Raw genomic sequence first — 576,716 nt, forward strand, 5'->3', positions numbered from 1 at the left:
CAATTTGGATCACCAAACCATGTTGTTATAATACTACAGCAAGCTTAACCAAAAGACACCTTCTTGTTTCCAAGCTTTCGTATATTTTTACATTGGTAACATATTTTCAGTGTTAACACTGTGTCCCAATATCCTTAAACACTGCTGTGGTTATCCTTGCAATTATCCTTTTCCTGACAGGGGGTTGAAAGAGCTGTCTGCTTTGGAAAATTTCATACGCCAATGAAGATTATTTTTATTTTACACTTTCTGAAAGTATAACAATTCTCACAGTATTTGCTTCTCATGATTTGCTCTCTGATTTTTTGTCATCCTTCTCAGATTATCAGTGACAAAGAATGTATGCATTGAGATACTGAAACATATTTATGATGAATAACAACATTTGGATGGTGAACAGTAAACAGCATTTTTCTTACAAGAGAAGGATGTCTTAATGAGATGGTTAAGTTGTTACAGACTAACAATATGAACATAACAGTACAGTGTTTCTTATAAGGCTTAAATGGTCATTGCTAAGACTTTTGAAGTCAAGCCTTTCCCCCATATACTGTACAAGCCAATGAATTATCCGATGTATCTTGGAACCTTTGTTGTTGTTGTCATCATGACTGGGCTTACTGAGTGTTGGAATGACAAATGAGATTTCTTTAAACACTTGGAAAGCTTGACATGATTAAAGCTTCCTGCCTGTCTACATTACATTTTACCATTTATAGATCCCACAAGTGACAGGTGTAACTACTTTAGATTTAACTAGGAGGTTATATTCCCAGTCGTCTACAAAAGAACAAAGTACAGACATTTAATTGAATTCCCATCAAATGCAGAGACCGTGGTCCTAAAGGTTATAGTCAAAACATTCTAGAGAATAATGAGTACTCCTATGTTTGGGTAGAACTGAGATCTAAAGGTAATATATTTTAACAAGCATCCAGAGTAAACCAAGTAAGAACCACCTTTAACTATAATGTAATAAAATAATTAAATATAATTACAACAATACTATGCCCTGTCACTATCAAGACTGGATAAAGGAGAGTCCTATGAGGTTGACTAATTAAGCATTTATGCACCTTATTTGTAGTAATGATTGCAACAGTTAGAGCTTATTGTGGAACCACAGGGCACAGAGCAGAATCACACCCTGGGTGAGTAGCCAGGCAGCATATAATCTATACAAAATTAAAGCCTTACATGTTTGTGCAATTGATTCTTGGGTCTGGCGAAAATGTTTGTAGATGCGGGGTGCCATCTGCTGGCTGCTAAGATTAAATGCAATATCTCAAGTTAAAAATACATATTGCATTCAGGACTAATAATTTTCAAACATGACGTATGGTGTCAGAATTCTGCACTTTAAACTCAACAGTACAAGTCTATTTAAGTTAGAAATTGGAAATGTTTAATTTCTTAATTTTACACTTTTAACCCACAGTTTAGCTTATTGCCAACTGCCAGTTATCAAATTATAATGCTGACACCAACAAAATACGGTATTAAGTGATACGTCTACACAAGGTTTCATACTAATATTATCAAATGACATAATGACTTACTTCATAAAGTAAAACATTCCACTTTCAAGTGCAAAAATAATTTTGTGTCGCTCATCTAATCTAAGTTTGCCATAGAAATGGGGTCAAATATGTAATTTAAATTCAGGAAACACTGCAAATGAAAACCTGAAACTACTACCAAGAAATGATCAGAAATCATGCAACAGACAATGCATTAAAGAATAAATGTGAAATGTATTTTATAAAATTGAAACTACAGTGACTTTATAATTCAATGATTAGGGCATACATATGTATACAGGCAAATCAGTCTCAAGCTACTAAAATATGTGGTTTTTTATCTTCATGTTTATCGAGGGTTTTCTCACAAAAAATAACAATGAAGGGAAAAGACAATGCATTTCACAATGATGACAAACAGTCTCCCTCCCTCTCCTACCCAGTACTAATTGCAATCAATACATCAGAAACCGCTGAGAGTTTGCAGTAAGGAAACATAAGTAAATGAAAAAGTAACACTAAAGAATATATATCTTTACTATAAATATACATCCGATTTAACATTATCTCACACACAATGTGGGAGGTACGGTGGCACAGTGCTGGAGCCCTGGGTTCAGTTCTGATCCTGGGACAAAATTTGTATTATTCCCGTGTTCATACGGGTTTCCTCCACATTCCAAAAACATACTGGTAGGTTAATTGGCTTCTGGAAAAACTGGACCTGCTGTGGGTGTGTGTATGTTTCTGTATCTGTCTGCCCTGCGATGGACTAGTGCCATATTGCCAGCAGCCATATCATCCTGCAACTCACAACTGGCAACCCACTGAAGCTCAGCAGGTGTGAGCCTGGTCAGTACCTGGATGGGAGACCTCCTGGGAAAAACTAAGGTTGCTGCTGGAAGAGGTGTTAGTGGGGCCAGCAGGGGGTGCTCACCCTGCGGCTCATGTGGGTCCTAATGCCCCAGTGTAGTGACAGGGACACTATACCGTAAACAGTCGCTGTCCTTCGGATGAGATGTAAAACTGAGGTCCTGACTCTTTGTGGTCATTAAAAATCCCAGGGCATTTCTCGAAAAGAGTAGGGGTGTTCCCCGGTGTCCTGGCCAAATTTCCCATTGGCCTTTATCAATCATGGCCTCCTAACAATCCCCATCTATAGATTAGCTTCATTACTCTGCTCTCCTCCCCACTGATAGCTGGTGTGTGGTGAGTGTTCTGGTGCACTATGGCTGCCGTCACATCATCCAGGTGGATGCTGCACAGTGGTGGTGGTGGAGGGGAGTCCCCATTACCTGTAAAGCACTTTGAGTGTCCAGAAAAGTGCTATATAAGTGTAAGCAATTATTATTTGTGTCCCTTCCAGGCTGTACCCTGCCTTATGCTCTTCTCCTGCTAGAACAGGCTCCAGCTCCCATGCGACCCCAAATTGGAAGAAGCGCTTAGGAAATGGATGAATGGATTTGCAAATATATTTGCATCAGCAAATGCAGCACTTTATGGAGGGGTGTATGATATATATTCCTTTACACATGCAGATTCTCATTGGAAATGAGAAAAATAAGTCAATAAATAAGCTTCCTGAATTGGAAGACAGGAACACCCCAAAATACGTCAAATGTACCTTCACCTAAATACTTGCATATGGCCTAAGTCTTGTTCCACTTTGCCTCCTATTTTCTGTTACATGTTAATTGTTTGGAGTAATTCCCACTGCATTTCTAGCATTATCCTTTTAGTTATGACAGAAAAACATGCTAACATAAAGGATTAAGGAATTTGATGTTCAGTGTTTGAACTGAATGCTTGAATTACAGCTTTACTGTTAACGTACAGTAGCACTCCTAATTTTTTTTTTCTTAGTGTGTTGTGGAAGGGAGAAGTTGAAACAAAATTACAAGCTCACAGGTTTTTATTGTCTTTAATAATTAACAGGCGCCTACTAGTCATTCAGAGTTGTTGAGAGAGAGAAAGAGCACAGCATTAGCTAACATCTCATGTGGTAAAAGACAGGAAGAATTCCACCTTTTCTATCAGGGAGAAGAGGAAGGTTAGAGAACAATCCCAGCACTCCATCATAGGGAAATTGAATAGTATACTGTAATTAATTACAGAAATGTAATGTTTTATTATTAAAATAATGTAGTGCATAGGATAATAACAGTTGTCAGTGTGAAGGTATAAGATATAAGAGTGCATTACTGCTTACATAAATGTCAGCATATATAAAGATTTTCTGACTCAAATTAAATGTATAATTCAATCACACATAATATTGTCAATATTAATCTGGGACTAGGGTAAGATATATAATTACCCCTGAATTTTAAATTCATTTAAAGCTGTTTTTTTAGTTGCTTAGTGCTTGTTCTATAAACATGGTCTGGGTAGAGAAGTGCATAAGTGCTTGTCTGAGGAATTTTAGCTTTGGTTAGATCTAATCCTTATTCCACGCCCGAATCCAGCTCCAAAATATATGACCAAAATAACACTAAACCTATATTAATATACATGAGTAAATGGATCAGGAATGTAAGTGTAAGTATGTGCCTAACATGTAATCTGACTCTGACCAAGCCCTTACTTTAACCTGAATTCATTAAAAAAAGTAATCAAAGCTAAATATTAATCTTCATCTTCTATTCTTAAGATTTTCACCTTAATCAATTTAAAATAATCTGAAGACCTCTTCCTCTTCTTGACTAAGAAGACATGAACACTGAATCTTGTAACACCTCAAAAATGATCAGTGACAAATATCCTGCTTAGAACCAGAACATCTACTTTTGCTGGATTTAAACCCTAAACTGGGCAAAGTCCTCTAGTCGGGTTTCTAGAGCATGCTTTGGCTGTGGAACCTTTCTGCTCATCACTCCTTTACTCCCCCACTAGGAACTCTCATTAATTCAAAGTAGTTTTCAACAATCTCAGGGTCCCGGTGAATTTAGGTGTAATATAGGTGCTAGAAATCTTTTGAAAAAAAAAACTCGGAAAACTGGGATTGTTTCAAAAGTGAGGGTTAAGTGAGTGATAACTGAGCACTAAATCAAGGGTTGGGAATTTTCCCGGGACTAGGATTAGGGTTAAAAAAAAATCAACAGTTTAACTGCAGCCAGGTCATCGCTTTTGAATAGTCCCAATTCAGAAAGGGAAAGGGCAAAATTGAGACTTGGCATGAACGTTTTGTGTGATGTGAATCTTGGCTTATGCCAAATTGGTTCATCCTAATGCAAAGTCTCCAACATCATTGAGAGTACAAAAATGGAAATTACATCCAAAACACCACTCATCCTCCGTTTTTATTGTGACAGAAAGAGAGTTATGACATTAAATAATGCCTTTGTTTAAGGGGAAATATAATCTTAAATTATACTGCACGCATACCCACCAAATAAGATTGTGGTTGCTTAAATCTGACAATTTACAGCAGCCATTATTTTATACACAGGTTGATTCGAGGATGGAGATACAAGTAGAAAAATGAGCGAAGTTACGATTTGTTGAGTTTTGGAAGAATTTTTATTGACCTTTGATGAAATCTTTGATTGGGTCTTAAGATTGTGTTCAATGAGTAATACATCTAGGGTTAGTAATACTGTATGTATAAGTTAAAGTTAGAAAACTAACAGCCATCTCTGTGCTTGAAATGACCTGATTAAAACGAATTCTTACCCTTACTCTATTTACACATATATATCCTAATGTAGGTTTTAACATGTTTCACAGCCTTTACCAGTGAACCTTTCAACTGTTTGTAGTGTTAGTACACTGGTAGTTTGCACAATGAGTTAGCAGCAAAATTGTGCTCTGCGCCTGCTAGGATTTATCATAGTCAGTGTTGGGGTGAGAACCACACAGCAATACTTCCTAAACTGCAGCAAACTCCATTACGTCAGAAGACTGTGCTCTTTATCTTACCAGATTTCTACATTGTCCAGATTTCAGAGGGCTGATGTCACTTCTGTAGCATGTTCAGTGAACTGAGTCCTGTCACACATACATTGTAGGATAGTGGGAAATCTTACAGGCAGATTCTGAAACCCTACTGACAATACATCCATAGAGTGTAAATGTTAAAAAAAGAGTATGGCTAGTAGGATATGATTGTGGTATTTAGAATAACTGATTAAAATATTTTAAGTTGCCTTGTTACCATGTTATCAAAAATGGTATCTTTAAAGTTCAGTTACAGTGATTACAGCATATCACGACTAAGAGCTCTGGTACTCTTTCTGACACTCCCTCATCCTTTCTCGACCATTCACCTTGATCTCCATCACTTCGTGGTATACACCTTGAACACTGGTCCTACATTTATGTACACCCTCTGTTCCAACTCAGTACAAGTCAGTGAGGACATCCACTTCTAATCCTAGGGTCTTCGGTCGCCTTCCACACCTCAGGAAAGACAAGAACTGCGGTCAAGCCACACGAACCTTATCTTAGCCAAAAGGTCGTTAATGTTTATGGTGTTCGTTGACTCGCATGACAACCTGGAGTATAAGATAGTGTTTACATACATACTTTCGTTATTAAACGGTCGCCCTGTCTCAAATCTTACCATAAACTGTATACGTTTTCCTGTCTTATATCATGTTTATATAGAAACCAGTGGACGTTAAATTTTTAAATCAGTAAACCATCGTAATATATAATTAATATCACAGCTATTAAGTTCACACCTTGGTGAACAAGCACTAAAATATAATAAGGAATACCCACCATCAAACACCGAGAAGAAGGGAATCCCCTTCTGTTTCATCCAATCACCTTTTTCCTATGTAAATAGTTTTCTCTGGTACCTTGGCAACGGTTTTTTTAAGCATCCAATGGCGTGCCAAAGCAGACGTACTCGCATTCTGATTCGAGTACAATTGTTGTCACGTCAGAAAATAGAGGCGGAGACTGGTTCCAAGACGACCAATAGCTTTGAATATGCAAATCTCGTTTGAAAAGTTCCCGGGAAATCTGAGTTTCGCGGGAGGGTCTTTCGCGCGTAAACTGTATCCCTTCATTCATTGTCAGCTTCCTGGAGCCATTTTTCAGCTGCAAAGACGGAGGCTCTTGTCAGTTTTAAATCCATTGCATCTGGCTGTCTGTGTTCTTAATATTAACTTAAAATTAGTAATATCGGTACATTAGACTCTCTCCTAAGATATACTGTTAGTATTTCAAACGTTGTTGATTTGGATTTCGAGAAAATCGGCTCCAAACCAGAGGAGGGACAAAGGGCAGCCGGAGCAAATAAAGATGAGAAAAGGGATCTCCCCAGCTCCAGAGAAAGTAATAGTAGCAGGGGTTGGAGTCCCAGCCGTTGAAAAAAGTACTGTTTTAACTGGACTGTCAGAAAGTTTTACTTCTAGTTTTCCCAACGCTACATATATCCAGATTATCACCCCGCCGTCCTGTATTCCACAGACTACGAATGTCTGTGTGTCCGAGTCGCCAGCTGGCAGTTTGATTTACTCCACTCCTCACGGACCAACAAACGGAACGGGACAACGACCTGCATTCGGACGTCCACCGGTAACTAAACTGCTCATGTAGCTTAAAAGAAAGTAAATAATTGCAAAACTCAAATGTTTCTGCGTCTGTTTATAAAATGCATACTCGCGGTCGAGAGGATCACAAATTCGGGGAATGGTTGCTTATCTACAAATTTGCTGCAGCGATCTTACTGTTAGAACTCATCTTTTAGATTTATAACACGGCCGCGATAGCAATATAGCCTTTTCGTTTTAAACCGAAACTTTTCCTTCCTGTACTGGCCTAAAAGGGGTCACACCCGAATGTAAAAGGTCAATTGCTGAAACTCTTCCGCTCTGTTTACAAGACGTATTAATAAACTGCTCCTGTGACAAAAATGACATTCGTGGTGCTGCTTTAAGAAAAATACGGAGGAAAAATCTAAGCAATAATCGGTGTTATTTTATATGGGATCAGTGCATAGGATTGTCGTGGCGCTGTCTTGTGGGGAAAAACCAAAACGCTAGGCCCTGTTTTCGTGTTTTTTTGGAAAGGGGGGAAGGGATCTGCCTCTCGCCACCTTCGAGATATCCACACACATCTCTCCATTCTTGGGCAGTGTAATCGTTTTAGCAGTGTTTTGACTTCTGGGACTAAAAACCCGGAACACGGCTTGTTTAAGCGAGGGAGTATGGTTTATATGGCAGAGATGACTGTACGTGCAAATCGAATAGTATCTTTGACATATAAAGCACACAGGAGTTTTTCGAAAACTAAAACATGCTCGGAGCAGGTGATGTTTGCAATAAGCGAAGTCGTAGCTGTTTCCTAATCACTTTGGCCCATTTTCGTTTGTCACCAGGAACGTGTGCATATCTTTCTTCAATTTTGAAGAGTTTGGAAAACTACAGCATGTTCTGCAACACCCTGTAGGATACATTTAAAAGCAAAATGACATAAAGGAGAGATGTCAGTACTTTAAATGGAACGTTATTTTCAAATATATTAGCCACATAGAGGTAAATATTTTACTTTATTTCAATTGCTGCACATAGCTATGGCCTGTATAGCGTTCTAGTTCTAGAAAGACTTTCCAATGATGATGAAGCAATATTAAAATTAGGGAGACAGTGCTCTGAATGGAGCTTAAAGAAGGCACTCTTCTGATGTGCAACCCTGATTTGCTTCCCCACAGCACTTCCTTGATTCTCTGGAAGAATAATTTTAGGCCAAAATCAAACTTTTTAATATAATGACAGACACAAAGGCCTGGATAATGAGTTAATATGGGTATAATTCTGTACCCCCGATACAGATTTGCCAGTTTAACTTCACATTGTGCTGCAACGTTTACCAAATACAAGAAAGCAAGCTTTAACTCTTAACAGCATGTTTTGTGACACATTATGGGTTTGTAGCAGGCCCTTTCTGCCTTAAGCTAATTGTATTTTATGGGCAGTGCAATTTGTAGCTGCCTGAACCTTGTTCATGGTGTTCTGTATAAGGCAAGCTGACACTGGCTGGGCAGCCAAATCTGCTGTGGATGTAGACATTCAGTAAGATATGGAACATTTTTGGTAAATGGTTCTGTGTTAAAGGTGAATTGAAAGGGACAAAGAATTATTTGAACTTACTGTAGCCTGGTATGTACAAAAGGAAGATTTTAAAAATTCAGGTAAATGGAGACAAGACATGGAGACAGTAATTCAAAAGGGCCAGTGGAACTCATTTTAGCCTGGGTTCACTTCCCCTATCTGTGACAGGCACCATCTCATACAGGTAAAATACACTGCATACATATGTTTAAACCTTGCCCTTCTAACATTTTTCCTAATTTGGACCCAATATATAACAGATGTGGGCAGACTCCTGCCACTCTCATATACATGTTTGATCTTGTCCTGGGCTGGTTAATTTCTGGTCCTCCAAGTTTGACACTTTCTCTCATATTGCTCATCTTGAAATCGAGACTGCTCCTTATTGGCATTTTTATCGTACAAACTGATAGCTTCCTCCTATCAAACATTTTTAAAAAGCAAGCCTGTCTTTCTAGCTTTTCTTGTCGGGCACCTTTTCCTCTTTAATTGGTAGCAAGCTGCCACAAAGATGATGCCGTTTAATTTGATGAAAATTAGATATACTTAGTCCACCATTCATTTTTTTAAAATATTGGCAAACATTTCTGAACAATTTAAAAACTTTGAGCCTAACTTCTACACCCTAAATGTTTATCTGTCACTAATTGGCTGTGCAGGTGATACCTGATGAGACTGGCTCTTTTTTTTTTGCTTCCTGGAGACTAGTGCAGTTAGTATTTTGCTATTTTGAATTTTCTGTCTACTCCATTTTGTGAGGGATGTGGAAAGGGGTTTTGAATTTCTGTATTTTATTTTTAAATGATTGAAACTGATTTACATTTCCTGTCACATTAATATGTAATATGTAACATGCATCATGGTGTTTGGTTGATTAATAATAAAAAAAAAAGATTTAGGTAAATCAGATCACTACCCTATTCTATGTTTCTGATAGTGCCAGTTCATTTAAATTTGCCTTTAGAGAATCATTTAATCTAATGAAGCTAAGCCAAGCTGCACTTGCATGGTTCAACCAGATCTCGTCTGTACTTGTCTGTCACACAAATTTGCTGTCAGGTTGCTTGTTTTTAAACAATCAAACAGGTTTATGGGAAGTGGCATACAGGAATTAAGTATTGCTGTCAGCTTTTATCTCTGTCTCCATCTTTTGTTCAGCCAGTGGGTTTCAATAAGTTAAAGAACTAATGTTTTGCTCCCAAGAGCTGTCATGCAAACTGGGGGCCATCAATCTAGTGTGTGTGTGTGAGCATGTTTTTCTTGAATTGATCCGACAGAAGAGGGTAATTACTGGCTTATCCAAGCTAAAGCTGGATCATGTCTGGAGCTCAGTTGTTCAGATTTTGCTCAAAGTAGTCACGTCAGAAACACAATGTAATAACATGAAAAATGTGGCTCCTCCTACAGCATAGTGTCCCTGGTCACTACTGGGGCCTTCTTCATTTGGAAATGTAGGTCTGGAGAGAAATTGGCGCTTGCCAGGTATCCAATACCAAGTAGCAATGTTGACCTGGTTTTCCTCAGAGGTCTTTCATTCTAGAAATAAACAGTCCTAATCTTGCTTTGCTTCTCATAGTAATGCTAAATAAAGTGAATATGGTTAAAATCTTGTGTGCTGACACAATCAGCTAGGTATTCATTGTTAATGTTGCGTTTGCAGTTACCTTTGTTTTTGCTGTCCCTTGGGAAAGTAAAAGAAGTAAAGATATGGTTAGACCAGAAGTCCTCATAGACTGACAAGAGGATCCCCAGAAATAAAGGAGAACATTACACCCCGTTGCAGTACTCTAAACTCACAAAATAATTTTAAGTAACAAGTTTTGCCTTCCGTTAACAGACCACTTCATAAACGTTGAGCTTTTAGAAATTCCGCAGTGCTTAGCTTGCCGCTTTGTTGCCCTGCCACAGTGGGTTTGGTTATGAGCCTGGGGCACTGTCTATGCGGAGTTGATATGTTCTCCCCATGTTCATGGGGGTTTTACTACAGGTCCCCTGGTTTTCTCCCACACTCCAAAGACATGCTGATAGGTTAATTGGCTTAAAATGGGGAAAAAATGGTCCTGGTGTCAGTGCGTGTTTGTTTGTGTCAGTGTGTGCCAGTGTGTGCCCTTGAATGGACTGGTGTCCTGTCCAGGGTGTATCCTGCCTTGCACCTGTTGCTTGCTGGAATAAGCTCTGGTGCCCCTGCCACCATGTATTGGGTGAAGTAGTTAGAAAATGGTTGAATGAAAGCTTTCATGGTAATGCAGTCAATTTAAAATGTGATGTTATTAGAAGAAATGTAATTTAAAATATGATGTTATTGGAAGAAATGTAAGACGTGTTGGTCTTGTCGTTGGAGAATCTGTGTCAAAGTTGCATTCCTCTTAGCCAAACTCTTATTCAAGAAAAAGCTATGAGCTACATTTAACGTGAAGATTTACCTTTTTTTTCATGCAAATCATGGGTGATTCATTGCAATGTAACCTCAATACTTTGTAATATGTTAGGTAGGCTTTGTTTGTAAGCTTAGGTTCTGATCTGCTGCTCATCCCTTTTTTATGAGAAAGACTGTTCCATCTTATGAAGGGGGCTTTGCAAAATAACCCAGTAGTAAGTTTGGGACCGAATTGCATTGATCCATGATCACCTGATGTCCAGGGAATGTTTCTGCTTTCTGGGCACTTTGAAAGGGACTGTGAAGATTTCGTGGCTCTTGGCTGTCCTGTTCTTTCCAAGTGGCGTGTGACCCTCGTTGCTTCTCTGCCAATATCTGAGTTGGTAAAAATCACTCTACCTGAGCAAGCAAAAACAAGGCAGCCTAGCATGTATGGATCCTCTTGTTTTTAGGTTCTTGAGCTAATAGCCTTTCTGCTGTTGTTTATCTGTAACTTTTCATCCCCCTGTTTTTCAAATTAAAGAGTTTCTGTGGATTTGAAGTTTTTACTAGCTTTCCATTGCTAAGGTTTTGCTTCTGGATTTGGCAAGCATCTAAGGACTGTTGTCATATGCCAATTAAATTTATCCTGCTTTGTCATGCAAAGCTTTCTCTTTCAGGCTTCAAAAGAGACATCAGAAAAATGTAAGAGCTCTTGATATTTAACCTCAAATTCTATTTACATAGACAAAAGGCAGTTTTCACTTTACTTTCTGAAGCTTTTTTTAAAATTAATTTTACATACTAATGTTTTCGTTTTGAAGAACGAGATTGTTCTGTTGCTCTGTCATCTGGCTTGTGCAACTGAAGCAAACTGGCTTGATTACCTGAAGCAATCCCTACAACCCAAATTTAAAAATTGATTGGGGTGTTACATGGGCTCCTTCTGTTGAGTCTGTGGGCTCCATTTAGTCCACAAATAGCAAGTTGAGAGCCAGTGCTCTAATTGAAGTGCCATGGGTCTTTGATTCAAACTTCTAAGTGGTTTCCGCTGCTTTAAGTGGTAAATTGCATATAGTACGCATCGAGCTTGACTGAGTGATTTGCAATGAATATGTGCGCTTTCTAACTAATTAATTTCTGTGTTATGCTCTCTGTCATCGCATCGATACCGCGTTAAAAACGTATCTGGGACGCTTCTGGTAATGCCGCCGTTCAGAATGGCCGCTTAATAGTTCTTTTCCCCTCTCTTTCTCAAAAATACCCCATCAACAGTACCAGAACTTTACCTAACCGAATTTAAAAAGGACAGTAAGCATTGGGCAATAATGAAGTCACAAGGCAAAGGATGAAAATACACACACAAACACAGAGAAAGGAATCTGAGGAGGACAAATAGGAAAGTTGAAGCAGCTACCTCCTCCTGTAACGAAGAGGTATACACCACGCTGAGATTAAAAAATACGAGTCTTGGTGAGCCTCAAGAAAATCTGCCCTGAACTGCGCGACTTGTGAAGAGATATGAACGAAACAACAGATTTCACAGAAGTACTGCATCAAGTTAATAAAAGGACAGACAGATCAGAAGAGTGCATTGAGCAAGTCAAGGTGGTGAAGGGATGGAATGATTCAGTGTTTGCTTCAGAAACTGAGGCGACGAGAGACTAACAGACGTGGAGGAAAGATCAAGAAGAACAAATATGAAAATCTATGTAGTTCAGAGGGTTGTGAGGGAGGATCGATACTCGGCCTTTTTGAGAAACTTATTAAAGAACCACTGGGATTCTCCCCCCAGATAAGATTGACAATCTAAGCACATAGAGCCCTGTGCCCAAAAATCACAGATCCGTACAGACCACGATCTGTTCTAATCCGGTTTTCCTGTACAAGACCAAAGAAGAAATCCTGACAAAGGCATGGGAGAAAGTTAAACTAAGTACATAAAAAAAGTATATATTTTGATTATGAGTATAAAGAAACAAAGTACTAAAAACTGCATAAGATTTAAAATACCCATCCTAGCCAAGTTGAGGGTGTCTTTGACTTGGGGGAACAGCTGTAGTCTCCTGCTGGAGGCCCAGTACAACTCGCAGAGGCCTCAGTGTCTGAGCGCCGGACTGGGCGGAGCAGGCCCAACTGCAGGAGCGGGTGAGAAAGGGCGCCTGGCCGTTGTGGACAGGAGAGAGAACCGGACCGCACAGAAACTCTCAAGAACAGTGGGAGACTCGGCAGCTTTTCTGCCATGGTACTTCACCAGATGAGCTGGGGTTTACTAATACTTCTGGATTAAAATGACTCGTACCTAACTTTTGGAAAAAGCAATGTTGGGCTCATTAGGACTCCCCCTTTTTCCTCTTTTGCTTGAAGATCTGTTTACTTTAGCTGTAAGAAACGTGTGATGTGTGTTATATATTTAAGATTTATTCGTATTGTATTAGATATTGAAAAAAGCCTGGTATTAAAGCAGAACAAATATATAGCGATCACATGGTATAGGCCTATATGGAATAGGGTCCTCATTTAGAGAAGAAGGTTTTTTTTTATTCATTCCCTAATTGTCCAAACCTTCTGCATGGGCACAAGGGTGGGGTTATATTTTGAACCCCCCTCTTGAAGCCTTTATATAGTAATTTCTGTCATTATTTGTTCATTGGTTACTTTAAAATGCCAGGAGTACAGTTCTCCGAGAGATTGGGAGCAAACAACTTCAGTATTTACAGGACGAAACAGTTACTGGCTTCCCAAGATGTTAAAGTGATTTCTTTCAAGTGAGTGGTCTACACAACCCAATTAAAAGAGGCAGAACTTTAAAAAAATTAAAGGAGAGAGGGCACAGGTCGTATGTCTGTGAGAGACTCATTTTTCCAACTGAACATGTCAAATTAAAAATGGATGGGTTTTCATAGTGTTCTAGTTCTCTCGTAAAATAGGTTGTAAAATGAACATAACCATACCGATTCTGACTACTGATAATTTAGAATATCAGATTAAAAACAAGGTAAATTCCTTTTTATTCAAAGGGAAATCATTGCTTATTTGTTTAATGTTTATGCACCATGAGAAGTGATTTTTGCAAAAAATATTTGATATCCACATAATAGGATTAGATCTACCTTATGGAGAGACCTGTATCTTACAGGAAGGAACTATACAAGTACACCCCGCATACAGATATTACATAGATATATCAAAACTAAGTTTGATATATTAAGTTAAAATTTTAAGTCTTGCTGCACAAATTAAAATCAGTAGTTACCTCGAAGATTTTAGTTTAAAAGAGATACAAGACAGTGATATTCCCTACCAGCTCTGTTATTTTCTGTATACATAGAACCCCTAGAACAGTGGTTCTCAAACTGTGGCATGCGTACCTGCAGTGGTACGTGGAGTGCCACCAGGTGGTAAGCCACATGACCCTGGAACTGTGTTGTGTGCGCTGAAAAATCGGGACGTGTTTTCATATTTTCTACTTAGACGTATCGAATACGCAGCCTACGTACTACGATACAGCGCGCGCTAATACTTGAGTGGACAGAGCTACAATGTAATTCTATACCACTCTATAGGAATGCATGCTATGAACGTAAGTGACCAATTGTATTTAAAAAAACGTATCTCCAGCAAATAGGGAGGTGGGAGAATGTGCGTGAGTTTCGAACAATGCCAATGTTGTAAACACAGGAATGCATAGAAATGCATGCTAGGAACGCTGGTAATCTTGTGAGCACAGGAAAGCGTGATAGATAACGGAAAAATATTTAAGAACTGTTCTAGGTAAATTTGAGAAAAATACACCAAGCTTCTCTTGTTCGCTCCCATGCATATGAAATAAAAACTTTTTAACTTCTGCGACAGACTCCTGAAACGGAAACGGGGAAAAATGCAAGCTTGCGGATTGCTAAATTTACCGTTGGCAAAAGAGCTGACGTATTATGTGTGAAGAAAAAGCTGCTAAACAGCTCGACCTGCTGCCCCCTCTGAATCATTCATAGAATTATTGAAATGGCGGATGATATCAAAAGTAAGCTAATAGAGCGCGTTAAGATGAGCAGTTGTTTTTTACTGCAATTAGATGAGTCTGTAGTCGATTTGGCCAATTCGCTTGTTTACGTTAGATACGAGTTTGAGGGTACGTCCCATGAGGACTTTCTGTTCTGTAAGCCGCTACCAACAGGAACTACAGGAGAGCACATATTTCAGCTTCTGAATGAATTTATCGAAGAGAATGGCATAGACTGGATAAAATGCGTCGTAGTTTGTACAGACGGTGCTAGAGCGATGACCAGCTGAAACAGCGGTGTAGTTGCACGAATTAGAGAGGTTGCTGCAGAAATGAATGGGCGCATTGCAACTTCCACTGCGAGACCTTTGCTGTCAAGAAAATGCCTGACGATTTAAAATCTGTTAGACTCTGTTGTGAGTTGTATCAAGGCTCAAAAAATGAATTCACATCTGCTGTGCTTGACTAAACAGGCTCACCCCTCTCACTGAAATGGTGCTTTTTTATTGTTTATTTTTATTTGCTGTTGTTCCTGTTTTTTTCTGTAAAGGGCTTTGAGAAGCCACCTTTAAAGGTGCTATATCAAATAAAGTTTATTATTATAATATATATTATATGTGTGTGTGAGTGTGTGCGCACACGCACGCTCATGTTGGTCATTGAGAATTTCTGGGGTTCCTATGAGAAGATGACTTGTAGGTGGTACTTGGATGCTTTGGTTTGATCAGGGGTGGTACTTGGTCCAAAAAGTTTGAGAACCACTGCTAGAAGAATGGATTAGACAAAATTCAAAAGGGGCTAGAAATGAATGGACATGAACAAAGGATTGCCCTACATGCAGCTGATATCCTCTTATATTTCAATCAACCTACTGAATCTCTTACTGAGGTTCTGGACCTCTTGGAGACATTTTGTTAAATCTGGTTACAAACCAAATATTGAAAAGACTTCTAATTACAATCCAACAGATACATTTGAAAGGGAAGCTTAAATTGACATTTAGCCTCTTAAATATTTAGGAGTACAGTTACCAAAATACCTTAATTTAAATTACAGTTCTTTAATTCACAGAATTGCTTGTTGCAATTTGCTCTGTCTTTCAATAGGATCTAGAGCAAAGGCCATTAAAATGAACATGCTTCGAAGATTGTTGTATCATTTTCAATCTCTTCCAGCAAAGTGGAACAAAATAATCTCAAGGTTTATTTGGAATGGAAAGAAGCCAATAATCAGATTTAAGATGATCCAATTATTAATAATAATAATTATTGCTTACACTTATGTAGCGCTTTTCTGGACACTCCACTCAAAGCGCTTTACAAGTAATGGGGACTCCCCTCCACCACCACCAATGTGCAGCCCCACCTGAATGATGCAATGGCAGCCATGGTGCGCCAGAACGCTCACCACACACCAGCTATTAGTGGGGAGGAGAGCAAACTAATGAAGCCAATTCATAGATGGAGATTATTAGGAGGCCATGATTGGTAAGGGCCACTGGGAAATTTGGCCAGGATGCTGGGGTTACACCCCTGCTCTTTTCGAGAAACACCCTGGGATTTTTAATTACCACAGGGAGTCAGGACCTCAGTTTTACGTCTCATCCGAAGGACGGCGCCTGTTTACAGTATAGTGTCCCCGTCACTATACTGGGGCATTAGGACCACATGGACCACAGGGTGAGCTGCAATTAACCAAGGAGAAGGGTGGTCTAACCCTTCCCTGCATAGAAACCAGGTTTCCCAACTCAGATTGATCTTTTGTTGATTTTCTATACAAACAGTTCTGGGAGATAAAGTATTGGCAAAAATACATATGAAGCAACAATACCATGGATAGTTAAACCAATTAAGGTATGGTTTAGCATTATTAAAACATAAATTAGAGAATGATGCAAATGTGTAACAATGGATACCTTATGGTTTGGATTTAATCCCAAGGAAATACGATTATTTTTTATTTCTAAATTAAAAAAATCATAATGAGAAAAAGGTGTATTAAAGAACCACCAATGCCTGAACAGTGAATTTATATTTATATTGTGAATGAGATTTACTGTGATAACATTTTCTCTTAATCTACAGTCGGAATGATTTAACATACTGGTTATTCTGGAACAAATTTCCTCATTAAGACCTGCTTTTACTTTAAGTACAATGATGAAATATTTCTATATAGACCTTTATTTCTTTGTTTTATTTTTTTGATAGTGATTAAAATAATGTTGATTTTTTAGTAATTGTTTCTGGATTTAACACCCATCTAAAAATGTAATTTTACATTAAAAAATGCAAGAAAAAAGTAAACTGTGTTTGCTTTCCATGTAAAGTGTATCGTCAATAAATAAGTAAAAAAAAATCCCAGAAGAAGATGTTTTGATCTGTATAGGTATGTGCTGTAGTTATTGTAGATATTGGAGTAAAATATCTATACTCTGTGGCTAAGGATCTGCGCCTGTGGCTGGAAGGTTGCCAGTTCAAATCCTGTGACCGGCAGAGGAATCCTACTCCGTTGGGCTCCTGAGCAAGGGCCTTAACTCCAGCTGCTCCAGGGGCGCTGTACAATGGCTGACCCTTCGCTCTGACCCCAGGCTTCTTTCCCTGTCAGTCTGCCTGTGTGTCTCTTGGAGAGCAAGCTGGGGTATGCGAAAAGATGAATTCCTAATGCAAGAAATTGTATATGGCTAATAAAGTGATCTTATACGGATATGAACTGTACAGTTGAACAGCTTCATAAACTTGTCTCTAGGCCTACACCAATGCAGTCAATTTTAGTCTTCAAGCTGAGCTACAGCAATATATAGATTTTCATTCTAACTCAAATTTGTATGTAGATCAAGCTTGTTGGCCAGGGCTATCTCATCACATTGGGGGACGTCTTTACCTGGGAGAAAGAATGAGCTTCTTCTCCATTTCCTGTAGGCAAAGAGGCGACTGGAGCTGGATGACAGTGACCATCAGTACCTCAGTGAAGAAGCCAAGACACCCAAGGGGAAGGGCAGGGCCACGACCCGAAACCTCAGCAGTCCTAAGAGTAAGTGCCTTGGGTCGAGATGGAGAAAACGAAAGCCTTATCCATCCACTGGTCTTATCCATCTCTTTTTTCCTAAGTAGGTCCAGCTTTTCTGATGTTGAGAGGTTAACTCATGGGTGTGTTCAGTTTCAGTAGTTAATAAAGGTGACAGTGTTGAAAGCCTGGTATGAAAACCAAAAAGTAATGAGAGCATCCTCTTCAAAAAATATACCTCTGTGCATTGGACTAAGCTGCTGTTTTTTTCCTTTGTGCCCAGTTGTTTTTTTGACTTGGACCTACATAGTTTATCGTGTGGCTCAAGTTCATAATGCAGTATAATGACAATATATTATAAACGTGATTCATTTAAGGTTCATAGTTTTGAAAACAAATGGTAGGAGCTTGTGCGAGGAAGTTGTTTTTTTTGTTGCTTTTATTGGTTGTATCTTTACATGCATAAAACAAGGATGTCATTTACACTGTGCTAGTGTTCATCAGAAATATCCAACTATTTTGCTTTCACTGCATGAAGTGTAAAGCTGTCACGTTAGGTGGGCACGTGTATTTTATTTCTACATTATAAAAACTTTTTTCCAATAATTGTTCTAGGCAAGTATCCCATTTATAAAAAAAAAAAGTCAGTGGCCGTCAGCTGTTTCCAATGTAGTTACGTTAAACCCTAAAGATTTATTTTTTTCTGCAGAAAACAAGTCAATGATTAGACGTGGAGTATCTAAAGGGAGAAACAGGTCTGCTTGGATGGGAAGCCTTATTGGTACTCTGTTTTTGTAGCTCCCAAGTCCCCATCGGAGAAGACGCGCTATGACACGTCTCTGGGACTCTTGACCAAGAAGTTTGTTCAGCTACTTGGTCAGTCGTCAGACGGTGTGGTAGACCTGAATCGGGCCGCGGAGGTCCTCAAGGTGCAGAAGAGACGCCTCTATGACATTACAAATGTGCTGGAGGGTATTCACCTCATCAAGAAGAAATCCAAAAACAACATTCAGTGGATGTATGTATCTCATGTCGGGGGATGCGAGGGGACATACAGTAGCAGCTTTGCAGAACTGTTGCATGATGATGATGACATGCCTGTAGGTACCTATGCGACTGAAGTATTTCTTGCACTTTTCCTTCAGGTGAAAATGCAGTGCATTGCAGAGGGTCCATGTTTTCATTGGCTAGACTTGACTGCTTGACTCATTTTCACATTTTACTTTCTGATTTTATAATGCCTTTTAACGCCTTCCCCACTTTTTTTACATTGGCAAATTACAGTATTAGGGAGCTCAACAGCCTTAGCTGCAGAAGAAATAAGAGGCAGATATTTTTTCCCCTGCAATACTTTTCCAGGTTTTACATTTACACAGGCATCCTGGGAGATCCAGCCAAGTGATCGTTACTGGGTTCTGCATTCCTAAGAGACACTCCTTGATTTATGATGACCCGATCTGTCTCTGTAGCCCCTGGAGTGTCGGGTGCCAATTCTCCTCATATGGTTCATAACCTGTTATAATAGTCTCTAGGCCGCAATGTATCGTAGTTTTGCGATTGACAGGAAGCGGTTCCAGGGCTGTGGAGTTCATTTATATGAGCATAGGAATGCAAGATAAGCTATTAACACCCACATTAGCAAGATTTATGATGCGGTCTATTAGTCCAAAGGTCTCATTTAACTTCTTGATGGCTCTTGAGGAATTGGCCTCAACATGTCTGGGGAAATTGAAAGTAATTGTATTTTTAGGCTCATCTCTTTAAGAAACCTACTTTGCAAAGTTCTTCTCTCTCTGGCTTTGTGGCAGTGTGCACCATGTTTTTGAGAGTGATAAACTGTATACTAGTTTGACCTGAGTTTAACTTGACTTACTTGACTTTATTTCGGTGATCTATTTACATAGTTCTTAAAAGACAGGGGCAGACATTGATTATTAGAGATGTCAAATGTTTCGGTGATGTTGAGGCACATGTCGATTTGAATTAGTGTTTGGTCATGTTATTCCTCTCCTGGGGAAGAGTTGTCTCATGGGTTAAGATTCTCTGGTGGCAGTTGTCCAGGTCATCTGAGGTATTCAGGTAGAGCTATGTTTGGGGTATAAGATTAGTCACAGTACGAAGATGTTATGCACGTGGGTGCTGTAAACAAGTGTAAGCAGCAAACCCATGTTGCCATTTGAAGGTGTAGAGCTCAAAGAGATCTGGTCATGTTAACTGAACAGAATAAAGTGCAGTGTAATGCACTTTATAGAATTAATGTGAAGATACATAGGTTCTTAAAGAGCACAGCATTATAACTGTCTAGGGTACGTATTTGCTCGAGCACTCACATGTACAAAAATTATTTATGGAATCGATCCTTGTTAAAAAGACTAATATTCTACTATATTAGAATAACACCGCGCAAGGTCATTTGTCATGAATTGAATTCCAGAAACTGCAAGCATTGCATTTATTCACACATCTCAGTATTTCTTTAAATAAAATCCAACAAAAGTTTTAATAATAACCTTCTGTTCTTTGGAGGTGCAGTGGAAGCCTCAGTGTAGGTTTAGAAGCCCATAAAGTTTTCATGTTTCTCTGCCCTTCTGAAATATCAACATTTTCACATGTAGAATGTTGTATAAGTGAAAGTGGTCATGTTGCAACTGATGATTATACTTCCATACCATGTTCTGTACACCTTTGTTAAAGGTTTGTTCAGACAGCTGCAAATCCATTTAATCACAAAAAAAATCTAATTTGTCCTGTTTTCTTGTGTGTTGTCAATTTGTTTGACTTGAGAGGGCTTTAAATATTCATCTTGAGGTGTGATTGCAGTAAATTTGTACATATTATAAGACTGGTTATTGAAAATAAGTGATTTGCAATAAGGAAGTTCGGATCAAATTGAAAAATCAAGCACCTTCTATGCTCTAGTGTTTAAAAGGTTGATTTCTGTGTTTTCCTGACAATTGTGAACACCAGTTAATTGAAGATAAATTGCTGCTTGAGGTTTTTTTTATATCCTCTATAGAAGCTGAATTAAATTTACAGAAACAAATTTTATGAACACTTTTAAGAATATTAGACTAAATCCAGCAGCTGAACCAATTTGTGGTTCGCCTAGTACCAAACAGACATTTTATTTAAAAGTCAGAGACAGACGTTTTTTAGATCTCTTTGGAAAGATGTTTGCATTTTGCTTGACCTCTTGTCTACCGTTTGACTTCTAAGGTTCAAAAACTTGATTATATAATAAGCTTATAAAGACGTGATATGAGCATAGGCATAGCTATTTTTTATGCTATGGGAATGGTCAGTTTTGTCCTCGCTTTATTTGGCCATACTTCTTTCTGAAATGTTTTATTTGTGTGAGTGTCCCTTGTATCATGAAAAATTCATTTCTGACTTCGTAGGGAGTCTTTCATTCTTAACTCACTTGTATTCCTTCATTAATTTTTCCCTGGTTGTTTGTCAGTTTTGTGACAAAACTTCTCTGCAGTGTTTCAACAAGCAGTGCTTGCGTGTGAGGGAGAGTGGTCGAGGTGGGGACAGTTTTCTGCTGCTGCTGTGTGACCTGTGCTTCCTTTCTGTGGACAGGGGCTGCAATCTGTCGGAGGAGGGGGGAACTCTGAACCAGTGTCAGGCACTGAGCCGAGAGATGGTAGAGCTGAGTCAGGTGGAGAAAAGGCTCGATGAGCTCATCCAGAGCTGCACCCTTGATGTACGGCAGCTCACAGAGGAGTCTTTGAACCAGAAATATCCTTTCACTGTTTGCTGGGAGACCCTCTTTTATTAAATCAAGATTTTAACAGAGAGTTAACTTTGTGCTCCTAAGACTAGGTACTATCATCGGAACCAAGGCCTTCTCCCTTTTTACATTATCATGATTCAAGATTTTCTTAAATGTCAGAGTAGCTGTTTTATTCCGGAGCTACTGAGAAGTGCAATATATTTTTAACACATTGAACACTTTCATTTTATTTTTTTTCCCCATGTAGATACAGTCCTCGTCTAGTAACAATCCCAAGTTTTCTACTATTTACATTATTGAAGCAGATGCTGCCCTCAAACATTGCATTTTCAGACTATTTTAGAGGTGTGATATTTTTACATTTTGTCAGCAAAGTTCTTGGAATGTGCACACTCAATAACCTGCCTTTGTGTGCTGAATTAATTAGGGCTGACCTCCCGTTGATATTTACTGTACTTGATATGTAGTACCATTTGAAATATTGTTTCTGCACAGTTACCCATTCATCTATTTGGAGTCCCATCTTTTATAATATCAAGACTTTAATGGGGCAAGAGGCACTTCATTAGTGAGTCTAAGGGCAGCTTACTATTATGTTTTATGAAGTACAGATTTCAGTGGTGTATTAAAATTACATTAAAGAAACTGTCTAAAATGGTCTATTAGTTTCTTTTTGATAATAGATTCAGAGTTTTGGATCTTTAAAGGAGCTTTTGACACGGTCAATGTGTTTTACCGTGAACTATATTTACTGAACATGTCAGGATAGCCTTTCAGAGACCCTATTCCACAAAAACTCCATATACTTCCTGTGTTGCAGTGTGCGGCTGCAGGGCAGGATGTGTCCTGATGTATATGGACTCATAATGCTATGAAAGGAAGCCACCAGCGAGGGAGGAAGGGTTTTGAAATGTTTGAGCTGGCCTTTTCTTTGACCATGTTTACATTTGCATATGTTACCTACCAAGACATCCGGAGGATAAAAAGCCTAAGAGATCAGACTGTGATTGCAGTGAAAGCTCCCTCAGAGACCAAGCTAGAGGTGCCAGACCCACAGGAGGTGAGTACATAGCTGGAGCAACTAAATAAACTCGTGCCTGTTGAATGATTGGCACTCCTGTGGGCATTTAAAATTTAATGGGTCTGTTGAGTTATGAAATGGAGTTAGAGATGCAGAAATCTGTAATTTCAAAATGGCTTTTGACTTGAGCAATCATGCCCAATCTTTTTAGCTTTTGGCTCAGCTTAAAATCACATTGTAAACTTATTTCCTCAATGGTAATGTAAAATCATGAACATTTTTTTTTTTAGAATTTACAAGTCCACCTAACCAGCACACAGGGACCTATAGAAGTGTTTCTATGTCCAGATGAGAATGTTCCCAACAGTCCACTGAAAAACACTTTGGACCTGAATGGAAATTCTTCCCCTTTAGTGAAAGTCTTACAAGGTAAGAGCTGTTCATGCCCAGTAATGCCTCTAGGAAGTTTCAAGATAGTACCTGGAAGTTCCAAAAGCCTTTGTACCTCAGATGTGAAATGATAATCTATTTACAGTAATGTGCTTATTTTAAACTGTAGTGGTTAGGACTCAACTCATAACAGGAAGGTTGTGAACTCAGATCTTGGACTGTCCACTGTTGTTTGAACTCAGCTTTATTAGTTGTTTTCAATAAAAGCCTCAGCCAAAAATATATTTATACAAATTTATAATGAAATTAGTCACATTTATCTTGAAATGTCAGGGTAGGTAAGGAGAATTGCAGTTCTCGGTGAAAGAATTCAGAAGTCAAATTCTGCATGCATTTTTTTAACTTGTAATGTTTCCTTCCTCTTACTTTCACATTTGTAAAAAACGGAGTTGCAGTTTTGCAATGGTAGTCTTGAAAGTTGGTGGAGAAGATTCCCACATTTATCTAATTTTCAGTGCAGAGATGGGATGACAGGGGCCGGGAGATCAGCCACTTTCAGCCACTGCCTTCAGGAAGAAAGTTCCAAATACAGCTGCATTCCGAATGTCGAAGCAAGATATTTCTGATCAAATTGTTTTTGTTACGTTTTGAGCTTGAAATGTGTTGTCCTTTTAATATTTGTTAGAACACTGTGAACATTATTTTAAACTGTGCAACATTTGGAGTTAATGGTCAAAAAAGAATCAAATCTGCTGAAGCCCTAGTCAAGATGAGCACATTAATATGGATTTCAAATCAGAAATTACAAATTACATTATTCTGCTTGTCATTTGCTCTTGAACAATATTTAGAAAGGACCAAATTTAAGGTGGTTGTGCTATTTGGCCAAATGCAGTTTTTTTTTAAAAAGAGAGAATTGCCAGTTAGGTTTTATATCCCCACCTGGAATAGCCAGTTTTTCAAATCTCAACTCACAGCCACGAATCCTGCACTGACTCAAGAGAGAATGAGAAAGTGTTGGCAGACTGCTCTGACCTGTCCACTTTGGGACTGTGCGACACTTGCAGAAAGAGCCCCTCTGCAGAACTGCAGTTCAGCTCTGATTGGAGGGAAGATGCTCCCCTCACCAACAACACTGCTTTATTGCAGGCTCCTGGAGGCTGAGCCCTGGCCCAGTCTCTCCCTTACCTTAGGGGTGCTCCGCCAGTTGAGGGGGATCACAGTTGTATTTGGCTGGTGATATGACACACTCTTGTTGGCATCAACCATCTCACCCACAAAGGCGGCCCCCAATTGCAGCAATCTAAAATCGTATGTAGCATTTGTGGAAAGAGTGCAGACTTCCTCTAGGATTTAAATCGGGTTTTGAGAGGTTTTCACAGAGCTCTGGTCATACAGTATGTTGGCAGCATCTGTACATATTTTTCTAGTAGCCTAGATTTAGATGTTGACCATTTTTTGTGCAGTCTTATTTACATTAAACTTTTCTTTCCTGGTGTCTTTTTCTAGAATCCTGCAGCTCCTTGGGGCCTGATTGTCCAGTGACTGTTTCAAATGTTTCCCCACTGACGTCCCCAATTTCCAGCCTCTTACAGCAGACTGAGGACCAAATCCCTTCCGGACTGGAAGGACCATTTGTAAACTTGTCGCCTCCTTTGATCCATGAAGACTACTTACTGAGCCTGGGCGATGAGGAGGGAATTAGTGACCTTTTTGATGCATATGATTTAGATAAGCTCCCACTGGATGACCTCCTTTGCAACTAACTGGGCATTGTCTGCCAGGAATAGACTAACCTAGAAGGTGGATCTAGGAGGCCTCGTTTGTTAAAAGAGGTGCTTCTTTGTCTTCCTTTTATTTCTAACTCAGATCTGCAACAGCAGAGTGGTTTGCCTTAATCTGTACCCTTCAAAGGGTACACAGATTTTAAACCTGATGCGAGATCTGCCTTATGAAGTTGGGCACAAACCCTCAAAATATATTCAGTGTTACACATTCTGGCTGTCTCATTTTACACAACTGCTAATGTCATGTTCTGTTACAGAATGACTGTACAGAATAAAATTGTGCAAGCAAGGATTTTTTTTAAAAAAAAGGCTAAATCCTTGTTTTTTCGCAGCTCTGCATAATGTGGCGTTTTTAAACCGACATTGGAACTGTGCATTGTGTTGCGGTGTTTTATTTTTCTGTGACTTCTTAAACCATCAGTTGAATGGTCTCTGATGATCACCCGAGCAGATCGTGACCCTCTCTGATAGTGACCCAAGCAGATTAAGGAACATTTGTCTCCCCAGTAGGTAACATTTCTACTTGAAGGTAATAAATATGCTGAACAGATCTGTGGTTGGGTGAATATTCATCTGTTTTTTTCTATTTGGAATTGCCCACCTGATTTGGAATAGCTAATTGTTTTTCATGTCCTGGCTGTGAAACATGCTTTGGGAAGAATGAGGAAGCGTAGGCAAACTCCTTTTGACATGCCTACCATCACATGTCAGGGGTTCAGAAAAGAATAAGGTAGAGGCTTGTCCCACGCTCTCAGGCGGCTACAGTGCTTGATGTATTTGAGATCCAGTGATCCCTGGCTGACTCATCCCACTCTGCCTTCTGTGGCCTGGGGATCAAATGTGCACCAAAGGGGGAAAAACCCTCATCACTCAGGTCAGGTCTTCCAGATCTAGAACTTCCAGAGTGGTGATCAGATAAACCCACTGTTAATTCTGTGGGAAGTGAAACAACTGAATAAAACTCCTTCGTTTTGCATTTTCTCTCAAAAAGAAAAGAACAGCTCGGTTGCTTTAACTTGTTAGTATGCTTTTATACATTTTGGAAAATCTGTCTTTGGGAATGAGATTTGTTCAAAAAGCAAAAAAAGAAAATCAGTTGTATTCTCTAGTGTAGGACAGTCTTGAGGTGTCCTTTGAATTTAAAATACACGCCATAAGTAATTTTTGAATAATGCCCAGAAATAGTATAGTATATAACGAGTATAATGTGCCATTTTTTTACATCTGCCCTTTACTTTGACCTGTAAAATGGAGACGTGTAAAAAGCTGTTCTGAGTTCTAGTAGAGAGATGCATATCTTTAGTAGTTTGAATCTAGTCTCGGTATGCATCACAAGTAGATTGTTGTTGGTTGCATCACAGTGCAGTTCAGGTGACTGCATTAACTACTGGGCCATATCAGATGTCAGATTTTCCATTCACTTGTTTTAGTGATGTTTTTCTAATGATTTGTATCAAGAGCTTTATTTACTTTATAGTTGGTATAGAAGAATGTATCCCGCTTGTTGACAATATCTTCAGATGCAGGGATATCTGACTATTGGACAGTCCCACGTCTATTTGATGTTCCCTGTTTCACCTTTCTCCAATGCAGCTTGAGCTCTTTCTCCCCCTCCACCTTTTCATGCTTCAAATTAGAAATAACCAAGCTTGAACTCTTTTCCCTGTTCCTGTTCCACAGCATCATGATAAAACTAACCTGTTTTTGCTAATGCAAAATGGAAGCATTTTCTGCTTAGGGATGGTTTCAGAGGGAATCACACCAGTAATATTCTCAGCGAGTCGTGGGTGGGTTGCTCATTTCCTGAACTGTAAAATCAGATGGAGAGGTTCCAGTGAACCTCTTTATAAGGAATGTAAATTAATCCTTTAATTTCAATAATGGAGTTCCACTTGTGAATTTTTTGTGCCCAGTCTCAACTCTGTGGGTCTGCCCTGAACTGCTAAATAATGATGGTGTGAAATCTGCTTCAGTCAGTAATACTGCAGTAAAACCTTTTATTCTGTAAAAGCTTTGAAGGATGTGATTCCTAATGGGAAAGGTACATTAAGTGGGTTGAGCTTTATATTTCATTTCTCAGAGGTAGGTTAAAAGTTTTGAGGACTTTTTTTTCCCCCCACTGGTTTTACATAGTGTCAGACTCTTCAGACATTAACTTCCAGCTTTTTAAAAACAGATTTTAAAGACTTCCGGACCATGAGTGGTCAGTTCCAGAAGTGAAACAATATAAACTATGTCTAATACATTTTATGTAATGTAGATTCTTTGTATCATCACCACATTATGGAGTGGATTTCAGGGGTCACAGAGTAGATGAATCTGGAAAGTACAAAGCACTGTATAGACTTTAGAGTGTCGAAAAAGGGTGAACCAGATTGTCAAATTTCTTGAAATGTTGAAAGAGCACTGGATGTCTTAATTTGCCTGTATAAAGGGATTTCATATTGCATTTACTAAGGGGATGTTGTAAACGAATTGTGCACCCTTTGTGCTGTTTCGAATTTTTGTTTCTAAAAATACCCAGTCAGTTTTGGAAAATTTGAGTAGAGAATCAGGAATACTTTTTCTGGAGTTTCAAGAAGCCATGCATTTATCAACTGAGTGTTTTAATAAAATGGATCGTTATAAGGTTTATTTTAGGAAAGAAAATGCCTTAAAGGTATAAATACTATACTATTTAATTAGTATAGCATTGATATTGTAATCCTTGTGTGACATTGTTCCTTTTTGCAGGGTAGATTTTAAAGATTTTATTTTCTTTTAAAGCCATTCTGGGAGGATTTAAAACTGTAGTATAACTTAATTTATGCACAATTGTGCATTTATGTAGACTACCTCTGAACCTTTGTCTTGTAGTGAATTGTATTTTTATTACAATTTGAGTATTCACCTTAGCATAGCATTTAGGTCCATATTTCTGTATTTAGGGTGTTGTGACAGCAGATTAAAAATGCTTCAGCCTGCTTTCTGCTCTTTTTAAAGGGACATCATAAACAGTAATTGTTTTAAGTTATGTTGCATGTCGCAGAAAACATTGCTTTTAACCACTAAAAACTGTTTTTTTCTTTTTGATTTTTCAAGATTGCAAAACTGAGTTAACTTTTCATTAGATTAGAAAATAAAATTGTTGGGTGTAGTCTTTTGCATAAATAAATTTAAACATTAAAACTACCAAAAATGAATTTCCAAAGTGGAAGCATTTACATTTAACTTGCTGAAAGAAAATGATCTTAATTGTCTACATTTTGAAATTGCCACCCTTCCACCTAGTCTGGTGGTTTTCTTTTCCTTGGCTAAGAATTTTGTCAAAGTTTCATTATGAAGAGTACGGTATTTTGCAAAAGTGTGAAAACGTGAGATGCGGGTTGGAATTTGATAGTGTTCCTATCTGTTCCAAATGTGCTGATCTATACAAATCCCAGAGGAGAGGGCTGTTTTTGCAATATAGAGTAAATCCTGTTTAACACTATTGTGGTCTTTAACTGCATGGCAAGAACAAACAACTAATCTGATAATGTATCATCTTTCAGGTTTAGAACAGCTTTGGGCAAGAGCCCCCTAGTGGTGCCAAATAAGAGCTTTTTTAATTTTCTAGAATTTCAGATTCATCATCCAATGACGTTGTTAGGTCACACTATGTGCAGTGGCATTACTTTAATCGCACATTTGTGCCTTTGCCAAAAGCAGAGCTTTATATTTTTGTTCCTTACATTCTTATAACTATATCTGAATTAACTCACTGTGAGAACATAGAGCTGCTCCTCTGTGGCAGGGGCACGTGAATGCACAGCACAGATGACCTATCTGACATGTTATTAAAAATGTACTTATGTATTGTGTGTAAGAGGTGTGACGATATTGACCTTGTAATATCCCAAGTTCTATGACCCGGGCTAGCTGCTTTCTGTTCATATTTCCATGCACGTTGTAATCATTGTATGTGGGTTTAAACATGAAATCGGTTACTAAAATCCTTTTATTCCATTCAATTTTGAAACAAAACCCAGATGTATGCAGATCTATATATGATGTTTTGATGTCATCTTTGGAGTTGAATGTACACATTTGCTAACCCTTAAGCCTTTCATTCTCAAGTGTCATTCTCCAGTTCTTAAACCTTAAGTGATCATTTCCACGGATAATTAACTGGTAACTGACGTATAAACCTACGCAGGAAACCCTGTGCTATAATTGAGTAGAGGATGATAACCCATGGTTCATTTGCTGTTTTGGAGATTGTTCAGCATAAATTCATATTTATATATTTATACATGGCTTCCATGGTTTGTAAATGTGATAATCTTTTCTGGCTTTTGGTTTCAGCTGATATGTATGAGCAAAGATTTTATGTGGGGAAGGTGATAAACACATCACCCTTGAATGCAATGGTTTGTATGTTTCACCCTATTGATATTTGGTACACTTCTACTCCATTTCAGTTCAAAGGGCTGCAAGAGTTTTTGGTACCACTGGTTGTGCCCTAGCTGACTTTCTGCAATTGAGGTTTTAGTATAAAACTTAAGCAGGTACGCATTTCTGGAAGTGTTCTGAATAGTGAAGCTACTGTTAATATTCTTGCATGCTAAACTGTGTAACAGTTTTCTTTTATATAATTTAAAAATGTGCCTCTTTACAATTAAGTTTGCAATAAACGTACTGTACATTGTTTTACTGAATGGTTCCCCACAATTTAAAATACTGCCAGAATGAGTGACTGGGCAAGGCTGGAAGTTTTTTTTTTTTCTAGGTAAGTGGAATTGTACATAAGATGAGGAATTATTTAAAGCTTTTAAAACAAAGTTTTTTTGTATGTGTGCATGAAAGTACTTGTGTGCTCAATGAATGAGGTTGGATTTTTTTTTTCAGAGAAGTGTGAAAATATGTAAAAATGTAAAATGTTTTAAAGGAATCTAGCTTTGTATTTTATGTTCATTGAAAAGCTTTGATATTGCTTCTGTAAACAAATTTCTTTTGAATAGTTCATTTTCTTCTTTCCAGTTGATGCCATTGTGATTTTTTTTGTATGTGAAGATTTGAAATTCACCAAAACTTGAAAAAGAGCAATAAAAGATCTAAAACTTTTAAAGAATTGTCCTTTAATTAAAACCATGTTAATGAATTGCACATTAAAATATTAATTAATTTACAGCACTGTCAGGAATGTTAATCATCATGGAAAAGGCTTTTAATTATCAAGATGGAACCACAAGAAAACTTGCCCATCTAAAAAACAAATGAACCGACCTGCCAAAAGTTTCATTTGTTTTTAGTTGTCACTCTCAGTGTTAAATGCGCACTGTGTTTACGGTAAGGAATAAGCCAGGTGAGGGTTAGAAATGTAATAATAATAATAGTGTTTCTTTATTAGCCCTATACAATTTCTTGCATTAGGAATTTGTCTTTTCGCATACCCCAGCTTTTCTCCATGGAGACACAGACACACAGACAGGGAGAGAAGCTTGGGGTCAGAGTGCAGGGTCTGCCATTGTACGGCACCCCTGGAGCAGTTGGGGTTAAGGGCCTTGCTCAGGGGCCCAATGGAGTAGGATTCCTCCGCCGGCCACGGGATTTGAACCGGTAACCTTCCAATCACAGGCGCAGATCCTTAGCCACAGAGCCGATAGAACTTCATCCGGTTTGTGGCTGAATTTAAAATGGCTTAAAGATAGAATGAGACTCAGGCATTGCTTGGAAATGTAGAGACCTGGATGTTAGCTTTTGCCCGTGGTTTTCAAAAGTCCAGACTTCACGTCTTTCATTTTAATGTATCTCAATATTCCTGACCTACAATACCATGCATGGTACTTTATCTTGCTGCTTTAAAGCTGTCGTCATGACGCTTTGAAGTAGAAATTAATTTGTTTTAATCACAACGTACTCCACACAAAAGGAAACAAAATGTAATTCTTGTGCAAGAAAATGGAAAAGTTACGATTATACAAGTATTCAAACCCATTACTGTGGCTTAACTAAATCAATTTAGGTTCCCAAAATTCCATGCTGAAATTAATGTTTTACTCTTCTGTTCTGCTTTTTAGCAAGAATTCGACCCTGTGCTTACTTAGAGCATACTCGCGATCACATTTTCCTGTTTTTATACAGTAATCTGTTTTAAATCCATAAAGTGCATGAATACATTCAGTTTTGTGAGGGTGGATTAGAAATCAACAGCTTGTGATATATCTTGCATTCGCTGGTTCAAAGTCGTTTTACATGACTAAAATACTTTTTCACATTTGATTTGTTCTGTGCACGGTTAGCGACAGGACAGTAAGAAATCTCTTCTCAGCTTCAAAAAGAGGATCAGGTGTCATTAGTGTTGGAGCTCCAATTACCACCTCAGTGCCTTTTTTCTCGTGCTAGTTGATGAAGATGGAATTGTATCAAAGATTTTTTTTTTCGAAGTGAGATTCAATGTTTTAGGGGTCCAAATAAAGATATAGACTGACATTACGTCAGTAATGATGAAAGTGTAGGAAGCGTGTATATTATCACCCGGGACAATTAATTTACTGTGAAATTGAACGAAGGCTACAACATGACAAATGACGTTGTCTCAGTCTACTTATTTGAAAATGGTCCTGTAATCTGTCCAGTTCTTGTTTCTTCATGCATGTAAATTTAACAAATCCACATTTTGAGCCTCCTCAAAAATTGAACAAAATATGTATAGGTTAAAAACTATAGCTGTCTCTCAATCTGATTTGATCTAAATTGAAATGTCTCGTTATGTATTTAAAATATCTGCTGTACTGCACGTCCGTTTTCGTTATTTTTAACATACACTAAGAACTTGTATGTGAGAATGGTGTTTGTACACTAAGAACTCGTATGTGAGAATGCTGTTTGTGGACTACAGTTCAGCATTCAATTCCATCATACCCAGTCAACTGGTGACAAAGCTCAGGGGATTAGGTCTGTGCAACTCTGTCTGCAACTGGCTGCTAGACTTTCTTATCGAGAGACCACAGGTGGTGCGGATAGGCAATAAAACATCAACACCACTCACCCTGAGCACTGGAACCCCACAAGGCTGCTGTCTGAGTCCAAGGTTGTACTCCCTATTTACTCACGACTGCACAGCAAGACACAGCAACAACCGCATCATTAAGTTTGCCGATGACACCGCTATAATAGGACTGATCAGTGATGATGACGAGTCCACTTACATGGATGAAGTTGTACAGCTGCTTAGGTGGTGTCATAGCAATAACCTGGACTTGAACATAAAGAAAACGAAAGAGCTAATAGTGGACTTTCAGAGACACAGGCCATACACTCACAGCCCACTCAGTATTGATGGAACGGAAGTGGAAACAGTCACCAGCTTTAGGTTTTTGGGAATTCACATCTCTAAAGATCTAACCTGGACTGTGCACACTGACTCTATCATGAAGAAGGCTCAGTAGCGCCTTTATTTCTTGAGGTGCCTCAAGCGATGGGGGATGCCAATACATGTGTTGGTGAACTTCTACCGCTGCACCATCGAGAGCGTCCTCACCAACGGGATCACCGTGTGGTATGGCAACACCTCTTTGCGAGAAAGAAAGGCACTGCAGAGAATGGTCAATATGGCCCAGAAGATCATCGGCTGCGGTCTCACCGGGATTAAACAGCTCTATGAGGACCACTGCCGTGGTAGAATTCTGGCCATCACAGAGGACAGTCACCACCCCGGGCATGAGCTCTTTACCCCACTGCCCTCAGGCAAGAGATATAAGAGCATACGGACACTTACCACTAGATTCTTCAACAGCTTCTATCCACAAGCAATGAGACTGGCGAACACTTTTAGCCATCCCCCTCGGACCACACCTACACCATCACCATCTACCTCTTTATGATTTCTTATTTATTGCACATCTCCAGTCATTGTTTACACGTCTGTATTGTTTACATTCAAACTGTCTACATGTTTACTTGCACATTGTCTATTGTTTGTTTGTACATTGTCTTGATGCACTGTTTGCACTTTGTCTTGTTTTTTACACTTGTTTTACAAGAGACTTTCGTCGAGAGACTTTCTGTGAGTAAGAATTCCATTGTACCAGTACCGGTTACATATGGCAATAAAGTTCAAATTCAAGAGTTCAAGTTCAACATAAATGAGACTGCGTTGATAGTCCCTGGACCGCTCATTTTGGTAGCAAATATCCATGGATGTAATGTAAAGATGATACCTAAAATGATTACAAGTACGTAACATTTTAAGAGTAAATATAATACAAAAACTACTACCATGACTACGCTGCATGTAATTCATGATCATTTATCTGAAACAAAAACTTAATACTGGACTTTTTACCAAATCTTTATGACATTGATATTTTAATTTAATTACATCAATAATGATTATTCTTTAATGCCATATTTTATGCAAGCGTGTGGTATTTTAAAGATATATGATACGTCGATAAATAGATTATTCGTGTCAATATAACATTAATGAAAGTAATTCGAAATTTTGCTTTTCAGTTTTGGATGTTTGTCTTCTCTCAGGTTCCGTAGATAAGGGTCAAAGGGGAAATCCATCATGGCGGAGTCCTTTTGAAAACAAGTGCGAATAAGATGAGTGAAAATTAACAAAGTGTGACAATTTCTGAAGATAAAGCACTGGTTTGCGTCGGAATTGTTGAAAAAACTTAAATTTTCCTAGATTTGGAAACGATCATATTTACGGTAAGCATTATATTTTAAAGATAAATAATAACACGTGTGTACTGGTTTGATTTTGCAGCAAACTCTTTGAGTATTTTCAAATGTTGGAAATCACAATGTTTTTCAGAAATTGTACTTTTTGTCTTTTCAAAGAGGACTTCGACAGTTTTAACTTTTTTATGTTGTTTAGTTTATTCTTTCTCTTTATTTTTTTGCCAGAACACGTGTATCACAATCACAGACAATTACTGGCAGTCTTCCATCCTAATAATTTATGTGTAATCACGTAAACGAGGTTGTCTTCATCATATAATCTTTATTTAGCGATTTAAAGTCAGTCATATAATAGAGTCGCACAGTTTTCAAAATGTTTTATTGCATTTACAAAATGCACTATAATGTTTTTAATTGGCTTCAAGTAATGTTGTCTCACCATTCGTGGTTGAATTTAGAAAATTTATAAAATTAAAAGTTAAATATTTTGCATTGATTAAACAGCACTAGTGCTTCTTGAATGCATCAGTAACATAATATTTAAATAAGTTATTAATGGAAATATGTTGCAAGGGAAAACTGTAAAGGTTAGTTAATGGTAGGCTTTACTTCTTGACATTCAAATGCCAACTGTCAAGATATGAAAAGACATTAAGTTTGAGTTTTAGATTTCTAGTTCTAATTGCTGACTTTAATTGCTTTTGATTCTTTAGATTTCTGGTTAAATAGTTTCAACAGCATCTACAACATACAGAACTTCAAGACAGCCTTTCCCTAACTTAGTTGATCTTATTTCTGGCTAAACAGTTCTTAATATTTGATCCATGAACACACAAAGGTGGAAATTATAATGTATCAAACCCCACAGTGAGTGTTTTTCTTTCCATATACCAAAGTCCAGTTGGTTACATTTCAGGCAACAGTCCTGAATGAAGTCGTTAAAGGATTGAAAACCTGCAGAGGCATCAGCCCTCCAGATGCAGGTTTAGACATCTTTGCTTTAGAGGCAATGTTGCATCTTTGACTTGATTCCCTGGAATATATTCAAGAATGTTTTTTTTCTCTGCTTCATTTCTTATCTAGAATGGGATTTATATAACCTGGTGTTAAATTATAAGCCAGTACTGTTGTTGTGGTCGATAGCAAATGATAGTAGATCCGGTGGGTAGCTGCGTCACCATGCGAAGGCTGCAAAAGAACAAGTAATAGGTAATAAGTAAAAATTAATGAATCATCATTTGCTTATAAATAGCAAATGATGATGATTCATTAATTTTTTAATAAAAAATTACTGTATATGTAAGATATGTTTGAAACTTTTGCCAATGACAAATATGTCACAAAGCTAGTTCTGGATGGTTTTGACCTTTTTCTGACAAATGGAATTTGATTGCATTGAGTGCACAAAAGTTGCCAAACCTTTCCATTGCTTAACCAACAAATATTGCTGTGAAGGTGAAAACACCATCCTGTGCATCAAAGCAGATTGAGCAAACTGTAAATACTGAAATAATCTTCTCCTCTATATACATCACATTGTTGGGCTCAAATAGAAATATTAAGAAATATTTGTCGGGGAAATCTTTCTATCGGTGACAATGGAAAATTTACCATTGTGTGATCCAATTGATCTTTAGTGATTTTTACAGATCTGTTCTTATTTTAGAACTTTGCCCAGTATGTTGAAAAAATCCATATTCATGCCTTCAAGAAGCATAACAAGCGTGAACCTCTTACCTTACTCTTTACATTCCTCCATTTTGTGCCAAATATTTGACCTTCCACTAAAGTATGAAAGCCATGATCAGTGACATGCATTGCAAGCTCTCTTGCAAAATAAGATAGGCCCCGCTAAAAGTAATGTAGTAAATAAGACTGCTGTTGAACTGTTTTTCTTTTTATGTCAAAGATCTTTCATTGGATAGCATAACTGAGAGATTGACAGAGCAGTCAATCAAAGTGGTTTTCAGTTTAGTTCTTCAGCATTAATTACTTTTAATGAGTATGCCACTCATAGCATGCATGGGGTTTGTGGTTAGTATAGGCTTATAGCAGGAGAACGGAAGTCACTTTCTCTAGCTCCTGTAAACCCCCTTCCAGGATAATTAGGAATAATTAGATATTGAACTCCATATAAGTCTTCCTAAAGAGATCTGCTAAATTTTCTTTCAAGACAATGCCGGCTGCTTGTGATTCACTGGTGGATGACATTGAGGATATGGTATCGGCACACGATCCCAAGCCTCACGATCGACAGTTTGCGAGGAAGAACATTGTGCCGAGATCCAGAAAGAGAAAACAGCAGCAAAATACCGAAGATCTACTTGTTGACAGGTAAGGTCGATGAAAAAAGAATTTGTTTTCTGAATGAATGAAACCTATCAGAGAGGGTAAGAAGACAGCTCTATGCATGTACTACATCTGTAACTACCAAGTTTGTATCATGTCAACATGCTAAATAAACTCTTAAAATATTATAATATGCCAGGCTTATTAATATGGATTCTAAAACACTTAAATTCACTTTTGTATAGTTTTACAGAATTGTGATTATTGCTGCTAGAGGTAGAGGCTTGCTGGGTCTGCAAAAAAGTAAGTCCTTCTGATGCCAATAAACAAAAACAAACTTGTTAGAAAGGTGGAGAAAAAAAAACTAAATCACAGTTTAGAAAGAATCTTCCATTATTGTAAAATAAGCTACGTATGTGAAGGATACAAAAAGAGACAAACTTAAGAATTGGATTATAGGAATAAAAATAAGGTGTTAGGCAATTGTGAATCAACAGTTTTTTTTTAAATAACAACTTAAATCAATTGGGAAGCCACAGAAACAGGCAGAGACTTAAAGCTGTTGGTATTGTTTTCACTGAAGTATCCAAACTAAGTCTACTTTTCAAAATACCTGATAACAGAGTTCATTATCCACCATCCACTATGTTATACTAATAATGAATAATCTGACTGAAATACTATAATTACTCGTCACGCCATTACTGTCTTTTACTTGCATTTGTCTTATACAAATATTTGGTGACTTGACACAGTTCTTACATTGGTGTTGAAGGTATTCTTATTTTCTGTGTTGTAAAGTGGAAGCATTTGTAAGCAAGTTATGTTTCTGTGCGTCCAAAGGTTTGTTAATAATTTTTGGTCACTTCAAAGTTGTGCAGTCACACCAGGTTAGTGCCTTTTGTCCTTGTGGATTCCTCAGTTCATTTGCTCTGTTTCAGTGTTATTCCTGGGACACAAAAGGTCTGGATGAAGACATGGGGCTGCTCCCACAACAGCTCAGATGGAGAATACATGGCTGGCCAACTTGCTGCAAGTGGATACAAAATGACAGGTATTGCTGTCTTGCTGTTATCTTGTATTGTCTTCTCGAGGGCATTACATGACTTTGAAGAATGGAATGGTATCAGTGGCAGCTCGTAAGGGAGGGCTAATGTTTTTAGAGGGATTTTCTAATATTTAACTTTTTTAAGGACTTATACCTCACCTACTATGGGAGAAAGATATCAGAAGTTTCCCACCTCTTAATTATTTAATTTTCACATTATACTTTTTTTTCTACTAATTGTTAATGCTAACAAAATAAGTTTGGAAATCGAGACATTTTAACTAGGGTAATTGCTTGTCAGGACTGTAGTATAGGATGAACTAAATCAAGCTAAATGCTTATATTAAGGGGGATAAGGAGATGGGGGGGAAAAATGCCAGTTTTAATAAGTGCAGGAAAAACAATCATTGTTTCTTTAAGACTTGATTTTTAGTTGCATACACTTGTGGATATTACAGTTCACCTGTTTGAATATGATCTCTTACATGTAAGAAGTCAATTACAAAATATTTAAATTGTATTAAAAATAACCTGTTTTAGGTAGATAGGTGTTAAAAACAATTGAAATGGAAAATAAATTCAAAATGAAGGAATTATTCATTATTCAGGGGGAAACTCATCTAGCAACTTACACATTTTTCCTGTGTTAAGTGATTTCTGATGGTTACCATTAAAGAGTGGAATAATCAGAAAGCCTCCCCTCAGCTACAGCTGAGTGGTATTTCATTGCAAACCTCTTGGTATGGTATCTGCTATTGGTGCTACTCAACATTTAGGTAGTTATTTATTTGATTTTTTACATTCTTTTCTTTTGATGCTGAAAGCTTCACACTTTGTTCTAATGCTCTAATGGTTTGGTGCACATTCTGGTATAGGTTACATGATTGTTGCCTCATTGGATCAAAGGTACTCAGGATGCATCTCTCTGCTTCATGTTAGTGTATAGAGTGGAAAATGTTAAGATGATTTAATTGATGATTAATTTGTATTGGGTGCACATACTGTATTATCAGTTTTTTCAGTAGGAAAGTGCTTCTGGAGAATAGCGAACTATTGCAGGCTAAAAAAAGACTGCTACAAGACTGAGAATCCTATTCACTGCTTTATAAATGGTCACCTTCACCAGAACCACAAGCACGACAGCTGTGAAACATGCTTCCAATTAGGGAGTATAGCAGTTGTCCATAATTGGGTAGTTTGTTTGTCAGAATCGCATGCCTTGAGTATAAAGCTGCTTTTGGGCTAAGTTTAGCATGTTTCTCTGGAGATTTCTTTTCATCCTTCTTTCTATGTATAGTTTTATCGTGTCCTGAGAGTGATTTCAATCTATTATAAACATTCATAAACATGCATTCATAAAGACAATTTTTAATAAAATATTTTAAATAATAAATTAATTCAAAATACATTTGCATAATAAGTGATACATAAAATATTTATATTTTTGAAAATATGGAGTCTTTTATTTTCTATTAAGGGACTGATCTCTTTCTTGTCTTGGAAAAAGTTGCTGATAATTTATAGTTCAGTTTTGGCCAAAAATATCAATTGTCTTGCATGATGCCAAAAAAAGTGCAATTTAAGACATCATTTTGTATTCACACAGTAAATTCAGGTAATTTATGCTGTTTTTCTTAAAATATCTATTATAGTTCACTGTGCCATTACAGTGGTAATCTGTGGCATTTGGGAGTTGCTGGAAGGGAAACCATAATTTAGACTGCAGTAGAGATCCCCAATGTGTTAGTGTTTACTTTTCCAGTTTAATTCCACCAAAAGGATATCTTTTACAGTTTGTCTGAAGCTTTTGAATTATTACTAGTTTTTATATTTTATTGATAGCAGGTTAGTAAATTGCAGCTTGCATGTATTATATGTATACAGTGGTGCTAGAAAGTTTGTAAACCCTTTAGAATTGTCTAAATTTCTACATACATTTGACATAAAATGTGATCAGATATTCATCTAAGTCATAAAAATAGATAAAGAGAACCCAATTAAACAAATAATACACAAGATTATATACTTTTTAATTCATTTATTTATCAAAGTGATCCAACATTAAATGTGTTTGTTCAGTAAATTCCGCAATTCTACAAACGTTCTAGCACCACTGTATGTATTGTATGTAGATGTATTAAGTTCTAGGGATGATCAATATGAGCTTAATTTATTTCTCTGTTGGCTTGTATACATTTTATACATTGTCATTTGTCATCTTCATGTTTATTCTGGATCCTTGAAGTGCTACACCTAGAAATCTGTAGAGATAAATTGATTTTTAATTATTTACAGCACATTCACATTACTGCTCAAAACGTCAGTGTTTCATTTGTTTATTCTTTTCTTTTTGTGAAGTACAGTCAAGCTTAATACAGTGTTAGTTAGCCGTTACTTATAAAGTGTACCCACAGTATTTTTCCTAATTGAAGAATAATCCTACTTCTAATTTAGAACTGATGTTGTCTGACATTTTTGGGACTCTTTTGAGGTTAGCTGTTTTCTTAGGGCTTTCTTCCGTACCACTAAGCCCTTCTAAGGTTTCCCTTAGTTTCATGTTGGAAGCACATAATTGTAGCATACTGTAGCTCTGATTTTCAAAAGGCAGTTTGGTACCTGTGATATTTTGTCTTCTCATATTGCCCATCTTGAAAACTATAATACTTTTTCTATGCTGCTGAAAAGATGTGCTATGTACTGCTATTTGCACAAGAAGATTGTGGTATTCATGTCCCGTACAACCTCTTTTATTAGTAATTATTATATGAATATATTTTCTGTTTTTTTTAATTAAAAATAACTTCATTATGCTAGTTATAGTATGGTTTTTCCTAACTTGATCTTGATTGCAACATGTTAGCTTGTAGTTTGTCATAAAATTACCAAACTGAAAATTGAGGAGTTAACTGTTAATGGTGTTGAAGAGTCATCTGTTTTAATTTAGAATAGTCACATTTTCATAGTTCTTTGTGTTGTACTATTTTAACAATGGATCCATGACATCAATTGCTATTTACATTTTGTTTAATAATAACATCTATCCTAGTGTTTTTTAAAATGGATGTTGTTGGCTCTTATAAGGTCAGGAGACTAATTGTAGTTGAAGATATGCAGTTTCAGGATATGTCTGTTTCATCTGCAGGCTTTTAATTTTTTTATCCATCTTGTCTCCTTTGCTGATTGTACCTGTTGCCCTTTCGTGAGATGTACTGAATAAACACTGCTTCTTTAATTTTGCTCCAAATAACCAAATGCATAAAGGCAAAGATGTGCTATTTCTAAGACCAGCTTTGTTTATGACAGTGCAATTCTCAAGAAATACCCTAGATGGCACTCTGAGTGTATATATAAAATGAGTACCAGCAGACAAAATTAAACTGATTTGTTTTTAGCCAGGCTGAATGTTTTGGAGATGGGGATCAAGGATTAAATGTAAAGAAAATGTACTTTTTAAAACATTTTGTCTGGCTTTTACGGTATCTACATCCTAAAATGATGCCTTTTTTTCAAAGGCAACTTACAGAATGTGTAGAGAGGAGATCATCAAGTTCGCAGAAGTTAATGAACTGTTTTCAGCTGGTTTCAGCCTGTTATAGAACACAAGAGGCCCCTTGTGCATGCAATGTTGAGCCTCTGACCTGGCATCTGGTTGTTATCAGCATAGCTGCTTGAAAATAAACTCTGTGTTAAAACTAATCAGCCAGCTAAGGGTCATGCTCCAAAAGTGGGCTTGTGCTTCGTTGGCCAGACAGTGCATTCACACCAGCTAATGAAAACGCTGCTGCAGTTACATTGGCCATGGGTTTAGAGAAACTTGTGAAAATTGCTTTAAAAATGCTTGAGGGGGTTGCTTTTAAACTCTTACTTAAAAATATTTAAAGGTTTAGTGGTTTTAAAAGGCCTACAGTTGGCCCAAATTACAATAGAGCTAAAAAAAAGTTGCATAAAAACAGTAATTTTAACCGGTAGAACAAAAGTATCGGCTTTGAACCTTAAGTGTGCTTTCAGCTCTGCTCTTTTGTGGTCTTTTAAGAAAAAAAACTGCACATAATATATAATCCCTTCCCCACCTCATTCTACCACTGCTAATGCATTTGTGTATTATGCACTTCTTGTGTGAAGAAGAACCAAGGCACTCAACCTAATATTTCAAACACGGTTACAGTACTCAGAAGATTTCCTGCTTTCAAACTTCTATTTGCCGTATATAGTTACAGAAAACAGTTATGTTTTTTTCTGGTTCTTATTATTCTTGCTTGTAAAACTCTGGGGGTTGTATATGGATATAGAAGATATCATGCCTAAGCTGTTTCACTTGACGGAGTGAAAGGGTAGGTTTTAAATCTTAAACAGTAAATAATTAGTTCTCATTCACTATCAACTGTTTAAATGATTAAAAAGCTTCAAACTGGGTACTGGGTCATTTTTGAAAGAAGATTGGAAAATGTTAATCGGAACAATTGCTTGAGGTACTCTCATTCATAGTAGTTATCAATGCAGCTGTGGAAGGCATTAATCACTAAATATGCAAATTTTTGCCTTTTGGAACCTATGAGACAATACCATGAAATGTGTTCTAATTGTCCCAGGTCTTAGTGATGTGTAATTTTCCATTAGAAAAGAGCAGGTGCCAATTGTAGCTGACACACAATTTCTTGATCCAACTTGATTGGATACTTCTCTGCTAATTAACTACACCAAAAATTTACATTTGGTATTTCAATACAGAATATTTAAAGTGGTAAGTCCAGTTTTCTTTTTAAACATTTATTTCTCAGGGTAACCTGTGTATTAACCGGCAGTGATATACAATGGTTAGGAATTTATAACTATGTCAAAATAAATTTTAATTCTGCGTATAATAAAATAATAGTTGTAGTATTGATTTAGGTGGTAAAGATATTCCTTGCTGTGAAGAAAAGGGAAGAACTGTTAAATTATCACCTTGTTCCTTAACATATAAGGTAACCTGTACATCATAACTACAAGTCAGAATAAATTAATTAATGATTTTTAATTTGATTTTTTGGCTAGAAAATGTAAACATGCTGGTAGTTCAGTGCCTATGTACCAAAAATAATTAAACCTCAAATAACTATGGAAATCTCTTGATGATGGAATTAAAAATTAGTTTGAAACGGATAGATTTTTTTACTGCAAGTTAAATAATATATTAATCTGAATCTTGCTGTCCACTTGAAGTAGGTCTGATCTGTCCATATAGACATAATGATTAAATTTATGCTGTGGTAGCAATTAGATATTGTAGATTGTGTTTTGGACCGTAATTACACAATTATGATTTTCAATTTAGTAGAAATATTAATGAAACCACCTAAATCATTACACATACATTTCCCTTATTAATCTGTAATCATTAACTCTTAACAGCGAATTCTTCTTTTTCTTTTTCAACAAAGGTAACAAAGGGATTCACATTCTACTAAACATTTTTTGTTGTGGATGGTCTTTACTCATTCCAGAAACTGCAATTTAAAAATGAACTTTTTTGCTCTTCTTTCAAGTTGCACTTATATCTTCATTTTGAAATATTTGCCTATGGTGTCTCCCAGCTGGCTAGACTGCTTGTATATCCAGTGCATAATCTATATGACCACCGTTTGAGAAAAGCAAAGGGATTGACTTTCTCCATTTCTGTTATTGCAAGCTTCATAAAACCCTTGGCAGTGCTTGGCATTTCAACTATGGAATAGGGTCTTCAATGTTGCAGGTGACGAACATTAGGATAATAAAAATTCTGCTTCCAAAAATCATAATTCTCAAATGATCCACAAACATTTTGTTTGTATATTCAGTTTCCTCTAATAGTATTGAGACAGCAAGCTCACTATTAGTTATATTTGATGATAAAGTAGTTTATTTGTAATCATGCAATTAATATGAATAACTACAGAATGTTTCCTTTTGGGTAATTGTATGCACATATTACACCATATTAGTTCAAAAACGTGTTTTAAATTCGGTGATTTTATATTACCATAGGTTTGGGACACATTCACCTTAAGTGTATTTTGCAGTTTAAATAATAGTATTTGGTTGCAGTGTGGTGGCTCTGTGGCTAAGGATCTGTGCCTGTGGCAGGAAGGTTGCTGTTTCGTATCCCGTGGTCGGCACAGGAATCCTACTCCTTTGGGCCCCTGAGTAAGGCCCTTAACCCCAACTGGTCCAGAGGCACTGTATAAATGGCTGACCCTGCGCTCTGACTCCCAGCTTCTTTCCGTGTCTGTGTGTCTCATGGAGAGCAAGTTGGGGTATGCGAAAAGACAAATTCCTAATACAAGAAATTGTATGTGGCCAATAAAGTGATCTTATCTTATATCCCTTTGGAGGAATAACTGCATGGAATCTCAGACCAACTGAGCACTAATTAAACTCTGTAATGATGCTTAGTTTCAGCCACTTTGAGTCCTTGTCAATTCTTGGGATTTTCTTGCTGTTTCTTAAGCATGTAAAGATTTTACCATACTAGGTTTTTACACATTTATGCTCCCGATTAGCATTTTCTGGATTGGGGACTTTGGGCTTGCCGAAATTCCCCTAATTCAAATGGTGAAGTGATTTTTCTTTTCTCAACCCGACCTACTATGTAGTGGGGCTGCTGGTGTATAATAACTACTACACTTCGTTGGTGGATGAAATGAGTCCTGTCCTAAATGTGAAGAGCTTTGTGATGAATAGTGCTATCTAGATGTTATACTCACCGTAATAATAGCTCACTAATCACTGTGGTTTGTGGAAATGATTTGTTTTGTGTGGTCTGCTGTTGAGAATGTTGCTGTTTGTCGGTGAATCACAGTTTAATTTCTTCCTTTGCATTCTAGACTTCTGATATGAAATATTGCAAGTAGATTAAAAGTCAAGAAAAAAAATACAGAACAACTTTTAAGAATTGAAGGTCAGTCTTTATTTCTGACAAACAAGATTTCATAATTGTCACAAAAACTCTGTATCATTTGATGAATCATTTTCTTAGTCTTCTATCTGATAATGTGTTATTGTTATTGATGGTTTTTTAAAATGTATTTATACTATAAATGTATTAATTATATATATATATTAAGTAATTGTTAAACTCCTTGAAATTTATTTGAAAGAAACCTCCCTTGTCACAGTTATCGGGTAACTGACACTTTTCAAGCCGATGCGCTGATCTGTTGTTGAACACATGTCATAGGTAAACCAGTTGTGCTGATTAACATTCGTCATCAACAGGACGGACCAACATGGGGGGTCTACTGTGAAAGTCGCAGGGTAGTAACCTGTGGCCACCGTTGGAAGCAATACAAGCTGTACATCTGCTGTACCAGGTTGCAGATGTTTTGTCTTCTTCCTGTCATAGAGTTTGGACAAGCATTCGTCTTATCCTACTAAATGTTCAACATGGCTCAGATCTAGAGAGTACTGCACCTGTGGCATAACTCCACAAGGAGCAAGAGGACATGTTGACCTGCTGGAATGTTGTCACCTCAGGTTGAGTCCGAAGGTAGGGCAGCAAGGGAGGTCCCAGGACTTTTTCGGTGTAATGACATTGTCCAGTCAGGTTGCCATAAATCACTACAAGAGTTCTGTAGCAACTGCATATTCCCACCCAGAATATCACAATTTGAACCTTCCCATCAATTGATATGTTCTAGATAGCAATAAGAGTTTTTTCTGCACAATTTGCACCACAATTGAATCTTGAAATCTTTATTACTACAGAAGCCCTGGATCTGTTGTTGATGAGTCCGCCAGAGGTGACAAAGTCCAGTTTCCAACATAGCACTGGCACGGAGGCATCACTGACTTTCAGTGGAACATATCGGTTCTTTTTTTAGTTTCTCTTTTTTGATTTTCATTAGGCTTGAGTCGGTTGAATCACCTTGCGACAAATCACATTGCCAAGTGTCCAAACAGCTTCTGGTAATAATGTGATTCCTAGTACCTTTTTTAGAATGACCATGATAAATTCAACATTTTTGATTAATCAGAATGAGCACAAAAACACTTAATCAATCTACAAAAACAAATATGCTCTTCTAAAATCCTAGACACATAGTAATACATTTTTGATGTACTGGGTAAATAGAAACTGTACATTACCAGAAGGTTTTTGCTTTCCCTCTAGAAGACAAAAAGGGTAATTAAAATAAGCCAGTTCTGCATTCTTAAAACCTTGTGTTGCAAACAACATAATTTAAAGATTTAGTGTTCTTGGGAGAAAAAACACTCCAGTTCTTAGCCAGTTCAATTTCCTGCAATTTTTTTGTTTTTCTTTTCAGTCTTTTTGTTTCTGCTTTTTTGTTGGAAAGCATTTTAAAGTATGTATTTCCAAAGTTGTTGGAGGTGATCAAGGCTGCAATTAGTCTAATACAAAAGTATTTTCCTATGTGAAGGTTAACTTATACCACCTGGTTTCTGATCTGTGCTGTATGGTGTAATTAAAATCACCTGTGTCTAATTGTGTAATTAAACCATTTAACCTTATTCCTAGCTTAATATGTCATGTTAGGAATCAAGAACAGTTGTTAAAATACTCATCTGTATTTTTCGATACGGTATATATCCTATAGATACTGTATATAAAATACCCATCTGTATTTTAATATACAGTGAATAGCCTGTATATATATATAGCCCTTTTATGGCATTTATACAAACTTATTTAAATTACCAGCCTTGTATAATACCTGAGGTGTAAGTTGAATATTAAGTAAATAGCAGCATATGTTGACTTATGTTGACTTTCCTGGTGTTGTTTCTTTGCTAATGATTTCATTTTCATTTTCAAGTGGAAACATACATAGACTGAATCTACAATTAATCTAAAATGTGGTTGGTTGAAGGCAAAATGCAGAAAGGAACTAACATATTTAACTCCTTAATTTTGAATGCAGAGAAAGAACACAGAGCACAGCTATAAGTGATGTTAGATTCAATGTGAAAGAATGAAGGGACTAGGTTTATAGAACAAAATGCCTCACCATTTGGGAGTTTATGGACTACGATCTTCCAAGTAATTACGTGGGGAATCTCTAGGATTAGTATCCTGCTAACATCTGCACTGCATGGTGGGCTGGATGTCCTCCATTCTTTAGTAATCTTATTCTTACCTTGCAGTCTAGCTCTCAGATAATTATTGAGGGCAAAATGTACCTTTTTATCCTATGTATGACTTGCTGAGAGAATGAGTATTTTAATGTGGAGTCAGTGCTCCTTTGTGAGTGGTTTGTGGCTGACAGCTGTTCAGCTTTTACATCTGCCTTGGTGTCTCATTTTCGATGGCTTGTACAGGCAAGATTATGGGAAAAACCACTCCAGCAGATCCAATTGAGAAATATGTTAAAATTGCTTGATGCTGTAGTTAAGAACAGAAGGAAGCTTTTTTTTTGGCCAAGGTGTATCTATTTGATATGCACCAGGTAAACCACTAAATATAAATATAGCTCTGCATTACAGTAGGATCTTGACATTTGCAAAGGGTAGTGCAGAGAACCATTGCAAATAGCCAAATTGGTAATACAACCAAGTCCACCCCTAAATCATCTCATGATGAACTATAGGATATAGTACGTGTGGGTAAAAGACATAAGTAACCTTCCCTTATATGATAATTATAGTATGAATGTGTTGGGTTTAAGTAAATAACATTCATCAACTGAAAGAAGCAACAGTAATCACAAACCTACAGTAATCAGCTACAATAAAACAACATGGATTCCTCCTCTGCGTTCAGCCTGCACTTTCTCTCTCAGCCTCCCTGATTAGGACGCCCCACTGTAATGAAATGGGCAGTAAAACTGTCAGTGAGCCTGTAAAGTCGTCTCTAGCCTGTCATTGCCCACACTGCTGACACAAAACCTGGAGTGTTCATTACAACATAAAAACAAGATCAAGTTAAGATGTGGATAGTGGGTACTTGGGCAGGGGCCAGGGAGAAGCTCTCTCACTAGCTAGATTTGTCTTGCATCCTACTCTGCTGTGCCACTGTGTGGCAGCCAGAAAGAAACAAATTTGCAAATGTCGGGACTCTAGTGTATACTGTTATATGGTGTTTGTCCTGTCCTTCCACATTTATACGGGTTTACAGTATTATCAGTTTTTCATGGCTAGAGGAGGGGTGGACCTTCTTGTTTAATTTGTCATAATGACTTCCATGTAAGATGGTGCTGGGATGTGTACTGTACTGTGTACTGCTTTTGACTTTCTTAGTCAAGTCTGTCTGGCAGCACTATACATTTAGGATGACAACACACTAAACTACACGTTTCCTATTTGCATAGCCTTCCCATTTTAAAAAGAGCAGCCTTGATATAAAAATGTACACCATTAAGCATATAATAGAGCAGCCCAAAAGACAAAGTTGAATTGAGTATACATATGGCTATACCTATAGAGCAGCATTTGGTATCCTTACTTTTTACAGGCTTCCTTTTCTTTAAATCTATCAATTGTTCCACACCTTAGTTTCCATCGGCCTCTCCTGTATCACAGATAGAGAACGAGGCCTTGTGCATTCACTTCCCTAATGTGTCCACAGTCCCTTGCAAGAGAATAAACACTGAAGGGGGGGGCATTTTCCCATTTACAGGAGTTTGACAGGTCCACTTGTGATTATGCTCCAGGTCAAGGATGCCCATGCTGACTGTATTCAGTCCAGTCCCCTTAGAGACTGGGAATCACAATCACAGCGAGCTAATGACGTGGTCTGGGCTTGAACTGTAGCCTGGGTGAGGACTGTGTCTTGAGCCACTTTGGAGCATGAGAAGATCACATTTTCATGATGAGGTATCTCATGAAAGACATGAGAGTTTGTGAAATGATATCTAAATATCACTTTGGAAATGGAGCCTCAATAATATGTTCATGGAACACGAGTGTGTTGATGGGAGCTTTGGTGTTGAAAAGGCTTGTCATTGGGCTATTGATCCTAAAGAATAAGTTAGTTTTTCTTATCACTTTGTGCAGTACAAGGTCGAGAGGGAGCTGGAGCCTATCCTGGCAAGCAACAGGATAGCAAGGTATTTCCTGATAAGCAAGGTGGGATACACCTTGATGGGACTCCAATCCCTTGCTGGGCTCATACAGACACAAATGCAAACATACTCACACCAGGGCTAATTTAGTCAGATTCCAGGTAATTTACCAGTTTGTCATTAGAGTGTGGGAGGAAACCCATGTGAAAATGAGAACATACAAACTCCACACAGATAGCACCAGAATTGAATCCAGAGGCCAACGATAACCTGTGTGTTGCAGGGAATTCATGTTTTAGCATGTGCAAAACAAAATTTCCTAATACATTTGGATAGCTTTTCACCAACATGATTATGCATGCAAATGTTCCGGAGTGCCCTTTTTAGTTTTGTACTTAGTTATTGCAAGACATTTAGCAGGGTTACACTAGATGGTACCTTTTAGCTAGATGTAGTCAAAGATAATACAATATTAGCATTTATGATTTTGGAAATTAAATGAAAATGGAATGAGTGGGTACTCATTTGATTAACAACTTACATTTTGTAAATGTCCTTTTGGTTTCAGACCTTGTGGATATTGAAAGACGAGACAGTATACAGTTCCAGTTTTGCCTTACAGTGGGAGGGTTGTGCAATTGCCAGCAGGTGGCAGTATGTACATATAGATGGAGCCAGCTATTGGGCTGCTTTAACATTTTACAAATCTTTTTTATAGATTTTAGCTCTTTTACTGTTGAAAAATGTTTTCATACATATTCTGCAAAAAATATTTGAACACCAAGGAAATTGTATAAGCTTTTCTGAGTATATGCTTGCTTGAATAGCTTTATTATTGGAAATTAAAGTTGAGGCATAATTCATAAATTTGCATTATTCCTGTCATTTTATTTTGTTTTTTGAAGGTGTGAAACTGAATATGCTTTTGGTTCCCAATGCCAGTAACCTTCAATTACAAAACGAAATTTGTAACTCCTTTCTACCGATAGATGGCAATGTTTAACAAGAAACTGAGCTGTGAACCTGTTTCCTACTTTGCTTGTCAGGCAACAGTAATGTTTCTAAGAGATATACAGTCTGGAGCTTATTTTCATAAGGCAAAGAGTTCAGTTTAATATTTATCAATTAAATATGCTGTTTTAATGTTAAATGAAACAAATCTTGTTTTAAGTTATATTCTTTACTTCCTATGAAAAAAAACGAATAAATTCAGCACCTGGGGTTGTATTATTTGAATGTTTGTGCTGTGAATGAGGCTGTGTGCCATGTGAATTGTGAACCATTGCTATGTGTTAGGTTTTTGAGAATATATTTTCTTAACACATTTGTTAGTTGGTAATTGAATATTGCAAGAAAATGACTCTTCTGAGTTTTTGGTTATTATTTTGAGCTCTGGTGTGTTTTCTCCTGGGTTACAGAGCTGCCGTTGGAAGGCCACCATTGAATAAGTGTAGGTATTTGGCAGAGCTAATATTTTTAGTAAAGTTTTTAAAGAAAATATTTGTGCAGTATATGGGGGAGAGGCATACGTATTAAAGAAATAGTATTTTTAATGCGTTTGTGCACCTTGCATACGTGGCAGCTCATTCATAAAAAACATTTTTTACACACTGTGCTGAGTGGCTGCACGCTAGCTACGCAATATTGCATGGAGCCGTGTGTGTCCAATGAAAATATTGCAGCTTTTTTTGTCTCTCTCCTCCTTATTCGGTGTACAGTACAGAATGTGCTTGCAGTTTTCAGTGGCGAACAGAAAGCTGTAAGTACAATACTGTACATCCTTGTTGCGCATACGGAGAGCATTTAATGGAGATGGAAGGAAAGAAGCATGCCTGCTGCAGGCACTCACATTATTGCCTATATAAGGCACGCATTTTTGCAGGATGGAACAGATGCGTTCATAGTATTTAACTCCGGGACTTTTTCTTGATACTGTGTTTCTGATTTTGCAATCATGGATCCATTGGATTATAAACAGTTGGAGTTATCACTGTTTTCCTTCATATGCATCATTTTCTGTTTGATTCGTACTTGTGAAAAGCATTTGGAAATGGATGAGGCAGTTGCAACACCTGATCTGTACCTAAGCATATGCTTGTCTCTGGTTGTGCCTTGCTTTTTTGAAAAATGGAGGGGCATGCTGTAAATAGTAATGAAGGAACAAAGCAGTGTGTTTTTTTTCTACTTAAAAGATATCACAAAACTGAGTTTTGTATTAACATATTCATATTTATACCCTGTACTTGAGAATCCAATGTGGTGTTTGTGTTTTAGACCAGTTGAGCAGACCTTTACCGCTTTTCCCTGTACTGGTACAATAAACCTGGTTCAATACATCTATTTATGTAAAATTGAATGTGCTTTAAGTGAACCTTAGCCATTATTAACTCATGTATTCCCCCTGTCCCTCAAGAATGACTTGAAAATCGTTTTTTCATTTCACTTTAAACTTTTTCTCACTTGAGAGTGAAGGCAACACACCATACACTGAGTCTGTTGAAGTTCTATAAGCAAACATCTGTCATAAATCTTACAGTTGCTCATTTGCAGCTATGCTGAGGATGAGGAATGCAGGACATCACTTCAGGGATGTATGTAGTTCAGTGCTGAGTGCCTGAACAAAATCAACGGTGTGAAAAAACACCTGTCGTTTATCTTCACATGCTTACAGTATTTCTCCTATTTCAGTGTGCCAGTTACCACGTCCTTGCTCGGTGAGCTATGGTGGTTAAGATAGAGCTGCTTTCTGGACACGGTTATATGAATCTGCTTGCTAATTAATTTTCAGTTCATGGTGTTTATAGTCAAGCAAATCCACTTTGGATTTAATGATCTTTTTAGCACCGACTGAGCTCTGTTGAAATGAATCTTTGCTTTACCATTTAGTTATCCTATACAGTGTTATGTTTGTCTTTTCATCTGGGTGGTTGCTTTCACTTTAGCCATGAGATATAGGGTTGGAATTATCTTCGCATCTCATTTTCTAGCTGCGTTCTCCTGGTGAGGGTCACTGAGGTAAAAAACTGAGGAGGGCAGACCACGTTTCCCTTTCTCCACCTCCTCCTGTGGGAATTTCAGCTGAGAGATATAATTCCTCCAGTATGTCCTGGCTTCTCTTCCCGTTGGACCGTGCCAGTACACCTCCAGGGGGCATCCTCCCCAGATGCTTCTCACTTCAACTGGCTCGGTCCAGAGGAGCAGTGAGCTGACTGTAGGGCAGGGTCCTCCTAGATTGCTGAGCTCCTCACACCATTCCGGAGAGTAAGCCTAGCATTTCTGCTGCTTGTACATTCTTTCTATTGCTCATTCTTTTGGTCACTACCCGAAGCTCGTGACCGTAGGTGAGGATGGGGACATAGATCGACTGGGGAAAACTGAGCTTTGCCCAAAACCTCATTTCCCGCTTCACACCACAGTATTACTGGAGCTGCTGCACCCACCTGCTGGTCATTCACACACTACCCTCTACCCTCACTCATGAACGAGACCCCGAGGTACTTAAACTCCTCTCCTGCGGCAGCTGTTCCCCCTTCACCTCAGGGTTGGTATTGTTTCAAGAAAAAGCAGATATGAGCATGATCTAACGTTGTAATTTCTTATTGCAAAATCTTCTCTTGTGAAGTTATAATTGAAGTCTCTGAATGTTTTTGACTTATAGTATCTTTCAGTATTGTGGTAGTTCTGTGATGTCAGTAGGCATTTTTAAACCTTACTTAAGCAGCTGGATAAGATGAGCTTATGTAGTTTCAGTGTCTCTTTCTTGGAGATTTCAGTTGCCTGCAGTGACCTGCATCTCAGGATAAACATCAGGACTCTCTGTAAATTTTAAGACTGGGTCTGTGACAGATTGCCATACTCATATCTTTTGTTTCTCAGCAGGGCTCTGCTTTTGAAATGTACTTTCATTTTGTCACATGAATTGGTCCTGTAAAGCATGTTGATATCCAATGAAAGTAGTCCAGTTGTTTTTTGTACCTTGCAAAAACATAATCTTTTTTTTCAGTCTGGGGAAATAAAAACATTCAATTTTTGTCATAAAAAGCCAGTACACATGGAATCTGGTTACTGCAGTCTGGGCAGGATGTTTACCCCCTGGCCATTTATAAAGTTTACCTGTCTGATACTGCCAGACGAGGAGCCCTTTAACCTCTGCTTTAATAACGTGAAATCTTGAAAGTACAGCACTTGCAGAAAGAAGGCATGGCGCTGTGGGCTCAATTTATTTACAAGCTTTGGGTTGGGGGATGGGATTGAATTGCTTTAGCTACAATATTGCCTTGACTTACACTGTCAGGGCTCCATGCGGAGGTCAGCTTACAATGGCATGATCTTATTGCATTTCATTTGTGGAGTGAAGTAGTACCTTTCTTCTCCTCCCAGCCTCAAACGCTGCACTTGATCAACCATAGTTGGAGCCCATCCGATGTTTCATGTTTCAGGTTTCCCTAAGTTCTTAATTTAAATTAATAAAATTGCCATGTTAACAAACTTTTGCTAGACGGCAATGTAGGATTTTTCTGTAATACAGCTGGGAGGTAAAGCTGTCTCTAGTCATTAACATGGCTACACTACGTTTAATTAACCTTACTATCAGAAGTACATATTGAATGACTTAACCACACTGAGATCATTTCTGTTATGTAGCACTAACGTGGTTAGCACAAACATCTGGCTCACAGACGTGTGACTAGATTTTGGGGAATAAGTCTTGAGGAATATCATCGGGGGGAAAATTAGTACACTGTACTATAAATTTATAAGTAACTATTAACATTAATCAGAAAGGGTTCCTTTTAAAATTTAAAAGTAAACTTCAGTGTAATTGACAAGTTACTAAGCTACTGACCAATCTGTAATTGGGTGGTTGAAACACTTTTTTTCAAGCAGGTTTAACTAAAGCATGAGTCAGTTCTGTCCATGCATCAGTTGTGGTGTTTAACACTTGTGAATTGGTTTTCTAAAACCCTTGAGTCACTTGCACAAAGACAAGTAATTAAACTTTGCCATCCGCTTCTGTTAAGGGTGCAGAGAATGTGAAATTTAATAGGATATGTTTAGAAAACTGATTGAAGAGGACAGTCAAATGTTTTTCAAGGCTGTTTTTAAAAGCTTTTTTTTTTCCTTGGGAAAGATAACCTACTTTGAATCTTTACACATAAATTTTAATGACTGCATTACTTTTACCACCTGCTGAAATGGAGCTGGAATGGCTGGTGACCTGAAGAGAGCACTTGTTTGATATTAATTCTGCATGTCTAGACTCCAGCCTTGTAGATGTTCACTGGCTAAAACCAAATTAATGCTTTTTAAAACTGCATCTGGTGTTTGAAGGGCCACTAGTAATTTGCATTAGTCATTTCATGTTTGGTGTAGCAAAGAGAAAGTGTAGTACTAAATAAATGTGAAACCACTGGCATTTATGTGTCATGTGAATGATTAATAATTGCTCAAATATATTTGTGAATTGGAATAAGGAGAGATTAATTCCACACTGAAAAGTAGAAAGAAAAAAACATTTTGGTTGTGGAGCCTTCTACATTTTGGTTGTGGAGCCTTCTTCACATGTAGAATTCTTCACAAATCAAGGTCTGCATTAAAAGAACATTCATTTTAGTTTTATAATATTTAGAAATTACACTATATATGGAGTTTCACATTGTAGAATCTGTTAGTTGGTGTCTAATTGTCTTTTCAGTCATTTTAATTATGCTTAGTTACTATAGTTACTATTTTTTAGGAAGAATATATTTTTCTTGTTTGTTTTTAAAGCTTTCTGAGCATTTCTGTCTCACAGAGCATTCATCGCATTCTGTATAATTGACTTCAGTAACATCTCAGTATCCTGAGCCAGTGGCAAGAGCACATCATGAAAGACAAGGTCATTTACCTTGTACAGCAGGTAGTGCCTACTGCTGAAGTTGTTGATAATCTTAAATTGGCAGTTGACAGTGGAGACTACTTATAGAGGTTCAACTCCAAGATCAACATGAACCCATTAAGGTCTCTGAAAGATCCCTGTATGAATGGAAGTAACTTAGGAGGGCAGCCACCTGAACAGAGCTTTCATACTGCTTACATTAAGAGTTTGTTGATATAAGCTGTTAGTATCTCCTCTGATCCCTCGCATGTTCTGCATGAAGAATACCAACAGATGTTTTAGAGTCCCTAAATGCAGACCTAACTAAAATGTGGAATTACTTCATGCACATTCAGTCAAGCTACACAATCAATAAAAGAGTATTGGTTATGGGCTAGAGCAATTAGTGGTTATGTGAAAAAATGAAGGGGTAATGTGCAGTTCTATGGGCTTAGGGTAACTGTGGGGGGAGTAAAAAAGGTTCTGGTAAGCTGTGGATTCCTGTAAGGAGTTGTGCGTAATGACTTTCTTTTAGATGTTTTTATTTTAACATAGTGTTTATTTGTACTTTTTTACTGTTGTACTTACATTTTTAAGTAAGCCTCCGTGTGTGTAAAATATAATTTCTTGAATGAAAGAACACATTTCTGAGAAGTCAGAGAAGCATCATCGTATCATATAACTTTTGCATTGTCTCAGTGCTTTTTGGATTGTGTCAACTACTCTCCGACCTTCCCCTGGGTGTCTGGCAACTGCCTGAGACAAACCTACAGACAGACCTTTCTCTCTGCAATACCCAGGTTTTATCAGACTTCATGTGCTTTGTTTCTTTTATGATGAGTGTTTATGAAAGCTACCACTGTCACGGTTAGTCTATACAACAGGTCTGTCCATCAAGAAGATGACTCCAAGTGCTCTTCTTCAACAGCTGACTCCACACTTCTTCTTGGTCGGAACGGTTTTACTTAAGTTAGATTTCCTAGCTTGTTAATTTCCTTGTGTATACTTAGCTAGCGTTTAAAGCAAGCTGATTAGATATTGAGTAATTCTGACTGTTCCTTTTTGGTGGTTTCTGGTGGCCTCTAGTGGATGTTCTTGATCATTGCATCTATCTTGACATGCTGAAGGCTCCTCTGATCCACATAAGGTAACAAACGACAAGAGGCCATTTGGCCCTTCTAGCCCATATGATTGCTAGTACTGTAGCTAATTGATCCAAAGATCTCATCCAGTTGTTTCTTGAAGAAAGCCAGTCTACTGAGCTTGTTCAGTACTCTTACAGCCCTCATCTGTAGCAGAACACAAGAAAAGGGTGCGGCCTGTATTGTTTCTGTAATTACGGACTGAGTTGCATCATATTGTGATTTTGAAAGATTACACACACATACCTTCAAAATTAACTGTTAGTGTATTCATTTACCAATATCTAGAATTACTATTGTGGCAGATTTTTTCTCATCTTTGTTATTTTTTTAACAGGATATCAGAATGCTAGAGCATGCCGACTAAGAAAGATTAAATACAGGGGTGTAGACATTTTGGTTAATAGTTCCTTGTCAAGAAATAATGGAAATGTACTGCATTTTGTAAAGCGTTAAGTCACAACCAGCAGTTAGAACACAAATTTAAACCAAAATCAAGCACGCCTGCAACAACATTTTCATCCAACATTTTAGGAATGGAATTACAAGCTTTTCAGAGGTTCTTAATCAGTATTGAAAATAAAATTGTTAATTAACATTTTCAGTCTGGACCTACATATTTCTGTTAATGCTATAAAGGTACGTGTTAAGTGTGTCTCTGCATGGGTGAGATATTCAGGGTTTTCTGCAGTTGTATAGAGGCCAGGTGCGCTGCTTTGCCAAACAAACGTGTGAATGCTGACAAAACATACACAGGAATCCATATTGGAATGCTGTTTCATAGTAATACACAGCAAGATCATTTACCAGCCGGCAGCCACTATGGTATGTAATCGCCCACTTCTCCAGTTTTGCGCATGGGACCAAATGTCACGGCCTCATATGTTGGTCTGAAAAATTCAAATATTTGCATCAAGTCTAGGGTGATTAAAAAATGAGGAATGAACCTTAAATTTTCTAATTGTCGGAGTAGCTAAAAGAACACGATCGCTTGAAGCAGACAGAAAATAGCAATTAGCAATGCATTTCATACACAAATCTCTTCCTCAGGCAGCATCATGGGTATCCTACATCTTCGAAGAATACTGTATAAACAAGCTCGTTGTTGTGGTCAAATAACGTATGTTCGGGATAATATTGTTTAGCTGCAATAATAAGATAGCTGGTCAGTTCACTAGCTCATAGATAGATAGGGGGCAGGGATGGGGGGTGTAGGTTACCACCTGGCCTAAGCCTTTTCCCATGATATTAGTATAGTGATGCAGGCATGCACAGGTAGTAATGAATTGCTTGGTATTCCAGAGAGCTATAAATCCTTTGTCTGCAAGTACAGTATTATATTGATGAGAGAAAAGATTGTTCTATGTGTAAATATGGAAGGGTAATGGAAGCACTTGGAGCGCTGCAACGGACACCCACAAAGTTTAATAAATCAACAACTGAGCACTGTTTTGGACTTATGACCTTGAGCATTAACATGGGCATCTGCTACACAGCAAGCGTACAGGCTCTGTATCTATTTATGTGGATTGTACTTGCTTATTATCTATTTACTGCGCTCAGGGAATTAAATCCAAATGTTGGTTTTTTATCAAGTAACCTACTACAGAATAAAGCCACAGGTGCACCAGCAGCAATGCATTTTTCAGAACTGCTGGAACACAAGCAGAGTGCTGCTGGATGGAGGATGCTAGAAGTGTTGACATAGGTGTCATCCTGATATGTACATTTTTTTTTTTGTCGGGCAAAATTTAGGAAGGCAAAATAATTTTCTTAGTGTGCGTGTGAGGTGAGGCTAGTGTGATGGTGTTAGTCCCATTTGCATTCCTTTGACTCTTTGCAAGTATTTTGGAAATGGGAGTGAAATCGTGAAACCTGAAGGACAGAAGGTGGATAAAGGGGCCGTGCAGTGGCCCTGTGGCTAAGTATCTGCACCTGTGGCTGGGGAGGTTGCTGGTTTGAATCCCGCGGCTGGCAGAGGAATCCTCCTCCATTGGGCTCCTGAGCAAGGCCCTTAACCCCAACGGCTCCAGGGGAGCTATATAAATGGCTGACCCTGCGCTCTGACCCCAAGCTTCTCTCTCCCTGTCTCTGTGTCTCATGGAGAGCAGAGAAAATACTAATTCTCATGCTGTCTCATGCGAAAAGACTAATTCTTAATACAAGAAATTGTATATGGCCAATAAAATGATCTGATCTTATCCATCTATAAGAACTATATTATTATTTTTTTAAATAACGTCCTGTGTGCTAAACATTTTTTGCAATACATTAACATTGCCTTCTCTAAAAACCATGGTAAGGGTAAAAAATACATCTTGCCATTTTTCAGACAGTTCATATATTAATATTGCACATCATTTCTGCTTCTTAATACATATTGATTAGTCCAGAAGGAAGTAAAACATTAAATTTCTGAGGTAGTGCACACCCAGTACACTACAGTGGTGATGTTGAAGTGCTTATCTGATGAGGAAAGATAGCAGGAAATCAGTGACAAATATCCTACACACTCTTTTGTCAGTTTTGTTTTCCCAAACTTGACGACCTCAGCTGCTCAGATTTGATCTAGTGTACAGCCCTGCTAATTTGGGATTCCAGTGTCTGCTCAGGTGTTCTCGCTGAACCAAAGTTAATATAAGGGTCAAGGTCAGGGGTACTGTGTTCAAGTACAGGTGTACTGTTTGGCCTTTTCTTAAACCTTTCCTGGGTGATTTTTTGTCTTTTTTGTTTATCTGCCAAATATTCTTGCGGCCGCTGTCACTTTTTTCAGTAACTGTCTGAAATCTATATGAAGTTTTTCTCTTGTCAGTTTGCAGCCCTGCTGTATGTATAAATCCCTGCTGGACATTTTCTTTATCTTAAGGTGAGTATATGGTAATGTGGTCAAGGCACATCACTGTTTTTATGCAAATAAAAATCCCCAAAACACTGTCTAACATCACATTAGCAAAAAGCAGAGTAACTCCATGAAGTCATTCTGATTGGAACCTGTGCAAATGGGGGGACAACATCTTTACTACCTGCTGTGACTGTCTGAGTCAATGTTCAGAGTGTATGAAGAATCAGACTGCTGGTGCATGTGAAGCTGCTTTTCCTTGCATTAACATCCTCAAAGCACGGCAGGACTCCTGTGGCATATTGACTGCAGTCTGAGCTAGAAAAATGTGCATACAGTAAGTGGAGAGAATAAAGTGCAGTGGAGAGATGGCCTGAACTGTGTCAAGGGTTCACAGAAACTTACTGAAGAAAGAGCCTCAGTATTCTGAGTACTGTTTTGCTAACAGCAGGAGTTTGCATTTAAAAACTTGACAACCTCACAATTTTGTGTCCTCGTGACATACCCAAAGTATGACTGATGATTTACACAGCTTCATTCTGCCAATAAAACTCCGACATGTATCTGATGCTGTATTGCTTTGATTTCTTTAAAACTTGCAGGCCTCAAATAATAATTATATAAGGCCTGCAAGAACAGTTTCAGAAAGCAAGTGAAATGTAATGAATATTTATAATACATGTATTGGGGTGGAATGGTGGCACAGTGGGGAATGCTGTCACTTCACAGCCCTGGGTTTGAATCTGGCTCTCTGTGTAGTGTTTGTATCTTTTCCCCACATTTGCATGACACTTTTTCAGTTAATCTGGTTTCCTCCCACTTTTTTCAAATACCGGCTGTTCAGGTTTTTATAATGGAAGACTGTTACTTTGCCTAGAAAGGAAACAGATTAGTTCCTTTTTAAAAATTATAAAGTATAATATGTAGAAATAAGTTAATAAGAAATAAGTAATTTTTGTACTGATAAAAGTGAGTGACACTTTATAACATTTAAAAAAATGCTATAATTGTTAGAATGCATACGTTTCTAATCAGTTTATAATTCCTTTAAATTATCCTTCCACTTTTTGACAAATTATGTAATGGGAATATATCCTTATTTTTTTTTTTACTTTTAGTCTCTTTTTGATCCCTTGTTTTATTCTTACAAGGAATGTGTAGCTAGCTAAAGGCTCCACAATTGAAATGTTGTGTTTTCTTTCTTCTCTTTTCAGCATGGAATATACCCAATACTTGTTCCTTTGTAGCTAAAATACATACAGAAATATACTGTAGAATTAATTTATCCCCTTCTATTTGCTCACTATGTACAAACAACTACACATCTTATGGTTGTAGTTGGTCAATACTTTATTTTACTGACAGTCCAGGACACTTCAGTGACTTTCTCGATTAAGGTTAAAGAAAAAAAGAAATATAGAAGGAGGCCTTTGCTGTCTGGACGTAGGAGAAACCCCATGCATTATTCATAATCAGAATCACTTGAAATTGTTTTTTTCTGTTTATTAATTATGCGTTAAACTAGATTATACTCTGGGATTTGCTTATTTTTCCCCTGCCTGTTAAATGCCTCGGGCAGCTTTGTAGAAAGGCACTTTGAACAAGTCCACATGCAGGATTAAGCATTAGGGTTTTCATGAATTTCTTATAAATCAGCTTTTGAAAATAGCGTAATTTATTTTAAAACAAAGCTATATTGAAAGCATTTGGTATTCAGAGGATCCATTTTTAATGATACATGTCGTCAAAAAATGCTCTTCTGTTTTTAAAAAATATTTTTCAGTGGTGGAAAAAAAACAGCAATAGATGATAAAAGCAAGTGCCACAGGGGGACAATTTAGATTTCTGACTGTTTTGCAAGTGGTTTAATTTGTGAAATCCTCAGAAAAATCCCATTGAATCTTGAAAGTGCAGCTTTGCTGTTTCAACATCAAGAAATTGTGGTATATTTTAAGAAAAGGTTTTAGGATTTCTGTTCAAGTTCTATCTGTTTTGATTGTGGATTTTTAGGAAGACCGGTTCAGAGTTTAACGGAGACATGCATGAGCCTTGTTTTATTTGTGGATTGTTATGACATTCCATGTCTAGCTGTCTAAAAGTCCTTATTTATTGGTATGTGTTCTGTGCAATAAAGAAATTGCATATTATTTTGCTTAACACATACTGAGAAATATCAAAAGACATAGATTAATCACATTTTCCATATGCACATATCTATTGAAATTATTTGTAAAAAAACTTATTTTCCTTAAATTGTTGTTTCTGTATGTGTTCTGCTTTGGATTGCAAGACAATAAAGAGCATAGATGAGTTCAACCGATCGAAGATCCTACATTCATCTAGACTAAGTCCAGTTCCCCAGAGTCTAAGAGGGCAAACTTGGAAAGCTTTGTAATAAATATGGATTGCACAGTCAGAAAACCAAGAAAATCTGTTTTGTTGAAGTTCACAACTTCACAATATTGCATGTTCAGGTTGTTTGGGTTATATGGTCAGATTTCTGACCATTCTAAAATGGTTAACTACATTATCTCATGCCTCATAATTTGTAATTGAGACGCATCTTTTTTTTTTAGTGTAGTCTGTGAAAGGTCTCAGTATGTCACAGTACAATAATATTGCAATTTACATTAATTGGATACATCTCTCAGCCATGCGAGACATCATCTTAAGTATTTGAAATTTTTTAATTTGCCTTTTTTATAAGTTTTTCATCTTGATTAATTACATTACATTGCTGAATACATTACAGATGTTTTCACCTTTGCCACACAGAACATTTAATGGACTTATTTAATAAGTGTGTAAGCATTTAAAATGTAGACCAAAGAGACTGAAAAAGGAATATGCCAAAACCTTTTTTTTAAACTACTTCCTAAAGTTACATCATGCCTTTGTCATAGTGTGGTGTAACAAGCATCAGCTTTTATGAGTACATTTTTACAACTGTTTTAATTATGATAAAAACCTTAACTGGAAGACATCAAAACTGTACTGAACATATTCAATTTTATATAAGTCTTAAGAGATTAACAGAGTAGGATATTATTATGTGGCCTGGTGTCTTGGAGTTTGGATTTGCCGTTAGTAGTTTTATCACCTGCTTCTGGATAACTCATTACTGGTATCTGAGAGAAAAGTTTAAAAGTTCTTCCCCTCTGTAATTTCATTCTTCATTCCACTTGATTAGGAAGCCACTTAGTGCTTGATTGTTGTTATAGAGTCCATAAATTAAACTTTTTGATCATCATTTAAACAATAAAGCTCTTTACCAATAGGTTGGTTGTTGTCAGAGTTTCTCAGATTTAAAAAAAATTCCGATATACTCTTTCTGAAGATAGAAGGATCAATTTCATGGTGTTCTGTGGAACACACAAGCTACAGTTTTCATCATTGTAGGTATAAACAACTGACTGTTACTTGCTGTTAGTTTGCAAAGTTGTGGCAGACTGACAAAGTGACACCTAAAGCTCAAATTAATCAAGGTTTTTTTCAAGTGGCTTTCCTAATTCTGGGGTGAAAGAATAAGGAAATCTTTAAAAAATATATATGAACCTACATCTCTTTGGGAAATTAGTATTTTGTACTAAGCGGGTCGGGTCACTCAGGCAAAATCATAGATATAATTGCCTTTTCTTGTAAGTATGGCGCTTAATTTGAAAAAAGCGGTTCTATAGACAATGAAGGTCTCCCATCTTGGCACTGAGCAGGCCCAGCCGTGCTCAGCTTCTGACACTTGATAAGATCAAGCTAAAGGGTACACTATAGTTAGGTGTGGGAAACAGAAACACAAGCAACATCCCAAAATTACTGTGGAATATTTTTTCTTAATATTTGTGTTTTAGTTCTGTTCATCATTACTGTGAAATTTTCATTTTGTTGTTTGCGTTTCTGGTTTAAATAAGAGTATTTTGTATTTGGGGAAGCTATGACATTGATATGGCTTATCTGATTACAAAATACCTGTGTAATAATATAAGTTAACAGATGACATTCTAGCTTTACTGATATAAGTCATTTGGTGTGTCTGGGCTAGCTGTACGCCCTGTTAGTTGATGCTGTCCAGCATGTATAATTAATCTCTGATAAGGCATACTGAACTTGAATGAGCTCACGCTAAGCCTGTAATAGCTTTTCTGCTAGGGTGCTCTTTATCAGTTGTTCTTAATATGCTGCTGCCTTTCTCGATACTTTACACAGGAGTCCAACGACCTTGTCAGAAAGGATACAATTTTTAGAAACAAATAATTGTGTATTTGTGATTTTGGTTATTCATTCTGTCTACAATTGAAATATTTTAGGACTTTTGTTCTACCCAGTGTTTTTATGGCCATTAGACTGAACTGTGTTATAACTTAATTGTACAGCCCACTCACTGGCAAAGGTTTTGTGCAATTAATTGTCAAATGTTTTGTAAATAACTTGCCTGTACCTCTGTTTTTCTTTTGCTGAAGAACAGGAATGCAGTATGATGCACAACAAATAAGTAACTCATTTTCTTTTGTTATGGTTTCATGGTGTAGAGCTGGTCTCTGACAAGAATAACAACACTGTGTAGAGATTTCTTCCAGATTAGTTTATGAATGCTTGCATTTCATGATGGTAATTATTTCTTTCGCCTGGAATGAAACTTTAATGCCTCTTCAGGCAGGTCCAAGCCAGAGAGGTCCCTGGGAACCCAGCCCTACAGCTGTTGCACTGCCAACGTTCTCATCCCCTCTCCTGAGCTGGAGAGGATAGCCAGTGCTCACCCCAGCCAACGCTTTCCGGCCTCTTCCGGGGCTACAAGTCATTTACATTTCAAACCTGGATCTGCACTTCAAAGTGATGCAGCCGTCAAGTGCTTAAACCTACATCACAGACTGTTTTGTGGGCCTCAGCCGTCAAGCTAGTTTTTCTGTGAAGTGAAATCTGTATTGTAATCTGGGTTGGGTCCTGTTCACATCGGCCATATGTATATCCGAGCCACCCTGTCAAGACATAAACTGCATGAGTGGCTCTGATTTACCCTTACCCCTTGAGTGACTAAAAAAAAAAGATACTCTGAGAAGTGGCAGCTGTGCTTTTATCATTGTGCAGGAGAATATCTAATGATTGCTGCTGCTATGTAGAGTTGAACATCACTGTCCTATAACTGTCCAAAAGACTTTGTCAAAGCTGGTGATAACATTGTGTTTCAAAGCAAGAAGGCAGGTTGACTAAACTAAAACAAACATTGGTACATCTCCTTTTGGGGATCTGAACTCTCATGCCTCCAGCTTGTAAAGTAAAATGTTATTAATCTGTAACATATAGATTTACTATAGGTGCCATTAAAGTATTTTTTGTAATATGCAATTATAACAATTATAATCATAAATATATATATATAATCATAATTATAGTCATAAATATGGTTCAGATTGCTCTGACCTTATATACAGAATGTAAAATTAGCATTGCCCTGTCTCATCAACACGATCATTTACTGCTAAGCAGAAGAAAGGGCAGTGGCCGTGGAAGAAAGAATAATTTTACACAAGTGAACAAGTTTGTTTTTGTATCTTTATTATATTTTTAAGATGACAAATTGTACATGTTGTCTGATATTTTTTTTGGCTTACAATTTTACTTGGAATGAGTAAAATTAGTTTGCTCAGTCAGATCTCAGCGCAATTACAAATAGAAAAATAGTGTCAAATTTTAGCTAATTAATGTGAGTGTGCTTTGACATTGTACATAACACTTCCTCAGTCGAATGGGTCATTTCTGTTTTGCCTCTAAAGATAGTAATAAAAATGTCCTTTACCAAAGTATTTGTGGTTTTGATAGTCTAACTATAACTAAGCTGGTTATGATGAAATGGAAGAAATGTATTCAGCCCCAAATGCTACTGCCGTTTTTCTCTTTGAGCTGTTTTAGCCCCAGTTGTTTTTGCTAGCTGTCTGATCATTGGTGTTATTCAGACTCCCCCCAAGCAAACCTCTCCCTCCCCCCACCACTGGATAACAACGCCATGCTTGGTTGCTAAGGGAAAATGAAAAAAAAAGACTGAGACCCTGAGGCCTGGTTGTCTGGTCTCTGGGTCTGTTTAGTCTGCAAGCTGATTGGGGTTCTTGGAGGTGAAAACACACTGCTACTAGTTGGGGGTTGGGGAGTCTGCACCCTACAGCACTAATGCATTGCGATAGCTGGGAGGTGTTAATCAGCGTTCTGTCAGCCATGTTTCAATCCTTAGCAGTCACTGTTGATTACCTACAGTACTTTTATAGGTAAATGTTTTTTGTTTCATTTTCTTCTATTTTCCTTTTCATTTGCTTAAGCCATTTTGAGCCATTTCTTTTGAAAGCAATTCTGCAAACCCTCAGAACATGGTCTTTACTGAGTTGATCAAGTTAATGTATTGAATGAACCGTTTATTGTACCACATGCAAAAAAATCAAGTAGTTTAGGAGTTTTGGCCTTTATCTTGAAATAAATGCAGCTCAGATATTTGCATACTATTTGCATATGGCCCCTAAAGGCTGTTTGGAGTGCCAAGAGGCTAAAGTCTGTATTTATTACTAGGTTCTTAACTAGTTTTCGGTTTTACAGAATTTACATCTCATTTGCATTGAAGCTGCTTGACTGGGGATTGGGGGTTAGATGACCTAAATTGCTTTTATTCCTGGTAACTAGGGAAACAACTCCTCATAATTAGTTAAAAAATTAATACAATAAAATAGATTTTTTTTATGTCATAGGGACAAGTGGACAACATGTTTTTTCAGAATGTCTTTGTGATGGTTTTTATTTGATTTTAATACATTTACCTGCTACTTTTTAAAATAATTCAGTTTAGTCTGCTTGAAAAATAAGAAGCTAAATTCTCCATATCAATATTCAGGTGTGTGTAGCATTTTGTGTAAGATTGGCGATTTTAATTTTGGACCTGCAAACATACCTTTATGTGTTTTAATTTCAGGAGCATTAGCGTAATTTTTACCACATATGTATTTCAAAACAGAATCTGGGTTAGTTTGTCAAAGATTAATCATAGAGCTAGAATGAAGATTACTACTGCAGAAGACGAATTCCACAGTGAAATATGAGTAGCAGTCACATCCTTTGTAAGAATCATTTTGTGTTGACTGTTGGTGAAATGCTGCACCTTTGTATTAATATTTTTCTGTACCACTCCTGTAGAAGCAGTGCTGTGTTTATAAGCAGCTTCGCTCTCTTCTGATTAGGAGTTTTATTGGCAGAAAAGGGATGCAAGCTGTCTCTTTTCTAACACCAGGAGGTCAGCAAGCCCAGGCACACTGTCTGGACAAGCTGCCAATTCCATCTTTCCTAACTAGAGTTAGATTGGAGTGGCTGGTAAGCTAACATTCTTTAGCTGGGGATGAGTTGTCTGGCAGTGCTCCATAGATACACCTTGCTTCATCCATGTCTTTTTACGTTCTACTAACCGTTCCATTTTATCTTCCTAGATATTTCCATGGAAATGATACATGGAACTGTTTCCCTTTTATTTCTGTTTGGGCTTTTGTCTCAAGCTGCCACACAAAATGGTAACTAGTGCATTACTTAACAGTACATTTATTTTTGCAAAGGTTTGCACAGCATCTCATAAAAGTCTGTACTAAGTCGTATGATCAAGTATGATCAAGAAAACAAAAGCACTTACGATATAATTTTTGGAGACAACTTGTAAATAAAGATCTTATAGTTTCCATGAACAAGTATGCATATCCATTCCAGTTGTATTTAGCATTATTCATTACATTTTTGGACATGATTGTTTTTTATTTCCTATTTTTTCCTTTTTTTCCCCCTTAAAATCAGAAATGTATTTTAATTTTTTCTCCTCTAATTTAAAAATAAGATGTTGCTGACCTTGCGATGCTGGTGTGAGTCTTATGTCAGCTATGGGGGAAGCAGAACCTCAAACAGAGTTAACAGAGTTAACCCCAGTTTTCGGAGCAATGCTTCTCACTGATGACCATGTGCCCACTGTTAGCGAAGGGTAGCTGTGATATGGGCAGTTGAGATCTCTTTGGCCATTTCATGGCTAATGCAAACCAGTAGCACTTGGCTGGCTGCTCTAAGAAACTTGGAAAATTCTGAATTTGGAGAACTGAGCAATACATACAAGTTTTGAGAAATGTCTTTACAATAATTGCATAGTACATAAGTTACTTTATTCATTCGTAGTTATAATTATTGCAAATGCAATCCAGCCTGATTTTACTAATGTCTTTGCAGCAACGGAGTCACAAGCAAGGCACACACAAGATAGTCAGCCAAATTCCACATTGTCATTGCATTGTTCATCTGCAAGGAGTGGCTTCATGATGAGCAGTAGATAGTCAGAACTGACCAAATGCATGCGCTTTAAATGACTGTGAACTCCTGTGTAAACAATTGTAAGTATTGTAAATATTGTAATTAGAATTGTCAGGCTTGGTTGTCGCACCTCTAATATTCTTCTCGGTCATAGTGAATTAGAGCTGAGCTGTTAGATTCATTGTGGTGAAATGATTTCATTTTACTCCCTTCGCATGAAGGAAGCAGCATCACCGAATCAAGTCTGAGTCAGTGAACGACCAAGAACTCCCGAATCGAGTCCAAGCCATTGACCGACTCAAAAAATGAAGTAAGATTGATTCACTGAATGACACTGTGACACTCAATACTGTATTCAAAGAAATAATATCAGACACATAATTAATCTGAGGGTAATGTGTGTTTTATGGAGATTGACTATTTTTGGATTTGCTTAATGTTTGCTAAATCACGCTCAACTTTAGTTTCCAAGTTACTTCTTTCTCTGAGTTCAGCGATTAGAGCTGAATCATTTCATTGTGTTGACTCACTTGACCTGACACTTGATTCGCTCTTCTGAGCCAATTGACTTAGTGGATCACATAAACAAATTGGCTGGGGGAAGGTGAATCGTTCCGTTTAATCCACTGAAATGATTTGCTCAAACAGAGTTCCCAAACTGCACAACTATTGTGAATATTATCAGTCTTTTTTTATTGGCATTGCAGACCTCTTCTTGCTTCAGGGTTAAAGAGCAGGTGGATGATTTATTGGCTAAACCTGAACAAATAGGAGGGGTGTTTAAATTTGAGCCAGTGTCCTGTGTAATTAAGGGCAAATAGTGGTGGTAAGTAGTTAGAGGAAATGAACAATGTGGATGAAACTGCCCACCTCTCTTAATCGTTCTACATTATACAATGTTATTTGAGACTCGTGGAGTCATTTTTTCCAAATATCAACATCATTTTTTAAAATACTTTTACCTGTCATCATACTAAGCGTACCAACTCACCTGTGGAAACGATCTTTTTTGGTACATTATTATATTATACTGAGACTTTTACTCCACAGATGTTTTTGTCAGGCATTTTTATTGTAAAATTCCTCATTTGATTTCAAGGCTAAGTTATTTAGCTTATATTTCTGAAAATAATGAATACTGTACTTCTTGTCTTTGGAAATGCCATTCTTTGTCTTTTGTTTTATTTATGTCTGGTATTTAAGACATCAGAAAAATGCATACAAACTACTGCACTTTTATGAAATGTGAGACCATTGTGCACCTGTGATAATATTATATCCCCTTAATGGTAATTTATTCACTGAAGATGACCAAATATCCAATCTCGAACATTGAAAATGCCTTTACCTGGGAAACTTGAACTATAGACTAGGGCTTTTCTGGAGCAAGTGATTTGCAACAAGGAGAACAGTGTTTGCTGAAAGGGTGTGCTGTTCGGCATAAATCGTTTTGGGCCTCCTGTGTGCTACATGACTTTACAAACAAGACAAAACATTCAGAAAAGTTTATTTGTATAGTAGAAACAATCAATGCACAGGAACTGTTGCCAATTACTTGTGTGAGCCTTCTAAGAAAAAATTATTCAAGTAATGTATATGCACACAGATTTATTTCAGTGCCTTCTTTAGTGATAAAAGTTTTAGATCATTAAATACTATCTTAAAAATTCTTTAAAAAGACGAGAACTTTCAGTAGAAGCTAGTGAACATCAGTTCAAACGTTCATGAATACACAGAGAGCTGAAAGCGCAAAAAAGGCATGAACATCTTTTGATGATAAAATGTATTTTCTATGACAGTCTCTATATTTTGAGTTCATTTTGAGGGCAGCATATTGGAAGGAAACTTCCATTTCATTTTATGTTGTGCATTGCTCCCAAATGTTGCATTTAATTAATTTCTTTATCTTTCAAGCTTCAAGAATTGATTGGTGGTGGTGATGTGTTTGTTAAAGAGTAACATTTGGTGCTGATTAACTCTTGGCCATGACTTTTGAGTGTTTTAGTGTTGTCTTGAAATTACACTAAAAATAAATCTGAAGAGGAAACAGAGCTGAAACTGTTGGTCGAGCAAAAATAATAAGATGTATACAGTACAAGTCTGTGAAAGCTGGAGTATCAGATCAAGGGTGAAAGCATTTGATTCTGCATTGATTCTGAACTTCCTTTTAGAAATTAATTTCACTGAAGGATTACCACTATTTGACCACTTTTTCAAACAGTGGGACATTGAAACACGTGGTCTTTAACAAGATTGGTATTCTATGTAATTATGTAATAATAGGAGTTTTGAGTTGAATTGATTGGAATATATGCTTTTTCATATATTTTGGAATTCATATCCACCCAGCAAAACATAAACTTTCATGCTCTAATATCTAATTGTGCTAAAATAAGTTTAATTGAACAAGGAATTGGGTTTTAAAGAGTTTTGCTTAGGACATGACTGCAATCATCCCTTTCTGTCTCATATTATTTAATTGTTGCCAACACAGATTTTCCATGGATGGTTTTGATGGGGTGATTCAAATGATCGAATAATCAAAACAATAATAAATATGTCTTGACATATGGTAATGGAGTCAGGCAGTCCATCCAAAAACACAGCCTGTTGTGTTGTAAAACATCTGCGCTCTTTATTTACTGTATCTGCTGTTTACAGAGCAAACTGACAGGTGTACATTTTATTCAAATCAGCTACAGTATTGAATAGACACTGTCAGTTGACGGCAAACAGAGAATCTCATACAAGTGATGGCATTGAAATGATATGTAAATATTTGCTTATTCTCAGTGTTGCTATAACTTTCACTTTAGAAGTCAGCGCTAGTAAATTTGTCAAAAGATTTGAAAAAAAGAATCTAGTATTTTAACTTTCTGTGTAGTTTCCATCTATTTTTTCAATAGTCGCTTCCAGTTCAGAGATTCTAATCTTTTGAACCCTTATTTCAAATCCGTGACAATCCAAATTTTATCTCATTAGACTAATGCTGAAAGCATTATGCTTTTGTTTCACTGTTAAGTTTTAAGTACTATTTTTCCAAGTCTATGAAACAATAGTTATGTATATTGATATTTTAGTCTTCGCCATGTGGATATATGCTATTTTATGTCACTAAATACTTTTTATCGCAAATTAAATTCTAAAAACACACTGCAAATGTGTATTTCACATTAATAATATCAAAAAATATATTTTATTATTTTTGTAAAATGGTGATCTGAGTTGTCCTGTGCATTTGACACATTAAGTTACAATTAACCTCTGTTGCCATTCGGCGGTTATTATTATCAGTGCTGAAACCATATGTGAATCCATTTTTATCATCCCTATTAAAAGGCTGTAACTAGCATGAAAGGGCTTCTAGCTGTGTATTTGAATCTTAGAAAAATGAGTACTCCAGGGGACTAAAAGGCTCACACCTCAGATAAATAGAAAAGACCTTTTGACGCCGTTATTTCAGTGTAGCATACAGTATACATGTATTCAAGCTATATTTATAGTATATGCTGTGTATCATTTGAAAGCAATTGTTGACTGGGAGAAACTTTTCAAAGTTGACAGTACTAAGTCTTTTCAAATGCGTATAATGTGAAAGCAGGTACTTCTCAAGTTTCGTGACTCAAGCCCCAAATATAATGTCTGTGCACAGTGTGCCTCCCTGTGGAATGGTTCATTTAATCATGTTTAGGAAGACATACTGCATCACATGAAAAGGCCCTCATTTCACATAAGGAAGAAATGAAAATCCTAGTGATATGGATATGTTAAGGACGGAATACAGTATTTTGGCAAATTTAGTTTTGCAAAAGGTTTTAATCAAATACAAAATTACCACTTTTTTTTCAGCACTCACTCCCCATAACCATAATGTTATTCTAAAAAAAGTAGGACCACAGGGATTTGCCAAGATTAACCTTTACATTAACATTTACATTACATGAAAGATTTTTCAATCCTGGTAAAACAACTAAAGTCTAGTACTACAATGTTTAACAAAGTAGACAGTAGTGGCTTTTGATTGTATCCTAGATAATTAGTGTTTGTTACAGTAACAAAAAATTAATTTTCAGATATATTTTAAGTCTGTATTATATTTTATGGCAGTCACCTTGTTCTAATATTATCAGATTTATGTAATGTAAAGAAAATTGCACCTTATTAACTCTACTAGTTCACCAGTTATTTTTAAAGTGGGGGCATTTAGGAGTTTTCAGGCTCCTTTTACTGCTGTTGCATCACTCAGCCTCCGCTAAATCATTTACAACCAGATACCTTTCAAGAAAAGTATCAAATAAACTTCACCTTTCAGATATATTTTTTTACTGTTGCTTGCAAACAGGATTAAAATCATATTTTGTCTTTGTCAGATTTTATGATGAAAATAATATTTCTGTGAGTCTCTCTAAAATACTGTATATGTTCAAAATCTCTCTCATGGGCACAGGAGGGTTGAGAGCTGTGTGTATTTGAATCAGCACAAGTGATTTGTTTTGTCAGTAAGTTTTGATTCTATGAAAAACAATTCAAAAGGCTGCATTCAATAAATTCCTTTTACTGCCCGGTGCTAGGGATTCTGGAATTGGGAAGACAGTGCTTGTCCTTATTCTGTCAGGGAGACCTTGCCTTTAACTACTCTATTCGCCTGGCATTGCTCGTCATTGCATCACTCATGATGTTTCTTGCCTCAGCTGGTGCCTTGTGGAATTTTCTTCCCTTCTTTTCAGTGTGGTCATCACTGATGTGGTAACATCCCAGTATTTTGGCAAGTCTGGAGACTGATGGATGAAGAGAGTGACAGAAACCCCACAGTGTTTCAGAAAATTTTAATAGCTTGCTAGCAGGGTGGATTAGCCAATTTACACTACAGAATGGTGGTGTTAATCTCATTTGCTATGACAGTCTAGATTAAATTTAAATGTACTTCAGGCTGGACGTATATAGCATAATCTGATTGCTTATCAGATTGCTAGGCATAACCTTTTCATACTATTATTTATTTCTGTGCATATTACTATTATTTGGATTATTACAATTAATTTAAGAGTGTGAATTACTAATTTATTTGTAGTGTTTTGCATTTTTGGTGTTTATTTTACAACATACTTCCTTTTAAAATGCAGTTAGTGGTCTTTGCAGCTTCACTCGATACTAATTTATTAACCTTCTTTAAAAATCATAGTTTTGATTACTGTACACTCTTGAACACATTCTGCATATACACCTACATATGTAATGTATATACAGTATGTAAGAGGCACATAATATGCATACTATGAAATTTGTATTTTATTGTTTGTTTTTTGAAGTATGATGCAATTTTCACAACAATAAATGTCATCCCACCCCTTGTAGTCACATCTCTTATGGTCTTACCTAGCTTAATGTTTTTTGTCCTTCTTGTTTTTAACATGATTAATGTGTTACAAACGTGTTAACAAAAGCAAAGAAAATTTCTCTGTAAAACCTGAAGTGATGAAAGCAATTCAGTAATGCGATTGGTTGAGCAACATTTAAATTGCCATGAACCTAGCTGCACTGTGCTGACGGTACTAAAAACGGTACTAAGTGGATTAATATAAGTAAGTTTTCTTATTTTGACAATTCAGTGCTCTTTTAAGGTATTTCAGCAGAATCTGGATTTGAAATAGGGCTGGGCGATATGACCAAAAACATTATCACAATAATTTTCATATCGGTCGATATCGATAATAATCACGATAAATGTCAAATCATTATTTCTTTCAAGTTTAAAGGCTGATTTTTTTCTCCTGAGTGAAAGTTGAAGAAACCAGACAGTTAATTGGTAAATTAAACAAGTCTTTATTTTAAGAACACAACAAACACTTGCCAAACAGCAGAAACATTAAACAAATCTGAGGTAGAGAGTATTCAAGTCTTTTTTATGTCAAAATATGCATGAGTAACATTTACAAAATAAATATCTTAATAGAAAAATTAAATATTGCAGTGTGATAAAACACACATAGAAGATGGCTCAGACAGACTGCAAAGTTTAAAGTGCTCTGTTTTATGTCTGATCGTAAAAAGCCAAAATATCTCCAAATTACCGAAGTTGAATGACCTTTTCTGTTGACGATGTCATTGTCCTTCGAGCTGGTCGTTGGCAGCACTACATTTGCTTCAGTGTCTCTCATTCCTCCACTCTAACTACAATCCTGCTTTGTTGTTGGTTAAATTAAAATTTTTAAGTTATATCACCTTTGCTAAGAAGAATTACTTTGAGTACCCATTTTTCAGTGAACTGGTTAATGTCAATTTTTACAGTTTATAAGATGACTGTAGAAGTGATCTATCATGTTTCTCATCAGATTGTTCAACAACAAAATCTTGATTGTTTTTTTATAGATTTATTAATTTGCATCATATTGATGTGGAGGCATGCCTATAATGCACATTATTCATGAGAATAATGTGCATTATAGGCATGCCAAGAAAAAAAAAAGTTTGCTGAAAAGCTGAAAATTGACAATATATTTCTATCAGACACATTTGAAATTGTTCCTTTTCGATTTTGGATTGCTTTGTTATTTCCATATCTACTACCAGTGCACTACTTCAGTTTTCTGGGCTATACTGATTTTCAGAACTTGGGCACTTAGAGAAAGAAGCTCTTTTCATCTGTACTGTTTCTTCCCCACTCTTTCCATTCGAGGGAAGAATGAGTGACACAGCACTAAAGAGTAAAGGTGGTGGCAATCGTAACAAGTCCTACTGAAACTCTTGCTACTAGTCATGAATCTACCAATTTTGTGTACGTCACTTTGAAACCACAAGTGTCATGAGCAACTACCACACAACTGCTGGGGAAAATATTTGTATCCAGTTTTGAAAAGGGCAATTAACAGAATGCATACTGATTTAGAGTGAGAGACCAGATTTCAAATTAATGACTTCACAGATTATCTCTTTAACTTGTATTCAGATAAAGGGAGAAATCTGATCAGGCCTTTTCTAGGGTTAAAAGCAGCATCAAGCGTATATGTCTGAAAGGCGCAATGTTTATTTGTCAGTTTCCTAGATGCACTGGATTTGGTTTATGTTGAGCTGGTGCGAATCCTTAACAAGGTGCAGATGTGTATGAAGTTGAAGGTAAAGGAGATGACGGTGACTGACAGCTGTTGCAGGCACGCGGGCAGCTGTGCTCTGAAACACGGCAAAGACTCTACTCAGGCAGAAAATGCATTAGAAGTGCAGCTTGTCATTACTGTCACTTCCACTAAAGGACGTGTGCATCATTTTAGTGCTGGAGAAACTGTTTTGGAGACTGAAAAGGCTGTCTAATAATGTTTTCTGTTTCAGAGAGGTGTATTCTAGTGGATACATTGTGAGAGTGCAATCAGCATCCATTAGGATACTGTCATTTTACTTCCCTTTATAGCAAAATGTAAGTTACTTCATAAAAGAAATCTGATAAAATTCCAGATGTTAATGAGGAAGGCTGGTTTAGATGCTCATTGCTAATTTTAAAAATCTTCTTACCCTTTGCCATTTTTTAGCAGGTTTAAGATGAATGTTTTAATATTTTGCCCAAAGGGCCTAAATCTGCTGGTGATCAAATGCCTGTGATGTTTGCCTGGTTAAGCAGCACTTGGAGAAAGTGAGAAAGAAACACTTGGAGAAAGATTCTTATCAGTTACAAAATTAAAATTAAGCAAATAATGGAACTGGACATCTGGGGATAGGTGTAACAGTTCAACGATTTAGCTTCACACTTGAGTTTCAAAAAGCATTGCAGCATTGTGTGAGTAGTCCAGAGTTATGGGTGTAAGATTTAAATAAAAAAAACAAGGAGAAGTCTGATTTAAAAGAGGCCTGAGTTTAAAAACTTCTAGGTTTGTCTCAGATCTGAATGTGGTGAAAAAGTAGTGGTTTGATTTGACATGGAATACGGAGTTCGTTTAATATTATATTTAGCCTGTGTAGCATTCTAGTGCTATTAACTTGGAATTTGTTTCAACACTGTGATGGATGTTTGCCTCTTGACATGAACAGTATTCTTGACTTTCTTTGAGACTGATACTCACCTTTAAGATCAGTATAAAATCAAGCTGTGGGTAGCTGTCTTTTATTTTCTGGAATCTGCTTAGTTGCTGCTTCTACAAATAAACAGCACTGGTGAAAAAGCTAATTTATTAAGTTTAATGACATCTTTCAAATTACAGCCCTTGTGCTGATATGGTATAGAAACCTTTTTTTTAAACGTTTGTACTTATTTATACGTTTTTGATAATCTTTGAATCTGCAGTAGTTTATTATATAATTATAAAATTTAAACTATATAATGTAATGTAAAATCAGAGAGGGTGAGGTTTTAAGTGCACTGAAGCACTAATCATTCAGAAAATACAGAAAAAAGCTAATTCTAAAAAAGTTATTCAAAATATTACACTCTCTTAAATTCACTAGGCTTAACCTTTTTTTTACAAAAACCTTTATAACCAATTCCAGGCGATGTGATTCTACCTACAGTTTTGCATTTATGGGAAATAATCAAACTCTTCAAAACCAGAAAGGTCTGCCTTGTGCTGATTTTAGCAAGCCAGCTGTTCTTAAATTTGTCTCTGCCTAATTCTTTGTCTTATGACTGATCCATTTGTATAACTATACATCTAAAGGAATGTTAGGTTAAAAGAAATCATCGTTGGTTGTCTTAACTTTGAAGCACAATTTGGCATATTAAAAAGAAAAGAGAGCGCCTGACATGATATGAAATTGTTGGAGTCAACATTTATTAGCTTAATGATTTAAGACTACTTAATGACCTAGTTTCAGGCACCATTGAATTTCTGCAAAGCATCAATTAAGCCTTATTGCAGCAAATGTCCAAGATAACTCTTTAATGGCTGACCCAGCGGTTTTTCATGTTCACTTCCAGACACCCCTGGAAGAGGTAAGAGGCCCAGGTGGTACGGTGAACGTGAAAGTGTTATTAGCTTTAACATGTAATAAATATCAGACATAAGGCTGGCCCTTCTTTTGACTGACTTGGCTGAGACTCCGCTCAATCAATTCCTTCTCTATCACTCTGTGCTCTATTTCCCAAGGTCATTCGTTGATGTTCACAGTGGGATGAGAAATGAGATGGGGGGGCTGGGGAATTGGATCGCACTTTCCTGGAGTTCTCTGTGACTTGAGTAGTGAGCCTTGGACAGAGCTTTGCTGGTTCTTTTCAGGGCCATTTCCTTTCATTTTTTTTTAATGGGAGACCAGTGACGGTCAGAAATAATTAATGTAACTAAAATTAATTGTAATGACTTCCAGGATAATAGTAGAGCTTCAATCACTGTTCAGGCTCCCCCCAGTTATATTTACATCGGTATAATATTAAATGACTTTCTGGAGGGTGTTCAAACAGTAAATTTGTGGAGTTTTTATATCCTGAACAGAGTCAGTTAATGAGAAAGCCGAGACTGAACATGTCTGTAGTTCTCCATTTACAATGAAGGCGACCTGATTGGAAGGTGATCCATTGATCAAGTCCTGAAACTTAAAATGTTGCCCTTCTTCTGGGTTTCTATTCATGATAACATTCTAGTAGGACATGTTCTAATGCTATTAAAAAACCAATGACTTCCTTGAGAGATTAGAATGAGACATAAATGATGTTGGTGCCTCGCACACACATTTAACATTTGTGGGATGAACTGGGATGACATAGCAGGGTAAGTCATACTTGGGACCTTTGCAGAGATCATTTTTCCACCTACTACAGGTCATCAATTACTTGAGAAATGTAATCCTCTTATGCAACATACTCTATTTCGAAGATTGTTTGGCCGATTAAATCCAAGTTGAAAGGTATAATGTTTTTGATGGTTCCGTGAACATACGATGAAATGAGGTTCCTGCAAAACCAGAATGGTTAACTGGATACTGTGTTAGTTCAGATTGCTGCGTTTTGAGAATTGAACTAGAAACTTAGCAGCTTTCACAATACTGAAACCTGCTTCAGATGTGCACCTCGCAGGTTGCAGTAAAACCTTTTACACTAACATATGGCCATCATATGCTTTGTGAAATATACCACATAAGTATAACTGCTTCACTTGCAGCTAAATCTTCAAATTACCTTAGTGCTATAGCTTAGTGCTTCAGCGTTTGAATTGAAATTTGGTGGATTTAGTTTCACTAAAATCCATATTAAGACTTGCACCTCAAATACAGTGCAGTTACCCTGTTTACACCCAAAGTGGGTCATCCACTGCTTGGAAGAATGCGTTCAGCTCCACTAATTGCTCTTCTTAAAACACCAGGGAGCTCAATACTTGTTGCTGAGGTGACAATGCAGTTATAATCTGGACAAAAAAGATCTATTCTACAAGTGTTTTCTCAGACTGCTATTTCTTTCTATTCCATACTTGTTCTGTACCACAAACTTCCAGCAGGTTTCTGGTTACAGTTTGAAATTTAGAGTCTTACAGCATTTGTTATGGATTGCCTTCATTAAGTATTCTTCCAGTATATATAGTAGAATAATGTTAGAGAATACCAACTGTTATTTTTTTATAGGTGTTTTTATCTGGAATCAAACGATTTTGGATTTACATTTTTTAAATGTTATCACTTTTTTTATCAAACTGCATGTCTTTGTAATATATTTTTAGATCTTATGAATTTGTTTGTTTATTTGTAGGTAAGTCTGTTTGTTATACTCAAACATAGCTGTCCCACTTCATCATTAATGAAAAATCTTCTAACAGTTCTGACTATTGTTTCTTGAAAAATGGTACTCTTCACCAAGTTGATTGTGTATTGAAGATGCAGCAGTTTAATTTGTGTAGTCCTGTACAGTAAGTATTTTTTGAGGGAATTAATAGAAATTATTTAGATTGTTTTGAATAAACACAGAGCATGTCCCAAATAGCAGGGTAATCACAGGAAGGAACTGGAATAAATTGTTGTGTTCTCAGCACATGGAAGCCACCCATTGATATTGGTGCTTGATATAGGCTGGTCTATAATCAAGTCATTAAATGGGATTTATAAGGTAAGGTACTTTTTGCTGCTGTACAAATTAATGATACCCTGTTAGTGTTGCGGTTTTGAGGTTACTTTTGAAGTGCCATCCTCCATGACTGTCTGAAGAGATGGCAGGTGGGGGGTAAATATAATAACAGTATATCGGGGGATGGAGCCCAAACAATTCTTTTAGTTCACTAACACAAAACAAATGGAACCTGAATGTCTTGAGGTCACAAATGTGGTATGTAAGCTGCTGTTTATGTATTATAATTAAGTTAAGCAGCATGTTTACTTTAACAACATAAGAACTGATGCAAACCAGAGGAGGCTCTTCAGCTCATTGGGCTTGCTTAGTTTTTTAGTAGCTAATTGATCTAAAGATATCACCAAGCTGGTTCTTGAGCAAAGACACAGTATCAACTTCAACAATATGGCTGCACACCTTGTTCTATACTTTCACAATCTTTTGTACAAAGAAGTGCATCCTTCTTCAGTTTTAAATGCCCTTTCCTATAGTTAACATTTATCTCCCCATTTTTGTGCTTCACTCTTAATTCTGATTAAGCATAAATAATTGATGAAAGTCTTATTATAAGATTCACAATTGATGCCATCCAAGACCACTTTATTTATAAATGTTTCTTTTGCTGCTGATATGACAAACATTAACTTGTATAATCTAAAATAAAATAGAATGTATGAATGTTAACTATAAAATATGATTTCCTACCTTTTAATTTATTTTCACTCCAATAAAAAATCACTTTTGACTCAATCAGTATCCTAAGAGTTTTGACAGCTAATTTATTAGCCCTTCCCATGTAATCGACTGCTCAATCAGTGACATCATTATATGTGTAATTGCTATTTAAAACAGGTAGGCAGTTATCTATGGATTGTGTGTGTGTGTGTGTGTGTGTGTGTGTGTGTGTGTGTGTGTGTGTGTGTGTGTGTGTGTGTGTGTGTGCAGTTCAGGGGGGGAATGGGCAAGACAAAAGACAAAAGATTTGACTTTGAACACGCCATGATAGTGGGTGCCAGATGTGCTGGCATGAGTGTATCAGGAACTGCAATGTTGCTGGGGTTTTCACACACAACAGTGTCCTGCTTGTATCAAGAATGGGCCACCACCCATGGCGGTTCTGTGGTCGGAAACAGACTGGTCAGAAACAAATGAAAGGGACTGATGGAGGCTGACATGACTTGAGCAAAGTAACAGACAGGGATATAGCCGTGCACCTAACATGTCAGTGGAACAGTAGTGCTGAAAGAGTCATATCAGAATGCACAACCTGTCATACCTTTTCACCAATGGCAGGAGACAACCCATCCAAGTTCCACTCCTGTCAGTGAAAAACAAGAATGCTCAGTTGCAGTGGGCTAAGGAACACAAACACTGGAAAAGAGGATTGGAAAAACATCGCCTGGTCTGATGAATCTTGGTTCTTGTTCTTTCATGTTGATGGGAGGACCAGGATATGGTGAAAGCCGCATGAGTTCATGGATCCATCTTGCTGGGTGTCAACAATTTAGGCTGGTGGTGACGGTCTAATGGTGTGGGATGTATTTTCATGGCCCCAATTAGATCCATTGATATGGGTAGAACAACTTTTGCCACAGGACATCTGAACACGGTTGCCGATCTGGTGCATCCCTTCATGGCAGTAGTGTATCCACCTGCGAATGGGCTTTTTCAACAGGATATTGCTCCACGCCACAAGGCTAGGAAAGACCTGGGATGGTTCCAGAAACATGACAATAAATTCAGCTTAATGCAGTGGCCTCCCCAATCGTCAAATCTCAACCCAAACAAGCATCTCTGGGATCAGCTAGAATGAGCTGTATGGAGTAGAGATCCACTGCCAACTAATTTGCAACAACTATGGGACACATTGGAATCGACATGGGCCAGCATCCCTGTGCCGCACCATCAACACCTTGTTGAGTCTGTGCCCCGATTAATTCAAGTTGTTCTGCAAATAGGGGGCTAACTTGCCATTAGGTAGATGTACCTTATAAATTTGCCACTCAGTGTATTACAGTGTGATTTTAAATTAACACATTTTAAACAAATGTTTTCTGTATTCTTTTTTGAAAATTTGGAAGGGTTTTTCAAATTATGCATAATTTGATTTCTTAAGTTAAAACAGAGGTTCTACTCAGATTCATTGCTTTTGGTCCTGTTCCTCTAAAATTGCTCCGTTTATTTCACTTGCTGTGTGTTCTACTTTTCCCACTCAAGGTAATGAATTCAAAATGCTTTTGGTTGCTATATAATATTAATAACATAATGTATCAATCTTGTGTGTCGCTATTTTGCCCGGAGTCAGCCGTTGTTGAATGAGAGTTTTTGTCAGTTACAGTGCAGAGCAATATCTCAATCTGCTGTGCTGTCAGTATCCATCTTGTAGTGTTTAGAGTGTTTTTCATTCCAAATGGTGGCTATTTCATCACTACTCTCTGAACATCTGTTTATTTCCTGTTTTTAATTTCTCTTTTCAGTTCTGCTTAACCTTTTGCAGATGGACATTTTCATTCAGCCCAGCTTTCATTGATACAATACATCATTTCAACCATTAATCGCCTTAACTGCCTCACTGATTGAAATATTATCACAGAGGTCTGTGTTTCCAACCTGTTAAGACTGATTTTTAAAACGGCCATTATCATCATTATTTAGTGATTTAGAAATATAAAGATCTTAGTGCCCACTTTCTTATAGATTGTTAGTTTAAGCGAGACAGTAGGGTAGGGGCGTGGACTTGTTACTGGAAAAGTGTGGATTCAGATAAATTGCATACAAATGTAAGTCCAGATAAAGTAATAATACTATCAATACATAAACAGAAGCCCTAGAAAAAACTTGTGATTCGCACATCAGGACTATCTTTTAGAAATTTGCTTCTTTTGAATGTTATATTATACATTCTCTCCCTACTATACATACTGTCCTTGTGCTGTATTCTTTTGTCCCAACATTATTGCCTTTTTATACCAAAGTGCAACATGAAGTAAATGTTGACATTCACATAATCTTCATATAAAAAGAAATTAGTTTTAGATTGTAAAAATTCTGAAACACAAAATAAGATGTGAGTATATCCATATATGTATGTTTTTGTGGAGATAGACAAAAGTCTTTTACTGTGCTTAGATTTTTTTAACCCAAGCTCCAACTTTAATACAATTCTCCTAGATAGTAATGTTTTACTGCCATGTCCTGTAAATGTAAATGGCCCGGTTCATAACACATTAAAATCAATGTTGTCTCATTATCTCTGTGAATGTGCTCAATTTTATCATGCAGTGGATTCACCCATTTATTCCCCTCGAAGAATAACAATCTAGATGTTTTCAGAGTTGAAAATAAATATTTTCCACTTCAGTTGTTTGCTTCTAGTTTTGCACAGTAATTTATATTAAGTTTCATCTTGTATTCAGAAGTGGAAAACTACTTACTGTAAATTAACAAGTTAGAAGCAAACCTTCTCACTATGGTAGTCATCATTGAATTATTGTTCAAACATTTTTTATATCATTCTATGGAAAAATGGTCAGTGCTGTTAGAAAATTCCTGGTAAGTGGTCTCCCTTTGGGGAAGTTACCCGTCTTTTCTACGGAAATGCGGTATTGGTAATAATTGGATGTGTTGCCTATTTAAAATTGAGAATGGGAGGCACTTCTTTAAACAGGTGGTCATGGGAATGTGGAACATGGTACTAAGATATATTTTTAAAGACTTGTTTTATTGCGGTTCACCTAAACTGCAAATTACTAGCAGTCAGACTGGGCAAATTACTTCTTTACATTTGTAGCCTTAGTACATAACACTTTGCAGTTTGTGAGGTTTGTTTCCTTGTGCTATAACGTGCCGGTGTGTGATGAGGCTTAGGCTGAATAGACCTCTGTACTGTAATAGCATGTCAGGATCCCATTGTTAGGGTCACAGGGGGAAGTGGTGTGGCAGAAAAGTGGTGATGAAAGGCTTTCATACACTATTGATTCATATACCGTTCTCTGTTCTTCATGGAATCACGAAGCAGGAGTGGGAAGACTGAATGTTAAGTAAAAAAGAAAATGAAAAGTCTATCAATTGACCATCAATGTGAACCATTAAAGTACAGTTAATGCATATATGTTATATTAAGCCTTTATATTACTATCCTTTTTTGAAAAACCTTTTTACCTACTGTACAAGTGTGTGAGAACTTTTATTGTTATGCATTAATGTTTTCTTGCACAAGATACTGTATTTACTGATGGGTGTTTTTTGGGGAACAGCGGTTTTACAGGAGAAAATGTTTGTCATTGTGCCATTATTTTGCAAAGTCCTACATCTCATTACTTGATGCAAGAAGAATTGACATATTTTTGCAGTGCTGACCACTAAGAACCAATGATTAAAATGATTTTTAAAGATAAATAGTAATGTTAATAAAGAGTTTTGAGTGGGGAGCTGCATCTGCACACAGGATGCAAAGGAGCAAGAAGAGGTTAATTCCATGCTCGAAAGTAGAAAGAAATACGTTTTGGATATTCAACCTTCCTCGGGTGTGAGGAGGTTAAAGAAAACTATTCTGTGTACTCTATATGAACCATTAGAATGACAGGAGACATAGAATGACATAGAATATTTATTAAGTTTCAATTTCTTTGAAGCAATATCCTTTTTTTGTTTCTGTATTTTGTGATTGATTGCAAAAAACACTTTAAGTGCTTCACAAAGATGTAATGAGTACACATTTAATCAATACCCCAGTACGGATTAAAGAAAAACATTCTCTTGTTTGGACCATTGGAACTCCCCAAGCTCTCCATCTTAATAGATCAAGCACGCATCTCTATGTGTTGTGTTTGTTAAAATCTTCTGGGATATAAAGGTTCCAGCCAACAGAAAAGATTTATGCAACACAGGTTTTTTTTAACAATATACAGTGTAGTATATCATGTAAACAAATTAATGTTGTGCTGTATTGAGTCAGAGTTAAGCATTTTCAAATGGGGAACTAACAGAATAACAGTGGTAGTGGATGTGCTATTGAATTGGGGGTAAAAATAAGAAAGGAAAATGAAGTTGGACTAATTACTCAAGTAAATTATAGATGATGAATATTTGTTCTATCACAGCATCAAGATTTAATACATTTTAAAATATCTGAACGAGGCCCTGTTTGCAGAGCAGGAGAGAGAGATCAAATCAATCTACTCCATTTAACGCTATTAATTTGAGACTACTTTCATCTGACTCTCTCAAGCATCTGCAATTGGCTTAATGAAAATGCGGGCACTTCTGTGGTCTAGAGTACTGATATTTGAGTTTCAAAAAACCTTCTTTAAAATGTTTCATGGCACTTAAGATTGTTAAAAGAATAGTTGGTCTTTGCCAAAGAATACGTAAAAATAGGCAGAAAAGGATATACACAACATATAATGATGAACATGAATAAAGATGTGGTTTTAAAATGGGTCCTGAGTAGTTCGTTATATCCGTCTATTGACAGGACATCTTGTCTTTCTGTCTAGTGACAGAATTAGACAGATGTTACCTTTTCCTCTTCAGGAGGATATAAGAATGATATAATAAAGCGGATTTAATAAAGTATCATACATATAAGTATGGTAATGTGAATGTTTTGACAAGACGTATTCAACATGATAAAAGCTGATCTCAAATCCATATTCTTCAGGACTGAAGGTTAGGAATTCTTGTCAGTTAAATCTACAACATTACAACAATAAAGTGCAACACCTTTATACTGCATATGAAAAAAAACATAATACCATACATGCTATTAAATAAATAAAAACATGGTAATGAATTTAAGTTCTGTGGAATAATTTTACTTGTCGTGTCATCGTAGTACCCTTTAATGGAATATTTTAGATTTTGCCAGTGTGTCCACAGGATACTTGAATCTGAGACTCGCATGGCCATTTTCTTCTGAAGGGTTTGAAGTGAGTGATATTCCCAGTGGATTAGTGTGTTTGATAAATTTTTAATGGTCATGTGGAAAGAAAGTAATATTAAGAGAAAAGGGGAAACACACATGGCAAAATCTTTACTGATTTGCACCAATTTTGACTTATTTGAGTTTCAATAAACTTTTACTTTTCCCTTAAATCCTAAAATTCTACTCCATTCTAAGCATTTGTTCAGATTTTTTCTGAAAACGTATACTAGACAGAGCCCAGCAAATAAATATGACTGAAAGGAAGAGTTACTGTTCTAAGGTCATTGATAAGAACTTTTCGAACCAGAAAATTACTATTTTGTATACATGTAAATTCTTCTCATGTTTTAGTGTAGTTTGAGTTTGAAATGGTTGTGTTTGTGTGTGTGAATCTTTCCATTAGATCTGACCGGCCCAAACTTGCCTCAGTGGGGCACCAGTTGCTGTGATTCTTATAGCTAAACCTTTACCAAGTCTGATCATGTATAATGCAGTAAACAGAAACAAAAATGGATTATGTTACTAACTTACTTTATTCTTATGCCTTATACTGTAGGTTATCTGTGCTTCAGAGATGTGTGGATATGTGTATGAACAGTACACTATATGTGAACAGTTTTTCATTAATTAACTAATTTATTTATGTTTGGTGGAGTTTCATATACAATGCAATCTCTTGTGTTTTTGATTTATTCATTGAGCTAGGGTTTAGTTTAGTATGACTGACTTGAAAGCAAAAGAAACAAGAAACACCGTATTGAACCATCTAAGCTTTCCAATTTGAAGGTTTTTGTTTCATTAATGTAAGGAACTGCGCTATTTGTACTATATATATGTACGTCTAACCATACACTGAGGTTATTCTATCCAAAATTTAATTTTAATTCACATCTGTGATTTTATTAGGCAAATTCTCTTATTTGCTATTTGGTCTGGCTGATGGGTTCTTGAATGAAAGAAGAGTAGAGTGGTATTAAACCGAGTTGAAGATTAAGCTCTATTTCCAGATTAGCCATGCAGCAAACTAGAATTTGGCTAGTGAGTTCTTTCCTGCCCCCTGCCCAAGTATCCACTACCCGGCATCTGCATCTCAACGTGGTCTTGTTTGTAGATAGTAACAAACACGCCAGGGTCAGTGTTGGTGGTTTGGGAAATGACAGACTGGAGACGACTTTACTGGCTCACTGACAGTTTTATTGCTCTTTTCATTACAGTGTGGCGTCCTAATCATGGAGCAAGATATTAGCTGTAAAGGCAGAGAGAGAAAATGCAGGTGTCCACTGTACACTGAGGAATTTGTGTTTATTGTAGCTGTGATTGCTGTTTGTTTTAGTTGATCAATGCTATTTAAAATAACTGTAAACCAATGCATTAGCACTTAAATTATCATACTAAGGAGGGTTATATATTTCTTTCAATCATATATGCTATATACTGTTGTAAATTATGCAGCAGTATAGGGATGGGTGGACTTATATGCAAAATTGCCTATTTGTGTTGAATATCTGCACTGATCCCTCACAAATGCCAAGACCCTACTGTAGTGGTAAAATCACCAATGTGTAAACAAACTGGTAAGACAGAATTTTCTAGGAGACATAATATTTTATTTTAATAACCAACACATTTTTTAAGGATCTATAAAAAAGGCAATGACAACATATGCAGTTCTTAAAATACCTGCCTATTCTGATGACCAGTACTTTATTGAAAGTTTTTTACAGCACAGTCTTTAGAAAGTGAACTAAATAGCATTGATCTTGTCCAATTGCATCTCCTTTTAATTGAAGCAGGTGAAGAGCATTTACCCACAGTGGATCCTCATATATAACAGGGCTTCTTGTTCAGTAATGAACTACAAACATTTGACATTGTTCTCAATGTATCTCTGCGTTAATGAGAAATTCATTTCAGTTCTGAACAATCTGAAAAAGATGGTTATTTATCCCTGTGTGAATACTTAACAATTATGTATTTTGAGTCCTGTTTAAGGCATGGTGGGCTAAAGTCACACAGTTACATCTGTTATGTGCTATATATCACATTAGCCTTGTAATTAATAATGGACATTCATTGTCCAGGTGGATGCTGCACATTGGTGGTGGTGGAGGGGAATCCCCATTACCTGTAAAGAGCTTTGAGTGGAGTGTCCAGAAATGCGCTATATAAGTGTAAGCAATTATTATTCTTGTGTCTATAAAATACATTAACATTTGTTTCAGCCTGATAATAACAAGGACAGGAAAAAGTATAGTGGAGTTGATTGGCAAACATTTCAACACTGGGTAATTAGCAATATGGTGTACATTTACAGCAATATAGAAAGAGCAGCAAATGTTCAGTACACTGTTAGTATACCATTTTAACTACTGCTTTTAGTTAGAATATGTGTCATTGGATGATTTTTACTTTTTTGTGAAGATAGTTTGGTTGTACTATGTATTTCTGTCTCTAATATATTCTGCTTAATATGATGACATAAAAAATGGAGTTAGTGTTACCGCAGAGTTACTTTTTTGTGACCTCTGACTGAAACAAATGTCCTTTCTTGTAGATGTCCTTCCTTGGTAGTAATATCTTCCCTCTCTGTCTCCACTGCTGGGAGGACACTAACCCCATTTCTGAGCCTAGTGTGCCCTTTTTATAAACAGTGGTTCACATATTTATCCTGGTTAGTGGTGCAGGACAGAAACTCATGGCCCCAGAAGCTGGGTTCTTTCTTCTGGTAGATGTGCTGAGCCTTTGCCACAGATAGTTTAGTACCTTTTAGTATTGTGTTTGGACCTGAAAGCGAGTTATGCTTTTCCTTCCCTCCTTCTTTCCTTTGTTTTAGCCACATTTGGGTGGTAGGTCTAAAGAGAAATGCCAGTTTATATCTATACAGGCAACATTGTTTTCAAAATTAGAAGTAACCTGTACTGTTATAAATGTTTTATAAAACTTTTATACATGGGGTATAGTTTCTTGTGTACCTCAGGAAGTCCTAATTGTTTGTTTGGTTACACTAATGCCACCATCTTTATCAAACCCAAATTCAATTCAAAATCAAGTGTTTGATAAGAATTTGATTTGTCTTGTAGGGCAGACATATATGCAAAAAAATAATGCATACAAAATAATATTTATGATATATATATATATTCTTGTAAATAAGTGTATTGGAAATTTGTGCTTAGCAAAATTCTAAAAAGCCTTTTAAGGAGGAAGAATTCACCACTTTATGAAACATAATTGAATGGGATTCTGCCCTCAGTCTATAATACTGCAAAATCACTCCTTGATTTTGAGGATGTAAAACTTAGATTTTGAACGTCAGTATCTCTCTGCATGCTTTTGTATAAATATGTCATCTATTGAATATGTGCAAAACAAGAATCATAAATTGTAGATGGGGATCTTAAAATAAGAAATATATATTTTTGCTTGTCAGTTCCTGAATGTCTTTGTAATTATTGTTCTTTCTAAAGTAGATGGAAAGTTTTTTATTTGTTCACAGCTCTATGGCACTATGGCAATAATCCTTTATTTAACCAGATAAGTCAGTTGAGAACAAATTTTCATTTACTGTAAGGCATTGCACTTCATAAAATGTCATCTTTATTGACAGCCTATTTTATATGAATACTGTTTCCTGAATTTTTCCAAAATCTAAGACTTTAAACAGTCTGCCCCTAAAACAGACATTTTTTTTATCCTAGTGATGACATTAGGTAATGATAGTTTGATCACAATAGACTAAACTTTAATATATTTGAAATTTCTTTGAATTCAAAGAGAGTTCAATATGTGTGTGCCACTGAATATAACTTATACAGATTGCATTTCAGACATTTCATACTTATTCCTTTCCTTAGGCTACATTTGTAATTAGTCTTTTGACTCAGACTTTTATGCTTGAATGAAATACCAATCCTGAAGAGACCAAGGAAATTGTAATGGAAGTGTTCCTAGTGGAGTGTTAAATTCCTGTGTGTGTATATGCCAATAACAAGTACAGTAACGGGTAAAACGTAATGACAGAACTGAATGTTTGAGATACTGGTGGATGTATCCCAGCATAGTCTGACCTGACAGCTTGTCATGAAAGTGGTGGCAGGTGACTTAACTTTTCCTGAATATTCTCTCCTCGAATTGGGCTTCATGAAAGGAAAAATAAAGCTGACAGATAGAATCTGCAAGACATTGAAATATTAATATCCCATTATGCCATCTTCTCCTCCCACCCAAAGATGCCGTCTTAAAGCAATATCACACCTTTCATATCCTTTGTTTTGTTGTAAACATAAAGCGTGCATCTGAGATATCTTTTAAATTAAAGGTCAGTCTGTGTGAGCTCAGACATAGCTTTCTGCCTCAAAACCTTGATTTGCTTCTATTTTGTACAGTTGACAAAGAGGTCTGGTATGAAACAAGGTCAACTATTTCAATTTGATGAAGATTTGCTGAAATGCACCTCCTTTTTTATGGGGGCAGTTATACTTGAAATTCATGTCATTATGAAGTGATTCTGGGGACCATGTCCTTGGTCTGTAATGCTGCAGCTTCTGTACTTGAGGATGTAAGAAATATATTCATAAAGTCAGTAGCCTCATGAATAGTTCTGTACCAGATAGCCATAACCCTAATGTTCCTTAAAATTAGAAAATGTATGAGTGACTTTTAAGTGCTTGTAGCTTCTTAAGTAGAGGAGATACCACTTTCAATTTGCTTAGGTGTGATGATAATTGAACTGACTGTTGATATCCAGCTCTATAACCATCTCATACTTGGCAGTCTGATTTAATAATCTCACAAAACGGCTTCAGGATTCATATTGAAAATAACATATTTGCCCCATTTCTGAAGGGCTAAATCACTTTGTGGGACATGAATTAGCAAACAGGCATTTTTTGCCATCATCGGGGCTGATAGATGAGTATTTGCCAGGGACCTGTGGTAAAGTAATACCTAAATGAGCTTAGCCAGGTTATCGTAAAAGAAAATTTGTTCTCAACTGACTTACCAGGAAGATGAAAGTGTTTGTTATTGGGTGGCACAGTGGTGCTGCCTCACAGTGCTAGGCTCTGAGTTGACTTTCCGATGACTGACACAGGTGCAGGGTCAAGGTACATTGAGGGACTTCAGTTGTTGCATAAATACTGTACGCATCCTTAACTCACATCTTTAGTGAGAGTTGATTTGGGCACAAGCGATCGGCTGAATAAACATGTTGAACGTCCAGTCTAGTGATAATCAGGAAAGAACAACAGAACAAACCATTATACTCTGCTTATTGAGAATGAAGATGCCTTTGTAAGTGATATTGGAGAAATATGTCATATGGATTCGCCAACAGCAGAAACAAATCCTCTTAAGCAGCATGACAAATTTAGCTTCATGTTGGCTAAATAACATGTTATGATATTTTTATAGCAGAATTTTCTGATTGCAACTTTGTAAACTTGCTGCACTTAGTCATTGAGTCTATATATAATAATATATCGAAAAAGTCCTAGCGTATTCATTGTTTTGTCCAAAATTAAGTAATTTCTCTGATCTTTAGAAGACACGCAGTTCTTGGAAAAGATAACATTAACGCTCAAGAGTGTAGATTGAACTCAGAAATTGCAGGTTTAAAAATAAGCTGCTTTTTACTGTTGTTCTTGTAATATGAAAAAATGAATACCCTGACAAGGCACATATAAGCACATAAACTGAAATGAGAGTGCCTGACAGTCTTGGTTTTAAATATACTTCTAAAAAGTTTAATCTTATTTCTTGGGTTCTTGTTTCACATTTTTAAAGTGGATGTATTAGGGAATGCTTGTATTTTGTCTTCATTGCTCCTTTTTTGCATGTGTGGTAGCAGTCATCTAAATAAGCGAATGGAGGAAATTCTTAAAGATTCCTTGCTACGCTGTCAGTCTTTGTCGAATAGTGAGCCTTTGAGATAAAGAGGATCTGTTATTGGTTTCTCGTGATCTGAAAGTCCCGAGGAGGTTTGGACTAGCCTCCTTGCTTTACAATATCTTCAGTTACTGTATCCTTCAGAGAAAGACAGGAAAGAATGAGTCAAAACTGAAGGGTGACTCATGAGCACAACTAACACCAGCTCCTGTTGTTTACAGTGCTGGACTATGATGTAGTCCTCCTTTGGCCAGGGTCTTACCAGAAATCTTCTTTGTTATGGGTAGTAAGAACATAAAACTTGCGCCATATTAGTGTCTTTGAGTGGTTGGCTGTAAAAAAGTTTTTCAAGAACATGACACTCAGTTCTGAAGCTGACATTCAAAGTGCTTCATTATTAAAAATGATTTTCTTTAGAACTATGTAATTACAAATGACCAAAAAACTCAAATTGTCTGTATGTTAAATGGGGGAGTCTTTCTGGATCTCAGTTCTGATTAGTTTAAATTATAGTATTAGCATTGAAAGTAGTTTTATTTCCATATGGCTTAACATTTTAGCCTTAGCTTGTTTTGCATTGTTGGCAGACCCTCTGTGTGTAGTTTTTCAGAACATTTGAGGACAGTGTAGTGTGTCAAGCCAATTTTCTAAATAACAGTTTTTGTTTGTCTGGTTCCTTGCTTATCAGTCAATTAAACTGTATGTTTATGCCAGATAGTTTCATCAAAAACACATTTGTGTGGTATGTTTCAACACCTCTCCATTATGTGGATGTTTTGTTTTTAAATAATTGAAATTTGTTTAGGGATTAGTGACTCCACCAGGAAAGAAATAGAACACAAATCAGTTATATATAATTTTGAGTAATTATACAATAACATTGTACAGATATGGCTGTATTAATGATCTGATTTTTTTTAGTAATGTTTCTTTTTTTTCATGGCAATTCTGATACATTATTACAGTATGTTATTAGGATCATCCTATTATTGCAGCTACTTTCACTGTCAGAAAAATCAAATAATTAATACATCAAAATATACATATCAACCCACACAATGTGATAAAGGAAATGGTCCAATTAAAATGAACTAGTGAAGTTTAAAACCACTGCATTTTTGGCAGCAAGTAGCTTATGCCTTAACATGGTTCTTTCATTTTCTTGTTTTTCCCTAGCAATACTAGGGGGAAAAATCTATTCTGACAGATGATATGATATGTTTGGGGTCGCAGCAGCCAGACGTTAAGGGGAAGCATACCGTACCTTAGGCAGGGGCTTTGAATTAGCACTAATTCAGCTGTCTCTGCTGTGAAGAGCCATGTGTGGTTTTTCCCATTGATTGGAAAGCCTTTATACTTAGGCATGCGCAAGCTGCCCTTGCAGAATAGAGAGCTGTGGTATCTGGAGACAGGTGGGAAGATGTTTTTTAAAGACATAAAAAATGTATTTTATGTGCACACTGGTAACTGAATTTCTTGATTATCTTACACAAAGAAAACTATACTATTTGGATTCCCTTTGGATTTAATTTGCATTCAGTTTTGACTTACATATTTACTTTATTTTTTTCTGAATTTATTATTGATTTTTTTTCCTGCTTCTCGGCATGCTTGATCTTATCTTTTCCAGATTATTGTATTCCCACCACCTATTATGTATAAGCAGGCTTATATTTTTGGATTAGTGATAATACTGATTGAATTTTTTAAGATGAATTTTAAAAAATGTTCTGCAGCATCAGTATTCATTCAAAGTTCAAAAGCAAGTCATTGCTTTGTTTGACAGAGGAGAAAGCAGTAACATAGCAATGAATGGTAACTGTACCAATGCTAAAAAATATCATAACATGGCATGTTTATTTTTTGTGGATAATTTAACTTAGAACATTGAACAGTGTTACAATCTACAGGCAATCTGCAGGGGCCTAAATAATACTGCACTTTCCTTAACTGACTAAATATTTTCTGTTTGTACTTCTATTAATAATGTGTTTTTTGGCTGGAGTATTTCTCAAGGTTAATTATTGTTAATACAACAATGTGTTGTGTCTTTGTGAAATTCCCCTGGAAAACCAGATCCTTTGCCAGAGACTGTTGACTTCATGCTGTTGTCTAAACCTGACTTTCTTGTGGCCACTTCTAAAGGGATGAGGGTTAAAGACCAGTAATGTGACACTGGCTTGGGACTTTCCTGTCTAATATTTTTCTAATCTATTTGCTCTTCAACATGTTGATTTTTTTTAATGTTTCACCAGAAGAAAACTGTTCCTCTTTTTTTTCCCTAACATAACACATAAATTGTTCCTTTTCAGACTAATTATACATGGCACCCCACCTACTTTCACACTAATGACTTATGGCAGAAAAGATAAAGTTTGTGGTAGTAATTAAAATTGATTTGTGTAACGTACTCGTTTTGCCATACCAATACTTGATTGCAGTCTGACCATGTATTTCGCATTGAATGAATACTGAGATATGGTTAATTAGCTCTAGGATGTGTTCTGTAATGGAACAGGTAAAGGGTCATTCCACCCTGAAAGGTAAAGAAAAGAAACATAATGTTTTGGCTGTGGAGCCTTCTTCTGGTGACCTTGCTGACGCAGCTCCCTGCTCGAATGTGCTCTGTAATGTTGAACTCAGCAGGGCCATGGGTGATCTAGAAACAGCACAGTGACTGGGGTTTCAGCACCCATTGTTGGTTCAATTCCCTTTTCTTCTGCATTGGAAAATGGATTTTCAAGTTTTATACTAGCTGATTTCCTGAAACAACCAAAGTCTTGAATTATTCTTCTGAAAGAAATAAGTATTTTCTATAATGTCTCCTAATGTGGAGTAAATTTTTACATTAAAATCAAACTCTTGCTGGATCAAACTTGGGGATAAAAATATATTAGAATGTATCTTTAAGCAGTTTAAGTGTGTTAGTCAGCTCTTCAGTGTTGGTATTTAGGGTGTTCTCAATGATTTGAACAGACACCTTTCTAGAACATGTCTGAAACAACCAAAGTCTTGAATTATACTTCTGAAAGAAATAAGTATTTTCTATAATGTCTCCTAAAGTGGAGTACATTTTTACATTAAAATCAAACTCTTGCTGGATCAAACTTGGGGATAAAAATATATTAGAATGTATCTTTAAGCAGTTTAAGTGTGTTAGTCAGCTCTTCAGTGTTGGTATTTAGGGTGTTCTCAATGATTTGAACAGACACCTTTCTAGAACATGTCTGTGTTGTACTAGCTAATACTTTAATCTTTTTTTGGTGAAGAGTCTACTGAGTGACTTTAAAGCCACCAAATGTGTATCAGATAATAGGTTCATATATTAGGTATTGTTTATTATAAAATGTATTATATTTAAGTGATATTTTATTTATTTAGAGTTTAAAGGAGTAGTATTGAGCAAATGTAGTTATAAGGGGGAAACAATTGTTTTTCATTTTAAATGTTATAATTTAAGAATAACATTTTAAGTTATATTAAGTGTAATACAACCAAGTAGTTGAATAATTTATTCAAAAACCCCTCTCACCATTAGTCATAGACTAAGCTTAATGCAATATATGCCATTTATTTAAATGACGTATATAGTCAGGCACTTGTAAATGCAGCCTCAAATAAAATTTATAATCGGCCACTGACGTTGCAGTGTACATTTTTTGTCCTCTTTTGTTTTATTCGTAGTAAAACGTGATAATATCATTCATTTTCAGCTTTTTCATGTGTAAGTACAGCCGTTTACTTTAAACTTGGGTTTTTGTGTAATATCGACAAGAAGCAGTAGTTACTTCATATTTAAGTTTATGCCCTTAAGGCTTTGTCTATCAGATGGTGTGAAAGTCTAAGGATCTGTCCTGTTTTAGAGAAATAAGCAGAGTGGCATTTCCCACGTTATATTTAAAGGTTCCTCTTAACAGCTATGTTGATGCAGATGATGAAGTTGATAAGTGGCTATAGGGCCCCAGCATGTTTTTCTCCTTTGTTGCCTTTAGAGTATATGATTCTCAGTCTGTGTTCAGTTAAGGGCAGTTTGACAATTACCAGTTGTGCAGGAGTGTATAAGTGAATCAGATAAAGCCCTGAGTAATAACCACTTGATGGTTAACTTTTTAACTGAATGCCGTGTAAATTCCCATGTCCCTAGTTCACTTGCTTCTGAAAGGTAAATTCAGTTTGTTTTTGTTTTCTTCCTGTATGTTTGCATAATAAAAGAGGCTGTGCTGACCACCCTTTTCTAGAATTTTTGGATCGCTGATTCACTTATCTTACCTCAGGAATAGTTAACTACATCCCTGCTTTGTCCATGACCTGTGCAGGATTTAACTACTCAGTCAACTGCTACATCGGACCTGAATTTCCCTTTTCTCTGAGACGGGTGTGTTCACCATTTCTGCAGGCCAAAGTTCAAGTTCGCTTCATGTCACAATTTAGGTTAATTTTAAGACCCATAACAATACAAACTCATTATGTTATAGAAGACATTTTGTTGAGAGGTTTAGAAGTAGACCTGCATATTTGGGGGTTTTCTGTAAGTTACAATATTCCATATGTAAACTTATGCTGTGTGGAAAAGAAAGGTTAAGCACAGTGCAAGACACATGTCTTACAGTTATTTTAAAGAGTGCTGCCCACAAATGAATCTACAGAATTGGTGAATGATATGACACAGTTAAACACACTGGCAGGGATTTGTGGGGATATTCAAATTATGCTTTTCTCTGCCTGTTCTCTGAATCTGTTTCTTTCCACTTAAGTCGTCCTCATTTTTGAAAAAAGGAATTGAAATAATCCTTAACAGGATTATATGCTAATTTATGGAAGGGTTTTGCTGAAAGTAAACTTCAGTGACACTTAGAGGAATATGTACTCACAATAATAAAAAACTATTAATCTTTCAAAAAGTGTTTTATGGCTTGCCTTGCTGTTGTCATTCTCTTGGCAATGCATTTCAGTGTTTATGAAATCTGACTGCCCACAAAGCTTCTTGCAGACGCCTGCTTTCTCTGACTTCCTTTTCATGATACTTTGGATTCTTGTTAGTTTCTTCCTGCTCATATCCTTCTGTGGTCTACCCTCAACAGCACAAATCCCTTCACCCCAGCTCGCTCTTCAGCCTTCCCTGTATTCTTGGCTTCATCTGTGTATCCTCAGTTTTGTGCAGTACCCTCAGGCTAGACCAATCTTCTCTCTTCTGCAGCCTTTTATTTCCTTCCTAAAACAAACAACATAGTCAAAATTACAGAAACCTTAAAATAAGTGGAGACTGACTCTTGACATTTTGAAATGAACTTTTTCAATTTAACTGTTGATAACATTGTCTGAATGTGCTGTTCTCTCGGTGAGTATGACGTGGGTGTTGAAAGATTGCTTTTACATGTGTTCAGTATAGGATCCACAAAAGCAGTGGTGTACTTCATTTTTAAAACCTTTTCAGTAGAACAGCTGCTGTTTTCTGGAATGTGAAAAATGACATTCAGTAGTTTAATGCTTTGTATATGTGTAACCTTTAGGCTTCTTTTTAAAAAATAACCTTTAAATGTCTTTGTGGATGTTTGGTTTTATAAAGTAGGTTAAAAGAGAAGCAATATACAGTGAATAAAATACTAAGCAAAGCATAATGCATACATGCAAAAGCTGTCTTGCAAAGGTGCAAACCATAAAATCAGGTCCTGTAGTGTAAATATGTATTTAGCTTAAAGTACAATGTGTGCATCTGATAAAGTCAGACTTTTACATTGGGCACTTTAACATGTCCGTTTGAGGATTAAATAAAGAAATTTGGAGAAAAATGATTTTATTTTTTTATTTTTTGATGATGCTATATTTCGATACACTTGGATATGTTAAGGTTTAGTATCTTTGTTAAATCTTAAAATCCTAATGCTGGTTGTTATATGAAGTTCAGTTTCTTTTCTGTCCGAGTGAGAATCCTTCCTGATGCTGTGTCTACCAGCTCTGTTTAGAAAGCAGTGGGCTCTCTTCTCGGTGGCTGCTCATAATCGGATGGGGAACTGCAGGGTGAAGCTTTATTGTGCAGTAAATTTGCTCTTGACATCAGCTGAATTTTAGTTTTGATAACCTACTAATGAATTGAACAGCGCTGGCTGATGTTACTTTTTTATAAAAGGTATGTGATTGAAATATAAATAGCCTAGCATCTGGACTAAAGAAAGTGTTTATTTACAAAGATTACAGTCTAGGTAACCTGAATGAATTGTCACATTTGTACATCTACCTGAATTATCAATGTCCGTCCATTCATCTGTTTTTTAACTGATCTGTTCAATACAGGGGAGCTGGAGCCTGTTCCAGCAAGCAATGGGCACATCCAAGATGGGATGCTAGTCCATCACAGGGCACACAAAGACACAAACATGCACATACAGTACTGACACCATTCTTCCAGAAGCCAATTATCCAACAATATGTCTTTGGACTATAGGAGGAAACTCAAGCACCTGGAAGAAACCCTTGCTAACATGGGTAGAATGTGTTTAACTCTCATATCGCTATCATATAATTATCAAAAAATATATATCAGTGTGTAATTTAGAAACATTTCTAAAAATTTTACACCATTTTCATTTAGATACAATTTAATTTTGTAATGAATTCAATTTATTTAGATACAATATACAGTACCCTGTTTCTATTACTATTTCCATTTAGTCATTTTTAAGAATTGGATATTTTTCCTTTCACGGGTTTCATTGTGTTGTCTAATCTGTTTCAACATGTACAGCATGCCACAGCAATTTTGAATCTATAACCTATTCCTAAAATTTTGCTCATGTAAGCAGTTTATTTCAGACTGATTTTGTGGTGCTGAATTCCAAACTGGCTTTATGCTGTAAGTACAGCAGATAGATATATTTTTTCACATCGGTTGTTCCACAGAGAAGAAGATGACTTTGAACAGCTGAGATGGCAGTCTGCATGCGACATGGTTTGGCAGGGCACACTGAATCTTTGGCAGCGTACATTAACCTACATTTTGCTGTGGAAACCCCTGGTGTTGCTGGAATGGCTGTCCTCCCACAGGCACTGTTGTTTTTTGACTCAGATTGTGCAGCTGCCAGATGAGGGGGTAATGTGTGCTGGGGAACACAGCTGTATTGACAGTGCCAAGTGTTCTGTAATGCCCCATGCAGAAACAAAAACAGGAGCAGCATTTACCTTACTGCCTTGGGACAGTGCTGACACTCCTTGGCTCAGAGCACTGCCCTGCACTCTTAGCTTCATCTAAGAGGATTTCTTAGTATTTTTTCTTTTTTCTTTTAAAAATTGGATCATATTTTATTCTTCAATCTCTAAATTTCAGTGCTTCAGCCTTTTATGGTGACAAATTAGTTTTTCAATGTTTAAAGCACATTTTGTTTACACATCTTATGTTGTATAGGAAGATCAGAGGTAGAAAAGTTGTTTAAACATGGATATCGCTATTCCTAAAAGGATTTGCTTTTAATAGTTGCTCATTAGTATTTTGCACCACAGTTATTAGTTGCAATATTGCGCTTGTGGGAATCCCTGGTCCTCGTGAATCACAGTCCACCAAGTTTTATGGATCACCCTTAAATAATCAACATCTAAATGCTTAGAACTATTTTGCTTTGACCACTTAAGCAGATGATATTTTCAGTTAAATGGTTTAGAGACCATGTGAAATGAAATACCTTTACCTTGTAGCTCTTAAGAACCACAGTTGGCCATAACTGATTTAATTAAGTCAAATGAAGCTTGAATCTTGATTGGCTTATCAATCTTTACAAGTTTATGCTTTAAGGGGCGTAATCTATAAGACCTCCTTGACCTGTGGCTCTGCAGGGCCATGTTTCACCAACTCTGCTGTATAATAATAATGCTGTTCAGATTGTATATACAGTAGATGTTTTTAAATAGAGTTGTTGCTATTAGGGTTTGTAGTATTACGTTTCCAGACCGTAGTTGAAGCTTTGAACTCATTGATTTATTCACTCTTATAAGAGTGAATGTTTCATAGGGTATTTTGATACCTTATGAAGGATTTATGAGTCTTTTTCACCTGTAGGTAAGAATTGGACTGGTATATACTGTAGGTACTATTGCAAGTAGTTGAATGGTTCATGGTATAAAATCACTCTTAATATTAGTGTGGTAACATTCAATTCTGTAAGCAGTTAGAAGTTAATTCCACACTGAAAAGAAAGTGAAGACACATCTGCCTTATAGTCATGGAGGATTCCTTAAGCATGTGTGGGATTGTGGGAGAAATTGAAACTGTAATGAGGCAGAGGGATGGGGTCTGAAGGACAAAAGAATGCTAGTGTGAAAATGAGTAGGCGACGTGAAGAGGGGGCTAAAGAGATGGTTATCTGACAAATTCCAAGGGAAGTAGGGAAGGCAGTAATATTTCAGTTGTGAAGTGCTGGTGGAATATGGGAACCAGGTTGACAGCTCAAGCTAGTGCAGAAGGCCTTTCTACAGAATTTGTAGTTGTTTCAACAAAGAAATGAGCATTCAGTTAAATTCCATACACTACTATGACTGACCAAGCCCTTTAAATACCAATCAAAATCCCAAATTAACAAAGTGCTCTAACAACTTCCATGCAGATTCTGCATAATTAAAAGTTCATCATCCTGTGTGTCTCTTTACACCAAGAAGAAGAGCTTTGGTAGCTTCTGCTGGAAGTTGCGCTGTAATACTAGCCCCTTCATAGGCTGCTTTGCCACAGTGTTTATAATTGCTAAGAAGAGCTACACTCTTGTGGAGAGCACACTGCAGTAGATTAAAGACACAAAGGAACTGGTTCTATAGGACTCAGCCACACTGTCAGAATCAGCTCAGCTGACAGGGCGGAGCGGTGGCTCTGTGGCTAAGGATCTGCGCCTGTGGCTGGAAGGTTGCCGGTTCAAATCCCGCGGTCGGCAGAGGAATCCTACTCCGTTGGGCCCCTGAGCAAGGCCCTTAACCCCAACTCCAGGGGCGCCGTACGATGGCTGACCCTATGCTCTGACCCCAAGCTTCTCTCCCTGTCTGTGTATCTGTGTCTCATGGAGAAAAGCTGGGGTATGCGAAAAGACGAATTCCTAATGCAAGAAATTGTATAGGGCTAATAAAGAAACATTACATTACATTACATTATTCTACATGTTCCACACTCACAGCAGTTTCTCTGTGTCTCAAACACAGCACACTGAGAAACAACAGAGGCTCTATCTACACCAGGCTTCTAAACTGTTTCCAAAGGGACAATTTGCTGTGAGGCCTGAAGATATGTACCTGCAGTCTGCCAGAGATCTGGGATTCCTGAAACTTGTCTTCTGATCCATTTTTGGTGTGGGACCCATTGAATTCCTGTCAAATGATAAAGACAGAAAGATCACTGTAATTATGGCCTGGAGAAATAAAATAGGTAACTAACCTGATTAAAGAGATCTTTGATCCCCACTGCTGTGATGTGTTCCCTATAACAGTTGGCCAGTCTTCTTTCTGTTTTTCCAGTCTAAATGGCAGGATGCTTTCTCCAAGAGATGCAGTAAGTGAGATTTCCGTGATTGGGTGATCCTGAAATAGCCATAAGAGCCGTGTATGTGTTATTGGCTATGTATTTGCAGCTAACAGTAGCTTGGGTGCAACAAAAATTGCCTGGCATGGATGGCAGCTGTATGTGCTTAAGGGAACTGTAAAAAAGAAGGCTTTGAGGATTAGGTGTTTGGCAGTGTGAGATGATTAGTGTGTCTGGGCAAAAGGTTCCAGTTGAAAGGTCATTCTGTAAAATGGAGAAGTTTTGATTGATGACTTTGGAAATAAAGTGTTAGGACTGAAGCACAGTGGAATGCAGTTCTAGGTATAGAAATTCTGAGGCTGATGTTCTGAGGGCTGTTTTTAGCATGGGTGAAGGCCTTGTCAATGCTGTGCAAAGGAAATGCTCAGTCAATGACGAAAGACCACATTTTAAGGGCTTGGTTTTGTAATTGAGTCTCATCATGACATCTCGTATATACTTAACATAGTGCATTTGCCTTTGGCTGTTTTGAGTTACTGAGGAACCATGAAAGAACATCTGCTTTCATATTGCAAGCAGAGACCACTGAACTGGGTCAGCTAAATGATATGTTTCAGAGGTTCAAGTAATCAAGGGGAGGAAATAATCATCATAACAAAAGATAAAATCAATTGCTCAAAAGGTGTGTGAACAGTGATTATGAGATCTGCCACTTTAACATTTGACACAAATATAGATTTAAAAAGCTTTTGAGCTAGAATAATGCTTGTTGTTCAATTTCACATTTTTTGTCATTTGTTTTTTCCCTCTTTTAGAAGTTTTAAATGTATTAATAAAATGTGTTTTTTAGAATGAAAAGTGTTCAAGATCAGTTCTGCTTATTTACTGTTCATTTGTGTATCAAAAGTGAGAAACCCTGTGTTTGTATTTCAGTAGCTCAATCACTTCGATAATGCTTCAAAGACCTAAGTAACTGTTTTTTGGAATAACTTGATATCCTGAACTGCTATCGGATAGTTTAGTTCTTGAATAATCTTGAATAGAACTGCTTATGTTTCCAGTATACTTGTTGGATTATATTATTTTTTGCACCAATAAATCTCTGCAAAATATATTCCTTTGGGGGTTCTGAATTTTCAACTACTTGTTTCCCTTTATCTCTCTTCTGTTTTTATCTAAAACCGATACTGCCACACAGCACTAGGGCCTGCTCTTGTGTGAGCTGTACTTGTGGCGGCCCGGACCTGTCTGCAGAACTTTGGCAAACTCTTTATTATCTTAGAAATAGGGAGCTTGTTCTTAAAGCACAGTGTTGACTGACATTTTATGTTTAGTTTTAAGGAGTGTAGGGTAGTTCCTGAATGCTTCAGTGAGGCTTGGTAATGGATAGTAACTAAAATATTTAGTTCAGCATGCAGGAAGGGATAGGAAACAGCAGTAAACTGGATCTTGGCCTAGTATTTATATACACATTTGTTACGCAGTGTGACAACCCCTTCTTCAGCATAATTTCAGCAGAGTCCTTTCCAATCCCCTTGAGTTTGTGAAGCCTAGGAGTGCATCTTGGCTTTCTTGAACAGAGTCATTTTGTATGGGGGTGTGAGACACAATTAATTGTAGTAAGCAGTGAAATATAATATTTATGGTGTGTGGAATGGGCCAGCTCCTGGTGTGAGCTCTGATTTTTCTATTGCATAACTTCTGTCTTCTCCCCTTCTCTAGAGAATCCATCTGAGGCTGACTTGTGGCTTCTGAACAGCTGCACTGTGAAAAACCCAGCAGAAGACCATTTCAGAAACTCAATCAAGTAAGACCTCCAGCCCTTTAAAGAGAATGGTTTCCTTTTTGTCAGAATGACGGTCACTAGTTATTAGAAAGGATAATGCTGCTCAGTGGTTTACGATGGCTCAAGCTTTGGAAAACAATGCAGAATGTGTGTGGTTTTAGAAGTGCAAGGCCCTCAACTAAAGTATACATTTTTTTTTTATTCACAGTAAGATGGATATGATAATGATTTATGTTTCTCATAAGAAGCCTTCCATAAATTCAAAAGAACATGCATAGATGAGAGACTTAATATTCAGGTACACTGTTAATAAGGGTGTCATTTTGCTTTTATTTTTACTGATCATTAAGTGACTAATTAAACTGAGAGGATGCAGCCTGAGGCAATTCTGATTTTTGTCTAAAACCTGTCACTTCCAATCTGATTCCATTAATCTTCATCAGGATTACTTTGCCTTCAAGGCAGACACAGAAGGGACTGGTGCAAGCTGATAGAGCTGGGTGAGAGGGAGGAAATGAGTGGCCTCTTTTTTCCGCAAAACACGACTGTTTTTACTGCATTTCAGTGTGAGGCACCCCTAAAAGCCTGTAGTTCTCAGTAAGCTCTTGCTGAGTGACAAATTTAGTCCGTATTCATATTTGCATGTAGTAAATATAATCACAGCAAAATAATAAAGTAGGAGCAGCTCAACTTGGAGGGTTTTTAATCTCGATTCACCATAAAATATTTTTTTGAGACTGCAAAAACAAAGTTGTTAAACACAGACATGAAAAAACAGACTAAACCATTACATCTTTTATTTCTGTACTGATGGAAAAGTTACAGATTGCTTCCTCAGCTGGTATATATATGTATAATTTGATGGATGTTTTCTTTTATTATAGATTTAACGCACACATATTCAGTTTTCATAACACATAAAATTTCACCCCACAGGAGAAGGCTATCACGAGAAGAATGCTTTATTTTGAATGTTTGATTGAAGACTGAGTATATTTTGTTTAATTGGGCAATTCTTCTGAAAATGCCAAAAAAGCTAAAAAATATTACCTGTTTGCTATTGTGTGGAAGCAAGTTTCTGGGCTACTAACAATCCTGGCTTCTTAAACTGTATGGCCTCCTTTTTCACTGCCTTCCTGATGTCATAATAAAAAAGGGAGAGACTCCTAATGAGTCCTGTACTGTTTGTCTTTCATTCAAACATATCAGGCAGCAGACATTTTAAATTTAAAGTCAGACTCCGATTCCATTTCTGTAGAATTGAAATGTTCTAGTAGGTTAATGAAGTGCTTCGTTTTCCAGACAGAGTTTTCATCTTGCCTTTTGGTCTCCAACACAAAGTGTTTGATCTCCTGTATGGCAGGACAACCAAAGGCAAGAGGGCGTGGTTTTCATTTGTCTTGTTCCACATGGCTACCATACAACAGCTGCGATGTGTATTAAATCCCCTTGAACTCCTTATTCACACTAGGGTAATTTGATTATGTTTTTGTACACTGCTTATTTTCAACTATTTCCTATGTAAATTATTAAAATGTTCGGATGGCAGCATGCATTCCTTTGAGAGCAGAGAACACTACCTCATTTGCATAAAAACTGTCAGATTAAACCAGAAACTGTTTTGCATTTTTATTATTTTTCTTTCATCTGGGCACACACGAAGGTGAAATATGCCTTTCATGCAAGAGGCGGGGGGTCACAAGGAGACACTGAGGAAAGTTGAGCAGTGGGAGCGAAATTGTATTGCTCCCCTGAAACAGCAATGATTTATAGAATTTAAGGTCTGTGTAGGGGTTTTAACCCTTTAATATCTTTGGAAAGTACCTTATCTTATCTCTAAAACAGCTCTTTGACACAGCACTTTAACACAGTATTTTGATACGTGTGGGTATCAAAAAATAAAACCAAAACATGCGGGACGAAAAATAATTTGCTTTCTGTGATAACATAATGTTCTTCTAGATATTGTGGAAATAAAATAGAAAAGCAAATTGATATGTAGTTAAAAGTGTAAAATTAAAATCAAAAGATGTTACCGTAAAACAGTACAATGCACTAGTGGACTCTCATTTAAAATTGTTTAAATTCTCGTTTAAAAGTTTGGTCATCAAATTAGAGAAAAAGATATTGCGTCGCAGGAATCAGTCCAGAGAAGAGGGACCAGATAATTTCCATGCTTAAAGGAATCAGCTGAATCTTTTTGAACTTGAGCAGAGATGGCTAAAAGGCTACAGGATTCAAGTGCAATATTCAAAATCTTAAAAGGTATTAACAAAATATGCCATTTGAACTGTGAAAAACACGTGGAAGTGCATTTAAATCTCAGAACAGACAGCACATCTTTACATAAAGAGATGCAGGAGTCTGTAACAAGCAACCTAGCCATCTTGTTGAATCCAATACCCTGTGTTTTCTAGCCATAAAATAAACTAGATGGACCAAATGTTGTCCTTTTGTTTGTGGTGTTGCTTACATTAACAAATAAAAGTGAAATCCATCTCTGAATGATAATGCTGTTATATAATGGTTCAGTCTGCCCCTCCCTTCCCCATTGTTCATTCAAATTGGAAATTAAAACACTTTATTTAAATGAAAAGATACTTTTGTGTAATAAATAATCTGTCATCTTCGATCCATGTGAGGTATTTAAATTGTGTTTTTATAATTATTATTATTTGTGGTTTGCATTTGTTGTAGAATCTGTCACAAGACAAAATACACCTGCTATAGAACTGAAGTATTTTTTTTATTGTGACCTTTGTGATATTTATGAATTTAACATCAAACTAATTATTAGCAATTTAGTGTGCAGATATTTTAAATTGACCCTTGAGACCCCTTTGTTCTTGCGATTACTGATCATTTGTCTAGTTTATTGTTGAATTAAAAATATTGTGTTTTTGTTATCCAAAACAGTGATGCTAACTGTCTTATTCTGAAACAAATCTTTAATTTGTACACTGAAGGCAATCTTGATGAATGTGATACACTTTAATAATATTGTCAAACTGCTTCCATGCATGGGACAGTGTCATAAAAGTTGCAATTAACTTTCCTCATGAACATTATATGGAATATGTTATCAAATAAGAGATTCTAACTGACTGCAGAAAATTATCGTAAAGTGATTTATTTTTCATCATATGCTGTAGTAATCAAAAATATTTTGTGCCTTAATTTGATTGCAGACAGCCAAGAAAAACATTTCTTGAAAGTAGAAGAATAAAATAAGAAGCTGAATATTGCAACATAAAACCTACAAACATTACATTTAGATTTGATAGTTAAGTTTTTGCTGAAAAGGCCATCAGGAAATTACTATCTGAATTTGTTTAAAGTTAAACATTTTGTAGCTTTAATGAAATGGGAGTTTCAAGGGTTTTCAGTTTTTTAATCAAAGATTTTGATATTTTTGTACATTCTTTTGCATCTCACGAGTAATACAAATTGACTTAAAACTAAGCTGTGCAATCTTCTTAATCCTGATGAATATGCAAATAATATTGAATTCTTAGGAATAATAGGACCTTTTCAGAAATGCTCAGTTCAATACTTTGAATAGAATTTCCATAAAGAGCAGCTCCACAACAGATCACAAAACATCCTGCTCTAATGCAAATGCAATTAATGCTGTATTCAGCTGTATGTCTTACTTCTTCCACCAGACACGCTTCAGCTTACTTATTTGAACTGTGATTGTCATTGCTGTCTATTAGTCTGATGTGCAGCAGTTGATAAGTAGTTACTTCCTTTTACATACTAAATAAATATGCCGTGTCTCAACAGAATGAAATAAACATCCTCAAATCTGGTGTCAGAAATCTACTGACTGCTGCGTGCTGCGCTGTGTGCAGTTTCTGCTTTTATCCAGGAGGCAAATGGCAGCACTTCCCAAACCTTATTAAACAAGTTTTCAACAAAGTAAGAACAAAAACAGACAGCAGTGGCAATTCACAGAAGTACAACTTCCACTCTCTACCAGTCTCTCATCAGCATTCCCGTTGTCTGTCTGAAAGCTCTTTTATATGCTCCAGACTCCTTCCTGACTTTGCCAAACAGAAGTTCCTCTTTCATGTCCAAATATTCACCAGCCTTTCTATTTATCCTATGAAGATGTTTCCATTTGTGACCTTTAAACAGTTGAAAATTGTTTTCATTGTGTGTCCCATCACAAAACACTTAAGGGATTCTCACCACTAGGTAAAGTTCTTGCATGCATGAAAGATAAAAAAAAAAGTGATATAAGGACAATTAATGTTTTTTTCTAGCACACTGATCAATCACATCTTGAACAAAACATATACTTCAGACATTGATTTCTACATAGAAGAGCATTTTACTTTTAAAATCGAGGTTATTCAGTGTTAAACCTATAGACTGTAAGTACCATCACTACCTTTGCCATATATTTCTTCTTTCAATTTATCCTGTCATCAAAATATCTTATACTAGGCTAATATTGATATTTGACCATCAGTGTTTTGTTATACTATATTATATTCCGCTTCTTAGCTGACTTGGTAAAACACTTCTTTAAAGACATTTCTTTATTTAAAGATAAACAGTACTTTCTAAATTACTTGTAACCTTTTACAGTCTTCTGTCATAGCCTATTACTCTGCAGTGAGAGTGAGATACTCATTCCTCCACTTTGTATTAAGATACGTGCTTGTGTTATAAGTATGTATACTAAGATATCTCATTATGGTACAGTATATTACAACAAAGAAGACCATTGATTATTCTTTGTTATTAAGATTGAGAGAGTTCTCTATATCTACTGTATATCTGCTTTTTCAAAGTTTCACCTTATGCTCTGGTGCAGTGGTAAGTAATGACCTGATGGTTTTTGATTTGTAAAAGATAAAGTTTAAAAAGAAACACAATGCTCTCAAAAAGATACAAACTCTCTATGGTCTGATATTATATATTATGTCTTTTCCAGTGTTTCTTGCACAGTTCAAAATTGTTTGTTAACTTGCAAATGCACAGAGCATTAGTTTTAATTTAGGCTAATCCCCCACGATTCAAGATCTGTATTTTGAAGAAAGGAGAAAATTTACCTGCAAAGGTCTGGAACATTATTACCAAGATCTAGATTGCAGTAGTGTGCAGTTTTCTTCCTTTTTTCCTGGAGGAATCATGTGCCACTTCACCATGTATGTGGAAGACACAATAAGGCCTAATGATTGAAAGTATGCACAGCAAAAAATGCAGTCCTGATTAATGTCCTGTAGCAGTATGTCGGATGATCTTTTTCATGTTTAAATTCCTGTTCTAATTGTTGATGCTTATATGGCAGCTATGTATTAAACATATTTAGTATGTGACTAGTAGTCATTTTGTGACCTCATGATCTGAATTGTTTCCATTCTTATTCATGAATCACTCTTGTGTTCCAATATTTCAATCAGTTCGTATATCTTGAATATCCTTGTCAAAGTTCTCTGTAGTGCAAAAATGGAAGGTACAGTCACTGACATGATCGCAGACATTCTTATCTATGGTGTATATGTGTATCTATAGTACTTTCAAAAATTCCACCTTTTAGTGGCACTGTCCTTGGTTAAAGGAAATTTCTTTATATAACTGAGTTTATAGAACCATGAAAGAGATTTCAGGATAGAATATTTTGTATTGTGCAGTTATGTTAGAGCTATTGAAGTTCAATGCTGCCTCTGCTGATGCTGCTAGAACTGCACCCAGCTGTTCAGGTTCAGAATCAGAACAAAATAGAGAGCTCAGAAAGACCGTAAACATGAGAGCCCTACACACAATTACCAAGATAATGAAAGAGAACATTATGTACCAGACTGCATCTCTGATCCAGATGAAACCCACGCATTTTTAAAAGGAGCCTGGACAAGAGCCCTGTTAAAAACTAGTCCTGTTGATCTTATATCTAGGCTATGCTGCATATTAGATAAGGTACTTCAGATTCAAGTACTGCACGAGGAAATGCTAATCAATTTTCATGATGGAGTGATCAGCATTATTGGCTACCAGACCTATTTCAGTATTTAGTGTACAGTGTTTGATGCTGGTCAAATGTCTTGACTACATTAAGAAGAGTTTTGATAACAAGAGCAGGATAAAGGATTTTGACAGTTAACACTGTCTTGCTGTCTCCCTGAGAAGCTGAAACCATCATTTGATATCAACAATCATAAGAGTATGAAACACATCATTGGCTTATTCTGTTAAAATGTTTAAAAGCACTCAGAGAAATGTGTTAAGGTCTTAAAACCTCATGTGTTGCACTTTAACCATGTGGAAACAGTCCTCAGCTTTTTGGGAGCATTCACAGTTGGAAATTCTTTGTGATTCCAGTAGAGGGCAGTGGCTATAGATCTAACATTAATTGCTGATATACAGTACTTAGAAACAGTACACATTTAACAGGCTGCATCTCACCTTAAATGTTGTTTAAAAGTTTAACAAAGTAAAATTTAATTATTAGAAGAGCATGAGAAGAATGGCTGAAGTGGAAAGTTAAATTCAAGTCGGGTGTTTTGTATCTTGTGTCCTGAAATGGGACTGCATTTTTCCTTATCGATACACTTGCTTGTGGGCTACTGGACAATCTGAATGCTATCTTTAAGAGGAAAGGAAATAAAGGGTTATTGGTACTATTCTCACAGCAACATCTTAAGAAAAATCAGCACGGGAAGCCTTAATGTGATATGAAATGTCCTGTAGATCTGCTCTAGCTCATAGTTAAATACTGCCAGACCACAAGAAGGTAACACCTCTCCATGGGTAGGCATTCTTGAAAGTGCCTTTTTATACAGTATCTGTAGTTTTCAGCAACACTTGAAAACTTTTTATAGCCTAATTTTTTGGATTTCTTAAAATATTTTCACATTTTATTTAGCATTAACCAATTTATGTATTTATGAAAGATTAATTGATATTGATAACAAACTATATAAAGATCTGATCATGCCTGTGCTGATAATACTTTCTTAAAATACATTTTTGTCCCATTGAAAATTGTTAACATTTGACTCATGGTCAGTCAAATATGGTGAAACCTGAATAGCCTACAGTTTCCTTAAAAACAAATGTGGAGTAACACCAATTATTATTTTGATCCACCTCTTAGAATCACAATGATTAAATCACGGTCTTGCTATTTCCCACAGAAAGTAGACTTCGACTGGTGTGATACACTTCTCACTAAATACTTTTCAAGGTCACAGGTGCCCAGCAAGTCCAAGGATTCACTGCTGCATGGCAAGTGAAAATACCCTGGCTGACTGAAGCTCTCCCAGGCCCTGGTGCTGCTTAGCCAACTGTGACTGTGCTGCCTGGGGAGTGACAGTCGGTTAATGTCATAGCTGAGACTCAAACCCATGATGTCTAGACTGGGTTTTGCCACATGGGAGTCTCAGCCTAGAGGCTTATTAATACTCAGTACCAGAAGACCAGTACAGCAAGGTTATGTTGTGGAAAACTTCTGCATTTCACATAAGTTAATCTAAGGTTTTTCATCTTAAATGCTTTGATGCATTTAAATATTTGCCATTATTAGTACCTCAGTAAATTGGCTAGAGACAGTTTTTACCAGACAGTTCATGTGGGTGCACTTAGTTTTAGGAAAGATAGCAGTTTCCTAGTTTAAATTAAGTACCTTTAACTGAAAGGTGTGAAACCACTCTCGGTGAGTGACCTGCCTTTGAAGGTTTTGGCATGATGCCAGGGGCTTTCAGCAGAATATTTTATTTTTATCAGTCTTCTCATATTTGCAAGAATATCTATGGTGGGTGGTGCAGATTTTAAGGCATGTAAATAAGTTTTAAATGTGTTTATTGAATGAGAAGACCTTCCAAGATGACATATCCACTTACTGTAGGTAACAGTATTGAATCTCTCTATAATGTGGAATGTTTAACCATGATAAATAACTTTCAAATTATAACATCACCCTTTCCTATCCTGGAATCCTGTGTGTTCCACCCTTGAACAAAGCGGTTTAACATAAGAAGCCTTACTGATGAATATTAAGATGCTTTTTAACATCTACTATCACTGGACTAAGAATGAAGAGATACAAAGTTTAGACCAGTCTCGTCCCAATGATCTCATGCTTTACCAGGCTAGAAAGACTTGGGAAAAAATACAAGTCTATGGACTTAACATTTAGTTTAAGTCTTAGAAGACTACATGGTGTTATGCACAAACATTAGATTTTCATTATCCACTGAGCTACTTCATTTTCTCTGTCACAGACACATAAATGTATACACATAGTGTATGTATCTGTATATGTATCAATAGAAAGTAATTTGTATATATTGTCAGATTGATATCACAGTTGGTTCTTATATATGTGTACGTGTTCCGTAATGCCAAGTGCAGGTTACTCATAAGACATTAAGGATGCCGAAGTTTTGATCTCTCAAATCAGGAATTTTAGAAGTATTATAAAATCACTTTAATTCATCTATCAACAATCATTTTCTTTTTGCTGTGGCAAAATCCTTTAACCATAGAGAATCAGAAAATCAGGAACAAAAGAATTTTGGACAGTACTGCTTGCAGTTACAGGAATTCACAATTATCCAAGATTCGTATTCACTAATTCATGAGAAGCCTTGCACGTTTTTTTTTTTGTACAGTAGGTGCTGTTGAAAACATAAACAGGCTTTTGGCTTTACTCAGAGTTCCATTTATGTAAGAAACTTTTGTGAAAACCTTCTGTTAGGTTTCCATCCGTTCATGCTGAAAAGGTTGGTAGAGGGCTCATTTTAAGCTACTGGTACTTAATTCTTTGCACATTTGTGCTATAAAAATGTGGACATAACTAGCATCTTCCCTGTATTTAGGATTTTGGGTTATAAAATAATCCTTTATATTTCAGTCACTGAATGTGTGCAGCCCTTTCTGTTGCCTGACGTGTTAGATTCTGCAGATATATTGTACCTTGAAAAGGATGTTCTGACAGCTTGTCTCTGGAAAAGCATTATACGGTATATTTATCTGAAATATTTATAAGACTGGCTTCTCTGTGATACCACTTCCCATTCACTGGGGTCTCCTTTCAGCTGCTGCTGTAAAGTTGCAATAATACAAGCAAACCTGACAATCATGCAGAAATAAATGAGTTGAGGGGCTTAAGCAAGTGTACTGGGGTTTAAATAGTCTTTTATCACTCATTTAAAAAGCTAGAAAGAAAACAATATTTATTACTTTTGGAGAAAGGGGACTTCAGTGCACCAATGGTGTACAGCAGAAAAAAGAAATTTTGCCTTAATGAGATCTAATTTTTGGTGCAAGCAGGGACCATAGAAAAGCATCCCATAGTTTTATGAGGTTGGTTTTCAATGAGGTATAATTTAATTTGCTTGGAAAGAAAGGTAATAATGAAGCTGAACACTATTAATGATGGGGGATGTGAAGTGAACAATCACATTGTCTTCCATTCTCCCTGGGAAGAGTTTATTGCTCTGTGTTTACCAGTAATTGCAGCATGTCTAAACCACTGCTTTGCTTGATGGAGGTCTTTCAGGAAAGGTTATTCACACTCCATGAGGAACTCTAGCATCCCCTTAAGAGATTTCAGCTGGTAGGAGTAAAAACAGAATAATAAAACTGACCGTTAGTCAGCACAGTTATTTGACTGTTGGAAGTCAGATGGCAGTCTTGTTTCATGTCAGTCACCGGTCAGGAATGGGAATGTGGTGTGACACAGACTTGGCATTATCCCCATCATCTAACTCTTTAATTGAAAATCTTCAGTAATATGCTGAAGAACACTTAAATGTTCAGATGTCCTTTACATAGATATTTGCATTTGAAATTAATTTAAGGAAACTAAAAAATAAAGCAAGAACTTTTTGTTAAACAAAAAAGTGTATTATGGGCTTGTAATTGAATTTAAATTGTAAAACATGGGGAAGGGATGTCCATTTTCATTGTTAAAAGAGTGAAATATTGGAAACTATTTTATTGTTTTAATATCACATTTTCCATTTGTTTTAATTGTTGGCTATTTAGTTACTTTTTATATTTAAAATTAGTCAAATAGTCTAGATCTTATTTCTGACTTAATTTGTATCCAATTTAACATGATTCAATTGAACATAGAATTCTTTTTTGTAATAAACATTAATTAATTTTCCCTACAAAATACTTCATAATGTAAATCTTTTATGGTTTAATTATACTTGATTGAATGCTTGAATGGGCTGTTAATTAGCATTTACATTTTCATGTCTCTCAACTGAACTGTTGCTGGCATTCAAAGACTGGAGAGAAGATTTAATCTTTGATGGAGGTGAGATATGTCATATCATAGTTTTGTTGTGATTTTTTTTGGGGTGAGATAATATATAACACAACAAAAAATAAAATGTTCTCCTATGTTTTCCCTAAGCTACATGCATTGACACTTGGTAACCTTGATCATCCTGCATAAAAAATATACAGGTACTCAGGCACTTGATTTCCTGAATTTCCTTTCAATGAGCGGTCTGCTTTTGACATTGATGCACTGGATTCAACTACATAGGATCTTGAATGTGGAACAAATGAAGTAACTAGAGAGACTCACAAGCATGTTCCAGTTCTAATTTTGGTTTTGCTATCCAATGAAATAGGCCCTAATCCCATATGTTCTAACATCATCCACAGATTTCCATTCAAAGCAACCAAAGGTCTTTTCAGCATCTAAAAAAGCATTATGGATTTAGATTTATTGTCAGTGGTGATATGAATAATATGAAGGAGAAGGTGGCTATTATCTGTCGTCAGCTGGATTCTTGTAAATCCTGTTTGATCATGACAATTCAGTTTAGACATGTAAGTCTCGAGTCTTTGTGCAATTACTTTGGGCTATACCTTAGTGTCCAGATGTATTAGGGGCAGGCAGAGGGTGATAGCTAGCACATGCAGAGGGGTCCTTATCCTTTTTCATTAATAATGAAATAATAGGATCCACCCCTCTCCATCATCTCAAGAAGTAAGGGCCCCAGCTGATCCCCAAAAGCATGAAAAAACTTATAAGTTAACAACCACCAGGGACTCATCTTTATTCATGGTCTGCAGTACATCTTCTCACTCTGAGAAAGCTACCACACAGAGAGACTGCAGCTGAAGGCCTTTGCCAAAACATTTATTTTTGTCACTGTCATGTGGAATGGCAGAGCTTTATGATTTTGAAAGTGGCAGAATTTGGGATTGATTATAAGCAGTTCAGAAACCCTCAACGTAGAGGGGATATTTGCAAAGCTTTCATTACAACAGAGGTTGGTCAGGTACCAACAAGCTGGTAATTCTATCTAGTCCAGTCTGTAAAGACGTCTGCCCTGCATCAAAGGATGGCACTCGAAGAATGCTAGTTCAGATTATAGTTCTTTAATATTTTGCAAAAGGGATTGAGATTAGAAACAAATGGTGTAGTAGTAGACCTTCTGATCAAGCCCTTTATTGCATCCAATAAAATGACAGTCCCTTAGCACAAGTTAGAATAGTTTAGATTGAAATGTCAGGCTAAATGATTCGTTGTGTAATAGAGTAGTATTAAATTCAGATTTTGTGGCTTTATTGGGAATATTTGCAAATATTAGGTTAGAGTACATTGTGCTGTGGTCTGAAAGATCTCTTCATAAAATGTCCACATTGCGAAATTGAGAGAGAGGAGTTTGATGTAAAAATGAAATTGAAGTTTAAAGAAAACATTTTCGTCTGAATGGAAATGTAAGATTTTTGTTCAACAGGGCTTACAGATCTGTGTTAATAAATTTTGTTTTTTTTAGAGAGGTCTGATAACAGTTTGATCAGAACACAAATATGAGTTGAAACTCATAAACTGAAATTTGTTTAAAAAAATACAATTCTCCCTTTTCCCTACACACAAAATGGAAAGCAGAGAGAAATGAAGGACAGTGCTGTTCTCCATACTTTATTTCTATCTTATCCTTATTGGTTGGATCCAAGGCTTTTGTGCTCCGTGATGCTAAAAGTGATTCTATGGGCAGTGAGAGTTCGCTAGATCTCCACTAACAGTACCACTCCTACAGAATGTTTCCTCCACAACAGATTTCTTTAGACAACATGGAGGGGACAACAAGGGGAAGTTTTTTCATCCTTCCCAGTCGTCATTGTTAACTGGGGAGTTAAAGTGAGCGGGATTCTGCAGGATGCTGGGATGAGACGAAATTAAGAGTCAAGTGACCATCTTGCCAAGGGTGTCACATAATCCCTTATTATGACTTTGCACTTAATATTTAGGGAGGGTTGCACAATTTTTCTTTATTATGTTTTGGCTGCACATTCCTCATTGGTTGAGCACCTTCATGCCTACAGATTCTTTTCTGATACCTTTGTTTGAGACCAGACTTTTTAAATTTAAATTCTGAAAACAATTTGTCCATTTGCTAGTTTACATGTCTAAACAAAAACCGAAAGCCTGAGAGTAAAGGACACTTAGGAAAACATTAAGAGAAAATAGACTTAATTCAGTGAATTTCATTAAGCAGACAAAAATGCATATGCAGCACGCCCGTTGGAAATAACTGTAATGGTATGTTATTAATTTTTGAAACATATACAGAATTTCATGAACATGTTTAAATTGTTAAACACCTTGTTTTTCACACCACTTTTATGCATATAAAATGACATAAGATTTTGAATGTAATTACCTTGTTTGGTTTCCTCATTGTTTATTTTAAAATTAGGAAAAGGAAATTCAGGTAATTTTAAAAGTTTAAACAATGAGTTGGTTTAGATATTAATCCAGTATTGTCACTTAGTGGGAAATGGAGGCAGCACAGTGGCCAGGCATTTTTAGCGTTACTGCCTCACAGCTCTTTTGGTCCTGGGTTAAATTCTGGACTTTGTTGCTTTCGGTATGGTTAACATGCTAACCCCATCTCTCTGTGGATTTTCTCTGGTTTCCTCCCACTTTTTAAAGACAAGCTAGCTTCTGCTTATGTTCTGCAATGAGCTGGTTTCCCATCCAGGGTATACTTCCATCTTGTACCCTCTGTTTCCCGGATAGGGTCTCAGGTTTCCAGAGCCTTACCAAGAATAAGTATTTTTCTTCTTAAGGATTGTAATTGGTTTAAAGAAATGAAATAATTAAAGAATAGCATTGTAGTTTTTATTGTTAATTTGCCTTCTTGTTATTCTTGTACAGTATTCTCTGACATTTAACCTTCCTCATAAAAAGGGTCTAGAGGAAGTATTACATCAAATAAATCTAAATTTACTAATTTAAATGGAAATCACATAGTCTAAAATAAATGACAAAATAGCTCATTATAAATATAATCCTTTATTTTTTTCCAAAAACGTTTAACAGTTCACATAGCATTGCCTACAGTCAGTAGAATTTGCCATTCTTTACATCATCAGCGTGCAGATCAGTAGATAGATACTTTATTGATCCCGTGAGGGAAATTGCAGTGCAACAGCAGCTTAACACACACAACACAGCCACAGTGTAACGAATTATATAATAATAGTACAATACATACAATACAATACAAGAGTTACTCACAGTCCGGACACACAAGAACAAACTAGAACAGAACAGTACACAGAAAATCGTATCACACGTATGAATATAAATATAGATGTAACCATAGATATAAATATAAATATAAATGTATTGCACAGGTCCCTGGCATATATTGCACAAAAGTGGTTGTAAACGGGAAAAAGAAAAAGAAAAAGAAAGAGAACAGATGTAGCAGTAGATGTGTATATGCGTTTAGTCCAGAAACAGGTCACTGTCGCTGTTGCCTCTGCCAAGACGCAAGGTGGATGCGTTGTACAGTCTTATGGCAGACGGCAAGAATGACCTCCTGTAGCGTTCCCTGTCGCACCGTGGATGAATCAGTCTATTGCTGAACGTGCTCTTCATTCCTGCAAGCCTGTCATAGAGGGGATGGGAGAAGTTGTCCATGATGGCCTCTAGTTTGGACATCATTCTCCTCTCAGCCACTACCTCCAAGGGGTCCAGGTCAGACCCAATGACAGAGCTTGCTCTCCTGATGAGCTTGTTCAGCCTTTTGGAATCTACTGCTCTAATCCCAGAGCCCCAGCACACCACTGCGTAGAAAATGGCACTCGCTACCACCGACTGATAAAACATGTGTAGCATCTTACTACACACATTGAAGGACCTGAGCCTCCTCAAGAAGTAAAGTCGGCTCTGTCCTTTCTTATAGATGGCCTCGATGTTCTTAGACCATTCCAGTCTATCGTCGATGTGCACTCCCAGGTACTTGTACGAGTCCACCATCTCCACGCCACTCCCATGGATGTAGACAGGAGTAGGTTTGACCTTTTTCCTCCTGAAATCCACCACCAGTTCCTTTGTCTTTGTAACATTCAGTTCCAAGTGGTTCACCCCACACCACTCCACAAAGCTGCTGACCAGTCCTCTGTACTCCTCCTCCTGCTCACCCTTGATACATCCCACAATTGCAGAGTCATCTGAGAACTTTTGCAGGTGGCATGACTTTGAGTTGTACTTAAAGTCCGAAGTATAGAGGGTGAAGAGGAATGGAGAAAGAACTGTCCCTTGAGGTGCCCCTGTGTTACTCACTACCAGTTCAGACACACAGTTCTGAAGTCTCACAGACTGTGGTCTGCCCGTCAGGTAGTCAGTGATCCACGAGGTCATGGAGGCATCGACTTGCATCTCCTCCAGCTTCCTCCTTAGAAGTAAGGGCTGGATGGTATTGAAGGCACTGGAGAAGTCGAAAAACATGATCCTTACAGTGTTGCCAGCCCTGTCCAGGTGTGAGTAGGCCCTTTGCAGCATGTAGATGATCGCATCCTCCACACCAACACTGGGCTGGTAGGCAAACTGTAGGGTGTCCAGTGATGAGCTGACCAGGGGTCTCAGGTGGGATAAGACCAGCCTCTCCAGTGTCTTCATGATGTGAGAAGTCAGTGCAACTGGTCTGTAGTCGTTGAGGACAGAGGGGCGCCCTTTCTTTGGTACCGGGACCAGGCATGATGTCTTCCAGAGCACCGGGACTCTCTCCAAGCGCAGGCTCAGGTTGAACAGTCGCTGGAGCACTCCGCTCAGCTGATCAGCACAGGCCCTCAGAACTCTGGGACAGATGTTATCTGGTCCTGTGGCCTTACCCTCGTGCAGCCTCTTCAGCTCCTTCTTCACCTGGTCAGCTGTGATGGTCAGCCTGGCCCGGGGGATGATGCTCATAGTGCTTTCAGTGCTGGAGGTGTTAATGGCGGAGGTGTTGGAGAGTGGCAGCTGTGGGGGATGGGTGGGTGAGCAGCCGTCGGGGGTTGTAGCTGTAGGCGGCCATGGTTGTGGGGGGATGGAGGAGGTGTTGGGCAGTTGCAGCTGTGAAGGGTTAGGGAGCGTGTGGCTGTGGGGGGATGGGTGTTGCGCCACAGAGGACCCAGAATCAAACCTGTTAAAGAACTGGTTCAACTCGTTGGCCATCTCCAGGTTCCCTTCTGTTGCAACCCCAGCCTGTTTGAAGCCAGTGATCTCTCTCATGCTGCTCCATACATCTCTCACCCTATTCCTTTGCAGCTTGTTCTCTACCTTCCTCCTGTAGGCGTCCTTGCTCTCTCTTAACTTCTGCTTTAGCTCCCTCTGTACACGCTTGACCTCTTCCTTATCTCCCCTCATAAAGGCTCTCTTCTTGTCATTCAGAAGAGCCTTCAGGTCGCTGGTGATCCAGGGTTTGTTATTTGAAAAGCAGTGTACGTCTTTGGTGGGGATGGTGTTGTCTACGCAGAAGTTAATATAGTCAGTGACACAGTCCACCATGCTGTCTATGTCGTCCCCATGTGGTTCGCACAGCACATCCCAGTTGGTGGCCTCCAAAGCACCACGTAGATCCTCCATAGCCTCCTGAGACCATCTCCTCACAGTCCTCATGGTCACTGGTTGGCGCTGGACAATAGGATTGTATAGTGGTGTAAGAAAGACAAGGTTGTGATCTGATCTGCCAAGGGGGGGAAGGGCTGTGGAACTATATGCATCCTTAGCATTGGCATATAATAAGTCCAGTGTTTTGTTTTCCCTGGTCGGGCACTTAACAAACTGGTGGAAAGTAGGCAGAGTGGTGGAAATAGATACGTGGTTAAAGTCCCCTGAAATAGCTATAAAAGCGCTTGGGTGCTTTGTTTGTAGCCTGCCTGTGACTGTGTTTATGACGTCACACGCTACCTCTGCATTTGCCGTAGGTGGAATGTAAACAACAACAAAGATGGCGCATGTAAACTCCCGTGGCAGATAGTACGGACGCAGTTCTACGGCTACCAGTTCGATGTCCGGGTTACAGACGCGCTCCTTAACATGAATATGTCCAGGATTACACCATCTGTTGTTTACAAGCACCGCGAGCCCCCCTCCTTTCCTCTTACCGCTCTCGGTGTTTCTGTCCGCCCGCACCGTCTGAAAGCCGCCGATGGTAACGTTCGAGTCCGGAATAAGTTCCTGCAGCCACGTCTCGGTGAAACACATGATACTGCATTCACGATACTCCCTCTGGCTTCTCACCAATGCTCCCAGTTCGTCCATCTTGTTCACTAAGGACCGCACATTTCCCATGATGATCGAAGGAAGGTAGGGTTTAAATCTCCTTCTCTTCGCCTTTCGCGTCGCACCAGCCCTACAGCCTCGGCTTCTCCTCCGGCACCGATGGCTTCTCTCCAGTGAGTAGAGCCGGACGCGCTAGCGCGATCAGCTGCTCCCGCGTGTAGACAATGCCTCTGTGGCTATCGGCATTGCAACTCGATAGCCACAGAGGTCCGAGTATCAGAAAAAACAAGAAAAAGTTTCTCAGCTTCCTAGTATCCATCATGTTGTGATCGCAAATCTAGTTGCCGGCAAAGGTATGAAGAAAAAACACTAACACACTAGCATTAACTAACTGAAAGAAACAAAAAGACAACAAAAAGACACAGAGCTGCTGTAGCAGGCTGCCACTAACATGGCGCCATCTTGGACATCCAAGTAGACAACACAATGGAGGATAGAACAATAGTTGTACTTAATGTATGCATACAGTGCCTTCAGAAAGTATTTTCCCCCTTTAATTTTTTTGCATTTTATTCCTGTTACACCCCCCAAGTCAATACTTTTTATATAGTCCTTTAGCAGCAATTACAGCCGTGGGTCTTCTTGGGTATGTCTGTATGAGCTTTGCACATTTAGATTGTGGAATTTTTGCCCATTCTTAAGTGCAAATTTGCTCCAGCTCTGCCAAATTAGATGGAGAGCATCAGTGGACAGCAATTTTCAGGTCATACCACAGATTTTCAATTGGATTCAACCCTAGGCTCTGGCTCGGCCATTCCAGAATACTCACATTTTTTTCTAGCCGTTCCTTGATAGTTTTTGCTGTGTGCTTTCGGTCATTGTCCAGCTGGAAAATGAATCTTCACCCTAAACGCAGATCTCTGGCTGACTGAAACAGGATTTCCTCAAGGATTTGCCTGTATTTGACTCCATCCATGTTGCCCTTGATGGCAACGAGCTTTCCAGTTCCTTCTGCTGAAAAGCGACCCCAGAGCATGATGCTGCCACCAACATGCTTGACGGTAGGGATGGTGTTACCTGGGTGTTGGGCTGTATTTGGTTTGCGCTAAACATAGCGCTTTGTTTTCAGGCCAAAGAGCTCAACTGTAGTCTCATCAGACCACAAAATTTTCTTCCAAAAGGTTTCAGGTTTTGTCACATGGCTTCTAACAAACTCCAGGCATGACTTAATGTTGGCCTTTCTCAGAAGTGGCCAAGGGTGTACCTTGTTAATGTATTTAGTGTGATCTCTCAAGATAATTGAATACCTCACCCAATTTAGGTTGTTAAAAAAAGGGGGTGAATACTTATCAATTAAGTAATTTTCAGATTAGTATAATTCTGAAGACATCTAAATGCTTTATTTCATTTTAACATTATAGAGAATTACTTCTACAGGAGTGGAAAACAATAAACATTAATTTGACTTTGCAACACAGCAGAATGAGAAATAATCAAGGGGGGGATACTTTCTGAAGTCACTGTAAGTACTTAATTTATCTACATCCAGGTGGATGCTGCACATTGGTGGTGGTGGAGGGGAGTCCCCATTACCTGTAAAGCGCTTTGAGTGGAGTGTCCAGAAAAGCGCTATATAAATGTAAGCAATTATTATTATTATTATTATTATTATTATTATTATTACTACATCTGAACTTGCATCCGAACTTCTGTGTAGCTGAAATTGAGGACAATATGCAACTCCACCAAGAAAATGTTTAAGTGTATGATAGCGGGTAGATTAATTAGGTAATTATAATTGATTCTCCCACTTTGTCATTCTCTGTATAATAGCATTCATCATTTTAATTTATATCGTAAAAATAACTCTACTGTTGTAGTTTAGTTCCAGCTAGCTCCTACTTGTTTGCTTTTGGTGGCTATAGAAATGGCAGTTTTGGTTTGTTGGGCTTTGAAAGTTAATTGCCAGTGAATTGTGTTTCTAGAGCAAATGATTTTATATTCTTTGGTTACTCGCACTAATTAGCTTTACACATTTAGGCAGTTTAGAACAATGATATCACGATAAGCTACAGCAGTGAATGATTTGAAGAAATAATACTTCATTAATTAAGCTGCATACTGAGGCAACAGAAATGATTCTGATTGCAAAATAAATTTGCTCACAGTGTTAAAGTAGGTACATCTTAGCACAGAAATTCATTTTATAAAAAAAGCCCTCCATGTGGAATTTTAGAACTAAAAGCTACAAAATACCTTTGATAGAAAATAATTGGAGTACAGTGTTCCTAGGCAAGCAGCTGTAATACTCCCTGTATTGTAAGGTGCTCTGGAAAATGAGTCATCCATTTGAATTGAAGTACTGTAGATTATCTGAAATAGAAAGCAAAAATTTCCAAAGAAATTTTTCTAACACTTCATGACTGCATCTCTGCTTCATAAATATCTGTCCTAATATAGAACAAGGTTAAGGTTATTTTTAACAAATATGCCAGTTAATTGAATCTATGAAATATCATACTAACTTAAAAAGTACATGATTTAAGTAATATAGTGAAGTGTAGGTTTTAATTTGCTTCACTGCAATTAAGATGTCACTATTTTTTTCATTTCTAAACAGCAAGATTTCTTGATTAAACAATTTTCTTGAAGATTATGCACTAAAAGTAAATAGATTAAGAACTGCCAAGGAATGACATCTCTATTGCCATTATAATGTGGAATATGGGATATAGTGGCTAGTGGCAACAGGCAAGGTGAAAGAAATTAGAAACAGTTTTAAAGCTAGCCTGAGGCACTTAACTTTGTCTCATGTATACCAGGTCTCTCAGTTCTGTAGTTGAACATCTAAGAGTGTTTGCAGTGGCATATAGGAAAGAAATATATAGAATAAACTTAATGGTACAGTAATATGATGCCTTGTGCTAAACACTGACTTGATTAACATTTGAAGATTTAGTAATATATTAAAGCATCAGATTAGGGATTTGCAGGACTTTGTCTCCTAACAATTGAATGGATTAATTTTCACAGGTGGTAATGCCGAAGACATTTGAAGACATTAAGTGGCTTTCATTTTTATCATTTGGCATGTTTGTAAACTACAGTCCCGTGGCAGCGAGAAATGGCTTTCTGAGCAGTACCTATTCATTGTTTAATGCTGAAATCTGATACAATGCCAAAATGAAGTCTTTTCAAAGCACGAAGTTAATAATTGCATTCATTTTAGCGTAGCCGCAAATTCAAAGGTAATGTGAAGAATTATAATTAAAATTCCTGTCTCCGAATCATGCATTCTATTTAAGGGTGTTGCTTGAAAGTACTTGTGGCTTCAAAATACATTTACTCACAAAGGAGAAACATTGACACTAACTAAACACTAACATTGACATAAAGGATAAAACTGAAGCTCCAAAGTTTAAAATTAGCATTACATTATGTGATGTATTTGCACACAAGCTGTTACAGGAGTCTCTTTATATATATATTGGTTTTTTAAAATGTTGTGTTCTTTTCCTTATCATGTGCTGTTTTGGTTGGGTATGCTTCATAGTGTGCTGAAACAGTTGGTATATAGAAGTGTTTCTGACCGGTATCACAGTATCAGCTGCCAGTTGTGCTGATAATGCAGGAACTGAAAGAGGTGGAGCTGCTAGATGCATTAGAGTATGAGCAGGTGGAAACTTGCCTGAACAGGATCTGGGTGCTGAAACTGGCTTGGCCTTGGTACGCCCTCACAGCCCCCTGTGCGTGTTGTGTTTTCAGATTCAACCTTCTGATTCAACAGCTACAGGAATAGAAAATGAGTTGGGTTTGCCTGTGCAGTCACATCCTGTTTCTTCACCGATTAAGTAATTACACAAAACCAAATCTGCCTAGGGTTTGATAGAGCGTGTGGGCTACAATTTCTTACTTACCTTTACTTCACTTGTGCACAGTGGTATCTTAACCCTTTTTGTCATAATGTGGTATACAGTTAGGCCCCCGATAAAGTATGTTTAAGTCATAAGTGCTACAATATATTTAGAATCTCTAGTTTTTGCTTTTCTGACTTGAAGTAGTATGGTGAGCAGTTATGGATTCAACCCTTTAAATCCTTGAATATTGACTTTAAGTCCTATTTGTGCAGGGTTTTTGTGCCTAGTCTCATGTTTAGGCAGGTCTGTATTACAACTGAACTGGAGGCTGTCTGCATGAAATGGATTATGAAGTTTGACATGCATAGGGTGTACTGACCTCTATCACTAGCAGAAATATCAAAACTAGTCTTTCTTTAGTTCTTTAGCAGGGGTTTAAGCATTACTTTAGTAGTAGTGTTTTCAGACTGCCAATCTGCATGTTCAATAGATGCTAAATGGACGTCAGTTTGGAGTTATCCATAAGGTTGGCAGTAGCTTTCTGTGCAATCCATACAGGACAAAAGCAAAGGCAGAGAACGAATACCAAAGGATGAAAAAATATACAGTTCAGATATGCATTAATTTACGTAAGATGTCCTTAGTCCCTAAATCTGAATTGAAAACAGTAGGCATCATTACTGGCTGGTGTGTTAAGATTTAAAAGCGTCAATTCTGAAAATATTGGATGTCCTTTAGTATGCTTTGTAATTTTGACCAAGGGGTAGATTATTAATCATCTACCATAGTTGTGGCGTTTAACCTCTGACAGCTTGTTAAAAATCCAGTGTCTCTAGCCCAGTGGGGTGTTGTTAGCTTTGGTGAAACCTGTTCATCTCTTGATTATCTGCCAGCGGGTGAGATCTGGCTTGATTACACTAATAAAGGCTGCATGCTGGAAGCCTTATGTTGGTGCTTAAATTGATCAAGCAGTGCACAGCAAATTGCTGATAAGTTATAAAATCCCTGTCTTCATGTTAGGGCATCTGTGATAAAAAGTAATTGTTTTGTATTTGAAGCAGATCTTTAAAATTAGAAAAGAGCTATGTTCACTTTGTAATTTGTTTTCCCTATAGAAACTACATATTTCACATTTTAGTACTGTATGGGTTTATTTTAAATTTTCATAGTTCAGCATTATTCTTCAGATGGGTTCTCTAGCTAGAAAGAGTGAGTGCACATTTATCATGTTACATCCTTACAAAAATATTTCTCCTAATGTCATCTCTTATTAGTTTCCTTTCAGTATCTCACCTTTGTTGGTTCATGATTCAATTATTTTAATAGATATTCAACATTTATACTCATTGGGTTAATTCCAATAAATATAATTTATCATTGGACTACACACAAATGATCTACTGCATAGTCGTTTTACCTCCTTATGTCTCTGTGAGGTGTGAGTGGCACAAATACTTCAAGGCTTCTAGAACAATAGTATATAAAGTAGTGCCCCTCAATTCTGTCAATTGTTAAAGAAAGAGATCAGCACACATACGGGAATGATAGTTATGGAAAAAAGCTAATAATGGGCAGTGTAATTAAATTTAAATTCATCTGCAATCATAATTAGTTTGTAAGAATGATTGTGAATTAATAAGAAAGTGTGCTGCCTTACTAGGTGAATTACAGAAACCTGGAACTATTCCAGTTTTCTGAGCGTAGCATTAATTAAGCAATTGTCTCGTGTTCTGCCATTAAAATTCCACCTCAGACCATGCAAGAAAGCTATGCAGTATGAATAGTGATTTAATTTGGGCATTCACTGATAAAATGTCTGTTAAGATTGTTGTGTTTTGTGCTATTTAATTCATTACTTTGTCTACTGGAAATAGAATGCATCCAGTTAAAAACAAACTGGAGAGCTGTAGCAACTATTAAACATGGGAATGTATTCAACTTATCAGCATTTCCTTGATTTGAATTATCAAGTGAGTGAATGGTTTGCAAATCATAACACAATTAAATTATGTTATTATAAATGTCTGTAAGCTTAATTCCTGCAGAATGATATACATTAACTTATATAGTCTGTTACGATTTATAAAACTCTCTAAAAACTAAAGTTAATGTATCATCATTCTGGATTGATGTTTATATATATAACGCAATATGTAGCATGTTATTGTATGATTTTTACTTCTTGGTAACTGATTTGATTGGAATTCTTTGAACAGGAGTGTTAGAATTCATGATTATCATATTTCATTAATTTTAAATGCATTGGTTCAAGTTTGTTTATCCTTCAACCTGTAACATTCAGTCTGTGACATTTACAGGCTCATAATAAGCTGTAATTATAGAACATGTAATTGTTATAGCAGACAAATAACAAATACTCAGCCTCCCACCCTTTTCTTCATATTTACATGTGTAGATTCCCCTAATCCCTTTCCATTTATGCAGAATACATGTAAAACATCTCCTTCTCTGGGAACCCAATATACAGACTGAATTCTCCCTCTCTATTGCACCAATCTTTCTCTCTTCCCTTCCATAGGGAGCATCATAGACTTTGTTTCAGTTCGGAGTGTTTCTACATGTCTCTAATGCTGTGACATGCAGGTACCTGTTTAGCTTCTTCTTCAGCTATCTGCATCTCCTCTGCCATTTGGAAGAATTAACTGTTGGAGTAAGAAAGGTTCCTGAATTTTGCTACTGTATCTTATTCAGATTTACAGAAATGGTTCCTCTTTATTTTTATCTGAAGCAGAATAATGGCAAATACAATTCAAAATTCCTAATTTCATATTAATTGTATTTTAGTGGCCTTGAATCTGTCTAAATACTATAAAAATACACTGTGCCGTAATGTATTTATTTAAAACTTATTAGCATTGAGTTCACGGTTTTTTTTTTCAATTTGCATTTTATGCAAACTGTTTAAACTGTCTGGTCATGCTTTAAAATAACTAATTGTTCTCTGTCTATATATGTAGACCTTCTTAGTTTTTACTTGTATGGAAAGAGTTTCTTGTGTGAAAAACTGATCTAGTTCATTTGTGCATGTATTTCTTCCTGCAAAACAATTAGTAATTTCATTTTATTAGATCTGGGGATCAGGCTGCAGAACTGAATGCAGTCCTCACTATGTATTGTGAGTTTGTGAAGTATGTCATAATGGGCTTAAACTGTGCTATTTATTCATAAACATCTGGATCTTAGTTTGTATTTTACTGATTGTGTAATGTAAGTTTATTCAGTAAAAGTGTGATGTATCACGTTTTTCAGAAACTGTATGCATGGCTTGAAAATAAATGAAATTCATAACTTCTAATGTTCTTCTTCTCCAATTCTTATCACTGCATAGTCACGTACAGTCTGCTTCTGGTGATAAGTAAACAGGTTTTTTTTCTGGCAGTGTTAGGACATCATCATCTATAATTTTCTCTGTGCTAGAGGTATTCCCACAAACAATCGTGTCAAATTAAAACTTATCTGTTTTAAAATGAACCATTGGCATGTGTTCATGTGGGCCTTTTTTTGACAAGAATGAACTTGAACTTCAAACTTGATGTACTGTAAATACATGGTTATAAAGACAGTGGTCTGTTTTTCCAGATTTTGATTTTTCAGTTTGGAGTCATTTGGGTAACTTTTTGAACACATGTTTTGAAGGCTGCGTTTTTGATTGGTGTACTAGAAGTCCCCGAGCTAGGGTAAGGGTTTGAATGAGAAGTAGACATTTACTGAATGTTAGGGTTTGAATGAAAGATTGACCTGATTAGTGGGAGTCGCTTCTTTTTGGGAGCAGTTTCTTCATTTGTATTTAACAACTATAGTGTACAGTATGTATGACATATATTTAATAAAAAAATATTTGAATGTCCTCAGAATAGCAATGACTTGATGATTTACATTGCTAAAGAATAATAGTCAAGGTCACTCTCTGGACCTGTGTAAAGAAAGTATTGACTGAGGTTTTGGAGTGGAATAGGTTCAGAAGGAAAACATACAGTAGAGATCTTAGTTTAGAAACTTGTAAGAACATTTGCAGGGATAAGTGATTTCAGTGCAGTCTTATTTGGATAAGTGAGATGTAGAAAAACATACAAAACCTTCTCATCTAATTGAGTGAAAAATTTGAATAAAATGAAAACCTTATTTCTGTATTATAATGTTGCTGTACAGTATTAACTGCGTTGTCTTCTGGATGTTGTTTTGGTTTTGAAATTGAAGTACTGAAGGAAAAAGGGCTACTTGCAGTAGACAAAGGGTTTTTTAGTTGGGAGTCAACAACAGAAATTGCTTATATATATATAAATATAGTTATGAACGTCACAGTATGAAAAAGAAAAGTAAAATATAGGGGTACAGGTGTATTGGGCTTAGGGTCCTGGAATTCTAGGATTCCAGTAGGTTGCAGGCTTAAATCCTTGGAAGGACACTGCTTGTATACCCTTGAGCAAGGTAACTCACTCAAATTGCGCAAGTAAATGTGCCTCTGACATGTTAACATGTGGTATATTAATATCAGTTCCACAGTGATAGTGCTAAAAGGGTGAAGGGATCTTTTTTTAGTATCCACACAGGTATTCCAGCATCTGTCATTCCTGCTTTTCCTGTTTTGTCTTGCCACATTATCCCTGGAAACATAAATGTTATGTTGGAACTGGATTGAATGAATTGGTACCTCAGAATATTACTTAACTTGATCATGGACTTTTTAAATGTAGACTAGATAGCACATGTCAAAAATCACTTCTTGCCTTTGTCCTCACTGGCTTTCACAATGCAGCACATACAGTAGCATGAAATGTTTAGATACATGCTTAGCAGGGGATCTTCAAAATGCACATTCTAGTTTTATTACTGATGCATACAGCGGAATTCACATTCTAGTGCAGGAGTGGATACTCTTCAATTCTGAAGTTAAAACAGTAGCAGCAGCATACTTTTTTCTCATTCTTGTAAGTAAAGAAAGTAAAGAATATCTACATTTAGAAACAAGAATGGGGAGGTGTACTACATTACCAATCAGCTCTGAGAGAAAAAGAAACCACATTAATTTCCAGTATACTCCATTGTGTTTTATTACTTAAAGTTTAATTTAAATCTTTTCACAGGAAGTCACAGAAAATAATAGTTCTGAACTCCTTTTCCCATAGATGACGATCCAGTTATATTATTTTTAAGGCTTTTTGGAAAAATTGTTTTTGGATCATTCTTCCTATGATAAAAACAAGATTTCTAGGAAATTAACACTAGGCAACAGCTGCTGTTAAAAATGTCATATTTTAAGAAGGTGCAGTCTTAGGCCTTCTTATATAATGAGATTACTACAGCTGAAGTTCCCCTTTTGGTTCACTCATGTTACACTGCAATAGATTCATAGAGCAAAGCCAGTGACATTGATGGAATGCTGGACTGTCATTGCCACCATTGATAAAATTGGGATAAATCTGTTTTGGCTGTATAGAATGTGTAATTTCAGCCCTGACTCATTTCGTAATGGTGCTGTTGTCTTCCATCAAGTGCTTAGTTACAAATGGAGACTGATGCTAATGAGTAAGGTCACACATGCTGGCACTAAGCAGCAGTGAGTAGAAAAATGTGTGTATAATAAGCTGTAGTTTCCAGTTGCGTGCTGGGAATGATGAAGGCTTTGCAACCCTTTGATTATTTTAAGCCCATTCACATAATGTCAGTTAATTCCATATAACTTACAGCCCAGTTACTTTTACAGTGATGGTCCAAAAGGCTTTTATTACACACTACAATATGGTGTGCAGTTTTTATGTCCTATTTTAAAGGGAGGGGCATTTGTCTTAATCCATAACACCTGCTATTCAGATTACATTTCCAAGTGCCTATCAACAATATACTTTTTGGGGCGTCTTTGCTAAAACTCACCATTCTGCTCATGATGCAGAATCCAGCTGTAGATTGAGAGCTGTTCCCTTAAAACTTAGTATGTGTATTGACTGATTCAGCTTCTTTCTCAACTCTTAAATGCACTTAACAAAATCTAATCACACCTTCTTTTTAAGCAACATGAATCAGAAACAAGGTCAGAACTGTGTTTTATGGATATACAAATGACATATTTGCTTTCCTGCTTAGTTTGGGAGTTGTTTTTATCCTTTGTATATCTGTGTTTACCTGTTGGCTTGACTGCTGCAAAATCACTTTGGGCCGTTGAAGTAAATAGAAAGGGAATAAAAGATATGGTGAGACGGTTTTTATTTAACTGCTTCCTGAAACATATGGGAAGCACAAAACACCCGTTTTCCCTTAGGCTGTTTCGATGAGTAAGGCACTGAGTGCGTGTGGACCAGACAGGTGTTCACAGCCTCTTCAACAGAGGGCCTTTTAGGGGCAGATGTGTTGCTGAATACTGAAATTTGCCCAGAGTCTGTATTTTTGTTCTTATAAACATTTTCATTGAACACTTTTGGAATTACCTTCCCAACAGATGGTGCATGGTGGTAATCACAGATATCTTGTGTTTACCTGCAGATGTGTGAGAACAGCTCACCAAATGCCTTTTTGTTTACTCAGTATTACAGTGGCCTGCTGTAAAAATCTGTCTCTACTGAGAGTAATTTGATAACTGAGAAAAGGGTTTGCTGAATGGGATCTTTAATAGTTTGGTTTATTACTCATTTGTTTGATTTAGTGCGACAGTTGTGGGTTGGTTGTTTCAGGTTGTGGAACACAGGTGCATGCTTCTGAGAAATGTTCTTGTTTAACCTTATAATCTGACAACTCAGCAGTGCAGCACAGTGCACAGGTCTTCAACCTCTATGGTGGAGAGAGTAACCAATGTTCTTTCTGCAGAGCAGCAGAGGGGCATTAACATACAATACAATGACTATGTGCAGCTGCCTTCCAGTCACAACTGTTACAACAGTTCCATTAACAGCTTTGTTGTGGGTTATTCTTACTTTAGCATGTCAGTAAAATGTTCAAGGTTCTCTGGGTGTTTAAAAGCATCTTTTAATTTAAAAATAGTATGCCTTTATTGGCGGTTCCCTTATAATGGTAACCACATTGCAGTGAATATCCCACTCTGCCACGTGTTAGAATTCCCAGTTGTGGCTATTAAGGTACACTGAAGAAACAGATGGGAAAGACTAAAAATATTTTTTTATTATGATTCTTATTTTTTTATTTATTATGATTCTTTCTACAAGGAAACTATGGCAGGGTCATTCTGTATTTTATTTCCTTTTGGTGATGGCAGTTGTGTGGGTCTGGCCAAGAATTAGTGGTTATATAGCTTATTTTCTGAAATGCCCAGACATTTAGGCCACTCTGTCAACTTTAGTATAAGAATGTAACTGTTTATTCATTAAGGAAACAATGAATTCCCATTCTGAGCAATTCTCTTCCCCCACCCCCATGTGTTCTTAGATTAAGATGCAATGTTTTTAGTTTTAGGTTGATATATATTTACAAAGTTTTAAAAAAGAAACTTTTCTCTTAGAAATGGCTGTATGGATTCCTTAATCCTTTAGTGCTATGGAACAAAATGTTAAGATGGAAACTCTGTGTGTCTCTTAAGCATGTGGTAATTGATTCTAGGAAAAAAAAATACCAACTATAAAGTAATGTACACCAGAAAACTAATTGCATATGGCACGATTTGAGTTATAAAAGCAGAGAATATTCTGTAGTTAAAAAGGGAAATTGAAGCAATTGTATTTTGTCAGTTAGAAGCATTTTGAACTGTGTCCACAGTGTACCCACCACCTGTTGTGTTAAGTAAAGTCTATGGTTTCAGACCTAGTTTAGGTAACGAATAAGAGCGAAAAGCTATCAGGTTTTTTCTATTCATCTTCAAAATAATACTAATCTGATTAATTTCTTAACCTCTGTGATTCATCTGTTGATGGGAACAATCTGCTATTCATTGCTTTAGATTCTAAATGGAATGCACTCTAAAGGGGAGCCCACACTGCACAATGATATGCTCCAGGTTTACAATGGCCATGTGCTTCACAGGGGACTCTTTACAAGACCACCTGCTTATTTTTTTTCTATGTGACTGACTTGCAGTTTCTTTTCATCCTCCCTCAAATCCTTTGTAGTTTAAGGGATCTTATAAGAATAGATGCAGGTGATTCATCAACGGGAGTACGGTGTTATTCAGACCGCGAATAATGCAGAGGGTTGTGTTATGCAGTTATTTAAACAGGATCTGACTGCTTCCACTGAGATGACTTGAAATTAGAAAGTGATTGTTAGGTTTAAGAGAAACTTTCACCTGCAGGAAGCAGCAAATACAAGCCTTTAAGGTGCATAGCAAAATTAGTGGAATGTATTATTCATCCTGCAGAAACACTGGCTCTTATTTTTAAACTTTTAAGACCATCTCTGTTGAATGTTTTGTAGGACCTTTTAAAAGTTAGATTTTGTTCATAATTACACATATTTCTACAGTGTGATTTATTTGGTGCGATAGTCATAAAGTATATTGTTTGAAGTCTTGAGGAGAGGGAAAACGTGTAGAATTTGATTAGCTTTTTGAGTTTGGTTGAAATAAACCTAGTATTGTAAAAAATATTTTTCAAAGTATATTTCACAATTTAGGGGTTATTTTTATTTCTGTATATTTGAAATGTAAAGATAACACACATTTGGCATTGTGCTATCTCATTATGTACACACTGAGAATGCCTATGTAAAGAATCAATCTTGTGGTTGTCTTTTGGTATTTACCAGTTGAAGGTCCTTTGTTTGACTTTTGCTTTTCATTCTTTACTGAGACCATACAGTATTATCAGTAAAAACTAAATTTGCCAAATATAAAGGCGGTTTTCCCCCAGCAATATTTCTGCTGTATAAAACTATTTGCTGAGTATTGCAGTGTATCTGTGCATAAAAGAGACTACTCTTGAGCTAAGAACCGTTGGCAGTGAACTCGTGGTATAGAGTAGGTAATGCAATCAGACTGCATTAAACATTTGATCTTTCATTGTAACATAGTTCCTCGGGCACAGATTGAAATACATGCATGTGGAAGATTCAATTTTTTTTATCTTTTGAGTTATTTTAGTGCAACTAACATGTTAGAACTACAATAAAAATTTACACTTCGGTTACCATAAAATGGTCAGAATGGTAGCTAAGGGCCTAATCTCATATATAGTATGTAACACTAATTAAATGCCTTTAAATTTAAATTCATATGCATGCTTACTCCTTTTTGTCAAACATATAACTGACTGGAGGTTACGCACTAATGCAAACCACACTATGAATAAGGATGGAATTTAAACTCATAACATGCATGTTTCCAAAAAGATGCAATAGATGACATGGAATATTTTTTTTTTTAGATAAATCTAGTTTATCATTTACATTTGGCTAAAGTTAAAACTAGATAACACCCCTATGTATTACTTAAGAAAGTAAACTGCTGACACCAATTGTGTGCTCATGGTAAAGCATATGTTATAAAATCTCTTTTATGGAATTGGCCATACAATTTAATAATCCCTATGTTCTTAGTGCATTTCAGTTTGAGGTCAGGCTCATGCAAGTTTCCAACAGTTTTGGCCTTAGGCTGGTGTCTCCTCCTAAATGATAATTTGTGAAATTGCTAGCCTCTTGACTTTTTATTAACATACAAATGCCATCATACTCATATCTTGTCTCATATCATCACTGAACCACATATTCATTCAATTTTGTTTGTTTATCCTAAGGCTATTTTTAATATTACAAATGTGAATCTGTAAAAAACAAATGTCCATGAATGTTACTTTTGTGCTTCTCCAAAGAATTTCTCTCACACATTCTATTGGAAGCTTAGGAAAAGCACTGAAAAACACAGCTGTCTTATCTTCACCCTTTTATACTCAACATTTTGGAATATGCAGTCACTTTTAAAATGTGAATCATCTACATAAACCACTCAGGGAAGATGCAGAAATACATCCTGCTAAAAGTGGTTATTTATTTAAAAAGAATTTGACAGTCATTTTTAATACCCGCTAAATATGAAGTAGCCAAATTGTAAATCAGCTCATTTTACCACTTGTGCTGTAATGGACAGATACTCTTCTGATACACTCTCCTTTCAGAGCCATCGATCATTTTATCCTCTATGAGATGCATAGAGCCTTAGAGGAGGTTAGCCTGTGGACTGCAGGCTCTTAGGCACCTGGTTGGTCTCAGGATGCTGCAGCCTACCCTAACACATAGTTAGGGTAACACATAGACACTTTGTACTAGAAATGCAAGTGGAATATCTTCACCGTCAGTAGTATAGCAACTGTGACTAATTCACGTGTTTCACCTTTTTGCTCAAAATACAATCACAAAACATTCTATTTTGCACCACTCTGCCACCAAATTACAAGTTTTTGTAAGTAATAGAAGGTAAGATAATGTAGATCTTGCTCTTTGGGTTTGCTTTATCGTCAGATTGACTGGCATGAGATTTAGGCGCATGTTCTCACGGGTTAATCAGTCAATTAATTGCTTAGGTGGCAGCCTACATCCCTTAAAAAAGGCTTTCAAAGCCTTATTTGGCCCACATCAAAGCCTCTCATACACGTCCTTTAGCAAGCCTTTAATGGGATTGCAGTCTTGGCAATTACTCTGTGTAGATCAGGGGTCTTCAGCCCTGCTCCTGGAAAGCCTCAGTCCAGCAGGTTTTATTGGTCACTATTAAATCATCAATTTCTTAAGATGTGGAACAATTTTGTTGTAATCAATGCAGCAGGTAATTTGTTAAAACAAGCAATTTTAAAGATCATTTGGGACCAAGCTCCTTTAACCCTCAAAGACCAGAGCTCTCTGGTTTTAAACAGATTACTTGACTAATTGATCAATAATTTATAGGTATTCCTAATCTTTAGAAACAGGTGACCTGTAGGTCTGAAGTCCTGATTGTACTTTGTTGTCTCCTTATTTAGTTTTTCTAAAAGCCTGAACTTGCAATATTGATTGCTACAGTCGTTGGTTTTAATGAAATAAGAAATAGGTCATATTTTCATAAAAGACTTTTGGAAGATTAAAAAAAACAAACTCTTGATGATCGTGTATGTCTGTGGCCGCATCAGGCTCTGAAGGAGAAAGTGGTCTTTTTCAGGCTTTTGCTAATCCTATCAAGGATCATTAGGTCTGCCTGTTAGTTCTATACTGATTTTCCTCATAATTGATAAATAATCATTACTACAGTGTTTTTTTTAATAGCATATAGATGACATTATGTTTGCTTTGCCATTATGTTTTGAATCTTTCTTCTAGCCAGAGGCATTATTTGATCTTAGCAAAATTATCGATAAATCTATACTTTGTTATGCTATATTGACTATATAGGAACAGAAAAGCTATCTGTGTATGCCTTTATGGTTTGGGACATTTTTTACATTTTTGAAAGTAATGTGACTTTCATTCTTGATGATTTCACCTATTGCTTTGAACACCTGTGGCTTTAAAATATGTATAGTTTGATAATTTAATTGGAAACCATTGAGAGAGCTTTCAGACAACATTGACATCAAAGCTTAGTTTGAAAATTTCTTAATGTATTTGTGTTGTATGATATTACTGCTTACATTAATCTCACCTCAGTTGTGTAAACTAGGGTTATTGTGGTTTTGGATACTTCTACAAAGTGGTGTCAATAGAATGCATACAATTTCCTTTTATTTGCCACTTGAATTCTAGGTTGATCTTTTTTCTATATGACATGAGTAACACCATGATCTTGACATGGATTCTACATGAAAGAAAAATAAGATGTTATTTTGGAATGATGGGAATGTAATTGTTAAATATCTAAGAGCTTGAACTGAAGTAATAAAATAATAAATAAGATGAGGTAGTTTGGAAAATATTTTTCTAAATTCTTGTTATTTTTTAACTATTTTCTCTCATTCATTTTTATTTCAGTTTTTTTTTAAAGTTTGCTTGCTTTTGTGGTTATAGGTCATGAGCTACAAAAATATGCTTGGTTATAAATGTTATCTTCTTCAAGACTGAGGAGCACACCACTACAGTACATCCAATTTTAGTCTCCTTTTATCTCTATAGATAGATAACACTTTATTGATCCCGAAGGGAAATACATTATATATAAATATTTTAACAATAAACTAATGAATTTCAAATAAACACATTTTGTGATTTTTAGACTTTTCAATGGTAATATATGTTCTAAAACATTTAGGAAGATATTTTACCTTCATTCTGCGTGTACACTTGGTATAATACATGGGTTCTCAAATCTTGGAAAGGACAGCCTGTGAGGGCCAGAAATGTCAGTAGATTGTCCTGTTTCAATTGAATTGGACGGCACACGAGATACATTCTCATTAGTGATACTTGCCCAGGGGACTAATGGCACTATTCTGAAAGTCTGAGAAAATGTAGATGTATTTTATTTTTCCTGTGGATTTTTTAAGTTTTATTAAGTTCAGTGAATTAGCTGTAGGTTCCGCATTTTCAAACCATACGTGCTAAAACATTTTAATTACATTTTTCGTGGTGTACTTGTAAGCTACAAGTGTGACTTGGGAAATTTTCATCTTGCCTCTAAAATTAATCTTACATTTTTTTCCAATTTTCTTTTTGCATCCATTATGAATTTATGAAACAATAAATCGAGGTAGAATGCAAATAAGTATAAATTGGCCATGTGTCGCTACACCTGGGAAGGAAACAGTCAACATAAGAATAAAGTTAACTCCTGCATAATCCAAAACAGAAGGGATGTAACAGCCAATCTGAAATAACACATTTGTTGTTGAGGAGGTAAACTGTCAAGTTTCATGATTTAATTTTAATTTAATACATCTTGTCACTGTTGCTAATCTCCCAAGGACTAATTGGTGCCATAAACCAGGGAGAAACTTTTTGGAAGCAGTACTGTATGCCAAGAATGAACAGTTCACCTCTATTTACATATCTGTGTGCCATTTGCTTTTTAACATCCATAAATCCTATTTACATTTTAACATCTTCCTTAATAAATACTGGGAGATCTTGCTCCCTTAGAAATGTTGGCACAAAGTGTTTCTTGAGGAATAATCCAATGAAACTTTATCAGCAGTTGTCCAATGTGATCCTCAGTGACCTTTACATATTCTTTCTTTTTTCTGCCCATAGCAGGGGCACTGTCAGTTGACACAGAAATTATTATTTTTTTAATGTCATTTCAATGTCAAAATGATTAACAAAAATCTCTGCTGTATCATCCCCATTGTTGTGCTATGCATGCGTTTTAGGCAGTATCTTCTTGAACATTGTCTTTTGTAATCTCTCAGGATCTCTTAATTGCGGATGTACTTTATATCCCCATTCTGATCAAGCATGACGCTAAACACCATTACATCTTCTAATGTCATTGTTGTTTAAAGTTTTGTGCCATTTTATTTGAGTCTCTCAATTGATCTGGCAGACAGGGGTAAGTCTTTTATTTTGGAGAAGATTGTGTCTGAGAAAAGCCTCTTTTATTTATTCCCTGTCAGTACGTTTTTCTACGATTTGCATCACATTGTGCAATTTTGTAAATTCCTTCTGTAGCTTGATTTTTACTGATACAGAAGTTAGTATCTCACTTTGGCCCATTTGATTGGTTCAAGTTCAACCTTGTCTGCCTCATCTTTGAAGTCTGATGCTTTGTTTTAAAATGTTATTGGAAATTTGATTTCTGTTTCTCTGAAAACGTAGAGCATAAACAGCACTTTATCTTCAATGAATCGATATTCATCTCTCCAACAGGGCTGAATTGAGAGAACGTTTAGTTTCTTGGAAATCTTCATTTTGTCCAAAATATCTAAATAAACACCATTTCACCTATGTTCTATTGTTGGTGTGCAATCTTGTCTACATTTTTTGTACCTGTGTGTGGACTTTGTAGTCTATCAACACCCCACTAGTAACAAGGGTGTGAAAGTATTTTGGCGTTTCCCTGTGTACCATCACTGTCCTTCTAACAGTTGCTTTTTGTGTTGTTCCTGCAGACTGCATGCAATCAAAGTCTGCATTTGAAAATACAAAACCTAAGTGGCTGTTCCAAGAGATTAGCTTAACTGTTAAAGTTTATTTGCCTTTCTCTAGATTTTGTTTTCTTGGTTAAATTGCAATGACTTTGATTTGTTTAAAAATTATGACAACACCTGAAGTAATTAGTCTGATTTAGGAACAAGTAATACGTTTATTCCATGCTGAAAAAAAGAAGAAAGAAAACACAATGTTTCGGCCGTGGAGCCTTCTTCAGGTTTCCTTTATATGTGTTACTGTTACAGTTACAGCTGGGTGATATACCTGTACAGTAGAAAGATGATCAGTGCATTTGTGTTGTGGTCTAACCAGATAATGCATTCACCTACAGATGCTGTCAGGCTATTCCAAGTGTTCTGAGGTTCACCTTGAACTCAGTGCTTCTCTGGGGTGCAGGAAGGTAATCAGACCCAGACCATCAGAGAAACAAATGAGACTCTTATTGAGTTGCACATTAATTCATTTCAGATGCAGGTCTTTGCAAAATTGATCTGATGAAGCTAAACAGTATATACTATTTAACTTCCCCTCTGTATGTGTATAAACTGATGTTGACTGTTGTAGCCTGCAGCTTTTAAAAGCTGAAATGCATCACATTGCTGTGCAGTATTTGATTTTGTAAATCATTAAACTGTAGACTTGGGGGTGGTTTTCAATAATGCCAGTCCTTCCTGTGGTTTCCATGTTATTGCTAGAAGCTGCTTAAGCCTCTAATCAAGGATCTTAATGGCCAAGTCACTTAACCTGACCATGTCAGTGTAACATGTGATGATGGACAAGTGAGACATTTATCAGTGCAGTCCATGTTAAATATCAGTGTTTTGTAGTATCTAGTGTGGAATTGCAGAAAAACAAAATGGGAAGTTATTAAGTCATCAGTCCAGATTGCTTCATCATTACTGGATGAAGGCCTCCTCAAGGTCAGTGTATACAATCCTATGGTTCCATCCCTTTGTCTCCTTACATTGATATCACTTCTGAAACTTTGGAATTGTTCCATATTTCATGAGGCCTCTCTTATACATCTTAATGTGAATTATAGCTTCTGTATCATTTCAGTTTTCAGAACTGAAGTTAAATGTATGAAAAAAGGATTATGCATTGTCAGTACTGTATCTAACAAAAATACTCCATTCCATTTGGAGTCTGAATTTCACTTATCTGGTTTTCATTTCAACATACATATATCTGGTGTATATATGCATATACTGTACATGTTATTGGAAGAAACCGAAGTTGCCTGCAGGCAGAAGTCAAGTAAGCACAGATATTTTTATCTTTTCAGTGTCTGTCTAGGATGTCTGAGACATGCAAGTGGGCAGATCATGAAGAAACAAATACTGTACTGTCTATATCACTGCATTATACTGAACTTAAGCAGTAAAAAAGTAAGCAATTAAAAAAAGATACGTCACAGCGCTTTCCACTTTGAGTATGGCTTCAGTGACCTAATTTATTTTTTTCCCGTTGTGAATGAAGATGTTGATAACATCATTGCAACACATAATGAGGAATTGCATCTGCAGTTATTCAAATACTGTATATAAGCTCTTACACTGGCAGCTGACAGTTAGTCGTGCTTAACAGTTGCTATCTTAATTTATTATTTATATTATTATTCCCAAATGGTTGTGGAAATTTTGGGATGTACCTATGCAGAATTGAACGTTTTATATAAGAATTTTCTTACCGAAGTCAGACAGTTTGAGATTTGGCAGGCTATTTTGCAAAGTACAGTATCTGAATTAAGCATTTGGCCATATCATATTTATAACTCATTATTTTTACAGAGAATATATGTCTTAAATCTCAATATTTTTTTTTTTAATAAACTTCAGACAATTACAGTCACTAATTCTCCCCAGAGTAGCAGTGTGTTTAAGGGAAACCTATTGTTTCATTAATAAAGCTCTGTGTTTTTGCAGCTATAAAGTATACAGAATGTTTGCAGTAGTTTGGAGCAGTGGTTAGGGTACTAGACTCATAACTGGGAAGGTTGTGGGTTCAAATCCCAGGAGGAGTCCTGCTGTTGTACCCTTGAGCGAGGTACTTCACTCAAATTGTTGCAGTACAATTCCCCACTGTACAGGTATATCACTTTGGATAAAAGTGCCATCCACATATATTGATGATAATTTTAACAGACAATATTACAACTGTGCTGTAAATTCCTTAATTTCATGGGACTGTATATGGAACCCACCAATTCTAACAATAGCTCTCAATATCTTTGTTTAACAATGGCTTTCAGCTATCTTCACCTTTAATATTGAATTTAATGTTACTGAATCTTTTTCCTGAACCTTCTGTAGGTAAAACACCCTTCTGGCTATGAAGTCATGATGTGTGAAGAATCAAACAACTTTCATTTGTTGTGACCCTTTTCTTTTCAATTGGCAATAAATCTATACTTTTGCCATTTTTCTGCAAAATGCCCCCATCCATCATTATTGCCTGTAAAATAAGTTAAGTACTATCTTTCTGCAGAATTTTGTGGCACAGTTCTCTACTAAGCCAAGATTTGATCAGTGTTTGTATAATATATGCATTAATTAAAAATTGAAGACTGGAATCCTCAGCCCTGCTTGCAAAAGTTGCCATATGTTTCTTCAGCTTTTAATGATATTCCAAGTAGTAGCTTAGTATTGTAGTATTAGCTCAGGTCTCTAGACAGGGCTGAATTACTTACAGTATGTTAATGATCCCAGAAGATTTATGAATTTTAAGATATTTTGTTTGATTATTTATTAACTTTGCCTTGATGTGAACAATGGAAAAAAATATTATAAGTCAAGTTTATCTAGCATTTAATGAAAAGGAAGCAGACTTTTTATTTCACTTCAGAGTCAGTTTGTATACATTTGGGTACCAAATTCTGTAACACGAAAGGTATAACTGCTTTTCTATAAAGCCTTAGAAAGTGAAGCTCAAGTGAAGCTCAAACCCAGTTGGCAATGAAAGATATCTGGTGCTAGACGATATAGAGATGTTAAGGGCTTTCAATTAACAAGAAATGTGAATGAAAGCTGATTTAGTAGCTAAGTGAAATTGCAATAGCCAAAGCTGATATTTAGCTTGACTGTACCTGCAGGTTGGAATAGGAATGTAATTTATTTTGTTTTTCTGAAGGAATCACTTCACTTAGAGTGCAGACTGGCATCTTACTGTGTTGCGGCTAATATACTGCTGCTCCACAAGTGGTGTCCTTGGAGGCTACTCCAGCACCTCGTGTGTTTAAACATACAATGGCATAACACTACTTTAATATCTTCTTTTACATCTGTTTTTCAAAATAACAAGGATTTCTTTCAGGGCCCATGTATACCAACTATGTTTAGGGCACTCTGTACAGGGTGAAAACAAAAACAAATAAAATCAAAATAACAATAACATTAAACAGAAATAAAGAAATAAGGACAGAGATATAAAAGAAAAAAAACGTGAAAAGGCGAGACAAGGCAGACGCTAATTAAAAGACTGACTGGACAGATATGGCTGGAGTCTAGATTTAAAAACTGTAAGAGAGTTTACAGTTCTCAGGTTGGCAGGGAGTGAGCTCCGGAGTCGTGGAGCAAGATGGCTGAAAGTGTGCACCCTGAGATGCTGGTGTCTAGAAGAAGGTACTACTAAAAGATGTGCCTCAGTAGAGCGGAAAGCCCTGCTTGGTGCAGCTGCTTGAAGGTGACATTTGCTTATTAGAAAGAGCAAAATCAGACTATTGTTAAACTCTCACATGATGCAAGAGCAGAATTGGGGATATTGATGGTCAGAACGGGCACCACAGGGGCGCAGTGGTTAGAATTGCTGCCTCACAATGCTGTGACCATGGGTTCAGTTCTGGACCTGCTATGTTTGTTGTCCCTGTGTTATCGTGGGTTTCCTCCAGGTGCTCCGGTTTCCCCCCCCCTCAGTCCAAAGACATACTGGGAGATTAATTGGATTCTGGGAATACTGGCCCTGGAGTGAACATGTGCATATCTGTGTCTATCACTGTGTGCCCTGTCAAGGGTGTATCTTGGCTTGTGCCCGTTGCTTGCCTGAATAGACTCCAGTTCCCCTGCGACCCTGTATTGGATAAAGCAGTTATAAAATGGATGGATAGTTAGACTGACAGTATGCTGCCTATGTGTGCTATAACTCACAAGTGACCATCTCAGATTTAAAATACATCCTTTTTAACTTACGTAATTTAAGAACAACATTTAGAGTTGTTATAAGTATAAATTACATAAAAATAGCAAACTTGATCAAATATTACCAGAATCCACAAATAACACAATCTAAAGTGCTTTATAAACATTTAAATTGAGATGAGTATCTAAATGTATGGCATAAAGCCTTAGAATTGTCTCTTTTTTTCTGTTAAACCTAATGGAGTAGATTGTTGGATATATGGACACCTCTTAGGAAATCAAATTCAGGCTGTAAATGTGTAACATCCAATATCTAGTAAGCTAAGTCCTGATGAAATCACCTTGGGAACATCTAATTTGAAAAGCAGTGCTCTGACTACTGTTGGAATTAATTAGGCCTGCAGGTAGGGTTCACCTCATTCAGGATCTGTCACAAACTGAGGTTTGCGAAGGGTGATGTATGGCAGTACACTGACTTAGAGATACCTTCAGGGTAAAACATTTATTACCGCATATGTTTATGCCTTGTGAAATGAATGACATAAAGTATAGTGCTTTTAAAATTATTGCTGATAAAATAGCCTAATGGGATCATTTTCATTATCGTATTCTATGATTATTATTTTAAGGGGTGATCTTCTTTCATATATAACCTAAGATTATTTGTTATAATTATCTTCATAAGTTACTTAATGGACAGAATTTCCTGGGTAAAATCCACTCATGCTTTTCAAGAGGAAAAGGGCTCTAATGCTACAGCAATAGTTCCAAAATAACAAATAGAGTTAAATTAAGTTTACAATAGCTACTCATTTATTTTAGACCACCTTTACAAGTTCAAATTAGAGGTCAGTTTTGGAAAAACTGCCATTATATAGAATTTAAAAAAATGATTTGCCTAATTTTCCTTGTTGTTGAAACATTTTTGAAACCATGACAATGTGTAATTCATATTATTGGATGGAATTTTCATGTGTTTTCAAAGTTTTGAGGATATTACATCCCTGGAATGGTTTTGAATTCTGTGTTGAATATTGACTACAGTATCTTCCTGAAATTAGCTAAGCATAATAACTAATTTCAGTGGATTATATTTTAGTATATATTTTAATTCATCTTACTCTTTTGATGCTGTTTTAGTATTTTGTGATTTTAAATGTACTTTTACAATTGAATTAATTAGTCATACAATTTTCGGAAAGAAACGTTTGAAGAAACTTTAATGGGAAAGGTCTTTTAAGGAGCTACTGCTACATACTTGTTATGGAAACAGTGTGGCTGACCACTCAATTCTTATAAAGTGACTTTAAGTAAAATAGTGTTTTATGTAAAAGAATTTGATAAGAACATCAAGGACTTTTGCTAGAACATGGAGTGAGCTATTTGTTGTAGCATCTCTTTATAATAAAGATTTGTTTAGCTTATGCTTTCCTCCTTTTAATGTGATTACCCAACTGGCCAAAAATAACACCCCATAGAACACCGCAGTGTAGAGTAATATTATAATTCAGCATAACGGCGCATAATACAGTAAGCACAACAAAATAAGACAATTGATTATAGAATGTACATGTACAATGTACCAATTCTAGTACTGCTTGGGAGAGGAAATTTTAGAGTATTTGGAGATGCGGGTTTGCCAGTGATAGTACAAGTAGATTCCATCTAGTTGTTTGGAGCATCATGTCAGAGAAGAGATGTGCTAAGTATAGGAAAGAGAGGTATCAGGTTATCACTAAGCTTCCTTGAAGTGAATGCAGGTGATAGGATCCGGAGAAACCGACATAGTGAGATAAGAGTAATATGAAGAAGGGATACAGAGTACAGTTGCACAGATTTTGAATGGCTGAGTTTGAGGCAATGTGAAAAATGAAATTAAAAAATGTCAGTTTGCTTTACAGTATGGATGCCGATTGTTTTACACTGAAACATGTACTGTAAGTTATAATGTCAATCAGGGTATTTGTTTCTATCATTTTTTTCAGTAGGCTGTTTATTCTATGGCTGTTTTCCTGAATGGCTTCCTGCAGTTTCATCTGGTCACTGCAGGGCCTAGTGAAGGTGAATTATCTGAACTTATTCAAGTTCCACAGCTTCATCATATGCTATTTGCATTTTAGAATTTTTTTAAGCAGGTTTTGCCAAAATGTTTAGCCCTGGAGGGCGAAGCAAGGTTCAGGAGAACACCACGTGATCACACCTGACATCTGCTCGGCATAGGGGAAACTGGGTCTCTGAGACCAGCCCTGGGTAAAACTTACAGCACTGCTGCAAATGTATGCCTAGGGAGCCAAAACATACACAGGATGTTTGGGGAGCATTGCTCCTTTCCTTTGATTTTTTTTAAAGTGATACAGTGTGGTGCATTTAACAATTTCATGCCCTTTCTTTAGTCTAGAAATGTGTTCTTGTTCCTTTTTTTATAGGCTTTGTATTATACAGTACCTACAATCTAAGCAGTTGTTCATAATGTTATATAATGAGTTTACCTTAATCAGTTTTATTTCTAATAATGTATGATAATTTACATTTAAATTACACCACATAAGATTGCAATAATTCTTATATGCAGTCTATTGTTGGCACCTTTACATGGAAGAAGGTTATTTATTTTATTATTTTTTATTAGACTATGTGTATTAAGTAGCATGTTTTACAAGTCTATAGAAAATATGATACTGAGTAGTGCAAGTTAGTAAAGTGAATAATGAAACTGCGAGTCCCTTTGAGTAGTACATTTAGTAAAACAAAGGCAGAAAATACAGCACATTAAAATCTCCATATTGTTGAAAAATTAGCTTTCATTATTCATAGAAGTGATACATACTTTAATTACTCTAATTACCAGGTAATATACAAAGATTGAACATGGAAACAACTGATAGATTTAACTGCACATTTGCATTAAATGTGCAAATTTGCTGTTTAATTAAAAGGGACAACAAAAACAAAGTTTTTAAATTAACTAGTCACAGGTGTTCCGTAACTGTTAATATATGGCCGGAGGCAATTTGGAGCAGCAGTGCTGTAAGCTATGGTTATTAGAAAAGACATGCCGCTCGCTTGTATTTTCCACGTGTTTCTTGATTATTCAACGGTCTGTCTGTGCATGGAGGTGGGTATGAAAAAGGCACATAGAATGCCTGCAGGAGTAAAAGTGTAATCCAGCCTTTGCTGAATTGGTCTCACTTTCACTGGAGGTGGGGTCTCTAGGGAAAGGGGCATGTTGATTGCACAGTGTTGCTGTCAATTTACAGAGGCTGCTGTGATGGACTTCGGGGGGAGCAGGAATAAAGTGGGCGATGATTGCTGGCGGCCACAAAAACCATGGAGTACAGCTGTCAAGTGGCCGTGGCCTCCCGCCCACCGGGATGTTTCCAGGTGTCCCGGCAGCTCAGACTGCCCCTGCTGCTTGGCAGGGGTCAGTGAGGTGTAATGAAGCTAAACAATCCCAGCTGTATGTGTGCATAGAAATTTATAGTTTTTATATATTGTACACAATTAAAAGGATTTAACTGATTGAAACAATCATTTCTCATTCAGTCATTTAAACCTCATGTGTGACCTGATTAATTTATGCAGTGAAATTTAGCTTCCTCTTAAAACTGTACATATTTCTATGTGTAAACATATACAGTAAAGGAACAAGTAATAGGTTTATTCCATGCTGAAAAAAAGAAGAAAGAGAACACAACGTTGTTCTCTTTCTTCTTTTTTTCAGCATGGAATAAACCTATTACTTGTTCCTTTGCAGCCTACGCATGCTGACGCAGCTACCCACCTGAACATATACAGTATATAACTACACTCCTTAGAAACACTATGATCAACTTTCCTTTTACAAAATAGTCAGGTCTCATTTCATATGTAATTTATCAACAATTATGGAATCAGTCATGCCTAATTTTCTGTTTGGAATTAAATCTATCTTGCAGATCTGTGGAATCTGTGGAAGCACATAATGGTAGTGCCCTGAGTGATGAAATTTCTTCTGGAAAAGTTACATGATATCAAGTAGAACACTTGCCTTAAGCCTAAACAGACCTTGGCATGTTTGACTCTGAATAGGTGTACGTTACCATCTATCACATGTTAAGTTTGTAAAAACTGGACTAATGTAAACAAGAAATGTATTGGTGTCTACGTGTTAATATACATTCTCACATGTATGAAATTATTTATTTTAACGACTCCTTTTGAAAATGAGTTTAAACAAATAAACTGATTGCGTTAATTTCAAAAGGACCTACTTATTATGTTTGAAAGTTTAGAAGGAATATGTCTATTTGATCTTTAAATTTCAGCATGGTCTCAGTTGAATTAAGAAGGCATCTTGTGTATATATTTTGATTTTAAATTATTTAATCATCAAAAAATCTCCAATGCCGTTCTGAAGGTCTTTGTTGCCTCTCTAGCATTTGTATTGTTTTTAAATAATGCAGGCTTTTTTTCCTTATTATTGCTGACATTCTACCTGGAAATCTTGTTTCATTGTCTGAAGAGAAGAACTTAATTGCGAAAGGTTTCAACTGAAGTAATGCATGCCGTTTCCATAATTTGTCATCTGTTGTCTGAAACACGAATGTCTTATGAAATCAGGTCTTATGTTGAAGGGGTCTTGCAATAGGCATAATCCTGCAATGTACTGTAATCGACATATACCTTTTATTTGTTGTAATTGTTTTAATACCTTTTTTTACTGAGTGTACATACTATGTGGAATACCGTGATAGATCTAGCTATAGCGTGTAACAAAACACCGCATTTTTTCTTGACCAAAAGCCACATGAGTCTGATTACATTGTGAGTTTTTGAAGGCAACATTTACTGAACTGGCAATAGTGCATCTTTGTCTTCTGCTTCTTTTTAATAATCTGCTTTTGCTTAATGCAACCCTTAGCCACTTGAAGTACAAGTATTTTTTAAATTTAAGTGTTTTTTTCTTAGTACTTGTATATATTTGGCTCCTAAAAAAATCTGCAAATCAAGCTTTTAATAAGTTACACTGGTTTATTCAGAAATAAGTGACTTAAAATCTCTTATAAAAATCATAAGATTTCCTCTATTATATTTTAAAAACCTTTTTCAGTTTTCTTAAGTGTAATCTTGTTTTCTTAGCTTTTAAGTAACTAACATATCAATGTAAAGTTAGTAGTTTACCTCTTACTTAATTTAGAAAATGCAGTCACCTTTAAATAGGACTCTTGCTTTTAAATGTTGTGTGTATTCCTTGATAATTTATCACAGGTTTTGTATAAAACTGTTTCTGAAGACACTTTGAATGTAATTTACTTTTAATTTGCTTTCATTTCTACCTTTATTTTGAATTTATTCCAATTTATTTTACAACTATGGTGGCCTAAGAGGTTTTAGAGATACAGGTACATGTAACTGCAAAAAAAAGAAACAATCAACATAAAGTGTTTTAATAGGACGTTTTGCCACTGCTACCAGCCAGAACAGCTACAGTGCACAATGAATTCTACAAATGTCTAGGACTCTGCTGGAGGGATACAGCACCACTCCTCCACGAGAAACTCCATCATTTGGTGTTTTGCTTATAGCAGTAAAAAACTGGTATCTCAGGCATCACTCCAGAATCTCCCATAAATGTCAAATTGAGTTGAAATCTGGTGACTGGGATGACCATGGCATATGGTTATATCATTTTCATGCACATCAAACCATTCGGTGACCACACATTCCCTGTGGATGGGGGCATTGTCATCCTGGAAGATTCATCTCCCATCGGGATACAGATGCTTCACCATAGGATGGACGTGATTATTCAGAATGGCTTTATTTTATTGAGCATTTACATTGCGCTTTAAGGGTTTGAGTGGACGTGAACCATGAACATCACGGTTGAGGAGTATGCACTTTCATCTACTGTTGCCTCTAGTCGATTGTCTTTCTCTCAGAATTCCACCATGCCACCTTAACCGCTGTTCCTCATGAAACATTAGCATGTTGAGCTCCTACCAAATTTGCCCCAACAATCACCCCTCTCTCAGAGTCACTGAGAACTCTTCTTCTAGCTGTGGTAGCCAAAATAATGTGCAACTGGACACTTTATCCTCTATCCTTTGTCCCACGAGGTAACGTTAAGTGTGGTAACTAAGCAAATAAATGACCAGGAACCAATTTTTGGGGATTTATATTTTTTGCATCAAATGATAGAAATACAATCTTAACAAACAACATTATTTTTAGTATACAATACAAATTCCCAACAGTTCTATGTCTATTGAGAGTAGTAAAATAAGGATGAGCAGCTTTGGGAATCTCCAGAATTACTTTCTCAAGATGAGACATGGATTTTTATGCTTTGTGTGATAATTGTTGCTCTCACACACAAAACAGCTACAAAAACCGAACCTGAGCTCAGGGTCAGTTTTTTTGCATTGCTGATTTTGACTTCCTGTAGTGTAATTTTCAGTATAGTATAGTGGGTTAGTGATAAATAGACTGTATAACAAGTCAGCTTTACATGATCTTGCCCCAGCAAGTACTTAACATTTCTTATGACACTTCTATTATTTCTATTGAAATCTGTAAATATTAAGGTCTAGACACAGAAAAAAAATAATTACAGCAGAAAGGGATGGTTTCCAAGATGGGAGCTAATCTGCTTGATGAATGTAGATCTATAGCAATCCCTGAGTGAAATACCCTGTATTTATGAGGATTTTGTATGCACTTATGGAGTAGCATGAATTTATAGAAGCTACTGCAGAGACGTTATACAGTATATAGAAACACGACAACATACCTTTTGGGAATACAGAGCTCTTTTTATTGTTGCTGGAATACATAATTGTCACAGAAACTTTTGACATTCTCACAGTGATATAATTGTTTTGGAAAACTAATAAACTGAGAATATTTATCTTTTATGTTAATTTTCAAATTAATGTTTGCCAAGATTGGAGTGTAAATATTTCAGTATGAATTCCCCCAACACAACAATTACTAATTTTTAAACAACATTTGACTTGGAAAAAAAAGAAAAGATTTCAGCAGAAATATAGTACTCTAGGTATTGAAGGGCTAGAGGAAACAACACATGCTGTATTATGCATGAACTGTGGTTCAAAGCCAGCTTATGTGCAGGGGAGAGTGGGGTCATTTGTTTCTTAGTCAGTTATACAATGTGTTTTCCTCCTCATAATCACAGATTCTGTTTTTCTTACCTAACTTGACCTAGTCCTAGATGATATGTGCACAGAAAAAAATATATAGTTTATGATACCTAGCCAAAATAGGCTTTAATAATGAAAAGACGTCTAATACTTTATTTTCATTGTTTTTTAAAGGTGGTATCAATGTATAATCTTATTCTGGAGAGGTTAAGGCTATATGACAGGATAAGAACCTCTCATTAAGTGAAATATAATGCTAAGAGGTGCCAGTTTCTAATTATATTGTGGTTTGTTTTGTATGACTTAGCACCATTAAAAGTACAGGGTATAAAAAATAAGTGAGAGCAATGGTACCGAGTAGCTATGTTTTTACTAGCTTTATACCCCAAGGAACAGCAAAGCTTAACTTGGATAAATCCCCAATAATTTGAAACGCTTAATCTATTTAGTAGTGTAAACAACATTTTCTGCAAATACAAGTCTTAAGATCTGTGTCACAGGCACTAGAATTCATAATTACCTTGCTTAAAGACACTCTAGTCATGAAAACTGATCTTGACGGTAATGAAAGTAATCCGTCCCTTCCAATACATATTAATGCAGCTTTTATTGTTTTCTATTTCTGTCCAACAAAAACATGTTTTCCTTCCTATGAGTTTATAAGTTCAAAGGTGCTGTTACATCCCTAGCTGTGTATTGTATTTAATCATATTCTATATTTTTCAAACAAATTTAGGAACTTTATGTACTGTAATTGCAATAGGGACTGTGAATTCAAACCTCATAGCTTCTTCTTAGTGGTTTTAATGTCCTTCTAAATGAGTTCAAAGATAAAAGTAATGAACTTATTGTAAGAAGAAACCGTGCTACCTTCTTTAACAGAGCATCAGCATTTCTTGAAACAACTTTGATTTTGAGTACCCGATATAAAATTGTCTGTTATAGAGGTTATGTGGGCAAAGTAGAGCTGTTTCTTGTAGTATCTCTACAGGTATCTCTTACTATATACACTATAGCTAAGTATCTCTGATTTTTTAAACTACATGCTATGCCACTTTTCCTTCTTTTAAGCACCTACTGTAGCTTATGTTTTTATGTGTTTGTAGTTATCCTAGATGTCTTTTTGTGCCTCATTGCTTTCTCAACATCCCTTATTTGTCAGGTAGAGCATCTCAGTTGAACTGCAGCACTGAGACAACAGAAAACTAGATTCTTTAGGAATGGAATATGTGTGCTCTCAGAAGCAAGCATGCAGAGATGGAGGGCTACAGAATATTTCTTCTGATTGAATCTCAGACCTGGTGTGTGTAGCTGTGAACCATGGTGTTCTTCCTCTGATAAATTTCTCTATAAAGTGTAAAAACGCATTTTCTCATACATAGAAAAGATAGAGGTGTTATCAACTGTTTTGGCTTGGTGTTCCTATAGAGAGCTTGCAAAACCACCACTCAGTGCTTAAAGCTGTGTAGATAGAATTTGAGTGGGATCTTTGATAGAAGTGAGTTATGTTGTTTTGATAAGCTATTTGTAATTGGATAATGTGTCTAGATTTAAGTCATTAGTAAGATGGAATTTATTTTCTAAAGTTAAAGAACATAAATTATTCTATATTGTGCTTATAATGGACTTTCACAAGTTGTTGCGTATCTTACGACAAGTGTAACTTGGGATCTCACAAATCCTTTGTGATTTAAGGGAATCAGCTTCAACAGGGTACTTTTTCCAGACACCCACTATTATCTGTGTAAATATTCTCTTCATGTTCTCAATCTACCTTAATGAAGTACTTAATATTTTAGTTTGGATAATTAAAGGTTTATGCTATTTTAACTTATCTCATTGAGTGGGTCTTTTAGCACAAAAAGGGCATGCTAGTATTTTTATTTAGAAGAATAACTAATAGTTCTTATATTTAGGTGGGTAGCTGCGTCAGTATGCGTAGGCTGCAAAGGAACAAGTAATAGGTTTATTCCACGCTCAAAAGAGAATAAAGAAAGAAAACACAATGTTTCGGCCGTCGAGCCCTCTTCAGGTGTGAGAAATATTTTCTTATATTTTTATTAATATATTTTTTTCTTATATTTATGTTCTTATATATCTTATATGTTCTTATTCTTTCTATCCGCCAGCAGCCATATCCCCCTGAAGCTCACAACTGGTAACCCACTGAAGCTAAGCAGGCCTATGTGGGTGATGGGGACACTATATTGTAAAAAGGCACCGTCCTTCGGATGAGATGTAACACAGAGGTCTTGACTCTCTGTGGTCATTAAAAATCCTATGGTATTTCTCTAAAAGAGTAGGGGTGTAACCCCGGCATCCTGGCCAAATTCCCATTGGCCTTTACCTCACTATGAATTGGTTTCATCACTCTGTACTCCTCCCCACTGATAGCTGGTGTCTGGCACACTATGGCTGCTGTCGCATTATTAAGGTGGATGCTGCATATTGGTGATGGTGGAGGGGAGTCCCCATTACCTGTAAAGCACTTTGATTGGAGTGTCCAGAAAAGCACTGTATAAGTGTAATTGTTGTTATTATTATATTCTTAGCATGACTTTAACAAAGACAATCATGTCACACAGGAAAGCTCAAGGTTTTCATTTAGGTATTTAAACTGTTATGTTCTACTCCTTCTTTCATTAACAGACATCACTGTTTTAGAAAATGAATCTAAATGGCTTAATTATGCTTGATGTTTTAAATGACTGTAGATAAATGTAAAATCCAAACTATTAATCCAGCAGTGTTCATTATACAGTATGTATGATGAGAGTAGTAACTACTAAAAGTTCACAAATATGTTGATCTCAAGGCTGAATTAAGGATAAAATGATATTTCATGTTAGTACTGATTCATTGTATAATCTTAGCTTTGAAAAGGATAATAGGTAGCACAAATATTCTGCAGAGCATCCATGACTGCTCATAAGAATATGATGCATATAGAAAGGATTAAAAGTGTCATGATTATTCAGTTATATCTGGGTATGATCTCACCCTCAATAACCTGATACATGTGAGACAGGATGAGATGCCAGTATGTGGTTTAGTCAGCTGACTAATAGGGAAAGTATCCTGCTTATCAAAAGAGATTTGATAAACCTAACATCTGGTGTTGTGAAAAGTTTTTTCCTCTGCAGTACGAGATCCAGTAACATACCCAGGTATTTACAATGAATGAAAAGTGTTTGAATAAAAGAACAGACTATTGATAATATATTTCTGGTGTAAGTAGTCTAATTTCATATATATATTATAGACATTAAAGAAGGGATACTTGCATGCAGTCCAGAAGCACTGATTGCCGAGATAGATAATGTAAGTCCGTATGCCATGTGTTCACTATTATCTCCACTCTATTGCCCTGGGCGTTGACTTGGCAGGATGTGGAAATTTTTGTTAAAATAATAAATAACAAAAATGCACAAAATTACTGCATGTTCTTTTATTGCTTTTCTAAATGGATTTACTAAATTGGAAGTACATAGTACTACACTACGTAGTTATTAGGATTAGCTCAGACAGGTTATTACAACGGAAGCCTTTTCATGTTGTGTAACGAAATGTGTGTTAGGCACTTTCAAGTTCAAGTTCATGTTTATCTGTCATTTCAGCCATATACAAGTATACAGTGGAATGAAATATCCTGGTGCAAAACTAAACAGTCCTTCTCTCATATCGCAGTTTTAAAATACTTTTGTATTCATTTAGCTCAATAATAAATGCAGAAATCGCTGTTTTTTCTGTATATGTGTACTGTATGCAGTGTGCTTGTATAGTAGGTTATTTCTATCATTGCTTGTTTCCATCTGCTTGTTTGAATGTCCAGATATGTAGCCTATCTGTCGCAGATATGTATATAGGGACTCACATGCATAATACTGTAATATGTTGGTTGATTAAAAAATCAGAAGCTCAGAAAATACATAGAAATTAAGTGAAAACAATGACTTTAAGTTGGTTTAAATCATTTCATATTTAAAGCTATGCAACAGAAACTGCAAAGTAAAAAGAAACAAGTAAAAGGCCAAACCAATAATGTTTTATTTAATAAGAAAGATGCTTATAATTTTAGTGCTATCCAACAATTTTTCTAATGTTTGTCACATGAGACTTGCATAGCTAATCCGCAATACTCTGAAATAGTAATAACAGATAAGAAATCAGATCAAGCGATTTGTAAAAAATAAATATGGTTTGAAACACTTTCGAACTGCATTCACTTCCTGTGAGGCTGCATGACTTCCTAGTCTTGGGTAAAAATGGAAAAGCTAGAATCTCATTAAGTTGGGGAAAAAGAAAAGCTTTTTTCTACTTAATTTCCTCAGCTGATATTTCTTTGGTCTAATGTGGCATAGCTGATCATCCTGAGGATTTGTGTTGATGTGATTTAAAAGCCCTTCATTTTGTGTGGCATTATTTATTCTAAACACCATTCTTTAAAAAAAGGAAATAAAATGCATGCACAATGCCTTCTGCCTAATTAAATTGCTATTCAGTCTTCTGCCCAGAAAATTAATTTATGGAATGAAAAAAATAGTATTTCTTTTTATAAAATGTACGGAGCTTCAATTCAGAAAAAGAAGGTTCAAGGCAGGGTTGATTTCATTAAAAGAAGAAAGCTTTAAAATGGGGAGATGATTTTAATAAAGACAGATTCCAGAAGTGACACTTGTTAGAAGCGTGCATATTTTCCTTGGATGAAAGCTTTTCTTCTCCTTTTGTTATTTCACATTGAATTATGCATTTTTAAAAATAAAAAATCATAGGACTACATCTTCCCTTTCAATGTTTTGTCTCTCAACATCCTTTTCATAAAAAAACCCTGAAAGGCTAAATGTTTTCGGTCCCTCGTTCCCTTTTATTGCATTTATGGATTGCAGAGCTTGAAAAGCTATTTCATCCACTGAAGAAAATGTATTACAATCTTATTAAGTTTAATAGAAGTTAACACTGCTTAAAGACTGGGAAATGGGTGCACATTTACAGTTGTTGCACTCGTTTGTAGAAATTTAGAGAGCCAGTCTAGATTCTGTTGGGATTCTTCTCTGGAAAGTGGTGCGTTGTATTCATTCCTGGCATGGAATGACCTTTTTACCAGAGAAACATTCCAGAAAAGGCTTACATATGTCTGCTATGAATACTTGCTTTTTCTGTAACATTTAGTAACTCTCTTAATTTTTTTTTTGAAAAAGTGAAAAAAAAAGGGCATAAAATCTACCTACTATATGATGAAACTGCCTGTTGTCTGAAAGGCTGCTATAAGGCAAAGTGTTTTTTGAAAACACTTACACAATTCTTCTCACACAACCTTCCTGATGTAATGTTTTCACCAGAGAGGATCTTGTTTCCATTTTACTTCCATTCCTTAACCTTAGATGCAGAAAAGCAATTTTGGTGAGGTAGATTTTTACTTTGTCCTTGGTGTCTGCTCTCATTCTTTAAGCAGCTCTTTGGAATGATGTTCTAGGTTCTGTGAACACTTAAGTACCATGTGTTGTGTTCACATGACCTCTGAACTGCTCTTCGGGAACTTGACTGTTCTGACATAATAGTTATCTCTATCTCTATAATGTCTGCTATCTCACTCATCATCCTGCCCTTTATTTTGTAATTCACTGTCTTTCAATACTAGTCAAATGTTTCAATGTTTTAAATTAATTAACAGATCTTTATTGGGAACGTTTTCCCATCCTATCTTAACAACAATTGTATTTTTGTGTATCATACTATAGTTAAAGTTGTAACTTTATGGAGCTGTTTCTCGCAAGAGCAACTACGTAATTAGAATGCTATATCATTTCAATTTGTTGCCGCCAATGTACAGCTTAAAATGTCCTGTGTACCTGAGGGTGTTTTCAGTTCTATGATTAGATCTTTTCTGCCTGACACATGCATGCAGATTAGCAGTATTACGTCTAAGTGCTCCGATTGCTCTGTTATTTTTAATTGATTTATCTTTTCTTTGTCTTATTGGTAACACTGATATAACCATCTTGGTCAGGTCATCATAGTAAATGAGAATCTGTTTTCAAGTGACTTCAACGATTAAATAAACGATTACTATAAATATCAAGACAGGGAGGAATGGAAGATAATGTTAAATCCTACAGTACATTTTAAAGTCATAAAGAAATTATATATCCTTGTAGCCCCTCTTTTTACTGTTTGTAGACCCTGTACGGCATAAAGTGCTTTAGAAAATGTGTGAATGGATTTTTTTTACATAACATTTCCTTGAGGCCTGTAGTCTCAAGACCTTCTGGGAAGTTCAAGAACTCTGGTAATTGTGTATGCTGAAAATTGATACTGGAATGTAAACAGTATTAATACAATCTTTTTTTTTCAAATTTGTTCTTAGGAAAGCTAAAGAACAAAATAAAAAGGTGGTGGTTGCAGGATGCGTTCCTCAGGCTCAGCCCAGAATGGAATACCTCAAAGGCCTGAGTGTTATTGGGGTAAGTTCATTTTCCTCATCATGGTTTTGTAAGTCTTATTTCCACTAGTGTACTTTTTACACTTTAGTTGGAAAATCTGGATTAGAGATGTTTCCTCTGACTTTGAAATCTACATGGACAAGCCCCAAATGGATCTGCTATAGTACTTTCATATGTCTCACCCAATGAATCATAACTGGTCCAAGCAAAAGTATCTTGAATTAGAATGTAGACACAATGCCCATTTTTCAATTTGCAGCAGTGATCAGGGGGAAAAGTGTTCTACAAGAAATTTACTGAGTCTGACTGAAATTCTAATGTAATTCAAAGGATTTTAAAATAAAATGCTTTTATTTACACTTGATAAAAATTTAACTGGTCATTGACAAATTATCTTGTGAAGATGGGCAATATTGTAACCTTCATTTTCCTAATGGTTACAGAATTTCTCTTGAGCCCTATGAACATACCATAACATGTCGGAAGACCAGAGGTTAGACTGGTTTGGGGTTCTTGTTATCTGCCATAGATGCATTTCAGAAATGTGGCGCAGATCTACTTTCTCTGGTTTAGATGAAAGTTATTCCCACTAGCTCTTCCAAGTTGTTTGACACAGCAGTAGACAGATTAGTCTTGGAGCTGCAGAGAAGGAGTGCATACTTAATATACTGCTCCAGATACTTTATTCTTAGATACTGGAGTTGAATCCCCCCCTCTGCTATTTTTCTGGCTGTGCCAACATTTATTTTCTTACTGTGCACTGAAATGTTGTCCAGTGTATGCTTAGATCTTTTAAAATAGTTTTTTCACTACATGTTGTATGCTCATCTTTTCTTTCTGAGGGGGTGATTTATTTCTTGGGGTGACTCTGTATTGTGTACTGTCATTACAATGGAACCCTGTGCACTTTATTTTTATTTGTGGGTGTGTTTTACATCTTGGTTTGCGACCTTGGAAGCTGATATTTTATCAATTTTGTACAGTCGTTTTGACTGTCACGGAGCCTTCCATGCTCCCAGCTCTTGTCTATTGTCTGTTCATGGTCATTAGATCTGACCTGTACTTATTGTTCAAACATCGTGAGCCCACAGTTAAAGTTCAATAGTTCAGTTATATATCATTTATCCCTTCTCTCTTCCATCTATCCAATTTCTAACCACTTCATTCAACTCAAGGACATTGGGGGGCCAGAGCCTATCCCAGCAAATAATGGGGAGAAGGCGGGCTATACCTTGGGTTGGGCGCCAGTCTATCACAGGGCAGACACAGACACGCACATGTTCACACCAGACCCAGCATTCCGAAAGATCAGTTAACCTACCAGTATGTCTTTGAACTGTGGGAGAAAGACGACATAGGTGAATATGGGGGAGAACATGCAAGCTCCATGCAAATTCGACCATGCAGCACCCCTGGACCAGAACTGAACTCAGGGACCCAGAGCTTTGAGGTAGAAATGCCAACCACTGCGCCACTGTGCGACCCTCTTCTGTCTTCCACTAGAAAAAATTTAGAACCCTTTGTATGTTCAATATTAATTATGGAAAATGTTTACTTCTTTTTCTTCTAGTTCTGGCTAATCTGTTTACATTTCCATGTGCTTTGTTTCCTGTGGACAGGCTTTGCTTCACTACTGTTCATTGTCTGTAATTGATAGATTCTAACATTTTGTCTTGGAATACAAATGGATTGAATTCACCTATCAAAACAGATGAACAATTTTTTCACTACATACAATTATATGTATTGTTTTAGTGCAGGAGAAATCAAATCTGCTGATTTTCACAGATTTCAAACTAAACAAAGGGAATTTCTCATTTAAAACAAAACAGATTGTTATTAGAGATTGACAGGAAGATGCATATTATATATATATATGGAGCACTATCATGCTGTTTGTGGACTGTGTGTAGCATAGAGAGCAGAGTGCATTTTGTAATACCATCCCATTAATGTACGATAGCATGATGGAGTGAGAGGACCAGGCAATCTTCTTGTTCTACGAGACACATTCCCCTCCTGATGCACAAAGCAGCGAAAGTCATTGTTAAAATTAATAAATATTTATGATGGCTTTATTTCTGTACTATCATTTAGTAATACTTGCTCTTTCAGAAAAAAAAGATCATGACTACTTGCATTTCAAAACATTGTAGAACATCTTTAAAAGAGAATGTTCATTTTTGAGTGCATACAGCTTTCACATTAACTCAGTGTTTACTTGGTCTTCATTCATTTATTGGATGTTTAAATGGAATATTCTAAGCTTCATTCACATTAGTGTAGCTAGTGCATATCATATCTCTTCTTCATTTGTACATACATGAACTATATAAACATATTACAGGCTATGTAAGCATTGGGATGATTTGTATGTGAAATTGATATTTAACTCTATGAATATATATCCCCTATTTGTTTAATCTCTTATAAAAATAGGCTTTAACATCTTCCTTGACCAAATCTTCTTTTATTAACATTTTTTGTGTGCTCTTCTTTGCAGCATTTCAGTTGTTTTATGATGTGGAAAACAATTTATAGCTTCTGTATATATATCACATTATACTGTATCTATTGTTTTACTTATGCAATAGCTTTTGCATTGTAAAGTATATAGTTATATATATCAGCAATACATGAAAATAGAAAGCTAAAAAGATGTCATAAGGTTTGCTTTTTTGCATTTCTTTGTGCTCCCCTATGTCTGAGACACAGAGAGACCTGATCTTTTCCACAAGTAAAATTATGAAAACCACGTGGCTTCATTATTCTTTTGTTTTAGCTGAGAAGCAGCAAATTTAGAATCATTTAGTGCATCTCATTTGTGTTACATATCTCCTTGGGAGGTGCCTGATTTGTTTTTTTATCATTAGTGCTCTTCAACATTAGTCTCTATATGTAAATGTTTCAGATTTGGAAACATAATAATTGTTAGGCTGGTAACGTTAGACAACATTAGATGCATGGTAAGCATGTTTTTGATTAGATATCTTTTTTGTTAAGATATACATCTGACTTGTGGCAAAATACACTATTAATGTAAATGTTACACTTTAGATTTAACTAACTGAAAAAGTTACACTAGGTAACTGGCTTCCTTAAAAAAAATTACATTTTCCCAAATATACATTCACTCACTTTGTTAGCTGGAAACCTTGAATTAAAAAATAAAATTAGAACAGTAAATTCCATATACTTCCCAGGTTTTTAAAAACGTATGGAACATTCCATGGGCAACTACTTCAAATATAGCAAGGTCCTTGCAAAAATGGTGGCAATCCCTAGTTTAAATAAGACTGTGCTGGTTGTAACTGTCCAAAATATTGTCCTTACATGCAAGACAAAACAGCATGTGCAGTCTGTTTTGTGCATGTTCTGTATTCTTTATCTTGGAATCTCTCCTTAAGAGTGCTGTTGCTGACTGGCAGCACATTCTGGAGATCATTTGTTACTGGTGCAGTCTTTGGCCTTTCACAATGCAAATCATTTTCAATAATTTTAAAACATTTTAGACTGAGAGGGAGGTCAGTTGTAAATTGGTTAAATCAGTATAATGTACATGTATAGTATACATCGACTATGAACTATCGCATGAAAGTAGATCCAGTTTTAATAGATTTTTTTTCTTGATTTAACTATAAAAAGATAAAAAGATGTATTTTTCTCACCATGACTCGTCAGTCACAAAAAGTTACTTTGGTTAATATGTGGTTTGGGAGTACATGTCCGCCTGCATACTAATTCTAAAAATAAAACTTAAACATTTAAAATTATAGCATTATAGATGTATCCCTTTGTAAATTATCCCCAAAATTTGTTTAAAAAATCAATTAGTTCTGTTACCACAGTGCATTTATAAACCTTTAAAACGTATGTCTTTAATGCATTTTCATTTGGCACTCGATTTATTTTATTTGTAACATACTGTACATAGAAGACTTATCCATTACATGATTTACAAACTCCAGGCTTCTATGAAGTTATCCTGAAGAAATGTAATTAACCTGTCCAGTATGTGATAGTAAATTCACAAGTTCATATTTATTTTCTTATAATGACGTTGTGTCCAAAGTATCAGAAACCTGTGATGGCTCATTAGGGTGTCTGTTACATGTAAACCCAAAATGAACCAAACATTCTTGTCCAGGTAGGTGATATTAATTCTGGTTTCCCAATACAGTCTACACAGAAATTACAAATTTGCTCAAAATGTGCAGCATCAAAGAATAATATAGTCTAGAAATATTAAAACTTTGGTAAGGATGCTATTCTTTCATTTCCTTTTGCAAGCATGTCAACCAATTGAGCTATTCAGAACATAGTACAGTCAAAGCCTCTAATTTTTTTGGTTCAATTTAAAGTAAGTGAGCTCCCTGGATTTTTCTGATGTAATTCTAGAGCTAAAAAAAGCTTAGTGCTTCTCACTTTTACCAGTGCTTATATGCTCAAAAAGTCTCATATTGGCTAAGGCTAAGGGTGAGTAAGCTAATGTTCAAGCTGAAAGAAATGGTGCCCAGCAGGCTCCTTTGCTTGCTTTTAAATTAAGCTAAAAGGTGGTCTGTAGATAGTTAAGTATAACTTCCCTGAAAACCTTATTGATTCAAAAGCTGTTGGATTACAGGGATGATAGAAAGTACAGAGCACTGGATGCTCATCTCTCTACCCAGCAGGTTAGCTTTAGGAACACTGAAAATTCCAAATGGCAGTGGCTTCATGCTGACTTTGTCCTGCTGTCTGTGGCTTCTGAGAGTAGTGCCTCATTTGTGGCAGTATGGATTGGCAGCAGATTGACACACCATTAATACATGCACACAGACACGGGCCCTTGAAAGTACTGTCAATTTCAGTGTTAATTCTTCCACACAGGACATGCATTCTTGCTAATTTATATTTAAAGTGTATTTTTTTAAAAGAATGATTGAACATGTATCTTTCTAAATAATTTGTAACCGATCATGGCATGTCCTTTTGCTCTTCTACATTTTTTTAGTTTCTACATTGTTTAGTGCAGACATATTTATTGCTGTAAGGTGAACTCAAATAGTCTACATTTGTCCTTTAAAAAAGGAATATGTTTATAGGAATAAGTACAATTTTAAATTAACTACAATATATATTGTCATTACAGATCATGCAACCCCAATGCAAATTTGCTCTATTAGCGAAAGAAACTAATAATTACATCCCACATCCCCAACATTAAGAAAATAAACTCAGAGACATTCCTCTAAATTGCACTTCACAGGAGTAGAAGGGACAATCAGGCGGTATTAAATGATGTGCCCACCATTATAATAAACTGAAATGAAATGAAGTAGCAATCCTTCACATATAGCCAGGAGAAAGTTACTTAAGACAGAATAGCAAGGTTGTGTAAATGATGGTTGGCTTCTCTTTTCACTTGAACTTGCCTCTGGTGAAGGGTTGCAGGATAAATTTGACAGCAGAGCATAAGAGATATAAGCTTTGGAGAATATATGGGCAGTACAAATATAGTAAAGTGCTAATGTGTGCCTAGTATTTGTGCAGCTGAGATTGCTCAGAGGGGGGGAAGAAATTTTGCAGTAAACATCAGGAAAATTAGGTATGATTTGGCTCATATGCAAGTTAGGATACGTTTCAATTGATCTTTGATCTCTGGACTGGGCAAAAGAGACTGTTAAGTCTGATCTATTGAAGGAAATATATGTCAGTTGTGTTCTGCCCCCCCAGAGTTAAATAGCTGGACCAGCAGGAATCAGCCTTCTGCCCACAGCTTCTTTATAGCACAAAAGTATACTTCCACTGTTGACATCATGCAGCTAGACCCCAAAGACCTGTGTGTGCTGGGTGAAGGCTCTCCTGCCTATTATTCTATGCAGGCTGTGTTCTGAAATAAAATCAATTTTGTCTCTAATGGGACTGCAATTTCTGTCCACTATAAACAGTAGGTTGTTAAAACACACTGGTACTGAGTATTGTGTACTTCATCCCAAGGCATTACTTGTTAAAAAGCCTCAGCATGATCACTTAAATCTGATTCTGTTCAAATTGCAGGCCAGCCAAAGCCGAATCTTTCAAAACTGTTTTTATGGTCTTTAACTTCTTGTCTCAAGAATACATGAACTAGCAATTGTTGTTTTTGAGCTGAAACTTGAAATTTTAACTATCCATACTGTATATGTTTTCTTAACAGTTCATTTGAAATTGTAATCTCAATCTTATCTAAATGAATTTGGACAGTTGCCATGTAAAAATGCAGGATGATTAGAGGATGTATGCTTATGAGTGACAAACTGATCTTACCTGCAGTTCAGAGGGCCTGCAAAAGGCCTCAAACTATTGAAAATAATGTATGTGACATTATCATCCTATTCCAGGGCAGATTCCTAACACACAAACAACATGCAGGACAGGATGCTAACTTAACTACAGTGTGTGGTAAGGAAAACTGAAACCATGTGGTGTTCATTAATTGTAGAATGTGGATAATGTCACTGACATAGGAGGACCACACATAGAAGAGAGGGACAGCAAAGTACCACTGATCCCCTGATAAGTGTTATATTATTTTGACATGAGGTTTTCCTGTTTGTGTATATTGCTGTTATATATTATATTTATTGTGTTTGTTCCAGATTGTAAAAAAGGCACATTTTTTGAAAAGAAAAGAAAATGAGTTTAGAAAGATTATTAAGGTCCAGGAAGACATTATGGGTTGTGTATAATACACGGAAAAAAGGAAAATATTAATGTCCTTAAATATCAATTTCTTATGTTACATGTATACTTATATGCAATTATTTATACAGTTCATGTATATGTGAATGAATGGGGATTTTTATGGTTTATATTGAAGTGAGCCATGCTTAAAATATGTGAAGCATTAAAATATTTTAAAATATATTAATGAATGAACTGTAAGCGTTGAGGTCCAATGAAAGAAAACTGCAAGGGAATCATAACTTTCAGACATGACCATTCTCACAGTATGACAAAAGTTCCGAACAAAATACAGTAATGGTTTTACCATAATTTGTGTTTAAACCAGTCAGGACCTATGAGCATGCTCCTCTGTTGTAAGAATAAGTACAACTAAATAAAAGCTTTCACTATTTTCAATAGTGTTTTTAGTTGATTAATTAAACAAGTAAAAAACAGCAGTTGTTTCACGTTGCTGCTTCCCATGGTACAGTACATGCTAGAGTTGTGGAATTCAACTCCATTGTGTTCTCTAAATATAGTATGACTTTCCAAAGTAGAGTGTACTGTGCATTTCCAGCCAAAACAAAATTGTAATTAGTTACATCATTGACAGACTGAATATATAAACAAGTAGTACAATAATACAGTCACACAGTTACTACACTTTTACCTGAAGTGCACTTTGTATGATCCAGAATAAATTGGCACACACAGCATGACCGAGTAACTTACTTTTAAGAACACGCAAGAGAGATCCACTACTTGTACATAACATTTTGTTTTAAAAAATCTGAAAAATATGCTACATCCTTGAGATTTAGTGACATTTAAATATTAAGTAATTTGAAAAGGTTCTGTTTAGCATCTTCACATCAATGCTTTTCCCTTTTTTCCAAACTCACAGGTTTTCTGTGTCTGGATTGATGTTCATGCCGCATAAGCTAAGACATTAATATGTCTTGCTTGTATTTGTGAGCTATGCCTTTTCTTGTGTGGAGGAAGTTTTGATATATGATTTCTATTTTATCTGCTTTCTTGGTATTGTGGTAACTCACTTACCATACAAACCTCTGTCCTGTACAGTGTATTGTCCTCTTTTGAATTATCTTTGTAAAAGAGCCAAACATGGCCTTATACAGATATTCTCATGGCACTTTTGTCTTAGTTTATTGAGATACCTAAAGCAGCATGCAGCTTTCTGATGGAATGTAGACTGTTAAAAAGGATACTAGTTTAGTGGGAGTAAGATGGAATGCAAGTAAAATGTATAAACAAAAATAAACTATATAACACTGGATTACATTATTTTATTGTTCCTTAGCCAATATAACAGGTTAGTTCAAAGCACTTCCCTTCATTTCTATGAGTCTTTGTTTTGGGGCCAGAAATCTACATTACCACATTTTGGCAAATTTTCTTAGCTTTGATATGCTACATATTCTTCATTTGAACAGAAAAGGGATAATTAATACAGTGCAAACTTTTATGTTGTACTGTGAAGTGCACTATGAGTGGATTGAATGAGATGATAATGTTCTACAATGATTTTAGTAATAGAATCCTGTCTATTAGATATTAAGTACAAGTTCTCCAAATTTTAAACAGACGCTATTATCCATCCATAACTATTCCTAACTTTTTCTTTAATTTAAGGGTTGCGAGTAAGCCAGAGTCTCACAAGCGAGCAATATATTTAGTAACTGTCTTTAGTAACTTCCTTGCACTCTTCTAGCATTGACATATTCTTGGCAATGTCAGGACATCTGGTGGAATAGCTTACCTCTCTTCAGTCAAACTCAGTGTTAGCTCAAGTCATTGGAGGTGATTGTTGTTATGTGACCCTGGCATATCCTGAAGGCCTGGTTACGCAGATACCTTCTGCATCTCTGATGCCTTCTCCTGTTTGACACCATGTTACACTATCACACCAGTCTTGGTAATTTCAGCTGATTCACTTTGTGCCTAACAACCTGAAGAAATATAACAGAAATAATGATGGGTAAATCTTGCTACCCCCTCAGACCTCCACACAAACTGAACAAACATTAAAAGGGAATGGAACCTTATAAACAGGTATATACTTGCCTGTACTTGACCATGTCCATGTGATGTTTGCTTCAAAGGCCTTTTGTTTCCACAATGGATAAAACCTGTGTTTGTTTAACTACACGGTTCAGCCTGAACCAAAATCGGTTGTGGAAAAAAAAGTATGACAAAAAATATGAAAAAAGAAAGAAAGCAGGAGAAGAGAGAAAAAGATAAATGAAAAGAAACTTAGAATTCTTAATATTGGTGTCACAGTAGCTCAAACACAACAAACATTGCTTAAATATTTAGAATATTTCATTAATGAAACTAAAATACCAACTAACATATATATATACACATTGACAAAACTAAATTAGAAATTGCGCAAGGTGATTATCACATGTCAGTCGAATACCAATCTAATCAGTGAGGAAGTGAAAGGATCAGTTTAGGTTTATATTATTATAATTATGGCTGTAGTAGTCATAGTTATAATAGTCTGTAGCAGCTGCAGCTTTTGCAGATTTATCCCCTGAAATGATTTTTTCTTTTTTTCTTTTGCTTCTGTTTACTGCTCTGTACCAACAAGGCCACATACCTGCATTTGTTTTGTATAAGAAAGCAAGTGTAAGAATCGAAAGAATGTCTGTTGTCTCACAGCGGAATTTTATGTCAAACAACTGACCTTGCTTACTGCTGAATGGTAGTGGGGGTGGTGTGTGATAAAAAAATGTGTCTGCAGTGGACATGAGATTGATTATTGAAAATCTTGATGTGGCCCATCCAGGGTTGCTCTGATCAGCACGTAGTGTCTTTTTAAAAAGTGCATAGAGATAGATTGGGAATTTGATTTTATTGATAAGTGTTGTCTGTTTCAGGTGCAGCAGATCGATCGTGTGGTGGAGGTTGTGGACGAGACTATTAAAGGTGAGCTCGAATAGTGTTGTCCATTGCTATTTGTTCTATGGCTGCCTTCTGCAAATAATTTCAAATTCATTTCTACTGTTTCTTTCCTTATCTCCTGACTGCTGATATTACAAAGTTCACACATAGCAATCCAATTTTCTCTCACTACTTAAATTCTGAAAGAAGACATATCAACATTCTGACTGAATGCACGAGGCCCTTAATGATTTGTATGGCCAAGCTACTTCATACAGTACCAGGATTTTTGTGTCTGCTTTGTTTTGTGTGTGGTGTAATGATATAGTTGAATTATCTTTCACGTTCAAACACATTCACATGTGCACATTTTTGTACATATAACTGTTGTTTCCAAACGATAGCAAAGTGATCTCAACACACGTTGTGTGATCTAAGAATCCCTGGTTTCAAGTTTTAATTTTATACCCTTTATAATAGTTTTTACCTGTTCATTCTATGATTGTTTTCTACTATATTCTAAGTAATTGTGGATAGCTAATCTGAGTCTTAATCCATTGTAAGTAAAATTAAAAATTAAATTTCAGAAAAGATAAGTGTATGTATTTGATTCAGTGATTGCAATTGAAAAGAATTATGCATTTACAATTTATGTAGATTTGTTAGTATATATTTATAAGATAATTCAATTAAATGTTATGTAATCCAGCTTGCATAGGGAATTATAAATACTTAATTGATTGTTAATATTTTTTCATCGCTGATAGTTATTTTGGTAAAGGTTTTCCAGATTTAAATCCTTTTTTTGCCTCCTGGAGTTAACAACCTGTAAGACACATTTGGCCTTTGATTCCATTACTTTATTTCATGTTAGAAACTCTGACATTTTTCAGTTTTTAACAGTCACTTTCATGAGCACTCTTTATCCATATTCTAAAACACAAAATCCATTCATTATGAAGGAAGTAATTGACCATACAAGTAATTTTTAGTACACCATAAAGATTGACTCTATGACTGTTGATTTTGATAGCACAACAGCAGAACAATCTCGAGAGGATCTTGTCTTTTATTAATCTAAATTAGGATAAATTAAACAAGTCAGCCCAGCGGAAGTCTTCAGCATGAACAGTGAAACAGAAACCAGGGCACAAGTGGAAACTATTTAGAAGTGCATTTAAAACAGAGAACAGGAAGCCATTTGTTTCACAAAAGGTTTTGGGAATATGGAACAAGCTACCCAGCCATGTTGTTGAAGCCGAAACCTGGTTTCTTTCAAGAAACGGCTGGATTAGATCCTTGGATCAATTAGCTCCTAATTGCGAAACAGGCTAGCTGGACTAAATGACCTCCTTTCATTTGGAACCGTTCTAATGTTCTTATTACTGTGTACAAGATTTTGGGTTTGAACAGACGCAAGATAAATTTGACATCACAGATTATAACTAATATCTTTATGCCCAAAAAGACATAGGTCTTTTTATGGTTTCAGTTTATGACAACAGAATCCTGCTTTCCTTTATTTTATTTAGATACAGTATTTCATTTTACATCAATAATACGACGTTGACATTATAATTAATCTGAGGTATTTTTATGCAGTTTTTCTGCTCCTCCTCCCACAGCCCTCCCCCCGGCTCACACATACCATTTAACCACAGGACAAATAAAAAAACAGCAAAATGATCTGTAACACTGAAAGAGTTAAATCTGGCACAAACACAAGCAAAATTTCTAAGACCATGAAAACTATATCAGACGTTGACTGATCTAAGAAAATTTGTCGGGGGAGGAGAAGATTAATGACCACCTGAGGCTTTAGTCAGTGTGTATATCAGTTTTGACCTTGGGGCTTTTTTAGGGGAAATTGAAGCAGGGTAGAACATGGAGGAAACTTTGTTCAAGAGCTAAAAATGAATAATCTGTTTTTTTTATTTGCAGAAAGCATTTTTTATGCACCATTACTATTTTTTATTGCATCAATAAAAAGGTATCTGTCCACTATTTTATATTAAAACTAGTACCTAGAGATTAAGGTTTAGAAAAGTTGATTCGTTTGGTAAGCAGGAAGGATCTTAGGTTGTGTCCTCCATAAATTTATTACAAATCAATGAACACTTGCCCTGAAGTGACTATAGTGTTTTGTTGCATTATCTAGTCAGTGTATTTTCATGGTAGCTTAACAGTGCTGTACTCTTATTTGTCTGCATAGTATGTGTAGTGTTTCAAAAGAGCAACTGCATGGGAAGATTTCTTCTTTATTTGGGTTGTGGTTAATTACCCAAGACTGCAGCTTAAGAAGAGTAGTCTTGCTGGCAGAGGTAGAAAATGATAGGGTTTCCTTTCGAACAACCTTGTTCTCCGTTTGAAGGCCGATTTTTTTTTCTTCTTCTTTTCTAATCATATTTCTGAGGTGACCTGGCATTGTGCCTCCCACTGTTTCTATTCTCATAAAACACTTGCAGGCACCAGTATGTTCCTGTGGGTTACCAATTGGAATCCCCATGAAGTTTATCAAACTGTTACACCATGAAAGAGACAAGTAAAATGCAGACACAGAAGCACATGCACCCAACAGTGAAGGGCAATGAAAGTAAAAAAATAAAAGGGAAGGACATGCATTGGCTTTAGAATGGTCAAATTGAATATAGAAAGAAAAGCAAAATGACTAAGATGTATGAATACCTTTCTTCAGGCACAGTGAAAACATGCTCAAGCCCTTGAGCACAGTACTGACAGACAAGAATACTAGAGTAATGGTTCATGAAGACTATGTTACTACTATCAGCCCAACTGGTGTTGCCTTGCAATGTTATGTTGTTATTACTTGAGGAAAAAAAGGTCATGTTTACTCACCTTGGCATCTTTTCTTTTTACTGTATGTTCTTTAGGAAGAACAACTAACGTCCGCTCTCTTGTTAATTCTCATACCACATACGGTTTTGTTGCTGTCGCGGTAGAACAAATGCTCCAGCACTATATCAAACTGATCATTTAACTTGGTGTAGTATTATTTTATGCAAAGAACCCAGTTCTATTAAAATCAACACACAAACTGTAGCACAAACAGCTTTCCTATTTGAAGCTCCCATGCTCAAGTAAAAAGTGCACTAGATAAGAGACAAGTGAGTGCTAAACATTACTAGGAATCATAAAATAATTTATCATTCTCTTAGGTGCTAAAACAGTTATCCTTCTGTATAGTCTTACCTTTCCAGAAGGTCTTAGCTAAACAATTTTAGAATGATGTTTACTGTATACTGTAGGTTGTAGCACCATGAGTTTTGTGGCACGTTAAAGGTTTCAGTGGATATTGGAAAGTGTAGCCCTTTATATTAGTACATATTAATAGTAGTTATTTAAGCCCATTTACAATTGAAAAACTTTTTTTTACTCTACTGTTAAATTTGCTGACACCTAACCTAACCCCATGGCACTACAACCCTTGTAGAGCCCTGCTCTCCTCCACCACCTTCCTCCACGCTCCTCTCGGTCCTGAGCCAGTCTTCGCCATCCTCTCACTCTCAACTTTCTGAAGTCTTCTTCAACATCGTCCATCCATCTTTTGCGGGGACGGCCTTGAAGGCGCCTTTCTTCCGGCTTTCAACGGAAGACTCTCCGTACCCCTCTGGTATCGTCTGTCTGTTCTAGATGTCCAAGCCAGCACAGCCGTGCCGCTCTTACCTCCGCAGTTATTGGGGGATCCTCATACAGCTCGTAAAGCTCGATGTTGGTTCTTGTTCGCCACTCTCCTCCTTCCTGAACTGGCCCATAGATCTTTCGGAGGATCTTTCTCTCCCACTTATTAAAGAGTTCCACATCTCGCTTTGTCAGCACCCATGTCTCCGATGCGTAGGAAACCACAGGACGGATAACGTGCCTAACACCTAGTTTCCACAATAACTAACCATATTTTAAACTGGGGTCATATTTATTCCTCATATCGTCAAGGTTTTGGTCAGGATGCATTATGCTTTTTCTAGGCAATAATGGTATAATGATTGTCCAGCATCTTTTTCCCTATTCTTAGGACTCCACCACTTTTTCTTCCAGGCAGTGTATATGTATATGACTGGACTTTGGTCTTTGTCTTTGTGTCATGTTGGAAGTATAATCTGAAGTCCCACATTTTACATGCCATATTATGCTGGCTGAGACTCTACCTTTTCTTCTGCCTTTGCCACAGTGGAGTAACCTAATTATGGTTGTGCATCAGGTCTAATAGTCTCTTGCACAGTCCTTGACTTTCAGTTCAGGATTGCAGAAGCTGGACATATATCTAGGTTTTGGATTACATGGCAAGCTAAGTCTTAACATAAATGCTGCATATGTGTTAGATTTCACAATTTATTTTCTATTATGTCACTGTTTAAGAACATTACAAACGATAGGGACCCATGTGGTTTATGCTGGCATTGTTTCTTGTCCGTTTTGTAGTATAGTGTTTAAAAATGACACTTTTCTTAATAAATAGGGCTACTATATATTATCTAATATCTAATATAATACTGTGTATTATTAGACTAATTTCAGAACTAGTAGACAAACTCATGGCCAAAAATGGGAATGGGGGATCCAATTGTATAGATAAGGGCAAAAGTATGTTTCTATAAGATAATTTCACAGAGCAGTGTCAAAGATGTTTAAAATATAGTTGAAATCTTAGATTTATCGAAAAGGGTGTGGGTTTAAAGGACTTTGAGTTTGTTTGGAACAGACAAAATAGTAATAGAAGTGTACTATAAACACTTCTGTTAACTTAAAGTAATGCTTTACTATACAGTGCATTAGATCTTTGTCGCAAAAATATAATGTGATTACTTGGACACTGTCTTCACTTAGAATAGGCTTTTTGGGGAGCACAAATACTGACATAGTAATGGTTGCGATAGATTTTATGTCAGAGAACCAATCTAGAGCAAATGGTATTTATCAGCACATAATGAGTGGCAGAATAATCCTTTTTTAGGTATGTGACAGTTTGAGTCTACAATTTTGCAGAGTTTTCTTCTAGTACAGTGCGTTTGAGTGTCTCTATACAATAATTGAGATTGTGTATACACTTTGCACTTCACTTTGTAAAAAAATATAGAAATTCAAAAGAACTTCAGTCATTCAATATCTAAAAAACTCAAATAATGATTAATCTTGCCTTGATGGCTCCTCGATGTGTTTTTCACTCACCATAAATATTTTCAGGTACAAATGTCTGAAAGGAAAGATATCATTTTCAAAACAGAAAATAAGTGTACTTAGAAAAAACAAGGTTTGCTTCATTCTTTTGATAATATTTAGGAATAATGCACTTTGCACTACAATTAACAGAAAGGAGAACAATTACTCTGCAATGAAAGCTGAGATGATGTGCTTTAGTTTATAATGTTTATAATGAGTGAAACAAAATTACAGAAAATGCAAGGTTACACTAGATTCAAGCTCATTCATTCTAACTTTTTATCTGAATAACAAGTATGTAGTATATAAAGATTATGAACATGACTGAAATTATGGCCATCCCTTGGGTGGTTGGTTATTGTAATTTCTGCTGAATCTGGTTCTTATCATAATGAAATACTTTTATGCTTACAGCTTGGTTCTTGATGGGCATTAATTAATGTACAGTATGAAAATTAAAATCAATGAATGTCACTTCAGTATCTAAGTTCTCCATAAATTCATAAAAAATAGTAATTAAATAGGTCACACAAAGGAAATTTAGTAAAAAATAACTTCAATATTGCAAAACCTAAATTACAAAATCCTGACTCTTTTCAAAGATGTGTTTAAGTAGGCTTTAGGTATTCCATGCCTACTCACACTTCCTTGAACATTATGCCTTATTTGTAAAAAGATTTGTATTCCCAAAATAATTTTTTACTTGCTCACGTTCAAAGACAGTTATTTGGGATAGTTTTAATTTGACCATATCTACAGCATGTCACCTCCCTAGGACAAATAATGATCAGCTTTCCTGTTCAGAAGACGAGCTGTGGATACACAAAGTCTCTCTCTCTTCAGGAAGGAGACTTTATCATGTAGAATTGAGAGACTGATAGTCATTCAAAAACGGTAAAGGATCAGGTGAAGTAAACTGTCAAAGAGCAAGTAATGATAGCTGTACTGTATAATCTAAAGGTTAATTTGCTAGAGCTAAGGCAGTTTGTTTTTGTAAAACCTGGTGACATATACAATTCCAGCTCTCTCTTGAATTTGTCCTATTAAATTCTTGAAGTTCAGCAGATGGTAATTGTATTGAATCACCAGATTTATCCTGTGGTGCTCATGCTGAGGTGTAGGTGACTCAATAAGACTGGTCTCTGGAGAACCTGAATCAATAGAGAACCCATTTGTAGAGGATGCATAGGAGTGCTACAATGCAGTACCTTGTACAAAAAAGGGAAAATACTGTTCCTTCTTGGTAATCTCACATTTTTAAATCAGTTTACACAAAGTTACCTTTTTCTTGAATTTGCAAAGCTTACACATTGAGAATGGAGCATAATTATTTGCAGTATAACATGGTACACAATAGGCATTTACAGTACAATAAGTGCACTGTATTAACAATCAAATGTCCAAGTGGTGTTTAACCTGTAAGGAAGCAATACAGATTTTCTTGTATCTAATTGTTCTTGAAATTGTATTTTTTGATTTATTATAGAGACAGAACATTTTCATTTTTTCCCCTAATAATACCTTTAATTAGTCATCAGTTTAGTGTATTTTATTAATTTCAAGCAGATACACATTGAGTATTTGTCTATTTAACTTTATTACACAATTTATAGAAACATTTTAAGAAAATAATTAAGCTGTAAAGAGTCACTTTAAAAAAAAAGAAGGCTATAAACAATGCTGTGTAATTTACGCAAGCTAGATAGAAATTAATTGAGTTGTAAGTTAATGTCCATTAAGTAGGTAATTTTGCCTTTAATACATCATTGAACAAAAATTGAACAACTTGTCTGCTGGGGCATGGCAGCTTTCTTTTTTTATCACTTATGATTATTTCCCAATTGTTTTCTTGTTCCATAAGTTTCTTTGAAAAGAATGATGAATTCTGCGGAGGGCCCTTTACTAAAAATCACCTTGTTGAACGTGCAGCTTTTGTCTGTGCTTCTTTGAAGACTCTAAAATATTTTTTACCTGTCTTGGATGTCTTTATATTTAATTTGCGTATATATTGTAATTGTCTTTATATTTATTTGCAAATTTCTCTGTCATTTGCAAACAGACCTCTTTGGTTTGGGAAATAGTTTAGCGTTCTAAAAATGTGCATGTGATTATCCATGTTAAGGAGCCTTTAACAATATGTAGTGTTTTCTTCTATAATTTTCACAGTTAGAGTAGAAAATGTAAATAATCATTTGGAAATTGCAATTGTAAAATCAAATAGCAAACTTCAACAAGAAGAAGAGAAATCCTGCTGAGAAAAATGTAAAGAGGTCATCTTTAGTCATTCTCCTCTTATAGTACATGCTGTTAAAATGAGAATGAGCTCATAAACGCTTGTGTGGTCTTTAGGTCTTCTTAGCGGAAGACTGACTACCTCTGGTGTGCAGTGTACAGTGCTGAATTGTTCTCAGAATTCGGCTTACACATGCCGTATGAAACATTTATAGAAATTTAGTTGGACCTCTGTGTGATCAGTCTCTGCTGCAGTGAAAATCAGATTTCTATTAAAAAAGACAATGCTTTTAGATCTATGACTTTTCACTGAACCAATGAATCGGAAAATGACTTGTTATACCTTCAGCCAGAGATTTTACCCAATTATTTGCATGTAGATAGGCTGTATGAATTATTTAGCAAAAGTTATTAGTTCGTGGCACATACAGTACTTCTGAATCATAAAGCAGGGGAATATAATTAAATGCCTTCTCTGATGTGAACAGGAAAATTGGGCTGTGATGTGAACTTTTGACACAATGAAGGGCATTAGCCATCTTGTTATCAGATTGATCTTGCACAGTTCTTTATTAAAAAGCTGCTGGAAAAAAAGTTCACCACTTATAAAAGATCTCCGTGGATTGCTATACCATTTGTTATTGTTTCGACTGACTGTTGTCATATCAAAGTAAGGAGCCATGACATAATGGCCCATTATGCCTGAAATTGCTTTATGTCTTGTTAAATTTATAAGGAAAAAAGGGGTAAACCCTGCAAGTGTTATCAGTCACCTTCTAAATTCCATTTTAGAATAATTACTGCTAGAATAAGGGCTAGCTCAAGTAAACAGACTTCTTGAGACGTGGCTGTAATGTTCCTGAAACATGCCTTTTAAAATCTATTTATTACCGAAGACATTTACTACAGAAAAGTTCAATTTGGCCTAGGATATTTTTTTATTTTTTGTAAGTCATGCCATAATTAGATTTCAGAGTAGACAGTGGTACATTGTCTCTTTAGTCTGACATGTTTTAGCTAAAAGAAATTAATTGGAATGCAAAATTGAATTGAGAACAGAATTAAGCTCTTTACTGTCAGAACAGTTGAAATTGAGTATTGTACAGTTGAGGATTATAGCAAATCTCTAAGGTTCCTGGCAGTCTTATTTTATAAAGAAAATATTACTGTTACCAATATTGTAAAGCAAAGATAGCAAAGGTGATATCAGGTACTTGTACAGGGTGTATTGAGAAATGATTTTGTGTAGCACAGCTGATACAAGAATATTTCTATCTTTTACTCATGACAATCAAAGATGCTATGCGACCTCAAGTTTATTTATGTATGATGTAATGCTGTATAGAACAGGAGTTCATCTTTCACCTGTGGAAGCTTATGCACAGCACTTTCAATTACAGCCTTACACTACTCCAAATCAACAGAGGAAGCTCCTCTCATCCTTTCATAGCTCATCAGATGCCTTTACTGCCACTTCAACACTATAACATGTTAGATTATCTTGATTTTTCACATATTTCTGTATAGCATAACATAGCTAACATTAGGATGATAGATGTTGGCATAACAAAAGAAAGTCTTCTAGCAATCTCTGCTATTTTCAGTTTCAATCCTCAAAAAAGCATCTGTGGTTACTTAAGTGAGAATTTGGTCTTTTGCCCATCAACAAACTAAACAATCAATTTTTGCTGCTTTCCACAGACGTTCAAGGAATTCAGGGGCCTAAATTAGCTGGCCGCAATATATTTTCGTGAAATGTTATGACTAGTATTTGTATGTTTCATTTGAAGGTCACTCCATACGCCTGTTGGGTCAGAAAAAGGATAATGGAAAACGGTTGGGGGGCGCTCGATTGGATTTGCCGAAGATTAGGAAAAACCCACTGATAGAAATCATTTCCATCAATACAGGGTAAGCTGCTTTCAAACTTGCTCATAAAATATTCAGCATCACCTGAGAATTCAATTTATTTTTCTTTGCCAGACATGGTGTGGCATTGCTGCTGTGACTGTCTTCCTAACTTGGAGACTGAAATGATCTGAAAACCTCAGGGGTTTCGGTTGTATCAATATCAGAAAGCACTGTTTGGTCTTTTTTACAGATTACATTTGTTTGTTTTGTAGATGATTTCATTATAAGTTATAAGTTATGCTCTCAGGAGTCTTGAGTTTTAATTTCATTTTATTGAATTTGAACAAAAATTGCATAAACGTTTTGTGAGGCTACTATCGCATGTAAGGCTCATAGTAGGAGGATTGTTAATATTTCTTTACTTCACGTAACTGCATGGTTTTGAAGTGCAAACATTTCATTATGCTTATGAATCAAATATGGCTTTGTTTTCCTATTTCAGTATTGGTAGTGTCCTAAATGGCAGTTCGCTCGCAGCATTTGTGTGAATCACATGTATTATATTATATTCATACAATATATATTGTATGCTTTATATTAAGGAATATTATATCAAAGCATTCTGTTTTTTAGCAGGAAGGATGCTTTCTGCCATAAAGGGCAATGGCAGGTAGAGTTAGGGACAGCCCCAACAGCTTAAAAGTGCTGAAATACTTTGTAAAACAAAAAAGGTTTTTGGAGCAGCAGTATCCAATGGTATAATTTTATTTCCCAAAAATTGCTTGATGTTTTCATAATGATTTTTCAAACAATTTGTAAAAACACATTTCTATAAATTTTTAAATTCTGTTGGATTGTGCTGGAAATGTGCAGATCTGCATATGCTAGCAGTTTGCTCTTGATATCCCTAAGTGTAAAGGAGTGGTACAAAAGTGAAAAATGTGTTACCAAGAGTTCTCAGTCTAGGTCTAACATAGGTTATACATAAGAACTAATAAAGAGCTGATTATACCTTGGTAAATTTGACAGTTGTGCACCCTGTCATGTTTAAGGTGAACCACACATGGCTGGAAGAATGCTGGTTTGAGTTATTTTTGCATTTAGTTGCTTAATGTCAGCTGGACATACAAATGAGAAAAAAGATTCTGTGGCTTTGCCATTTCAAAGTCCTTTCTAAACTTTAGATGTGGGAAGCACTCCATGGTTCAGAACAGAATTTTCTTATATTATGCTGAACTTTATAAATTATTATACTAAACCCCACAATCGTTTTCTCTGTTAGGAGATAACAGAACAATGTTTACAATCCTTTACATTCTGAGCTATGGACCCCTCTCAGTTTCATATAGCTGAATACCTGTGCTATATCTGAAACAGATGACTGGTGACTGATGATGTCTAGTGATGAAGGTATTGTAACATTAAGTGAATCTTTCCATACATCAAGTCTGTTGAATGTATTTGGTTTTCTTGTCTTCATCTCACACCTATAGTTTAATGTATATCAAATGTTTGCTGACAGTGGTCATATACTTTCAGTCAGTACTGGTTCTCTGAATTTTAAACTTTTAAAAAAATGGCTATATCAGTAATTTTAACCTTTTTGCAAAGGAACCTACCACAGTATTTGCTGCAAGAGCTTAGAGAAAGTCAGGAAGCCACTTTTTGAAAATACTGTTGTGTCAACAAGGCAGACTGTTCCTTTGCAACTGTTGCGTCTCTGCACAGGACTGTGACCTCTGATCTTTGAACTTCAGCTGAAGCTGAAAATAGTGGTCCCTTGTAATCTGGAAGCCTACCACCTGCAGAATTGTTAACCTGTTTCTGTGAAGCCAGAGGACCTTTGATTTGAAGTGCGAAGGGAGAATTAACCAAATGTCATCAGTATTCCTGCTCATGTTCTTCTTCATGTTTCAAGGCAGAAGTAGATTCACATTTTATTGCACTTCACTGTGGGACCCTTCTATGCAGCTAGGCTTTGTTTTATTTCCCGATTTCCAGAATAAGCCTTGTCTAATGCATTACAAGCATCACACTCATACAAGAAATTGCACTTATGTTTCTGTAGTATACTTTGTTTTTCCATTTGGCCTTTCTTTCATTTCAGAAAGCAAGGGCTAGTTACTGGCATCAGGACCCTGCAGCAGTGCACTTTCAGATATTTCACATTTGCTTATTCCAGTTTGATCCAAAACCAGTTTTTTGAAGAAAACTGTACTGCTGCCTTTACTGTTTCCCTTGTGCTACATTTACATACACGTTGACACCACCCTCACAGATGTGATGGCTGCCAACTTTTGCCTTCATTTTTGTGTCGTCTGTATGGTATAATAAGGGCTGGTCACAGCAGGCTACATAGAAGATATGGGGATGTAAGCATAAAATGATCACTGAAGTATGGAACCCAATTTATCACTCTGTTGGCTTTTGATTGTGTTCATATTTTTGGAGGTGTAACAGTCTGGAAGTCTGCTGAGGTTATTCCTTTGAACTTCACTAGTATCCACTTTGACCAGAACTCATATATCCAGGTTTCTTGTACCTATATGGAACTGTCATTTTCAATTACAGAGCGAACTGTAAAAATAAGAAGCAATAGCCTCTTCAGAAGGAACACTGTAAGAGATCAGTCTTTCCTATTTTAGAGTTTTCTGTACATTGTAGATCCTTTAATTGTTTCTTCCAGGAAATAGTTTATTAACTTAGACTTATTTTCATGAATGTGCTATATAGTTATTGGTATATAAAGTTCCCAGTATGTTAGGCTTATCTTTTAACTGTAGAGCTGCATCTACAGAGCATTTGTTAAATCTTGTAAAATATAAATTTTATATAATCCAGTTTTAGACTGTTCAGTGCTTTAGGATTGACTTGTTTTTGCCGAGTGATAGATTGTACATTTATTCAGGGCTTTGCATAGGTGATGGCTTTGCTAATTAATTATTAAATCAGAACAGATCCATGACCACATAAGTAAACATTAGATGTTTAGGATTCACAATATGCACACATACAGTTTTTGCTTTGGTTGCTAATCAGATAATTCAATAAGAGATAAGAACTAAGAATAAAATAAGAGATTCTCATACAATCAAACTTTAATTCATGGGTGGAATTTTTCTTACTCCTTTTGAGGTTACCTCAGAGTGTACCTCTCTTCTGCAATAGAATGTGTAAAATGCATTATCTGACTTGAACTGAGATCTATATTTATGATAATTGATGCCACACATTTAAAGCATGTTTTATTTGTTCACTCCATGCTTTATAAATGTTTGGACAAACAGTTGTTAAAAGAAAGGCTGTCCCATTTTTGTAGTTTGTGTGGGAATTAGAATGCAAGCCAGCTGTGATAGGTTTTATTATCATGAAATGTTTCAGGGACAGACTGAAGTGTCTTCTTACGCATTTCTTGGTATTTCTGAGCACAGTCCTTACACATGTAAACAAGTACTCTCTGTTCTTGAAGAGTATCAGTGCATAAATTTGTGTCTTGGCATGAGTGAAGTTTATGCAAGGAATAATCCTTCTCTTTGCTCAGGCTACAGTTATCCCTTTTGACTCAGACTTAGATGAACAAAACAAATTAAAGTTTATCTCTACATTTCTACCACCATGTGCAATGGTTCTATTCACTCATCGTTAATAACTTCAGTTAAATGTTAGAAAGGTAACCCTAGTTATTGCCGCCACAAAATGATTTTATATTATATGGTTAAATTGTAACATGAAACTGGGATGCATTGCACTTTAATATTAGATTGTCTCTAAATGTGCGGAAAGTGTGAATTAAACGTTGTGCTAATTTTATTGTATTTCCTTGCTTATTTGTGTGTTTTTAGTTTTGAACAGTTAGGACTAGTAAATAGTATTTTTTTCAAGCTTTACAGTGAGCTCATTGATAGATGATAACCATCAAGAAAGGTGATGAAAGAAAGGTAAAATACTTCTTTTTAAAATGTGTTAAATATGTATTATCATCTTAAACTATAAGATGACTTATTTGCAATTAAGGTGCATAACTATATCCTTCAGTGATCAGTATGCTTTCTTACATCATTAGCACTAAGCAGCATTTTCTAAATTTGTATATGCATTAAGGAGGCTGCTATTATGACACGGTAACCTTTTGAACTTTAGGTCTAACCTGTCTGCAGTTTGAGCTTCGTTGTGTCCTTTTTGTTCTGAAGCACAGTTTGCTTCTGTTTTTTATTCTTCTTTTTCACAGTTACTCCTCAAGCTACAAAACACAGTGCCAAAACGTTCTCATTATTCTACACACAAGAAAGTTTTCTTTCTACAGATGTAAAACATGGCTGCCTGCCAGAGCACAAGAGAAAGCAATTTTTTTATGGGATGGTGCTATTTTTTTTACCTAATATTTCTAGTTAATATTTCTAATTCACAACATGAAGGCTGACATTCAGAGCTAATAAGCTTTACTTAATCACAGCTTTATTTACATGAAGAATATATGAAACCATTAAGAATATATGCCCTGAGTTATGATTGTAGAGCTGCAAAATATCTTATGGTGCCTCTTGGTATGTAAACTGTCGTTTGCAACTTCTAAAGCATGGGTAAGAGAATACCTCCACAGTCCCTATGATCTAGGCATCCTCCTTCCTTACTTTTGTGTCGACCATATTGTGTATAGTGAATATACACTAACATTCTGGCTGAAGATCTCTGTGAACATTTTGGTCCTCACCACTTTTAATATTAATAATGGTAGAAAATCAAACGAATCATAAAATAATAAAGTACCTTGTACTCATGCAGTCTGAACAATAGGCATTTTCCTTATTGTTCTAGCCTGTGGGAACAATATTATTTTTGTTAAATGCATTAAGTTAAGATTGAGAGCATTGTTCTAAAGGAAGCAAAAATGCTTAGAATAAATGCAATAAGCCACATGGAAAATATGCATAACTTTGTAATTAATATTGTTCTGCTACTATAGTTGGGGTTTTTTATTATTGGTTGACTGCCTTCCTTGAAATACTGTATGACCCTTTTCACTTATTTAAAAATAGTCTGTGTTGTAGATCTATGTTTTCAGTGTAATGACACCAACAGTCTAGCAGACACTGATCAGAAGAGTTTTTTTTAAAGAATCTGTACTCTGGATGTTAAATATTTTGCACTAAGTAGTACTTAGCGCTAAAATGTCCCAGAGAAATAAGAGGAAATCTAGAAATGGCTCATGTTCTAAATGTTGTAGATTGCAAAGACAAGTTGCACAAAAAAAACAGAAACTTGTTTTGTTACTTCGGACATTTAACAAATGTAATATTGTATTCATATAACTTTGACAGATGGTAGGAGGGATTTATCCAGGACTTCATATTATTGCAGCCTTTAGGGCTTATTACCGCTAATTTTCTTCAGACTTTGTCCTTGCATTAGATGAGTAAGCTTTTGTTGTTGTCGTTTTTCATTGTCATGTGTTGTTGTTGGGGTTTAAGGAGGATTTAGTGAACACTGGAATGCTTTACTTACTGATGGAATTAGTTCAGACATTTGTTTTCATGTGGTGTCAGTACCTATGTGTCATTGCTGGAACTGTACACTATGTGACCTTAATATTTTTCAAATTTTGTATCTGTCCATTAGTATCTTTTTACTTATTTTATGTAAATTCCGTCATGATGATTTAGTTAGCAACCCTATGTCACATACTTCTAATTTATTATTTGAAACAATTTAAATCTGAATTCTGTGTTGTTTACGAACTAATTTTCAGTAAGTGTAATTAAAATAGTTGTCATGTGTAGGACTTCTCATGACCTTTAAATTGTAAGGCACTTCATTTTGACAGAAGTCTGCCTAGCAGCTTTGAAAAATACTCTCTCCCCGGCAACTTTTATCTCTGTGGCTATTGGTGAGCCATCGGGGTCACATGAGAGGGCCGCCCAATCCATTTGAAGCCAGTGATGTTTTTGTGTTGTATGTGTTAACCAGGCAGACATCATAAATCCAGATGGCCATGTCTAGTTTTATAGACATCACATTTGCTTTTCAATTAACTGCAGAGTTACTCTAAGCAGGCTGCTCTTTACAGGATCAGTTTAATAGTGCTTCCATGATGGAGCTTTGTGGACAGATAAAAACACCCCACTTTACCCATTAATCTGTTGAACTAGCACAGTTGTTTTTCATAACAAATTTGCAGACCTTTGCAGAACTTTGCAGACCTTGTGTCTGTTTTTTTCATTGGGAATGCGAAGTTTTTTTTTTTAAATGTACAATTTAATTAAATATTTTGAACATATGTAGGTTTTATGTTAGTTTCACATTAGGGAATTTAAAATGTTTCTGATTTGTTTAAAAGCACAAGCTTTTTATTGCTTACCTTTGGTGGTAGGGACCAATTTATCTAACAGAAGACAGCCATTGTATTACATCGTATTACATACTTTAAAATGTCTTCCTTGTTCAGACACTTAGATTCTATGTTTCATGTGCAGACATTCGTCAGAAAAGACCATTTTTAAAATTTTAATTTGTTTTTGAGGTAATAGTGACATCATGCCTGACATTTCAAAGTTAACATCACAGAGAGCCCTTTGTGTTTGAAAAGTCCTGAAACAGTCTTCAAGATGGAATAGCAATGGTTCAGTGTACAGTATCAGCACATTTGGACTGGTGTTAAAGCTAGCATTTTCTTTTTTATTTTGCCTGGTAGTGGTAATAACCTTCCCAGTTTGTAAGCCATTGCTGTTTTGACATCTTGAAACTCTTTAGCAGGGGAATGGTGGCTGTGACAAAATGGTATTTAGTGATCCAGAATGGCATATTATGAACAATACTGTAGTAATACTGTATCTAAATACTGAGGCACCTTTAAAATGTAAATGTGATGGTTTTCTTTTTGTCCCCAAACTAAGTATTGATTTTAGTGAATGTGTATAAAATCATTTACAACTATGGGGGGAAATAAAAACAAACTAAAATAAGAATTTAAGATTATGATGTGGAAGAATACAAGTATAACTACTGGTTTCTGTTTTAGACTTTAATTTAGTTTTTTATTTTATTTATTTCTACATTTTGAGGATGTTTATTTGGACTCTGAGAGCATGATTTATAATTGAAGGCTTGCTCTAAAAGTTTTTTTTTATTCTGACTGCTTGCTTTATTTAAAGTTGGTATTTACAAAAATGTATTCTGAAATAGTATTCACAGAATGGGTCTTTAACAGCTTGGGTCTTCACATTAAAACAAACTCTAGCTGCCTTATAGTCTGCATTAAATGATAATTTGGGCTATTCTGTTTCAGCCCCTGTTGTTAAGAAGCCACAGCTTTGGAGTTTTAACCCCAGTTACCATAATAATGGTTTACTGTGGTGTACCATCTTCTTGAGCCCTCAGATGGTGGAGTGGAGGTTTTCTATGGAAACTGAAAGCTTTGCTATGTAAAGATTTAGGTATACTAGACCTATGCTGTAGTATAAAGCTTTTCAGTTGCAACCAATTTTTTTATCGTGTCAGTACTGTGTCCTTAATTGACGTGAACCCAGAAGCGACAATATGGCAGCATGATCTGTTGGTCTTAGTTTCATACATCATTACATTTTAGTGTGTGATTCTATGTTTGTTATTTGTTTTGGATACTTACAATAGATTGTTCACTTCTTAAAGGCTTGAATCTAGTTCTTGTCTTGGTTTAAATTGAGGTGGTCTACTACTAGTTTCTGTTAGTTCTCTACTCTACAGGTCCTGTTCTCTATAGCTTTTATGACCAGTGTCTTTGAAGGCACAGCTAATGCATTTTAATTTTATTGCTGGCCTGACATTGAAGTAGAACAAATCATTGGGAGCCATGTTTGCCCTGAAAGGAATGAGTGAATAAAAGTGCATGTGGAGTGACATAAGGCAGCTTTCATATTTAAGTTTTTTGGTACATTTCATTTTAGGTCATAACAGCTTTAGCACTTTGTCTTACATCAGCGGAAAATGAAATAATAATAATAATACTTCTCCCTTAGGATTCCGGACGTACAGTCTGGTGAAGGATGTGGGGGTGGAAAACATTTCCTTTTTCGTGCTAAAAAAATCTTTTTTTGTTATTTGTTTTGCTCAGATCACTGGTCATATGTCTTCTTTTTTACATCACTATTGAAGAGGAAAACATTGCATGCTGCTTGTTTACAGAACCCAGAAGGGGCTTTAGCATTTCTGAGAACCTTGTTACTGTTTTTAAGCAAAGGTCAGATTAACATGTTGCCAGTGGGCACATGCTTTCTGAACTTTTCTTTCCAAAACCACAAAAGCATATGATAACCACGTGGCCTTTTTTTGCACGGCACAGGCACACTGATAGACTTTGTCTAGGGAACTGTCAAACTTAACAGGCTCATTGAGTGAGGGATATTAAATATCTCTGGTAATTTTCAGTCATCTAAGAAGAGGCAAGCTGTAAGTTAGAATTTTTGGCTCTCTTTGTTTAGGATGGAAATATACAGGATGTATTTGGCACTTTTCCCTCAAATTTCCACTGTCACATTTTGAGTCTATTTTTGTGCTTGGTTTTTGTTTTTGTGTTGTTTTTATTTTTCTAAATTGTCATATGTGATAATATTTATTTTAAGCATCTGAAAAAAATAACAAAACCTCGATAAACTAATGTAAACAAGATTAAGCTGATGTGTTTTTGGCTAGTGCCCTGTTTAATATTTCACTTTAATCATGCTGATCTGAAATTTAAAAAGCATTAGCTTATGGTCTGGCAGTCTTGTGAATTCCCATTGGCCATCCTTCAATCCAAAGCCTGCTGTAAATCCTTTAAATCTTTGCCTTAGCAGATCCCTCAAACAAAGTGACAATAACAAACAGATATTCTATGAGTGAAAAATTAATCAAATTTGATTGAAAAAAATCTATTTAACATATTTGTGTTTTTTACTCCCAGTGCTGTGTAAAAAAACATGCCTACTGTTCTTGTTCTCTTTTTATAATATAATATTCCCATAGTAATTTATTGACCTATGGTATACAGTCATTTCTTAGAAATGCCCCTGTAAAATATTTGATTTATTTTGTTTCAGTTTTTTTTTTATAATTGTGCCGAAACTGCATTTAAATGCTTAAAGTTGAATGCATGGTTGGTTCTCAATACCTTTAGGTGACAAGAGCTGAACTGTGAAAGACTGATGGTGAATCTTTAACACAGATTCATAAAGAAATGTTCTAAAGAAAACCACTGGTTTCTGATGCCTTTCATTTCATTTGTTTCCATTACCTGTCAAAGAGGTTTAGAATGAGTGCCAACAGGCTTTGATGTTCCAGGGCCTTTGTCAGCCTGATTGAACTTCTGCAGACTGTATTGATACCATTCACATCTTTTTTAAACTTCTTGGGTTGACCAAAGGCATCATGTGCTTCAGGAGGAAAACCTAGGGTATTCTCAGATTGACTTTGATTGAGCCCTCATTGATGACCTCTGAAAAAGGACCATTGGTTTAAAACCACGGGAAACCCCTGTTCTTTGGTATTCAGCCAGAATATGTAGAGACTATTACTTCTCTTTTGGAAAAGATACCTTGACAAGAATTTATATAAAAATATTTTTAACATGGGGGATGCTGAGAAGTGACCGCAGCAAGTGCTTGGTGGTTGCTCACTGAATTCAGTATTCAGTAATTCCCTTGAAATGAATTCGGTTTTTCAAGCATGTAGTGAAAATTATTACTTTGACTTTTGCAGTAGCCAACTAAGAGATCAGCCAAGCATTTGTGCCAGATGACCCTAGTTCTAATTCAATCTGTGATTTATTAAAAGAGCATTGAGTGGGAGCTGTGTTTTTTTCAGTGTGAAATTACCTTAGTCTTTTTTTACCCCTAAAACAGTAATGTCAACAAACAAAATACAGCCCACTGAATCAAACGTTTAGGGTAGGTTCTTTATGTGCACCAGTTTGCTACGTTATTTTTCCTTGTACTGTATATTCAAGGTTTTTTTACTTTTGTAACAAATCAATAGATCCTAATTAAATGTTGACCAGAGGTATTTTAGTACCATGTACAGATGTACTTAACTGTTCATTATATCAAGGGAAATATAGCAACTTGTGATAAAAGTAAATATCAGTCTAAACTGATTTATTTTCAAAAGCTTAAGCTTATGATAGCTTTGACTTCATAAACAGAGGATGAGAAATGTATTGTGGTGGTGCTTAAAAAGATAGTGAATGTGAGAGAAGAAAGAGAGCACACTGCTATCTGCTTTGCAGTTGGAGAGCAGGCCATTACAAATGGGATGTGCAGCTCTCTCTAAGAGATGGTAGGTGGGACCTATTGGAGTCCCCAAAGCCAAGACTTTCAGAATGAGCATCACTATTGAGTAATGCTTCCATATGTCTGAGGTTTGTGAGTTTAAGATGAGTTTTCTTTTGCTCTTGGCTATGCTTTTTGAATTATGTCAGGCATAAGAAAGGAAGGAAATAGGCCTTGAATGACTTTGGATCAGAACAATAGTCTGTCTAGTTCAATTATATTTGATTATTTGCATAATAATAATGTACATTTAGAATGGAGCTGTATTAAGGGTCTTTATTCCTGCTTAATCAACAGCTTTTAATGCATGCTTGTATGTTTATAATGAAACAATTTAGGATGAAATTTCAAGTTTAAATTATATATGATAGAGTGAAGTCAGTTTTACAAATGTGAACATGAATCCATTGCATCCCTAAAGGGCAACTGCATATATTAAATCTTGGTTAAAAAATAAATTAATTGAATGGTTGAATGACGCACAAGATTGTGAACTTTGTGAAAATACTGTATAGTCTTCCTCTTGTTTCAAACCCCTGGTCTCGCCTTGGGCAAGGGCGAGAGTTTGTGCAAATTACGACGGGAAGTGGCCCTTCCTGCTCACTAGTCAATGTAATAACCAATGTAATGAGATGTATGAGATGTATACTGTACAAGGTGGTACAGTAGAAATTTCACCGCAGAAATGTTCCAGTGTGATCTGCATGCAGAGTTAATAAGTAAGTTGTATTTGTTGGCAAAACTGTCTCAAAGTCAAGAGGAATATTCCTATTGGATTAAAAGAGATGTATTCACAAGCTTGCTTGCTTACAATGTAATAGAGCCTCTTCACCTCACTGGAGGTTTGGTTGCCTCATTCTGAATCACAGAATATGACGCTGTTCATTCCTGGAAATTTCTTTTCTACTTTGTGATGTAAATTGGAGGTTTTACGTATTACCGTGTAGATTTTCATTGTGGTTTCAAATACATTCATTTATTCCAATTCTTTCTAACCCAGAAATAAAAAAGTAGCTTTGCTGTTACCCTTTTAATAGATTAATGTTGGAAGTCTGCCACTCCAGTCTGCAAACTACATGACTCAGATTGGCAGTAATTGTATGCCTCCTTCAGTGATGTTCTTCATTCAGTCTAAGCAATGATACTTGGTATTAGTTGTTATCAATAGGTTGGTCAACTATTTCTTGGATTAAGATGTGGTGAGACCCTGGATTTTTTAATTGATTGTCTTCTCAGATTGACACAGATAGCCTTGGTTGGTACTCAATGTGTGGGAACACAAATTATTGTGTTAAAGAATTTAGGGACTATGTTGATGTTGGTGTTTATGCAACAACAGCTGGAGCACAGGTCTCAAAATGCCAGCATGATCTTGTACATCACTGTTCACATAGACAAGTTGACTCTTGGTGTTAATGGCCTTTTGATTCCTTTACATAAACACAAGAAAAGCAGTTTTGTCCCGTTTTACCAATCTTAACAAGTCTTTAATGCTTTCATGACCTGCTGTATGCTCTGTCATTGCTAAATGAGGTGCAGAACGGCTAGTGACATTCCCAGAGTGCATTCGGTTAACCTTTTACTGATTTCTGGCATCACTGCGGCATAATTAAATTAAAATTGGAAAACCTGAGTGTTTTTTTTGTGCACACACTAGCCCTGTACATGCAAAGTCACAAACACATATGTTTAATCATTTAGCATTTACATAATTGTCTGGTATCTACTGTAGTATGCTTAATTTTGGACTTGTTTCAGTATAGTGTACATTTTCAAGTGAACGGATACAGTACATTGGTGCTTTAGATTTGTTTTTAATTCACTTTCATTAAATGTGTGAAATGATGCCTACTGCATGTGCATGTAATGTCTAAGTGTTGGGTTGATCAGGTCATGCCAAAGGGCCATGTTACAGGCAAATGAATGCTAAGTTTTAGCATTTGATCAGTACGGTCGGCCTGAGAATGGCTGAAAAGTGCCCATTATTAAAAACTAACATTGTTAGTTTCTAGTTGATCAGGGTATCAGCAGCAAGCTTTTTTCCGTATCCTTTTCTAGCTTCTCAGCCACACTGCTAGTCAAGCCACTGGGGCTGTTACAAATTTACCAGATGTTTATTTTTTAGCATATGATTATTTGTGTTTCAAACCTATCTTTTATAGGCTTTATGTTCCATAGTACATTTTACTTTTAACTTTAAAGGTTTTTTGCACATTCAGAGTCCCACACAAGACAGACAAACCAAATAGTACATACAGTAATTAGAAGTTATTGGAACTGTTAATATTTAACAGTTAAAACAGCCAAAAGATACAGTTAATCAGAAAAAAAAAACATTATAAAGGATCATTTTTAAACAGGATATAAAAACAGTGTCTCATCTTTTTGGTCGTCGTATTCCACAATCATCCCTGAGGCATGCGGGAAAGGAGTATTTCAGGAGACAGATTTAGCAGTGAAACATAGACTTGAGGTCATAACTGGAAACTCTTTAATAATAAAATAAATTAATTAATAGAATTAATTTATGATGGACAATAGGAAACACATCTTTACACAAAGTGTTACTCATATCTGGAACAGGTTTCTCAGCTAGATTATAAAGGCACACGGTCTGGGCTCATTCAGGACACACTTTTTGATGTTTTAGTCTTTTAATGTTTGACATTTTATTTCATTACTAAACTATTAAACAAGCAAAAGGGACAGAATGTATTTCTCTCATTTGCAACCCTTCTTATGTGTAGTATAATTTAAAACACACCTTTTGGTTATACTTTATTACACATTAATTTTCCTGTTTTATCTGGCTATCATACATAAATAGAAAATAGGGAGACACATTTGAGTATTTTGGAACACTTACATGTTTTTTGTAGTTTAACCATAATATTTTATATGGGCAATCAAATGCTTACCACTGTGTACTCTTTGACAATCATTACCGTGAACTAGTAGTTGTTTGTCTTATGTAAATTAAGGAAATGATAATGATTAGAAGATGTTAGGCAATTTATCAATGTTGCACAAGTTCCAGTAACCAAAACATCAGGAGTTGGTCTTGAGAATAGTGGAATAACTATTCCCTTCTCCCTAAACCTCTTCCAAATCAGGCTTAAAAATATTTTTGAAACTATGTGAAAATGAAAATGTTTTTTCCCTCCAATGGCTGTACAATAATACATTCATAAAACAAAAAAAAAAAACATTACATAGTTTTAGTAAATCAAATCATTCTTAAGACTTGATTCTTGTCTATTTTACAATATATGTATATTTTTTAAATACTTAAGCACATGCAGAATTAAATTATTCAAATTGTTTTACATGTTGATATAACATTTAAAATGATAGTTAAGATAATACTTTCTTAGATAAAAGTATTGAAAACCATCTGCAATGACTGGATAATGCTAGGATTTTGTTTATTAAAAGCAATCAAGTATCCATAAGAAGATATTCACGTCAACAAGCATTCTGTTATTTGTTGCTGAAGACTGTTGTGCACGACTTGCATGAAATTTAGTAATAATTAATACTGTTCATAATCTGAATAAGCAGTTTATATGATTGCAATATTTATTCAAGGACGTGCAGTATTGTGAAATTAATTATGTTATCTCACAGTTGCCTTGTTGCCAGGGGTATGTTGCAGAATGAGCCAATATGCTAGTTTCATTCCTTAATAGCAACAATATCCAGTTTTGAGGGATTATGTTCTAAATATATAGTAATGTATTATTTTTTGGAAGCTAAACAATTGAGGGGGTATTGTTTGGGTTCTGTTTTCCCTGCTAAAAACAATTGAGTTAAGCATTCCCACAGACAGTTCTTCCTCGCAAATTGAACACAAGCCTGATTTCTATCAGAAGCCATTTAGAATGTCTGATTCGGTACAGTGGGAATTTTGCTTAAATTATTTAAGTTTCCCAGACTGCTTCCAGTTGACCAAAATAGTATTATCCTTTGCACCTTGTGCCCCAGCATTCATGTGTGGAGCAGAGAAGGCTACAGCCTGCTGTTTCCTGTGTGATTTTGTCCTCTGACAGGTTGTGTCCCAAAGGTAGAGCAGGATATAAAAACAATGGTCCTTATCAGGGGCACTAGTGACCTCAGCATAAGACCCTGTTATTCCTATGTTTTCTTTGTAAATTTGGTCAGATATCTGGTGAGAAAAGGGGGACAGTTTGGTGGTTTGCCTGACTTACATGTTTTATTGTTTGTTTTTAACTCTTAGCACCGCCATACTTTATCCTAAACACAGAACAGTTCTAATTCCCGCGACAACATTCAGCACGTTATTTTTTAATAAACGTAATTTTTTATGTTTTCCCCTTTTTTCCATAGTAGCTATTGAAGTAAACATTTAAAAATGTTCTTCCACAGAGATTTTGTTTTCATTTATGTAGTATGCATTATTTATTTCCATAGATTAATACACAGGGAGATGTGTAAATAGGATTTACATAGCGTATTGAATGTTTAGAGTGTACTGATAACGATATCAGCTTATTTCTTTGTACTCTCTGTAAATCAAAGGAGATGAAACTGTAACATGAATCGCATTTGGGAGATACTTATGTGGTTTTTACACAACAGAAAGAAGAATTAAACAAAAAAAATTCAGTTTGAAATAAGCATCTGTAAACTGCTTAGGCTAATTAAAGAATTAAAGTAACTTGTATGGTGTAACATAGGCTGTTGAACACTTTATTGTGTGGCTGAAGGCTCACCTGTAAAAAAAGAACATTCTATTCAAAACAATAGCCAGTGACCTTTGTATCTGAAAGTGGTTCAATTTATTTGTCTGAATATGCTTTAACTTCTCTTAGGTTAATTTTATGACTTTGAAAGTATATGCATCTTAGAGTGGTACAGTATGTTTTATTCACACTCAATAAGATGTGCATTGTTCCGTCTATGTTTTAACCAAAAAGAGACAATCCCTAAAGATATCTAGCTGTGCACTGCAACTGTAGAAAGGTATTATTCATCCATTTGCTGTAGGTGAGTGGAATGATCCCTCATTGAAAACCAGAATGTTGATCTCGCAGGCACTTCCAAAACAGCCTCATAATATTCTCCTGTTTCTTTCACATTATAATCTGTATATCCAGGGATTGAAGCCAAATGCAAGTCATTTCTGTCTAGTAAGTTAACAAGGTTTGGACTCAAAAGCCTGACAGCTAAAAACAATCTCACAGCAGATTGCCAGAACTGCCAAATGGTATGCAATGTAATGTAAAAATTGTGTAATCTTCTGCCCCGAAAACACCAAAAATATTTTTACATTTTAATTACTTTCAGGTGCTGTTTGTTGTCAGTTAGGAAGATACTAGTTACACACTGACTGGGAAGACTTTCCTAGTTGTGCCACAGATTGAGAACAGTTCTGCCCTGTTGCCAGAAAGTCACACTGGGTTTCATATTCCACTGCATCTAAACATTAGAACTGAGAACTTTTTGCTTGTTGTGGAATCATAACCCTTTTTAATAACCTCTTCAGTTTTTATCACTAAGATCAGACCATTTCAGGCCTGAAAGCTTGCCTGCCACATTAAAGAGTCTTTCGCAGGTGGAGATGTGGCAGGTATAACTAGGTGCTTGCTGGGCTAAACAAGAGGACTCCTTCTGTTTTCCTTGCCAATTAGCCAGAGAATCAGATTCTTCTGAACCTGGCTTAGGTAGTTTGTTACAGTATTTCAGAAGATACAACTGTGGTGATGATACTGCTGCAGATTTTGGTGGAGCAGTTTAGGTGAGACGAGTTTGCATGATGTGAACCCCCCATTCAAACAGTAACATAGCTGGCAGTGATTATTTTGTCTCCCTTGACTTGTAGCGTCCCTCTAATAACCCTTTCGCCAATGGCCTGTCTTATTTGACCAACTCCAAGCCATCTTTAATAATCTTCTGTAAGCTGTGAGCGAAACAGAGACTATGTTTGTGTGAAAAGTAATTCATAATAACATACAGTAACTGTGTCTTTCCGGGATTAGGATTTGCGACCCTTGATATAGGGAGTGTGTCAAGTTATGTTTTCAAATGCTGCCAAGTTCAGTATAGAAAAAAATAATAAGTGTTCCATGTGCATGCTAAAGTTAAGCAAAACATGCTTGTGTCCTGAGCTACTGGTCAAAAGTAATTTAAACTTCAGTGTGGCTGTTCCAATTGAAGACCTTTTGGTCTTCAGTGTGGCTGTTCCTATTGAAGACCTTTTGCTATTATCTGAAAAGCAGGAGCATTCTTCTTCTAAGAAGTCTTGAATTCACCTCTTTTTATGTTAAATTCTAAATTGTAGCTTCTAGGTCTATAGAAGGAAATGCTTAAAGAAGGAGTATACAATGAAAAGGTGTACAATAAGGATATATATATACTGTATATATACATCTCTGTAAAGATAGTGTATTTAGAAAAAAAAAACTATTGAAAATAATAAGAGTAAAATGTTGGTATTTTCTCTGACTTTGTTGTAGTGAGAAACTTGGCCTCGCTCACTGAAATACTGTGGGCGAGTCTTTGCCCTTGAGGTGGAAAGATGAACAGATCTGGTCCATAAAGCCACTAACCTTGTTTTATTTCTGTGAAAGAAGTTGCTGATTCTATTTGTAAGCACTTTAAACCCCATAGCAGAAGTCAGCAGTCCGAGCAAGCTAAGCAATAAACCATTACGTTTTTTTAGATACCCAGGGCGGACGAATCCCTCCTTCTGCCTTACTGTGTCAGAATACTGCTCTGTGCTGTTTATCAACCAAATGTATGTACTGGTTTTAAGCTTCACTGGCTAGGACAGATTATTTAATTTCCAAGCCCCCGCTCACTCATTTCTTTTCCAAAATATGATAGATGGTTTGACTGGAATAAAAATGAAAAACAGACTCATTAAAAAAGCAAGATGTGACTGACATGCAATATTTTTTCAAGCCAATTGAATTTTCTCAGTGCATTTCTGTCTGTCTCCTCCTCCAGAAATAAATAAGGCTTAAAATAGTTTGTGCTAAACCCTTCTTTTTTGTTATGTACTTTTCACTGAAATCTTGAGTAAAGCTCTTGTCGTTTTTTTTCACTTTATTTTCTGACCAAAGTGGAAAAAAAGGTTGTTGGTGCAACATTTATTTTTTAAGTATTTTCCAAATTTGTTGCTTTTTTTGTTCCTGTTTCATTGTGCTTTTGCTTCATTCCTTTTGGTCTATGGGTTTTGTCTCCAAAACAAGATTTAGAATTACATTTTTCTGATCCTGATAAATCAAAGTGTTTTTATATTGTTGCAACCTCTTGTTCTCATATTTCAGTTCTTGGCTTTTTATCTACAGATCAAACAGTCACAGGGATACTTTTTGCCATGGGTTTTGTAGAAAAAGTAATTTCCATTGCAGGAGCTAGTATTTCATTTGAGATAATAGTAGTAATCATTTTTGCTAATGACAGCAACATAGCTTGTAGATCAAAACAAACTGTACACAGAAAATAAAGTAACAAGACTGTGCACATTTAAAAGTCAAAATATGATAAACTGAACATAAAAGAAATTTATGAAAAAATGCGTTTAAGTGTAAATTTAGAAAATATTTTCTTCTCATTTGAACAGTTTTGCAAGTGCATTTCTTATATCTTGTTTCTGAAACATGCTTATCTATAAATAAGAGCAAAATCTGTAACTTGTAGATGTCAAGATATGTAAGAGTATGTAAATAAAATTCTAGAAAAAATTTACAAAAGCCCACTTGGCAGTTAAGTTCACATTATAAGCCATACTAAAACCTAGATTTTGCTTCTTAAAAACATCGAGATATTTGAGATATATTTTTCACCATCAGTCACCAGGTTTTAACTTTTATGCTTCTGTGTTTTTATGGGGTCTATGGATAGACTTTATCGTGATTACATTAAATATAGAAAGTAAAAATTTCTAAGAATGATGTTAAATCATTTAGGATGCTTTGGATTCCGTTTATTTAAAATTGTTTTTTGAAGAGATGGGAGCTTTAATTCAGACTCGTCATTTGTGGAAAAGAGAAATATTTCGCAAGTGTTAAAAGCAGTAAAGGATATATTCTTAATTAAAAAGCCAACCTCCCAGGTTTTTCTTCCTGACATGTCTCTTTACATGCTGTGCCAGTACAGATCAGTAGCAGATTACACTGTAATTAGATGATTATCTTTTAAAGGAGACTGTCAAGTCATGCAAGAAAATGGGGAGGCATTGAAGTGCAAGATGCAGTAACAATAAACATGAAGTTTGGGATTTGTATAAAAGTATAAAATGCTACATAGCCCTGCTTTAAGTTAAAACTTTGATCCACCCCCACTTCACACAATTCAGACTTGTTGCATGATGGCAGATTTCTGTTTGTGGAGGCTTCTGGTGTCTCCTTAATCAAAGCTGGATTCGGGTACTGGGCTTGGGATTTGAAATTAGTAGGTGGGCTGAAGTTTTCATTGTATCCCATCTGTTTGAAAAACAAAATATATAGCTCATTTATGAAACTGAGTGATTGTAAACATGAAACAATTTCTTGATTTTGATAAACCCCATGTGTAAATGTGTGTCCGAGGTTTTTTAATTGGATTTCCCATCTTTCCTTCTCTTTGGTTTGAAAAAACTGTCCATCCCCAGGGTAACCTTTACAGCTTACACATCCAAGTGCCTTTTATCATCACACTTAAACACGAATGCATTACAGATGTTAAGTCGTATAGCTTTGCTTTGCTTTGAGTGCCACATTAGCGATAACAGATTTTATAGTTAATGTAATTCACAGGGTGAAAGACATTTTAGCTAACTAATATTTTTTCCCCACTGAGGTTCAGATTAATAGTGCTGGCGCGAATATATTCTAAAAAGTATCCTCACTGGAGTATCTGATTGGATGGAAGTGTTTAAAACAGTATATAATGAGTAAAAAAAAATGTCAGAGACTGATTGTAGTCTTGCAGTCAAAGACATGTTGAGAAACATAAAAAGTAATACGAAAAAATACTGATCAATTGTTGTATGTATTACATGTAACAGAAAAATGTATAATTTTGGTTCACCTACTGAGATGTTAGTTCCAGTGCAGCCAGATTTACCAGCTGCTGTGTCTTTTTTTCCCGTTATTGAATCATATATAAAAACAGTGGGAATCTCTGTATCCCTTGGTCTACAAGCACAGCATTTGCTTTTATTACCACCATCATAAAAACTTGGCTCATGGTGGAAGGGAAAAATGTACTTTTTACTGTTCCTTGGAGGCTCAGTGAAACATTGGATGAAAGTGAAAACGTGTAAATAAATAACTAAACCAGTTTTTGCAGAAATATCAGATACCTAGAGAAATGGGTTTCCTGTGATGCTATTGTATTCTATTGCACTTCAGTATTTTTCCATAGCATTTTATATAGGGAGTTTCAAAAGAAGATGTTTCTAAGCTTTCATGTCTTTGAACCCATTTCTTCAGAAATGCTGCTTTGATGTATGCTTGTGTTCCAAAATATGAGAATGAGCAAATGCTCTGTGTTGAGGTAAGATTTATGTAGCCCCTGAATAAATTGCTAAAATGTTTATTATTAGTGTATATTGCATGAATACAAAGAAAATTGTTTGTGCCAAATGCGGTTAAGTTTCTGCCCTTACATCTACATGTACGACATGTCACAGATAAGCATCCCATGCTTACAACTTGTATATGATATTAGAGTAAATATGTTTTATGTAAGATTTACTTAGCTTCAGAATATGAGTCTGTTTTCTGTAGTAAATGGCATTTCAAAGGTTTGGAAAGAAAAAAACACAGTAGGAGATAGATACAGCAAGTTGGTGAACATACTGTTGCTCATTTTGTCATTTTCAGACCTTGTTTTATTAAATATTTTTTTACCTGATCACTTAACGGTCCTCTTTAAACAAAATTCCCACTCCTTGAACCATTTTATAGACAGATGTTATCCTCTTTCGCCGCAGTCGAACTGGGGAGAAGATTTTCTATTCTGAAGAAATCAGCTTTTGGTGCATGAAATATGTGCAGTAGTGAATTCTGCAGATTTCAAATTACAAACACCTTTCAGTTGGCAGCCATAAAAAAGCAATCACGACACTGGAAAAACAGTAATTTCTTTCAGTAATATACATTACAAAGCTTTATTTTAAGGCTTGCCTTCTCACTGAAACACAGAAATTGTTTTGACTTGTGGATACTCAACTTAGATTGCTTATTGGAGAGAATCCATATGTATTTGCTTCTTGATAAACCTAAGCCTTTATGTTCCAAAACCTTGGAGTAAATTTTACAAGGAACATTAAAATCTACCTCCCTTTTCTTCCACATTCTGAACGCCTTTCATTGCTTTTCAAAATGCTCTACAAATGTTGCATCCATTATCCATCCAGTCCATCAGTCCAGTTCAAAATCACGTCAGCGTTCTGAATGGTTGTTGGAGACATTTTTGTGCATCTGCATTTGCTAACAAGTCAAAAGTGTTACACCTGGAATGGACTGAAGTTTTGTCTGAAGGCATCTTCCTGTGTTTTAATAGCACCAATCACTAAGGAATTACATGTTTATTTGGTGTGGTTAGCCTGCTGTAGTTTTTTACTGGCTTGTACACAACAAAAGAAAATAAAAAAAGCATTTACATGAAACATGCCAACTCCTTTTCCTTTAATAAATCCATTTTTGTCACATGTTGTAACACTTTCTTGTTAACACTAAGATGATATAAACACAAAAAACAATAAAGGCTAACAAATCATCCTTTAATTATATTGTGCTGAAGCAGGCCTTATGAAATCCTCTGGTGGGCTTTGTACAGCCTGTGGGCAATAATTTGTGCCTATAAAGACCCCAAGTCTAGATATTTCCAACAGTGTTCAGACAGATAACAAAAAGAACACTCAGGATAGTTCTCACCTGGTAGTTCTTTCTGTTTTAAGAAACTAAAATATCACCATACTGTACCTCAATATGTAATTAACACCAGGAATAAAGCTCTGTGCGGCAACAACCTTCACTTTAAATAATTAAGCAATTATTTACCTTCGTCATCTAATTATGTTTTAGAAAAGTCTTGCTGGGCTAGTCGTTTAGACAGTTTAAAGGAGACAACCTGCTCCAGTTTGTGCTGATGTTACAGTATTTAAATATTTAAATGTTAATGTGTTGTCATTACTGGTATTGTTAATTCAGTGTTATCTGGTAAATGTGTGTGTATGTACAGTATATATACTGTACTTAAATAAATAACTTGTAAGATAGTGTAGCTGTTCTACAACATTATCCTTAAGATATAATAAACACATTTTGGTAATTATTCATTCTAACTTATTTTAATCTTATGCACTGGGATATTTAGTTGAATGTTTTTTTTTTATTCTTAGCCAAGATTTAAGGTTCTGTGATTGGGCTTCATCAGAGGAGTAACAGCTGTATTACAGGCAAAAAAACAAAAAAACTTGAGAGCATTTTGAATTTCCCTCTGTGATTTCTTAAGAATTTCATTAGGAATACAATTATTGCAAAGGAGAAAAGATTACATACTCGTACCATTGTATGACCTGACCAATTCTTTTCAAAATGCTCCAATTGAAACAAAAGACAAATCTTTCCCAATTTAATAGAGCTAGCTCCAGTTAACAGTGTCAGAATAAAAGGCAATGGCTTGTGCATTTGGTAGTTTTCATTAGTTTCTTTATTGAGTGATTATATGTTTTAACACTTCACATATTCCAATATATTTGAAAGAGGATATTCTGGAAATCCACATAGTACTCTGAAGATATTTTATTTACATTAGACAGAAGGATTTAGAATGGTTCTTAATTTTGGCAACAGATTAAGGTGGTGAGCAAATTTTACAGAAAATGAAAACAATCTTCTAGCTAGAGGCAATACACCACTTTTTTTGTGACATGTAAAAGCTCAGTAAAATAGTAAAAACATTTTGCAGTTGTAATGCCATTTAAGCTTAAAGATGCATGAAAATGAATTTTGAAGAAGAGATTTTCACTTCAGACATATAGTATACTCTTACAAATACACTGAGCAAATTTATCCCTGCCTATAGAATTTAATATTTTTTTCTTTAACCATCCATCATTTGTTTTAAGGGGTGTAAAGTAAGAACTGAGAAGGCATGGTGAATAATATTCAGAATTGTACGATTTGAAGTCCTAATTGTGACCTAAATTAAAGTGAAAACTATTATTACACTAATATCACTAATGTGATGGATTTGTGACTTGATATTTGTAGATTTTTTGTTATTTATAAAAAGCCCAAAATAAATCAAGGGCATCTGGAGAAGGTGTCAAAAAAATGTGCCACCCCTTTACAGTTTGATTTCAGCATTATCCTGGCACACTGTATAGTATGTCAAAGAATGGTGCTACTCCAAACCTAAGGTATGGACATTTCTGTGAACAACAAGATAAGAAGCTCCCATCTGTGTTTGTTTTCTCTGGGTGCCAGTCATATTATGGCTAAACACAATCCTTAATGCTCAGTTCAATCTGGGGAAGTGATCTCAGATAGGGGTTTTAGTGGGACAGATTTCCAAAAGATAAGATCGGCTAAAATCTGGATGTTGAATGTTTTTGGAGGCGGCTTAATTTCTGTGCAAAAAGAAAACGAATAAAACAAAGGCAACAATCTCTTAGTCTAGCCAGTAAATCCCACAAATACCCATCCTGTGTCCACCTACTTTAACATGGTTAGTAACATGGTTTGAACCAGTTATAGGGTTATGAATATTATACACAATTCAAAAACTGCATATTTAAATTAATTTTTAAGATGAAAAGTCCCCAGTTGCTTGACAAGTTCATTTAGATTTGAATATCAGCATTTAAATTACGTTTTATTCTGGATTATTGATATGTATGAGAAGAATAAAAAGAGCATTGACAATATTAAATATGCATAAAACTGGGAGTGATACTCTCTAACCAGTTTACTAAAAAAGGACATTTACAACGATGGGGACATGAGCAAGGCTTAGATCAAAAAGGACCCCAAGGTTCCTCACCTGAGTAGATTCTAGGACCGTCAATCACCATAACTCCTCTCTTCTCAGACTTCAAAATGTTTTATTGCATCTACTTTTTAACCTCGTCTGAGCAGTTGTCTGTGACAACTGGCAGAAGACTATCAGGTCCTGGTGATCTGCTTATTTTAAGTGCTTCAAAGCACTTTCTTGTTAATCTACCACACTTCCCTGTAGTTTATTACAGATCAATAAAAAATATTAGTTAAAATTATGGACAGGGTAAAATTCAGAAAGAGTTACACATTTAATTTCCTAATGTATTGGAAAGGAGCATGTTTTTCTCATCTGCTTTTAAAGAATTGCTTTGTTGAAATACTTGTAAATATCTTGGCTACAAATTATTTAGATTTTGTAAGGAGTTGAGAATGAGTGTGCGATTTGTAGCTGAGTGGCAAAGAATTAAGCAAAAATAACATCTTATTTTTTTGTTTCTTTCAGTGTGATACATGTGTAATACAGAATACAATTCTGGACATGCTGGAAATTAATTTGTATGTTAGTAGAGACCCTAATGTGTAATTAGAGTTACTACATTAGAGTAGTAATACTTAGTAAGTAGTAACTTCTTAGTAAGCTCTAATCTTCTGACTACACAATGACAGTCCAGGGTCAAAAATATCATCTTCACCATATTACCACTACCACCATTATGATTTTCTAACTTTTAAGGGTTTAATTCCATCACCATGAGCTATGGTTCATGCCGAACTTGTTAACTTAATGCATTATTTGTGTTAAGTACTGATCTGCATAACTTCAGTCTTATCACAGTTACATCCATGTCTCAATACCCAATGGTCAGAAACCTGTGCTAAACACCTGTGCAGTACTATTTGACTTAGTGTGCAGGTAAACAGCACTTGATAATAGTCAGATAAAGTATGGTGTCATCAACATTTTTAAATCGAACCCTTTAATAGAGATAACCATTCGGTGATAGTCAAGTGTCAATCTGTAATAATAATGACATTTTATAAAGAACCTTTTGTGGTACCTCATTTCAGGATAAGGTATAATTAAATAAATAAGTATATAGAAATACATTTAAACAGTAAGTTAATTAAAATTTAGAATTAATTAAATGCCAACTAACGTGCAAGGTGTGGGTTAGGCCTGGAGATCATTCTGCTGTCTTGTAGAACAACAGAGCAAATAAATACTAAATCATATATTATATAGCAATATATAGTAAACCATGAGAATCCCTAAATCATTTTATGTACAGTATGGTCTAATAAAATATTATGTATAGGTGAAGAAGAATATTAAGTGACTCAGAATCAGCAGCTGTCAGCAAGACTTTAAGAACCTTAACAAGAGCTGTTTCATTACTGTACCTAAACCCTGACTGGAAAAGTTCAAGCGGCTTATTAGATGAAAGATGCATTGTAATAGGGTCGCAATCACACATTACTTAATTTTTCCTAAAAAGAACACCTTGGAGATATGTTATAACGTTAAGTCATTAATGACTAGCTTTTATTATAAATGTTACAGCAGCAGACTTTAAATATGGTGTTTCAAACCCAGATATCAGGGAGTCATTGATAGACTGTAGAGTTATATGATTTGCTTTGTCCAGGCCGTGATGATGCAGTATCCTATGGAACATCTGACGTTGCTTTTTCATCTACACTTTAACATTGAACCAGCCTTTCCATCACGTTGATAAAGGTTTACTTTGGTCTCATCTGTTCATAAAACGTCATTCTGCAACTCCCCTTTATGACAAAAACTCTGACACATGGTGGAGGTAATGCCATGGCCTAGACAAGCAAAGCCGGGCTCTGGAAAAGGTTCACTTGTCTGTGTTGATGATCTTACTAACAGGAGCAGCAGCAGAATGAATTCCGAGGTTTTCAGAAACATTTGTCTGCGAATGCAGAGGAAAATACTTCCATACTTATTATATGTTCCGTACAGTCAAAGAAACCAAGAAGATCACCAGATAAAAAAACATGGAAAATCTTAATTTCCAGTTGACCATGCATTGTACAGTACATGTAGAAGAAACAAAGTGAAGTCTGAAATTCCCAGGAATATGCAACAGCTCAAAGCAGCTCTGGCAACGAATCTCAAATGACTCCACAGAGGCTTTGGTATGCTCAGTGGGTTGCAGACTTCATGCAGTTATTACCTTAAAGGGATGTGCAATCAAATACTTATAGACTTAATTTTTCCATACAAATTACTTTAAATAAGTAATTAAGCAATAAAGATGACTGTAAAACAAAAATGGCAGTTTTAACTTTTTTGTGTTGCAGTACTTTTGGAGGGCACTGTCACTGATGCTACTGACTATATTGAGTTACTACTTAGTGATGGTGCAAAAAAAAAGTACTTGCAGTGAATGTGTGTCACAGTACGTACAGTATGATAAATATAAAGTGAGTAAAGAATTTCAGTAATTTCAGATCTGTATTATTTCCGTGTAATTTTAAAAAGAACAATTCAGATGATCATAAAAACTGAAAGAGATACTTTTGTACCTGAATAATAACTTGCTTATTAATGCAGATTCCTAAGTTCTTCTTAGAAACTAGAATATGGTATTTTCAACACCCTTTGTTTGAATAAAACCTGTTTTACCTTTCCAAAACATAATTGTAAAAGGTTAAAGGAGCAAATATAGCAGAGTTACCATGGACATTGAACATAGGAGTTTACTTTGTTGTCCATTTATGCATAGTTTGGATAAAATCGTGCATGTAAACTCGTGTGAATGTATTATAATTCATACAAAAGAGACTAAAAAAAATATGCAATGTTTTTTTAAGAACAATCAAGCTAAACATTTAAAGAAGATTCAGATGTGTTTTCTCTCCCCCTTTTTCAAACAGTTGTCTTAATGCCTGCACCTACTGCAAAACTAAACATGCACGAGGGGACTTGGCAAGCTATCCAATAGAGGAGCTGGTAGAGAGAGCGCAACAGTCCTTTTTGGGTAAGTAACACAGAAAGGCGGTGCTCTTGATAATTTCTTAGGTGTTACATACAGTATAAAGCCATGGGTATGAATTATTTTACATTGATATTTCTGACTAGTTAAGCAAGAAAGTCATTGGATTGGACCAGCCAGTATATTGAATATATGAATACTATTATATTGTCTAGCTTGAGAAATGTTGTTATTGTGTAAATAATACTGAATTTGATTGGTAAAGGCCTGCCAATCAAAATCTAGGTAAATCTATTATCCTTGGTGTTGGACAATAAAAAAACACAATATCTAAACTACTTATGAAGACTGCTACCAACCTAGTATCTGGGCAAAAAAGGAGGAAATCTGTTTTTGTAATCGGTTGCAACCAATTGGGAATCATATCTCCCAGTCAATAAATGTTATCTTATAATCTGTTTATTCTCTTATTAGTAGTTGTTGATCTTTAATGCCATGTGTTGATGCAAAGTGTTATTTTTGTATTGCATATGATCATGGTTTAGACATAATGGTTAAGTTTATAAAGTAAGCTATTCATGTTTATCATGTTTAGAGCATAAACATCTAAGCTGATAAAAAGATTATTTCAAATTATGTTTATGAGCCATAGGCTACTTGTTAATCCTTTTTTTTCTCCTCCCAACCTTTGTTTATGCTAATACCTGCTAGTAAATATATGTAGATGAATGTTTTTTTCTTATTTTTATGTAGAACTGTAGTTAGGAGAAAGACCAGAAAACGTTCTTACTGTATAATAAGATGTTTTTCATGGCTTCTCTGCCCATTAAGTCATGGAAAGAGATTGAGTCCAACACCTGTTTTCATTTAATTTGAAACAAAACAATAAATGTTTATCAAATGTAATGGTGACCTAGAGTTGTCCTAGAACATCTGCATTTTCATATTATAAATCTGTAAATCTTTTTATTGTCATTACAAACTTGAATGGCCCTGCTGTATGAAATGTATTTCCCACATGCACATTCTTAACTGTATTATCAGGTTGACACAATCACTGTACATCAATATTTATCATGTTTTTAATGCATTCCATTATATGAAATTACTCAAAATGAATATTTATACATAAAAGAAAACATGATTTAAGACAGACTTATTCCCTATTGAATAATAAGGAATCCCCTTCTCACACCAATTATAGGCATCACTGTTAGACATTTAAATTTCCCTATACCATTTACTTTACTTCTTTACAGTTACTGCATTCAACTTCCACAATGAACAGATTTTTAGATTTTTTCCTATAAGCAATTTAATTGAATGGTAAAATATAATAGATACATTTTACCATAAAAATGTTTAGAATGTTTTATGGTTTTTCCACTGGCTAACATACAATGAAAGCATTAATTTAAAGTGACATTTCATAAAAGCATGCAAGCTACATTTTTTTTTACTTTTGATGCATGTTCGATAACATGAAAACAGAAGATAAAGAAATGGTATATATTATAAGCAGTAATCATAGCAAAGAAGCCGATAAATAATTTAATGAATGATAAAGAAAAACTTACCCAAGTTTATTTCTTTGTAAGTTTTTATTTTCTTTCATATTTTCTATAATATTGATTATTTTATTTTCATTTTAAGAGCAGGTCATAACAGCATACCTAAATATAGTGGCTTTAATTACTTTAAATATTGTTTTATAAAAATTGCATGCAGTGTGTAGTGTACAATGCCAAGTTTATTCATAATCCTCATTTTTTTTTATTTTACTTAACAAAATACTTAGAGGTGTGCATAAATGTGACCCTGTGTTTTCTGGAATTCAATTATGCATGATTAATATAATTTTTTTCTTTGAAATACTTTTAAGGTTATGGTATAACATTTTAGGAGCTTTAAGCCATGACATATTACCCAGTTTCTCACTCATTCTGTTATATGATATTTTTTAATTTCTATTTCCTTATAAAAGGAATAATCCTGGGAGTTACTCTCAAGTTTCATATTTGTACGGTGCTGCATTTTCAACAGAAAACAATAGACTAAGCAACAAGTACAGTGCAATGTGAATTCTATATTTCCATATTAGCAATTCATGATTCTATTCTATCTGCTGTATTTCCTGTCAGGCATTATTCATCTCTGTAAAATAAGAAATAAATAATAGTCCAGTTTTCAGTACTTCATCCAAGTGGCTGTCTTTTCAGTTGTTCAGATAGATTTGCTAGACAAGCTTACATTACCTACACTAGCCCACATTCAGTACATGAATGTTGTTTTGATTTTTCAGGAATGTGAGCAGATATGTTTCTTGCAGCAAAACGGTTGTTGTGAAAAACAAAGGTTACTGTTATGTCATCAATATAGAGCATTATCTTGTTGTATCATTTAAATCAAGAAATATACAAGAAACATATGACCTTCAAAACTGTCAGTGGGCAATTGGGCAAACACTGACTTGGTAACTGCATGGTTTTAATGCTAGCTTCTTAACTACATTTTAATGCATTGTTTTATGTACTGCATGGGAACAGCTGCTTTAGTTATGCAAAGCATTGGCAAATTGATTATGTTAAATGATGGTATGATGTCTACAGTGCAGTACAGTTTTTTTTAACTTCCTTTACGGTGGTTGTGACTCCTGAAAATGAGTGCAAGCAGATTTTGTCAAATTGTAATTCATTCCCTTTTTTTTACTGGATAGAGTACTGTATGTCAATTTGTTTTTCTTAACCTTTAGAATAAGATTTGTTTTTGGACGGAAGCTGGTTTGCTGAAAAGAAAAAACATCTGTTATTCTGATTATACCTTGTTGTAAAGGTCTCTATGATTTTTTCTGTTCATCCATTTTAATGTAATGTCTAACATGGAAAAAAAACAGTTTAAAGTGTAAAGTACCAAACCTGTAGGCTGAAAAATAGGTTTCAGAAGGATTTACTTTACCAGGAGTAAACAATCAAGCACACATAATTTGTAAAGGTCTGTGTATTTCAGTTACACCTTATATGACACAGCTGTAGAATAATAGTTGTTTGAAAAGAGCTTTTTATCTTAATATGTGAAGTGCTAAATGCACACATTCCATAAATTGAAATGATACGTTGTGTAGATCCTGTTGGAAGGGCATCAACTTTCTATTTTAAATATATAGCAAATTACTTTAAGCTTAGAAGAGTTGTCCCTGAATTGGCATTCAAGAGTCTATTCAAAATTTACAGTCATCAAAGGTCTGGTATATCACCATAGATTGACGTGGAAGATTGCTTTCGAATTACCTAGCAGTGTTTGAATAATGGAAAAGCAAAGAATGGTGTGAGAAGCAAATGTACTTTAAATTGCAGAAGTTCTGCTCTATTGGGAACCGAGAAATGAACAGCAATTATCACATCAGCACTGTAGATACAAAAAAGGGAATATAACAAAAAAAAATCAATATTTTGCAGTTGTTAGAGAATATAACTGTTAAGACAAAATTCTGGTTTGGCATAAGTAGTTGTAGTTTCATATTTTATATGGAGTGGGTGAGACACATTCACCATTATTATGTTGGAAGAAGATTGACCTGGAAAGCCACTTATGTTTTAAGTTTATTGAGATGGGATTCTCTGAGGTGCTTTAGCAGTTGAAGATTCAAATGTATTAAACACATTTTATCTAATTTTTCTGCATGTTTAGCCAGAAACAGGGGGAAAAATGATTGTTCTAGGTTATAATAAGTCAAAAAAACCGTTTTGTAACACTTTTGTAAAAACTTTGGCAAAGTCAGTGACACATGTTTTAGTTTTGGTCTGTCATTCTAGGATGATAATTCTTGTAATGCAAGAATGCAAAACTTTGTAATGCAAAACTCACTCTCCAGATATACAATATTGTTCTTTTATCATTCAATTAATGTTTGCTGTTTCTTTAAATATACATTACAATCATGTTAGTCATAGTGAGTGTTGTTCCATTTACTTAGTAAAAAGTTGGATTGTATAATACTGTATATATATATAAGTTGCTATCTGGAGTTGTCACACTCAGCAGTTTCTAACCTGTCAAGATGTTACAGTCAAATAGTCTGTCAATGATGGGCATAGTCTGGAAGACTCCACATCATGACATGTCTCCAAGATGGATGCTCCATCTTCATTTTCACTGCTAGTTCCACTGAATCAGAAATGCCAGGTCGGCAGGTTAACTGTAAAGGGTCAGTTAAACAATCATTGTTTGCAGACCAGATGACCACACATGGGGACCAGCTATGTATCAAAACAACCAAGTGAGATCCTGTGAACAGCACTTCACATAGCCTGGCCAGCAGTGCAAGTCTTCTTTAGTGATGACTCATGTTTTTGTGTGTAGAACACCCTGAATGACATCAATAAGTATGGTGCAGACATGCAGAATAATGTGTTAACTCTGTATGACAGATCAGTCGATGACTGTGTAGTCACTACAAATATCCACTCGCAGTAAATAGTGGCAAACTGGTTTTATAGTGCTAAATTGATGAAGCAGTGATGAAACCACTGTGGTTTTGTCAACTGATTTTATCTTTATTACTTTCAGTACTGGTATAACAGTGTTTGCTACAACTGATTTTTTTTCATCAATTATAGGGGAAAAACTCATCTTTGGTTTCCAAGTTGATCAATCGCTAAAGATATGCACAGGTTGATGCATGCAGTGTAGAATCATAGGTTCAAGTCTGAACTGTGTCACGAGTTAACTGTAATAGAGATTCCTCAAGTGATGGCTTGGCTTGCAGTTACCAGCAGGATTTGCTCAGTATCTGTGAGAAATGGATCTCCGGTTCTTATACTAAAAGAAAATGAGAATGCCGTTTTTGATGCCATTCTCAACTGCAAACATGCTATTAATTTCATGATTGGAAATTTATACGGCTGATATTTAATGGGATTTAAAAGTGTAGTGTATGCATCAAACACAATATAATTTAGTGATAACATGCTCCCATTCTGATTAGATTATACTTGTTGTGATGTCTTATTGTCCTTTGTGATGGGGAAACCGAATATTAATCTTATCTCCTCAATAACTAGTCATACTGATATTTGCCATGGTAGAAGCAGTTGGTGTCAAATAATGCAGCATTTGAGATTGCTGGTTTATTCAAATATGCTACTTATTTGTATATTTAGTACAATAAGAAGACTTGAAGTTTGTACTTCATTATTATTAAATTATACACGTATTCTAATGTAAATGCATTATTGCTATTAGTAGTAGTTGTTGTTTTATTGTTGTTTGTAACTGCAAACAAGAATTACTTAAATATTCACCAAAGTGATTTATTTTCTTAAGTAACATTTAAACAGCTATCCCAATTGCTTGTGTCCTAGAAACTGCCTTTTTAGTCATTTAAATTATTCAAATTACAGAATGAATAATTCCATCTCGCAAGGCTTTTTGCATAAATTTGATGATTTACCTTTCAAGACAGGTCCGTATAAATGCTCTGAATGTGCTGGTGGCAGTATTTTTATGCCATCTAGCAAATTAGAAGGCGATGGGAGGCAATATCTGACAGAAGGTATTGCTCCTCCCTGTCACATAGTGAATTAAAATTATGAGCACAAACCCTGCTTTGAAGCTTGGCAGAGGATTTCAGGAGGTTTATAACACTCTTTTGCAATTTGCATTGGAAATGGCTCGTCTTTTAAAAACCTGGGACTTCTTACTCAAGCCGTGTTCTAATGTTTTGTTTAGTGTTTTTTTTTCTATTTTATAATTGGGTTACTCTCCTCTTCAAATGTCACTGCTTTGCCCTAGGCATTGGTTCATTCTGTATTATATTATATATAAAACAACTGTTGTTATTATTATTGTGGTTGTTATAAAACATTTATTTTAAGACAGAAAACAGGGTAAAGAGTACTTTAGAAGAAGGTTAGTAGTCTTTTATAGGATTTTAAATAATATTATTTAAATAATGTGTATTTTTCCTTCATCCTAAGGACATTGATATGGGACTTATTTTCTCAATCAACAATCAACATTTATGCAATTTTTGTTTGTGATAATGTGTCAAGATCTTCTTTATAGGCTGGATTTTTCCCCTTTTTTCTTTAAAAAAAATCATATAGAAAAACTTGAATCTGAGCCAGTAAATGGTTGGGTTGCATACATTAATAATGGATATCCCAGAGTTTCTGCTATGATAATGTGATGTAATGAGTGGAGTTCTACAAGGATCTGTCCTTTCACCACTGCCTTTCTTAATTGTATCAATATGTATCAAAATGTATCAGTAATCAGTAATCTTCACAGCTACAGATGATATAAGAGGCTAATTCTTGATATCTAAAGTCATTATTTCATCCATAAACACAAAGTGAAGTCTATGAGTGTAATCTTTACTTGATGTTGAATAGTCCACCAAAGATGGAAATGCACAGTATGTTTGCAGTTTGATTAATTGTCTTTTTTGACAATAGCATGTTGTTCCTTCCGATGACCTGGGTGTGTCCTTTATTAATACAGATGAGGTAATGTATTTTTGTGCATATCATGACCCTTGTGGTTTCTTGTTTATTGCCATTTTGATGTGGTTGTTAGTGGAATTTCTCTTTCATTCAGAGCAGTTAAGAAAAGCCACATGCACTCAGGGGCTCCTGTGATCTTCTTGTGCTTAAATGTTGGCAGAAAGTTATGTGGAAAGTGACTTTATTTTTTTTTTAAAGGTGTTGGATGTATGTTAGTTTGAGCCATCTCAGCCAAATTGTTCTTCAATTCTTTCTTTGGCCATGATCTTTAGGCAAAAGGGTAGACTAGTTAAAGATAAAAGCATAATCCACAGAATAGCCATTTGAACCATATTGCAAAGACTGAAACAGTTTTAGAAGATTGTATGTAATAGGTTTTTAATGACTACTGAAAAATGCATTAAAAAACAATATGGCCCCTGTGCGACTTGGTATTCTGCCATGTGTGGGCTTTTTTTCTGTAAAAGCATGGATTCACTAAGGATCCAGAAGCCTTATGAATTCAAGGGAGAAAACCATATTCATACAGTAGGTAGTGACTTTGTGAAGGAAGATGTGGCCACTCTTGTGTTTTCGTTTTCAGTAATGACATTCATGCACTTTTTAATGTATCTAAAAGAGCTCACCTGCTCTTTTTAAATACTTTAAAAAGTGGATGAATGTCACAAAGATTTTCTAATAGGTGACACCTGCTTAATATTAAAATAAAACAAATATCTTGACAACTTTCCATCATGATATTGTGACAGCGTTGAAGCAGTGTTTTGTGTTTGCTTGTTTGAGGGATAGGGTGAAGAATTAATTGTGTGGAGGCTAGATCTCCTCACGCTCTAAATTGTTCATAATCAGAACTACAAAAGTCGGTGTATTTTATATTAACAGAGCCATGTCTGAAAATGATTAGTTCATTGACAGGCAAATTGTGAATTCCAGGAGCTGTTGTGTGTGCTCTTGTACTAAACTTACAGTAATATAATTAATACTGTAGCTTAACAGATGCCAAGACATCTTTAAGTTGACAAAATGATTGATTTTTAAATGTATGATATGGTGGGAAAACTTGCACTGTTTTTTCAGAATTTGTCCAATCAAGCTTGGATTGGGTCTGAAATTTTTTATTTTTGAATAATTATGAGTTTGTAATAACTTCTGGATGCTACATTCATAAGTCATTCATAATCATTTTATCATTAAGTGTATTCATTGAGTTTAGAAATGTTTCTTTTTTAAATGTTCATTATAATACAATTCACTCAATCATATGATGTTTAATATCCTTTGCTTAGACATCTGCATGGTTATATTTAGTACTGCAAATAAAAGCATCCTTATAGCATTAAACTTAAGTGAAACATGCAAGACTCCAAAATTACTATGATCCCTCATGCAAACGAATGACTAACCATTAATCTTTCCTGGAAAAAAAATACAAAGAGAATTACATTGATTTCTTATAGAATTTTAATTTGCTATTTTCTCAATTTTTTCACCATCTGTTTATCTCTGAAATGTTATTGAAAATCCACATTAATTACTTGCCAGTAGGGAGTCTGTTACTATACTTTATTATGGAAAATCCATATGTAAGACTGCTATTGATCTCCAGCTGAAGCATACTGGCATTTCTTTGGTGCTGGATAGCTTGTTTCACTTTAAAGCTACTAATATAACTTCAGTGGCTGTTCATTAAGATTACTTTTAAAGACAGACTGACCTTGTCTGTGCATTTCCTAAGTTACAAATGTGAAGCAATACTTTTGAATTCTCTTTTTTCAACAAGACATATACATAACTTTATACATTTGAAAAAGGTTTTTTGTTGGCTAATTGTTCTGCACAATATTTCATTTGACATTAGAAAAGTAGTTCAATATCGAAATCGTGATTTGTCTAAATGAAAGCATGACGGTACAGCACATGAAAAATCTACTGTTGAACAAAACGAGAATAATACTGTCAAGCTCTTATTATGTATAAAACTTTTGTTCTGTGGTAGTTTGCATGGTTGTATGTATGTTAAATATAAATATAAAATGTTTAGCATAATATGGCATAAAGTAGTCTGGGAGAAGTCCCAACTATTTATGTTTTTAATCGAATCCCTTTTGTATTTAAAGTCCTGAATTCCACCATGTAGTTTTAAAGTTGAATGAGTTTTCCTAGGATAAGCATGGATTTACTGCTATTAAATTGCCTAGATTTTCAAAATATTCACGAGACGATTTTGACAATAACCACATTTCTAGTGTCATCAACTTGCCTGAACCCTTTGTAAGCCTTCAAAGGTTATGCCAGTATAAATGTCTTGTCAGAGGCAATTCAGCTTGTGGCACATACCATGGTTATACATTCCAGGGTTGTGGAGCCACTTAAACTGCAGATTTAAATTAGATGCACATGGATACGAAACTTCTAGCTAACTTACCGGAGGAGAATTTTAGCTCAGTACAAATCCTTGTTGTACTGAATTGTCTTTTACTATACTTGCAAGGGTATCTAGATGTTGGGTCTCTTTCCAAATCAAATAGGAGGGAAAAGCTGAAGATGGGAATTTTTTAACTGTACTGCTGTGTTATTTTTAAAATTGTAGTTTCATTAAACTTTTGAGGAAATAATGTTTTTTTTTCTATATCTCATTGACCAGTTATTTATTTTAATAATACAATATATAATTCACAATATTAATTTATTTTAATATCTGGACAAATAACAGTGAACATGTGTTATCTTAACAAAACAAATAAAAAGTCAGATACAATGCAATGCATTTACTTACATTCAATTTTTGTCAAGCCCAGTGTCAGACAACTTGTTTTTTTAAAGAACACAGTAAATTATAGCAAATCTATTAAGAAACAGTGACTTGCATTTTCTATTTTTTGAGGAAACTAATACAAATACAGAAGAAGAAATCTTGCTCATTTTTTTACCTAACATTCTACACTCTTAAATTGTAAAAAAGATGATCAAGTATAAGCACACTGTACTTATTTTAAGGCATATCCTTAACAAACTCTGTGTGGATACTAAATAATAATAATAATAATAATTATTGCTTACACTTATATAGCGCTTTTCTGGACACTCCACTCAAAGCGCTTTACAGGTAATGGGGACTCCCCTCCACCACCACCAATGTGCAGCATCCACCTGGATGATGCGACGGCAGCCATAGTGCGCCAGAACGCTCACCACACATCAGCTATCAGTGGGGAGGAGAGCAGAGTAATGTAGCCAATTCATAGAGGGGGATTATTAGGAGGCCATGATGGGGTAAAGGCCAGGGGGGAAATTTGGCCAGGACACCGGGGTTACACCCCTACTCTTTTCGAGAATCGCCCTGGGATTTTTAATGACCACAGAGAGTCAGGACCTCGGTTTTACGTCTCATCCGAAGGACGGCGCCTGTTTACAGTATAGTGTCCCCGTCACTATACTGGGGCATTAGGACCCACATGGACCGCAGGGTGAGCGCCCCCTGCTGGCCCCACTAACACCTCTTCCAGCAGCAACCTTAGTTTTTCCCAGGAGGTCTCCCATCCAGGTACTGACCAGGCTCACACCTGCTTAGCTTCAGTGGGTTGCCAGTTGTGAGTTGCAGGGTGATATGGCTGCTGAACTATAGATCAAACTATAACTATAAACCAGAACCAATAGAAGCATTCATAATATTTCTGTAAGTTTCAAACTTAAGTTTTTGTGTGCATGTTGGAATATGTTAGCTCAATCACACTAATGATTAACTGTAATAAGCATGTTCTTCCCTATCGTTAAGTATTAAAATTATTCAGTTTAGCAAGATATTCCATCAGCATACAGTGCCATGCTGCAATACCTAAAAAGGGGATATATAAACTTGTATAATTGTTTTAGTAATGAATTGTTTCATTTTGCATCAATCACATCAGTCCCATGCCCTGTAAGTTGTATAGTTGTCAACACCCTGCTCTAACACACTGTCCTTAACCTTTAGTTTCCTTGTTCTCTACTTGCGATTACATGTGTTGAGCTACACAGATTAATTTTGAACATGGTCTATAAACTTGCCCTCTGCAAATTAAAAGAAAGGTGGTATGAAACTGCAAATGTCATGTAATTGCAATGGCTCCTCTGCCCTGAGCACCACCTGCTTTTCATTTCCCATGACTTGTGCATTTGACCGAGACATGGAAACCTTTTCAGTCATGCACCTGTATTACCACAGAATGAAATTAACCCTTCTCTGTGTTGCCTGATTATTTGCAAAACCAAATCAGGGCACCTTGATTAGCTCTCTGAAGGAATATATTGAGAACTTTGCAGGAGGGGGAAAAGAAATAGAAGGAGGTTTAAACAATCACTGGTTCAAGTTCACAAACAGAGCAGTAACACTGAATAAATGCCCAAGTGTTAATGAATGGCTATTTCAAATATTTACAGAGGCAAAAAAGGAAAAGTCTGGCATCCATGAGCAGCTGTCGTACAGAGACCTAATGTACATAAACTTGATATATGGGCCAGATTTCTAATGCACTAGTGACATATTTAATCTGTTTGAAAGATGCATGCTTTCTGCTGGAGGTCATTAGCCAGTTCATATCTAGTTCCATACAAGTACATTATAGAACCCCACATTTTTTACTTTTTTAAATGCATAAATGGAGGCCAAGGTCTAAAGCCTAGCTACATATCATTCAACTTTTATTCCACCGATTTATTTGCTTGTGCTTAACAGAATAGTAAGAGTTTTTATTACGCCAGGTGGTAACGTGCCAAAGCTGTGTTGACACTGGAGCTTCAGGTGGATAGAAAGTCCCATGACAGTTGTTGAACCATATGGATACCTTTGCTTAAGTATTACTATGACCCTACCACTCATAATGCTGAAACTGCTGTAAGAAATCAGCAACTTCATTACAAGACCCAATCTGGAATTCAATTACAAACTACAACCATTGAAAAATCATACAGAACAGCAATTGTATAACCCTGATGTCTCACCTTTGGTTTGATTAGGAGGCTAAGGGAAATCAGTCATTAGGAACATTTGATAAGCAGCAATAAAGATAAAAGTATTTGATTTATTATCTTTCTGTAATGGTTCTTCATGGATGAATATTCCATTTTCCCCTCAGCTTTTAGGTTTCAGGTAATCATTCATCCTTATATTTGGTGATCATTACAGACAAGCATACCATGCATTTATGAATATGAAAATACTATTCACATTGTAATGTTCATATTTGTGTATTTTGAAGCAGCCATCATTTAGTGTGCAGAGCCTGTTCTAAAAAAAATCAGTTTATTTTCTTTGACAATTTGTGATATTAGTTCTTTTTTTTTTACATACAGGTACCAGTATACCACCTTATCCCTAGCACATGTGTTTTCAGATTGCAACATTGGCATATAGGCAATATTTTAGAAAGGGAAATTAACTCATTAAATTGGTGCAAATAGTGTAATGAATCTGTCCCCTTATATTGGTGTTGAAAATTATTAAAGTAACTGCTCAGCAAAATCCTAGTTGCTTCTATAATAGATCAGGTTTAAAAGTCAATCAGTCAGTTGTAATCAATATGTTAACATCAATAGTATCTTGAACTCCTTATCTGGAGTATTGAAATTGCTGTTAACCTTCTACTCCTCAACAGGTAAATAAATAAAGAAGACCTTGCATAAAAAATGTTTTCTTAGCATAAGGTATTAAGAATAGATTGGTCTGAAGGCTCTGAAGAGGGAGTGAAGTCAATGGGGCTGCTTGCACATGGAAAATAGAGCAATTCAAGTGCAGTTCACTTCAGCGTACATTTGGATAGTTTTGTATCTTTTCACATCACTGCTGTTAGGAGCAGGAATGTGAAATGCTTACATGAGTTTTGTCTTTATGGTCAGTATATTTGGGAATAATGTTCAAATTTGTATTTTTTAGTTAAGGCATTAGAATTAAACTGCTTAGTTAGTATTTTAAAGCACCATTTCAATGGTAAAAACGAGAGTGCTTCATGTGGCTTCTTCATAAAGCACCTACAGGAAGCAGTTCCCATACTGTCTTTAGGCTTTACACGTGTACAGTTTTTTTTCTCACAAATTTATTCCTGGCTGTGAAATGTAGCTAGAAACGAATGCATTGGAGATGGAAATATTTGTTTCTACTTTTAATCTTAAAATTGCTAGTTTCATTTAACTTTATTTGTTCAATCACTGCATCTCTAGCTTTGTCCTGTGGGAACCCCTGTGTCTTCTGGTTTTTGCCCCAAGTTCATAAACACAGGCTAATTAAAATTTTATATTTGAGGCCTAATTTAAAAATTGTCAGATTTTAGAAGGAATGGGATTTGTAAATGGTATCAACTCTGTATTATTTAATGAACCTCAGAGCTGCCCTTAGGTGTGTGAAACATGACCAGTTGAATGTATCGTAAGCAGAAGAACAGAAAATGCTTTCATTCCCTGACACATTGTCAGTCCGACCTGTGTGTTTGCAGTTGTTTATTGTTTACTTGTAAAGAACCTTTTATTAAGAAATAAGGGAGCAAATTCTTGATTTGCAAGTTGGGAAAGAAAGACTACATAAAATTCTGAAATCATTGAAAATCAGCTTTAGCTAGATGAAATTTCAAGCAAGCGCAAAGAACTTTCTCTTTGGAAAAAAGAAATTTTGCAGTGTGTTAAAATACTGTTTATGTTTTTCTGTTTCTTCATTTGCTTTTTATGTTTTCTTCTTACATTGGTTCCTTTTCCACTTTTGTACAGCAAGTTAAACATGAAACATCTGCGTATAGTGCAAAATAGGTGATTAAATTGGCAGTAATAAAACTTCATTCAGCAAGTCATACAGTATGATTGCTTTCTCTGCACTTTGAAAGAGGTATTTGATCAAAAGTTAATGAAGAAAATGTCTGCTTTTAGAGTCATTAGTATATGAAAACATCTCATGAATAAAAACAGCAGCTTCTCCTGCTCTCTCCTCAATTAGCACCACCAACAATGCTTGGCTTATTTATGTGCAAGCATGTTGGGATGTATGCTGTCTACCATACCGTATCTGTTATTGATAGAAGCTTAAATAGAAAGTCTCCGTCTATCAAAAGAGTAGAGCTAGTATTGACAAACACAGGGCTCTAACTCCCCTGCAAAACCCAATTCAGGCCTGCCCCAGACAAAGACAGAGTGACCTTTTCCAGGATGAGCGACTATTCAAACACAGCGCTTGTCATAATCAGCCTCAGGTCTCTCCCATTCTCACAAGCACACTGATGTATTCTGCTCTCATCATAGCCATAGGATGAAAGTGCAAAAAGCAGCACTGCATGTATTGCACTGCTGCAAGCTTTAGAAAAGTAAGATCTGCAAATGTGAGCTGCCTGCAACGGTCATTATGACTTCAGGTACTATGGAGTTAAGCATCTTTTTTACCTTTGAAGATTCCAGTTATTCTAAACAGATAAATATAAACCGATCTATATATTTTTAAATGATCATCTTTACATGATGAGCAGAACAGAATTAGAACAATAGACTTGCCTTAGCCCAGTTTTAGTTTCTATGAAGCATTTGCAGGATGCAGTTTTGCAAATGACATTGGTCTGGTACGTCTGGTATCCAGTGATCAACACCAAGTAATGTTCAACAGCTTCAGCAAAGTGAGACATGCATTTGGTAGGAGGTTCTTTCTCCACAATGTGTCTAGGACAGTTTCAGAGTAAACATTTGTTGTTAATCTAGTTGTTAAGCTACTGTTAATAAAGACAGTAGCTGACAGCATTTACTACATATCTAGAGAACATGTTACACAGAGTTAGCATGGACTAGGTACCTAAGGCATGTTGTGAAGGCAGAAATTATAGTAACTTGATGTCATAGCTTGATGTAGAGTTAGAATACTGAGCACTGATTTATTGAATGGTCTTAGTCATTAGCTTTTTATGTATTCATGATTGAGTAGTGTATTATCACTGACATATTTTATATTTGGCATTGAAATTTGCTGACTGTCTTTAGACTGGTAATGAATATGTGCCATTATATAGATATATCTTCTGTCTGTGCATATAATTTGCAATTATGTATATAAATGCATGTATATAACATACAATTTTAATATTTAAATACATTAATAAAAATATACTTTAATAAAATTAAGTTGTGCAATATGCACAATATAAATTACAGTACATTATATGTAAGACCACGGTGGCTTTGTTCAGGTCAAGAAAATTAAGTCATAAATACTAGTAAAAAAAATAGCGAAGATAAAAAAAAAACATTGCTAGAGGAGCTGTTTGTATTCCAGGTCTTATCTCTCTGTATTTACGGGGAGTGAATGACTGAATGCTTTGATATTATGGATGTTTTAGAATTATCTTAGAAAAGGAAAAAAAAGGCTGTATTTATTCACTGCAGATGCTTCTCTGCAGCAGTGCTGCTGAACAAGCACATTTTGGTGAGGCTGGCCTTGAGAAATAATGAAGGTATCAGTACAAAGCAGAGCAGACTGTGCGCTGCCGTGCAATGACAATAGTGAAAGTGCTAGATTGCAGAATGAAAAGAGGAGATGCACCTGCCGACAGAGGACTGGGGCTGGCCCTTCATTACCATCCATTGTTATTGGTAAAAGGCCGGATGATGTCACCGCCTATCAGGCCCAATTGGCGCCCCACGGTGTGACAAGTAATTTGCCTGCTGCTGCTTCTCTCAGTAGGGTATAAAAAAAGTGAAGGAGACTCTGAGGTTTTCACTTGTCCATTTCTTCAGTGGTATGCAGCAATGACAAGAGGGCCCTGCACATGCAATCAATGTGCATAGTAACAGCGAAGGTGTAATGAAACATAAGTGCACATTTAGGTAATTATACCTCTACCAGGTGGCGCCCTGGGGCCCAGCTTATGCAGAAACTGCTTGAGGTGACGGCTGTGCAGTGCAGACCATTGAGGCACCATCTGCTGCCTTCCCATTCGCTCATTAATTTCTCTGTCCCCCAATGCTCGGACTCTCCTCTCACTTTGAAAAGCACTTCATCTGTTCCTTTTCAGTGAGTGGGGAATGAAAAGGCTGATTTATTCATTGTTGAATAGCAACTCTAATGCAAAAATAAAGATGCTAAAACAAATCGCTTTTTTTTTCCTGGGACGTTAGATGTAATCTTCATATACCCATTTATCCATAAAAAATAATTATTTGTCTTATTTCTGCTAGTATTTAAATTCATCCTATAGAGGCTACTTTTTTCTACATTTCATCAATTTACAGGTGAGGCAAATTGAGCCGAAAGAAATGTGAATGTGTAGATGCTACAGTTACATTGCTTTAATGTTTTATTTGTAAACTCTGAAAGACATTTTAGTTATTTTTTATTCCTTTTTGTTTCATTAAAGATTTGACCTGAATGTCTGAGTTTATTAGTGTCAGTTTGAAATAATTTTCACTGTGATGTAGCAGTATTTAATCAACTTTTCCTATGCATTTTTCCTCTTGGTTATTCATATTTATAATTATCATACCCACTTATAATTTCTTTTTTAGGAAAAACTGTAAATCAGTTATTTAAGGTCTTCTAATGGTTAATGAACAGGGCTAGTTAGGAACTGCGGAAGTGGGTATATTTACACAAATGTGAGGAATCAGCAGTTTTTATGTCCATGTATTTTAACTGTCATCATGTTATCTGATATGTATATATCTGAAGATGACATAGTGTTTGTTGAAATTATAGTACTAAAATTAAGATTGTTGGTAATCTGGAATGTAAACCTTTTAACGAAGAGGATATAGGAATGTAGGAGTGTAAGCCCATATTTTAATATGGAAACTTGGCTTGCCTGAGTGAAAAAAAAATACTGTAGTAAAAACGACCTTCTTCAAAACACAAATGTATATTTCAGCTCTTGTTGTAGTTTTATTAAATTTGTTTCATCATTATTTTTTTTTAAGCTCCTTAATCTTTTGCACAGGTGATGTTATTCTTTACATTTACTGACGTGTAAGATCTTCTAATTACATTCTTCCTGCCCATGTTCTTTTCAGGGAGGTGTGAGTGAATCAAGCTGAATACAGATACTTTAAGAAATGAACAAAAATAAATATTTTCTTTACAGTTTACTGCTGCCATTTTCTTTAGAAATATATAATTGCATTTTAGAGGATAATGTGTTCTTAACTACTTTATTAAAGATATGTGATAAGCAAACACCCTGAGTGTGTTTCTCAGACAGCCTATAGTCCAGCTTCAAGTTGTCATAGTTTTAAGTTGGCTTGGTGTCTTTTGAGCTATCCAGTGAATTTCAGCAGCAGCTTTAGAAAGGCTTTTGAACGGGTGCAGTGTGTTCATTCTGAATGATTGGTAGGCACAGGGTGAAAGGTCAGGTTGCACAGCTAGTCAGCAGGAGGCCAGCAGTCTAGCTTAATCAGTCAGAGGCGGGGCCACAGCAGACCTCTACCCGAAACCAGCTCTGGCTGATTTGCTTCGCTCTCAATACAGCGCATGAACCGTCACATAAACATGTTTTTGTTTTGAATTAATGGCTGAGGCACTTGGCGTCTGCGGCAAGCAAGGCAGGTGTATTTTTAGAGCACAGCCCTGGCCTGTTTCTGAACACCTGGCGTATATGTGAAAAGCAAACCTGCATGTGTTAGAAAGAGACCCTTCATCATGCAGTGGTTCTCTCTTTTTTTCAAATTGAATTGTGAATGCAGATTCTCTTCAAGGGCAGAACTGGTGCTGTTTGGAGAAAAGAATCCTAATGGAAATCTTGTCAGGCCTTGACAGTGACATTGTGTAGTATTAAAGACTGCTGGATGTGTGTGTGATGACTGATTGTTTTTCATTAACTGTCCTTCCCAGCTTATGGTTTTAATGGTTTCAGAGGTATTTGTTTGATTTTGTGGCTAAATTCTTAAAAGCTGTAAACCTATTAATTTATTAATGTTGAGCAACAAGAGGACATTGAAAGCAGAACAATCGTTATTTTTAAAGAAAAAAATCCTGTGTCAAATGTTATTGGCTTTAAAAAAAAACCCAAAGCAACTATTATAGTTCTGAGTACAAAATTAAAGAAGATTCCAAGAAAAAAAAAACATCTGGGTGGCAAACTAGAACTAATCCAGTTTCTTGATTTTTTTTATTTTTAATAAACCTGCACTACCTAATAAATCCTAAACAATTTAGAACAACAGTCTAGTAGTGATGCCAAAATAACACGGATATTAACTATTGGACAAGAGACTCATTTGATTTCTTTTCAGAATAAAACTTTTGATCACACCCTTGGTCTGTTTAACTGTGTCCATTTTGCACACGTAGCTATTACAGTAGCCATTACACTGATTTGTACTGATATGCTTCTCAGTACCTTTCAAAGTGGAGAAGGAAAAAAGTCAAACTAAGACACTGTAGGTTGTGTATGATTAACCAAACATGAAGTTTTTCTGTTAAAATCACTACGTGAAGCTTGGTTTCTTCTCAGTGTAGTTTTAATTAAAGTAACAGCAGAAGTGTTTCTGGAAAAAGCAGAACTATTTTTATTGCATAAGTGTATGTGAAGCAGTTTGTTCTGATTAGTAAGATGCACGTTTCTGGGTGGGGGATGGTAAGATGTTTCGCTTTGCTGGCAGTAGGTGGTAGCAGTGTTCTGACATTAACAGCTGTAGGACTGATCATCCAGTGTCTGGGTTCACATATCGGATGTCTGGCAGATTGATCCAACTCTTTTTTAACCCTTTAATCAACAGCTCAACACAAAGTGAACACTACACTTAATGTGTTACTGCCTACAATCTTCTTTTGACTTTGTCACATTTTTTCAGTGCAGATTATATTACATTAATTTACACTGTTTTCTAAATTTCATTCTGTATTGCAATTCAATCCCCCCTCCTCCCAGTTCCCAGAAACAGACTCAGCTGAATTTGCTAAAGAAGACAGTTTTTACTGAAAGCAATACAAAATTTATAGGTTAAGGTAGTTATGATTTGATGGTCTTCCTTTGTGAAAACCATATTTATGTAAATGGGAAGCAAACAAAGTCTTTTATTTTCTTTCAGAATTCAGAATTTCATTGTTACTGAATTATGAAATTGGATCTACCCTCTAACTGTATACCTGATATAAACACATTTTTCTCTAACACACAATTTGATTCTAGAAATGGTCCAAGAACTACTAATTATATATTTTATAAAAGTAAATCCTCAGATTTTTTTAATCTGTATAAAGCAGCATTACTGTATTCTGTTAATTGTAGTGAGAGGAAGGCACAATTACCCATACAGTAAAAATAATGTGCTGCAGACTTCTGAGTTACACTTTTTTTTCACAGTTCTGGTAGCTGTTCCTGGAAAAAAACAAAACTCAAAGTAAAGAAGTGTTGTTGTGATGGCACATTCATTATGTCTCCCACACATGTGCTTTCTCAGGCTATTATCCCAAGCAGCTGGTTCTGCGTTGCACATGGACAGAGCTGCTTACAAACAAAACATTGTTTTGTGCACACAGCAGATTTTTTCCCTTCCTTCTGTAGATGATCTCTGTATGACTCACAAGGAAGTTTCTTTGAACTGCTTTGTCTGACACTGAACCAGAGCACAGCTCTAGTAGGGTAATACAGGGTGATGTCAAAAGAATATTTTAAACCTACAAGCACGGCTTACAAATGATTTCCCTATTCAATAAGTATTTCCCTTTCTATTGAGAGTACTTTGTTTCTTGTAAACAAGATTGCAACAAGTTAGAAAAACACTGCTGTGAATTGTGTTCAAGTGCTTAAGGCAGACAGAGCAGGGAACACCTTTACAGTTATGTTGTTCAGCAGTAGTCACTTGTTTATCAAATGCAAGATTGTAACTTTATTTTTATGGTTATGGAATATAATCTCATTGAATTTTGACGTCTTATAAAATTTTAAGAAACTGTGATGTGTCAGATAGATAACATAAAAATGCACAGCACAATGAATTCAAAGACTCATTGCAAAGGTGATTAATTAAAATGATGCAATTCATACATTTTTGGTGGGGGTGGGGGTGGGGAAGTATTTTACCTGAATCTGAAATTTGCCAATAATTGTCCTGGGTTTTGCCAGTAAAAGTTGGTTTTGCATTCAAACTATAAAGTTGCTCAGAAATATACAGTATATGTTTTTGATTTCACCAATTTATGTTTACAGAAAATTAGTTTGACTTTGACCAGGTACTGGGAAAAAAGAAACATACTGTAGACATACAGTATTCTTGAGTGATAGCTGTCATTAAGGTAGCGTAGACACCAAAATGATTATACGGTGCCTCTCAACATGGAGATCTAGCCCCCAAAGTTTTGACTGTGAATTTAATGATTATTACATTGCTGACTTTTTCCACTCGGTTAGCCTTTCAGTCATGTGTGAGCTGCTTTAACTGAACCTCAGCTCGATAAAGGCAGCCGCAGTTCATTAACAGCAACAGAGAAATGAGCTTGGCAGCTCCTGCTGTATAGTCTTCCTAGCATAGGCTGATCCAATTGGAAATGAATGAGTACTGATGTACAGAGACTCCCTAATGATTAATTTATTTTTTAGTCGTATTTTTGCTTAAATCAATAATGGTATTATTTAACACTAGCAGAATTTCAGTTAAATGGTTTTCATATAAAAAAGACATACTGTATATCTGGAACGGAGCACAGGTTATGAACTTAGGTTTTATAGCTTTGCATCACCATCTGCCTTGTTAATCAGAAGCACTGATCGAAGAGAATTTTGTAGAAAAAATCCTGTATTGCATGCAATTAGAACATAAGAAAGGTTACAAAAGAGAGGAAGGCTTTTAGCCCACATATCTCATTTGGTAGCTAGTAGCTAATTGATTCAAGAATCTCAGAACAGAACTCTCTATCAAATGGATGTATTTTTTTGTAGCAGACTTCTAAAATATTTTTATAATTGAAATGCTTAAAAATTGTGTAGGACAGATCATTGTTTAATGTTTCTCATCTCATATTAAGAAGTATTGTGGATCTTGTTTCTTGTTACTAAACCAGGAGTAGCTGAAAAACTAGATTTATTCCTCAACAGAGTGTGTAAAAGATAAACTGGGAGCTGTAATCTAGAATTTGTTTCAACCTTTCTTGACTTGTAAAACTGTAAATTTGGGGATTTCTGTTGATTTGTGTGATTATTTTGAAGCCAGATAATTAATAATAATTATTCATGCTATTTCGATTCTGATTCTGATTCTTTTTTGGGAATCCGCTTGCAGTAAGAATGTAAGACATACACTGCCTTTTATGCTGTGAGCCTCAGTTTTAAACTGAAAAAAGATGACGTGTTGAGGAGCTCACTGTCAAACTGGGTCCAACATCAGATGGGAGATGGTTATGTTACACTACTTGTCTGCAGAGTGACTTGACAGGCCCACCAGATCAGCCAGTTAGCTTGACTCAGATTGTTAAATTGTTTAACCCAGTGACAGACTGGGGCAGAGGTTGAGCTAAAGAAAGTGGGTGTGGCCTGGGAGCTCTTCCATAGAACGTCTGCCGTGTTGACAGGCTAACAAAGGTCACATTCTGGTGCATTACTTGCTCAGTAGGCCAAGAAGCAGGTGCAGAGGCTTTGAAATCTATTGTCCTGCACCTGCCTGAACTCAGGTAAGTATAAACAGCTGCTGTCTCGGGATTGCCTTACCTCCTATGTGGGACTGGAACTAACCCAAGTGTGCCACTTTTTTAGAAGTATTTTTGTTGTCTTCTCATCATTGTTTTAGATTAGAGCCTTGTACAGCAGACTTCAACTCCTCCCTTATGCTAGACTAATTTGAAAAGGTGCAAATAGGCAAGAGAAAAAGTTCTGTTATATTGGGAGCAGAGAAGAAAAGAAAACAGGCTTTCTGTTAGACTGAATTCTGCAACCTAATACTAGTCCATTATTTGAAGGGCTATCTACATTGTATGTAATTAATGCATTTTCATTGGTTTTTTTTAGTGCAGTTGGCAGTTTAGAAGTTAGACATAATCTGTTACTTTATATTTAAAGATCACTGTTTATGAGATTAATACATTTAGGTGATTGTGGCCCAGTGTTGTAATATGAATGATCTTTTTTGTATGTTTTAGTGTGCTGTATGGATTTAATATCTGCTTGCCAAAAAAGTGTTATAAGAAAGTGTTAAGTAATTAGTTACTGAAAGTCTTATTTCTGAATAAGCTCATTAACAGCATGTTTGTAAGGATCAGTTCCTTACCTTGCATGTTCCAAAGTTGATTAGAAAAGAAAAACCCTGTGCTACATTATGGATGTAACAGTGGTAGCCTACATTCTCCCTTTAAAAGAAAAAAATGTATACCCATACTTTATATGCAAATGTATTTTAATGAGATCCATAGTTAATGAGATGTTGACAGGGCACCAGTTCAGAGTGCCACATCGACTTTGATGTGTTCAACTGGCGGTGTCTGCAAAGGAGAATGAGCAGGCATATGACAAGAATATAATGTAGAACCCTTTTTTCTAACAGGGAAGTATTTCAGGGGATTTGTGGTGTTGCCTTTGACCATTTATGATCCTTTAACATAGCTATACCTCTTACGAAATCCTGTGTTCCACAGCTATATTCAAATACTACATACAATTAGACCTAGAATGCTGTGATTCATTCAATAGTATAATTAGTTATTATGCATTTTTTTCAAAATGTATTTACCCTGTTTCATCTTCTAGCAATGCATTACTATATGATCATATGTTATTGTTCCAGAATCTTTTATGGATTTCATGTAAAATACAGCAAGAACAACAAAAATACATAAGAAAATATTTCCCCATCCCCATACAAAACTGCTTCATACTTTCCCCATCCTCTTTAGTGGCAATTTCTCGAAGGCTTTACACAAAGACTCTTCAAAAAAACGATCAAACAACTACAACTATGACAAGTCTTTGCCTGTTTCAGTTGTTGAACTCCAAGCTCCCCAGTGTCCCTCCAGTTCACCATGAAAACTGGCCATTGAACGTTCCAAGTAAATAATATCAGCCTGGAGAGATGAGAGGCTTCCAAAAGAAGCCACTAACTTTATAGCTGTAGTTAGTCTATCCAACCTGTTCAGTTTCTGCTGCTGCATTGAGAGTCATCATCTGGCAAGAGTACTGTGTTTAAACAGGAAGTGTCCCTATTTAGAGTAACAGACAAACAAGAAGAATTTGGTTTCTAAAACCTACTGTAACTACTCTGGACTCTCAGAAAACTTGTAACTAGTTGCACACAGTTCCTTTTTGACAGACTATACACAGTTGACTATACACAGTTAACTAGCTTGATATGATATATCTACATGTGTATCTATATGTGCTGGTTATACTTGAATCACGTTTTACTGAACTCACTTGCATAGGCATTGAAGAAACGGAGGTTAGTCACTTAAGCATTTTTTGTATGAACATTGTATGTATATCCTGTATTATATATTGGACAAACCAGGGTTGAGCCCCTGGTAAATTATTTCTCTTAGCTCTGCCTGTGATGGCCAGAGCTGCAAGGCCCTTAGTTGGGGAAAAGTATCCCAGAGTGTGCCCTTGCAAGTGATGGCAGCTCCAAAATTCAGCATACCATCCTTTCACATCTTGTGGATGGATGGTGCTTTTCACTTCCCTGTCCAGCTCTGATGCTAATGATGGTTCTCCTCCTGTGCCTGATGCATGCATTGCCAGTTTTGCACCTTTTCATTACCTGCATCACAGTTACTGTATGCTCAGTTAGCTCTGCTTTAGGGATTCTGAGGAAGCAAACTGCATTTAGTTTTTTTTTGGTGTTTCCATAACTTTGCTGCCCAACCTCTGTTTATCCTTGTTAGCTCTTTTTATTTTTCTCACTGTTCTATTTTATGTTCCCTAATCTTATGTCAGTTCTTTGATTTAAAAGTATTTGCTAAATATCTGGACGCTCATGGTGATTCTTATCGTTTTTGTGGCTCTTCAGCTGTGGGCATTGAATAATTTGAATAGCTATTAAGTTGACATAGGGTGCTGTGCAAAATAATTGCCTCGCAGCAAGGTAATTTGGATTTTGCGGGCACACTTTTTTTAACTGCGCCTATCCTTACATATCTCCCTTCATGTTTCGGTAGCTGTTAAGTATAACTATGTTATGTACAATTTTTTTTTCTGACTCTTGCTTTTCTTCTCTTGTTTATAATGAAAATGAAAAGCCTTTTCAAAATGTAATGAGTTTGAAAAGACCTGCTGTTATGTTTGCATTAGTTTTTATCTGTCTGTAAATGCCTGGCAAATATTAGAAATCCATCTAGAATGCTCACAGAGCTCAAGTAATATATTCAATCAATATCTAATCTACTGCAGAAAAAATAAGGAAATGGCGATGATTTAAAAGGGCGGAGCGGTGGCTCTGTGGCTAAGGATCTGCGCCTGTGGCTGGAAGGTTGCCGGTCCGAATCTCATGGCTGGCAGAGGAATCCTACTCCGTTGGGCCCCTGAGCAAAGCCCTTAACCCCAACTGCTCCAGGGCTGCCGTATAAATGGCTGACCCTGCGCTCTGACCCCAAGCTTCTCTCCCTCTCTATGTGTCTCATGGAGAGCAAGTTGGGGTATGTGAAAAGACAAATTCCTAATACATGAAATTGTATATGACCAATAAAGTGATCCTTATCTTAAATCTTAGTTTCAGTAGACAGATGTATTTATTTGAATGGCTATTCAGAGTTGCAGTAATTGTGCTGGGTACAAATTCTATATGAATCCTGTTTTCCCTATACTTCAGAGCTGGACAAAATATTCTGGGGGAAGAGGAAAGGGAAACCTTTTTTTTTACAAACTCCAAACATTGGATATCATGCATTATTTTTAATATGCTTTTATTTTGAAAGGCTGTATGATTTAAAAGAAATCAATTGGTTGTGTTTAGTACAGCATTCTCTTGCATTGCAATAGTAATGACAGTACAAGTAACAGATTAGGACATAGTCTCTCGCAAACAACATGGATGATAGTTTTGTTCTTCTGAAGTTGTTAGTAATTTATATAAAACTGCTAAATAACTTATAAGTTATGGTGAATTAGAACTATTTCCATGATTAACCTTTTGGATTTTTCCATATGAAACGGATTCCTTGATATCCATTGTTTGAAGTATACCTATTTGATAAAGTCATATTAGCAACATTAGTGTTTTGCTATATAACCAGAATACACTCCTTTAAACATTTTAGCATTCTGTGAATTAGTGCCTGAGACCTCTTCTTCAGTTCTTATGTGATTCATTGCCAACACATGTGCATGTCCAAATGCAGCTAATAACCTACACTACATTAGATTGTGCTCTACAGTACCACTGAGGGGGTGGTGGGGGCTGAACTAGCGGTTCCTGCATGATTTGATTCTCAAGAAAGACGACTGCAGGCTGGGTGGCGAGATAAACCCAGCACCCCACACCTTGCCTTCATGTCTTTATTCTATGTTATGTGGGTTCTTTTAAAATGGTGACAGGCATCCATTTACTGCTGTTTTGAGGATAAGAGAAATAGCAGGGTGCTGAAAAATTTGTTTTTAAAGTAGTCTCATGAATGTGGTGAGTGAAATTCCATTTTGCAAAGTCACAGCTCAGCGGCTCTCATTTAGAAAGAGCTGCAGCAGCTTACCTTAAGAGCTAAGAAAAGGGAAGGGGGGGGTCACTAGTATGTCTTGCCTTACTTTCATCTTTGGCCTCTTTTGCCAATGTCAGGCCACCGCAAATCCACCTTCCTTTAATCTTTCCAGAGTATTTATTTTTAGTCTGCTACAGATGATTTGTGGAGTGTTTTTTGTTCTGTGGGTCAAATGAAGCTCAAATAGCCAAGAAAACGGAAAGTACCTCTGGGAAGAGGAGCAGTATGTTTTTTCCATCTTCAGAAAATGTCATTTTCAAGTCTCTTGCTCTCCCCAGTGTTATTCAGTATTTTCCCTTTAGTATTCATTTTGTTTATCTCTTGGGAAGCATTTCCAGTGTGGTTTATACGTAGGAGAGTGCCATTGGGTAAACAGTGAGATGATGGAATGTCAGTGTTATTTTGTTTCTCACAAACATAAGCAGTCAAAAACTTTTTTGCAGAATTTCTTGGAATTGTTTGGTTATTCAGGATGTGTTCTTTATTGCGTATCATTTCAATTTAAAATGTCTTTTAAGTAAAACCTCTCTGTAAGTATGTAACTATCAGGACCTTTGTGCAAAGATTTCCCACTGTGGCTTGTAATGATGCACGTGCAGCTCTAGTTCAAAGAACTGTATAAAGATTAACAGAACCTATAAGCACACACCTTTGGTCAATATAAAACTTATATGATGTTTTATATATATGGTCTAAGATATAAAACTGTAATAATGTGAAACTATAACAGTCTGAAATGACTATGTGGCATTAGGTTCAAACTGGGTTACATTATTTGATCACATTTACTGTACACTGTATATACAACTGCTAATTTAAACCAAAAATAAAAGGATTTAAAAAAGGATATTTTTTAGAGTGAGTATGGTTTAGATGTATTTCTGTAATGTACAAATCGAATATCAGATATCAGTTACACCCCTTGAGTTATAGAAAAAAGACAAATCATCTCATTAAACCCCCTAAATGTGGCAGTTAAGCGCAGGACTGATTTAACAAGATCAGCCATTTAAAGGTTAACCTTAACTTCACATCAGTTTTGATTAATTGCAGACATAAACAAATAAATATTGTCACTTTTGTTTTAAAGTGTTGGAGTGATAGTGATTGTTGTTGTTTTTTAGGTTAAATAGTTCAAACAAAGATTGCAGACGTGCATATGTGTTTGTAGCTAATTATGAGGTCTATCTACTTTCAGAACTGGAGTTTGTTAAATAATTTAAGTTGAATGAGCACTTTATGTACAAATTACATTCTTTTTTCCTAATAAATATAATTAAATATTTGATAATTTTGGTATTGAAAAGGGAGAGGTGCAAAGCTTGGAAGTCTGAGTGCAGTCATCCCATGCTGGAAGAAATGAAATAGCCAGTCAGATGCTTCTAGATCTTTCGTAACTGTTTAACCCTACAGCTTAGACTTCACAGCTCGTTTCTTTAATATGTCAACTTATGATAAAACCAGTGGAGCCTAACCTTGACACTGTGCTAGACAGTTACAGTAAGGAGACTTTACATCTTTTTAATTCTTTTTACTCCTACTTGTTTCATTACCTAATTATTAGGATTGTACTTTAAATCATAACAGGTTTGGAAATACAGTACACATTGTGTATTCGGTACGTATACATGTAAATTTAAAAGTCAGCAAAATATTATAGCTATGTAAATGTGCATACAGACAATTATGCTTTTTGGATTCAGTGCTTTAGTTGTGTAGCCAAATAAAGTGTAGAGCAGTGGTTCTCAAACTTTTTGGACCAAGTACCACCCTTAATCCAACCAAAGCATCCAAGTACCACCTAGAAGTCATCATCTCATAGGAACCCCAGAAATTCTCAATGACCAACATGAGCGCACGTGCACACACACTCACACATACATATAATAAATATTATAATAATAAACTTTATTTGATATAGCGCCTTTAAAGGTGGCTTCTCAAAGTGTTTTACAGAAAAAAAAAACATTAACAACAACTAATAAAAAAGCACTATTTCAGTGAGAGAGGTGAGCCTGTTTAGTTGAGGAAAGCAGATGTGAATTAATTTTTTGAGCCTTGATACAATTCACAACAGAGTCTAACAGATATTAAATCGTCAGGCATTTTCTTGACGGCAAAGGTCTCGCGGTGGATGTTGTAATGCGTACATTAATTTCTGGAGCAACCTCTCTAATTCGTGCAACTACACCGTTATGTCGGCTTGTCATTGCTCTAGCACCGTCTGTACAAACTCAGACGCATTTTATCCAGTCGTGGCCATTCTCTTCGATAAATTCATTCAGAAGCTGAAATATGTGCTCTCCTGTAGTTCCTGTTGGTAGCGGTTTACAGAACAGAAAGTCTTCATGGGACATGCCCTCAAACTCGTATCTAACGTGGAAACCCCTGGGTAAAAGAGGGACACTAAGTATACTGAAAGCAAGGGCTTCCAAACAATTGTGGCTCATGCGTTAATTAAACAAATAGGGTCATGTATTAAAATTCTCGACAAGCTTGATTGTCTATAATTATGACTAGCATGGCTAACAGAGGAGACCTCAGTGACTTTGAAAGAGGGGTGATTGTCGGGGTGTGTTTGACAGGAGCTTCAGTGATCAAGACAGCTCAACTTGCTGATGTTTCATGAGCAGCAGTGTCGAGAGTGACGTCATTGTGGAATTCTAAGGGAAAGACATCATCAACAAAAGGTAGCAGCGGGTGGATTTGCGTACTCCAGGATTGTGATATCCGTACATTCATTTGAAATGCAAGGCAAAACTGGCGAGCACCAGCAGATCAATTGACTACAAATTTTAACTTGGGGCGCGAGGGCCCAATTTAAACTAAAATCTGAGCACCCCACAGAGAAGAATACCATAGTTATGTTGCAGTGCACATATCTTTTTCAAGTTACTTGGTGCAAAGAGCATGGGGAACGGACTACTGAGCAATGGAGTACTGAGCAATGTGTTCAGCCAGATAAATCCTTTACCATGTTCTCCATAAATGGCTGAATCAATATGTGGAACAAACCTAAAAAAGGTCTGAGGATTAGATTCTAGCAGTGAAAGTTTAGGGTGATTCTGTAATATTAAAGGGTGCATTTTCCATTCATTCACTAATGAAACAATTAAATATGTTTGTAAATTTGAGTTTTATTTGACATTGTTAAAAGGGGGGTTAATCTTTGGTGCTTTTTATTTCTCATTTTGTTTAAGTTTTACTGATAAAAAATAATTAAAAATTTGTATACGTACAGTAGTATATATTTTTATCTTAGGTGTATTTCACATGATTGTCTATAGGTGTGACTAGGGTTAATGTTAAATATAGAATTAGGATCAAGACTAAGGTTAGACTTCAGGTTAGAGCTTCAGTGAACTAACTGCTAAACAGGATTAGGGTTAAGGAAGGAATTGGTTTTGGCCTTGATTATGTGTAAGGTTAAGGTTAGGTCATGAGTTGGTTTGCGGTTTAGTGTTTAAATTTAATTTAATTGGTATCAACCTATTCACCGGGTATTTGCCAGTATCTTTTTTTAACCAGGTCTTTTATGTTATGGCTCATTACTTCATATTTATATACTGTATATTAATTTAATATAGGTAATTTTGAAGAAATCTTGTTTGCAAAATGTGCTAAGCAAGCTGGTTGTGTAGACTAGAGACACAAAGAGTTAGTAGTCCAATTATTATCAAGAAAAATACTGTAACTGTTACTTTAATTTCAAGCTGTGCCTGTTGCTGGCAATGGACAAGGTTTCCCAGTGGTTCTGTAGTTATGGGTGGGGTGAGACAGCTGGGATCCGTTTAGCTTGCTGTGTCATTGCCTTAGGAGCTTGCATTACTGGGTATTTTCCATGTGATGTCTGTTTGTTGACATATTAATGCTTCTGTTCCAGACTTCCAGCACAAAAATTACTGATACGCCTGGTCGCGTGTTTGGTACCTTGCATTCTCCAGGGCTGATGCAGAGATGTATTAGCATGACAGGTTAAATAGCAACTTGTTGTTCCAAAGTAGAAAAAATGTTTTCTGGTTCAAGAAAAATTACATATTAACAAGTGGTCTGTTAAAAATGTTTGTTCTGTATGTTATCTATAATTGATTTATGGTTTGTTAAAATTCTTTTAAATTCCCTTTAGACAAACAGTTAATAGGGCTTTGCTTCAGCTTGCAGTTCCTGTATTCATGAGTTCTGATTTCATTTTTTGTTTTCCACTATTACAAAAACGTTTTCCCTCTGAGCTGAAAAACAGATGCTCTTTTTTCAAATAAGGCCTTTAAGTTTATATACTACACTTGTTGAGCCTTTGTGGTTTTCAGAACACATTTATTTGGATTATTATTCCTGTATCTTAAATTACATATATTTTTAATGACTTATTTTTTGTTTCTGGTCTGCCCAGGATTCAGGTGTCTATACACTTTGTTTTTCTTGCAGGGTGGAGATATTTCCCAGTGCTGAAGCTATAAAGATAAAAGTAGTTTTAGTATTGATATAATTCCTGTTTAACTGATAGACCACCCTTGCTTTTGCAGTTTAGTGTGTTACATTTTTTTGTTCATTTACTGAAGTGCTAATGATAAACTATTCATTGTGTTTTGTTGTTCCATAGTGCACTTTTCAGCTTTTCCAATGGAAAAAGGAAAAGAGTTAATTTGTTTTAAATAGATAGTTAACAGATATCAGAAATTGAAAACCTGTCATTCTGTTTTGCTGGAACGTGGACATATTTAACTTTTGGGTCGTTTCTTTCCTCATGGGGTACCTAAGCTCTGATATGTAATCACTGAACAATTACCAATCTATACAAGATTGCTAATTACCATAGTAGTTAAAGTAGCACAGCTACATAAATAGCAGTTTCCACTGTAAATTAAAGTAATTACCTGTCAGTTTAGTTTAATGCAATTGCAGTCAAGCGCAACTTTGCTTTGTACTTGGCATTGCAGTGACTTTTAACCCACAGACCCAACTGCTTCACAGACACAAAAGGTGCTTATATCATAGTGTAAATACTTCTGTTGTAAATATTAATCGACCTGAAAGTGGATGATATACTTTAAAAAAACACCTGACTGGTGTCAGAAACTCTGATAGACTGGATTAGAATCTCCTAACATGTTTCCTGTGATATAGAAACATATGTTTTACCTTCTTAGAAAAGCAGTTCAGTAGTCTGTGACAGAGATCAAGTGAGATTGTCAGACATAAAGAAAATGGAACTTGAATTTCAGTTTATAATGTTTTTTTTTGTAAAGCTGTTTTATGAATGATTTTTAAGTGGTGGTATGTTTTGGTAATGGTGTATGTCAGACTGTGTGACAGGGAGATGGCTAGTTATGGATGTACTGCACTCAGACATGAGACACATCAGGTCAGCTCACGTGATTCCTGGTACAGCACCCATGTGTCTGAAGAGCTCTAATTGACAAACCTGGCAATATGAGCCATGGTGCAAGCAGTAAATCCTATCATACAAGAGAGATGAGACAACAGCCTTCCTACTGCCTGAGCTAAAGTGTTGTTTCCCTACCCCAGCACCCCACATATAATACATTAAATTATATAATACATATTATAAATGAAATTGCAATAGTTCATGTTTTATATCAGTAGTGTCTTGTAAACATCTTCATATTAACATTTTAAATAGTTAACAGATAGTTTTGTCTGTCGTTCAGTTAATTTTGATTTTGGGGATATTCTTACCTAAAATCGTATGATTTCATAGCAGTGCTAGGAGCTCAGTTTTTGGCCATTCAGAGTAACATGATTTTTATAAATGTAAGAAGTGTGAAAGTTATGAGTGTGCCTTACTTGAATAAATGGAGTTCCTGGCTACCATCTTCATGATTGAGAGTGGGCGAAGTGAAAGAAGTTGCCTGGAGAATGAAATCTTCTGCTTCAGTAATCAAGACAAGTCCAGAGAAACCAGGAAGCAAGCTCTTTCAGGGACAGGCCATGACTGGGAAGGCAGAGGGTCGACACACTGACCCAACAGAGTCATCCATCTGTGTAATTGTTTTCAGACTGCAGTAGTTACGGCACAAGAAATTTTAGGAAGAAATAACCCATGAGTCACCACAATGATTGTATCTTGCCATCTGCGTGCAGATGACCTGCCTGCTTGGAGCCTGTTAAGGGGTAACACTGACAGCTGAGTGACTAAATTGCTGTCATCTGTGGGCCAGAGTATATCAGGTGGCAGTGAAGAGAATGGTAGAATGTTGTTTTTAGTGATGAATGCCATTTTTGCCCTTGACAGACCTGATGGAAGACAATGTATGTGGAAACATAGTGGCGAGTGTCATAGTGGCTGTTGCATTTTTCAAACTAAGCACTGGGAACATTAGAAGCAAGAGGTGAGGAAGGATGTCCTTTAACACAAGAACACCTTTGGTGTTTGGTGCACCTTTGGTGCAGATTTACAGTACTTTTATACACGAAGGTATGTCGCCAAAGACTTTGAACCAGATATTTAAAATTCCTGCAAATCAATTTAATAGTCACATTTCTATCAGGACAGTTTAAAATTGTCTAGTTCAATAATTGCAATGTCTCAGATTTAGGTAAACAGTAGAGGTCTTTCTGTACCCAGCTTTTTCTCCTGACTGGAGTCACATCTGTGGGACCAACTTGCATAGGCTGTCAACAGGAAACAACTGCACCCTGCCAACCTTTGCCATCTGTCTGCAGCTGTACAGAAAAAGTGGTAGAATGTTGCACTGCCCTCTGTCTGTGTGTCAAAACTGCCAGGATTCTTTTTATTCTTAGGGAGTAGCATTACATACTCATTCATCCATTTTGAACTGCTCTATCCGATACAAAGTCATAGAGAATCCCGGCAAGCAACTGGCGAAAGGCAGGATACACCCTGGACAGAATGCCAGTCCATCGCAGGGCAGACACACAGACACAGATATGCACACACTTACACCAGTTTTCCCAAAAACCTGTTAACCTACTGTACCAGTATGTCTTTGGGCTGTGGGTGGAATATGGAGCACCTGGCTAAAACCCATGGAAACAATGCTAACCACTGTGCTGCCCATAACACACCATACAGTAACAGAAGTAGAAAGAAACACACTGCAAATTGACTTAGTAACATCATGTATAAAATTAAATATACATTAAAAGTGTTATTGAAAACTAAAATCTTTAAGTGTTAAGTAACATACTTTATATTTATGTAATACGGGTAATGCGTAAGATGGCCAGAATCTGCAGATTTAAGATTAAAAGCTACAGTATACTCACTCAGTTCCTTACTATAGCTTGGACTTAGACTTCTGAGTGCCTTTTACATGAGCAGGAGAACTTTGAAGTCCACTTAAAATGTCAGAGGGAACCACTGGAATTTGAGTAGGATGTGTGATGTGCTGATCGAGTACTTGTAAGTATTTGTAATAAGCCTGTTTAGTACCTTAGAAGGTAATCCTGTAATCCTGTAAGGAATAGTTGAACAATGTTGAAAGAATTGTATGTATTAGACTGTTTTGAAGAGGGGGAAAGCAGCATTTTAGGACTATTAGGTTACTGTAACCCTTCTCAATAAATCTGGACTAGGAGGAGGATCTAGTTAACCTAAAGACTTCCGTATAGGCATACTGATGTTATTCAGATACCTGTAGATGAATAGTCAGCCTCATTCTCATTGACAAACACTAAAGACATTCAATTATTACATATTTGTAAGAAGTCAGTTTAAAAATGTATTTGGAAATTTCCTTTAAATTACTGGCATTGTACTTTAAGCCATAACTTTTCAAAATAATCTTGTAAAAATCAAAGGTTTCTCATGTTAAAATGATAAATGTTAAAATTATACATATATGCTATAGTTGCATGATGTCTGTTAAGTGTGGACATTATAAATACATCCCACATAAATATTGAATATTTGTAAAATTGTTTATATAAACTTTCATTCGGCTTTTATTCAAGTAAAGGGTTGAAGATGGGAATCTGTGCACCTTTTTCTGTAAATATACAATGAATTTAACTGTTTTTGTTAATCTTTGGCAAACAGAAAAAAAATAAGTCGCTTTTTTTTTTTAATTGCTCTGTCCTGGAAGAGGTCAATACTGTACATTGCTTAAAAACGGAAAGAGAAAAACAAACAACATGGTGGCCATGACAGTTTCCCAAGTATGTACTGATGTTAACTAAGATTGAAATGTATGTTGACATTATTGGTTTGGAGTTGCAAAAGACATTAAACCTTTGTTGAAAATTCATATTTCAGCAGGCCATTCACTTGGTGCGCAAAGTCTCACTAGTTAGATAAAGAGAAGGTTTGATTTATAATAAGAGATGGAATATCTTTGAGTGGCCCAAGTAATCAATAATCCCCAAAAATGTGTCAGAAATGCAGACGTTTTGCCACAGAGAATGAAGAAACATCCATACTCGCAGAAAAATGAGTTACATTTTTCTAAATTGGCATCAAGCGAAGATGCTTATTGCATTTTAGTTATTGTAATATAAACACTAAAAAAGGTAAAAATACTACAAATAATGCTATGTTATGGTCGTGCCTAGTATTGTATATGTTACCCACTCGAAGCATACTGTATATAAATCAAATGGGGCCCACCAAAAAATGCATTTTGCAATTCTGTGATAGAGAGCTATCCAAAATGACTCACAGCAGTAATTACTGGCAGAGGTGCTTCCACCAAATATTGGGGTTGAGTACTAATTACATCAGTAAATATAATTATTTTCTTTGCAGGTTTTGTGGAAATGTCACCGTTTTCTCATATTACGGTTAGATCAGTGTTCATTTGGATCATTTCAGTTGCGTTTTTAATTTCCTTTCACAAAATAGTGAATTAATTATTTGTAATTTCAGGAAAATGTGATGTTCTTGGTAGAGAGTGAGAACATCTGCAAAATAGTGTAGTTGTATGTATCAACAATGCTTGATTTAAAAATAAAATTCTTAAGCACCAGCCTTTTGGATTCCAGAACAAACTTCCATTAATGAGTGGCTTTAATGCAATGCACTGCATGTGTACAGATCAGTGCAAAATGCCTTGAAAGTGCACAAGGCAGCCATGCTGTGCTTTCAAGAAATAAAAAAATGCAGCATGTGTTCCTTACTATACCACTGAAATGGTAAATATCCTGGCAAATACACTCTTGTCCCTTTCTTTGCAAAATAATTCAGAGTCCATGGAACACAATCACAAAAGGTCTTGCGGTTACTTCCTTATCAAGCTTTCATGGTGTGATTTCAATCAGACTTTATAAACCCAGCCAGGTTTTCTAAGATTATTTTTATACTGGGTGTAATGTTAATGTAGCCTAGAGAAGCTTTAGAATATGTTTTAAATCTAAACTACAGCGAACAAAAGCAGACAAGGGTATACTTTGTAGGTGGAAATCCTTACAGAATATTATAAGTTATTTCAGTTGGTGAAAAGGTGATTCAGGTTCTTAAACCAGATGAGATACTTTGAATGAAAAGCATAGTCATTTTATTCCAGAGGCAGATTTTGACTACACTGTGAATATATATATATATCTTATATATGGGACATGCAACTACATATTTTAATTTTCTTTGCCTTTGTAAAAGATAAAAGTCTCATTCATAGATATACATATATACTATTTATTATTTTGAGAAGAAAGGTTTTTGAAATATTCTGCATAAAAAATCAAGTCAACTTCTTAAATGTACCTCAAATGTATAAAGCGACTGTCCTCATTTTTTGTTGTTTTTTTTAGAACAAAACTAAAAATACAGTATATGTAATAATTACTAGCAAAAAATGCTGTAACAAACAGTACTATTTTTGTCTACTGGAACTCCATCTACAGTGTAATGATACAATATGACATTGCCATTATTTTCCACAGAGTTCTTGAGGGGAAAATGGTAGGGCAAACAACTGCACAAATTATAGCGGTTTCCAAATATGCAGCATCTTTTCACATGTTTATCCCTTAAATGTATCTTCCATGAGATGAAAATATGAGACATTACAACACATTTTGGATAAACATCAAAAGAACATTTTTCTTACAAATATGAAGATGTAATTTTATCTTGCATTCTCCTTTGTAGAATAGAAATTATCCAAATGTATGGATGGATATATTTCCATTCTCATGTTTTACATGCTTTTTTAATTAGGGGGAAAAAAACACAACTGGAAAACCAATTCAAGAACTCTCTGTGGATAGCTTCTCAAGAACATTTGGCCCAAGTGGCTACACAAAGGTTGGTTGCTGGAAGAGTACTCTATAAACTAGTTGTATATTTGCACTGTTTTTTGCCAATATATTTAAGGGTAAAGTAGGCTATTGATACATAGGATACCTCAGTAGACAAAATATTGTTCTGATGAGCGGATGCTTACCTCGTGACTGTATTTCATATATAATATACAGTGTGTGAGCTTGTATATTTCTTTTGTCCTGGTTATTTTTGCAAATTTATTGTTATAGTTGTGCTCTTGCTGTGTGGTCAGGAATGTACTGCTCTGAAGCCGTCTCTGATGTTTTTTCATTTAAATTTGTAGGGCTATTGCTTGAACCATATTGTGAGGTGCAGTAGGGATGATAGTTGTGACCCGAGTCATTAATTTCTGTTTATGGTTCTTAATACTCATCTTTCACATGTGTGTTTCAATGGATATAATTAATTAATTTGTATTTTTTTGTTTCTTGAGAGTAAGAAAATTACTTATTAGTTATAGGTACAGATCCAAGGCCTCACTGTATGGGTTACAATAGCATTGCCTCCATCCATGGGAGATACAGTGATTTAAACCCCTAATGTGGTTCATTTGTAGGGAATGATGGTTGAGGAGAAGGTGTACAGTGAAGACTTCATCTCATATTTCCCTCAGTGGAGAAGATTGTAAACTAAGTTATCTAATCATTTTGTGTAGAGATTTATCACATTTATTTGTCTTTGGCTTTATTTTTAAACTTCTTCTAAATATATTTTTTGCAATTCTGCATTAATCCATCTGAAGGTTAAGCCTTGGTTGATTGTTTTTAGTCTTGTGCACAATAAAGGGTGTACGTTTGCTTTTCATACACAGTTGTCCTCATTTACATTTGTGGGAAAATCCACCTCCAATAGGGGCACTGGGGCATTTTTCTTATCTAACTGTCACCATCTTTTGAGGGATGATGTCATCACAACCCTTCTTTACAAACAGAAAGTGCCATCAAGAATTACAGAAGAAAATGTCTGAGAACTAGCTTGAGATCCAGTTTAAATATACAGTATATGCTACGGCTGTCATTCTTGTCTTGTGTGCCTACTGAATAACATGGGAACCATAGTTTTAAAAATTCAGATTTGTCTCTAACTTATTTTGAGAATTACTCTACAAATCTTCTGGAGCAGCATATTCAGAAGACCAATGGTATACAAAATTAGTGAACCATATCAGATTCGGAAAACTGACCTCAGAGCTCTATGCTTGAAATCAATACTAAGAAATGTCTATTCTGTCAGTACACTGCATATAGTGTGGCTTTAACATAGGGTGCCATGTCCATAATTAAGTGGTTTACTGATGTTTTTTAGTTTTCTTATTTTTTCGTATTCTTATTTTATTGTTACATTATGGAATAGAACATGGGTAAGGCAGTGCATTCTGGGTCAATCATCGTATTTCTGTATAAGTAATAAATGTTGTATGCAAAAATATAGTCCATTATTTGACAATTTTATTATTTTGTTTGTCATATGATTTGGATAAAAATTAATATACTTTTATGATAATTATTTTTATGCAAAAGAGCAGCTAAAAATAATCTAGAAAGAAATTGTGGCTTGTTTTTTTCCTGTAGCTTTGAGATTATTAGTTTAGGAAATGCCTTTGTAATGATCCTTTATTCCATTCAGTTGTCTCTATATAGCAAGCTGCTACTTAGCAGTGGTAGATACTGTATGTAACTGCTACAGAAATATGTCTCCTTTTGCAATTAAAGGAGGATACTGAGGAGGATACTGTTATTCCATTGCTCACTAAAGGATTGCTAATTGCAACACTTTATGATGTGGTTTATTTAAAAATGATGCAGTTTCAAATGTCCTCATTGCTGACAGCTTTAATATATTTTATTTAAATATTTAATAATCCTCATTTGCAAGATCTCCAGCTAGTGTTTTCAGTATTATCTAAGGGTGCCTTCAAAAATGCTTTTGTAAATCTTCATAAATATCATTGTATTACTACATTGCACTACACTACTACAACTCCTAAGATAGGGAGAATCCTAGAGTACTTCTGGACCAAAGAGTTATATAAACTTGTTCGGAAAAAAAAAAGTTTGACATTTTAAAAGACTTAAGGTAAGTAGTAAGTTAAAAAATTCCACAAAGGTCTTTCTAAAAGGATTGCTGGAAACCAATATCTCCTGCATTGCTGCTTGAGTGTCCGTTCCCATATAGCATGCATTAATTTAAGAATTATTGTCCCTCCTAAATTCAACGATTACTGCACTTTTGCTTAATTTTTGGAATAAGATTGTGAATTTGGTTTCATAGGAATGAAATAATCAGTGATATACTGTATATACGAATATATCTAAAATGCTTAATTGCTAATGTAATTAGGATATAGGACATTGTTATTGCCACCAAGAAGCACTTTATCAAAAGTATTGTTGTTTAGCATTTGTTTCTGTCAGAAAAACTAATCTCTATTCTCATTTTGTAGTGTTAATGTGAATCATAGACTTGTGTGTGGCTGGCTGTCTCTTCACCTTTGTTGGAGGTTTGCTTTGGCTTGATACTTAAGAGCATTAGGGACAGAAAGCCTCTTTCAAAACCAATAGTATCCTGTTTATGTGAGGCTAGAAAGAGTTTCCATGGCAGCAGTAAGGAAGGTGATAAGTAAAAGGTTAGGAGGGATTTCTGGGTTCACCTTGGCAAGTACTCCCACTGAATGTTGAGGGATAATGCTGAAATCGGGAAATCTAATTTCTAGCAGCACTTTCTGTTCATCAGCTTTTCTTCTGAACCTTCCAGGCAGCATACCGCAAACAATCTAGTGCCTTTTTAAAGCAGCACCTTGGCAATGTTGAGGTCGATGCTTAAAGATGAAAAGATAGCTCCCCTAAATCAAGAAAGGGGTTTTAGAAATCTGTGTAACCTTGTGAAAAAAGCCATCTGCAGCTGAAGAGACATTAAGGGACACTTAGCGAAGCACAGATCTTTCCAAAAGAATAGAAAAGGCATTAATTAGGACCTTGCTTTGGAAGAAAAGGATAGATGCTTGGCTTCGGTCAGCGCTGTTACTCATTCTTTTTTCTTCTTGTGCAGAAAGCATGTTTGCAATCAGTGCACGGATGCTATTTACAAAAGGGCTTTCCTTGCTACTCATTGATATGAATAAAAGAATTAAAAAATTGGTCATAAATTTAAATAGAAAACTCTTTTCAATTGATTTTACATCTATTGTGATTTGGTTGTTTCACTGTTTTATACAATAAATATTAAACATGTAATACAACCTCTGCAGCTGCAAGCTCTAAGGACAGTTATAAAAGCCTTGTTACTATAAAATAGTTGCCACAGCAGGCTTTTAGTAAAAGGGATTCAAATTCAAATGTGTGTTTTTACCCCTCTTTTTTACTAAAGAAAACTGTTTCATGTACTAGTACTGGATCAGATCTGAGTTACTGAAAGAACGCAGTTTAATATGATCATTATGTTCTGAATATTGAGTAAATTGATAAGGAACAAGCTACGGTACTGTATGTGCAGCTGAGCTTTTGTTGGATACGAGTTCAGCAGTGTAGTTTTCAGTGCCTGAGACACTTTATTTTGTGATAACTGAGATATTACTGACATGATAGTTTATGTTACCATCTTGATTGCAATAGCAATATTTTGCATAAATATGCCTTTTAAATCACATCAGGTATGCAAAATGTTTTTCACAGAAAATGGCATCTTTAAAAATATAAAAATGTAGATAACTGTTTTGTGATTTCATGTTATAAAGAAGTTCTGAGGCAACTGGATAGCAGGAAGCATCACAAAAGCATTACAAATAATCTCACAAGAAAATCAATATAATTACAATAGGAAAAGAATTAACTGAATTCAGTACAGATGAGAACTATTATTATTAGAACTAGAATTATTTACAACCACTGCAAGTATTTCTTTTATTATACATTCTATATTATTTGTTCTGCTCATAAAGTGCTGAATATATTTTATCTATTTTAAAATTTTCTTTATACAAATATATGTAATGTACTTTACTGTATATACAAATTATTTTAAACCTGTCTCCAGCCTCCTGTATGTTGTGCAGTATATGCCCTCTATTAGGTCATTTGTGGTTAAAGGGTAAATCTAAATAATTTCAATCAGAAGAACAAAATGTTTTGAAATCATTTGTAGTGTGATGTGAATCATATACATGTTGTTGGATGAGCTTGATAAACATTTAAAAAAATGTTATCAGTACACAAGCTGTAAACTTTAATGAAGAGTAAGTGGACAACAATAGCAACAGACAACCAAACTACATTCAGCTTCGACAACAAATTTAGAATTATTTTTATGAGTAAAAGTTGTAGATTGATGCTCTTTTGTGTATTTTGCTTTGGAAGATACATTTTCATATCAATTAATAATTGAATAACCTGTTCTGATTCTCGGTTTGTTAGCTGCATTCCAGCCGCATGACTGTGTGATGCCATGCTTTAGTCTTGAGAGTGACTATTTTAAACTACAGGCAACTTCTCATCTGATAATGGAAACTTGTGGAAGTTGCTGAGCTTTTCAGTCCAGAAGAACTGTGCCCAACTGGTTTCACGGAGTAAATGCTTGCTAGGATTGCTGTTATATTGTTTGATTTCAAGATTCAACATCAGCAGTTTTCTGTCTGGACCTCTTGTGAAGCAAAAACCATATTGCTATATTCTTGCTAAGAAATTGTACAGAACATAGAATATTATTTTTTATGATTTTGCTAATTAACAATTAATTTTCATTAGACGTTTGTAAGTCACAAATTACATTTATATGTTTCCCTATTTTTTTCCTGATTTCTACAAGGTAAGAGTAACTAATCGGAATTAGCATTATAAATCAAAATGAAGACTTTCTACTCTTCTTTTTGACAATGAGTTAGAAATGGGCATTTTGCAGTGATGATAAAGAAGATCATTAATTTGTACTCAATATTTCTGCTTGCTTCTACAATAGGTTGATTTTTAGCCATCAAATATCTGTTCTGCATGGAACATAATTGCAATGATGTTACTAACTGGAAAACGTTTTTTTGGAAAATGTCCAGCAGTGTCAAAATTTCCCAGTAGAAGTGTTCCTGAGCATATACAGTATGTGCTTTAAAAGTTTGAAAAAAGTGTAATTACTTGTCTTGGAACAATTGCAAATTAAGTCTTAAATAGCTACTGGTTTCTATCATGCAGAGGTAGGAGCTGATAATAAGGGGAACTGCTTGACATTTCATTTTCCTCCCAGAAATACTAAATGTCACTACAGCTTGGTGAAAGATTTGCACCTGACTGAGCAGCCTTTTGCCATGTATGTCAGGTCATTGTAACAGGACTGGCATGATTTGAAGGTAGGCCATGTGGAGCATTGGTGTTCTGTGTTGCTGGTGATCTAATGTGTCCTGAAGTGTCTGCAACAGATCGTTCCTTGTTCAGCAGTGCAACCATAGTCTCTTTTAAAGACAATATTACTAAGTGCCCAAGGTTATATTGTCACTATCAGGCTTTGATTTTCATAAATATAGCATATATAGTTATGCTTCCTTTCCCTCTCATCCTTGGTCTGAGACAACTGATGTTAAAGGCCTTTGCATTTTCTAAGGAAATGGTCATTACTAGTATAGCATTCTAGGCGGCACAAAGGTAGACATTCAGTTACGTTGAATTATGAGGATGGTTGGTGCAGTGTGCTCCTTAGTGGATGTGTGTTGGTTTAAATGAGTGATATTTAAGTAAGCATGGTATTCATTGAGGTCTTTTCAGTGACAGTTTAGCCCATTCTGGCATAACCATCCAAATGATGCATAACGCAAATAAAAACATGGCAACTGCAAGCATATTTCAACTTACAAAAAGAAAAAAAAATGTTTTAGTGAAAAGTTATTTGCAATTCTTTGTAGCATTTGTAAACTTTTTAAACTGATTTACGTTTTTTAAAGATGTGAGACTTTTTGTATGTATCATAGTACTGTATGTATTTATATATATCAAATTTAAATATATATATAAAACAAATTTGATGTTGGATTTAATTTTGTTACTTTTTATTATTGTTAGAGTTTTTTGTTCTGCTACATTATGTGTACAGATCTGTGTCCAATTTGTATTAACCCTGATGTTAATGATGAATTAATTTATTCTTAACATCCAAGTCAAGGAAGAAAGCAACGCAATTCTGTATTGATGTTTTTACTACTTTTAAGACTCTACATTTCTAATTCAGTAATAAAAGAAGTTCCTGAACTTTTGCAGAGAAATACATATCTCAGAAGTGAACAAAAGAAATGTAAATCGTTTTCTGTCAGAAACATCTTAGATATACAGACAGGACACATCCCATGCTCTCATCTACATTTTTGTTGGCAAAAACAGTGCTGCAATTTGCCTGTAGATTATGCCAAGAAATGTGACCCATGTGAGTCGAATGTGTTTGTCATGTGTAACATTTCACAGTAATTGTTTACAAGTACAGTTTTAAAAAATAAACCTGTTCTGCTAAATACTGTTAAATACTTCACTTATGGCAACAGTAAAACCTGGAAAGTTTTGAAGTCATTGTTACCTGTTAAATAAACATTATCACTTACCCTAGAACTTAAATGAACAGCAGTGAATATATTATTTTATAGTAATAGATTTGTCATTTTAACTGTATGTAACATAAATATCTAAATGTACACTTTGTACAGATTATTGAAACTGTTCGACATTTATAGAATATATAACATTTCTTTCTTCAAATGCTTTCATTACTGTTGTGCATTTTTTGAGTAAACCTTTACAACTATCACCTTAAATGTATTAAATTGATCTCTGTGCAGCTGAATATCAGATTTCACAAATGCTTAAACCTACCACATCCTTTTTTGTGTCATGTGCAGCATATAATATAAAGCTAATCCATTTGCCAACTTTAATTTCACAGGTAATTCATTTTGTTTAAACAGCACCATTATTTTATTAATTATTAATACAAGCTGTCGGTAGGATACATTCTATTGACAGTCAAGGGTTGTCTGGATAGTGTGGCTGATTGAAGCTGAGGGACCCTTGGAGATGTAGTGTGAGCTTTTAGTGGGTATTTGTGTTGTGTGATAGCAACAGGGAGGCCCAAGTTAAAGCCAATTTTTCTGCAATGTGATTTCACAGAGCAATGATTGTGTGCCTTCGTTATGGTTCAACACCTTCCATTAGGAATTATTTGCAAGCAGAGTGAACTGAAAACATTTTTGGATAGTATTACTGATCAATAATTTAGCACTGACACATTTTTCACATTTAGGCCATCATTTCACATTTTGATCTCAAAAATATCTAGGCATTGACAAGCTGGACGTGTGTTGGACACTAAAATGTGTCTAAGAAGCCTGCAGGGTGGAAGGCCAGACCATGAGTATTAACATGGTAACATTTTTTTCAAAATGATTTCAGCACTTTCTCACCATAACTCGGTTTAGTATTTTTAAAAATAATTTGCTCATTTAATGGTTAATTCATTTGTTCATTTCTTTTCTATATTAAACCTTTCTATTTAGTGTTCTGTCATTACAGATGCAGCCATTCAAAATGCGCGGGCGATACCGCATTATTTTCCGGTACGCAGTCTACCGCGAGTTACCGGTATATACCGCGAGTTACCGGTAAATACCGCTAGTTACCGTAAATTCTCCTATAATACGACAAGCAAAATAATAGTATCTGGAATTTCTAGTATACTAGTATATTTCTAGTGGAAAGATAACAGATTTTAATCGTCTTTTTTCTGAACCAGGGAAAATCCCTTTTTTTATTAATTTTAATAGAGAAACATGATCAGATTTTCCCTGGTTCAGAAAAAAAGATCTGAAGTACTGTACTGTATACTAGTTTGTCACTCTTCTCATCTCCTCTTTGCTAAATGGCTTTTGAATAGAGTCACATGAAGACAGAGGTGAAACAGCCCTTCACAGCCCTGTCGTAGTACACGAATATAATTATATCTTATTAATTTCTTGAGATACGCGATTCTTTTAATACAGTCTTTGCTGTGCTCTAGAGGATCCTTGTGATATTTCGAGCTCTGGTTGAATGATAAGTGTCGCAGTTTAAATCATTTTCGTAGTTAGAAATTATGGAACGCTCTGTTAAAAGCAAGTGAGTTTTTATGTCTGTTGCAGTTTTTTTGCAACATGAATATAATTATATCGTTATTAATTTCTTGAGATACGCGATTCCATTTTATATTCCCTTTTAATCAAATTCTAAAAGACTGCTTGTTGACTCCGGTATCACGTTAGTGAAAGACTTCGATTCTTAAAATGTTTAGGGAGAAATGGAATACTGGTGTGTATGTTTTCTTTAAAGTACCGAGACCAGCCATATACTGTATGTTTAAGTTCCAAAATTAATATCGTTTATGGCCTTCACTCGCGTTGCAGTATGCTCCTATTCTTTTTATGCTCAGGCACTAAGTTTTCCCTTCAGTGGTAAAATTCCATATAAATATTCAATACTACAACGGGCACAGTAAAGACGTTTACTGTAAATCTTTCTACGACAGGCCAACGGACCACGAGTGCCCCTGTCGGTCAACCAATCACGTACCGCGGTACCGTGCGTCACAATGCGCGACGCCGTAGCCAATTACCTCCGGTACGTGTGTGTACCGCGCACTTTGAATGGCTGCATCTGTACATGCATAATACAAGTACCTGCATAAATACAAAAATGGTTTCTGGCATTTGATATTTTTTAACGTAGAGAAATAATGCAGTTACATAGGACTTTGGAGATTAGCTATTCTAACTGTATGTATTACCTATTTCTAGCAGTATAAAAAATCAAAGCAATTGGATGAAGGCTAGCAGACTTTTAGGCACTGGTTTTCATGCAGAGCCATACAGAAAAAACCACATCAAGAAAGAACAATGAAAAATGTTAAATGAAAGGTGGGTGCTGTCCACATGTTTAATTTGGGTTTACAGGAGGTGGTTTTGCCTGCACATTCTAATCACAAAGAATTTTAATCTCAGTAAAGCTGCCGTTTCTAACAGTTCATTGGCTTTTTACATTTTGTCGCAATTTCACATTTATATTTACCAAGGATAGTATTTAGATAGATACTTTATTGATCCCGTGAGGGAAATTGCAGTGAAACAGCAGTTTAACACAGTCAACACAGCACAGTGTAACGAAATGATACAATAATACAATACATACAATACAATATATTTGATTTTGTCTGTGGCTTCGCTAATTAGAAAAGACTCAGTTGATTGTTGAGATTATGTACAGCAGCTCAGTAAAACATTTGGTATTTTATGGATGATTTGCTGAGTTGGTAGCATTATAAACACTGTTTCATCTTCATAATTAATAGATTCTAAAACCTGTCATGAAAATACAATGCCAGTGTATGCAATAATCTATATATGTGAAATACCAGGCATTCACTGAAATACATCCTCTTTGCAAGGTACTTTAGCAATATGTCACTGCCATTGAAACATTTAGATTAGTGACTTTTTATATTAACATAGTATTGTATAACCGTTTGTGTAATAAATACAATTTATTGTAAAGCCTTACCATAACACTAAATATTAAATTCTGACTCTTCTTTTTGTAGAAAAACTTTAATGTTAAGCAATAAAATAGTTAATGTTCAATACCTTTAAGTTCCTTTTTATCAATCCATTAAGTGCTATCCATTTTGTCATTTTCCTTCTTTCTGCTTTTTTTAGTATTAAAAAATATATCTAGGAATGTGGAGTACAGGCATGTGGTAGTTTATTTACAGAATTAAACATGTTACATGGCTCTTCAGGTGTAATCTATGAAATTTTGCTGTAGCGATCCTTTCGATACCTGAAATGCTAACATTAAAAATAGAATTTGTTTTTAAAAAAAAGGGCTGTCTATGGAAGGGGGAAAAGTCCCTGCAATTATACATCCTGGTTTAAGAATGAAATTACAATCTGTCACATGGAGAAGCAGGTGGTTGGTTAGAATCAGCACAAGCTAATTGTCTCCAATGCAAATGTGCAAATGGACAACACAAACCCAAGATCTTTTTTTAATGAAGGCTTTCCTGTAATGCACCTGCTCTCTTATTCCCAAGCCTGGATCAATAGCCAGTAGGAGGTTTGTAACTGAAGGATCTGCATTTGCTTTTCTCTTCCAAAAGATAACTGGAACCTTAGCAAGAAATCAACAAAAAGCTAGGGTTTTCAGCCCTGTGCAAAACGATTACCTTCTGGTTAAAAATGTTATTTTTCATCTTTTTTGAGGATGTACTTAAAGTGCACTCTTATGGATGTATTTTGGAATGTTACTTAAAAATGTACTTTTAGCTTTAAGTTCTTTGTGTTGCTTTCACATTCTTACATTTCTGAACTTTTTTGTTGAACACCCGTTCACCAATACAATAAGTTAAACACAATATTGTGATAAAAAGTAATGTTTTAGAGCCAGTCCCCCTGGTTGCCTCTAATTCTAACATATAGCTCAGAAAGAAGACTAAAAAAATAAGTTGTTTTTTGCATGCATGGGAAAATTCATCAAGTGAGAACCCATTTTAACATTCTAAATCGTTGACAATGGGACACAAAGAACTGATACCAGAGAAACAAAAAAGGGTCTAGAAACAGAGCAATACCTTATACTGATGTTTTCAGATTGATTGATTTACTTGTTGCAATCATTAAATTTTCCTGTTTAGTATGTTGTGTGGAATAGTGTTGGGATCATATGTTAGTACTTCATAGTAAAAAGGCAAGCCCACCCTATCCCATCCCTTTTTTATTACAGAAGCTTCAAACATATTTTGTAATGATTTACTAAAATCATAAAGTTATTGCAGCTTCACAAAATGCAGTGAAGCTGTCACTTACATTTGCGTTAGGCATTAATATCTATTGATGCAATAAGATAAAAGCAGTGTAAGAAAATTAGACTGACAGGTAATTAAATTTGTGTGAAACAGTGACTAATTAGTGTGCTCTAATCACAGCATACTTTTCATTAGTCACAGTGAGTTCATACAATGATACAATTAACGTATTTAAGTGTTTTGAAAATATTTGTGAAATTGCTTAAAGCTCAAAGAATCTACTTTTCATTTCAGTCAGATATTAGTCAGGGTGCATTAAAGTAAATTATTAGGGAAAGTGTGGAATTTAAAGAAATTCTGCATTTTTCCTAGGTGTTATATTTTCATACTATATATAGTATCATGTGAATAACTTGTAATCCTTGAAACAAAAACTTACAAGTTACTTTTAACTTTTAAAGATTTTTTTTTTTCATTTGTAGTGACATCTGGTTTGGGGATTAATATACCTTTAGCTTTCATTTATTTTTTAAACTCTTTTATTTTTCCAATTAAACCATGTTTTAAATGTTTGTCCCTGATGACACATATTCAGTGCTTTACAATGTTGCATTTGTTAAAAGCAAATACAGTAGGTGGAACATTGCAAAACATGAAAGAACACTAACCAGGTTTATATTCTGTCTTTTGTTTTATGTAATCTCTGCTGGGATCACAGTTGTTTTTAAGAAATAAGATCAACACATTTACATAGAAGACTATGTATCAGGGACTTTCCAAATCATAGACTTTCCAAATCATAATCTAGCTCAATCAGTATTGAGTTTCACAGTTTGTCCCCTGCCACTCAGTTCACTGGCTGAAGTCTGCTCTGTGGTATTGTTGTCTGGGAATACCCAAAAAATGACACAGCTGGCAGAGTGTCATTCAGGGTGCGTTGGTGTAAAGTCAGCTAGACTTTCCTTAGCCTGCTTCTCAAGGCTGATGCTTGTGGTTTGCTTGATGCCTTGAGTGTGCAGTGCTTTGAGTGACAACTGTCAGCTCTTCATCCAGAGCTTCACAGTGTGTGTGTTGTGAACTTGCTATGTGTAAATTAAACTGATGGTATCAGCGCACATTTTTAAAAGTGCATTCTACATCTCTAGATTGCTGGTACTCGGGGATCCAGTGCCAATTAGATTGATTGGATTTCCTTTGCTTCCAAAAATTGTACAAAAAATATTGAAAGACAATTGGGAGATAATACCTTTGAAAGGGTTATGAGTCGTGGAGGAGAAACTATAAAAGGTCAGATGAAATAACCACTTTTCCTAGCCTTTGCACCAAGCAAAGCATCATGTGAAACAAAATGACACAGGGTTTCATAACTGAGCCGTGGAATAAACAAAGTTAAATATGAAAAATAAGCAGAAATCAAAGAAACAAAAATCTTGCATAGTTTCTGGATTGCTTTTGGCTGACTAATAATCAGCTCGGGTACATTAGCAGAGTAATGCTGCAGTAATCGACTATACGCTTAATTGACTTTGCCGGTGACAGTCTTGCTGGGGATAGACTCTTGCTGGTGCCAGTTGACCTCTTCATTGGTGCAGCCATAGTATGCTAGAAAGTAAGAATCATATTAATTGGTTTTGTTTCATTGCACATAAACCTCTGTAGCTAGAATCTTATTTTTTCTTAATGGTGATTGCCTGGGCTGTAGATGTTCACAGGATTATCTCCCACTATATGTTAAAGTAAAAGTAAGTAAGTAAAGTAAGTAAAAACAGTTGCTTCTATAGCAAATATGATGTGTGTTGTTGAATTATAAATACAGTTTTCTATATCAAAGCCAAAGCAAATACGGAAGCCATTTATCTCATATTATTCTACAGTTCAGTCATACTTTTCATTGCAAATAAGTTGCAGACCTCGTTGCTATTCTGAGAATCATTAACGTGCCCCTATGTATAGAAGGTTTTACACTTCACTCTGTTTGATGTGCTTTGTACTGGCTTCCATAATTCATGGCAAGCATGTGTGTTGCTTTTGATCTAAATTGCATCTTCAAAACTTTGCCATTGATTATATGCAGTATTGGACAAGTTTGGACCTCTTGCCTGGATACATCCTTTTCCACCCATCCATCTCTCCTTTCATCCTGTCGAGAAAGAAGAAAAAAAGCATTTTTCTTTAAAAGCCCGCTATTAGTCACTATTGTCCATGTGAGAAGCAGGCAGCTGCTGCTTTGTGGCTGCATCTTATTTGCTGCTTAGTGTGAAAAAAAAATCTTGCTTCAGGTAGTGAATAGACAAGAATGGGGGTATTTTTTTCTCTCCTGTTCTGTACTCATTCTCAAGAACTTAATGTACAGGCATGGGAATAAGGAGTGAACTGCTGTTGTGTATTTCTGTAATGGTTCACAAATAACAGCTTGGACAAGCAGAGGCAAAAAGAAAAAATAAGTCACCACTGCAGACCTTAGACAGTCATTAATTTTCTTTTTTTCCTGCCAGCTAAAATAGGAAGTGCTAAACTACATTTCTATTACCTCTCTTAATTCTCACCTTCAGTGTAATAAAGACAAAATTGCTTTTCAATGGTAGGTGCCCAAATAGGAAATGCTGTAAGATCATGGGGAGAATGTACTAGGAGTAATGATCCTTTTTCAACCTCCTGTCAGAGAGGAGCTCAGACTGTATTGAGGAACTACAATTGCAACGTGCAATGCTGCATCAGGTGGCACAGCACATAATACCTTATTTCGGGCAGTGCTCCAGCACATCAGGTGAAGGTATTTCTGAATTAAGGAGCACATGTTAAAAGAGAAGCCAGTCGTTTATCTTATTTTTGGCTTTTCTTCCCTGTAGTGTATTGGAGCATTCAGAAAGACCCTAAAATATATGCGTTTTTAAAGCTGCATGGCAAAAACTGCATTGTTTTATTACTTTTACTCCGAGACATAAATCCTTAGATTCTTAAACATTAAATTTGTAAAGGAAAATAATATTTAGTATGGGTTTAGAGTTGAAAGTTGAGAGAGTTGAATTACTTTCATTCAGTCGGTTGTACCAAAAAGTAGAATCTGTGACAGTGGTCAGTGGGGTCTTTATCTAATTAAAACCTCATAGGTGGTCTTTCTCTAAGTGTCTTTTCTTTTGTTCCGATATATAAACAGCATGTAGGGTAAACACTTGGCTGGTGGTCAGTCAGATCATTCAGCTGTGCTGCTTTAATACGTGCCATTCGGTGTTTGGAGGTCAAGCAGGATCTGGCAGCTTCCCGTCACTGGTTACCAGAGATACAGCACAGGATTGCAGCTACTGACACATGCCCTTCTCACGGTCTGAAATCTCCACAGAGCACCAAACAATAAAATCTTGACAGCACAGATGTCTGTTATATAAAACATCATAGTTCATATGAAGCTTGTGGGTAAAATTGATTGAAAATTAATACTTTAAAATTATATTAAAAGGGTTTTTATACCATTCCCTAACCCCTCTACCAGGAGGAGAAAACATACAGTACTTGCATTTTATTTGGATGTCCGTGGTATGTTTCATATTAAATTTTACAGGTATATGTTAAGTAACGAGAACTTAGAGATAAAGTTAACAAAACAGTGGTGTTCAAAATTTAATATACACTTAATTATGACCTTAGTAACTAATTATTTCAGCTAGGGCAACATTCTTATGCTTGTCTATTGGACATGAATGTTTTATGTCTTTATGTCCTTTGAAATAGTGATTATATGATACAATTACTGTGATAATTGTGAAGATGACAGCAGTGACATGGTATTATAAATCAGTGAAAAGGAATCATTTACTTTTCAACTTCACCTATTGTTGGCTAGAGAATTGTAAAAAAAAAGAAAGCAATTAACTGAAAAAAATGTTTGACTGGGTCTGTGCAGTACATTCTGTGTCAAAGATTATTACAACTACATTCACTTATTGACAGGGGGCAAAGAGTACTCACATTTCTGAAAACCATAGTGAGTCAATTAACTTCACAGCTACAGTCATGGAAAACCAATTTAATTTCCTCTAAAGTTGGAAGAAAAAAACAATTTGCATTGGTCAAATGAGTGATCTTTCGGAACACTTGGCATCTAAACGGCTTTTTTTAGAAATTTTGAAATGTAGTCACTCTTAGAATAAATCTGATCTTTCTGCTTTAGTCCACGTCATTAGTGTCAGGTCAGCATATTGAACCAAAAGTTTTAATTCTGGCTTATCATGCTTTATGATTGGACTTGCCGAATAAAGTATTTTGCAGCAGACAGATTTAAATGTGTATATCCAGTGAATACATTGCAATACAAGGATAAAACATATGGTATCAGTACACATTTTGGGAATCAAAGGCAAGTCTCTGTGAATTGGGCGCCTCTCCAGGGGTATTATAGAGGCTCTTAGGGAGAGTTATTTAGGAGGACAGTTATACTATTCCACAGGAAACCATTCATCTTTAAAGCTTTCATGGTACAACTGCACAAGATTCTACAAGCTGAGTGTTGCACCTTATAGATTTAGAGCAACTCTTCTAGATGTTGGCACCTTCCATCAAATTTGAACATGTATGTGATTGGAAATAATACTTTCTGTTGTTTCTAGTAGTGTGGATTGAGTTGTAATGTATTTTGTTCCTAATGTGGTAGACTGAGTGGATTCAGATCTGACTGATCTCCTGTTCATACTGTGTATTGAAATCAGAGACTGACAGCTCCAGTCATCGAGAGCTGGAATCCTGGAGATTTCACAGGTACTTTTCAATCAGCAAATGATTAAAACCTAAAAGGTTAAGAATCTCAGTGCTTATTTTGATTGTGTTTTTTTTCTTTAAATAAGAATGCAGCAGTGACAGCTACTGCGTGCACTCTGCCCTTTTATAACCTGTTTTGTTTTGTGGCTGAATTGCATTTGAGCACAGATCACTGGATATAAAGCAGCTTGTAAATGCAGTTACTTCCTTTGTGCAACTGTGCTTCTCCTTCAGAAGTGTAGGTGTTTTTTTTTAATTACGTTGTCAGTGACACTGTATATTCAGTATGCTAGTATATTGTTTTATAGTTTTTTGGCCTTGTGTTGTTCTCAGTTAGATTGTCCAACAGTTAAGTTACCATCCTTTTTTTAAAAAAAAAAGATATCTTATGTTTTAAATTCAATTTAAAAACTGATATTTCTCCAGTGATACTATTGTCATCAAAAATGGCCTGTGTATCCTGTGTAGCATACAGTATAGGAAATGGGATGAAGAATAATGGAGGATTATGTATCTTGAAGGAATTCCAAAATTCTTTCTTTTGCCCTCTGCTTCTTTAGATTTATAATGATGAGCAAGCCTAGTTACCAAGTGAAATGTTTATGTCCAGTCTATGATCTCTTTCAAGGATAAACTCTTAAGCCTAACTGGTGGGTATAATTTGCCGACTCATTCTTGATTCTTAAACATAGAATTTCTATAGTTCATTTAGTTGTAAGAGGTAAGAATGATACTTATTTTTCTAATTATGAGGTGAAAGCCCCCCAAAAAACAAACAAACAAACAAACAAACAAACAACATTTGATATGATTTCTGTATTAAAAAAGACAGGACAGTACTTGTACTGTAAGTGTAGAGGGTCGCCATATTAAAATGAGCTGCCTTGACATATAACTGGTATGTTTCCTGCATCATTAAGCACAGAAAAGACCTTGACATTGAGCATCATACATTCTTGCAGAATGCTAATAGTGTAAACTGCAGGTGCAGTAGTGTTCAGTTGTGTTTGGAAGTGCATAGATTTAGGCGACAATAGTTCAGGCTGTCGGGCTAACACTGATATGTAATACTGCTTATCACCACCAGTTTTATTGTTTTTAACAGGACCTTGTCAATAAATGAAATTGCTTGATTTAAACTAGTTGACATTGATTCTGAGGTATTGACATGTATCCAAATTGTTTTGTCATACAGCTTCTGAACCTTTTAGTTTTAATCACTTCATAAAATCAAGAAAAGATGGACTGGAAACACAATTTAATTAAATCCACTTTAGACAATTTAAATTTTATTTTCTACTGAATAGCAATAACTTGTTTTTTAAAAGGATCTTAGTTGATGATAATACCACTGTATTCACTATAACTTACTATTGCTGACTATAATCTATAACTTGTATGGATCCTGCTAAAAGTAATGTTTAATGTTACCAGCTTTTACACTGTAAGTAACCAAATTATGCATTTTAAATTTTCTTTTAATGGGATTGGGAATATAATGTAGACACCAGTCGTACAGGTGAATGTATTGGTGAACATTTTTGGAGGGTGTGCTTTTAAATAGTTTTTTAGTAAATTTTCTATAGATCACTAAAGCATAGGCTAGCACACAGTTGACCAGACAGACTTCAGTGGGTTGTTATTCCAGCTGCATGAAAGTGGATTCTTGCTTATGTAAACTTTAATTTAGATAGGCAAGCACAGTGTAAAACTTGCTGTGTTTACTTCTCAGCATAGGAGTCACTTACTGGGTTCAACTCCAGCTTTAGGCTTCTGTTACATTATTTATTTTTATTGTTTTTTCGGTTGCTAGGAGTTACAGTGGTCATGAGTTACTTTTTTGTATATTGCAGGATAGTAACCCTCAGGGTTTACTGTTTTGTTTTTATTGTGAATGCTGAGCTTTTACATAAATAATGGTTAGGTTTTCTTCTTTTGTAGCTTCTGGATTTGTAATTGGTGGTGTATATCCTTTTGGGTTGAGAAGTTGTTGTTTCGATAGTCATCTCACTATTACTCATGGTGAAAATTAAAAAATTCTTCTTTATTCGTACAGCTGCTGTAACACATACACATAGATACATAGCAAAGTCCTCACATTGAATCATTTTTGTTACTGGAGAAATAATGTATCATAACAGATGTTATGCCACTTTAAGCCTTTATTAAAATAAAAGGTTTATTTCTATTTATTTATAGATATCAGTGATCAGAAGATTATTTAGTATTTTAAAATCAGGACCAAAACTTCTTTTGGTATCTAGGTTTTATTTTCCTGCCAGCCTAGAGCAAGTCTTTATCAAAGTGATTTTATGATAAAGGTTTTATCATAAAAGCCATTTTATTGTTACTACTCAGAATAAATGTAAAATCAAATACACCCTGTCTTGTCTTTACCTGTTACCTATATATAACCCTGGAATTGAGTACTGATTTGCCTATGGTTTATATGAATTGCTTTGGAAAGTTTTGTTTAGTGTCTCCCAACTTAGTAATCAAAAAGCCCCATAATAACCTTGGTTTAAATACTGTAAATAGAATAGTTTATCTAACAAACCTAAATCATGAGTGGATCATAATCCTAGTGGATTATGTGTTTTTTTTTATTTCAGCAATATGTAAACAAATACAGGTATTTGAACATATTCATACCCCTACTCACAAAACAGAAGCAGGGTAAAATGTTGTATTATTCTAAGTAAGAGGTGCATTGAAGCTTGAAATAACATACTGGACAATCTGTTTCTTAAACTGCACATGTGTTGTAGAGGAGTGCGGAACTTGATTTCAGCTTGAAATTGGTCTTATGGGAACAAATGTGCTAAGTATCTTTGAGCTAACACAAAACAGCATATTAATGAATAAAGGAAGAAACTGGGATAACAAAAGAGATTGCAATATTATTCCAAGAAGAATGTATTTATAAATAATTTCCATTCCACATGTACATTTCATCTCTTCACCTCAGTGGTTGACCTCTGTTTATAATCCTTGGTGTTTTGCACATTTTGCTGCATTATTAGATTTTTGCCATTTTAAGGAAATCCCAAAAAAATCATTTTAAGGAATTACAACTAAATGAACTGATCAGAAAGGATTTCATTTTACATTTCAGCTATTGAATTTAAGGATGGTTACAAACAAGACGAAGCCATTTAGACCATCTAACCCATTTGATAGTACTGTATTTTATTTATCCATGGATCTCATCCATCTGTTTCAGCTAAGGTATCAGCATCAACAATATGGCTGGATAGTGTATTCCAAGATCACAAATGCCTTTGACTGCTTTCTTAAGAAAGCTGTTATTCGAAATCAATAATTTGTCTCTAAAATGAAATAGGTGAAGTACTAGGTTACATAACTTTACTTTCCTGCAAGTAATGATAACCTTGGTTCTGTTGGCCTACTCTACAAATACCTCACATGTTTGATGTTTGCACAGAAATCAATGGATTAAAATGATGCAAAGTGTTTGGTAATAAAGTGCATTTTTTTTCTTTTTAGTTACCTCCTCAATGTAGATTCATGATTTGTAAACACTATTTATTCAGTAATCATCTGGTCAGGTTCAGTATTTACAGAAATTGGCTTTCTTTTCTTAAACACAACTTCAATGTGATTTTATAAGATCAATATACAGGTAGTAGTGCCTGGGATATTTATGATAGGAAGCTGCAAATTATTTTTTTTTTGTTAGAAGGAGCTGGATCTGAGGCTCCTTTACAATGCAGAATCACCCATATGACATCTTCTTGATCTTTTGATGGTGATAGCTAGCTTCTTTACACTAGAAGTTCAAAAGTGAAAATTAATGCTGTATCGATACAGCCCATCATTCTGAAATCTAATGCATTGTAATTCTAATGATTTGAACAGTGTCATGTTATATTTCTCTCTCATCTCACTAGATTGTTTTTCTTCCATCTTTCTCCTAAAACTGGCCACCAATTCAGAAGAGATCCTCTATTTTTCACAATGATATATGATGCCATTAATCCTTTCTGAAAGGTTGACACAGAGCTGCAGGGCGGGAGCAGAGTGAACTGCCTTCTCGTCTTCTGGCTCCTTCTAGGGCCTGTTCTGTATTTACAGCTGGAAGTGTGACTGCCAGGGACTGGTGGAAACCTTCACCAGGAGAAAGAAAAAGAACCACAGCTTTAAGGTTAAGTTTCAGTGAAATATGATAAGTGGAGAAGAATCATCCCTTTCTATTTCAAAAACTGTTAGGGACAGAGAACTAGAAAACTTTACAAAATCCCAAGAATCCAAATGCTGTGACTGCCAGTTAATTCTGCATGCTTTGTATTCATATCTATTGTTTCCTTAGTATTTTTATTTCATGCAAGACTTTGTAAACACAGTATGTTTCTTTGGATAAGGGCATCTGCTAAGCTAATAAAATAATCATTGAGAGTTAGCAGGTAGCATCAATATAGAACATCAGAAAACCATGAATATCATAACAATGCAAGAGCTTTTGATGTGTTTGCTGTGGAGCAAATAACATGAGGTTATAAAGCATGGGGTATGGACTTTCTTGTTAACATTCTTCAGCTCATCATTGTGACTGAATACATGCAGCAGCTGTTCAGCTAAATTAATATTACTGCGCATGAATTCTAGTTTGTAAACGGGTTGTTTGTTTTTAAGTTAAATGAAAATCTTATACTGTATTTGGATTTTAAGACCCAGTCTAGCTTTACATGCAAGGGAAATGTCTTATGAAGCCTCTATAATCTGGGCTTGAATAAATATCTGTAGAAACAGTGATACATTGCCTCTGGTAATGGGATGTTTATCACACAGACTGTGAAAATAGTGTTGTGAAAGATGATGTAAAAATGGTTGGGAGTCTGCTTAAAATATGCAAACTTGGTGTCTGTCACATAGTATGCACTTTAATGTGTAGCAGGATTTTGTGATTTTCTTGCTTTCTGGATGTTTATAAGCTTTTTGTTAGGAAAAACAAGGTTGTAGACATCTGTGCTGATATTAAAATATGTCTACTTAGGTTACAAACTTTAACACAAGGGCATCTGTGAGCTGTGACCAAAGGGCAGTTTGTAATTATGTAGCCTAGTTGTAATGGAGCCTAATGCCTTTAAGGTGTGCACTAAGGATGCTTTCCTAAGCAGAGAACACATTCCTTTCTCAGAGGTCAGTTTGCTTTCCTCACTCCCACAGTGAGCTGAGCAAGGCAAATAATGAACCTGTTCTTGACATTATTATAGCTTGCCTTTTAGTTCATCAGTAGTGTTTATGTATTGATAACAACAATGGCAAATTAAAAAGTATACAATTATTCTTTATTCATATAGCACTATTAATAATGGCTGTGTACAAGTTCTGACAAACTTTAATTTGTTGTATCTAATTTGCTTACATATTTCATGCATGCAAATTAAAAGTTTGATGCATTGCTGTATATATGCATGTCTGAGATATTCTTAAGTGAAAATCACAGCGCATTGGGACATGATAAAAACACGTAATAAAAGAGGTTACTAGCGAGAGGATGCCATTCAGTCCATAAGAACCATTGTGTGCTTTAAAAGGATTTTTGCATTTATATTATTTTTTTCTTTTTTTTTTACTTTTTACACCAGTCACGTGTGACATAATACTGCAAATTGTAGTAAATTAACAGTATGTATGGAAAGTTCTATAGAAAGCCAAAACAATGCTCCTAGGGAGTAGAAGATTCCTAAGGTGCCATTATATGGTCTTCCAGTAGCTCTCACTACCACAAGAACATGAGAACAGTTACAAATGAAAGGAGGCCATTTGGCACATGCCTATTTGGTAGTTAAAAGTTAATTGATCCAAGGATTTTATCTAGCCATTTCTTCAAAAAATCCAGGCGCTGGGCTTCAACTACATGGCTAAGTAGCTTGTTCCATCCCACAACCCTTTTGGTAAATACGTTCCAAGTCTGCTGTTAGCTTTGTCAGTACCAGGATTAAGGATTTGAATATTTGTATCAAATATACACAATATTTTCACAGTCTTCAATGTTCATCACTAAATAGGTTCAGTTCTTTCAGCTGGTCAGTGTTAGACATTCCATTAATATATCTATTGTTCTTTTCTGACCTTATTTCAGAGCAGTGACATCTTTCCTATAACACAGTAACCAGAATTGTGCACAATATTCTAAATGAGGCCTTGCATGTACATTGTATATTTACCTTGAGTTCCCTTTAAGTTTTGCATTTTTAACTACTGTATATATCCTAACATTTTCTGAGCCTTTTTTAATTGCTTCACTACATATATGATGTGTAACACCTAGTTTGTAATTAACTTCTTTTATCTCAGTGTTTTCTATTTTATGTTTATAGTTTTTGCTACCTTCATGCTAAAACCCCTTTTTTGCCCATGACGCCATTTGCCAGGTTTTTGCCCAGTCCTGAATTTTGTCTAAATCTTTTTTAATTTCATCTATGCCTTCTGCTGTGTTAAATAATTCTTGTGTTTTCACAAGTCTGATTAGTTCATTAACTATACCAGATGTTAGATAATAGATATAAATTAAGAGCAGCAGTGGTCCTAGTGCAGATCCTTGTGATACTCCCCTAATTATTCTAATCACCACAGTTTGAACATTCATGCCTTGCTTGTACTCTGTTTTCTTTTAACCAACACTCAACCCAAATACCTGCGTTTCTCTGAATACCAGCCACCTGTGATTTAAGAATTCATCTTTTATGGGAAACTTAATCAGAAGCTTTCTGAAAATCTAAATAGACCATCATGTGCTTTCTATTTGTTTCCACTGCCATCAGTTTATAAGTACTTATGGAAGTGTGTTATGGAAGTTGTGGGATTTGGCCAGCCTTGATCCCCTTTAAATATCTAACCATTGTGTTGTATGTCTTTTGTTTGATTTAAAATTTGTTTTCTCCAGAAAGCTGAAACAAGCCTTCTTCGTTGGCAGCTAACTTGCTGCCACAGCTGCTTCCTTTATTTCTGTCTTTTTTTCTCAAAACACTTGCTGCCATCTCTCTGCAGGGGTTTAGCCGTCTCCACCTAGGCAGCCCAGCTGATTGATATTGTTTCCACATTATAACTTTTTTTTCCATTAACTTGAGCAGGTTCCCCTTCCATTTGCATACACCTAAACTTTTTAGGAAAAAAAAATGTCTGCCCCTCCCTGCAAAACCATTTAAACTATACCACAGTAATTTGGAAAAAAAGATGAAGTAAGGTCAACATAATATGCATTGATCATTTTAATGATTGTCGGGTAATGGAAACCATTGCCACTCATGTCCTGTTTTGATGTAAGTCAGTTGCTTTCATGCTTTCATGTAGCTGTAGTTCAGATTACAGCCACTGCAATTATCCTTTTTTTTTTACTTCTGGCTATACAGGAAAGTTGTCAAAAGAGGCCTGTTATCCACTGCAGCAGTTTTCTTCATCTTTGAAACAGGTCTGAAATAGTCCAGGCAGTATCAGTTGGAGATTCTATCAAATCTAGCTAATTAAATGTGTAGAAACATTTTTCAGTGCTTGCTTTAAAACGTCATCAGAATAACAAATGACATTTTAATTTATGTAAAGCTTTGACAGATTTTACTGCCTTAGATGATAGAATTGTATACTGACTTGTATAGGTATTCACTGTTAATTAGTCAATGCTGAACACTTGGTAAATGTCTCTACACAGAAAAAAAAAGTCCTATTTGAAAATATTGATGTGGACATAGGTCACAGGAGAGCGTCTAAGGCTTAGTCTCTTTCTCATTACAGACTCAGACTGAGTATACTTTTTAAAAGTCAGTTAAATAAACCTACTGGACTTCTTCATTTATTATTCAGGTGTAGCTGGTTCATTACAAGGGAATCCCCACGTAAACAAACACCAGTAATATAAAGCCTTGAAACACAAATGAGTCATTAAATGAAACAAAGGACAGCTTCATTCATTGCAAAATGAGCCATAATTAGAAAGTCATCCATAAAGATTGAGCATATTTAACTAAAGACAACTGCAAACAGTTAGAAACAGTCTTGTGGTGATGCATGTTTACTTAAAGGCAATGAGGATGGAAATATGCTTTCATTTTTAAAACTGGCAAAGAAACTCAGTGTGTCATCATTACATTTAAAGACAATATCTTAACTCCCGCAAACAGATTTTCAAAATTTCCAGTAAACCTTGTTTGCAGAATTCATACCGCTGTGAACTTGTAGGTTTTTCATTACTTTTGAGTCACTGTGGGTATGTCATCATGACTTCTGTTAAGTCAGTACACTCTTATAACAGTATAAAACATTTATGGCATAGTAGAGGAAAAAAAAGCTTAGTGGCTATATTTAAATAAATGTATTTGACTTTTAGTCTGAATTTTGAATGTTAGTATTAGTCTGCCTTGTATTATATTGACAGATTTTAATGTAAAAGTATTCATTTAAAATGCAGTATACTCTAAATTCATTTTATAAATATTGCTTTAATAAAATATGAGAATGTGCACCATTCTAGGCCTTTCCATGGGACAATCTGCGCCCATGAGTACCTCTGATTGCACAAGAGGTCAAATGAAAAATTACAATACTTTGCTCTGACTTAAAAATAAATTTATTTAATGTGTTTTCCAGAGCAGGCGGTTGAGTTCTGTGCGCTTTATCTCCACAGAGGGTGTCTGCGAGATCTGGTTGACCAGTGAAGACACAGGAGCCTATGGAAGAGACATTGGCACAGATTTGCCGACTCTGCTGTGGCAGCTGGTGGAAGTGATACCTGAGGGAGCCATGTTGAGACTGGGCATGACAAACCCTCCTTACATATTGGAGCACCTGGAAGTAAGACCACCTACAGCTTGTACTGGCCCATGCACTTGTCAGATTAAGTCAGCTAACCCTAGACCTATTGGGCTCCTGACCTGGTGTTGTTCCTCTTTACACAAAGGAATTCTTTATATATAAGTGAAAAGAACACAAAATGGGCAGTTGGTGTTGATCAGTGTTTGATTTTGTTATTTTTTTCCATACTTCTGCCATACACAGCCATAACTAAATGATAACGATTGTATGGTCTATACTCCAGGTGCTGGTATGTTATTTCACTGTAAAGGCAATAACTGAAAGAGGATATGAATTGATGTGTAGACAGAACAGAAGATTGATAATTTGATTTGTTTGAGCTTTAAAAATTATTTCCTCCATCCATTTTCTATGCACTTCATCCGTCGTGGGGGAGCCACAACCTGTCTCGGCAAGCAACAGGCGCAAGACAAGCCAGTCCATCACAGGGGACACACAGAAACAAACACACAGGCCAATTTATCAAGAACCAATTGACCTATGAGTATATCTTTGGTCTGTGGGAGGAAACCGTAGATTACCCAGAGGAGATCAACATGAACTTGGGGAGAACATACATACTCCTCACATGTAGCACTCCTGGAATTGAAATCAGGGGGCGAGGCAGCTAACCACTGTGCCATAGTAACACATTTTAGCAATTGCACTTTCTTTCTAAATCATAGTTGTATACAGTATGTGTGTGAAAGTTGCTGTATAAACAAGAGTAATTACTAATGCAGTCAGATTCAAAATATAATGATATCTGGAAGCTTGTGATTTCTTATGATTTCATTTTATGAATGTTCAGTTACACTGACTGAACACAGTGATTAAAATCAGTGCATCTACTAAAATAAGTAGTAGCTTTATAAAATCACCAACACTCCTTGAGAATCACCAGATGATTCCCCTTACCTGCTGACAGCAGTTGAAATGTATGTACTATATGGAAATGACCTTCCTATATAGTATGTGCATTTCAAGCATTTGCTATCCACATTTAATATTAATTTGACAGATGATTAACCCACTGATCATGTTCTTAAATAAGGAGAGCCATACACCATTAAAACGTTTTTAAATAAAGAAGTACAGAGGGAGAATTAGTTTCTGAATTTCTTTCCAAAGAGTATATTTCTTTGTGTGTTCAAGTTGCAGTGTTTGCTTAAAAGTCTGCTCTCCTTTGAATAAAATAGAAAGAAACTTATTTTTCCCCTAAAACCCCAGGTGTAGGTTAAAGCCCTAATCTTCAAGTTACAGGGAAGAAGTGCTGTGGGATGCAGTTTTAATTTGTTCTGGGTTAATTGAGGTTGTAATTTTGTCCCCATAAGTATAGGTTATGTTTATGCTCCGTTACATTCAAATTAAAAACTGATGAAGCTTCTTTATGTTGCAGAATTGTTGTTAAACAATTAAATGGTAATTAAAATGCAGGGTAAGCAGTATGTTAATGTTGACAGCTAGACCATCTCACATAGTTGGTTTTCATTTCATTTAAACAATGTGCACTTACCATATTTAGATCTCTTTTTTTCTGTGCATTTTATGTTTAACAATTAGTATCATTGTTTGATGGTATTTTGTATTCAGTTGCACAGAAAATTAGTTATTTATTTGGTGATACTAAGCAGCTTCTTTGTCGTCAACAGTCATTGATTTACTAATAACAGAAAATGCCATACAGAATTAGCAACCAGTCAAACTTTCAGACATACTAGTAGTAATGTGCTTCTTACAATGATGTACGGAAGATAAAGTCTAAATTGATACAGTGAAGCATTATTTCACCTAATATTTGTAAATACATTGATATAATAAAAAAAAAGTGTTTTTGCATTTTGCTGTAACATAGTGTATGTTGGTAGAACTAATGTAGCATAGCTACAATCAGAAAATATCCGTAGTACCTTCCACCTGATATTTTCTCCATTTAAAATGCAGAAAACTGTTGTTTTTCTTTTTTCAGATGGACACATTTGTCTCTCATCATCATTAAATTTGGCATTTTGTTACATTCCCCGTTAAATGACACGGTTTAACATGATTGCAAGATGTTAACAAAACCCCCTTCTAACTTTTTTCTATTGTTATTATTTTTAAAATATTTTTCACTTTGATCATTTTATAAATGGTTTACTACTCTGAAATTCTGTTTGAGCTGACTGTAAAGAGCTGACATTAAATTATAGACTGCTTTCAACAGTAAAGGCCAAGTCATTCGACTTTCACGTAAGACATCTTATAAAAATAACCATTTAGCAAGTATTAGCTGGTAGTCAGTGAACAGAGAGGTTATTATAACTCCTTCTCTGTCATTTCTCTTGCAAAGCAGCTGTCAGACAGAAGATAGGACTTTTGGAGGTTCTAGAGGAAACGGGCTATGAGACTTGATTTTAGAAAACTAAAGTGAAAGTGTACTATAAAACTGGTCTTCTAATTAAAAGCCAAGTTAAATTTAGTAATTATTGTCCATATTTTTTTTTATCTATTATATCCATCTTTAGCAATTCAAGCAGTCTTTGGGGCTGTTAAAGGTAGTTTCATTGGAGGCTGTGCAAATAATGTAATGTAATGAGCTTATGTGGATGCTTTCTGTCAACAAGGGCAAAGTGAAACCCTTTAATTAATCCAGTTTAATCGAAATAAGCAAGAGAACCTTGTTGTGTTTTGTTGTGCTGTGAACCTTGTAGTGTTTTGCCATTTCTTGCAAATACATGGTTTGTACAGTATTTTTGTTATTTTTGTCATCTTACATTTTTATACTTAAGGAAATAACCAAGTAATTTTTCTGACTGCATTGGACTGAAAAGGGAAAATGCAAATGGGGGACATGCAAGGAGATCTTCTGAAACTTTCATTGTCAAGATATTTACTTGTTTTTACACTATGAGCCCAGAGACAGAAACACACCCTTAACTGATAATACTCAGCCCATCATGTGTCTGACCAATCTTGGTGTTTGTGTATACAGTGAGAGGATCCTCCAACTGATTTCCCCCAACCCAACACTGACAACACTCAGATAGTCAATCATCTCCTGGTAATTGATGGCCATAGGGAGTGCTTTGATTTAAACTAGTTGTAGGATCTATACAACAGACTAAGCAAAGTCATTTATAAGATTAGTCAGTAAGGAGCTCCACATCTGTCCTTTAGCCCTGTTTAAAAGACCCCTTTTGTGTGAAACAGTATTGTCTGTTGTAAACTGGGTGGGATCACTACATTACAAGGAACATCAGATGAATGTGAGGCATAGCATGTGCACAGTTGTTTTTTTTAGGTAATGTAATATCTTGGAAATATGCAAATAATTGATTTGGATAAAAACGTTCACTGTCAAGGATGGAAGTTTTGATCTTTTTTTCATTTGATATGGTATTAGCATATTATTGCTTACTTTTTCTATGAGTAGTTTAGTTTAAAAAGATGCATGTTTGATACACTGTTATTGGATTTTTGATTGATACAATAATCTATTACTTTGGCCTTTTATTTTACTGCATAGAAAAAAAATATTTTTGGTAGTCTTTTTTAAGTGCATGGAAAATTGTGATCACCCAATTTCATGTATAGTGCCTTATAAAAGTATTCAGACCCTTCCATAGTTTTTTGTTGCTTTAAAGCTTACACTCATTTTGAAATAGCAATTCATACTTGTTATATACACAACCTTTTCCACACATTCAAAGCAAAAGGCAAAATGAAATAAATAGATAATTAACATGAAAGAAAAATGGATAAAACATGATTGCAAGTATTCAAATCATTTGCTGTGGAAAATCTAAATTAGTCTACGTGCACAAAATTACTTTAACGAGCCACACAATTAGTTGTGCAAGAGCAGTGGTTCAGATAATTTCAGAATAAATACACCTATTTCTATAAGGTCCCTCAGTCAGGTAGTGAAATTCAAACAAAGATTCAACCATAAGACAAAAAAGCTTTCAGAAAATCTTAGACATAAAGTCGTTTAAATGCACAATTTTGGAGAAGGAAACTGTATAAAACATAAAAAAACTCTTAATATTTCTTTAAGCATGGTGAACTAAGAAGAAGGCATGAAGACACTGACTAGATCAGGCAGTCTCTCCCAATTGTGCTGCTGGAAGAGAAGTAAACTGATTACATTGTGAAAAAGGTTACATTTTGAGGCCAGTGGTGTCTTTGAAAGAGTTACAGAGTTTAAAGGCTAAGCTTGGAGAACACATCCGTGAATCAGCAATACTGGTCACTTCACATAAGAGGCTTCTATGGACCTTACATCTGAAAAACATCTGAAACACTGCATTGCCTTTGAAAGAAAACACCTAAGTAATACTGCAAAACATGTGGCAAAAGACAAAATAAAATTGGAATTTACAACTGATGTAAACCCAGCTTAGTGCATCACTCAGTCAACACCATCCTTAATGTCAAGCACGGAAGTAGCAGCACTATGTTATACTTCTGCTTCTCTTCATTAGGGACTGGGATGCTTATCAAGACTGATGGGAACATAAATAAGATAACTTGTCTTACTTTAAATTCTACACTTTGAGCATTCAGGAATTCAATAAAATGTTACATTTAAAAAAGTATGTGCATCATATTGGAATTCCACACCATAGAAAGTGTCTGAATACTTTTGCAAGGCACTGTATATAACTTTTTCTATTCTTACTGTGTAGAAATACATTCACTCTTCTAATCTTTTATGTCAAAGTAAAAATACCCTAACAATTGCCATTCTGAGCTTTGTTGGAGATTGAACTCCAAATCTATCCACCATGATAGAACATTTATTTTTTTATCCCATTTCAGTTTGGTTATCTCCCTCTCCACCCCCTCCCCTTTTCTAGCCTTTAATCTAGAAGTGAGAGATGCGGGAACACTTACAGTTCACTCAATTATACTCAAGGCCCCAGGGAGGTGAATGCAATTTGTATTTGGAGCGCTGACTGCTAATTTCACACAAAACATGTACGATTTTCATATTAATGATTCTCCTGAGACACTTTGTCCATTAGTGGCTTAATGTACCATTTTTAAGAACACTAGGTAAAATAGATGCAGAAAATTTGTTCGATCAGTTATGAGTTACAATATATTGAGGTGGGGGGTACTTGCAGGTCCTTTTTCTTTCCCAAAGTCATGAAATGTTATTTAGATATTTGCAGTGGTTGAAGGTGGTGCACTTCATTTTGAAATTTCTGCCAAAAAGTAATTTGTCTGTTGGTTGGTAGGTAGACAAAAATCAGATATACTGTCACAGGTAAAGGTGTGCAGATTTGTCATCTGCAAGAAATGCAAAAACATTTCCTGATAAGAATTTGTTTTTGTGCGGGTGCTTGTGATGTAGCCTTAACTTTCTGGTGAGAAATGTAAAAGTTATTTTACTTCAATTACAGTTATAACCTAAAAATGTACAGCCCTTGCAATTGGTTGTTTTCTGTCCAGGACAAATGCTCTGAAACAGAAGGAAGTTCAAGTGTCAGTGTTTTTCAGTAGAATTTGATGGGATATATGTATATCTGCTTTGATGCAATGCATTTGATAGGCTACAGATGCATTTGAGTGATCTGTTAAATGTAATTCAGGGAGATGAACTATGGCCCTGAAGGACTTTTATTGAAGAAATTGAAAAATCTACAGTTAACTAGTAAGACCTGACTTACAATATTGTGTATAATTATGGTCACCATATTTAAAAAATTAATCTGTCTAGAGAACATTCACAAGATGCATGCAAGTGCTCAAAGGAATGTCCTAAACTTCCAGAATAAAAGAACTGAACATTATTACTCTTGAAATAAGATAATATCATGAGGAGGGGGCCTAATTCATGCATTCAAATCTCTCAGAGGCCTTGATAAAGTGTACTCTTTGTACTACTTCACTATGAACAAGTAAATATGAACCAGAGAATACAAGTGGAAAATACAGGTCATGCATTGAAAACTGAGAATATGAGGCTTTTTAGTTTACAGAATGGGCTGTGAAAGTCTAACAAGCTAATTAGCTCATGTTGTTGAAGCTGATATTCTTCCTTCTTTCAAGAAGTTGCTGGATTGAGATCCTTGGATCATTTAGCTACTTAGCAACAATCCTGCTTACGCTGTTATGGCCTCATACTCATGACATAAAACCTTCACAGTTTTGAAGAGCAAAGAAACTAATACCATGTTTCAATTAAACGGATGATTTGCCAGTTAAGTAGCTGAGAAATCAGTAGGTTAAGGTAGTTTATAGCATCAAGGAAATTCAATCAGAAGATAATGCATCCTTTCAGTAGTGCAAGTGCTTCAGAAGTGTTCACATTCTAATGCGAAAGTAATCAAATACATATGTATTTGTTTCTTCTGATGTTCTTTGTAAATATCTATTTGTACTGTATATATGAATGCAATGTATTTGTAACTGCATGGCATTTGTAAGATGTAGAGGTACATATTTACATTTTTATTGAAATCCATTTGAATGGCTCACTGCTCAAATTTGTTCTTTTATCCAGGTTTTATACATTTAATGTTTATCATCTTATCTAGTATATTTACTGTAGTAGTTGCTGTTTTATTATCTTATGTGACTTATTTTTTAAAATTGTTCTCAGGTAGGAAGTTTGACTGAACTGTGAATGCATAGCCAAAGTCATATTCTCACCTCATATACATTACAGCTTTGTTTCATTTACCATATCAGATTTAGTACTAAAATAAGAATCAGGCATTTAAATGTCCCCCTTAATGGTTAACTGCTTATTAATTGATGTATTAATGTAATAAATATGAAGCAGTTTTAATCTTGAAACTTTGTATTTTCCTTGCAGTGCCTTTAAGCTCTCCTCTTTCTACTTGAGTGAACTTTACAAACACTGCTAACAACCTCGTTCACATCTCACAGCTTCTAAAATGCTTGATTTAACATGTCCAGAACTGTAGCCTTTCTAGACACCTATCACAAAGGCTTTTTATTCCCACTCCTATATGCCATCTGTGGACTTCTTCTTTTATAGAGGGTAGCCCTCTGATCTTTTTAAGGTGTGAAATGCCAAACGTGCCAATCACTATGGTGCCTCTTTCCCTTGACACCTCATGTTCCCTGTTTGGTGTATCCACAGGGAGCCTTCATCACAACTCTCTCAGCCTTTAGGAACTATCCCAGCTGCACACAGACATCACACTGACACTGCTGCTTTGGCCACTTCAAACATTTCTTTCATGAGTTACATTTGTCAAGGTTTGAGGCATAGTGATGTGGATGTATCATAGTGGTTTATATGCCTTTATCTTGTGTTGGATGGTGTATGTTGTTTTTCTTTGAATCTTGTGATCTGTTCCATATTTTTAAGAAAATCCCCAGTGATTTAACTCTTTTACTGTTTCTGCATCCTTTTTAATTGCCATCATAACAACTGAAGAAAGTCGCACTAAAGATTACATCTGGGATTTATACAGTAGTGTTCTTAGTGTTGTATATAAAGAATGCCTTTGATTTGTCTGCAAGATAAATTAACTTTGTTTACAAATGGGAGAAGTCCATTCAGCCCTTCTATAATGCTTAGTAGTGAACAGCTAATTGTTCCAAGGTTTTCATTCAGCTTGGAAGAAGCCAGGGTGTAGACTTTGGTAGCTTGTTCCATTCTCCCAGCAGCCATTCTGTAAATAATTGTTTCCTATTCTTAGTTTTAAATGCCCTTCCCTGTAGTTTCACTTGTCCTCCTCTGGTTTGAATTTTCACAGTTGATTCATCGTTACTTGCAGATTTTTCTTCAGTGCTTAAGTCCTTAATTACACAAACTGTGATGCTAATATTGCATTATAGAATCCTTACTAACCAGGACATTAATAAAATGCATGTAGGTTTAACATGAAATGCTTTCAATTTACATTGGTCTCTGTTGGGCATTTAAAACATCTGACCCAAAATCTTTTAGTTATGAATTCTTAAGTCACTTTGTGGAGGAAAGCAGCTATTTAAGATTTCAGTAAAATATACCTTATATTTTGAAACATATTTTTGGTTAGCAAAAAGTTAATTTGGTCAAAAGGAATAGGGATTTTCAGGGAATGTTTTGTTTCTCTGAAAAAAAATCAGTCTTGGGTATTGATACCCCACTGCTCCCCTTAAACCTTTTACTTTTGCAAACATATAGTGCTTTTAATGTTGGTGAAGAGTTCTTTTTTTTCTTGAGAATGAATCCATAAATAACTTATTTGTCCTCTAGTTTATTTTGGGGATTTTTTAACAATTATATATTTTGTCTAGATCGAAGAAGTCAGTACAACCCATTATTATTTGGTGCATAAGAATAACACTTGTGTCCTCTGCTTAATTTTTCACTGCTGAATGTTCACATAAAACAGCTTCAAAGTCATTCTACAAAATGAATGATAGATGCAGTAAATAAAAGTGTGATTCCCATCTTTTGGATGAGGTGTTTTACCTCTAAAACAAAATCTTTTGGTATTAAGTCATCATGACATCACTTTCAATAACTGCTTATGCAGTTCAGAGTCACAGTGGCCAGAAGCGTATTCCGGGAAGAGTGCTAGACAGGATAAACCCTGGACAGGACAACAGTCCATCACAGGGACACAAAAATGCACGTTCTCATGAGGGACAGTTTTGATAGAATCCATTTAACCTACCAGCATGTCTTTGGACTGTGGGAGGAAAGCAGAACACCTATAGAAATCCGACACAAGCACAGGGAGACCCGGGCAGAACATGCAAACTCAATGCAGATTGTACCCAAGGGATTGAACCCAGGGACCCAGTGCTGCGAGGCAGCAATTGTACAATGTGCCACTGTGCTGCCTGCTCTTTTGGTATTGAAATACCAAAATCTTTTTGGTTCGAATGTTTAAATGGCATTAATAACTTCAGAATATTCTTATTGAAAACAGTTTTGAATGTGTATTGCCTTTACGAACTTCGATAAATTGCTTGTCCACACACTACTTAAATTTCAAGTACTTTATGTCACTTTTGTCTTTCATGACTATTGAGATGCAAAGTGGGAGTATTTGGTCATATTTTAGGTTTAAAGTTGCATATTTATTAAGAGACAGGTTGGAAGTGCAATAGCAATATAACAAATCTTTCTGAAAACATGAAGCTTTGTTTTGAAAATAATTTTGTATTTTCAAATAGTCTCAGTGAAAAATCAGTTTAAAGAACATAAGACAGAGGAAGTACATTGATGGAAAGTAATACAGTCTTGTCTAATCTTTTGGTGATGATTATCTTCAGCAACATCCAGAAATCATTGTTGTATGTTGTTTTTCTTTTTAATTGTAAATAGTGTATGCTATTTGAAAAGTCCCAGTACCAATGTTATGTTTAATAGTTAAGTAATACAAGAGAGCAAAGGTTAAGCAGCTCCCATAATCTGTTAATTTGTCTTTTTAACCCCCCCCGCCCCAAAATATAGCGCCAAAGCTGTAGATCCAAAAGCCCATTATGTTTTCATCATAATGTGCGGTAATGGAGTGTGGTATAATATGCATTCCTTTCAAAATGTATGTAAATGTATCATCTTCAATGAAGGCTTCTCACAGAAGGTTCCAATACTGGTTTGCAGCTCCATAGATATCTGTAGCACAGACTGTAGTTATACAGTATATTGTATAAAGCAGAGATCTTTTTCCATCCTCAAGAGAAGATTATCAATTCACATCTGTATTTTTCTTAGACAAAAGTTCTGCCCTATGGTTTAGAAATGTGACAACACTGATTATTCCATTTAAAAATAAGAATAAATAAACACAGCAAGGAATCTAAGTATCCAGTATCTTAAGGGTTACAGACTTTTTGAACAGCTAAATTTCACATCTCTTCTCTTGAAGTGTTTAAAAATCACTGGCCCCCAAAACAATTTTCCATTCAGCAATCACAATGAAACCACTTTGAGACTGTCATTTTTTGGCAGTTGTTGCGTTTTGAGCGGGGAAAATCAAAACATATGCAATACATCCAAAGAAAGCAACAATTATCCAAGAAACACAGATTTAGTGGTGTCTTGGGGGTAAAAGGAAAGAAAAATTATATTTCAGATCTGCTGAAGAATTATTTTTTCAGATGTCCTTTTCTTAATTATTTCACTATTTTAAAAGTTACTTTTAAGAACTCCATAAGAGATTCAATTTAATATAAACATGTTACATGTTCACAGGAAAATTGTTGTTACTTAGATTCCCTGACATCTTTTTCATTTGTTCAACATCACTTCTGATAGCTTTTGCTAGACAGTGCTTTATTTCTACAAGAATGCACTTAGAAAAATGTTCAGTGCAAGATGAAAGGGTTGCCTTCTATTTACTCTTGTTACACTAACCAGATGTATAATACAATCTTTTATTGTTAAAGGACTGTGTCATTATGTAGTAGTTATGGTCTTATCGGTTGAAATTATTGAATCATTGCTTTCTTAATGTTGTGAAAAATTGCATGTTTCTCTCCAATACAGTATGTAATTTTATTGAAAATTTTTTAAATCTATATTAGTAACTTGTATATTTATTACAGAAATTATATTAATTAAAAGTGCTTTTTCAAATTACCTGATTTTATTAAACACATTGGTATATATTATATAAAAATAGTCCTTAGATGTAATTTATTTTATGAATCAGTCCCCACATTCTTGCTAAAAAAAGTAAATTTTGTATATTGCTGAGAATTGCAGGGAATTTCTTAATATGATTTACATTCTCTTTTTTGATCAAATATTTGTTTCTTTTTTGCTTCTATGGCAAAGGAAGTGTTCTTTTGCTAATCCCAAGCAAATGCGTATTAAGTATACTGCATTCTTTTCATCCCACACCCAGGGAAAATGGTTTTGTACCTGTTCTCACTGTATCTGTGGTTATTCTTACTTCTCAAGGCGTGCCGAGTTAAAGTGACCCTCCCTTATCTGTGTGTGTGGAGGGGTGAAGCTCAGGGGAAACAATCACTTAGATAACAGCAAATTGTAAAATTGGCTAATGTTCCAAGGAAAAAACCTTTTTAAAAAATACTGTTATGGCAAATGGTGGATATCATCTTTGTAATTATCCAGATTCTAACATAAAGGTATGCAACATTAATATTAATTATCTCTTTTAAGAGGAAATGGATTCAGCATTCCATTTGTGTAAAGCCTTCCTAAAATTCTTTTAAATTATGTATAGATAATTAATGATGTAGAAGTCACATTAAAGATTACAGCGGGGCTTTATATAGTGTTCTTAGTGTTGGACATGAAGAGTGTCTTTGAAGCTGTCATCTCTACAAGATAAATTGCCTTTCGTTTAAAAACTGTTAGCTGTGTTATGTTTTTGGAGTGGTGTGAAATTAGAACATCTTTAATCAGCTGACAATTGTGGAATTAATCTGTTGTGCCCATCTCAGGTCTTCTGTCACTCACTTCTGATGCCATCTGGCCAATGCACACAATCCACCTGAGTCTAGTTTAATTTCATTGGAGGGTTGAAATCAGAAGGAGCCTTCATTGTCTTTTTTTAACGAGTTTCCTGTACATATTACCATAACCAAGTAAATTATGGCTTTGCAGAATAAATATGATGCATATTAAACTGTGTGCTATTGGGGACAAGATGCAGGGCAATCAGATAGTCGTTAACATGAAGAATAATTATAGGTTGCTTAATTAACATGTCTGCATTTTTTTTCTTTTGCAAATAATCAGATCAGATATTTCCAGCAATCTATTTTTATTACGTAATTTAAAGTACTGTTTGCTTGGCCTTTATCTCACATAATCTAAAATACTCTTATACATTATATGAGTATCATATAAAATATTCATTCAATATTTTCATAGATAACACACAAAAGGATCAGCAGAAAATACAGTAGTTTGGTTGAAAACTAAGCTATTAATTTTGTTTCCACATCATTTTTTATACATATTCAGAATGTTTTAATTGTTAATAATTTTGGACCTCCAAAACACAAGAAATACATTTCCAGTCTATACTAAATGGAAATTAATCGTTTTCTGCCTTTTAGTGCTGTACATTGTCAGTAATATTTTTGTGGACACACTAGAGAGTTATAAGAATTGCTTATTATTTGTGGAATATAGTCATATTCATGCAAGCCTAGGTGACTTATATGATTTTGTGTTCACCAGAATACTTGGAGACAGGATAGGATTTTGAAATAGCCCTGGAATTGAAAGATGTGGATTTGTAAATGCACTTCACTCCTCTGCTGTGAAAGCTGGTTATTAATCGCTGTTGTACATGACATAAGTAACACCACAATTCGTCATCATCCACTAGTGAAGAGCAAGTAACATGTGGCAGCTTTATTATGCAGCTCAGGTAAAGAAGTGAGAAATTGCTTCACAGATTAAGGGAAAGCTTTAAGTAGCTCAGATTCTGTAAACCCACTATGGAATTTAGCCAAGACTGACCAAGTCACAACCATTTTATCCAAAGGACAACACCTCCAGCTCACCTACAATATATGCTTATTTACACTTAATATCACCAGAAAACAATCTAAGTAACAAATGTGAGAGGAATTTGCTCATAAATAGGTCTTCTGTGCAGCCTCTGAAGTGAAATCACTGGATGGAGCCTGCCAATACTTTTGTGTGCAACTATATGATTATTTTCTGACTTGTCCAACAAAGACATTTCACACAGTCCTGCACATCTCCAGGAAGGAAGGGGAATATACTCTAGGTGGGGATGTTATGAAAATCCCTTTGCCAAACTTTTAGAATGGGTGCTTTTGTGATTAAAATTAGCATGAGATAAAAGCAGCTAGATTGGTTGTTTATTAGATGTAACTTCAATGCCAAAGTGTAAAGAGTCAAGACAAGCAGGTGCCCATCTTTCTTCTTGTCATTCAGAGCCTCTACCAGCCCATAATCCTTCCTCTCTGCCACTTATTCTACAGGGTGTGACATATTGCTAATTCATTTGGATACTTTACATGTCCCAGTGCAAGTATTCATGATTTATCTGCATTACTAATCAGCTGGTATTCTTAAAACTAATTAATTCCTTTAATTTTTATCTTCTAATGTGTAACCCCATGTGGTGCTGTACAAGTGAGCCAGACGAGCCCGGCAGGGGGGATTTGCACAATGGGTTTTAATTGTAAAGATGAACTGCAATCAACAAAATTTCTAAAAAAAATATTTTTAATACAGATTAGAATTCAGTTAATGAGAAAACTGTGACTACACGACCCCAGTTGCATTGCTTTCTTTATAACTACAGAAACTGTATTTTTCTCTTTTCTTTCACTGACAGCAGGTTCTTTTTAACCTCAGGAAATTCTTTCATTTAGCTGTTTTTTTTAATTATTGAGTAAGATTAAAAGCTGCTTTGCTTTGCTTTGCTCTGGATCTTCACTGAGACACAAGCTGGCATTCTTTTCAATGGTAATAATAATTCATGACATTATTCAGAATTATAGTAGTACATGGCATTATTTAAAGATTCCTTCCTCTGTCTACAAAGTTGGAAAAATAATCTGTATAATTCATAGATACAGTCAATTCTATAAATAACAACAAATGTATGGTAACATGCTTCTGTTCACCAACAAATCTATATATAAATACAGTATATTGATAGACTTGAATTTATTGCATTTAAATTTTTTTATGTTAACCAATAAGGAATGTATGACACAGCTTGCATTGACCTATTCTGGCTGTTCACCATTTGACTATTCTTCTTTTTTAAAATTGCTGACTAATTTGGTCTGGATACAGAAAAAATATTATTACTAATGTGACAGCTTAAACAAAAACACAGCCTTGAGAGAACGGTCGCATGTTTCAATAAATCAGCCAATCTATACATTGTTATCAGATATGTGTACTAGTGTTATTGTTTTTGAGTAACTGTTTGGGAGCACTGTAATTTGTATGAAACATACACATATTGTGTTTTACTGTGTAACTTGAACTGGGAAAAAATGTGCTCTCAATGAAACTCTAAGATCCTCTTAATAGTTTCTCAAGACAGGTTTTACTTTTCATTGATTCCAGATGGGAATTAAAGAATACATTTTTTTACTGCCAGATTTATGTATTATTATGAAATTAAGCAAGGAGTAGGAGAAAGTTAAAACAGGAAACAGATGTACTGGTTTCTCAACAGCTGTGTGCTCTTAAACATCTGTCTGCATTTGTATTACTATTGTTTTTTAAAAGCTTTTTTATAAGTCAGTTCACCAGACTAAATACTATCATACAACAGTTATATTTACAGGTGTCTTGCAAGGTTTTCTTGAATATTGATCTTGAATTTCACTCAGTGAACATGAATTATGAGATGCAAATCAAAATTTCTCTGAAATTATAAATTTAGTATTCAGTTGTATTTGGTTGCCTGTAACCTGAAAACAAAGGACAGTTGGAGCTGCTGACTTTTTAATCTTTTGATAAACTGTTGTGTTAGAGCTTTGATGTAGTCTGGGCTTTTCAGAAGTGATCATTTACTTTTGTGAGTGTGTATACATTTTTTTAAAATAGTGGCTTAAAATTCTAAAGCATTTCTTCATTTTATAAAATCTCAGATCAGTACACAGATGGTAGAAATATAAATTGCAATATTGCTATTCTAGAGGTGTAAGATCTAAATAAGGAAAAGCAGAATAAATCAAAATTGATTTTTGTTGGTCCAAATCGACTACAACTGTTAAAGTAAAAAAAAAGTCCTTTACATGTTCTGAGTTCTGGCAGAACAGTACAGTCTTTCAGCAGCAGAAGCAAAGAGATTAATATATTAGTTTGAACATAGCAAAGGGTAAATAAAGGGAATACTTAGCTCCTTGTGGACATAGAGAAATCTTCCCTTTCATAAACCTGGAATTATTGACAGTGCTTTGAATTTGAAGCAGATGAAGCCTTAATGTAAGAAGTAACATCTTCTGTTTGAGAAGCAGAGTTCTGTAATCTTCCTGCACACTAATCCCTTTGGAAATGAGTACTTGGTTATACCTTATATATATTATTCCACAATCAGCCCAGAAATAAAGAGAGCAAGAGTAAAGGGAGAAAGGGTATCCATTATGACATTATAATAGATGCTTTGCTTTTTGAGAAATTTCATTGACCTTTATGAGAAAGTGCAGTCAAATTACACTTTCTCCATTGAGAACACCGTGCTACCATCTGAGCAGACACCACAGTTTTCTTATGGGGACATACAGACTTTTACCATGGAATTCAGCTAATTAAAGTGAAGCATTGGCAAGTTAGAGCAGAACAGACCTGGTCATTCTCCCAGATCAGAGCGGAGTCCTTGTTCAGAATTCACAGGCTTGTACTGGGATCATTATAGCTAGGAGATAGACAGAAAAAACATATTTCCCCTTTGTGGTTTTCAGGAACGCTAATTAAAAATGGCAGTTTGAGCCAGATTGTTAAAATTTAAGATTTGTATTTATGGAAGCACTCGGACGATTTATTTTAAAATGTGTACAGAATGTGCTTTTGATTGAAAGATGAGGTATGAATTATTCTGAATTATCTTTAATGTGACATAACTGCCAGAGACACCTTTTGTTCTGAAAATGGTCTACATTTCATTACAAAAACACATTCCATACTACTTATAAATCATGGGAAGAAGAGAGAATATCAGATACTTTACTCAGTAATTATTGAAGAGGACAGTATATATAGAGAAAATAGATTAGTACAGTGGAAGCTGATGTCATTGCAGATATATTAAGCAGCTTGTCTTGAATGAGTGTCACTTAAATAAAGAATTCATTCCGCATAAAGGTGTTTATTAAGGGAAATTGGTTTCCATTTAATCTTTGGTTAAAGTAATTATATAGAGACTTCATATTAAAACAATGAATTGTAGCAAGAGAGAAAATGATAGTTGCTACATTTATTTAAAGAACAGTGCTATCTGTACACCAAGTAAACTACACAGTACATGCCTTGCAAGGTTTTGGAGGTATTGGGAGTCTAATGCTACTCGCCGCTTACAATAAAAGATCAGCTTTTTTAAAATGTGACATGTTAGTGATTTTTGTCAGGAGTATGATGCCTGTTTCATCTTTGCAGGAAATGGCAAAGATCCTCAATCATCCCAGGGTGTACGCCTTCCTTCACGTACCTGTCCAGTCTGCTTCTGACAGCGTTCTGATGGACATGAAAAGAGAATACTGTGTGGCAGACTTCAAACGGGTAGTCGACTTCTTGAAAGAAAAGTAAGTCCCTCTGAAATACTGAAATCTGCAGCTACCTCTCTGTATTCCACAAAAGAGAGAGGGGCTTAAAGATTACAAGCTTGACTCTTTTACCTATTACCATTTTGGATTTTTTTTTTAGAGGACGGGGGATTAAAAAAAAGGTTTCAAGGGTTTCTTGGGTTTCTAGTATAATAACAGACCTTGATGTGGTTGTGCCACTCCTTGTTTCTGTCTTGCTTACAGCATTCCTTCTTCTTTGTGTTCTTTCATTGTAGTTCAAACAACACTCATTTTGCGCTCCTTGCCTGACTTATTTCTTAGTTATCTTTTTTTTAAATTGTTGCTCTTTGATTAAATTGTTGATTTTTTTTTTTTTACAGCAGCTTCACACACATAGTTAGAAAATGAATATGGCTCAGATTTGTGCAGAGGCAAAAAGCCCAAAGCATAGAGGAGGGCTTGATTTTTGATTATACAGGGAAAAAATGTAATTGTTTTTTTTTTACAAGATGTACAGAAACCTTACCTTAAGCGGGCCTGTTTTGATGTGTGTGATACCAAAAGAGATTAATTTTACTTACAGCGCTCTCCAAATTCGTTTATACACCAATTTAAGACAAGCATTCATTGCCTAATATGTCTCACTTTTAAGATTAAGACAAAATCTTAATGTTGTACTGTAATCAAAGTAGAAGAAAGTCAAAGCTGTCATAACTGAATTACAGAAAAGGGGTCACATTTATTCACAACTCTGAGTTAAATATAATTTAACAAAAATAAATCTACAGTAGCATTCAGGTCTTTGGAAGTGCAAGGGAAATCTCCAGACCTACACAGAGGAGTTATTTGCTCCAAAGGTTTCCTGTTTCCCTGGGGTGTAAAAGGAGGTAAACACAGAAAACATCTAGTTGTAGCATGCATCATCATGGTCAAAGTCAGAGAGCTCTTCGAAGACTTCAGGCAAGAGGTCATTGACCTCCACATGCTGAGGACTGTAGAGGAACCACTGCAAAAAATGAATCTAACACTTTCCACTGTAGTGTACATTATTAAGACATTTACTTCTACTATAAAATCACCCAGTCAGGTGGAGGATGCAAGTATATTTTGCCACCCCTTTGGCAACTAGTGGCTGCCAACTAGGACTGAGAAACTAGTGGTGTGGAAGGCAAATGTAAGTCCAAAGGCAACAGATGGTGATGTCAAACACACTGGAATCTTCAGGATTAAGGATAGACATAATCACCACTCAATGTCTCCTGTATGAATGTGGTTTTCATAACTGGATTGTAAGGAAAAAGCCTCTTCTGAAGGTGGACTACATAAAAACACATCTTAGACTACTCAAATGTTTTTTTGAATGGCGTTTTTGTCTTTTGATTGACTAAAAATTAGCTTTCTTGACATTTCCATTTTCGGCAGCATTATAGTTTGTTATACAACAGTTGAAACTCGTGATGTGAAAACACTCATGCCCGGTGTGAAGTATTGTGGGGTGCTTATTATATTTTGGAGCTGTTTTATATCTACAGATCCTGCAGCCCTTGTCAAAGTGAACTCTCAACATGTACCAGGACCTTTTAACCAGACACCCGGATCTATATGCCAAGAATCTTACGCTTGGCCAAAAATTAATATTCTAGCATGACAATGCAAATCATACATTTTGATACAAAGGAATGATTAACTGTGTACAAAATAAATGTTCTGGGCATCTCAGTCTCCATACTCGGGTCCAATAGAACATTTGTGATTCAAGATGGCAATTCACTTACAGAAAACAAAGGGTCTGAAAAATTAAGAGTAATTCTACATGAAGGAATGTTCATAAATTTGTCCTCTGAAGTGCAAGAAACTCAAAGCAGAAGGCATTTTGTCAGTGTAATCCCTGCCAGGGCAGGATTCAAAATTTATGATTTATGTGGCTGTGCTAAGCTCAGTGCTATTCAAAATGAGTGAATAACATATTTTAGTTTTTTTTTTTAAGGCAAGATACTGTATATTATCAGTTTGTGAATCTTTATTTGATGTTTATTATTCCTATTTTGGCAGGAATAGTGCACTGTAGGACACTAGATTCTATTAATTTAATTAATTTTATAATTAAATATTACAATTGATGCTATGGAATGTCTGTATTATTCATTTTACATGATTTTATTTTTCACCACTTATCAGTCTGTGTTTCAAGTATCGTGGTTACAACTCCTTGGCAAAATCCGACTTTTATAATTTGGGATAGGGACAAGGAAATATACATACTGTAGGCAGGCGTCAATTCACATTTATTTGTCTGATTTCCACTACTCAGTTTACTAATCTGGTTCCATTCTTCACCCCTCTGCTTTTCCTAGTACCACCATCCACGGTCTCCTCCCTATTTTGTAATTGTGTTTTATCTTGTGTTTTCTTTTTATTTATTGTTGTTCTTATTCTGTAAAGTGCTTTGAAAAGCCACCTTTAAAGGCGCTATATAAAATAAAGTTGATTATTATTACTCAATAATCAATTGATAATTCCATCAGTTTTTAGTTATCAGTTTTTTCATTTGACATTAAAGAGATCTGATGACCTGTTTAATATTTTGCATCTTGTATTCAACTAGAGAAACTGCATATTTTGCAGCAAATCAACTCTCTTTTAAAGTGGTTTCCAATCAGAAAAGTCGGACTCTACTTGTCTCTAGTATGTTCATTCAGGGTATATAATTATTGGGGTATAATGGTTTTTCATGGGATCATTGTGTGTGACTTCCATTTTGTGTTATTTGCTTGTTTTCTAAGTTTATTGGATTTTATTGCACTTGTTATTTAGATTACATGCAAAGCATCTTATGTTTTACAACAAAATATGAATGTGAATAAATAGGAAAACTGAATAAACTGAAACAGAATAAATAGGAGGTCCTTCGATACTACATTATCTGACTATATTAAGTATTGCCTTCCAAAGCAAGTTTCTGCACATCAACAATCAGATTTGATGTTAGTAATTTTTTTCAGAAATGCATGATTGCAGATTACCATCTGGGTACAAACAGCTACAATAGCTCTATATATACTTTATAGGAAAATAAATGAATTAATGTAATGTATTTAAATAACTGTTACCTCTTTACATTTTATAAAATTCTACTGTACTTGCAATGTTGTTGAACCTTTCCCCATTTTTTTAGTTAAAGTTATTGTTTATGAATTCACTTAATATGAAAAAAGAAAACTACTGGATCATAAACAGTATGTGTTTTAATATTTTATCCCACGAGATATTTCTTCCATTTTCAAGGACACTACTTTTAGGGGCAGCAGTATTCTCTTTCTTACCTGGTTTACCAAGCGGACATTCATAGCTGTTTAGCAGAGATTAATCAGCCTTCAGTCAGTTCTGATTCCGGCTGTCAGAACAGCTGTCAGCGGTGGCTGTGTCTCGCTGAGAATCCATCCAACAGACTGCAGTGTGAGGAAGTGGAAGCCACGTATTCCTGGCTTCAATTTCTTGCTCATTCAGCGACTCCTGTGGTCAAGTTCATTAACCTGAGTTCCACCTTGTCTTGGCTGCAAGCTGAGGAATCAAAATACAACGTCTGACACAATACAGACAACTCAAAAATAATAGGAGTCGATGTGAAGAAATGGGCTTTTTTATGGAGGCGTTTTGGTATTAAGTCTATGGCTTCCTGTTGTGGGAGGATTTGTTGTAGGTTTTGTTCCATGTTCACCGAAAGGGTGCACATGTGCACATGTGCACATGGTAGCTCCATGTTCACAATGAGACATGATACAAAAGCAGTTCATGCTCCTGTGATAGGAAATGCAAAGCATTTAATTTTAGGGCTCTTAAGGATTTGGAAATTGATTCCTTTTATACAAGACAATAAAATGAAGTTGTGTGTGACTGAAATAATAAAATATATAAAGTAAAATGAGACAGTTTTGCAACACTTTGGTGCCTCATCAGTTTTATTGTATGACGAACGAGTTACTCAGCAATTCAAGGCCATGATTCAGTGGTCATTTGGCAGTTACAAAGTTTGTGCTCTCCACACACATGTACACAAACCCCATTTTATTTTTATAAATGATATAACAACAATTACATTTTTCTCATTTTCCTGAATGAACAAGAACCCTTTTAACTTAAAACACAAAAGTAGTAGTCTTTACTGAGCATAACATTATCAGTAATCTATCCAATTTTTACTCTGCTTTTATGTATTTAGCTGTTTCTAAAAGACAATAGTGAATTCTGTTTTGTGTTTTAAGCATATAAGAACATAACATTACAGGTGATAAGCAAAGGATAGTGTATACTGTACATTGAGATGAACAGTAATTTTACATTGAAAGAGAAAGGAATTTAAGTTGTGAGTTTCCTACAGGTGTTTCTGTAACAATTCATTACCTTGACAGCTACCTAATTTTACTTGCTGTTACAGGCCTTGCAGGAGCAGTATGGTTTTAGTTTTGAACAGTTATTTAGTACAGACAATACAGCAAATATAACATATTGTAGAATAATGCAGCAGCATACATGACTAAAAACGATTTTTTGTGTCATTATGTGTGAAGTCAGGACAAATGTTCATCTTGCAGGATATTTTTGGCAAGCACTGTATGTAACAGTTTCAAAGGCAGATTAAATGAGCAAGCTTGATGTCTCCAAGTCTATCTTGTATTATTCCTAAGGTACTTTATGAGGATAAGGACAAAAAGTGGTTTAAATGATAATACAGTAGGTGCTTGAGAAATCTAGCAGTGGAAAACGGTGACCTTTTATTCTAGTTCATATCTGTCCTGCTAACAATTAGTCTTTTTTATGGTAAGTTGTTGGGGCAGGAATCCACAGAGATATATTGAAACATGGCAATGAGAGCACTTAGGCTCCTGTAATGTTTTTTAACAATCAGGCTTGGCGCGTGGCTGGAGCCATACACAGGAGTTGGCGCTGTGCCAGTTTCATTTTTGAACTAACTTGAACCTGTTTTATTATTTTCTCCCCCCCCTTCCTCTCCTTCTCGCTCTTAAATGGGGGTATTGGCAGGCACTTTGAAAACAACAGCTGGATTTGAGATAACCCAGGAGAGCTGGCAGAGGGCAAGTTCAGGATCTGGAAGAGAAGCTAAATCATTATCCTGAAGTCAGTGTGTAGAAAGCAGGCAGCGTGTTCTGACTTGCGCAGCAGGGCTTTGCTACTCAAAGGTACAGACGGCCTCTCCAGGAGTTTAAGAATCAAGCTTATTTTGAACAGGGGCTTCATTGAGCTGCTTTGGTATACCTTATGGGAAGTGGGATTTTCCTGGTCAATTATGTGTGCTACGTGCATTTACATTTGTAACAGGTTGATAGCAAAGACTTTGTCAATACTACATAAATTTAAGTGACTCAATGTGTTATTTTACTCCTTATTGTAAGATTGAGTTCTTGAAGAAAATCCAATAAGAGCACAATCCCATGTTCATTTTTTGCTAATAAGAGTGAGAAATACAAATCATACCAGTTGTAGTAAAAGTAAAATAAGACAGTCTGAGTTAGAGTACACCTCTTTGACCACAGCTAGTTTTAGTAGTTTAGTAATTAGTTTTAATAAGCAAAGTATTAATCTAGTATTTTGAAAATGTAGGAATTAGCCAGAACACTTACTGTATATTACTTTAGAAGGAATTCCAGAGTATCATTGTAATGTTTGTGACAGAACCAGTAAGTAAAGCAAGCAATCTGTGTCCAAATTGTTCTTTGAAATAATCGATTTCAGAAAAACATTATAAGCAGTAGGGCCCAGAAAAAAAAAAATTGAAATCAGGTGATGCATTAAATGATGAGCTTTGGGAGGGTGTCAAGGCTCTTTCAAGTGAAGAGAGTCTACGGGAACAAATGCATAAAAGCAGCAATATTGGACAAAATAATGAGATTATTTACAGTGCAGCACAAGAGCTAAAAGAATCAAAACAAAAGTCTACCTTTTCAAATAACTCTTGACTAATTTCTTCCTGTTTCCTCTCTAAACACTGGGTATCTAAGGTCCACAATACAAAACGGTCCAAATCTAAATCATAATCTTAATCTTTTTCCTGGTTGCTTGCTCTAGTTCCTCTGCTGTCTTTCCTGCCCTGGCTTTCTACCCTTACCTGACCAGTCACGAGTCCCAGGATAGATAGGTGGCGTGCAGCAGGTCATCCCCACAGGTTCCTGGGAAATGCAAACAAGATTCTCTAATGTCAGATAATAGGAACTTGCTTTCTGCCTGCTACAATACCACATCAGGTAATAGGATAATATGCTCATGAAGCATGCCCATGTTTTTTAACTGTAGCAGGGGTACTCAACTACCAGATCTTCCTGGTCTTTCCATTGCAAGTCTCTTGACACAAACAACTGTTTGGATCTGACTAACTTTTAGCGTTCCAGATGGGAACTTTGCTTTGCAGGCAGGTACAGACATAACACAATACATTTAACACAACCTGAGCCTATTAACAAATAAGAGACATACATTAATGATGAAAAAAAAAATTGCAGTATACAATCGTTTTTTTCAAATTAAGCAGGTTAATAACCGTAGGAATGAAAGATAACTTAGTTCTATTGCATTTGAATCTAGGTATTCTAAATTGATGTCCAGATGGAAGGAGCTCAGATTCACTGTGCAGGGGGTGGTCATGACAATCAGTAATTATATTGGCCTCCTACACTATTTGTTTGACTTAGATGTTTGAAAGCTGTAGTTGTTTTGCACCAGTGCCATTGCTGGCTACCTTCACAGTCCTGCTCAATGAATATTAGGATAGATTCAATGAACGTTCTGAAGAATAAAGACAATGTTGTAGTACACACATTAAAAGGTGGCAGTTGGCTCTTCTTACATATGGCATCCATGTTCAAAGTTTAGTTTGTAAACAGGAATAGTGCATGGTATTTATAACTGATGACAATTTCAGTTTCTTGCTCTTCGATGACTGTTGGTTTTTCAGTTGGTGGTTGCTTTTTACTGTATAAGCAATAATCTTGTGTTTGATTTTTGATACATTAAGTTCACGAAAGGGGTTGTTACACAATTCATCAAAATAATCTGCTACAGGCCCATGATCGGTGTCTACATCTTGGAGAAGACTTCCAATTCCTATTTTAATTAAGTAATTAAAGAGTTGAATCTACGTTAATCCTGAAATTAAATAGACCAGAATAGTACACCTACTATACTGGATAGTATTGACAAGATATGCTGCTGGTAAGCTACACATCTGTCACTGAACACCACCACCCTGTCAGTATTAAGGTAATAATTCAAATTTAGACTGCAGATGTAACAAGCAATAATCTTCATCATCATTTTATTTAACCAGTTAAATTGAGAACAGGTTCTGGTTTACAATGATTCTTTGGCCAAGAGGTTTACATCTGTTACATGGAAGACAAAAGAGAAAAGGTAAACAACAATAAAAAAACTGATAACTGTTTCTTCAGAGCTACATCTTAAATTGTCAAATTGCTGAGAGAACTGCAATACAAATATTAAGATTGATTAACATTTGTATAGTGAATTATGTACTGTATGCAGAACTGTAAAGAATTATATTTTCAGGAGCAACATTTCTGAGATATTTCTGGATATTTCCTATTAGGGATTTCTTCAGGGAGGTTTACAGTATTTCTTTTAAGTGAATTGTTTTAAATTTGTATGAAAAGAAGCAATATGTTGTAGAGAATCTAAACAAGTTAGACAGATGTCCATTTGTTGATAGGTTGGATCAGTGTCATGTTGCCATGTGACATGATGTCTGTCCGAAAGCACAGCATGAATTCAAAAGGAGTTCAATTAAGATAAAAAGAAACTAACAAAACATATTACTACTTTTTTTATATTTGATTAATCTTAATTTGCTCTTTTTTTAAAAGCCTGTATTAAAATATGAAATTTTCAAATGACCAAAACTGCAAATCTTACAACATCTAAAATTGTCTGTGCTTTGCTCCATATACTGTATCTTAAAAAGCTGTAAAATCATTACGTTTTACAACAGTGCTAATTGGATTTTAAATGCCATCTTAAATGTATACAATATGCGTGTTTTTAATAATGAATTTCATTTTCAGCTGAAGACATAAGCTGATTGTGTGTGTTACTTTCCATTTCACTGATACATTGATCTTCTTGAGAATGACAAAAGTTGACTGTCCAATTATCTTAGAATGCCCTTAATTAGTACATCCAATTAGAACATTACACAGGTATTTAGCAGTGTAGTTTTATGCTCTGGTAGTTTGGTAGTTTTTGTACTAAAACCTTTCTCAGAATGAAAATGAAAAAGCTAAAAAGTTTGGATTTTTAGCATTCAGCATTTAAAAATTTTAAACAAATATTCCTTTACTTTTAGGCTTGAGAAACTTAGAATATATCGTTTCTTGCTAGATCCAGTGTTTTTTTGGTTCATGAATGTTAACAGATGGCAGTCCACAAACCTAACTTTCTAGGAATTAGATTTTTAGCTGTCCTTACCTGTGTTTATAGACAGCACATGAACAGCAGATTGTAGTACAATAAGAATATACAGTACCTGTATGCTTGCGATCCCATTCCAGTATTTATATTTCTACTTTTCAGGTAAAAACTAATAGTTATGAAAAAATAAGTATCTAAAACAGTTTGGTATTGATATATTTATCAGGAGAAAGTGGATCTTCTGGATCCTGATGACCAGGCATGTGCTATGAAGTTCATAACATTGTTTAACTAGAATATTGTGATGGCCTAAATAATTTTTCTGTCCCTCCAAATGTGTAAAAACAATACACTTTAGAAGTACTTTTTATTACTTTCATCAATGAAACAAATTTAAAAATAATGCACATTTTTTGGAATTGTATTTAGAATAATTGTTTTCTTTTCATACTGTATGTAGTTTCTGGACCAAAGTATTGCAGATATTGTTGATCTGGGATTCCTTGTATTTGTGAAGATGATCAGTGGCAAATTCTTAAAACATCCTGTACCTATGTTTTCATGTAGTACTTTATGGTAACATAAATTAGAGGAGGTTGTTGGCCTCCTCTTTCTTATTTTGTTCCTAAAATATTGATATACATTTTGCAAATTATATACTGATGATAAGATGCTTTGCTTGCCTACTTAATGCAGTGTACACATTATAAATTGGGAAATTTACTTACATAGCCTAGATAACAGTTTCTCCCCATCATCGTTTTCCAGACTGTTTTCTTTAGCACATTCTGAAGACACTGAGGTAGATTTTTTTTAATTCAGTATAAAGTGAGAGACTAGAAATCTAATAGCCTGACCCTAAAGTGTGAAACCAGTGGGTGGTGTTATTTCATGTTGTTTCATGTGGTTTCACAATTAATGAGATTCACGAAAAAAACTTTGGTTTATAGAGCATTCACAAAAATATGTGATATCCTGTTTTGTTGATACGGAATAGAATATTAAGGTACTGATGTGGCACTAAATTATCATCTTTTTCTACAATAATTTAAATACTTATAAAATAAAAGACAATGAAAAATTGGCAGAGCTTAATCATACTGTTGCTAAGCTCTTTATTTGGCAACATATGTACACAAAACAAAATACAGATGTTAATTGAAATTAACAACACCTAGGAATGGGATACCAGTGTAGTCCTGTGTTCATATATATACAGTACACTAATATAAATTCAAAATCATCACAAAAACTATATGAAGAAATAATGATACTATTTGACAGATCCTAAATTCACTGTTCCTTATCCCTTTATTTGACAACATGTAAATCTCAAATAGGTATTTGGAAAGTGATAGCACCTAGGAATAGGTCATCATCATTTTTTTAATTGCTGTTTTTAAATTGCCACAATAAAATCGTTTATGTATGTGACTAAAGTTTCCAATATTTCATAGAATATATCTAATTCAAGATATTTATGTTCTTATGCATCATGGAAATTGTCTCCACAAGTCTTTAAGTGTGGAATAAAAATACAGATATAGTAAAAACCCTTATGGGTTTAGACTTTCTTCAGATTCTAAGGCCTTGTGGTTGTATTGCCACCTGAATGTAATGAATATGTGTTTGAGCTACATATTACTATGTTCAGTGTGCCCATTCAATATGGATCATGGTGACACTTTTTTCAAGACTAAGCTCAGTGCAGATCTACTAATACTGGCAAGAACAATTACAATTACAGTGGCAATTTCACGCTTCAATTTAACCACTTCTGGTCACAGATTTCATTTGAGACTATTGATGATGTTTTTTCAATGCTAACAATTATCAATACAAAATGTTAATTATAATATTCTGATGAACTATTATTACTACTGACCTAATTATTATCCAGTTCCTAAGTGTAATTTTATCTTGATTGACTGTTGTGCTGCCCAATTGCAATAGCAAATTTCTATAATTTTTCTCCGTTATAAAAGTTGCTTATAGTTGCCAGAATCAAAGGCACTAACTGCCTGATATTGGAAATTTGTACACCTTGAATACCTTTATATACTTAACATGATGTACAAGTAACTGCCAAAATAAAGGAAACACCAGCATCAGGTGTCTTGATGGAGCATTCAGCCACCACAGACTTCCAGAACAGCTTCAATGCCTCTTGAATAGATTCTACAAGTGTTTTGAACTCTGTTGGAGGGATAAGATCACTTTATTGGCCATATACAATTTCTTGTATTAGGAATTTGTCTTTTCGCATACCCCAACCTGCTTCCCGTGAGACACACAGACAGGGTGAGAAGGTTTGGGTCGGAGCGCAGGGTCAGCCATTTATACGGCGCCCCTGGAGCAGCTGGGGTTAAGGGCCTTGCTCAGGGGCCCAACGGAGTAGGATTCCTCTGCCAGCTATGGGATACAAACCAGCAGCCTTCCAGCCATAGGTGCAGATCCTTAGCAACAGAGCCACTGCACTGCTCTGCAGTGGATGGATGCGACACCATTCTTCCATCTTCCATGAAAAATTCTGTCATTTTGTATTATGTCTGTGGTGGTGGAAAAAAACTCAGGTGCCGCTCCCGAATCTCTTGTGTTCAACTGGGTGAAGTTCTGGTGACTAGGATGACCATGGCATTTGGTTTAGTTTGTTTTCACGCTCATCAAACCATTCAGTAAAACTTTGTGCCCTTTGGATGGGTGCTTTGTCATCCTGGAAGAGTCCATTCCCATCAGGATAGCACAGGATGAACGTGATCGCTCAGATTGATCACTCATTTTTTATTTATTGACATTTACCTTGTCCTCTAAAGGGTTGAGTGGACCTAACCTATGCCAGGTAATCGCACCCCAAACCATAACAGAACCACCAGAACCCTTTATCATGGGAACCAAGCACTCAAGACTGTAGGCTTCTTTTGGTATGCGCTGCAAATTTACTCGTCCAATTGTTGAGAACAGGATGAAGCATGATTCTTCTGACCTTCTGACTTTTTTCCACTCCTCAATAGACCACTGACTGTGTTCTTTGCACCACTTTGCTCACAGACGTGTAAGTTTAGGTGCAATAAGTGGTTTTGTACGCTGCAACTTGACCATGGTTTCCATGTCTGTGAAGTTCTTGATGAAACTGTCTGTTCATGCCTTAGATTGACATTTGCAGCCAAATGATTCAGAGTGGCTCATCTGTTTTGCCTTTTATCTTGAACCAGTGCATGGACGTCATGGTTGAAGAGTTTGTGCTTTCATCCACATTTGTCCCTAGTTGATTATGTTTTTCTATTAGATTTCCATGCCAACATCACTTTAACCAGTGTTCCTTGTGAAACAACAGCAAGGAGCAGTCTTCATCATTGAAGCTCCTGCCAAACCTGGCCCAACAATCACCCCTCTCTCACAGTCACTGAGATCTCTTCTTGTAGCCATGGTAGCCAAAATAATGTGCAGCTGGCCCTGCCCAGCATTTTTATATATAACCCTAATCAAGATAAGATGTTAATTGCTCAATTAACACCTGTTTGGAAGAATCTGCTTTCAATATATATTCTATATACTTCGTATCCCTCATTCCCACAAGTGTTTCCTTTAATTTGGCAGTTACATGTACATATGTCTGCATATAATGTTTTGTGAGTGAGAGTACCTTTAAAATCTTAACCTTCTGAAAAGGTGAGATGCATCCATTAATGTTTTATTTAACCTTTACTTGTTATTTTAAAAACTACTATTTCTCTAGCATATTTGTAGTGCACACTTGTGTGAAAAGAACCCTGATTACTAAGATTCTCATGTACTTTTGCATAACATGCTGATTGAGAAAATTGTATTGTATGGTCTGCATAGCTTTTGGTATGAATTACAAAACTAAAGTTTGCCTTAATTCAAAGCAGAGATTATTTTGTCTGCATGAACAAGTTAACATGCTTGCTGTTGTTTATACTATTATTATTATTATTATTATTATTATTATTATTATTATTATTATTACTATCAATGTGATTACTGTTGCTACAGCACTTCTACAACTTTTTAGTTTTATGACTGTTAATGTAAGAGATTAAAGAATCCCGATATCCTGTTCTGTACTGCAGAAAATTAGTAATCTTTACATATACGTTGCTAGTATTTGAAATATTTTTTTCAAACATTTTAAATATTTGTTTTCTTACATGTCCACACGTTTATTGTTGAACCACTGTTAAAGAAAGGGTCAATGTAATTATTATGCTTTAACAGTTACTGTAATGATCCCATTAAATAACCTGTCAGTTTACCTGCAAAAGTGACAAATATTACTTTTTCAAATTGATAGTGATATACTCCTTGTAAAATCTGCCCTGCATAGAGTTCCAAACTTTTGACATTTAGAAGAATAAGAAATAAACTTACTTTCCATCCATATAGTTTAATTAGGGAAAGGCAATAAGATACAACTGACCTGACCCTCTGTGTCATAGGATAAAGGCTTTGTACATTTGATGCGAGTAGTTCAGTTATTTCTGCAAAGACTTTTCCAGAGCTGATTGGTTTTGCCAGTTTTCTCTCTATAAAATACAATAAAATATAGGTTAATAAGAAAATTAGATACATGAGTGCTCAGTGGTCAACAACTTACAGTAAATATAAATAAAAACGAAAAGTTCAATATTTGGTAAAAAGACTTTTAGCAACAATTACTGTAGCAGGTTTTTTTTTTTTTACTAGTACACCACAGGCTTCGTGCACCAAAGGCTTGGGAGATTTGCTCAGCAAATCACAGGTTACTTGGGGATCACTTGTGAACACCTTTTTCCATAGATCTCAACAGTATTCAATTTAGGACTTTTACTGTGCTATTCAAGGACATTCACCTTCTGATTTTTAAGTCACACTAATGTAACTTTGGATGATTGTCGTGGAAGGTGAATTTTTGTCCCAGTTTTAGGTCAGTTGCATGTTTTTCTTTGATATTTCTGAGAAATTTACTGCATCTATATTCCTATCAGTCTTGCTGCCCAGTACCTGCTAATGAGAAGCAGTGGTATAATGCAATGCTGCCACCAACATAGATGACAGTAGGGATGATGTTGACTGAGTCATGTACTATGTTGCGTTTGTGTCAGATATAATGCTGTGTATTTAGAAAAAAAAATCCATATGCCATCATTATAATCCATATTACCCATAAACCTTTCAACACATGTATGCAGTATCACTGAAATGCTTTGTTGCAAACTCCATGTGGTGTTTGAGATGTTTTTTTTCAGTTTCATACAAACTTTTTGGAAGTACCAGGATGTAAATCCATGAACATTTTCTTTCAGCTTCAGCAATGAACTCTGTAATCTTCAAGGTCACTTTTGGCTCAGTTTTTTTGGATGGATATTCTGATCTAGGCAATATTCCTATTCTGCTTCTCAATGACCACTTTCACAATGTTCAAAGAGAGATTACTTTGAAATAAAAGGGTCTTTTTGATACCCTTATTCTAATCTGGGTCTTTATTCAACTGTACCCTTGAGTTATTTTGGAAACTTCTTGGCCTTGGTTGACCAATGCTCATGGTTAAATCTTTGCTTGAAATTTGCTACCTAACCGAGGCAGCTCACAGAAATGAGTGTGTTTATGAGATGAGTGTTATTTCCTATGAGCAGATGCACCTCAATTAATTATGTGAATCAGTTAGGTAATTTTGTATATCTAAATCAATTTAGAGTTTGTCACAGCCAAATGTTTGAATAATTATGCAACCACTTTCATAAGTAACTTATTTCTTTTGCTTTTTCCTTTGAATGTGTGGAGTAGGTTGTGTTAAAAACAAATATTGCTTCTTCAAAGTGTCATGACTGCAAGCTTTAAAGCAAACAAATGTTTTTGTGTCTGACACTATATCTGGCAGATAACTTGGTGTTGGAATACAATGGACAGTTCAGATCTTTAAAAAATCTGTTCTTGTGAAAAAGAAAACTTCTATTGAATAATTTAATATAAATGTATATTTAACCTAAAAGAAAACTAGGTGGGATGTGCATTGCCCTACAGATCTACCTCATCTCTGCACTATGGAATGACAGGCTCCAAACTTATAATAATGACTCAGTCCGTGGCTTTGTATTTTTTTTTTGCTATTGAAACATTTTCAGCTGGCAGATGTTTAAAAGCACTGAGTAAAATAGTCTGCTTTCTTTCATATCCCAACGTCTCGCACCTGTTTTTAGCTGGAAGTCATGTGAGGTGAGGATTAGTGAAGGAGGTGTTTTCAGCAGTTGTTTTACCTTAAAGACATGAGCTCTTTAAGGCAGCAATTTTTGTTGCTGCTGCAGTACTTCTTTTCACTGCTCAAGTACTTGTTTTTCATTCAGCTATTCATCAAGCCATGAAAGATTTTCCACCCACTCAAAAGTTTTTAAAAAACAATCTACATGTTTGGGAATCAATAAAAATGTTTCCACAAAATTGTGGGATATCCCAATCTCTCACAGCCAGGTTGATTTTTTTAATTCTACGAGCTAGTATTCTGAACCATACGTCCTTGCCAGACGTAAAAATGATAACATTTTAAGGGGCTCCAACCATTGATACCCATAAGTGATCAAGTGTAGTTAATAAAATATTTGTCCGCTTGTTAAATATGAATGTACCTAACATTATGTAATCATAGATTTGGAGCTAAGGTTTTAGTCTTTTGACAATAATGTCTATTTTCATCAAAATATAAAGCACCAAATGTATCCATTGAAAGAAAAACAGCACTCTATTTTGAAAGAATTACCCAGTTGTGTTCATTTTAGTTCCTTCAATCTATCGACAGGCTTTAGTTTGTTGTATTTGATTCTCATATTGGGATGTTTATATCCATGGCTAGAGAAAGTCAGCCATTGACAATCTGTCCAGTCTGAGCCCCAGGCTGAGATGAACTGCAAAACCTGATCTATGTAACTGGATTCCTAATCCCTCCAGTGAGATGTGAGATACAGTGAAGCCAAATAGCACTTATCCTACCTCTCCCTCCACAAGCTTGTTTTCATCAGATCTTGAGAACATTGTCTTGAGACACTCACTGTACGCATGGTACTAATGATTGTGCGGTACTAGTGAAGATATGCATGTTTTTATTCAAATACCTGTAAAGAAGATTCTCTGTGTACTGCTTGAATGTGATCTCTATATTGTTCAAGTTTATATTCATTGCATTTTGCTTCTGAAATGCATTGATGCAGAACACTAATAAATCTCTATTAGTACTCAAGTGATTGTTTGTAATGACAGCATATATGTAGTCTTTATAGTATACTGCATGTCAATCCAGTTTTTAGTATCTTACTTATGATTATGGAGGTTGCAGCAGAGTTGTCTTAGGAGCCTATCTAAGAAGCACACTGTGTAAGGTGACACTCAGGGCACACAGTTGTTTTCCCCTGGAATGTATACTAGTCCATTACAGTGCCATAGAGAAAAATACAGTTCATAATAGCTAGTCTAATGTGGCCAGCACTCAGTGACAACACACGTGTGCCAGAGGAGACCTCGAGCAAGAATTCAGTCCAAGATCCCGGTGCTGTGAGGCTGCAGTATTAACAACCTCTCTATTGTGCCATCTGTAAATTTAATGCATAGTGCATTTATATTGTAATGATAATTTAGATTAACAATAATATAATTGTAATATGTACTATGCATAGAATATAAAAATAATACCCTACAATGTGCTATATTCATGTACCCGTCTCAGCAGTGGAGGCAGTAATAAGATGGCGTCTTCGTTTGGCTTATGTGCTATTGATATATAGATCAGTGATTGTTGCTCTTAGACTAATGCACGGAAAGCTCCCTCTGTTATCTGAGCTCTGAGTCACCCATATGGTGCCAGCTAGGAATGGGGCCTAAATGAGACATGAGACACACATTGTCAGTCTTTCCTGTTGGCCCCCTGTCTGTATTCCTGCCAAAGATAAATGGCTTTTTCTTTGTAAATAATTTGACCTAGAGTGGTGTGGGGGTCACTGAGGTGAAATGTCAGTTGCCTTATCAGGTGATACACACACTTCATCACCCAGTTCCTTTTTTCACTTATCTCAGCAATGTGAGCCTGAGACTTGGTCTCTTTTTTTGTTCTGAACTATTTTGCAAAGAGACTGTGAAACTGACGGAATAAAGTTGTAAGGTTTGGATTTGTGACATTTGCGTGCGTTGATTTGTCATCTCCTGCATTAATATATTTATGTTTGAGTTAAAAAATTAAGTTAAAGAAATAAGGTACGAAGAAGACTTCTTTTTGTGTTACATTAGTGGAAATAATTGTTTACTTTTATTTTTGTATATTCCACATCTTTGAAATCATTTCATATGAAGGGGTAAAAGAGCCTGTTGTTTGCCCATTTTAGCTTCAACAAGAAGCAAGTAAAATAAAATGCAGTGGTGGTCATGCTTATACAAATATAAAACTATATACTTTTGTTGAGACGTTCTCAGTGTAAATCAAACAGCAGTTGGAAGAGATCAACTCAGTAAAAAATACATGAAATCATACCATCTTCACTTCATTTAAGAGTCTTATTTCTACAAGACATGTCCTTTCTTGTTCTAGAAGGCTGTTAACCTTCCCTGTAATGTAAATCAGCAAGTCATTTTGTTTCTTTTCAAAGTCAGACAGCAGAATTCAGTAAGACAGCAGTGTGATAGGTATTGCATATATTTTTAAAGGGTTATTAGTGATATCAGCGGTTTCAGATGTCTCTTTTTATCTAAAGTACTTTATGTACTTTATCCACTTTAAAATATTTTGCTTACCTCTGGAAGTCAGTATTCTTTATCTTAAATTGTTAAAAAGTAATTGAATGTAATGTATGATTTTATGAGGAAGTATAAGAATCTATATGACAATTCATATTTCTGATGCATTCTTCACTAATCATAAAAAGTACTGGAGAATGAAGCATCTATCAAACACCTCAAATACAAAAAAGAAATGTAAAAAAATGAAAATAAGGTCATGGGTTTACCCACTGTCATGTGAACTTCACTTGTCCAGGCATTGTGAGCTTAAACATGCTTTCCTCATATACTGTAGTCACAAGTGCTAGTTTGCTAATAAACCTTATTGTTACTCTTAAGAGATTGGCTGTCTTGTGTTTAATTTATGATAGGTGACCTCTCTGACATAAAGGACTTGAGGGTAATACACAGTTTTGTGTGAAAATTGCAGCATGGACAAGGCAAAACACAACTAAGAATTGTTGAAACAGAAGTGTGCCACCATTATTTTGAGACATGCACTATCAGTGAAGAAACACAAAGCCAACTTTTGTATTAAGTTGAATGTAAAATGGGTTTAATTTCAGTCCTGCAAAGTTGAAATGGGCCTAATATTGAAAATATTTTCATGACAATTTTATGAAAAGTGGAGAAAATTAAATTCAACTTTAAATATCATAAATAACTTTTTTAGAGTATTTAATTAAGCTCTTTTAAGCTTCTCTTTATATAACAGCAAAGTATTATTAACTCAACCAACCAATCCAGCAACCAACGGTATATCTTTTATAACTTCAATTTATACTATAGAAAGGTCACCTGTAAATAAATTTATCTTAAGAATAAATCAAATATATCAGAATGTGATTCACTCTTAAGTGGCAATATGTATTAAATGGGCTTTCATCAGATGCTAGTATTTTGATTCCTTCCTGTGAAAGGTGGCTTTTATTTAGATATTAGGTTCGAAAATTGTTTGAAAATATTGCTGTCTATGTTGATCGTTTCTAAGGATGCTTCAACTTCCAATATTAATGTCCTCTATTTTTACCTCTAATTTTTCACCAAAGTATTGTTTCATTATTATTAATTGCCTCATCTAATTAATACAGGTCTAGGAAATCGATTAAAATTATATTGTTGGATTGATTTTTATGAAGTGAAAAGTTAATTGTGTTACTTTAAAGGCCTAAACAAAAACAGTGAAGTATTTTTTTAAAAGGTTGCTAAATAACCATAGATCATATTTCTTAACGAGCAGTGCATTTAAGAAATATAATTCATATATTCATAAAATAAAAGGTTGAAATTATACAATATCAATTCAGTACTTGGGAAATGAAGTATCTCACTCTTTTGCCTGCAATCTGCTGTATACACCACTGTCAGTAGCTTTCCTTTTTGCTTTCATATCTTTTGCCAAATATACTGAAAAGCATTAAAATGTAAAAACTGCTATCAGTTCAAAGTTCATTGCATTTTTAATTAATCTCAATATATTTTATGTACTGTATATATTTGATATACGGTATATATATTATGTTCAGTGTTTGAATTGTCATTTGTTTCAGTGACGTTGAAAAGAATGTGGTCACTAAAAATGACCATAATTTATATGCAAAATGTAAAATACCAAATAAGATTTAAAAACTGAGACACCGCTTTATGTAAAATAATAAATACAAAATAAATACAAAATCTAAAAAAAAACAAGCAGACAAAGTATGAAACTGAATTAAAGAGGAGGTACTTTGAGCTTTTTGTAAGCTCAGAAACAATTGTCTGTGCACTAATTTTATTCTACCAAGGCAGTGTACCAGTTTTATTATTGATCTAATTTTTGTTTTTATAACGTTACTCATGCCTGTTTCCCTCATTAATTGTTTATTTCTACTTCCCTTTAACTTTCAGTTAAACAGATTTTTTTGGGGTTTTCTGAAACAGGTGCTACAGCACAACCATTTTATAATGTGCTCTGCACAAATTCAGCATGTACTGTATACTTGAACTTATTTTTCTGCTAACAGTCAGTCATCTACTTTATTTGTAGATGTTAATTTTTTTATGCAGTCCTAAAGGAAGATTAGTTGTCCATAAATAAAAGTTATGTGTGAAGTTATTAAACCATCCACTTGTTTCAAATGCCACTGTTCTCACCTTATGACTGTGCTAGGGGCTTTTAGAGCTGAGTACAATCTTTCTGCCCTGGAGCTTTCACCAGTTCTGCGTCTAGGGTTTAGAATATGTCTGATGCAGATGTTTTGCTCAGCATCAGCAATCCGTGTTTAATTTGTATGAGTGCAGTTCTGTTTTGTCTTTATAAAGTATTCTACAAAACAGTGGGAGTGCTGCTGCTTGGATATATAAATGTAACTTGATTGACTGATTGGCTGGTTCCCCTGTTCCCAGTGGCACTGTTTCACTGCAGCTCATCTGTTGAAGGCTCTCTGACTTGCCTCTTATCTTAGGGTTCTCTTGAGTCTTTTGCAGCTCAGCTCCCTGTGTGGAGAACTCTTTGTATGGGGAACTCAAAGATGTTTATTCCAGACATATATCCAGCTGTACCTTGCAGTCTTAATTGTGTAGCCTCCAATTTTCCACGAAGACTTCAAAAGAGCAAAGGTTACAAGTTTAATGGAAATGATGAATCTGTGTGGTTAGAAGATGATTCCCGGGGTGAATTAATCCAGATGTTAATGCTGGTTAACTGGAGAGTGTTCTTTATGGTCCACCTAAGGAGTATTGTATGAATGTTTCATTGTTGTTGTTTCTTTTTTAGATCAAAATAAAGTAGTAGGTACTCCTTAATGAAACTTTCATCTGTTGCCATGATTACCATAGAATCAAGTGTATTTTGAGAAAAAAAAAGTAAATGAATGATTATTGTTCTTTGGGAAATTATCATATTGCATTACTAAAATAGCACAGGTTATTTATATACTTTGAAACATTCTCTCCATGTAACAGATGTGATTCTTGCTGTGAGTGGTTTATATCATTTCATTAAATGAAAGAAGCAAAACAGTAGAGCATTCTGTTTAATCCTCTCCAGCTAAAATGCTTCCTTCAGTTCCATTGTGCCTTATGGAATATGAATTCTAGAACCTTGTGATTATATGCACATTTGTTTGAGGAAAAGTGTAGGCATTTCTCAGTTTACGTGGCATATTCATTCCTGTTGAAGTGCTGCATAAATCAAATGCTGTATGTGTATGTTGTCTTGCACTCCCACAAGATGCCTACTGATGGGAAGGCCCAAGTGCTTTAAGGTGACAACTTGTAGTGTCATAAATTAAAAAGCTGAGTCACTTTGATTATTGCAGAAATTATAAATCACCTTATTATTTAAAAGTTGATTGGGAAAAGGTGATGAGGTGGTATAACCAGTTGAATTAGAATGACACCTGGTGAAAATCAAGAAAGAAAAACACAAAAGGTGCAAATATGACAAGCGGCCAATCTGGCAAAACTTTATAGCCAAATACACTCTGCCAGTGTCAGACCATGATCTGGAAGGCTATGAGTCACAGCTGATCAGCAAGATAAATAAGGATTTTTGCCAAGGTAGTTCAAAAAGGACCATCCAGGTATAATACACCATTGTAATGTCTTAACTGCTTAAAAGACTTGAATTAAACCTTTGAAGGCTGTGAAGGGTCTTCCTTGAATCCATGAACTGTTCACAAAACTCAGGTTTTGTGCTGACAAGATCAATACAAGGATTTCTTCAGGATCAACAGTGAAACACAAACCAGAAGGTACAATTTGAAGCTAAAGGTAAATGCATTGAAAGCAGCAAATATAAGGCACTTCTTTATACAAATAATTTTGGAAGTGTGGAAGAAGCTTTTACACCTATGTTTCTGAATATATAAAGATTAAGATCTTGCTTAAAAAATCAAAAAGATTGTTATCTCTTTGAAATTGTATTAAGCCGGCGTCACACTACACGACTTTTCCTTGGATTTTCAGTCATAGCCTTCATTTACATAATTGTAAGACAATCACAGCGAGTTGGAGAGAGTTGCAGTACACACCCGTTACCGTCAGTGGTGTAGTGTGACACCCCCAGCAACTCATAGCGCTCTTAACAGCCTCTACGACTCTCTGCGACTCGCTGTGATAAAATCAAACATGTTTGATTTTCTCAGAACTAATCGCAAGTCGTACGGGTGTGTTCTTGTGTCTACAACAGTCAACAGTCAATGAGCGCTCAATTGGAAGTACAATGCATACAATGCGGCTGCAAGGAAAGAAGGAAAGTGAGTGTTTTGGACTATGCAAATGGAGGAGAGGCTCGTCTTTGGAGCCAGCACAGATGTCTGTTCAGTGTTTTGTGTTTGTTGTTTGTTTACTTTCGTGCGGTGCACCTCCTCTTATTCCGGTGTGCTCCACGTTGATTGGCTGCCAAAATGAGGCAACCTCACGGTACTTTTGTGTCGCAATGCGAGATTTCGAACCGTGATGAAAATTCGAGAGAGAATCGTGTAATTAGTCACCCCCTGGGATTCCTAGTCGTATAATTTGACACCCTCTAGGACAGAAAAGGCAGCGAGATTCAGCAACTTCAGTCATTAACTTTGACACGCTCTCTGACTAGAAGTCCTGTCGAGTCCTGTAGTGTGACAGAGGCTTTACAGTTGTCCATTACTGTATTACAGTTGTTAACAAACATTTATTTGACTTAACCAATTTTAAAAACTTAACAAGGAAATGAAAGAAACGTTTTTACACTGCTCCTGTAGTTTTAAAATATATTTTGTGGTTGTCATGATACAAAATACGCAAATCGGTTAAGTTATAATGGGCTGTGATGGAACATGATAACAGAGGCTTGCAATTTGATAGCAACAAATATGTAAATACAGTTCATATGTAATACATTAGAGGCCTTTGCCCCCTTTCAAATTAATTAATAAAGGTGTGGTAGTGAAGAAAGTCTTGAGACAGTAAGAGGTGTCAGAACTCAAAAGTGACCTTAATACAAACATTTTTCTTTTTTTAATCAAATCATTCTCAGGTAAGTGATGAAACTGAAATGAGGGCTAGATGAAAATGTCATCTCACCAAGATCTATGAGACGTTATTATTAATTATCAAAATGTTCATTGAGAGGTGACTTCTGTTTGCTGCCATAGAGTGACGCCAAACTGGTGATTCAGGGTATGGCTGTAATATTATATCTATCACATTCCATTTGTTCAGCAAAGCTCCTCTGCTGCTGTGTTAGACAAACAGTATCACAGTGATAATATATTTGTAGTTAGTCATTATGTTTCTGGAATGATCTGGCAAGCCACCCTCCCAGGTTAAATGAGGCCAGTTTACCAGTGGCATGATACTGAGTACCCACGCTGATGTTAAACATGCTGGCTGCTTGTTAACTCCTGAGTAACTGAGCAGTCCCTTTGCTTTAAAACCATCCTAAACACAGTACTGTAATTCAAAATTCCTAAGCAAAAAAAGTGTAGTTAGAACACTAGGAGCAATACCACTTCAAAGCCTCATCTTTTCAGATCTCAGTAGCAAAGCAAGGCAAGGAGTGGCTGATATTTGAAGAGGAAACATTAAAGAGAAGTTAGGCTGCTGATGAAAGTGCTGTTGACAGACTATGAGTTGGAATTCTTCCCTCTGGACAAGAAGTTTCAAGTCAGGCGTCCTCTTCTGGATGAGGCTTTTAAAAGAGTTATTGCCTTGATTATGGAGATCAGTGGTTCCATGGCTCCTTTTTCAAGAGAAAAGATGATTAAAGGTATCATGGCTAAATCTTAATTCCTGACATTAGCATGACTTTCTGATTAAAGAACTGTTAACTAAAAAAAAAGTTTTAATTCAGAACTGTCATTTTGTTATATTGCTCCTTCCATATAAAAAATAGTCGTAAGCCGTTACAGCTTCAAATAAGAACTGAACTACAAAAGGACATTTTACAATCATGTGCTCATGTCGTTGATGCTCTCTGAGGCCAGTACAACATAGTCCCCCCCAAAAAAACTTTATTTCTTTAGACATCTTCTGCCAGGTAACTTTTAATTATTTTCTCTTAGTGCATAACTTACCTACTTACAAACTCTTACTGTCTACTGGAGTTTCATACAATATGCCCTTTTCATATGTGGAATTAATTCTGTGGCTATCCTCTATTCCTAGTTCTGTTTGCTCTTCCTTAATATTCTAGTTATGATTGCACTATTGTTTTCTTTATTTTGAAAATAAGCTCTTTAGATATAAATTCAACAGTTGTGGCCATACTTTCTGACTAGGGATTATTGTTCGATTTGAATTAATACACAGTAAATTAATATTGACGAAGCGTAGGCACCTGAGCTGTAGACGTAAAGTGTACTATGCAACCATTTAACTTTAGAACAGAGCTCTATTATAAATCTGGAGGTGCAAGTATTGGCACCCCTGATCTCCAGTACGGTAATGGCTCTTTTGCTATAAATTCTTTATTTTTATATTTGTCCACACGCATACGTCAACACGCATTCATTAGACAGGTTCACAATTAAAAGAAAATAGGCTTCTCAAGTGAACAGTATTTTGTCTTCATTGCATTAAAGGCAAATTTGTTTCAATTCAGATAATGTCTTTTTATTTTATCACGTAGTTTAGTAAGCTTACAGGGAAAGCTGGACAATTGCCTGTTGGGTATAACGAGTTCAGTAAGTCAGGTGAGTGTGTGTTCACTGCTGGGCCTGCACGTAGGGTTAATGTTTCGCGTGTGCAGGAGTGGAGTCTTTGGGGAGTGGCAGCCTTGAAGGCAGCCCTAGAGGCACAGCATGAAAGAGAGAGAAAGACAAGGTAAAAGGTTTGGCGCGGTAACCCGCCCCACTGGCGGGACTGCTTGTCTCCCTCGTACTATTGACTGACCCTATCAGAAGAGCTTGACTCATGCTCCTAATCAAAACAGCAGGGAGGAAACAACCTGCTGCAGAACACTCCAGCCTTAATAAAACTTCTCTCATCTGCCTTGTTCTTAGCTTTTCTCTCTCTTTCTTGTACTTTGGACCCTTAGAACTAGCTGTTCCAAAAGATTAGTCTGTTTTTCTTTGCATTTTCTTCTGTTTGGTCATTGTTGCCACACTTGTCACAGTTTTTTTTTCCCGCTTCTCTGGGCGCCTTGTTTGTTAAACCGGTTCTGGGCATCTGCTTCTATAAGCTCTGCTTCACAGCAGGATGTTTGTCTATCCCCCAGGGCAATGCCAGTACTGAAGGAGACTGGTTTAACTTAACTCCTTCAAGTGAAGGAAATTTCACACCTGCCTTATACACACTGCTCATTGTACATAGACATTTCTTCCCAACCTAGTTATTATTGTGAATCTACCATTGAATCAACTTTTCTCTAAGGACAGGGAAATAAATATTCAAGTAGCCAACTCATGTTTTACTGTATGGTACTTAAATACAGCCATAGCTATATCATGTTTATTCTGTTATAAAAAGGTGTGATGTTTTTAAATGAGATACTTATTAACAAATGTGCATTTTTGTCATAGTAAAAGTTGTTAACAACAATTTTTTTTTATCATAGTAAAAGTTGCAATTTTTCACACATATAATGTTTCTCGGGACTTTCTCTCTGTTTTTGGCTTGGTTTGACTTTTGTTTTTGTTTTTTTTATTTTGAGTCTGAGGCTTACTGAAGTCCTAGTAACCATTTTCATAATCCACAGCTGTGGTCTGTTGCTTTGAGTGTTGTGTTTGGGGAGAGATACTTTTCAGTATTCTAGATAGTTTTTGTGAATTCGGATACTGAGGTGGATTGAACTGTAAAGATGTGGCAGGTAGATTTAGGAAAACTGTAATAGAATGTCAAGACATTTTGATAAAATCTCAGTAGATTCTGTATTATTGTCATTATATATTTGGTTTATAACAGAGCTTATATCATTGGCACCTAGTGTCAAATGATTAGTTTTTGAGTTCTCTATTTAAAGGCTCCTACAGACTTAGACTTTATTTTAGACTAGATGTATTAGCTGTCTTCTCAGGTTTTTTTAGGAGAAAAGTATTCCAGTTATATAAAAACACATCAGTTGAAATACACACTTAATCTGCATTTTGTTCATATATGGAGACAATCCCACACCCACTCCCCTATACGCACTTTGTTTATACCTGATCTTACTGTGCCTTAGTTAATTGTTTTCTTTCAACTCTGCTGGCTTTGGATAAACATGTCTTGAAAGCTCCTGCTCTGCGGAAGTAATGTATCGCTATATAAGCCAGCGGTGATTTTATAGTATTGTAGCACAGTGTGATAGAGGCCTGTGGTCATGTTTAGCTCCATGTACTGTAGGTTAGGTTATCTTTGAATTAATCACCAGTGGTTCTCTGTCCTCATCACAGCAGTACAATGTAGAAGCAATACAGCTGTGAATAAAACCTGAAAAAAAAGGTATTGAAAATTGCACAAGTACTTGTTCCTTTCAGGTACTGTGTGTGCTATGTCTCTGTAATATAGGAAGTATATGCAAAGATAATGAAAAATGTTAGTTATTATTGTAAAACAGGTTTGAACTGATAGTACAACTGATAGGAGATTTTTCTGAATTTTGTTTGATTCTTATGTTTACTCTGTTATTCTTACTACAGTCTTGGAAGATGAGTCAATGTATAACTTCTTAATCTCCTAGCCAAGCTGGAAAAGTGTCTGCATGATTACTGGAGATAGTCTCCTGGCAGCAGAAGAAGCTTTTTTGTGTGGAATGACACAGCCCAAGTACCCCCAGATCCTCATATATAAACTTCAGAGATATGTATAATTTCCACCATGGAAGACAGAAAGGAGGCAGTTAAGATAACAAGTGATGCAGATTAGATAATTAGCAAGCAAACAAGAATTCATGAAAGATAGGACAAAACTTTCCTTTTTGTTAAATTTAACATGATTAACAAAATTAATATTTTTTGTATTCTTAATTTCTTATCATGGAATTCATAATTATGGAAAGGAAAAATAAAAAATCCAGATGTCTTGGATCTGTTTTTCTGTCAATTTCACAATTACAAGGAACTAAAAATTACCAAGAAAACTAAAATCAGTATGATTTCAAGAGAACATTTGATTTCAAGAATAGCTGAAAACTGACTTTTGCACTGCAGTGTGAGGGATTTACTGTAAGTAATTTGTTTCCCAAAATGTCTTAATTTGCTGAGGCACTGTGGCCTTAGCCAAAATCTATGTCATGAAATTTATTGGTTCTCAAAGTCTGTTTTTTTTTTCTTTTGATATAGAAAATGGCAACTAGTATAACATTAGAGTCCATAAAATAACCAAATCTGTGTCACTTAAAATGCAAAGACAGATACATTTGGAAAAAGGCTGAGCTAAGACTTACACATCAAAGTAAATGACCATCATTTTTGTAATCACAATTAGCATGTGACTTAGTGATTCTGCCTCCTTACTAGTTCTTGAGATTTTAAACTCTCCGTCTGGTCTCTTATTGCCCATTTGAAATATATTGCACAAAGATGCTACCTTTTTTTTTTTTGCTCGATGGGTATGTGAGTGTATGTTACACCTTGCTTATTCAAGATGTTTAAATTGATATCCCTCATTTTATCCTCCCTTGTTGTTGTCACGCTTTTAATTTCTGACTGTTAAACTGATTCTGCCATTAAACTACTTTTCTTAATTTCGTTAAGAGGTCAAGGTATTGTACCCACTAATCCTGTCTTGGATTCTAATCACACACTGGAATACTAAGTGTAGAATTACTACAGTTCATTCACTAATGGCTTTCACAGGGTCAGGTATCAAAGTTCAGAGTCCTGGCAAAGTTCTTCAGCGTTTCAGAAGACAGATGGTCATGTTTAGGCAGGAAAGTGGTGTATTATATTCAAAGAATAATAGTTATTTGGTTCTATAAACAGACATCCACACGTACAGTTAAACATATCTTCATGAACAGAAACCTATGGTAATGGTGAAGCCTGACTTATGCCGCTGAAGCCTTTGAATTCTACCTTTGTAAAACATGTATTATGTCAAATGTACTTAACAATCCTAATACAAATAATAGATAGTATATTATTTTTTTGTAATTCAACTTCTCCGCAGTAGCTAAGATGGAGGTGTCATTTAAAAAGCTATCTTTATTCTTTGTAATAGTAATTGTGGAAAGGAATATAAATAACTTAATTCCAAACATAGATTTGATAGATATTTAATACAAATGTATTTTTCTTTTACTTCAGTCTGAAATGTATGCAGGTTTTTCTTCTGTTGTTGAACAATAAATAAAATACCAGTGCTGTTATTCAGTGTATGATCAATGCTGCATATAGGTTAATAGCTTTCAAATAGCATTGAATGTCAAAAAGTTTATCTTCCGTCCAAACCTGACAGAGAGATCTAGGAACTAATCTGCTTTATTAAAAAAACACAGCAAATAGAGTTAATACCATGTTGAGTGCAGTTGAATCCCCCAGTTGGTTAAATAACAATCACCTCTCTGAGGTACAGTGATATCAACCTTAATGATAATTAGCATTTTAAACATTTCACTCTAAGCACATTTCATTCTCATGAATCTATACACCAGTCCGGTATTCACCCTTATTTCCTTTCATGACACAATTAGACAAGCATTCTAACAGAGAATTTGCCACGTCACTTTCCTTGATTGAAGTTTTAGATATTATTTTAATATACAGCAGCAAAGGATCTTTTGTGCCATTTAGTAAAGATCACAGCTGTCACATGTGTTGGTGTTTTTCTTTCCTTTTTGATCAAACATTTCCTTAATATTGTCAAGCACAGATCCAAAGTATAGGGTGTTGGTGTCTTATTGATGTTGTGTAAAAGCTGCTTGCTTAAAGGGAGATCACAGGAAAGCCTTGGGACATAACTCTTCAGGCTAGTGGTTTGTTGGCACTGAGAATAAATGGACTATATCATCATTGCAAGAAAGAGATCATGTCTTCATTTTCCTAAGAGAGCTCTGCTATCATATTCGTAAACAGTGCTCCACCCTTCAATGTTGAAAGCTAAAACATGGTAAATTGCTTTTAAACTGGAGAGCATATGTTGGGCATTTTCAAAATATTACCTTTCTGAATGTGTATAATATTTAAGATCTGTAAAATTACAGATTGTTGTAATTGCCTAATTAATGATTGAGTAATTATCATCATACAGCAAAGTATATGGTATTAGCCATAATCTGTTGTTTTTTTTAAAATAAGGTTTGTATAAATGTTGTCAAGATAGAATATTTACAGTAGGTAAAAATAAAAATATATTACAGGAGTAATGTTTTTTCTCATATTTTCCCAGTACAAAACTTGTTAATTTAGTTTAACTTTAGTTCCTGCGTCCTTACTACAGGAAGTTGTTGCTTAACATTTAGAATATGTAAAGTTATGTTTAATAAAATAACGTTTGAAATTTAGCTGAAATATGCTCTGGTACAAATATACTACAGTGCCAATAGTGCTGATGTGATTTTTTCCCAAAAAGTTTAATATTAAGTCCAACACTTTGTCTTTCACGTCTAGTAGCTCAATATCAAACAGGAAGAAAATAATTATTAATTACTATGGGTTTGTAATGTTTTGAAACATTACATTTCAAATGTGTTTTGTGAACAAAGCAATAATTACTAGTTTGGCAAACATATTTTCTCAGATGTTAACTTCTAGTTAGGCAGCAGAATGGTTTTTAGATATAATTATTCATTAACACCGAAGGTGAATTCAGTGTATTCCCCAGACCAGGGGATCTGAAATCCTGGCCTATAGAATACCAATCCACTACACTTTATAGACCACCTTAAATCCGCTTTTTCTGAAAATAGAAGAACCATTTAAGCTATTATATCAATTTAGCAAGTCAGCTGTTCAATACAGGGAACCCCAATCTTTCAGAGTTGATTTCAGAGATAATCTTTAAATTACTTGCCTTAAGAAATAGCTTGCTTTACCGAACATGATAACATGATTAAAGTCTTTAGAACTTGATGATTGGGCTTCTCCATGAACCCTTACCAATAAAAAACATTAAATTTGTATTCTGATAAACCAATATTTATCAGAATTTCTCTTCTGTCAATCTTCCTTTGTAACTGAACTTCAGGGACTTTTTTCCAGAGTTATAAAACTATTAAGCTAAGGCCCTCTTTTTTAGAGTTTTAGAAATGCAGCCTTTTTACTTGAAGAAACGCAGCAGCTTAGTGATGATGTATTTGAATAGACCCTTAAGGTGTTATATATTTAAAACTCTGGAACATGTCCCAACGTCTTTGAAACCTTAGTCCCAATAAGATAAAAGCCTTTATCACACAGGTGGGTAAACAAGATTTTTTTTTACTCTGATTGCACACCCTGAGACTTCACACAGACAGGAGATGGGTACTGTATATATGAAAGTCTTAGCTCTGTTTCCAGGCAAGGCATTTTTTTTGTGATATACTTTGTTGACTGCTGTATATTGTATATGTATATTAATTTGGGTTTTGGTGGTTATACCTGGGAGTAAGTTTTCATCATCAACTATTTTATACTCTTATATTTGAGAGAGCATCACCACTATTTTATTATTTAATTTAAATCCATTTATATGTAAATACAAACTCACTAAGCAAAGTAAAAAAAAAAAATCTTATTTTGCTCATAGTAAGCACGAAGCCTGGCATAGATGCAGAAACATTTGTTTCAGACTTCATTATGTTAAAATTGTACCTTATGAATGCTCTGCTTAAAAAACTGTTGGGTTTTCCCTTGATCTTCAATAGTTTTACATTTAAAACTATTTTGTAATTGTCTTTTATGTTCTTCTATATGGGGAAATGGGGAAACGGCATTAAAATAACAAAGGACTGTACCTTGCTACCAAAACAGAATGCCCTGTCCTATTATGTACAGTATGCACACCACTATATACCCTGCACTAAAGCAAGTGTTCCCTAACAGTCTCTGCTGTGCTGAGGTTTTATTTCTGTCTCTGCAGTGCATGTGAAACAATAGGTTAGAGCTCTAAAAAGACCCAAAGTGTGAGATCCAGAATATCCTCAAACCAGAATAGATGTATGTTCTAACATTCTGCAAAATAATTGCCATAATTGGACACATTCAATGAAATCAATGTGACAGTATTTTGTTTTAATATTTATATATACTTTCATATTTTTGCAGATATACAACATGAACTATTGTCTCAGTATTTAGGTCATTCAGATGCTTGCAGATATTTAAAGAAAAAATGCTGTTTTTGTCACATTCTTGGATGTGTTAAAACATATAACGAATTCAAAGCATGTTGAACATTTGAAATAATGACAGGAATTTAAGCAGGTGCACCCAGGTTTGCTGCTGAGAGTAGGCAATGTAGGATGAGGGGACAGTGTTAAAGAAGGTTCTGTTTTATTGCGTTATGTGAGGGTGTATAGTTGTTTCTGAAAAGTCTCACTTCCTGTTTGAAAAACACTAAATATTGGGTTTCATAGGGGACAAAAGGTTTAGGCCAGAGTCTTTAGTTAGTATGTTAATACGTTCTGAGTTAAGGCCTTAATAAAACTTGAAAAGTGAGCTTTTGTTTTGTTTTGGTTTTTTAAGTTAATCTGAAATCCTGACCTTAATATCCATAAGTAATTGTAATTACAGCAGCACTGTAATGAGCATCCTATGGCCAGAGTGATAACAAAATTGACTTTGAATTTACATGCTGCACTTAAGAGGTCAATACCTGGAGATTCCCCCTGAGTGGCTGTCCAGCCATCACGATTACCAAAGTGTATAAGGAAATGCATCGTCACGTACACATGTGTCTCATGCATTTAATGTAGCCTGTCTCCATTGAAGCACAGCCTCGACACTCACTTTTCAGCATACAAAGTAGGTATAGGGTATCTCTGAGACTGTGTGTTTCTCCTGTCTGCAGCAGAAATCTAGAAGGACTACTAGAGAGCACAGAAGCATAATTATGTCCTTTGGGAAGAGATGCCCTGTCAGGACAAACATGTGCCTTCCAGTGGAGTTTGTTAAAAGCCTTTATGGATTTTGGTGTATGTATTTTATCTTAGCATTAAATTAAATCTGATATAGTGATTTAAAAAGCAGAAAACAATATATCCTATTGTATTAAAAAAAAACTCTGCTTGTAAAGTGGTTTTAAGTTAATAAATAAAAGCTGTTTTAGAAGATTTGTTGGTAGTGCATCTTCGGATTGAAACCTTTTTTCATGTATTATTTAACATGAAATGTCTTTAAAAATGGCATAACATGAAAGTATACCAGTAGTTTTCGGCAGCTGTATTTCACAATACATCATGAACACTTTAATTGATTTGATTTTTTGAAAGTGTCTATTGATGAACTGCCCTGTAGTAAATTCTCATTTCAGCAAACTGTCCTTTTGTCATAAGTTATATATATATAAATAAAGCTTAATTATTGATAGGTTTTCTAAGGGAGTATACTTTTAGCACTGAATATTCTTTCATCTCAGAGTCCTTTTTCCTGATGGGAACACAAACTCAGCTCACACACATCAGTCAATTGCGTAATGAATATCAAAAGAATTTATAACTGCAAAACAATCACAAGGTTATTATGCGATAAATGACAATCCTTTGTAACAGATGCACTTGCATTTAATAGAAAAGATATAACATAGGTAAATTAATTTAGGCTGATTAACATGTGTCAGCCGCAGGGGGTCTACTATGAACTTCACAGTTTAGTAGTGTGCATGGCCACTACAAGCTGTACATCTACGAAAGGTTGCAGACGCTGTCTTGTGGGGTTCTGTCCTATTACTTTCACAGAACCTGGAGAAGTCTGTGCCCTTTTCACTGATCTCCGAGACCTGCGGGCCACATGTCTTCCCAGCCCATTCCACACATGTTCAAGTCTGCAAGTAGCACTTGCACGGCACACTGTCACTTTCTGATTTTGTGAGAAATCCATCATTACAATTGCGAATGAGGCTCTGTCTTGTCCTGCTGGAATGTTGTCATGTCAGGATAAGCCTGCAGGAAGGGCAGCAAGCGAGGACCGAGGTCTTGCCATGCAGTCAGAATCGACCGATTTGACCACTTCGAACTGAGTGAGGTGTTGGTGATAGGTAATGGCCTGTCAGTGATGGACTGTGCTTGACTGTAGCATCTTGCCAGGTTAGACTACCGTTTGAGATACATTATTTGTTCCACAAAGGAGTGTAAAGCTGATGTTTGGATGGTACCATCCATCTTCCCTGGTTCACTGAGAACCCCTCATCTCCTCCAGGTGGCTCAACAAAGATGCCAGCCTTCTGCATCCATCCCTATGCATGCATCTTGGAGCACCTGGTTTAATCGGAATGATAGTGATCCAGAGTTTATAGTTATCCAACATAGGCCCCACACCCCCACCCATGACATCTGACCATGTGAGAACTGATAAAATTAAGGCAATGTGTCACTGTGTGACAAGCCGTCCTTTTTCTGTGGGAACAATGGGGTGATTCCTCCCTCTCTCTTAGCTGTCTTATCCGTTTCCCACAGCCTGAGCTGTACTTGGGGGACCCTGCTACTCCGTATGTCTGTATTGACTGACCATCTGCTGGCCCAACTGTGCCATACTCTGGAGAGCACTGTCCCTTCCTACCTCCTGCTCTCTCAAAGCTGTACTTCTTCCATCAATAAGGACTCTTTCTGCAAGCCCTGTTCCAGTCTTTACTGCACGTTTACCCTATTCTATCTAATAATCATTAATCTTAGCTTCTAAAATTAAAGTGGGTTCTTGTTCTATGTTGTCTGCTTACCCATCTACATGTGTCTGTCCTTATAACTGTGTATCAGTCTATTTGTGGGGGGTTTGTCATTATTTTGAAAAGCAAAAAGTAAAAGTAAAGCAACAGCAAAGTGTTTTAAGGAGACATAAAGGTGGATGCAGTAAATTACTGCCTGCTATAGTCATGAGCTTTAAAATGTTTGATAATGACTTCTGTTATGTGTTTTTTTCTTATTTGAGAAAAGACTAGTAATGAAGAATGCATATCAATTTGTGTAATAGCCACACATGATTAGTGTCAGAAACTTCATTTCTGAAATGGACAATGTCCCTTTTTTGCGCTTTGTTTACTGATTGTAAGAAGTTATGCAAAAACAAGTTTTAATGAATAGCTCTTGATTGCTCAGTTTGAGATAAATATGGGGCTTTTACCTGAACAATTATACTAGAGATCAGTTGTTTTATTGTGGTTGATATTTTGTCCTTCCTGGTGTGTTTCACTAGGATAATTTAATGAAATACCGTTTACTTTGTTTGCTAAAGGCAAGATGCTAATAGATCTTTGTCAGATAGCTCTGCATTTAAACATTAAATATTTGTTAACGGGCCGAGAGGTGCAATAAGTATCTCTGTCATTCTGATGTCAGAATACACATGCCAGTGTTGGCAACCCTTTAGGATTTTAAAGACCTGGTTGCAGTGACTCCCTGAATCCTGCCAAATTTCAAAGGCAATAAAGTTGAACCATGTGCTCTGTCTTAACACTTCAGATGAACACCGTTTGCAAAGACAACTGGAATGAATATATTTTTAGGAGCATGTGGATTGAAGAAGCAGTATGTGAGACTCTTGTGTGTACATGCAGGCATGTAGAGGAGTGCCTAGAAGTGTCTGGTGCTGCAAATGAAAAACCAGAGAATCAAGGTTTATATAAAGAGACGTATAAAACCAGCATTTTAAGAAAGTCTGTACTGGGGGCTCCTCAGTTCTGAACTGCGTTACATTGTTTGCTCGTACTGTAACAGACCACCATTAGTTGCGGGATGTTGATTTACATCTTTTAAACTCCTCTCCATTTTCTTTTATTTATTTAAAACCAAGAGTATTTTTGCATTTCAAGCTTTTCTATTCAGAAAGGTAACATGTGCTTTGTAAAGTTCTTCTTCCAATTTCAACCGTTTAAATTTCAGGGTGCGGCTTATATTCAGGGATGGCTTATACTCGCAACATCATGCACTAAAACATTGGACATTTTCTTACTGATCAGTGATATTAGGTGCAGGTGAGCTCAGGGAGGTCTCTCTGGTCCCCCAGGGCTGTGTGCTGTCTCCATTGCTTTTTGCATTGTACACTAAGATTGTGTAAGCCAATATGACAACTGTTCAATTATTAAGTTTTTGCGGATGATATTGTCTTGATTGGGCTTTGACAAAAACAATTGCAGACAGGAGGTAATTTGTTTTATAATTAGCATCAGGATAATTCACTGTTTTAAACACAAAACATAACATCACTTTATTAGTCTTAATTCGTCTTTTCGCATACCCCAGCTTGCTCTCCATGAGACACAGACAGGGAGGGAGAAGCTTGAGGTCAGAGCACAGGGTCAGCCATTGTACAGCGCCCTTGGAGCAGTTGGGGTTAAGGGCCTTGCTCAGGGGCCCAACGGAGTAGGATTCCTCTCCCGGCTGCGGATTCGAACAGGCAACCTTCCAGCCACAGGCACAGATCCTTAGCCACAGAGCCACCGCTCCGCCCCCCCCAAAAAAAGGAAAACAAAACAAAGGAAATGGTAATATATTTTAAAAATAATTGTTATATTCTGTAATCCTTGTAATTTTTAATGGACCTAATACTGAAACAGTAAAAGAATATAAATACCTCTGCATTATTATTGATTGTAAATTGACATGGACGGGCAATACGGAGGCAAGTTTTTGACAGGGGCAACAAAGGTTATATTTTTTAGGTAAGTTTTAATGTAAAAAAACATAATGTTAACACTTTCTTATGAGACTTGGGGAAGTGCACTTGCAGAATGAAACTTAGTTGAACAAAGTGGTCAGGACTGGTGGCAAGAGCAACACATCGCTGGACTCAATTAAATGTCTAACAGAGAAACAAACTTCATTAATCTTGCACATAAAATCTTAGTTGACCCCTCTCATTCACTCTTTTTAGAATATACTCACCTGCCCTTTTGAAGGAGGTAACTTATTCCCTTTATAAAGACTAAGAGAGCTTCTACTTCCTTTATACATAAAACATTCAATTTTTAAATAATGAAAAATGTTTGCAGTTAGGGATATTAATAGTATTGTTTTAGATTTCCTTACAAGCTAATTGTTTGGTTTTTAATCTTGAGATTAAAATATGTATGAGAATGAGTTCGGATTGAGAGATGTTGTTAAATGGTGTTTTGTATTATGGCATTGTACAGTTGTTGTATTGTCTTATATGTTAAAAGTTTATGAGCTTTTGATGTGCAAGACAAATTCCTCTAGGGGCGATTAAGGTTAATTCAATTAAATTCAACACCAAGATCACACAGATCGTATGAGTTTGAAGTTAGCTTCCTGCACAACAACAACTCAGTTGAACAGCTCTGTAGGATCATTTGTCCTTCCAGTGCTTAAACAGAAAATAAGTAAATAGCAGTTGACAAAGGACATTACATACAAACGTGTATCCAGATCTTAGAATGTGAACTGCTGCTTCTTGTTAAGCCATTATTCTTTAAAACAATGTGAAGAAAATGCACAAATGAATGTTATAAATTCCAGGGAAAGATAGCATCCCATCTGCTTGTATGCACAGTATGCATATATTTTGTGTCAATGAAGAACAGAAATTACATGGTTAGGTTAAATTATTTAATAATAACGATGATTTGATTAAAATCCATCTGAATTAAATAGTCTGTTCTGCATATATTGTATTGATAGATTGGTATTTTTTTCAGGACATGCCTGACACTTTTGTGTCTCTGATGACTTAAGCAGTCCTCAAAGTATAAGAGCACTTTTCCCTTTCAAGAATATAACAATTATGTAAATGTGTTTTGCAGAATCTGAAGTTTGCTATTTTTTCATGTTTTCCATCTGTGTGAAGACAGCTTTAGGATGTCGGCAGGTGGGGTTTTCGCTGTGCTTGACAGTATGCAGATCAGTGGAAACTAATTTATGAGGCACAGAAATTACAGTCCAGTCGCTGTTTTTCTGAGCACTCTTCTATGCCACCGGGATGATAAAGTTAGCAGAGTCTCTGTGGATTCATCTGTCTTCTTCAGCAAACACCAAACAGATTGTTTACGAATACTGCAGCTAAGTGAGTCCTTTGTGAGACAGGTTGTTATGAATAGCATTTAATTATTTTTATTGTAGATTTTTTCCAATATATTTCGATTTAAACTGAATTTTACATATAATTTTTGCCTGTTTTGCTTGGCTGCCTAAAAACATTCTAGTACCTAATGGGAATTCAAATGTATTTATTAACATTTCAAAAATAATAAATTATCAACTTGATTTAATAGCTAATAACAGATTTGTTTTAAATAAGGCTACCACTTTATTCTTATTTGCAGTGTATAATATAGAACATATTTAAATGCATATCTTCTCAGATGATAAAGTTAGCAGTATAGTCTAAAAGATACTATAAGTGTGAATTAATGGCAAGACATAACAGATGTTAGAAAAATGAATTAGAATACATTAAACGTTTATTAACTTGAAAACATTCCCCATTTAAAACTATTAATATATACCAAATATGTTAGGACATCTAAAATAAATACTGGTGGATCTATTTCTGTAAAAATAAACTGGTTACTGTATATAATAACAAAACGAAAAGGGTGTATTTAAGAATACTATTAAAGAAAGTATTCTGTCATCTTTGAACCGAAGCATAAAGCTTCTTGAATTGAGTTTACTGGCTTAAATAAAATTGACAAGAAAATAACCCAAGATGAAAAGTTAAAATCTCATCTTTAGGGAATCTAATACTTTGTTTCAGAGGTGTACAGTAGTATTATTTTTTTTGTTGTGCTATGTGTTTCTTGTGAAGCATACGTTGGAAGAATTGATTTCTCTATTTACAGCCTGTATTGTTTAGACATATGTTTATATTTCTGTTTGCATCCTGAAAACATTAAATCACAGAAAAAGGGTGACTAAATTGTGTATCTACAATACTCCAGGGTGTGTTTATGTAATCTGAGAGGCTCTTTCTTCACACTCAGACATTTGGGGTCTGAGGGCTCAGATGAAGTTTGCCTGTCCTGTGAAAGTTCAAGGCTTCTTAGCACTGAAAGACAGGGAGCCTTTAACTTATTCTAAAATGTATCTTTTGACTAGATTGAGTTTGCCCTTATTATATTAAAGCAGTGCCTTACCATACAGTATATACAGTACATTGTGAGTCGGTGTTCATAAAGAAAGCATACATATCAAATCATCAGTAACGCTTATTAAAGCTGAAAGCAGAAAGTTGAAAACAGCCCAGCACAGATAATGAAGCTAGCTCATAACATTAGCTTTTAGGTTTTTAAATCAGTTGAGTCACCACCTTTATTTTCGTTGTACCTTGCTAATACAAAGCAGTCTTGTTTCCTGAGGACTAAGGACTCTATTAAGAGAATATCAGGTTTAGTTACACATTTAACCCACTTGATACTGTGTCCTTTAGGGGCTTTTTCATTAAAACAGAAACATTTGAGTCAATTCTAAACTGTATGGAAACCTAGAACAGGGAAGGCAGAATGTTTGATATCTCCCTTTTCTCTTTAGAGTAAACAAGCAGTTACAGTACATAGGGCTACACAAATGCCAGAGGGCAGGAGACTCTCACATTCTTCATGTCCTTCATAAAATGAAAGGGGTATGCCTGTTTAGAATATAAAAATATTTCTGCTGACCCATAACTGTTCTTTGTGCACCCACTTAATGTAAGGTTTAGGATCTACTCAGGCTTCGTTATCAGGTAGAAGCAGACGAATGATACTGTGGTTTGTACTGTGCATATATTGTTCACATCTCATTAGCAATCTTCTTGTTCATCTCACATGATAAGATTTAGACTATCATTGGAACACATCTTGCCAAAGATGAGGTAATTAATCTGTTCAGACTTTACTACCATGTTTATTTTAGGATTGTGATTAGAATTCCAGTTGCTTTACATGTGAAAGCAATTCTACTGTTAAGTTCCTGTTTGTCATCACTGGATAAAAGTTAGTTTCCCGTCTATTGTAAAAACTGACCTCGATATCAAAGGTAGCTGAATCTATTATTTGGATCCCCATTTGACTATAAGAAGAGAAGAAAACCACTATAAGGTGAAATTTAGCACAACTTGTTCATGTGTAAAGAATGTGCAACCCTTTAAAGCAACAATTACAGAAGACTGATTTTGTGTGGTACTTACTGTCTGATGGTGATGTTAAGGACCTGGCTGTAAATAGTTTTGACCTCTAATTGAATGTGTAGTTCTTTCTTTGATATACAGTAGTAATGTTATGAAATCTTTTGTATGCACAATACCAGTTTATCTTGTCAGAAAACACTTGTGAAAGATATCTTGGATGCACTGGGTTTATTCTTAGTTGAGGAATATATGAATCAAATTCCAGTCAGCTGTAATTCCATAACATATCTGTCCCTCTCCTCTGGGAATCACTTCTGTCCATGTTCACACATTTCTGGTTTATATTCAGTACTGTATGTTCATCTTAAGATGTGGGTTGTCTTGTAGTTTAGAACTTTACGGATATTTTTTTTATTCAGACTGTTTTTATGCCTTTTGCATTTCTGTCTTAAGACTTAATGTGAACAAACTTTGGATTTAATATTCTATGTATCCTAGGCAGTGCCCAAAATAGTATGTGTATGACTGCAAGTAATTTGTTTTAATATTTTTTAGATAATTTTAACTTGAAGTGTCACTAAGGTTTCTAGCAAGTCGTTCAAAAGGCTTGTTTTTTCTATAATTTATTTGGGAGAAAACCTGGCAACATCCTTTGTGTTTCATGTATGCTGAGTCTTAGTCACCTATCCCACAGGGGAGATTTTAGGAGTTGAAGAACCCAAAACTATTATGAAGCAATATGAGTCATGTAGACAAGCAGTTTATGTCATGTTTCAGCTGAGCTCTGGCTTATTAAATTTCTGTCTTTACAGGAAAATCTTTGCTTGTCAAGATATCAATTAAACACAACATCGCGTGTCATCTGCTCAGTTAAGTTCTCTTCAAAACATCCAATACTTCTCTGCATCCGAAGTAGTTTGTTGAAATCATGTTTATGTAACTATTGTTTTATGTTTTTGACTTTATACATGGCTACTGCACATTATAATTACTAGATTTAAGAGTGTTTTCCAGCTCTCTTGTGAAATGTTTCCACATCCCTTGGGATGGTTTCTAAACTACATAATACAGCTTTTCCAGTAAATCAATTTGAATCGGAACAAAACATGCTTGTCTCACAAACATTTTAAGCAACAAACTGACAATTGTTCACAAATATTGTATTTGTGGCCAAGGGAACTGGAAGCAGTGCATTCTCTTCTGGGTAGCATTTTTTGGTACATAAACAAGTGGTCCCTTTCTGGAGATTTATCATATTACAAATATATGTATACTATAAAAAATTATTTCTACTCTCATTGTGGTTTGGTTCATTTAGCAGCATTGACAAAGTTTGTTTTCAGAAGCAAACCAGACCGAGGCAGCTTGTAGAGAGGACAAATGAACTGTGTGGAGTATGCATGGAGTAATGGTTAGGACTCTACACTTCAGACTGGAAGGTTTTGTGTTTAAATCCCAGGTGGGGAACTGATGCAGTTACCTTGGACAAGGAACTTCAGTCAGTAAATGCCAAGATATAGAAATTAACACACTTCCAGGTCATAATTGTCTGCAGGTAAATTCTGGAGGATTTATTCTGTTACCTTATCTGGTTAAGTATTTAGAAAGACTTACTATGGATAAAAGTTTTATACATCTGTATAGCAACTATGGTATTCCATAATATGTATTTTTGGGGTTTTACTTCAGAAACAAGATTTACAGCATATATAATGTGTAATGTAATATATAAAATATAATGATTGATAGAATGATTTTGCCACACTCAAGAGAACTTAAAATAAACTGTGGTAATTGTTCAGTATTCTTTCTGCTTAATTTAAAAGAAAAAATCATTTTCTTAAGTAAGTTGGGAAAAACATAATGATAAAACATAAAATCTGATGTTTTTCACTTCAGTTCTCAGACGTTGTTAGGGTAGTGTGACTATTCAGGGCATACAGCAATTTAAAAAGTGATAAAATGAAGAAGACACTAAGGCAGACTTGGTGCATAATTCTGGTCTCCAAGGGAGCTGCTTTTGGAATCTCTGTGGCAGGGAGTAGTGATAATTGAAATTGTATATTACCTTTCCTTCTTTTGGTATTGCAGTATAGTAAGAAGCCGATTATACTCCGACTGCTTTGTTAATGAAGCTCACATTGAATTTCATATAAGATAAGCTCCAGGGTTTTGATTTAATGATAAACTTTCTTGATTACTTTCAAGATCTAATTATTTAGTTAAAATTGCTGTCTGTGACCCTTACTGACCTGGTGCTGGGATAAACCTATGAATGTGTGGGTATACACATCTTTTGCAAGCATTATTGGAAATGTTTTTGTTCATGAGCAATTCATTTGTTTTTTACTCTTTATTCCTTCGTGAAATTTTATTTCTCTTCTTGCAGCATGAGGATGTAGATGGCTGCTTTTGTAACCATGCTTTGGTCACATGTTTTCACCATAAAAGCATGAACACTTTAAAGTAAGTTAATTGTTAACTTTAAGGAATTTGACAAATAGAATACATATAAAAAAGATTTAAGATTTTTTTCCCCCTTGCGGTCTTAGGTATAGCATGTAGTTTTGTGGTTGAGCCAGCAAGTTGTGGCTGTTACGAGTTCAGCTCTGCCAAGCAGCTGTGTGATGTGAGAACGCAAATGATCAGGAATGCAATGTCTGATGCACTACAAAATCAAGAGAACTGTGCGCTGCTTAAGTGTTCCTATCACTTACAAGGACTGCACTGAGTTACAGAAAACAACAAATCCCTGTTTGCTTTCTAAGAAAGTAGAGGTTCTAGATATTTTTCCATAGAAGCCTAACCAGTTTGTAGGCTTGAATCCATGATAAATATTCCCAGAAGTAAACCTCAATTTTATTTATAAATTCTATTACATACAGAGTTATTTTCCAAGCTTCCATGTTTAAATATATTTTTTGCTTTTAGACATTTTCTATATTTATATTAATAAGTACACAAATATGTATCAGTTAAAAAACATTTCCCTCTTCCTTTATTTCTAAAAACAGGTGCATAAGGGTACGTTTTTGGTAGAACCTGCATTTCTTTACAGAAGTGGTAGAAACTACTATCTATAGCTGTGCAGCTGTGTGAAGAATGACTTATTTGTCCTCCTAAATACTTAAGAATCATTTAGGTCATCGTATAAGTTTTATTAAACTTTTTATGCCTTTGTTAAGTACCATTGTTGTTATTGTTAGTGTTTCTAAAGTAATGAATTCGAGACTTTCTTATGGTTTCTATACTTCTGAATAGTATATGTATAGTGTTTAATAAAGGTCATGAAATAATGCTTTTTTTCTAAAATAATGAGTCATGGTGATTTTTTGATGATACATTTAAAGAGGTATTTACCATGAATAAGAGATGTAAAAGGCTGCTGCACTGAAAGTTTTTTTGAATGTGTGATTATAGGTTGCATATGTTTAGTCATACTGTATGTTTAGTTATTCTATAAAAACACTTCTGTTTGAAAGCAATCAGTTTGACATCACTCTTGTATTTATGTATGTCTCTGTTTAGTCTTGTCTTGTTTTTTGTGCTTTTTGTAGTAGTGAAGGAATGACAAAGACCACCACCAGCCTTTGTTTTAGTATATTCCTACCTTTTCATTCAGGCCTTTGTACTATAGTATTGGGATGACAAAATGTATGGTGGGCATATATTTGCTTCTTTAGAGATTTTGTAATCTTGTCATTGTTTTCATGTTTTTTTTTATTTACTTCATGCAAAGGTTGCACATATTAAAACCAATCACAGTCCATTAATGGAGCTGTGCAACATGGGTTAAAGCTGCACTGATTGCACTCACTGTGATTGAGTATTCTGTCTATAACAGCCTTGCCTGGACGTATTGTACTTATCACCCGTGCATACATTTGCTGTTAATATCAAAAGGTTATTAAGCAATGAATGGTACTTCTGTCTTAGAGCATGGTAGTGCTTCACATCACCCTTCCATCCTTTGTGCTTAAAAGATTTAAATGGCACCTCATCAACCAATAAATTAGTGTTAGGTTTGTCTGACAAGAACTGTTAGGATATATACTGTGCAGTGATCACAATAAAACCTTGCTGTTGCCTGATGACATGGGGGCATTTCTTGTAATAAAAAGTGAGCAATAAAACATCAGGATTAAGAAGAACAAAAGGTCTATTGAGAGACTCAGCGCCTGTGGATCACAGAAACACTTAATGGACCTGAAGGACCCTTGCTGAAATGTAAAGTACATTGTTAAGTGTATCATTTTTGCATCTGCCAGTAACTGCACATAATTTATGGTTTCGCTATTATTGTTTAATGATTGCTGCCTATCAGACTATCCATATTTCATACATATGTTGCTTTACACACTTAAAAATGATAAGTGGCAATTCCATCAGATTTCAGAAATATACATTGCATTTATATACGTCTTTTTTTGTTATTTGATGCTTCAGATTAGTATCAATGCACACAGATTTTGATTTCTGTGTTCTTGCTACCAGCAAAGTGACAAGATTGAAACACTGATTGCTTTGGATTCGTTTTAGACATGATCATGTGTGTAACATCCACTGATTTAACTTGCTAACAGAACCGTAATGCCTTTGTCACATTTTGGAAAAGTTACCTTTTAAACTAGAAAATCATCAGTTACAGTTACGTTTGCCTTGGCTAGACTGTGCAAGGGATCTTCCTTTTACTTAATGAGAAATGAGCCACACACTAAGACCTCCACCTCTAGCTAAAGTAAAGCATTCATCATTTTCATGCTTGACATAATGCTATGAAATGCTGAATACTGCGGTTAAGGATATTTTTTAAGCTTCAATTACTTTTTTTGGAGAGCATATAAAGCCTTAGGTTTACAATAATTAAGTACCTGGTGCAGATCCTTGCACTGGCATCATTAGCTACCTTGTGATGATTACAGATTGAGACCAACATGAAAGACAGATTGCTCTTTTTTGAGGTTAGGCTTTGGTTATTATTATGTTTTGGTTGCACCAGTTGAAAGATGATCCTACAGGGTCCAGGAATGCGATGTCAGTTCAGGGCCTAGCAGAATCCATGTTCAATAATTATTAGTGAGACTGGTACATTGAAACATTTAGTGAAATTAGTCTTTCTAAATCTCTCTATATCATTTTTAATGTAGACAGTTGAAATGCCTGCTAATATTGTGAAACAAGTTCTCAAGTTTCTCTCATTTGTAACCATTAGTATGTTCTTATTGTAGTTATTCCTTGTAGAGTTTATAAATATGAGCACTTTTAAACTCATTAAGAACAAAATTTCTTTGTCTTGGTTACTTTAATGATGCTAGCTGCTCAAATGTTACAGTTTGACTTTATTATGCAGAGGTAATGTGCCTGTCAATTATTTCAGTGATATAAATAACAATCTCAGTATCTACTGGATTCCTTTATTGCATTCTTGGGGTGTTCATAGCCATATGGCATATGTATGTCCCTGTAGTGTGTATTGCCTGAGAAATATGTGGAACAGAAAGAATGGCAGAGATTTAAAATGTTATTGATAACAGTGATTTCAACAGTCTGATTCACCTGATTCACAACATCAGGCAAATTGATGTTGCTTTTAGGCAAATTGATTACTTCTCTCCAGTTCCTTGGAACCTGTGATGACGTTGGAGAATTTCATTGAGTCACTGATTGAAGAAGATTAACGTAAACACTGTGTACACAGAAAAAGGCAGTGGGGAGTTTTGTCAAACATAGAAGTGAAGACAACAGTGCAAAATCACACACAAAAGAGAAAAAAAATAAACATTTTTTTCAATATGGAAAGAAGTCACACTATTGATAATTTTCTTGCATTGCTTACATACTGTAGAAGGAACTGAGGAAATGTTCTGTAGAACAAAACTGTGTATTGTAGGAAAAAGACAACCTGCAGCTGCTTCAAAGACTCCAGTGAAGCTATTGTGAAAGTCACAGGAGTAATAAAGTAAGACAGCTCAATATGTTTTTTCTAATTAAAAAGCCTGGACTACCAGCAAATGTCTTTAAAACTACACATCAGACCTGGTTTCCTTCTGCGTCATTCTCTTTGGAGCCCTCATTTATGTGTCAGCCTTCAATAGGCTAGCATGTCAGTTCCAGCTTTTGCAACTAATCCAGCATTTAAAAAGCCACATCACATTTGAATTGGAAAGGCAGGTTTAACTAAGTTATGTGCAACAAAGAGCCTGAGGGTGAGGGGTACAGAAATTACTGTGGTTCTTTTACAACTACCTCCATTTGGATAGTATCTCAGCAACATCTCCCTCTGCAGCTTGTCTCATCAATTCAAACTTTATTTTTAGTGGCGACCTTTAGGAAAGTGAGCTTTGATCCTCTGAGGTGTATTTTGCCTTTCTTATGCTGCTTTAAAGCACCCCACATCCCCCAGCCCCCCTCGTTCCAGTGCATTGAAAATCAACACACGCCTGCACAGAACGAACGCACGCAGACAGAAAGAGACGTAATTTAAACACATCTGTTCAAATATGCATTTCAGATCAACCCGATGCTGGTTCTCTTAATGTGGCTGAGTGTTTGACAGGTATTATATCCCTAAAGTACACAGCAGATGGTATTTATAAGAGAGTAAATGGAAATGAAGCTTGGCCATGTTAAGGATTTTGTTTTAAGTAACCTTTTTTCCCCCAATGGAATTGAAGGTTATTGATAAAATAGCCCAAAACTATTTTTAAGAATTTTAATATGGGTTGTGTTGTTGTATTATTTTAGGGGAGTTATATAATAGCACTTTGCCTTATATCTGAGCATGAAACAGGACAATCAAAAACTTGAGAATTTGTTGGATTTCATTATTTGTCTTTTGTGTTGATTGAGAATGATATAGCACATTTAATGACTCTGCATCTGAGATTGTAGTCTACATTTGTTCATCTAGTCAAAACAGATTCTGGTTGCCAATGGTTATTTGTCTGTTTTTTGGTCACCTTTTAAGAAGTGATTGATCTGAGCTGCTGAATCCATCTTGTTTTTTATTTTATACAGTGCAATACTGTCAGTTCTAACCTTAGAAACAACTAATGTACTTTATGCATTATACATTTGGACGAAGAAATCTATACTCCATGAATACAAAAGACAGAAGGGGTAACATGATTTATCATTTTTAGGCAGTTTTGTTGTTGTACCAACAGGTGTGTATTTACACGACTGCTTAATGCTTGGAGTTGTAGTTCTTCAGGCCTCACTTGTTTTAAAACTTAACTCAGTCCCCTGACATAGTGAGACATTCTTTAAAATGTGTCATCATGACCCACCACTTTCTTATTTCAGCACTGTGATGCATAGAGATGACTAAGTAGTTCAAGGTGTTTGCAGTTATCTATTTTTCAAATGATTCTCATCCCAATAACCCAGGGCAGCAAAGAAAATGAGCACTACAGACGTTTTCATTTATCTTAAGAACTTCTGATTAGAGGTTGTTTTATATTCTGCTGTGTTGTAGAGTAATCGGACTAATTAATAAAATTATATTCATTAGTGAAAATATTCAAATTTTCATATGGGCTAAAGCTTTAGATTGCATATATAAAGAAATGAGCCTTCATTCCACCAGCAGCTTGTGGTGCAGAGATATGAGCCTTTAATGAACGTGAGTCACTGAAATAGACTTGAGAGGAGAGGGTTAAATGATCCATGACTAGAAATGGAGCAACGACATGAAAAACATATATTAAAATAATTAAAATTAAACTATTTTTGTAAAATCTATATAGGAAACCCCCCTCCACATTTTAATGCCAGTTTTGCTAAGTACATTTTAATGCAACGGGCAATTTGGCAGCATTTTGTTTCAATTTTAAAATCTTTACGTTTATATATGCTGTTGCAGACAGAATATTTGGACACTTACAAAAGCAATATTTGCACTAGAGGTAAAGATCTAAAGTATAAATTTAGCTTTATGATAAAATGCCAAAGGATGTGAGCTTTTGCCTGCCTGGGAAAATACTTCGCCCAAAGTGTTTTATTATAAAACTGAGCCTTGATTTTCTAGAATTCTTGAAACAGAATGTCTAGAAAAGATTTCTTTATTTTTTCTGAGAATTTTCCAATCATACAAATATTTTTGTGTGAGTCTGTACATATCAAAATGGTGTATTTAAGGGCACATAATTTAAGATATTATTGTTGATGTGAAAATATACTGACTCAAAGGCTTTGAGTTCCATTGGTCTCACTTTGTCAAACAATGCTGCCATAACTGTTCAAATGAAGCTTATATTAACCATTGTGAAATTGATAATCAGTTAATGATGATCAGTTTATAAATTCAGAAAATATTTCAATCTAAAAGGATAGCAAGTATTTCTAGGAGGTTACTGAGTTTAAAATATTTTTATGTAAGATATGTTGATAGGAACTATTTGATATCCAAAAGCTAACTTATTACTTAGAATAAGGTTTGTGAGAAAACAATTCTTGCTAAACACTTTGGAACAGTATTAGAAGGCTGTCTGCTCAGAGATGTTTAAATGTTTCAAAAGACAGGGTTCTCTGTGTGACAAGGGAAACAATTTGTACTTTTGCCAGAAATACAGCTAAATTAGTCAGCATCTGAAATTAAGTGAATGACATTTTGCACATGAAGTTGCAAGGTCTTCCAGAAGGGTAAGAAACATAGGAGATGTGTGAGACACTATTTAAAGCAGCAGAAAGATTTAAAGAGAAAAAAAATCAATTAAGTTGAAACAAGTAAAAATGTACATGTACAGAATGATGGCTTTCCTGGTTTTGCACTAGGTTATTAAGTGTTCACAACTTTTCCAAAGACATACTGTATCTATAATCGGTTGTCTGCCACTGTGCTGAAAGTACTGAAATACACAGTCAAGTATGGCATTTATAAAAGATACAAAACCTACATATTTTTTTCAATAAAATCACATCAGCTTTTCACTCGCAAACACTGACCTGAAGCACAGCCACTGAAGTACAGTATATTAAAATAAGATAATCAAGCTTTCTGAAATAATTACTTTTAATGTATTTTTCCTTTGTTTTTTTTTTAACTTGTTGCTCATAAAATGTTATACATTATGTAATTTTAACTATTCTAATTTACTAATTTAGCAGAAATAGATTCTGTAAGGCAGTGTGCACTGTGAACCCCAGCCGTCAAATATTATGTGTTAAAGCTTCTAAACATGTGCAATCTTTATTTGGCTGGCATGTGTATTATTTTGAACACCGATATCTATGTCTGGCCTAATAAATATTTATCCTGAACTCAACTGAATTTCCATGGAAAGACTTGAGAACAGCCAGCGTGCAAATGAAAGGAAGGAGGTTGATATTTAAATTAACCACATTTAACTTACACTTGTTGACCTGTTTGTACAAAAAAGTCACAAAAGCCTGCTTTATTTACACATACAAAAACACTTTACGTGAAGGACCTCATAAGGAAGTTGCCAGCTGTTAGGTGACATCGTGTTTGACTTGAGTTGTTTAAGGAAAGGTGATGAGCTGACACAATACAGACATCATACCTAAGTGAACTGTGTTCGGTTGTGTAATACTTTAACTGTTGTTAACCATACTGTGTTTGTTTAGTATTTAGACGTTTTTGTTTTTGCATAACAGGAACTAGTACAAGCAAGCAATTTAACAGAAGTGAATGCCAAGGCAGGAATAACTAACAGAAATACTGTTTTAACTACAGAATTGACCAGATCCATACCACACAACTTCTTATTATATATAATGTGTTTTCTTTTTAATTCCCAGGACCTCTGTGTGTTTAGGGTGAGGCTGTTATTTTTTAAGCTTAGCCTGTCAACTAACTACTGTATACTGTATGTGATAGCTGAAACATTTGCTGAAACCACTGGCAAGTTGTAGGCATAAAATATGGAGCATAATCATGATGTAATTTTAATAAACATTCAAAAACAATTTACTTTTTTATTTTTAACAAATATTCTTGAGCTTTTAGAAGCAACATAACATTTTATACTGAAATCATTTAATCATATTACTTTTTAAATAAAATTTAGAACTTTAGGAATAGGAAATATCAGAATATTGTAACGCAACGGGGGCTCAGGCGGGCGCCCTTGCCACATCTGGTCGGCCCCATCCCGACTGGAGGCTCGAACCCGGGACTTCCGCGTCTCTCTGCAGCTACCTAGCCCCGTGAGCTAAAGAGAGATCTCTCCACAGCCCAGTAGCTGTGGTCCTGCTATCACAGGGAAGGGCAGTGACGTCACCCGCTCTGGTACGCCGGCTCTTACACACAGTGCCTGTCGGCCGTAAGCGTTACACTCTCCCCCGCTTAAATCTCCGTCCCCGGCGAAGGGCTATCCCACCCCGCTTCTGACACCAATGTAACGCAACGGGGGCTCAGGCGGGCGCCCTTGCCGCATCTATTCGGCCCCATCCCGACTGGAGGCTCGAACCCGGGACTTCCGCGTCTCTCTGCAGCGACCTAGCCCCGTGAGCTAAAGAGAGATCTCTCCACAGCCCAGTAGCTGTGGTCCTGCTATCACAGGGAAGGGCGGTGACGTCACCTGCTCTGGTACGCCGGCTCTTACACAGTGCCTGTCGGCCGTAAGCGTTACAATATATTACATCTGAAATGCAAGCTCATATAATCACCAAGTTCTTCGGTTGCCAGTTTTGGTTCAGTACCATATTTATAATGTGCATTCTAATTGCCTGCAAAAGCTATTAACTTTATACATATTTGCAGATCCATTTTATTGATCTTCATATCAAAAGGTAATCAGCTAATATAAACTGTTATAGAACTTATAAGGAAGAAATGCCATTCAAGTGATTTGTAGGAATTTTTAATTATCATTCTTGACTTGGCTTTGTGTCATAAAGCAGTCTTTTCCTGGACATTTGCTTTGAAAGTCTTGAAGTGCTTCACAGTGCAATAGGTCTGAGAGCTGCTATAATAATTCCATCCTATTAAGGTTTGAAATCATTACACCTAAATGTATCTGTTACTATAGTGACAGGTTCTCTTTGATAAGAGTATAATAACAAGGGACCTAGAAATCTCAGTAACACGCATAGTGAGGCGCGACACTGTCTAAAAAGCCACTAAATCTAAATGTGATATTAGTTCAAGACCTAAATTAAATAAAAAAGTTCATGTTCATTATTTAATGACAGGATGTTGTATTAATTTTTATTAATCATTTCCATAATACAGATAAATCATCTTTCATCTACTTTGAAGAATGAAAAGGGCATCTGGGTACACTTTTGATATGAACAATTTGAAACATTTTACAAATTTCATTTGTAGTGTTAATGTTTCTATGGGTTTTTAATGTGTCGTTTAAGGACATAAGAATAACTAATATAAATGTTATAAAGATTCTGCAGTTTCCCTCATGGAATCAATAAAGTATCTAACTAAAGGTGGATTATTTGAAATATTAAACATGATTCTCATTTACTATGTTGGCTATGTTTGCACACAACATTTAAGAAAATATGGAAGCCACTTAAAGTATGTCAATTAGAGAGAGCAGAATATGGCATTTTTCTTCATATCTAGAACTTTTAATTTCATAGACATTCTTAATTGGTACAAGAAAGCCTTTACTCCTTTAAGACAAACTCAAAAATGAATATGGGCTGTGCATTATGAAAAATGTGTTTTTGCCATACATAAAATCCTGGATTTTTAGTAACATATTATTAGATTATTTTCCCAAATATCTTCTAATTGGGAGAAAAGGCTTTAGTACACTTTTTGGAACTACCTTCTAGGATTTCATTTGTCAGTGGTGTGCTCGATGTGTGCACATTCTCGTGACAATGGCAGGTAAATCACAATTATCTCAACAGCATGTTCCTAGTCAGTGTTTTCATTCAGACATTTTTTTTAGGATTTTGGTTTTGCATCATGGCACACATGGGCGGTGATGATGGTAGAAGTTGCCAATATTTTTGTGTTTTTCCATCTAAACACTTGTGATTGAAGAAAACATGGATGCTTCTATCACCATGATAAAATGTGGTATGGAAATCCTGTTGAGGGCCAGCTCAGGAAGTCATCAAATATATGGAAAGACTTGAATACCATGGATAAAAAACTGCAGCAGTTTATGTATGCAGAATTTAAGTTGATCACAGATTCCACAGTTGTCATCAAGAGCTATTTGGGATGGTTCTTAACTGTCGAAGCATAGAATGCATACTTCCATAAGGGTCTATTTTAATTCCTTGATGTCCTCTAACCAGGTTCTCCTTTTTGATTTCATTTTCCTAATGCCTGTCCACATATTTCCTCCATTAGCCATTCTTTTCTCAGCATGTGGCTGAAACATGCACCTTGCAGGCTTTGTCCTAGCAAGTGTCTTCATTTTAAGTGGTCACCAGAACCTCTTTTTAAGAATGAGCTTTGCTATTTAATTATATTTTTATTCAAGTGCTTTCTTCACAGCAAGTGTCAACCATCAGTGCTTTGTCTATTTACTTCCTTGTATTGATATTTAAGCTTTTCCACAATTTTCCTTATATATTTAGAACATTTCATATAAGACCCTTACCCCTGAAGTCCCACTCTTTACTCATGTCTGAATCCAGGTAATTCTAGTCAATAATGGTTACTAGCTGTTTTGTAAGTGATGTTCACGGAGTCATGATCAGATTTTAACTTCAACCTTTGTCTTTGCAATTGTGATTTCCTTTTTTGGTATTCTCATCCTAAATGGTTCAGTCAGCATGCTGTTGGAGTTCCTCCCTTGAGCTCATCACCAATTCTGTACAAAATTGTCATCCAATCACCAATTTGATTTAAAAAACAACATAAAAAGTTATTGTTGCTAATAAAAAGTTCCAATATTTTTAATGTTTCTGAATCACACTATCTATATCAAAATTTACAACAAAACATGCCATATCTGCCTTTAGGAATCCTTTGCTTTGCTCATTAACTTTGCTTAACTTCTTTGGAATCAATTGATGCAAAACTATTGACAATGCACAGTGAGTGCATAGTACAAATTGTAAAGAAAAATTTAATTTTTTGAAGTTCATATTTGTCACTAAACGTAGTACACTTAATGCTGGATCTTTGTTTTATCTCTTTTATCCCCATATGTCTAAGACAGGCTTATTTGTGTTATTGAATAATGAGTACATATGGATGACTCACACACCTTGTGCATCATACCTTTTTTACCCTAATCACCAAATCTGTTTTTTAAGACTGCACAAAATTCTCTCAGTCAAAGGATTTGGTGAGAGTGTGTTCAGTATGTATAATTATTTTTGATAATTGCTTTTTTGTTTTGGTTTCTGTACCTTTTGATATCTGACTTTACTTATACTAAGCTAGATCTAATATTTGGTAAGACATCATACCCATCATAAATATGATGGGAGTATCCCTCGTAAATATGAAATATTAAACCTCACACTAAAAACAGGTTAATGAGGTCACCCTCATATCATGCAGTGTTTTAAGAATGTTCTGTTCTTCTAAGTTAATTAAATGAGTTTTTAACACATTTGTTAGACTAATTCTCTAGTTAGTAACCACTTACTAACCATATGTCTTATAAAAAGTAATACTTAAATTTCCACGGATGTTCCGGAAAACAAAGATTTTAAATTAAATAATTTCACAATAAATGACCTTCACTAGCTTTTTGATTGAGGCTTGATCTAAACACTTACAATTTTTATTCAGATTTCTATGATATCCCATGTATTTTAATTAAAATGAGTGTATCTGCGTATATAAAAAGACTAATAAGATAACAGGCTTGAAATTGCTCTACAGGTTTTATAAATGACATTGTATGGTTGCAAGGATTGACAATGCAGTTGCCACAGGTTTCATGTAACAGTATAATATGTTTGCCACCTGCTTATCCATCAGACTGTTCCCTGTCTGAACATATGCGTATTTTTGTTGGCTCCAGGGAACTGTTGTTAGCTTGGATTTTATTTTGATGTTTGTGTAAGAACCATAGCTCTTTCTGTTCTCTTTAAATCTTTTGATATTGATAACTGATGTTAAAGGAGTTACTCTTTTTTAGGAGCTTAGGAGATTAAGAGTTTCAAAGTTGTGAAAATTCATTTGCGGTTCACATAACTAAAAGCTGTTGAACAAAATTATGTTCAAGTTAAATTTTCCAAAAGGATGTATTTTTCAGAAATATATAAAATATCTCTTCTGTTGTAGGGGATATAAAATCTTGTGATAAAAGAAACCTAATAAGTAGCTTTTAAAAAAAAAATACCCCATTGAACTGTAATTATGGAAATTATTAAAAACCACACAGAAGACCAGAAACTTCATTTAGAATGGCGTTTAAAGGTCACAGTTCGCCCTACGTTATGGACCTAATTTTTGCTAATAAAGTGGAACATTCTGTCAAATTTCCACAGGGCCTTCTTCCAGCTGGAATTTGTTATGTGATGAGATTAAGCTGTCCCCTGGTCTCAGGCCATCCGAGCCTCAGTTGTAGTGCTTTTAGAGCTGTGCACTCTGTGTTAAAGTTGTCAGTTGGTGTTAGCACGAGTGAAACAGTACAGGCTTGTTCTCTCCTGCTGTCACTGCCTGTAATGCCTCCTTGGACAAGAAGGGGCATTTCAGTTCGTTTCTCCCAGTGAACTATTTTAAACAAAACAAATGTAATCGTTGTAAAGGGATTTGAGGGTCACGGTGTGTAAGACCACCATGCCAGAATAACCCATGTCATGCTAATCATCAGGGTTCCTAGTGAATGCAAAACAGTCGAAAGGCCACCTTCTGCCCAAGATCTTAGTAAAATGTGTTTTCATGATAGCAGGACAAACACAGCAGTTCTGGGTTTTGCATTCATTCTGAGTCTTAATTGGATGCTCGTCATCCACAAAGGCCACAAGGGCAGATTGAGGGGAGATTGATTGGGAGACAGATGTAGCTAAACTACGCTTGTACACAGGCTTAAACCTGACCCCAGAACATTCACTTGGGTTTGCAGCCTTATGAATATCCCATTACTCTTTCTAAAATAAGAAATGATTTTGTGAATGTGGATTTTGTATAAACATCTTTTAATGTCCTTTACCACATTTGAATTTTCACATTCCAGGTCCAAACATGTTTAGCGCATTATATGCTATTGGGGTAGCTGCATCTGAATTTCAGCTTTAAAAACAACCAGTAAAGGTTAATTCTATGCAGAATCGTAAAAATAATAAATAAAAAATAAATTTGAGCTATGGAGGTTTCTTTAATTACCCCCTGTTCCTCCTATCTCTCATTCCCCATTCATACCCCTTTAACTATCTTGTTCTGTCTTCTTTCCTTTTGCTTTTCAGTATAGATTTAGCCTCTAATGGACTTGTTTGAGTAATACTTACTAAAGGGAATTATTACTTATGGAGTGCTTTAATCCTTTACTTGTGTTTGTGTTAAATTAATATGACGTGATGTTTTATTAGCATCATTTTGTGATTATGTTTTGCTTTAACAGGCAATTTCAATTTCAATCACTAGAACTTTTATGCAGTTCAGGTAAATCTAAAGATTGCATCACTACACACTTACAAAATTCCAGTATATATACATATTGGTCATCTGTATTACACCTTGTATTATTAGGTATTAAATATTATGCTAAGGTTTTGGGGAACAGATTTTAATAGATACTGGATTAAAACTATATGTATATCTTTTGTACAACCTACATGAAAAACAAAGACTTATTTTTCTAAACTGAAATAATTCAGCTTGTTGATAATACTTTTGTTCAGAATATAATTAATGTGTACGTTATAGTTAAGGACATCCAATTCTTTGGAATTTCTTCCAAGAAATTTATGCTAATCTGAGTGTGCTGGATCTGAAAAGATTTTTACTCATCGCTGAGTGCTTTAAGTAATTGCCATTAATAAAATTTGTGATGGCTATTCTTTTAACAGACTTATTAGCAGAGAGCTTGTATGAGTTGTAAGGGTTTTGGAATTACAAATGACAAGCTAATAAATGCATCAAAAAGCTTGCGCTTAAATTCCACACACAGATGTCTACTGTCTTCTTTAACACTGTATATGAGCCTCAGACAGTCTATATCATTTACAGACAGTTACTTTAGAGACCTTTTCTCCTATTTTTCACTTCAGAAGTTTTGGTAGTTTTGGGTTGCATTTCTTCACTGCACTGTGTGTTTTATATTACTGCTGTGGCTTCAGTCTTAACAGCACATGAATAGTGTTTTTATATATATATATTTAAGAAATTCAATAAACTTAAATAAAATGCATACTCAGATGCTTCAAGAACCCATATGCTATAATTTTGTTTGTGTGAAAGTTCTTTGCTTTGAGAGATTTATGTAACAAGATGCAATTTTGCAATTGAATTTGACATAATCTCTTCATCTCAAGGAGCAAATCTGCCTAACAGAAGTCATTAAAAACTATTAAAATGTTTCAATCTCACTGTAAAGTAATGCAGTTATGATAGGGGGTTAAACTGAATAAACAATAAAAGTGTAGTAACGAGAACCAATTTAAAAAGCCAGTCTAACATTGTTTGCTCAGAATTACAATGTTAGTGTTTACAGTCATACCAGCAGACACAAGCTGGGCCAAGAAATTTAAAAGCATCTTTAAAATGGCTATAAGGAATTGGAATCTAGAGAATATTTTTTTCATTTTCTCACATCAAGCCTGCACATTGCTTTACCTAAGCACTCTGTTACCCATAGATAATAAAATCAGTACTGCTCAAAAATGTCAGAAATTCTTTTGTGATGTAATGAGAAGTGGTTCTCTGAAAAAGCCACCATCTTGGCAAAACCTAAGCCAAGCCACCCATGAGGCCATGACCCAAGACAGCCACCCAATGATTGAAAGGTGCTACAGAATGAGAGAAAAACATGCCAAATGAGTATTTTAGCACTTGATGGGAATTCCACAGGTTGCAAAGAGCTGTCATGACAGGCTCTCCATGGAATTAGCTACTCCTCTGAGGGTAATCAGGAAGCTTATAAAACCAGTTGGGAATAAAGGGATTCAGTTTGTATCTGGGGTCCAGCGAGGAAAGAACGAGAATAAAGGGTGAAAGGGGTTCTCACTAGAAAATGATTTTGATGCCTGAGATCAATTAGCTGGGATGGCTTGCAGTACAGTAGGACAGGCAGCTTGTGTGGATCATCCACTTGCCCGGCCAAGTTAAGGAGAAGTGCGCTACTGAAGAACACGGTTGGCTTGCTGGACCAGTGCTGTCATGCAGTGTTAGTATCTGGAGGAGTGGGACTTCAGCTGTCAAGGATGTAGCATATCTTCACCACAAAACTAGAAAGTAGGACTTTAGACAGCCCAAACTGAGTTACAAGTACACACTGTTTCTTAAAAACTGTAGACAGACAGTCATGCTGTCTCAGAGAGGGAGTGAAAGAGAACTACATAGCAGAGTGGCTGCTGCTGTATCAGGAAAGGTTGGGTTTGTTATAGATACAGTAACTGCCCCTTGCTAGTAAGGAGAAGATTATAGTAAAGAGTGGGAGGTAGAGAAAACAATATGATACTGTGGAGAGTTTAGGAGTGAGGGTGAAGAGCAGAAAGTAGTAATGTGAGTTGGGCACTACAGAGTAAGTCTGAGCTTTGTGAGAAAAGATCATTAGTGAAGTAAAAGACAACTGGGTGTTGCATAATAAGTCAATTCCTAGTGATGAGCCAGAGAATGAGGTTGTGCAGAGCACCAAAGAGTAATTCAGGTTGAAAACTGTAATTGCTAATTAAAGTCGAAAGTGAGTGAAGAGTGAGCTGGACTCACTTTTTGATTGAGTAGTGAGTCAAATTAATATTTCATTTTCGAAAAAAAAATGCTTACTGGAATGCTTTTCTGGAAAATCCATTCAAAGTGCTTTACAGGTAATGGCGATGATGCGCACATTGTGCTCACCATGTACAGCTAACAGTGGGGAGGAGAACAAAGTGATGGAAGCAATTCATAGATGAGGATTATTAGGAGGCCATGATTGATAAAGGCCAATGTGAAATTTGGCCAGGATGCTGATGGCCAAATCCTCGTGAAAAAGACCAGGGAAGACCTGTGAAAGGTGAAAAGAAGTTTTCCTCTGAATGGAAATTACAAAAGAGATTGAGGATCTCGGAGGCAGTCCAAATAAAGTGGTAAAACAAGGGCAGGTTTAAATTGCCAAAAGATAAGGTGATTGGGTGGGAGTACGCAGAGCAGACAAGAGTTGAAACAAAGTAATAAATTGTCACACCCTTTATATAGATGTAAAGCAAGCAGTCACTTTAATTTCTAAATTCACTCATACCTTTATAAATACATTATATTGAAATCTGAATGTGATGGAAACCCTATGTGACCTCCTTTTGCTAGGAATATTGTACATCTGGAGATGGTTTAAGTTTCTTGATTTATAAGCTAAAAGCCATTATATATTCAATATATCTTTTATCTCTGAGCACAGGTTACTTTATTCAAATAATTATTTAGTTTAGATGTGCACTTTTTCCCAGAATTTGAGCAGTAGTTCAAATTCCCTAGCATGATTTTTGGGCACCTCACACCCTCCTTAGTTGCACTTTTCTATTAAGGGACAAATTTGCTGTCACATTTAACAATCAGCGTCTTCATCAAGATTTTTTAACTGAAGTTTTCAGACTTAACTGTTCAGGCCTAAGGATACTAACAATATGTAACATAAAATAATAATAAGGAATAGAACTTTTGATCTGAAAAGCTCCCAAAGCATTTTACACTTGAGAAGGGGCCCATTTCATCCACCACTGAAGTGCAGCACCCCCCTGGGTGACACAATTATGTACCATCTGCCCTTCTATTTAGAAGAACAGGTGTAGAAGTAAGAAACTGCTACACCGACTGGATGAATTAAAAAGGAAATTTAGGTAGGTCAGACTGTGCAAGCCCACAGAGAAATTTAACAGAACCTTGGGGTAGTACCTCCACTCATGACATGAACAGCCTCATGGAATCTGTAGTGACCATGTTAGCAAAAAAGGACAACGCCTCCTACATTATAGTGCCCTTGATCATTCAACGAATGTATTGAATTGGACATCTAAACAGAAGACTGACACCTGCAGGTCTACCAACACCATTACAGAATCCTGTTTTTTTCTTGTTTCAGTCCAAGTACTATCCTTACTTAGATGTTGAGAACTGACAAGGTTGTGTACAAAGTGTTTCTAAACCTAGTTCAAGTAGGTAGCTGCGTCACCATGCGTAGGCTGCAAGGGAACAAGTAAAGGTTTATTCCATTCTGAAAAGAGAAGAAATGAAATACAATGTTTCAGCTGTGGAGCCTTTTTTGGGTTACCCTTCTTCTGTCGCAACATTTTGTTTCTTTTCTTCTCTTTTCAGCATGGAATAAACCTTTACTTGTTTATAAACCTATGCAACAATTAGAAGAAGGGGGTAGCTTTTCAAAGAAACCAGAAACATTTAATGTACAGGTTACCTAAATTGATTAATCAAGCAACACAAACAGTCAACAAATATATAGCTTTCTTTGTACAAGGACAGCACATTGGGCTGCCATCAAACGCCTTATTAATGTCAGTAGTACTAGTACATTATAAGGACAGTTTGTTAAGGTCAGTTGAGGTATGGAAAGATAGCTCTGAATCTGGGGCTTACAATGAAGAAAAATGAACAATATTCTCTCACCTAGCCTCTTTAGCTAGTTATTTTTCTCTGGATTAGCCACTCTGACAAGCTGTATGTAAGACCTCAGAATATAGGTTGCTATACTAAAGGTTGGAAGTGTAAAAGTATTTGTACAGTAAACCTCTTCCTCTGCTTATGAAGTAATTGGCACAGATAGTGAGATCCTTTATGTTGCATTGTATTATTATTTACAAGATTTAAAAGGTCAAGGACTCATCACTGACTCTGGTCCTTCTTGAACATTAATGATCGGCATTGTAGAAAGTATATCAATAGGTCAGGGGTTATCTGGTGGACACATAAGAATAAAACAAATCTGATTACAAATGTAAGTTATGTCAAGGTTTGTTTATAAGCAGAATAAAATACTGGTTTCAATTTAAGAAACCAGGCTTGGTTTAATGTAATAACCAGTTATGCAGGACCTTGCATCTACCTTATATCTTAGCTTTATAGACTTTTTTTTTTTGTAGTCTACAGATCAGATACAGTAGCTTGTGCTTTTATTGGTGCTGGTATGTGCAATGTTTCTGCAGAAACCGGATGCAATTCTTCTTGAATCTTTCAGAACATGGCATAAAACAAATTTGAAGTTGCTTTGAACAAAGAGGTTTTTCTGAGAGAGAGAGTCAAAATTTTGTCTTACTTGAAGATTTTCACATTGTTTGCCTGAATTAAAAATTCCTTGACCATGTTTTTGTTCTATTTTTTGCAAATGTTATGATGACTTCGGCCAGATTAATTATTTATTATTGATTATTGACGTATTGTAATGGAGTTAGGTTGTCATACATGTATTCAGGTTATTGTTGTATGTACTGTACAAACTATTCCGTAGTAGGACATAAGTCTGCATATGAAAGGTAAATAAGTATATACTATACACTGTATACTGTACTGCCCTTGTCAACTCTTAATGTTAGGTGGATTGCGATAGTTAAATTTCTCTGCTCATCCCATAAAAATGCATTTTTGGGGGGCTTACATCAGCTCATATCAAACAAAGGAGTGATCAAGCATTTTAAGCTTGTTTAGCTTGTTTTTTATGCTTTTTTGTTTTTCAACTTGTTAAGCTTGTTAAGCTAAGTTTTTTTTTTTGCTTAAGCCCTTACTAAATTTAGTTGTCAGGTGTGGTCTTATACAGACCAGAAGTAGATGTTTAAGAGAAGAAATATTGGATTAGCAGTAAAGTCATAAATTGCTTACTTTCCCAGCATTAGTTAACCATGGCTCTTTTATTGCCAAATTTTATATTTCTTTTTAGAATAATTCAATTGCATTTGTAAATTTTTGTCTTGCCATGAACGTCTCAGTTTTATAGAATGATAGATATTCCTACTTAATGCAAAGAAAATATGAAAACAAAGTAACTGGGGTCAGTTGTGTCATACTTTTATGTTTAAGGTGAAGAGAAGTGCAGTATTCTTAATAGTATATTAAAGTACATTAACATATTTTAATTTGAACTCTTAATTGTGTTAATTAAAAATTCATTAACAGCAATAAAATGTAATTAAAATATAATTTAATTATTCCATATTATATCGTTACACACTTTCTTTGGTATTCGCACTCTATTGTTGATAAAAAAAAATGTGACAAAGTTGAGGAGCTTGGATTATTTGTGCTGTATGATAACAGAATGCACTTAGAAAACTAAAGCAATTAAGATTACCAGCTGTGTCAAACACTACACAAGCACAAGCAGGAACAGTGTAAATCCAGCTTTAAAGTGAAGGTTCAATAATAAAAGTGCTTCTTTAATCGTAGTCGGCATCATAGACATTTACACAAATATATCACTTCTGAAAGTAATATTTCCCTGTTGGCTTCATCAACATAGTGAGGTGCTTTTCCTTTCTACAGTAGAAGATTTGAACGAAATTATAAACAGCAGGCTCCCTTTTGTTATGACTTTCTTTAATTGTTTTTGTCAGATGAGCTTAACGTAGTTATATATTCATAGACGTGTCTTAATATAGACATAACCTGCAAAAACAGTGCCTACAATGGGTTGGTGATAACCTGAGATATTCAATAATCCATTTTTTTTCAGATATGTTATTTGTTTTAAAATGTCAGAAAGCAGAGTAGTCAACTTGCTGTGACTCATCTAGTTGCTTTTAACATTGTCTAGAAGCTGTTGTTTTTTTTCATGCAGGACAGCAAAAAGCAAACACACTCAATAAATCTGTTTTTCTGCAGACAATTTAATTCAATCAAGCATTGGCCTGATAATCAGTTGCCTTTAAAGTAGCTAATCAGAAAGAGTTGCATCTTATTAGTCTTTTGATATCCTATTTTCAAATACCTATTACAGTGTCCTTTATATTGTTTTTTGCTGTGCTTTTAATCACAAAAAGACTGGGAATTATACAGTAGTTATTTTAGTATGTTTATTATTAAAAGGGTGTTGGGTATTGGGATATACTGTACAGTATGAACAAGTTGTAAAGCATACGTGTTATTTTCTAAAGAGGTACTGAAGGTAAAAAGATATAGAATAAACATGTCTTCGGGTAGCTTCTTAAGACGTTTGTATAAACTGTAATTGTGTACTAATGTCCAATATACCAATGTAACTGCTAAAAGAAAACATGGAAGATGCACACTGACAAGTCACAAAGTATACATCTAAGAAATTTGCATCCAGAGCTGTTTCATGTTTTTTCTGTGTAGTAGCCTAGAAATACCTCAGTAAATGGTAATGACTTTTTTTTTTGTCTGACAGGGTCCCAGGAATAACTATTGCTACTGATATTATCTGCGGTTTCCCGGGCGAGACAGATGAAGACTTTAAAGAGACCATGGAGCTAGTAAACGAATATAAATTCCCCAGCCTCTTCATCAATCAGTTCTACGTTAGACCTGGAACCCCAGCAGCTAAGATGCAGCAGGTCCCACCCCAAGTGGTGAGATACCTTTATCTTCTCCCTTCATCTCATTTCTTTTTGTTAAACTTCTCTTGGGATTTTTTGTATAGTCTGTTTTCTTTGAGGGCAGTAACACTGTTCATAATATCCTGTGTTCTTACAGATGACTGGATGAACATAAGAGACATGTGACTTAACATAACTGTTTTTTTTTTGCTTAAAGAGAATTCAGCTCCACCTAAGACTATGGATCATACCATTTTAGTTGCTTTTAAAGGTTCTCTTTAAAGGAACATTACAAGAAATTAGCATATTTTCTTTTGGGCGTTGACTAGATTTCCTTTTCCCCCTCTTCAGTTAATTCACTTTAATGAAGTGTAGCACTGTTTAAATTTGAAAAAGAATACATTTTTTATTACATTTTGCAGTTTCTGTTGATGATATGACAATAAGATCATTCAAAGGATAGAAAATTGATTATTTAAATACAAGGTTAAATTAAAATGAAATAAGGGGGAACAGTATGCAAATACTGTACCATTAATGAGTCACTGAAAATGTTAGTTATGGACGCAAAATAGAATTTAAATATTATTAAAGATAAAAAAAATATTTTTTTGCCTTCATATACATATGCCTACATACCTTTTTTTAGGAAATGCCATTGTGGGATTTTTGTATGTTGCTTGTTTCAATTTAAATATTATTTCTATGAGAGCAAATTAATACTCCAGTTGCATGTGTTTTGAGAGTTTATTTAGTATGTTGGTACTTCGTAATAGAAAATGTCAAATCTGTGTTAAGCTGGAATGATTGTATTTCTGTATGGAAAATCTACAGCTATACCACATGTGATTTCGTTTTAGCTGTCATGAGAGAATGAGGTGCTTCTTGCCACCTCTGTGTGGTACAAACCAAGTCTGCACAATATGCATATACTGGATAAAGTTGCATAATTAGTAGGCTAAAAGGACTTTGCTGGTTTTAGTCATGTGTATTGCATCTGCTTAATAGTCTTGCCATCTGCAGTGCAGATGTAAATAAATTGCACAATTTGAACTTTTTGACAAAAAGAGAAGAGAATTAGTTGTAACAGGAACATTTCAACTTAAGTGCTTTTTGGCAAAAGCATTCAGGAAACAGAAACTAAACTACTTCTCTCTGGTGTATTTGTGAAACATCTCTTTCTAAACATAAGTGTATCATCTTTGTTTTTTCAGCAGTGTTAAGTGATGTTATATGATGCAGAGCAAGGAGGTTCATATTGGCTTACAAATGTTCCAAACCTCATTCAGTGATTATTTAGTAAATCAGTAGTGTCATTTGTGTAGGGATGCTTTTCTTTTACCCTCAGGCACGCAAACCACTCCAAGTAAATTCAGTTTTATTGCAAAAGATATGCAAAGCTTATATAATATAAATTCAGATATGGATCAGAACCTAAAAATGTTTTTTTTAGCAAGACCTTTCTGATGATTTGGGACTTGTGGAATACTAAAGGATGAGAGGAAAGAAAAGACTTACTAGAAAAGAAACTGCATGTGCAGAAAGAAGGCAAGAGAAAAGAGAATGCAAAATTGAGTTTGAAATACACTAAAATGCACTAAAATATACTAAAATCCTCTGCCAGACAGCTTTGACATCTGTCTCCAGCAGTGTTAGCATTTTGTTGCCATACTTGATTTCTTCTACTGTTTTTGAATTGACTGTTTAAAAACATAGTAGCTCAAAGGGGGGGGAGGGGGGTGAGTAATACCTTTGTCAGTAATAGTTGGAGAATTCATTTGTATTTAACTACAGGTACAATAACAAAATAACCCTTCTTTCAAGTAACAGTAGTCATTCATGTAAAAATACTGCTCATGGTGTAAAGTTGAATTTTGTAGAAAGCCAGTAAACCTAAATTTATGAAGCACACCATACAGAACTGTTGATTCTTGATGCAGGAGCAACTATGACACAGTGCATTAGGTATCTGTACCTACAGGCATGATAGTCCTCAAGATATCAATAAAGGACGGTAGTTTTCTGGTTAATCCCAAATATGTGGTTTATATGAAAAACTGGAAGATCTACTCAGCTGGAAGTAAAGGAACAATATACTGTAGTTATAGCAGTTGGAATTAAACCAACCAGGTACATTCAGGGGTTTCAAGGAATGTCCTATACTGACAGACTGAAGGAACTGATAGTTTTTATTCATACAGTATGTAGAGAAGAATGTGAGGAGACTTGATCCAAGTTTTCAGAAACCTTAAAGGCATTGATAAAGTCAACCTGGCGGAATTCCTGGTAATGAACTGTGAATCACTGTTGTAGTGTAATCACAGGACATCGCTGGGATCAATATCATTCACTAAGTCACAGTATCTGTGGATTTTAGCTTAATCAAGCACCCGTGGGACAATATTGTTAGATGCATACATCAATCACCATAAAAATAATATGTCCTTAAAAAATTGATCAGAGGATTATTCCTTTATTCCATTTGCAGTGCTTCTACCAGCCTATTGCTTTTAACCCGCTTTGTGAAAGATTATGCTTTAACTAATCTTACAAAGTAGTTTGCAATTAATAAAACATACAGTATATTCATGTATCTGAGGGTACACTAGTGCACCAGTACCGTTGAAATACTTATCTGTTTTAATTGAAATCAGCAACAAAATATTTCACTACAGTCTACAGTAAAATAAATGAACTCCTTGTGCATTTCTGTTCTTGCTTACCATTATGTATGCCATTATATGTAAGATATCAATTCCATATGGCTTAAAAGAATGCAGTTTTATGCTATATAATCCATACAACCACTGTAGTAAAGGTTTAATCTGCAATAGTTTTAAAAGACATGTTTTCTTTTCTTTCATGCTTCTGTAGCAGATTTTTTTCATACCATCCTCATAACATTTTACCAAGTTTGTTTTGTCCTTTAAATAGTGTTTTTGAAAAAAAAAATGGTTTTGACTTTTAAACCTTCCTCATGAAAAACTCCTGACACCAGCAACTATAAGTATATGAAGCGTTACTTTTTATGTCACATTTCTGTTTTTTACCAAAATGTGTTTTTTAGTCTAAATATAAAACAACAATTTTTAATATCAGATTCTAGATACATTTTTTGTCTTACAAAGTAGTCTTTACCTATTCGTACAGAAATGAGGTGAAAATTTTGCCCATCAATAAGTGAGCTGCTATTATGTCAAGAGTGTCACTGAGTGTTGCTTTCTAAAAGTTATGTATTACTGAAAATTAGCATCTTTAAAGATATTGTTGCTACTGTTCAAGGTTTATGGCAATTAATATCTATATTTCTAATATACTGTATAAGTTATTTGCAATCCCTTCTTCTGAATTAGGAAACATTAAAATGAAGATCATTTTAGTTCAAATGGCCATGTAAATAATATATTGCAAATGTTTATTGTAGTACGTATTCGTAAGTTCGTATTTTATCCTACGCAAGAGGATGTTTACCCTGATATACAGTACATAATATTATTCAGAAAACACATTAGATTCATTTAAAGGGGAACTTCAGTCCCAATTTCTCAGAACAGTTATTAAATCTCAGTAACAAATAAATTCATTGACATCATAGAAAGAATAACACATTTTGAATTAAGCACAAAATCGTGAACTTTGTGAAAATACTCTAAGATGCAGTGTTGTCTCAAACTCGCATTCAGCATCCCACGAATTGCAATGTGATGCGACCCCTCCTGCTCAGTAGTCTCTTTAATGACTGATGTCATGTGATGTATGACTGAATAAATACAGATTGTGCAGCAGACATTTCACCCCAAAACTGTTCTGTGATCTGCACGCAGAGTTAACAAGTAAGTAGTTCTTGTCAGCAAAACCATCTTGAAATGTAAAAGCAATATTTTTTTAGATTAAAAGAGATGTATTCACAAGCCTGCTTGTTTACATAGGGCTGCACACGTCGCCAGAAGTTTTATTGCCTCGTTCTGAATTGTAGAACATGGTGCTGCGCATACCTGGAAATTCCGTCTATTTTGTGATGTAAATTGGAGGTTTTACAAGTTACTGTGTACATTTTTACTTTTATTGCGAATTGAAATGCACTCATCAATGCTGATTCTTTCTAACCCTGATATATAAAAATAGCATTGGAGTTCCCCATTAAGTATCAATATTAAAAAAAGCTCGTGTGATCAGTAAATAAAACATCTAACCATGAAAAATATACAGTTGGAAGACAAAGCAGTTTACATATACTGTACAGTATATACAGTAAAACTATGCCAAGTTTGAGGAAAACAGCTGCTGTGAAACTGAAGCCAGAGTATCTAGCCCATCCACTTTTTATACTGGAGCTTTCACAAACCTCCTGTCTCTACTGAACATATGTGCTGAAATTCTTTGTATACTGGTATCTTCCACCCATAATTACTGTATCTGGTTGTTACTCTGGGAAAAGCAGGAGAGTTATTTGCATGCTGGTAGAACATGTATTATAAATGGTGGAGACTATGTGAAGATAGGTTAATGTCACTAAGCATGCTGTGAATTTTACAATGGACTTCCTTAAAAGTTTTGGCTTAGCCATCTCAGTTCTAGCTGAATTCATTATGATTTCATTCATAATATTGTGTAGCAGTGGAGAAAAAATGTGAACGTTTTTTACCTAGTTGCTTCATTATAACAATTTAATTACCACTTGCAAATGTTAGTTTCCTATAAACTTAGAAAGTTCAGTAGATGACAAATAAGTAAAGTTTAACTTGCCTTAAGCAAAATAAAATTTTAATTATTAGCTAATGAGCCACTATATTTCAGAAAGAGACAAAAAATGTTCTGTATTTGTATAGGCTATGTATAGGAAATAGATATGCACTGTATTAAAATGATAGCAAAATTATCCTAGTCAAATGTCAGATATGAGTTTGCCTTCAGCATTTAATAAAGTTTTCCCAACATGGAGGTCATTTGACAGCAGTTGCCATAGCAATATAAAACCACCAAGCTACTGCTCTGTGAGTTGCTCCATGTTATTTTTTCCTTTGGTTGTATGACCTTTTCATCCAGCTACATCAAAATGTATTTCCAATAATATAACCTCATCAAAGAGTTGACAGCTTCTTTTAAATTTCTTATATTTTCCATGAGAAGCTACAGGAGAAATGGAAGTCTTGGAAAAAGTACTTAGTCAAATAATACAATAGAATAATTTTATGTGTTTACCATAATTAGACACTTTCTGTTCCATTTTAATTATTTGTAATACACCAGTAATGTGTTGCTACAGAGCAGATGATTTTTAGTGTTGCTGCTAAAAAATACCTCTTGACTTTAGATGAAAACCCAGTGTAATTCCTTTTGGTCTTAAAGTGTGCATTTTTTAACCAACTAAGTTTTAAATAACATGTTGTCCCTTAAAGCATACTGTATATGTGACTGTGCATATGTGTATATATATTCTAAACTACAAGCAAGTCTTGAAATTGATTTTCTTGCATCAACAACACTAAGTCTTCCTAAAATTGTCTGACAGTTAAGAAATGGTTGCTGGGTGGACATTAAGAAGACATGCAACCGACAGCGGCAACATTTGAGAATTCACCATAGCAAACGCTTCGTTCTTTTCCACAACCATTGATCATGGCATTCTGTAGGTTAATAGCAGATTATATATACTATTGTATCTATTAAGATACATTAATATCTTGCTCAAATAGAGTTCAAATGTAATTCAGAAATAATGTCAAAATCTTTTTTTTCCAAATACTCTCTTTCCAAAACATTCACTAAGTGTTTATCATTAATATTGGTGACAAAAATTACCTGAGGATTTATGGTATCATTCCACTTCTGAGGATCCTCCATTACCTGAGGATTTCATTTTGTTTTTATTGCCTCACAGTACTTTAATTTGCATACATAAACACTTATTCAAACTGTACATACAGTATTTAATGTCAGCTCTTATATAGTCACAGATGTAGCCATCTTTTGCAAAGCTTTTTAAATGGCACAATTTACAATTTTGGTAATAACAATTCAGTAGTTGTGATTGGTATGTCACCTCAATTTTATATGCATCTTGATGATGAGTGAAAATGCCATCTAAAGCTAAGATCTGTATGGAATGATTTTGTGGTAGAGATGAAGTGAAGGAAGAATGTTTGATGGGTATTGCTGTGGAGAATGGTTTTATTGCTTATACAGTATGAGAGATTTATCACTTTGTGGTCCCTCAATTTATCTTTGTATGCTGCCTGACCCAAAGTCTTCACTAATTTACCTCTTTTCCACTGGTGTCCCTGAGCTACACTGATACTGAACCTGAGCTTAGTTGAGTCTGCCCAGTGCAGCTCGTTATTTTATCCTCCAGAATACCCAAACTGATGCCAAATGCAGTGTCTGTGCAGTGTCTGTGTGTCACAGGAGAGAACAGCTTCTCAGACAGAGCTTCAGTTTAACACTTACGAGAGAGTTATTCTTGGACTCGCTTTGTTTTTCACCATGCAACCCTGGATTTCAACATATTCCTATTATTATGTATACTGAACTAAATCAGACACATACATTTTCATGTGAGATAGAAATTTCCACCTTATCCTGAGATAACAATAAGCTTCCTATTTTCAACATATCTGGACTGAATATTTCTTTCTTAAGCTGTAACTGAAGGAATGAGATGGCAAAAATTGTTAACCCTCCTCCACCATCCCCTAACTACCACATTACTAAGGTGTTTGTGAGGCTGTAGTTGTTTCTTACGTGGCTTGACAAAACAGCCAGTGGAAAACAATCTAGGGACCGTACTAAAGTTAGCTCTCACGGCTCAGGAGAGGATGAAAGACATGGGTAGCCAGAGCTGACTTCACTGACATACTTTAGAAAAATATAATGTATAAGTGGGGTTTCAAGATGATGTGAAGTAGATCGATATCTATAGATTGTTGTATTTGGGTTTTCTTAACATCTGTATCCTTAAAACAACTGATGAAGTACAATAAAAGATTTTATCTACACATTATTTTTCTTTGTTCTCCTGAAATATGGATTACTCTAAGCAAGCTGTATATCACTGTACATTATTAAGTCAGTATATGATTTGCATATATATATGACATTTTCAGAAATGATGACAGTTATTTTAATTTTTATTTCAAAGAAGATAATTTTTCATGTCGTAAAGTCTGTCTGATGTGTTCATTCAGATGGGAATTTAGTCAGGTTAGGCTAATTGATTGCCTCTTGTTTCAGCCTCTCAATCATATAAATGATCCAAAAAACTATAGCCTATGTATTTAGGAACATACTGTATTCTCAAACGAATACATTTAATATTAAGTTGATGAGAATATTGTATCATGTCTTATCCTGTTAATACTTGATTAAGCATGTTTTTTTATTTAGAATAACCAATTATATAATGTGTTTAAGTCCTGTTCAGAGCCCACTTAAAGAAAGCCACAGCTTTGACAAAGAGCATAAGTCTTGAAGCACCCGGGACACCTCGGTGGCCAGTGTATTGCCAGGAGTCACGACAACTCTGGCCAGCTATCCCACTTTACAGTTAGAATCAACCAGCCAACTTGGCACCAGCATTTGAAAAAAAAAATTCAAGTCATAGTCACAGTCTGTTGGTTACATGACCTTGGATCAAACCAGCAGTACTTGGATCGTAGAGCTCAACCTGCAGTGGGGCAAATAATATTTTAAAGTGAGGACAAATGCACCTAAATACTATGGAGAACATACACTGTAGTCACTTTTATTCTACTTTTATCCTTAAAAATACACATATAAACACAGTTATATCATTTAAAAGTTTTGCATGGCAAAAGGCGATTTGCACTTTCCAGCAGATTCAACATTTAAAATAGCTCATCATGAAACCTTCAAAAGTTGATGGATGTAGGAGGGAGAAATTTAGGAAGAACAGAAGACTTTATATAGACTATGGCTGGAACATGTTGCAGTTTACAGTTGACCTTTCAGAAAGATTAAAAAAGACCTTTTGGAAAAGATGTGATTCTTGGTTCTGTCACAGTCAATCAAGCCTAATGCTTTGCCAATTCCTTTCTTAACCTGTGTTTTATTAATAATTTTTGTTATCTGTCTTAAACACTTAATTTCTTGAGCTTGTTCAAAGTACTTAACCCTTCTCACTAAATTCAGCACAAATAAAACATTGCTCCCTTTTACAATTTTATTGCTTTGGGAATGTAGGCTTTAAGTGAAGGAACATGCTTGTATAGCCAAATGAATGAATAGAGACCTGTCATTGCTTGAAACTGGGGAGAATGTGTTTGCAGTATGAGCTGGTCATTATTTGTGGAGCTCGTGTACCTCTCAAGCCTCAGACTGGAGCATTATTCAACAGTCACAATAAAAAATATGGAATAATTCAAGCTTGTATAAAGGTTATACATTAACTACATTCGCAGATGTTCAGTATATTAGAACAGAGTAGTAGGTTCAGTTTGCCAAAAGAACACAAGGTGCTAATTGGAGATGAAAGTTGGTTTCTTGGTAAGTTAATGACATCTTATCACTGACACAATGACAATGAGTTTGCATCTTGATAAATTGGACAGCAATAATAAATTGCTTCCACTGAACCATGCCATATAGGAAGTGTGTGTGGGGGGGGGGGGAACAGACAACATCTGCATTAAAACGATATAAATCAATGACTGCAGTTTGGATAATTATTCCCATTTGACAGAGTTTTAGCGTTGATATATTAAGGTGGTAATGCAAAGTGCAGCTCTTCATAGCATTTTGACAGGCATTATACTTTTTTCAACAGTGCTGCTCATAATTCTGACCTTTGCAAAATCCTTAAAAGTTTCAGTAATTAGCTGGATTTATAGAAAAGAATAGTATTATTTGTGGTAATGTAGTGATGGGCTTACTGAAACCTGTTATATTAACCTGTTGTCCAACATCTATACATCAGTTTGAAGTGGATATTTCTTCAGGTTTTCAAGGCTACAGCTAATTGAGAAAGCTCAACTCATTATGGAAATGCCTCATCTGTGTAGAACAACCAATAAACACAATTTTTTTTAATATTCAGTATTTTTATACATCTCAAAAAAGCATTCAGTGTGGTGTATTTAATAGAATTCAAGTAAAATAATGTATTCTGATCGTGCTCTTTTTAAATTACACACTTTAAGCTGTTTGGATTTGGGATTTATGTGTGGAAAGAATTTTTACAAATTTACAAAAGAGCTATGCTTTTTGTGCACATGTACATTGCTTGTTTGAACTTTCTTTTATTATCTTTTCATGTAGAACTGGACCTCTAGCATAACTAGTTATATATGTGTTCTTCTTTCTAATGAACATCTGCAGTTTTAAGTTTTAATCCTGGCATACCTGAGTATAAAGAATATATAGACCACATGAAAAGAGTTATTTTTTGTGTATATAATGTAGGCGCCTCTTCATGTTCCTATAAATGTGTCACCAGTTAACTTGAGTGTTCTGCAATTTCTTGCTCTGCCATACTTTTAAAAGGCAAGAAAGTGTTCTCCATAAGTAAGGTGTTTGAACCTTTTTTGTTGATTGTCTTCTCTAAAACCACTGGGTGTGTCTTCATAAGTGTCAGGCTGCTCCTTAAACATAGACCTGCATGGTGTTTAATTGCAATAGTTGTTTTTCTACTAGATGAAATAGAATGGTCAAATCTTAGCTATGATATTTTTAATCTAATGTAGCACTGAGCTGCTTTTACAGTATAAGAACTGATTGTTTTGGAAAAATTAAAAGTCTTAGCTGTCTGAACTGAATAAATTATAAACTGTTTATAAGGAGTGAATCTTGCACAAGTTCTGTAATTAACAAAACATGTTGATCAGTCTTGTAACTTTTGTAACCCCATTTCACCTTTGTGTATAGTTTGTGTATTGCTGTGTAGTCACAACAATACATAGGAAACATGTTGGTATAATTCAGAGAAACTGACACACAGTGGGAAAGGAGGAAAACATTAACTCTTAAAAATAAAATGTTAGTTTATTTCTGTTTGCATATTTAAATAATTTCCTTAGATGTATTGTTTCCCATATGAAGTAAGCTTTGAAAACTTACTTCATAAATGATATCATTTTATTTTATAACAGCAATTTGCAAACTGTTTATTGAGTAATAAAAATGTTTTTGGAATACTAAAAGACCAAGGTAAAGGAATATAAGAATGCAGAACTACTTATCATCAATATAAAAATAATAATATATTCACTTCTACAGTATAACTATTTCTCTTTGGCAACAGCTACTTGGAGTGTAAATTTAAGAGGTCAGCTTTCCATTCACTTATATATTTCCCCACTAATTATAGTTTTGTGTTTTTGGTGTTAGATTTTACAACATTTTAACTCTTTCTAATGCAGTTAGCAGTCATTACTTTTTAACTTTGAATTCAGCACAATTTGTGGGGAGGTGAAAAGGAGATTAGTGTCATAATGCTGGTGGTCCTGCTCTGTGGGCAGAATGGTACAATACTGAGGGACTGACAAGACTAAGAATCAGTAATCATGATGATACATCATGAAGAAAATATAAATTAAGAGTTTAGAGAAAAAAGATTGTATAGATCTCACAGTGTACATTTCTTCACCATTTTTTTGCAAAGGCAGTTCCCTTTCAAAATAGGTCTGTCACAATATCCAGGGTGCTCCACATGGAGTGTATATGTCTTTGTTACTGTAACATCACCGAGCACACCTACTTGGTATGTGGGTTATGCAGGCTTAGACAATGCATCAGTTGAATTCCAACCAAGGCTCTGACCAAACCTGCCACACGGGCCAAACATGAGATTGGGGGCTTTATCCGACCCACGGGCCATATGTTTAACACTCCTGGTTTAAATCCCCTTAAGGCTTAATACATTAAACTATCTGAGAGCTTTCTGAAAAATTTCCAGACAATATTTTTCTTGTGATAATACAGTAGACATGCTCTCTACATCTCCCTGTTTCCCCTGAAAGTCACAAGTTGAATGAAGTCTTATGTTTTCGTCTGTGTAAATGAAGAGGCAAACCATTAAATAGCAGTACTCAGCATGGAGTGAGAGAAATTTGAAATTTTAATTGAACTCTACATTGTTAAAAACATTAGGTTTGGAATGGCTAGTTGTAGAAATAAACATTCTGTATAATGTGCAAAAAGCTTTAAGAGATTTCCATCATCGCTGTTTTGATAATTTTTCTTGACTGAAAACCTTTGTTTAACGATTGTGTATACATTGTTGATATCTTCATATTAAAAGCACACACCTCTTACCACTTAGGGATAAAGATGCAGTCTTCAGTTTACTCTTCCGGATGGTACATGGGCTCTGGCAATTTAAACTTCACAATATGGTGGTTTGTCCAGTTGACTGATATGCTGCTTGCTTTCTGTATGTTTAATTGACAGTATTGACTGTGTATCTACAAGGGAATTCGTTTCAACCAAATTCAAGTGTGGTAGAGGGATCAGAGGTTGATTGTTACCAGTCCTCCCTGATGTGGTGTAACAGAATATGAACTGTGGCATTTAAAAAGCAAGGAATTAAAAAATTAGTAAAAGGGAGGTTCCTCCTAGGTTGTTCAGTATTTTAGAAAAATAGATCCTTTCATTCTAAACTACAATGCATCCTTATCCCTATTTTTATACTCAAGGTAATTATGTAAAATGGGCTTCTCTTCTGAATTTTGAGTAGTTTTATGATTGTTGCTTTAAAAAATGTTACAACTTGCATAACTGCATAAACTGCAGATGAATTAGCTGCCTTCAAGCTGCCTATACTGTCAATGGCATAACATCTATAATATCACTGCTGCAGCCCTCTCCTCATTTTGATGCAGGCTTCAACGTAAGACTGTATGGAAGAGTGCTGGAGAAATTATAAATGAACCTTAAGACACTGTTGTTTACTGCACTAAATAATGGATCAGCAAATCTGCCAGCCTGGTTATTACTCTTATTACTCAAGGACTTCCTGTAGGGAGTTCAGTATACCATTTCTGTGTCCCAGTGGCACTCATTTAGCGCTTTGGGAGTTTAACAGTAATGGACAACTCACATGCTTTTTGCAGATCGGTTTGAGCACTTTGTGGTTTGTCGTCTGGGTCTGCAGTGGGTTCCTGGGTGCTACCCAGGGTTCCGCTGTATAACAGATGGCCACTGCCAGTCAGTAACAGAGCAAAAGAAAACGTAAACATTATTATTGCAGTACTGTGCTGTTTTACTGTACATGGCATTTTCACTTGGGGACTTTAAGATGGATTTACTTTAAATTGTGATAGTTTTTTTTTTTAACCTAGGATAAATTAACATTTGTCCTCTCAGTTAAACTAAAAGTATCTATTACATAGTAAATAATGTTTATGCTTCTAATAGCCTAAAACCAGATTTCTATTGATTCATCTTCCTTGACTCCTCCTCACAATGTGGCAAATGGGAAGATGAAAGGTGTGCTCATTCATCATAGGTACTTTGACAGATGTACATTGTATAAGGGTGCAGAGATTGTATACACCATGAGACCAGAATTACACATTGTCACATCCATCCATTTTCTAACTGAATCTTCCAATTCAGGGTTGCAGGGGAGCTGGAACGTATTCTGGCAAATCGTGGATACAAGACAGAATATGTCCTGGAGAGGACTCCAGTCCATTGTAGGACAGACAGAGAGATACGCAGAAACACAGATACACACGCACACATTCAGGCTAGGGCCAGTTTTCCCGGAAGCCAACCAACCTACCAGCATAATTTTTTTACTGTGGGTGAAAAAAGGAAGCACCTAGAGGAAATCCACACAAACACAGGGAGAGCGTACAAACCCCACACAGATAGCACCCAAAGTCCAGAACTAATCCCAGGGCCCCAACACTGCAAGGCAACAGTGCTAACCACTGCAGCAGTGTGCTGCCCCCCATTTTCACATTATTACCAATGTGTAGTTACTCATTTTAGTGACAACCGGATATGATTACAAACAAACAAAAAGTTATGATCAGTGTGGTATACTCTGAAATCAAAACATCTGTATTAAATTGAAAATCTTTTATGTGAGTTTGAGAAGAAAGATTTCTGAGATTAAAATGTAATGTTGTGCATAAACATCATCCCACTAAAATCAGGAGCATGTCTTAAAAATTGTTTTGAGGAGTACCTTAACCGTTAGAAATCATGTCTTAGCATTTTGAACCTATGGCCACTTCTTAATAAACCTTTTTGGATATTTGTTGCCAATTCCACCACTGACTGCAGTGCATTTTTCCAAATACATGTGATGTTGCTAGCCTGAGGCCTTTGAACAGCAAAATCAATGTTCACAATATAGAAGGTGCAGTAATGGCAAAGACTATATCATTCACTGGCAAAAAGAGAAAGAGGGTTGTAGGATCACAGCAGTCCAGGAGACTGAAAATAAATATTACTCCATTTATTTCTTTGATCGAAACAAACTCTAAACACAATGAAAACAGTTTTTTATTTATTTGGCAGATAGAACCTGCCAGGGTTTTCCACGTCCAAGAGGCATACAAGGGCTTCATTGTCTTCAGTGCCCTTGAAAAAATATGGGGGCTGAGGCTGCATTTCCTAATACGAAGTAGTTATTTGGGTTATCAATATTTTTTGTTGGATTTTCTCAAGCTGGGGCAATCTCCCTAGTTTCAGGTCTAATAGGGTGGCATATTGAGTCTCGAAAGGTCACACAGAGGTTCATCTTTCTGATCAGATTTCTAGAACTGTTTTTTCACAATGACAGTATATGATTTGAAGAATAATAAATGCATTCTCTTAAGGTTTTATTTTTAGCACTGCCCCTATAACCTCCTTTTCAACTCCCTTTCTCTTTTCTGAGATAAAATGACTGGTGGGCCGGTTGATAATACTGGGTCTTTAAATTCATGCACTGTAACATACCCATTTTCCAGCACCAGTTCAATATGTGTAGTGAAACTTCTGAGTATCTGAGTATACTGTATCTATCACTGTATCTGAGTACAGTGAGTCAGAGGTGTCCACCAAGGATCTTTGCCTTCAAAGTTGGTAACTACAGGTGCTTCATTCATTTCTGCACATCAGGAGCTATTATCAGTAAATGTGATGGATAAGTGCCATAGCTGAACAATGGTTTAGTAATGATGAGAAGATTACAGTCACAGGGGGTTGATGGAAATCATTAGCAGGACTTGAGTTTTGTTTTGTGGCTTTGAAGAATATCAAATCTCATTGGTCTTAAATGAAATGCATTTTTTTTGTCAGTTACTTTTTTAATCAGCATGGGATCCAAGAATAAAATATAAATAAGCAGCGTCCAAAACTCAGCTAGCTAATATATAAAACCCAGACCAATCAAGCACTACACAATATAATCTGTTCCCTTTCAGCTATTTAATTGTTAGATTAATTGATAATTGATTCAGTCACCTACTGCGAGATCCACTGTGGTCCTAGATTTTGTGGACTTATGCTTTAACTTCCCAGACAGATAATGGGTCAGCAGTATTGTTCCTACAATGTACTGTATATCCACTTCTGGTAGCAGCATATCTTGTAGTTTTAAAATCCTAACATATGTGCCATGTACAGTACTTGTTTCACAGAACTGGAGTTTCTGGTCCATCTCTCTCATTTATTTTTATTCATTGAAACAATATATTCAAAAATAATTAATTCTATCAGCAGGTTATATATAACAGGTTATACTTAACAACCATGGCATTTCTTTTTCACAATCTATACCATTTTGTGTGATGGTGACTGATATCCACACTGGATAATTTAAGATAAACCTAATTTGTAAAGACTCATATACTTACATGTTTATTTAATTTATAAAGTGTCTGAACTATCAGAATAGTGTATGTTTGTATGGCTTGCACTGCTTAAGTATATGTGCAACATTGGTTTTATCATCTGAAAATATGCGGTCTACATGTATATCAGGGTAAATTTTGAAGGAGGAAAATATGTAAAGACTTTTCACTAATTGTTTCAAACCCATATTTAAAAATGTGTTAATATTCTGTTGTTTTTTACAGAAAAAGCAAAGGACAAAAGAACTCTCTCAACTGTTCCATTCATATAACCCTTATGATCATAAGGTAAGACATTACAATTGCTTATGCTAGTACTGTATGTATATTCTTTCAACTGAAATGTAATTACTAAAGCTTGGTTACTAAAGCTTGGGAGTCCTTACAGTTAAGCACTGCTAATCATTCCGAGTGAGGGCTTCTCAAGGATCTTCATAGTGATATCCTTTCCCATAGCAGCAGAATAAAAAAAAAATGTTTTTGTTTATATGTGTAGTCAGAGAAAATTGTTCAGGAATTATTGCTTTGTTTTGAAATTACTTTTAAATTGTTCTGTTTGAATTTGTTCCTTATTTTATGTACAGTATATTGAATCCCTTTTATTATGTGTGCAAGAGGAAAGAAATACATGTATAGAATTAATTCAAATAACCTGGTTAAGCAGTAGTACTGAATTCCTGTTTTTAATGCTGCTTGGCTTTGTTGCTGTGTTTTGTACAGCTCAGTACAAAGTGGTAAACTGTCTCCTCTTTACAAGAGAAACTTCAACAAAAACATGTTTTCCACAAAAGGCTTTTTTGTTTTTAGTTTTCTATTAAAATAACACTAATACAAAGTGAAGGATATGGCAGAAGAATAGGTCTGCATAGCTGTGTCAGTTATTGAGCAAAACAAAATGACAGTGTCATTGATGGTGGAAAATAGTATTTAGTTGAAACTCCAAAGAATTCTCTGGCCTTAAAACCTGGTGTACAATGAAGACTTAATGCATTGCACAAACTTACAGTCTCTGCAAGTTCTGTATCAGTTGCTTATTGAGCACATATGTATGTTCTTTTCATTTTCAATAATGAGCAGATACAGTAAGTTTGTTGATTATTTCAGTTGGATTGTTCATTGGGATAACAAAAATAGAACCATATTTCATTATACCACCAGGATCTTTGTGTTTGATCTGAATTAAAATTGCCAGGATGATTAAGAATCTGTTTAAATAGCCATTTAAAAGCAATTCAGACAGTCCTATTGTAAGTTGCCTCTATATACATTGCTCCTCACTTACATCATTAATAAATTGTGGAGCTTGACATTTGCACTTTTTAATGTTAAAAAACATTAAAGTTGAGTTTTTACTGCCATGCGCTTCCTCACTGATCCAAGCAGCAGCTCAAGGTTTGATAACTTGCTTTAAATGCATGAACAGTATGTAGGAAAACCCTCTGCTCTAAAACAGTGATTGCCTTTGTTGGTTTCGATAAGCCCAATTTGAAAGGAGAAGGTGATGCCATCAATTTCTAATTTTTGTTTTTATGGGTTATAAGTACATTACATACTGTATACAGTATGTGTCTGAACTATATGTTGCAAACTTACCATATATCAAACTAATTATATGATGGAAATGAATCCCCCTTTCTAAGAAATTTTTGGGGGGAGGGTAACCTGTACTTATAATGAGACCTTCTGTACTGTATTTGGTTAGCTAAAAGTGAAACATACACTCAGTCTACTTTGTGGACCCTACCTGACTCTATTCTGTTAATTATTATCAGAAAAGCCACTCACTTTAAGTTACATAGGCAAAGTTTCAGGTCTTACAGTCCTGAACCCTGCATATTTATGTTGTTTTTATGGGAAAAAGTTCACCTTTCTACACTGTTTAACAGATGTTTAACAATACATCTTTCTGGTTCCTAATGCCAACTTATATTGGGGATCCCCTGTACACAAAAACAATTAAACATATGACCACAACCTGCTTGAGTAATGAAGATCACCTGGCTACTATCAGTGTGAATAAAGGCAGCATGTCGGTGAAAGGTGTACAAAGAATCAGAAGTTCTGCTTCAGCAAATAGACTAGTCAAGAGAAATCTGGGAAACGGGGGCTTTGTTATGCACAGACAGAGTCATATATGTAGTCCAAGTCTGTCAAATTTGTCTGGTCTGTGACCAGAGAATATTTAAGGTGGTGCCAGAAAAGGTGGTGAAGAGCTTTGTTAATTTCATTTTGGCCTTGAAAGACAATATGTGGAGATGCAATGATGAGTTTTATACTGACTGCTGCTCAAGTCTTATATACTACTGTTCAACCCAATCAGTGGGGCAACAGAATTGCGATGATGTGAGGAGGACCCTCCTTTACCATAAGAGCACTGTTGCGGAAGACTGGGGACAACCTTACTGCTTTCAATAATTTTCGCTGGATAGGACCTCAACAACTTTGGGTGTGCGTTCTTCTTTCTTTTCTATAGTGGGAGTAATATAGAAAGCATAATTTTGTTTTTGACGCTTAGAGGTTAGAGCAGTATGTCACAGTGCAGATGACTTCCAGGTGTCTTCATTCCTAATGTACAGTTCAAAATAGAAATACGTAACACATACAATTGAAGGAACATCACATAACTAAAATAAAACAAAGCCATCACTCCACTAAAATTCCTTGTTTCAGAATACTGTCTCAGGGATAGAGAGTAGACAGACAAACCAATTTTTTCATCATGATATGCAATACATGTTTGTGGGGAACTTGGAGCTAAATCATTTGAAACAAACTTTGGTGGGTCTGATATTTTGCTCATTTTTCAGTAACATACAGTAGGTCTGAACCGATAGAAGAACTTCTTTTTATATTTTCATTGACTGTCAGTTATAGATCATATGATTTTGTCTTTAAGCAAAGGTTCTGCATTCTGACTTTGTTAAAACCAAAAAATAATCCTAAATTAGAAAAGAAGAAACTGATACACATGAAGTGTCACATTTATTAATATAGGTGACCAAAATTAAATCATTACTTTCTTTTTTGTGTTATCATGCCAGGGTTTAAACAGAGTATAAATAATCCAAAATTATTTTTGTTTTTTATTTTATGATGATCACCTTAGCTCATTTTAATGACATTATTAAATTTTAGCACTGGTGAACACTATTGGATCCATTTTCATCCTATAAAAATCTATTGTCATTCTAGTGAGTTGTTCCCCAATTCAGTCTGTTCGACAATTTCATAGTATTCCTACATCTTTTGAACTAATTACTGTTTTGTGGTGTAATCAGTGCAAATTGAATTGCCCCAAAATGGAATGAAGCTCTTTAAAAAGGTATTATAACCAGAAAAATATTGTTTTGTCCACATAACAGAAAGAGTTCATTCATGGATTGCCTTGAAAAGTACTTCGCTGAGTTAACTCAGGGTGATTTAAATCTATGAAGTCTTACTTGGTCTTTAATCAATTCTTCTGCTTGTCAGAGATTATGCAACAACTGAGCAAGGATGACTATTTTTTGACTATAGTTGTTAATATGAGATGTGCAGTTCTAAAATAAAAGTATTTTACCCGTGCTGTTTCAATATTGAAATGTAAACTTAAAGGGGCACTTAAAAATCCAGAAGATCTTTACTGTCCTTTCTCTACCCATGCCACCTGATGTGTGGTGAAGTGTATGGTAATAACAGAGTTAGAAACGCCTCTGGTGATTAACTTAGCTTATGTCATGGATTGTAACTTTTTCAGAAGTGTTAAGACTTTGTTTTTACTTTGAAGCAAATTTAAGCATTAGTATTGATTTAGCTCTTCTTAATGTGCTTGGGTTGTCTGTTTGTAAAAGTTCACAACAAGTAAAAAAATATGCTCTTTACAAAGTCTGCCCTTTTTTAAGATGAGCTATGGTTTGAATCATCTTCATTTATGGGAATTTTCTGGTTAATTTTCATTGGTAATATAAGATGTCCGATAGCAGATGTTATAATAGTGCTTTAAATCTTGGGATAAATTATTTTCTGTTAAATAATCAGCAGAGTTTTTTATTTACTAATCAGCAAGTTGACATAAGAGCAGGAAAAGTAGAATCCCATAATCTCAGGGATCTATTGTTTTATTAACTTTTGTGTGGTAGTCATTAATAATATATTTTTGCACACAGAAATATTGAAATTGTAATGTTCTCAAAAGAACAAAAAATGAATCTAAGCCACTTAGAACAAATATTTCTGTCAGTACTCCTTAGCTCTAAAGAAGTTCTCTGCAACTAAAAGATATGCTTAGATAATCAAAACTCTCAGTATATTTAAATAGACAGCGTTAAAGAAAAACAGCATTAAATTAAACAACACTGCTTAAAAATGATGTCCAACTGTGAGAATAAATACAGGATCAGAATCAAAGCAGTGAATTCCATGGTTTCATGGCTTCTAATCAGACTAGGCTTATTCTAGAACGTCTCCTGAGTGCTCTAATGACACCCAGGCGTCCTTTCAGCACGCAGCTCGATGATATCAATAGAGCTAACTGAGTTAAGGGAGGTCTGTTCTGCTAAGTAGAAAACTGGGGAGCCTTTAATTATCACAAGACTTGATGAACACTGCCTAAAATGTGGCATGAGGAATAATAAATAAGCACTCATTAAATAATCTGTCTTTATTCATTTGTTAGGTTGAATACCTTCTACTTTTAATAATTATTTAGGAGTGAATATTGATATCATTTAGGGTTTTTTTTCTGCTCTTTGTTCCCTGATCTTGTTGGTATGCATTGGATGCACATTAAGCATAAATTTCATAACAGTAATTTAAGCTGTTCTTAGTGTGATTACTATTATTGTTCAATGCTATAATTTAATTGAATCTAATATGTTAGGACTTTAAAATATAGACTCTAGAAAAGCAAAAAATAAATGTATTAGTAGTCTTTGATGTAAGAAGATAGTGAAACATTTCACTCTATGAGCATAGTTTCTATGAAGTTACTAGGTTTGTTCTTAGATAACTTCCATTATCTCATCTCATAAGACTAATATATTGGGTAGTCTTATGCACACACATACTGTACCATGTCAGTTTTTACTTGCCCTAATATTGTAAATGTCAGGAGAAATTCTGATCAATACTGGTGAACTAAGGATGCTACTTGTTAAATTGTGTTGACAACAGCACAATGACACAGTGAAATATTAAATTACACAGATAAGCCAAAACTCAATAGTTTCTCTTGCTTTCTTTTCTGTGAAAGGGGATTTGTAATTTTACATGCTTCATGGAAGAAAGTGAACATGACAAATACAGTATGAAAACATTTTCCTCAGCACACAAAAAACCTCCCATCCCCATTATCGTTACGCCTCTCCAGGTTTCTCATCAGAGGATCCCAGAATTGAAATTTTGAAATCATACAACTGAAAAAAGTAGGCGACAAGTAGCAGTAAAAGCCTGATCAGCAGCAGCACTCTGCCTCCACCCATCCTCCCACCCGCATCATGGATGTGGTGGTAGAAATCTACATATATAAATAATGTCAGGAAAAGCCAGGATCTAGTGATGCCAGGGAAACGAATGCAGAGATTCACAATTACGAGCCAACATTCTTTTAGCCATAGTGAGGTCAGACAACTTGATCCATTCCTGTTGCTGTGAAAGGCCAAGATTAGCGTCATCATTTAACAAGAGCACCAGGTGCAAGCAAAGAGTGTCTAAAATAATCGACAGGAGGAGGATAGAAGGAGAAAATTGTCTGCAAAACATAGTCATTTTTTCTCCTGCATTCTGAATATTCTAATATACTTTGAATATGTTTTCATTTATTTGTTTTTCTTTGTTTCAACCCCCACTTCCTTTCAGTTCTTTTATTCCTTGGAAACGTGTCTTTTTTCCAACCTACTTCATTTTGTCTAATTAATAGAAATTCACTGAGTACAGGCGTAAACTGTTCTTGGCACAAATTCCTCCCACACACATTCAGATCCAAATGGAGAAATAAGTTATGGAGTTAAAGAGTTGCATCAAGATAGCAGATTCAGTCCTTGGGAATGTCCTGAAGGTTTCATGGGCCTGAACTGGACACAGACAGGAGACATCCCCCAAAAATAGGACAGCCATGGAGAAAGTACAGTAGGTGGCACTCTTCCCTCTGTGCCAGAATTTCAAAATCAGTGTCCTTATATGCAGAGAGGGGACACTGTAATTTTGGCGGTGCCTTCCTTTGAATGAGGCATTAAACTGAACTCCTGACTGACTGATCGTTAAAGATTCCAATACATTTTTGCAAAAGCCTAAGGGTTTAAACCCAAATGTCCTGGCTAAAATACACCCTGGGGAGTCTGGCCTCCCCAAACTGCCCCCTTAATTTAAATGATGCGACAGTTTCTCACTTTCTGTGTGTAAAGTGCTTTGAGTCTTTGTGATGATTGGGAACTGCGATTATTATTAACTGGTGACATGATTTCCTTTACTTATATCTTTCTTTTTGCATATAGCTAAAAAACAACATCAGTCATGTCTTTTAGGGGAGGAATTGTACTTGCAGGAAGGTGTTAGTTGTATTCAGACATTGGAATCATGAAATGAACATATTTAATCTCTTATTTCTAATATGATGTAAAACTGAGCTTTATATGCTTTCAAAGACACAGCAGTAATATATTAAATCTTGCAGTATAAAATGTTCCTCAAAATAATCATCAGAACAAAACTGGCCTGTGAGATTGCTTGTTCATAATGCCAACATGTGCTAAATCCAAAATTAAATTAAGTATTTTAATCTAGTATTTATCTAGCTGATAGAGCATGATTTTGAATTCCTCTAGCTATATTTTAGCATTTGTCTCTTCCTAAAACAAAACCTTTAAATTTTTGTTCTTACATTCAGGGAATCAAGGGCAAATTGTACACTTGGTCAAAAATAACTTTTGACAACTAATGTGTTAAATTGCATTTTTAAAATAATTATATGTAACTGTTTTTTTCAGGACATATCTCTAGGTAAGCTTATCATTGAGAAGCAGCTCCAATATGTCTTATTATACCTGGTATACAAATATGCATGAATCATTGTAAATCCTATTTTGTTGATGTTGCTTGGGGGGATACCATTTTGGAGGCAGCAGCACATTGTTTAGCTGTGCCAACGATCTGATGTAAGCAATCAGGTCTCCACTAAATCTGCTCTGAACTAATCAGGCTACTAACAGGAGCTATTCAACCATTAATAAGTCTCACCTGAGTCTCTAGGTCTCCAATTGATTACCTGCTGGCTGAAATTCAAACACCCAAGCATGAGTCTGATTACCAGTGCATTTCAATGCTGCATTTGATATTTCAGAGGTGATGGATTTTTTTCATTCAATAATAGGTTATTCTCATCCAAGTGCTTGTTATAACCTTTTCAAGAGACAAATGCAAGAGACGGAGAAGATTCAGTTCCATCATTGTGTTTGCATGCACTGCTGGGGATTTAGATTTTGATAGCACTTGATTAACAGTTTCCCAAGGACAGTTCCTGTTCCAGTTAACATGTTTGCTTTTCAAAAGCAGTACTGGAGGTGTGAAAAGGTGACTCAGTAAAACCATTTTCTCCTCTTAGTCTATGGTTAATTATTGTTAATAAAGTGCCTTTTCAGTGTTAGTTTTGATAACTCTTTGATTTCAGTTAAATCGTGTTCACCAGTTCTTCTCTTTTAGAAATAAGAACTGTGAGTGCAGGCTAAATTCTGTAGTGTAGACTTCACTGAACTGAGTATGGACTATGTCATAACTCAGCTTTGACAAAGTAGTAACAAAATTAGCTGACCACTGCAGGGGTTTCACTTTGGGCAGTGAACCTAATTAACTCTTCTGGGTTGCCTGTGAAGTTGTTGTGACAGTTCCACCAGTCCTCCATTTTATTACACTATGTTTTGTAATATATGTATGGGACTTATATATGGACCAATGGCAGATTTCTTGACAGTATATACTATATTTCAAGGGAAAGGTACAAACTTTTCTTCTCTCTCATTCTGGCATGTGTGTCATAATCGTGCACTATGTTGTTTGATAGTTGGGGACTTCAAATTGGTATTTTATTGAAACAAAGGCTTTTTCAATCATTGCAAATTGAAGCCTTAGTTATGTATCATGTCTCTCATTTCTGGTTGGAATAGAGTAAATCTGCTTCCTGCTGTACAAATCAAACCAAATCATGCTATGAATATGTTGCTTTCACTTTATAATTTGGTTTAATTTAGACAGAGGCTTGAAAGATCAGAATTTGCAGTGATAAATGTTCCTGGATATCAAATTGCATCTGTTGGCAGACACTAAAATCATAACAGTAGGCCTTTCTTCTATAAAAAGAGTGTTCCCAAATGGAGATTTTTTTCTATTTTTTTTCTATTTTCTTTTAATCACATTAAATGATTGAAAAGATTAAATGCTTCTGTTGATTGGTACACATTTTGTTAATTGAAAATTACGCTAGTAACATAATTCTAGGTATTATCTTTGTATTATTGTTTCCTGTATAAAGTTTGATTGGGAGTGTATACTTTCCAAGTACGCAATTATGATTGCATATGCTGTTTTATATGGACGTAAAATCATCATTGTGTAGATTACTTCAGAAAGATTAATAATTGAACTGCATTTAAAAAGCATATACATTTCTTTAAAACTGTTCCTATAAAATGCAGGTTTCTTTCCTTCTTCTCGTTTTAATAGAATTTAACATAAAATAACTGAGTGTGCAAATGATTTCCAATACATTTGCAATTTAATGTTAAAAATTGTAGATGTGTATCTTTTATTGTTTTGCATTGTCACACTGTTTGTCCCCTTCTTTACTATATGTTTATAATAAGAATACTACTGATATATATACTGATATAAGGAGACCAAGTTGTGGGTTATTTTAAATGTTTTATGTTTTTTATGTGTTTTCAGTTCCTTGCAATAACAAATACAAATCTATCACAACAAACATACATTTTGTAGTACATAAAAAAACAAACAACAGTTGGGAACAAATGCTTAGACTTTTTAATGTTTCTTGTTACCAGCTTTTAGCTGCTGAAAAACAGTGCACAAAAATAGAATTGTAGATAAATAATCAAGCACTTTTTCCAGTTAACTAAAGGACACTGAAATGCACTTCCAAATAATTAAATTCCAATGTTCTCATTCTGTATACAATCAACTATCATAGTTCTAAGGCACCAGAAATTATTTTTAAAGTTTTATTTTCAGCAAGCTTTTATATATTATAAATTATAATTTTATAATGTTTATACCCTGTTCTTGTGATCTTAACCCATCAATCATTATTCTTTCATATCAGAAACTTTTCAATATTATAGTACAGTTTGAATGGAGGAGAACTGTGCAAGAAGATGTCACAGTGGAGTGGTAGCTAGCACTGCTACCTCACAGCTTTTGGGTTTTGGGTTCAGTCCCAGTTTGGGGTAACTTCTGTATAAAGATTTCATATTCTCCTCTTGTTTTCATGGGTTTTCGTGAGGTGCTCCAGTTTCATCAAACCTTCCAAAGGCAAGGTGATTTGGTAACTCTGTGTTTGTGTGTATCCTGAGATTAACTGACATCCTTTTTAGGTTGCTGTAGTCCTAAGTAGACCTTATGTTTTGGGGGTAGACTTCAGGTTTCCGCTACCCTGACAAAGAATATGTGGCTTTCTGATGATAGATATGACTACCGAAAATTGTAAATTGTAATTTTGACACTTTGAAGCAACTAAGAAATTGAATTTTAGAATTGCTTAACTCTTAAAATATTGCAGAAGAGTATCTACAGTATCAACTTATCTGCCACAGTTACAGTGCTTAATAGTGACATGTTGTGAATAGTGTTCACATTACCTTTTTTAAATGAGAAAATCTCCCTTAAGTTTTAAACACTGAAAGAAATTCTTGATGCTTTGCATATGTACAGTATATTTTCACATTTCCCCCATATGACTAGAGCTCCGGATCTCCTGATGATGAAGATGTCCTTGAGTTTTCTGTAAGCTAGGTGGGACTTGGCTTTATTCGTCCTTGCTTCATCAGCTGCTGTCCTCTTTAATGAGAGAGACAAGTTCTTCAGCTTGGCTCCCCATCCAACATCTAGCTGTCCTTATGCCACTGCTTATGCCTCGGTCTATTCCAGTTACCCATGCCGAGTGGGCACTAAATGCTTCAATGCAGATGGCCAATGCAAAACCACACTCGGACATACAAAGAAAACCCGGCATGTAATAAGGGTACTGAGTTAAGAAGGAGAAACATCAATCAGAGATTTCCATGCACCGCTTTTGTGATACATTAGGCAGAATAAAACCATAGCAATCGAGAGACCTTGCTGTGTAATTTGTAATTCATAGCAAGTGACACATCGTTTTACTGCACAGATTATCTCAGGCTATAGAACCATGTAATAAAGTCCACAGAGATCTGAAAGCCGGAGCTTTAACAAACGTTCAAACCTAAGAGGGCTTGTTTAAACATTTACGGCTCTTTCCTGGGAAACAAAAGAGCAAGAAAATATATATATATAATATATAATATTAAACCATCTCTATGACTGCCCACAACTTTACTTTCTTGTCACTTTCTTCCCCTCTGTGCTATAAATCTGATTATTTTTTTCCCACTACCAGAAGAAGAGCTCCCTCTTTTGTTATAAAACACAGGATTAAAATATGGGATCAGGATCAGAATACAGGATCTGAAACAGGCTGGCACAATTCCTTGTTAACACATCAGTGCTTTACTGTTGCCAGAAACATATTTTGTCAACTCTGCAGCAGACTACAAACACCTTGGTTTTATCAACTGGGATTTTCGGTTTTGTAAGGCATTTTTGTTAAAGAGCCCTAAGTTTCTGCTTGCCCTTTAGAAACTGTCGATATGATTTTTTTTTTATTTGTGCTTTGCAGTAAAACCAATTTTATTGGTTTATATCTTGCCCAACACCTTGTATAATAATATACAATAATGAATTGCTTGCATTATATTGTACTTTTCATCCCAGAGGATCACAAAGGGCTTTGCATACAGGAGATTAGCCTATATCATCCACCATTGCTGTGGTACACCCACCTGTGTAACAGCCATTATTCGCCAGCGGTGCCACTTCACAGCAAATCAGATTATGAACTGAGAAATTGCTTCACCAATTAAATTAGGAGGGAACTTTAGGTAGCCCTTGTAATGCTAGTCCACTGTTTAATTTACGCAGGACACTGGGGTTAATAGCACTGCTCTTCCTGCAATGGGATCTTTAATGACCAAGTAGTCAGGAGCTGAGTTTATTGTCTCATCCTAAGATTTGACATTTCTTTTAGTACAGTGTCCTCATTCACCATAGTGGGGAATGGTGAACTTCTGGTCCAGGGGGAAAGGTGGAATTTAACTGGTCCCCTGACACTGATTGCATTAGCAAGCTATTTTTCCTTGGAGGTCTCTCACTCCAGTATTGACCAGGCCTAGTCTTACTTAGCTTCTGTAATCTGTTGAGATCTGGCTGAAAGACTTCAATGCCTCTGTCTGCAAATGGCATTCAATTAAATCTTTACATTTAGAACAGTTTGCAAGTGGAATGTGTACCCTTTCCCACTAATATTAGTTACAGTAAAGTTAGTTAGCTAGGCTTGCATAATTCACACTTTATGAATTTATTGCTTAGTATGTTTATTATTTGTGATGTCCTCTTCCTACTTTTCAGATGAAGGCCTTGACTTGAGATACAGTACACTATTTATTTTCATGTCAATTTTGCATAACCTAAAACTTACAAATCACTTGAATTACTAAATTTCAAAACCCCATAAAAATATGCCTTAATCGCCTAAAGTTTGCTCTGAAAATTTAAAATCCTTGATAAAAGGAGTTATTTTATAAATGATTGATACCTTCTTTATGTAACATAGAATTACATGCCTTTGGAACAATTACTTTTGTTTACAGGAAAGATGTTTTTAGCACCTTGTGTGCACAAATGAAAGGAACAAAAAAAAACATTAAAAAATGAATTAGCATATTATAGAAATGCTCAGGCCTTGGGCAAACCTAGATGGAGTGTAGATGCCAGATGTAGCAGAAATAACTCATCTTTGCAATAATACACAGACATGTCAGCCGCAGTTACAAATAAATTGCTCTCTCAGCTATGCTAATATCCTGCACACTGAATGAAGTAATTACACTCTCCTACTACACACAGTGAAGAATAATTACAAACATTCTGGTAAGAAGAATCCTTCCTCCATTATGGAATTTAAATTTTAATGTTTTTTTTCTCAGCTTTTTTCTAAATTTCTGCAATCAGTAGTCAGTGCATGTATTGTCTAACTTAAATATTCTGCCAGGCTAGAAGGCTCAATTTATTATTCAGCAAAACAGTTTCACCATTTAAACCTTATTGAACAGTACTATGGTTGGAAGAGCAACTGAAAAACATAATTGCTTCAAATTTACCCACTTTTGTGCAAGACAACTATTTCTGATGTGCAGCATCATTTGCATTTCTACAGATCAGATACGTATACTCTGCTGTCTTGACTGTGGCAGTCTCTTATTGGGTTTGGAGGGAATGAAGGGATGAGGTGCCAATAGGCAATATTGTATACAGATGCATATTAAACAGCTCAGCCTACACCTTCTTTCTTAGTTCAGGATATGATTAATGTGATCTCTCTGTAGCCAGATGGTGTAGAACAAGACCCATCAATCAAAATGAAAAGAACACTGAACAGTCTCCACAATGATGTGTTTTAGGACCAGGGTTTGGTTCATATATTCAAGCATGCCAAAGACCACAGAAGAAGCTCCCTTAGATAGGCCATTTCTGCGCTACAAATGCTGTTGTATTTCTGTGGAATAAGACATTATACTGAAGTTACACATACTTATATATACTAAGAGTGTTGTGATAATTGTTTTGTTCAGTGGAAAATAAAAACTGGGCATCTTGAACTCCAGAGAGGTTCACCAGGATCTGATAAACAGCCTGCATACTACTTGTTTAAATCTATGCTATGCCACAACCTTGCTGAAGTCAGGAGCTCCCAGAAGGCAGCACAGAAACATCAGATTCTACAGGATTGGCCGAGGTAGGGGATATGTGACTCACAGTGCATCACAGGGAAATCTCATGGATTGTGCACCTTTGTGTTTAGGTATTTTGAGCAATGGCTTTCTCAGTCTTTTGTTCAGTGATAAGGAAAATCACTTAGAAATAATGGACTGTAACATACAGTACTCTGTCTAGGATTTTTGGAAATTCCTTGGAGTAAATTTACATGCACATAATTAAACTGTCATCTTTGAAACTCACTTGGAACTATGTAACACATGTATTCACAAAATAGCATAAACTGATCTAAAAGATCATTTTCTTTCTAGACTCACATTGTTGATGATGCGCAACCTGTAAGTGATCTGATTCTGATCTTGTCAAGTGTCTGAAGTGTTTTATTCTAAAATGTAATGCAAGTAGGAACGACATGATCTGTAACTTGTGATGATTTTAACCAGTTTGTTCTAAAAATTCTGAAATTCTCAGTCCGGAATCCTCATTGTCAGTGTGCTCCAGTAGCTTAAGATTACTTTAAATGTAACTGGCTGGAAACCAGTTATTATGAAATACATGGCAGGGAGCGCCCAGAAATGCACATTGAAGTAAAGGCTTTGTGGCAGGTTTTCAGAATTTTGCTTGCAGAAGGGGGCCAAATGCTTGTGACAAAGCCTTTCTGGATGGCTGATGCCAGATTCTTTCTACATTTGGTCTCTGAACAGACGTCTAACAAGCCTTAGTAATCATTTGAAGTTGCTCATTTATTACAATATCCCTGGAATTCAGTGACTCAACAGAGGGACAGATATTACCGTGACGGGTTCACAGCTGTTCATTACAGAAAAACTCTTCCATAATCTCAAACACTCAATCAGGAAACACTGAGTCTAAAAAAAAAAACACATTTTAAAAAGAAAACCAACCTCTAACTTCGTAAAATGTTTCTATTTGAACAGATCTTGTTACTGTATTATACCGTATGTCTAATTATGAAGCCTGAAATGTATTGTTTAAATTTTTAAAACAAGTTGCTTCATTCTCAGTTGTGTTTTCAATAATAATTTGTTAAAATTATTTCTCTCAAAAACGTGTTCAGACAGCTGTCTATATACAGTATTGTTTAGCAGATGATGTAGTCGAGTTAATGTTTTAAAACATTTTAAAAACATTTTTTCTTTAAAATTATTTTACCAGTCTCATTTAAGATGTTAATGTTTTTACTACACAGTATATTTAACCTTCAAAAGAAGACTTTTTTCAAATCATATGTTCCTTCCCTTCGATATAGGAACATCTAGCAAATCCAGTCTTTTAGTAATTAGCTTCTTTCTGTGTTTATACTAATTACTGTAATTGTAGATTAATTGCATTTAAAATTAAACGGGATTAGAAGACTTACATTTTATTCACACCTAACTCATTTTTATGTATTTACTTTAGATTTATTATTGTAATTTATGCCCTGTTCTGTGCAGCATAAAATTATTTAAAACCTTCATTGCTGAATTGTTCCTTAAAAGCTAGGATCTCCTTTTTGTTTATTTTTTTAAGGATTATAAATTCATGCTCCATCTGAAACATTTAGATTGTATATTCACAGAGGGGTCTATATTTTGTTACGATGAGTGAATTTAAGATCTGTACATATCAGTAACCGAGCGATATCACTCTTTCGTTTACCATAGTACATGGGACAACAGAGATGAGCAGAAAAATGGGGTCCAAATTGCTTTACTTTATCTCTACTGCTTTAATCTTTTCATTCATATTTGCTGTATATGTTTTGTTTCTTAGAAAACTTGAAAGGCCCAGATTTACATATCCCTCTCAAGGATAAAAAAGAGGAAGTTAAACAGAGAGTAAATTTACTTAAATTACCCCTTTTCAGAAAGCTCCCACTCCACTGATTAAAGGCGTGCTGATTAAACATCACTCCATGATCTGAGACTATTTTGTGTACATTTGGGTTGCATATTGTTCTAACCTGCCTTGCTTCTTGCTTTTGGCTCTCTGTCTCAATAGCTTGGGATTGTAGGTGGCCTGTTAACTTGAAAACCACTGTGGGCAGGTACTTATAGAACATTGTATGTGCAGCTGCAGAAAACTGAGCTAATTGAACACTGCCATTGAAGCTTGCCAGTCATTCCATTATGCAGATTTACCCAAAAGTATAGACCTCTTAATTGACTTCAGTTCAGTTCTCAAAGACAGCTAATCCATTTTGAGATCCCCAAAATTATTTTTAAAGGGATCAGTTTTTATCCCTTGCAACTACTAAAAATGAGAGATGTCAGTTAAAACAGTTTCTGATCAGTTGGCTCTTGCTGTATGAACAAATTACATATCAGTTTATTTGTGTTTGTTTTAAAAATGGTTATACTTGAATTCAAATAGTGAACACAATATACACTTTTTTGATGCAACTCTTGGTTATTGTTCAAGTCGAATCTAATTTAATCTTGATCATTTCTGTTGTATGGCTTGCAACATCATCATTGCCTGTATCTACAGTATGTAATATAATGGAGTTGTAAACTCACTGTAGCAAACACCCACTTCTTATATTGTAATTTAGTTCTGGGTCTTTGATAGGTGCAGCTCTACTGTACACATTCTGGGATTCTATCACAGTTGCTTGTTAACTCAAAGTATACACAGCACAACTTCTTAAACAGTGATGAACTCCACTATGCTTAAAAGATGGGCCGCAGGAGAATTCTACACTGCCTAAGTTTCAACAGTTGGCATCACTTCTGTGACATGCTTAATGAGTCAGTTTGAGAGAAGGTCATACCCCTGCTAAGATATTATCATGCTTTAGAATATACTTGGAATTACAAATATGGGCCAGAACAAGTTTTATGGACCAAGTTAAAACTTTACAAACTGTTGGAAAGGTTAAAGTTAAATTAAATTAAACCCCAGAACAGGAACAAATGTAACTTGACAGTGGCAAAGTATCTTGAATGATTACACGAAGAGTTTGGTGAGCTTAGAGTTGCAGACTTTTTGCAGTTATTGCCTGAAATAAATATATCGCCAAATGCTGACTTTTACACTTAATTGTAATCAAATATATGCATGGATATGCCCAAAAATAAAATGTACTTAGTACTTTTACTTTGCAATTATATGATCAGAAATATAAACTGCTTGACTTTGAAGCTAAAATAATTGACGTGCTTTCACAGTGCTTTGAAAGGCACTAAAGTGAAGCTGCTCTGTTGGTCCCCAAAATGCATTTAACTTGATATTAGCTTTGTAACGGGCTGTTAAATCACAGATTTTAACTGACCCAATTTTAAAATGTATGCTGAAGCATTTTTTCTATGACAATTTAGAGTGATGTGCCAACTGTGATTAGCAGACACAACCACCATTCTTGCCAAAATCAGTCAAACGTGGATATTACTACTGCTAATATATTTGGTGACTTAGCAATGGAAAATAAAAGCCTGTTTATTATTTTCATATCCCTGTCTATATACCTGATCTGTCTTTTTCAAAAATGTCTACATTATTATTATGTCAGTCCTGTTATCCAAAGGTACTTGTAGAAAATCATTAGAATACTAGAATAGTGGCAAACAGAAGGAGCCTATTTGGTCCATCTAGCTCATTGGGTTTCCTTTTCAGTAGGTACCAGATGAATAGATCTCATCTCACCATTTCTTGAAGGCAGCAGGTGTTTCTGCGTCTGTTTCTGGATGCATTCTCCTACAACTCTTTGTGTAATGCAGTGCCACCGGTTCTCAGTTTTAAATGTTCTTCTCTGGCGTTTTCATTTGTGTTCTCTAGTTCATGTTTCACAACTATTTCTGAATCAGAAGCATTTAGCAGACAGTGTGGTAATAAGAAGAATTAGTAAACTTATAGGTCTTAATTATCTTATTTTCAGCATTATTGGAGGTTTCTGCTCCTGTTGAAAGGTGACATTGCTAGGTCCAAACACCTAGGGAGATCAAGTTTGCCAGAATTGCTCATTTTAAAGCAAGACATTGAGTAGGCATAAATCTCTCGATCTGACTACAGTGCTTCTTTTTTTTCCATTATGGACCATTTTAGTTTTTTTTATAAGAAAACAAAATCTAAAATCTAAAAAAATGTCACTTATTGATTCTATGTGTATCAACTCTAAAAATGTTTTAATATTTCATTGTGCTGCAGATAGAAAATGCAGTTTATTCAGCAGGTTGCACTGCTTGGAGACAAGTAAGGAACACAAAAGAGGTCATCCAAGGTTTACTTGGCATGTTTTTGGAGCTAGGAATTTTCTATTAATATGTTGCTCTGGCACTTGCCAAAAAACACTGAGAGAAATCCTCTGGGATAGAAGTCGGCATACGAAAGTAGTGATGTCATGGTTCTCCATGCCTTTAAGATACCCTGTGTTTTTAGGTAGTGTTATTCCTACCCCCTTGAACTCGTAGTTAAGGATGAATGAAGTCTTTGTTTGTCTTGGAATGTGCATGCCTTCTTCTTCTTCAAGCCAAATTTACCACCTAGATCAAGACGTGTCTTCAGCTGTGAGTCACACCCCTACTACATTATTAAGAAAAAGCCTGTGTTTCAGTATTTGAATTGACCCTAAATCTGTATAGGCAATGCAGGGCGAGGGATGTAGAGGAATAGAAATCACAGCATGTACATTACAATACTCTTAACTGGTTAAGCAGACTCTTGCTCATTACCATGTCAGATACTGGTTAGGCCATGGTGTGATTTTTATGAATACATTATCACTTTGGATGTTAATGAAAATGAGGAGGTGGATAGAGAAAGCAAACCAATTAGACATTGAATGTATTCCTCTGGGGGATGTCTGCTCTGCTATATTCGAGGTGAGCAAAGGTTAGCCTAGATCTGGTGTCTTTAATCAGGTTTTGTAGAAATACAATCAAATGGAATCCTGATACTGCCTGTAATTTATAAGGAAATGGCATGAAGAATCCTTCTCATTCCCTTAACTGCTTACAAATCAGTTTTGGGACAGTGTAAGCATGTGTGATTGTGTAGAGATCAATATAGGCCCAATCTCTGAAACCACATGCCTTTTTTATTTTTCACTGGCTATTTATTTTAAAAAAGTGTGGCTGACTTACATTAACATGATATGTATCTATAGTTATTCTATAACATGGAAACATCAATGAAAACACATTCTACAGGGGGATATTTTTGATCAATATAAGATTAACTATGTGGCTAACTCTAAAACAGTGAATCTCAGACACCTGCTGGTGCCACCATTTACACCTGTATAGTACAATAAGTGTTCTCATTTTATGGAAGTTTTTATGGGAGTCTTTGCAAACAAAATATGAGAGCTGGAACAGGATTAGCATTGCTGTAATCCTTGAAGTACACACATCATTATGATTTGTTGTAGTAGTATGTCATAAATACATGTAGATAAATTCATGTGGAATAACATATGCAGCATTAAATTAAAGATTATAGATGTTAATCTGTATACTAGAAAAAATAATTCTGCAGAACAAGCATAAAAAGTAAAAATTGGAAGGTAGTTGGAATATAGAAAAGTGATATGAAATACCTAAGATGTTTTGATTCCGGTGTAGGTCTTGAGATTATTTGTTATTGAAGCATTCAGTATTTTATGAAAAAAGAATGATTAACACTTCAGTGATACAAAGCTGTACTACTATAATAAACAAGGAGTCTGATTGTGGTTCAATAGCACTAAAAGTTATTTATTTATCATTCTTGGTAAATGAATATATTTTAAGGTATCCCTACACATCTCTACTTGGCTGCTCATAAAAGCAGCTTGAGTGTAATTGGAGAGTGGACGGGTGGACAGTTTTTTATTCAGAGTTATTGAGATATTAGGTAATCAAGAGTAAAAACATCCCAAATGAAGCTAAGAGTGGATTTGGAGAATACTCAGATCCTTTAGCCCGATCCTAAAAACCATATTTGTTTTAACTTATAATGTTTTATCACCCTCATTTTAGACAGGAGAATATTTCTATATTTCTGCAAATGTATTGGTGTTAAAAATGTTAATGCAAATGATATTAAAATAGGTGCTTTGAACTTCATTATTTTTTCTTAGTTGTAACCAACAAAGGGAATACTGACAATACTGAGGAATTCAGCTAAATGTTTTATTTTGATTCAGAAATGCTGCAGTTCCTATACTGCCTGCATTGTTGAGTCCTGGATATGTGCACTGTAATGACAAACAATTGATCAAAACCATTTTCCTCTTTACTGCCATCTTAGGCACACAAGATACATTCAATGATAATGGTGCAGTGGCTTTATTGGGTGATTAAAGTTCCGAAGATCTTATTTTAATAATTGAATGGCTCCTACTGTAATTAGGAACCATTCCATTCAAAAACATAATTATTTTCAGTGCTTTGAGATGTATTTAACAATGGCGAGTATACATTTGCAAGTTACTAAAGAAAGAGCATAGACATCTTTTCCATCTTATCCCCAGGGCAGAGATGATAGCTCAGAGTGTCTGTAATGCAGACACTTATATTTATTCACATCTGATATCATGTGCTGCCACTATATTTTTGTGGACAAAAGGCAGTCTGACATTTGATTCCAAATGTCATGTTCTTCCAGAATGCTTGCGAACAACAGGTCAGTTTTATTTCTCGATCTATGTGAAGGCTGTCCATAATCCTTATTTATGTTTAGATTTTTAACATCTCTTTGATGTCTGCAATAAATTGTCCTCAGTTACTTATTTTCATTAATCTGGATTGTATGTCAAGAAGAAAGTAAAATTATAATGTCTTGCTGTCTGAACAGTGTGGCATCTCATTTTGTTTTATTTAAAAACACATATCAGTGATCGGGGGCTGTCTTAAGAAAACACTAGAATTCTGTCTCTGTTGTTGAGAGTGGGGAAAAATGTGCCCTTACAGTGAGATGAAATGTTTAATGTTTTTATTGCCTAGATTTATACAGTTATTTGCCTGTTTTATAGTTTGTGCAAAGAAAACAGAAGTGGTGAAGTGTAGCCTGCAATAGTTTTTTTCTACATAATAAATACCTTATTTTTAAAATGATTATTCTTGCAGGTTCAAACGATTTCTTTAGCTTTTCTAAAATAACAGGAAGATGAATCTACTCTTCTTTCAAAAGGTGAACTTTTTTCCATTTTTATTCTTTAAAAGATCTTTTCATACCATTCCTTTAATTAATGTGAACTAAATGTCACAATGAAATCATATAGAAGTAAATTAGGAAATTATTAAATGTGTTTGAAAGGTGTACATTGTTAAACTCAGTCTCTTTTAATATAGAAAATATATTTTTATATTTAATGGATGCATGCCCTGATCTGCTACTGTTTTGATCAATTCGGTGAACCCCGTGATACTAAAATGACTGATCTCATAGAAATCTGTGCCTTTTTCATGAAGCTCGGCACAATGTGACAGTGAATAATGTATAATTTATATGTTTACATATCTGTATGTGCATCTTAAGAGATATAACTGATAACAATGATTTGTAAGAAAAAATAGCACTTGCTACAACTCACTTCAAAACACATTTGAAATGTGCCAAAATTCATATTTGCTGAGTTTTGAAAGGTAACACTTTTCTTGGAGAAAACGAGATTTAAACCTGGATTTGTGACAGCATCTCTTAACAATAGAGTGCTATCTTTGGTTTATAAGCAAACAGTGATTAACTGCAAGTATTCACATACATGTAGCCTCAATTCTCCTTCACCTTTTTGTTTTCCTTGTTGCAGCACTACAAACCGCACTGTGAGTAGTTTAATTTTCACTGTGATTGGGCAGCATGGCACAGTGGTGCTGCCTTGTAGCTTTGGGGCCCAGGGTCAAATTTCGGGCTTGAGTTACTACCTGTGTGGAGTTTGTTCTCCCAGTGTTCATGTGGGTTTCCTCTAGGTGCTCCGGTGTCTTCCCACAGTCCAAAGATTTATTTTTTCTATTAAAATAAACTTTATTTCAAACAACAAAACATCTCAAGATCAGTACACGTTCTAACAAATTATCAGACTATTGTCAAACAAAAACTTTCTGAATGAGGTGATTGTCCATTATTAATCAGTGCAAATGGATGATGGGGCTGGATTTGCGCAATGAAAGAATCCCTCCAAGCCCTACCACTTGCTTTTCTCCATGTCATTTCCCTGTCCCGGCTCTGACACTGGCCAGGAGCTCAAGGAACAAGGATTTCCACTTTAGTCCCTGTACAGGGTCCAACATCCTTTCCAGCACTCCCTTGCCATGGAGAAGCCCCATTTGGCAACGTCACGCTTCATCCTCCCTCTGAGGTCCGCAAGGATCCTCTTCTCCAGCTCCCTCGCTCCCTACTCTGTCCAAAGAAATACTGGTAGGTTACTTGACTTCTGAGATAACTGGCTCTGGTGTGAGTGTGTGCATGTGTTTGTGTTTGTGTGTATCCTGCAGTGGACTGGTGTCCCATCCAGGGTGTATCCTGCCTTGAGCCCATTGCTTGCCAGGATAGGCTTACGACCTTGTTTCAGATAAAGCAATTAGAAAATGAATGTGTGGATGGATCAATGAATGGTTCATACATTTTAAATGACCCAGAGGTTGTATGGAATAAGCTTAGCTTCAAAACTATATCCTGTATCAAAAAGCTTTTCAAAAGACTCTGATATAATATATCAGTATATAATCCATAAAACATGGAAACTTTAGTTGCAAAAACCTCTTTTGTTTTTCTTGATTTTTTTTTGCAAAGAAAATACTCTTTAACAGAATGTTCCCTTGTCACCCTTAAAAAGTATGCATAATTCATACAACAGTAAATCTCGAGTAAAGCAATTCCCTTTTTTTCAAAAGAAACTGATGCACTCATTAGACTGCCCTCAATGGAGTGTGTGACAGATAAATATCTGCTGTTGAATAAGAGCTTCTTAATCTTACATTAAACTGTGAATGACCACTAAACCTTACACTGTGGAACTTTGATAATCAAGTACTAAAAAAATTACAAGAGAGAGGGTGTTTGTATGCACCTGAAAAGGTTATATTTCCAGAAATTTCCAGGAATTCCAGGAAAAAAGATTTACAACGAGACTTTAATGCATATGAGGTACTGTATGGAGATCATTCTGTTCTCCTCTTGGTCTGTTACAGAGCACAAATGTATGGTGAACATAATTGCTAATAAACTATTAAACTTTGTTTATTGAGACAAGACCTTATGGCATAATATTAATTGTCATATTTTCAGATACCTAGAGATGTTAAATAATTTTGCCATACTGCAGTATGCAAGTTTCAGTTACGTTGATGCCTTATATATGAAGAGAAATTGGAGAGGTTGTCATAATAAGATTTTTCTTCTACAAATGTTTTGCCTAGAGCAGATGCACTGTATAATCCCCTTTTGTATACATTTATGTTTGTATACATTTGCCCTCATAATTTTAACATCAATGTTTGATGACTTAGTTTAACCACTATCATACGTCTGATGCTTTAACTAAGGTATCAGACAACAATTCAGAAATTCAATGTCAAAATCCTTCTGTATACTGGAGACATAAAAAGTGTCCAATTCAAACAAACGAATGAGAAAAAGTGAAAGAAGAAGGTAATGTAACTAACACTGAAGATAAAATCCTTGTGGATGAAATGAGATAGATGTTTATTAAGATGCTTATAATTGTGACTCTAATGCACAGCAGATGCACTGCTGAATTTTGGTCTTTGAGAACTATACAAAAACATTTTAATGAGGTCAGTTTATTAGCTGTGTAATACACATTGGTGAATTTTTAAATCAAACAAATGTGAAAACAAACACAGCAAATTTAATTTTCTTTCACTACCGTATCTATATTATGGTTGCTGCTTCCGAAGAACAGCAGAATTCACATTGAGCCAGTTTGTTGAAGGAGAATCGATAAAACATCATTATAAGGTGTTTTGTGGCATCCAAGTTCATGACAGCTGTGCATGACTGGAAAAAAATGGAATCACCTTTAGCTACTCTATAATTACTTGTTATTTTTACTAGAAGTTTTTAATATTTAAAATGTTTTAAAACTCTTTAAAACGACATCTTTGTCCACTGGATGCCTGCACTTTCCCTCTCTGTCTTCCCAGCTCTGTCATTAGCACACCCCACTGTAATAAAAAAGGCATTAAAACTGTTGGTGAGGATACTAACTCTTCTCCAGCCTGTCATTCTCCATGCCACTGACACAGAACCGGGAGTATTCGTTACAATATAAAAACAAGACCTTTTTTCGATGCGGATGCTGGATAGTGGGTACTTGGACAATGCCACATGCATCATTGAAAGAAATGACATGTGTTTTCTTTATAGTTGAGGCCCAAATAGTTACTATATGAGGCCAGTTGGCCTGCTATTCAAGTTTGTTCTTTGTGTTTGGCATTGCCTGAAGTGTCTACTTAATTTCTTACCGATCTTAGTACTAGAGACTTAGTAAGCCCTACCCTAGTACTGTCTGACTGACTGAAATTGTTCCAGCTAAAATTTCAATTTGTAACAACACAACTGAAGTCTTTTTCAACTGGAACTATTGGACCTGAGTCAGGCAGTACGCTTTGATCTGTTTCCTTTTGAGCTTAAAAAGAAACATGTTTTTTATTTGCTTTTTTCCCTCCCTATAAATTGAAATCTAGTCAAAATTTACAGTGCACATATGCCATTCAATAGGGTTTCAATCAAGAGTTCTGAGAAAAGAAGAAAGTGTTAAATGAACCACTTTCAAATTGTTTACTTTTCAATACTTCAGTTCGTTTAGACATCACTGATTCACCTGATTTTAGAAGTATTGCCAATTGCAAAAATGGGCACTGTTGTAGAACAAGGGTATTGAATAAAAATGTCCATGTGCATCTTGGTTATTGATCTTTTGCAAACAAGGTTGTGAAGCGTGACCAATGTCAGTTCGTGAGCTACTCAAGGGAAAATTATACAGATTTTCAATTCAGAGTGAGGACTTCACTCCACATGTTAGTGAAGCGGAAGGAACAAACCAAAGAGTAAGATAAAAGTAACAGAAGGATAAACTCCGAAGAAGGCCTGAGCCAAAGCATAAATAAATGCTAATTTTGTGTATTGTTGTCTTATTAGGTTGTAACAACTTAATGGTTTATTATTTCTTAATAACCTACTGTTATATAATGACATTATTGATTTTATAAAAATTTAATTTAATAATTCAATTGCATTATTATAAAATTTCTATAATAATGCAATTGCATTATTGCTCTAGAGTAACATAATATTCTGTCAAGACCAGCTGAATGGCAAGAAAACTTATCATCACTATTTCCAATCTAAAATAAGCAAAAATGCAAACTGAAAAGAGTAATTCATTACTTTTTCTTCTTTTACCACTATTACTCAACAAGTGCTTAAATATGGCTGAAACATTTTATAAGGTTTTGTATTGTTCTTAGTGGCGGTTTTCATTTTCATAAGCCTCAGTATTGTAAAAGGATTATCTGTATTTTGTTATAGTTTTACTGTAACTATGAATGTGTAAATTGTCTTCATGATTAGGTGGTGGATTGCTTTGTGAAATGCAAGTGCCTTTACTTCTACAATAATTTCCTAGTGAAATCACTGGCGCTGTGCAATAAAGTCTTGTGTGCTCATGATAGCAATTGGACATATTAAAGCCACCTTTTCACACAGCGTCTGTGATAATGGATTGCTGATTGCTTCCTTTTTCTAGGAGAAGGTGAAAAATGCCACAATAGCAAGCAGGAGCAAGTTAACAATTGGCTACCACCGTCAGGCTTTATTAATGTTCTGTGAGACTGACAACTGAAAGCATTTTCATCTTTCAAACCTGCAATGTAGGACTACCAGATAATAACACTTGAGACCCAATTTAAAAATCTTTTTCCTTAGATGAATGTGAGGCCCTCTCATAAATCGAAGTCAAAGTTTCAATTAAAACAACTTAAAAATAGAAAACTTTCATCAGCACCACTTTGGGATCAGCACTTTTTAAATGAAATTAGAGTTTGTAGAATCTGATGCTCTTGGAAATTTGTGCAATTCATACAAATGTAAATGACTTCAGATCTATTCCCTGATGCAATATACAATCACAGCTCCATCTTTCTTAGAACCTCCCAGTCATTCATACTTTTGTATTTTGATGCACTAGGTATGACAAAATTGTAGTCATTAGATGAGGACTATTATTCGCTGAATGAAACAAACATTAGATCTGTACTTGGCATTTGTTTATGTTAACAGTATGACATTTAACTGTAGGGGGAGGTAAGAACTCTAAGTGGCTACAGAAATGCTTCTCAAATCACTGTAGAAAGAGTTTAGTGAGCTCAATAGAATGTAGACTTGATGCAATTGTCTCAAAGGGATATGCAACCACATACTGCCTTTAACACATTAAAATGTACTTAAAATGAAAGTGTCCCAGTACTTGTGAATGGATCCAAGAAACCACTGGATTAAACACAATGTATGTTTTAATTTTAATTAAATTTTAATTTAATGTCCAAACATCTACATGAAATTATCTAAAAATAAAACATCTATTATATCGTATGTGTGATGTATTCATATCAAAGTCCTGATCATAAACGATTGTCCTTTTGATAAGTTTCTTTCCATTTGTGTTGCATGATGCAAGGAGCTTTACTGACATGCTGATCTGCCATTGTAATTCCAGCACCTGCTGCTGCACTAAAGATCCTGTATTCATCAGCAGCTTTTTTCCAAAGATTTCATTCACTTGAGAGCTCATAAGCACAAGCGTAAAGCCAATCCCAGATACTTTCCAATGGCAAAAAAACTGGCGACTCTACAATTGTGTATTGATTTAATTTGCCTTAGAGGGCAAACTTAAAATTAAATCCTCTACTACAATCCTATTCCTAAAGAAGGAATTAGTGAGGGAAGATTATTGATGTCTTAACCTCATCTGCATCACAAGGTGCATCCTCTTTTAAGGTCTGAACTGCCAGCATCCTATACCTTATCTCTCCACCCCACACCAAGTCCAGCATCTGCTTCTGCTTAACCGCTTAGAGCATCATTGCTCTGTCCTGTGTGACTGTTTGTTGTAGGTTATTCCATCCTGTCACATCCCCTGTGACAGAATCAGAGCATGCTCAGAGCATCTGTAGGCATCAGATAGAGCCTCTGGAACATGTTGGACAGACAGAGGGAGTGGTTAAGAATACAGACAAAAACTCTTACTCCTAGTTTATAAAACATTCAGCTTGCTAATGTGTGATTTTGGTTTTCTGTTTTGGAAAACTATAAGAAGAACATCATTTTTTTGTATTCTAAAGCCTAAAACAGCTAAAACAAAGAAAGGAAATAAATTTTGAAAATGAAAAAAAAGGTCACCATGACAAAGGGTTAACTCAATTAATTAGTTCAGGTTGTACTACCTGATAAAATATCTGACAGTTTGTTTACTGGGTAAGTATTATTGGAGCAATTGGGGAAATCATTCTGGCACAATACAATAAAATGGTTAATTGTTGACTCTATGATGGGAATGTAATAAGCTGATTGATTAGCCCGAGAATTTTAAAGAACTCATTTCCCAATTGCTTGACTAATCAATCTTTTGGGTGCCTCAGACTGTCACTACTAATAAGAGGCCTAGTAGAGGAGTTTTAATGTTTTAATACTGTCTCTCAGAGTTGACCTAATTTATTGAATTATTTAGCTTTCACCACATGCTTTCATGAGTTATGGCATTTAAGGAATTTTTCCTTGATTAAGTTTATTATTGATATTAGTATTGCCTGGCTTTAGATAACACAATGGGATATGTTTTAATGAAAGGAGAATTTCTTTCATCTTTGTTGTACATCTACATTGTTTATAGAACTCAATGTCTGATACCAGGTTGTGATTTTTCATTCTACAATGTATCTGATATTGCAGGAGTTTTTTTTTTCTACTACTGTACATTGGAAGTTATTTTAAACCTCTGCTCCTCTTATTTTGTTTAATGTATCTATTGTCTCCTGAGCACCTCATGGGTCATGTCATATACTATGAAATGGTAAATACACTTCCGACATTCATACTGTATATTCTGGCACTTTTTTAATTTTAAAAGTAAATTTCTTTAGTTATTGTTTTGAAAGTTGCAAAAAGTATTTCAATATTTTACATTTTACTCACTAAAAAAATATAGCACATGAAACTTTTTTGGTTTTATAAAAAATGTATCATGATTAATTATAAAAACACTGCTTCATGAAAATCTGAGTGATACTTTCTCACATTTGTGATTTTTAGTGTGCTGTTCACACTCAAATGAAATAGAAAAGAAAAAATCTGGTTTAAAACATTGTATTAAATCAAGTTAAGAAAACAGTTAAATGCTTTATTTTAACTAAAATGTGGCATGGTATTCATTCAGTCATTCTTTTGCATGGGGTTGATATTTAGTGCATAAAAGCAGAATAAGATTAAGTAATTTATCCCATGTTTACTTAAACTGAAGGTAAAGGGTGTGTTTTAATTATTAGGTTTGGTTTAAAACAGTTTTCTTTTAATCTTTTGACCTTTCTGAAATCAATTTCAAAGTGATTCTGAAACTCTAGCATTATTAACCATGTTTGTAATTTGAGTTGTCTTTGTTCTTCCAAGGCCTGCTGCATTCGATGGTAGTTCAGTAATGTATCATAGTTGTTGCTTTCAAAACTAAAGTTATAACAAATCTGAATGTATAATCAGACAGATACTTCTTAAGAAACTTTTGCATTCTTAAGTGAATACAAGTATACTTTAGGTTTAATATTTTCTCTCCCTCACAGTTTAGTTTGTTGACGTCTTTGTTTTGTTTTTTGTGCCAGAAATTGGGCTTTCATGTGCCACCAGTGGCTTCTTCATTAGCATAGTGCTTGTCTACAAACAGATACAGTATATTTAATGATTTTTTCACAGTATACAATTGTTAACAATCTAAAGTTACTTTTTTCTGACTTTGAACCTAAAGCAAAGCATGAAGCAGATTTTTGAATCTATCAAGGAAGCTTCTATAAATATCTTCTAAAGCTTTTTCTGAAGGTTGTACAGTAACTAGTTGTGTGCTGCTTATGTGTCACATTATAGTATAATGGACCAAAATGGAACTACACAAATTAAATCACCGGTGATGTTAACCCAACCTTATAAGGATAAATTCCTCAATCCCTTGTTTGGTATATGTGGCCCTTTTTGCAGTAATTATGCTGCGTGTATCCAGTTACCTTCAGTACTTAAAACAATAATGGACTTTGTTGGACTGCTACAACATTGAGTGTTTTGACACTGTAGGTATGCTAATGTGATTACTAAACACTTTGGTTTTTTAAGCTCTCTTCTTGCCGGTTTCAATTTTTTTGCAAGCTGCTTGACACTCTGTGGGGTGGGGGTTGTCTAATGGTCTGTAGAATCCACACAGACAGGTTCCTGGAGGAACATAGTGCACGAGTGACAATGGGGATTCTTTTCAGTGAAATTGAAAGAGGTGGAAAACATCTCAGTTGTGCTGAACTCGTTAGATGTAATAGCACTGGATAGTCTGTAGATTGCTAGCATGCTGTCCTTGGAATTAGAATGCTTGTAGAAATAATTACTTTATTATGATTGCCGTATTTAGGGGGTTGGGGAAAGATGACAATGTGCCTCCTTTCAAGGACATTTTATATTGTGCACTTTCTATAATGCAGGAGCCACACGAGCCATGATAGGAATCCCTCCCCCCTTCTTTCATTGGCTCTGAAAGGACCGATCCGATAGCATGAGAGAATGGCAGTGTCCTACAAGCTGAAAAAATTGAAAAGGGGAAAATCTAACACACAGCCTATTTAATGAACTGAATGCTTTGACACAAGTGTCCATCTTCCTCTTTGTTATTTCCTTTTTTATTTTATCCATGGACCTTGCAAATGTGGTTTGTATAGATTCGTTTATTAGGATGTTTTCTTGAAGAGTGCTTAATTGCATGCTTTGCAGATAATAAATAACTGTAATTAAATAGGCTACTTAAGGTCTTGGCAATCAAGCTTTTGCCTTATAGCTCCCTAATCAAACTAGGTACTAGGCACCTCTTTGAATTGTGAAGGACAGTATGATGTCTTATTGGGAAAGGCCCACACTGCCAGTTCTTTGATAGAAAAAAATATTTAGATTACGTGCTAAAAGAAAATGGATCCACTTAAAAAGACCTTAACTTTTGACATTTAACAAAAAAATACAAAACAAATTCACTCTTTACTAAAATTAATGGAAACTGAAAAAAATCAGGCCTTTTTAATGTACGTGCTATATACTGCAGAAAGTGCCCAATATCAGACATCTGTAGTGCAATAAGGTGTCTTGTAATTCTAGCTTTCATGAAAGTTTGTAGACCATTAGCCACATGTGCACTAAGAAGAACCCAGAACAAATCTGAGCCTGAAGCAGTGTACTTGAACAGAGTACAGACTGCTAAGATAAGACTGCAGACAAACTCTGGAGGAAAACTGGACCAAATAGGTAGTAATCATTCTTACTGCATTGCTGAATAGTGAGCTTTTTCTTTGATCCTTGGCCTGTGCAAACTATAAACAATTTTAAAGGAGAACTCTACAGCCATTCTCACTGACAGCCTGAAGGGACAGTAAATCCTTCTAGGTTAGATGAAAAGAAGTCTAGACAATATGAATCAAAGGTACTGTCCCTTTTGTAAAATACTGAATATTATTACTAGTAATGAAATAAAAACAAATGTATGTTTTTTGATTTTATAATCTTGTATTATTCTCAGAGGTCTGAGGATTTCATGTCAGTATACAAGTATATCCTTCATGATGTTTGGAGGTTTTATCTTTTGATTGACTACTTTCATGTTTTAAAACTTGGTAACAACCCAAAGGGCCTACTGCATGTGTCTCTATCATAGGACATTCTCTGGAGAATAAATCAACCCATTGATTTACTGCTAGTCACCAAATGTGACTCCTACTGAGTAGACACCCACTGATGTAATTGGAATCACAGAAAAATGGCTCATGTGGAAAACAGTGGTGATGAATACAACATTAGTGCATACACAGTGTTCAGGAGAGACAGGAAAGATGGCAGAAGAGGAGGTGTAGCACCAAACATCAAAAGTTATGCAGACCTAGGAATGTAGTCTAGAGGAATCATAATCTTTATGGGTAAGTTTTATATAAAACATTCAGAGGACATAGTGTTAGGAGTGTACTACAAACCACCAAACGCAGATATTACTAATTTAAACAGTATAAGGCTATTAAGAATACACAGTATATGTACAAAGGAAATATATTGTTTATGAGGGAGACTTCAACATCCCTTACATAGGCTTTTCAATACTTTGTACCATTTCAAGTTTTACAGCCGTGTAAAATGCCTTCCTTATTTTCCTTGCTTTTAACACTCAGTCATAACATCCAATAGCACCCAATTACACCAAAAGCATCCCGAATGTTTACTGAAAAGTTAGGCTTAAAGTTAGGCATAAAGAGTTCTGTCTTAACCTGTTTGGCCACCCACTTGGCCATAGAATTAAGACATTTATCAAGAGGTAGCTGTAAAGGTGGACATCAAACTAACTACTAAAAACAAAAACTTGTTTTTCCTAGGAGATTCCCATCCCATCATTAACCAGGCCTAAGGCTGGTAAGCTTCTTAAATCTGATAACCGGTCTAGAAGGTGGTAGGACTGCTGCCTTAAACCTCACATATCCAAAGTATAAGGAATTTTTAAATTTATTGTTCAATAAATTGACTTTTGAAACAGTTTAAATGTTAAAAAATGCTTATCATATATCAGCAATAGAAGGTAATGATGAAACAGGCTATGAAACATTTTCGCAGGTTTAGCAGAAACTTTTAATTGCTGTCACACTACTGCCTTGTTCATATCCTCGGACAAGAATTCCTTTAGTTGAATGAACTGTTGAAGATAGCTTTGTCTCTAAATTATGTGGTGAAATGACTCAGCAGAAGTGCAAATTATAGTTACAATAATAAAGATCTTTCGTGGACAACCAAAAAAAGACATTTCACTATCACTTTCCAGGGGTTTCCAACAGCAGGACAAAAAGTGATTTGCAGAACAAAATGAGAAACAAAATCTGAGTTTAAATAAATATTTAATTATGCTAATTTCCAGGTAGTACTTCCCTTGTCTAAACATTTACTTAGCTTACAGGAAATTGGCATGTTGGTAATATATCTGTGTTCTACCAATTCTTGTAATCTAAATATGAATTTAAGTAGGAAAGAAAGCACATCCTTCACTTCTTTTTTCCTCAGGATGAACACTTCACCACACAAATTGTTACCTACCTAGAACAATAAATTATGTTTGCTTCTCATTCAGATTTATATTTTTTCTTGACTTCTGCTAAAACAAGGTTTGATATAAATAATCTGATATAAAAAATTTTGTAGTCTACTCAGTTTTGGCAGTGCTTCTAAGAAAAAAAGGCAGTTTTTTAAAATAACACAAATGGAACCCATTAACCTTTTATTTGGTGCTCATATGGTAATATTACAGCTTCCCCAGGGAACATTAACTATTGGCATCCTTAAATCCATTTTAAATCCAAACCAATCTGTCACATTACCCAGCATTCCACAAGGGGTTAAGTGGCTATCAAACTTATTTCACTTGACCTTTGACCTAAACTTCTTTCTGAAGCGAAAGCCTAGAATATTACACTCATTTGAATCATCCACTGTGCATTTCATAAACTAATATGTGCATTATATTTTGAAACTATGAAAAATGTACTCCAAAGTAAAATGTATGTTTATAAATGTATAAAAAAGGATTTTTAACAACAGAGAAAAAATACGCATACTGTACTCATTTATTCCTATATGATAGAGTTAATGTAAAAATGACTTCAGTTTTTGTTCTTCCCATCATATCAGTATTCCTCTGCAATGCCCCCTGTCCTGTATCTGAACATCTGAAGCTCTCAGTGTGTTCATAAATACATAGTGTATCTTTTATGATGTAAAAAGATCAATAGCTGATTTATAGGGTTTGGTATGGAAAAAAAATCCCATCTGCAGATTTCTTTTGCCTCTGCTTGCATGCTTTAGCTATTCGTGTTCCAATAGGATTAACAGTAAACTAAACCTTCAAGTTTAATGCTTGGGAAAAGAAAGAAATGCATATGGCCTAAGGGTATTTTGCTTTACATCTGTGATGTCTGAGATGAAAAATTACTACCGGCAGATTAAATTGAGTCAAGTGGAAAGTCTAGGGCTGATAATGGGGCTTCTGTTGAACTGTGGCATTTTGATTTTCATTAACAATGCTGTTAGATGCACATAAATCACCAAAAAGAATGTTTGAATATATATTTGTTTAAGAACATCTTGTATTGTCATGTTCAACACATGTTTTGGAAATTAATAAATAAAAATATAAAAGCAGAAGCTACAGTTTGTACATTTTTAAGCTACAAACATTCTGCCTTATGTTCTGTTACTGGTAAAGTTGCTAATTCATTTAAGATTTTTTCTCTGTATTTTTATTGTATCAAAAAATACTATTTACATTTCTATGTTATGCTATAGATTTTTGATTAAGAATTCAAAAAGAATACAAATAGTCTGCTTTTTTCTTAACAAAAGACCAATATATATCTATCTCATATATTTGAGGCATGGTTTCATGGTCTCATATTACTATGAACTTATTCTTTTGGTCACAATGTAGTTTTAGAAAATAAGTCATATCAAGCTATCTAGTGAAGTGAAGAAGATAAGTAATAAAACATTTAAAAATGTGACAGAAGTTGAAATCTAGATTAAATTCTGAAAGACAAATCAGCTGTTGTCCCTACATAAAAAACTTAGCATAACATTTGTTTTTTTATGCATAGTAGCGAAATAACACAACAACTTTGCATCTGAAGACAGTTAATATATGGCAGCAGTAAGGAGTGTGTGTATGTAATGTTCATTATATACAACTCGTGTTAAAAAGAAAGCTAAAGGGCTGTGCATCACTAACTTAATTTAAAATCCAAGGACTTAAGTACATATTAAAAACTTTTTATCTGGAATTGTCTGTATGTATGAATTGTGTTCACCTATAACCATGTTAAATAGTACCTCAAGGCACTAATATGGACCCTATATTTTTTTGACATACAGTACTGTATCACTTTGGGAAGTAATACAGAAGAGACATGACAGTTATCCTGTGTATGCTAGTGATGGCATTCAACTTTATATTTCATAGGATATTTTAAAATCTTTTTGTTATAATATTGTGACCTCGTTACATTGAGGCAACCGTTATGTGTTATTTTTTAATAAGTTTAGCTTTGGTGCGCATAGTCGATTCTGCCAGACTTTTTTAAGTTGAAACTATGGCTTTAGCTAGTTTTTTATTGTTATATCAAGAATAAATTATGGTAAAAATATTAAAATTAAAAATTATACAATGTTAAATTCAATAGTTGATTCAATGTCCAGTTTTTAGAATTTAAAAATAGGTATTTTTGGTTTGAGTTAAAGGATCTGTAGCAGTCAAGATAATGTACATATTTCAAATTAGTGGTTACAAAAAAGAAAACTTATTGCAGAATTAGAATAATAATACAAATGTATATTCTGTTTGCCTTTTTAGGCTGTGTAAAGTGCCTCATGTCAATTTATTATTTGTATGTGGTGCAGAAGAAATACTATACTAAACTATTGATTGAATTTCCCAGACATTTTGTTCTCTAAAGAGAATAGTGATGTTGTTTAATTTATCTGTTTATTTTTTGTAGTTACTAAAGAAAATATCCCCTGTACCCATTTTTTGTTACATTTGAAAATTAATATACCCATAAAACTGGAATATCTAGTCATATTAAACAGAAATTAGAAGGTTATTCATACAGTTTCCTTTTGAACTGTTTGTTATATTTAATTTGGTGAAAACGGAAAGGTACAAATAACATATCAGCAAAATGTTTTATGAATGTTAAATGATATCTCCTTAACTTCCATCCATTATGTTTTTCTTAACTGGGCTTTAACTTCAGATATAATGCTCTTTGTTTTTATTTTGTTAACACTCAAATAGCGTCCAGCTTTATCCTTGAAATACAAATGCCTCTTCAGCCCATATACGCTCTTAGTTCCCTTGTATAGGAAATCTTACAGCTTCCACATTACTTGAATATCCATAAATACTTTAAATGTAGCAATTATTTACAAGTCCTGTAAGCAAGTGTAGCCTCTTATCTGTCTGACAGCCAATGGATGAGTAATCCTATAGAGGATGAGAAAAGAGGATCTGGCTAGACAGCCCAGAAAAGGAGGGCATTCACTGAACATTTAGTGCATCCTTGTGTTTGGTTCAGGGATGAGATGTTCCAGTGTGAAACAGATATTTCACACAGAGGAAAAGGGTAACATGAAGAAAACTAATTCTGACATACTGTAAGAGATAAACTGAGGCTGTTGATTGGCATGTTGTCTAATTAAGATTTTTTCACCATGTTCTTTCCAAGATTAATAACTCTTTCCTTCAGAAGGTTACGTTTGCTAAAGTACCTCATTCATTGTTTTTTTTTATTATTATTACCACTGTCAGTAGTGTAGTTTTAATTTGAAGAAGCATTAGTCATCCTTGGCCTGGTGAATATCAATAAAGATCAGAGCCTATTGTGTTTTCTTCAGATGCACTCATACTTGAAAAACAATTTCTAATAGAACAGAGGTTTTGAAGTTTAAAGGTAAATGATTTTTAGAAGTTCAAAAGCAATTTACTTTTCATGGTGAAACAACGTGATTCTTTGCATTTGTAAGCTATTTGGTGTTGCTATAAATAGTAGTGTATGAAAAATATAAAGGAATCTGTAATGACTGTCATGTATTTGTAAAACCATGTGTTTTGCTGAGATGACTTCATCTTAATTTGGTAGTGTAGCATAGTACTTTAAATGACTAAAATTAAAAATAGAATAATCTAGTCACCTAATTTGCATGTTTCAATGTACAAGGATTAAATTAGGTAAAAGGTAAACTAAGTAATGACTCAATGTTTCCTGAATTTACCATGTTATTAGGTGAGGGTATACAGTAAAAAAAAAAATATATATATTTTTTGTATAATGCTACAATTTTGTTGATAATTTTGCTTGTATCCTTACAACACAATCATAGTTCTTTTGAAAACTAATCTACAGGTCAATGAACAGTGTCCATATTGCTCCATGAGATATAAATGCACCTTTCTTTGGGCTAAGACCCAAGAACTTTTGTGTTTAAGAAAATAAAATGGGTTGCACACGAGATAATTGAATTTCAGTCCATCTAGCTTGTTTGGTTGCGTGTAGCATGAAAGAAACCAGCGTGTTAACTTTGACAGTATGGCTGAGAACAGTGGAGACTCATGAAAGGAAATTGAAACAATGCAGGAACTATTGTATTCATTGCAAGGTTATGTCCCCACCTTCTCGCTTGATTTTCAATCAACACTTTGTTTCAGTACCACCCGATAGATGAGACAACCCTTATTCAAACTGTCATCTAATAGACACCTCAGTTTTATAGGTTCATTTGTCTGCTCACTGTTCATGGTGATATATTATTCAACTGCTCTAGTGGTGGAATGAACTTTGTGTCTGTATATTTAAATCAAACTTGAATTCCTACGGCCATATCACATCTGTACTAATTATCACATTTATTAATCAAGTTTAGCAGAAACAAACAGTGACAGCCTTCATTGTGAGGAGTTACATTTCTCATTGGGAACAACTTAGGAATGAAACCTTGTGTTTAGCATGATTCTATAGTTTCTGTGCTATTTTAATTGTTATCTGTTATGTTAAGATGCTTGAAAAGGGGAAAATTATCAGAAATCCCCTTAAATTATCTTCGTGAACTTCATGAGCCTGTGGTGAGGATCTCATTCCAGACTTTCAGATGCTGATTCTTTGTGTAAAAAAAAATCTTCTTATTTTTAGTTTTAAAAGCAGTTCCTCTTCAGACCCATGGTTTGTTTTGTTTTGTTTCTGAAGACCATGAAAAAGTCCATTAGATTGATTTTGCAAATACGTTTGAGGATTTTGAATATTTTTTTTCCACAGTCTGTATAAATAAACATGAAAAGTGAAGTTCACGAAATATGTCTATAATAATGCTCTGTTTTCTGTTCTTACTTGTCTTTTCAGGGACATATTCATAGAACAGCTTGATTCCAATTCACAGGCAACTGCTTAGTCATGTGATCTCAAAACAGGACAGGGAGGTGATAATGGCAGATTTCATTGCAAATTGAAGCCATTTTTACCATCACTGTTGGCATTTTTTGTATTATTTACTCCTATGTTGAAAAAGTTATTCAATTCCATAGGTTCAATTTTTGTTGCTAAAAATAATAACTGTTATAATGTGAATGGCCATTAACTACTGGATGTTCAGTCATATGCTATATGATGCTGTTTTGTGACTGTACTTTATGAAATGGTCTGGGGAAACTCTGTTGTGTCACTAATAATGGCTTTGATTTTATTTTTCAGTTTTGCCAGCAGTGGTATCAGTGACTTTTACAGTAATTTCTTGCACATGAAAATAACAGTACCATCTGAGATGTTAATTCTAACAATCTGCCAGAATCAGTCATCAGTACCCAATTAGAAGTAACCCATTTTCTAAACTTGAATGGTAATTTAAGATGGATCTCTGCATTTTCAGTGTTAATTGTATTGATAAACGTGAAGTAAATTTAGTTTTGCTAGGATTTGAAATAAATTCATAAGCCAAAAGACTTATTACGTTGATTAAATCCAGTTGAAATTTAGCATCAAAATCTGTAAAGACAGTTCTCTGCACAACCCCAACTTTGTGCTGAGGATCAGATTCCCTTCATTCCTTTGCTCATTTGATTGATACGTACAAAATAACTCCTGCTGGGAAAGTACTGCGACTCTGTATTGATGTCCTTTATACAGCAGTGTACTGAAAATTGCATTTCTGTTATTGAGAGAACTAAAACTGTTATACTTAGCCTAAAATAGCAAAAAAAAACTTCATGTACTGGAACAGGTTTTGGAACAGGCATGTTAATATCAAATATCTGAAGAGTTGGACTGAAAATAGGTTATATGCATGTGTGTTTCTTTCCTTGTTTTATGGGTTATTTTCATTCAATTTACAACTTATACATGAGAGGATAAAGGGAATAGAGCACATGTAATAGCAAAGTGAACTGGAGCTATGGCAATTAAGAATGCATGTTCCACCGAGTTTGTTGTTTAAACTTTATTCTTTATAAATTCATGGTACTGGTTGACTCACAAGTAGAATTGTGAGCCAAGATTTAGATTAGAAAGCAATACAGTACTGTTTACTTAACATTTTTGTACCCACTACTAATGATTTATTTGTGCCTTCAGCTTTTTAGTATTTTTTCTTGACTGCATCGTCTTATTCTGTTTTATTGTACATTGCTACCATTGTACCTTTTTTAGATTGTTACATCTAATACTATTAAAACTTAAGTTAGCCCTGCAGCTGGTCTTTTTTCTACCCTGTAGGTGGGTATACACACACTGCCTGTTTTGCTTCTGAGTGAAGTGCAATTAGGTACCTGTTTCCTTTCTGTTGCAGCCTTCATAACCCCCCATCTCTCTCTTCCTTCCAAGATTCTTTTTTTAAACGTAAGGCTTTCTGTTCTCTGACACTGAATGTTCAGAATATGCACTCACATTTTATAAGAGTATGTTCTTTTTATTGCTAATTGTCTATTGTATTGTCTCCTGAAATATGTTTTTGTGGCCTCAAAAACATTTTATAGTAAGAGTTTTGGGTGACAATGATATTTAGAAAAAAAAATGCAGAAAGTAACCCAAGAAAAGCATTTAATAAACAGGTTTCTTTTTTACTTTTATTTTAATTAATCGTAGAAGATTCCAGGTTTTTAAAGTGATGTTCACAAGCGGTCTTAGCACCAATGTACCAAGCTGTAAAATAGCAACAGTAGCAGCTGTTGACACATTCCAGTGTTTTAACATGTGTTTAGCTTGCTGGTTACAAGCATTAGTGACTGCTGTGAAACGATACAAGGAGAACCATAGTGTTAAACCTGACCATCGTATCTTGAAATAGTTAATATTCAGTACTGCATTGTACTGCATGATCACATTAAAATCTATTCTCCAAACTAAGAGAAAGCAAATTCCCATGTTTTGGTATCCATATTTTGAGTGAAATATTTAGAAAGAATATAGCAAAAAAGCTAACTACATATGTATCAGGTTGGTTTTGACGCTTTGTAAAGTGGAAAAATTTGCTTCTGCTTTTATTATTCTCTCTTTTGTGGACACAAAAAAAGGCAAAATTGTCTTTGATTAAAACAAACCTATTAATAAGTGCAATGAATAAAGAAACTGCAATCTGTGCATACTTCTTATTTGAGACCAGTGATCACTTCACTACCTTAATACATGGATTTATCCATTTGTTTTTGATCCTTAAATTAAGGTTTTAATTCTTAAAATAACGAACAAATTATCTTGAATAAGTGCTTTAACAGTTTTATACTTTATATAACATAATTGCCGATAATAACAGACTTCTCTACATTCAGTAAATTCTAGTATGGGGATTAATTGTGAGCATGCGCTTCAGCTCCTGAATAACATCTTTGAGGTTATTTCAACAGAAATAAATTCAGCAAATTCCTTTTTTTTACAGATAAGATTCTGTTGTAAACATGACCTGTAACTGAAAAGCTTGTGTTTATAAACTTTCTGTAGAGCTATGTTGTGGTGAATACAACATGTATGCAGAAAAGGATTTAAATAATCATGACTACCTTACTATTAGCAGAAATATAAAAGCTAGATTGTGTAAACCTGGGAGAGAAGTTGTAAATTAATCCTGTAAAAGAAAACGAAGACAAAAGAAAGTTCTTAAAGTGAATTATTACCTTTGAAAAATATGTCCTTGGGCCTATTCTCTCTCACCCATCAGTATCTAATCAAAAAATGAAAAGCTTTGCTCACCAAGGGAGGTTACTTGACCCCCTCAGTTTCATGGCTTAGCTTTTTTTTCTTTTTTTTTCATGGCAAAAATGCTGAGAGCATCTGTAGATGAGACTGAGGTAAAGTTTACAGACATCTTCCACTCCCCCAGGAGGCCCAAAGCTGTGTTTGCCCAGGAGGCTTCAGAACTCTCACAAACTTATCCTGTGCTCTGCAGATTAGTGGGCTTGGTATTTAGCAAACATTTGAAGAGATAGGTCGGTGCCCACTTGAGCCTATTAAACACACGGCCCATGGTACCATTAGGATGGTTCTTGGAAGACTTGATAAGACTTCAGCTGTTTTAACAGAATTATTCCGGCCCTGCGGTGTTTTTAATATAGAATGTGCATCGGGCAGCAAAATGTCAGTTTCAGATTCACCAATTATTGGAGGATTACGGGATTAAATTAACGAGTTTAGACGCCCGTCTTGCTGTTGCCACTGTAATCTTCTTACTTCAGTCACAGCAGCTGATTTAGGCATTAGGAGGAGAAAAAAGTGATTATTCCACACTCAGAATGGCATCATCTAATTCTTACAGACCAGGAGAAGTCCCCCCATGGACCACTGATAGCATAATGTATGAAATATAGAGCCAGAGGTTTTGGGCTAACAGTAACAAGGCAGAATGACAAGCAAAATATGTACTGGTTTTTGCAAGAAATGCAAGCTTTTCTTTTTTCTTTTTTTTTCCAAAGACGGCTATGAAGCAGTAAATCCTTTTATCAGTATAGCTTCCACTGTAATGCTTGCATCTCTTCTCTATCTTCAGAGATGTTTTTTTCATCCTCTTTGCCTTGATTTGTCTAACATATAGTTTGATCAGTGGTAGCCTGAAGGATATAAGGAATGATTGGGTCAGCTAATATGTGAGACAGAGCTGTCACAAACTCTCAGTTGTGCATTGCAGACTTATGCTGGCTACTTTCCAAGGTTTTGCATTAGACAGCTGCTTTTAACCACACTAGGCAGCTTTTCCACTATAGTAATTTTGGGACCCTTGTGGTCAGTTCTGTTTGTGGGATTACACCCCTTTAATTAGACTCTCATAGCAAATATTATACATCTTGGACCAGATAGGAAAATATGTTTTCCATATTGAAATACATACATTTGATAAGATGAGCCATTATGAAGGTGGCATTATTGTTTCTAATTTTATCTTGACTACTGCTGTGTAATCTGTGCAAATTCCTTAGAGACTAGGCATTTATCTGAAAATATTTCATTAGATTATAACTATTATTGTTCTAGGATTAAAAAAAATAAATGTCAGCAGTCATCATCATGATTATTGCTATTTTTGGTGATTATACTCATGCTTTAGAATTGTCGTGCCATTTTTCAGTTTTTTTTTGTTTTATATTAGTTTTTGTTTACCAATTTCATAAGAAAACTGTTACTATTAGCATTAGTATCAATTGCGGGACACCACAATGGGTTATTTGTAGTGAGGTAGATTTAAAATATATAGCCCCTATATGAACTGTCATTTCAGATATGAACTTATCTTCTGCTGTCAATGCAGTAAGAACAGTAGTGTTACTAGCTGCAGTGTGCAGCTAAATGATCAAAAGTTTACAATAAATGTAAATCAATAAATATAGCTCATGTATATAGTGGTCACTTTTGTATCGAAGGTAAGGAACTGATTACTGGTTAGTTCTGATTTGGCTAAATGTTAAAAAGTTGACCTGGTGATAAATCTGTTTAATGTGTATACTTGCATCTCGTTGACAGTTCCTATGTTGTAGTTGAAGATGACGCATAGAAGCAGTAAAGAAAAGCTGATGATAAATGAACTTTCACAAGGAGAACATCATGGGGAGGAGGGACTGTCTTGGACCAATTGATATCAAAGTAATTACAGCAGCCTCTGCAGACCTGACAGACATCTGTCAGGCTAAGCTTTATGTTTTTGGTTCAGTAGCCGTGCAGCATCTGTATGATGCTAAACATTTACTTGGTGTAATTAAGGGAACAAGAAGAGGGCATTATCTGAGGACAACCTCAAATTCTCAGTGCACCTAAGGCCTACTGGAATGAGGCATTTTTTACATAATCCATATAGTTCAAGTACAAGATTAATGAGTTTTTGAGCAAACGTCAAATTTACAGAACATGTTCTATTTTCACAAGATATCTTAATTCCTTATTTTTTATTTTATTATTGTATAGCAATATGATTGGCTGTCTGATTCAAAATGGTGAAATTTAAGTTTGCTGCTACACAGAAGAAAATACTATATTGCAAGATTCCTGGCTGATGTAATGTTCTATCTATGTCAATACCAATTACACTCTTAAGACAAACTTATGGTGCTTATGCAGGGACTGCATTTTTCCCACGGGTTGTGTTTCCCAGAAAATAAACTAAAGTTAAATTCATCCTTTGGGTTCTAACCGAGAACATATAAACTTTTGGCCTCATCTTGAGTCAACAGAGGTGGTTGAGGAGGTCAGTGAGCACAAATAAGACACTGTGTAAATTGCTGCTTTATTATGTTTTACACTTGTGTATAATTGCTTAATGGGTATCAGTGCTTAAATGCCACTTGTTCTTCTTTATGCATATTCACTTAAATTATTAAACTCATCTTACATTATTTGGACTTACAAGAAACCAACCTCATATTCTGTAGGAACTATTTATTTTTCAGGGTTTCAGTTGGCTGAGGCTACATAATCATTAGTACTATAAAATTAGATTTGGTGGTTCAAAAATCAGCAGACTAATAAATTGAGAAACTAAGGAAACCAGCCTTGCTAGGGACAGAGCCACATCCTGGAAGGCTGAGGTTCACCAGTGCTCAAGACTGTTATACTGGTCTGTTCCATAGTGTGTAGCAGTGGCTACAGCACAACAATGTCCAGAACGAAATAGCCTTAACAGTGACTGTAGTTCACTTTTTGCACAATAGCAAACTATGCTGAGAGGTGAAACTGTTGTCTTCTATGGACTAGACAACAGCTTAAATAAAAACAGAGAGAGTAGTGATTTCTTCAGCAATTAGTGCCATTTTGCCCATAACAAAACCAACAGAAGACAACATGTTTAGAGACGTTGTGATGAGCGCTATTCTGACTGCAGCATGGTTCATGCCAGTCAGTGGGGTGGTGGACTTATGACAATTTGAGGAGAAATGTGCCTTTGGCGGAGGTTATGGGCAACTCCTGCTCTGGAAGTGTTGATTTTCAAATGAGACATTGCAGTTTAAAACTGTGCTAGGTTTACAATGACACCAAAAAAAAACACTTCAAGGTCTTTTCTGAAGACTGTTTTTCTCCTGACCTGGGTCCACTAGAATATTTGTTGAACCAATTCACCTGTCAACAGGAGACAACTGTGATTGACCAATTTCTTGCTGTACAATCAACCTGCTGTATACCTTCAGGCAGGATTCTGATACTTGGATAACAAAATGGTGAAGTGATGTGTAAAAATCAAATTTAATCTTAAAAATTACTTAATATACTGCCTGTCTTTTTTGTTTGGAACAATTGTATGTGGAATTTATAGGAAAAAGGTGATATTAGTACTGTATGTATATGAAATACATTGTTACCCGAGATCAGAGACTTTTTAAGTCTTACATATTCAGTCTAGTTTTGCTAGCAAATCTTTGTTTATGAGACCTTACTATGGGATCTTTATTGTTTAATTTCAACTAGTATTCTTTTAATTTTATATTGTCATTTTAATGACATTCTTTACTGCTGCATTTAACAAGGGTTCATTTTGTTAAGCTTTTGTCCTTTGTCTCTTTTTTATACCAAGAGCAGTGAGTTTTTGGTCTCAAAAAACTATTCCATTATAAAGGCTGTTAAGTAACTGTGTATGAGATTGTCCCTAGTAAAAAAACAAAGTTTTGCTTCAAGCAAAACATATAAACTGTACTTCAGATAATTAATCTCAAGGCTCTGAAATTTAAAAACACTTTCTTGAAGGCAGAAAGAAGAATTTCTCATCCAACTAAAGGTTTGCTGTAGCCATCTAGTATCAGCAAATTATTGCGGGGCTTGACAATCAGAGCCAAAAACAACAACACAACTTAAAATACCACAAGGTCACACTGGACTGAAGCTCATTTAATGTACAAAGTAGGGAAAAGATGTCTTAAATCTTGACAGGCTCTTCAGAAACAGCTGCCAGATTTCCAGGTTAGGTTAGTTCTGCTTGTCCTTCATGGCTACCTTGAACTTTAGCCTCTGTTATTTCTGCTGTGCTCAGTTTTCTGTTATGAAAGGAAAACATTTAAAATTAATGTGTGTACTCGTTAATGACAGCCCTCATTTGCAAATAATGCTTAACATCCTATTAAGAGCTGCCAGCTTGTTAGAAAACAAAGGCTAGTCAAGATGCATGGAAACTGGTCTGTCGCTGTTACCTATGAGTTTACAAAGTACCATTATGAAGTCGTATCACATTTTTCACTTTTAATGATTCCTGCACTTTGTCCCAGTGCATGGCCTTGATGATATTTCTGTCATTCAGCCATATGCCACCATCAAGTGTGCATCTGTTCTGAGTCCCTATCTTGCACACCTTATTAAAGATTCTGAATGCTACGTATGATCTTATATCCACCCGTGTTCAAAGCAACGAGAGCTGCGTCCTCATTTCCATGCCATTCCTGGCTACAGAGATTTCTGTGTTTATACAAGAGATATGGAATTAATTTATGCAAAGTCAGTTTTACAAATCCCAGAAAAAAAGCAAATGAATATTCAATTGATGTAAACCCATTTAGGACAACATTTGCATGTCTGTATTACTTAAAAATAATAACAAGCTTACCATGATAATGAGTAACAGTCCTCTAACTATATTTTTACAATTTGCTAATAATCAATAAACTAGTGCTACTGATGATGGACTCCATAGATTGAATCAGAGCACCATGTTCTTAAAATACTTTTTTTAAAATGCTTATCAGAATGTACTTGAACTGAGTATTTTGTTATCTAATTGAACCTGTGTTTGGGTATTTTTGTATTTTTAAATACTGAACTCTGTACACTTTAAGCTTTATTAATTTCGTGAGACCAGTTTGTTGATTGTATGAGCTTTAAGGAGAGTTCTTTTTTTCCACTGACACCTGAAAATTTAGTTTTAGTCTTGTAAAAGGCTTCCCAGGGGATCTAAAGTTACAGAATATTTGGAGAAGACAGATGTTGGATAGCCCTTTTATTGTCAGTGCCAAAACAGTATTTTTTCAAACTGAGAAAGGCTCTTTGCCTATGGTGGTGTGTTCAAGATACTTTTATAACTAGTGGAAGCACAACTGACTGCACAAAACAGTAAAAAGGAATAAAAAAATACTTTCTAGGTTTTGGTCGCCTGGAGTAGTTAGCTTGTCCCTGTCAATCGTAAGATCTAATCCTAAATAATCTTTTCTCAACAAATAAAACATCTATAAATTGCTCAAAGAAACAATTTTCTTTTTCTTTATATTACAATTTCTCAAGCAGTGGAAGGGCATACTTTTTCCTGTCTGTTTCTGTCTCACTGCAATCTTTTCACTGCACTGATAAAACAACATTGCAATTTGCATTGCAGCACATACCAGGTCCCAATTGTGTGGCCCTCAGCAACCACTCCAGCTCAGTGCCTAATAATGGCCTGTGTTAGACCCAATCAAAGTCTTCCAGGTCCACCAAGAGCATCCCTTCTATTCAAGGACGTATGCTCCATCACAAAACAATTAAAACTTTGAAGGAAACCATGATTGTTACTAAGAGCATATTAGTAAGTTAATGTAGGGTTTGTTAAGAAATACAGGGTGCAGATCAATAGTACAGTGATTTATTATAGTATAGGATTGTCTATGATACAGTAAGTTTCTGGTTCCCATTTCTCACATGATGCTTTTGTCTTGAATGTTCCAGTGAGCAGTTTGCATCTCAACAGACAACGGAAAATGAAATTCCTTATCAGTTAAAACGAAACTAGAATGATGGGAAAAATGTGTTTTCAGAACATACACATTGCATTTCTAGATTGTTTAGATAGTTTAAAGATTAAGATGTTTTCATGGAAAGATTGACTGCAGAATAGTCTGGTTAAGAAAAAAATGTGTTGCTAAAGATAGTGAATTGGACATTTTTATTTGTCTGATTTCTGTAGGAACATCAATAATTTGGTGTAGTGGTCTAATATTATGAGTATAAACATGGAAATTTAAAATGCACTGAGGAGATCAACCCAATTTTAAGGCAAGCATGGGGTAGCTGTGACACTGTAAGAAGAAGTATTAGCTTGAATACTATATATGGGAAAAGGAAATCTGCACATTATGATGTTTCAGAATCATTTGTAAAATGTGTTATAGTTGTAGTTTCTATTGCATATAGTTTATTAATTTTGCTTGTGTCCTATGTAAATAATTTCAGTAACCATAATTCCAATCCTCATTATCATTCAAAATACAGCTAACACTATTTGTTATCACATAATAACCCTAGCTCCCTTGTTATAATGAGGTAGCACTGTAGTAAACATTAGACAGAACTGCATTGAAGTGTCAGTACAGGTGAATTCTTTCTACAGATATGATTATCTGGCTTCACACAGTTCTTTCCTAAACGGCCTAGAGAATATGTTTAAAAACAGTGTGCAACGTGTTTCTCACTGCCTAAATCTTAGGCAATAAAATGAGGAGTTATGGGTTGTGCAATTTTCTTCATGTACAAAAATACTGTAGGGCTACCTGTTACAAATGATATATTGCAGAGCTTTAGAATTTGTGATGCATCCTAGAGCTACCCTATTAGCTAATGATTATATTTTACATTAAAGGACCATAAATTAATGTATTTTATTAGAATGCAGAGTAAAATATAAATAATGCTGCTTTTAGGGATGCACAACACATTTGCCAAATGCTCCTTACTTTTATTAATTTAATAGAACGTTTTTCATTAATGTTGTTTGTGTTCCAGCAACTTGGATAACTGAATTAATATACTTAGCTACAGCACATTAAGATCAGCCTGTGGGAGACTCAAACAGAAGTATTTCTACTGTACTCACGGCAATAGTCATTGCTGTCCTTTAATACTATTCTCTGTTCAGTTCTTAGTAGCATCCTTGTCTTCAGTAGACTCTTAGTCTTGAAAATTTCTGAAACTTGCATCTTCATAGATAAACTTTAATGCAGGATTGCGTAACAAGCAAACAGAATATTGAATTACAATAGAGATAGTGGCTGGGTTTGAAAGTCAGCAATAGCAAATAGCTGAGGTCAGCTCATACATCAGAACTATTGTTAGTATAGAATGTCTACAATCAATATTACTGTGGAATCCATGGTTTACAAACAATTTCATAATGGTAGATTTTTTTTTTACTTAATTTGTATTATTATATTAGAATGTTATATCTATTTAAATTGAGGAGGTGCCTTCCTGTGATCTCCAGGAGAACGTCTTTAGATACAGACATCTCCTAGACAAAGACTGTTTAGTACAGGACAAAGTGCTGTTCTGAAACATACATAGACTAGGACAATTCTTTTTTTGTTGTTAAGCCAATATCATTTCCCTCTTATGTAATTCAGATGTAATATGGAAGCTGATTATACTGTATAATACAAAATTACTGTACTTTAATATGACAAACTGGATTAATCATTATAGTAGCTGAGTGTACTGTCGGTTATTTCCTCTCACTGGAGCGACAATATTCCTTAGGTAAAACTGTTCTGTGATGTTTAGCTTACTCATGCTTTTAACAATTGTAAGTGGCCGACGGCAGTGTCTAATCATTTGGTACATATGCACCGTTTGCTTCATGAGTCACTGAGAGGCCATCAAGCTTCCTCTATCAACTTGAAAAGGGAAGGAAATGGATGTAGGAGGGGTCTTTACAGTTTGGTGAGAAGAACCAGTCAGACATTGGAGTCATAGACTGGTTCCCATAACGAGGTGATGTGTTTCAGCTGACAGAGTGAAGGGAGGCTAGCTGCCTATTGTGAAATGTTGGGTTTTGTCAGGTTTTGACGCCACGAGTCAGGAAACAAAAGGCATGATGTGTGGAGTTTAGTGTTAGTCTCGTGCCAGTACTCAACGAGTCATGCTTTAAAGTTTAAGCAAAAAACAAGGTTGCCACACTTTTTTTAAAAACCCTTAGAGTCATTTGTATTGTCTATTTCAGCCGTTATTTTGGGCATCATACTGAACAATAGAATTTTCCACCTTTTGCAGGTCACACAATAAACAGGAAAGAGAACACCCAGGCGAGTCTTTGACCTTGGGGATAAATGGTGTGATGATGATAATAAGAATTTATTAAATGTAGTGCATTTTAAAGAAATTGACACAGATTAAATTAGTAAAGTTCCTTTTTCTGTCACTCAGAATCACTTTTGTCATAGTAAGCATTTTTGAAAATGTAATAAATCAAAATTCCTAGTTCTTTGCATTTATATCAGTGTTTTTTTAAATAAAATATTAAATTAGTTTGCAGGATAACAGCATACAGATAAGGTACATTTTACTCTTCTTAACAAGTATCCCACTGCAATTTGCAGTATAAATACTGAAACTGACTGGTCTTGTGATTCAGCTCAGTATGAACCAGCTGAAACAAATGTTTTAGATTTAGATTTCAAAGATCTGGTTATTACTGTCTTTCATGATTTGGAAACATTTTCTTAAGACAAATGGCTTGGTGCCTCAAGGTCCTTTCTCCCTTTTAATTTTAAACGACTGCTAGAAGAGGCCAACAACTCAACATTTAGTGATCTCCTAGAGACGTGATGCACAAATAATTTCTTAAGGAAGGAAGCCTTAAGACCATGTAAAGCATAAGAGATAGTAGTTTTTTTTTTTTAAAAATAAACTGTATTATGAATAAGATTTTCTATGTTAAGGGAAGGAAATGTAAAAAAATAGACTGTTGATGCATCTCAAGGTTGAGTACTTCTAGCTCAAGTACTTTGATTCAATCAATAAGCTCCGAGTTTCTTCTAATTTCAAAGGAGATGTCCTTGGCAGGCATTGTGGACAATAATGCAAGATGGCAACACAGTAGCCTGTGTGATGACTCGCAGGTGATCTTGGTTTAGTAGTGTTTTCTTTCTTAATAGAAAATCATCTGACCTTCCTTGCCATGCTGCCTCACACCCTCACACAAAGCCAGCCAGTCTAAGTTTTCTCTGATTAATGTGAATTTTGTCAAAGCAGTCAATTATTAACAATATCCATTTTTCTGTGTCTTATAAAATATGGACAATGTTAGTTTTATGATTTATAGATTTTATTTTCTCACTATACAGTAAGTATAAAATATAGGTGTTTTTTTAGCCTGTGCTAGTTCCTTTAAAGTAGTTATGTTACAAATGAACAAGTAAAAGGTTTATTCCATTCTGAAAAGAGAAGAAAGGAAACACAATGTTTCGGCTGTAGAGCCTTCTTCGAGCCTTCTTCACACCCGAAGAAGGTTCCACAGCCGAAACATTCTGTTTCGCAGCTACCTACTTGAACTATGTTACAAATGTGTGCCTTATGTTTGTCTGTTTGGAATGAAATATTCAAGTATTCAGAAAAGTTAATTGGGCTGATTCTATAAAACAACAGTTTTCTTAAGTTACTTAGGATATTATTAAGCTAATTCTCTAAATCTCTTATTCAACTACAAGGTTGAAATGATTTTGATTTTTTAACAGATAATTACTAAACTTTATGTAGCTGCATCTTATCATTACCCAACATTTAGTCTATTTTATCAAAACATATGACAGTAACAAAATCATCATTACTATTTAGATCTAAAAAAGTTTCAACTTGCAAAAAATAAGTAATTTACAGTACTATATACAGTATTTACAGTTACTACATAACCTATGCTCAGTAATAAACAGAATTATGCATCAAACAATTTAAAAAGTAGAACAAAACCATCATCAATATTGTCCTCAGTTAAATTTTAAAATTATTTTCTTATGCCTATGAATTTGCCTATACATAAAGTCATCGGAAAGAGGTGTGTGAAAGTGCATTGTAGATCTGAAAGATTTCACTTGCAATAAAAGCTTTACTGTAATTAAAAATGTAACTTTTCTTTAGCTAATTATTTTGCCTGCTCCCCCTGGCATTTATTGTTGTATCCTTGCAGTTTGTTAGCGGTTTACCGCTGTAACCTGCATAATTGTGTTGACATAGCCTAACAGAAAGAAAGCACAGCACATTGCTGGCAAAGAGCTCAAAGTCATTTCATTTGGCTCCTGAGGTGATTTAAAACAAATCACGATTTAATCCCATACTGTCACTATATTTGTCTTATTAAGAGTGACTTGTATATATATACAGATGCAGCCATTCAAAATGGGTGAGGTATTTCGCGGCATACCGCGACACGCCCACCGGGGTATCACGCGGTTCACGTGTGTCACGTGACTAACTATCCGGCGTCGCCTTGTAAAACCGCCAGGGGGAGCTTAACCTCTCATGTACAGCATTTGGATCTTTAATTTTGAACTGTGTATTACAGCATGTTAATCATCAGTCATTAAAATGTTGGTATATTTTATGAAAGCAAGATTGCTCAGTTGGACAAAAGTACACAACCTAACTTTATCAGAAATATTTATGCATCAAAGCCTTTACTGAAGATATTACTAATTGTATTAATAATGGATGACTTTGGACAAGCTGTATACTCAAAGTATAATTTCTTTAGCACATTTGTACAAGCACTTGGAATCTGTCCAAGCCATACTTTGTCAGGCATTTCGTTTTACTTCAACGGGCATAAAAACTTCCTTGCTTTTAACAGGGCGTTTCATAATTTCTAACTACGAAAATGATTTAAAATGCGACACCTATCATGAAAAGAAAAAAATACACACCAGTATTCCATTTCTCCCTAAACATTGTAAGCTTCGAAGTCTTTAACTAACGTGATACCGGAGTCAACAAGCATACTTTTAGAATTTGATTTAAAGGGAATATAAATTCTAGTATATAAATATAAAGGTCTGGTGCTGGACCTTTCAGTTTTATTTATTTATTTTTTAATCGCGTAACATAAACATATTACCGTATGCAAACTGTACTGTATACAATATGTATATGTATATTTAATGTCTTAACTGTGCCCGTTTAAGTATTGAATATTCATATCTAATTTTACCACTGAAGGGAAATCTTAACATAAACATACAGTATATGGCTGGTCTCGGTACTTTAAAGAAAAAAATACACACCAGTATTCCATTTCTCCCTAAACATTGTAAGCTTCGAATGAAACCACTAAATAAAGACATAAATATAGAAATCTTAAGATTTGTTTTATTTAATGTTGGTAGCAGGATGAACTGTCAGAGTGTATATTTTGTCGCAAAGTTGCTACAAGATGTTAACAGTGAAAAAGGTATTTAGAAATGAGTTATTTCAAGATGAAAAAGAAAACATACACGAAACATGGTTTCATTACGACCAGAATCGGTCTTGAGATATTTTTAACTTGATTTACAGTATTTGAGAGGTATGTCTTAACACCGATACTACAGTGCTTAAGTACTGCTCACGTATATGTTTCTAGGTTTATATTATGCATTTCATACGGTCAAATTACTTTTGAGCAACTAATAAGAAGCGCGAAACGGTATGCGTTTTAGTTTCGTTTTGTGCTGGAACCCGTGGATTGATTAGAGATATCAAGTACATACAAGTCATTTTTTAAATGTTGTAGTTCGTCTTGAAAAAATGTTACGAGTACATCATCTATCAACAATTACACAGGTTCTGTTTCCATATTGCGGATTTTGGTTAGGTACAGTATTATCAAATCCAGTGGCGCTGTGTGTTACTTTACTGATTCCCAATCTGTGATTGAAACCTGTAAAACCGGTTTAATTCGTCACAGCCAGCACTCTTCAGGTGTGAGGGTCTTCTGCTCAGAATGAAACGCTAAAATGTTTGTGTATATTCTAATGGTAGTGGGGGCAGGGTGTGTGGGAACAGGTTTGTTCTTCACACCTGAAACATTTTCTCTGAAAGGATTTTCTTAGCAGTTTAACCGATCTTGTTACAGCATGTTACAGTTTACTATTATTAACCATATTAATTTTAAGTGCTTAATGTAAAATCTTGTAAAAATATATTTTCATTGTTCAAATATACATTAAGTCTGACTATCATATAATAAGTTAAATACAAAACTAAAGAAAAAATAGGGTTAAATATAATTCAAAATATTTTGCTAACAATGTTAACTGTTTATGAATAATAAAATGTATTAACTAAGGAGTAGGATGGCACAGTTGTTAGCATGTTTTTTGTTTTGTTTCTTTTTCATAAATACAACAGTAGTACCTGATGTCTCAGCGCCTTTCAAAATTAAATTATGCATGCAAACCTGTGAACTAGAAAGATAACTAAGATATCCATCCATTTATAATGGTGGCAAAGTGGTTAGCATTGCTATCTTGGAGGACTGGGGTCCTAGATTCAATTCCTGCCATCCTGTGTGTGTGGGGTTTGCATGTTCTCTCTGGGTTACATGGTTTTTCTCCGTATGTGTGATATGACTCCCTCTCGCACTCCGAAACATACTGGTAAGTTAATTGGTTTATGGGAAAACTGGCCCTGGTGTGTGTGTGTTTGTGTCTGTCTGTCCTGTGATGGACTGGCGCTATGTCCAGGGTGTATTCTGCCTTGTGTCCGTTGCTTACTGGGATAGGCTCCAAATCCTCAGTACTGGATAAAGAGATTAGAAATAGATGGACTATACACAGTGTTAGAAACCCACTATGAAATGGCAGCATCTCACTGAGAATATTTTATAGTGCTGGCCTTTCCACCTCTCTTGCACATCAGTATCCATACCTAGTTATTTAAACAAATTACCTCTAATTATAAACATCTTAATATGCTGGCTCTGTGGATCCGCATCAGCTATGTTTGCCCATTCCTTCAATTCATGTGCATCCAACACAAAGTTCAATACTAGTAACTGCACAAAATCTAAAATACAATCCTCATTTCAGTATCTATGTAAACATATAGTCTGTTAACTTCATCATCTTCATCAAAAGTATGCCTAACCCCATTAGGAAGTGTTCTTGTTATCAGTGTATTCCTTAGCTTTCCCAAAATTATCTTCTTCTTACCAACATCTCTAGTCTTTTATCCTGCAATAACTCAGCCAACACTTAAATCCCCAAAAGCTGCTTGTGTTAATTTCTTTAAATCACAAATATCATGTGTAAATACTGGCCATTTAATACTCTGCATTGTGGGATAATAGTTTATTTTAAAGGGAACTAGAGAAACTAAGAACTAGAGAAATTAAGAAAGGCTTTTTTTTCCTAGAATTAATAAATGCACATCCTGTTCACTGGGGAAATTAAATCCACACTGAGCAATCTTCAATATGTTCAGAATATGACAGCGAGAATCCTATCAGGGATGCATTACACCTGTTTTCAAGTCCTTGCACTGGTTACCTATCAGGTTTCGAGTCAACTTCAAATTCCTCATCCTCATTCTGTACCTACAGTATATGGCTTATTATCTGTCTACTCCCCCACCTTTGTCTGTCTGACTCTGGTCTTCTAGCTGTCCTCAAGAACATCTACATTCTGTGGGTGACAGGGTCTTCTCCAGCTGCACCCCAGAGCTCTCAATTTGTATTCCCAGTGATATCAGTCACGTACCCTGAGTGCATTTAAATCTAACCTCAGAACCTTTCTTTTCAGAAGACTTAGTGTCTGTATCTGCTTCATTTTCTAATTTTGGTCGCACCTCTAACTGCTTGTCTTTCTTATATGTATTTACTTTGTAATCTGTGGTCCTTTTATCTGTTTTTACATCTACCATATTGCTTTGAGATGCCACCTTTAATGGTAATATATAAAATAAAGTTTTTATTATTGTTATAGGGAAACATGATCAGATTTTCCCTGGTTCAGAAAAAAAGATCTAAAGTATACTAGTTTGTCACTCTTCTCATTCCCTTTGCTAAATGACTTTTCATACTAATCTGATCAATCTAACTGCCAGTTTTCTGTGCTTTCTCTATCCTGCTAGATTTGCAATTATTCTGAAAATTTTCATCTTGAAATAACTCATTTCTAAATACCCTTTTCACTGTTAACATCTTGCAGCAACCCTGCGACAAAATATACACTTACAGTAGCTCAACCTGACAGTTCATCCTGCTACCAACATTAAATAAAACAAATCTTAAGATTTCTATATTTATGTCTTTATTTAGTGGTTTCATTAGTGACAAAGGCTAAACTTTCTTGGAAAAATGTCTTTTATGTGTTGCGGAAAAAACTGACTTGCTTTAACAAAATATGTTTACAAGTCCTTTCACCTGGCAGTTTACCTAAATGCCCAACTATCTGAGAAGCCCTCCATGAAACCATAGTTGCTATTAATTCATTAAGGGCTCACTGACAGAATTGCTGTTTTTTATGCATGCTAATTTCTGATTCCTCACTCTGTTTCATGTTTATAGATAAGACTATTGATCGCGAAGGGAAATTGATGTACATGTTTACATGTTCTTTTGTAACATAGACCTTTTTGTGATTTTTTTGTATATCTAAGCAAGTGTTCCTGCATCCCTCTTCTGCACTATAGGCATGGCTTTTATTCTGTTTGCTCCATTTCTAAAACGTTTTGCTCATGTGCATTTTTGTATTTTTTTACACCTCTAGCACTTTAACGTCCTGAATTTTCATTTGCCTTAATTTGTAGAATGAATTTGAGTTTTAGCCTTAAAAATCTTAAGTTTTCACTATCTTTTGTTTCTTGTCCTACAACTGTTATTATTGATCACCATGACTTCATTCAGCCTTTCCTGAACGTCTATGACAGGCAGAGAGAGTGCTGTTTCTGGTGCGATCTTTTGCAGCTGACATTTCACTGTTTTAAACGAACAAGAAATTAGATTGCTCATAAATCACTTATTCTATATAAATACAGCGTAATTGCCCTCCGAAAATCCTCTTTTTCTTGTTCGTTTTAGAGACCTTGATCGAAACTGATTTTAGATGTCAGAAAGGATTTATTTTCTCTGTATTTCCTACATTGCTTTGTCGAGATTTTAACTTTATTTTTAGGCTCAGATTTCAACTATAAATCATACACTAATTAATAGCAGTAAATACTGATGTTTTGCTCCCTCTTACCACAAAAATATATATGTTTTGTAGCTGGGATGAACTTTATTTCGTACGCGTAGCTACTGCGATTTGGACACGAAGCGGTTAAAGATGGCGGCAAATCAGGCACCCAGAGGGGGGGGGGGGGCGTCTTCTCGCCTCCATAACTAAAATGCCAAATAGGAGTGGCTTAAGCGACATACACAGTCGTGTAACTGACAGTTTGAGGTAGCCTATCGTGTAAATTTCGCTTTGTTGCTGATAGGTTAAGCTTTCGAAACTCTGCCCCAAAGTCATGTGACTGATTTTTCGCCCTGTTTCGTTGGTTAAACGCAATGATCACAAGCACCACCATGGTAACTGGGATGTGTAGTTTTTAATTCAGTTTGAATTATAACTGTACGTACTGTCTTCATATTTGGCCAGGGCTTTAAAGAGAAGGCGCGCCAAAAAATTTCGGTGCCGTCGTCTCCGCTTTAAAGGTACCCCCGTGCTGGAAGAATTTGACCTCGGAACGTTTGCCCAGCGTACTTAAACTTAATATGGTCAGTAACGGTAAACAGTAACATGGTAAGAAGGAGCACGTACAAACGTTTTCGAAATAACCACATGTAAGACTCTGATCCTAAAAATGTTTAGGGAGAAAGTGGAATACTGGTGTGTATTTTTTCTTTAAACTACCAATACCAGCCATATACAGTCTGTAACGTAGGGATTTCTATATGTCTTTATTTAGTGTTTACATTAGCGACAAAGGCTAAACTTTTAGCTTCAGTAACGTGTACATATCTCCCCTTTTTATAAAACGACTTGGTTGAAAACTGTTCCAGAGCCACTGTTGTTTCATCAGTGAAAAGTACATCATGAAATGCCTCTCCCTGTTCAATCCACTGGAAAAAGAAAAGGAGCATAAAGCTTCTGATGGTCATAAACGATATTCATTTAGGAGCAGCATCAGAGGTATGTTTTTAACTGCACTGCATTGGAGAGAATACCATAGTGTGTTTTTTTTTTTACTCCCTGGCGGAAACTGGCTTCCAGAAGAATCAGTATGGCTCAGAGATTAAATAAAACTTCACAGACATTAACGAAGAGCATAACGCGTGTACTGTATGCACTGCAAGTACAACCCAACTCTCTGCAGGAGTGCTGGCTGTGACGAATTGAACCGGTTTCACGGGTATTTTCAAAGTAGGAGGCGAGATTTCCAGCGAAAGACACCCCCCCTCAAAAACCCAGTAAATACAGTACTTACTAGTTAAAGGCTAGGCTCCCGACTACGGCGAAAGGAACCCTTCTTTCATTAGAAGACAATGAACATATTTTAGCCCTGAATGAATTAATAGCAAACATAGTTTACATAAAAGACATTTTTCCAAGAAAGTTTAGCCTTTGTCACTAATGAAACCACTAAATAAAGACATATATAGAAAAATCTTAAGATTTTTAAAATACATGACTTTGCTAAAATTTATTTGAAAATAAAAACAATTACAACCGCCAGGGGAGAGAGAGAACAGGGGAGGGATGTTGGTTTTGCATAAGGGGCGGGGCTATGGAAAGTAGGTATGTTTGGGAATGTGTAGTTACATGTTCTGGCTGTTTGTGAATTATCGTTGTTGAGTATGGAGTGTTGAGGTATTGATTTTGTGTAATGCTTTATGTTGAAAATTGAGGTGGATTTTGTTTATGATAAACAGGATAAACTGGGATGGGAGGAAGGTTTGGTTTTGCATAAGGGGCGGGATTATGATAATTGGAGGACTTGCGAGTGTAAAATGGTTTGATTATTTGATTTTGTATTGTGGTTGTTATCTATGTTTTTGGTTGGTATTATGTTTATATGGTTGTTTTTGTTGGTTGGTTGTTATTATGGTTATTAATAATACGATCTATAGTTGAAATCTGAGCCTAAATAAAAAGAAAAAGCAAGTGATTAGGTTTATGAGCAATCTAATTACTTATTCGTTTAAAAAGCTATATAAAATAAAGTTTATTATTAATTTGCTGGACAGAGCGGTGAACATTATTATGCATAAGACAAAGATAACGATCCTGATCAGTTTAGAAATCTGTGTACGCTGTAAGGTTTTTATTTCTTAAACTTTTAAAATACACGTTTAGAATTGAAAGAAATCCTCTTCCTGGTATAGCAAACCAGCACGTCTTTTTTCTCCAATCAGAGGGGTGTCAGATGGTGTCAGCCAATCACCATTCTGCGTTGGGTAGCAACGGGTGACTGTTCTCAGGCGGAAGATGTAAACAGCTTAATGTTCGTGTTAAATATTTTTTTTTAATTAAAATTCATTCTATACAGCAATCGCATATTTGGGTACCGTTTCATAAAACTTTCATGCTTAAAATGTTTAGGGAGAAATGGAAGACTGGTGTGTATTTTTTCTTTAAACTACCAAGACCAGCCATACACAGTACAGTTTACATACATACAGTAATGTTTTAAATTAATATCGTTTATGACCTTCAGATGCGTTATGCTCCTCTTCTTTTTAAGCTCAGCTACTAAAATTTCCCTTTAGTGGTAAAATCCATATAAATATTCAAAACTAAGCGGATTAAAATGTGCACAGTAAAGACATTAAATGATTCAATCTTTGCACTACCAACCAATGCACCACGAGTGCCCCTGTCGGTCATTTTGGCCAGCCAATCACTTGCCCTGCGGTATGCTCCGGTGCCCCGCGGTGGCTTGTGGGTAGGTTACCGTACCGCGGGTTTTTACCGCGCATTTTGAATGGCTGCATCTGTAGTACATTTATGGGGAAGTTTGCACATAGTGCTTTAGTGATTTAATTGATAAAAAAATCAAAATTGAAACAGCTGCATGTGATACAACATTTCTTATCCTTGTAATCATCATTAATAAATATAATTTGACTTCTCATTCCCCGTTACATCATTTGCATCCCCATACTAGGGGGCTCAATCTGACTAGCAGGCAAATAATTGTAAATAATTAAAACAGTTGTATTTCCAGAGCCGAGGGCAGAAGATGGGAGTGAAATGAAACAAGTCAGATGCAGGTGCATGATAGCACATGTAAATGCCTTTCGCTCCACAGCCTGAACGAAAGCAGAGGAGGGGGGAAGCAGCCAAGAAAGCATTAGTGAGCTGGCAGGGTCTCAAACTGAACGCACAGCTCTGCCAAGCCTTATTCATGGGGGGATGCGATAATTGTTATTCAGCTGTCCTTAATGAGATGCGCTGCCCAGTGGTGAAAGACTGAAGCGCTCTCTCTCTTTTGTTATGCTAATTAGGCACCATTAGAGCCTGGCTTTATTTATGTTCCATCTAATCTCTCCCGCTTGCATCCTACCCCACGAGCTGGGTTGAAGGGAAATGGAGGAGATATTGTGCAGGAACCTTAAAGGCTGCCCTGCTCCAACAACTTATGTTTTAAACCATTGCTGACGGTTTCACTGTAACAGCATGAGGCCTTCTGCAGTTTTGTTTGTTTTGTTTTCATGGTGGTTTTGTTTGGTTTTTCCTTTTGTGTGTGTGTGTGTGTTTTTTTTTTCATATGGTACCGCTATCCAGCTGGAGCGTGTGGTGACCTGAAAGAAGATCTGTGTTTTCAACAAAAACTATATTGGGTCCATCAGCCCTTTAAGGGCAATTCCAAAAAAAAGAAAAATCAGATAACAGAACAGTATGAGGTCCCAGTGGAAGGGGTTTTAAAATTGTCTTTGTCCAAAGTAATCAAATAAGTATTTTATTTATTGTGTTCCTTTATGATATTGTTTCTTTTTCAGACTTAAAAATGTTAATACTTTTATCTGTGCACTATGATAGCCACTATTTAATATAAGTTGGTACAAACTTTGGGTATATCTGCCTAGTGACAGCCATTCTAAGTGACATAAAGTAAAGTTATCTTATCTTGAATCATTACAGCAAAATGCAGACCCAGAAACAATATTTTATCCTCATTCAACAGTAATCCAAAGTATGCCTTTTCAAACACAAAATAGAGAAATAATTTTAAGCCTTCATCTCTGATGTAAGAAACACTATACTTTCATGTATGTAACACGGACACTATAATATCCTTCATGAGCTCGTCAGATTTGAGTTGTCATTACTGTGATGAAGATAGGCTTAAGTTCAATGCCAAAAGGGAAATAAATGGAAAGCATTTCATACATCCAAAGATAATGGGGCACTGTCAATCAAAAACAATTAAAAACACTCACCAATGTCAACATTATTTAGGTCATGCATGTTTGTCTCTGCACAGGTCTTATATCACAGAACATCACATGATATTTTTAGCTTGGAGTCCCATCCAAGCTATACCTTGCCTTGCGCCTGTTGCTTGCTGAGATAGACTCCGGCTCCACCTCAACCCTAAATTGGAAAGAGCATTAAAAAATTGATGGATGAATGTTCTTATCTATTTTATTTTTAAATGCTGATAGTGTTTAAATTTGTATGTATTTGAGTGTGTTCTTCTTTTTAAACTGTTTTTGATTAATGTCCATTCAAATAAAAAATAGTTGTGTTTACTTTCCTTTGAATTAAAATTCAACTTTTGTATAGCACATTTAAAATGCTTTAGTCAGTTTTTATATGTAGAAAAAAGTGCTGTGGGAATTGGAAAATTTTTCCAAGGGCATATATTTTTTGTCATTGACTATACACTTATTTTTTTAGTACTTCTTCTCTCAAGGAGTAAATTGAATTGGCTGCTCTTGAGTTATACATCTGTGGTCGGGTTGCTGCAGTACACAGTTCATTGGATAACTGAGGATTTTACATTTCTTTCATTAATCCGTTCAATTTCTTATGTTTGTCACTTTTACATTTCATACTGTAGAATACTATTGTTAAATCTCCATGAAGTGGTTTTTGTGGTTGTCAAGGTAACAGCAATTCATACTAAAATAAAATGAAAACAGATGTAGATCGTCTTAATGGAATAAAACATGCTGGGTTTTTTTTTCTGATAGCTTGTTTATGAAGTGGAATAGGCAAGACTGGTTAAAGATGTGGCATGATTTGGTGCACTGAAGCTTCAGCAAAGAACTTAACTAAAATTTAACTTTTAAGAATACTAATAAATAATTGCAAATTTACAGTGTTCCACTGGTAGCATTCTACCATTTATGTTTTGAATCTTATTCCTTCACAAAATATAATAATGACAAAGAAATCCTTTCTATGCCTGTCAATAAAACAGGTACAGCACAGCAGAGTACTTGGTGACCTTGATCATGTCTCCTTACTATTGTACCTCAGTTTTGCCTAAAAGTGACTACTATCCATCAAGAACACGATACAAGATAGTCTAAATCTAGTTTGGTCCAAACTAAATATTAATGTGCAAATGTTAACAAATGTTTTCTGTTATATTCTTGACCATTTACTAAACCTAATATTGGATAACACTAAAAGCAGAGTAACTTGAGCCCATTAAATATAATGCAGAAATCACCTCCTTGATGGTGAAGAAGATGAAAAATACACAAATAATCTCTGCAGGATGCAAAATAGTCATGCTTTATCCATTGCGTAGTGCCACGTTCGTAAACCCCTCCTCTTAAGGACACTCCAACCCTTCCTTGTTTTTTACTCATCTCCCGCACCTGCTCCCTGTTCCAGCCCCCTTTTCAGTTCCCCTTAAAAGCCAGACGCCTACTCTGTTCTGGGCTCTGCACTGGTTCCCGTACCAGGCAAGTCCAGGACCTGGAAGCGTCTGGTCCTGTCAAGGTTTTAGTTTCTGTTCCCGTGCCGGTCCCGACCCGGTTCTTGTTTTAATCTCGTCTGTCTTTGATGGATCGCCTGGCTTTGGACTTTTGCCCCATCTTGGATTCCCCTTTTGGACTCTGTTCTTTATTGTTTGCCTTGGCCACACCTCCCCCGAACACCAGCGCACCATGGACATACTCCCCTGTTTTCATTCCCGACTCCCGCATGCTTTTTTCCCCATGTTTTCCCCACTCATCCCCAGATTGTGTCGTCTGCATAGGGTCCGGAAAGAACGCTTTAGTTACACATAGTTTGCATATAATTACTACCATAGTTTGTTTGCTCAATTTACTCATTACTTTTAAAGAACTTAAAAATATATTGCTTTTATTAGAACATGCTTTGAAATGTTTCTAAGTTCCCTCCCCCCACACATCTGTTTTCTGACTGTGAAAGATGCATATGCTTAACTCCATATGATCTATGTCAAGTACATGTTAACAAAAAACTCAAAACACTCCTAATATTGACATAAGGCATTTATGTGATCCATTACAATGAATATTAGGTGACTGTAATAAAAGCTATACAACAAGTGTGAGTATTGTGCAGTGCTCTTGTATGTAGTTTGGATGCAGAACTAAGTGCATGAATTAGAAAATCATCCAGAGTTTTCTGCCCAGCACTTTGGTATGTGATATCAAAGTAGGATCAAGATAAAGACCATGCTATGCACCCTGAGCATGGTGATTTTACCTAACCTTTCCTCCAGGATTTGAGTAGAACATACCTAGCGCTTCCAGAGATGTGTTGAAATGGCTCCACGTTTTCCTGATATAATTGTGGGAATAGATGCATAGCTATTGCCAACCAACAGCAAGTATCTACCAGCGTGACCCAGTGTAGAGTTTGCCACCTTAGATATATGGCATGTATTGACGGATAACGACATGCCCAAGTAGCTTTTGGTGAGTGCTCTACAGGGTAGGCGACAACACAATGTGGACAAGGACAGCAAATAGCTTACATTGTGGTCTCCAACCTCCAGCCTTATAATCTATCGAAAGGATGTAGAGAGAGACAAACATAAATGAAGGTGCACGATTTGTTTGTCAGCTGTTATTCTTGAACAGCAGCAGGAAAAAAAGGAAAACACATCAAGAGAGATGAGCTAAAGCATTGACGTGAACTGAAGTGAACAATGATGGAAGCAACACTACAGTTCAATCGCTCTGGCTGCAGACTCCAAGCTGTCAACAACACTGGTCTGGCTAGTCATCAAAGACAAGCACATGGGCCACAGCAGCTGATGACCTGTCTATTTTTGCAGTGTGAAATTCCAGTGCCAAGACTTATACAACTACAAGTGATTCTGTCAAGTAGGACTGAGGCCAAATCCAATTGAAACAATCAGACTTAATAGCATGTATTGGTCTTACACAAAATAAATGGTATAGTAGCCTTCAAACAATAGAGACATTAACATATTAAAGGTATGTGTAAACAAGAGAGATTTTGTGTTTTCTCAGTGTGAGAATGATGGACAAAACTAATTTTACACTTTTGTATTTTCCTGAATATTTCTGTTGTTTCTGGAAGCAACAAGAGGTTTCTAGGAATATTGTGTTAATGGTCTTTCAGAATAAGAGTTCAAGTTCTGATAATCATTAGAAAATAGTAAAAAAAACTATTTTTACTTGGTCATATAAACTTTAGATTATACAATATTACCTGAAACGGACCACCACATATATGGCCCTCAAGCTATATATTTTTATTTAGAGAATCCATATGAAGAAGCTGAGAAGGTTTCAACAAGAGACTATTTCTTCACTCCCAGCTGTTCTCATTAAGGCATGCAATCTTCATATATAATGCATTACATGTATGATTTTGAGCACTTGTTTTTAAGGATCAAAATCCCTTTTGAATTGATTCTTTGCAGGCCATATCATTCTTAAAGCAAAGAATTTAAAATAGTGTTCACTTGTATATATTTCTTTTACTCTTGTTTGAACCAGTCCCATTTACTTATCACTGTTATGTTTGTTGCAGATTTTATTACACTGGTAACTTCTAGCAAGAAATGAGCAACGATTGCAGTGTGTAATTGACAGAAAAACACAGGATTTTCACAGTATGATAGAAGCTTTAGAAAAATCAGTTAGCTTTCCTTAACCTGCTGATCTGGTTTACGGCAAACCTGCCATCATTTAGAAATGTTAAATCATGGCCCCAGTTTTAGTTTACCTTTTCTAGTTCTATAACATTTCTTTCACTATGGTCTTTATTGGCAGGATAATGAATTAGGAAGTGATCGTAAGGTTGTCGTGTCCTCATTCAAGTTCAGTTGTTGTACCAGTTAGGTACTTCTGGATAAGCTGGGTGAAACTCTTAAGACAGTGGTTCAAGCTATGGAGCGCCGCCAGGTGGTACGCCATATGTCCCTGGAACTTTGTTGTGTGCACTGAAAAATTGGGACGGGTTTTCATATTTTCTATTTTAATACATGTCGAATATGCAGGCTACGTACTGCGATACAGTGCGCGCTAATACTTGAGTGGACACAAGAGCTACTATGTAATTCGTGCTACGAACGCAAGTGACCAGTTGTATCTCCAGAAAATAGGGAGGTAGGAGAATGTGCATGATTATGGAGCAATGCCAATGTTATAAGCACCGGAATGCATAGAAATGTGTGCTACGAACGCTGGCAATCATGTGAGCACAGGAAAGCGTGATAGATAACAGAAAGAACTGTTCTAGGTTAATTTGAGAAAAATACACCGAGCCTCTCTGTGTTTCGCTCCCATGCGCATGAAATAAAAACTTCTTTTAACTTCTGAGATGGACTCCTTGAAATGGAAACGGGGCAAGCTTGCGGTTTGCTAAAGCATGTAAACCCCATACTATTTTTGAAGAACCTTATTTACCATTGGCAAAAGAACTGACATGTATTATGTGTGGAGAAAAAGGTGCCAAACAGCTCGACCTGCTGCCCTTTCTGAAAGACACAGCCACTCATAGAATTATTGATATGGCAGATGATATCAAAAGTACGCTGATAAAGTGCGTTTAGATGAGCAGATGCTTTTCACTGCAATTAGAAAGTCTGTAGATGTCGTTGATTTGGCCAATTTTCTCGTTTACGTTAGATACGAGTTTGAGGGTATGTCCCATGAGGTCTTTCTGTTCTGTCAGCCGCTACCAACAGGAACTACAGGAGAGCACATAGCCAACACAGCGGTGTAGTTGCACGAAATAGATAGGTTGCTCCAGAAATTAATGGACGCATTGCAACATCCACCGCGAGACCTTTGCCGTCAAGAAAGTGCCTGACAATTTAAATCTGTTAGACTCTGTTGTGAATTGTATCAAGGCTCGAAAAATGAATTCACATCTGCTTTGCTCGACTAAACAGGCTCACCCCTCTCACTGAAGTGGTGCTTTTTATTGTTTATTTTTAATTGTTGTTCCTGTTTTGTTTTCTGTAAAGCGATTTGAGAAGCCACCTTTAAAGGCGCTATATCAAATAAAGTTTATTATTATCATATTTATTATATGTGTATGTGAGTGTGTGCGCACACGGGCGCTCATGTTGATCATTGAGAATTTCTGGGGTTCCTATGAGAAGATGACTTGTTGGTGGTACTTGGATGCTTTGGTTTGATCAGGGGTGGTACTTGGTCCAGAAAGTTTGAGAACCACTGCTCTAAGAGAAGGAAACTGTGTTCAAGCAGGAATATAACTGCCTTTGAACAATACTGCTTACAAATCCAATAAACTTTAATTTATGAAGTTATGCAAAATATGTTTTGGAACTACATACTGCTTGTACCCAGATAAGGTAACATGATGTGTGTCACAAGTATAGTTTATATTAAAATTACCCACATTTTGTCTTTTGGTTCTACAGCACAGTAGTCATTTGCTAATTATGGTGAAATACCATCACATGATCAGAGCCTGAAAAACCACTCATAGGAAATGCAAAGCCATTCAGTTGTCTCAAATTCTGACAAAACCTGGTGTTGAGACTAAAAAGCAGTTATACAGTATGTAGCAATCATACTCAAAAGCCTTTTATTGTATGTGAAATTGAACGTGACTATTACTCTCATTGCTCCTCATGGTGCCTGTCCTTATTGATCCATGCAGATTGAATTTGTTTCTAATGGGAAAGGTCTATAGGATTTTTTAAAAGCACTAGAACATGAAGCCTGTGACCTCTGGAGTCACTAGTTTGTCTCCATCTTAGGGCATTGCACTGAGAAGTCATTTTAATCAGGTTTCTCTTCATGCCCAGGTGATTTCACAAATGTTGTTTCAAGCTAGTATGGAGCACACTGGCTACCCAAATCACAAAGCACAGAATCTTCTCTCAGAGGGATGAATATCTTACATTTACATATACAGAGATCATTCTGATAGTCTGCATGCATGTAGGAACACTTCTTATATTTAAGACCAATTCCTACTATAAAAGGTCTCCCAGCACTGCTGGGTAGTTGCTTTGTGCTAGAAGTAGATGACAGCTTGTTAGAATTAATCAGCTGGATTTGTGTGGTATAAGTGTGATCTCCTTGCAGATTGCAAGATGCAGATTTAATGCTTTGATTATTTTATCTGGTCACTTACCTGTGTCCAGTGACACATTTCCATAATGCTGAGCCCTTTTTGAATGTAAACTAGATATCTCTTTACTCTTGCATACATGGCTCTTACAGGTACGTGTGTTCCGTCAAATACTTGTCTATGTATAAGAAACACATGGAACAACTTATTTCTAATATTTTCTAATATCTTGTTCTGATTGACCAGAACTGACCAAGCCTTTAAAAATTATTTATAACAGGTTGGTTTGGATTTTACTTTAGAACATATAAGATGGAGTCTTTGTTATCAAAGAATGATAATTTCAGTACAAATTGGCTTTTTTTTTCTTGTCTCACCTTCATAACTGCTAGGAAAATAAGTGTGAGTAACATTTCTCGGTTTATAATTACACAACCACCCCCATTGTGCAGATTCTTAATGCCAGAATAAATTAAAAAGGAAAGTCCCTCCTGAGAAAAGCAATAGTATTTCATTTTGTAGGCTGAATGTATCTAAAAAAGGTTATGATTACATTAGCTTGAAACCAGATCAGAATGCACGATCCCACTGTAATTGCAGAGGGTCATTTGCTGCTCAGCACTGTAGTAATTAGTCACAGGGTTGGAGTGGGTCTTTTCCAGTTAAAATAGCAGAAGAAATATCTGAGATTAAAACATTTATGATCATCGGTATCTCATTTGAATTCTCATCAGCAAAACAGGGGACATTATTGATTTGTGTTTGTCTGCTGGAATTTATGTTGGATTAATTCTATCATTTGTATAACCATACTACCTGCACAGAATATTACATCCTTTGAATGCTTGGCTTTTAACACTAAAGCTTGATTTTTCCTCTTCCTTTTCTTTTGGTTTTGGTTTACTGTTCAATGAAACTAAACCCCCAAACTGAAATCTCATTGATTTCAATATACAGTGCATGTTATTCAACTACTTTTAATTTCCTAGCTGCTCAGGATTGTTTTGGCTTTACTCAATATGTCAAATTCCCAACATGTAAGCATAACGATATATTAGATTTAATTAGTTCTTCTGGCCTTGGCACTTCCAGTCTCCAAACATTTGAACTTGGGATCTCTGATAACAAGGCTGTCTTACTAGACCTGGCAGCCCCTCCACCTCCCACTAAGAGTAAACAAGCAAGACCTTTCATAGAACTGTAGAGAATGCAACTAGTTTGGTGGAGATCACAAAAAACTTCACTTAAGTAGCTCAGCCTGTTTTATTTGAGAATTCTGTTACTCTTTCCAGTGACACCCTAACACAAGCTATCAATAGTCTGCAAAATGTTGCCTTATTTGTTTTGCTCAGTCTTCCCCTGGTAGTTCACAGAGTGAAATGCATTCTGTGAAGGTAATTCTACATTCCATTTATCTAGTATTAATAAAATGTTTGAGTCACCCGGAAGTCTTTTTCCCAGAAGGGTTTACACACCTGTTGTTCTGTCTTTTCTTAGCTCTCTTGGACGTTTTATTCTCAACTTTGATTTTTCAATTTTTGCAGTTCATATTTTAAAGAATGATTGCTTGACCAGCCTTTTGCATTAAAGCTTTGAGTCTTTTGTTAAAAAAACGTAATATGGTCCATAGCCTAATATATAATAATTACAAAATGAAGCAGTCTACACCCATTAACAGTTTTAAATCTATTGTGCTTATGGCATTCTGTTGTGCATTTTATAGTTATAACTTAAAATTATAAAGGAAAACCTATAGTAGCAGTTAATTGTATGTGGGGTTTTCTTTTCAGCAAGGACCTCTGAATACAGTCATAATGTCATTTTAGCTTAACTTAAAAACAAACAAAAAAAGAAAATGTACATTAATATACCTTACAAAATACAAAAATATACATTAGAAACTATGTAAAAAAGATTTATGCTAAACTAATAACAGACTTTCAGATGAGTTCATTACTTTACTTAATTAGGGTTTACATCTTTTCTTTACTTCTGTCAACTGATGAGAGATACGTTTTAAGATCCTTCTTTTTATTGCAGTGATTTTTGATGTTATCTCACATTCCTTGTTCAAGCTGGATGGCAGTGAAGTAAATAAAATCACTGAAAGTAAAGTAAAGTGCCTTACAGGGAGGTCATTGTAGGCCCCTTCACTGTCCAGCCACAGTACATTAACCAGGGTTTGCATTTGCAAACAAAGGACATATAATATTATGAAAAGGTTTTCTATTCAGAATCCATTCCTAACAACTAAGACTGTAGTGTCATGCATATAAATAATATTCTTATAAACAATAGCATGTGCCAAATAATTGGGTTATCACATGTTTTTCTTCCCTGTTTCAGACACTCTTTTCATAGTTTTATCATTGCAGCAGTATCTAAAGTGTGAGTAAATCCCTTCCCTGGTATATTTGATTTTTTTTTCTAGTCTTGGTATTATTCTTACGGACCTTTCTACCACTTGGATCAATGGTGTCAGGGGAGCAATAGAGGCTTGGAGCGCTGCAGATGATCCAGTCAATTTCTTGTTGCACAGTGCCACTATTGTAGCCATCTAATTGTTGCTTGGGGTAAGCAGAATAAACCAGCTCAAGAATGCAGTGTATAATATAATAGTTTGAAGCCAGATATTTGTTTGCATTTGTGTACATGAAATCTGACCAGTTTTATCACAGATGTTAACAGTATAATGATAAAGTGGCATTTTCTATAGTAATTATTTTTAGTCAGCACATTTTACCTTATTAAAACACTGTTATTTCATTCAGTGTCATTTCTCCTCAAACCTGTGATGAGCTGCCATATGTCAATGGAAGAGGCTTTTTTCACATCTTTGCCATGAAATGTGGTATGGCAAATAAACGTAATTTGACAAAATAGTATTTTACCTTAGACATAGCTGTGCATGTTCCATTCTTCCTTGTGGTATTATCCTAGTATTGTTTAATTTGTACCATAAGGCATCATAATCATCTTATACATATCAGCAGTCACTGCGGCTGTTTTTGTTTAGATCAACAAACCTGTTGACATAATTACCATGCTTTTAATCATTTAAGACCGTGCTTTGACCATAATCTTACACTGCATGCCACAAATGTCATTGGTCTAACTGAAACAAATGAATTACATTTAATTTGTTATTCTTAAAGCGACTGGTTCAGCAATGCTTTTGCAGAGTTTCTCACGGTTTTGACTGGCTAAGCACCTCAGCATTAGTTTTTGAGCTAAAGCAGAGCTACTACACCTTCGTGGTAAAGTAGGACAACAATATACCAATTGCACAGCTACAGTATTTAGTATTTTGCTTTTTCTAATGGCAGCGACATATAAATCTAATGAAAAGGCTGAGAACAAATCTTAATACATTAGATTTTATTGTTGCAAGTCTGGCATATTCATTCAGAATAAAGTAAATAAAGTGGCTCAATCAATAAAGGTACGTACAGTACCTGAAGCCCAGGCTGAGCTCTATAGTTGGTGGTGGTGGAGGGGAGTCCCCATTACCTGTAAAGCGCTTTGAGTGGAGTGTCCAGAAAAGCGCTATATAAGTGTAAGCAATTATTATTATTATTATTATTATTATTGTTATTATTGTTATTATTATAGTCTATATGTACTACTACAAGCCTGGTGGTTCGAAAGTGGTAGAGTTCTGGCTGGTTTGGATGTACTTGAGCTGAGTGTGGTATCCTCAGCTTGTGTGAGAAGTGTGTCACTGACTGCTGGAAATTGGCAGATGTCTGGGATTTTGTTGTATTGTCAGTGAAAGCCATTTCACTCCTCCAGTTGATCCTTTCCTTCCTTTAAGGCACTGTATAGATTGCAGTGTGTCAAATAGCAGGCAGTGTGACAGCAGCTGTTTCTTAGAGGAGCCCTTGTTCCCCCTGTGCTGGGCAGTTTAGCAGTGAGGGTGTTTTTTAATGTTTTGTCTTTTTAGTTGTACTGTCTCTACAGCACTGGTGACCCATCAAGGGCGTATCCTGCCTTGCTCCCCTTGCTTGCTGTGAGGCTCTGGCTCCCCCAGAACAGTGTATAGGATAAACCGGATAGAAAATGGATGGATGTCCTTCCAGCCAAATATTTACATTCTATACACTTTGCTTTTAAGATTTTGTCCTAGAAGCATTTACCACATTTACTGTGCTGTTACACATTAGAGGGTCATATGCGTTTTGATTTTTTTGTTCTACTTTTATTTTTAGCTAGCTGAATGATTCTCAGCAGCAGAAAAAAATGGATATGTTCATTTGAACACTATTAATATAGTAGAGAAGTACTGTAGCTATGTTTAGAAACTCTGTATTTTTTGTAAACTCATCTGTTTTGTTCATCCAAAGCCATTCCTGCCTATAAAAGGAGTGGTGGGGAAAGAGGAAGTCAGAAATTAAATGTTTTGAACAACAATTTTATTGGGGGTTTTTAAAATGGTGATAAAGCCATATAAATTATAATAAAAAATATAAAATTGCACTGACTTCTGCAGAGCAGCATAAATAACTATTTACACCCTTTCTTTCAAATCATTGCGTACTTTAGAAATTATGAGTGTTCAGTTATCTTAGAAGAGATATGGCTGTGAAGTATGTTTATCAACCACTGTTAATAAATACATTTAATAAAGTAGTCCATATCAGTTTTGGAGATGAGCAGTACCATTTGTCCTCAACCATATGTTATACCTATATCATTTTGCTCTGAGTATGGAAAGATACCTTAATTAGGGTACATCTGTGCAGTATAACTATGTCCAGTGAAATAGGAGCATATACAGTATGCATCCTTCAAGCATCACCTTCCAGGATACTTTCATTTTCTAGTGTTCTTAAAGTCTAGACATTAATTAATATTCAAATCCCCCAAATTCATTGCAATTGTTTGCTTTTACTCCATAACCCTGAATGGTATCCCTTATATATCCCCAATGTTATGCATAGTATTTGTATTGAAACACTTAGAAATACAATTCTTTGCACAAATTCCATTGTGATTATTTCTCAAGTCAACACAGCTTTTAATAATTCAGTCAAAAGATAAGAAAGCCTTGAGCAGTTCCCTAACTGTACACTCACAGAAGAACAAGTTGCCTTAAGGTTTCAAATAAATTTTCAGCATTTAACTCTTCCCTTCCATGTCCAGCAGTTACCTTAGTAACAGTAGTACCTTAATGGGCTTTCTCCCCCTCTGCATACAGGACAAATATTGATGCTGATGAAGATCTTTGATAAATTTCCCATTGTGTCTACTGTCCCTGAAAATCAGTTTACATATCACATACTTTTCACAAGACAACTATTGGCACCAGCCCAGGAGAAAGGAAGACAATGCTCACTCAGACTCTCATTGGTGTGTTTTGAAGTCAACAGCTTCTTTTCATATCATGGTCCTAGAATAAAAATAAAAATACAGTTGACTCGCAACTTATGAGCTCTCAACTTATGCTGTCGGCTGCGGCAAATAAAAATTATTTATAAAATGCTTTATTCTTTGAAAAATTCATCAAGGAAACCTACAAGAGCTAGTTAGTGAGCTGATACAGTCATCTTAATTACCTTTATTTACTGTTTCTATGCTTATATTTAATATATTAATATTTAATATCTTGTATTACCATACGAGGTTTAGTAGGGTTTTTTTTATTAGGGTTATAGGGTAAATTTGACTTTACATGAATTTGGCTTTACGCGCGACTCAAAATCTTTAACCCTTGCATAGTCAATTGTACTTCTTGTTGGCTGGAGGACTGGCGGAACCCTCCAGTCTAGCAGACTAGCAGGCACCCAATGGGTGTACAGTAAAAGGCAAGGGAGGAGTACCTGGAGTGCAGTAAACTGAGAGTACCCAAGGCAATTCCACCCCTCCTCTGTAATGCCCAGATGTGCATCATTCATCTTTGATCATTCAGAGTGCAACTAGCCATTATCAGCTGATAGCACTGATTTGTACTAGTAACCTCCAGGCTCTAGGCCCATCCTTTGCTACCAAGAGTTATTACCATGTTAGCCACTGCTGCATCCTTTTGGGCATGCTTTTCTTCTTGTTTTTTCTTTAAACTGATTTGATTGCAGTGGTTTCCATTATCTTGCAAAGGTAATCTTTTTGTTTGATTTTTTTCCTACAAAAAAGGATTTGCTGGATGCTTTGGCTTTAGAGAGAGATAGACTATGTCTTTTTGTAAAAGGGAGTCATAAAGATAGATGGATACTTTATTGATCCCGTGAGGGAAATTGCAGTGCAACAGCAGCTTAACACACACAACACAGTGTAACGAATTATATAATAATAGTACAATACATACAATACAATACAAGAGTTACTCACAGTCCGGACACACAAGAACAAACTAGAACAGAACAGTACACAGAAAAATCGTATCACACATATGAATATAAATATAGATGTAAATATAGATATAAATATAAATGTATTGCACAGGTCCCTGGCATATATTGCACAAAAAATGGTTGTAAATGGGAAAAAGAAAAAGAAAGAGAACAGATGTAGCAGTAGATGTGTAGATGCGTTTAGTCCAGAAACAGGTCACTGTCGATGTTGCCTCTGCCAAGACGCAAGGTGGATGCGTTGTACAGTCTTATGGCAGAAGGCAAGAATGACCTCCTTTAGCGCTCCCTGTTGCACCGTGGATGAATCAGTCTATTGCTGAACGTGCTCTTCATTCCTGCAAGCCTGTCATAGAGGGGATGGGAGAAGTTGTCCATGATGGCCTCTAGTTTGGACATCATTCTCCTCTCATCCACTACCTCCAAGGGGTCCAGGTCAGACCCAATGACAGAGCTTGCTCTCCTGATGAGCTTGTTCAGCCTTTTAGAATCCACTGCTCTAATCCCAGAGCCCCAGCACACCACTGCGTAGAAAATGGCACTCGCTACCACCGACTGATAGAACATGTGTAGCATCTTACTACACACATTGAAGCTTAGATGCGTAGTAGTATTCCTGGATACAGTACATCTAATGTATGACTGAAATAATTCCTCATCACAGCTGAGCATGGTTTTGTCATAAAACAAATCTTATCATGAAGTTAAGAATTCCATATTTTTCATCCACTTTAGTTACTGTACATGAGATGTAGTTGAGAATTCAGCTAAAACCTTTATAAAGATTTGCCATTACTTATGTTTAACTGTTACCATCATTTGGTAATTACAAATGGTGTTACATATTCCTTTAATGGAGATTTGGAATTTAGCATTATTTCTAATGTTCCACAAGCCTTAACATTATGTTTTGCAATACTGAATGAAATAGTCCTATACTCCTATGTATTGTATGAAAGTTGTGTATATGTATCCTGTCGTTCACCTTTTCCATTTGGAAAAATTGTCACATGTCATTTTAGGACCTTCTCATGTATCTTAAAACATTCTGTTGCACATACTGAATGGCATGAATTTATTTCGTATCCCTAGTCTTTAGAGTAAGGTCTCTTAAGTAGTGCCAAATCCTTAAGTAATATTTCATAAGACACACCACATACTGATTTTAAATGTGGAATTCACAGAGAAACTGATATATGCCTCAAACGTCGAATTATTGTAATACAGCTTCCAGTATATTTCACTTTGAATTACAGAGTTTTGTAAAATAATTTTAAGATTATATTGAAGGAACAAATATATATTTAGAAAATAAGTGTATGTGTAATTTTCTTTTGCCCCTCTAGAGACGTCTGATACATGTTGTCAATTTAAAAATGTTATTTTATAGTTGCAAGACAAATCTTCATAATAACAAGTGAATACAAGGTTTAATTTGAAATTAATAATACCATTAGTTGAAATTGTATCAGCTTTCTATAGTCTGTTTGCAATTGCAAGCGTACATATCCTGCAGTGACAGATTACCTAGCAGAGTTAAAAAGAGAAAAACAGTGGTGGTGCCAGTGGCTTGAAGTACTGTTCTTTCTGTTTCCTGTGTTGCACCTATTTATTCTTTAGTAAGGAGACACAGGAGGAATGAGCTTTATTTAATAAGCAAGGCCACTAGGAAAGTTACAAAGGGATTTCTTCCACTGCTGTGTTGTACAAATGAGATGGGGATCTTTTTCTTCAAGTTGCCTTTTTCATCTCTCAGTTAAAAACATCCTGATGAGGAGGAACTAAACAAAATAAAAAAAGCTTTTACTTTGCAAGTGATTCAGCAATGCATATTACACTAATAGTGATTTTAAAAGGCCATATGTTACTTAAATTCAAATAAGGTGAAAGAAATCTAAATTTAAAGATCTGTTTAATCTTGGGATACATTCCCTTATTTTTTAAGTGTTCCTCTTTATCAAAAAGAAAACTATATAAATGCTTAACAAATACCTTTCACCTACAACGGTGGTCATAACTAATTGCATAGCCTAGACCTAAATAGACACTAATGTGGGGCTTGTACTGTACAAGAAGAAACACATGTAGTACTTGAGCGCTTTACTTCACTTTTATATGCCTTCATTATTCTTTTGCTGTTTATTTAAAACAAAAATGACCTTTTTGTTTGTCCTTCCCTACATAATCTCAGATAAATCTGATATTAAGTTTCATAAGAAATCTCAAACTATTCATTATTTTTTTAATGGTGGACCAATATTGTTTATATATGAGTGGGGTAACTAACATACGGTGTAAACACTTGAAATCCATGTTAATTAAAGATATCAGTTCAAACAAGGCAAACATAGAAAATGTAAAAAATATGACTTCTCTTAAATTCCTAAACAACTTCATTGTGTTGCCTTCTTTGTTCTGTTATCACAACAACAAATATAATTTCTGCAATTTAAAAAACTAAAGCACAATTATATGCTAATTTGTAAACCATCTAAGTGCATTCATACCTTCCACACCTTAAGATATATAATAAAAAGAAGACACTTCACTTCTATAAATTTCATATTTTGTCTTTTTCTGCCCTAATTGTTTTTGCAAACTTGATAACAGTTCTGTATTTTAATTAATTTAAGGATGTTTAAATCTTGAAAACATTCAATGAACTGTTAAATTGCAAGCTGTGATATATTTGTACATTACACAGTTATCTGTTGTATATAACTTGTAAAATGCATTATTGTCTGCCCTTAGTAATAAATACAGGGATGTCAACTCAGTGTATTAATACAGTAATTCTAGTTGGAACTAATTTCATCTATGTACTCATCCAAGTCCAGGTTGTAAAATCAATTCTCTTTGAGTGAGATACAGGACACTCCCTGCCTTTGAGTATAAGCTCTCCAGTAATGAAGGACATATTCTTGCATCTCTCACCTTTGTTTTTAAAGAGCCTCTTTAACCTTTCACAGGTCAATATATTTCTGTAGTCATTTAGCCTCAGCAGTAGTTTTATTTAATTTAATCATGATGATAGATTTGAACCTGAGTTGTCCAGATGAGAAATCATTTGAATGTGAATCTCAGCCAGTTCAGAGTAAATTCTTAATGTTCATTGACTTTTGTTTTAGATGCCCACTCTTAGACCTCAAAATTGACATTTTATTCTTTTCAGACAGTACTGAATATCTTGTATGTATTAATTTTCAAAGCTAAACTGACGGTATGAAGAAGCCTCATATCACCGCCACAAAGGAGTTATTTTTGGCTTTTTTGCTGTTTTGTTAGTTGTATTTATAAATATACAGTATACATCCAAGAAAAGTGTTTGAGATTGTATTGGTAAATATGTGTTGTACAGTCTTTACACATTCAGTAACCGAAAATGAAATATACAAATTTGTTTTTTTTTTCTTTAACATGTCCCTTGTCCTGCGCAGGTCATTGCTATATTACCTTGATCTTAAATTCAGTCACTCAAAAAATGAATTATCAGTCCAACACCTTTCTTTATTTTTTCTCAGCTCATAGAATTTCGTGATCACTAGATACACTTGTACCGTAGAAAATGTGTTGCTGTACATAGTATGTTGTTCTTTAGCTCAAGATTTTGGGGGATGAGTTGAAATGTACTTTTTTATTGGGATATCCAGGTCAAATTTCAGTTATGTCTATATGATTTGCTTTTTTATTCTGTTTTTAGTTTATCAAGCATTCTCCTATGCATTCTTGTTTTTGCATAGAGAGGTTTCTGGTCTGAAAGGTCTGTGCTGCTAGAATGACTTCAGAAGAGATTTGTTAAGTGTGAACAATTGGAAGTATGTCTATTGTGGGCAAGATGAAGTCTGTGATGTTTCACTGCAGGGGGTATAAAAAAGAAACTTGCAACCAACTGTGCCTCCCATGCAGGTGCACCATATTGTACTTGCAGTTTACATTCCAGTGTTGTTTTAATTTTAATTCATAGGGGAATATGGATTCACCTGCAACAGAATCACAACATGGAAATCAGCAGCAATAACAGGGTGATCTGAAAAGTGGTTTGCTTGTTATTTTGGATAGATTGTTATATATCTGTAATTGTTCTGTAACTAAAACTTATATGATAGGGTATTAATAAGTAAGAAATGAAACCACAGAAAAATACAATTTATGTGATTTAGTCCTCGAAACCACAGAAAAATACAATTGATTTAGTGCTCCAGTAGCTAAAGCAAAACAAGGGGAATATCAGAACTGCTTTACTTAAAATTTATGAAAAATGTTATGGTATTGTGAACTTGCCAAGGAAATGCTGTTAACTTTTAAATGTCTGTATCGGGATTCTTTCTACTCTGTGAGACCTGGAGTGTGGTCTCTGATTGTTGTTCTTTGCAATAGAAAAAGAGCTCTGAGGCTTTAGTGGGATTTTGAAGAAGAACAGCAGGATTTACATCAGGGCTCAAAGTATAACCTACGGGAAAGTATTGAAAGAATCAAAGTTCTGTAGCTTTCCCAGACAAAGATGTTTTTAAGCCAGTAGTAATAAGATTGTATATACTTAGTAATGCTATCAATTTTCAGATTGTGTATTTTATGGATGTTATTTTTGCTGCAGATTTTGACAATTTCAATATTTCTATATTTGCAAAACAGTTATTAATGAAGAGGTAACGGGTTTATTCTATGCTGAAAAGAAAAGAAAGGAAACACAATGTTTCAGCTGTGGAGCCTTCTTCACATGGCTGAAGAAACATTGTGCTTCCTTTCTTTTCTATTCAGCATGGAATAAACCCATTACCTGTTCCTTTGCAGCCTACGCGCGCTGATGCAGCTACCTACTTGAAGTAATTAATTAAGGTTGTTCCAATTATGTAATCTCCAAATCAATTCAGAACCTTTAGTTAACAATGTGTAACTGTTCCACTGAACTTTTCGTCTGGAACAAAATGTGAGCAAGTGAGATGAGAGTGTTGCACAAATACACTCTTTACATGGAGTTTATTAAGTTTGTTTCATAATTTTGCCTTCAAGCCATCAGTTTTTAAATTGATCTTTTCAGTTCTTTTTAGCTATTTTAGTATAATCTGTTAAAAGAACCCCAGAAAACGTCAAAGATAATCCTAGAAATAAGGGATTGATTTTACTGTATTTCTGGCTTTTCAGAGTGTTTTTAATTCTAGACTTATTGGGCAGGAAGGTTAAACAGGTACCATTGAGACACTTTTCATTTTGGGGTTTTAGTTTGTACTCTGTGTTGGATTTGTTATATTCCTATAAAATAAAAAAAGATAATTCACAACAGGCAATTGTTTAGAACTTATGTTACAGGATATCAATGTGTATGCATGTTAAGGGCAACAGGTAACATGCCAATGAAGTAAAGTACTTGAGCAGAGCAGTTAGATAAGTGAAAATCCTTAAAGGGGTTAAGGTTAGAAAGATTTTTTTTAATTACTGAAAAATAACATGCAAGATTATATATGTAAATGTGTGATTGCATTACATAACTTTCTTGGAGATTTCTTGAGGATAATTCTTTTTCCTCTTCACTCTTTAACTACAGTTCTAAAACAATTATTGATGCAAATAATACTGTACATAGCATGTAGTTCTAGGTTCTCTTAGAGTAAAGGTTAATTTAAATAAATGAACTTTTTTATAAAAAAGTGTTTTTTTATGTTTAACATTTAAATGCAATCATTAATGTATAAATGTAATCTGAAAAAAAACACTGGACATGTTTATATGATTTTGTATTTTATAAATATGTTATTTTAAAAAGTCATGCAATATACAAATAAACTAGAAACTAGGCAAACTAAAAGAAACTAGACTCTAGGCTAAATACTAGAAACTAAACAGAAAATTGTGAAAGCCTTTTGCATCAGAGCAAAATCTCTAAATAGATCAAAATCTCTAGGTAAATAAACAAATAATAGATAAACAATCTCTAAACAAAATACAAGAAACTAAAGAGAATTGCTTATTATTATTATAATTATAGAATTGAAATAGAAACCTGAAGAAATAAAGTGATTTTTGTTTTATGTGAATAAAATAAAAGCTCAAACTCAATGCATATCTCTAAGATACCTGCCAGACTGACTGATCGTTGATATTCTTTTCCATTTCCCTGTTTTTTCTGCCTCTTACAGACACTTCAATGTGAACATTGCACAGCTGACTGTAAGCACTTGGCACAATATAAAAAGATTATTAGTAGCAATATAATTGGAATCAGTTATGGCGAGGTTGAGTCTATATGTCACCCATTTTTACAAGATAATAAAAAGTGCTTTTATATAGCCATGCCCGGAAGGTATGCATTAATAAAGGTCTAAGTGATAAAGCTATCTAAGAGTTATTGACTGCAAATAGTACAGACGCTGGGTTTATTCCAGCTTTCCATATGGGCATCTCAGTGCTTACCCAGGTTTGCTGATTGCTGATTTTTCTCGTTTATCTACCAAAAACAAATTTTAGGAACTTGTCGAAACAAACGGAGTTAGTATGAAAACCTCAATTTGCCACTTTCTCTCTCTTTCTGCCTCTCCAGATTGGGCAGAAACAACACGTTTTGGTCACGGAAGAGTCCTTTGATGGCCAGTATTATGTTGCTCACAATAAATTTTACGAGCAGGTAAGTAACAGCATTCTGACAACCTCTTATTATTAAGAAAATTCTATTAAAGTGAAAAGTGCCTGTTTACTTTAAAAAGGTCTAACCTTATATTAAAGTTTGTTTGCATTTCTTTGATGTTATAATAAAGAAATTTACTGTCCAATACTCATGCATTTAACAGAAATGGTGTGAGTGGTTAGGCAAACAATAAATTAAGCAAAGATTTTCTGGAATAGTTTAAAATAATCTTCCTTATAGAGTTGGCAAGGTCATTGTATGTTCTGTTTCCACAAAAAATATTATTAAAATAAAATTAAAATGGAAAAAAACAACATGTTCAGGCATAAAGGGTTTCAAGAACAAATTGGCCTAGCTGTACATTTCCTATTTTCAGGCAATTTTTCAAGTTCTAAAATGAGTAGAACTAATGCATAGACTCCACCACAATATCCAATAACTTGGGAAATGGGGTTAATACAACTGAATACAACTTGTTCCTCTGCAGACTACACATGCTGACGCAGCTACCCATCTGAACTACTTAATACAACTGAATCCTTTGTTATCTTAACATTAAATATAAGATCAGAACTTGTCAGCATTCAGAGAAGTTGTTTTAAAGAATGGTTTGCAAATATTGCTTATAATGAATCAATTTACTGATAGGTGTGTGAACAAACTTCAAAAACTCTGACTCATGAGAAGCTCATAACATAAAACTCTTAGAAGTATGACCCGAGGGAAACTCCTGCCTACAAGTGTCGTTCGATGGTCTTCTCATGAGACAGATGTTAATTAATTGTTCTTAGCAATCTGTTTCTCAAGTCTTTAATACCTGCATCATGGCAGAAATGAGTTTGATGGCCTAACCATGGCAAGCTATATCTGGTATTTTAAACACAATGCCCTCATATTTATAGTCATATAACCTGTATACTGTATGTGGAAATTATAGTGCACATTTTCTGATTATTTGTAGATTCTTTATATACTGTGTATTCAGTATGAAGTATAGGCTGTATAAACCATCAGGTTTTATTGCAAAAGTTGATATTTTAAAATACACAGTCTGTACAGCAAGATACTGTATATGAGATCTGAATATATTCCTCCAGGGGTCACTCAGTTTATAGAAACTGACCTGTCATTGATTACTCTATTCTTAGGACACAACAAAACTTGCCCTTGTTTTAATTGGTTGTGGTAGAATAATGTGTGAAGGGATCAGCAGTGTCATATTAATTCAAGGTGTAAGGAGGGTTTCCTTCTTTCCTTCCTTTCTTTTATTTGGATCTCAGAATAAATGGATTCAGAATAGATTCCAGAATGCTTCCAGTTTAAGTTGGACTTCAGTGGGATTTTTTTTAATGAAAGTCTAAATCCAGGAATTTATTGTAATGTTAAAGTGTTTAATCAGTTTCCCTGTGCTTGGCACATCATAAGTGCGTTGAACCTTCTCGTCTATCTCAGCAGGGCTCTTTCATTTTTTAATCACCTGTCACAGGGATTCTGACAGCCTTCTCGGTTGTACAGAAACTTTTGCTGTAACCATTGGGACCATTTTGCAGTACACAATAAAATACTTGTGCTAGATAAGTGTAAAACAGCAGGTAAGTTGACTAAATTAGCTACCAGCCGTGATTAAAAAGCCATTGACATTTACAAGTGTTTTTAGTCTATTTTGAATTTTGATTGGAGAAATATGTGCAAAAGATTCTGCACAAGTCTTTGAAATACAAAAGAAATGAATCCGTTCAGTGATTCCTTTTGAAAACCAGTTTTGATCATGATATTTGACTTGAAATAAAAAATCCTAGCTTTGTGCATTTTCCTGGTGCAATTTTCCCAAGTATTATGGAATGAGGGTGACTGGGTAGGTGGTGTGGTAAACCATTATCCTTACAAACAGTTCACCTTTGGAGGCCTGGGTTCAAATCTATCTCCATGGAAATGAGTTTGTTGGACATTTGTATATATTACAAAACCACTACAGCATTCATGGCAATTGGGTATTTTCTAGCAATCATTCTGAAAAATATACTTACAATTGATGGGAACTAAAATTACCTAACAGAGTGGCCCTTTTTAGGCAGGTTTGAGGTGAAGGTGTGGGGTTGAGAGAGGAAGCATTCTGCCTGGTTAGATGCTTGTTCAATACCTGTTCTGTGGAGACAAAAATAAATTTATTCTCACTGTCTGGTCATTAACTTCTTTTAAAAGTAAGCGATATATTGCAATAGGTGATATCTCGTATATAATATATATATATTTAGTATTAGTAAAGAATTTAAGAAAGGATTACACCTGGCCTTCAGTTTCAGAAACACATTTTGTGATGAAAAGTAGTAGAATATACTTAGAAGTATTTAGCAAAACAAAGAATTTATGTTACTTTCTTATGTGTTATGATAAATACCATACCCACATTCTCTTTGCTTACAGCGTAAAGTTTTTATCAAAACGCTGTGATTAGAAGCTGAGAGGAGTACTTTAGGGTCTGGAAAAAAGACCTTAAAAGTAGTAGTAACAAAGACAGTTTTAGATTAAACCACCTAAATTCCAATGCATACAGTATACAGTATATTTAATGTATTCTTTACGTGTAGACTTATGCTATAGGTGTCTTGGGGATTTCTCTAAAATGGGTGAAGACTGTAGAAAAATGAATGTATGTCCACTGGGAGCTAGCTGTGCAATATAATTTGTAGCTTATAGCAAATATCTTGTGAAAGCTATGACTCACAAATGGATGGCACTTTAAACATTTTAATATGAAGTGCATTTTCTTATTCATCTCTCATTTTTTATATTTCACATTCCATAGAAGATCCTAATAATGATCATTTTTAAATTATGTTCTTGGGTATTTCAAAGTGGAGACTGGTCTGAGTTGGTTTTGAAGTATATGTGTGATATTGTATATTGGCAGTGGGAATTGCTGTTGAGCTTGATAGGTGAGTCTAGACTGGACTGGATAAATTAACCCAGCCAGCATTGCTAATTGTACAAGAAAATGCCAGCTCAGCACCATTGATCTCAATTGATTTAAGTGCTCTTTCATATCACATGGGCCAACTGGAAATCAATATGGTTTTCAGAAGGCTACAGACTAGTGCAGAGTATAAAGGATCTCTAGATGATCTGAAGCTTTGTATATTGAACATTATAAGAGAAAGTCTGAAACATTCTAAGGAATGTTTCTAAAATCTCATATCTTTCAAGTCTCGCTTTCAGTACCCTGGAAAGAAAGGATGCTTGATGGACTTTTTTCAGTAACAGCACCCTTGATCGAGAGTACACAGTAGCCCATAATTCAGCTTATGGCCACAGACGTCACACTTTATGTTTGAAATGCTTTATTGGTTTTCTGATTTTTTTTCTTCTGTTTTGAAAAAGCAGCTTTTAGTCTTTTACGGCTTTTATGATTCATCTTATGTTTTTGTTCCTTTTAAAGGTTTTGGTGCCAAAAATTCCTGAGTTCAAAGGCAAGATGATAGAAGTGGAGATTTATGAAACAGGAAAGCATTTCATGAAGGGACAGCCATTTGGCAATGCCAAGGTCTTTACCCCTTCAATTGCCAAGCCTCTAGAGAAGGGAGAGGTCTCTGGATTGACCACTGTAAGTATAAGAAAGCTGATAAATGTACATTTTGGTTCCTTCGTGGATAAATATTTTTTATAGGCTGTACATCTCAGTAGCAAGTGTTATATTGGTGCTGTGTCTTGGTAATTTTATATCATTACAGAACAAAAACATGTTTTGTCTTGACACTGAAAGTGAACTGGATTTGTTTGCCAGGCCCAGAAAATACAGGTTCACCTGAAAGCTTTTAGGTTATCAAGCAATTTTTGGCAATAACCCTTATATTTCTAAAAGGAACTGGAGGTTACCATTAGCTGGTCCACCTTAATTTTAAGATTAACAATACTAAAATTATCAATACTAAACTATCATGAATATCTGATTTGCACACAAAGGTCTTTTTCCCCTACAAAAATTAATTTGTCACCTGGTCATCAATTCTGGAAATTAATATTTTCCTATCCCTGTTTTCAAAGTAATATCTCTATGTAATTTACAGATTCATGAAAATCTTAATAGGTGATTGGTAAGTTAATCAAAAGGAATGTCTGCTACCCTGGGCTCCCAACTACCATAGATAACCTAAACTTAAACTTTGGCTTATTATTTTTATGTTTTTGAGTGCAGCATACTGCTATTTAGAGTTGGTTTGTGTCAAAATGTAAACTTTTTTGTGAGTTATAAGAGAAAATGTATGCACTGCCCCCCAGATGTACTCGGATGAAATAAGACCCTAAAATGTCATATGACAAAAGATTTCTGAATAGGATCATTTGTCCTGCTGAAAAAGTTATACGAATAACTTAATAGAATGTATAACATTTATTTGTCATAATTAATTAAGGTCCAGAAAACACCAGGGTTACATTTAGTTGCAACCTATAGTTAGTGTTTAATAGATCTTCCCCTGGTATTGATTGCACTGATAGTTCTGTAGTGTGATCTGAGGTTCTGGAACTTTGGACCATATCCAAAAAAGTTTCTCTAGGTCCCTAATATATATATCAGGAATTCATCCTGTCTTCCTTAAAAAATGCATAATATTGTTATTCATTATAATTATTCCATTAACTACTTTTAGTACTATAAAGGCACATACTAATATAAAGATATCTGAAATCATTTAATTCCTTAATAGTTTGAAATAGAAAGAGCTGGAAAGTAGTGTACCCCGGGCCTGAAAAAGTGCATTGTTCATCTCCTAAGGAAGAAGCCCAAAATAAAAACTTGTAAAACTTGTAAACTTGTAAAAACTTGAGGCAACTTGTAAAAAATGCTGCTGTAATGTTTTGGCTATTTCTGCGCAATGTAAGGGTATTGTCTGTGCAAGATAATCTAGTTTGCTTGGAGAGAGAACCTTATTGCAGAGAACAGGTTGACAACTGAATTGAATCGCAGTGACATGAGAAATGTTTCCTTCAACTGATTGATTATACACTTTCTCACCATGAACAACAAATTAGGCTTTGCTTTTAGTGTTGTCCTACAAACATGAGCTTCTTGTTTTTACAATTGCCACTGATCTTATTTTCATGCTTTGATTTTTGTTCTTCTTTATACTATATTTATTCAAAATGTTTATTTTTTATGTTTTTGCTTGGGGTAGTTTTCGGTTTCAAGTTTTCATATAAGCATGTTAAATGAATAGTACATCTCAGTGTAAACATCTTAAACGAGCAGAACATCTGACAGATCCTATCTGTTCACATTTACTTAATTGTAGTCTGTCTCTGAAATTATGTAGCCGTTGGTGTCTACATAAAAAAGGTGAATGAAAAGTTAGAATTTGTGCTGAAAAGTAAAAAAGAGGTATCTTGCTGCCACCAAACATTTAGATTCTAGACAAGACTGAAGAAAAAGAAATCTATAATCATAATATTTTGGTAGGTAAGTACTTTATTAATCCCATGCGGAAAATTCAAGTTCTACAGCAGCCAGGCACAATCAACACAGTACAGCACAAATGTAGTAATACAATACAAGAAATACATTTAAAAAATGGAATAAAGAGTTACAAACAAAACAGGAAAAGCACAAACATAAAAAAGTATGAATGTACAGAATGCAAGGAAGATGTAATATACAGTATAGATGTTGCACACTCCCAAGCATATTGCACAGTTGTGAATTATAAATTGTTAATGTGTTGTTTTTTTATTTCAACATCCACCCTAGTAGTAGCTTAATTCTAACAAGAAACAGATTGATTAATATAACCAAATACAAATAATACAAGTTGTTTTACAGAGTCTACTTCATGCAACAGGTCATTTAAAATAGAATAGAGCACCTCATCAGCCTCTCACACCTACCGAGAAAATAGTGACTCATAATTATGCAATCCAGTGGGTTTTTAAAAAGACACAGTCATTCAGAATTATCATATTTGTCATGGGTTTTGCATCTGATAATTCTGATCTAGGAATAGCAAAGCAAAATGATTTTTACCTTTGCTATAAGGAAGATCAGAATACACTTAATGATGTTTGTGGTGAGATTTTTGTTGGAACTCATCAATACAAAAATACACATTTTTTTCCCTCGATATAACTGATCAGTATATTTGCTTCATCTTCTCTTGCTTATCATGTACCCTGTTGCTCTAACTTTCATGAAAATTTTAAGCCCCCCACAAGTAATTCTGTGTAGCTTGTGTGAATCAAATGAATGTTTTATTTCTCAGAACTGTGAACAAGAAGCATACTGCACAACAGGATTTTTAAGTCTTATTTTGTCTAGAACAACACAAACATGTTGTACCATGACAGTCTTATTTTGATATGATACACATAAAACTCCTCCTTTCATTTGGATAAGAATAGGGCACATGCAATATTTCAAAATATTTCATTTTCCAGATCTAGGTGGTAAAACTAATGCAATTTCCTGAATAATTCCTTTATAAACTAACTGGTCACTCCAGCAAGCTTCCAAGAGCATATATGAAGGATTTTCATGATTTCTGTATTACACATGAGATTTGTACTACATCAGGTTTTAGTTGGACAGCATAACCTTTTTGGGCATACACCTATGTGTGTGTGGGAGAGGTTAATAATGTCATGTATAATGTATATTTAGATTTGGAGTTTTTTGTATGTTATAATGTAAATGTGGTATTTCCAGGATATCTGTTATTTTAGTCTAAGTAAGAAGAAAAACAGTTGATTAGAATTATTTTAATATGTTCCCTTCAAATTTACAAGAACAGCAATGGTTGTTCTTATTTATGGAAAGAAATATAAAATGAATGCATGTATTAAGAAAAAGTGACTTAATGCAGTGATTCCCTGCGTGCAGAAACACATAGTGTGGTGGATAGAGTGTACTGTTGTATTTTAAGCTTTAATTTACACACCATTAAGCCATTTCTCCATCAAACTATAGACCTATGCAACCATTTTTCTGACACCAACTCCTGACTGAAGAAATATAATTATTAGGGGACATTAAAGGTCAAAACAATAACTTGGATAGATTTAAGTGTGGACTATAATGATATGACAGAAAATGATTTGAAAAGAAGAAAACATTTCTCTTGAAAGACAGTAAGTAAGAGCAGTGATGATAAAAAAAACAGACAAATGTGCTGTAAATTGTAGCCTTTTACTAGAAAAAAGCAAAAAGCACTTTGAAATTAAAAACATTATGTCATGAGACCTCTATTTTGTGCCTTGGCAAATGTGGCTGTCTGCCAGAGTCTTTTTTATGTTCTGCTGAACCAGGGCTGTAAAAGCTGATGGAGTGTGAAATTAAAATGTGTATCACATTTCTGAGCATCATTTGATGTCCTTTCCTGCAGTACAAATGTACAGAGGTGCATCTTTGAAAAATAACATGTAGCTGTAGATTAACATATGGAAGAAAAATAGTGACAGTCTATCCAGGCATATAATTTCCAAATTGCTTTTAGAGATCAGTTACTTTTCTTTATCTAAAAAAGTTGGAAAGGCTATTAATGGTATTTATTTAAGCAGTGAGTGAGTTCTTTCTTTACATGAAAGGGCAGGGTCAGAAGTATACAGGGATGTGAGTGTGCAATGAACAGCGATGATAATTCTTTGGGGAATCCAAAATCACACTCTTTTTAAATTTCATATTGGTCTTAATTTAAATTGGTATTTAGACATATCCCGCAGATAGGACTGTATGAACATACCAAAACCCATTTGCATTCTATGTAATAACAGTACAGTTTAAGTGTCACATTTAGCATTGTTAGTCTGTGCACAATTTTTTGTAGCTGCCAACCTTTTTAAGTTGTTACTTCATAGTAAGGTGTAATGATAGAGTTGCATGAGAAATTGGAAAATAAACAGTTGTAAAGTCACTGTTAAAAAATTGGGTTAAAGTTTAAATATTTAGCAGGATATTATTCAAATGATTTTAAGTTTTCATATCTGTTTGCAGTGTACCACAGAAATCTTATAAACCCATGATTTTGAGAATTAATCCTTTAGATTGACACAGTGTAGTTATTGACAAATAGCATAGAAGCAAAGGATCATGCATTGAGTTGTAAGAACACAAAAGTTTAAATTTTTTATTATTATAATATGTCATTAATTGCAGTGCACTATTGTATTATTATATCTTACTGTAAGGATCTCTGATGCAACAATCCACATGCACTTGACATGTTGACAAAGTCTTGATACAATTCTTTTATCAGTTGTCAGTTTACCCTGCTTTCCTCCCTGTCAGTTGCACAACAGCACGGATGCCGAAGTAGAGTACCTAATCAATTCAGTTTATATTTAACATTGGTTTAGATCACAATTTAAACTACTGTATACTGCATTTTAGCTTTGGTGATTAATGAAACAGTGTTTCAAAAATTTCAAGATACTTTTGAGTTGTACTGAGCTATAAAGTAGGTCACTATCAGAAAAAAAAATATTTTTTAAAGTCTGAAATAATGTACCAAAGATGTAGGCAGTTAACTCTACTAAGTACTTGATGGTCTGCAGAAACTAAATTATAGACTTGAGATTACATGTCAGCCAGCTGACTTTTGACTACTTTCTTGTCTGTAGTTAATGTGGAATTAAATACTGAAAATGGTTTTGTATTGAGAAATATTCATAAGAGTTACAACGTGACCAGTGATTTTTAAAATAAAAATGACCTTTGAAAAAAAATGTAGGATAAATACCTGATTGTCATTAAGGTGTAGTCAGTTTGCAACTGATGTTTCTGCTCTGCAAGAAACTATTTGATTTGTCATCCTCCTTCATCCCCTTTTCCCTGGCCATGCCACATCTTTTAAATTTTACTGTAATCGATAAAAACTACAAACTGCAACAATGTAGCCAAGACGGTGCAGATGCCTCAGAACTATCAACAGGATTCCCGAGTATTTGAAGCAGAAAAAACAGTTATTGGTTTAAGGATAGAGCAAGACTTATTTAAAAATAAGTGAGTAAATCAAAACTTATTTTTATATGCTGAAAACAGACAATTAGAATATGATTTTATTATATTTTGTCTGTTTGGGTACAAAAGTGCATATGTAGTTATGTTTTTTTTTGTTTTTAATCTTTTTTTTGCTGGATGCATAGCTTTCTAGCTCATTATTGTCAGAGGGAGAAAGCGAAGCTTTAAACACTGTAACTTTTTACTAATATTTGAGAAACATTACCAATTTAAAAAAAAAACATTTTTATGTGGTTATCTTAGATAAAGATTTGCTATGTGAAACTCTAGACTAAGCGGATTTGTGTGGGGAAAATTCAAGACTAGGTGAATCTACAAAATTTGCATTCAAATTGAAACTGAAACTGATTCAGCTAATGAAGTTTACAGAAAATAGTCTAGAATTAATTTAGAAATCCAGCTAAAATGTGTGAGGTGAGGACTGTAAGATAAGAGCAATCCTGCATGTTTCTAAAACATTAAAAAACAGCTACATCTATTAGGGTAGCATGGCTTCTTGACATTTATAGTACTGTAATAGAACAAGCTAATAAACAACTTATTGTTTTTAAGAGTTTTAGATGTATGTTCAGAAAATAATGAATTAGTTATTTGGATCATATATTTTTATAGCGACCAATTTATAATACAGCATCTTTGGAACCATGTAATTTTTCGTTATTTGAATTTTAAAGAGTGAAAAAACTCAGGCTGAGCTCCCTGAAGGTCCTTTATCGTTATGAACATTTACACAACTTGTACTGCGTAGGTAGGCATGAATTGTGCTAGCAGTCTTGATTCTCATCCTGAAAGAAATTGAACAGTATATACCCTTTACTATCATTTTATATGGAATATATACAAAATGTAATAAACAAATCTCTTACCCTCTTTGAGCATATTATCATGGTTTCCTTTTCAAAACCAGGTTTATAAGAAAGTTGACTGCTTTTTATTTACCACTTACATTGCAAAATGATCACCGAACAAAAATGGTATCGGGTGTCCAGGGAAACACATCTGTTAGGATGTTTATAAAGGCATAAGTCTTGGGTAACCTACAGAGGCTTGATGGATATTTAACAAATTTTATCTATTTTAATGCTAAATATGCAGTGTGAACTTGGTCCCAAAATTCCAGAAAAATATCAAATTCAAATTTGTCCAGGCATCTAGTGTTTTTATTAAGAAGGAATATCCCACTGTCCTATAAATATGGAAATAAAATTAGGATTCTCATTCCAAAGTTTGAAAACAGATTGATTCTTGACTTTAAAATTGTAAACTGGTTGTTTTTATCCCTCAAGACAGCTTCAATGTTATTGCTGGATCACAGGGATTTGCTACAATGCAGTCGTTGAAACAATCAATATTGCAAGTGTGGAGGAGCCTTCTCTTTTTACCTCCTATCTGCTTTGTTGAATATAAGTTAATCTATCTAATGCTTTCAAAATCAAGATCACCACTTTAAGCGCCAGCAGTATTATATCTGTATTAATTTAATTTTTTTTCCAATTGTTTATTGGCAGTTTTGACCTTTAAGCTGTTGCCCTCTGGGTCAGACAGGAGAGCAATTTTTATGACCTTCACGTAGTGTGGTGTAAGTCAACTAGTAACTGCAGTTAAACTTGACTGAGTGTGAAATTAAAGATAGGAGCTACAAGATCCTGCCATATTAAAATGAGCAGCCATTACAAATAATTAAGTGGTACTCTGTTGCACTTGGGTGCCATTTTGTATTTATGTTGTTGTGTTCTACATTATGTGTTGCATTATAACAAGTATTTCAGTGCTTTTAAATTAATTTACATTGACCACAAGCCAAAATCATACACTAACATCTAAAATAGAACCTACTGTATAGCTCCACTTGTGTTAATATTTGTAAGTGTGGTTTTTAATAGATGGAAAGACTTCTGGAGTATCTCTTCAAATGGACAAATATAGTGAATTTGTGAACACTAGATACAGGCTTTTCTTTGTAAAAGTGTGGAACTCTGCAGTTAGGCTGAAATTTGAAAATAAAAAAACAAGTATCAACTCAGTGTATAAGAAAGGAGTACAGTGCTGATTTCACTACCGCAGATTAACAAGCCAAAAAGCATATGGATCAAGGATAATAGATAAGGCTCTATAAAATAAGTGAAATGTATTGACCAGTATAGAAAATGTAATTACTAAAGAGTAGGCTGCTGTAGATCTTAAAAAAGTTTAATTTATTTTCAGAAATATTGTAGATAATATTTATTATTTATGTTTCTATAAGATAATTCTTTTTCAGCATTTCAATTTTCTTTATACTTCCTGAAATGAAACTGTGGATTAAATTCTGGAGTGTTTTATGAAAAGAACAGAGACATTGACAAGAGAAGACCTGTTCTCCAGTACTAAAGATCCTCCATTTTTTCTCTTTTTCCCTTTCCAACAGTGCACCACAGCTATTCCAGTCACCTTGATAGAAAGTGCCTTTACCTATTGTGTCAAACCAAAGAACTCATTATGCTGGTGTCTGTGGTTCAGCACAGATTCTCTGAAAAGGAAAAAGGATGTTTCACATACACTTACAAATGTAAGCACCCTGGACTCCACTACAGCAAAAGTACACTTGAATAATGAGGTCTTTTCATACAGTCGTATTTGAAGCTAGATTTAAGAAAAAAGAAAGATACTTCATCTTGCAGTGACAAAAGGTAGAACTCTGGATTCTACTACATCAAATTGTATACAGTAGTCTCACACATATTCCCCAGCTTTCTCTTTATCAATCTTTATGTTTATTTATTTCAAGGCCTTTTTCACTGAAATACTGCTGCGAGATGCCACCTTGCTATATAAACTAAGCCTTGGAGGCTGCTCAAATACAATAATACATTTACATTATGTATGTCAACAACAGTGATAAAATATCGAATAGCCATTAAAAAGTGTCTTGTGGTGCGCCTACTGGAGATCTCACTGAATTTATTCATGCCGGCAATGATGCTTTAATAATTCACAGGCAGTATCTCTAAACACCTGGAAGAGGGAATAGATTCTGAAGCAGTTAATTGCTAACTGCACAATTTTGTATATTTACTAACTACACTAGTGGAGTATTGCTGGCATTTTGCATCATTCTGCCTACAGACTAACAATTCCTCTAGGATAGTCAGATGGTAACTGCCCAGAGCAGCTTAGCCCAAATAAAAGCTACAACCTCCAAAGATTGGCTTGCCTGACTTCAGGGCCATTTTTAAACTACTTTTCATTCTAGAAAGAAAATAAAGGCTCAGTGCCACATTTTAGATATAATATTTGCACTTGGTTGCTAGTGCTTTTTTATTATTTTTCTATTCTTTTATTTTATTTTTTAAAAATGCTTACAGAAATGGTTCAATTACTCACCCCACCATAGTTAAACACATAAGAAGAAAACATAAGATCATAAACAGAGAGAGGTCAATGGGTCCATCAAGCCTGTTTGCTAGCTAATTAATGCATGGAACCTGACCAGTCATTTCTTAAAGGAGGCTAAGGTATCAGCGTCAGCTTGGTAAATTAGTTCACCCAAAACAGTGAAATGGTGCAATTACTTTGGCACATCTTGATATGTACCATGTAGAATCTGTACCTTGGAATCTACAGAGTAGTATTAATACCATAGTTAACATATCTTGATGTGAAGTACGCTCCCATTTCATTAAATTATTCACTTAACTTCATTTGTCATTTGCTTGATGACAAAGTGTTTACTGTGTCAGCATAACTTTGAATAGGTCTTTTTAATTTGAATACCTTTGAGTAAACAAATGTACATATGAAAACTTGAAATGTTAGAATTAGTTATAAAGAGTTAGCTCATGCACCTGTTTCTACAGATTTGTGTGCTGTTGATTTTTAATGTCAATAATAGCCCTACTTATGTTTTGGTTAAATAAAAATTACAATAATATTATAAATAATAACATCTAAAGTTAATAAAAAACATGTTTTATCATTTAGTGTGATCCTTGCGCTAGTGTGATCTTTCACTTGCTTAATTTAGTTGTTAACCAGCTACAGGAGGTACAAAAAACTGATTTCATGTGTGAAAATACCTGTTCCCAGGTATGTTGATCCAAATGCTGAAAAAATTCCCAAATTGGCATCTTTTAAACAGAGTTTAAAACACTGTGCGTTTTCAAAGTTATTGACATTTGAAACATTGTGTCTCCAAAATAAAACAGTGATTAAAAGAAGTGAAATTTGTGAAAACAAATCTCAAATTGCCTTTAAGAAAATACAGGAACCAGATCTTTAGGTGGTGTTGTTCAGACGCTATTGAAAGTTTAGTTCATTCTTATGCATGGTGTTGTTGGCTAGAAACATTCGTTTTGCAACTCTTTTTTCACCATGCTGGTCAAAAAGACAAAAAGATCTTGATTGCATCAAGACAGTCCACAAAGAGCGCCATGACCTTCCCACGGCTTTACACTGTTTGACTTTACACTTAAGTGTGAAAAATGTTATCAGCGGCATGGATTGCAAGCTTTCCTGTGACAACAATAGGCTGAGCCTGCGAAAAATATTGCAGTAAATAAACCAAACAGATCATTTTTTCCTACAGCAAAAGAGCTTTCATTGGATAGTATGTTGTAGAGAACAACCAGGCAAGCATAGTTTTTTAAACTTATTTTCTTTGGGTCTTGTTTTTAATTTTTATTCCACGTGCTGCTGTCAGTGCTCGTGCCATTAAAAATCCCTTTGCATGCCAATAATGGCACGCATGCTGTAGGTTACCAAACCCTGCATTAGATAATACAGTTACAAACAAGAGGAGTCCATTTGGCGTTCTAGCTCATTTGGTAGTTAGTAGTTAATTGATCTAAGGATCTAATTTTAATAAGGAAGCCATTTTTAAAAGAGGTTAGGGTATCGGCTTCAATTACATGGCTCAGTAGCTTGTTCCGTACTCTCACAACCCCTTGAGTAAAATAGTGCCTCCTCTTCTCAGTTTTAAATGCACTTCCGGATAGTTTATGCTTGTGTCCTCTGGTTCTGGTTTAAATGTTCATTCTGACGTCTGCCAGGTTGACATCTTCCTTAGTTAACACCTGAGTGAAGTATTCATTTAGTGCATTAGCCATTTCTCTCACAGTGTCTAGGTGTTTCCCATTACTGTCCAAGAGGTATTTTACTTTATCCATAACAGTTCTTTTGTCATTGTAATACTGAAAAAACTACTTTTATCATCGTTAGAACCTTCATTGTAGTATTCCTTACAATTTCACTTTCAGTCTTTCTAATGTAGTTTTTACAATGTTTTTACATTATACTCATTTTCTTTAACTGGATGATGTTGGTTTTTAATCATATATTCTTTTACCATATATTTTCCCATTTGATTTGTTGAACCATTTTGGATACCATTGTTTAATCTTAGTAATAATAGCATGTAACTGAAATATATATATATATTCATATACAGCACATACTGGCCTGGGTATATTATTCAAGGTAGAAAAAAAGATTAGAATGACAGTCCTTTAAAATATTCTCTTACTATACAACAGTGTAATTTTATAATCATGTGCAAGGTGTCATATGTAGTAGTGCTTAAATTATGCTATAATACAGTTTATGTACAGTATATAAAAAATGTATGTGATAGTTTTGGTTAAAAGATTATAATGATCCTAAGGAAAGCGATCAAGTAGAAATGAAAACTTCAGAAGTGAAAGCTGTTTCTTTTTCTCTTAATTATAAAAGCACTTCAGAAATAACCACTTATGTGACCTGAGAAAATTTCAATCCCAGATTTCCAAATGACTGAAGATATAGTCAGCTAAGCCTTCCTTACCCTCTAATTTTATATTAATGATCTGCAATATTCAAGATCATTGGTAGCCAATAAAAAAAATGTTACAACTGGTATTGGATAGATTTTGTTTCATTTCAAGACCAAGACTTGTCTCATTGTTCAGCCTCTATTGCTATGCCTTGGAGAGGTTAGATTGTGTCACATCATGCCGTTTATCACTTCAAGAAAAGGGCAGGTGTGTTGAAAGGTGTACCTAGGAGATCAAGTGAAGGAACGTATTCTTTCACTGCTAATTGATTGCAGGTGAAAGAAGATATCAACCAGAAATGTCACAGAGACATAGCTTCCAACTCTGGTTCAAGGGGAATAATGCTAAGACTTTGGAAAATGTCTTTGGGTTGTATGTCACAAAAGTCTAAAGAAGTATAGCAGAGCTACTTCTTCTGCTTTTTATTTCTTCATCTTATTTTTTATATTTATAAAATATATGACTTATATGACTTAATTTTACTTAGTGGTACCTAGTTTCTATACATTTTCAATTTACATCTGAGTGTTGTCAAACAAAAGAGCAATAGAAAACAGCAAAAGTACACATACTGTAAACTAATATGTTTAAATGTATGTGCTGTATGTTGAGTAAAACTATTATTCAGTAGTTAATAGTTAATTTACAGAGTTAGCAGTTAATTGCAGTAGAACTTTACTGATTGTTTCAGGAATACATAATTATAGTCATACGTAATTCTGAAGAGCTGATTATTTAGATTATAAAGCTAGCAGAACATAAAATAGAAAATAACTGGGATTAACATCTTTCATTTAATGGTAAAGCACAACAGGTGTAAATAGATTTTTGAACTTTTTCAAAGTAAGACATTAATAACTGTATTTGAAAACAGAGAATAGCTTACAGTAGCAGTATTTTGTTTTTTAGACTTTTGTGTATATCTGTATGGGTGTGATTATCCAAAATCTTAAAAACTCGATTTTCTAGCAATGCCAAACTTTCCTGACAAGCAGTTCAAAGAGGTAACTTGTGATTAATTTGAGTTCAGCTCCAGTTCGGCTCACCTTTCAATTGTAAATGTTCTGCATTTTGGGACCTCTCACCAATGCATCGGCATAACCCTGTGACATGAAAAACTTAACATGTGAGTTTACATTTAAAAAAAAACCTTAAACATTGTAGAAAGACTTGAAGCGTAAGAAAATGGAACAGCATGGAGACCTTTGCGATTTCTTGCACTGCTAACACACAGCAAACACTGTCATCAGACACATAAAGAATTTAAAAGAATATTTTTTACTTCTTAAATAGATTTGAATTTAATCAAATTTAAACACCTCTGGCTAGTTATGGAGCAATTTAAGCTTGGCTGCACAGTGTTTTGCATGGTAAGCTCCCTGGGTCCAGAGAAAACATCAGACATGAAAGCGATGTAACTGATTCTGAAAAAGGAACATCCACCACAGCCAGAGTTTTCCACACAGTTTACAAAGAGGCTCAACGTCATAAACTGTCTTGTGGTTTTGAACACAAAATTAATCCTCACTAACTGAATGGGATTCATATGGGACTGATTTTGCATTACAGTGATGCATGCTCAAAAATTCAACAATATTTCATCAGAAACAAGAAGAAAATTGTTTGAGGAGATTGTGCAGTGTGTTCCTAACATATGTCTAATGCTTTATGAGGCTAAAATGTGAACAAAGAAAGTGCCTTAATTGTGTAAGCCTTCTACTGAGAATTTTAGGCTTAAAATAAACTAATATATTTTTCAGAATGGCTACCCTTGGGTTATGTATGTAATTAGTGTAGCTCTGCTCTGCCCCTGCCAGGGTTCGAACATGGCTGCTGACACACAGCTCTACTCCCTAAACAGCAGTGAACTCAGCTGCGGCAAAAGACTTGGTTCTCTACCACAACAGAATTCTTCGTTGTCTTTGTTTCAGGTTGAGGTCAGTTCTGTAACATGCCCAGTCCAATTCTGAAACCATACTTACTATAAATCCAACAGAGTGGAAATATTTCAAAACTAGAGTATGCCTAATGGCACATGATTACGGTATTTGAAATGACTGAATCAAAAATGTTTTTTTTCAGTTACCCTGTTAGCAGGATATCAATGTTTGTGACTTACTGTAAAATCGTGTTAAAAGTCTGTAACATTGATGTTTTCCACGTTATGGTTAGTTGCTCCGCTTCTTCCATTGCCCCTCGTACATCCCCTCTCTCATTCGCCTTGAGCTCCAGCACCTTGTGATTTACAAATTAAGCACTGGAGATAAATGCATCATGTTGAACATAATCGTTCAGTGCTCTAATGTAAATCAGATTCATGATTGTTCCACAGTGTCTGTCAAAGCTACGTGTATAGAGCAGGAGTCATCTAGGAGTTACACATAAATGAAAATAGTGAGAAATAGAAAGAAATATCTTGCAGCTGGACTTGGTCTCAGGAGATCGAGACAAAGGTTGACACAGTTGAAGACTGTGGAGTGTGTGGCTTACCTAGCTGAAAGGTCAGTCTCTGGTCTAATACTGTCTGTACTATGGGTCTACCAAAGTGGAGGAAGTAAACGGAACAATCCAGTTCGATTTTTGACAAAAGCAATCGGATTGTCGTTTCCGGATTTTCCTGGCACAGAAGGACTGGAGAGTGGAAAGGGCACGCAGGATTTATAGAGATTACTTTGCTGGAGATCACAGTAAGCCTATAGCGTTCACTTTCAGAATTCTTTGCTGCCCTAATCGTTCTTTTTGCAAGTATAAATTCGTTTTTAGAAAAAAAAAGTTTGACAGTTGAATATTCTTGTAGATGAATATATTTATCTATCCTTATTAGATTCTGTTAGATTGAGTAAGATATATCAAATTCATCTAGAAAGGCTGATGGTTTTTTATTTCCAATATTTATGAAAGACATTACACAGTGCTTATAGGTTCTTGGGATCCTTTTTTAATTTAAATATAATTTTTACATTTAAAACCAAGTTCTAAATGATTATCATTTTGTGTCTGACTCAATTTCTCAAAGTTTAATCAGTGGGTGAAACTGAAATGAAAGTGGTGTCAATAGGTATGTGTTCTGTGTTGAGTAAGATGCAAAATTATTTTTTTCATGTTCAGAAATCATTATTCAAGTGTACTAAAACAGGAGGGTTCTGCTTTCGGATTCACATCTGTATGAATCCAGAATAACATAAATCAGAAAAGTCAGGTAATTTAAAATTATTTAAAAGGCAAACTACCAAGAGACGTCTGCAGCCAATTGTACAAGAACTACTAAAGACTGGATACTGAGATTTATATTGCATGTCAGACAGGACCTTTTAAAATCCCCTGTGGCTCTGCATCTCCAGAGATACTGACTCATAAAAATAAATCTTTAAAATCCTTCTTAAAGCTGTTATATATTCACTTTTGTCAATGTATATCCCCAAAGAAATCAGCAGGATTTTGCTGTGAAGAGGAGAAATTAGAATGAGAAATTACAGTGCATAATAATTAGCAACAAGCATGGCAGACAAGAAAATTTGATTCGTCAGATCATCGGTCTGTCACATCAGCAACTTTCTGGCTATGGCTTTCTTAAGCCCTACCTAAAATGTTGCCTTGTCCCTGCATGTTTGTTAGTACTGGTTCAGTACATTAAATCCAGTTTCGTGCATTTGGCTTGCATTTTGATGTATTAGTGCAGGCACTTAGCAGTTGTGAGATACGAGAAAGCTGGTTCTTATGCTTAGTGCATGGTATATTTTAAGGTTGTTTTAAATGCAATTTATTATGGAGTTCAGAGTTCAGAAGGATATGTGTCCTAAAAAGAAAAGATCTATAAACTGATAACCTAAGTTGCTTTTTGTTAGTTTAATTTAATTTCATGCTTTGTACGATGAACATAAAACCTTCTTCTTACTGTTGAACACTGTTAAAAATACAGTACTTCTGTTAAATCTCTGTGCTTTTAGCTTCATAAATATGTCACGTTGCCTTAACATTGTACAATTTTGCAATATAGGCAGGAGTTCACATCCCTTTTAGCATTTTCTCGAGTATTTTTGCATAGTATATCTGTGTAAATAGCTGTATCACAATAATGGACATGTTGTATGGCTTTGAACAGTGTCCTTTTAAAGGTTTCTTTAAAAACTTTCATGGTCATATGCATAAGAATACTGTTCTTCAGCCAAGTGTCACTTGCACATGTACTTTGGAATGGTAAGGAATTGCACTATCCTTTAGCCTTCTTTTATACACAGTATGCTTGTGGCTGCTTTAGGTTCAGTTCATTTCTTTAGGGAGGCTGGATATGTATGAGAATAGTGGAAGGAGGAATGAAGAGATCTCTTCTTGATTATTTTCTACTATGCATTATTTCTTTGTTTGCATGTAACAAACTTTTATTTCATAGGAATGACTGTAAATATTGTTTTAAAATGTTACCACTAACCTAACCTTATGCATCTCCAAGAATCCTTTAACACATAGTGATAAATGTAAAATTGACTTTGAGCATTCCAAATATGTTTACTGTGCCTAGCTTATGTGAACCCTGGGGCGTAGGGTTTTTAAATGGATGCCAAGCTAACAAACATGGGCATCCTACTTAGGAAAACTTTAAATGTAATATGATAAGCAAAAATAATAAAAAAAACCTTTGTTAACATGAGTATTTCAATTTAAGGACTAAACAAAGTTGAGAGAATTACAAGCTATACCATAATCTTTACACAGTGCTATGCCTGTGTATTTCATCCCTTCAGACAAGAGTCTGTTCCAAGTTCTTTAATAGTTTTGACGTGTGTACACTAGACTGAGACTAACAAACCCCTATCATTTCTGAATTGAATTTTGTATCTTGCAATTCACTGATAAGCCTTGAAAGGAAAGAAAATTGACTTCTTGAACAAAAGAGGCATCAATAATTGATTAAATAGCCATCAAAGATTGATTTAATTATTTTTACCGCACCTTGTGCTGTTAAAGGTGAAAGCCACTGAGCACAAGAGTCATAGTGACCTTCCCAGCATTTTGCATCAATCAGGCTAAAATTATTTTGGGAACCTGTAAGCATTCTGAAACCATACAAAGGAATGTCACATTCATTGCATTTCTCTATGAGACTGGAAATGGTGTAAGTATTATACAAAGCAGGTCAAAGCTTTTCAGATGAGTTCCTTTAAGAAACTATAAATTTGTGTCTAGGAAAAACAGACCTTCAACATTGTGTATCATGAAAATTAATTTAATTTTCAATTAACAGAATATTGCTCTGAATATATTCTTATACACACTAGTAAGATACATTTCCTCCTTCATGTGATATCTGTGTTGGAACATGATATTTAGTCTTACCTCTAAAGAAAAAGTCCAGCATCCTTGAACGAATAGCTTCCTATCATCAAGTCTGGAAACCTTTCCCACCCTGCCTACAAATAAGCTCTTGGGGTTCTTCACTAGGTTTATTGACAACGTATTATATGATTTGTCTGTGTCTTGCTCAGAGTTGAGCTGACGTCTGAAATGGCAATACAAGACAGACAGTGATCAATGAAGCGTCTGCACAAGGGCATGCAACACAGATTACTTTGAGTTTTCCTCAAGGCAAGATTATTCAGAGAATGATTTTAAAATTCATTTGATCATGCAGTAAACACCTACATAATTCATTGCATCTTGGTAGTTGACCATGCAGCTTGCTTCTGCACCAGCACCAGTCTCTTGAAAAAAAAAAACAGCACAGAGGAATGCAACCTTCTGATTAAGAGTGCAACCCAGTTATGCACTTGCCAGCCCTGCTGTGGCTTATCGCTTGTTTGTGGCAGCATGGGACTAGAAATGGGTCAGATCAGAGGTGGTTTCTGCAACAGGGAATATGCAACCTCCTGTCAGAAGTCTTTATGTTAGCTAACAGAGTGCTGCTGGGTGGCCTCTCAGAATTAAGTCTGGACAAGTAACTGGCGATAGTATTTTTAAATGTTAGTTATGTATTAGTTCTTGACAGATTGTACAATTGAATAATCTCCATAAAGGCAAATCTGCCTAAAGCATTTGAATATGCCAGCTTCAGTAACATAAATAAGCTTCTCTGTGATTCCCATAATTCTTGAGCAGTTTTCAGAAGCTAAGATTAGGTTACGTGTATCTACTATAGATGTTTATATTATGCCGTGTGTTTTTTATGCTGGGTTTGCATTACTATATATTCCTATTATTTTGATTTGGACTAAGTGATTATTTTAGATTTTGATTTGTCTTGCTGGGCAATGCTTACAAATAAGGCTAGTTTGTTCCATTTTTCCTACTTGCATATTTGTCTGACCTTAAAGAACGCAGGTGAAATATAAAGACAGAAACTGACAAACTGTGTGAGAGGTTATAGGATCTGGGATCATGGGGGATACTGATAAACTTTTAAAGCTTTGTCTGGAAAGGTATAGAAGATAGTGCTCTGCCAGGTTGTCACTGAGAAGTCTGCTACAATTTACTCGAAGTTAACTCTGTCTTACGTACGGTTAATGTGGCATTTCAACTGTTCTTTAAATAACAAGAAGTATTGCATCAGGCACCTACACATAAGTTTTGAAATGTCAGATTTAAGAATTTAGTCTGCTAAGCCTTAAATTTCAAAGCTTTAGTTTCAATTAAATTATTTTTTATTTTATTTTCTCATCTTTCAACTAGCTCCAACTGAACCTCATGAACCTCTTAAAGTAATCCCGTAGTTCCATCCTACTCAAATCATGCCAATGTTTTTGTTTTTACTCCTAGACATGAAATATGCCTAGTTTAATGGGAAACTGTAATGCTTTTTCTCCAATTTCGTGACCTATGAGGGATAGAAAGTGTTAAAATAGTGATCTAGTGACAGCAAAAATGCACAAGACTTAGTGAAAACAACTCACTTCTAAAGGTTACAGTTTTTCTTAAAGTTTAAATTTATTAATGGATACAATATTTGCACTGTCACTTTAAGCTACACCTATATTTTGAAGTATTTTGTCATTATTTAATGCTAAAGCTTAAATGTTGCAGAGCCCCCTCCCCCATCTTCTCTTCTTCCCTCTGCTCATCTCATCTTCGACTTGATCAGACTGTAGACTTCGTTTGTCTTGCCTTCTTAGCGCATTGAGACAGGTTCAATAGTGAGCTCTTTGATATGAGTGATCAAGACAAGTGTTGTGGGGAGGGAGAGAGGGTTCTTTAACATGTAAAGGAGGAAGGGGGTTACCAAGTACAAACAGGGCCATTTGAGCTGTATCAATTACACCAGCCACGGAAGGGACTGAATTTCAAGAAAGAAAAAGAGGGAAGAAAAAGCACAGAAGAATAAAAGGCTTTAGGCATGAAAGAATGAATGCTGGTAAGGAGAAAGAAAAAGTCAAAAAGAAAGTAAGATGAGTGAGCATGGTCACAAAGTCTTCAAAATCTATCAGAAATGAAAGACAATCATAAAAAGCAGGCCTTCCTGCAACACACACACAGTTTAAAATAGAAATTTCCCCATGGCTATCGGAAGAGATCTATCAAGGTGTCTAAGAGTTGGTTAAACTGATTTTTAATATCTTCTAGTTTTTACTTTTACGATTAAATTTTAAGCTGTTATGACAGTAATGACACTTATTTAAATTTTTAAAGTAGATGACATGGTGAGGTAATGCAGATAAAGGTAAAAAACTTAAAGGTAAAAAATGTCAGTCTTTTACAAAATTACTATTGCCTGTAGAGAAGGTACCTCCAGTTCTTCTGATTTTGTTTTTAGGCGTAAAATATCCATTCAGTTTGGTATTTGGCTGATATTAGGAGCACTAATGCTGTATAGTGGATATATCACTGGGTTCACAATCTCTGCTTTGCCCATGAAAGGAGCACCCCTCTAGTGCTACTTAACCAATAATACCTTAAACCCATTAGAAAATGTAGGAGACTTATTTACCTAAGAAATAAATGTAGTTAACAATTGTACAATTCCTTATTTGTCATTTACTAGTTCCTTTCAGTTTTAAGCCTTGCAAATCTACAGTACATGACATAATTGATTCACAGGAGAAAAATTCTGTACAGAATTTGAATACATTTGTCTTGTTACTAAAAATTAGTAATACTTCCATTTGCTAAGTGATTTTCATTTAAATGATTCCACAGAGCTTTATATTTAGGTGGGACCCATTTTTCCATCACTAAAGTGCAGAACCCTGGTTGCTCTTGGAGGTCTGACTTCACTGTCCAAATCCAGCCTTGTTGTTTTGCTTCTGGGTATCTGATACGGTCACCCTTGAAGGTGGCAAAGCTAGAATTATAAATGTCGAAAAATATGTAGACTTTTATAAAGAGTAATTATATATGCTATTAAATTGTAAAAAAAAATTTTTTCCAAAAAATGTTTTCTGTTTTTCTCTCCCCATCAACTCAAATCCATACCATATCTTGATATTTAACATATGAGTGACATTCAGTGTTTCAGTCTAATTCCAGGAGTTACATGATTTTACTATAATTATCATGTCTTAGTTCCTGACCTGAAATCGCTTCTCCTGTTCTTGGAAATTCTTGAACCCTCAGTGCTATATTTTGTACGAGCCCATGTAAATTTCTCCTAATCAATGTTATTTTGTTTCTTAAACAGGAGTTCACAACTCTCCATCAAAATAGCAGCAATAGTAAGCCAGACCTGCATTCTCCAGAGCTTCTCTGTCAGACATGGACACTGAGTGGATTTGGCCTAAAGCTGGTGTCTGTGGGACTGGCTGTGTTTGCAGTGATTGTAGCCTATGCAATGGAAAAATTATATTAAAATAAAAAGCTGAGAAATTTGCCCACAGAGAAAAATGCTTCCAGCATTGCTAGGATGGTAAAATGTTTGGTTTGTCAAGTCTGGATAATTTCATAAATGGAGCCCAAGGCAGGTGAATAATGCTTTTGTTCAGAATTGTTTACTTTTTTAATGTAATAAATGAAGGGTTACAAGGACTTTGAGATAAAATTATATTACTGTTCTGTAAGTGTTGCAAACAGTTTATTAAGCAGTGTTTGCTACCTCTTGTTTTTTTTTTTAAATCATGCCATCGATGTGTTTAAAAAAAAATCTGTTATAACATCAGTCTAGCACTGAAACATGTATGCTTTTATCTGTATAGGATTTCATTTTAAAGTCAGGGATTTTATTTCCAAGATTCTACAACACCTGCTTTGTTTCTCCTCTGTTATTTTTTCCTTTTTATTCACTGCATAAGAAACCTTAATAAAATATATTCTTCTCAATCTTTTTTTTATCTCAGGAGTAATCTTTATAGAATGCTCTGCTTGCAGTACTGATGCAAGAAGGGGGGTGGTTATTTTCTTTTTATTTCAGTCTGTTTGTAGTTATGTCTCCTATATGGGAACTAGATATATAATATTTGTGACAATTTGTGTATGTTACATTGTGCATGTGTATGTCTTTCTGTCAGCTTGGATGTGTTTATATGTGTCTCTGTGCCTGTGCACAAGCAGTTGCAATTTGGTGGAAATACGATACCTAGGTTGGTGGGACACACATTTCTGATGACATGTTTTCTTCCATCCCAGAAACCCTGCAGAACTGACAAGTTTTATTTCTTGTTTCTGAATGCATTCAAAAGATCTGTTATGTACAATATATATTTTAGGCAATTATCAGAAAATTATATATATTTGTTTTAATGAAGAAACTATTTTTTGTGCAAGAATTTTCTTTATGAACTTATAGAAGTATAGAAAAGCAGAGTTGTAACTGCATTCTAGAATTGAACTGTGTATTTCTGTATTGTGTATATAATCTTTCAAATGAGAACATTGTTATAACTTGATTGTAATATTACAAAATCAAATTCATAGATAGCATTCTGATTTCATTATATATTCATGTTTTACATACACATCTGCTTCATTAAGTATCCACAGTATATTTCTTGGGTATTCCACTATATTTTATGTCTGTCATGTATCATTGCTTCTTTCTACATTATGTACAGTATAGCTATTGAGTGACTGATGTGTATAATTTGTGTCTAGGATTCAACCGTTCCTGTAGCTTGTAAATGTCTTCAGCATTTCTCTTTTACCTAACACAGCTTTTTCCCAGAGTTAAGTCAAATATTTCATCCATTCTAATGCTATGACCTCTTTTATATTATTATTACTAAGCATTTGATTAATGCTGTATTCTATAAAAAAAACACACTTTTAAAGCAGATAAACAATATTTGTCAAGGCTAAAGATCTTTGTATTATACTGGATAAAATGTATCAATGCACAAAGAAAAGCTACTAATGGATCACAAGCTCAGACTGGTAATCGCAGTCAACAACTACATTTGTTGTTGTGATCACTCTAACCTTTTGTCCAAAGTATTCCACAAGTTACCTTCACCCTAGAGTATAACTGTAACCTCTAACTAAAAAAAAAGAATGAGATTAATGTGTACAGTGTTACGAATCATGAGAACCTACAAGAAAAATTGTAGTGTGATGAATCATAGACTGTCACCATTGACAGCACTGAACAACCAACCAATATATCAAGGTCACAATTCTGAATAAATTTAACCAAAGACAAGCAAGACACATTAACATGACTAACTATGGGCATTTTACCTGGTGTCACTCCCTGAATGTCTACACTATAAATTGTTTTCTTTACATGTGTTTTAGTAGTACTAACCAAAAATAAGTCCCAATAGATTTAATGTCAAAGTTTATGGAAGGTCTTCAGAAGACGTTTTGTCTGTAAATGTTCTCCTGGGGAAGCTTTGCCTATTTAAAGAACAAAAACGGTCAGTTTTTAACCATTTCACAGTAATATTCACAGTAATAGTAATATTAGTGAAGCCTTTGTTTATGAAAAGCTTCAACAATCAGTAAAAAAATCACTCATTCATTGTACATTGGACACATGAATTCATTGTAAAAATGTTTTTTATTTTGGTTTTTTAAACTTGCACTGATAGCCTCACTAAATAAAATTATTTTTTAAGTAGCTGTTGTCCGCCAACAGTATGAGTTTATACATATTTCTACTGGCTAAATAGTGAAGTACTTGTCCAGTTAAACTACATTCCCCCAGTGAGTCATATCAGTAAAGGTCTGGGAAAAATATCTAATGATCATTGTGCTACTGTAGCATTCAATGAGCAAAACTGGTAGAAAATCTCATGGAGAAAACTTGTTTCATTGTTTCACTGAGAAGAGGATTTGGTAATAAGAGACATTCAGGGAAAAAAGTAAATGGAAGAAAATAATTTGAAAACGTATTTCTTTTACAAAACAAATAAGTATTTTAAATTAATATTCCATAAAATTTATAGATAGAATAAGGTCTTATGCCTGAAAATAATTTAAAAAAAGTAATTCTGTAAGTTTAATGGAATTGCACAGAGAAAACTCATATTTGTCATAAATGATTAATTTACATACAGAAAATACAAATGTCACATTTATTCACACCCCTGTAGTTAGAAGTGTGTACAGTAAATCCTCCTCTCGCAGAATTTACAATGAAAAGATGCCTTCTGTAATTTGTAGTATTGTAGAGGTTTTGACATTTCTGATGGGGAACATTTTGGCCAGTTCTCCAGATAAGTATTTCTCTAGATCCTTCAGATCCTTTGGTTTCTGTTATTAACAGTGCCTTCTTGAGTTAATGTTAATACAAGTGTTCAATTAGATGGAGGTCTGGAGATGGTCAGTTATTTTGGGGGAATTATTATTTTTTATTTGTTGATCAAGCATTTCTTATGCTGTTATTAGCACATGGAAGCAGGTGTTTGGACAGAATGTACTGGTATATGTTGAAGGACATTATTCACTTGTCTTAAAAAGGGTTCTTTGAACCTTGGATGCAACACAACTGCAAAACAAACCTACAGCTATATTTCACAGTGGGCATGAGTATTTTCACATTATAAGATTAATCGTTTATATGCCAAACATAACAATAATGCAGTAAATCAAATAGCTCAATTTCCATTTCTGTGGCACCAAGGATGCCAACCAGTAGCCCTCATTTTTTTAATAATGGATACTACAGTAGAAAGTGGTAGATTAATCTTTTTGTGTATTGTTTTAACTTGTGACAGTAGATAACCATTTTCCCGCTGTCTTCAGAGAGCTCTCTGACTTTTACCATGATGATTCATGCCACATCTGAATGCCTTCCATGTGTTACCTGCTTTTATACCCCAAGGGAAGTAGGAAAGTCTTGGATGCTTCAATATAGTTTCAGAAGCTTTTATTGCAAACAAAAGGGTAATTTATTACTATAGGCCTATTTTTTGTTTGATTTTACATAAAGAAACACTGAGTTGTAAATCAACATGACCCTTGTGTTTTCTTGAAATGACATATTTAAAATGCAATGCTATTGTGATTGCAGTATAATATTTTTAGAATTGTTAGATACATTATACCATCTGTAACTCATTCTGTTCTGTGATGTTTTCATACCTATTTTTCTGGGAGTATGAATGCAACTGGAGGGCACTAAAAGCCAATTGAGCACAAATTCTTATTTACATAATGACCTGGAGAATGAATTGGAGCAAAATCCCTTAAGTGTCTTGCTCAAGGGTGACACAGCAACATCCCACCCAGACCCAGAACCACCGGGTCCTCCTGTCAAGAGCCCAGCTCTCTAAACTCTTCTCCATAATACTGCTTGTCTTGTGGAACAGTACAATAAATTAATCTGTATCCTTCCTACATTTTGTAGTTCTGAAAATATCTTTGAGTGACAGGCGTAGAGATTTTATATACCATCATGAGCAGTGAGGAGAAGGTGTCTGATTGGCAGTTTAATAAATATCAGACCCATGTTAAGATAAACATATGTTTTTCTCTGGAAACACAGTCAAAGGGGAATTGTTAAATAGAAATGGGACAAAAAGGAGGATTACTAGTAAGTTTATTATTTGTGTGAAGTGTGTTATATGAATTTGCATATTGTTCGCTTGGTATTTTTATTGCTTCCAGAAGTAGAAAAATTTAGGCAACCTACCATCATTGTACAAATACTGCCAGTTCTATACAACCTATTATGAGGTGAAGTTTTATTGTCTTGCATAAAACTATAGTGAAGTTCCTTTCAATAACTTCCTTTTAACTATATAATTAACCTTGAATAGTTTACATTTCTGATGTTACTGTAAAATTACAAAAATACAAATAATACAAAGAGGAAGAATCTGTCCTTGTAAATTAAGATACATCTACATGTCTTCTTTGAATAAAATGAAAAGGAAGAAAATGATTAAGCTTTTTATTTATCTAACGGTTGCATGTTGTGTACTGTTTTCACAGCTTTTTGATGATTGAAACTACTAAAATTGTTTGTTTTTTTTTAATCTGTAGCACTATACATGTTCTACTCAATGCTATTTCACTTGAATATTTTCTTCGGTTTAATTTATAGTTTTCTTTTTTCAACCTTGCAGTTGGCGATGAACTAGTGCTTTAAACACACATTGTGAGTCATTCAGTCTTAAGCATGATTATTTCTAAAGTATAATAATACTTAAGCAAATACCCATACCTGTATTTACCGAATGTTGAAAAAGAATCTTAGCTTTTAATTACTTTATCAAATGCTTTGTTTATTTCTGATCGAAAACATAGGCCCAGATTTATCCAGGTGTCCCTTTTACAAAACATTAAAGCCTTTTTTGCATTTTATGTACATCTGGGCACTAGTGTGGAGTAATGTTAAGGACTTTAATCTTCAGAGAGGGCCATCATATTTAAATCATTGGTGAGAAAACTACTGTTGTATCCCTGAACAAGGTATTGTTCTTTGATTTGCTGTTGAAAAGACCTTGCAGTATAATCTTTTATTTTCCAGGTTGTGCAAAATGAAAATTTGTTCTCTGATGACATATCTGCTTAAAGAATGGATTAAATTGAAACAGTATTCTAATTTTAGAAAATCATACTTTGTTATAATATATAATATTTGAAATATCTGAAAAACATCTGAAGATATCATTTTTCAAAAGCTTAAATTTAAGATGATCTTTGAGTTTTTTATCTGTATTTATTTAAGGGGGTTCACTTATAAAAAAAGGAATAAAAAATAAAAGATTTAAACATGATGTTTGGTTTGAACCACTTTGCAATTTCCTGTGCATATGAACAAATATGAGGCAAAAGTTTTAATTAATTATAATTTACATTATTCCAAGTATTAATAATCACTTGTAATTAGTACATTAAAGGCTTAGAAAAGAGTACACCCATAAGATAATCATTTACTAGAACTCTGCAAAAAACTATTTCAGAAATGATCCAAATGTCAAAAACCGTAAATAAGTACTTGAAGTTTCTATCCTTATAAAATGCTTTAATATGAGCATTCGTTTTTTTATAATGCAGTAAATGACCCAGGGGGTATTAGTTAGCATTCAGTTGCAATATATGCATAGCTTTTTCTTGCGAGTGCTTTTTCACTCAGTCGAGTAGCCCATATGTCTCGATTTATCATAGCTGCAGCATTATCTAACTTGCACACACTCATCTGTTGTCGTTCAGCAGCCCAAAATCTAAAAAGCCAGAGTTGGACAGATTGCCTGTATTGGATGCATTGATTTGATGCCAGCAATTACCAGCATATATGTTAGCTGGTTAAGGAAGAAAATAAGAGTTTGAGTCTCCTTCTCAACGAATAAGTCATGTTTTTAGAATTGCAGTTGAAAGTACTTTATATTTACATAGACTCACATCTATGGGTTTGCTCTGTATTTAGATGATAAGGATACACACTACTGTATATAAAATAGTTTTTACCTTTTGAATAATTTAAGTACAATTCAGCAGAAATTCCAAGTGTTCAAGATAAGATGCTAAAGCACCCATCCAATTCTGCCTGTAAAATTAGGAATGAGGCAACAAGGGAAAATTATATGTACCTACAGTACATGTTTTCCATGCTGAGTGGCCCTTCTTACCAAGAAACATAGGAGTACAATGGAAATCATAAACACTGTAAGTATACAGGGCTCTGCCCTCAAATTCCACACAAGAATGACCCTGCATTTTAGCCATCACCTTGGTTAAAAAGTTTTCATTTACACTGAGTGAACAGTAAATTAACGAATGAGTAAGGTTACTAATTCAGAGTGCAGGTTGAGTACAGAGTACAAGTTGAATACTGTATTCCAGGCATTGCTGGTTTAAACTGGGCTGTGACCTGGAGCAAAATATGGCTCAAAATTAGTTGAATCTTCTGCTTGCCATGTAATAGCAACCACTGTGTCTATGCAAGTGCCTGTGAGCTTTTAATGTTAACAGTAAGGGTCTGCAAACACTGCAAACAGTTAACTAACTTTGGTGATAGGGTCAGAGGCATGAGCTAAGAGAATTTAAATTGATGATTTTTAATTGAAAGTATTTAAATTGATTATTGGCAAATACAGATTTTATAAAATCTTGCTACAGTATATACTGGATTTTTCAGAAAAATACTTATTATTTATTATTATTTGGTATTATTTAGCTTCAACACTAAAAACTTAATTCAACACATGGTAATATCCTTCAGCTTAAGTACTGTGTAACAGATAAACAATGCACATTAAAATAATATTTCAGAAAGATTCCAATCCAATATCGATCTGGTTTTTATAATATTATAACATATTATAGTAAATGATGGATTCACAGATATTCTGACATAGGAAGTTTACATTTTTTACCTTCAAGAAAGGATTAATTTTAAGTCACATACAGTATCTTTCTGAGGACCTGTCAATGACAGAAAAATTAGGCTCTACAAAACCAAATGCTTTCTGAAGCATTGCATTTCAATTCAAACCTACCTAATTTGTTAGATAATCATTTTATAACTACTGACCTGTAAAGAACAGTGATAGCTGTGTCATTCAATCACAAGAGCTATCTTAGAACATTTCCTTGATTCATTGTGGAACTGCTTTAGTCATTCTTCTGATCCAAGACTACAGACTGTGGGAGTGTCATGAATGTTTCCAGTAACATTAAATTAAATGTTCAGATTAAATGATCTTTAGCAAAATGAGTAGGGGTTTATCAAACACAGGCTTCAGAGGTCTTCGTAGTTCAGCGCATCTAAGGAGACTCATTTTCCCACATCAAATTCTTTTACAAAGCTTAGAGAACTCTTTGCATTAGCCATTTGGATGGAAAAAATATGGCAGATGAGTATTTGAAGACATCAGGGGTTCATTAAATCTATAAAAAGTATAATTCATGAATTATTACTGATTATTTTTTCTTCTTATACCCTCAAGATTAGATTAGCACCTTATTTTTGGTCCATATACTTTGATTTTGTACACAAGCATGGCATGTCATCACAAATATCTTCTTGAAGAGCTTGAAGCTCACCTTGAAAAGCACTGGTACCATTTATAGAGGATGGACACCACATTTGTGCAGCCTGGTCAGGATAGGTGTCATTGAGGATTCCCTATTGACTAATGCCAATTATAGTTATTCCCAAGGGAACTACTGGCCACTGTCAGCTAGTAATTAACTTAAGCCCTATTAAAATATTAATGGCACAACTAGTCTTGATCGGTAATCGCTACTCTCAGAAGTGAACCGGGAGCTTTCAAGGATTAGTAGCACATACTGTAAAACTCCCTTTTCTAGCCATAGAGTGCGACCTCATTTATCAATTAAATGTGTGAATAAAACCCCGTGAAATGCAGAGACTCTAGCTGCAGAAAATACTGCTGCACCAGATGACATTACAGCTGACTTAACAATTTGTGCTAGAACACCAGGTTTGTATAACTTTTGACTTGTTTGAAAAAATTGTAAATAACAGCAAAATTAAAACCCTACATGTTTGTCACTACCTCTTGACTTTGACTGTGAGACTGTATTATAATGTATATGCAAATGTTCGATTATGCTGGAAGTGCTGTAGTTTGGATTTTGATCTTTGCTTATTTTGAATTCATCACATTGTCAATGTGGTAAAAATAAATTTGTGCCTTCATTAGTTTATGGACATTACTAATACTTCTATAAATCTTCTTTAACAAAAATAATGGCACAATAAACCAAAGGTGAGGTGTAATGATCACGATTACACTCATGCATTCCTGTAAGGCAGAATAAGATAATTTAGTTTTTTTTTGTAATCCTAACTTTATCCTCAGTATCACTCTCTTTTGACATTGTACTCTTCATCCCATCATCATAAATAGCAAATAAAGGTTCACCCTATCCATACATACTGTATACCTCTAGTACAATTAAAGCAAATCTGCTAAGAAAAAGATGCATGGATTACTTAGCTACTGCCATCTTGTTTCTAATATTTTATTTTTGTTCTGTATACTAAACTGTAGGTTTAGAAGTAGTGTGATGAAAGGCATCAATGATGTAGCTTGTCAGTATTTACATTGATGGGCTGTCAAAGTGTTTCAGATCTGACACTTTTCCTCTGTTTTAATGGCATTAAATAAGAGATGTCCATAACGGCTTCTCATCAACTGGTACAGCAGGGGAATCTTAGGCAACATCCATTTTTAACAACTCCCTGTCTCCCAAAACATAATGTGTCAGTCATCTGTCCCCACCAATTACCACACACCACAGGGGATCTACCTGTTAACTAGAATGTTTTAAGGTTAGTTGCCTCCTCTTTGGTCATATGAACAATAATTGAAGATGTAACTCTTGTGTAGCATTGTTGATTGACATAAATTAATATTTAGATCCATAATATGCATACTGTAGCTCAAGCTACAGAATCTCAGACAAAGTTAATACCATGATAGCTTGTTTTAAAATTACCTTTCCTATGCAGTGATAAAAGGGTTTTTAATTACTGTAACAATTATAAATTGGAACAATAAATTGCAAGAGTGCTTTGTCTCTCACACAATGACTAAATATATAACATACAATTTATTGATATGACACCAAAACATGTACTGTATAACAAACCAAGAAACAGAATATATCTGTTAATCGATCAGCTGTGATACAACAGGTTGATCAGTCACTCAAGGACTACCAAGATGAAAGGTAATGACATCAAACTTAAAATGTTGACTATAACGTTATATTTTACCTACTAGTTTGTATTAGTCTCATACAGCTAAATCACATTTATATTCTCACATCAAGTAAATATGTATTTACTACCATCAACTAAACCATAACATGTGTTTGGAATAATATCTCAACTCTCAAGACTTATAATGTGAACAAAAAAGTTTTATAATCAAAGAGCCATTTGTCATTTGTGTTTTTACACGTTAACTTCCTTGTAAACAGTCACATCATTACCTGAAAAAAACCAAGGCACTATATCTCGAAAATGAAAACAGCACAAACACCAATTTCAATGGCAAAAGCCAGCACAAATGGAGCATTAACGAATACAGTCTGTTCCATCGTTTGTGCTTTTTGTACAGGGGGTACCTTCACTGAACTAATTCCAGTAGAAATGCAATTGCATGACCCATCTCTATTAAAACGCATCCAGTGTAATGGGACTGTAGAGCACAGCTTGACAACTGGATCTTTACATTGATTGTGACATGGGAGATTGACTGAGTCCTGAAGTTAGCACTATCTTGACACAAAATATCTTTCAAGGTCGACTTTCAGATTTTCTACACAACCTGGAATTAAATGAGGAGACCTTCAAATTAAGAGGTGTCACTGTGTTCTGCCCGCCTGGCAGCAAACAAGTCCTTGGTCATTACATTGCACACTGCAAAACACAATTTCAGCTGGCAGAAATATGAAGACTTAACAAAGGCAGTTTTATCTGTGTCTTTGGACATGAAAGTATATTTTCAAATATTTCTGAGGTCCATATGTGTGAGACGGTAGACCTTCCAATGTTATTTTGCAGATCTGTTGTGATCTAGCAAAGCTAAGTTTATAGTCCCCCTTAAAAAATCAATTTAATGGTACTTTTTTTTCCATGTTTACATATTTCTTTGCATGAAATAGATCGTACCGCAATGTTTTTTTAATACAGGAAGTTACTAATTCTAACCTTTTTAAGTATGAGGCTCAAAAGATGGGTTCAATCTTTAAACGGCCTTCCTTCAGTTTGCCTATTTATTTAAAAAGAACATAATGACTAACTGATTACTTCCTCTTCAGATGTAAAAAAAAATTATTGGCATAGCTACAAGATGTGCTTTTTAAAGCCTTTTTCAAGAACATCCAATTGTTTGCTTTTTTAGGCAAAACCTGCAACTCTTGTGATTACGGTATGATATTAGAAACATTCTATTTTCCTGACCACACATACACACAGAAAATAATTATATTAAATGCAAAATCAAACAGCACCCGCCCCCGCCCCCCCAGGTAAACAGAGAAACACAATTGCAGACCTTGAAATTGAGTGGTTTCCAGGCAGTATTACTAGCGGTCAGGGTCACTGTACATGGTCTGGTAATTCCCCGAAATATAAGGCGATATACCTCGGGAACGAAAGCAGCTGGGAAGCTACTTTCAATGGTACAAACTTGCACAAATGTAGCACTAACAAATCAGACCAGTTCAGTTCCTCTTAGCCGTTGTAGATGGACTGAGTGATATCACGCCCCCCAAAGAATAAGGAGCTATATCTCAGAAACAAAAGTAGCCCAAATGCTACTTTCAACAGCACAAACGCAGCACTAATGAATGCAGAGGTTTCATCATTGTGCTGTTTGTTGGGGGGGGTAAGTTCACGAAGCTGTTTCAGGAGGTACACAGCTTCCCAACCTGAGAGATGTTTCTTATCAGATAGGCCCCTTTTCAGCTGCATTTCTCTGCTTTTACACAGAGGCCCAAACTGCTTTGACAAGGCAACAGACAGATTATTAGAAATCTTTAATAACACTTAATTCTAAGTGTAGTAATATGTCTTGCTACTACACAGGTTGACATTTTGTTATCAAATGTTGCCAAAAACCTCATGGTCCCTGCGTAGAGCTGTCAGTCTCTCTCTCTGAGGAATTGATATAGACTTGAAGTAATAACAATTTCTATGACAGTGTTTCATTGCAAGTGCACTCCAGCATCAGGCCTCTTAGGAGTTTCAGAGATGAGTGGAAGAGGTCTGGAATGAGTTATAATTTCATATCATTGTGGTTAATTAGTTAGACAGTTCAAATGTTGCTTTTGGAATCACTTCAGCAGCACATACAGGAGTGCAGTGTTGGTTCTCCAAGCAGGAGGCTAAACATGAAAAAGCAATTAAAGTTATTTATGAAACCATCTCACAGTAAACAAAAAAAAAACACTGAAAATAACAACTTAGGAGATGCCCCAAAGTGGTTTCATTTTATTTTGTCATTTAGTTTGCCAGAGCTCTGCTAACCATCTCTTGACAGTGCTAGTTAATTTATTGTCAGTCCTCCATACTGTGTCTCACACAGAGAACTATCCTGATCCTTGAACAGAAGCAGCTAAAGGAAAAAAAATCTGATATGGCAGCCCTGACACAACCATGAGTTTTACCATGACAATTACCCACAATCCTTTAGCTTTTCCTAGAGAAGCAATTACAATTTCACAGGTTGAAATTAAAATCCCCTGTGGTATGTGATAGAGTAACACAGACTGTCAAAGTGATTTCAAGCTGTTTATCTCCCACTGTGTTAAGAATGAAAACAGATTCTTACAGAAAATGTAAATCATTTTTTTACAAATCCATTGAATATTAATTCTGACAAAAAAGGAGAAAAACCTTCAAAGGAGTTGTGATGATGCAAAAGACCTGTTTTGACAATGACCTCCTTTCGTTTTGTTACCTTTTACATTGCTTTGACAATAATCTTTGCATTTCTTATAAACATGCTTTATGCATTGTAATAAACAGATAATCCCCCTTTTTAAGGACATGAGTTACTCTAAACTATATGTGTCCCTCTCAAGATTTATGTCCAAATAATATATACTGTATGGCCCTCACCAAAACAAGACAAAAAATGGATGGATATAATGTTCATAATGTATACACTGTATGTTATTATGTAATGTCTTTAGGATATAGCACTTTTAAGATAAAAAAAATTCTATGAGTATTTAAATATTAATGTTACTCTATATTGGGTATATTTTATATGTACCTAACATACAGTATATAGTATATTTAAATCTAATATCTAACTAATTTAGATTATGCAATGTGTGAATTTGTGGTTATAAAGATCTATAATATGACTTTGTACAACACATTTAAGTATTTATTTGATTTCCTCTAAGTATGTGGTTGACACTTTTGTATGTCTGCCTTACACGGTGAAAAAGCTGCCTATTTTTTTTTTATTTGGCATTAAAGATAAAGGATGTGCTAGGTAATACAAAATCAAGTTAAGCATGGCAGTTTTGGTTTTATTTACCAGAAAGATGTATTGTTTCAAACATATTTCAGCATTCTAAAAGACATCTGAATTCAAGTCCATACTACAAAAAGCGTCTTCTGATGTTGAATAGACTTGTCTGTCTTTTTGTAAGCTTTTGGAAGCAGTTCCTTCATTTTATTGAAAAAAAAATCTTGACTACTGAAAATGCTTTAGAGTGCAGATTTCATGAAAAGCTCACAACAGGGGTAGACTGGACTGCCAATTGGAAATCATCAGTTTTGGGGCACTGCCAGTGCGTTTTCTAAATTGTACATTAAACTGACAGCTTTGTGCTAAATATTTGCAGTACTGTAGCTTCATTTTTATTCAAACAAACCTCAATCCTAGCTTAATATTTCTTTTTGGAGAAAGACATTTTCTTACATTTTGAGCTTTGTGACAGAAGAGAATTAATTTCAATAGAATACCCATTCCTCTAAATAAGTTTTGTGGATGACCAAAAGGAAGAGGATTTTCCATTATTTTCTTTATACCTTTGGGTATGTACACTATATATTGAATTAACATCGTACCATTTTCTCATGTTAGAGATTCAAAGGCTTTTACCTGTGCAAACTGTAGATACTGTGTATCTTAACATTTGAATGGAGTTCAGGGAGCAAATGTATAGCTCATTATTTAGGAATTCTACTGAAATATGGCATAATTGATACTTTGATAAAACTGCTTAATTAAATGTTTGTTACCTGCCTTTGTAAAGTTTCTGAACACCCCATCCCAGTCCAAACAGAAATAAAATGCAAATGTTAAGGATTCCTGTTGTTTGGGAATACATTCTTTGACTCTGCATTTGCAGTTTTCTTTTTTATTATAACACATATCTGTAGTAATCTAATCACTGAATTACTGCAGAAATAATTAAGTTGAAACTCAATTATTTAAATATGTACTGAGCAAACTCCCTGCATACGGCACTGCTTCTGATTAATTATGGTTCTATTCTTGAACTGAAAAACACCTAAATCTATATAAGTGCTATATATTTTTAATCCCTCAATAAAGATGGGAAGTGACATGCCATGATTAGCATATATCATATCCTTTTATGTTGAAGTAAATTCTGTTAAGGAAAATATAATGGAATCTAATGAAAAAGGAAAGTGTTACATGTATTTGTTTTTTTCTAAATTGAATGTGCTTCTGTGGAGCATGTTTTCCTTCATTGAATATGTAATTCAAAGAGAACAGGGAACATAAGAATGTCTTGTTGACCATTTTCAAACTGACTTGTTCTATGTTTTACTAAAAATTAAAAATTGTGATCAACAATTATTTTTTCATGCCCTGAAATTTGCATCTCACATTGACAGTCAAATTGGCTTGCTACTACAAATCAAGTAGCAGTAAAGGTAGGATGTAGACAATGTGCACTTTTTAGACTCCCGTCTCTTTTCACATTGCAAATCCCACAATGTCCACAGCGGTATAAACATCAGGTTGGTGGTGGGGGAGAATTGGTGCATTTTCTATTGACAGAAGTGGAATCCAACAAGTGCCCTGCAAGCCCTGTTGGATCTTGCTCAATGCTATAACCCTCATTAAACTACTGGCACAATTGTACTGTATGACCGTTAGTGCTGCTGCTTTGCAGCCCTGAGATTGATTCTGGACGTCTGTATAATGTTTTATTTTTGTGTGGATTTTCTCAAGCTTTTTTCCATCTTTCTAAGACGTGCTAACTAAGTTGATTGGTATCGCTAAATTGTCCCTGTGTATGTGTGACAGACTGTTGCCCTGTTTGGGGTGTAGTTCTGCCTTGCACCTTATGTTTCCTATGCTTAGATTCCAGATCGGAACTAGACCTTTCAAGGAAAAAGTCACTTCTTGATGATGGATGATCTAATAACGTCTAGGTTTTGATGAAGGATGGATAGATGGATCTAATGGGATCTTATCTTGCTCTCCAAAGGAGTTCATTGACTTGATGATTCACTGAGGAGCCCCTAGTTAGTTCCATGTTTGGCATCCAGTTAGATTTACGTCAAAGTATTCGGAAATCAGAACACAGATTATGAACTTTGAAGTTAATACAGACTTCAAAGACAGTAGTTGCAGTATCAAGATGGCTTTTTTAGTAAAATAACGTGGTTATTATTCTTAAATTCTTAAATATGCATCTACTCTTGAGTGTAAATGCTAAAAACATCATAACAAAAAAATGTGTTAATATCTGAAATCAGTACACCTTCTGTTATTCTTTCTATTGTCTAATTGAATACTGCATGAGAGGAAATATTCAAGTTTGTGTGTTAGAGAGTGAAGAAAAGACTAATAGAAGACATGGTGCAAGGGTGTTGAATTGAATGTTATAACTAATAATAATTCCTTGCATTTATGTTTATCCCACAGGATCTCAAAGAGCTTTTCAGATAAGAGGAGACCAGCTTCATTCCCTGTTGAACTGCAGCACCCATCTGCATGACACATAGCAGCCATTATGTGCCAACTCCCCATTATACAGTAGATCAGATACTGTACAGTATACATAAGTGGGAAATTGCTTTGGGAATTAAATTGAGGGGGAATTGTCAGGAGGGCCATAGTGTAGAAGTTCAGAGTGAAATTTTGGCCTGGATATCAGGTTAACATGCCTTCTCTCTCCAAAAAGTGAAATAGGATTTTTAATGATCAAATAGACAGGATTTAATATTTAATATTTTATCTGAAGGTTTGGACCTCTGAAAGCATATTATCCCCATCACTGTGTTGGGACATTGTTTAGGAAATTCTGGTCAGGATGGGAGAGCACCACCTAATCATCCATCAACTCCGCTTCCAAAAACAACTTAGTTTTTCTAGTAAATGTTCCAGCCCATTACTAACCAGGTCCAATATTGCTTATCTCCTGCCATCTGGTTAGAAGGATGAGATAGATTAGATCTGGTTGCAAGGTTGTAATGCTTATGTACCTGTTTACTCCATTACTGCTAATCACAAATACCAATTGTTAGTATATTTTCACAGTATTTTTCTAATGAAAGAATAGCATTTTCCTTTCAGTGTCACTTAGAAATATGAAAGTCTATCAGGATGTTGTACTAAAAAAGCCTTCAATGAGAACAATAAAGAAAATCTCTCCAGCATGCAATTATTATTATCTCCCTTTTAAAAGTGTTATTTGAGTTTGCATCTCTGGTGATAAAAATTTAATTTTATGCCACATTATGCTCATTTAGTTTTACTGTTTCCCACATTATAGGGTTGTTGGTTTCAATTACAACTGCTACCATTACCAAAATAAGGTTGGATTCTAGTCTTAAAAATGTTCTCTGTAGTTCACAATATAAATTTTAATACAGAGCAATTGTATTGTGCTCATCAATTTTCTTTGTAGTTTTGAAATGTCTAGTGATTTTATCTGTGATTTATAAAAAAAATATGTCAAAGAATTTTAGCATGCAGATCTTTCCTCCACACTAATTTTTATACCCGAAACACTACTGGTCTGTGAGGATGACTGTCAACATGCAAAACAGCACTCAAAAAGATCCTAGTTTCTATTCAGAAAAGAATATTAATTCACACCTTCCTTCTCTCTCTTGAACATCATACTGTAATATTTGGTTAATCTTCTTCAGCCATATTGCTACTTTCTCTACTCAAACTTCTTCAGTCACTGACATTTTTAATCAGTTTAGTCATGGGGATGCTGCTTCTGGATTTTTGTTTGATTTCTTGCCAGTGAGTTCTCAAAGACACTTGATGGACATGGCAGTACATGAAGAGACCTATGTTGATTTAGCTATGACTTAAATCCCTCTTTATCAGAACTCTCTAGCAACTGAAGGGTTTGGCGTCTGCCTTTATCTGCATGAAGTATTACCCTGCTGTGGTACACAAGACAAGGCTAGGTGCCAGAGTAGGGGGACACTGCATGCAGGTCTAATGCAAAGAATTCATAATTGTCACGAGATTAATCAGCAGGTACTCCACTTATATTATTTGTATTGCATAGACACAGTTCCAATTATACTTAGGAGAGTTAAACCAAAGTAATTTGAAGGTTACGTTTCATCATTTGTGGGTACAAAGCCACATACAAGTCAAGGTCACATTACAAAGCATAGCAATATCATGCAATGGGATCTATATAGCCCTGACTGTTAAGTGACATTCTCATAACTGCCAAGCACAAAACACATTCTCTGTTGCATTATATTTTGAGAAAATATAATTTTTCTTATAAATCAGCAATTTTAATAAGATTCTTATCAAAATAAGATTTAGATCAAATTCAGACTTGGCAAACAGCTACTTGGTGATGTCCAATGTAGATAAATGCAGGCTATTACTGGCAGGTAGAAAAACTAAATACAAATTAGGAAATGCTGAGCATGAAGAGGCTACTTATGAAACACAGTAGGGGTTTATGGAGACACATCATTTACATCTTCTAGATAATGTGGAGAGGCAGTAAAAAAGCAAACTGTTACCATATATAGTTAAAAGCATATAATTTAAATCAAAGGATATCATTTTAAAATTGTACAAGACACTAGTAAGTTCTCTTTTGGAATATTGGGAACAATTTTGGCTATAGAAATTATGTTGCTGCTCTGAAATGAGTCCAGACAAGTGCAGCCAGATACATTCCCTTTAAAAATCTTGGATGTTCCAAAATTAGTATACAATAATGTATTGCTGACATGTCCAGTAATTCATGTAATTGGTTAAAACTGAAAATTAATTACATTGCATATTGTCAGAGTCCTTCGATAAAAACACAGAAGACACTGATCAAGCACAGAGTTAAACATTTATCCATGCCATCATGATATCTCGATGATCCAATAATTTTGACCATATATATATGCATAATGGTAGTATAGATATATATATACATATATATGTAGATTTTTTAAATTAAATTGTACTTTAATATAATTATAAATAAGATGCTCTCTTCCTTTTTTTTCAAAAACATCTGGTTCCTATTGTTGTGATTTTGTGACACAGTCCACTGCACTTTTTTTTTATCTAGTTAAATCAATTGCATTTAATTAGACTTTCAAGCCAGAGCTAGCTATAATAGTTCAGTTATACATTTCTTAACTGGCACTGCAAGTAACTGGTACTGCTACTGCAAGGATTTTAGAGGGCTGAAGTCACCTCATTGGTCCATTGTAAGTCCAGAATTTATAAAAGGATTTTTCTTTAGCTACTGGTTCAGGAGCAACTTTTGAACAGTAAGTTTAAAAACTGCCAGACATAAAATTTGTTGTTTTACTCTACAGATAAATTGCCAAGTCAGGTTCACAGTGTATCATCATGGACATGTCTTTTTATGTCTGCTTTAAAAAATCCCAATGACAATTGAATGAACAGAAAATGTTGTAATAACATCCCAAATGTTACAAACTGGTAGAGTAAAGCTTGTCTATTTTCTTGCCTTCCTTGGGAACTGAAGTAACGATCATATGATTTTATTTTCCCCCCTAACTCAGAAGCCAATTAACACTCCCTGAGTATTCTTGAACAAGAATAGTAACTCTACAACATTTCAATACCCAGTAACCTCCTATTCATATAACCATTGCAAAGATTCATGTGTTTTATCAGCTGCATCTTTAAGACATAACCCTAATAATTTAAATGACTGATTGCAGCTAAAAAGCAAAGGAACAAATATCTAAGAAAGGTTTAATATAAAACACTACACAACAAAATTACATGCAAGATCATACAGGAGACACCCCCATCCGAAAGAAAATATTTCATCCTTCATCCATCCTTTGATTGATTTTCTTTCCTTTTCTTATATTTTTTCCTTCTCCGATGATTTATCTCTCAAACTGAGGAATGTTATCACCCTGCTTACAATACTGCCTCAGATTACTGCCTTGCAACAACAGTGATATAACAGGAGACAAAACAATGACTGCAGATAAAACTAAGATACATCAAGCTCTTTAATTAAAAAAGCCCTGTGGAAGGCGAGGAATCAGTTTGAGCAGGGATTCCGCCTGACTCGCCCTGCTGTGGCCCCCCATTGGTGATTAACCACAGTGAAGCTGTCTGTTTCCTACTGTCCCTCCGCGCTATGGAAAGGAATTGCATTCTTATTGCATCAGTTCACAATAACAAGATTGTGAGATGTCAGGCTCAGACAGACTAATGGGTTTTGCACGCTGTCAGGGAGGATGTAAATGCTTTTCTCTTTGACATTATAAAGACTTGTTCCTGCTCAGCACTGTCGCTGCATTACCATGTTAACAGTCCCCTCTATTCACTCCTTGTCAAAGTTATTAGCATGTCTTGTATTTTTCCCGTTTTGCCTTATTTTCTGAATAGCCAGATCCTGTAAATAATCCCAATTAATGGAGAGTGGCACATTCAGAGAGGAAAAAACAGCCAATTTTACTCTCCTCTCTCCTGTTCTCTTTTGTGAAAGAGCAAACAGATAAGAGGTTCTAAAAATAAAGCTGTGACACACAAGAAAAAAAAACCATACAGTAATTGCTTAATAAAATAACCTTAAAAGATCATAATCTAAATCTGTGCTTTAAAAACACTGTTCTCTGTTAAATAATTGGCTTCTGTAAAGCTAAAGTAATAACTAAAAAATATTGAAAGTACTTCATATTTTTGTTATTTTGGTTTTCTTTACAGGTGTAGCATCTCTTTTAAAACACCAGAGATCTTGTGTTTATGATTTTACTCAATAGGAACTTGCTAATTTAAAGTTGCTTTAAATTCTACAATTTGCATACAGATTTCCTGTCTCTTGAAATATACTTTAGGATTCATACATACTGTATAATATGAATGCAAGCACCAAAACACGCATGTTTGCAAATGTAAAAATATATACATATATGCAAAGGAAATGTATTACTAATTGTTATACTGCTCCTGGTTCTAGCTCATGAAATATATATTTTTTTCTTGATCAATATATAATACATCTGAATATCTGACAGTATTTTTCCTAGAGATAGTCTAAGATTTAAAACAAAAACTCAGAACAAAAGAGGTTTGCCTCTGGTGATCTGTTGAGTCTCACTAGATAAGTTCTTGAGGGAGTAGGCTACATTAAGTGCAACCAAGACTAAACAAAATAATTGATTTGTAAAGAAAACAGTTTCCTATAGAGTGAAAAATGGCACCATACTGCCATGCTTCCCATAGCTCCACTGTAATTCTCATTCTGTAGTCTGTACTCTCATGCCAGGAAGGAATTAACACTTAACACCCTTTTAGTGCTGTGTGTGGACATACAGTAGATGTGCCAGTTATTGCATCCCACTAGAGGGATGGAAGCATTCCTAGCATTCTTCCTAGAAACAAAAATTATTGCCAAGTTAATGGTATCTACTGCTTTTCATTTTCTCATCCCTTTTCTTATAGGTTTTAATAGCATAGTTACATTAGAAATATACATCTCAAATTAAGCCTTTATATTTACCCACACATTTTAAGAATGTGATTGCATTCTTCTTTTTATTGCAGGTACATAGTTTAGAATATGGAAAAATAAATATCATGCTATTAATAATATTCTGACACTTGACAACGCAGAACCAAAAGAAACTTTTGAATCATCTTGAAAATGTTCTTTAGCATAGAGAATTTGCTAACAGCATTAAGCTTGAATAATTTTATTTTATTTTATTTATATATACCTTTTGGTCAAATATTGCTTCACATATGGCATCCTTCTACATAAGCTGTGTATCAATGTTTTTTTTTTAAATGAGGTTATTATCTGGTTAGTAGGGGGGAGCGCATTAATTTCATAACCTCTTCTTTTTTCTTACATGAGCAATTACATTCAGTCTAGCTGTGCAAATTACCATGTTGAGTATCAAGCTTGAATTTATAGAATGAAACAATATAATTCCTATACAAATGTTTGATTTATTTTTTACTAAATTCCTAAATGCACTAGCCAGTTATCCCTTTAGAGATAAAAATCAAATATTATTTTTCCCTGTTTTGGTCACTTCTCAGATCTGGACATGGACGGTATATCTGAATTAAGATTTTTATATTTTATCTTCTTCTTTTTTCAACTCCGTAAAGATGTGTCTTTACTTCATTTCTCTGATGCTCTGAGAATTGATTTTCCATTGAAATCACCAGGATGTTGAGTGCTGGATTAGAAATGATTTGCTTTGGAATTTGGGGAAAAAATATGAACTATTTTCTATCTGTAGTCGGAAACAGATTCTTGATGAAAGGGGAAAACGGAGGCTGACATGACTGGTGTAGAGTAATAGACAGGGATATAGTCAGTCAGCTAATACGAGTACAACAGCGTTGCTGAAAGAGGTGTATCAGAATGCACAACCACTTCATACTGTGCCACAGATGGGGTACGGCAGCCACTGACCCAACCAGGTTCCACTCCTGTCAGCGAAAACCAAGAAGGTTGTTGATGGGGGATGACCAAGATATGGGAAAAATTGCATGAGTCCGTGGATCTATCCTGCTGGGTGTCAACAATGCAGACTGGTGGTGGCAGTGTAATGATGTGGGATGTGTTTTCGTGACATACATTGGGTCCTCTGAAACGGGAAGAGCAACGTTTGAATGCCACAGGAAATCTGAACATTGCTGCTGATCAGATGCATCCCTTCATGGTAGCAGTGTACCCAACTGTGAAGGGCTTTTATATCAGGATAATGCTCCATGCCACAAGGCTAGGAAAGACCTGGAATGGTTACAGGAACACAAATGTAAATTCAACTTAATGTAGTGGCCTCCCTTGTCACCAGATCTCAATACAATTGAGCATTTGTGGGGTGGGATGAGATGGAATGAGTTGACATTGGCCAGCATCGACACCTTTTTGATTCCAATGAATCCGAGAGCAAATGGAGGACCAACAGGCCATTAGGTAGATGTACCCAAAGAAGTGGCCACTCAGCGTAAGTTTGTGTTTATGCCTTGACTTTCTGATATATATGATCTGTTTATTGTATGACTTTGTATCCCTTAATTTATATTTTCTTCAAGTTCTGCTTTTTTGGTTTTGTAAAGAGCTATGCCAATAGCAGAACTGAAAAGCCAGTTAAAAAACATTTTAAATTCCCTGTGCTGAAAATTCTGCAAGAATTTAAATTCTGCGCCACCAAAGATGTGTACCATACCTGGACGGTAGGTAAGAGGAAACTGACATTTTGAATACGAAATTTTTTTGTGGAACTAAGCTATAATCCCAAAACATGTTGCTTTACGTATTTTATTAGGATAAATCACAGTCAGAATATACAAAGATAATGTTATTTTTAAAATAGAAAGAAAACATAGTCAAGAGTCTTGTTTAAACATCTGCATCTGGGAACTGAATGAAATGCTTCATGAGTCAGGAAATGAGAGTCAAAGTGTGAAACATGGGACATACTTTATTAAGAAAATATTTTGCTGTCTTGATTAAGTACTTGAAAACTGCAAGTTAAATATGACACTTGAATAAATAAGATTAAATTATGAAGAGTACTACAACCACCTGTATGAATTCTTGGTAATCTGTGGACAGTGCTCAGTTCTTTTAAGTATGAATACAGTATACAGCATTTTGTATTTTGAAACTATTCTGTTGTGCTGTGCATAAGTGTAGTTATCTTTTTAAAAAATCATGCCATACACAATGAACAACAAAAATATTATTGGTAAATCACAACACAACGATGTTTGCTTAAGCTGTGAGATTATTAACCAGTGGTTCCTAAAGCTGGTCAAGAAAGACCACTTCTGTTTTTTTCTTCAAGCAAGTACTTAATCACAAGCTGATTTCAGTTTTTTGTCTAGGGCATATTTTCAAATTTGCTTTCAGCTGTCAAAACATTGAGAAGGATTTGTAATTGATGTCAAATGCACAGTTTTCAAAACACAAGAGTGTCAAAACTGTCATCATTGAGGTGTGTAGTCAGAAATGCAATCAATTCATCTCAAACATCTCTTGAGTCTGTTCACCAGAAATCGATGAACTATTAAGAGCAGTTGAATCGTAAATATAAGCAAGTTAAGATCAGGCTACTCAAAGTTCCATATTCTGTTGGGAACTTAAATCTAAAGGTTTGTAGTTTCTTTAACTCTAGAGTTATTTCAGCAACAAATCAACCATCAGTGTAAACAAGCAAGCAGATCAATTGAGGTCGGCGTTTACAGTAGCTCCAGAACTTACCTGGTTCTAAAACCTTCTGAAACTGGTCCCCAAGGTCAAGAGCTGAGAATTTCTGTTCTAACTGGCTAACCGACATGTTTCAAAGAAAGATGGTGGAAACACAAAAAAGCATTGTTCGAAAAATATGTAATATACTTTTACAGAAGGAATTACCTAGACATAAAACATAAGATTGAATTTGTTCAGGTGAATGACAAATACTGTACAGAACAGCGCAACCACACTTCAGGCAAGCATGTGTTCAATTGACCTTACATTAACAAGTGGTATTATTTTCATATTCAATGCATACACCCGTACTTCTTTTTACGAACATTATTGATTCCCAGAAACCCTTTTCTATAGTGAAAATTATAGTGGCTTATTTGGGTAGAACTGCGTTGTTCACTAAGCTTGCTTTAATGGTCTGTATGGTATTATTGTTTACTGTTTAAAGTGGTTTTTGAGTGAACTTGTCTTTGGTTTGGAACAGGGTGGAATTTTCCCCATAAGAAATAATGGAATGTTTATTTTCAATTTACAATCCACAAAACCATTCATATTATTTACTGTTTGAGTGTTTTCAATTATTTTTGTGTGATTTTAATTACGATATATTACTACTGTGCTTTGTTTTATATTGAGTTTGTACATAGTCCAATACTGTACTAACGAAGCAATGAACAAGACTCATACAAGGGTCAGTCACTCTGATTAGTGTGGTTGTGCAGAACTCTAATAAGCCTCATATAAAATAATGCTAAGGTAAGTTGTGATATTTAGAGTGGACTTTATGGTTCTCCTGGTCATATAAAAGACACTGTATTATCTAGGTACGGGTTATCTTAAAGACTTTCAAAAGTGTCGTACAGCTCTTAATCTGAGATGTGCTGATTCAGGCTGCCTTACTGTGCCTAAGACCTGGATCCAGACAATAGAACCTTCTCATGTAGAGCACCATTTCTCTGCCTTTAAGTTCCTGGTGACCTAGAAAACTTCTAGACACTAAACAAGAACTACTTTTTTTTACTTTTTTCTGTAGCCTAAAATGCATTATTTTAACTTCACACACAGAATATTATGCAGTCTTGTGCTAATTAAGAATTTTCTCCCTTTTCCTGACTAAAAAGCTCTTAATTGGTGACCAATTGATAATGAACACATACAGATAGGAATTACACTGAATCAAACACCCACAGTGAATCAGTTTCTCCTTCTGCTTGAGTTTATTTTCTAAATATTTTAGCTACAACACCTGAATGAGAGTAGTCCTGAAACTCATTAATTAGCACAGATTTACAGATTTACAGAGTTCACACAAATTGCAAATCTCATAAAAGCAAATTTAAAAAGACCTCAAATAAAAAATTGAAATACATTTGCATCGGCCAAAAAAGCAGACACATGGGGGTAACCCCAAGATCAGAACTGAAAACTACTGGAAATATTACAGAAAATATTGCCTACACTCAGATTAGCAGGATGACTGTTATTGCCTTCAGCCACTACTGATGCACCCTGGTGTCATGTGCATATGTACTAAATGTATCTATTGCTATATATTTCTACACTGTAGTGCTCAGATGACTAATGGATTGGATTAATCTTGCTGTATTTATACATGCAAACAATATTAATCCCTCCTCAGCTTGAACTCTTTAATAACTAATGAGTGTCCTAATTGGAAACAATGCCCTATAATTTCTTTGCTGAGAGTGTAGTTTAACAGGTCATTAATGAGCTGCTTATAAGACTATTGTAATCATTACTTTACAAGTTAATTTGAAATAAGCTTTTTATTGGTTGAACATACTAAAATCACTGTCTAATTAGAACCATTGACAAAACGATTATTATAAAATAGCTGTAGTATATTTGTTAATTAATTTGTAAATAATTGTACATACATATTTTGCAATATGAATGGATGTTCAACAAAAAATAAACTTTATTTAAAAGTTGCATTGACTATCTTCATAGTTGTGACTCCACAAGCTTTTCAAATCTACAAGATTTACAAGTGAATTCAATACAGAAAGTAATCTTTTCAATTAAGTGAATTAGGGTTTCAGCTTCAACAGAAAAACAGAAGAACCCCAGAGGATAGAACTTCTACATCAGCAGTTTAATTATTTTTCCCTTCCTCTCTCCTTCCGTGTAAAACAGGTGCAAAGCCAAGTCCATAGAAAATGTTTTGTTAATACATACACTTCAGAAGCATCTCATTAGTCTCAATATACTTTAATGTTCTCTCAGAGTTTGTGAATCCTTGGGATTTGCCTACACTTCTCCAGCAAAAATGAGGAATGTAAAAATCATGAACATATATTCTTTAGAAGGTTTTTCAACTGAATGTCATTTGGCCGTTGGTAAGAAATATAATGGTTAATCACATAATAATGATTTTCTGTTCTCATTAACATCATAATGACAGCGGAGGCAGCTACTACTACTTCAATTACAGAAGATATCTGGTAACAATTTTTGTTTAGTGTGGTAAGAAGACTCATTTCAAGGTTTAAGTTTACTTCATGCACATAAAAAATCTACTGATGTGTCTTATACAGAACATATACTATACCGATTAAGATATGATGGCAGAAAAATTGAACATTCCATGCAAAACCTACCGTTACATAAAAAGCACCCGTCTCCATAAACACTGTGCCGCATGCCTAATGCAGTGACAAAGACACATATTTATCATTTTGATGAAACCATAATTGGTTAACTACCTGAAAATTGAATGTGAAATTTTTACTTGAGTGCACAATATATATTTAATTGGACACTATGATTTATCTGTTTGTCTTCAAAAGATGTTGTTTTTTTTCTGGATGTTATTTTTAAATACCTGAAGACAACAGATAACCTTAAGATAAGTGTAAAATCTGCACCAAAAAAAAGAAGTGATGTGTACTCCATATTATATGACCAAACAGAAAATCAGAGTAGCATGTTGTTTTCCTAAGAATTGTGAAGCTGCTGGTGATATTCAGGAGCAAGCTAGTGACTACCTGCACTGCATAGAAAGTTAACCTCCATCACCTGCAAAAGCAGCATAAAATCAGACATTTTTCAATGACTTCTCTTAAAGAGGTACAGGCTTCTCTTATATAGGGAAAAATGCATTTTTTTATTTTAAAGGGAGTACTTTTCACTTCATTTTAGATCATTGATATATGCTTCTTGATTTTACAATAGTCTTGGGTTTGACTATTGTTTGTCATCGTCATCAATCCAGTATCAAACCAAATGTTTTCCTGTGTAGACAGTTTAGAATAGCCAATAACAGGGAATAGGGGGACTATTTCTATAGATAAAAAAATGGATGTGAATTTGACATTAATGCAATATGCAGTTTTGACATAAAAAAGTAACATGTTCATAACTGAGGACTCTTAATTCCATCCCTGACATTACAAAGGTATTCAATGCTATGCTGCTATTATTCCCAGTCTTCAGTGGATACAACATTTTCTGATGGATGGAATTCAAAACTCAGTGCTACTGTATGCCAGGGATCTTAAAACATCTATATAAATAAATGCGCCTTGTATTAGAAATAATTTTCCTCTACCCCAATATACGTATGTATGGCTAAAATGAATTGATAAAAGCTGTATTGGGGTATTTCCACAGCTTCAGATAAATCAAGCTAGATGTAACCCCAATTTCAAAAGAGACTAGACGACTGAATCACTTAAAATGCTGGAAAATTCCAGTAGATGACCAGCAGCTCATGTAAGGAACAGTAAAGTAGTATGTGCAGCATACAGCAGGAGGGGAGAAGCAACAAGACAGGAGGGATAATATTTTACAACCTATAATCCATCTTCAGCACTGGATTTCTTTCTTAATGAACTGAAACCTATCAGATACTGGGCACTGAAGGGACCTAGCCTAAAGATAGTAAGATGCATTTTCATAATGGTGGAACTATTGAAGTTTTTTTTAAATGTGACGGACTGAATTTGTTACATGTTTATTTGCATGAATTTGTGTTTAGGACAAAGCTTATATTTTTTTAGATCGCGTTCATCAGTGAAAGATTAGTCTCACCTAAATAGATTTATGTCAATTTCTGAGTGCATCATTGTAATCAATGATAAGGATCTATTGGAGGAAGTGGGGCATTAAGGAGCTGGACTTTAAGAATTCCCTACTATTCTAAAAATGAATCTGTAATTAGGTTTCATGTGGTCTGTATTGTGTGTGTATAAATCATTGTCTTTTGTGAACTAATGGCTGTATATTTCTCCATCACTAAATTATTCTCAGAAGATTAAAGAAGCCATGGGATAATGTTCATTATTCCATGACTAGTGTGTGATTATTTACTTAAGAATTGCTTGAATTCTACCGAAGCAGGTGTTAGATTTAGCCAACCTTTTTTTGTAAACTCTATTCAACATCTTATTTCCAAAAATTTTTTTTCATACAACAGCATTATGCTTATGAAACTCAACCACATTTTTGATCAGAATATGGATAAATAAAATAGGTACTGGAAATATTTTACAGATCTTCCCTCACATCTTATGTGCCGGCTCATGAATCCAGAGCATTGTGTATAGATGGATGTGAAATGAGCTGTTTAAGTACCTTTTATATTTTCCTCCTCCATGTTATAAGCACATTAATGGCTTCGTGTTTCCTGGAGCTTTCAGTATCCTGTTTCAAGTCTCAGTCACATCCAGTACTCTCTCTTGTGAGGACAGTGGGGAATTGCTACATGATTTTTGTATTCCAAAGAGTTGATTTGCTTCTTGTAAGCAGACTCTGCAGGATAGCAGTACCATTGAGATCCTGAATGGACATTATTCCCTTGGGATTTTAGTTGGACAAAATTCACTGATTTTGTTTCCTTTGGCAAAATAGACAGTGATACAAAAGCCCAGTGCACAGAAATAAGAGAGAAACAAAGAACTGCCATTCCAAATCATACTTTAAAGAAAAGAAAATTAAATTAGGCATACTGTATTAAATATGATGATATTAAATTCGGTGTCTAGGGAGTTCTCTGAGTGTTTAGAACAAATATGATCACCGTATTATATAAACTACACCCCTCAAATAAACCCCCGTAGTTCATAATAAAGTAACTAAATATCAGCTTAGGTATCTTTTCTCTATGTACAAAAATATTATTATAATGTGTATAAAGTGTATACAGTGTATTCGCTTTATACTGTAAAAGGAAAAAAAATGTTTTTGGTACATTACACGGAATTTGAAGAAATACAGAGATGTGGCTACAACTGATGGGTTAATGCTGTTGCATACATAAATATATTCTCTATTATACATCCTCTGATATATCATGCATCTTATTAGGGCTTACATCATCATCATCACTATTTTATTTAGTTTTTGTTTACGTGCTACTTTTTATCAGGCTTACGCCCACTGAAACACTGCAAAGTGGGCTAGTGTTTGCCATAGTAGCCAGCCACACCTCTACTCGCCTGTCACTCAGTGCTGGATACCATGGAGACATATTCTGACAGGAAACCTGTATCACCGCTTCTGCATCAGATGGTGCAGAAGGTGCAGAATATTTAAGGCTGGTCGATCAATACTTGGGGGTCTGGTATAGAGTTTATAGAGTTTGATACAGAGTTTAACTCTGAACTCAACTTTGTTTCCTAGCTCTGTTCCTGAGTTCCCTTGTGTTCAACCTAAGTTTCGCCCTGATCATTTCTTTGGATTTGACCCTTTGTGCTTTGGACCTGTGTGTTTCCTGTGCTACTTTGCCTGCCTGCTTGTTTGGATTCTAATTCTGGAATTCCCTTTCACTGATTCCGATGTTGAACCGCGCTTAAGTCTGACCATGATCCCAGACTGTATTTGCCTGCACCATACTTTCCTGCAGTCTTTGTATTGACTCGCTCTTTTGTACATCTCACAGTCACTGCTTAACTGCACCTTAATTAGTAAATATGAGAATTTTACTATGTGATTCATAAATAGATTTTAAGGTACTGACTGAATACAGTTTCTATTTAACCTGGTACATTTTAGAGCAATGAAAAATTATTGATTTTTTTTGTCCTTGTTCCAGGTAAATTTCATATGTTTAGCTCTACTAATTACGTTTTAATTGCCTCCTCAAATTGCTAACACAATCATAGATAGCACTGTTGTTTTGTTATTTTTGCTCGATACATACGTTTATGATTAAATTTTCCTCTGCCATGCAGAATCCAGAAATTCTTCTTGTTGTTCCAATCTATAATTAGTTAATTTTAAACAGTGCAAATACTTTTAATAAAAGATCAGCTGTGCTGACACATTGTTAACAGCATAACAAAAATACCAGAATCTATTTCATTATTGTAATCAAAGCAAAGGCTAAATCAAACAGGATTGGTGGGATTGTTTGTAAGTATGAATATATAGGATATACAGGAAAATGCACTATAATTAAAGAACAATATATCTGGTCTAAGTTGATAAAATCCATGGTATGCATTAAGAATTTCTTTAAATTGCTTTGGCGGAAAGAAAACAAAAGCTCTGATATTTTTCTAACCAGATGTAGATTTCTATTGCCAGACATGTCATTCATTGATTCTATTTTTCTACTAAAAGAATAATGCAAACATATTAACCCAGACAGGGTTATATAACATTTGGCTTCCCAGACATGTAAGAAAAAAATGGAAATGAATGAAATGGAATGAAAGAAAATTTTATCATAAACAGATCTGCATTTGAAATAAATTTTAAAAAATACTGTAATCCCAGTTTCTTTTATCATAAAATAGTTGACATCCATTGTATTATTTATTTTTGAATGCACTGGTGAAAATGTGTTCCAGTACATTTTTAAAGAATGCATTAACATCCCTGTAAATTGCTCTGCCTGCCAATCACAAGTTATAAACCCAGTACTTAGCAGATACTTTATTTCCAAAAATCATGAACCATACTTTATTAGAGCAATGGAACAGGCCTTCAAATTCCAATGTTTTAAATTGTGAATAGCAGATGTGTTTATGTTTTTCTTGACCATCCTGACCATGGAGATTTTTTGGCTATCAAAGATTGGAGTTGGCTACTTTTGTGGTTGAGTTTAATTTCTGTACCCATGAAAAGCATCCTTCTAACGTGATAACCCTTTGAGGCTTCTTCCCTGAAACCTAAATAGAACTCATAATAATTAGGTTATGAACACATTTTCATTGCAGATTTAATTACATAATTAGAAGACCAGTCTGTGTTGAGGAGATACACAAACTAGGAAAACAGGCAATGTTACTCATCATCAGGCATTCTTACTAAAACAGCAAATTAAAATCTATTTGAATAAAGAAGTAATGTCAAACAGATGTAATTCTGAAATGTGCTTTTCATGCAGTAGACAGTAATGGGGAATACAACAAATTAAGCAAGTTTACTTCAGCATTTAAAACCTTCTACCACGCTAATTAAAATGTAATTATTTTTTCAATTAGGGGCAAGTTTGAAAGCATAGCTCTCTTGCTCTAGCCTGTATCAGGATTGTGGATTCATATTATGAACCTTAACCCACAATGCTGCATCTCCTTTTTCATATTTCTCTGCTGCATCCTATTTTCTTTTGATATGAATTAAAAATAATGCTTAGTATCTTATTGACAATGCAAGCTGAAAGAACTCGGTCATAAAAATCTGAACATTGACATGACCAAGTTATGTAGTTTTATTTAACAGTGCTATTTTACTGTAACATTCCTCTAAGGCAGTCTTTGAAGACCTCGAAACCGCTTGTTTAGCTTCGCTTTATTACCATCTGAACTTACTGTGACCTTAAAGGTCTGTAGCAGAAAAGCATATTTTTACAGTTAAATTTCAAATTAAAGATTTCAAATAATTTTTGTGTTGCCTTGACCACGCAGCTTGGGCCTCTGTATAAATGCTGAGGAATGCTGTTGAGAGGCCCCTCTGATAAAAGACATTGTAAAGCTGCATCCAATGCTGAACCATCTAATGATCTATAGCTCAGATGGGCTCTATCAAGTCTGTAGTCTGTTGTGTCCCAGGACCATGGGTACAAGGTCATTGTTCATCACCCAAAGGAAGATCCACCAACGAGGGACCTACAGGGTGGGTACCTGAACTATACCTGTTAAAATTCCAACCAATTACCAACTTGTGATTAGACCTCAAAAGCTAGCACCCAACTCTTCTTTCATTGGTTTACTCACTGGTTCCTCATACCTCTCTAACTGAACTGACAATCAACTGACAATTTCAGGCAAGTGACTTCAAACAGCCCAAGTAAGGACTTAAGCTTCCCTCCAAAATACCAGGCCAAGAAAGTGAGTCAGTAAAGTACATATTTTGGCCCAAGATATTCTTTCTGAAACAGAGAAACTTTTGTGTTTGTGAACCAACTGTTATTTTTGTCTGATCAATGAAATAAGACAGTTGGGCTTTTTTTGTCAACATCCTTAATATCTGAGCATATTCGGTATCAAGCTATAGTGAGGACGATCCAAGCTTTTCCGGCTGTTTATCTTATAGCCAGATCCAAAAAGACAACTGTGCACAGACTAAATTTAAATACAGAAGTCATCGCAACACTACTTCCTTTAAATCTGCCCCCAGCAAAGCTTAGGTAAAGCTCTCCCCTATTCTCTCTGCACTCAGAGATTCCCTGCACAGAGCAAACTGCTGCTAAGTCAGACCACGGAGAAACCCAGCAAATCTTCTCACCAGGGATTTTGAAGTAATCAAGAATGTTTGTCCAACAGATCTTTGAGTATAAAACTTTTTTATTCACATTATATTTCCTGAGAGTTGAACAATTATTCCAAGTTCATGGTAGTAAATGCATATTGACTTGTATCTGAGAATATGAATGCAATGTTATTATATAAGACTGTAAAAACCTACAAGGTGGAACTTAACACAACTATATATTTTAACTCTGATATTAAGATATTAACTCTTCTTCTTGTAGGCCCCAAGTAAAAGATGACCCTTTCCTATAACAGCAGATCATTTTGTAAATATATTCTATTATAGATAGATAGATACTTTATTGATCCCATGAGGGAAATTATGTTGTTTGTTGTGCATGTTTTAGTGTTGTCAATAAAGTGTATATTGTATCTTGATAATTCAGATGGCGCTACTCTACGCACTTCCCCATCCCCCACAGCTGCCCCTCTCCAACTCCTCCCCTATTAACACCTACAGCACTGACAGGGCTATGAGCACCATCCCCCCAGGCCAGGCTGCCATCACGGCCAAGCAGGTGAAGAGAGAATTGAAGAGGCTTCACTAGGGTAAGGCCACAGGACCAGAAGACGTCTGTCCCAGAGTTTTGAGGGCTTGTGCTGATCAGCTAAGCGGAATGCTCCAGTGCCTGTTCAACCTGAGCCTGCGCTTGAAGAGGGTCTGTTCATCACTGGACACCCTACAGTTCGCCTATCAGCCCAATGTTGGTGCGGATGATGCAATCACCTACATGCTACAAAGGGCTTACTCACACCTGGACAAGGCTGGCAACACTGAGGATTATGTTTTTCAACTTCTCCAGTGCATTTAAAATTAATTCAGCCCTTATTTCTAGGAAGAAAGCTGGAGGAGATGCAAGTTGGTGCCTCCATGATCTTACGGATCACTGACTATCTGACAGGCAGACCACAGTTTGTGAGACTGCAGAACTGTGAACAGGTAGTGGGTAACAAAGGGGTTCCTCAGGGGACATTTCTTTCTCCGTTCCTCTTCACCCTCTATACTTATGACTTTAAATACAACTCAGAGTCATACCACCTGCAGAAGTTCTTAGACGACTCTGCAATTGTGGGATGTATCAAGGGTGGGCAGGAGGAAGAGTACAGAGGACTGGTCAACAGCTTTGTGAAGTGGTGTGGGGAGAACCTCCGGCAATTGAATGTCACAAAGACGAAGGAGCTGGTGATAGATTTTAGGAGGAAGAGGGTCCAACCTACTCTGGTCTGCATCCATGGGAGTGGTGTGAAGATGGTGAACTCATACAAGTACCTGGGAGTGCACATCAACGATAGATTGGAATGGTCTAAGAACACTATTCCATTCCAGAATGAGGCCATCTACATGAAGGGTCAGAGCCGACTTTACTTCTTGAGGAGGCTCAGGTCCTTCAATGTGTGTAGTAAGATGCTCCATATGTTCTATCAGTCGGTTGTAGCGAGTGCCAAGTTCTGTCATTGGTTCTGACCTGGACCCCTTGGAGGTAGTGGCTGAAAGGAGAATGGCGTCCAAATTAATGGACATCTCCCATTCCCTCTATGACATGCTTGCAAGAATGAAGAGCACATTCGTCAATAGGCTGATCAAACCACAGTACGAAAGGGAGCGCTACAGAAGGTTATTCTTGCCTTCTGCCATAAGACTGTACACCTCATCCACTGTGTGTCTGGGCAGGGGCAACAGTGACCTGTTTGTGGACTAAACATAAAACTCTCTGCTTACATCCGTTTTTGTTTTAACTGTTTTTTCGTGTAATATATACTAGGGATTTGTGCAATATATTTATAATGTGCAATACAACTTTTTGTGTACTGTACTTTCGGGTCTATTTTTGTATGTTTTGTACTGTGAGTTACACTGTATAATCAATTTTTTACTTTTTACTGCACTTCTCACTGACTGTACTCATTGTATTGTATTATTGTATAATTTTGTTACACTGTGCTGTGTGTAACGTGCTAAGCTACTGTTGCACTGCAATTTCCCTCATGGGATCAATAAAATATCTATCTATATTTATAATCTGTGTGTGAGACTGTAAATTATGTTTGATTCCTAGAAGCTGTCAAGTACTGTTGCGATTTGCTGTTCCATTTTCTGATAAATTTAGTAAATTCAAACCCCCATATAACTACATGTTTGATTATTCACTTAATTAGACATCTTTGGTTTTTTTCATATTTCAAAGGAAAAAAATGCATTTGATTGAAACCTGAATCCTCAAACTTGACATCTTTACGAGTAAAAAGTCAAATATCAGCAAAAAATTGCAAAGTCAAATTTCAAACTAAAATATCAATTGCATATTGCATATTCCATTGAGTCAGTTAATTGGCTGGAACATCTTTTGCAGTATATAGGCCTACAGTATGAGTCTATTTACAACCTTGCTTGAGCTCATATGTTGGTGTGGGTTATTGTCCTACTACAAGGTGAATTTTCATCCCAGTTTTTGGTCTTTAACAGACAAAGCAGGTTTCCCTATATTTTGATTTGCGCCAGACTTAATTTATACTAATATAAAGAAGCTCCAGTTCTGTCTTTTTTTAACTCAAAAACCTTTGCCACAAGCTTGAAAATAAATGCTTTGTTGCAAACGTTATGCAGGATCTGAGATTTTTTTTCATTATATTCACTTCAGCTTTCTGAAGTTATCGGGATATTGTTGACTCACAGACATTTTTCTTCTCTCAGCCATTAAACACACCTGGTTTCTGAGTTTGGAGGGACTGACTGATTTACACACTATCTTAGGGGTAGGATACACCTTTCACTTTTTGATCAAATCTTCCATGCTCAAAGGGATATTCGGTGTCTTTGAACTTTTTTTAGACTGTTCTCCTAATCTGTGCCTTTCTATAACTGCCCCAGGGTTGTTTTGAAAGCTCCTTAGTCTTCATAGTTAAATTCTCACTCGAAATTCACTAAGCGAGGGACCTCACAGACAGGTGTATACATTCTGTATTATTGCACAGTTAGGACACAGTTGTAATTGTGTAATAGTAATTTTGGGCACCTGAAATAATTTAGGTTTGCCATAACTATACTATGCACTTACAGTATGCAATTAATATTTTGATTTAAAAATTAAACGTGTCTCAGGGCACTGTATTTGTCAGTTTAACCTTAGACACAAAAGTTGACATCAATCACCTAAAAGACATAAAATTACAAGAAATTAAAGGTCTTGTGTAAATTATTGTTTATTCGAGTGATAAAGAAAACATTTAATTTAAGATAAGGCTAACTGTGGATGTTTTTTTTTGTGTGTGGCAGCTCGCTTTTTTGTATTTTCGCATATCAAGACATTTTTGAATGGAAGCAATTTTTAATTAGCTATATTAGTTTGTGTTCAAATCTGCCGCCCCAGTTATTCAGAATAAAGTGGTGCAACATTTATCACTTTATAATAATGCACTTGCAAAAGTCTCCAGTTGTTAAACATTGTTGTTTATAATCCTGTTGTATGCTACATCAATGTGCTTTGGATACTTTAGGGTTGTGTATTTTTTTTTAGTAGGAAAAGTCTTTAAGATTAAATTAAAAATAAAATTTTAAAAATCAGCATTTTAAAAACTGAAGTTAGGTCTAATTGCAATGAGTTCACAACATGATAAAGAAGCCTTTTTCTGTTACTGTCATGATGCAAATAATGGGATTTGCTCAATATGAATTTCCTGTGATTGTAGTTTATCATGCACATATCAGAGTAAAAGCAACATTTTAAAATATACAAATAATAATCTGACAATATGTACAGCCAGTGACTCACATAGTGATTAGAATTATGATATGTTTGCCTAATAATAAACTTTGGTGAGTTAATACATTAAAAAAAGAAAATGGTTTTTAATTTGTTGTTACTGACTAAATATAAGAGAGTGGAACTGTACAGAAAAACTAAACTGCTATACTGAGGCAGTGAGAAAATTGATACTAATCTTACTACTTATCTTTGATCACGGATTTTACCATTGATTCTTGGTGAAATCTTGACATAAGGCAAGTTAGATGTGCCAATGACCTTTTTGAATTTCCAAGGGCAAAGGGAAATATACACAGGGAATTACACTGCAAATTATTCCACCTTGACATTTTAGCCTAGCCACCAGTTTAGCATTCTAGACCTCGGATGAAGAGAAAATGTCACCTTTTTATTTACTTTGGGAATACTCCAATTAAACCTGACTTTAAGGGCATACAAACCCACTACATTTGTTTTCTGTCACCGAAAAGAGACTGTCCTCCTCATCTCTATGACATTTTCAATGACACTGACAACTGACCATAGGACTGACCTTTTTCAGCCCAGTTTGGGATTTCTGGGTAGTTACAGCTTTGCATGTGACATTTCTTGAAATGAGCTTAATCCAAACATATCAAGAGGTAAATGACTCAGATCCCAAATATCTGCCCCAGATTAATTTATTCTACTTATGAATTGTACTCAAACACATTGATGGTACAATTATTTTGTTTTGAAAAATGTTTTGTTCTTACTTTTACTTCTGTTATTGTGACACTCAAAAATTGAGTCAATATTGGTATTTAATTCAAAACTACACCACACCGTTTTTTTATATTCTCTTGTAAATTCTATATTCCTTCTAGTATTTTATGGAGTAAAATTGAACGTAGTGGGGTAAGTAATATTTATGTAAACAGTTTTTTAAAGATTTTTTGTTTATCTCTATGTAAACTGGAGATTTGAATAAAGGTTTTCAAAGGTTTTTGAGAATAAAACTGCTGTTGCAGAAACCATACATTTCATTGTTTCCCAAAATGCTAAATCCAAAGAAATCTTTATAAAACGTATAATGTTTTGTGTCCAGACAATTATTTTTTTATTAATTTTTTTAATGTCTTTTTCTTCTCACTACATTTTCCTGCTTAGATCGTTTCCCTTATTACCTAAGCATTCTTGATTCACAAACTGTATGTGAAAAAAATCAAGAAGTGAAGAGTATCACTGATTCTCATACTCTCACCTCTCACCTTCGATTATGTCATATCCTAACCTGCTTCTCTGCCACACATCCTGCATAATTAATAGGGCTTACTACAAAGTTTGGCGCGGGGGGTGACATTAACCAAGCCTTACAGATGCAGCCATTCAAAATGGGTGAGGTATTTCGCGGCATACCGCGACACGCCCACCGGGGTATCACGCGGTTCACGTGTGTCACGTGACTAACTATCCGGCGTCGCCTTGTAAAACCGCCAGGGGGAGCTTAACCTCTCATGTACAGCATTTGGATCTTTAATTTTGAACTGTGTATTACAGCATGTTAATCATCAGTCATTAAAATGTTGGTATATTTTATGAAAGCAAGATTGCTCAGTTGGACAAAAGTACACAACCTAACTTTATCAGAAATATTTATGCATCAAAGCCTTTACTGAAGATATTACTAATTGTATTAATAATGGATGACTTTGGACAAGCTGTATACTCAAAGTATAATTTCTTTAGCACATTTGTACAAGCACTTGGAATCTGTCCAAGCCATACTTTGTCAGGCATTTCGTTTTACTTCAACGGGCATAAAAACTTCCTTGCTTTTAACAGGGCGTTTCATAATTTCTAACTACGAAAATGATTTAAAATGCGACACCTATCATGAAAAGAAAAAAATACACACCAGTATTCCATTTCTCCCTAAACATTGTAAGCTTCGAAGTCTTTAACTAACGTGATACCGGAGTCAACAAGCATACTTTTAGAATTTGATTTAAAGGGAATATAAATTCTAGTATATAAATATAAAGGTCTGGTGCTGGACCTTTCAGTTTTATTTATTTATTTTTTAATCGCGTAACATAAACATATTACCGTATGCAAACTGTACTGTATACAATATGTATATGTATATTTAATGTCTTAACTGTGCCCGTTTAAGTATTGAATATTCATATCTAATTTTACCACTGAAGGGAAATCTTAACATAAACATACAGTATATGGCTGGTCTCGGTACTTTAAAGAAAAAAATACACACCAGTATTCCATTTCTCCCTAAACATTGTAAGCTTCGAATGAAACCACTAAATAAAGACATAAATATAGAAATCTTAAGATTTGTTTTATTTAATGTTGGTAGCAGGATGAACTGTCAGAGTGTATATTTTGTCGCAAAGTTGCTACAAGATGTTAACAGTGAAAAAGGTATTTAGAAATGAGTTATTTCAAGATGAAAAAGAAAACATACACGAAACATGGTTTCATTACGACCAGAATCGGTCTTGAGATATTTTTAACTTGATTTACAGTATTTGAGAGGTATGTCTTAACACCGATACTACAGTGCTTAAGTACTGCTCACGTATATGTTTCTAGGTTTATATTATGCATTTCATACGGTCAAATTACTTTTGAGCAACTAATAAGAAGCGCGAAACGGTATGCGTTTTAGTTTCGTTTTGTGCTGGAACCCGTGGATTGATTAGAGATATCAAGTACATACAAGTCATTTTTTAAATGTTGTAGTTCGTCTTGAAAAAATGTTACGAGTACATCATCTATCAACAATTACACAGGTTCTGTTTCCATATTGCGGATTTTGGTTAGGTACAGTATTATCAAATCCAGTGGCGCTGTGTGTTACTTTACTGATTCCCAATCTGTGATTGAAACCTGTAAAACCGGTTTAATTCGTCACAGCCAGCACTCTTCAGGTGTGAGGGTCTTCTGCTCAGAATGAAACGCTAAAATGTTTGTGTATATTCTAATGGTAGTGGGGGCAGGGTGTGTGGGAACAGGTTTGTTCTTCACACCTGAAACATTTTCTCTGAAAGGATTTTCTTAGCAGTTTAACCGATCTTGTTACAGCATGTTACAGTTTACTATTATTAACCATATTAATTTTAAGTGCTTAATGTAAAATCTTGTAAAAATATATTTTCATTGTTCAAATATACATTAAGTCTGACTATCATATAATAAGTTAAATACAAAACTAAAGAAAAAATAGGGTTAAATATAATTCAAAATATTTTGCTAACAATGTTAACTGTTTATGAATAATAAAATGTATTAACTAAGGAGTAGGATGGCACAGTTGTTAGCATGTTTTTTGTTTTGTTTCTTTTTCATAAATACAACAGTAGTACCTGATGTCTCAGCGCCTTTCAAAATTAAATTATGCATGCAAACCTGTGAACTAGAAAGATAACTAAGATATCCATCCATTTATAATGGTGGCAAAGTGGTTAGCATTGCTATCTTGGAGCACTGGGGTCCTAGATTCAATTCCTGCCATCCTGTGTGTGTGGGGTTTGCATGTTCTCTCTGGGTTACATGGTTTTTCTCCGTATGTGTGATATGACTCCCTCTCGCACTCCGAAACATACTGGTAAGTTAATTGGTTTATGGGAAAACTGGCCCTGGTGTGTGTGTGTTTGTGTCTGTCTGTCCTGTGATGGACTGGCGCTATGTCCAGGGTGTATTCTGCCTTGTGTCCGTTGCTTACTGGGATAGGCTCCAAATCCTCAGTACTGGATAAAGAGATTAGAAATAGATGGACTATACACAGTGTTAGAAACCCACTATGAAATGGCAGCATCTCACTGAGAATATTTTATAGTGCTGGCCTTTCCACCTCTCTTGCACATCAGTATCCATACCTAGTTATTTAAACAAATTACCTCTAATTATAAACATCTTAATATGCTGGCTCTGTGGATCCGCATCAGCTATGTTTGCCCATTCCTTCAATTCATGTGCATCCAACACAAAGTTCAATACTAGTAACTGCACAAAATCTAAAATACAATCCTCATTTCAGTATCTATGTAAACATATAGTCTGTTAACTTCATCATCTTCATCAAAAGTATGCCTAACCCCATTAGGAAGTGTTCTTGTTATCAGTGTATTCCTTAGCTTTCCCAAAATTATCTTCTTCTTACCAACATCTCTAGTCTTTTATCCTGCAATAACTCAGCCAACACTTAAATCCCCAAAAGCTGCTTGTGTTAATTTCTTTAAATCACAAATATCATGTGTAAATACTGGCCATTTAATACTCTGCATTGTGGGATAATAGTTTATTTTAAAGGGAACTAGAGAAACTAAGAACTAGAGAAATTAAGAAAGGCTTTTTTTTCCTAGAATTAATAAATGCACATCCTGTTCACTGGGGAAATTAAATCCACACTGAGCAATCTTCAATATGTTCAGAATATGACAGCGAGAATCCTATCAGGGATGCATTACACCTGTTTTCAAGTCCTTGCACTGGTTACCTATCAGGTTTCGAGTCAACTTCAAATTCCTCATCCTCATTCTGTACCTACAGTATATGGCTTATTATCTGTCTACTCCCCCACCTTTGTCTGTCTGACTCTGGTCTTCTAGCTGTCCTCAAGAACATCTACATTCTGTGGGTGACAGGGTCTTCTCCAGCTGCACCCCAGAGCTCTCAATTTGTATTCCCAGTGATATCAGTCACGTACCCTGAGTGCATTTAAATCTAACCTCAGAACCTTTCTTTTCAGAAGACTTAGTGTCTGTATCTGCTTCATTTTCTAATTTTGGTCGCACCTCTAACTGCTTGTCTTTCTTATATGTATTTACTTTGTAATCTGTGGTCCTTTTATCTGTTTTTACATCTACCATATTGCTTTGAGATGCCACCTTTAATGGTAATATATAAAATAAAGTTTTTATTATTGTTATAGGGAAACATGATCAGATTTTCCCTGGTTCAGAAAAAAAGATCTAAAGTATACTAGTTTGTCACTCTTCTCATTCCCTTTGCTAAATGACTTTTCATACTAATCTGATCAATCTAACTGCCAGTTTTCTGTGCTTTCTCTATCCTGCTAGATTTGCAATTATTCTGAAAATTTTCATCTTGAAATAACTCATTTCTAAATACCCTTTTCACTGTTAACATCTTGCAGCAACCCTGCGACAAAATATACACTTACAGTAGCTCAACCTGACAGTTCATCCTGCTACCAACATTAAATAAAACAAATCTTAAGATTTCTATATTTATGTCTTTATTTAGTGGTTTCATTAGTGACAAAGGCTAAACTTTCTTGGAAAAATGTCTTTTATGTGTTGCGGAAAAAACTGACTTGCTTTAACAAAATATGTTTACAAGTCCTTTCACCTGGCAGTTTACCTAAATGCCCAACTATCTGAGAAGCCCTCCATGAAACCATAGTTGCTATTAATTCATTTAGGGCTCACTGACAGAATTGCTGTTTTTTATGCATGCTAATTTCTGATTCCTCACTCTGTTTCATGTTTATAGATAAGACTATTGATCGCGAAGGGAAATTGATGTACATGTTTACATGTTCTTTTGTAACATAGACCTTTTTGTGATTTTTTTGTATATCTAAGCAAGTGTTCCTGCATCCCTCTTCTGCACTATAGGCATGGCTTTTATTCTGTTTGCTCCATTTCTAAAACGTTTTGCTCATGTGCATTTTTGTATTTTTTTACACCTCTAGCACTTTAACGTCCTGAATTTTCATTTGCCTTAATTTGTAGAATGAATTTGAGTTTTAGCCTTAAAAATCTTAAGTTTTCACTATCTTTTGTTTCTTGTCCTACAACTGTTATTATTGATCACCATGACTTCATTCAGCCTTTCCTGAACGTCTATGACAGGCAGAGAGAGTGCTGTTTCTGGTGCGATCTTTTGCAGCTGACATTTCACTGTTTTAAACGAACAAGAAATTAGATTGCTCATAAATCACTTATTCTATATAAATACAGCGTAATTGCCCTCCGAAAATCCTCTTTTTCTTGTTCGTTTTAGAGACCTTGATCGAAACTGATTTTAGATGTCAGAAAGGATTTATTTTCTCTGTATTTCCTACATTGCTTTGTCGAGATTTTAACTTTATTTTTAGGCTCAGATTTCAACTATAAATCATACACTAATTAATAGCAGTAAATACTGATGTTTTGCTCCCTCTTACCACAAAAATATATATGTTTTGTAGCTGGGATGAACTTTATTTCGTACGCGTAGCTACTGCGATTTGGACACGAAGCGGTTAAAGATGGCGGCAAATCAGGCACCCAGAGGGGGGGGGGGGGGCGTCTTCTCGCCTCCATAACTAAAATGCCAAATAGGAGTGGCTTAAGCGACATACACAGTCGTGTAACTGACAGTTTAAGGTAGCCTATCGTGTAAATTTCGCTTTGTTGCTGATAGGTTAAGCTTTCGAAACTCTGCCCCAAAGTCATGTGACTGATTTTTCGCCCTGTTTCGTTGGTTAAACGCAATGATCACAAGCACCACCATGGTAACTGGGATGTGTAGTTTTTAATTCAGTTTGAATTATAACTGTACGTACTGTCTTCATATTTGGCCAGGGCTTTAAAGAGAAGGCGCGCCAAAAAATTTCGGTGCCGTCGTCTCCGCTTTAAAGGTACCCCCGTGCTGGAAGAATTTGACCTCGGAACGTTTGCCCAGCGTACTTAAACTTAATATGGTCAGTAACGGTAAACAGTAACATGGTAAGAAGGAGCACGTACAAACGTTTTCGAAATAACCACATGTAAGACTCTGATCCTAAAAATGTTTAGGGAGAAAGTGGAATACTGGTGTGTATTTTTTCTTTAAACTACCAATACCAGCCATATACAGTCTGTAACGTAGGGATTTCTATATGTCTTTATTTAGTGTTTACATTAGCGACAAAGGCTAAACTTTTAGCTTCAGTAACGTGTACATATCTCCCCTTTTTATAAAACGACTTGGTTGAAAACTGTTCCAGAGCCACTGTTGTTTCATCAGTGAAAAGTACATCATGAAATGCCTCTCCCTGTTCAATCCACTGGAAAAAGAAAAGGAGCATAAAGCTTCTGATGGTCATAAACGATATTCATTTAGGAGCAGCATCAGAGGTATGTTTTTAACTGCACTGCATTGGAGAGAATACCATAGTGTGTTTTTTTTTTTACTCCCTGGCGGAAACTGGCTTCCAGAAGAATCAGTATGGCTCAGAGATTAAATAAAACTTCACAGACATTAACGAAGAGCATAACGCGTGTACTGTATGCACTGCAAGTACAACCCAACTCTCTGCAGGAGTGCTGGCTGTGACGAATTGAACCGGTTTCACGGGTATTTTCAAAGTAGGAGGCGAGATTTCCAGCGAAAGACACCCCCCCTCAAAAACCCAGTAAATACAGTACTTACTAGTTAAAGGCTAGGCTCCCGACTACGGCGAAAGGAACCCTTCTTTCATTAGAAGACAATGAACATATTTTAGCCCTGAATGAATTAATAGCAAACATAGTTTACATAAAAGACATTTTTCCAAGAAAGTTTAGCCTTTGTCACTAATGAAACCACTAAATAAAGACATATATAGAAAAATCTTAAGATTTTTAAAATACATGACTTTGCTAAAATTTATTTGAAAATAAAAACAATTACAACCGCCAGGGGAGAGAGAGAACAGGGGAGGGATGTTGGTTTTGCATAAGGGGCGGGGCTATGGAAAGTAGGTATGTTTGGGAATGTGTAGTTACATGTTCTGGCTGTTTGTGAATTATCGTTGTTGAGTATGGAGTGTTGAGGTATTGATTTTGTGTAATGCTTTATGTTGAAAATTGAGGTGGATTTTGTTTATGATAAACAGGATAAACTGGGATGGGAGGAAGGTTTGGTTTTGCATAAGGGGCGGGATTATGATAATTGGAGGACTTGCGAGTGTAAAATGGTTTGATTATTTGATTTTGTATTGTGGTTGTTATCTATGTTTTTGGTTGGTATTATGTTTATATGGTTGTTTTTGTTGGTTGGTTGTTATTATGGTTATTAATAATACGATCTATAGTTGAAATCTGAGCCTAAATAAAAAGAAAAAGCAAGTGATTAGGTTTATGAGCAATCTAATTACTTATTCGTTTAAAAAGCTATATAAAATAAAGTTTATTATTAATTTGCTGGACAGAGCGGTGAACATTATTATGCATAAGACAAAGATAACGATCCTGATCAGTTTAGAAATCTGTGTACGCTGTAAGGTTTTTATTTCTTAAACTTTTAAAATACACGTTTAGAATTGAAAGAAATCCTCTTCCTGGTATAGCAAACCAGCACGTCTTTTTTCTCCAATCAGAGGGGTGTCAGATGGTGTCAGCCAATCACCATTCTGCGTTGGGTAGCAACGGGTGACTGTTCTCAGGCGGAAGATGTAAACAGCTTAATGTTCGTGTTAAATATTTTTTTTTAATTAAAATTCATTCTATACAGCAATCGCATATTTGGGTACCGTTTCATAAAACTTTCATGCTTAAAATGTTTAGGGAGAAATGGAAGACTGGTGTGTATTTTTTCTTTAAACTACCAAGACCAGCCATACACAGTACAGTTTACATACATACAGTAATGTTTTAAATTAATATCGTTTATGACCTTCAGATGCGTTATGCTCCTCTTCTTTTTAAGCTCAGCTACTAAAATTTCCCTTTAGTGGTAAAATCCATATAAATATTCAAAACTAAGCGGATTAAAATGTGCACAGTAAAGACATTAAATGATTCAATCTTTGCACTACCAACCAATGCACCACGAGTGCCCCTGTCGGTCATTTTGGCCAGCCAATCACTTGCCCTGCGGTATGCTCCGGTGCCCCGCGGTGGCTTGTGGGTAGGTTACCGTACCGCGGGTTTTTACCGCGCATTTTGAATGGCTGCAACTGTAGCTACCCTAAATCATAATCATTCTTGACGTCATTTCCTCATGTTAGAAATTATAAATAATATTTGTAAACCCTTTCTGTCCCTTCCATTCATCTTATGCATCCCTCTTCCACACCATCGCCACCTTTGTAGATACTCATTAGTCACTCCTCAGATCACATAGGGATCCTCAGCCAGGTGAGTTAAACCAAAATGTACTATGACTAAACACTCAATAAACATTCTTAATATATTTCATTCTTGGGTGTCATTGTTACTATTGAACTGATAAGGTTCTAGATGTTAGTCAGGGTGGAACTGCAAAAAAACAACAACGGTGCAAAAGAAATTATGAAATTAGATTACAGAAAAATGTCAGTTACCTAAATTTTAACTTTAATAATCCTAAAAAAAAACTTTTAATGAAAGTTTCACTTTTTTGTCTGTCTGTGGGGTGAATAGCTTTGTCCCTGTAACAAGCATAATTAATTGATTGCATGTGTAGAATGATTGCAGGAATTATTCAATCGTTCTCATTATGTAAAAACATTCAAATATTTAACAGTTATTGGGGCTCATAACCATAGCAGCATTCATCATGTTTATGGCAGGTAGGGAAGTTTAATTGCCATACCCCACAGTTCCTCGAAAACTGGCCCCACGGGGAGCACCCAGCAATCAGAATAATTGTAAGAGTGGCTCTAACAAGAACTGGCTCTGCAGAAAGTCATGCCATAATGATATAACTGTATTTAATTACTAGAGATTGAGGACCTCACTCATCTTTGCTATTAATTGCTTTACAGTACTGTTCAATTGAAAGCACTATCATGTTGCAAAACTGCTGTAAGGGTGAGTCAAATGAATTAGCTGAAAAATGAATGTTTCTGAGGCTTGCAGAATACATAAGTGTTGAACCTGTCAGATATAGTTTTTCTTCTTCTTGGCATTATATTCCCTATTTGCACATTAAAGCACAACATCTAGATACCACACTAATGAATCCTAGGACCCATAAAACAAATTTACATATTTAAATTAAGTTGATTATTTTAAGGCGATTAGCATACCCATATGTATGCAGATGATTATTAAATTAACTGCAATTCTCACTTTCTTTATTAAATTGTGAGTTTGGAGACTGTGCTCCTTATGTCGGCAGGGAGAGTATATGATGGATCACTGATGCACATGATCTGTTTGGCCTTGATAAATCCCTTTTAGTTTTCAGTTTCCTGACTAGTATATTAGAGATGTTCTTCAACATCAGTAAGGCAATGTCCTTGAGGAAAGAAAACTGAAATTTAGAATATGCTCTGGTTATTGTACTGTAGTATGACAAATCTGAACTTTTGCTTTATTTCTGTTTTACTTAGAATGTGCTGAACTGCTGTATATTTTTAAGGTTAATTTTATTCATGCTGTGCTACCTCATTGGATCTATTTTACACAGCTTAGTTTAATACTGCAAAGGAACAGGTAACGGGTTTATTCTATACTGAAAGGAAAAGAAAGGAAACACAACACCCGAAGAAGTCTCTACAGCTGAAACATTGTGTTTCCTTTCTTTTCATGGAATAAACCTGTTATCTGTTCCATTGCAGCCTACGCATGCTGACGCAGCCACCTACTTGAACTACAGTACTTTAGTTTAATACTGTTGACTCACAACGTCTAGTATTTATCATGTATTCTAAATTTATTTTCTTTTGCATTTCTCATAAATTACAGTAAGATTGAGAAGTCATTTGCTGATATTAGTATTTGCTTCACATTCAAATAGTTAAATTCACAGTGTCACATGTTGAGGAAACAAATGAGACCGGCAAGAGTAAAATAATTTTCAGAAGAGGTCAGCTGTATGAAAAAACAGAAGCTCTATTTTCTTCTTACATATTTATGAATTTATATGTACAATCAAAAATGAAGAGAACAATGATCAAACCCATAATTTAGAAGTTCACTGATGCTATACATTATATATGCTAGTACATCATATCACGTTTCACGTTTAAGCTTTCAAGTATAAATTTTAACATTTTGTGTCTTTTTAATTACTCCGCATTTTTGTCTAGAAGATGCAAATGATGTGTCAACATACTGCAAACACCTAAGACTTTCTCATAAGTAGCCTCTAGTAGCTCAATGTTTCCAATTTTTTGTATTTACAGATAATTTTGCACCCTCTATGGAAAATACTGCACTTATCTGACTGATGACATTAAACAAAGACATTTGCCCAAACACATATTTTGTCAAAACTGCTTGCTGCTTTTATGATGTTTGCTAACTCTACTGTTTTGGCATCATCTGCAAATTTGAGTAGTCTACAAGTTAAACAAGAATCTTGATAATTGATATAAATTAGGAAAAACAGTGGTTCTTGTAACTAATCCTGTGGCACCCCATTATACTACATCACCCAAATTTGAACATTCACCCCTAAACTGCACTCTTTGTTTTCTATTTACGAACCAATTCTTAATCTTAACACATGGATACCTGAAAGCCTAAAGCTTGAAATATGAGAATTAATCTTTCATGAAAAACTGTCAAATCCATTAGTGTCGTTGCTTGCTTAAATAACTCTAACAGATTGGTGAAGCAATACCTACCTTTTTTAAATCCATATTGACTACTACTTAGGATCTTATTTCCTTATAAATGACCTCTAATTTATTTCTAAAAATGTATTCAATAAACTTACATGTGATATACATCAGTTGTATTGGTCTGTAATTCCCTAGTTCCATTTTTTCATGTTTCCAAGTTCAATGGTACTACCCATGTTTTGAACAATTGTTGAAAGAGTTGCGTTATCGACTAATATCGAGTAATATCTCTCCTTTCTTTGAGTTCAATTATTAGGAACCATTGGCACTGGGAATGTATTAAACCCGAGTTCTTCTAGTTCTCATGTCTATTTCTTCTATGCTAATATTAACTGTTACAAATACAAATTATTCATTTTATCCTCTATTGCAATATTCCTTTCCATCTCTCACTTGGGCTTTCTAATATCTTTTTTACCTATACTTGCAATTCATTGCACTCATCTTGTTCAATGGATCTTGTTGTTTTATAAAGTATTATATTATCTAAATTAAATTTCTCATTCCTTGAACAGTCTGTGACACTGTTTTTTTTAGTTTTATTTATTGACTGTTGTGTTAAATTTGTTTTGTGCTTTTCTTAAAATTGTTGCCATCCATCCTCTGCTGATTCTATATCTATCTTATCCTATTTTAGCTCTCTTAAACTGTCTCATCGTACTAAATCCCCATTCCTGAAATTGGATGTGACCTGTACAGTTAGAAATAAGGAAAGTAAAAGTAATATAAAAAACACACTGCTTGCCTCTCTTTATCTTGTTTAAAAGCATAAAATTAATACAAACTCATAGGTGCTCCTTCATACAGTACTTCGTAAGAAAGTTGTCTTTAACTATGTCTATCACTTTGGTTTCTGCTGCTGACATTCTCACAGTCAACCCAGTCTGTGTGGGGAAAGGTGAAGTCTCCCATAAAACCTACTTCTCTCGCACAAATGAACATAGATTTTAAAGAGTGTGTTCCCCTCAGATTCAGACTCTTGAGTCCAGAAGTCTTATTTCTTGAGAGTGCAATCTTTTTTTAAATCTAGTAGTATTCCTCCCCCACTTCTGTCTTTCTTGTCTTCCGAGAACAGTGTATCCTCTTAAGTTACATTTATCATCATTTTTGGTTAGCCATGTTTCTGTGATTCCAGTAACATCATAATTACCTCCTAATGTGGTAACTTCTGTCTCATGTAATTTGTCTCTAATACTCCTAGTATTTAGGTATAAGCACTTAATTTTCTGTTTTTTTTCCCCTTTGGTTCGCTTTCTGTCTTTCTTTCCTTATACAGTATGTCATGTATGTCCATCATGCATTCATCTTGAAAATGATATTCGTAATTCATGATTTGTAACTCTTAATAGCTGATGTGCTGTAAATACAGAGAGACATTTGTGTTGGGATTATGTTGTTCTTCTTGGTTGTTATCACTTTATTTTGTCTATTTAATTTAAAAATTGATAAATTCAATTGCTAAACTCATAAATGTTTTTGTTTTTCATTTTAAAATTACACTTAGGATAGTATTTTTCTAAAAGAAAATTGTCCTTGGCCAAAATTGCATGACTGTGTGTTTTTATTATTTTTAGAACATGTATCCAATTCTATTTCTATTGAACTTTCCAAGAAAGTTTTCTTATTGGCATGATGCCTTAGCCTGCATGACCACAATCTTAGAAAATGTAAATGTACAGAGTAAATATTTAAACGCTATCAAAAAGTTGTTTTTTTATTTACTGACTCTTCCTATGGCTTAAAATTAAACTTTAAACAAGTTGAAATAAAAATGGTTTTTAATTCTTGGGTGCTAAAATAGTAAAAGACTTGGAAACTGTTTTAGTAGTTATTGAGAATAATACAATATGACTAATAAATGACTCTAATCAAGAATTCATCAGTTTTCTGGCTTGCAGTGCATCTTAATAAATTTGCTGTGTTATAGCATCAGTCATAGCAATCTGGCTAGAAAAGAATTTCTTTAGCTCATTTGAGCTGGGGCTTTTGACATGATGCCAAAGTGATTTTGGAGCTATATTTCGTCTATTTATAATTCATCCTGTTAATTCCTTGTCAAAGCAAGATCGCATTTTAAGCTTATCTGTGTAGTGATAGGCAGACACACTGATTCTGTTTAAAAAATCATATACAGGAACTCAACAAATTCATTATAATGTGATGAGAAACATCCTTAGTATTTTGTACACTCCCATACCTTGACACAAGGATTCCATATTCTCCCTAGTCAGATGGTATCTTTTCCAAATCAGTAACATGTTCAAACTGTTCATTGTTCTGCAGCTCTGAAAAAATGGCCTCAGCTAAGGGTATATTATGTAAAGTACCTTGCAAATTATGTAAAAAACTTTGGTGGTATGCTTTTGCATCCATTTATGTACTTGCTTGCAGAATAATTTACCTGCCACCGATAATACGTAGAGCAGGATAGGTTTGTGTGGATGAAGCTAAAACCATAATACAGTCCATCGATCACCTGTGTTATTTTTATAGATTGTCTCAGAAACTCAAATGCTATTGCCAGGAACATAATTATGGCTTTATCAAGTAACATCTACTTGATTTACTAAACTTTCAGACTGGAGGTGTTGATCTTGGAACTGAGCCTCCATAAAAAATGACTTGATCTGAAATATTGCAACTTGTGCATAAGGTATATCTTTGTACCAGATGTCTATATATTCTAAATTTGTAACTGCTGTTGATAATGTGTATAAAATAAAGACAATATGTGGCACAGCTGTACTTCCACTAGATCAATGTTTGAACAGCGACTACGCTGACTGTATAAAAGAAACAATGCAACTTTCAAAACATATTTGTATTATCATAAAAAACATTATCTGATTTCTTTGTAATGGTTCGTCTGAGAAAAGGCAGTATTATCACACTAAGATAGAGGGTACTGAGGGAAAGAATCTATTTCAGTGGAACTGCTTATGTGAATCAATCAACTTTGCCATGGATTCTGTGAACTTTGATAAGGTTAGAAGGGAATACTAATTCAATATGAGTCTCAGAGAAGCTAACCTGATTACGGAGTGTTTTTTCTAATACTCCTATGCACAGGCCATCCCTTGTGGCATCTTCATTGTAGTGTTGCAATGTTAACCATTAGCCACAGGATCTCAAGATAAAAAAATGAGTTCCATTTTGAAATGTGGTCAGATATTTTATTTCCAAATTAAATTACAAAATGTTGTTACCAAAGGCTGTGCTTTCCAATATCCATGTTATTTCCCAGAATAAGATGTACTCAGTTCAGTGAAGCAAATTTCAAAATTTTAAATCATATTTTAAAGCAGTGTTAATTTGAATTGCTTAACACAAATTGTGCAACTGCTGGGTAAAATGGGGTGGTTGATATACGTTTATTAATAAGTTAATAATGCGAGATATAATGTTAAAATTGTACACTTATATAGCTGAAATTCTAGAAGCTCAGATCGGCTACAACCAGGATCCTATCATCACTACTCACAAGCAACTCTGGTTTCACAGCCACATAACGCAACTCCTTTAAACTGTGAAGAAGTCTGCTGTGCCAAAAGGCAAGGAGAATTCAATGCTATCTAGGTTCAAAGAGAGTGATGTCACCATCTGTAACAGGCTCTGTGCCATGGAATGCTTATTTTATCATTCTCCTGTAGTACTAGTTTCAGAATACAAGCTTGTCTTTGTAATTGTATTAAACTCTTGGAAAAACTGTTGCAGCTTTCCAATAATTATATAAAGCTGCAGTAATTAGGATGAGCTTCTGAGGGATTAAACATAGATACTTATTGGTATTTAGCAAAATACAGCACATATATATATATAATATTAGCTTAAAGGAGGAAGCACTTTTATCCTTTTGGGTAGCCATTCTGCCCTATTCAAAGAATATCCCATTTAATATTTGTACGTCATTTTATAGTTTTTATATATACAATAACACGCATAAAAAAATGTTTCATAAATTGGTTTTAATCAGTATTTTCTCATTCTGGCTCAATTCAAATTGAGTTTTTATTCAGTTTCAGAAAGATGTTGGAATATTTAAGCTACATACATGTATCTTCATATGGTCTGAAATTTGAAGTCATAATACACTTACACTTCACAGTCTAAATAAATGCATTCTACTTCTTAGTCCTTATATTACATTTAAAATGAGAAATATAATACCTTTTTGTGTGAAAGTTTAGTTTAAATTATTTTTGTCATGTATAACAAATTACTGTCTAGTGTTCAGGTTAAAAAAGCACTTACTGTAGTTTTGTTATAGTTCAGAGGTAAAGGAAACCGTTCCTTGATAACGGAGTTGATTTTCTTTATTACCTTTCGATTTTTGTGAAAGAAAGCATTATGCTTTCCTTGCATTTTATTTATCTGCTTCTACCCCTTCACAACCAACCCCCTAGAGTTTTTTTCTATTTTTAATTATTTAAAAACTGAAGAGAAATACTAATTTTAAGTTTGGTGCACTTTAAACAGAATAACTAATGATTGCCAGTGGGATATCATATTAATCCCATTTATGTGCAAGACCTTTCAAATCTCATTGGTACCCTTGGCAGTCATCAGCTAGGAGATTTTCCTCACCCGTGGAACAGATGCTAATTCCAGTCAACAGCCATTAACTGTGTTCCTGTTGCTATGAATGTTTTCCACATTTGCCTCAGCTGAGACGTTCCAAATATACACTCTCAGCAAAATGTGACCAGGAAAATTCCTTGTGCATTGCCAATTCAAGATCTACATTTTACTTTCTTAATGTTACGTGACATTTCAATAAATAAAGCAACAAAGCCTCCCATGTCCAACAACAGTTACCACAGCACGTTTGAAGAGTTTGTGTGCTTTGTCATGTGGTTATGGGACTGTTTCACCTGTTCTGCATAAAGCCAAGCATAAAGTCAAACACTGAATGCTATTGTCACACACAATAGGGAAAATATTTGAGGGAAAATATTTGTTAAAACTGGCCGGGGTTATTGCATCTGTGAGAATACCATCTTGCAGCACAACAATGCCAGTCTACACACTGCCAGCTGCACCTGTAAGTGAGGGCAGCACTGTGTCCCTGAGGTGCTTGACTACTTCCCTCAAAGCACTGAGAGGGCACCCAGTGATCTCTTTCCATGTCTTCAGTCCCCCGAAGAGGCGCTTGTCCAGCAGATGTTTTGAAACCTACTGTATCAGGCAATGACGTTTCAGATCCAGGAGCTTGAAAGGGATTTATTTCCCAGTAGACTTTTTATCACAGTGGAACACAGATTTAGGAAACAATGGAAAAGCGATGTGTATCCTGGCCTTATTATTGGTGGTACCTGTAACTAAGTTGAATTTAATGCATTGTAACAGGACCTCTTGTTATTTCATTTATTGAAACACTTTAATAGAGTCACAATTTATTCCTGTTGGGCCCATGCTCAGATAAAGAAACTAAAATGCGATGGGATAAATCCAGCTGGGCAATTCCTGTTCCTGACAATATAGAGCTGACCTGTTGTAAAAAGGCCTTCCACGCCTAATGTGCTGCTTCAGTGTGGTCTTTTCGTGATGGCACATATCAATGCAGCTGCTCTCCTGTTGCTTTAATGAAAAAACTGAGTGCTGAATTATTGAATTCAAGCTGATAAACCAATATTTTGTACAAGTAATTATGATTTTCATCAGTTCTTATTGTCTTACCAATAGCATTACTCTGATATTAGCCATAACACCCATGATAACAGATGGTAGTATGAAATAGAGATACATTCTTTTATGTACATTGTAAATCAATTATCTTAAAAAATACCATACTCTGACCCAAAGGAGAGCTCACCATATGCTAGTAAATTATGCTAATTGCAGCCTTGCTTCACTTTAATAAAACAAGCATATAATGTAATGCTTGTATCTTAACTCTCCAACTGTGATTTTGTAGGTAGATGGGAATGTATATCTAAATATGTCTGTTTTATATGTGTTTCCTTTAAATAGAGTACATACAGTAGACACCTCCAACAGTACACATCATATATTGTCCAGCATTAATGTACTGTGCTATTTGGTGTTCAGTGAGTCTAAATTAATGCAAATGTTTAATGGTGACTTTGTTTTCCTGAGTCTATTTTTTAAACGTAGCTCTAAACAAGCAATACAATTCTCACAGAGCCAACTTATTGATTAAATAAAGTATCCCATTCTACAGCAGGACTAGTACAGTGTGATTTGAAAGGTAGCTATACTGAACACAACAGGAGTGTAACCTTATGCTACTCGTGAACTGCTTATGATCTTACATCCTTGGAAAATTCTGCGACTAATAAAATTCAAATATATCTAATTTATTATAATCCTTTGCAAGGCCAACTTGAGCTTCCGAGTCACAGGCACCAATGTAATAATGGCAGTGGCTAGACGTGAACCAAATACCCTAAATTGGACCAGATAATGACCACATAAAAATCACTCACAATTTATATTCATTTCCTGATATTTTTTCTCTCTTGCATTCTATTTAAGAGTTATTGAAAGATTAAATTTACAATGGAACATTGAGGCAGTTTCAATCAAGACTGTGACCATGCCTTTCCAAAACACATTCTCTGCCTATTTTAATACTAAAAAAAAACAATTTTAAAGTCTTTTAACTAACACTTTTCTTCAAGACAAAGGGTATGTACCACTAATTAGGGGTGACAGTTTTCAATAGGCTATACAAGCTGAGATCACAGAACATAAAAAGGTTTTAAGTGGCTGGATAGACCAGAAGGCATGCATAACTACTTTTTCATCTAACTCCAGGGATCTAGGTCCTTTTTTATTAAACAAAATATAAAAAGCAGATATTTTGCTATGACATTTGTTACATTTATTTTGGAAATGTTGATATCCATTGACAATACCAATAACAGTTTCAATAATGAAATATTTCATTGGTAGTTCAGGAGAAGGAACGCTCTTGAAGCGGTTTTATGTTAATTATCCCAAATCATTAAAAAGAGTGATGTTTTCAACCAATTCAAAAAATACCCAACAAAATTCAAAGCATTTCTCAAAATGTCTACCTTATAATAAATACACATTTAGTTGAGATTGCCATGCCTTTTTTTGCAATTTAAGGACTTGGAAAACTAATTTAAACTTTCCTTAGTAAATGGTGGCATCCTAAAATGTAACCAAGAGATTAAAAATAAGTAATAATAAATTTTCTGTTTGCTGTTTAATAATAATGGAGACCTAATAGTACATTTAGATGGACTGTATTAAACAATAAGAAAAGAACACGAAAGATTAAACAAGCAGCTGGTAACAATCCTATTTAACATCTTAACATTGTTATTATATTAGTTTAAACTAATAAAATGTGAATAACTTTGAGATGTTTTCTTGCATATATCACTGTATTCCAATCCACTTGCACGTTATTCTCTATTCCAGCCAGAAAGATGTTCTGCATTCTAAATTAGGTTGTGTGAAGTTTTCACATGGGTTTTCTTGTACCAGTTTTCTTTATACAGAAATAGTGACTAGTATTGTAAATACTTCAAAGTAACTGCCATATAATATTTGTTTTCTGTAATTCTTAATAGTTAACTTATGAGTGCATGTTTCAATCTGGTGTTTTCCGTTTGAATTTTTTTACATCATTTCCTGTGTCTGTTGTTTCTTCTTAAGTAATATAGTGACCCACAGTAGTTGAACACAGTACATTATGTGCTGGTAGATCACAGTATTGCAGAGCTTGTAGCATAAACTCTTTATGTTGGAATATTTTCCAGATGCTGCTGCCTTTTATTCAGATTTTGTTTCTAATACAGCTACCGCTGATATTACATTTAAACAGGTAACAAAAAATTCTGCGATATTATTTTCTTGTCTTTATCCCCTGGCAATGTATAATTATAAACCCATCTAAAGTAACAAAAACAGAACATCTACGAATATAAAATGTTTAAGTCTTAACAATATCTTACATACAGCTAACTTTCTAGTGATCTATAATTCATCAAATTAATGGTGCAATAAAAATTAAAATGCAAAATTCAGAGATCATTCCATTGCAATTTCACTTTTCTTTAACTTAGCCTTGCTGTGCAAATGTTTCCAATTCCCAGTTAATTATTATAACACTAAGACATAAATTTATAGTTACTCCTTTACAAGCATTATGAAAATCTTCCCTCTTTTGCATCTTTGAAGGAGACTAATTTGCATAATAAACATAATGAACTGCTTTTCATCCCTTTTACACCTTTGGGAGTCAGCCAGCTGTGTGATTGTCACCTGTAATGTGTGAAGTCTGGAGTGCGAAGGGGATGCGGTATTCCGTTAGAGAAACAGCTAGACAGTTTTGGGGCAAGTATTTGATGGTTCTAATTACTGAACGAGGCTTTGGACTTAAGCCTGTCATGTGAATAACATTATTTATAGAGTTTAATAATACAGTACATGCATTTGCAATATGTGGCACAGCGGTAAAGCATTGTTGCCTTGCAGCACTGGGGCCCTGGGTTCAGTTCCCGAGTACTATCTCTAGGGATTTTGTATGTTCTCCCCATTTTCACATGTGTTTCCTCTGGGTACTCAAGTTTCCTTACACAGTCGAAAGGTGCTCTGGTGCGAGTGTGGGTGTGTCTGTGTGTGTCCTGCGATGGCCAGGCATCACATCCAGGGTGCATCGTTCCTTGTGCTTGCTGCATGCTGCAATAGGCTCCCTGACCCTGTTTTGGACAAAATGATAGAAGACGAATGGATAGATTGTACGAAAAAATATTCAGACCCTAGCACATTATTCACATTTTGTTGCTTTAATGCTTGCAGTCTTTACCCTTTGAATTAGCAATTAATATTTGTTGTTTACACAAATTACTCCACAAATTCAAAGCAAAAAAACAAAGAAAAAAGTAAATAGTATGAAACAAAAATAGAGAAGCTATCATTGCATAAGCATTTCAACCTTTTGTTATGGTAAACCTTAAGTGCACGAAATTGCCTTACTTAGCCACAGTTAGCTAATTGGTCTCTGTCTTTGTGTAGCAATGGTGGTTTACATGATTACAGAATAAATACATCTACCTCTGTAAGGTCTCTCAGTGAGGTGGTGAATTTCAAGCAAAGATTCAATCATGATCATGGAGACCGTGAAGCTTAAAAAACGACTCATGAATCAAGTTGTATATAGGCACAGATAAGGAGAAGAGTATACAAATATTTCAAAGACCCTTCATATCCCTTCAAACATGGTGTCATTAAGTAGCAGAAGGCACATAGACACTGCTTAGATCAGGCTATTGCTACAAAATGAGCAGCTGGGCAAGGAACAAACTGGTTAGGGATGCCGCTGATCACTCCACAAAGAGGTCTTGTATTGAACTAAAAAAAAAACATATTACATCCCACATGGGGTTGCAACAAAACACCTAAGTGATACTGCAAAAAAGTGCCAAAAGGTTTCATGGTAAGACAAAACTGGAACTTTATGTTCTGAATGCAAATCAAATTCTGATTCAAACCAAATATAGTTTATCTGTTAATCAACACCAACTCTATTCTCAAGCATGGTAGTGGCAACATTATGATATGTTATGCTTCTTAACAGCATAGACCGTGAAACTTTTTCAAGACTGATTAGAATAAACTATAGATGGAGTAAAGTAAAGGGCAAATTTTTAAGCAACACCTGTTGAAGTTTTAGATCTGCTAGAGATCTAGAACTGCAACAGCAATGCACCTGTCAAAGCACAAAGCCAAAGTTACACTGGAGTGGCTTAAGGAATAAGAAGGCAAATATTATTTGTCAAAGTCCCGACTTGAAGCCTATTGAGAATCTATGTAAATATTTAAAAACTGCTGTTCACAATCAATTCCAAGTAACTTGAGAGATCTTGAGCAAATCTGCCAAGAAGAACGGTATATGCACTAAGTCAGTTGGTAGAGACCACCAGTTACTTCCACCAATTCAATTACCATGATACATCATTTGAGCGATTGTTGTATAAGCTCTAAATCATCTTGTTAGTAAGAGTGTACTGATTTGACCTGTTCAATATCAAGCCAAGAAAGCATGGTGATGCAGTGATTAGCAATGCTGCCTTGCGGTACTGATGCCCTGGGTTATATTCTGAACTTTTTTTGGTTTGCATCTTCTCCCCATGTTTTTATGGGTTTCATCACAGTCCAAAGAGATACTGGTGGGTTTTTGGCTTCTGGGGAAATTGGCCCTGGTGTGAGTGTGTGCATGTCTGTGTCTGTGTGTGTCCTGTAATGGACTGATGCCCGAATCTAGGGTGTATGCAGCCTTGCAATCGTTGCTTACCAGGACAGGCTCTAGCTCATCTGTGACCCTGAATTATATAAAGCAGATGGAAGATCAAACATGGTAAAAGTCAAAGCTGTGGTAAATGGAGCTCAGAGACAAGTGAAAAAGCAGATGCTTGTCCAGGATATACAAGAGGAATGGGACAGAAACGGCATCAGCAACTGGTTGTAAAACATGCATGGCAGATAAACAACTGATCTTGCTTCCAATAACGGTCACATAATGCTACTAGCTGGTGATATTTAGTGTAGACTCAAATGTTGTTAAACACTGTTGATGACAAATGTTAATCATCACAATGAAATGTCCAATGTGAAGTTTCAAAATAGGATGGTGCACAGGTACAAATGCAAGAAAAGAAAACCGCACATTCCTTATTCTGGATTATGAACGATCAAAGACAACTAAATGTTATTCATACTATGAACAATGTAGTGTCTACAGTTGAGTGGCATTCACTTGGAGAATTAAATGACAACATTACAAGATCACAGAAACTCAACAAATCACATGGGTCACTACTGAGTGATATGCCATTCATGTCCTGATCAAATCAAGCCTATCCAGAACCTACTGTGCTTGACCTAATGTGCACCACATTTTGCAATCATTATGGCTCATCCATACCACTTATATTCTGAATGACATGTACATTTTTGGAAAGTATTCTCTGTAATATTGAATATTCAGAAGTACTAAGATTAAATTCAGGCACTACTGCCTGATTTTCATTATGTATTAGTTAGCAGAACACTATAAGTTATTGACATGATAACACCTTAAGAAGGCTCCCCGGCCGAAACGTTGTGTTTTCTTTCTTCTTTTTTTCAGCAAGGAATAAACCTATTACTTGTTCCAGAACATGATAATGCTCCATAGATGCAGAACCTTATCAATGTTGGTAGTCATTATAAACCAGTAAACGCCTCACTGAAAGCCTTTCATGAAGAAATGGTTTCAGAGTAAATAGAAATACTGCAAAATATGAAGTGCAGTTGTCACTAAGACTTCACCAGTTTATCAAGGACATTAAGATAATGTGATTATGAATCACAGTAATGATAAATGTGACATCCCCAAACACAGGAATTAATATTTTTGAGCTTAATACATAATGAAAGTACACTTCAGTCTTTAAATAATCTCATACTACAATATGAATTTATGGTTTTCTAGTTAGCCAGGGGACTGGAACACAACATGGTGTTTCTGCAATTTGTATAACTTTCATTGATTGCCAGGCTAAAGCAACTGCTTTCATTAGTAATCCAAATCACATTTAACCGGTGTACTCCATAGTGGGAGTTCTCAATTCTATAAATTAACTTTTTGTTATCCTGTAATTTCATTTTTATGACAGCAAAGTTTAATATTTTGAAAATTATGTGGGAATTAAATTTTCCTGACAATCTCTACAAAACAAAAATGCTGATAGTGTTATAGAACATAGAATTGTAATTAACTACTAGAAATAGTTAAAAAATACTGATATGAAGGCCTGAAATATACAGTATTTCATTAGTTCTGTGGGGCTTTATTCAATATTTGTGTAATGGTTCTGCTCCCTGACTTTGGAGGTTGTGCTTCAAATCTGAAAATCATTATGTGCCATGTATTCAGCTTGTAAAACTTTTAAAGGTTTTACCTGACTTTAAATTCTAGAAAATAGTAGACATCTTTCCAGAGTGTTTTAATTCCATCTCTTTATATTAGAGGAGAATCAATTCCATATAAGGTATTTCAATCTATTGTATTAGAATATTCCTTGATGTTTGAAAATCTATTGGAAAGACTTTCAGCCAGCTCTACTCCCTTAGGAAGCAAGCACTTGAATACTATGCAACACTCAGGTCTAATGGATTAAATCAGATATTTTAAAACACTAATATCAAATAAAACAAAATCAAAGAAAATGTGAAAAAACACATCCCAAAAGCAAAATGCTAAGTTTTCAGTGTGAAATATGACACACCATTCAAATTAGAGCATTTCAAAGATAGTATCAGGTGTGACCGCCTGAGCATTAAAACAATCCTGTCAGCTTTAGCACAAATGCACAACTGGACAGACTGATGTTTCATCATTCTACTAGTGCAGCTACAGACGGATGCCTGTTGCATTTGTCTCCTGTTGATGTTATTGATGACTTGGTTGTTCAGGTTTTTTAGGCTGAAGCAGTAGAAAAAGACACCCATAGCCAGATCATTATATTGATTTTTTAATGTCTAACTATATTATACCTGGTCTACAAATGTCCTACAAGAAAACACACTTCCAGATTGGCTGGCAGGATAAGGAAACTTATTGTCTGTGACAATCCCCCAAAGCATTTTTAAGCACTGGAGAAGTTACAGGAGAGTCCTCCCCATATCATCACACCAGTGTGCAGGCTTTTCTGGATAGGCCTTCACCTTACCATAGACTTTTTTTGTTTCTCTGCACTAGTCTGCTGATTGTTGAAACAAAAGTTCTCTTATATGGACCACCTTCAATCATTTCAATGACAACTGGAGATTCTTCAGTCTTTACTCAAGCAGGAAATGGCCATGCCTTTCAGTGTTCTTGTAATTAATCAAAATCATGTTTTCTGCATGGCTTTTTATGCAGGTTCTTGGTCAACATATTTTAGAGTTTTAACTCAAATATCAAACATTGAGCACCTGTTTATTGATAATACCAAAATTTGAACTATCCGAGAGAATAGTGCTATTAAAAGAAGCAACAAACTAATCTGCTCAATATTTTTAATATACAGTAGATACCATTGTATGTTTTCAATGAGCTACTGATTTAAAACATTTACATTTTCATTGTACATCAATGATTTATTCAAGAACTAAACTGAAGTAAACCTTTACAATTAGATACACTACCATTTACTGGCATATGATAGTGCCAAGCTGGCAACCTGTTCCAAAATTGATTTTTTTGGATAGCAAGGGGTGGTACTGAGATCTTTTATCTACTCACTGCCATTCCAAGTTCCAAGATGAAAATAGAGCCATCCATTCTGTTCCATTCTGTTTTTCTTGGCATTAAATTGTAAATTAATCCATGCAAAGATAAGTCATCGACCTGAAGTCTCCGTTACAGTTTTTTTTCAATGTTCCTGATCATTTACAAACCACTTAGACACAAGAGGCACCCGATTTAAGAAAAAAAAAAAGGAAGATTAGCCTCCACTGATCCTGATGCTTTGTAGCATCCTTTTTTATTCAAAGAATAAAACTGGAAGAGCTGTTAAGTGCTGAAGGACTTACACTCAACCTGAACATCTTTACCTTGACCCTGTGGGTGACTGTGAGGGAATGTTCCTTGTGAGGGTTTGTTTTTCAATGACCTGAGCCAGACCCTTCAGCACTTTGAATTACAGCATTAAGATAGTTTATATAGTCACAGTGCTTATTTTTTCGGGAACTAAACAAAAGGGATAAAGTGCAATAAATACATTGCTTGAAATAATATTTCTCAGTGTAAAAGTCATTTGTAGGTTACAAACACATCAGTATTGAACATAAAATTGTCCTTGAATGTTGTTAGGGAATGTTTTAAGAATAAATAATTATTATACAACCTTCATTAGCAGTGTTTATTATGTTTGACAATTTAAATAACATTATGGAGCCTTTTCGTCTGGCATTTAGCAATTCCAGCAAATTGAGGTTCTAATTGTTTGCTATTGTTTCAAAATAAAACATTGTTGATCAATAAAGTGCAATATAAAACATTTACTAATATACTCCAAGGTAATTTCTGTCGATTATGCTTAGATTAGATAGTGCGTGTTTATGAAGCAGATACATTTTAGGACTTATCTGCATTTCCGCCACCCCTCACCCCCACTCTCATTTCACAGAAAAATAACAATTTCCCTTGAGTGAAAGACACCTATTTCTATTAATGAAGAGCCAACAGTTGCTACACTGAGTCTCAAATGCAGCTGCCTGTGCACTTGAGTTGACAATCTGAAAATTGTTAAAACACAAAGGTGACAAAAAAAGTCTGTGTTCAACATTTTAATATGCAAATTCTCTAGAGCAGCAACATTTTCATGGTTAGCTGAAGTGTTGTGTCAACAGATTCCTGGATTTCAATTTTTCCTTTTAATGGATGTTTTTCTTCTGTTTTGATGAAGTGGGTGAGCTCAGTGAGGTTCATTTTTGGTGAGATTAGTAAAAAAAACAATGGCTCAGTTCTTCAAAATACAAAAAACTGTGTGAACTTGTCTATTTAACTTTGCACTTTCATCTGCATGTGTACTTTATGTGAAACCTGTCTGACAGAAATTTAAAATAACTATCCTCCGTGTGAAGCTAGTTAAAAACAAATTCATCTTGCTGGTTTAATTCTATTGATGTAATGTTTTACTTATCGTATAATGTTACTTTTTTAACTTGGTTAATATTTTTAAGGGTGAAATTTATCAAAATGTATCCTATACAAACATATTTTTATGGGAGCACTGTAGAATACCAGAATACCATCTTCATGAAACTACCATGTTCATTAAAAAAATAAAATAATGATGTCATACTCCCTTTTAAGGAAAGTAATTAGTAAAAAGGAAATAAAGCATATACTTTTAAACCCAAAGAAAATTCCCGGTAATTGAACATTCCTGGGTTAAACAAGAGAAACATTAAGATATATTAATGATTAAACACAGCTGGGTAGGCAGCCCATTTGACATTGATGTAGAAAATTGTGCTGATGACATTTCAAGCCTTGCTATCCTTCCAGAGCAGCATATCAAAATTCAAAATGATAAAACACTTACAATATTCAAAAACCAAACAAAATCACTAATGCTTTCTGGACAAAGTGAAAAAAGAAAACATGCAGCTTTTTAAAATAAAATAGTAATTCTCTACCAACTAAAATAGTAATTATTAATCATATCATTTTAAATAGGTTTAAGTACCTAATTTCCTAAGCAGTGGTTCTATTTCACTAACAATAATATACATAATTAGTAGATAAGGTTAATAGGACAGGAATTGGATAATAATAGGAAATTGATTCAAAACTGAAACATAGGTCACAAAGCTGATGTGCAAACTTAATCTGTCCCAGCCAAAAAAAGTCAAGAACACCTGATCTTCAGAGTGAGAAAGTAAATAAGAAGAAACAGATATACTTTCAGGTTGAATTTTAAAAGAGATTATTTGAAGAAGAGAATCTCACTTGGTAGGGTCTATGCAGCAGAAGAATTACCTCCTTAAATTAGGAATGGGAAGGTGAGTAAACCATCACAAGCTCAGCTTACTCAGTTTCAGTGGTTGCAAGGAGCATATACAGTATACAAGCATACCTGTCATTCTATTAGTTTTGTTGTACATGTAAGCATATATGATTGTATAAGTCATAACTACTTTATGATTTTTTACTGAATAGATCATTCAATGTATGACTTTATGATTTTTTACTGAATAGATCATTCAATGTATGCTCTTGTAATCAGTTTTACTGTTACTGTAAACATTGTTTAACTACATATACAATGGCAACTGTGACTGAGGTACGTTTGTTTTCGTCATTGTGAGTGGAGACTTCGTTTACAGATCACCTGGCACTCCTGAGGTATCCACATACGTAAACATTTCACTATCCAAACAAAGGCGATGAATCTGGTTTCAAACTAAACAACGTTTACCTAGTCTGGAATTTCGGGGATAGCTTTGTTTGCTGTGTGGGTGCACACAGAGAATAACGTAAGGTTGTTCCCATGTGGTCAAAATTAAACATTAACTCAAACCAAACAACCGTTTTCTTTGTTTTGTATGGGAAATGAACCAAATTGGTGTTGAACTCACGTGTTTCAAATAATTACCTTGTTTTGATTTCTCATGGCAAAATGGTTTCTCCCGCAACTTGTAGGACCCAAACCTTAGCATGGCAACAGAGGCTGGCTTAGTAGTGCCTGTTTCAGGGTTGCGCATGTGTTGATTGATTTGTAAGAAGATACCATTAGTATTTTCTTTAAAAATATTTATGTATATAAAGGAGTATGACATTTTATTTTTGTTAATAATATGTTAATTGTTTAATTGCGTACTCACTGGAGAAAGGTGTATATCAGAATTGCAATTATTTTATTTTGTAGAATTCTTTTTTGCTTTATAGTGGAATATTCGGGGAGGGAGTTTAACCTAGAAAAGTAGCTAGGAGAAGATAGGAGGAAGTTGCTCATAGTGTAGAATAGGAGTTGCCTACAACAATCTATTTTTTTCAATCAATCAATCAATTTATATATTATTGTATTCTAGTGTGTTTTTATTTCCCTTGGTTTGTATATTTCACTTTGTTTTGTTTGGGTCTGGACTTTGGGAACACAGTTCCTCACTGTTACGTCCCAGTGTGTGTTCTGTGTGTGTTTTTTCTGTTATGGCCACACTGCTGACCCTTGATTGTTCTCCCTTCCCCATTGGCCAACCATCACACCACTGTTTCAATATGATGTCATCATCAATCAGCCTCAGCCAATCAGAACTCATCTTATTCAGCATATAACATGGAGGTTTTCAGCAAGGAGAGGCCTTTCGTTTGATTTTGGTCCCGTTCGGCTTCGTTCGTTTGTTGGTTTGTTTTGTTTTGCTTTGTGTGTGTTTATTTTCGTATAGCTTCGGCTTTGTTGTTCTGTTGGTTTTACATAAGTTTCTTTGTACTTTCGTTTGCTTGTGTGCTCATCCTTGTTTTGTCATTACCTTGCCCCAGTGTTACATGTTCAACTTCTGTGTTCTTTTGTACCCTGCTCCTGTTGATTACTCTTGTTTTCCCTTATTTGTTTTCCTGGTTCATTTGTATTTTTGTGTGAACTTTTGTATATAATAATGTTTAATAATAATAATAATAATAATGTTTCTTTATTAGCCCTATACAATTTCTTGCATTAGGAATGCATCTTTTCGCATACCCCAGCTTTTTCTCCAGGGAGACACAGACACAGAGACAGGGAGAGAAGCTTGGGGTCAGAGCGCAGGGTCTGCCATTGTACGGCGCCCCTGGAGCAGTTGGGGTTAAGGGCCTTGCTCAGGGGCCCAACGGAGTAGGATTCCTCTGCCGGCCACGGGATTTGAACCGGCAACCTTCCGGTCACAGGCACAGATCCTTAGCCACAGAGCCACCGCTCCGCCCCATATATAAGGTTAGTTTAGGTTGTTGGGTACACTTTACACACTTAGTTGACTTTGTATTAGTACACTGGTTTAGTACGGGTGAGTGCCGTTTGTCTTGTATGGTTTTGGGTAGTCAGTGCAGGTTAGCTAGGGTGTTGAAGACGCCGAAGACCGTGTGTTTCGGGTTTTCTTTTGTAGTCAGGTTAGGTTTCCCTCACTGTCCATTTTGTTTGTTATTTTCTTTTCTTTGGCACCACTCTAGTTCCTTACCCTTATCACGCTTCCTAGTCCCTCACCAAAACCCCCCTGCTTCCAAAAGAATTATCCTAAATGTTACACCCCTTTTCCCCTAGACACTTGGGGTCGTAACACTCACAATAAACAGCACTGTACTTCTTTGCAATTGTGGCCATCATTATTGCTGCATTCTATCTACCCCGCTAAACTTTTGAAGGATGAGACTTCAAATTACAATGGTCATTTGAAATACATGTGAATTGAATGACCACCATGCAACCTAAAAACTATACACTATACACTGATGCACTTAAACATCAAAGTCTCTACTGCAGTTTGTGTTATTTTTCTTTTTCGATACAATTCCTTTCAATATTTCATGTTAGCCGAATTTCAAAACAGTTTTCTATGTTGCTGACCTGTGCACACGCTGTTTAATGCTAATTAATATTCATATTACAAATATGAAACAAGAATGTTGGAGCATCTCTAACGACATTAAGCAGACCATGCCATTTACAAGTGAAGATGTAGTAAAAAGATATTTTGTGAAGAAGAAATGCATGTTGTAAAGAAACTGTCCTTTCAGTTAAGAGTCTATAGTACCCATCTACAGTGCCTTGCGAAAGTATCCGGCCCCCTTGAACTTTTCAACCTTTTGCCACATTTCAGGCTTCAAACATAAAGATATAAATTTTTTATTTTATGTGAAGAATCACCAACAAGTGGGACACAATTGTGAAGTGGAACGAAATCTATTGGATTTTTGAAACTTTTTTAACTAATAAAAAAATGAAAAGTGGGGCGTGCAAAATTATTCGGCCCCTTTACTTTCAGTGCAGCAAACTCACTCCAGAAGTTCAGCGAGGATCTCTGAATGATCCAATGTTGTCCTAAATGACTGATGGTGATAAATAGAATCCACCTGTGTGTAATCAAGTCTCTGTATAAATGCATCTGCTCTGTGATAGTCTCAAGGTTCTGTTGAAAGCGCAGAGAGCATCATGAAGACCAAGGAACACACGAGGCAGGTCCGTAATACTGTTGTGGAGAAGTTTAAAGCCGGATTTGGATACAAAAAGATTTCCCAAGCTTCAAACATCCCAAGGAGCACTGTGCAAGCGATCATCTTGAAATGGAAGGAGTATCAGACCACTGCAAATCTACCAAGACCTGGCCGTCCCTCTAAACTTTCAGCTCAGACAAGGAGAAGACTGATCAGAGATGCAGCCAAGAGGCCCATGATCACTCTGGATGAACTGCAGAGAACTACAGCTGAGGTGGGAGAGTCTGTCCATAGGACAACAATCAGTCTTACACTGCACAAATCTGGCCTTTATGGAAGAGTGGCAAGAAGAAAGCCATTTCTCAAAGATATCCATAAAAAGTCTCATCTAAAGTTTGCCACAAGCCACCTGGGAGACACCCCAAACATGTGGAAGAAGGTGCTCTGGTCAGATGAAACCAAAATCGAACTTTTTGGCCACAATGCAAAACGATATGTTTGGCGTAAAAGCAACACAGCTCATCACCCTCAACACACCATCCCCACTGTCAAACATGGTGGTGGCAGCATCATGGTTTGGGCCTGCTTTTCTTCAGCAGGGACAGGGAAGATGGTTAAAATTGAGGGGAAGATGGATGCAGCCAAATACAGGACCATTCTGGATGAAAACCTGTTGGAGTCTGCAAAAGACCTGAAACTGGGACGGAGATTTATCTTCCAACAAGACAATGATCCCAAACATACAGCAAAATCTACAAAGGAATGGTTCACAAATAAACGTATCCAGGTGTTTGAATGGCCAAGTCAAAGTCCAGACCTGAATCCAATCGAGAATCTGTGGAAAGAGCTGAAAACTGCTGTTCACAAACGCTCTCCATCCAACCTCACTGAGCTCGAGCTGTTTTGCAAGGAAGAATGGGCAAGAATTTCAGTCTCTCGATGTGCAAAACTGATAGAGACATACCCCAAGCGACTTGCAGCTGTAATCGCAGCAAAAGGTGGCTCTACATAGTATTAACGCAAGGGGGCTGAATAATTTTGCACGCCCCACTTTTCATTTTTTTATTAGTTAAAAAAGTTTCAAAAATCCAATAGATTTCGTTCCACTTCACAATTGTGTCCCACTTGTTGGTGATTCTTCACATAAAATAAAAAATTTATATCTTTATGTTTGAAGCCTGAAATGTGGCAAAAGGTTGAAAAGTTCAAGGGGGCCGAATACTTTCGCAAGGCACTGTAGGTTCTCTGTGGTTTGTGGTCTTGGGACACATGAAGCATAATAAGAAGGTTATTTTTCCTCAAGCAGCTTCTTAGAAAGTCTTATCTAAAGCAATACTGTCTGAAACCAGAAGAACAAAGAACCCTGAAAAAAAATGCTTTTATAGTTTTAATGGAATTTAATTGTGGAAATCTTTGCTAGAAAAGTACATGAAAGAAGATGAGCAGGGAAACATTCTTATAGGATCTTACAGTGAAAGGGAACTGCCAAAGTAATCTTTTGCTATGCCATTTAAATGTTGGGATGGCAGCAGAAGGTCTGTTTAAACTGAAAATTCTATGCTGACCCTTTGAACCTGAATTACTTTGAACCAAAGATTTCTATTGAAAAAATAAGTTTAGGAATGAAAACCGGTAGACACAGCAACACTCCCACACTGCAATTAAGAAGGCAATCAGTCCAGGTGGTCTCATTAAACTAAAGCAATCTAATAAACATTAAAGAGTAAGGTTTGATCTTTTGCAGCAGTGAGGAGATCTTTACACATATATTCACTGAACTTTATTCCTTCATTTTATCTTATGACTGATTTTTGTAAGATCTTTCAGGTCATTTACGATTTAACACTTATTAGATGTATTTATATATGTCTCAGAAATGTTTAGTTGAATTTTGTTCATTTCTTTAAAATATAAATGTACACATATTTCATGTCTTTTTTTTTTACATTCTGAAGCGTTTTATATTCTTTTTAAGTGCTTGTTAAAAAAGTCTTTTTTACAGTAGCTGAAAACTACTCATGGCTTTGGCACAACTATTTCTCAGACTGTAAGTCTCAGCCCTTACACGCTTTGGTTGTCTTTTTCAGCCCCAGTCATTTAGAACCACATGCAGGATTTGTGATTTGGGCGGACCTCTTTCCAAAGTCAAATGGTATGTCCCTACGTTATCTGCCCCAGGTGGATAACTGATGGTAATACCAGGTTGCCATGAAATGGCTTTCTCATAGCAGATGGTTAGTTAAGTATTCCTTAGCATGCACCACAGAAAAATATAGGACACGCACTTCAGTTTTATCCATCCATTCATTTTCTAACCGTTCTATCCAACATATCATGGGGGAGCTGGAGCCTATCCTGGCAAGCAACAGGCTACACCTTGGAAGTGATGGCAGTCCATCGCAGACCACACACACACACACATTGATACCCACACACTCACACCAGGGCCAATTTTCCCAGAAGCTAATTAACCTAACCTAAGTATGATTTTGGACTGTGGGAGGAAACTGGAAACACCCAGAGGAAACCCATGCAAACATGGGGAGAACATACAATCTCTATGCATGTAGTATCCCGGGTCAGGAATAGAATCCAGCTTCCAAGCACAGAAATGTTAACCACTGTGCTATCATAAAGCCCCAATTCAGTTTTAAGTAGTGCTATATCATCCAGCCACAGTCAAAATCCCTTACATTATAGGTAGAGTTTTGTTATTTCAGGTCACTACACATTTTATTACCTTTATATGGGACATATATTAGGTTATTTTAGTAACTCATTGTTAAGATATAGAAAACATTTGTGAAACACTTGAAATAGAACATATGAAAGGAAATAAAATGAAAGGAAATCCATGTTTTAAAGAAACTAAACACCAAATCAAAACTGACACATATTACAATTTTTAAGTCTCCAGGATTTGTCTGACTCAAGTTAATGGTGTCATAAATGTGGTATGATACTCATCCAGAAGAATTTTTATAGTCTGCACTTTAATGTAGTCTAATACATTACGTCATATTCATTTGCAGTGAAGCATGCTTTGGACACAATTCATGCACTGAGATGTTGCTGCTTTGGCATCCCACTGATAGATAAATATGCAGAGTGAAATGAATTAAAACATGTACTTTAATTAAAAGTGTGGTTCCAATATGAAAATGTGATTAAATGTGCCATTCTTGGATTACTGTGACTAAGAAGAAGTCCCGAGTGGTAATGCATTTAAGAGAAAGGAAATTACAAAAACATCTGACCTTTGAATAATAGTAGTCTGGTTTACATGCACATATTTTGTGACATATTGGCTTTTATTCACAGAATGCACAAATATAATGTTATTATGTGTGGACACTTGTGTAATGCCAACCACATATTATTTCTTTAAATAATTTGGTTGCTTTAAAGATGGTAGCAAAGGTTAGCACATTGCAGTGGCATTTTATTCTGACACTATAAAAGGCCTAATTAACATTAGCCAGTCTTTAATTATGGTTTCAGATCCAGTGAAATTATTTGATCTTTTGAGTAGACTTAATCAGGGCAAACAGATGATACCAGTGTGATTTAGAAATATTAAATTGCTTTATTTGTTTCCAATGAATTTTCTGATCAGGATCCAGGTGGACAGAAAATATTATTCTATTTCAATGTATAAAGAGCGTAATTTATTTTTGTTGTATTAAGTTTGCTTGTCATCTTTATTTTGTTTATTTTGATAACATTCCAAAGCTTCCAGAAGCCATATGCAATATTTTATTTGGAAATTAAAATTTATGAAAAGACATTCAAAAGTATAGTGTGCTTTCAGGTACAATAGCAAAGGCCTGTGCCTTAGAATAGAAAACCAAGCCTATTCTGCTACAGACAGAAGAATAAAGTTACTGTATTTTTCCCCACGAGAAGTATGGAAACATTTGTTATATAGCCATCTCCATTTTCATGTAAATGGGTGCCACACTGAATTAGAAGTTAATAGAACTTGCATGAGATTCTGGCCAAAACAGCAAATTTGTATGTTGACCTTATGACTTATTACCTATTGCCTTTTACTGAAGTCTACAAGGTCCACAATGTCTGTAAGCATCTTAAGTGCTTTGGAAATATCACTATGGCCTATCACTAAAAGCAGGAATGGAAAAACATCCTCTTTCTGTCAGGCTGACTATTTCGTATGAAATGCCAAATCATTTTCTGAACTATATGCCAATTTCTTGCAGCTTTGTAATATAAAATGTACATACTTTTTAAAGTAATTTTATAAAATTTACAATATACAGAAGTGCATTGGGTAAAGATGACATAAGGATTTAATTCTGTCACCTACAGAATTAAAGGTGGTCCGATAGTAGGGCAGAATTAAATGAAATAATTTATCCTACATTTTTAATATATTTAGAATTAAACATATTGAAGTCACTATTTCTCAGTGACAGATTAACTCAAAATCTGTTTACATATTTTTTAAATGTTTTTAAAGATGCTTGTTAGTCTAGCACTGTTAAACTCTTTTTCAGGAGTATATTTGCATTAAAATCTTGATTTTCTGCTGCTGTGTTAAAAACTTTTTAAAAAAATGTCAGTTCCTGTTCTTTTCTTCTTAATAGCCTTTCCATTATGGAAATAGTGATGGTGTTACCCACAAGTCTTACCAAAACCACCTTAACAGAACAAATACTGCATTTATTCAGACTTGCTTAATTCAGTTTTATTTTGTATTGTTTTTTATTGATATTACTCTGTCTTGTCAATAGGGGCTGGTTTTGAATCAATATTGCAAAAATTTTAGAGTATTTCCTGGTAAAAACAGCTTACTACAGTAGATGTAAAAGCCAATATTTAACACTAGTCTGAGATATGGATTGAAAATGAAGACCTTGTATTTTGCAAGCAAGCCTACAGCACAAGTTACTCCATCACTAGCAGTACTATATGTCTTTTTCAAGACCACCCTTTAAATGATTTAACAATGATGGCTTGAATAGAAGGACTGTAAATTGTTTTAATGTGTAATTTGTTAATAAACATAGAGACAGTTAAAACACAAATGAATTGTTGCCTCTGTCAAGACAGAGTTGACAAGCCCTATTAAGTCTCAATTGTAGTTGGGGACTTCAACCACTGCAATCTGAGGAAAGTTCTGCAAAAATACATTCAGCATGTCACTGTACCGACAAGAGGAGGCAATATTTTAGACCACTGCTACACAACAATAAAAGGGGCATACAAAGCGCTTCCCAAACCGAGTTTCGGTAAGTCGGACCACATCGCTCTCCTGTTGCTTCCTGAGTACAAACAGAAGCTGAAGACCTCCCCCATTGCGAACAGGTCAGTGCGTTGTTGGTCTGAGGAGGCGGAAAGCAAGTTAATAGACTGCTTTGATAGTACAGACTGGGACGCATTCAGAGCTCCCGACACAGATTTAAATGAGTATACGGACGCGGTCACCAGCTATATTAAATACTGCACCGACGTTTGTGTACCAGAAATGAAAATTAGGTCATTTCCCAATCAGAAACCGTGGTTCAACCACGACATTCGCAATAAAATAAAAGATAGATCCACCGCGTTCAAATCGGGGGACAAAGAGCTGTACAAGAAATCACGGTATGCATTAGAAGAAGCCATAAAACACGCCAAACGGAGCTACAGAGTGCGGCTTGAAATGCAGTGCGCTGACACCCGGAGGCTGTGGCAGGGATTACAGTCAATCACAGGCTACAAGGGCTGCAGCCAGGAGATTGACACGAACAACACATCCCTGCCTGACGAGCTGAACCACTTCTATGCCCGCTTTGATGCTCTGAATACGGGCACTGCCGAGAAGACCCCAAGCGTGCAGGGCGAGTTTGTTCTGAAACTCTCAGAGCAGGACGTGCAGAAGACTCTGAGCAGGGTGAAAATCCGTAAGGCTGCAGGGCCTGATGGGATACCACCTCGCGTCCTGAGGACATGTGCAGCCCAGCTGACCACAGTGTTTACAGACATCTTTAACTCCTCCCTGTCACAGTCCATGGTCCCCACCTGCTTTAAAAAAACCACTATTGTTCCAACCCCCAAAAAGACAAAAGTGACATGCCTGAATGATTACCGCCCAGTAGCATTAACATCTGTGGTGATGAAATGCCTGGAGAAGCTGGTGTTGTCACACATCAACTCCTCCATCACAGAGTCCCTGGACCCCCTGCAGTTCGCCTACCAGAACAACAGATCAGTGGATGATGCTGTCTCCCTGGCTCTGCATACAGCCTTGGAACACCTGGACACTAAGAACTCGTATGTGAGAGTGCTGTTTGTGGACTACAGTTCAGCATTTAATTCCATCATACCCTGTCAACTGGTGACAAAGCTCAGGGGATTAGGTCTGTGCAACTCTGTCTGCAACTGGCTGCTGGACTTTCTTATCGAGAGACCACAGGTGGTGCGGATAGGCAATAAAACATCAACACCACTCACCCTGAGCACTGGAACCCCACAAGGCTGCTGTCTGAGTCCAAGGTTGTACTCCCTATTTACTCACGACTGCACAGCAAGACACAGCAATAACCATTAAGTTTGCCGATGACACCACTATAATAGGACTGATCAGTGATGATGACGAGTCCACTTACAGGGATGAAGTTGTACAGCTGCTTAGGTGGTGTCATAGCAATAACCTGGACTTGAACATAAAGAAAACGAAAGAGCTAATAGTGGACTTTCGGAGACACAGGCCACACACTCACAGCCCACTCAGTATTGATGGAACGGAAGTGGAAACAGTCACCAGCTTTAGGTTTTTGGGAATTCACATCTCTAAAGATCTAACCTGGACTGTGAACACTGACTCTATCATGAAGAAGGCTCAGCAGCGCCTTTATTTCTTGAGGTGCCTCAAGCGATGGGGGATGCCAACACATGTGTTGGTGAACTTCTACCGCTGCACTATCGAGAGCGTCCTCACCAACGGGATCACCGTGTGGTATGGCAACACCTCTTCGCGAGAAAGAAAGGCACTGCAGAGAATGGTCAATATGGCCCAGAAGATCATCGGCTGCGGTCTCACCGAGATTAAACAGCTCTATGAGGACCGCTGCCGTGGTAGAATTCTGGCCATCACAGAGGACAGTCACCACCCCGGGCAGAGCTCTTCACCCCACTGCCCTCAGGCAAGAGATATAAGAGCATACGGACACTTACCACTAGATTCTTCAATAGCTTCTATCCACAAGCAGTGAGACTGGCGAACACATTTAGCCATCCCCCTCGGACCACACCTACACCATCACCATCTACCTCATTGTAATTTATTAATTGTACGTCTCCAGTCATTGTTTACACGTCTGTATTGTTTACAGTCAAACTGTCTGCATGTTTACTTGCACATTGTCTATTGTTTGTTTGTACATTGTCTTGATGCACTGTTTGCACTTTGTTTTGTTTTTTACACTTGTTTTATAATCGAGAGACTTTCTGTAAGTAAGAATTCCATTGTACCAGTACCGGTTACATATGGCAATAAAGTTCAAGTTCAAGTTCAAGTTCAAGTAAGTGTTTACACCTCCAACCCACAAATCGTTCTTCATATTAGCCAGCACTACCCCCATTTGTTCATATAGTTTCAGCCGTAATGTCCATGCAAACAGCCCTGTGTTATCTAGAAATTGGAATAAAGGAAAAGCTGGTATTTTTCCCAAAACCCCTATGTACATTTTTGGTTTATTTAAAATATTTTTTTAATTGTATATTTAGGTTTTCTCCCTGAATTACAGCATACTGTTGCTATTAACAGATTCTTATAGTAAGTCTGCAGTACAGTAAAAGAGTGTGAGACAAGAATTCTATCAGACTTTATTTCTTACTCTTGAAGTGTGAATGGTTGTTTTTTCTTCAAAATGGATTTTTTAGTTAACGCAACATTTTCAGGAAGACTAGAAATATGTTGTTTTCAAGATAATTCTTTTGTTACTATACAGGTTTGTCTGATTGCTATTAAAGTAGAGTAGTAGAAGTAGAGTAGGGTAGATAAAATTATAATATCTGTTTTAAATGTTCATGTTTAGAACACAGCATATTGACTCTTCAACAAACTAAATGCTTCTGTCTAAAAGTGCATGCAATGTATTTGTGGTGTAGAACTGCCTGCATAAAAGCAAATTAATGAATAAATGCACATTTCTAAAAAATCAAAGTATCCACTTAGCACAAAGGTACTAAATAATGACACAAGCATCCTTTCATTTAAAAAAATACATTTCCTCCTTTATTAAGTAAATTACTTAAGTGTACTTTATTAATAATAACCAGTAATTTACACACAAAAATTACTCCAATTAATAAAACAGCCTTTTGCTAATAACTTCTGTGATTACAGATGAATTTTATTTAATATCTTGAGTAGGGCACTTAATGAAAAATACCCCTAGCTGGCAAGAATGCAGTGCCTGTATTTAATATTTAAAGAAGCAAGACAAGTTAATAACATCATGTAATTGTGCATTCTGATGAGCCACAGATATCATATAAAGAACATTATGCTCACATTCCAAAATTGATTATTAAATATTAAACAAACATTAATTTTGTGGGAAATTGAAACTCTTTTATTGCATCTTAAATATTTCACAAAAAGTACTTTTTGGTAGAGAAGAGTCAATAGATTAGGATTTTTGAGGTACAGAATCTTAATAGTCTCTCAACTGATCCTGGTCATTAATGAGCCTGTAGTAATTCTTGACGGTAGAAAAGTGTTAAACCTGGTAACCTGATCCATTCTGCATTTGTAATCTTCCTATACTTAACTTTCCACTTAATTCAATTGGTGAAGTGATTTCTCACATCAGTGGTGGATGAAGTGGGTTCCTTCCTATATCCAAAGAATTTTGACATCCTTTGGAATGAAAATCACTATATAAATGCACAGATTTCTCATTATCCCTACTTGTGTTCTCTGGTTTGTGATTCACAAATGGTTCTTAATCTCATTAATAAGCACCCTGGAGAATTTTGAAGATCAAGACCACTCATAGTTGTCTTTGTTCAAGATTAAAACATGCTAGCTCTCCCAAATTTGTCAATAGTTTTACTGATCCTAGGACTGGCTGTTCCTTGTCCTGACAAAACACAAAACCACATATGAGAGCTTCTGTATGATCCTAAATAATCAGGAAATTTCTCTGAAAAGACAAGTCAAGAGTTGAATTTTCTGACCACAATGAGAAATATTTTGTGATGCAAAAACCAAAAAATGCCTTCCAACAGCAGAACCTCATACAAATGTCAATCGTGGTGGTGGGAGAGTATCATGGTTTGGGCTGTTTTGCTGCATCAGGACCCAAATGGCATGCCATAATTTACAGATACATGCTGTACATTTCGTGTTGTATCAGCAAATGCTGGAGGAGAATGGCAGGCCATCCATTTGTTAGTTGAAGCAGTCATGCAGTAAGACAATGATTCTAAAGTTTCAAGCAGATCTACAACAGAATGGCTTAAAAAGAAGAAATTTAGCATTTCAGATTGGTCATGTCAAAGTCAAGATGTAAATCCCATTAAAATGTTATGGCAGAGCCAGAAGTGAGTTGCTCCTGCAAGGAAGCTCTCAAATGTCACAAACCTGAAGCAGTTCTGTAAGGAAGAATGAAACTAAAATTAATAAAAAATGTGAAAGACTGATAAACAGTTACAGGAAATGTCTAATTGAAGCACTTGCTGCTAAAGGAGCAGTATTCAGTTACATGTTACTGAATTTAATAGTGCACATATTTATTCACATGAGAATATTTACTGTTGGATCCTTTTTGTTAATAATCAAAACACACATCCTAGGACTTTGTGTTATATGTTTCATCAGATTTAGTTTTTTTTATTACGACATTCATGAAGCTCTAATTATGTTTTGGGTCTAAAATATGCAAGAATACTGTACATACCACCCAAGGGGGTTTACAAACGTTTTCTCTGTACTGTATACTTATTATGAGGCAATTTCTGTCACGATCGCTAACCCCTCCTCTTAAGGGAGCTCCAGCCCTTCCTCGTTCCTTCCCATTGTCTGCACCTGTTCCCTATTCCCGTTCCCCCTTAAAAGCCAGATGCAGACCTCACTCCTGGTTCCTCATTGATTTCCACATCATGAGAGCCCGGGGTCTTGCTGCGTCTGGCTCCGTTATGCTTTTAACTTTCCGTTCCTAGTTGCCGGTTCCGACCCGGTTCGTGTTTTAATTCCCTGGATGGATCCCCTGGTCTTGGACTCTACCCTTTGTCTCGGATTACTCTTTTGGATTTCCTACATGGATTGTTCGCCTGGATTCACTTCCCCCGGACACCTGCACTGCATGGACACGTCCCCCGTCTCCAGACCCTTTTCCTGCATGACTATTTTTCCCCTTGTGTCTTCACTATTCTGGATCGTGTCGTCCGCATAGGGCCCGGAAAGAACTGTTCGTTACAATTTCCTTACTGGAACTGACATCTACAGTACCGGAATAGCAGAACAAAAATCCGCCTGTTTGTTATACTCACCTCAGTCAATTAGGCCTCACCATTTGGGTAATCCAGTCATCAGTCAACTGGTGTATCACCTAGGCTCAAACCTGTGACTCCTGGAGCTCAGCTGGCTCTCAGATGGCCAAGTATGCCATTTGTAATAGGAAACATCACAAAGTGGTTACTTTAGGTTGTTGTCACAAAAATATTGATATTTATATTTGCTCAAAGTATTTGGTTATAAAAGTACTTCAGTTATGCTCAATTATAGCAGATTTAAGGGGAAGGATTTGTGATATATCTTTCCTCTCTTTGTATAAGTCTGTTTTAAGTGGATAAAAATCCCTTGAGAAAACTGTTTGCTTTAACTTAAAGGATGGAAAACAGCATGTTAAAGACATGTTAAAAATAACATCTATTGCCACCATTAAATTATTTTTCTAGCTCTAGATATTTTTAGAAAGTGATGTTTTTCTAAGAAAATAGGAAATGTAGAGGTAGAAATACAGACTTATGATCAGAGGCTGGAGAAGGTTAACAAATTCACACATCTTGGCAGTGCCATCAGCCAAGATGGATCTAATTCCACTGAGGTGCGAATAAGAATTGGAAAAGCAAATGCTGCTCTTGGAAAGCTTTAAAATATCTCTCTTGAGACAAAATGTAATATACAAAGTGTTCACCCTTGCTATACACAATTGCTACATAGAGCAGTGAGACACCGCATCTTACCATGAAAGATACGCAGGAACTAGATGCATTACACTGTAATGTCCTAGAAGAATTTTAGGAATCACTTATAAGAAACAAAAGGTTAATATTAAAGTAAATAAAATCGCTGAACAAAGTGCACTTTTGCAATTATTCTGTAACAGAAGACATCAGTGGCTGGAACTTTTATTGTGAATGGATAAAGACCATTTCAGTAGTTTGTTTAGTTCTTAATAAATGTGAGAGATGTACAGGATGTGCAGATTTGGTGCAACCTGCCTGACTGAGGGAATTGGCAACATCACAATAAGATTGAGCCATGGAGTTGCTGTAGGGGCAGATCCGGTGGAGAGAGGGGTATGAGAGAGATGCACTATGGGAAGTCTTTGGTGTGAGACTTATAGAGACAAGCAAGTAAAAGTGTACGAGAATAGGAATCTAAAATTCCTCCCAAATTTCTATTTCTATTAAAGTTTGTTGCAATTCTATTTCAGTAGTTTGCTTAGATCCTAATAAATTCGAGAGAGATTACATGTACAGAGTTATATTTGGCATAGCTTGCCTGGACAAGGGAAATGTCAGTTTCCCCATAAAGTTTTTTACCCAAAATAAGTGCATATTTGGGTGTGCCAGAATGCAAGTCAACAAAAACAGCAATAGCCACAGGGCCGTCTTGCTTGGTGAATGTGGGAAACTGCTGGGAGACATGGTCAGCTGCAGGCTCTGAATAGCCAAGAAGTGCATTGCGGAAGTATAGAGTGGTACACGGTTTAGCAGGAAGTGACATGGAAGTGGAATAGGAACCACTTGCTGATGTGTGCAGGTGAGCACACCATGTTTTTTACTTTGTCTTCTGGTTTCCAGCTGTGCTGTATGAGTGTTTTATGACAGTGTCATCACTATGCTTGTACAGGTTGCTGAAGTGATTTGCTAAGTTTGGAAGGATTCAGAAAAAGCTAAGCAGGTAAGCAGGTAGTTATACTAGCTAGTTTGAGATTGGAACTCTGCTTGAGGCACGAATGAGTTGAAGGCTGACACCAGCCAGTTGGACGCCAACTTAAAGGGTGGAGTAAATGGGCATGGAAGCCATTACTGTAGATGTTTAGGCACTGCTAGGGCAGCAGCCTTGGCATGACAGAGGAATCCAGGATCTGATGCAAACTGGCTCCTTGCACGTGTACCCTTAGGACAGAGTGAAAGTCAGCAACCAGGTTTCTGTTGGAAGAGACAAAATGACAATATTGGCCTGGGCAGTGGGTTGGATGTTTCACCAGAAATGGAGAGAGAAGAGGGAGAGGAGGAGAATGGAGCTGGCAAGAAGGAATATTGTGGGAGCAGCTGGCGCAGCTCCTTGGGGGTTCTGATGATGTGCTGAATGCTTAACTGAAGCATTGAGACTGAAGAGGTGAGAGTGACTCTAGTCCTGGTTGAACATGATGAGGTTAAGATTTCACCAACACTGAAAGCAAAACACATGTCTGCAATGAAGTGAGAGAAGAGTGCTGAGTGGAAGCACGCTGTACTAGAGAGATACACTACAGGAAGTCTCGGGCGCTAGACTTATATACAGTACACAGGCAAGTAGAACTGTGCAAAAGTATGATTTAACCTTCTTCCCCAGTTTCTGTTAAAACTTTATTATAATTCCTTTTGTCAAGAATAGTCCTTAGATGGAAGTCAGAAAATGCAAAATCGGTGCACAGAAGGCCCAAAACAAAAGGGGCAGAGAAAAATCTTGATTTAAAAATTGACTAAAATAGGATGGAGAGACCAGGAGCTTATGGTGATGGTCAGACAATGATAGAGAATGTGTGTGTCCCAATGTGCAGGCAAATAACAGAAATACTTAAAATATCTCAAAGCAAACAGTCAAGCAACAACTGTTAAACTTTTCCAAACCATGTTATACAAAACTAAGAAAAAAATCATTCCCCCTTTACATATTTCTGCCTTGGGTAGAGGATTTCCCATTTATTCTCTTCTGAAATATCTATCAACATATGTCTGTTTCAGTTGAGGACGTATAGATGTATAAGAATTCTTTCTCTGTATTTCATAGTAGTTTCCCTGTACGAAGAGCTATGTCAGTTCCTTTTCCTTTATGGTCAAAAAAACTTTTCTTTCTCTCGATATGAAATGTCAGTCTAGCAGACTACTAGTAAGAAAACCAACTTTAATTATAATTTGCTATATTTGCCTTTATTAATACATTTTTTATTTCCGTGTTTTGTCATCTCAACATTAGTTTGAATCAAACCATGTTGTATCCCGTTAAGACATAGAGACTATGAATTAGGGTTATATGATTTGAAAATAAGGCTTCAGTGGCAGAAGACTTAAATTAAACCACAAGTAATCTATTCTAAATAAACCAAGATTGCGACTGCAAATGAAATTGGAACAGGCTAAAGAGTGAAAACAGAAAGTAAACTTTGCTAAAATAATGTTTTTAATTTTCCTTTCAATTAAATGAAAAACAGACCCAGTATTACATTTCAGAACATTGAGAAACACCATGGCAGATTGAGATTTCTCTATAGGTAGTGTTAGATAAACTGTATCACACATGAAACCTGACAGCAAACATTTCCATAATTCTATTAGTAACTAGTTTGTCCATTTTTCAGAAAAAACTAAAGTATTGCATTGTATAAAAAAGGGTACAAATAATGTCTTCTTACAAAAGATGAGAAGACTGATTTAGGCAGCCATACACTGGGCTGTATATTTTAAATTCATATTAGTCAGACATATCCTTTATTATGCTTAACCACAGTATGTGCAATACTGAATTATTAAAATGTGATAATCTGTGTTCTTAAAAAGCATAGAAAGTAAAAAAGTTGTAGATCAATCTGCATGTAAACTTAAATCAGTGATTATAATATTGAGTGTAATGAGAAGTATAACAAAATAATGTGCAATAAAGATAGGACAATGGCTAGATAAGCTTCTTTCTTGTTAACTAATGGCAAGAAGCAGTACACTCCCCCATTGGCTGGTCTGTTGTACACAACAATTAGCACATCATTCTGCATGTCTACACCACACACATAGATATTTGTCACGGTGCTCTACACACAATCTTTATTTGGTGCTAAAGTGGACTTGGTTTCATAGCTGGTGTGTCTCGCTGAGTTGTTCACACTATGCCATTCAGTTGCATTGATGAACACTGGGCACCCATGTGGCTAGCAAACTATTATATTGTTTAGTCACCTCCTTAAAGCTGAACTGCTGATGCAGTTATTTGCAGGTACTATATTTTTGATGCAGTGAAACTGTTACAAAGGTGGAGCATGATAATGTGTTGACTTCGATGAGATGTCATGGCTCGGTCTCTCACAGATTGTAGCCAGCATTGATGGACTGTGTTTGGCTATAACATCTTACCAGGTCACAAATTACTGGCAGTTCAGAAACAGAACAACAATAAACAGACTTAATTTACACTCCAACATATTAATGGCACAAAGATATTGTTCTCTTGATAAGAGTTACATATCAGTTCCTTTCTTTTTTTTATTTTCATCAGGTTAGACATTTGTCATTTGAAATCACCTTATCATCTTTTCCCCAACAATCTTTTCTCTAATAAGGTGATTTAGTGCTAATATTACTGTAAGTCAACCATTATGGTCAGCCATGAATGATTAAATAATCAAATAATAAAAAAAAACATATAATCAATATTCAAACTCCATATACCCACTTTTTCTAAAAAACATGCAATCACAGAGAGAAAAGTTGATGCATCCTGGTATATTTTTCTTCATTATTCACTCAAAATTAGTGAACATCAGGAACTTAAGAAACTTTTAAGATAGAGTGTCTTTTGATGTCTATACTGAGGCTATTTAGATGTTTCAATTAAAACTGAAGACTTTTTCTTGTAGGATCTCTGTTATATAATAGAATTTTGCATTTAATGTATTTATAGAATTTTTAAGTCTTTACTGTTTATTTTTTATTTGCATAATTTTAATTTAATTTTAGTTAATTGTGATTTTTTTTATTGTAAGTCTCAAATTTACATGAGGATTGTTGTTTTTTATAGGACTGACACAAACATAAACACAGAAACACAAACTACATAGTACTTACCATAAATTTAAGCAATAATAATTTGGAATTTAATTTTAATTATATTCTTTACCTTAGTACATCTTAAACCATTTGACACTTTCCCATTTCTTCTTTAATTTTTAATGTTTTGTACAGTAATATTTTAAATAAATTGAAGGAATTAATTTTCAGCAGGAGAAAGAAAGTGTGAGACAGTGTTAATCTTTGTTGCTTACTGTATATATGAACAGAGCAGCTCTGCAAAACTATGCATGTTTTTCATCATTATCCGTGTACTTCCCGTGTTCTCTCAGAAATCATAGAAAGAGCTAAAAATAAGACATAGCAGGAAACTATAACAGTCCAGAAGGATGCAATGAGAACCACATCTAGACCATTAAAGTTATAACACCCACACAGACTAGAAATCACAAAATAGGGCATAAGATTATGTTCTCGTAACTGTTTTAGAAATTAACTTTAAAGTATCATACTGTAATATTCAGTTATACCACAGAACCACATTTTCCTTTTGCATGATGAGGAAATGATAAATATAGAGAATGGTAGAAATGATTAGAATCTCTTACCTATATGCTGAAGAAACACAGGAAGAATCAATGCTGAAATCATGCAACAATAGAACTTGTTGATTTAAACTAATCTTTTGGTGTCAGCTACATTTCACAATCTGCATTTTTTTAAGTTGCATATTTAAAAACAACAAAGATGCGCCACAAAATCAACTCAACAAAGACAGCTGTTACAGCATCAAACATTTAAAAATGACAGTCATAAACTAGAGAAGACGTATTTAATACATAGATTTAGATTCGATTTTGGTACAATATTTATTTATATTAAACTTAATAATCACAGCAATTCAACTCATCCATATAGCTTATAAACAATACACATGTACCACATGTCATAAATACTAACATAGCATCGTTACTAAGAATCTCCCTCTCTTTGTTCTTCCCATTGGGGAGCTATAAGATAGGCAGTGTAGCCAGTGCAACCTCCCCAGGGCCTCCCTAAATATAAGTATGAGCCCACTTTTAACTTGGGGTATTTAACACAATGAGTTAAAATTGTATGTTTTAGAAAGATACAATTATTATACTATTGACCTATTTGAGATTCACTCATATTTTCTACCACTAATATGGAATGTCTCTCACTGTCAGTGGACTTTCTAAATAGTCTCTCATTTGTTTGATGACAAAATGATTTGGTAATTAAGAATATTGAAATAGTACATTTGGTATGTTTCCCCCACAGACCTTTGCATGGTCACTGATGAACTCTCAATAATTAAATAAGTTAAGTCACAATTTTATAGCCATAACCTCAACCTCAGATCTAACCCTGGCCCCAACCAAGCTTAATTGGAAGAAAAAAGTTAAATGGGAAAAAGACAAGAAGGAAAAATATCAAGGACAAATATTTTAAAATTAGATGTGGGTCATTTCACCGTAAAGTATTACAATGTTACTCATGCCACAAAAATATAAAAGTGTTGCTCTCAAATGGAAAATCAGGCTGCAGCCAAACTGGCTACAATATGGATGTTTTTGTGGGCTACAAGTAATAAGGGGGTTGAACATGAAGCCTAAGTTTTCTATTCTTTCCAGGAGAGAGGTTCATTAGGATACAGGAGCCTCTGGAGATATTAGAGTCTGAAGGCCAGCCCCTAGTGCTGACATCAATTAATCTGTGTCCTTCTTGCTCTCTGGATAAATATAGCATATGATCCGCCCTCTACAAGACACTTCAGTGAGCAGCCATTGTCAGCTCTGCAGAGGTGTCTTGGGAATGTCAAGGTACTAGTCTGCCTTGGACCTGCTGAAAAAATGACCCCTCCCTGTTCTCTTCTGCCAGCCCATCCTCTCTTAAATATACTTTCAGGTATTAGAAATATAGAAATCTTGGAATTCTTCTCATACTCCTTTGTCACTAAGGGAAAGCTGTGAAGTTGTACAACCAAATTATTACTTAAGAAGCTTCTGACATCCGATGATTTTTAATCTGGAATTTCCTATTGTCAGTCAGTGTGGCTCATTACTACAAATCTTATATTATCATGGGAAGGATGAAAACAATCATGTTGTAATGCATGCTGTTAAGCCATTCACCAGTCTTCCATGCTTGGAATTGGAATGATATAGATAAGATGTATCGTGGTTTATCACCAGTATCAAGGTTGCCCCTGTGTAAGGATGACACAAATTCATAAGGCTTTCTTTGCTTCTTTGTTATTTATTTTATTGCAGTTATTAATCCCATTTAGCAAAAACAGTGACACTTACTTCTATTACATGCAAGGTATTGGAATCAACATTTATAATAACTAGACTAAAGCATCATCTGTATGGCAATAGGAGTAAAACCGACAGTCAACATGCATTTAAAAAACGTGGATCTTGCTTAATTTGCTAGACTTTCTTGAGCAAACAACAGCATTAATGGATACAAAACCAATAAATGATCTGGTATATTAAGATTTTCAGAATACTTTATTTTAATAATGTTCCTACTGAAAGATTACTTCTCAATTTGATGGTAGTAGACACTCAAGGTAATTGAGGTATTTGCATTCAGAATTGGTTAATGGACAGGTAATTAGCAAAGTACCACAGGGATCTCTATTAGGACCACTTCTCTTCCTAATTTATGTCTTAGAATCTGGTACAGTTTGTAACATAGTCAAGAGTCCAAATGATTCATAAGAAGGAGGATTAACAAGTGTAGAATTTGCTAAGGAATTTAGAATAGGGCAAACATCTGTTAGGTGATTTAATGTAGACAGTGTAGGAGCTGCACGCAGGTAATATAAACTAAATGTAAAATCTGGAACACTGACCTTGAAGAAGCTGCTTATAAAAGTTAAAAAGGTGTAGAATTTTAATTAATTGATTAGGTCTTAAAATTGTACAACACAAAACAATGATGTAATTTAGAGCATTAATCTTTTTCATCTTGAACACAGAAGAGAGGGTACTTGAATAAAGTATTTTAAATCCTCAAACATGACAAAGCTTGATGTACCTTAGAATCCCCGTCTCTACAGTGTATTGAAAGTGGCCTTAAGTGGGTCTTGTGATTATACCAAAATGGCTTGAGTTCACTTTTTTTTGTATTTGCAACATTTCATTTTTGCTTATTCAGCAACATATAAAGGTATTTTCATTGATTAAAAAAAAGATGTGATTTCCTGCAATAGATGCATTTCCATCTTTTGTTTTTGAACTGTTTCTAAACTAGAAATAGATACAAGGTGCATATAGATTTTACTGATACTGATTGACTTCTGGAGTAATGATTTTAACCCATTCTGCTAGTGGACAATTACAGGAGAAATTAATTAAAACAGGATCCTGAGAAGAAGGATGTTTTATTGCTGGATAAATAAAATGGATTTCAGCTCTTTTATAGTGGAAGTAAGCATGCAGATTTTGAGATAACAAGTCACTGGAGTAATAGACTATGTGAAAGCATTTTGTGCAAATTTAAAGCTGTGGAATTGCTTGGATTTTTGTACTAATTTCCAAAGGAAAAATAAAAACACTTTTCATATTATTAAGCTATCTTTTTAAAACTGCTTTTTTAATTTGCTTCATCAAGCCATTTTAGATTCCGTACTCAATACAGTACACTAAGTAATGCACTGCTTACCATCAAAGATCTAAGCTAGTTTACTAAGAGACAATAGAATTTTCTGCCTTTATTGACAACTATAAATCTTAAATTATACAGCTTTATCTTATCTAAACTCAATATTTTTCACACTGTTAACATTATCTAATTATAAATAATTTGATTTGATCACCGGTTTGTATCTTATTGTACTGTTTGTTTCCCTAAGTTTTTTTGCAGTATTATACGATGTTAACAATAGAGTTATGCAGTCCCTTTATAGTATGATGAAAAAAACCACAGTGAATCCTAAATCCAATTTAAAATACTTTAATTCAAAGCATGATCTTCTGCAGCTTTGGATATACAATACAGCAAACATACACTAGCTGCATTTATTGAGTATTGATTTTGTCACTACTAATAACTAATTTTATCTGACTGATACTTATATCCATATGACTTACATGTGGTTTCACTTATACAGCTTGATATTTGAGTGGAACAATTCCAGTGAAGACTTTGCATAAGGATACAATAGTAGCGTCATACTTAAGATTTGAACCCACAACCTTCTAATTAGAAGTCCAGGATCCTAACCACAACTCCACACTGCTGTTGAACACTTTAGCCTTACTAAGGCTAGTCTAAAAATGTTTTTAATTCACATTAAAAGTATTCACATTTTTAATTCCTACCTGAGGGTATTCAAGTCTTTTAAATTGCACGGTGTCTTTTCTACAGAAGGATTTGTTATGAATGTGATGGAGATTAATTTGAATGCAAAATGTAAATCAAGATTAAACAGGTTAATTTCCATGTAAAATAAAGTTCAGTTTACTATTGCAAATACCATTACAAATGGCATGAAAAACACCATTCATTTTATTGTTGTAATGAATTTCTAAGCACATACACCTGAAAAATATAATTATTCATATAAATTTACAATTTAAAATATAAAATATAAGATTTACATTTAGCAAGTGTTTGCATTTGAAATGTGTATTATTGATGCAAGATACAAGAAACTAAACTTACTCTTACTCTCTTAGGTTTTAAGAGTTGGACAGTGATACTAAAATTTTGAATCTTTATAGCACAAGACACTCTTCTGTAACACATAACTCAAAAGTTTTGTTTTATTTAAATTTTGTTTTAGTTTTAAAACTGAAACTAAAAATGAAACTAAAACTAAACACTAAAAAATATGTATATTACTAAAAAATGAAACCATATAATATAAGTAATATATGTATTTTTGGAATAAATCTTAAGAGATTATTAATAAAGAATTTGTAAAAGATTAAGGAATTGTATTTGACTTTAAACTTTTTTTGAACCAACATATTTAACTTTTCAATTTTCAATATTTTGTTATTGAAATGTGGGAGAAAATATTCAGAAACCTGTGAAACTCACCATTGGTTTGTAGAATCATTTCTTGTGATTTGAATGCTTGATTTTATAAATTAGTTTAGAATTGTTTAAAGAAATATTGGCATTAAAGATAAAAGGCCTAAGTTTTTGAAAATAGATAAGAAACCACCCAGTAGGTATATATTGCTATAAAATATAGTCCAATATACTCCTAATGAACTGAAATGTAATCTGTATTCTGAAGCCATTTTTAATAAATAAAACATTAAACTTCATAATTTTCTTTTTTTCCAAAAATATTATTACCCAAATGTAAACACTCAAGGAACAGTGATATCTCTTCAGAAAAAAGCCACTGCAGCTTTAAAGAGTATTACCAACGACACTTCATGAAATTAATCTAATATGACATTAAATAGCATTATCAGAATCCAAAATTATGTTTATTGTTGCTGTTATTGTCACTGTTTTTGTTGTAAAAAGAAGCATTTCAGAAAACTTTGTAATGTTGATTCAGAGTAGAATAATTATGAATATGAGCAATTCATGGCTACTCTACTATAGTATAAATTTATAGTATGTGGTTAAGATGCTGGGAAAGTTTGTCCGTTAAAGTCCTCAAGTGGTTTAACAAGTATTACTTGCTCTGGAGTTAAACAGTGATACATAGCACTTTTTGGCATCAACTGTAACTGAATCTTTTGAGTAGAAGAATGCTGTCCAGTCTCTAGACTTAGACATTTGCAAGATGCAGGCCACAGATGCAATCAATGCAATCAGTAAAAATACCTTCCCTTGAACAACTGCAGTATCTTTTTCCATGTGACCTGGATTTAAAGAATGTGTCTGGTGTCCTGCTAAATTTGAATAGCAACCCTACAGTGCTGACAACAAAACAGATATTTAAGCATTCCATGTTCCTGTCAGGGCTGGAGATGTGGTGAAGTGGTGTGAGCAATGTGGAGCTCTTAGTGAAGGAGGTAGCTGACCTGCAGGAAGAGATGCTTATCAGTTTAACTAGGGGAACGGAAGAAGGCAGGTCAGTGTGAAGAGGAAACAGCATTTGAAGCACTTGCTGAAATAACTAAGTAAAATATAGAGGGGTTTCTATAAATGGACTGAGGTAATATCTGCACTGACAGATCTGTTGATGTTGAAAGAATTGTTGTATGGGAAGTGTAACAAGGTCAATTTCAGCTATCAAGGGTCCAAAAGTTAAAGGAACAGATTTGTATCTTATTAAAAATAAAGAAATATAGAACACATAACAATAAGACCTTTATTTCTGCGTCATCTAATTTGTAACTATTTGTGTTTATCGTGTCTGTTAATCCACATGCAGAAAGTTCTTGGCATGAAACATGGCAAACCAAGTCTAGTCTAATTTACAAAGCCATCCCTTTCTTATGAAAAATCTTCTAGATTTCTTATTAGAAAATTTGGATTAGAGTGATTAAAAAAGGACTTAAAATATTATGCAAAGGTAACATAAGGCCCTACAAATCTAATCTATGAATAAAAATAAAACACAAAGTCAGTCAATAACTTATTTATATAAATGTTACTTTAATGGATACCTGAACTTCAACATTTACCTTTGTTATTCATTTAGGAAATGTAATTTGCCACCTCTCAACCTGTTAAATATTTGAATATTTTTTGAAGATACCAATAAAATCCTATTTCCCCGATGGGAATTGTTTACGATGCAATCTAACAAACTATGCCATCATAGACAAACAGTGTTATGTTATTAAGTAGGTCACAACACAATATAAATTAGCATAAGCATCTGAAATATCATTTTATAAGCTAATAACCCAAGTATAGGAATGGAATCAAGTGGTTCTTGTGGTAAGTGTTTCTTCAGAGATTAAAAGAGTGCAATTTCCTTATGAATATATTAACATTTTGTGAGTGAAATCATGCAAAGCAATCTTCTATGCATAAATAATGCTTGTGTTTAATAGTAATGCCTTACAGAAAATCTCAATTGTCATTTGAAATTGAATGGGACGTTCTCAAAACTCACTGTATGTGTTTAATGTAGCCCTACATTGCAGAGAAGCATATAATATTACTCTTTTTAACCTCAGTCATAATTTTCTGGTCATGTTCTTGTAAAGTTCCAAAAAAATGATATAAGTATGGCAATAAGTATGTTATGAACAGTCTGATTATTCCCAAAAAAGTAGTTGCACCTTATGAACCTCAAACATAATTTTATTTTATTTTTTGGTAGTTTACAACATAGATAGGCCATTTGACAACAACATGTTTTGTACTGTATATACTGGAAAATGTAACCACCTGTTGCTCTTCAGATTCTTTAGTTTAGTTCTCCTGGAAGAAAATACTTTTCTTGCATTTTGTATGTCTCAGCAAACAGAAAATATAAAGAAGCATAGAAGGTTTACCACTACATCAATATTACTACGTGAAAGGAAATGCTCCTTAGTTTTTTAATCACATTTGCATATAGGATATGTTTGTATCACGTTATCATGCACTTTGGTACTTAATTTAAACCTAATTTCTTGGTTAAACATTATTCTTACATGACTGAACTCAGTGCTAGACTTACTATAGTCCTTTAAGCTCTTTTCGAGAAACAATTGTGTTTTTGTATTGCATTCTCCAACAATGTGCACAATATCTTAATACACATACTTTAGGCTCAGACATTCATTGTTTTTTTTACAGCTTCCCAATATTGTTTATTGACAAGTCAATATTCATGATTTATCATACGTTTCTTACCAGAAATAACAGGTTCTCTATATAGAAAATGCAATTCAGTGAAAACTATTGTAATAAGTGAAATTTATACCTATGATAAATTTAATGTGTTTGCCATTATTAAATATGAAGGTTATAGGATGATACATTTGAATTTAGTTTATAATAATGCCATTGCACTGAGATTTGTGTTATCTTCAATTGCTTTACATTGTAACATCATATATATTATATATAGTTCAGGTGGGTGGCTGCGTCAGCATGCGTAGGCTGCAAAGGAACAAGTAATAGGTTTATTCCATGCTGAAAAAAAGAAGAAAGAGAACACAACATTTCGGCCGTGGAGCCTTCTTCAGGTGTCTGAAGAAGGCTCCACGGCCGAAACGTTGTGTTCTCTTTCTTCTTTTTTTCAGCATGGAATAAACCTATTACTTGTTCCTATATTATATATAGTCAATTTGCTCCATTTCTTCCAACACAACCATTAAAATCATGTTAGAAGATGTCTTTCATGTGCACCATCTCCTGTGATACCATTCCAGTATATATACAAACTAATTAATGATTCCCTATGTTTATATGCAATGGTGATTGTGGAGTGATTGCAACTTTCTCATTAAAATAAACATAATTGCTTAATTTAAAATTCCAACTGTGGTTGATGGTGATGGTCTAAGTAAACTGAAGCAAGATAATAAAAATGTTTTAATTCCACATCACTTTCTTTTAACTCATATTGAGAAATGTTTCATAGTAGGTTTTTGTTGGAATATTTTATTAGCAGAACCAAATAATATTAAGATATGGAAAATTAAAGGCAGAGCAATTGGTCCTTATTTTTCATGGAGCAACTTTCCGTGCTTTGTATATAAAAAGGAGCAATTTGATCATGATTTGCTGACAGGAGAATCTGGTTTTTAGAAGAGGCTATGGGATTAACTCACATAATAACAAATGCCAAAAAAAGTTCAACCTTTTTTTTCTATTGCATACACAGTATATTTACATTTATTTGGGTTAAACATCTAATGATATAAGTTAAAATTTAATGGAAGTCTAACTACCTTTGTGCAATTTTAAAAAAGACCAAAGGGTATTAGTTTAGGTGAAAAAACAAATTGATCTTGTTCCAATTGATGTGAACGCGTCACTTTTTAAAACAATCTTAAAGATAAGAGCAATTCAAACATATGAAGTCTGTTAACTCAGTAAGTATTGCCATAAGAATACTTAGTGGCTTAGTCTCTATGTTGATATGAAACTTACATTTATTCATTTTCTGAACTGTGGTCCAAACTTTTTTTTTTTGATAACCCAAGACAGTCACTGGAAAGCAAGCAAAGGAAACAGAAGACCTTACTATGGCAGTGAAACATAGATTTGTATTCAATAACATATGAGCACTGGAGCATTTAGCCATTGTGGGAGCATTCATTCTTCCTCAGTATGTGCCAGGATTGCTGTATCATCCATCACGTCTGCTAACTGTCTTACCCTGGAGCCTTAGGGGGTGGGTTTGTGTCTCTGTCTTAGCTAATGCTGCTGATGGGATGTTTTCTGTATTGCAGGGGTCACTGTATCTGTTTTCAACCAGTGGCACACATGATTGTACATCTTGCAAGAAAAATGAAGAAAAAGATTTTTCTCTACATTGCCCGAATATTCAGCCTTCTTAATCGTATCCATTGTGCAATTGAGCTAACAGAAAATCACATTCCTATTGTTTGGCTGATGTTTTTTTTTCAGCAATTGCTTTTTTTCCTCTTCCGCAGGATGATTTGTCTCTCTAAAAAAAATATGGATTGCATGATAGCAGATAACAGATAGATAGCACTAAACATAGTTTTCTGTAAGGAGACAGGGATTCCATGAAATCAAGCTTTATGAAGGGAAATACAATATCTGATAATACCTAAGTCTGTACAAAAAGTAATACACAACCCACTTTGTTAAATATTATGTAGCACCTTTTAGCAGACACTGTGTTCGAAATGAATAAATGAATGATGGAAATAAAACTTTAATTATACAGCACTCTTTAATCTGCTACTTTTCTGAAGGATTATTGTTGAAATCTCTTGAAGGTTAGCCAGTTCTGATGTAGAACCAAGCAGTAATTTGGGGTCAACATATTAGCGTCTGTATGAACTGATTAAAAAAAAGACATTATTGAATGTATAAGAAGCTTTGTAAAAAACAGCTTTTTAACACATCATACAGAACGTTTGTCTGTGAATCTGGAGTCCCATGTTGGTTCCTTAGGTTTTACTTCTTTTGAAATGAAAAACTGCTGCAATATTTTAATTCTGTATTGGCTCCATTAAGGGTCAGTCAGCAGGCTTTTTCTGGCCTCTAAAACTGGCTTTATACATTTCATTTTTTATTTCTGTCATTTGTCTGCTTTCTAATATACAGATTTGTATCTTAACTAACTCTACTTAACAGGAAAAAGTCAAATAAAGATCTGAAATTTCAAAATAAAATTACTCTACAGCCATGGATGTAACACTTTGAATGCTGGAGAAAGAGTTTTTTTCTCTTGTTCTATAAATTTCACATTCTTTTCATGTGTTTCAATGAACGAATTGTCCTGTTCATTAACAAAGCATGTTGTTTTAGTTTAGGTTTAGCACAGATGATGTTGGTTTCAGAAATTAAAAGGGAAAGATTTTATTCACACTTGTTACTTCTATGTACAGTAAGCATTATCAATGTGTTTTAAATGTTCCCTTTCAGGAATTTATTTTAGAATAGTAAAGAAAATTTCTTTTCACCAAGTGGAAAGCAAGAAAAAATATTCTCAGGCAGAAAACTAAATATTACTGCATACGTAATATAATGTTGGAAGTTTTGTGCATGATAATTTTATTACATTTTGTTAAAGATTATCATAATTTAAGTTGCTTGTGTATTACGTTCTAATTTTTCTCATTTTAAATTGTGCTGAGATGGATTTGAGATGGACAATAAAGATGCCCTTAAAGAAAAAAGATACTAAATACTATTATTTTTTTTAATGTGATACACTTCAGATGTGAAAATTGCATTTTAATTTTATACTTGTAGCGAATACTCCATTCTTCAATTTTTACCTTTTAACATATTTCTAAAAACTTATTCTAAAATTGTCTACTTTACATATTTATTGTGTTCGGTTAATAATGGTGTAAATGTGTTAATTGGTTTCCCATAAACTAAATTTTAAATGTTCAGTGTTGAGACCTTCAATTTACATTGACCGGTTTTAATTGCATGCCTTTTTCATCCTTGAAATGATCAGATACAGTACCTATAAGCAGTGTCCCTCAGAGCAGTCCTTCAAATGCTGGTTACTCCTGGGACACTGCAGTGCTCAGCTTAGAAGCTAGACACTGACACTTGCAAAAAGAGCTTATTGGTTGAGCTTTTGCTTATAGATGAAGTCATGTTTCTGCCTCAGACCTACATACCATCCATAGATATTAATGGGGCATGCTTGCTATTCAGCTGACACATGATGGAAAAATAATAGTCTTCACAGTATAGTTCTGTGCACACTGAAGCTATTTGTAATGCAGGCATTACAGGATAAGAAAGATAAGACTGCATGACTAAGACAGAAATCTAATTTGCAGACTGAGTAATATTCTTCGCTTTTATGCATGATATCATTACAATAGAACAGCTGAGGTGTTTCCAACTGTCCACTTTGGCCCTCATAAGAAAAACTAACAATAATAATATTATTTCAAGCCCAACAAAAAAACACTGTCAATGGGTTAGAATAGGATTTTTACTGTTTTCTTTTAGAGCTAAGCTTTTTACTAAACCTAGATTTATATTTCCAGAAATTAAAGTACAATTCTGAATGTTTTCAAAAACAGTTACACTGGAACCTTAGGTTAAAAACCAGGGGGCAACAATTTCAGTGTTACAACCATCACTTTTTTTTTAATTAACACCTTCAATGTACCCCCAAACAAACCCTGTCTGCTTAAGAGGAATATCTAATATCCTTTTTTATATGTAATTGGATCACACTTTTGTGTAAGGTTTGCTTACTTAAGATGCATTTCTAGAACATTATTTGTTCACATATTTTAACCATATATGTTAATAAAAATGGTTTAAAAAGGTACTATTTGGGACCACATACCCATGTTCTGAAAATTTGAATAATTATAAAAAAAATTGAGTTATTTTATTTCAGAAATTTGGCCTCAGTAATACATATTATGAAACTTTTTCCCCCTGGGTGGTAATGAAGCTTGTTAATAAAGTGTTGATGTGCGACTGTTGTGCAATACAATGACAAGCAAAATCCGCTAGTGAAGGAGAAAAGAAGCGTCACAGAATACACCTCTAGGAATCATTAAATTTTCATATAATTAATTAATTTCTATGTTTTTCTTTATCAGCAATATGTGAGGCAGAGTTGCAACAAAGAGAAATCGACTTCCAGTGATCAGTATCGTGGTCTTGCATGTTCCAGCCTTCTATTGAATATAGCCCATTTTCTAATATAAATAAACAGCCTCTACAACAGAAGAATACAAATCACCATGACAGTAGCTGTGAACTTTCAGCTGAAGGCAATATCGATCATTAAGAAAGTACAGAAACTGTTCCTCCCAGATGGAAACACATTGTGTCCAAAGGCTGGCCTTCTATCAGTATTGTCTACTGCTGCACTTCCTAAGGGAGCTGTAAACAGCTCTGTCATTGATTTATTGACCGAGCTGCTCAAATCCTATATTTTTTCAACAACTGTGTTGTTCAACTTGTTGTAAAGGTTATTACCAATTAAAAAACAATTCAACCAATGATAACGTTGTTTTAAAAAAAGATACAGCTGCTTAGACAAATTCATTCTGAACCTGGAGTTCTCTGGACTCTTCAAAAGGACATAAAACTTTCTGGAAAAGTAAAATTGAAAATTGTGTGTTTTGATCATGATGTATTTACCATATTAAACAATTCAACTTAATGGAGCATGTTTGTTTAGTAACTATTCAACCAGTTTTCCATCATAAATAAAAAGTGTCCAGAAAATAGAAGACGTTTTAAATCCCATACATTAAGATCTGAAGGTATACTGCTAATGACAATTAAAAGCTGAACGTGATACTGTTTATCAGGAGAATGGCAGACTAGCATTTATTTTAACTGTGATGGATTAGTGAAAGCAAATAAGAAATGTAAGGTGCATTATCATGGCTTTAAGTAAGAAAATAATCATTCAACCATAATGATGTCATAAGGATATTCTGTCAAGGAACAGTCAATATTTCACACAGTGGAGTACAAGCCAATATCAAGAGAAACAGAAAGCTGGTTATTGCACAAATAGATGTTCACTAGGGACAACAACATCCAAGAACTGAATGTTTTGTGAATGTTCAAACCCCATTCAGAGAACAGAGAACCAAAGTGGAGATGGGATAGAGGAGGGATGCTTGAGACCAATGTAAAGGGAGATACTTATGTTCAGTATATATAGTTGATTATTCATAATGTTGGTGATAAGGAACAGCGGTGTGAGATTGACTTGTCGCTGTTATCCCTCCTGAACTTCAGTTACATACTTCCGTTTACCAGCAGTTTACTTTTTTTGGCAGAAAAAGAAAAACTGAAAGAGATTGTTTTGAAAGCTCATTGCTAATTTCACTTATAGTACATCTTTACTATCACCATATATTGCAATAAAAAATGAACACATATATTTCCAACTCTTTGCAACAAATCTCTGCTGAGAGAAGGAAACCAAAAGACATGATTAGAATGTACTTAAAGACATAAATACCTTGACTTTATTAACCTTTCAGCCCAAAATGATGCAATAGGTAAGACTAATAACAGCTAGATATTATCAAGGTATTGTGTGCAAATACAGAGAAAGTATGGAGCTGCTATCTATGATTTCTCCACCATCATACAATACTCTCAGAAGGGCATGTTGTGGAAGGATTTTGCCATTTGATAGTAATGCTAAGCACACAGTAGAGCTGAATTACTTAAATCAGAAAAAGGAGCCATGGGTTTTGAAATATACAGTATGTGCTCTCCTTCCCATCTACCTGATGATAATCGCATTGGAATAGGATGACACTGAAAAAGAATGCCACCAGCATGCTCTGAAAAATGATTAAGACTGAAAGACTGAATCTTATAAAAAGCTGGTGATACACTATTGAAATTGAGTGACAATTCTGGTATATTTTCAGCTGTGGTTGCTGATATTTTGATAAGGAATGTTTGCAGTACAACAGTAGTAAATATAGCTCTTCTTGCTTTTCATGTGTAGCAATTCAATAACTTCAGCTAGTAATGTAAAAAAAAATCTGATTAATATGTAAAGAGGTGTCACCCAGTGACCCAAATACTGTATAAAAAATGAAGGTACATTCATAAACACTATAAAAAGAATAAACAAGGATGTATTAGCCACAAGCTTGTTTTTAATAATGCTGCACCTTGGGTGCATAAGTTATTATTATCTTTAAAACCCCTTTTTGTACAGTATGTTGCTTAGTAACCAGCACCAAGACTTTAGTACTACACCTCACCTTTCAGGATCCTGTTTCAGATACTGTCTTAAACTGGAAACTAAAAGAGAAGATAGAGAAGAAAAGTTAGATTGTGTGAGACATAGAAAAGAACTGTGTATGTCAGGTATGCTTCCTAATATCCCTGAAGGAAATATACGTCTAAACAGGTTGGTGTCTAGGTATTAGGTCCTTTCAACAAGATTGATGTCCTTGCTCCAGAAATGAATCCTTGGGAGTCTATAGTATTAATTTTCTTGCTTTCAGAAGCATCTGCCAGACTGGGGTATTCTGAAAGAGAAAATGTTTGAAGATGTCCAATTTTTATTAGTTCTTATTTCTTGTTTTATTGCTTCAAATGAGGGATAGATCTAAAGCGAGAAAAGATTACCCAGAAGAATAAAATGAAAAGAGCCATTAAACTGAATAAAAAGAAAACTGTGCTCATTTGAAGATAGAAAAGGATCTCATAAAGGAATACCTTTAAAAGATAAACATTTGATTTCAAGAATTTATTAAATGCTGTTACTAAGCAACATTAGAAGTTTGCTCTCCTGTGTCTTAAGTTCTTAGGTTAGTACATATATTGTATATGGATGGTGTATTCAGAGGTACATGATGGTTTATGTTTTCTCTTAACTCTTTTTTAGAAGAATATACTGGCAAGGGTATCAGAAATGTGAGACAATTTACCATATTTCAGAAGCATTAATGCACAAAGGGGAAACAATCCTAAAAAAACAAAATTATGCCATCATTCCCTTCAACTCAGCATGTTCACGATGACATCACCATTCACATAGTGTAAGTGTTCTCATGCTGCCAAATAACCTCTTCTCACAAGTTATTAAGTTGCACCCTGTCAAATACAAAAATGTTGTGAACTAATTTTATATTGCACCTAGAGGTTAATACAATTAAAAAGTGAAGAATTAGCAAGCAATGTTATTTCACCACAAGGACAAACAAAAAATAAAATATGTGACATTGTCCTAACCAAATCCAATGAGGTTTAATTTCTGAAATTAAGTTTATAATTGAACTATGAATAAAATTAGACATTATAACATGAGAGTGAACACATGCAGAATCAACTAATCAATCAAATATTATGCCAGCTACTTTTATTACAGGAGAAGGATAGCAAGAAGAGTATTTCTTATACCGCACAAAGGTTTCTATTAGTATTCCAGAAAGTCAAAAGTCCTTCTGATATTTTAGTCTGCTGTGTCCTCTAGGCAGATATACAAATCCCCCAGACTGAAAGATTTTTTGTATATTTACAGTTGTTGTAGCCTTTTTCATATTACGGTTACACATCACTGTCTCTTTGTATTAAATGTATGTAACATTTTAACGCCTCTTATCCTTAACTTGAAAGTTTGCTTTAAATGGATGGATGCAAGTACAGCCAGTCCTAGGCCATCAGTTCAATATTCGTTTTTGGTTTGTATTGCTTCACTTGCTTTTCAGAATGTCACAAAGTGTAAATGAACATAGCCAGCTAGTATTTAATTCCTATTTTCCAAAACATTAAAACAAATTGAAAAATAAGTAAGTACACTACAGAACGCTGAGGAGAAAGCAGATCTTTAGGGAACTAATTAAGCTGCATTAAATTAATTACTTACAGATGGTGGTCAACATTATGGGGAACTTGGACAATATTATTGTAGTATTACTTAAAGAGAAGGACTCAGCACAAACTACTTTTAATAGGAAAATGTATTAACCTGAAATGGAAATACAACAGAATGTTTTGCAGACATATGTCTGTGTATTTTCATCCAAACAACCTCTTGTTCACAGCTGTATATGTTCTGGCCAATTCTTCTCATAATTTTGGCAATGCACCAATCTATACTTATACCCATTTATTCCTAATAATCTTCTATAGCACACTTCTGCTTGCTGTCTGCTCTTTTTTGTTTTCCTGTCAAGTTCATGCCATTCCATTTTAATATTGTTAAGATCAGGAAACTTGGGAGAACAGCATAACCATCTCAGAGCCTTCTGTTCTTCTGTATAAAAGAAGTCATTTGTGTTTGCTCTAGTTGTGAGTTTCAGGTCATTCATATCATTTTGAAAAACAAGCCCTTCACCTGTAAATCATCCTTCTTGAGTGTTCTCCATGACATTGCTGAATTAATTAACACTGTTTTTGGGGTGCTAGTGGATAGTTTTGCTCAAGGAAAAATTCTAAATGTACCTTGCCTAAATTAAGCTGAGGGAGATCCAGAAAATTAGATCATGTGAAGTATTTATTGTGTTCTAATATGAATCCATTCATAAAACAGTTTCTGTTTTGATCACTATTATTGTTTATAGAGATATATTGGTGGTCTAATCCCTAGCGAATGTGCAAAACGACAGTATTCTTTTTGCATTCAAGCAGACCTGCAAATGACACTGATACTCAACCTTGCTCCTCAAGGGCAATAATACAGATAATTTATAGATGTTTTGTTAAGTCATTTGGTAGCCTAAGATCTAGGAAAAATGTTAAACGTGCTTCACTTGAGAAAACAGAAAATAAATAATTCAGGGAGCAGTGGAGCCCTGGAGGCCTAGAGATGAGCTTCTCGGCACCTGAGTTCAGTGTTTACTCCAAGCAGAGGTCATCACCGCCTGAAAACCACCGGAACCCATTGGTCATTCCTTAAAATAAATATTAAAAAATATATATATAAAATAATAAAAAGCCATAAAAATAAAACATCCTGCAAGTCCCTTTCAGTTACTGCCGAAAGAATTATGGATTCTGATTCTCCGTTCCAGAACGTTTGCTTGTCCACAGATATGTTTGCCATAATCAATAGGTGTTTCACATGGAATTAAATGGAACTTCTTGGGTCTCCAAATTATGAAATAAGAATTTTAATTTTGTTTGGCTTTACCACAATGTGAGTCCTGCCAGCACATCTTTTGAGCATAAATAAGCAAAAGTGAAATGAAACACTAGAGAGAACCATATTATACTCTTTCTTCCTGTAGTGACATTTTTGTGGGTTACTGCATAATGACTGTCCATGCTTATAATCAATTAAAAGAAATACAGAAAATGACAGCATTCACAGTTCGTATTTCTATCAGAAGGCAAGAAGGAGTTTGGCTTCGAGTTTGACATTAAGTGACTTTATGTGCACAGTGCAAAACCACTTTGTTATTTGTTTAATTTCGTTGTTGGTTGGTTTTGGAAGTAGAGAATGGGTGGAGTGCCTTCATGTTTTTATAGGTACAGGATGCAATTTTTAAAATAGTTCGAGATCTAAACTATAACTGTGAACAGAAATTGTATTGTTATATTTACTTTACATAGAACAAAATAATTTGCATTTATGTAATGTAATTTGCAAGATAAAAACACAATGCTTAATCATGTATAATGAATTAGACACTAAAGGGGAAATCAATCGATAGGAATCAGATTTTACTAATGGAGCAGCTACAGTTGCAAATAATTTAGAGCTATTCTAAACTGTTCCATAACATTTCAGGGTACGATGCCATGTTTTGTATTCATCTTTACACAGCACCAGATTTTGATTTTATATTTTTACCTTGCTTGCAAAAGAAAATCCATTATGTCCCCCAAAACACTTTCACCCTCTAACTATATCCACACTGATGTTGTGTGTCTGTGGAACAGATGACTGGAAAAGCACCATATCTATACCATTGACATACGTATAGATAATTCAGAACTGTGCTCCAGAACACTGCTATATGTTAGCAGTTCTTGTAAGTAAACATTGAAGATGAGATGTAAGTAATGATATTCTAATGTAGAATGGGGAACCTTTATATTTGGCAGGGTGTATGTTTGGTAGAATCCTTAGAATTTCATCATGGCTTTCTAAGCTATTTTTATTATATTGTTGAATGTCCCTGAAATTAAGTAATGAAACTGTCATTTACATAACCTAAAATGTATTGAAATAAATCAGAACACTGTAGTGTAATTCACTGATGAGACAGAAAGTAAACTACTTTGTTTCCGGTTAATACACCGGAATGAGAACATACAAATATAGGCATCTTTGGAAACAAAAAATTGTTGTAAAATGTTACTCTGGAATGTCATGCCTAAATATTATTTTGTCATTTTCTATTTGATGATAAAAAATACATCCTGGAGAAAAAGATCAATTTCTTGAAAGATAATGAATATAACTGATCTTCTTTTACAAATGTTTTTAGTTTTACAGATGTTTTTAGTGAAGAGAGAATTAACTTTCACAAACAATCTGATCCGCTTTCATAAAGCACAACAGAACAGAACTGACAAGGGCTGAACACAGCAGAACACGAATCAGTCAAAATTCCTGACTAAGGAAACACATGGAGCCTGCTTTGTTATGCAAAAGATACAGAACAAGTGAGATATACATAATTAAAATGATTTAGATGATTAGTTTCTGGGAAACATTTTTACTATCTGATATCAGGGCTAATTTATTTTCTTGAAAGGAAAAAAAACATATTCGTCTGGGAGTTTAAGATTACAAAAATGCTAGTATAAAGTGCATTAAATTTATATTTGGTTTACTGTTTAATGCCCCTCTTTACTGGTTAAGTACGTATCGGTAATCCCATACGTTATATTTTCTTTCACAGACGAGTCACATACTCCCTTTATCCTCATGAACGTCTACAACTAATCAAGAGTACAGTAGGTTACAGCATATTTGACAGAAGTAAGAATAAGCTGTTTGCTTTTCAAAGAAACATTTTAAACACAAACACTGCAATGGACTATTCAAATACAAGAATATAAGAAAGATCTCCAAACAAGAGGGGTCAATTTGGCCTTTCTTGCTTGGTTGGTAATCGAGTAGCTACAATAAGTAAATCTATCATTACAAGGAGCCATTTCTTATAGGTGTCCAGAGTCCGAGCCACACCACCTTGGCTGGGAAGTCTGTATACAGTATGTGATCAAAAAGAAAATCAAAGTAACAATGAAAAGAGCTGTCAAAATCTGTTCGCCAACTACCTATGCTGGGAGGATAAAACAAGCAAATGGGAATGTCATACACAGCATACTGTTTGACATTTTTTCACTTGAAAGGATCTTTGATTTTATGAAGTAAATAAGGGGTAAATAGCCCAAAGAAATATTAAATTGAAATTGCAATAAAGTGAACAGTCCAATGAAATGAAAATAACATAGCTCTCATATTTCACACAGAAACATTTCATAACAAAAACAGACATCACCTGCATTAAAATCAGTGCTAACTGTGAAAATCTTAACAGCAAGAAACCCAAGAATTTTTTCTTCAAATAACATATATTATGTTGAAAATATTTAAAAGACCACTCTTTCATATATACATTATTACAAATAAGACATGGTTTGGAGCTGTGAATCTTCAGTGGTCTGTTATGTAGAAGCTGGAATCATAGAGCACCTTGTGTTCTAGCGAAGAAAGTGTACACAATAAATATGGTCAAAATGTATTTAAGTGTATGTATTTTCACTATATTAGAGAAAAATAAATCATACTTCAAAATCCGATACATAAAGCTGAATGAGCAGATGAAGTGTTTGATAACAGAAATGTTTGAATATTTTTATTATTATTAATGATTAAGGAGTTTGTATGTCTCCCCATGTTTGAGTGGGTTTACTCCAGGTGCCTCAGTTTCCTCCCATAGTCTAAAGACATACTGGTAGGTTAATTGGCATCTGGGAAAATTGGCCCTAGTGTGAGTGTGTGCTCATTTGTGCCTGTGTATGTCCTGTGATGGACTGCACCTGTTGTTCACCGGAATAGAGTTCGACTCCCCTGTGACAATGAACTGGATAAAGCAGTTAGAAAATGTATGGATGGATTAATGGTTGAATAATTACGAAATTCTCTATATAAAGCCCTATGTTAATATGAATATTTTTCAAATAATAGTGTTCATTATCATAAGGTCCCTTCAATCCAACATGAAATGCATTTACATTAGATTCTCCTGGAAAATTAGAGCTTGAGCCTCGTAAGACAATGGCATAACATGTTTCAGGAGGCTTCTGTCACCTTGAGAAGTCAGCTGGAAAGTTGAATTTTAGGAAAAGCACATTAGAGAGAAGTATGTTAATATGGGAACATAATACAGTTGTCCAATTAAAATGGAAAAACTCTAGAGGATACAAGGAACCACAATCCAATTCTAATATGACCGTTCTCTCACTGGCCTATGTGGTTTGGATTAAAATCCTGCAGTCTATTAAATAGCCATAATTGTATTTTTTTTCCAAAACATTATAGAAATTAGTGGATGTAGGGTTGTGAAAAGTACAGTTGAAAAGGTTACATTGGAAGATTTTCTTTCAGAACAGTTAAAACACAGCAACCCTTTGAAATGATTATAGGCCTCAAGAAGAGACAATTAATGTCAGGAGAAGAAGGATCTTTCTAAAAAAAGTACAATAATATTACAAATAGCAAAAGACAATAAACAAAACAGATCCTCAGTGAAGAAAAATACAGTTGTATACATCAAAGAGAAAGGCTTGTTGGACTTTGTGAAAGTATGTCAAGCTGAAGACTATTATGCACATTGGCCACAGCACATTTTCACATGGACTAGAGAAATAACACAGCTACATTATATCAAATTGGAATACTGTGCAGTGCAACAATATCTTTTTAATCTTGAAAAGGTCTTTGTTTCACAATCCATCACAATATCTGAGCAGGAAAAATATATTTAAAAAAAACCAATATTTATTATGAATTGTATATATACACAGTATATCAAAAACAGAATAATCTTTAGAATCTAATATGACCTCTATTTATAATATTTCTGATTGCATGGCTTAATGTGGTAACTGTAACAAGGAGGCTGAAAAGGGAGTGTGGATCCTGTGCAGGACTCAGGAGAGAGAGAGAATACTGAGAGTTCCAATCCAAATTACAAGGCTCAAACATAATCCGGTGTGAGCGTTTGTTAAATACAGTGCGTGTGGGAATGTGAGACCGGTCTGAGGTGCATTCGGAATACGTAACAGTAACTTAGGTACTTGTATATATGACTAGGAATCTTGATATCTTTAAATCTTTTGTGATGCCCCCAGGGTCGTGGACACCACTTTGGATAAGGAACAGGCATGTCCACAGTGGCTGAAATGTGTTCACAATCTGTAAAGGAACTTTTTACTCTAAACTTTCTTGCAATTTCCCCAACTTACAAGAACTCTTCTGCAAGAGTGGTGCTATCACTCGGCCCACTCATCATAGCAACTAGAACACAAAGCATAAACGTACATGGGTATTATGTTCACTCTGTTTCATGGTTAGCTACTTCTAACTCTCTGGGCCCTCGACTCTGGGAATCTCAAGCTCAGAGCCTCATAATTCTGGCCTCTGTCTTAATGGTTCATCTCTTGCACTGGTTCTCACAAATATTTCCTCTCATTCATGCCTCTGTGGTATCTATGATTACCCATCATTCACTAATATCACATAGTCCTTGGTTTGTGGTCTCTCAGATTCAGTGAGCCACACACCTCAGTCTCTGATTTTCACCTCAGTCTCATTCTCATTGATGTCTTTCTTTCAGGGTGTAACCATGGAAGACCCTTGACTATCAGTCCTGTTTGGCAAGATCCACTCAGCTGACTTCTTTACCTTACTGGAGGACTGATACGGCAATGACTGAGGATGTTACTCATCGCTAGTGTTTCCTGCACCTCGATGTTTCATTTTTTTCCTGGGAGTCTTTCCTGCTCCTAGCCTCCTCACTTAAGAGTCCAGTCCAGTTCTCAGTTGGACTGTATCTCATGGAGCTTCCTGTTCCTTCTTCTGCTGGAACTTCTCCTGCTCCTAAATCTCTCTCACTGTCTCGGAGACTCTTGCTCCTCAATCACACATGCGTACTGAGCCTTCTGTTCCCAACACTCACACCTGAGTCCACATGCTCTATTATGGACTCTCATTTCTTTAACCTTCTGCTCCCTGATGTCTCTACACAATTACTACTGGCTTTCTCACTCTTAACCATCAGTACTTGGACTTCATGTCTCTCATGTCCCACCAACTAGGTCGCACAATCTTAAACCTTTCACTTACTCAGACTCTTTAGCACTTTAACCTCACACTCTAGACTCACCACACTCACATTAGAACTAACAACCTCTACCCCAGCGCCTCATCCTTTCTTTTGCACAGCCATCACTTCCTTTACTCATAAATCACTTTGCACATCTCTCTTGTCCCAGTCTCACACAACTCATACCTCACACAGGTTCCAGCATGTCTTTTTCACCTGGTCTTCGCTCTCTCACTGAAATCAGTGAGACATCACATTAAACACTGCATAAGTGGTGCTCTACACTTCTCTTCTACCACCAAAGGTTATCAACTACATAAGCCCATTCCTTCACTCAATGCTTCCTGCATTACTGGAGTGAGGGCTCCAACTCTTTATTTCACACACTTACTCAATTTTAATCAATTCATAACTCTCACATACTTAAACACCCACGCTCTCGGTGGACACTACTTAATTCAAACAGTCATGTTGTTTCTCCACCTGGAGCAGCCTATCTGCTGTAACTCTCAAAGACCGCTCTGGCACTTTCTTTTGTTTTGTTGTTCTCACCTCCCCTCCTTCTGGGGGAAGGATCTTGTAACCTCATTCCCTGCATAAGTAGCCAGACAGTTGCATTTGGACACCAGCACCACACATTGTCTGCCTGTGCTAGCTTGTTCTGCTGTACCAAGTTTACTGCTCAATGTTGTGCATAGTAAATGGGAGACTCTCTGAGGCATACTACCTCTCCCGACTGACATCCCACCATGTTCTCCTAGCAGTGAAATATCCAACTTGCTCTTGAAGAACTTCCCAAAGTTGTGGCACAGAACAGACTGCCTTCAGCTATGTTGCATAGCAGGACGACATCACTATCAAGAACCTCCGCCCCTGAGCAAACCCACACCCTGGATGGCATTACACTTTATATACAAAGATGTGTCCTTTTCAGTCAGGAGAGTAATGATTTATATGTTCAGTTTTTACATCTTTCTCTTTCCGTCTGGACTGAACACAAGAAAATGGGGACTAGAACATGATTATTTATATGCTCTCTATATATATATTACTGAAGTCTGAATAAGAATTTATGGATTATAATTATTCCATGAAACTACTGGCATTACATCATCTCTTAATATACATTTTTAATTATTCATGACATCACAATGATTACTTTTTTCAAAAGAAAATGAAGAAGCAGTGGTCCAAGGTTGAAAACTGCACCAGCTCAATTGCTTACAAAGTAAAAGACACAGAAAAAAAGCAATAGATATGAGCAAAAAATACATGCAGTGATGTGTAAAATCTACAAGGAGCAGGCTTAGTAGTAGTTAAATGCCTTTTACAGTGTGCAGTGTGTTAAATAACTGGCCACTGGTAGTTTCCAAGTCAGGCTTGATGACAATGTTTGCGGTGCTGACCTTTTGAATTTCATTTTCAGTGTTATATATGAAATCCCTTGCAGCCAACCAAAACACTGCATTTAAGAGCAATCAGATCAAATCTCTATCTCACATTTTTGGCCTGGTGACAGTATTCCGTTAATGGTACTTTAAAGACAATTTCATAGCTATATAATAGCTTTTCAGGAAATAAAATACAAAAATGGTGTGCTCAAATGAAAGATCAATTTTAATCAAACTGTTTTACTTGATTTTTTTTTTCATTTTGTTTATTTCATTTTTACAAATTCCTCAAATGATATTGCTTGGCTGTTTTTCTTTCTTTATCGTTGTTATTACTTGAAGTTAGGATTCTAACCTTTTACCTTCACATTTAGTTTTAGAAGAGAGAGATAGTTAAGACATCAAACCTCTACAACAACCTCAGAAAAAGAAGAACATCCTTGATCTTTTTGTTTCATTTTTGCCCAGTACACTTTCTGTTCCTGTGTACTGTTTTTAGACAACAAATCTACACAGACTAGCTTGCTTAAATACAACACTCTCAAACATTCACAGATTCAGAATCACAGACTTTTTGTGACCTAGCGCATAATGAGGATTAGGGCTTTGTAATCCTGCATACTTTTAGTTAGTGGCATATTTATACTTTTGCATCATTTAAAGGCATTTCTTTGTAATTGTGGGATGTTCTTGACATATATAAAGTATTAATAAGCACCATGCCACATTAAAGTGTCCTCTTATTTACTTGTCAATACTGATTCATTTTGAGATATAACTAGCTCAAGTTACTTAACCTGTGCAGATCAAATAATTTCTATTCCAATTAAGTTTTTTTTCTGATACGAATGTATTCTAAAATCTTTTTTTGAGTCAGAATATCTGGGTTAACCAGCCCAGATGAGATGGTAGGATGGGCTGGGACTGTCCCCTAAAAAGTGTTACATGTACAGTAGTTGTTTCAGGATAAAGTGGTTGTGAGTAATTAACTTTGGGACTAGCATCCTCATACACATGTTGCATTATCCATTGTATAATTCAGGCCCTTCAAAATTGTTTTCCTTGCTAAACTCTGCTAGACCTTGATAATGACTTTGTGCCTTCATATTACTTTTCAGAAACATCATTTAGTACCCTTTTAGTACCCATTTCTGTACCCTTGCTATACCCCATTTCTGTGTCCTTCAGCATAGATCTTTCTTGCCTATGGACTATCAACTTTAAAACCCAAGTGCTTTTTCAGTGCTTTAGCAGGATATTGAAAAACAAATTCATTAATTAAGTAGAAGTAGTAGTAACATGTTTTTGTTGGGATGCTAAAAATAAAATAAATGTGTTACACAAGTTAGTTAAATACACAGTTGTGTTTATTGTACAGTTGTATAATTAACTTAATTGTAGTACGTAGCAGTTCAGGTGGGTAGCTGCATCAGCATGCGTAGGCTGCAAAGGAACAAGTAATAGGTTTATTCCATGCTGAAAAAAAGAAGAAAGAAAACACAACGTTTCGGCCATGGAGCCTTCTTCAGGTGTGAGAAGAAGGCACACCTGAAGTAGACTCCACGGCCGAAACGTTGTGTTTTCTTTCTTCTTTTTTTCAGCATGGAATAAACCTATTACTTGTTCCTTAATTGTAGTACATCTCAAATTGTAGTATAAAATGTGTATGAATAACAAAGGGTGGTTGTAGTTGCTCTTTTCTTTTCACCAGTGTTGGTCTTTTATTTAACATATCCCAACAATATTCTTATCAACATAGATATTTATGGAATATCAGGCCCATACACGGATTACCAAAGAAAATGAGCTTGACACCCCTGTTTTTCTAAACTGAGACATCACTGGAAATATAAGAGTTAGTGATTTGTAATGGTGGTCAGCACTGTGGAGCAGTAGTTAGCATTGCTGCCTTTGGTTAAATTCTTAGGGTGCTATCTGCGTACAATTTGTATGTTCTCCCCATGTTCACATGTGTTTCCTCCATGAGCTCCAGTGATCTTCTGTGGTCAAAAGCCATACTGGTAGGTTAATTGGCTTCTGGGAAAAGTGGCCGTGTGAATATGTGCATGTTTGTGTCTATGTGTGTAATGTGATGGTCTTTTCAAGGGTATATCCTTCCTTGTGTCCATTATTTCCCAGGTTAGGCCCTGGTTCCCCACAACAATGTATTGTATAAAATGGTTAGAAAATGGATGGATCATTATTGTATGTTTAATTGGGATAGTCATGCTATTCTCCATCAGGGTTCCTGCAAATGTCTGTGCTACATACACAACTCTCTTTCATGTAATTGAAGGCGATCAAATGGGAGACCCTTGTCTTAAAGACAGCACAGCTCATAACTAAAAAAATCTTAGTCACCAGCCACATGCAAGTCTATCCATTCCAATTCTGAAGAGGCAAAGAGATAAGGAAAATGCATTCCCCTGAGAACGCACTCATCAGCCTGACACATCAAACAAGTCAATCAATTGAAAACATTCTCTGATCAGATTCCCCAACTGGGGGTGTGCTCTTGACCCATAAGATTTGCATTTATTTATGTGTGCTTGTACAGTACTGGTCAAGTCAATACATGTATATATTTATAGAAAAGAAAAACAGTTGCATATTTTAAAATACAAATTAGATTGGATAAATTTAAATTGATAAGATATAGCTGATTAGAATCAGAATCGTTCCTTCACATGTATTATCATCACAAGTTTCTTAAATGTTTTATTGTAAGTCACATTGTGCATTAATATCCATGTAAATGAGTGATGCCACCATGAGCTCCTTTAGGCTGGAATATGGAACATAAATATTTCTCCATTCAATTTCTACAGGAGCTCAACTCCAGATCGATGGTATTACTTGGTAGTGGTTGGTGTTTACGAATGTGTCAGCCCAACTCATCCCATACAGTATGTGTTCTCCTTAGTTACAGTACAGAAAGCCAAGGTTCCCATAATACAGCAGAAACTCTTAAGAGACTTTTACTCTGCAGTGAAGCAGCTCAGTGACGTTGACTTGTAATATTGCTATTGTAGAGGCACTTGCAACAGTCTGATGGCTGTAATTCATCTTGTGAGTCTTCCATGTCACCCAGCTGTATTATCTAATGTAGTTGCTATAATTCAGAAGGGATCCCTTAGGCTTCCCCCCTGCAGTGTTATAGGCAGCTGACTGGATATGGGTTGATCAAAGGTACAGTACTTTCTGTCTTTTAGTTGGAGCCTGATAATGATGGATGGAGCCTTGATAGTAGCCTAGCTACTTCTCATTGCAATGTTCCTACCAGTAGCAGTTCTGCAGAATATCACCCTTTTAAATTAGCTATGGTATTCGCATGTTTTGCATCAGAATGTATAGATCTACACCTCAAAGGCACAACCATATTTGATTATGTGCATCATCAAGCCATTGTACAGATTATCCAGGAAAGATGGCTTTCACTCTTACAAAACACCTTCAACGAAAATTAACTACAATTAACTACATACAATACTATCAACACTAAGGATTTTTCCTCATATTTGCTTTAACAACTGCAGAAAAGGTATCCTGTTTAGAACAGATTAAAAACAAGAGCTGGCCAATATATCTTTAAAACATTAATTTTGTTTTCTTGCTATGAGCCTAGTGATCTGAGAATCTCACTTTGTTATTCTTGAAAGAAGTCAGGGTATCAGCTTCCACAACATGGCTTGGCAGTTGTGTTTTTAAACTTCTCTACACTTCTCCATAGTTCTCATTAGTGTTTTCTGGTTCAGGATTCTCCTTTGATTCTGAATATAAAGTTGACATGGAGTCTGAAGTGTCAACCTGGCCATGTGCAATATAAAAATAACATGGAAATTATAAAGCTCACACCCAGGTCCTATCACTTTGGGTGAGGTAGTAAACCCCTTTGGCACATAACCTTCCAATTATTATTTTTTCTTTTTGTCTTATGTCCCTGTTCTATGAAGGATACCTACTGTAGAGTGTTCCCTGGGGGAACAGGTTTGTATACACAATCCGTACATAACCTGGTTGATGTTAGCAGCAATACAAAGGAACTGGCTTCCTGTGTGTATGTTTTTTTTCTGTTAGAGGCTTCATACTAAGATTCTACACCTGTGAATATTACAGATATTCAAGTAAATGTGAAGATATTTCCTGGAACAATATTTGGGATAATTAAAATTTCTTCACAATGTGTGCTTAACCCATTACAGATGGTACACATAAAACTTCTCCCTAGTTCTTTATGTTTACCTGATCAATGGAGTACTATAGGCACCTTTTTATATGCATTTTGCTAGTGTCCAAATGTGGGTAACATTTGAGGACACATTTCTTATTCTTTGTCCACTATTCTACATAAGAATAAGTTCTCGCCTGCAGCTTTTATAGAAAAATGACTCGAGTCTTGGTCTTTCACAGAAAGTGGAAACTTTGTGCTTCCTCTCCTGTCATCATTGAATCCTGAATGCCTAGATAATATATATATATATGTTGTACAGATTTATACTTTAAAGTAACAGGGGGGGTGCTAAAGATGATGTGTTTGTATCTTTGTTATGCTATATTTTATCCTATTACAGTTAGAACTTTAAACAAAAAATATTGAGATTTTCTTCATTTAAAGATTTGACTTGAATACCTAGTAATCAAAATACTTTCAGTAATTATTCGTCAGTCATCAAAACTTAACCTGACATAACTTTTTCAGTCTGCACGCTTGTGATGTTAATTTGTGTATCAATATTGAAACTAACACAAATGCTATGGATTTGTAAGGCTTATGGAATCTTGATTTTATTTGACATGTTATACAGTCTACTCATAATCAAGCATATAGTTTAGACTTAGTAATTTTGTAAAGTATAGATGCTTATATTTCCTCTACAGATCTTGCTCTTTCAGGTATTTTTTATATTTTATTTGAGGCTACTTTACCTTTTTATTTTTAACAAGAGAACAGCATATGCATTTAAGAGTCATGTAATTAATTCCCCAACTGCAATACAGTTCTCAGAATTGTAAACCAGAAAAAAGTAAATCACTTACCATTCACCTCTATCTCACATATTAAATTGATTTAGTTGACAGAAGTAACTGCTTCTTGAAAGCTACTTATGATACTGTGGCCCCAGTTTAAAAATGAACAGCTTCTTCTAAATGTATTGCTCCTTGGATTAACAATGCTAACTATCAGATGAAGAGAGACTGTCGTAAGGCAGAACGTAAATGGAGGGCTACAAATCTACAAATTGGCAATGACATTTTGAACTATAATTTATTTAAGAATAATGAAGCTTTTGGGAATGGAAGATGGGTTATTTCTCAAACCTTATTGAGATTAATCAGATGAAAAGCATCACTAAGGTTCTTTTTCAACCATAGATTGATTAAAAAATCTTTCATTTTCTGTTATTTATACTGAAGCTTCATATATTAAGTGTATATCAGGTGTTTTCAGGCCAAAATAGTTGTTACTAGAGATCTTTGGCATTACTCATATTAGAATGTTCCAAGCAGACAGGTTGATGTGACGTGATTTTCTTTGATTAATGCACAATGTTCATATATTACTATAATAAAGGTGAAATATGCTGCTTGTCCTGTGGATCCATTACCAGATAATTAAAAAAAAATTATTCAGTTACCTGGTGGTTCTGCTATAGTTAACAACTCTTTATCAATGGGAACATATCCAGCTGCATTCAAAACTGCCCTTCTTCATCTCTCGCTCAAAAAAATTCTAACCTGGATTGTTTGGTTCAGAATGATTATATTTCAAACCTCCTGTTTTTAGCAAGTGTAATTAAAAAAGCAGTGCTAAATGAAATCAATATCATTCTCAATAGTAATAGTAAATGTGAGAAGTTTAAGTCAACGTTTAATTCCAATCAAAGCATGAGGGTTAATTAGTGATAAGAGCCCCTGAACTATGAACCATACGGTCATATCTTCAAATCACAAATGCTTAAAATCCTTCAGTAAATTCAGTAAATGCTGTACTATATAAATGTGTTCCCAGCATCTCTGTGTTGTAAACAGTCAAAACAATACAGCAAAAAAATGTATATAAACAGTATTGTTAAAAGATTAAATTAAAAAATCCAGTTTGTCTTAGGTCTAAGTACAATTGGGGTTGTCTGGAAGTGTTGTGAAATCGTATAGACCACGTAACAGAAAATACTTTAATTGGGATAATGTACCAAAATTAAGAAAAAAGACTTAAGGCGTCCTTCAGGGCTCTTTTCTTGGTCCAAGGTTATTTTCTTTATGCTTATTGCCACTATGAGATCACTTATGACACACGTCCACTGTGATGTAGATGGCACTCAGTTATATATCTCTATGAAATCTTGTGACATTACCACTACTTCAGATTTAATCAAGCTTGTTGCCAATGTCAAAAGTTGGATGACTTAAAATTTACTCCAATTGAAATCAGATAAGACAGAAATTTTATTACTAGGTTTTCAGCAGCAGCTAATTGACCAAAGCAGACTTGAAAAACATGAGCATTCATTTCAAATATGAGGGGAGAAATTCGTATTTAATTTGATTCTGATCTAAGTTTTTAATCTACATTAAAAAATGATTAAACTCTCTTTTTATCACCTTAGACATCTTGTAACGTAGACCCTTTCTTTAGCTGATTAATGTTGAAAGAGTAGTTCATGTTTTTATTTAATAGATGTTGGACAACTATAACACTTTATTTGCTTGGTTTGGGGAACCTATATTGTTATAATGCCACCTGCTTTTGATAGAAATGCTCCTTTACATGCTGTTTTTAAAACTGCATTTAAGAAATGTAATAATGTAGCCCTTTTAAAATTATCTTATTACATGCAAAATTAATTTATTTTACTCTTACTTTATTATGTATTTGCTAGTTCTGTTTTTGGAATAGGTAGAGGTTTATTCCCTGCTGAAGGGAAAAGAAGAGACACAATGTTTCTGCTGTGGTGTCTTCTTCAGCTACCTGCTTGAAACTAGTTCTGTTTTATTTTTCTACCTTTTTGCCAATATATGTTGTGCAATTATACATACAGTATTTTCTGGTATTCTTCTATTCATCTACCTACTGTACATTTTGTCACTATTTATGACTGACTATTGTATATTTTCTGTTTCTACTTTAATTTTTATATTTTGTGTTTTGTTTTTGTGTTACTAAGGTCCTACTTCTACTGTACTCCTTAAATTTTCAATATGTAAAGCACTGCTCCATAAATGGAATGTGTTTTAAAGTTTTATTATTGTTCACAGGCTTTATACTGTACATCTGTAAAAGGTAACACTCCAATAACTATATAACAATTCTGCAACAGTTCTGAAACTAGTTCCTGCTAATGTTTTGATAATGTTTTTAGCATTCGTTATTCCTTCATTTTATAACTCAAAACAACCATTGTTTTAAACAACAGAAAAATATATTTATTTCTAATTAATCTCTAAATTTCTAACTTCTAATTAATTTCTAAAAGTAGGCTAAACATTTACTCTTTAAATGAGTAAATGAGTGATAGTATATTTATTTTTCTTTTGCTGTCACAGTTCTTTTTGGATAATAAAATATAGTTTACTATAAAGTTACTATAGTCAAGTTTATGTTAAATACTGAATGACTTCAAACTAGAATAGCACAATTGCAATTCAGAGTACTGAATTATTAAGAATAGATACATAATATGTGCTGAACAAGAAGCCAATAATTCCAATCAAAATACCAATATACTACGCTCATATAGGTCAATATCAGATATCTGGTTTTTGTGTGCGAGTTCTGCTATCCCATTCTCTGTTGCATACATTTTTCGAGAGATGCTCAACTGTGGTGAGGTTATATCATAAGAGAGCAGGTGATAACATAGATTTCATAATCAGAAAGTCTGATAATAAAGGATAGGGTGCAGTCACAACATGCTATTAACTCGAAGTGGAAACTGAGATTACTGAAAGAATGTTCAAACACCCTGACAAAAAAAGACTGGACCCTTTTGGTGTGCAAAAACATTGTTTGGAGGCTTTAGGGCATTTGCGTCAGACTGTATTATATTCTTTGAGCTAATTTGATACAGTCAGCCACCAAGGCAGGCGCCAAACATGTTTACAAAAAGGTAGATACTGCTACTGCTTTCCAGCTTCTGAAAGGGAACTGTGATTCATATAGTTATTGCTTAAATGCATTGTGCAATCTTGATAATGGCAAGTGAATCACTTTGAGTCTCAGATCTTTTGACTGAGAATAAAAATGTGTTTCATTACGTTGGAAGCACTTGCAGAAAAAGTAGGGCCAAATGTTGGTGTAATCTTTTTTTCTTTTATGTAGGAGAGCAAAACCAGGATCATTAAATATAATGTATTATGAATGTTTAGCTGTTGTATTCTTGTGTCTGCCTCTTGTGTATTGTTTCCGCTATATATATATATGATGGAATTTCAATAAATAAAGTAATAAGTGCTTCTGTGGATAGTTATTGTGAATGAGTAGGTGTTTTCTCTGTATCAGGTGAGCTCACTTTTTTCTAAATGTTCTTTAACACAGCCCTTTGTGGCTTATGGGTCAGACCCTTTTCATGAGTATGGCTTTTAAGATGAAGATGAGTACCAGTCAGGACAAGAAGTCAGACCTCCCTGCATGTCTGAACTGGGGATGGTTTTTAGCCAGCACTGTTTGAAAAAGACAAGTTATTTTTCATGGTGCAGACCTAAGCCACTGCTGCTACGAAATAAAAAGACCTGCCGGATGCTTTTTGGTATCCAGTCTGTAAGTAGGCTACATCTCTCTGTAAGATCTGCACTTTTACACTGTTCCTCTTGATTCAGAGCACAAGTATGTTATAGAGATTCCCACACAAATTTCCTTCTCCTTATTTCACATCAATGTTCTGGAGAACAATCCCCAATTTAAGTTCTAGATTGAGTTTTTGAGGCTTTCTGGTGACTTCGGACATATCTATAGCTCCCTTGTGCAGCTGCCTTGTCACAGCATTTCCACACATGTACCTACAGGTATAACCAATGAGGCTGTGTGAAATATACTTTCTCCACAGTCTCCAAACAAAGTTTGACACGTGTCCTACTGTGACTCCAATACGTTAAAACATTCATGAGTTGCTGTGGTACCTAGAAAGTGCACACGCCAATGTACCCCAATGATCAACTAAATTTGAACATTTAAACTTAGCTTAAATATTAGCTTAGTAAGAATTCATGACAAAGCCAACTCCAGTATTATAGCTCACTACCTATTCAAAACCACTATTCATCTGTGTCTTATTTTCTTGTTACCTTGTTAATTAAAACATCCTGCAAGGCAGGATTCAATCTGGACAGGATGCCAGGCCATAGCAGGGCACATACAGACAAAGACACACACTCACACCAGGGCAAATCTTCCCAGAAACCAAATAACCTACAATATGTCTTTAGCCTGTGGGTGGAAACCAGAGCACCTGGAGAAAATCCACACAAACATGGGGAAAACACACAACCTCCACCCAGATAGCATCCCAGGTTTGGAATTGAACCCTTGGCCCCATCACTGCAAGGCAGCAGTACTAACCACTGTAAAGTACTAGCCATCTGAAAGCTGTCAGTACTAGCCATCTGAAAGCTGATACATTACTACTTTATCATTTATGGTAAGGGAGGGTTACATAGGTCTTATTGCCATATATACTATAGACTGCTATAGACTGTAGCACATTTTGCAATGGTATAGGGGTGAACTTTATTATATGCAAATCTGGTTAATCTTCTACACCAAACCCTTGTGAATGTCGAGATGGTACCGTATAATTTCTGGACATAATATACATAACATTGGACAGGGAGGCACATACTGTATATATGTACTGTAGTCTACTGTGCAGTAGATCTTAGTTGAAATGAAGGTTTGGGAAATAAAAGCAACGTTGTGCAATTAAGCACCAATACAGTCTAAATGTCGAAGGTACAGTAGACATACTGTACAGTAGTATATTTAGAGTATATATATAACTACTCAATGTAACATAAAATTGCTTGTCAATGATCAGTATCTACAGTACAATGATCAGTATCTACAGCATAAAAACAAGTGGAATAAGAAGTGTATTTTTTAAATTCTAGTATCACGTTTTTTCACAGTCACCACAGACACTTCTAAAAAACATCTTATACATTATCCATATATTATAGACAAAGGAGTGTTAAACCATTTTAATACAGGTTTTATTACAAAACTTAACTATTATCAAAACTTTAATATACTTGAAAAATAAATAACTTAAGAAGCAACATTTCTGGAAGCAAAACACCAGAATGTTACACTCTTGAGTAAGTTACAGTAGAAAATAATCAATTTTTCAATTTTTCACTTAAATGTCTGAAAGAAATATGTCTCTGTTAACTCTTCTATCGTCACATCCTTGTGTAAAAGGAGATGAAGTCACTGATGCTTTGTAGTCAATACTAATACAAAAATAACAAAGTTACTCTAAACCTATGTCAATTTTCATAGCCATTTTGCTCACAAAAGCTTTGATCAAATCAAGCATGAGAAACACATGTTCACACAAATAGAAGGACTATTATTACTTCTTTAGATATTGATACCCCCACAAGGGAAAAAATGAACTTATGTAATTTCTTGGCCACATGTTATTTTTAATTGCTGATATAATGTGGGGCATAATTTACAAATTATCTCTATATTGAATTGTCTATATATTTCCCATCTCAGGTTTGCAAGCCTTGGACAAATATTGTGAAAAAAATAATTGAATTTGTTGAAAAACAATAAAGAACCAATAAAATGTAGCAGCAAAAATGTATTTTCTGGCAGCGTATCATTCTACAGCTCTCTTTCTTAACATGATACCTTATCATGCTTTACGGTCTTCAAAGTGCTCTTTTTCTATCCCCATGGGTACAGTTATTGTGATTGACTATTGCTTGTAATAGAAAGAAACAAAAAAAAGAATACTAAAACAGAGCAAGACTTTCAGTGCCTCCATTAAATGCAGGGACAGATAATCCAGTTTCTCATTTTCACAATTATATGACCTATAAAAATCCTGTGCCTTCTAACTTAATTGTGCAATTGTGAACTTATTTTTGGTGCAGCCCCTTATTTTTAGTAATGAAACTATTGAAACTTTGCTAGATTGTTTTCACAAATAATCAAATTTTAAATTTTATTCTGAAAGATAATAAGAAAGGACAGAGATGATGATTTTTTTAAGATTCCATTCTAAAATAGCAACTCTGCTGCAAACCAAGTATTTCAGTTTTTTTTTAAAAACTAGTACTTAAAATACTGTATGTTAAGATTATTTAGGCAATGACTTGTCACAGAAATGGAAAATGTTGATGTCATGCAATTGTAGATTGAGAGCATATAGTTTGAGGTAAACAGAGAGCATTGGTATAGTAAATCAAAATAAACTGACAGTTTTGAAATCATTAGAAAGAAGAATGCCAGAAAACAAGAAACCATCAGTATGGTGCTGTATACCAAAGCGTTGAATTTTCTGCAAGGAACCTATATTATAATGAGTCAACAGGCATTTGAAATCTCATTGAAAATGTAATAGAAATAAAATTATGCAATTTTCAAAAAAATAAAGAAATATCTCATATACACACAAATCCATTAGCTATAAATTACAGGGGGAAGAAGTGTTGTGAACACCTATTATTTCTTCATTCTTAATGTTGGACATTATTTTTTCTTTGCCTTGAAAATGAAAAAAATAAAACTCGAAACATATGACAATGTCTTTGTGTTTCTGAAACCTAAATCGAAGTCAGACTCATCTCTTTTCTACAGCATTATTAATAGCAGGTGTATGTTGAAAATCGAATCCATCTAATAAAGTTAAGACATGAATTATGAGGCTCTCAGCCCTCTTGTTGGTTTGGTCTCAACAAAAGTAATTCCTTTATGAATGGATTGGGGCCAGAGCAAATAGGATAAGGCTGTTTGCCTGTCACATTTCAATTTCAGTGTCTGGCCACTATCCAGTGGCTTTCTGAAGTTTGTTGCTTTCTACAGCAAAACAACAATTTGAATGGGTCTGGGTTTGGGGCTGCCACTAAGTTCTAAGTAATTTAAGAGTTATTGGCAACAGCAGAAGTTTATAAACCAGCCATTGGAAAATTACCAAATATCAAAAAACAAATACCAAAGTAAATGTTTAGACATCAGCAGAAAAAAAAACTAATAATACAGTAAAGGTAGAATCTGCTGTGAAACTGGAACTATTTTTCAAAACACAGAATACTGCAGATGATCCATTCCATTATGGCTACTTTTGGACTGTTCTGATTCAGTATTTGTGTGAATGCCAACACTGTATAAATGTAACACTATGATACAGATTTTAAGCATGCACATTACTTCATAATATTTGTTTTAAATTATATTCCAGAGGGGAGTTAAAATAAGAGTTGCTTTTGTTGAAAAAGGCTTAACACATGCTCTTAATAAATGCATTGTATAGATATTAACCTGACCTGTATTGTGGAAATAAACCTTTAAAATCACTGGTACAAGTGAGCATTAAAAGCCTCTGTATTCCCTCTGAGCTACAATTAGCCAGTAAAGAAGAGATGTGGCTTAGCTGACATTATGTTCTTTTTTCTTACCAGAGTAAGTGTCTAGTCTCTCATTTCCTAGAGTTTCCAAATGTAAGAAAGTCTTGCAAAGTTGCCACACCAATACAATATTGAACTTCATCTGATAGTCCTAGAATTAATATGTCATATCATAGAATGTTATTTTCTTATTCTATTTCTTTCAAATGCCTTCCTGAATTCCAGCTTTTTAATTTTTAAACATAACAGTTTAACCATTTAAATTGATTTTTATATGATCTACTTTAAGAAAGCTTCTATTGCTGCTAACTGACTGGCATACTGTTTTACTAATAAGAATTACAGTAGTGCAAGTAGGTAGCTGCGTCAGCATGCGTGGGCTGCAAAAGAACAAGTAAAGGTTTATTCTATGCTGAAAAGAGAAGAAAAGATACACAACAAATCAGCTGTGGATCATTTTCGGTCACCAGAAGAAGACTCCACAACCGAAACTTTTTTCTTTTCTTCTCTTTTCAGCATGACATAAACCTTTTACTTGTTCCTAATAAGAATTACATTCAGGAGACTGCTTGGTTTGGTGATATCTTGGCTGGCCAGTCGGCTCAATGATTGCCTGGTGTTGACACAACACCACCCATTAGGCAAGTCTATGCAAGGAAATGCAAGTAGTATGTAGTAAATCCATGCAAGTTAAATCCTAATCCAAAGGTGTGTTAAAGATGTAGGACCTATTTAATGAGGTTATTTCCCTCTTTTTGACCTCATCTTTTGTTTAGTGAACTGTTGAAGCAGAATAAGTATTACACACCACCCGAGCAGGTGTTGCACTTTAGTAGTGGGTGAATCCTGTCTCCTCCTGAATGTAAAGAATATTGAGATCCTCCTGTATGAAAAACTTAGCACAAAATGCATAAATCAACAAATCAGTTATAATTCTGCACACTTTTAACCTTTTACCTGATTGCGGTAGAAGACTATTTTACACCCATAAACCAGTTTTAGAAAATGGGCTAATTTGGTGGTGTGTAGGCTTATATACAGAGCAAGTCTCACATGTATTTGCAGTTTGTAAATTTATTGTAAATGCTCCTGACACAGATTTTTTAAATGTGTATAGTTTTGGAAATAATAACAATAGTCTGCATTATTTTATACAACATGTTTTGTCCACACACCAGCTTCTTCCAAGATGCCTCACTCACTGTTTAATACAGATAGCAGAACAGGGAGAGTGATCAGGAAGGAAGGAGAGCTCAGCAGTGTAGGAGGGAGAATTCAAAGCATAAATCCAGGATTTGCAGCACTGTAAAGAGATATTGTGGATCAGGCTCCAATCTGAGGCTAATAATAAGATAGAAATTTAGTCACAGTCCAAGGTATTTAAAGTTTAAGGGTGCATAAGTTAAAAAATATAAACAAAATGTGAATTTAAAAGCAGCAACAATGACTAGTATTAACAATAAACCAGATATAGGCAGAAAATAAAACAGTGTTCAATAAAGTCGTGAAATTATTTACTGTTATTTTTCTATCATCTATCATTGTTACTATTAACAGTAAGACAAAATCTTAAAATCTAAAAGGAGTTTATGGATACATGTACATATTTTAAAAACACAGATATTTCTCACCCAGTTTTTAAGTTCAATCTGGCTGTTTTTTATCCATGTTTTATTGATTATCTTAATCTTGTTTTAACTTTGCTGATAATTGCATAAGGAAACTCAGTGCTGATGAATCTCTGCAGCAAGATGACCTTGTTCCCTGGCACTAGATCAATTGATAAAAGCGCTGCTAGATTTTCTATATTATTTTACAAAAATGTAGGGAGCCTTTTTAGCAATGCTACAATGGTGCATACATAAGAAACAGATGTATTTATAGAGCAAATAACCAAATCTGACAAAGCACAGGCCAAGCAATAAACTGTCACAAAAAGTATGTTTCAACTGCATTATAGGATATAGAACTAGGTCTGTTATCAATGTCTACTTAGTATTTATCTTATATATTTATATAAGATATATACTGTACAACATTTTTATCTTATATATTTATAGACTATATATAGCCACATAATATATAATATACAGTTATTTGGACCTCATGTTTAACAGAAATATACAATCTTTGAATTATATGGCATGAAGTTCTAACTCCTCATAATATACAATAAGATTGTTTCCTCTAATGTCCATCTAACAATGTGTTCTCTACAGAATACAATCTAATACTTTTATCTGTCATTACCCCCATTTGATGTTAATATTATGTTACTCTTCAATTCTTATATTGAAATGCCTTGATTCTGAATGAAAGGAGTAGATATACAGTATAGTTTTAATACACACAAGACATTGTCTAAAATGGGTAATGGTTTGTTCATTATCTAATGGCTTTTGTATAAACAAATCTTTTTTGAAAGAACATGCAAGTTTATATAAACATAAGCTCTTATGTTCTCAGCTTAATATTTTAACCATTCATGCTGTGTTTTGTCACGATGAATCTCCTTATGCTTTTCCGGGCTTTGCTATACATTTAGAGGCTGTACAACACATTTTAGCAATTGATTTTGACATTTTATCAGCAAGGGAAATCCAGTATTGCTTAAGCAAAAACATGAAATTTCATAATGGCAGTATATTATACTTAAAGTTTATTTCATATCTATAGGAAGGGATTTTCCTAAAAACATCACTCTTTCCCTACTAAATACAATGGACATAGCTAGCTGTCCCTTAAGTATAGGATGATTGGAAGAAATGGAAGTACTCCTTCAGTCCAAATTCTCTTTGTGTTATTGTAATCATTCATATTTATAAAAAACCACTACACAAATCTAACAAAACTGTAACTTTATGCCAAGTAGTTGTGATGCCTTTTTATTTCAGTAGCTTGTCAGAATATAAGAGAAGGGTTTTACAAATATCAGCCTTGTCAAATTTTATATTTTACAACATATTTTATAACTAGTGCATAGAAATATTTAATAAGATACCTTATATGTTTTCTTATGCTGCTTCTATTTAAAAATACAGAAAAAGGCACATTGACAAATACTGGTCTTTGATTAACACTTTAGATTTTACCTTTGTTCCTAACAGTATTACATACAATACTTTTTTGCTTGTAATGAACAAATTAGGCAGATAGTTCCAACATGCATTATACTAAAATACTGTTGATAACTTACCTTTCTCCTGTTCAAGCGTCATTATTCTGTGGTATCTGTCGGAAAGTTTTAGTGTAAAGAGTGCAGAAACATGATACTTTTTACAGAAATGGTTCTGACTTGAAATAAAAAACAGTATAGACTAACCAGATTATATAGCTTTTTGTAAGCATATCACTTGATATTAAAAACTTGCACAGCAGACTTCTCTCACTTCAAAGCTTATTATGCATTTTGTACAGGAAAAACAAGCATAGAATTTGATTGTCCATTTAAATATCAACACTGTGCCTTGGAATTTCCTGTATGTTCTTTTAACTATTTACATGTTTCAGATCATCTCTTTGTATTATGTCAGAGCTCAACCATTGCAATATGGCAAACAGTAAGGCTAGTGAACTGCAAAAAATACACATGGCAACACGCCCTACTGTTAATGATATGACAGTACCACAGGTGAGTAAGTCAGCTTTCTGTAAATCGCTTTTTATGTAATTTTGCCCTGTTTCAATACAAAGTCACCAAGCTTGACCCTTCCTGAAAGACATCTCACTCTACATTTCAGAATAGCACAAATACATATAAAGACTGGCATTACAGGTCCCCAAAGCTGCGGCGTGAATGACAGGTAATCAAGAGGCAAATTTATACATCTGATTGATCTGCAAGCTTCACGCCTAGAATGGCTGTCACTGCAGGCTGGGAGTGGATGTGTGCAGGTCAGGCAGACTGCGGAACTGCTGGGTTTAGCAGTTGCTTTCTCTGTAATCGCCTGTAATTTTCACTGGTAATGGTGCTTGGTGATGAGAGTACTTCTCACGGCATAATTGTAAAAAAAAATAGAAAAAAGAAATCGAGTAATAAAAAAATCACAAGGCAGCATCTACCTTTGAAAGCTCTTCAGTTTCAAAATGACATTTTGGCTTTGTCTTGAAAAATTATTATGGATTCAGATCATGCAAGTCTAGCTGAAAAGGTGAAGGCAGGGTAATTTCAATTTATGAATTATTCAATCTCCGCCTGATTTTTTTCTGACAGTTGCCTCAGCAGCTCCCTCCATTACGCTTGTCATTTTTATTCCTTCAATTGCAATCTTCTTTCGAGTTATAATGCTTGTCCCTTAGGGCTGCAGCTCACAAGCCCAAGTATTTCAAATTGGCAAGAACCTAAATGTGTTGCTGCCACATATCACAAGCTTCACAGGCCAGCATTCTCTTTTAAAAGAGAAAAAAATAACAAAAAGACACATGAGAGGTAGTCTGCATGTCTCAAAGTTGAAACCTAGAAACAGGAGGAGGAGAGAAGCGATGCTCTTGCCATAATCCAGGAGATGAAACTGGATGCTTTGTATTGCTCCCTTTGTTGTGTGTGCTCCCATCCTAGCTGCATAGCATCACGCAGAAAGAAGTGTTAAGCCGAGCAGATAGACATAGTACCCTGGTTTCCAGCGACGGCAGATAAGAACTGTATTACAGACAGGCTAATCCACAATAAAAATGCAGTTACAGCAAGTGTGATTGATAGCTGTTAAAAAAAGGCAGTTGGATAACCAAGAGGTCCTTTATTATCCCAGGCTTCAGTGTGACAGGAGCTTGCAATCCCCAGGACTCTCCACACGATGGCTGGTGTGGAGTCTCTGCCAGTCGAATGCTTCCCTGCATCCAGATGACTGGGATTGATTTAGGTCAGCAAGTCTGGGCTTTAAATCGAGCTTGGTGCTAATTCGCAAGCGTTAAAACTATGTCAGGTCAGTAGAAACCCCTGTACTTTCTGTGACCCAAAAAACTGAGATAACACTACATTGGGAGAGGGAGCTCTGAGGCCTGTATAAGACAGCACCTGGAGAGCAAAAAGATCTTTTGTCTCTGCACACACAGGTACAGTGTGTGTAACCATGGCGCAAGAACATATTAATGGTAGAGTGCCCTCCCTTTAAGGCAATATGGGCTCTCCAAATGCTGTGCCTTTGAAAACATGCTGGCTCTGCCGGATTCTTTTTAAAGCCATCATGTACATCCAAGTTGCATTCTGATTGTCATTTTTCTCGCAAAAGTAATTTTCCTTACAGGAGGGTGACGACAGGAACAAGGAAAATGCAGAAAAAGAAATACAAATTAAAAAAGAAAACAATAATAAAAAAATCCTCTTGCAGCTGTGCCTTCTTCTCAGCGTCTGCTTTGCCGCACTGCGACTGGAAAACTGTAGCAGTCAGAGCTCTGCCAGTTGCAATACTGTAGAAAGCAGCAGCTTCGTGACACAGCAATCAGCTGACACGCAGTGTTATCATTCAATGTCCTCCGCAGACTGAGGGCGAGTTGTCTGAGGCTGCAAGAGAGACTTGACCTTCCAGCCAGTGGAAACGCCTTGTTTTGTCATTATGCTGACCATGGCTATAAGCAGAGATTCATTTCCAGAAAGAAAAAAAAATCAGCAAGTCATCTGACCTGCTCTCCCCATACCTCCCCATACAGCTCCTCTAACAGACAAGAACCTCTAAGTTTCTTCCTCCCTTGTGAGCGAATGAACGATGAGCAGTCAGTCCCTGTCGTGTCGCTTCTTCTGCTTTTTGCAAAAAAAGTCACGCCCCATCATCAGTGGCTGAGTTAATTCTTCATCACTGTGTAATCCTTACCTGAGGCTCCATTGCTCTGGTGGGAGAATCTACCTTGTCTTTGGAACTAGAAGAAGGTAGCTTCCCTAAAAAAAAAGTTCACCCTTTTATTATAGCAAGGCTTCCTCTTTTAAAGCAGTAGTGTATTAATTTTCTTAAGAGGAACCAAATGAGTTGCTATGGTGATATGTATATAGAGAATACAATGCTCAAATTATTGGTGTGTTTGGATGAAATCCATTTGAGAACCAAAAGTATGATAAGTAACAAGGCCAAAAGGAAATACCTGAATGGAACAAAATTTGGGTTGGCTTTACCACAAGCCATTCATAAAGCAGAACCTTCTTTCTCGTATAAACGTGCAAAACATGCTCACCAAACATTAATGCAACTTTAAGGCGCTTTTCATGCTCAATTTAAAATCATTACCTTCAAATGCTGTTTCTTAAAGTCATTTTAAATTCCAGGTGTCACATGTGTTTAATAATATTTTAATTGTGATTACTTCTGTTGTGCACATTAAAAATTAACCTTTTGCAGTTTTTCACATAATAAAATGCACAGCTGTACAATTGACCCATCTCTAATATCCTGTTACATAGACTAATTGAGTTTTCTCTGATATTCTCCACAAACTAGTGCATAGCACCGTGTTGGAGGCTTAAACCAGCAAGCAGGTAATTTTCCACTGCATTATATATATGTAATATAACTGTATATTAAATGTATATGTATACTATACTGTATTTGAGGTATGATTTAAGATTATTTTGAAATTATCTTTTTTAAATACATAAATGAAAAGTATAACTGTGATAGACAATTACCTTGACACAAGGTCATTACTGAGTACTCCCTTGTGTCAGGTTTAAATACATTCATTAATATGCCATATGTTTCCTTAATTGACCTGAACTGTGTTAGTTGCCATGCCAGCACCAATTGTTTTATGGTGTTATTAACAGTGCAAATGCCACCCTCCGTAAGGCTTAGTTTGATGTGGGGCATTATGTTCTCTGAAGCCAAGTAAGGAGAACAACATTTTTCTATGAAGGTATTAGTGATTGCACTGTTATGTCCTATGGGTATAGATTTAGAAATATAAAATGGTGGTTAAATATTAAGATGGGCCCCAAATGTACTGAGGATTTAAAAACCATATGAATCCAAGAAAATTGGTAGGCTCTGGGAGAGAAACTGTAAAACCATAACAGTGGAACAGTGCTTAAGGGATATTAAAAGTTCAGCGCAGGGGTGGTTACACTTTTTATTTTTAGAGACATTTAAAGGGAAGGGGAAACTCCAGTCTTTAAGTCTTTAAGTCGTGCCGGATTTACGGGTTCTTTTCAATAAGCAACTGATTAAAACCTAAAACACAGATAATTTGCAGGTAGCAAAAATATAAACTATATTACAAGATAGAAAATACTGAGCTTGAAGAAGCAACTTACAAAAAAAGACTTGTCTTCATTTTCATGTTCTATACAATGTTGAGATGCAAAATGTTCAACAGAATCTTAGGGTATACAGTGAATGGTGTATAATTTATATCAAGGGATGTAATGTTAAAATTTGTAGAATGCAATAGAAAGAACACATTTAATTACTGATATTGTTGCTCTGGAAATAAGTCCCAAGTGTAATCAGAAACACTTCCAGGTTCAATGGAATGTCCTACTCTGCTACTAAAACTACTGAACCTTTTTAGTCCTCAACAGAGATGTTTATGAGACTTGGTTTAAATATTTTAAATTGTCAAAGGATTTTGGATGTAAGGACACAAGTGGAAACTAAGGCTTTTTAAAACTTAGAACTGGAGCCATGTTTACCCAAAGGGTTGTGAGACAACAAGATGCCCATCCATCTAACAAAAGCCCATACCATTAATTCTTTCAAGAAAGGATGAAAAGCTTGGATCCATTAGCTATGCTACCACCAACCTAACAAGCTAAATGGGCCAAATGTTTGGTATGTTCTAATTAAATAAATTTACACCAAAACATTAAATCGATACTCAAAATCTCTGTATTTTTCTAAAAACACATGCATTAATAAAATAAGTTTATTTTGATGATTGGTACTTTCAGACTTTCATCCAGGGTGTGCCCTGCTGTGTGCCTGTTGCTTGCCAAAACAGGCTTCAGCTCTGGAAAAAGTGGTTAGAAAATTGATTGATGAGTAGATGGATGGTATATTTAGCCTAGGAATAGGGGCACCCTTTGAAATTAGGAACCAGCATTTTTAAAAATGAGTCAGATATAACTCTTCTTCCTTGTTTTGTAAGGAAAGCAGAACTTTAGATAAAAGAAGACCCCGCTCCCCAAGACGTATTTCCTGATGTTAATTTGATGGATGTACAGTAACTGCCACTGTTATATGCTTTATAGCCTGTTATTGTAGTTCTTTTAAAACAAAATGTATCTTATTTTTAGAAAATGTTATAAATGTTAAGTCCAAAGTTGTGAAATATTTATTTAATATATTTCTTTTTTTTCCACGTATTTCACTCCCTGTTGTTTTAAACATTACTTAACTGTTCCTCTGTGCTTCAGATCCTAATAGTTTTACAAACATTATGAACACCTGCAAATACAAGAGTTAAAAGAATAAGACCCTTGATACTGAAATATCATTTGATATGGTTTTGAAAAGGTGAACTGCTTAAGGATGGCCATAAGTCCAAGTTAGGTGTAAATCTAATACCCTTGTTTTTTACTTATAAATAAAACTAAGCTGGAACTTGAGGCCAAAAATAAAGGCCTTATCACTTTTTCCACAGCTGATGTACAACAGTTTGATCACTTTACAGTGTTCAAATTAAACCTTGTGATTTAACTCTAAGTTTAAAATGGAAATATTTTAAGTATATTGAAACCAGTTGACCAGAGGCAGTTATTTCTAGGGAGATTTATGAAGGTAGACAACATTCTGCACACCCAAAAGGGGTCAGATGTGAATCGGTGTACTTAGAAATGAGGCAGGTGCAGACAGCAGTAGAGGCCCCGTGCGATTCAATGAGTGGCAGCTGGAGAGAAGCCATCCATTCTAGTTTCTACAGGAAAGAAAACCTTAAACTCTCAAGAGAAAATGCATTGATACTGTTTTTTCACCTCATTGCTTAGAAATCCTATTGTTTCTTAAATGGTGTGCAGTCAGAACTTATTGTCCAACAAAATCCAGATTTGCCCATATACAGATAGAGATTTAAACATAAACAGAAAAAATGAGACTTCCTATTTTTGCTTCTTTCAAAACTAAAGGGATCTTAAAATATTACCCAGGTATTGCTTCAGAGTGGGCTTTTGTGACAATGAGAAAGATCCTGAACACTTATCTCTGTCTTTAAGCAAATTAATTGCCTTGCTTTTAGATGTAGTATACTGTATGTTTACCTTTACATTAGACTATAGAATATAAAAATTACTGTGAACAAGAAAAAGGCATTTGCCCCATCTTGATCTTTTTTTTGCTAGTAGATAATTGGTCAAAGGAACTTACTCAGCATTATCACCTTCAACAACATGGCTAGGTAGCTTATTCAATACTGTCACAGACCTGTGTGAAAAACTTGACCTTGCTGGGTTATAAATGTACTTCCACTTGTGTGCTCTGGGCTATGTTTCACTGCTCATTTAAGGATTTGAAATATTTAAATAAAGGTCCCTCTTAGTTGTCTCTGTTTAAAACTAAAAACATTAGTTTATTTTAGTTATTTTCCTCTATTATTATGTTTTCAGTAGTTTAATCAAACCCCAACTAAGATGGAAAAGAGTCATGATTCGAATTATGAGAATTAACTGGGTAACTTGCCTGGGTAAGGCAAGTAAAAACAGAGCTAAACTCTAAATTCTGCAATTACAGGCTCAAACAGATTTTAGAAACTGCTCTGCAGCATAGCTCTTATTTTACTTCTTTTGAATATATACCTATTCTTCAATATAGTGCACTATACTGAGTAATTATAGTGAGGACAGCAGAACCAGGGTCTTAGTCACTTTTGTTGGCGTAGGTTCAAATTTGATGCTATGACAGCTCTAAATGTTAGTATAGCAGTGCAGGTCTCTGCCTTCACAGGAAAAGTAGGTTTGATTCTACGATGGGACAATGTTTTCTTTAAAAGATCCTCTATAGACTACTAGTGAGAGACCCTGCCTGTCATGTGGGAGACCAGGGATTGAGAGATTGTTTTTCTATTAGCCTGGCTAATTCAGTTAGTAGAGCATGAGAATCTCTACTACTAATTAATCTTAGAATGTTGTATTTGAGTCACGTGCTGGACCAACGGACCTTTCCAAATTCTGGGGTACTTAGAATAGAATACCACAGGAATCAGTAGTCCTAGTTCATAGCAATGATCTGGATTCTAGTATACTTCAACTAGTCACATTTGCAGACTTCAGAATAAAATTCCAAAC

General features: G+C 35.3%; 2 protein-coding genes and 1 long non-coding RNA gene across 7 annotated transcripts; 2 read left to right on the forward strand and 1 right to left on the reverse strand.

The window, feature by feature from the left end:
• Positions 1 to 6,466: 6,466 nt before the first annotated feature.
• On the forward strand, positions 6,467 to 29,966 carry e2f3 (E2F transcription factor 3). Its single transcript, XM_088601019.1, has 7 exons — positions 6,467 to 7,046; positions 17,859 to 17,970; positions 18,742 to 18,961; positions 21,526 to 21,684; positions 22,625 to 22,739; positions 22,991 to 23,129; positions 24,600 to 29,966. Exons 1-7 carry the CDS (start codon positions 6,771 to 6,773, stop codon positions 24,854 to 24,856), a joined length of 1,278 nt encoding a protein of 425 aa, XP_088457145.1. The 5' UTR covers positions 6,467 to 6,770; the 3' UTR covers positions 24,857 to 29,966.
• A 3,419-nt stretch (positions 29,967 to 33,385) lies between these two features.
• cdkal1 (CDK5 regulatory subunit associated protein 1-like 1) lies at positions 33,386 to 464,721 on the forward strand. 5 transcript variants are annotated; one of them, XM_088601020.1, is made up of 16 exons: positions 33,386 to 33,556; positions 35,703 to 35,863; positions 36,760 to 36,872; positions 100,020 to 100,104; positions 152,061 to 152,157; positions 161,727 to 161,775; positions 170,928 to 171,048; positions 197,129 to 197,232; positions 256,722 to 256,888; positions 272,922 to 273,067; positions 333,705 to 333,885; positions 348,882 to 348,944; positions 425,995 to 426,078; positions 429,515 to 429,679; positions 437,487 to 437,627; positions 449,471 to 450,110. In XM_088601020.1, exons 2-16 carry the CDS (start codon positions 35,706 to 35,708, stop codon positions 449,636 to 449,638), a joined length of 1,842 nt encoding a protein of 613 aa, XP_088457146.1. In that variant the 5' UTR covers positions 33,386 to 33,556; positions 35,703 to 35,705; the 3' UTR covers positions 449,639 to 450,110. The 5 variants fall into 5 exon arrangements, with proteins under 5 accessions (XP_088457146.1, XP_088457150.1, XP_088457148.1 ...); XM_088601024.1 differs by lacking the exons at positions 437,487 to 437,627; positions 449,471 to 450,110 and adding an exon at positions 464,574 to 464,721; XM_088601022.1 differs by lacking the exon at positions 437,487 to 437,627.
• A 102,848-nt stretch (positions 464,722 to 567,569) lies between these two features.
• LOC148651122 (uncharacterized) lies at positions 567,570 to 572,387 on the reverse strand. The gene is made up of 2 exons (XR_015925662.1): positions 569,712 to 572,387; positions 567,570 to 567,818 (listed from the first exon to the last, which is right to left on the reverse strand). It is a non-coding gene; the product is annotated as an uncharacterized LOC148651122 (long non-coding RNA).
• Between the last annotated feature and the right edge of the window lie 4,329 nt (positions 572,388 to 576,716).

Source organism: Lepisosteus platostomus, chromosome 12 (genome assembly GCF_059453375.1).
Source record: "Lepisosteus platostomus isolate fLepPlt1 chromosome 12, fLepPlt1.hap1, whole genome shotgun sequence".
Taxonomy (NCBI): Eukaryota; Metazoa; Chordata; class Actinopteri; order Semionotiformes; family Lepisosteidae; genus Lepisosteus; species Lepisosteus platostomus.

Bases quoted from the DNA above. Each gene is read 5' to 3' on its own strand.
- e2f3 (XM_088601019.1), top strand. From the start codon at position 6,771: ATGAGAAAAGGGATCTCCCCAGCTCCAGAGAAAGTAATAGTAGCAGGG. The intron at 17,971-18,741 runs GTAAGTGCCTTG...CTGTTTTTGTAG, and splicing joins AAACCTCAGCAGTCCTAAGA to CTCCCAAGTCCCCATCGGAG. The intron at 18,962-21,525 runs GTATGTATCTCA...TTCTGTGGACAG, and splicing joins AAAAACAACATTCAGTGGAT to GGGCTGCAATCTGTCGGAGG.
- cdkal1 (XM_088601020.1), top strand. From the start codon at position 35,706: ATGCCGGCTGCTTGTGATTCACTGGTGGATGACATTGAGGATATGGTA. The intron at 256,889-272,921 runs GTAAGACCACCT...TCATCTTTGCAG, and splicing joins ACATATTGGAGCACCTGGAA to GAAATGGCAAAGATCCTCAA. The intron at 426,079-429,514 runs GTAAGTAACAGC...TTCCTTTTAAAG, and splicing joins ACAATAAATTTTACGAGCAG to GTTTTGGTGCCAAAAATTCC.